At 53.6% G+C, this 550912-nt stretch overlaps 39 protein-coding genes across 64 annotated transcripts; 18 read left to right on the forward strand and 21 right to left on the reverse strand.

Moving 5' to 3' along the window:
- Positions 1-131682: 131682 nt before the first annotated feature.
- LOC311220002 (EF-hand calcium-binding domain-containing protein 12-like) lies at positions 131683-150289 on the reverse strand. 3 transcript variants are annotated; one of them, XM_084303363.1, is made up of 16 exons: positions 150150-150249; positions 144638-144699; positions 143896-144055; positions 142878-143134; positions 142028-142101; positions 141318-141388; positions 140369-140486; positions 139062-139170; positions 138498-138656; positions 137335-137589; positions 136954-137148; positions 136069-136222; positions 135041-135267; positions 134263-134476; positions 133376-133541; positions 131683-132088 (listed from the first exon to the last, which is right to left on the reverse strand). In XM_084303363.1, the coding sequence occupies exons 1-16, from the start codon at positions 150175-150177 to the stop codon at positions 131926-131928; spliced, it is 2412 nt and encodes an 803-aa protein (XP_084159489.1). In that variant the 5' UTR covers positions 150178-150249; the 3' UTR covers positions 131683-131925. The 3 variants fall into 3 exon arrangements, with proteins under 3 accessions (XP_084159489.1, XP_084159488.1, XP_084159490.1); XM_084303362.1 differs by having other exon boundaries at positions 137335-137592; XM_084303364.1 differs by lacking the exon at positions 144638-144699 and having other exon boundaries at positions 137335-137592; positions 150150-150289.
- On the reverse strand, positions 150283-168651 carry LOC311220001 (EF-hand calcium-binding domain-containing protein 12-like; the record flags this gene model as incomplete). 3 transcript variants are annotated; one of them, XM_084303360.1, is made up of 16 exons in its annotated part: positions 168512-168611; positions 162994-163055; positions 162252-162411; positions 161234-161490; positions 160384-160457; positions 159674-159744; positions 158725-158842; positions 157418-157526; positions 156854-157012; positions 155691-155945; positions 155310-155504; positions 154425-154578; positions 153397-153623; positions 152619-152832; positions 151732-151897; positions 150283-150445 (listed from the first exon to the last, which is right to left on the reverse strand). In XM_084303360.1, the coding sequence occupies exons 1-16, from the start codon at positions 168537-168539 to the stop codon at positions 150283-150285; spliced, it is 2412 nt and encodes an 803-aa protein (XP_084159486.1). In that variant the 5' UTR covers positions 168540-168611. The 3 variants fall into 3 exon arrangements, with proteins under 3 accessions (XP_084159486.1, XP_084159485.1, XP_084159487.1); XM_084303359.1 differs by having other exon boundaries at positions 155691-155948; XM_084303361.1 differs by lacking the exon at positions 162994-163055 and having other exon boundaries at positions 155691-155948; positions 168512-168651.
- LOC311220003 (EF-hand calcium-binding domain-containing protein 12-like) lies at positions 168645-176150 on the reverse strand (the record flags this gene model as incomplete). The annotated part of the gene is made up of 10 exons (XM_084303365.1): positions 176092-176150; positions 175781-175889; positions 175217-175375; positions 174054-174311; positions 173673-173867; positions 172788-172941; positions 171759-171985; positions 170981-171194; positions 170094-170259; positions 168645-168807 (listed from the first exon to the last, which is right to left on the reverse strand). The coding sequence occupies exons 3-10, from the start codon at positions 175229-175231 to the stop codon at positions 168645-168647; spliced, it is 1392 nt and encodes a 463-aa protein (XP_084159491.1). The 5' UTR covers positions 175232-175375; positions 175781-175889; positions 176092-176150.
- A 101-nt stretch (positions 176151-176251) lies between these two features.
- KHDC4 (KH domain containing 4, pre-mRNA splicing factor) lies at positions 176252-187778 on the forward strand (the record flags this gene model as incomplete). 4 transcript variants are annotated; one of them, XM_084303356.1, is made up of 14 exons in its annotated part: positions 176252-176343; positions 176495-176732; positions 177845-177973; positions 178326-178405; positions 179006-179058; positions 179589-179752; positions 180099-180310; positions 180882-180942; positions 181719-181776; positions 181982-182235; positions 182734-182889; positions 183837-183949; positions 185284-185375; positions 186355-187778. In XM_084303356.1, the coding sequence occupies 14 exons, from the start codon at positions 176252-176254 to the stop codon at positions 186552-186554; spliced, it is 1902 nt and encodes a 633-aa protein (XP_084159482.1). In that variant the 3' UTR covers positions 186555-187778. The 4 variants fall into 4 exon arrangements, 3 of the variants coding, with proteins under 3 accessions (XP_084159482.1, XP_084159483.1, XP_084159484.1); XR_014619204.1 differs by having other exon boundaries at positions 176255-176343; positions 183865-183949; positions 186355-186398; XM_084303357.1 differs by having other exon boundaries at positions 176255-176343; positions 177851-177973.
- A 110-nt stretch (positions 187779-187888) lies between these two features.
- On the forward strand, positions 187889-194065 carry RIT1 (Ras like without CAAX 1). The gene is made up of 6 exons (XM_084303113.1): positions 187889-188022; positions 188100-188221; positions 188634-188690; positions 189487-189560; positions 190031-190222; positions 191251-194065. The coding sequence occupies exons 2-6, from the start codon at positions 188128-188130 to the stop codon at positions 191479-191481; spliced, it is 648 nt and encodes a 215-aa protein (XP_084159239.1). The 5' UTR covers positions 187889-188022; positions 188100-188127; the 3' UTR covers positions 191482-194065.
- A 9265-nt stretch (positions 194066-203330) lies between these two features.
- Positions 203331-214369, reverse strand: SYT11 (synaptotagmin 11; the record flags this gene model as incomplete). The annotated part of the gene is made up of 4 exons (XM_084303377.1): positions 214266-214369; positions 208896-209719; positions 205465-205585; positions 203331-203641 (listed from the first exon to the last, which is right to left on the reverse strand). The coding sequence occupies exons 1-4, from the start codon at positions 214297-214299 to the stop codon at positions 203331-203333; spliced, it is 1290 nt and encodes a 429-aa protein (XP_084159503.1). The 5' UTR covers positions 214300-214369.
- Positions 214370-215059: 690 nt separating this feature from the next.
- Positions 215060-244837, forward strand: LOC311220005 (GON-4-like protein; the record flags this gene model as incomplete). Of its 3 annotated transcripts, XM_084303372.1 has the most annotated exons (31): positions 215060-215417; positions 217419-217580; positions 218333-218529; positions 219590-219664; positions 220004-220054; positions 220465-220515; positions 221305-221400; positions 221624-221728; positions 222570-222740; positions 223511-223703; positions 224494-224595; positions 225908-225948; positions 226250-226353; positions 228329-228527; positions 229224-229310; positions 229843-230014; positions 230210-230354; positions 230545-230695; positions 231319-231435; positions 232597-234333; positions 234908-235151; positions 236695-236876; positions 237397-237594; positions 238163-238306; positions 238787-238930; positions 239229-239348; positions 239632-239745; positions 240231-240438; positions 241036-241828; positions 242344-242446; positions 244001-244837. In XM_084303372.1, the coding sequence occupies 31 exons, from the start codon at positions 215060-215062 to the stop codon at positions 244148-244150; spliced, it is 6714 nt and encodes a 2237-aa protein (XP_084159498.1). In that variant the 3' UTR covers positions 244151-244837. The 3 variants fall into 3 exon arrangements, with proteins under 3 accessions (XP_084159498.1, XP_084159499.1, XP_084159500.1); XM_084303373.1 differs by lacking the exons at positions 242344-242446; positions 244001-244837 and having other exon boundaries at positions 241036-241554; positions 241671-241822; XM_084303374.1 differs by lacking the exons at positions 215060-215417; positions 217419-217580; positions 218333-218529; ... (1 more) ...; positions 220004-220054; positions 220465-220515 and adding an exon at positions 220662-220859.
- On the reverse strand, positions 244749-249435 carry MSTO1 (misato mitochondrial distribution and morphology regulator 1). 2 transcript variants are annotated; one of them, XM_084303376.1, is made up of 14 exons: positions 249324-249435; positions 249135-249243; positions 249003-249057; positions 248859-248934; positions 248321-248369; positions 247855-247993; positions 247607-247724; positions 247378-247512; positions 247120-247272; positions 246237-246368; positions 245856-246040; positions 245525-245623; positions 245325-245443; positions 244749-245066 (listed from the first exon to the last, which is right to left on the reverse strand). In XM_084303376.1, the coding sequence occupies exons 1-14, from the start codon at positions 249399-249401 to the stop codon at positions 244828-244830; spliced, it is 1686 nt and encodes a 561-aa protein (XP_084159502.1). In that variant the 5' UTR covers positions 249402-249435; the 3' UTR covers positions 244749-244827. The 2 variants fall into 2 exon arrangements, with proteins under 2 accessions (XP_084159502.1, XP_084159501.1); XM_084303375.1 differs by having other exon boundaries at positions 245525-245626.
- Positions 249436-249476: 41 nt separating this feature from the next.
- Positions 249477-263121, reverse strand: DAP3 (death associated protein 3). 2 transcript variants are annotated; one of them, XM_084303378.1, is made up of 13 exons: positions 262989-263121; positions 261705-261751; positions 256575-256697; positions 254866-254967; positions 253516-253624; positions 253098-253190; positions 252420-252550; positions 251958-252038; positions 251400-251558; positions 250871-250930; positions 250076-250165; positions 249695-249812; positions 249477-249592 (listed from the first exon to the last, which is right to left on the reverse strand). In XM_084303378.1, the coding sequence occupies exons 2-13, from the start codon at positions 261744-261746 to the stop codon at positions 249507-249509; spliced, it is 1194 nt and encodes a 397-aa protein (XP_084159504.1). In that variant the 5' UTR covers positions 261747-261751; positions 262989-263121; the 3' UTR covers positions 249477-249506. The 2 variants fall into 2 exon arrangements, with proteins under 2 accessions (XP_084159504.1, XP_084159505.1); XM_084303379.1 differs by lacking the exon at positions 262989-263121 and adding an exon at positions 262686-262977.
- Positions 263122-263231: 110 nt separating this feature from the next.
- On the forward strand, positions 263232-321437 carry ASH1L (ASH1 like histone lysine methyltransferase). 2 transcript variants are annotated; one of them, XM_084303153.1, is made up of 28 exons: positions 263232-263360; positions 270872-271394; positions 278422-283171; positions 287980-288081; positions 292383-293124; positions 294182-294361; positions 300084-300178; positions 302724-302797; positions 304362-304407; positions 304610-304718; positions 305112-305318; positions 306332-306478; positions 307971-308079; positions 308245-308406; positions 308927-309021; positions 309291-309448; positions 310179-310337; positions 310785-310839; positions 310942-311074; positions 311548-311796; positions 312237-312323; positions 312573-312663; positions 314438-314576; positions 315165-315337; positions 315792-315958; positions 317120-317160; positions 317877-318178; positions 319124-321437. In XM_084303153.1, the coding sequence occupies exons 2-28, from the start codon at positions 270972-270974 to the stop codon at positions 319213-319215; spliced, it is 9087 nt and encodes a 3028-aa protein (XP_084159279.1). In that variant the 5' UTR covers positions 263232-263360; positions 270872-270971; the 3' UTR covers positions 319216-321437. The 2 variants fall into 2 exon arrangements, with proteins under 2 accessions (XP_084159279.1, XP_084159280.1); XM_084303154.1 differs by having other exon boundaries at positions 310179-310331.
- A 1563-nt stretch (positions 321438-323000) lies between these two features.
- RUSC1 (RUN and SH3 domain containing 1) lies at positions 323001-329849 on the reverse strand (the record flags this gene model as incomplete). Its single annotated transcript, XM_084303171.1, has 9 exons — positions 323001-323697; positions 324349-324477; positions 324944-325967; positions 326296-326342; positions 326443-326548; positions 326683-326857; positions 327126-327202; positions 327584-327682; positions 328280-329849. 9 exons carry the CDS (start codon positions 329847-329849, stop codon positions 323529-323531), a joined length of 3396 nt encoding a protein of 1131 aa, XP_084159297.1. The 3' UTR covers positions 323001-323528.
- Positions 329850-330838: 989 nt separating this feature from the next.
- FDPS (farnesyl diphosphate synthase) lies at positions 330839-333671 on the reverse strand. Its single transcript, XM_084303208.1, has 9 exons — positions 333474-333671; positions 333019-333159; positions 332852-332932; positions 332622-332744; positions 332299-332387; positions 331956-332028; positions 331735-331812; positions 331526-331660; positions 330839-331238 (listed from the first exon to the last, which is right to left on the reverse strand). The coding sequence occupies exons 1-9, from the start codon at positions 333612-333614 to the stop codon at positions 331038-331040; spliced, it is 1062 nt and encodes a 353-aa protein (XP_084159334.1). The 5' UTR covers positions 333615-333671; the 3' UTR covers positions 330839-331037.
- A 3535-nt stretch (positions 333672-337206) lies between these two features.
- HCN3 (hyperpolarization activated cyclic nucleotide gated potassium channel 3) lies at positions 337207-344266 on the reverse strand (the record flags this gene model as incomplete). Its single annotated transcript, XM_084303172.1, has 8 exons — positions 337207-338351; positions 338842-339006; positions 339587-339827; positions 339916-340062; positions 340471-340689; positions 341139-341300; positions 341458-341887; positions 343941-344266. 8 exons carry the CDS (start codon positions 344264-344266, stop codon positions 337207-337209), a joined length of 2835 nt encoding a protein of 944 aa, XP_084159298.1.
- Positions 344267-344768: 502 nt separating this feature from the next.
- CLK2 (CDC like kinase 2) lies at positions 344769-353520 on the forward strand. 2 transcript variants are annotated; one of them, XM_084303200.1, is made up of 13 exons: positions 344769-344959; positions 346672-346841; positions 347043-347277; positions 349025-349121; positions 349469-349535; positions 349865-349981; positions 350218-350384; positions 350856-350950; positions 351317-351446; positions 351724-351806; positions 352037-352116; positions 352350-352440; positions 352876-353520. In XM_084303200.1, exons 2-13 carry the CDS (start codon positions 346672-346674, stop codon positions 353056-353058), a joined length of 1515 nt encoding a protein of 504 aa, XP_084159326.1. In that variant the 5' UTR covers positions 344769-344959; the 3' UTR covers positions 353059-353520. The 2 variants fall into 2 exon arrangements, with proteins under 2 accessions (XP_084159326.1, XP_084159327.1); XM_084303201.1 differs by having other exon boundaries at positions 349028-349121.
- Positions 353521-355403: 1883 nt separating this feature from the next.
- On the forward strand, positions 355404-359105 carry SCAMP3 (secretory carrier membrane protein 3). Its single transcript, XM_084303210.1, has 9 exons — positions 355404-355534; positions 355627-355704; positions 355830-355964; positions 356041-356161; positions 356239-356367; positions 356556-356715; positions 357147-357248; positions 357330-357447; positions 357580-359105. Exons 1-9 carry the CDS (start codon positions 355487-355489, stop codon positions 357724-357726), a joined length of 1038 nt encoding a protein of 345 aa, XP_084159336.1. The 5' UTR covers positions 355404-355486; the 3' UTR covers positions 357727-359105.
- A 1011-nt stretch (positions 359106-360116) lies between these two features.
- Positions 360117-364908, forward strand: ENTREP3 (endosomal transmembrane epsin interactor 3; the record flags this gene model as incomplete). Its single annotated transcript, XM_084303183.1, has 12 exons — positions 360117-360335; positions 361007-361063; positions 361228-361338; positions 361492-361617; positions 361699-361806; positions 362006-362166; positions 362293-362392; positions 362469-362553; positions 362675-363253; positions 363546-363611; positions 363865-364127; positions 364738-364908. The coding sequence occupies 12 exons, from the start codon at positions 360117-360119 to the stop codon at positions 364906-364908; spliced, it is 2046 nt and encodes a 681-aa protein (XP_084159309.1).
- A 767-nt stretch (positions 364909-365675) lies between these two features.
- Positions 365676-370146, forward strand: GBA1 (glucosylceramidase beta 1). 3 transcript variants are annotated; one of them, XR_014619200.1, is made up of 12 exons: positions 365703-365753; positions 366470-366583; positions 366782-366973; positions 367050-367196; positions 367322-367455; positions 367542-367714; positions 367807-368044; positions 368200-368424; positions 368540-368703; positions 368852-368977; positions 369126-369368; positions 370087-370146. XR_014619200.1 is itself a non-coding variant. In XM_084303191.1 (11 exons), the coding sequence occupies exons 2-11, from the start codon at positions 366517-366519 to the stop codon at positions 369226-369228; spliced, it is 1569 nt and encodes a 522-aa protein (XP_084159317.1). In that variant the 5' UTR covers positions 365676-365749; positions 366470-366516; the 3' UTR covers positions 369229-369479. The 3 variants fall into 3 exon arrangements, 2 of the variants coding, with proteins under 2 accessions (XP_084159317.1, XP_084159316.1); XM_084303191.1 differs by lacking the exon at positions 370087-370146 and having other exon boundaries at positions 365676-365749; positions 369126-369479; XM_084303190.1 differs by lacking the exon at positions 370087-370146 and having other exon boundaries at positions 369126-369479.
- A 1535-nt stretch (positions 370147-371681) lies between these two features.
- Positions 371682-382330, forward strand: LOC311219926 (uncharacterized protein; the record flags this gene model as incomplete). The annotated part of the gene is given in 23 exon segments (XM_084303282.1): positions 371682-371844; positions 372811-372903; positions 373134-373232; positions 373384-373575; positions 373652-373798; positions 373933-374066; positions 374395-374567; positions 374680-374914; positions 375622-375846; positions 375915-376078; positions 376212-376338; positions 376341-376507; positions 378600-378795; positions 379763-379850; positions 379980-380171; positions 380263-380409; positions 380538-380671; positions 380867-381039; positions 381141-381378; positions 381469-381693; positions 381770-381933; positions 382016-382141; positions 382222-382330. Coding segments are annotated over 23 exon segments (3711 nt in total).
- Positions 382331-384222: 1892 nt separating this feature from the next.
- MTX1 (metaxin 1) lies at positions 384223-387448 on the reverse strand. Its single transcript, XM_084303238.1, has 8 exons — positions 387357-387448; positions 387198-387267; positions 386662-386741; positions 385899-385991; positions 385577-385759; positions 385316-385392; positions 384707-384861; positions 384223-384599 (listed from the first exon to the last, which is right to left on the reverse strand). The coding sequence occupies exons 1-8, from the start codon at positions 387435-387437 to the stop codon at positions 384373-384375; spliced, it is 966 nt and encodes a 321-aa protein (XP_084159364.1). The 5' UTR covers positions 387438-387448; the 3' UTR covers positions 384223-384372.
- Positions 387449-389015: 1567 nt separating this feature from the next.
- On the forward strand, positions 389016-397479 carry THBS3 (thrombospondin 3). 2 transcript variants are annotated; one of them, XM_084303178.1, is made up of 23 exons: positions 389016-389126; positions 390322-390528; positions 390683-390939; positions 391041-391143; positions 391597-391623; positions 392055-392137; positions 392327-392378; positions 392464-392612; positions 392810-392950; positions 393145-393222; positions 393307-393459; positions 393585-393695; positions 393809-393916; positions 394173-394332; positions 394444-394562; positions 394698-394750; positions 394857-395050; positions 395129-395307; positions 395402-395450; positions 395629-395825; positions 395916-396088; positions 396889-397028; positions 397406-397479. In XM_084303178.1, the coding sequence occupies exons 1-23, from the start codon at positions 389030-389032 to the stop codon at positions 397462-397464; spliced, it is 2889 nt and encodes a 962-aa protein (XP_084159304.1). In that variant the 5' UTR covers positions 389016-389029; the 3' UTR covers positions 397465-397479. The 2 variants fall into 2 exon arrangements, with proteins under 2 accessions (XP_084159304.1, XP_084159305.1); XM_084303179.1 differs by lacking the exon at positions 391597-391623.
- Positions 397480-407530: 10051 nt separating this feature from the next.
- TRIM46 (tripartite motif containing 46) lies at positions 407531-412959 on the reverse strand. Its single transcript, XM_084303180.1, has 10 exons — positions 412826-412959; positions 411786-412041; positions 411337-411680; positions 411067-411210; positions 410804-410899; positions 410438-410691; positions 410207-410328; positions 408426-408725; positions 408033-408330; positions 407531-407928 (listed from the first exon to the last, which is right to left on the reverse strand). Exons 1-10 carry the CDS (start codon positions 412886-412888, stop codon positions 407553-407555), a joined length of 2253 nt encoding a protein of 750 aa, XP_084159306.1. The 5' UTR covers positions 412889-412959; the 3' UTR covers positions 407531-407552.
- Positions 412960-413475: 516 nt separating this feature from the next.
- On the forward strand, positions 413476-415157 carry KRTCAP2 (keratinocyte associated protein 2). Its single transcript, XM_084303237.1, has 5 exons — positions 413476-413556; positions 414051-414205; positions 414280-414343; positions 414633-414699; positions 414951-415157. Exons 1-5 carry the CDS (start codon positions 413553-413555, stop codon positions 415069-415071), a joined length of 411 nt encoding a protein of 136 aa, XP_084159363.1. The 5' UTR covers positions 413476-413552; the 3' UTR covers positions 415072-415157.
- Positions 415158-415457: 300 nt separating this feature from the next.
- DPM3 (dolichyl-phosphate mannosyltransferase subunit 3, regulatory) lies at positions 415458-415995 on the forward strand. The gene is made up of 2 exons (XM_084303240.1): positions 415458-415553; positions 415682-415995. The coding sequence occupies exon 2, from the start codon at positions 415688-415690 to the stop codon at positions 415964-415966; it is 279 nt and encodes a 92-aa protein (XP_084159366.1). The 5' UTR covers positions 415458-415553; positions 415682-415687; the 3' UTR covers positions 415967-415995.
- A 2698-nt stretch (positions 415996-418693) lies between these two features.
- Positions 418694-420781, reverse strand: SLC50A1 (solute carrier family 50 member 1). Its single transcript, XM_084303231.1, has 6 exons — positions 420697-420781; positions 420081-420158; positions 419852-419975; positions 419615-419776; positions 419418-419537; positions 418694-419134 (listed from the first exon to the last, which is right to left on the reverse strand). Exons 1-6 carry the CDS (start codon positions 420762-420764, stop codon positions 419033-419035), a joined length of 654 nt encoding a protein of 217 aa, XP_084159357.1. The 5' UTR covers positions 420765-420781; the 3' UTR covers positions 418694-419032.
- A 669-nt stretch (positions 420782-421450) lies between these two features.
- EFNA1 (ephrin A1) lies at positions 421451-424737 on the reverse strand. Its single transcript, XM_084303232.1, has 5 exons — positions 424607-424737; positions 422749-423044; positions 422593-422658; positions 422270-422320; positions 421451-422161 (listed from the first exon to the last, which is right to left on the reverse strand). The coding sequence occupies exons 1-5, from the start codon at positions 424717-424719 to the stop codon at positions 422046-422048; spliced, it is 642 nt and encodes a 213-aa protein (XP_084159358.1). The 5' UTR covers positions 424720-424737; the 3' UTR covers positions 421451-422045.
- A 5204-nt stretch (positions 424738-429941) lies between these two features.
- LOC311219897 (ephrin-A3-like) lies at positions 429942-439833 on the reverse strand (the record flags this gene model as incomplete). The annotated part of the gene is made up of 5 exons (XM_084303234.1): positions 429942-430063; positions 430161-430238; positions 430378-430443; positions 430966-431255; positions 439724-439833. 5 exons carry the CDS (start codon positions 439831-439833, stop codon positions 429942-429944), a joined length of 666 nt encoding a protein of 221 aa, XP_084159360.1.
- Positions 439834-452400: 12567 nt separating this feature from the next.
- On the reverse strand, positions 452401-456517 carry EFNA4 (ephrin A4; the record flags this gene model as incomplete). The annotated part of the gene is made up of 5 exons (XM_084303283.1): positions 456395-456517; positions 453673-453965; positions 452749-452817; positions 452576-452635; positions 452401-452495 (listed from the first exon to the last, which is right to left on the reverse strand). The coding sequence occupies exons 1-5, from the start codon at positions 456505-456507 to the stop codon at positions 452401-452403; spliced, it is 630 nt and encodes a 209-aa protein (XP_084159409.1). The 5' UTR covers positions 456508-456517.
- Positions 456518-459176: 2659 nt separating this feature from the next.
- On the reverse strand, positions 459177-467671 carry ADAM15 (ADAM metallopeptidase domain 15). Of its 5 annotated transcripts, XM_084303173.1 has the most exons (25): positions 467460-467671; positions 466332-466435; positions 465528-465604; positions 465058-465136; positions 464890-464966; positions 464625-464805; positions 464486-464548; positions 464341-464409; positions 464072-464241; positions 463897-463981; positions 463682-463830; positions 463415-463592; positions 463170-463262; positions 462849-463044; positions 462671-462779; positions 462451-462601; positions 462298-462375; positions 462110-462224; positions 461864-462002; positions 461469-461522; positions 461096-461201; positions 460463-460534; positions 460062-460133; positions 459804-459925; positions 459177-459256 (listed from the first exon to the last, which is right to left on the reverse strand). In XM_084303173.1, the coding sequence occupies exons 1-25, from the start codon at positions 467530-467532 to the stop codon at positions 459214-459216; spliced, it is 2655 nt and encodes an 884-aa protein (XP_084159299.1). In that variant the 5' UTR covers positions 467533-467671; the 3' UTR covers positions 459177-459213. The 5 variants fall into 5 exon arrangements, with proteins under 5 accessions (XP_084159299.1, XP_084159300.1, XP_084159301.1 ...); XM_084303174.1 differs by lacking the exon at positions 461469-461522; XM_084303175.1 differs by lacking the exon at positions 460463-460534.
- A 1074-nt stretch (positions 467672-468745) lies between these two features.
- Positions 468746-472516, reverse strand: DCST1 (DC-STAMP domain containing 1; the record flags this gene model as incomplete). The annotated part of the gene is made up of 16 exons (XM_084303284.1): positions 468746-468994; positions 469178-469291; positions 469387-469529; positions 469649-469765; positions 469902-470028; positions 470106-470201; positions 470316-470415; positions 470583-470740; positions 470818-470939; positions 471103-471246; positions 471377-471554; positions 471628-471767; positions 471848-471976; positions 472064-472138; positions 472213-472338; positions 472417-472516. 16 exons carry the CDS (start codon positions 472514-472516, stop codon positions 468746-468748), a joined length of 2118 nt encoding a protein of 705 aa, XP_084159410.1.
- An 87-nt stretch (positions 472517-472603) lies between these two features.
- On the forward strand, positions 472604-476270 carry DCST2 (DC-STAMP domain containing 2; the record flags this gene model as incomplete). The annotated part of the gene is made up of 15 exons (XM_084303285.1): positions 472604-472913; positions 472995-473165; positions 473271-473372; positions 473459-473653; positions 473772-473837; positions 473953-474166; positions 474243-474400; positions 474494-474658; positions 474769-474936; positions 475033-475133; positions 475209-475339; positions 475447-475562; positions 475639-475732; positions 475833-476090; positions 476171-476270. 15 exons carry the CDS (start codon positions 472604-472606, stop codon positions 476268-476270), a joined length of 2349 nt encoding a protein of 782 aa, XP_084159411.1.
- A 2031-nt stretch (positions 476271-478301) lies between these two features.
- ZBTB7B (zinc finger and BTB domain containing 7B) lies at positions 478302-491009 on the reverse strand. The gene is made up of 3 exons (XM_084303202.1): positions 490941-491009; positions 479223-480235; positions 478302-478747 (listed from the first exon to the last, which is right to left on the reverse strand). Exons 2-3 carry the CDS (start codon positions 480224-480226, stop codon positions 478303-478305), a joined length of 1449 nt encoding a protein of 482 aa, XP_084159328.1. The 5' UTR covers positions 480227-480235; positions 490941-491009; the 3' UTR covers position 478302.
- Positions 491010-494072: 3063 nt separating this feature from the next.
- Positions 494073-496625, reverse strand: LOC311219885 (mothers against decapentaplegic homolog 6-like). Its single transcript, XM_084303209.1, has 4 exons — positions 496559-496625; positions 495862-496278; positions 495579-495686; positions 494073-494966 (listed from the first exon to the last, which is right to left on the reverse strand). Exons 2-4 carry the CDS (start codon positions 496259-496261, stop codon positions 494431-494433), a joined length of 1044 nt encoding a protein of 347 aa, XP_084159335.1. The 5' UTR covers positions 496262-496278; positions 496559-496625; the 3' UTR covers positions 494073-494430.
- Positions 496626-497826: 1201 nt separating this feature from the next.
- Positions 497827-502143, reverse strand: FLAD1 (flavin adenine dinucleotide synthetase 1; the record flags this gene model as incomplete). Of its 3 annotated transcripts, none has more annotated exons than XM_084303193.1 (8): positions 501972-502143; positions 500569-501328; positions 500167-500314; positions 499866-499964; positions 499588-499777; positions 499117-499190; positions 498275-499013; positions 497827-497959 (listed from the first exon to the last, which is right to left on the reverse strand). In XM_084303193.1, the coding sequence occupies exons 1-7, from the start codon at positions 502032-502034 to the stop codon at positions 498878-498880; spliced, it is 1470 nt and encodes a 489-aa protein (XP_084159319.1). In that variant the 5' UTR covers positions 502035-502143. The 3 variants fall into 3 exon arrangements, with proteins under 3 accessions (XP_084159319.1, XP_084159318.1, XP_084159320.1); XM_084303192.1 differs by having other exon boundaries at positions 500167-500317; XM_084303194.1 differs by lacking the exons at positions 497827-497959; positions 498275-499013 and having other exon boundaries at positions 499113-499190; positions 500167-500317.
- A 407-nt stretch (positions 502144-502550) lies between these two features.
- Positions 502551-503808, reverse strand: CKS1B (CDC28 protein kinase regulatory subunit 1B). The gene is made up of 3 exons (XM_084303242.1): positions 503682-503808; positions 502914-503041; positions 502551-502825 (listed from the first exon to the last, which is right to left on the reverse strand). The coding sequence occupies exons 1-3, from the start codon at positions 503738-503740 to the stop codon at positions 502773-502775; spliced, it is 240 nt and encodes a 79-aa protein (XP_084159368.1). The 5' UTR covers positions 503741-503808; the 3' UTR covers positions 502551-502772.
- Positions 503809-504106: 298 nt separating this feature from the next.
- Positions 504107-513733, forward strand: SHC1 (SHC adaptor protein 1). Of its 4 annotated transcripts, XM_084303185.1 has the most exons (15): positions 504122-504195; positions 505788-505855; positions 506104-506181; positions 509337-509498; positions 509731-509801; positions 510241-510304; positions 510488-510607; positions 510957-511010; positions 511143-511194; positions 511363-511489; positions 511575-511743; positions 511961-512021; positions 512145-512312; positions 512462-512724; positions 512911-513733. In XM_084303185.1, the coding sequence occupies exons 2-15, from the start codon at positions 505844-505846 to the stop codon at positions 513037-513039; spliced, it is 1530 nt and encodes a 509-aa protein (XP_084159311.1). In that variant the 5' UTR covers positions 504122-504195; positions 505788-505843; the 3' UTR covers positions 513040-513733. The 4 variants fall into 4 exon arrangements, with proteins under 4 accessions (XP_084159313.1, XP_084159311.1, XP_084159312.1 ...); XM_084303186.1 differs by lacking the exon at positions 506104-506181 and having other exon boundaries at positions 504132-504195; XM_084303187.1 differs by lacking the exons at positions 505788-505855; positions 506104-506181 and having other exon boundaries at positions 504107-504195.
- Positions 513734-514332: 599 nt separating this feature from the next.
- PYGO2 (pygopus family PHD finger 2) lies at positions 514333-516221 on the forward strand (the record flags this gene model as incomplete). Its single annotated transcript, XM_084303198.1, is given in 5 exon segments — positions 514333-514394; positions 514396-514460; positions 514583-514632; positions 514739-515491; positions 515493-516221. Coding segments are annotated over 5 exon segments (1278 nt in total). The 3' UTR covers positions 515841-516221.
- Positions 516222-516338: 117 nt separating this feature from the next.
- Positions 516339-520209, forward strand: PBXIP1 (PBX homeobox interacting protein 1). The gene is given in 13 exon segments (XM_084303286.1): positions 516339-516419; positions 517302-517483; positions 517558-517657; positions 517740-517795; positions 517876-518020; positions 518102-518184; positions 518186-518318; positions 518400-518423; positions 518506-518579; positions 518663-518788; positions 518880-518921; positions 518923-519917; positions 520005-520209. Coding segments are annotated over 12 exon segments (1896 nt in total). The 5' UTR covers positions 516339-516419; positions 517302-517423; the 3' UTR covers positions 520063-520209.
- A 667-nt stretch (positions 520210-520876) lies between these two features.
- PMVK (phosphomevalonate kinase) lies at positions 520877-523235 on the forward strand. The gene is made up of 5 exons (XM_084303235.1): positions 520877-521005; positions 521084-521147; positions 522157-522309; positions 522372-522501; positions 522719-523235. The coding sequence occupies exons 1-5, from the start codon at positions 520923-520925 to the stop codon at positions 522853-522855; spliced, it is 567 nt and encodes a 188-aa protein (XP_084159361.1). The 5' UTR covers positions 520877-520922; the 3' UTR covers positions 522856-523235.
- Positions 523236-524649: 1414 nt separating this feature from the next.
- On the forward strand, positions 524650-545474 carry KCNN3 (potassium calcium-activated channel subfamily N member 3; the record flags this gene model as incomplete). Its single annotated transcript, XM_084303182.1, has 8 exons — positions 524650-525390; positions 529690-529785; positions 534498-534916; positions 539278-539419; positions 541499-541609; positions 543472-543599; positions 543802-543871; positions 545178-545474. 8 exons carry the CDS (start codon positions 524650-524652, stop codon positions 545472-545474), a joined length of 2004 nt encoding a protein of 667 aa, XP_084159308.1.
- Positions 545475-550912: the final 5438 nt, after the last annotated feature.

The following is a 550912-nucleotide window of genomic DNA, read 5'->3' on the forward strand; positions in this document are numbered from 1 at the left end:
TAACCGTAACACAACCCTAACCCTAACCCAACCTTAACACAAACCGGAACCCGAACCCTAACTCGAACCCTAACCCTAACAGTAAGCATAAACCTAAGAACCTAATCCTAACCCTAAACTTAACCCTAAACCTAAACCTAACCCTAACCCTAACACTAAGACCTAAGCCTACCCCTAACCCTGACCCTAACGGCTGCCGGCGGATCTAACCCTAACCCTCTAACCCGAACACTAAACCGAACCCTAAACCTAACCCTAACCCTAAACCTAATAGTAAGCCTAAACCTAAGACCCTAACCCTAACCCTAAACTTAACCCTAACACTAACCCTAACACTAACCCTAACACTAACCCTAACCCTAACGGCTGCCGGCGGATCTAACCCTAACCCTCTAACCCTAACACTAAACCGAACCCTAAACCTAACCCTAACCCTAACCCGAACCCTAAACCTAATAGTAAGCCTAAACCTAAGACCCTAACCGTTACCCTAACCCTAAACTTAACCCTAAACCTAAACCTAACCCTAACCCTAACACAAAGCCCTAACCCTAACCCTAACCTTAACCCTAAACCTAAACCTAACCCTAACCCTAACAATAACCCTAACCCTAACACTAACCTTGACCCTGACCCTCTAACCCTAACCCTAACCCTTACCCTAACTCAAACGGCGGATCTAACCCTAACCTTAACCCTAACCCAACCTTATCCCTAACCCTAACCGTAACCTAACCGTAACCCTAACCCTAACACTAAACCTAACCGTAAACCTAACCCTAAACCTAACACAACCCTAACCCTAACCCTAACACTTATACTAACCCTAACCCTAACCCTAAACCTAAGACACTAAATCTAACCATAACCCTACCCCTAACGTCTGCCCGCAGATCTAAAACTAACCCTAACCCTAACCCTAACCCTAAACCTAACCCTAACCCTAAACCTAACACTAACTCTAAACCTAACCCTAACCCTAACCCTAACCCTAACTCTAACCCTAACGGATCTAACCCTAAACCTAACACTAACCCTAACCCGAATCCGAACCGTAACAGTAACCCTAAACCTAAGACCCTAACCCTAACTCTAACATTAACCGTAAACCTAAACCTAACCCTAACCCTAACCCTAACCCTAACCCTAACCCTAACCCTAACACTAACCCTAACCCTAACCCTGTCCCTAATCCTAACCCTAACCCTACCTTTAACCCTAACCCTAACCCTAACACTAACCCGAACCCTAAACCTAACCCCAACGGCTGCCGGCGGATCTAACCCTAACCATCTAACCCTAACCCTAAACCGAACCCTAACCCTAATAGTAAGCCTAAACCTAAGACCCTAACCCTTACCCTAACCATAAACCTAACCCTAAACCTAAACCTAACTTTAACCCTAACACTAAGCCCTTACCCTAACCTGAACATGAACCCTAACCCTAACACTAATACTTACACTAACCCTAACCTGAACCCTAACCTGAACCCGAACCCTAACCCTAAACCGAACCCTAACCCTAACCCTAATCATAACCCTAAACCTAACACTAACACTAATCCTAACAATAACCATAACCCTAACCCTAACCCTAACACTAACCCTGACCCTGACACTCTAACCCTAACCCTAACCCTAACAATAACCCTAACTCTAACCCTTACGGATCTAACCCTAACCCTAACCCTAACCCTAAACCTAACCCTAACCCTACCCCTGACCCTCTAACCCTAACCCTAGCCCTAACCCTAAACCTAAGACCCTAAACCTAAACCTAACCCTAACCCTAACGTCCGTCCGCAGATCTAACCCTAACCCTAACACTAACCCTAACCCTAACGGCTGCCGGCGGATCTAACCCTAACCCTGACCCTCTAACCCTAACCCTAACCATAACCCTAAACCTAACACTAACCCTAAACCTAACCCTAACCCTAACCCAACCCTAACCCTAACCAAGCCTGATCCCTAACGCTAACCGTAACCTAACCCTAACCCTAACCCTAACCCTAACCCTAACCCTAACCCTAACCCTAACCCTAACCCTAACCCTAACCCTAACACAACCCTAACCCTAAGCCAACATTAACCCAAACCCGAACCTAAACCCTAACCCTAACAGTAACCCTAAACCAAAGACACTAAACCTCAACCAAACCCTAAACCTAACCCTAACCCGAACCCTGACACTAACAGTAAGCCTAAACCTAAGACCCTAACCCTAACTTTAACCATAAGCTATAACTCTAACCCTAACCATAACCTTAACCCTAAACCTTAACCTAACACTAACCCTAACACTAAGCCATAATCCTAAACCGAACCCTAACCCTAACCGTTACCTAACCCTAACCCTAAACCTAACCTTAACACTAACTCTGAAAATAACCCAACCCTAACCCTAAACCTAATCCTAACCTAACCCTAAACCTAACTCTAACCGAACATAACCCTAACCCTAAGCCTAACCCTAAGCCTAACATAACCTTAAACCTAACCCTAAACCTAACCCTAACACTAAACCTAACAGTAACTATAATCTCAACCGTAATACTAAACCTAACCCTAACCCTAAACCTAACACTAACCCTAACCCTAACTCTAACCCTAACCTAAACCTAAACCTAACCCTAACCCTAATCTAAACCTAACCCTAACCATCAAACTAAACATAACACTAACCGTAACCCTAACCGTAACCCTAATCCTAACCCTAACCCTAACCCTAACCCTAATCCTAATCCTAACCCTAACCCTAACCCTAGCCCTAACCCTAACCCTAACCGTAACCCGAACCCTAACCGTTACCTAACCCTAACCTAACGCTAAACGTAACTCTAACCGAACATAACCCTAACCCTAAACCTAACCCGAACCATAACACTTACCCTAAGTCTAGCCCTAACCCTAACCCTAACCTTAACCCTAAAATAACCCTAACCATAATCCTAACACTAATATAAACTCTAACCCTAACCCAAAAAACAACCCTAACCTTAACCCTAACATAAACCTTAGCATAATCCTAACCCTAAACCTAAACCTAACCGTAACCCTAACCATAAACCTAACCCTAACCCTAAACCTAACCGTAACCCTAACCCTAATCCTAACCCTAACCCTAACCCTAACCCTAACCCTAACCCTAACCCTAACCCTAACCCTAACCCTAACCCTCACACTAACCGTTACCTAACCCATACCCTAACCCTTACCATAACCCTAACCCTAACACTAACCATAACAGAACACTAACTCTAACCCTAACCATGAACCTAACCGTAATCCTAACCCTAACTATAACCCTAACCCTAAACTTACCATAACCCTAACCCTCACAATCAACCTAACCGTAACCCTAACCCTAACCATAACCCTAACCATAACCTTAACCGTAAACCTTACCCTAACCCTAACCCTAACCCTACCCATAATCCTAACCCTAAAATAACCCTAACCCTAACCCTAACCTAACCCTAAACCTAACTCTAACCGAACATAACCCTAACCCTAAACCTAAACCTAAGCCTAAACCAAATCCTAACCCTAACCCGAATGCTAACCCTATCCTTAACCCTAACCCTAACCCTAACCAAAACCATAACACTTACCCTAACCCTAGCACTAACTGTAACCCTAACCTTAACCCTAACACAACCATAATCATAATCCTAACCCTAACACTAACCCTAACCCTAACCGTAAAAATAACCCTAACCTTAACCCTAAAATGACCCTTAGCAAAATCCTAACCGTAACCCTAACCCTAACCCTAACCTGAACCATCAAAATAACCATAACACTAACCCTAAACCTAAGCCTATCCCTAATCCTAACGCTAAGCCTAACGCTAACACTAACCCTAACCCTAACATTAACACTAACCCTAACCATAAACCTAACATAACCCTAAACCTAACCCTAAACCTAACCTTAACCCGAAACCTAACCCTAACGCTAACCCTAACCTTAACCCTAACCCTAACCCTAACCCTAACCCTAACCCTAACCCTAACCCTAACACTAACCCTAACCCTAACCCTAACCCTACCCTAACCCTAATCCTAACCCTAACCCTAAACCTAAACCTAACACTAACCCTAACCCAAACCCTAACCTTTACCCTAACACTAATCCTAACCCTAACCATAACACTAACCCTAACATAACCATAATCCTAAACCTAAGCTTAACCCTAATCCTAACGCTAAGCCTAACGCTAACCCTAACCCTAACCCTAACATTAACACTAACCCTAACCATAACCCTAACATAACCCTAAACCTAACCCTAAACCCAACCTTAACCCAAACCCGAACCTGAACACTAACCCTAACAGTAACCCTAAACCTAAGACCATAACCCTAACCCGAACCCTAAACCTAACCCTAACCCTAACCCGAACCCTAACCCTAACAGTAAGCCTAAGCCTAAGACCCTAACACTAACCCTAACCCTAACCTTAACGCTAAAACTAAACCTAACCCTAACCGTAACACTAAGCCCTAACCCTAACCCGAACCTGAAACCTAACCCTAAACAATACACTCACCCTAACCCTAACCCTAACCCTAACCCTAACCCTGACCCTGACCCTGACCCTCTAACCCTAAACCTAACCCTAACACTAACCATTACCGTAACTCTAAAGGCGGATCTAACCCTAACCCTGACACTAACCCGAACCTTACCCCTAACCCTAACCCTAAACCTAAGACCCTAAACCTAACCCTAACCCTAACCCTAATGTCTGCCCGCAGATCTAACCCTAACCCTGACTGTAACCCTAACCCTAACCCTAACCCTAACCCTAACCTTAACCCTAACACTAAGCCGTAACCCTAACCCGAACCTGAACCCTAACCCTAACACTAATCCTTACACTAACCCTAACCTGAACCCTAACCCGAACCCGAACCCGAATCCTAACCCTAAACCTAACCCTAACCCTAACCCTAACCCTAACCCTAACCCTAAACCTGACCCTAACAATAACCCTAACCCTAACCCTAACACTAACCATGACCCTGAACCTCTAACCCTAACCCTAACCCTAACCCTAACGCTAACAATATCCTAACCCTAACCCTAAAGCTAAATCTAACCCTAAAGATAAACCTAATCCTAAAAATAAACCTAACCCTAACCCTAACCGTAACCGTAAACCTAACCCTAACCCTAACCCTAACCCTAACCCTAACCCTAACCCTAACCCTAACTCTAACCCTAATCCTGACCCTAACCCTAAACCTAACCCTAACCTTAACCCTAACCCTAAACCTAACCCTAACCCTAACCCTAACAGTAACCCTAAACGAAACCCAAACCTTTACCCGAACACTAATCCTAACCCTAAACATAACACTAACCCTAACATAACCCTAACCCTAAACCTAAGCCTAACCCTAATCCTAAAGCTAAGACTAACGCTAACCCTAACCCTAACCCTAACATTAACACTAACCCTAACCATAACCCTAACATAACCCTAAACCTAACCCTAAACCTAACCTTAACCCTAAACCTAACCCTAACCCTAACCCTAACCCTAACCCTAACCCTAACCCTAAACATAACTCTAACCCTAACCCTAACCCTAACCCTAACCCTAACCCTAACGCTAACCCTAACCCTAACACTAACCCTAACCCTAACCCTAACCCTACCCTAACCCTAATCCTAACCCTAACCCTAATCCTAACCCAAACAGAACCCTAACCCTAACCCTAAACCTAACATAACCCAAACGCTATGCCTAACCCTAACCCTAACATAAACCTAATCCTAACCCTAAAGCTAAGCCAAACCCTAATCCTAACCCTAACCCTAACCCTAACCCTAACCCTAACCCTAACCCTAACCCTAACACTAACCCTAACCCTAACCCTAACACTAACCCTAACAGAAACCTCACCCTACCCTAATCCTAACCTAAATCGAACCCTAACCCTAAACTTAACCGTAACCGTAACCCTAACCATAACCCTAACACTTACCCTAACCCTAACCCTACCCCTAGCCCTAATCCTAACCCTAACATAACTTTAACCCTATCCCTAACACTAACCCTAACCCATGCACTAAACCTAAGCCTAAACGTAATCCTAACCCTAACCCTAACGCTAACCCTAACCCTAAACCTAACCCTAACCCTAACACTAACCAAAACCCTCACCCTAACCCTAACCGTAACGCGAAACCTAAACATAAGCCTCACAATAACCGTAACACTAACACTAACCCTAACCCTAAAATCTAAAAATAACCCTAACCATAACCCTAACCCTAAACCTACCCTAACCCTTAACCTAATCCTAACCCTAACCCTAACCCTAACCCTAACATAACCTTAAACCTAACCCTAAACCTAACCCTAACCCTAACCTTAACTATAATCTCAACATTAATACTAAACATAACCCTAACCCTAAACCTAACCCTAACCCTAACCCTAACCTAAACCTAACCCTAACCCTAACCCTAACCGTAACCCGAACCCTAACCGTTACCTAACCCTAACCTAAAGCTAAACCTAACTCTAACCGAACATAACCCTAACCCTAAACCTAACCCGAACCATAACACTTACCCTAACTCTAGCCCCAACCCTAACCCTAACCTTAACCCTAACATAACCCTAACCATATTCCTAACACTAATATAAACCCTAACCCTAACCCTAAAAACAACCCTAACCTTAACCCTAATATAAACCTTAGCATAATCCTAACCCTAAACCTAAACCTAACCGTAACCGTAACCATAAACCTAACCCTAACCCTAAACCTAACCGTAACCCTAACCCTAACCCTAACTATAACCCTAACCCTAACCCTAACCCTAACCCTAACCCTAACCCTAACCCTAACCCTAACCCTCACACTAACCGTTACCTAACCCTAACCCTAACCCTTACCATAACCCTAACCCTAACCCTAACACTAACCATAACAGAACACTAACTCTAACCCTAACCATGAACCTAACCGTAATCCTAACCCTAACTATAACCCTAACCCTAAACCTACCATAACCCTAACCCTCACAATCAACCTAACCGTAACCCTAACCCTAACCATAACCCTAACCATAACCTTAACCGTAAACCTTACCCTAACCCTAACCCTAACCCTACCCATGATCCTAACCCTAAAATAACCCTAACCCTAACCCTAACCTAACCCTAAACCTAACTCTAACCGAACATAACCCTAACCCTAAACCTAAGCCTAAACCAAATCCTAACCCTAACCCGAATGCTAACCCTATCCTTAACCATAACCCTAACCCTAACCAAAACCATAACAATCGCCCTAACCCTAGCACTAACTGTAACCCTAACCTTAACCCTAACACAACCATAATCATAATCCTAACCCTAACACTAACCCTAACCCTAACCGTAAAAATAACCCTAACCTTAACCCTAAAATGACCCTTAGCAAAATCCTAACTCTAACCCTAACCTGAACCATCAAAATAACCATAACACTAACCCTAAACCAAACCGTAACCCTAACCCAAATCCTAAACCTAACCCTGACCCTAACCCTAACCCTAATCATAACCCTAAGCCTAACCCAGACCCTAACCCTAACCATAACCCTACCCCTAAGCTTTACCCTAACCATGAACATAACCCAACCCTAACCCTAAATGTAACCCTAACCTAACGCTAAACCTAACTCTAACCGAACATAACCCTAACCCTAAACCTAAACCTAAGCCTAACCCTAATCCTAACCCTAACCATAACCATAAACCTAACTCTGTAATAACCAACACTAACCCTAACCCTAACCCTAAACCTAACCCTAACCCTAAACCTGAAAAAATCCAACCCTAACCCTAACCCTAAAAGAACGCTAACCCTAACCCTAACCCTAACCCTCATCCTAAACCTAACCGTAACCCTAACCCTAACCCTAACCCTAACCCTAACCCTAACCCTAACCCTAACCCTAACCCTACTCCTAACTCTAACCCTAACCTAAACCTAACCCTAACCCTAACCCTAAACCTAACCCTAACCCTAACCCTAACCCTAAAAGAACCCTAACCCTAACCCTAAAACTAACCCTAAACCTAACCGTAAACCTCAATCTAACCCTAACCCCAACCCTAACCCGAACCCTAACCCTTACCCTAACCCTAACCCTAACCCTAACCCCTAACCCGAACCCTCAGACCCGAACCCTAACCCTAACCCGAACCCGAACCCTAACCCGAAACCTAACAATAACCCTAACCATTACCCTAAACCTCACCCTAACGCTCAGACCCTAACCCGAACCCTAACTCTAAACCTAACCATAACACTAACCAGAACTCTAACCCGAACATGAACCCGAAATCGAACGCTAACCCTAAGACCCAAACCCGAACCATAACCCTAACCCTAACCCGAACACTAACCCTAACCCTAAGCCTAACCCGACCCGTAACCCGAACCCGAACGTAACCCTAAGAACCTAACAGGAACCCTAACCCTAACCTAAACCTAATCCTAACCCTAACCTGAACCCAAACCCTAACCCTAACCGGAAACCAAGCCCTCTAACCCTAACCGAACCCTAACCCTAAGCCTAACCCTAATCCTAACATAACCTTAAACCTAAACCTAAACCTAACCCTAACCCTAAAACTAACCGTAATTATAATCTCAACCGTAATTCTAAACCTAACCCTAACCCTAAACCTAACACTAACCCTAACCCTAACCCTAAACCTAACCTAAACCTAAACCTAATCCTAACCCTAATCTAACCCTATCCAACAAACTAAACATAACACTAACCGTAACACTAACCCTAACCCTAATCCTAACCCTATCCAAAACCCTAACCCTAACCCTAACCCTAATCCTAACCCTAACCCTAACCCTAACCCTAAACTTAACCCTAAACCTAACCCTAACCCTAAGACTAACCATAACCATAAACCGAAGTTACCTAACCCCAATCATAACCCTAACCCTAACCCTAACATTAACCTTAACCCGAACAGAACCCTAATCATAATCCTAACCCTAACACTAACCTTAACCCTAACCGTAAAAATAACCCTAACATTAATCCTTACATAACCCTTAGCATAATCGTAACCCTAACCATAACCGTAACCCTAACCCTAACCCTAACCCTAACCCTAACCCTAACCCTAACCCTAACCCTAACCCTAACCCTAACCCTAACCCTAACCCTAACCTTTACCCTAACCCTGAACCTAACCCAACCCTAACCCTAACCCTAACCCTAACCTAACGCTAAACCAAATTCTAACCGAACATAACCCTAAACCTAAACCTAAACCTAAGCCTAACCCTAATCCTAACCCTAACCCTAATGCTAACCATAACCTTAACCCTAACCCTAAACCTAAACCAAACCATAACACTTACCCTAACCCTAGCCCGAACCCTAACCCTAAACTTAACCCTAACCATAATCCTAACCATAATATAAACCCTAACCCTAACCCTAAAAATAACCCTAACCTTAACCCTAACATAACCCTTAGCATAATCCTAACCCTAAACCTAAACCTAACCGTAACCCTAACCATAAACCTATCCCTAACCCTAAACCTAACTGTAACCCTAACCCTAATCCTAACCCTAACCCTAACCCTAACCCTAACCCTAACCCTAACCCTAACCCTAACCCTAACCCTAACCCTAACCCTAACCCTCACACTAACCGTTACCTAACCCTAACCCTAACCCTTACCATAACCCTAACCCTAACCCTAACACTAACCATAACAGAACACTAACTCTAACCCTAACCATGAACCTAACCGTAATCCTAACCCTAACTATAACCCTAACCCTAAACCTACCATAACCCTAACCCTCACAATCAACCTAACCGTAACCCTAACCCTAACCATAACCCTAACCATAACCTTAACCGTAAACCTTACCCTAACCCTAACCCTAACCCTACCCATAATCCTAACCCTAAAATAACTTTAACCCTATCCCTAACACTAACCCTAACCCATGCACTAAACCTAAGCCTAAACGTAATCCTAACCCTAACCCTAACGCTAACCCTAACCCTAAACCTAACCCTAACCCTAACACTAACCAAAACCCTCACCCTAACCCTAACCGTAACGCGAAACCTAAACATAAGCCTCGCAATAACCGTAACACTAACACTAACCCTAACCCTAAAATCTAAAAATAACCCTAACCATAACCCTAACCCTAAACCTACCCTAACCCTTACCCTAATCCTAACCCTAACCCTAACCCTAACCCTAACATAACCTTAAACCTAACCCTAAACCTAACCCTAACCCTAACCTTAACTATAATCTCAACATTAATACTAAACATAACCCTAACCCTAAACCTAACCCTAACCCTAACCCTAACCTAAACCTAACCCTAACCCAAACCCTAACCGTAACCCGAACCCTAACCGTTACCTAACCCTAACCTAAAGCTAAACCTAACCCTAACCGAACATAACCCTAACCCTAAACCTAACCCGAACCATAACACTTACCCTAACTCTAGCCCTAACCCTAACCCTAACCCTAACCTTAACCCTAACATAACCCTAACCATATTCCTAACACTAATATAAACCCTAACCCTAACCCTAAAAACAACCCTAACCTTAACCATAATATAAACCTTAGCATAATCCTAACCCTAAACCTAAACCTAACCGTAACCGTAACCATAAACCTAACCCTAACCCTAAACCTAACCGTAACCCTAACCCTAATCCTAACCCTAACTATAACCCTAACCCTAACCCTAACCCTAACCCTAACCCTAACCCTCACACTAACCGTTACCTAACCCTAACCCTAACCCTTACCATAACCCTAACCCTAACCCTAACACTAACCATAACAGAACACTAACTCTAACCCTAACCATCAACCTAACCGTAATCCTAACCCTAACTATAACCCTAACCCTAAACCTACCATAACCCTAACCCTCACAATCAACCTAACCGTAACCCTAACCCTAACCATAACCCTAACCATAACCTTAACCGTAAACCTTACCCTAACCCTAACCCTAACCCTACCCATGATCCTAACCCTAAAATAACCCTAACCCTAACCCTAACCTAACCCTAAACCTAACTCTAACCGAACATAACCCTAACCCTAAACCTAAACCTAAGCCTAAACCAAATCCTAACCCTAACCCGAATGCTAACCCTATCCTTAACCCTAACCCTAACCCTAACCAAAACCATAACAATTGCCCTAACCCTAGCACTAACTGTAACCCTAACCTTAACCCTAACACAACCATAATCATAATCCTAACCCTAACACTAACCCTAACCCTAACCGTAAAAATAACCCTAACCTTAACCCTAAAATGACCCTTAGCAAAATCCTAACTCTAACCCTAACCCTAACCCTAACCTGAACCATCAAAATAACCATAACACTAACCCTAAACCAAACCGTAACCCTAACCCAAATCCTAAACCTAACCCTGACCCTAACCCTAACCCTAATCATAACCCTAAGCCTAACCCAGACCCTAACCCTAACCATAACCCTACCCCTAACCTTTACCCTAACCATGAACATAACCCAACCCTAACCCTAAATGTAACCCTAACCTAACGCTAAACCTAACTCTAACCGAACATAACCCTAACCCTAAACCTAAACCTAAGCCTAACCCTAATCCTAACCCTAACCATAACCATAAACCTAACTCTGTAATAACCCAACACTAACCCTAACCCTAACCCTAAACCTAACCCTAACCCTAAACCTGAAAAAATCCAACCCTAACCCTAACCCTAAAAGAACGCTAACCCTAACCCTAACCCTAACCCTCATCCTAAACCTAACCGTAACCGTAACCCTAACCCTAACCCTAACCCTAACCCTAACCCTAACCCTAACCCTAACCCTAACCCTAACCCTAACCCTAACCCTACTCCTAACTCTAACCCTAACCTAAACCTAACCCTAACCCTAACCCTAACCCTAACCCTAAAAGAACCCTAACCCTAACCCTAAAACTAACCCTAAACCTAACCGTAAACCTCAATCTAACCCTAACCCCAACCCTAACCCGAACCCTAACCCTTACCCTAACCCTAACCCTAACCCTAACCCCTAACCCGAACCCTCAGACCCGAACCCTAACCCTAACCCGAACCCGAACCCTAACCCGAAACCTAACAATAACCCTAACCATTACCCTAAACCTCACCCTAACGCTCAGACCCTAACCCGAACCCTAACTCTAAACCTAACCATAACACTAACCAGAACTCTAACCCGAACATGAACCCGAAATCGAACGCTAACCCTAAGACCCAAACCCGAACCATAACCCTAACCCTAACCCGAACACTAACCCTAACCCTAAGCCTAACCCGACCCGTAACCCGAACCCGAACGTAACCCTAAGAACCTAACAGGAACCCTAACCCTAACCTAAACCTAATCCTAACCCTAACCTGAACCCAAACCCTAACCCTAACCGGAAACCAAGCCCTCTAACCCTAACCGAACCCTAACCCTAAACCTAACCCTAATCCTAACATAACCTTAAACCTAAACCTAAACCTAACCCTAACCCTAAAACTAACCGTAACTATAATCTCAACCGTAATTCTAAACCTAACCCTAACCCTAAACCTAACACTAACCCTAACCCTAACCCTAACCCTAAACCTAACCTAAACCTAAACCTAACCCTAACCCTAATCTAACCCTATCCAACAAACTAAACATAACACTAACTGTAACACTAACCCTAACCCTAATCCTAACCCTATCCAAAACCCTAACCCTAACCCTAACCCTAATCCTAACCCTAACCCTAACCCTAACCCTAAACTTAACCCTAAACCTAACCCTAACCCTAAGACTAACCATAACCATAAACCTAAAAGTTACCTAACCCCAATCATAACCCTAACCCTAACCCTAACATTAACCTTAACCCGAACAGAACCCTAATCATAATCCTAACCCTAACACTAACATTAACCCTAACCGTAAAAATAACCCTAACATTAATCCTTACATAACCCTTAGCATAATCGTAACCCTAACCATAACCGTAACCCTAACCCTAACCCTAACCCTAACCCTAACCCTAACCCTAACCCTAACCCTAACCCTAACCCTAACCCTAACCCTAACCCTAACCCTAACCCTATTCCTAAACTTAACCCTAACAGAACCCTAACCCTAACCGTAACCCTAACCCTAACCCTAACCCTAACCCTAACCCTAACCCTAACCCTAACCTTTACCCTAACCCTGAACCTAACCCAACCCTAACCCTAACCCTAACCCTAACCTAACGCTAAACCGAATTCTAACCGAACATAACCCTAAACCTAAACCTAAACCTAAGCCTAACCCTAATCCTAACCCTAACCCTAATGCTAACCATAACCTTAACCCTAACCCTAAACCTAAACCAAACCATAACACTTACCCTAACCCTAGCCCGAACCCTAACCCTAAACTTAACCCTAACCATAATCCTAACCATAATATAAACCCTAACCCTAACCCTAAAAATAACCCTAACCTTAACCCTAACATAACCCTTAGCATAATCCTAACCCTAAACCTAAACCTAACCGTAACCCTAACCATAAACCTATCCCTAACCCTAAACCTAACTGTAACCCTAACCCTAATCCTAACCCTAACCCTAACCCTAACCCTAACCCTAACCCTAAACCTAACCCTAACCCTAACCCTAACCCTAACCCTAATCCTAACCCTAACCCTAACACTAACCCTAACCCTAACCGTTACCTAACCCTAACCCTAACCATAACCCTAACCCTAACCCTAAACCTAACCTAACCCTAAAACCTAACTCTAACCGAACATAACCCTAAACCTAAACCAAACCATAACACTTACCCTAACCCTAGCCTTAACCCTAACCCTAACCTTAACCCTAACACAACCCTAATCATAATCCTAACCCTAACACTAACCTTAACCCTAACCGTAAAAATAACCCTAACCTTAATCCTTACATAACCCTTAGCATAACCCTAATCCTAACCCTAACTCTAACCCTAACCCTAACCCTAAACCTAACCCTAACCCTATTCCTAAACTTAAGCCTAACAGAACACTAACCCTAAACCTAACCATCAAACTAACCATAACACTAACCCTAAGCATAACAGTAACCCTAACCCAAACCCTAACCTTAACCCTAAACCTAACCCTAACCCTAACCCTAACCCAGACCCTAACCCTAACCATAACCCTAACCCTAACCTTTACCCTAACCCTGAACCTAACCCAACCCTAACCCTAACCCTAACCCTAACCTAACGCTAAACCTAACTCTAACCGAACATAACCCTAAACCTAAACCTAAACCTAAGCCTAACCCTAATCCTAACCCTAACCCTAATGCTAACCCTAACCTTAACCCTAACCCTAAACCTAAACCAAACCATAACACTTACCCTAACTCTAGCCCTAACCCTAACCCTAACCTTAACCCTAACATAACCCTAACCGTAACCCTAACCCTAATCCTAACCCTAACTCTAACCCTAACACTAACCCTAACCCTAACCCTAACCGTTACCTAACCCTAACCCTAAACCTAAACCTAACCATAACCCTAACCATAACCCTAACCCTAACCCTAACCCTAACCCTAAACCTAACCCTAAACCTAACACTAACCATAACAGAACACTAACGCTAACCCTAACCATCAACGTAACCGTAAGCCTAACCCTACCCATAACCCTAACCCTAAACCTACCATAACCCTAACCCTCACAATCAACCTAACCGTAACCCTAACCCTAACCATAACCATAACTCTCACCGTAAACCTTACCCTAACCATAACCCTAACCCTACCCATGATCCTAACCCTAAAATAACCCTAACCCTAACCCTAACCTAACCCTAAACCTAACTCTAACCGAACATAACCCTAACCCTAAACCTAAACCTAAGCCGAACCCAAATCCTAACCCTAACCCGAATGCTAACCCTATCCTTAACCCTAACCCTAACCCTAACCATAATCCTAACCCTAAAATAACCCTAACCCTAACCCTAACCTAACCCTAAACCTAACTCTAACCGAACATAACCCTAAACCTAAACCTAAACCTAACCCAAATTCTAACCCTAATCCTAACTATAACCCTAACCCTAACCCTAACCCTAACCCTATACCTAAACTTAACCCTAACAGAACACAAACCCTAACCCTAACCCTAACCATCAAACTAACCATAACACTAACCCTAACCGTAACCCTAACCCTAACCCTAACCCTAACCCTAACCCTAACCCTAATCCTAAACCTAACCCAGACCTTAACCCTAACCATAACCCTAACCCTAACCTTTACCCTAACCCTGAACATAACCCAACCCTAACCCTAAACCTAACCCTAACCTAACGCTAAACCTACCTCTAACCGAACATAACCCTAACCCTAAACCTAAACCTAACCCTAATCCTAACCCTAACCCTAAACATAACCCTGTAATAACCCAACACTAACCATAACCCTAACCCTAAACCTAACCCTAACCCTAAACCTGAAAAAAACCAACCCTAACCCTAACCCTAAAAGAACGCTAACCCTAACCCTAAACCTAACCCTCATCCTAAACCTAACCCTAACCCTAACCCTTACCCTAACCCTAACCCTAACCCTAACCCCTAACCCTAACCCTCAGACCCGAACCCTAATCCTAACCCGAACCCGAAACCTTACCCGAACCCTAACAATAACCCTAACCATTACCCTAAACGTCACCCTAACGCTCAGACCCTAACCCGTACCCTAACTCTAACCCTAACCATAACACTAACCAGAACTCTAACCTGGACCCGAACCCGAACTCGAACGCTAACCCTAAGACCCAAACCCGTACACTAACGCTAACCCTAACCCTAACCCGAACACTAACCCTAAGCCTAACCTTAACCCGACCCGTAACCCGAACCCGAACGTAACCCTAAGACCCTAACAGGAACCCTAACCCTAACCTAAACCTAATCCTAACCCTAACCTGAACCCTAACCCTAACCCTAACACTAACCCTAACCTTACCCGAACCCTAACCCTAAACCTAAACTTAAACCCTAACCCTAAACCTAACCCTAACCCTCTCCCTAACCCTACCCCTAACAAAAACAATAAATTCTAACCCTAACCCTAACCATAAAACTAACCCTAACCCTAACCCTATCCCTAACTGTAACCCTAACCAAAACCATAAACCTAACACTAACCCTATCCCTAACACAAACCCTAACCCTAACTTAACCCTAACCCTAACCCTAACCCTAGCACTAACCCAAAACCTAACCCTAACCCTAACCCTAACTCTAACCCTAACACTAACCATACCCTAACCTTAACCTATACCTAACCCTAACCTTAAGGCTTACCCTAACCCTAACCCTAACACTAACCCCAACGCTAACCCTAACCGTAACCGTAAATCTTACCCTAACCCGAACCCAAACCCTAAACGTAACACTAACCCTACACCTAACCCTGACCATAACGCTAAACCTAATCCTAACTCTAACCCTAACCGTAACTCTAACCCTAACCCTAAGCCTAACCATAAACCTAACCCTAACCGTAACCTTAACTCTAATCCTAACCCTAACCCTAACACTAAAACTAACCCTAACGCTAACACTAAACCTAACCCTAACCCTAACAGAACCCTAAACCTAACGCTAACCCTGACCGTAACCCTAAGCCTAATCCTAACCCTAACCCTAACCCTAACAGAAACATAAACCTAACCCGAACCACAACCCTAACCCTAACCCGAACCCGAACCCGAACCCTAACCCTAACCCTGACACTAACCCTAACCCTAACCCTAACCATAAACTTATCCCTAACCCTAAAACTAATCCTAACCCTAACCCTAATATAAACCTAGCCATAACCCAAAACCTAACCCTACCCCTAATCCTAACCCTAACCCTAAAGCTAACCCTAACCCTAACCCAAAACCTAACCCTTACCCTAACCCTGACCATAACGCTACCCCTAATCCTAACCCTAACCCTAACCGTAACTCTAACCCTAACCTTAACCCTAAACCTAACCCTAACCCTAAACCTAACACTAAACTCTAACCCTTAAAGAACCCTAACCCTAACCAAAACCCTAAACCTAACCCTTACCCTAACCGTAACCCTAACCGTAACCCTAACCATAATCAGAACCCTAACCCGAAACCTAAACCTAACCCTAAACCTAAACCTAACGCTAACACTAATCCTAACCCTAACCCTAACCCTAAACCTGTAATAACCAAACACTAACCCTAACCCTAACCCTAAACCAAACCCTAAACCTAACCCTAACCATAACCCTGAAAAAACCCAACCGTAACCCTAACCCTAAAAGAACGCTAACCCTAACCCTAAAACTAGCCCTAATCAGAAACCTCACCGTAACCCTAAACCTAACCCTAACACTAACCCTAATCCTATCCCTAACCCTAACCCTAACCCTAACCCAAATCCTAACCCTAACGCTAACCCTAACCCAAAACCTAACCCTAACCCTAACCCTAACCTGAACCCGAACCCTAACCCTAACCATAACCCTATACCTAACCCTAACCCTAAACCTGAAAAAAACCAACCCTAACCCTGACCCTAACCCTAAAAGAACCCTAACGCTAACCCTAAACCTAACCATAATCCTACCCGTAACACTAACCCTAAACCTAACCCTAATCCTAACCCTAACCCTAACCCTAAACCTAACCCTAAACCTAACCGTAACCCTAAATCTAACCCTAACCCGAACCCTAACACTTACCCTAACCCTAACCCTAACCCTAACCCCTTACCCTAATCCTCAGACCCGAACCGTAACACTAACCCGAACCCTAACCCGAACCCTAACAATAACCCAAATCATTACCCTATACATCACCCTAACGCTCAGACCCTAACCTGAACCCTAACTCTAACCCTAACCATAACCCGAACACTAACCCTAACCCTAACCCTAACCCTAACCTGAACCATCAAAATAACCATAACACTAACCCTAAACCAAACCGTAACCCTAACCCAAATCCTAAACCTAACCCTGACCCTAACCCTAACCCTAATCATAACCCTAAGCCTAACCCAGACCCTAACCCTAACCATAACCCTACCCCTAACCTTTACCCTAACCATGAACATAACCCAACCCTAACCCTAAATGTAACCCTAACCTAACGCTAAACCTAACTCTAACCGAACATAACCCTAACCCTAAACCTAAACCTAAGCCTAACCCTAATCCTAACCCTAACCATAACCATAAACCTAACTCTGTAATAACCCAACACTAACACTAACCCTAACCCTAAACCTAACCCTAACCCTAAACCTGAAAAACTCCAACCCTAACCCTAACCCTAAAAGAACGCTAACCCTAACCCTAACCCTAACCCTCATCCTAAACCTAACCGTAACCGTAACCCTAACCCTAACCCTAACCCTAACCCTAACCCTAACCCTAACCCTAACCCTAACCCTAACCCTACTCCTAACTCTAACCCTAACCTAAACCTAACCCTAACCCTAACCCTAACCCTAACCCTAAAAGAACCCTAACCCTAACCCTAAAACTAACCCTAAACCTAACCGTAAACCTCAATCTAACCCTAACCCCAACCCTAACCCGAACCCTAACCCTTACCCTAACCCTAACCCTAACCCTAACCCCTAACCCGAACCCTCAGACCCGAACCCTAACCCTAACCCGAACCCGAACCCTAACCCGAAACCTAACAATAACCCTAACCATTACCCTAAACCTCACCCTAACGCTCAGACCCTAACCCGAACCCTAACTCTAAACCTAACCATAACACTAACCAGAACTCTAACCCGAACATGAACCCGAAATCGAACGCTAACCCTAAGACCCAAACCCGAACCATAACCCTAACCCTAACCCGAACACTAACCCTAACCCTAAGCCTAACCCGACCCGTAACCCGAACCCGAACGTAACCCTAAGAACCTAACAGGAACCCTAACCCTAACCTAAACCTAATCCTAACCCTAACCTGAACCCAAACCCTAACCCTAACCGGAAACCAAGCCCTCTAACCCTAACCGAACCCTAACCCTAAACCTAACCCTAATCCTAACATAACCTTAAACCTAAACCTAAACCTAACCCTAACCCTAAAACTAACCGTAACTATAATCTCAACCGTAATTCTAAACCTAACCCTAACCCTAAACCTAACACTAACCCTAACCCTAACCCTAACCCTAAACCTAACCTAAACCTAAACCTAACCCTAACCCTAATCTAACCCTATCCAACAAACTAAACATAACACTAACTGTAACACTAACCCTAACCCTAATCCTAACCCTATCCAAAACCCTAACCCTAACCCTAACCCTAATCCTAACCCTAACCCTAACCCTAACCCTAAACTTAACCCTAAACCTAACCCTAACCCTAAGACTAACCATAACCATAAACCTAAAAGTTACCTAACCCCAATCATAACCCTAACCCTAACCCTAACATTAACCTTAACCCGAACAGAACCCTAATCATAATCCTAACCCTAACACTAACATTAACCCTAACCGTAAAAATAACCCTAACATTAATCCTTACATAACCCTTAGCATAATCGTAACCCTAACCCTAACCGTAACCCTAACCCTAACCCTAACCCTAACCGTAACCCTAACCCTAACCCTAACCCTAACCCTAACCCTAACCCTAACCCTAACCCTAACCCTAACCCTAACCCTAACCCTAACCCTAACCCTAACCCTAACCCTAACACTAACCCTAACCCTAACCGTTACCTAACCCTAACCCTAACCATAACCCTAACCCTAACCCTAACCCTAACCTAACCCTAAACCTAACTCTAACCGAACATAACCCTAACCCTAAACCTAAACCTAAGCCGAACCCAAATCCTAACCCTAACCCGAATGCTAACCCTATCCTTAACCCTAACCCTAACCCTAACCATAATCCTAACCCTAAAATAACCCTAACCCTAACCCTAACCTAACCCTAAACCTAACTCTAACCGAACATAACCCTAAACCTAAACCTAAACCTAACCCAAATTCTAACCCTAACCCTAATCCTAACTCTAACCCTAACCCTAACCCTAACCCTAACCCTATACCTAAACTTAACCCTAACAGAACACAAACCCTAACCCTAACCCTAACCATCAAACTAACCATAACACTAACCCTAACCGTAACCCTAACCCTAACCCTAACCCTAACCCTAACCCTAACCCTAATCCTAAGCCTAACCCAGACCTTAACCCTAACCATAACCCTAACCTTTACCCTAACCCTGAACATAACCCAACCCTAACCCTAAACCTAACCCTAACCTAACGCTAAACCTACCTCTAACCGAACATAACCCTAACCCTAAACCTAAACCTAACCCTAATCCTAACCCTAACCCTAAACATAACCCTGTAATAACCCAACACTAACCATAACCCTAACCCTAAACCTAACCCTAACCCTAAACCTGAAAAAAACCAACCCTAACCCTAACCCTAAAAGAACGCTAACCCTAACCCTAAACCTAACCCTCATCCTAAACCTAACCCTAACCCTAACCCTTACCCTAACCCTAACCCTAACCCTAACCCCTAACCCTAACCCTCAGACCCGAACCCTAATCCTAACCCGAACCCGAAACCTTACCCGAACCCTAACAATAACCCTAACCATTACCCTAAACGTCACCCTAACGCTCAGACCCTAACCCGTACCCTAACTCTAACCCTAACCATAACACTAACCAGAACTCTAACCTGGACCCGAACCCGAACTCGAACGCTAACCCTAAGACCCAAACCCGTACACTAACGCTAACCCTAACCCTAACCCGAACACTAACCCTAAGCCTAACCTTAACCCGACCCGTAACCCGAACCCGAACGTAACCCTAAGACCCTAACAGGAACCCTAACCCTAACCTAAACCTAATCCTAACCCTAACCTGAACCCTAACCCTAACCCTAACACTAACCCTAACCTTACCCGAACCCTAACCCTAAACCTAAACTTAAACCCTAACCCTAAACCTAACCCTAACCCTCTCTCTAACCCTACCCCTAACAAAAACAATAAATTCTAACCCTAACCCTAACCATAAAACTAACCCTAACCCTAACCCTATCCCTAACTGTAACCCTAACCAAAACCATAAACCTAACACTAACCCTATCCCTAACACAAACCCTAACCCTAACTTAACCCTAACCCTAACCCTAACCCTAGCACTAACCCAAAACCTAACCCTAACCCTAACCCTAACTCTAACCCTAACACTAACCATACCCTAACCTTAACCTATACCTAACCCTAACCTTAAGGCTTACCCTAACCCTAACCCTAACACTAACCCCAACGCTAACCCTAACCGTAACCGTAAATCTTACCCTAACCCGAACCCAAACCCTAAACGTAACACTAACCCTACACCTAACCCTGACCATAACGCTAAACCTAATCCTAACTCTAACCCTAACCGTAACTCTAACCCTAACCCTAAGCCTAACCATAAACCTAACCCTAACCGTAACCTTAACTCTAATCCTAACCCTAACCCTAACACTAAAACTAACCCTAACGCTAACACTAAACCTAACCCTAACCCTAACAGAACCCTAAACCTAACGCTAACCCTGACCGTAACCCTAAGCCTAATCCTAACCCTAACCCTAACCCTAACAGAAACATAAACCTAACCCGAACCACAACCCTAACCCTAACCCGAACCCGAACCCGAACCCTAACCCTAACCCTGACACTAACCCTAACCCTAACCCTAACCATAAACTTATCCCTAACCCTAAAACTAATCCTAACCCTAACCCTAATATAAACCTAGCCATAACCCAAAACCTAACCCTACCCCTAATCCTAACCCTAACCCTAAAGCTAACCCTAACCCTAACCCAAAACCTAACCCTTACCCTAACCCTGACCATAACGCTACCCCTAATCCTAACCCTAACCCTAACCGTAACTCTAACCCTAACCTTAACCCTAAACCTAACCCTAACCCTAAACCTAACACTAAACTCTAACCCTTAAAGAACCCTAACCCTAACCAAAACCCTAAACCTAACCCTTACCCTAACCGTAACCCTAACCGTAACCCTAACCATAATCAGAACCCTAACCCGAAACCTAAACCTAACCCTAAACCTAAACCTAACGCTAACACTAATCCTAACCCTAACCCTAACCCTAAACCTGTAATAACCAAACACTAACCCTAACCCTAACCCTAAACCAAACCCTAAACCTAACCCTAACCATAACCCTGAAAAAACCCAACCGTAACCCTAACCCTAAAAGAACGCTAACCCTAACCCTAAAACTAGCCCTAATCAGAAACCTCACCGTAACCCTAAACCTAACCCTAACACTAACCCTAATCCTATCCCTAACCCTAACCCTAACCCTAACCCAAATCCTAACCCTAACGCTAACCCTAACCCAAAACCTAACCCTAACCCTAACCCTAACCTGAACCCGAACCCTAACCCTAACCATAACCCTATACCTAACCCTAACCCTAAACCTGAAAAAAACCAAACCTAACCCTGACCCTAACCCTAAAAGAACCCTAACGCTAACCCTAAACCTAACCATAATCCTACCCGTAACACTAACCCTAAACCTAACCCTAATCCTAACCCTAACCCTAACCCTAAACCTAACCCTAACCCTAACCCTAAACCTAACGCTAAACATAATCCCAACCCTAACCCTAACCCTAAAAGAACCCTAACCCTAACCCTAAACCTAACCCTAAACCTAACCGTAACCCTAAATCTAACCCTAACCCGAACCCTAACACTTACCCTAACCCTAACCCTAACCCTAACCCCTTACCCTAATCCTCAGACCCGAACCCTAACACTAACCCGAACCCTAACCCGAACCCTAACAATAACCCAAATCATTACCCTATACATCACCCTAACGCTCAGACCCTAACCTGAACCCTAACTCTAACCCTAACCATAACCCGAACACTAACCCTAACCCTAACCCTAACCCTAACCCTAACCCTAACCCTAACCGTAACCCGAACCCGAACCCGAACGTAACCCTAAGAACCTAACAGGAACCCTAACCCTAACATAAACCTAATCCTAACCCTACCCCGAACCCTAACACTACCCCTATCCGGAACCCAAGCCCTCTAACCCTAACCGAGCCCTAACCCTAACCATAAACCTAACCTAACCCTAACCCTAAAACTAAACTTAGACCCTAACCCTAACCCTCTCCCTAACCCTACCCCTAACCAAAACACTAACCCCAAACTCTAACCTAACCCTAACCCTAACCATAAAACTAACCCTAACCCTAAACCTAACCCTAAAACTATCCCTAACCGTAACCCTAACCCTAACCATAAACCTAACCCTAACCCTATCCCTAACACAAACCCTAACCTTAACTTAACCCTAACCCTAACCCTAACCCTAATCCTAACCCTAACCCTAAACCTAACCCTAAACCTAACCCTAACCCTAACCCTAACCCTATCCCTAACCCGAATCCTAACCCTAACCATAACATAAACCAACCCATAATCCTAAACCTAACCGTAACCCTAACCGTAACCCTAACCCTAACCCTAACCCTAACCCTAACCCTAACCCTAACCCTAACCCTAACTTAAACATAACCCTAACCCTACACCTAACCCTAACCCTAACCATAACACTAAGAGAACCCTTACCATAACCCTAACCCTAACCCTGACCCTAACAGTAACCTGAACCCGAACCCTAACAATAACCCTAACCCTAACCCTAAACCTAACCCTGAAAAAAACCAACCCTAACCCTAAATTTAAAAGAACCCTAACGCTAACCCTAACCCCTTACCCTAACCCTCAGACCCGACCCCTAACCCTAACCCGAACGCGAACCCTAACCCAAACCCTAACTCTAACCTTAACCATAACACTAACCAGAACTCTAACCCGAACCCGAACCCGAACTCGAACACTAACCCTAAGACCCAAACTAGAACCCTAACCAAAACACTAACCCTAACACTAACCCTAACCCGAACACTAACCCTAACCATAACCCTAACCTAACCCTAACCCTAACCCTAAAACTAAACTTAGACCCTAACCCTAACCCTAACCCTCTCCCTAACCCTACCCCTAACCAAAACACTAACCCCAAACTCTAACCGTAACCCTAACCCTAACCATAAACCTAACCCTAACCCTATCCCTAACACAAACCCTAACCTTAACTTAACCCTAACCCTAACCCTAATCCTAACCCTAAAGCTAACCCTAACCCTAAACCTAACCCTAACCCTAACCCTAACCCTATCCCTAACCCGAATTCTAACCCTAACCATAACATAAACCAACCCATAATCCTAAACCTAACCCTAACCCTAACCCTAAACCTAACACTAACACAAAACCTAACCCTAATCCTAACCCAAACCCTAATACTAACACTAACCCAAACCCTTAAAGAACCCTAACCCTAACCCTAACCCTAACCCTAACCCTAACCCAAACCCTACCCTAACCCTAACCTAAACCTAACCCTAACCTTAAGGCTAAACCTAAACCTAACCCTAACCCTAACCGTAACCGTAAATCATACTCTAACCCGAACCCTAACACTAAACATAACACTACCCCTACCCCTAACCCTGACCATAACGCTAAACCTAATCCTAACTATAAACCTAACACTAACCCTAACCCTAACCCTAACCCTAACCCTAACCCTATACCTAACCCTAACCCTAAACCTGAAAAAAAACAACCCTAACCCTGACCCTAACCCTAAAAGAACCCTAACGCTAACCCTAAACCTAACCATAATCCTACCCGTAACACTAACCCTAAACCTAACCCTAATCCTAACCCTAACCCTAACCCTAACCCTAAACCTAACCCTAACCCTAACCCTAACCCTAAACCTAACGCTAAACATAATCCCAACCCTAACCCTAACCCTAAAAGAACCCTAACCCTAACCCTAAACCTAACCCTAAACCTAACCGTAACCCTAAATCTAACCCTAACCCGAACCCTAACACTTACCCTAACCCTAACCCTAACCCTAACCCCTTACCCTAATCCTCAGACCCGAACCCTAACACTAACCCGAACCCTAACCCGAACCCTAACAATAACCCAAATCATTACCCTATACATCACCCTAACGCTCAGACCCTAACCTGAACCCTAACTCTAACCCTAACCATAACCCGAACACTAACCCTAACCCTAACCCTAACCCTAACCCTAACCCTAACCCTAACCGTAACCCGAACCCGAACCCGAACGTAACCCTAAGAACCTAACAGGAACCCTAACCCTAACATAAACCTAATCCTAACCCTACCCCGAACCCTAACACTACCCCTATCCGGAACCCAAGCCCTCTAACCCTAACCGAGCCCTAACCCTAACCTTAACCTAACCTAACCCTAACCCTAACCCTAAAACTAAACTTAGACCCTAACCCTAACCCTCTCCCTAACCCTACCCCTAACCAAAACACTAACCCCAAACTCTAACCTAACCCTAACCCTAACCATAAAACTAACCCTAACCCTAAACCTAACCCTAAAACTATCCCTAACCGTAACCCTAACCCTAACCATAAACCTAACCCTAACCCTTTCCCTAACACAAACCCTAACCTTAACTTAACCCTAACCCTAACCCTAACCCTAATCCTAACCCTAACCCTAAACCTAACCCTAAACCTAACCCTAACCCTAACCCTAACCCTATCCCTAACCCGAATCCTAACCCTAACCATAACATAAACCAACCCATAATCCTAAACCTAACCCTAACCCTAACCCTAACCCTAAACCTAACACTAACCCGAAACCTAACCCTAATCCTAACCCTAACCCTAACACTAACCCAAACCCTTAAAGAACCCTAACCCTAACCCTAACCCTAACCCAAACCCTACCCTAACCCTAACCTAAACCTAACCCTAACCTTAAGGCTAAACCTAAACCTAACCCTAACCCTAACCGTAAATCTTACCCTAACCCGAACCCTAACACTAAACATAACACTAACCCTACCACTAACCCTGACTATAACGCTAAACCTAATCCTAACTATAAACCTAAAGCTAACCCTAATCCTAACCGTAACCCTACTACTAACCCTGTAAAAACCCAACACTAACCGTAACCCTAACCCTAAACCTAACCCTAACCATAACCCTGAAAAAACCCAACCGTAACCCTAACCGTAACCCTAACCCTAATCCGAACCGTAACCTGAAACCTAAACCTAACCCTAACCCTAAACCTCATGCTAACCCTAATCCTAACCCTAAACCTAACCCTAACCCTGTAATAACCCAACACTAACCCTAACCCTAACCCTAAACCTAACCCTAACCATAACCCAGAAAAAACCCAACCCTAACCCTAACCCTAAAAGAAAGCTAACCCTAAGCCTAACCCTAGCCCTAATCCTAAACCTAACCGTAACCCTAACCGTAACCCTAACCCTAACCCTAACCCTAACCCTAACCCTAACCCTAACCCTAACTTAAACATAACCCTAACCCTACACCTAACCCTAACCCTAACCATAACACTAAGAGAACCCTTACCATAACCCTAACCCTAACCCTGACCCTAACAGTAACCTGAACCCGAACCCTAACAATAACCCTAACCCTAACCCTAAACCTAACCCTGAAAAAAACCAACCCTAACCCTAAATTTAAAAGAACCCTAACGATAACCCTAACCCCTTACCCTAACCCTCAGACCCGACCCCTAACCCTAACCCGAACCCGAACCCTAACCCAAACCCTAACTCTAACCTTAACCATAACACTAACCAGAACTCTAACCCGAACCCGAACCCGAACTCGAACACTAACCCTAAGACCCAAACTAGAACCCTAACCAAAACACTAACCCTAACACTAACCCTAACCCGAACACTAACCCTAACCATAACCCTAACCTAACCCTAACCCTAACCCTAAAACTAAACTTAGACCCTAACCCTAACCCTAACCCTCTCCCTAACCCTACCCCTAACCAAAACACTAACCCCAAACTCTAACCGTAACCCTAACCCTAACCATAAACCTAACCCTATCCCTAACACAAACCCTAACCTTAACTTAACCCTAACCCTAACCCTAATCCTAACCCTAAAGCTAACCCTAACCCTAAACCTAACCCTAACCCTAACCCTAACCCAAACCCTAACCCTAACCCAAACCCTACCCTAACCCTAACCTAAACCTAACCCTAACCTTAAGGCTAAACCTAAACCTAACCCTAACCCTAACCGTAACCGTAAATCATACTCTAACCCGAACCCTAACACTAAACATAACACTAACCCTACCCCTAACCCTGACCATAACGCTAAACCTAATCCTAACTATAAACCTAACGCTAATCCTAATCCTAAACCTAACCCTAACACTAACCCTGTAAAAACCAACACTAACCCTAACCCTAACCCTAAACCTAACCCTAACCATAACCCTGAAAAAACCCAACAGTAACCATAACCTTAAAAGAACGCTAACCCTAACACTAAACCGAGCCCTAATCCTAAACCTAACCGTAACCCTAACCCTAACCCTAACCCTAATCCTAACCCTAACCCTAACTTAAACCTAACCCTAACCCTAAACCTAACCCTAACCCTAACCCTAAGAGAACCCTTACCATAACCCTAACCCTAACCCTAACCCTAACCCTAACCCTAACCCTAACCCTAACCCTAACCCTAACCTGAACCCGAACCCTAACCGTAACCCTAACCCTAACCCTAACCCTAAACCTAACCCTAACCCTAACCCTGAAAAAAAACAACCCTAACCCTAACCCTAACCCTAACCCTAAAAGAACCCTAACGCTAACCCAAACCCTAAACCTAACCCTAATCCTAACCGTAACCCTACCCTAACCCTAACCCTAATCCTAATCCTAACCCTAACCCTAAACGTAACCCTAAACCTAACCCTAAACCTAACACTAAACCTAAGCCTGAAAAAAACGAACCTAACCCTAACCCTAAGGCTAAACCTAACCCTAAACCTGACCGTAACCCTAAATCTAACCCTAACCCCAACCCTAACCCGAACCCTAACCCTTACCCTAACCCAAACCTTCCCTAACCCTAACCCTAACCCTAACCCTAACCCTAACCCTAACCCTAACCCTAACCATAACAGAAACCTAACCCTAACCCGAAGCGTAACCGTATCCCTTACCCTAACCCTAACCCTAACCCTAAAACTAAATCTAACACTAACATTAACCCGAACCCTAACCCTAACCATAACCCTACACCTAACCCTAACCCTAAACCTAACCCTAACCCTAACCCTAACCCTGAAAAAATCCAACCCTAACCCTAACCCTAACCCTTAAAGAATCCTAACCCTAACCAAAACCCTAAACCTACACCTAACCCTTACCCTAACCGTAACCCTAACCGTTACCCTAAACCTAATCCGAACCCTAACCCGAAACCTAACCCTAACCCTGCAATAACCCAACACTAACCCTAACCCTAACCCTAACCCTAACCCTAACCCTAAACCAAACCCTAACCATAACCCCGAAAAAACCCAACCCTAACCCTAACCCTAAAAGAACGCTAACCCTAAACCTAACCCTATCCCTAACCATAACACTAAGAGAACACTTACCATAACCCTAACCCTAACAATGACCCTAACAGAAACCTGAACCCGAACTCTAAACCTAACCCTAACCCTAACACTAACGCTGAAAAAAATGAACCCTAACCCTAAATCTAAAAGAACCCTAACGCTAACCCTAACCATAATCCTAACTGTACTACTAACTCTAAACCTAACCCTAATACTAAACCTAACCCTAACCCTAAACCTAACCCTAACCCTAACCCTAACACTAACCATAATCCTAACCCTAACCCTAACCCTACCCCTAACCCTAACCCTAAACCTACCCCTAAACCTAAGCCTGAAAAAACCCAACTTAACCCTAACCCTAACCCTAAAATAACCCTAACCCTAACCCTAAACCTAACCCTAAACCTAACTGTAACCCTAAATCTAACCCTAACCCCAACCCTAATCCGAACCCTAACCCTTACCCTAACCCTAACCCTAACCCTAACCCTAACCCATTACCCTAACCCTCAGACTTGAACCCTAACACTAACCCGAACCCGAACCCTAACAATAACCCAAACCATTACCCTAAACCTCACCCTAACGCTCAGACACTAACCCGAACCCTAACTGTAACCCTAACCATAACACTAACCAGAACGCTAACCCGAACCTGAACCCGAACTCGAACACTAACCCTAAGACCCAAACCCGAACCCTAACCCTAACCCTAACCCGAACACTAACCCTAACCATAACCCTAACCCGAACCGTAACAATAACCCAAACCATTACCCTAAACCTCACCCTAACGCTCAGACCCTAACCCGAACCCTAACTCTAACCCTAACCATAACACTAACCAGAACTCTAACCCGAACCCGAACTCGAACACTAACCCTAAGACCCAAACCCGAACCCTAACCCTAACTCGAACACTAACCCGAACACTAACCCTAAACATAACCCTAACCCGAACCGTAACCCGAACCCGAACCCGAACGTAAACCTAACAACATAACAGGAACCCTAACCCTAACCTAAACCTAATCCTAACCCGAACCCGAACCCTAACCCTAAGCCTAACCATAACCCTAACCTAACACTAACCCTAACACTAAAACTAAACTTAGACCCTAACCCTAACTCTAACCCTCTCCCTAACCCTACCCCTAACCAAAACACTAACCCCAAACTCTAACCTAATCCTAACCCTAACCATAAAACTAACCCTAACCATAAAACTAACCCTAACCCTAACCCTAACCCTAACCCTAACCCTAACCTGAACCCGAACCCTAACCCTAACCCTAACCATAAAACTAACCCTAACCCTAACCCTAACCCTATCCCTAACCGTAACCCTAACCCTAACAATAAACCTAACCCTAACCCTATCCCTAACACAAACCCTAACCTTAACTTAACCCTAAACCTAACCCTAACCCTAATCCTAACCCTAAAGCTAACCCTAACCCTAAACCTAACCCTAACCCTAACCCTAACCCTAACCCTAACCCTAACCCTATCCCTAACCCGAATCCTAACCCTAACCATAACATAAACCAACCCATAATCCTAAACCTAACCCTAACCCTAACCCTAAACCTAACCCTAACCCTAACCCTAAGCCTAACCCTAACCCAAACCCAAACCCTACCCTAACCCTAACCTAAACCTAACCTTAACCTTAAGGCTAACCCTAAACCTAACCCTAACACTAACACTAACCCCAACGCTAACCCTAACCCTAACCCTAACGCTAACCGTAACCGTAAATCTTACCCTAACCCGAACCCTAACACTAAACCTAACACTAACCCTACCCCTAACCCTGACCATAACGCTAAACCTAATCCTAACTCTAAACCTAACCGTAACGCTAAACCTATCCCTAAGCCTAACCATAACCCTAACCCTAACCGTAACCCTAACTCTAACACTAACCCTAACCCTAACACTAACACTAAACCTAACGCTAACCCTAAACCTAACCCTAACCGTAACAGAACCCTTAGCCTAACCCTAACCCTGACCGTAACACTAAGCCTAACCCTAAACCTAACCCTAACCCTAAACCTAACCTTAACACTACCATAACCCTAACATAAACCTTACCTTAAAACTAAACCTAACCGTAACACTAAACCGAACCCTAAACCTAACCCTAACCCTAACAGAAACATAACCCTAACCTGAACCATAACCCTAACCCTAACCCTAACCCGAACGCTAACCCTAACCCTACCCCTAACCCTAAACCTAACCCTAACATTAACCCTAACCCTAACCCTAACCCTATCCCTAAACCTAAAACTAATCCTAACCATAACCCTAATATAAAACTAACCATAACCTTAAACCTACCCCTACCCCTACCCCTAAACCTAACCCTAACCCTAAAGCTAACCCTAACACTAACCCAAATCCTAACCCTAACCCTAACCCTAACCCTAACCCTGACCATAACGCTAACCCTAATCCTAACCCTAACCATAACCGTAACTCTAACCCAAACCGTAACCCTAAACCTAACCCTAACCCTAACCCTAACCCTAAGCCTAACCCTACCCTAACCCTAACCCGAAACCTAACCCTAACACTAACCATAACCCTAATCCTAATCCTAACCCTAACCCTAAGCCTAACCCGAACCCTGTAATAACCCAACACTAACCCTAACCCTAACCCTAAACCTAACCCTAACCATAACCCTGAAAAAACCCAACCCTAACCCTAACCATAAAAGAACGCTAACCCTAACCCTAAACCTAATCCTAAACCTAACCGTAACGCTAATACTAACCCTAACCCTAACAATAACCATAATCCTAAACCTAACCCTAACTTAAACCTAACCCTAACCGTAAACCTAACCCTAACCCTAACCCTAACTCTAAGAGAACCCTTACCATAACCCTAACCCTAACCGTAACCTGAACCCGAACCCTAACCCTAACCCTAACCCTAACCCTAACCCTAACCTAACCCTAAACCTAACCCTAACCCTGAAAAAAAACAACACTAACCCTAAACCTAACCCTAAAAGAACCATAACGCTAACCCTAACCCTAACCCTAATCCTAACCGTAACCCTAACCCTAACCCTAACCCTAAACCTAACCCTAAACCTAAGCCTGAAAAAACCCAACCTAACCCTAACCCTAACCCTAAAAGAACCCTAAACCTAACACTAAACCTAACCGTAACCCTAACACTAACTCCAACCCTAACCCTAAACCTAACCCTAAACCTAACCCTAACCCTAACCCTAACCCTAACCCTAACCCTAACCCTAACCCTAAACCTAACCCTAACCCTAACCCGAAACCTAACCCTAACCCTAACCCTAACCCTGACCATAACGCTAACCCTAATCCTAAACCTAACCCTAACCGTAACTCTAACCCTAACCGTAACCCTAAACCTAACCCTAACCCTAAACCTAACCCTAAACCTAACACTAACCCTACCCTAACCCTAACCCTAAACCAAACCCTAACCCTAACCCTAACCCTACCCTAAACCTAACCCTAAACCTAACCCTAATCATAAACCCTAACACTAATACTAACCCTAACCCTAACATAAACCGAACTATAATCCTAAACCTAACCCTAACATAAACCTAACTATAATCCTAAAGCAAACCCTAACCCTAACCCTAAACCTAACTCTAAATCTAACCCTAACCCTAACCCTAACCCTAACCCTAACCCTAACCCTTAAAGAACCCTAACCCTAACCAAACGCCTAACCCTAAACCTAACCCTAACCCTAACCGTAACCCTAACCCTAACCCTAACCCTAACCCTAACCCTAATCCTAACCCTAACCCTAACCCTAAACCTAACCCTAACACTCGACCTAACGCTAACCCTAATCCTAACCCTAACCCTAACCCTAACCCTAACCCTAAACTGAAATAACCCAACACTAACCCTAACACTAACCCTAACCCTAACCCTAACCCTAACCCTAACCCTAACCCTAACCCTAACCCTAACCCTAACCCTGAAAAAACCCAACCGCAACCCTAACCCTAAAAGAACGCTAACCCTAACACTAACCCTAATCCTAAACCTAACATTAACCCTAACCCTAACCCTAAGGCCCTAACCCTAACCCTAACCGTAACCTGAACCCGAACCCGAACCCTAACCCTAACCGTAACCGTAACCTGAACCCGAACCCTAACCCTGAAAAAAACCAACCCTAACCCTAACCCTAACACTAACCCTAAAAGAACCCTAACGCTAAACCTAACCCTAACCCTAATCCTAACCGTAACCCTAACCCTAACCCTAACCCTAAACCTAACCCTAAACCTAAGCCTGAAAAAACCCAACCTAACCCTAACCCTAACCCTAACCCTAACCCTAACCCTAAAAGAACCCTAACCCTAACACTAAACCTAACCGTAACCCTAAATCTAACCCTAACCCCAAACCTAACCCGAACCCTAACCCTAACCCTAACCCCTTACCCTAGCCCTCAGACGAGAACCCTAACCCTAACCCGAACCCAAACCCGAACCATAACAATAACCCTAACCAATACCCTAAACCTCACCCTAACGCTAAGACCCTAACCCGAACCCTAACTTTAACCCTAAGCATAACACTAACCAGAACACTAACCCGAACCCGAACCCGAACTCGAACGCTAACCCTAAGACCCAAACCCGAACCCTAACCCTAACCCGAACACTAACCCTAACGCTAACCCGAACCGTAACCCGAACCCGAACGTAACCCTAAGAACGTAACAGGAACGCTAACCCTAACCTAAACCTAATCCAAACCCTAACCCGAACCCTAACACTAACCCAAACCAGAATCCAAGCCCTCTAACCCTAACCGAACTCTAACCCTAACCCTAACCATAACCCTAACCCTAACCCTAAAACTAAAATTAGACCCTAACCCTAACCCTAACCCTAACCCTCTCCCTAACCCTACCCCTAACCAAAACACTAACCTTAACCATAAACCTAACCCTAACCTTATCCCTAACACAAACTCTAACCTTAACTTAACCCTAACCCTAACCCTAAACCTAACCCTAACACTAACCCGACCCCAAATCCTAACCCTAACACTAACCCTATCCCTAACCCGAATCCTAACCCTAACCATAACATAAACCAAACCATAATCCTAACCCTAACCCTAACCCTAATCCTAACCCTAACACTAACCCGAAACCTAACCCTAATCCTAACCCTAACCCTAACCCTAACACTAACCCAAACCCTTACAGAACCCTAACCCAAACCCTAACCCTAACCCTAACCCTAACCCAAACCCTACCCTAACCCAAACCTAACCCTAACACTAACCCTAACCCTAACGCTAACCCTAAACCTAACCCTAACCGTAACAGAACCCTTAGCCTAACCCTAACCCTAACCCTAAATCTAACCTTAACACTGCCATAACCATAACATAAACCTTACCTTAAACCTAACCCTAACCGTAACACTGAACCTAACCTTAACCCTAACCCTAACCCTTACAGAAACATAACCCTAACCCGAACCATAACCCTAACCCTAACCCTAACCAGAACCCTAAACCTAACCCTAACCCTAACCCTAACATTAACCCTAACCCTAACCCTACCCCTATCCCTAAACCTAAAACTAATCCTAACCCTAACCCTAATATAAACCTAACCATAACCCTAAACCTAACCCTACCCATAAACCTAATCCTAACCCTAAAGCTAAACCTAAAACTAATCCAAATCCTAACCCTAACCCTGACCATAACGCTAACCCTAATTCCAACCCTAACCCTAACAGTAACTCTAAACCTAACCGTAACCCTAACCGTAACCCTAACCCTAACCCTAACCCTAACCCTAACCCTAACCCTAACCCGAAACCTAACCCTAACCCTAACCCTAACCCTGACGCTAACCCTAATCCTAAACCTAACCCTAATGGTAACTCTAACCCTAACCGTAACCCTAAACCTAACCCTAACCCTAAACCTAACCCTAAACCTAACACTAACCCTACCCTAACCCTAACCCTAAACCAAACCCTAACCCTAACCCTAACCCTACCCTAAACCTAACCCTAAACCTAACCCTAATCATAAACCCTAACCCTAATACTAACCCTAACCCTAACATAAACCTAACTATAATCCTAAACCTAACCCTAACATAAACCTAACTATAATCCTAAAGAAAACCCTAACCCTAACCCTAACCCTAACTCTAAATCTAACCCTAACACTAACCCGAACTCTAACCCTAACCCTAACCCTTAAATAACCCTAACCCTAACCCTAACCCTAACCCTAACCCCTTACCCTAACCCTCAGACTTGAACCCTAACACTAACCCGAACCCTAACCCGAACCCTAACAATAACCCAAACCATTACCCTAAACCTCACCCTAACGCTCAGACACTAACCCGAACCCTAACTGTAACCCTAACCATAACACTAACCAGAACGCTAACCCGAACCTGAACCCGAACTCGAACACTAACCCTAAGACCCAAACCCGAACCCTAACCCTAACCCGAACACTAACCCTAACCATAACCCTAACCCGAACCGTAACAATAACCCAAACCATTACCCTAAACCTCACCCTAACGCTCAGACCCTACCCCAAACCCTAACTCTAACCCTAACCATAACACTAACCAGAACTCTAACCCGAACCCGAACCCGAACTCGAACACTAACCCTAAGACCCAAACCCGAACCCTAACCCTAACCCTAACCCTAACCCGAACACTAACCCTAAACATAACCCTAACCCGAACCGTAACCCAAACCCGAACCCGAACGTAACCCGAACAACATAACAGGAACCCTAACCCTAACCTAAACATAATCCTAACCCGAACCCGAACCCTAACCCTAAGCCTAACCATAACCCTAACCTAACACTAACCCTAACACTAAAACTAAACTTAGACCCTAACCCTAACCCTAACCCTCTCCCTAACCCTACCCCTAACCAAAACACTAACCCCAAACTCTAACCTAATCCTAACCCAAACCATAAAACTAACCCTAACCCTAACCCTAACCCTAACCCTATCCCTAACCGTAACCCTAACCCTAACAATAAACCTAACCCTAACCCTATCCCTAACACAAACCCTAACCTTAACTTAACCCTAAACCTAACCCTAACCCTAATCCTAACCCTAAAGCTAACCCTAACCCTAAACCTAACCCTAACCCTAACCCTAACCCTAACCCTAACCCTATCCCTAACCCGAATCCTAACCCTAACCATAACATAAACGAACCCATAATCCTAAACCTAACCCTAACCCTAACCCTAAACCTAACCCTAACCCTAACCCTAAGCCTAACCCTAACCCAAACCCAAACCCTACCCTAACCCTAACCTAAACCTAACCTTAACCTTAAGGCTAACCCTAAACCTAACCCTAACACTAACACTAACCCCAACGCTAACCCTAACCCTAACCCTAACGCTAACCGTAACCGTAAATCTTACCCTAACCCGAACCCTAACACTAAACCTAACACTAACCCTACCCCTAACCCTGACCATAACGCTAAACCTAATCCTAACTCTAAACCTAACCGTAACTCTAAACCTAACCCTAAGCCTAACCATAACCCTAACCCTAACCCAAACCCTAACCCTAACCCTAAACCTAACCCTAACATTAACCCTAACCCTAACCCTAACCCTATCCCTAAACCTAAAACTAATCCTAACCATAACCCTAATATAAAACTAACCATAACCCTAAACCTACCCCTACCCCTACCCCTAAACCTAACCCTAACCCTAAAGCTAACCCTAACACTAACCCAAATCCTAACCCTAACCCTAACCCTAACCCTAACCCTGACCATAACGCTAACCCTAATCCTAACCCTAACCATAACCGTAACTCTAACCCAAACCGTAACCCTAAACCTAACCCTAACCCTAACCCTAACCCTAAGCCTAACCCTACCCTAACCCTAACCCGAAACCTAACCCTAACACTAACCATAACCCTAATCCTAATCCTAACCCTAACCCTAAGCCTAAACCGAACCCTGTAATAACCCAACACTAACCCTAACCCTAACCCTAAACCTAACCCTAACCATAACCCTGAAAAAACCCAACCCTAACCCTAACCATAAAAGAACGCTAACCCTAACCCTAAACCTAATCCTAAACCTAACCGTAACGCTAATCCTAACCCTAACCCTAACAATAACCCTAATCCTAAACCTAACCCTAACTTAAATCTAACCCTAACCGTAAACCTAACCCTAACCCTAACCCTAACTCTAAGAGAACCCTTACCATAACCCTAACCCTAACCGTAACCTGAACCCGAAACCTAACCCTAACCCTAACCCTAACCCTAACCCTAACCCTAACCCTAACCCTAACCTAACCCTAACCCTAACCTAACCCTAAACCTAACCCTAACCCTGAAAAAAAACAACCCTAACCCTAAACCTAACCCTAAAAGAACCATAACGCTAACCCTAACCCTAACCCTAATCCTAACCGTAACCCTAACCCTAACCCTAACCCTAAACCTAACCCTAAACCTAAGCCTGAAAAAACCCAACCTAACCCTAACCCTAACCCTAAAAGAACCCTAACCCTAACACTAAACCTAACTGTAACCCTATATCTAACCCTAACCCCAAACCTAACCCGAACCCTAACCCTAACCCTAACCCCTTACCCTAGCCCTCAGACGAGAACCCTAACCCTAACCCGAACCCAAACCCGAACCATAACAATAACCCTAACCAATACCCTAAACCTCACCCTAACGCTAAGACCCTAACCCGAACCCTAACTTTAACCCTAAGCATAACACTAACCAGAACACTAACCCGAACCCGAACCCGAACTCGAACGCTAACCCCAAGACCCAAACCCGAACCCTAACCCTAACCCGAACACTAACCCTAACGCTAACCCGAACCGTAACCCGAACCCGAACGTAACCCTAAGAACGTAACAGGAACGCTAACCCTAACCTAAACCTAATCCAAACCCTAACCCGAACCCTAACACTAACCCAAACCGGAACCCAAGCCCTCTAACCCTAACCGAACTCTAACCCTAACCCTAACCATAACCCTAACCCTAAAACTAAAATTAGACCCTAACCCTAACCCTAACCCTAACCCTCTCCCTAACCCTACCTCTAACCAAAACACTAACCTTAACCATAAACCTAACCCTAACCTTATCCCTAACACAAACCCTAACCTTAACTTAACCCTAACCCTAACCCTAAAGCTAACCCTAACCCTAAACCTAACCCTAACCCTAACCCTAAGCCTAACCCTATCCCTAACCCGAATCCTAACCCTAACCATAACATAAACCAAACCATAATCCTAACCCTAACCCTAACCCTAATCCTAACCCTAACACTAACCCGAAACCTAACCCTAATCCTAACCCTAACCCTAACCCTAACACTAACCCAAACCCTTACAGAACCCTAACCCAAACCCTAACCCTAACCCTAACCCTAACCCAAACCCTACCCTAACCCAAACCTAACCCTAACACTAACCCTAACCCTAACGCTAACCCTAAACCTAACCCTAACCGTAACAGAACCCTTAGCCTAACCCTAACCCTAACCCTAAATCTAACCTTAACACTGCCATAACCATAACATAAACCTTACCTTAAACCTAACCCTAACCGTAACACTGAACCTAACCCTAACCCTAACCCTAACCCTTACAGAAACATAACCCTAACCCGAACCATAACCCTAACCCTAACCCTAACCCTAACCCTAACCCGAACCCTAACCCTAACCCTAACCCTAACCCTAACATTAACCCTAACCCTAACCCTAACCCTATCCCTAAACCTAAAACTAATCCTAACCCTAACCCTAATATAAACCTAACCATAACCCTAAACCTAACCCTACCCATAAACCTAATCCTAGCCCTAAAGCTAAACCTAAAACTAATCCAAATCCTAACCCTAACCCTGACCATAACGCTAACCCTAATCCTAACCCTAACCCTAACAGTAACTCTAAACCTAACCGTAACCCTAACCCTAACCCTAACCCTAACCCTAACCCTAACCCTAACCCTGACGCTAACCCTAATCCTAAACCTAACCCTAATGGTAACTCTAACCCTAACCGTAACCCTAAACCTAACCCTAAACCTAAACCTAACCCTAAACCTAACCCTAACCCTACCCTAACCCTAACCCTAAACCAAACCCTAACCCTAACCCTAACCCTACCCTAAACCTAACCCTAAACCTAACCCTAATCATAAACCCTAACCCTAATACTAACCCTAACCCTAACATAAACCTAACTATAATCCTAAACCTAACCCTAACATAAACCTAACTATAATCCTAAAGCAAACCCTAACCCTAACCCTAACCCTAACCCTAACCCTTAAATGACCCTAACCCTAACCAAACGCCTAACCCTAAACCTAACCCTAACCCTAACCCTAACCCTAACCCTAACCCTAAAAGAACCCTAACCCTAACACTAAACCTAACCGTAACCCTAAATCTAACCCTAACCCCAAACCTAACCCGAACCCTAACCCTAACCCTAACCCCTTACCCTAGCCCTCAGACGAGAACCCTAACCCTAACCCGAACCCAAACCCGAACCATAACAATAACCCTAACCAATACCCTAAACCTCACCCTAACGCTAAGACCCTAACCCGAACCCTAACTTTAACCCTAAGCATAACACTAACCAGAACACTAACCCGAACCCGAACCCGAACTCGAACGCTAACCCTAAGACCCAAACCCGAACCCTAACCCGAACCCTAACCCTAACCCTAACCCTAACCCTAACCCTAACCCGAACCGTAACCCGAACCCGAACGTAACCCTAAGAACGTAACAGGAACGCTAACCCTAACCTAAACCTAATCCAAACTCTAACCCGAACCCTAACACTAACCCTATCCGGAACCCAAGCCCTCTAACCCTAACCGAACTCTAACCCTAACCCTAACCCTAAAACTAAACTTAGACCCTAACCCTAACCCTAACCCAAACCCTCTCCCTAACCCTACCCCTAACCAAAACACTAACCTTAACCATAAACCTAACCCTAACCTTATCCCTAACACAAACCCTAACCTTAACTTAACCCTAACCCTAACCCTAAAGCTAACCCTAACCCTAAACCTAACCCTAACCCTAACCCTAAGCCTAACCCTATCCCTAACCCGAATCCTAACCCTAACCATAACATAAACCAAACCGTAATCCTAACCCTAACCCTAATCCTAACCCTAACACTAACCCGAAACCTAACCCTAATCCTAACCCTAACCCTAACCCTAACACTAACCCAAACCCTTACAGAACCCTAACCCAAACCCTAACCCTAACCCTAACCCTAACCCTAACCCAAACCCTACCCTAACCCAAACCTAACCCTAACACTAACCCTAACACTAACGCTAACCCTAAACCTAACCCTAACCGTAACAGAACCCTTAGCCTAACCCTAAACCCTGACCGTAACACTGAACCTAACCCTAACCCTAACCCTAACCCTAACAGAAACATAACCCTAACCCGAACCACAACCCTAACCCTAACCCTAACCCGAACCCTAACCCTAACCCTAACCCTAAATCTAACCCTAACATTAACCCTAACCCTAACCCTAACCCTATCCCTAAACCTAAAACTAATCCTAACCCTAACCCTAATATAAACCTAACCATAACCCTAAACCTAACCCTACCCATAAACCTAATCCTAACCATAAAGCTAAACCTAAAACTAATCCAAATCCTAACCCTAACCCTGAACATAACGCTAACCCTAATCCTAACCCTAACCCTAACCGTAACTCTAAACCTAACCGTAACCCTAACACTAACTCTAACCCTAACCCTAAACCTAACCCTAACCCTAACCCTAACCCGAAACCTAACCCAAACCCTAACCCTGACCATAACGCTAACCCTAATCCTAAACCTAACCCTAATCGTAACTCTAACCCTAACCGTAACCCTAAACCTAACCCTAACCCTAAACCTAACCCTAAACCTAACCCTAACCCTACCCTAACCCTAACCCTAAACCAAACCCTAACCCTAACCCTACCCTAAACCTAACCCTAAACCTAACCCTAATCATAAAACCTAACCCTAATACTAAGCCTAACCCTAACATAAACCTAACTATAATCCTAAACCTAACCCTAACATAAACCTAACTATAATCCTAAATCTAACCCTAACCCTAACCCTAACCCTAACCCTAACCCTTAAAGAACCCTAACCCTAACCAAACGCCTAACCCTAAACCTAACCCTAACCCTAACCGTAACCCTAACCCTAACCCTAATCCTAACCCTAACACTAACCCGAAACCTAACCCTAATCCTAACCCTAACCCTAACCCTAACACTAACCCAAACCCTTACAGAACCCTAACCCAAACCCTAACCCTAACCCTAACCCTAACCCAAACCCTACCCTAACCCAAACCTAACCCTAACACTAACCCTAACCCTAACGCTAACCCTAAACCTAACCCTAACCGTAACAGAACCCTTAGCCTAACCCTAACCCTAACCCTAAATCTAACCTTAACACTGCCATAACCATAACATAAACCTTACCTTAAACCTAACCCTAACCGTAACACTGAACCTAACCTTAACCCTAACCCTAACCCTTACAGAAACATAACCCTAACCCGAACAATAACCCTAACCCTAACCCTAACCAGAACCCTAAACCTAACCCTAACCCTAACCCTAACATTAACCCTAACCCTAACCCTACCCCTATCCCTAAACCTAAAACTAATCCTAACCCTAACCCTAATATAAACCTAACCATAACCCTAAACCTAACCCTACCCATAAACCTAATCCTAACCCTAAAGCTAAACCTAAAACTAATCCAAATCCTAACCCTAACCCTGACCATAACGCTAACCCTAATCCTAACCCTAACCCTAACCCTAACCCTGCCCTAACCCTAACCCTAAACCTAACCCTAACCCTAACCATAACCCTAATCCTAACCCTAACCCTAACACTAAACCTAACCATAACCCTAACAGAAACCTAACCCTAACCCTAACCCTAACCCAAACCCTAACCCTAACCCAAACCCTGACCATAACGCTAACCCTAATCCTAAACCTAACCCTAACCGTAACTCTAACCCTAACCGTAACCCTAAACCTAACCCTAACACTACCCTAACCCTAACCCTAAAACTAACCCTAACCCTAACCCTAATCCCAACCCTAACACTAAAACTAACCATAACCCTAACAGAAACCTAACCCTAATCCTAACATAAACCTAACTATAATCCTAAACCTAACCCTAACATAAACCTAACTATAATCCTAAAGCAAACCCTAACCCTAACCCTAACTCTAAATCTAACCCTGACCCAAACCCTAAACCTAAGCCTAACCCTAACCCTAACCCTAACCCTAACACTAACCGTAACCTATCCCTAACCTAAACCTAACCCTGACCATAACTCTAAAGCTAATCCTAACTCTAACCCTAACCGTAACACTAACCCTAACAATAAGCCTAACCCTAAGCCTACCCTAACCCTAACCTAAACCTAATCTTAACCCTAATCCTAACGCTAACCCTAAGCCTAACCCTAACCGTAACAGAACCCTAACCCTACCCCTAAACCTAACCCTATCCATAACCCTACCCTAACCCTAAACCTAACCCTAACCCTTAGAGAAACCTAACCCTAACCCTAACCCTAAACCTAAGCGTATCCGTAACCCTTACGCTAACCCTAACCCTAACCCAAAAACTAACTCTAACCCTAACCCTAACCCTAACCCTGAAAAAAACCAACCCTAACCCGAACCCTAACCCTAACCCTAACCCTTAAAGAACCCTAACCCTAACCAAAATCCTAACCCTAACCCTAACCCTAACCGTAACCCTAACCCTAACCCTAACCCTAACCATAACCCTAATCCTAAACCTAACCCTAACCCTAACCCTAACCCTAATTATAACCCTGAAAAAAACCAACCCTAACCCTAACCAAAATCCTAACCCTAACCCTAACCATAACAGAAACCTAACCCTAACCCGAAGCGTAAACGAATCCCTTACCCTAACCCTAACCCTAACCCTAACCCTAAAACTAAATCTAACCCTAACCCTAACCCGAACCCTAACCCTAACCCTAACCCTACACCTAACCCTAACCCTAAACCTAACCCTAAACCTAACTCTAACCGTGAAAAAAAACAACCCTAAACCTAACCCTAACCCTAACCCTAACCCTAAACCTAACCCAAACCATATCCCTAAAAGAACCCTAACGCTAACCCTAACCCTAACCCTAACCCTAACCGTAACCCTAACCCTAACCCTAATCGTAACCCTAACCCTAACTCTAACCCTAAGCCTAACCCTAAAACTAACGCTAACCATAATCCAAACCCTAACCCTAAACCTAACCCTAACCCGAAACCTAACCCTAATCCTAACCCTGAAAAAAAACAATCCTAACCCTAACCCTAACCCTAAAAGAACCCTAACACTAACCCTAAACCTAACCGTAACCCTAACCGTAACCCTAACCCTGATCCTAACCCTAACCCTAACCATAACCTAACCCTAACCGTAACCCTAACCCTAACCCTAACCCCTAACCCTAACCCTAAGGCCCTCACCCTAACCCTAACCCTAACCCTAACCCCTAACCCTAACCCCTAACCCTAACCCTAAGGCCCTCACCCTAACCCTAACCCTAACCCTAACAGAACCCTAACCCTAACCCTAACCCTAACCCTAACCCGAACCGTAACCTGAACCCAAACCCTAACCCTAAGTCCCTAACTCGAACCCTAACCCTAACCCTAAACCTAACCCTAACCCGAACCCGAACCCGAACCCTAACTCTAAGACCGTAACAGTAACCCTAACCCTAACCGGAACCAAGCCCTCTAACCCTAACCTAACCCTAACCCTAACCCTAACCTAACCCTAACCCTAAAGCTAAACTTAGACCCTAACCCTAACCCTAACCCTAACTCTATCCCTAACCGTAACCCTATCCCTTACCCTAACCCTATCCCTAACCCTAACCCCTAACCCAAACACTAATCCCTAACTCTAACCTAACCCTAACCCTAACCCGAACCCTAACCTAACCATAAACCTAACACTAACCCTATCCCTAAACTTAACCCCTAACCCAAACACTAATCTAACCCTAACCCTAACCCCAACCCTAACCCCTACCCTAACCCGAACCCTAAGCCTTACCCTAACCCTAACACTAACCCTAACCCCTTACCCTAACCCTCAGACACGAACCCTAACTCTAACCCGAACCCGAACCCTAACCCGAACCCTAACCCTAACCCTAACCCTTACCCTAAACCTTACCCTAACGCTAAGACCCTAACCCGAACCCGAACCCTAACCCTAACCCGAACCCTAACCCTAACCCTAAGAACCTAACACGAACCCTAACCCTAACCCTAACCCGAACCCGAACCCGAACCCGAACCCTAACCCTAACCGGAACCCAAGCTCTCTAACCCTAACCTAACCCTAACCCTAACCCTAACCCTAACCTAACCCTAACCCTAACCCTAAACCTAAACTTAGACCCTAACCCTAACCCTAACCCTATCCCTAACCCTAACCCCTAACCCAAACACTAACCCCTAACTCTAACCCAACACTAACCCTAACCCTAACCATAAAACTAACCCTAACCCTAACCCTAACCCTAACCCTTACCCTAACCCTTACCCTAACCCTAACCCTAACCCTAGGACCCTAACCCTTACCCTAACCCGAACCCTAACCCTAAACCTAACCCTAACCCTAATGGCGGATCTAACCCTAACCCTAACCCTAACCCTAACCCTAACCCTAACCCTAACCCCTAACCCTAACCCCTAACCGTTACCCTAAGGCCCTCACCCTAACCCTAACCCTAACCCTAAGAGCCTAACCCTAAGACCCTAACCCTAACCCTCTTACCCTAACCCTAACCCTAACCCTCTTACCCTAACCCTAACCCTAACCCTAACCCCAACCCTCTATCCTCAACCCCAATCCTCTAATCCTAACCCTCTAACCCTAACCTTCTAACCCTTACCCAACCCCAAACCCTAACCCCTACCCCAAACTCTAACCCTAACCACTAACAGTAACCCTAACCCTAGTTCCCGTTTTGCAGTACGCTCTGGGGACCCAACATGGCCTCCCGTAAATCCAGAGTCCAAGAACTACATTTCCCGGTATGCTCTTGAGGTCCAACATGGCTTCCTGACAGTCCAGAGTCCAAGAACTGCATTTCCCGGTATGCTCTGGGTAACCAACATGGCCTCCCGGAAGTTCAGAGTCGTAGAACTACACCTCCCTGCATGCATTGGGCACTCAGTATGGCCTCCCCGAAGTCCAGAGTCCTAGAACTACATTTCCCCGTATGCTCTAGGCAACAAACATGGCCTCCCGGAAGCTCGGTGCCGGAAAACTACGTATACCAGCATTCCCCGGGCAGCTGGCTTGACCAATCACATGCCGAGTGTTCGAGAAATACATTTACCAGCACTCACTGTAACCCAAGCACTTTACGCCCTTTCAAAAAAGGCTCAAGCCCTAACACTAAAAAACTTTGAAACCCCTACAGGCCTAACCCAAACTATTTACCACACTAAACCCCTGAAGTCCTCTGCCTAAAAGCCCTAACCCAAACCCTTAAGACACTCAAAACCCAAACCCAAAACATTAGGATTCTCAAAGCCCTAAACAACAAAATTAGAACACTTGAAGCCTTAACCCCAAAATTAAGATGCTCAAAACCCAAAGCCAACCGAAAACAGTAGGATGCTCAAAACCCTAACTCAAAACATTAGGATGCTCAAAACACAAACCAAAACCCAAAACTTTAGGACGCTCTAAGCATAAACTTAAAAGAATTAAGACACACAAAACTGTAACCCAAAAAATTAGGATGATTAAAACCCAAAGCCCTAACACAAAACATTAGGACGCTCAACACCATAACCCAAAAAATTAGGACGCTCAAAACCCTATCCCTGGAGAACCTAACCTGAAAAAAAAAAAAAAAAAAAAAAAAAAAAAAATCTTAAAACACTAACCCTAAATAACTGACCAAAAATAAAACCCTAGGACCCTAACCCTAAAAAACATAGCAACACTCCATCCCAAAAAAACTCTAAAACCCTAACACGCTTACCCTGAAACCCTTAAAACCCTGTTAAAACTCCAACCCAGTTATACACCAGTTACCTCCCTTAAGGGATATAGAGGAGCTCTCTCAGATACGGCAGTCCTACTTCTCGTGCATGCAGCCGGAGGTCGGTCTCATTCTGGTGCTGATGGTGTTGAAAGCAGGGGCAACGGTGGTACTGCTGGAGATACCACAGCCACCGGAGGTGGATTGTTAGGATATGGAGATAGTAGGTTATCCAACGGCTCCCATTTATTATCTTTTTCTTTTTCCTGTTCTTCTTCAAATTTCTTATCTGCTTTTAGTGTAAATATTGAGGCTGGAAAAGGACATGAAGTCCTCCTGATCCATAATCCTGCATAATCACTTTCTTCCCGGCAAAAAGGTTCCTTCGAATTAACATGTGTATTTAAGGCCTGACAAATACAGTCTTCAAAGGATCCAAAAGCAGGCTGAAAGACATGTGGTCTTAAAGGCTCCTTTGGCCATTCTATCACACAATACTGGACCATTTTTTATTTACTTTTTCCTTTTCTGGGGCCTCTCTCATTCCAATTTCTAACCGTTATTCCTAATGGACTTTCTGGTGGTATGTCTGGTAATTTGCTCCCTTTCTTCTGGTCCCTGGTCTTCGATTTTGTCTGACCCGTCTAGGAATGTTACTGTGGCAATTCCCACAGCCCTTGGTTACCTTAATAAGAGTGTCTTACAGAGGATTTAAGATCTATCACCCACCCACAAATCCTATAGGAATCCCTTCGGTCCTTCACCGGCCAAGTCCCTCGCGGGAGATTGGAACTGCGGTTCCAACAATTCACTGGTTCCAACAACAAGAAAAAGTGACCCCCAGAGGGAAGCCCTATGGCAACAGCAAGTCAGAACAGGTGCTCTGCAGCAGACCCCAGGAGAGACTCAAATGTCACAACATGCGACTGGAAGCAACTGCCAGAACTGGGATGATGGAGACCTAGAAAGCCTGCCTTCAAGACAAGAGACCAGAAGGATGGGGAGTGATAAACCCCATAAAAAGACGCTTAGGAAATCAATTCCCAAGCAAGAGCTCCTGATGCGGCCCAGATGACTTCTGCAAGAGTGAGGATGGAAACAGACGCGATCTCAAACTGAATATGATGCACAAGACCTGAAACAGACCTGCTCTTTAAGCAGCGACTGCAAGACAAGAAGTGCTCAGATCAGAGTCATGATGACAAAACAAGCATTGAGGCCCTTCAGCACCACTACCAAGTCGCATGTCTAGTCAGTCCAGTCTAAAAAGCTAGGAGGATATCAAGACCCAAGAAGCGCAGAACAGATGTTGCAGAAGCAATGCTACAAGACAGACGAACAGAAGGAAACTGTCCTGCCTGGCGCACGCACTCACGCTACAAAATAATCCCACTTCTTCTATTAGCCTGGTGACCCAGCCACAAGCAGCTTGAACATGATCCAGCCTGAGCCACCCTCACAGTGGCACCAAGTCTATTCAGCCAGCTGGCTCCATGCTGCTCTGGCTCCCAGCTCCCATTAGCCACTCCAGATATGCAAAGACCAGGTGCCCCCCAATTTAGCTCTCACGTTGCTGGATGGTAAAGTCCCTCCGCCTCAAGAAATTCACAGGCACCAATTGTCATCTTAGTCAATTGCCAGGCTCATCATCAGCTGCAAAAACAGAGTACCAGGATTCACTGGGATGCCGGCCCCATTGCTCACCTTCTCCACAATGCTGACTACTACTGATGCAACATACGATTGTGCTCACGTGTTCCTCTCCGAGTCCAAGCTCCAACAGTGCAGCCAGTATCATCCACACCACCTGGGAAAACAAAGGGATTAAATGATCATTGCGTTCACAACAAGTCAGCCAATGGTGTTTTTTTTTTGTTATTGTTGGTTTTTGTGTGTCTGTTTCCTGTATTTATTTTTTAATCTGCTTTAGCTCAACAGCATGCAGAGTGAAAACAAGAGAACTGGGGTGTTTCTAGAAGCAACAATCCCCATGCTTTTGCTGCAGCTTTGAATATTAAAAGGACAATAAGACCCAGCAAGTAACTGGAACTTTCTTAACTGGAATTAGCTCAAACTTTTATTTACATTGAAAGAAAAATCTAGGAGCAGAACAGATTATACACCAACAAAATTAATTCCATTTCATCCCCAGAAAAAAATCACATACTCTCATCCCCTCCTGTACCTCAGCCACTTGCCTGCCCCACATGGCACATGCTTCCATCTGTTCCCTTTACCCACTTATAGCACCTATAAAAGGCAAACTGGAATTTTACTCTATTGGATGTAGGAAAATAACTGCAGTGACAACCGCACCCCAAAAACAACAGTTACCTCTGCTTATCACGCACCAGAGTCACTGCAGAGGCAGCTTGGGTCAAGACGTCCTGCACTGCACATTGCGTTTCAGCCTGAACAAAGGAAAAACACAGGTAGAAGATAAATATTCAGCTGCCAGCAGTAGCACCCATCCCTCAACAACAAAAGGGACCCCATCTTTAGTTTTATCCTTTCAAAACAGCAGTCCACTTGCCTCTGTACCTGCAAATTAGGCCCAACCTTGAAAGGAGCGGCCAGCATCACCTACACCACCTGGGAATACAAAAGGACAAAATAACCACTGTGCTTGCAAGCACCCACCTGCCACACTGCTCCTCTATCCCAAACAGCCTCACCTCGGTCCCTCTGAGGGAAACACCTGAGCGTCTTCCCTTCGCTTCAGATAAGGGATGACCAGGCTGACAACACTAACCTTCCCTCAGAGCTTCGTGACATGAGGATTTCCTCTCCCTGTCCACAACTGCACAAAGCACCTGTAGAGACAAGAGAAACGCACACTGAGGCACCTCATAGCCACAGCGTACCTGCTGCAATACCTCTCTCTTCCCAGCTCTGGTACTTCAGCTGCTCACCAGCTCTAACTGAGATTCTTTGCTCACAGCGCCACAGCAAACTCTGCCCGGGCCACACAACACACATTACACAAGCTACAATGGCTAAGACACACAAGCTGGAACATTCCCACCCAACAATCAGTCGCATCGCATAGAAAGGCTGCCGCACACTCCGAGAAACCAAACCTACCAGTCCTGAGCAGCTCCCCACCTCCTCCTGCCAACCACGGTTAGCACACACACTATTTGCCCCTCAAAAAAAAAAAAAAAAAAAAAAAAAAAAAACTTAGAACATACACACACACAAAAAAAAAAAAAAAATGAGCTCCACAAATGCCAAAAAGACGTGCACGCACAGCAGCCCCGGCAGGGGTAATCACAGACATACCCTTTGCAGAGGAAAGAGCAGACTCTGATATAACCCTGCTGTCGCGTTAAGGGGTGTAGCTGATTAACCGTTACGGGCCCAGTCGGATTCAGAGTACTGAACCAGTCGGACATTCACCAAAAACACGTTAATCGTCTGGGGGTCCCGTCAGACATTCACCATCAACGTATTAACGGTCTGGGGGTCCGTTCAGACATTCACCAAAAACGCATTAACCGTCTGGGGGTCTGTTCAGACATTCACCAAAAATGCATTAACCGCCTGGGGGTCTGGTTAGATTCAGAACACTGAACTATCACGGATAACCACCCTCACCCTCGTTGCACTTAATGAGAGTTATCACAATGCAATCAAGTATGGTTTATTACAGCAACAGATAATCGGGTTCTTTTGGATTGCCGGTGATAGGGACTGTCTGCAAAAGCAAGCTAGTATGCATAAAATACACAGGTGTTATAGGTGTTACAGATGTTACAGGTGTTATAGGTGTTGTAGGTGTTACAGATGTTACAGGTGTTATAGATGTTATAGATGTTACAGGTGTCACAGATGTCACAGGTATCACAGGTGTGCAGCCTAGAAATAAACGCGTTAAAAGGATCAAAGACTCTATAGAGATTTATAAGCAAGTATTCAGATCTCACCCAAAGGCATCCCAATGGGGGGGGAAGAGAGGCTCAGCCCGTCGACTGATCCCAGGAGTCAGGAGGTCCTAAGGATGTTGTATTTCCTCGGGATGGTATCTCCCCTGACGGTGGTATCTTCCCTAACATCCCCTCTCTCTTGGGCCAATTTATATTATTTTCTATCTTTTAGGTGGAGCTTGAGTGGCTCTAGTCAAGCATATCTTAGTTATGATTGGTGTAAAGTTTTCCCGTCTCCGTTTAAAGTAATAGGCTCCGAGAAATTCAGAGTGCATGCTTAGTGAGGGGTGGTCGCACCTTGGAGGCGGGTAGCTTTTGGGATGGAGGTGCATTTTGGTATTATAATGATATTATAATGAGCAAAAAGTACACTAGGGTACAGCATTTGTCAAAACATGACAGGTCTTTGGCTCAGGGTGGCAAAAAGTGCAGCTTTGTGCACAAGAACAATCGAGGCCCCACCTGATTACAGAGCCTAGCCGTGGTGTCTCCACTCCACTCTACGCTCCGTGCTGTTCCTTAGAGCTAGCACACCAAGTTTCCCCAGCGCGATAGCATCTAAGGCTGGGAGCCTAGGGAACGCTCAGGTAATGCAGTTATGCCCTACCCTGAAAGCCTCTTCAATGCTGTACCTTTTCCTTAAAAATGTGAATGTTAGTTTTATTTTCCTAGTTACTTCAGGCATTTACACCACATAATCCACCCCGTGACTACAGTCACTCAAGCTTCACGACGGTTGGAATATGTCGGGGATATCACATACATTCTCGGGATGAGGTTTATCGAGTGTATGTACATTGTGTAGGGATGCTAAATGTTTCATCATAAACCAGAGTTTAACATACAAACTAATTGTCAGTATAAAACATAATACAGTGAGTATTAACAGAACAATAACAGGGTGAAGCATCTTGTTGAAGATTCCCCTGGCAGCTGGCGACCATCCAAACAAAGTGTCCCACCAACGGTGTCTCTCATCTCTCTTTACTCTTCAGTAATCAGAGTCTTTTGTCCATTTTCTCGGACTTGTGTCATCAGCTGCTTCAGGTCCTCATGTACCAGCAATTTCTTCACCAAGGTAAGGTTCATTCCAATAGGAGTAGGCAACATTTCATGCAGCAGAATATAATTAGATGCAATAAGTTGATAAGAAGTGACAGGAGCTGAGTATTTAAAATCACATCCTAGAATTTTGGTAAAATTGCAAACACAAACATTAGAGTGATTACTGGTATCTACACTGCATTATCTACGACTACAGAATCACAATGAGTTCTCATGCAAACGCAACCTTTCCCAGTATATACAAGTACAGTTTCAAGGGTTTCATTAGGATGTATCTCAAAGTGGCAAATATTTTGCTCAGTGTCAAGACAAATGTCTTGGGATTCCAGCGTATTACTTTCACAGATGAAACCTTTTTGTTCACACACAATATATGCATTTACATCAATTGTTTGCCACTTTCCTCCCTTTTGATGGGCCCATACTTTATGCTCTTTAGGATAAAGTATAATTCCATTATGATTGACTCCTAATGCAATGATTGGATATACATTGTATATGGTGGCATTACTTATAGTAAGTATAAAGGCAACAATTTTATCATTTTCTGCATAATGGGTAAAGTTGACTAATTGCCACCATGCTTGAAATTCTTTTTTAAATTCTGAAGCATTATCCCAAATCAATTTTCGAATTTCAGTGGGCAAAATTCCTCCTTCTCCCTCTCTAATAATAGCTGCTGCTACAGATTGTATCCATAACTGCGCTAGGATGCAGCTCAAGGCAAGGGAGGTATTGCCTTGGGCTTTTCCAAGGGCATTCACAATTAATTGATGATCATTTTCCTCAACGTGTTCCCAATGGGGCAAAACATCTGACAGAAGCCATTGATTTGCTCCTAGAGCCAATAAAGATGGTTTTATTGGTTGTTCCAGTTTCCTTAGGTCATCTGTAGTAGCAGTTACTCTACTCATTAAGACCTCAGCATCAATGCTATTTAATATACCTAATCCTGTCCCTAATAACCTAGTTGCATCCTGTGGCCCTTTTTAGGGACCAACTAGGGTCAAAGAGAATTTGTTGTTGAATTATGTAAGGGCCTGTATTGAAGATGGAAGGAGTTAGACCAATGGGAGGCTGAGTCGGTTCATTTTCAAATATCTGCAGGGGCAGAGGCTTCTTATCCTTTGTAGTCGATGATGTTTCTGTATTAACCATGAATTCAAATAATATTTCTGTGCCTCTGTAACCCCAAAGACAGTCTTAAAGTTCAGCCATTCTTAGAGAATCATTCCAACTCCATCTTTTGAAAATATTTTGTTTCCATGTAGAACTAAAGTAGAGAGATTTAGGTCCTTTCTGTTTTGAGATGTTCCAGTGACTGTGCTATACTGTGACAGTACATGGTTAAATGCCATGGTGAAACACCTCAGCTCCATGCACAGCCACAGTAGCTAAGTTTCCTTTAAGGTCTGTAATTGCATCAAGGTCAGGGTAAAGCATAGCATCATTAATCCAAACTGTTGATTCGTCATCTTCCAGCTGTCCATATACAGTTCGCTCAGGGTTCCTGTGAACACAAAAGAAAATAAAATATGCTCGGTTGTATTCAACCGGCAGGGTTAGAAAGAGGGTGAAATAGCAATCTTTGATTTCCCATGCATAGTAGTTAGCACTATTACTACTGTTAGATACACAGAGGGCTTTCACTATCTCTGCAATGTTTGGAACTGCGGCAGTCAAAGGTGTAGTGTTAGCATTCAACTGTCTGTATTCCACTGTAAAATGCCATTGCCTGGTTGGTTTCTTTACTGGCCACACCAGTGAATTGTAAGGTAAATGAGTCCTTTTAATAATGCCTCTTTCTTCCAATTCAGTTACCACCCCGTCAATCCCCGTAAGTGCTGCTGCTGACAACAGATATTGCTGATCATTCATGATTTTAGTGGGGAATAAGGGTATGGATGTTTGTAACAGGCTCAGTCTCACGGTGCCTGAATCCCTTTGATGTGTCACGAAACTCCACACAGTTCCATCAGGGAGTTTCCACATACAACCATGCAGTATGTCAAATCCTAAAATATTAGTATTTGCAGCACCAACTAATACTTCTATCCTGGTTAATTTTTGTTCCTCTGGCAACCAGAGTGAAATTGTTGCAGTGGGGCATTGTTTTTCCACACCATTGATTCCCATGAATTCGACCCTGTGTTGACCAGGTGTTATGCTCAGGGTCTGTGCAGTCTCATGTGTAATTACTGACATTTGGGTCCTGGTATCAATAAGAAAATTTACCAATATTTTTGGGGGTTCAACAGGAATGGCAATGGTAGGGTCAGAATGTTCATTAGAGAGCCATTGAATTGCTAATACCCGCTGAGCAGGGTGGCTCACTGCCCTCCCCGGGGACAAGAGTTTTTTTGCCGACACCACAACTCACCTCGTTCCCTATTAGGTTTCAACCTCTCTTTGAATTTGGGATATCTGGGATTTTGAGTGTGGATTTGGTGGACTCGCCGAGAGTGGTCTTGGGATTTAATACTGGAATCACAGAATCACAGAATTTCTAGGTTGGAAGAGACCTCAAGGTCATCGAGTCCAACCTCCAACCTAACGCTAACAGCCCTCCACTAAACCATATCCCTAAGCTCTACATCTAAACGTCTTTTGAAGACTTCCAGGGATGGTGACTCCACCACTTCCCTGGGCAGCCTGTTCCAATGTCTAACAACCCTTTCAGTGAAGAAATTCTTCCTAACATCTAACCTAAAACTCCCCTGGCTCAACTTAAGCCCATTCCCCCTCGTCCTGTCACCAGGCACGTGGGAGAACAGGCCAACCCCCACCTCGCTACAGCCTCCCTTGAGGTACCTAAAAAGAGCGATAAGGTCACCCCTGAGCCTCCTCTTCTCCAGGCTGAACAAGCCCAGCTCCCTCAGCCGCTCCTCGTAGGACTTGTTCTCCAGGCCCCTCACCAGCTTCGTCGCCCTTCTCTGCACCCGCTCAAGCACCTCCATGTCCTTCTTGTAGCGAGGGGCCCAAAACTGAACACAGTACTCGAGGTGCGGCCTCACCAGAGCTGAGTACAGGGGGACGATCACCTCCCTCGCCCTGCTGGTCACGCTGTTCCTGATACAAGCCAGGATGCCGTTGGCCTTCTTGGCCACCTGAGCACACTGCTGGCTCATATTCAGCTGACTATCCACCATCACTCCCAGGTCCTTCTCTGCCTGGCAGCTCTCCAACCATTCCTCTCCCAGCCTGTAGCTCTGCTTGGGGTTATTGCGCCCCAGGTGCAGGACCCGGCACTTGGCCTTGTTGAACTTCATGCAGTTGACCTCAGCCCATCGGTGCAGCCTATCCAGATCCTCCTGCAGAGCTTTCCTACCCTCGAGCAGATCGACACACGCACCTAACTTGGTGTCATCTGCGAACTTACTGAGGGTGCACTCGATGCCCTCGTCCAGATCATCAATGAAGATATTAAAGAGGACCGGCCCCAGCACCGAGCCCTGGGGGACGCCACTAGTGACTGGCCTCCAACTGGACTTGGCTCCATTCACCACGACTCTTTGGGCCCGGCTATCCAGCCAGTTTCTAACCCAGCGAAGCGTGCGCCAGTCCAAGCCAAGAGCAGCCAGTTTCTTGAGGAGAATGCTGTGGGAGACGGTGTCAAAAGCCTTGCTGAAGTCAAGGTAGACCACATCCACAGCCTTTCCCTCATCCACCCAGCGCGTCACTCTGTCATAGAAGGAGATCAGGTTCGTCAGGCATGACCTGCCTTTCATAAACCCATGCTGACTGGGCCTGATCGCCTGCTTCCCCTGCAATTGCTGCATGATGACTCTCAGGAGGATCTGCTCCATGAGCTTTCCTGGCACTGAGGTCAAACTGACAGGCCTGTAGTTTCCCGGGTCTGTCCTCCGGCCCTTCTTGTAGATGGGCGTCACGTTTGCTAGCCACCAGTCGATTGGAACCTCCCCTGATAGCCAGGACTGTTGATAAATGATGGAAAGTGGCTTGGCCAGCTCCTCTGCCAGTTCCCTCAGTACCCTTGGGTGGATCCCATCCGGCCCCATCGACTTGTGCACATCTAAGTGCCGTAGCAGGTCACCAACCAGTTCTTCATGGATAATGAGGGCCACATCCTGCTCCCCATCGCCTTCCACCAGCTCAGGGTACTGAGTATCCAGAGAACATCCGGTATTGCCGCTAAAGACTGAGGCAAAGAAGGCATTGAGCACCTCCGCCTTTTCCTCATCTCTTGTAACTAAGTTTCCCCCCGCATCCAGTAAAGGATGGAGATTCTCCTTAGTCCTCCTTTTTGTGTTGATGTATTTATAGAAACGTTTTTTGTTATCTTTAACGGCAGTAGCCAGATTGAGCTCCAGATGAGCTTTGGCCTTCCTAATTTTGTCCCTGCACAGCCTCGCTACTTCTTTAAAGTCCTCCTTAGTGGCCTGCCCACTTTTCCAAAGCTTATAAACCCTCTTTTTCCTCCTAAGATCAAGCCACAATTCTCTGTTGAGCCAGGCCGGTCTTCTTCCATGCCAGCTCGTCTTTGGGCACGTGGGGACAGACCGTTCCTGCGCCATTAAGACTTCCCTCTTGAAGAGCGCCCAGCCTTCCTGGACCCCTCTGCCCTTCAGAACCACCTCCCAAGGGACTCCACCAACCAGTGTCCTGAGCAGCTCAAAGTCAGCCCTCTGGAAGTCCAATACAGCGGTTTTACTGGTCCCCTTCCTGGCCTCGCCAAGAATAGTGAACTCCACCATTGCGTGGTCACTCTGCCCAAGACAGCTCCCGACGATCACGTCCTCCACCAGTCCTTCTCTGTTTGTGAAGAGAAGGTCTAGCGGGGCACCACCCCTTGTAGGTTCACTAACCAGCTGCGTCAGGAAGCTATCTTCCACGCTCTCCAGAAACCTCCTAGACTGCTTTCTCAGGGCTGTGTTGTGCTTCCAGGATATGTCAGGGAAGTTGAAGTCCCCCACGAGTACAAGAGCTGATGATTTAGCAACCTCTGTCAGCTGCCTGTAGAATTCCTCATCCGTCTCCTCATCCTGGTTCGGCGGTCTATAGCAGACCCCGACCAGGACACTAGCCTTGTTGTCCCTGCCGATCCTAACCCAAAGGGACTCGACCTTGTCATTCCCAACCTCGAGTTCTACAACCTCGAAAGACTCTCTAATATAGAGAGCCACACCACCACCCCTTCTATGCTGCCTGTCCCTTCTATAGAGCTTATAGCCAGGCATTGCAGCACTCCAGTCATGAGACTGGTCCCACCACGTCTCCGTGATGGCAACCAAGTCGTAGCCTGCCTGCCGCACGATGGCTTCCAGCTCCTCCTGTTTGTTACCCATGCTGCGTGCATTGGTGTAGATGCACTTCAGCTGGGCCATAGCCTTATCCTCCAGCCTTGCCATTGTTCCCCCTGGCACAGCCCCAACAATCCTAGCCTCAGCCCCATCCCCCTTCCTACCTAGTTTAAAGCCCTCTCAATGAGCCCTGCCAGTTCCTGGCCCAGGATCCTTTTTCCCCTAAAAGATAGGGACCCGTCTGCGGCCATCAGGCCAGGTGCTGAGTAAAGTGCCCCATGATCAAAAAACCCAAGATTTCTGCGTTGGCACCAGTCCCGGAGCCACGTGTTTAACAGGTGAGCTTTCCGTGTCCTCTCTGAACCCCTCCCTGCCACCATAGGGATGGACGAAAACACCACCTGCACTCCCGCTCCATCCACTAACCGACCCAGTCCCCTAAAGTCCCTTTTGATAGCCTTGAGGCTTCTCTCTTCGATGTTATCACTGCCCGCCTGGACTATCAAAAGGGGGTAATAGTCAGAGGGGCGTACCAGGTTAGGAAGCTTCCTGGCAACGTCCCTGACCCTGGCCCCAGGGAGACAGCAGACTTCCCTACGGGTAGGGTCAGGCCGACAAATAGGGCCCTCTGTTCCCCTAAGAATCGAGTCACCAACAACAATAACCCTCCTGTCTTTCTTGGTGGAGGCAGTCCTGAGGCGCGGAGTTGACCTCCTCGCCCCAGGCATCCTCCTGGGAACATTTGCTACCTCTTCCTCACACACCGGCCTCTCAATCTCTAGGGCCTCAAACCTGTTGTGTAAGGGCACCTGGGAGGGTGGGGCCGGAAGGGGAGGGCATCGCCTGCGATGTCGAGCAGGGACTTGTTTCCATTCCTCCTCAGCTCCCAGATCCCCTCCCTCTGCCCGATGGGGACAGGGCAGGGGGTCCGCCCCCATTTGAGGAGTCTCACCTCGGCACCTCCCCTTGAAGCCCTGCAGGGAGTTACTCCAGAAGTCTATCTCCCGCTCACACTCCCTGATGGCCCTCAACCTCTCCACCTCCTCCTTGAGCTCCGCCACCATGCGGACCAGATCATCCACCTGCTCGCACCTCACGCACGCAGTTTCTCTGCCTCCCGCCGATGGTAGCAACAGGCTCAGACACTCCTTGCATCCGGTGACCTGAACTGCGGCATTTTTTAACGGGTAGTCGGTCTGCGTGTGTACCGACTTCCTGGAGAGCGCGCCGTGCCTGGTGGCGACCATTATCACCTAGCTACGGCTGTTGTTAACGAGGTGTTGTTTGTGTGTAGGGGGAGCGCTCCGCCCTTCCTGCGCGCCCTGCCTGCGCGAACTGCCGCGCTAACTGCCGCGCCACTCCCTTCTGACGCGCCACGCCCTGTTTGCCCGCCCTGTTCGCCGCGCTCCTGGTCGCTCGCGCTCCCTAGGGGCAGCTTTTGAATGGCTGGGGAGGGGGCGCTGCTGGCTCCGCCTTCGCCTCGTCAGCCTCCCTCACGAGGGCTGCCGGGTCCTGGCGGCTCCCTCCAGTAGGCTCGATGCCGGAGAAAATTAGCCCTGCCTGGCCCGATCCCCCGCTCCGCTGCAGAACGCGTCTGCCCCGGAGCCGATCGATAAGGAAGAACTTATCCAGCCCCTTCGGTGTCTGTGCTTATCTACGTCTTGTACCAATTCACTCCAGGTGGGAATAGGGGAGTTAGGATTTCGCCTACAACCACTATCATCATCCCTACAAGCAGCTAGTATGTGACCTTGGGTGTTTGCTACAAACATCTTAAGACAATCAGGGAGTCCACGGATGAGAGGGGTTAATTGAACCGGGTCAATAGGAGCTAACATCAGGGATTTCCTAAATTCATCTCTTTCATATATCGCCTGAATACAGGCTGCTTTTTGTACTGCTACAGCCAGGTCAGAATATCCTGTAGCTCTAATTTCCAGGGGTTCCCCTCTCTCTTGGGGATCTATACCACCTGCCCAATATCACTGCACGGGCGGCATAGAGTAACTATGGTCTCCTGGTGTGGTGGTTAAAAACACTCCAGGTCCCCAAAAGCCACCTGCTTCTTCCTCACTCAACATAATTCAATCTCCTCCTTCAAGAGAAACTCGCCACACATACTCCACTTCCGATTCCCCTGGACGCCTTGAGAATTTCTCCTGTATTTTAACCAACTCTTCCGGTGACCACGGAATCGTTCACACAGTAGTGCGGATTTCATCATTATCATTAACAGCAGTCTCAGTCTTAACCAAAGGTCTCAAAGAAATCGATTGAGGTTCAGAATCAGAAATCTCTTCAACACCATCATCACTGTCAGACCAGAAATCACTGTCCCAGCTTTCAGGTTCTGCACTATGCAGCACTCCACGAATCTGCTTGACCGGATGTGGTGTAAATGCCTGAAGTAACTAGGAAAATAAAACTAACATTCACATTTTTAAGGAAAAGGTACAGCATTGAAGAGGCTTTCAGGGTAGGGCATAACTGCTTTATCTGAGCGTTCCCTAGGCTCCCAGCCTTAGATGCTATCGCGCTGGGGAAACTTGGTGTGCTAGCTCTAAGGAACAGCACGGAGCATAGAGTGGAGTGGAGACACCACGGCTAGGCTCTGTAATCAGATGGGACCTCGATTGTTCTTGTGCACAAAGCTGCACTTTTTGCCACCCTAAGCCAAAGACCTGTCATGTTTTGACAAATGCTGTACCCTAGTGTACTTTTTGCTCATTATAATATCATTATAATACCAAAACACACCTCCATCCCAAAAGCTACCCGCCTCCAAGGTGCGACCACCCCTCACTGAGCATGCGCTCTGAATTCCTCGGAGCCTATTACTTTAAACGGAGACGGGAAAACTTTACACCAATCATAACTAAGATATGCTTGACTAGAGCCACTCAAGCTCCACCTAAAAGATAGGAAATAATATAAATTGGCCCAAGAGAAAGGGGATGTTAGGGAAGATACCACCGTCAGGGGAGATACCATCCCGAGGACAACATCCTTAGGACCTCCTGACTCCTGGGATCAGTCGACGGGCTGAGCCTCTCTTCCCCCCCCATTGGGACGCCTTTGGGTGAGATCTAAATGCTTGCTTATAAATCTCTATAGAGTCTTTGATCCTTTTAACGCGTTTATTTCTAGGCTGCGCACCTGTAACATCCATAACACCTATAACATCTATAACACCTGTAACATCTATAACATCTGTAACACCCATAACACCTATAACACCTGTGTATTTTATGCATACTAGCTTGCTTTGCAGACAGTCACTATCGCCGGCAATCCAAAAGAACCTGATTATCTGTTGCTGTAATAAACCATACTTGATTGCATTGTGATAACTCTCATTGAGTGCAACGAGGGTGAGGGTGGTTATCCGTGATAGTTCAGTGTTCTGAATCTAACCAGACCCCCAGGCGGTTAATGCATTTTTGGTGAATGTCCGAACGGACCCCCAGATGGTTAATGCGTTTTTGGTGAATGTCTGAACGGACCCCCAGGCCGTTAATGCGTTGATGGTGAATGTCTGACTGGACCCCCAGACGGTTAATGTGTTTTTGGTGAATGTCCGACTGGTTCAGTGTCCTGAATCTGACCGGGCCCGTAACGGTTAATCAGCTACACCCCTTAACGCGACAGTAAAATTGGCGTAGTCGGCAGGATTGCTATGGATAAACGTCTGCAAAAATACAAATGTGCCCCTTCCCAGGCAGGGAAGGAGTTTTCCCAAAAGTTTTGGAAAGATGAGGAGAAAGTGGTAGAGTGCATTGAGCATTGTCAGGCTTCACGAAAGATTGGTCAAAGAAAGGGTAAAGGTGCAATTTGTGCTTTGTTAGGAGTCTGTTTGTCTTGTGCTCGGCAAAAAGCTAAGGAAACTCCTGCTCCCAAACTGATCTCTGATGCGGAACATACAGCTTTGAAATCAGAGATTGATGTGTTGAAGTCATCATTGGCCTTTGAAAGGGAGACGGGAAAAACATTAGGAATCAGAGTGGATAAACTTTTGGATGAAAATAATAAACTTTCCATTGAGAATGACAAACTTGTGACTGAAAATGATAAACTTGTGAGTGAAAATAATCATCTTAAACAATTGCTGGAGAGGGTTAGTCATCTGTTAAATAAAGTACAGCCTTGCGCTCCGGTCAAGCAGATTCGTGGAGTGCTGCATAGTGTAGAACCTGAAAGCTGGGACAGTGATTTCTGGTCTGACAGTGATGATGGTGTTGAAGAGATTTCTGATTCTGAACCTCAATCGATTTCCTTGAGACCTTTGGTTAAGAGAAGTTCTCAAGGCGGTCAGGGGAATCAGAAGTTGAGTATGTGTGTCGAGTTTCTCTTAAAGGAGGAGATCGAATGATGTTGTGTAAGGAAGAAGTAGGAGGCTTTTGGAGACCTGGAGTATTTTTAACCACCACACCAGGAGCTGACTTGGCTGTAGCAGTACAGAAAGCAGCCTGCATTCAGGCGATATATGAAAGAGATAAATTAAGGAATTCCCCAATGTTAGCTCCTATTGACCCGGTTCAATTAACCCCTCTCATCCGTGGACTCCCTGATTGTCTTAAGATGTTTGTAGAAAACACCCAAGATCACATACTAGCTGCTTGTAGGGATGATGATAGTGGTTGTAGGCGAAATCCTAACTCCCCTATTCCCACCTGGAGTGAATTGGTACAAGACATAGATAAGTACGGACACCGAATAGGCTGGATTAATTCATCCAGTGTTAAATCCCAAGACCACTCTCGGCAAGTCCGCCAAATCCACACTAAAAATCCCAGATATCCCAAATTCAAAGAGAGGTTGAAACCTAATAGGGAATGAGTTGTGGTGTCGGCAAAAAAACTCTTGTCCCCGGGGAGGGCAGTGAGCCACCCTGCTCAGCGGGTATTAGCAATTCAATGGCTCTCTAATGAACACTCTGACCCTATAATTGCCATTCCTGTTGAACCCCCAAAAATATTGGTAAATTTTCTTATTGGTACCAGGACCCAAATGTCAGTAATTACACATGAGACAGTACAAACCCTGAGCATAACACCTGGTCAACACAGGGTTAAATTCACAGGAATCAATGGCGTGGAAAAACAATGCCCCACTGCAAAAATTTCACTCTGGTTGCCAGAGGAACAAAAATTAACCAGGATAGAAGTATTAGTTGGTGCTACATATACTAATATTTTAGGATTTGACATACTGCGTGGTTGCATGTGGAAACTCCCTGATGGAACTGTGTGGAGTTTTGCAACACTTCAAAGGGATTCAGGCACCATGAGACTGAGCCTGTTACAAACATCCATACCCTTATCCCCTGCTAAAATCATTCAGCAGCAGTATTTACAGGGATTGACGGGGTGGTAACAGAATTGGAAAAAAGAGACATTATTAAAAGGACCCATTCACCTTATAATTCACCAGTGTGGCCAGTAAAGGAACCAACCAGGCAATGGCATTTTACAGTGGATTACAGACAGTTGAATGCTAACACTACAGCTTTGACTGCCGCAGTTCCAAACATGGCAGAGATAGTGAAAGCCCTCTGTGTATCTAACAGTAGTAATAGTGCTAACTACTCCCAAATATTTCTATGCATGGGAAATTCACCCTCTTTCTAACCCTGCCGGTTGAATACAACCGAGCATATTTTATTTTCTTTTGTGTTCACAGGAACCCTGAGCGAACTGTATAGGGACAGCTGGAAGATGACGAATCAACAGTTTGGATTAATGATGCTATGCTTTACCCTGACCTTGATGCAATTACAGACCTTAAAGGAAACTTAGCTACTGTGGCTGTGCATGGAGCTGAGGTGTTTCACCATGGCATTTAACCATGTATTGTCACAGTATAGCATAGTCACTGGAACATCTCAAAACAGAAAGGACCTAAATCTCTCTACTTTAGTTCTACATGGAAACAAAATATTTTCAAAAGATGAATGGAGTTGGAATGATTCTCTAAGAATGGCTGAACTTCAAGCCATGTCTGGACAGACAATACAAATTGGTTGCCGAATAACTAACCGATCCACTTATAATCGGCTGACTGAAATTAAGACAGTATACATTGATTCACCAAACCTATAATTGTGTACTGTCTTTGGGGTTACAGAGGCACAGAATTACAAAGGATAAGAAGCCTCTGCAGATACTTGAAAATGAACCGACTCAACCTCCCATTGGTCTAACTCCCTCCATCTTCAACACAGGTCCTTATATAATTAAAAATGTGGGACAACAACAAATTCTCTTTAACCCTAGTTGGTCCCTAAAAGAGGGCCACGGGATGCAACTGGGTTATTGGGGACAGGATTAGGTATATTAAATAGCATCGATGCTGAGGTTTTAATAAGTAGAATAACTGCTACTACAGATGACCTAAGGAAACTGGAACAACCAATAAAATCAACTTCATTGGCTTTAGGAGCAAATCAATGGCTTCTATCAGATATTTTACCCCGTTGGGAACAAATTGAGGAAAATGATCATCAATTAATTGTAAATGCCCTTGGAAAAGCCCAAGGCAATACCTCCCTTGCCTTGAGCTGTATCCAAGCACAGTTATGGATACAATCTGTAGCAGCAGCTATTATTAGAGAGGGAGAAGGAGGAACTTTGCCCACTGAAATTCAAAAATTGATTTGGGATAATGCTTCAGAATTTGAAAAAGAATTTCAAGCATGGTGGCAATTAGTCAACTTTACCCATTATGCAGAAAATGATAAAATTGTTGCCTTTATACTTACTATAAGTAATGCCACCATATACAATGTATATCCAATCATTGCATTAGGACTCAGTCATAATGGAACTATACTTTATCCTAAAGAGCATAAAGTATGGGCCCATCAAAAGGGAGGAAAGTGGCAAACAATTGATGTAAATGCATGCATTGTGCATCTGTGAAAATAACACACTGGAATCCCAAGACATTTGTCTTGACACTGAGCAAAATATTTGCCACTTTGAGATACATCCTAATGAAACCCTTGAAACTGTACTTGTATATATTGGGAAAGGTTGTGTTTGCATGAGAACTCATTGTGATTCTATAGTCGTAGATAATGCAGTGGTAGATATCAGTAATCACTCTAATGTTTGTGTTTGCAATTTTACCAAAATTCTAGGATGTGATTTTAAATACTCAGCTCCTGTCACTTCTTATCAACTTATTGCATCTAATTATATTCTGCTTCATGAACTGCTGCCTACTCCTATTGGAATGAACCCTACCTTGGTGAAGAAATTGCTGGTACATGAGGACCTGAAGCAGCTGATAACACAGGTCCGAGAAAATGGACAAAAGACTCTGATTACTGTCCATCATGATGCACAGGAAATACATCGAGTGATGGAAAGAGTGCAGAGAGATGAGAGGCACCGTTGGTGGGACACTTTGGATGGTCGCCAGCTGCCGAGGGAATCTTCAACAAGATGCTTCACCCTGTTATTGTTCTGCTAATACTCACTGTATTATGTTTTAAACTCTGGTTTATGCTCTACACAATGTACATACACTCGATAAACCTCAATCCGAGAATGTATGTGATATCCCCGACATATTCCAACTGTCGTGAAGCTTGAGTGACTATAGTCACGGGGTGGATTATGTGGTGTAAATGCCTGAAGTAACTAGGAAAATAAAACTAACATTCACATTTTTAAGGAAAAGGTACAGCATTGAAGAGGCTTTCAGGGTAGGGCATAACTGCTTTATCTGAGCGTTCCCTAGGCTCCCAGCCTTAGATGCTATCGCGCTGGGGAAACTTGGTGTGCTAGCTCTAAGGAACAGCACGGAGCATAGAGTGGAGTGGAGACACCACGGCTAGGCTCTGTAATCAGATGGGACCTCGATTGTTCTTGTGCACAAAGCTGCACTTTTTGCCACCCTAAGCCAAAGACCTGTCATGTTTTGACAAATGCTGTACCCTAGTGTACTTTTTGCTCATTATAATATCATTATAATACCAAAACACACCTCCATCCCAAAAGCTACCCGCCTCCAAGGTGCGACCACCCCTCACTGAGCATGCGCTCTGAATTCCTCGGAGCCTATTACTTTAAACGGAGACGGGAAAACTTTACACCAATCATAACTAAGATATGCTTGACTAGAGCCACTCAAGCTCCACCTAAAAGATAGGAAATAATATAAATTGGCCCAAGAGAAAGGGGATGTTAGGGAAGATACCACCGTCAGGGGAGATACCATCCCGAGGACAACATCCTTAGGACCTCCTGACTCCTGGGATCAGTCGACGGGCTGAGCCTCTCTTCCCCCCCCATTGGGACGCCTTTGGGTGAGATCTAAATGCTTGCTTATAAATCTCTATAGAGTCTTTGATCCTTTTAACGCGTTTATTTCTAGGCTGCGCACCTGTAACATCCATAACACCTATAACATCTATAACACCTGTAACATCTATAACATCTGTAACACCCATAACACCTATAACACCTGTGTATTTTATGCATACTAGCTTGCTTTGCAGACAGTCACTATCGCCGGCAATCCAAAAGAACCTGATTATCTGTTGCTGTAATAAACCATACTTGATTGCATTGTGATAACTCTCATTGAGTGCAACGAGGGTGAGGGTGGTTATCCGTGATAGTTCAGTGTTCTGAATCTAACCAGACCCCCAGGCGGTTAATGCATTTTTGGTGAATGTCCGAACGGACCCCCAGATGGTTAATGCGTTTTTGGTGAATGTCTGAACGGACCCCCAGGCCGTTAATGCGTTGATGGTGAATGTCTGACTGGACCCCCAGACGGTTAATGTGTTTTTGGTGAATGTCCGACTGGTTCAGTGTCCTGAATCTGACCGGGCCCGTAACGGTTAATCAGCTACACCCCTTAACGCGACACCGGAGCGCAAGGCTGTACTTTATTTAACAGATGACTAACCCTCTCCAGCAATTGTTTAAGATGATTATTCTCACTCACAAGTTTATCATTTTCAGTCACAAGTTTGTCATTCTCAATGGAAAGTTTATTATTTTCATCCAAAAGTTAATCCGCTCTGATTCCTAATGTTTTTCCCGTCTCCCTTTCAAAGGCCAATGATGACTTTAACACATCAATCTCTGATTTCAAAGCTGTATGTTCCTCATCAGAGATAAGTTTGGGAGCAGGAATTTCCTTAGCTTCTTGCTGAGCACAAGACAAACAGGCTCCTAACACAGCACAAATCACACCTTTACCCTTTCTTTGACCAATCTTTCGTGAAGCCTGACACTGCTCAATGCGCTCCACAACTTTTTCCTCATCTTTCCAAAACTTTTGGGCCCACTCCTTCCCCACCTGGGAAGGGGCACATTTGTATATTTGCAGAAGTTTATCCATAGCAATCCAGCCGACTACACCAATTTTACTGTCGCGTTAAGGGGTGTAGCTGATTAACCGTTATGGGCCCAGTCGGATTCAGAGTACTGAACCAGTCGGACATTCACCAAAAACACGATAACCGTCTGGGGGTCCCGTCAGACATTCACCAAAAACACATTAACCATCTGGGGGTCCGTTCGGACATTCACCAAAAATGCATTAACCGCCTGGGGGTCTGGTTAGATTCAGAACACTGAACTATCACGGATAACCACCCTCACCCTCGTTGCACTTAATGAGAGTTATCACAATGCAATCAAGTATGGTTTATTACAGCAACAGATAATCGGGTTCTTTTGGATTGCTGGTGATAGGGACTGTCTGCAAAAGCAAGCTAGTATGCATGAAATACACAGGTGTTATAGGTGTTACAGATGTTACAGGTGTTTACAGGTGTCACAGATGTCACAGATATCACAGGTGCACAGCCTAGAAATAAACGCGTTAAAAGGATCAAAGACTCTATAGAGATTTATAAGCAAGTATTCAGATCTCACCCAAAGGCGTCCCAATGGGGGGGGAAGAGAGGCTCAGCCCGTCGACTGATCCCAGGAGTCAGGAGGTCCTAAGGATGTTGTATTTCCTCGGGATGGTATCTCCCCTGACGGTGGTATCTTCCCTAACATCCCCTCTCTCTTGGGCCAATTTATATTATTTTCTATCTTTGTTAATTTTGTTTTATTTATTAGTTTATTTATTTTATTTTTATTTCTTATTTTTATTTTATTTTTTATTTTTATTTTATTTATTATAATATTTATTTATTTATTATTTATTTATTTGTTTAAAATGTTACTTTTATTTTCCTAGTTACTTCAGGCATTTACACCACACCTGCTCAGGCTCTTAGTAATGCTGCATCTACACTGCCAAGCCACATGTAGCATGAAATGAAGCTGGTTTTAGTCCTCTGGAAAATTACACAAGTAGGTTTATACATCTAAAGATTAAAATATAGCTCAAAAACAGAAGAGTATCCCACCATCACAAAAAAACAGTGAGCCAGCAACCTCTACTAAATATCCCTCTGGTAAGTGAATTCCAAGCACTTAAAATCCAGAAATCCATAGACTCCAGCCTGCCTAGAGAACCCTGCAACTGACTGAAGGAAAATCAAAACACTTACCCCAAAGAGCAGCCCAGGCAGAAGGAGCTCTCTAATGCCATGCCTGGGGCTCATATACCATTTGGCCCCGCCCAGCACCCAAACTCAATCACATTGTAAAGGGAAGGGACAAAGCACAAGAAAGTAGGAGCAGAGCAGGAGCAGCAGCAGCTGGTTTTCATTTTCTTTTTTTTTTAATCTGCTTTACCTGAACAACATGCAGAGAACAGACAAGAGACCTGGGGTGTTTCTAGAAGCAACAATCCCCATGCTTTTGCTGCAGCTTTTAATATTGAAAGGACAACACGACCAGTCAAGTAACTGGAAATTTTTCAAATGGAATTACGTCAAACAGAGAATTATTGCAAAAACAGAGAACCAGCATTCACTAGCATGCCAGCCCTGATACCCACCTCGTGCACAACGCTCACTACTACTGATGCAACATACAGTTGTGCAATACCTCTCTGTTACCAGCTCCTTTCCCTCACCTGCTCAGTAGCTCCACCTGAGAAATGTGCCCGGGCGGCGCCATGCTTCGATATGCCTGAACAGACTTATTCTTTAGAGATCAAGAAAGGTTACCCTGCTCACTCTCTAGGCACTACTGCACTTATGCAGTCAAGAAACTGTACCCCACTTTTTCCCAAAAACAACGTACCTGGCAACCCCTTAAAAACGTACTTCTAATATGTGAATTCCAAGCACTTTAAGCCTAGAGGGCTGCAAGGTCTAAAGACTTGACAGACAGCAAAACCACAGGCAAAAGCTCCAAAAATATAACAAGCTGTTCCTAAACCTGAAACAGACTACCCCTTACGTGCCCACTGCTGCCATTTTCAGATACATGCTCCCACAGGGAGCTTCAATGATACATTTCTCCTAAACCCTGCTCCATCACTTTGCCACCAAGGTTGTGACTTTGATAATATTTGACACAGAGGCAAAGACTCAAAAAAAAGCCCCGTAATTCTGCAAAAATCATAAGGGACCCAGAACCACAAAGCAAACACACAAGGTAACATCACTATACTATCTGTAAACATGTTATAATAACTACTATACTACTATAATAACTACCTGAGGAAGAGCTGAGTGCAATACAGGCACCTACTACTAGATTGCTTTACAATGACAGATCCTACTAGTTACCACCTCAAAAAGATAGGCGTACCGGTTTCTACTTGAAAACGCATCAGTCCATAGACTCTGACCCACCTAAAGAACCCTGCAAACGACTGAAGGAAAAACAAAGCACTTACCAAAAAGTGCAGCTCAGGCAGAAGGAGCTCTCTGATGGGATACCTGCAACTCAGTTACCATTAGGTTCCACCTGGAACCTGAAGCCAATCACCTGGGAAAGTGCAGGGGGAAAGCACAAAAAAAAAAAAAAAAAAAAAAAAAAAAAAGCAGAAAGAGGAGGAGCAGCAGCTGTGGTTTTATTAACTTCTTTATATGGCTTAGCTCAACAGCATGCAGAGTGCAGACAGGAGACCTGGGGTGTTTCTAGAAGCAACAATCCCCATGCTTTTGCTGCAGCTTTTAATATTGAAAGGACAACACAACCAAGCAAGTAACTGATTTTTTTTTTTCCCAACTGGAATTAGCTCAAACTTTTATTTACATTGAAAGAAAAATCTAGGATAGAACAAATTATACACCAACAAAATCAATTCCATTCCACTCGCAGGAAAAATCACTTACTTCACCAGGCTATCTGAAAACCAAAAGGCTATGCTGATGGATCAAAACACACTACAGAACATTGGGGCCAGGCCCTCCGCGGCACCAACTTAAAACCCATCCCTACACTCACCAAGGTGCAACCCCAACCCAAACACAGACACAGCGTTTCAGCTTCAACACAGTTTTCAGAACTGCTGGAAAGCAGGCTTCATCCTCAGCAAGGTGTGCTCAGGCTACACAGGACAGGGCTTCGGGCACCTCTTTGCCTACCAAAGAAGACTGTCATCAGGAACTGCCACGCCAGAAAACCTTTTTCCTACACAACACCTTTCTCAGGAACCACGCAGCATTCCAGCGACCTGCTTTCCTCCTACTTTAAAGGATATCTCAGCCCACCTTGTCTGTGGCACCTGATAAACAGGAGAGAAAGCAACCGCAGCAGCAAAAGCCACAGCACCCTTAGGACAGTTACTCTCATCCCCTCCTGTACCTCAGCCGCTTGCCTGCCCCCCATGGGAAAAAGAGAAAGCCACCGCAGCACTTGGAAACCATCCCTGCACGTGCCGCTCCTTGTTGCTCTCTGGCCTTATCTGAAATCCTCAGCCACTTCTGTGGAGAGCCTTCCACGGCACCTGCAAAGCAAGATGGACACCTTTCATAGTCACCTTGTGCTACTTGGCCGTTCTGCTCCAACCCAGCTCATGACCAGCCCCTCTTCTTACACAGCTCTTCAGAGTGCAGTTTGTTCCTTTGAGCCTGGAGACACCTGTGAAAGAAAAAGAAAAGCATAGGCCGAGGCAGCATCCAAAGCCACAGCACAGCTAGAACAGTTACTCTCATCTGCTCCCTTACCTCTGCCCATTTACCTGCCCCTGAGGCAGATTTTTCCATCTACCCTCTTCAAACAGCTACACCACCTCTAAAAGACAAAGAGGGGATGCTTAGAGTAACAGTGAGACCTGCAACTCAACAACTCCTACATCTGTTCCTCACTCACCTTGCCAGAGGCAGCTCTGGGTGTGATGTCCCAGGTTGTACACCGTGTTTCAGCTTTATCAAATGAAAACAGTCACAGGATAGTCATTCAGCTGCCAGCATTAGTACCCATCCCTCAACAACACAAAGGACCCCGTTTACAACATTATCATTTCAAAACAGTGGACAACTTGCCTCAGCACCTTAGAAATAGACCAAACCAGTCACTGAGCTGCCAAATGAGAGCTTGACAATTCCGGAAAGGTGTTCTTTCCTTTGGCTGACTCCTCCTGAGGTTTATCTAAGTCTTGCCAAAAAAAAAAAAAAAAAAAGAAAGAAAAAAAAAAAAACAGTCCACATCTGAAAGCTTTGACGATTCAACAACAAACCTCTCCTCCAGCACTATTCAAGCACTATGTGAGCAGCTGCTCGCAAGCAGCTCAACTCTCCCCCATCCACATCTGCCAAACACCACAGAGATGACTGTGCCAGCTGCCCTTCAGTACGTGCCCAGAGGCAGACCGGATATCTTTGCCAAAACAGTCCGGACAATGTATTAGTACACCCATGGACTACCACATCAGCTGTCATCACATCTTAGTTAATTGCCAGGGTCATCATCAGCTGCAAAAACAGAGTACCAGCATTCACTAGGACACCAGCCCCAGTGCCCACCTGCTCCACAATGCTGACTAGTACTGATGCAACATACCATTGTGCTCACCTGTTCCTCTCCGAATCCAAGCTCCAACAGTGCAGCCAGTATCATCCACATCACCTGGGAAAACAAAGGGATTAAATGATCATTGCGTTCACAACAAATCACCCAATGGTGGTTTTTCGTTGTTGTTGTTTGTGTGTGTGTGTTTCTTGTTTCTTTTTTTTTTTTTTTTTTTTGAAATCTGTTTTAGCATGCAGACAAGAGAACTGGGGTGTTTCTAGAAGCAACAATCCCCATGCTATTGCTGCAGCTTTGAATATTGGAAGGACAATACGACCCAGCAAGTAACTGGAACTTTCTTAACTGGAAATAGCTCAAACATTTTTTTTATGTAGAAAGAAAAATCTAGGAGCAGAACAGATTATATGCCAAAACAATCAAACACCAAACAATCTTCCCTTCGCTTCAGATAAGGGATGACCAGGCTGACAACACTAACCTTCCCACAAGTGCTTCGTGACATGAGGATTTCCCTTCCCTCTCCACTACTGCACTAAGCACTTGCAAAGAAAAGAGAAAAGCACACTCTGAGGCACCTCATAGCCACAGCGTACCTGCTGCAATACCTCTCTCTTCCCAGCTCTGGTACTTCAGCTGCTCACCAGTTCTAACTGAGATTCCTCGCTCACAGCGCCACAGCAAACTCTGCCCGGGCCACACAACACACACTACACGAGCTCAGTTGCTTAAGACACACAAGCTGGAATGTTCCCGCCCAACAATCAGTTGCATCGCACAAGAAGGATGCCGCATACTCCGGGAAACCAAACCTATCAGTCCTGAGCAGCTCCCCACCTCCTCCTGCCAACCACACTCAGCACACACACTATTTGTCCCTCAAAAAAACCCAAAAACTTAGAACATACACACACACACAAAAAAAAAACTGAGCTCCACAAATGCCAAAAAGACGTGCACACATAGCAGCCCTGGCAGGGGTAATCACAGACATACCCTTTGCAGATGAAAAAGGTGACTCTGATACAACCCTGCTCAGTTTCTTGGTAATGCTGCATCTGTGGGAATAGAAATGTTGTTTTTGCAGAGTTACATTGTTTAGAAGGAGGGAATGTGGTACTGAGATATGCTTACAGTGATAAGAAAGTTTAGCAGGCGACCTTGTAAAATGCAGACAATCAGACTCCTTAGGACAATTAGGTGAAAATCATGGTGTCAAGTCAAGTCAGATAAGTGAAGAAACATTACCACTTCAAGCAGTAAAAACGTCAAAAGAAATTTGAAATTTAACAGGCCGGCGACTGAAGGCCATGCATTGTTTGTGAAGCATCAAATAGATTGTGAACCTGGATTACCCACTCAGTGGGGAAACAGGGGAGGGTCCTGTCATCAAAAGGTATATAAACTGTGTTTTGGAACTAGTAGATGCGCTCTCTCCTGCTTGTGGGGCGCCCGCCATTGCAATCGCGAATAAATTACTACTTCACTGAGATCCTCGCCTGAGCCTAAGTTATTGGCTACGGAGTGTTTCTCACAATTTGGGGGCTCGTCCGGGATCCAGTCACCTACTGGGGAGCCCCACCGCTGCAGCAGCAGGAAGGCATGCCCCGCTGATTTCAGCGGTCCTGTGCATCGATGGTGGCGGTTCTGCAGAAAGCTGACAGAGGGCCCGAGACTGGTTAAAGAGGCAGGATCCGTGAAGTAGTGGGGAAAGGAAGAAGGTAGGCACCCCGGGTTTTTTTTTAAGAATCGATCTGGTAACTCTGTGCACAGACCAAGGTAAGAAATATTAAGTATTGCCTTGGGGGTCGGGTGATCTGGTGTATGGTAAGCCCTTGCACAGGGAAGTGCTGGCACTACACCAGGGGAATCTGGTGTACGGTAATCCTTGCACGGGGAAGTGCTTGGAAGTACACCAGGGAATCTGGTAAACTCAGGTGTGCGGTAACGCTGGCACGGGGAAGTGCTTGGCAGTACACCCCCATCTTTCAGTACGTTGGTGTGTGGTACACTGCAGAAGGGAAATTTCTGTAGCACATACTGGCAAGGGTTAGGAAAAATGGGAAAATATGAGTTCCAGGGGACAGGGAGATATCCCTGGGGGAGTGCCTACTAATAGTTCTTCCTGAAGAATGATAAGAAATTGGAAACATAATCCCAAAATTAGAGGGATTGTAAAAGAAAAATAATTAAAAAAAAAAAAAAAAAAAAAAAAAAAAAAGGTTAAATATTGTGTATCAGTCTGGACAAAAGAACCAATTAAGGAAACAGCAGTATTTTGGCCAAAATACGGGTCTGATGAAAATTCAGGCTTTAAATTTATATGTAAACAATAAGATTCCTTTTTCAGAGAAGGAGCCAAGTTATGCTCCCTATAATCTTAATATTGAACTGGTGGCAGCAGCAGTCACTCCAGGAAGGGAGACAGGGACTGTAATTAACACTGTCCCTAAAGAAGTATCGTACTCTAGGCTCTGGCAAGAATTAGAACAAGGTAGAAGATATATTGAGAATTTTGCCTTCCCTGATACTAACAGTACTAACACTAACTGTGTATCCTCTTAGGTGAACTACCCCCTCCTCCTTACCAGCAGAGAGGTTAGGACTTTTAAGAAGGAGAGGAAGTCTTTATTCGAGGACCCCAACAGCCTAGTTGAACAATTAGACCAGTTCCTACGACCTGATTTATACTCTGGGGGGAGGGAATTATGTCTATAAGTATGTTGTTTACAGGGAAAGAAATGGGAATGATCAGGAGGAGAGCTGCTATACAAGAATGGGAAAGAGCTCATCCTCCAGGACCAGGGGTAATACCAGCAAGGCAGAAATACCCACTTGCCAATCCTGGCTGGAATAATAATAGTGTGCAACACAGAAATCATATGAGAGACTTGGGGGTCAGAATGAGAAAGTACTTGGGGATGAGACTTGAGGAGCCAGTATCCCAAGGGCTCTTGAAAGTTCATTGTGTGATTAAAGCCTGGCAAAATATGCAGAAAATGCTTAAGAAGGTGGGGGGATGTAGTGAACAGTCACTGGGGACCCTCCTGCGGGAGGCCCTGGAGGTGTGTGTCCGGAGGGGAGATAAGAAAAAAAAAAAAAAAAAAAAAAAAGAGAGCGAAACTAATGGTATTGACAGTGCAGCAGGTAGTGAGGCAGAGGGTTGGAGAAAGATGAAGAAAATTTTAAGGGGGAGTCAGGGCCAGGATGGAAAAGGGAGGAAGAGAGATGAAGGAATGGCAGGCAAAGAAGGCTGCCTGTGTCCTAGCAGAGTCCTAGCAGAGACAGGCTTTGATAAGATGTTTTAAGTGTGGCCAGGCTAGCCACTTCGAATAGGAATATCTGGAGTGGAAGAAGGAGGAAAGAAGGAAAATGGGATGAAATATGCTATATTGATATGTTGTTTCAGTATCTTGGAGGGAAAAGGTATGGAATTAAGTTGGACCCTGACTGAGCCTTTGGTGCTGGTATTAGAAAAGTACAGGCTGGAAAAAGATAAAGGAAGTGTTAAAAGGGTTGCTGAAGGTGTTAAAGGTGTGGCATGTAGTATTTAACAGAGCTGTTTGAAGTTGAACGAGCAGGGAAAGAGGATGTAGGCATTATCTAAGTAACAGTCTAGAAGTTTTGATATATTTGCATATTTGCTGTCGTGTTTGGTCATTTTCCCAAGCATCGGGGAGGGGGGGAACAGCCTGCTCCACCAGGGGCCTCTCCAGCTGCCGCAGGGGGGCTTCGGCTCCAGCGCCTGGAGCGCCTCCTCCCCCTCCTTCTGCACTGACTTTGGTGTCTGCGGGGGGGTTTCTCGCTCTCCCAGCCGCTGTTGAGCAGCAGGTTTTTGTTTGTTTCTTTGTTTGTTTGTTTTCGTGGATGTGCTCTCACAGAGGCACGGACTGTGTTGCTATGGCTTGGCTCTGGGCAGCAGTGGGCCCCTTCAGGGCCACATGAAATTGTCCCTTATCTACCACGGGGAGGTTTCTGTTTTTGTTTTGTTTTGTTTTGTTTTTCACGGGGGCTGCCACTGCAGTTTCCCACCCCCACACCCCTCACACCCCCCAAACCTTGCCATCAAACCCAATACACTGGAGCAGCTAAGTCATTACTGACTTGTAAAGTATCAGGGATTAAATTAACTAATGAAACCCTAAATGTGATGGGGGTAGAAGGGACTGGGATAACAGTGCCACTTTTGGGGGATACCAAACTGAGACTAGGGGATAAAATGATCACTGGGTAATTATTGTATGTACCCAAGGCAGGGACTAATTTGTTGGGAAGGGATCTGATGATTAAATTGGGCATTCAAATAGTAAATTGTTAGACTGGAATAACAGTGTTATTAATGGAGTGCTCTCTGGCCCTGAGAGCAAATGTACATGTATATTCACCTCTGACTGGAAAGACTCTGAAATGGGGGCGGAAGCAACAATATAGGTGGACAATTTTACCTCAGGGGTTTACAGGGCCACCTATCTATTTGGGTAAATTCTAAAAAAGATTTTGGAGCAATTACAACCTCCCAAGGAGGTATTAATGTTACAAATATGTGGATCATTTTAAGGAAAATCGATACTCCCTGATGGGAGAGAAATGCTGAATAAAGTGATAATGAGGCAAATATTAACTGTTTTACATCAGAAGAGTCATTGGGAGGTGCAAGCAATGTGTGATGTTGAAAGAAAAGAAAGCATGTCTGCGTAGGAATATATACTTTAGGGAAGCACACATGCAGAGGATGTACTACTATATGTCAAAGGGTAAATAAAAAGGTCTTCTGTAACCTATCTAGAGGGGAACGGGAGCCAGGGCTTTGACCTTTCCAAAGTATACAGGTAGACTTTACTGAGTTACTTGTTTGTCCTAATTGACCACGTGACTGAATGGGTGTAAAGCTTTACTGCAAGGGTTAAAGCAGGCCTTAGAGATTGAGTGGGATTTTCACAGCCCCTGGCACCCCTCCTCTTCTGGAAAGGTAGAGCGAATGAATGGTGAAATTAAGAAACAACTAACAAAACTTGTGCTGGAAACTAAGGCTTCTTGGGTAAAATGTTTACCCCTTGCACTGTTAAACATATGGACGCAGCCCAGAACTGATATAGGAATTTCTCCTTTTGAAATGCTATATGGTATGCCCTATGACTTGGAATAGCCACTTGATCACCCTCAATTCTAATTAAGACTTGGAAAGAGACTTCTTTAACACCACGATGGGGAAGGCCCCTATGTTGTTTTGCTTACCACAGAAACGGCTATTTGAACTGCGGAGAAAGGATGGACGCATGCCAGCCGTGTGAAAGGACCAATCCGGGAAGGTAAATGGGAGGCAGCTCCAGGCCCTGACGACTTGAAGCTGACACTAAGACGGACTCGATAAGTATTGTATATCATCTGTGTATCGTGGGAAGGGGAGGAGGCCCTGTTTCGAAGGCTCCCTAGTAGGTTCCCCTGAAGAACACTGCTGCTGCCAAGAAGAACCGATACCTTGTAGTTCGCTGCAACTAAACTGACAAGCGAGGCAGAGAAATGAAAACAGTGGGGGACTGAGGGGCCGACAATTTAGATGGGCTCCGACCACCTCCTACGATACATGGGAGTCAGTATTATCGTTTTGGTCAGCTATGGGTCTGCGCGTCCCCACCAGTCTTTTAAATGGAGCTTGATCAGATGGGAGGATCAATTCATCATCCAGCAAACAACGACAGTGGGTGCTCCCAGTTTCTGCATCACATTATGTGACCTGGTGTCAGTGTAGCCGTGCTTTAACCGATCAGGATTTTATTTCTGCCCAAGTTCTAACCCGGGAAAGGGGTACTGTAATTACCCGAATGCGTATTATTGTGCATACTGGGGGTGTGAAACCATTGCTACAGACTGGACACTCGGGGCTGGTCGGGATAAATTTTTACAAGTGGGATATGGGCCGCAAGGTTGTAACCGACAAGCAGATCCCCGTTACAGGTGGTGAGGGCATGGTATAGGGTATACAGGAACCTTTCACGGAAATAAAGAAATTTGCAAGGTTCTGTATATAAATATAACAAACTTGGACGATACTAGCTGGGTACTAGGAAAAATGTCAGATTTTACAAACACGGAACAGATAGGGGAGGACTCATACTAATAAAAAGGAGGATGCTGATAGGCCCCAGGCAGTAGGACCAAATGAGGTATTGTCAGAAAATGTCCAGAGAATCCAGCCTGCGGAAAATACTACAGTGCCAACCCTCGGCAGCCCTACAAGCTCAGGTAAAGCCGAGAATGATAACATAGCTGAGAATAACATATGGGGGGGGTCATGAATGCCAGCTACCAATTATTAAACAAAACAAGCCCAAATGTAACAAAACACTGTTGATTATGCTTTAGTATAAGACCTTCATATTATGATGCTATTGGGGATCCTGGAGAGCCCACCCGCACAAACGAGAACAACCCTCTACAATGCAGTAGGGGAAAAGACATAAGGGTAACACTAACACAAGTCACTGGAGGTGGTAGGTGTGTGGGCACGGTTCCTAGTGGGAAGTGTCACCTAAGTAATATCATGGAGAATGGAAAACAATCAACCGAGTGGCTAATCCCAGCCAACAACGCTAGGTGGGTTTGTTTGTCAGTGGGCGTAACTCCTTGTCTATCACTAAAACTCTTTAATGCGTCTCCTGATTTTTGTATACAGGTGATAATTATACCAAGGATTCTATACCACCCTGAGGATTGTATGTATACCCAGCACACAGTGGCAAGTTATCATCTGGAAAGAGGAGAACCATTCACGGCTCTAACTTTGGCCACCCTAATAATACTGGGAGGAACTGGAGTGGGGACCAGGGTAGCCTCATTGGTTAAACAAAATCAAGAATTTACTTCCTTACGCATTGCTGTGGACGAGGACCTGACCCAAACTGAACAATCCATCTCGGCCCTGGAAAATCTATCAGGTCACTTTCAGAGGTAGTGTTACAAAATCGTAGGGGATTAGATTTGTTTTTTTTTTTTTTTTACAACAGGGCGGGCTGTGTGCAGCCCTGAAAGAGGAATGCTGTGTGTATGCTGATCAAGCTGGAGTGGTAAGAGATACAATGGCAAGACCCAGGGAAGGGTTGAAAAAAAAAAAGGGGGGGGGAAACGGGAGAATGAAGCCCGACAGAGCTGGTACGAATCTTGTTTTAATTATTCACCTTGGCTTACTACTTTATTATCAACAATAACAGGACCTTTGTTGTTATTAATAATAGCACTAACTTTTGGACCATGTATTTTTAATAAATTGATTGCGATTGTAAAGGGACGTTTAGAAGCGGCACATCTAATGCTTATACATGCCAAATACGAGCCAATATGTACCAACAAAGGAATCAAGGAAACATTAGTTCTTAGTAGCCAGGCATTGAAGAGATTCAGTGAACAAAATGAGTACCTTAAAGAAAAAGGAGGGATTGTAATACACAATAAATGTTTGTTCATTGTCTTTTGTATTATAAAAACAAGGAGTTCCGTTTGAGGAGCGGGAGTTGCGAAAGCTCCCGCTGAAGTAAGGAGCTGTATAATACTTGGCTAGACACTATGAAAATTCTTTTGCTTAATGTAACAAAAAAGAGAACCCCCTCCCCTTCTCTCCTTCTGCATCTCAGTTGCCTCTTTTGTTCAAAGACACTGCTGCAAAGCTCATGTAACCATCTCCTGATAAGTTGCTAAACTAGTGTATCAACATCCTGCCTTCCTGCCTCACACTGGGCCAACATGACCAAATAAAAAAAGAAGTTGAACCACAACGCTACGGAAGACTACGGCCTTCATCTTCACGACCACCAGAGGGACAGAGATGACCCCCTAGCAACAGTGCGCGCAGTCGCGGAATATACCAGGATGTGCTGCATAATCCCGGAATTACCAAGATATAAAAAGGGACCCTGGCGGGGGTGAGGTGTGCGCCATTGGCAGAGCCGAGACTCCCCGGCCGCCCAGCGCTGTTTTGCTTGCTGTTGCTTACTCAATAAATTCCTTTCTATTATTAATGCAATGCTCTCTGAAAATTAATTAAGGGGGCAACTTATAACATTGCTGTTTTATAGCAGTTGAATTCCAGTTTATCAGGACTTGTTGAACTGGCTGAGGCTGCGCAGTCTATTGTTGAGAGGGGGGTCGTTATTCCTCTGCTTCGTGTTCAGGTGGGGGAAGTGAAGCGGCAAAAAGGATGTCTTGTGGTAAGGAATTTCACAGAGTCTGGTTTAACTCAAGGATGTTTACCCAACACCCCCTCCTGCTATCTGCTTGCTAAATCCTCCCCCTTATCAAGGCCATTAAATTTTACAACCTTTTCTCCCCAGCAGATTCTCCAAATTCCTCAAAGAGAATGAACAAACCCCCACTAATTTATCACAACGATGAAAGATTTGATTGCTATATGCAGCCGTTAGGGTTGTATTGTATTCTCAACAACCCTGTATTCTCAACATGGCCGCCCAGTAAGCGGCTTCTCGAGAACTACACCTCCCTCAATGCTCTGGGAAGCCAACATGGCTTCCGGGAAACCCAGTGCCGAAAAACTACATTTCCCAGCGTTCCCTGGAAAATTGAACCTCGCAGCTTGCTGTAGGACGCCATTTTTTGCCCTCCTATGCGCTCCCTTTTTTTGGGGGGGGGTGGGGGGAGGAGGGGGTTCCCATCCAGTTCTGGGGGTTTCCCCTCAATTTTGGTGTATCACCTCTACATTTCAGGGTTCTTCCCCACAATTTGGGGGTTTCTTCCCCTAATTTGGGGCTTCACACCCCCAGTTTTGGGGTTACCCTCCAATTTTGGGGATTCTCCCCCAATTTCAGGGGTTCCCCCCCACAATTTTTGGGTCCCCCACCATCCTTTTCTTGCCTTTCCCCTTAATATCAAGGTTTGTCCTTCCCCCCCTAATATTAGGCCTAAGCCTAACCCCTATTAACACAAACCTCTAACCCTAAACCTAACCGTTGCCAAGCTTTCAAGCAGTGCAAAGACTCAAAAAACAACCAACCAACCTCTCTCCATCACAAAGTTTCTGTTTTGCTATTGTAGCACACAATTACACAGTAGTGTCCACCGCATCAGCACTGCCCTACTTTGGAGCCAGAATACCCTTGTGTTTCTGTCATAAGGCTTCTGTGGTCCATTTCATTGTGCTAACACCATGCCACTATTTTCAATTAGAGCTGCTTTTGAATGTCTTGTTATCTTTGATGACTCTCATGCCAACAAATATTGTGCAGTAAACATGCTTTCTCAATGTCACGTTATCTCCTTAGCGAAACTATACTGTCAGCATCCAATTTTTATCTTTTTTCTTACTGATAGCCATTTTCAGTTTCTTTAGTAAAATGAAAAGATAACACCCCATATCACAGACTCCATGGTCCTGAACTTTGGAGCATAAGAGCTTGTAGAAAAAAAAAAAATGCATTTCCTTTTGTTATAAGTTGCCCCCTTAATTAATTTTCAGAGAGCATTGCATTAATAATAGAAAGGAATTTATTGAGTAAGCAACAGCAAGCAAAACAGCGCTGGGCGGCCGGGGAGTCTCGGCTCTGCCAATGGCGCACACCTCACCCCCGCCAGGGTCCCTTTTTATATCTTGGTAATTCCGGGATTATGCAGCACATCCTGGTATATTCCGCGACTGCGCGCACTGTTGCTAGGGGGTCATCTCTGTCCCTCTGGTGGTCGTGAAGATGAAGGCCGTAGTCTTCCGTAGCGTTGTGGTTCAACTTCTTTTTTTATTTGGTCATGTTGGCCCAGTGTGAGGCAGGAAGGCAGGATGTTGATACACTAGTTTAGCAACTTATCAGGAGATGGTTACATGAGCTTTGCAGCAGTGTCTTTGAACAAAAGAGGCAACTGAGATGCAGAAGGAGAGAAGGGGAGGGGGTTCTCTTTTTTGTTACATTGAGCAAAAGAATTTTCATAGTGTCCAGCCAAGTATTATACAGCTCCTTACTTCAGCAGGGAGCTCTCACAACTCCTGCTCCTCAAACAGAACTCCTTGTTTTTATAATACAAAAGACAATGAACAAACATTTATTGTGTATTACACTTTCACTTAAAAAAAAAAAAAAAATATATATATATATATAGTTAAAATAATGTTGATTAAGGAGACGTTCGACGTTCGGGAGGCAAGGGTAATAGGCATTGGGGAGGCAAGGACAATCCCCAGACAAGGACTGTGTATCTCAAAACAAGACACTGGAACTCATGATAAGGAAGTGGCAGACGGACAGATGAACAAATGTAAGGACTATAAATCTTGAAACTGGACATTGGAATTCATTATAAAGATACAACAAATGGAAGAATTAGCAACAACCAGTTCTTGCAATTAAGAAACCTGCCAACTCAGCAGATTCCTGACCAAAGGTGAAAAGTACACTGTGAGGAAGACTCGGGGTCTTCCTCCCAAAGACCACTGCCCACGTCCCAAAGACCCCTGCCCACAATTCTTGGGAGGCTCTATGCAGACGCAAGGTGCCAAAAGGCTAATTAGCATGAGAAGCGAGGGATGGCGGGGATAGGTAATGCATATGTATAGGTGCTTGTAGAATATTGGTGGATTGATTGTATAAATTCAAGACTGCTTTCTGCTTTGGGTATGCGCGATAGGTGGAGAGATCCCCCGTGCATCCAGCGCTGCAATAAAGAATATACCACTTAAAGGAATTTCGGCTTCGATCTTTGAATCAATGTGTAGGAGTTCATTTGTCTACCTCCTGCACTCCTTTCATCTTTTTCTGAATGAGAGATGACCTCTGAAAAGGAGCATTTCCTTCAGTTTGTTTTGCTTTTATGACAAACCTTTGAACAGTGAGAACCTTGATCATTTCTAGACACGTGTTTCTATAAAAGGCTTTTCCCTGATGGGCAAAGTGACTTCCCGAGAATTACATGCTCCGGCATGCTCTGGGCACCCAACATGGTGTCCCAGACGTGGAATGCCCGAGAACTACATCTCCCGGTATGCTCAGGGCACCCAACATGGCTGCCCGAAAGCCCATGCTGGAGAACTGCATCTCCCGACATGTTCTGAGCACCCAACACTCCATGGTTTGGGGCAATCCTGGACATGAAGACGAACTAGGAGAAGCACTCTTTGAGAGCAGTCCTGCAGAGAAGGGCTTGAGGGTTCTGGTGAATGAAAAGCTTGAAATGAACCAGGAGTGCATGCTTGCAGGCCAGAATGCCAACTGAATCCTGGGCTGCATCAACAGAGGAATGGCCAGCAGGTTAAGGGAGGGGATTGTCTCCCTCTATTCTGCCCTTCTAAGGCCCCACTTGAAGTCGTGTGTCCAGGTCTGGGCCCCCCAGAACAAGAAGGATGTTTATCTTTTAAGAGCGGGTCCAGAGGGGGGCTACAAAAGTGCTCAAGGGGATGGAACACTTCTCCTATGAAGAAAGGCTAAGAGAGCTGGGGCTTTTCAACCTACAGAAGAGAAGGCTCCGGGGTGACCTCATTGCAACCTTGCAGTACTTAAAGGGGACGTAAAAAAAAAAGATGGGGAACAACTATTCTTAATCAGATAAAGACAGGATAAGGGGGAATGGCTTTAAACTAAAAGAGGTGAGATTTAGATTAGAGGTTAGGAGGAAATACTTCACTTGGAGGGTGGCAAGGCACTGGAACAGGTTGCCCAGAGAAGTTGTGAATGCCTCATCCTTGGTTCAAGACCAGATTGGACAAGGCCCTGAGCAACCTGATCTAGTGAGTGGTGTCCCTGCCTATGGCAGGGTGGTTGGAACTGGATGATCTTTGAGGTCCCTTCCAACCCAAGCCATTCTATGATTTCATTCTGTCGTTCTGTTGATTACTATGTTGGACACTTCATATTTTGAGCTTCCTTTTTTTTTATAAGCTATGTAGGCTTTGGCTGCAGCTCCATAGTGATCAGTGCAGTCTTTCTTCAGGGTATAGATAATTCTTCTTTCTTAATAACTGTAATAGCAATTCCAAGCTGTAAACTACTTCGTCATCCTAAGTTGTCCTTTCTTCTTAGGCTTTAGGTTATATATTAGTGACAAAAGCTTAATTTAATTAAAATACCTGTTTGTATTAGGCGCTGAAATTGAAAACCACTGTGAAAGGGGATACATCACCTACCCTGGCAACCACCAGCTTCTGTAAAAAGGAGGTGAGTGAACCCATTTGTGCAAGGAGAGTTCAAAAAAAAAAAAAAACTACTAAATTCAATTGAGCATGGCACTGTATATCAGTTGTATATATTGTTTATTTACTTTTCTGATTAGATACTATAGCAGCAAAGTTGTAACGTATAGTGTGTTAAAGTGATTCTTCAGCCCATAGCAAATGAATAAAGGATGAGCCTGAAGGTAGTAGTACTTCTCATGCTAATGCAAGTCTGGATATTTTTATATCTGAGCATATTTCATGGAAAAAAAAAATATATATATATATTTTCCATAACCAATCATCTTTTGATTATTTTAACATCTTTATCAAGTTTAAAGCAAAATTTAGTTGTGTTTTTATTTCCTGTAACTACATTTTTTTTACAAGGCATAGGAGTGAAAAATGTAAATTACACTTTTCTAGGTGCATCTTATATATAGAAGCTTCAGAAGTGCTTGTAGAATTTCAGACTGCAGCTTAATACTTAATATTAGAGAAGAGAGGGGAGAGGGGACAGAACTTAGGAGGTAAGTACAGAGAACACATGACAAAAGAACAATTTGGGGGAAAGGTAGTTTTAGCAGTACCATGTCTAAATATCACAAATGAACCATGAAATGAAATCAAACTGTATATGCATGGTGGTGCATATATTTTAAGTCTGTATTTTAATTGTTTAATAAGAAATTTCCAGGGTTGCACTGAATATCAGCTGCTTGGGTTTTAATTCCAGTGTTCCAAGAGTGTATCATACTTATTAGTCTCCAAATCCAATTGGTAGGGAGAGTATTTCTCTGCAAGAAAATTAATTAGATTTTGTTATTTCAAATTCAAAAAATATACTTTTAAGAAATGTACCCTGCCAAAAGTATTTACGTGTTCTTACATGTCACTGTCTTATCTCATTCGTGTCTATATGGTCAGTATTTCTTAGTATAATTAATATGCATCCCTTATGTTACATCATAGCCTTGGGAGTCCCAATCTTTCTGCAGTAATTTTCCTCATGAAGTTGTCTGTGCAGATTCCTGGGGCCAGTCCTTGCTGGTTTCTACAGATGCTGGCATCTTGTTAATTGATGGTTAGTAAATGATGCTGTGTTCTTGTGTCAATTATTTATGTATCTGACCATTTTCTTCAAAATAAATGTTCATAAGCTCTGTTTAGGTAATTGGTAAGTCCTCACCTGCAAGGAGAGTACCAATCCAAGTGAATCTATTACATTTATGTAATCTAGCTGCAGATTTTTTCTCTGCATGAGAATTCTTATTTGGAGCCAATTTTTGTGCAGATTTCTGAATGTTTTGTTATTTCAGATGCTGTTATCTTGGCCATCTGAAAAGATTTATGAAGTCAAACCCAAACTCAAGGAGCGTCTGGATTTTTTAGCCCTTGATGATACTAATGAACATGAAGCACAAGGCTTATGTGGTGATGAAAGCCTGTTTCTTCCATAGCAGTGCTTTTACTAGTTTGACCTCTTATCTTCTGTGTGCCACATAAGGCCATTGGGACTAAGGGAATGAAGTTAGTTATCAGTGAAAATTTTCAGACTTTCGAAAGAAAGGTCCCTTTCAGGCTTCAGTTGCATAATTTCATCCATGGCAATGATAAAACACTCCTGTAAGGAAGTACTGGTTATGATGCTGCAGCATACATACGAGCTTTGTGCAGAATGTTTCATTTTCGTGAGAAAAAACAAGACTTATTTTATTAGAAAGAAATAGTTCAGAACCATTGACTACCAAATTTTAGCAGAATTTTAAAGAAATATGTGTGTTTTCTTTTTTAGATGATCAGCCATCAGTTCAAGTATTTGATAAAACTCTCCAAATAAAGCAGATGCATGTGTTGGAAGCTCTGGATCTTTTGATTGCCCAAACAGACGAAGGTAGGAGAGGTCCTTGTTATTTGGTTCTTATTTGAATGTCTGTTTAATTGTTTATTTGGCAGACATACCAGTAGAAGGGAATGCCTTAGGTGCTTTTCTTTAAGAGTTGTTTTTGTTTTTTAACTTGGAAGCATGCTGTAGAATTTTAATTCCCACAGCACTAGATTTATATAATCACCTTTTGTCACATCACATAGCTATTCTTAATTATTGTAATTAGGTTTTTGAGCTCTGAGTTTATTGTTCTCCTTTTCAGATCTTTCCACTACTTTCTTGTAGGTGTTCCAGCCCTCTTATCATTTTTGTGACCCTTCTCTGGATCCACTTTAACAGGTCCATGTCCTTCTTGTGCTGGGGGCGCCTGAGCTGAACACAGTACTCCAGGTTGTGTCTTACAGGGGCAGTGTGGAGTGGGGGAGTATCACTTCCCTCGACCTTCTAGGCCACACTTCTTTTTGTGCAGCACAGGATATGATTAACTTTCTGGGCTGAAGGTAGACATTACTGGTGCATGTCAGATTTGTCATCCACCAGTATATAGATGGTCTCCAGCTACTCTTAGAACTCAACACTCTGGAAATCTCCCTAGCTGAATAATGTGTTTGTTCAGTTGTACAAAAATGTGGAGGAAATTACTTATGCTGTCACTGTTCTACCAAATGTGTTATTGGTTTTTGTTCTGTGATGTGTAACCACATTCTAGTGCTATAGATTATATTCTCTTGAATATTCTGGTATAAAAAAAAAAAAAAAAAAAAAAAAATCCTTAAAACCCGTCTGTCCAAACAATTTTTTATTTTTTTTTTTTACCCTCATTTCAAAAGGATTAAATGTCCCTAAAATATGCACTTTTTCAGTTAGGTACTTTTTACCCAAAAGTCTGTGAAGTGAATACGGACAGTGCAAGAACAGGATCTGTATGTGTAACACAGATAAAATAATTAGAAATCTGGTTGTTTTATTGTTTTTTACCACATTATGTCTGTTTGCTCAATATTAGCTGAAGTGACATTTACCCAAGCTAAGGGTAAAATGTGGTTCCTTTCATATCATTGGGAGTTGCCCATTGTGGCTGGACCTGATGAAATTCATCCTGGAACCCTTGCAGAACCAGCTGAGATTACCTGAGAGGCATTTGCAGTCATCTCTGAAGACACCTGGCGGGTGGGTGACATTTTTGAAGATCTGAAAAGGGTAGTTGTATCTGAAGCTTAGTTTATGAAACTTCTAGAATAGATAATTGCATTTAATAGTCAAAACGCTGTGATGATTGGTTAAACCTGAAGAGAGAGATGTTACAAGCCATTTTGAGGTAACAGGATTAGGCATTACTGGCATCAATTCATGATGCTTCAAGCATATTTTGATAAAGAGTTTTTGTGTAAAAAGTTGAAGAGATTTTTGAATGCTGTTGTGGGTGCTTTCTGAATCATTTAGAGGAGAGAAAGGTCTTTTGTTCTTGCTAGTATCCTTGCCTCTTGTTTTGTATTTGTATACCATAGTGAAACTGAGATCTGGAGTGGAAGTTATCATTGCCCTTTATTTTCAGACTATGCCTTAGTCTAGTTAAATGTTAGATGGGTAAAAGCAATCTTATATTGGGTGTACAAATTGGTATTAAAGACTATATGGGTTTTTAGGATACAATAATATATTAAAAGGTTAACTTTGTATGTACTTTAAATGCGTCCTTCTGATGTACTTCAAGTGCATCGATGTAGAACTGGTATTTTAAGACTCAAGCAGAAAGACTGATGTTTGTGTTATGAAAATGTTCCCATAGAATGTGGTATTATCCAGCACTCAGTTCTAACAACCATGTTTGAGATCACTTTAAGGTAGCTCATTTCAGAAGAAAATCCTGTTTCTACTGCTTTCTAGTACCCTCTGCATTTCTGAGAGAGAGGAAGTGTTAACAGTGAAACTAGAACTGAAGATAATGCTATCACTGAGATTTTTCAGGTCAGCATACCAAAAGAAGGGGGTATTTCAGGCACCAACAATACATCTGGTATTAATGACAGATGCAGAAATTGCTTTGGTAGCAGTGCTCTCTTTTCTAATGTTGATTAAATTTGTCTTAGTAATGAGAGATGAGTTATAGAAGTGGATCCACTTTGTCCTCCAAACATGTTTGTTTATTTTTTTGCTACAACTTATTTTGTGAAACACCTAGACATGGTGAGGGGGAAGGAGGAAGAGCTCCTTCACTTGGAATAATCAAGTCTGTAGGAGGTGAAGAAAAACTCTCTTAAAAAAAACGACACCAAAGAAAAGCTTGGATGATAGTCAGTTTCATGAGCAGCCACAGATGTAACACCACAGTGGGGTTATTTGGGACATTTGCAAAACAACTAGTATCCTGAAAGAGGAACGCATTGAGGAGTGCAATCTCTAGGATGCATCCTATAGGACACACCTGACAAAGAGACAGAGCTGAATTAATGAGTAGTAACGCTGTTCTTGAACATTTGATTTAGCTTATGCTTTCTAGCCTTCCTTTCAAAAGGGTGAATTTTGCTTGCCATTCTTCCTCCATGAACTCATTCATGGAAGCACGCATTCTTGTATGTACGTTCTTGAAAAGAGAGAGATTGCATATATTTCATTTTCCTTTTATCGGTGTTGACAGTAAGAATTTGCTGGTTGATCAGTGTTTCAAGTTGTGGTGGACTTAAGGAAACATTGCATCTTCTTTTCTCTTACACTTTCTATGGGAAAAGAAGGTCATAAAGGTTCCAGAAGCTGCCCTGATTCATGTTTATCTATTATCAGAATTGAAGGCAGCACATGTGATCTTGCTTTTGTATTTATGGTTGGATCCACACTGACTATACATGTATATTAAGAAAGCGTGCTTATGTTTCCAGCTATACCAGCTAGACTAGTAAGAGAGTATACTTTTGTCAGAAAATCTTGTTTTACTTGCATTTTAAGAAACTTGGCTTTTAGTTAGGAAACTAATCTTAACAATAGCTTATTTCCAACTGCAAATAGTAGTGTATCATTTATTTATTTATTTATTTTAAATTTCGGAGTTGTGTATTCCACTTATGTCTATCTTTGTGGAAAAAAACATTTAGCTGTGGTGGTGGATGCTGTGCTATTTTTGCAGTTGGAATATGCCTTGAACCTAACTTGCCTAACTTTGAAGAACTGATAAGCAAAACCAGTCAGCATCCGAAAGGTTTTCAGACTCTGTTAAGGATCCAGGTATCAGCTGCTAGGCTGGATGGTTCCAGAATTTAAAGTTAACCCTTCTTCCCTTGCCTTTAGTTTGTATCTGTCATATTTTCACCGTCTTTTAGCAGTGTAGGTTTTACTGTTTTGAGGCTCCTATTATTTATTGCCGCAGCACCATCTAATGGGAAACTCTGCTAGTGAACTGAAAGGATTGCTTACTAGAACTGTAGAGTCTAGATAGAGTTCACAAGCAGTCTTCCTGTCACATTGCTGCTTACACTCAGAGAAGCAAAATTGTTTAACTTTGCTTTTATGGCAATGCTGTCTGTTAGGTGATTCATCTCTTTGGAAGTATTAATATCAAACCACCACTGTCTTTTTCTAATTTGCTGTTTCCTGACTTTCTCCATCTTCAGGAAAAGACTCTCGTCTCCTTGTCTTCAGATTGAGTGCTGTCCAAAAAGATATAGAAACAAACCAGATGATAAGAAGCAAATATGACTGCAGAGAAAATAAATTGGAGAGAACAAAAGGTAGCTTTATTATCTTGTATTAAAAGTGTCCACTGTGGTATTGTGCCAGTAGTTGCCAGGGTTTATTAGCTCCCTTGAGGCTGTTGTAGGTATTCACCTTTAGTTTTATCTCTGGACAGTTAATTCAAACTTTAAGCTTATGTGTGAAAATAACATAGGGTACGGTCCAGCCTATCATTTGAGAACTTGGTAAAAAAATACCATGTTACTTGGCAATCACTGCTGATGAAAAGCTCTGGTGAAAAACAGATATGTTGCTTTCAGGATTGAGGGGCATAAGAAAAATTACGCATGGATGTAAGACTGAAATAAAGGTCACTGTGAGGTAGAAGAACAATGGAAAATCTTTTTTTAATTAGTAATGCTTAGAATAGTTTGGGTATTGCAGATTATTTTAGTAGATGTAAACATTTTCCGATATTCAGCATCAAGCTTCCTTGGAAAGCTGGAAACTGCAGAATAGTAAAGAAAAAAACATATATTTACTCTTTTACTTGCAAAAGGAGTAAGGGGGGAAATAGTTTTCAAAAGACTTACTGCCTTTTGTCTTTTTCTAGAATTTAATATTATCCTGTTGGGATGTTTGTAATTGTGTGGTGCTCAGGTATCAGATACCCATTGTACTAACCATCATACAAATACAGAACAAAAATTTAAAAATAAAAAAAAAACAGTCTTTACCCCAAATACTTACAACCTAAATTGTTTTTTTTTCTTAGGCTGCCATTTGTATGCCATTAATACTCACCATGGCAGTGAACTGAGGATTGTTGTGGCTATTCGGAACAAACTACTTCTCATCACAAAGAAATACAATCCATGCAGCAGTTTAACCAGCAGCTCTCTGCCGTCATTACCTGAATCTCCAGTAGATGAGTTCCAGTACATCTGGGTATGTGTAATCTAATCACTAATCACTTTTACAGACTGGGCAGCACTCAGCTAGTGGAGGAAAAAGGCAAAGAGCATGCATTTTATCGTCTGGAACCTCCAGACAGATGTAAGTGAGAAGCAATACGATGGAGATCCATCATTGATATGCCAAAGAAATATTTCAGACTTCTTAAATTGTCATCTTGTTCTGTATCATGCTTCTCTGCTTAGATTACATCCTTGTAAATTCATGGAGTAATGCAATATTCACACTAAGAGCCTGAAAAAGAGAATAATACTATTATTTATCTCATAGGAAATATGCCTTTCTGCCACCAGTGTCATAACCACCCTCCAGTGGTTATGACACTGGTGGATGGACCTACTGGAGACAGTGACGATATGATCTGTGTGGCGTATCAGCATCAGTTTGATTTAGTTAATGAAAGTATTGGGGAGTCCTATAGACTGCATCATGTTGAAGCAAACAAAGTAAATTTCTAGCATTTAAACTATTTTCTTGCAGAATTGGTCCATGCTGTGCTGACCTCCTGGGAGCAGCATTTACAGAGATCCTCTCTTCTCCTTTACTTTTCACTTTTTTAACTTCTACTTTAGAGTACTCTGAGGCATTTTTTCCTTTTGGAATGTGTGATAATAATCACTCCTAAGAGAGGTAGTTATAAGGTATGACATATTAGGAAAGAGCCTGTGTTTCAAGCTCTGGAATATTGTTGTCAGTATAAATGCAAAGCCATTTTTTCTCCTTCCTTAGTCAATATTTTGATTTTTGTCTTTTCTTCATGGTCTCAGTGTTTTATTCTTTAGGAGGTTGCAGCAAAATAATTTCAGGTTTTGGCCACCATTACCTCATTCAGATTTGCCTATTTGCATGTACTAAAACTGAAATATTTGTGTATATCTCTTAGTTCTAAACTGCTGCCCAGCCAAGTAATACATTAACTGTATCTTACTAACTGGGACATAGGGTTGGGATTTAAGTAAACATCCTGATTTTTGGAAAAGGGTTCAAATGTTTCCTGTTGCTGGGAAGATAATGATCTTCAGCATTTTGAAAATCAAATAATTTCAATAATTTCTTAATATGGATGTGAATGTATAGCTTTAAGCGTAATTAAAAAAAAAAAAAAAAAAAAGAAGAACCTTTTACAGGGTTACTCTTGTGTTCTGTTGAGTTCTCTGCTCATAATGGTATAAGGGACGTCTCTTTTGATTTGATGCTTCTTGTTGATTTTTTTTTTAAATCATCTGTGTTTTTATTCAGATTTGATGATGAAGAGGGTTGGTACTCCTAGCATTGGCAATGCAGTGTTAAGATTCTCCACAGCAATGGGAATCTATTTTAATCTGGATTAAGAAGGAAATACAATTAAAGAATGTGGACAGTCGAGAATCGCCCCCCTCTGTTCTCTTCCTCAGTAACCCTTATTTCCTTTGAGAACACAGACAAAGCAGGAAGTTAATTAGATCTGTGCCAGTGATTTTTGTGTTGTTGAAATTGGTTACCAAATTATTTCCACAGGTCACAAAGCAGAAATGTCTTTCAGTTGCTACAAAGGATGGGTCAAAATGTGTTTTTATTGATATGTATAAGCTTCCAGGTCTGTTTAACAGTTCTTGCCTTATATTTGTCTTAAATCAAGAGAACACCTACTTTATTGCACAAAGGAAAGCCATGAAGTTCATGAAGTCAATCTCCAGCCCTGCCCAAGTAGCAAATAGTGTGGTCTAGGAGACATTTGTCTAATCCAGTCTTAAGTGTTTCATCAGGGAGGTCTCCTTTTCTGAATGTATATACTACTACTTATGGGTGTCTTGTTTTTCTTTTAATTTAACTGTAAAAGACAAATACAGGATTAAAGTATGAGAATATAAGTAGCCTATGCTATGCAAAAACCATTTTAGTTTATCCAGCAGTGGTTCTCAGTTTCTAAATTCAGCTTATTCAGTAATTCTTGAAGTACATCCACGTCAATCAACGTACCTGTTAGTGGTTTTGATCCAGTAATTGGCACTTTTGATCTTTCTGCTAGTCATGATTTTCAGTCGAGCTTTTTAGATTTCACTTTTTGGAAAGAATTGCTATTTTTATCATAGCATGTTAATTCAAAGCTACCCTGAAATAACTCAGTTTCCCCAAATTTATATTGTCAAGTAAGTTAGGTATGTTTGTATCATTTTATACTGTAGGTATGTATTTATACTGAAGGTACAAAATTGAATATGCATTACTGAAATACAGCATTGAATACAAAAGAAATTGATTTCCATCCTATCGGCATCCTGAAAATGAATCACAAAAAAGAAATAGTTTTTTTTTTTTTTTTTCTTTTATCTGTAATTGTGCACCAACTGATTTGATTGCTTCTTAGTCAAAACCTGGTCATAGTAACATCAGTATCCTATCTGCCTGATCATTACCCTTTCCTATTATCATTGCAAGTAAATTTTGTTGCAGCTATTGATGTATATGAAGATGGTGAAGCTGGCCTACTGTTATGTTATAACTGTAAGTAGTTAGGGAAGACTGGAAATGATAATATCTCAAAATGTAATTCTTTCTTCATTGGAGTTTAGATCTGTATTTTAAAGTTTCAGTGTTTCATGGAAAGTATTTCAAAATACATTTTTTTTTTCAATTTAAGTGCATATTAGAAGGACTAGAAATGGAAGTACTGTTTTATTGTGGTGTGTGTAATTGGACAGACATTACCATCTTACTCACAAAAGTCCTATTTCTTCAGATCTATCTTATTCTTTGCCTAGTCTCACATTGGGTGTTTCTAGGACATGTACAAATTAGTATTCCACCTCTTTTCTTCTTTGTGCTTTCCCATTCTGTCATTGTGCTTTCTTTCCTTCTGCACACTTCTTTGTGCTGGCACATTTTAAAATTGTAATTCTCTTAATCTCTTTTTATAAAACGGCCTTGGGTTTAATATGCATATGCTCTTCTGTGCTGTACACATGTAGTTTTGCTTTCAGTCCTCAGGAAAATCAAAGTTATGAGTATGAAACGTCCTTTATGAGGTGATGCTGAAGGACAAAGCACAACTTTCTGTTTCAGATGGCATGTCCTATTTGCCTTTCCAAAGAGAGCATTGATGGAAACAGGATAAATACATCTATGTATTCTAGCATTGGCCGTTAGATTGGTACCCCAGGGAAAAAGTCTCTAAAGTGTATCTTTGTATGCTCTGTGAGGCCTCATTGGTTTCGGTAGTTTAACAAATCCTACCTAGTTCTGGTTCACTCAGTACTGCTTCAGAACTAAAAGGTCTGAGACAGAGTAGTGTGAATTCCCAAACCTGTACTTCTGTGCAGAATCAGTTCTACTCTAGTAGGCTCGTCACAGAGCCAAAGCTAACAAACTTGGTTGATCCTAAGATCCTAAAGCCTGTTGCACAGGGTTGCAGCAACTTGAATCCCTATTTGTAGGGCCCTGTCACAGGGAAACCTTTTTTGGTCTTGTGACAGTTTTACAATTATGAAAGTATCATCATGGAACAAGTATGACAACACATGATATGACAGTGTTCTAAGTTTGGATTTCAAACAAGACGTTTTTTTTACACTTGTGGATATAAAGGTAGTTTAAGTTTAAGGACACCAATTACAGAAAAAAAAAGAAAAAAAAAAGGATTTTACCTAAAAATAGAGAAGTAGTAGATTCACAAGTTATGATTAATGAAATCTTGGTATCTGTAGTATCCCATGTGTATTACAATCCTCAAAGAACACAAACTGTGCTAGTATGTGGCTGCTTGAAGGGTAGTTCTTACAGTCAGAGGGGTACAGCTCTGCTTACATCACTTTCAGAAATGTTCTTAACTATTCCTCTATCCATAGAAAGTAAGGAGCTGATGATTGCTGAAACAGAACAATACTTACTTTGTGAAATCTGACAAGTTATTAAAATGTAGCTCTACTATTTGTATCTTGTAAATGTATTCACAAAGGAAGCACATTTCCCTTATGGTCTGTTTAGATATAGAGGGACTTCTACATAAGTGTTTGATATTTATCTGTGTATTATCCACACTTCTGTAAAATCTACCTATAATGTTGGTGTTTGTCATTTGTGCTGTAAGATATTGGAGGTTTCTTTTTTTCCTTTTTTTGTTACAGATGTTTGCCAATATAGAAAGGTGTATCCTTTTAATGGAGATTCTCCACTCGTCCAGTCATCGGCTTACGACTTTCACTTTAGCTGGAATCAAGTTCCTTATGCTGTTGGTAAGAACATACCTCTTTTACCCTTTTTTCATTACTGTTTAGGCTTGCACTTGGCTGTTGGTGGAATTGCAGCATGTGTGCTAGGAATATATAAGAATAAATATAAAATTAAAAATAATTTAACATACATAAATCTATTTTTAATATAATAAAATTTAATAAATATGGGTTAATAAATTCCTATAAATAAGAATTTCTTCATGGAGAGGGTGGTTAACCATTAGAATGGACTGCCCAGGGAAGTGGTGGAATCCCTATCCCTGGAGAGGTGTTGACATAACACCAAGGTATTGAAGGATTTTTTGAAACAGCAAAAATCCCATGGCTTGCTGCAGCTGAGCAAACCAAGCTACCAGGGCAACTATGACAAGTTCCCATGACAGTGCTCCCACACTGCCCAATTGAGGAATTTAGAAAAATATTGTTACCAGCCTCTGGCTTCAAGGACAAGGTCTACGGGACTGCTAATCACAAGAGAGGTTGTTTTCTTGCAGGTGGGGTTGTTTTCTTGTAGTTGTTTGTCTGAGTGCTTTTGACCAATAATTTTGTGTGAAACACTATCCACCCCTGTTAAGTTCACTATAAAAGTTAGGCTATTCGGGCAATAAAATGGAGCATGACCTGACTCTACTGGTGTCTGTCATGCTTTCAGCCATGCTTCCTGCAACACCAAGGGATATAATGATGGAACTTGGTAGGTCAGGTTGATTGTTGGACTTGAAGGTTTTTTCCAACCTAGATGATTCTGTGATTCTCTAAGCATTGCATTCATGATGCCACTTCAGCTAAGATTCTGCATATGGTATCTTTAATAAGTGGAGCTTTGGGGCCAAGTTTTTCCTCTGATAAACTTTTTTTTTTCCTTTCTCTTTTTTCTGTTTTTTATTTTCCATTCAGTTTATATTCTGCCAGGCATGGAGAGTGAAGTTTTCTTCAGGCTTGTATCTGAATGTCCATCAGTACGGTAGACAAATCTTGTCATAGGAAAGGGAGATACCAGAGTAGGTCAGATACTCAAGAATTGTTTTCAGGGAGCATCTGAGAAACATTTATATTAATCATTCTTCCTTGCAAAATAATTTTTGTTTCATTGCAGTCTGTGCTTTCCCTTCTATCCTTGCCTTCACTACTGATTCCATTGAGATCCGATTAGTGGTGAGTGGAAACTTAGTCCACACAGTAGTTGTGCCTGAGCTTCAGCTTGTAGCATCAAGGGTAAGACACGAGAAAAGCATGTTTGACTATTTGTGAGGTGTTGGGACCTAATTCACATAAAGAGTTGCTGAAGCCCAAACCAAACCAAAACTGACACATTTTCTGATTTGCATTAACTGTTAATTTGTGTGCTCTTAGCTTGTAGTGAGTACAGTGAGAATTAGAATTGATCTAACTGTCCTTTATTGCTTGCAGTAATGCAGAGCTGAAGCATTTGATTATTTACAGGGCAAATGCTCTTCTGAACATCACAGAAGTTCTCCCCATTTACAGTGAGATAGCCTTTCTGTGGCCAGCTGTAGTTAACTTAGCAGCAATACAGCAACAGTGGCAATAGAACATAGTGGACAAACATTTAAGCTCTTCTTCAGCAAGTGTTTAAGAAAGTTTTGCTGTACTAATGATGAGTTCTTTGTGATTTCAGTCAGATATTTATTTTAAAGCTACTGCTGCAGTAAGGGGATCATCTCATAGCAGTTCTAAGGAAATGAGTTCAAGTTCTCCTCAAGCACCGACAGCTTATGAAATACCAGAATGTCCTCTTTGTTCTTCAGAAGGTAACATGGTTTCCAGGCTGCTTGAAGCTTTGATTATTATCTTTAGTAAAATGAAATCAATCTGTTAAAAGATTTTGTTTTCATGGCTGAGAGTCTGGAAGATGGAAACCTTATCCAGAGATCTGAAACACCTGGCTGAGCTTTTGCCCCATAGTATCTCTTCTGAATGCACAGCAGCACTGTTTTGAAGAAATCATGTCTGTAGGAGGGGAAGAATTAAGCTTCACTACCTTAATGAGTCTTTGGCAATATGGCCAAGACTATAAAGCAAAAAGAGGTATAAAATTGTGGGAAAACTTTCAGACTTCACATATGCCATTCCTTTCATTTATGAACAGCTAAACTATCGATAGCTAATTAAACTAATGAAAACTAAAGGCAAGAAGTATTTCTAGTCTCAAAAGAGTTAATAAATTTAAAGTTAATAAATGCACAGTAAATTTGGTGTAACATGATCTGTGAACAATCGATCTACAGGGATAAATAATAGAGAAACAAAGGAACACCAATTAGATAATGCAAGATGTATGTAGATCTTGTTCATTTAGATGTATTTAAATCTGCTGCTGCACTGTTGACAGAAGAGGAAAAGAGAAAGGAATCTGAATTTCAGTTTTTAAGACAGGCAATATGCTTTTTCTCAGTAAGCCAAGTTGTCAGTCTGCAAAATGTGGACATATTTCTTCCTCCTCCTAGCCTATTTATAGTGAAAGATACAGTACAAGGAAGATCTTTGTTACTTGGGTTAAAAAGCACCCCGCATAGTATTTATAACTTTTCTGTATAACTTTTCATTGGAAGTATTTAGAACTGATACTGGTATGGAAGTGTAATGTTCTTTTTTTCCTTCTGCATTTCAGGTGAAGTTCCAGGCTGGAGAAGTGGGCCCACGTGAACCTGATGAGGTTCAACAAGTCCAAGTGCAAGGTGCTGCACCTGGGTCAGGGAAATCCCAGATATGAGGACAGACTAGGAGAAGCACTCATTGAGAGCAGACCTGCAGAGGAGGACTTGGGAGTTCTGGTGGACAAAAGGCTTGACATGAACCAGCAGCGTGCACTTGCAGGCCAAAAGGCCAACTGCATCATGGGCTGCATCAACAGAAGAGTGGCCAGCCAGTTAAGGGAGGGGATTATTGTCCCCCCTCTACTCTGCCCTTCTGAGGCCTCACTTGGAGTACTGCATCCAGGTCTGGACCCCCAGCACAAGAAAGATTTGGACCTGTTAGTGCGAGTACAGAGGAGGGGCTACAAAGATGATTAGAGGACTGGAGCACCTCTCCTATGAAGAAAGGCTGAGAGAGCTGCGACTGTTCAGCCTGGAGGAGAGAAGGTTACAGGGAGGACCTCACTGTGACCTTTCAATAATTAAAGGAGTCTTGTAAAAAAGATGGAGAAGGACTCTTTACTCGGGTAGATAATGATAGGATGTGGGAAGTGGTCTTAAACTAAAAGAAGATAGGTTTAGACTAGACTAGGAGGAAATGCTTCACTGTAAGGGTAGTGAGGCACTGGAACATGTTACCAAGAGAAGTCGATGCCCCATACCTGGAGGTGTTCAAGGCAAGGCTGGATGGGGCTTTGGCCAACCTGATCTAGTGGGTGGCGTCCCTATCTATGGCAGGGGGGTTGGAGTTAGATGATCTTTAAGATCCCTTCTAACACAAGCCAATCTATGATGATTCTATTGTAACCGTATTCTAAGCCAGCTAGGAACTTTTTAGTTAGTAATGAAAACCATCAAGAGAGATCACAATGTTTTTTGTGAACATTTTATTTCCTTTTGAGAGTATTAAGACTTTTATTCCTTTATTGAGGCCTTTTGGATGAACCTATTCCCAAGACAGAAGGTGCACAGAAGCAAAAAAAGGCTCCTCGAAGACAGTCAGATCCCAAGCAGGGAGCGGTAATATTAACTAGTAGCGACAGGTAAATATATGGGCTTTAAAAAATAACCTAAGTTAGACTGTAAGTATTTTGGGAATTGATTGTTTCTCAACCTTTTTACTCTAATCTTAGTTTGGTATAGACTGACTGAGGCCCTTGTATACTACTGAGAATTTCATCCTAATGTGTATTAGAGTATCTGAATACTATCAGTACTGAAATGGTTATACCTCTTGCTAAAGATATGTTATGAGCAAAGCAAGACTAAATGGGACTTTGTGGGGACCTGGTGCAGTTGAGACAGTCATCAGGCCTACAGCATCTGCACTGTGCAGACTCACTTGCTATTTTCTTCATATCCTTGTGTCTCATTATCTCCAAAATAAATTTTGTAAAGAAACACTATTGCATATGTCTGTTTGTATCTGCTTACCAGACCCCCTGCCATTGTGTTTTTTTTCATTGTTTTTATAACCTGCATTTGTGATAAGTAGCAGCAGAATTCAGCCAAGATACAGTAGACTGAAATTATTTTTTTTCAATCCACTGCAATGTAAAACTTTATTATATTTATTCCACTATTTGAAAATTATATGGAGGGGAGCATTCATTAACATTACCTTTGGGCAATAATCTGATGTATGTAATCTCTGTTTTAATATGAGTTATTATCAAGGCTCTGGTTCAGTGCTAGCCTGGTGTGGAAGCAGAGTAAAACAGAGAGAAATTCAGTTTTAATGGTTTGTCTCTGCCTTTAGGATAACTCGATTGTATGCAGAAATAGCCACTGACCCTGCTTGCCCTTACCTGTGTATTGTTTCTCAGTAACTTTTGTCTTCATCTTTACAAAATAATCTCAGCCTCTTTTGAAAGCTTTTCTGAGAGTCATCATCTTTCCACTAGTTCAGATCCTGATACTGTAGCAAACAGAGAGGAGAGCTCACCATCTAGCTATCCGTTCCATCTGACTTCTTTATACGATGAGGACATCATTGACTTGAAGTCAGTGATGAACAGACAGACTGTTCCTTACCTCACCTTTTCTTACAGATCTGTGAGCTCTGTAGGAATGTCACAAACACTGCTTCTAGTGGTAAAATGTGGCTGGAAGTATTGGTGATTAATCTTTATAGATCCCATGTTGTTCTGGCTTGCTTAGCCTGATTTGGTGATGCTTACATCTTTGACATATGTATGTTTTCTTATCTCAGTTCATGAAACATTACTTTTTGTGGCATTCTAAAGGTAGGTAATCAATGAGAGCTTCAGGCTGAAAATGAAGTAAAAAGTATTATTTATTCTGAGCTTCTTATAATTGAAGTACCTGAATGAAAGTGGCATTCAGTTAATTGCTGTTACTAATATCTTGAGCTGTTTTACAGGTGTGCACCATGTAGAAAGAAGAATATGATGATGTAAATGACTCATTTTGTTTTTTCATTCTTAAAAAAAAAAAAAGCTTTTAGACAAGGTCTTTCCAGACAACGCAAGTGCAGTCTGTCCTTGAAATGATGGAGCTGTGTTTTATTCACTGAGGAATGATGGTTACTCTATAAAGATCAGGTAACACAAATGTGCTGTTTTCTTTTCTCAGACCTGTCCTTGCACATTTATTTTTTTTACGAGAAACTTGAAAACTGTTTTGGTATTAAGAATCTTTGAGTAGAATGACTTTTTATAAGAAAATACAAGCTTTCAAATCTTCCATAAAATTGGAAGTCAAAAACACATTGTATTTCTCCACAAAGGGAATGCTGTTTCTGTAGTGCACCTGCAGATTTCCTCATTACAGGCAGAAGCCCGTGCCCTGATTTTCTTTCTGACTACACAAAGATTCCTGTGCTGGCATCAGAATTAATTGTTGTCTGCTTTTACACCAAAAATAGAATTCATTGCTCCAAGTAAACATATGGACTGGGCTGAAGTTTTACTGCTAAGAAGCTAGTTTTCTATGGTGAAATAGTCATATTAGATCTTTTGTTTTGTTAAAGGACAGAATTTCATCATTAAAACTTGATTTTTTTTAACCCTTTCCTCCATGCCAAAAATCAATTGTATACAATGTTGTGAAGGGATTTGCTGTTTTTCATGAAAAAGTGATGCTTCCAGGCTTTTTATATATGAAGATTTGGGCTTTATTAGGGTATTTCTTGTGTGGACTCGTCAAATCAATTTTAGGGGAAGCACTGTTTGGGCTTGGGTATTTTTAGATAGCAGAAGCATCACCTTTTTCCATAAACAGGTTTCTCAGTGTAGTATTTTTATTTCTGTTGTGTGGGTGTTTTTGAAGACTGTACTAGTGTGCTGCAAAACTCAGGCTTTAATTTCAATTTAATAAAATTTGAACTGGAAAGTTTGCTTTGAACTTTTAGATTATCAGATTTTAAATGTATTGCAGAGGTTCACTTCTGCTATTCTAGCATGATTTAACATGATTAAATGGTAGTTTGATAGTAGTTGAATACACGTGTATACATATGTTGATTAGAAAACTTGTTTGAAGAACCTGAACAAACACATATTTAGGTATCCTGAAAGACATAGGAAGACCTTTTAGATGGAGCAGTAGAGAGATCAAGAAGAATGGAGAAAGCTTGACTATAACTGACCTAGGGTGATAGTCAGGATGAAAAACCACAGCAGTGGCAATAAAGTATTGCTATGAAGTGTGTGTGTGGAGTTCTCCCTGTAATAGCAGCATTGATGACATCTAGCAAATACTAACAAGCAGCAAAAGTACTGTAAGGAGTACAGCAAAAGTCTGACTGCTTAAACTAGATGAAAAGGAAAAAAAAAAAAAAAAAAAGATCAGACTAGCTTCATGGTATTTATCTTATCTGGAACAGGATGTTGGAAGAGTTTGAGGAGGGAGGAAGCACAGATCCCATATCAATTGGCTTGTCTCTCCCCTCCAGTCTGAATTTTATGGTATAGTTTAATGTGTCTGATGCAAACTGTTATGCAGGTCACATTGGGAACTACCAGACCTAAAATAATATTACTCGTACAGGACAGGCAGGATCTGAACACTGGAGAAAATGACCTGTCTTCATGCCTTATGTATGCAGTAAGTGCCTTAACAGTGCTGTCACTTCTTGAGTATTTACTTCTGTGGTCAACCAGCATGTCATGCAGGCATGGAGGAATAACATTAGACCTAGCAAAAGGAGGTGAAGGAGGGATCAGGCAAAATTATTTTGTTTTATATGACTCCTAGGTATGGTAACTGAGGCTTTAGGATCATGTATGTGTAGTTTACTCTCTACTTACCATACAAGAGCAGCCTGGAGTGTAGGTAGAAGGCAGGGAACATGGTAGTTATGCTTGAATTTTGTTTGACACAAGCCACAAGAACCAGTGTGAAGTTCTTTTTCACATTTGTCTTATCTAAAAGACAAAGTACTTTAGTACATATTGTATAATATGAAACTGCTGGGAAAACTGGACAAATAGCCAGTATACGAGTAGTCTTTGTCAGACTGTGGCATGAATTACATACATCTTAGTGTGATGAGACATTGTTCTCTGCACTAGCTTCTAGACATTGGCTATCTCAAAGTAGTGTCTTAAATCCATCCTATTCAGGCTCTTGATCAAAACAAAAGCCAACTGTTGGTATTGATGGATAGGTTCTTGTTTGTCATTTCTAAAGGCCACATTTTTCATACATCTGTGTAATCTCTCTTCAGACCAGTGTCAGGTGACCAGGAAACATGAAATGGCTTATTGGAAGGCTACTGAGATGGACAGGTATACCGTTCTTTACTCGGGCCCCTTGGAATCATGTTTTTTCTCTTCTTTGTAACATACGTCTACTCATTAAAGCTTAGAAAGTAGCCTTGGACACAAATAGCAGCCGTGTCCACCCTAAGCACAACCTTTCCCACTTTCACATCTTGTGTTAAAACTGCTACTAGTAGCCTGTGTTCTTAGTGTTGGCTGATCATCATATCCATGAGAAAAAAGAAAATCTTTAAAACTACAGCTATGATGGGTAGATGCTTTTTCTAATGAAGAAGACTACTGAATAAAGCTTGCTACCACCATAAACAGAAGGGTTAAAAAATATTTAGGCAAAATATGGGCAAAAGGGGCTTTGTACACGTTTTCTGGTATCCTATTTTAAATTCCTTTCAGATTCCAGGTAGGGATATATTTAGGGTTGTTCAGAAAGAGCAAACACAGAGAGTATTCAATGTATTGTTGGCAAGGGTATGGTAATGAAGCAGTTTTTGTCTTTCATTGGGACTTGGAAAGGCTGATCTCTCTCAAGAGCTTGATGTTGTCTGCTTTTCTTGATGGTAGCCATCATGGCCCTCATTCTCTTGCTTGTGTGTGTTCGTGCTCATGTACGGTTTGGGAGCCTGGCTCCATGTGGTTTTGGGTCCCGGTTCTGTAGTTTTTTACTACTGTTTCTGGTTTGCAGGGAGAGATGGCTCCCTGCATTGCTCTGGCTGGCCTGCCCTGCGCTGCCCCCTCCTCCTGTTGCCGCTGGGTTGTGCCAGCCCGCCCTGGCCCTGCCGCATTGAAGCTGTGAGGAGCTGAAGAAGAGCTAGTGAAAGACAGGTATTGCAGCAGGTAGGCTGTGCCTGTGAGGTGCCTGAGGATCTGCCTTTTTTTTTCTTTTATGGCTGCTTCTTGCAGTCCCAGGGGGTTAAATCCTCTCCGGAGTGCTGAGGAAAGGTCGTCAGCCCAGTCAGTGTCCCTAAGCAAGGGTCCCCCTAAGGCAAGTCTCTGAAGCGTTTCCCCTCTGTTTTAGTGGTGCTGTGGTAGGCATTGCTCAGAATCTGCTGAGGGTCTGAGGGGGGGGGGGGAGCTGCTTGTACACTGTTGGAGCCTGGGTTGGGGGGGGAGGTTTGGAGCTGCTTCTACACCTTTGGGGCTGGCATTGGGGGTAGAGGGGTTGGGTGCAGGTTGTATACTGTAGGGGCCTGTTTTTTTGGGGGGGCTTGGGGCCTGCGTCTGGGGGAGGGGTGGGAGCTGCTTGTACACTTTAAGGGCTTGTGTTTGGGGGGGCTTGGGGGCCTCCCTCGGGGGGGGGGAGGGGGGTTGGGAGCTGCTTATATAGGGTAGGGGGCCTGCCTTGCAGGGGTTGGGAGCTCCTTGTAGAATTTGGGGCCCTGTGTCTGGGGGGGTTGGGGCCTGTGTCTTAGGGGGGGTTAGGAACTGGTTGTACACCTTTGGGTCCTGTCTCTGGTGTGGGAGCTACTTGTACACTTTTTGGGCCTGTATTTGATGGGGATTGGGAGCTGCTTGTACACTTCTGGACCTATGTTTAGGGGGGTTGGGAGCTGCTCATGCATTCTAGGTGCCTCCCTTTTGAGAGGGGTTGGGGCCTGCATCTGTGGGTGGTTGGGAGCTGCTTGTACACTTTAGGGGCCTGGGTCTCAGAGGGGGGTCTGGGCTGTTTGTACACCTTTGTGGCCTGTGTTTGGGGGGGGTGCCTGTGCCTGGGGGAGTTGAGAGGTGCTTGTACACTCTAGGGGCCTCCATTTGGGGGTCTTTGGCGCCTCCCTTTGAGGGGGAGGGAGTTGGGAGCTGCTTGTGGGCAGTTGGGGTCTGCATCTGGGTGTGATTGGTGCCTGCTTCTGTTGGCAGTTTGGGGCCTGCTTGTAGACTTCTGCAGCCCGGGTGTGGGGGCTTTTCTGTAATGTTTGGGGTCTGCATTTTTGCTTTGGAATGCATCTTGAGCTTTTGAGGCCTAGCTGTAGCATTTGGGGCCTGCGTCTGTGGCTTTTCTGTAGCGTTTTGGTCGCGTGTTTGTGATTTGGGGCCTGTATCCAGGGTTTTGCCTTTTTTGTAATTTTCATCTTTGTGTCTGTGGTTGCTGGTTGTTTGGGGTTAGGGGCAGTTTGGGGTTTGGATTAAGGTCAGTGTCATTAGCGTTAGGGGGTTGATAATAAGGGTTAGGGTTGTGGTTACAGTTGTTAGGTTTAAGGGGAATAAGGATATCAGGGTAAGGGGATCAAGGTTGTGGGAATAAAAATGTTGTTTTTGCGCAGTTACATCCTTTAGAGGGAAGGAAGGTTGTTGGGAATTGGCACAAAGGGCGTGGACATGAGTCGGTAGAACAGTTGTTCGATCAGAGTTTGTTTTAAGCAACCAGGAGTAGGCCTCAGTTAGCATAACTGAGGAGTGGAAAAGTACCGAGAGAAGTGAAAAAGGTGCCTACGCGGCAAAGAAAGAATGTCCTTATCTCGAAGAGGAGGTTTCTAAGGGGAAAAGCAACTGCCAGAAATGTGAGGAAGCTATGTCCGTATGTAGCCGCAAGTAGGGGGAACATAAACTAAAATAACCTTTAGGCTTAGCCAATCAGTAAGTGACTAATAGGCATAATTATAACAATCTGTATAAATATGCGCTATCCGGACAATAAAGTAGAACTAGAACTATGCTTTACCACTCATATGGAGTCGGCTGCTTTTGTTCCCTCTGCCGCGAACTAACAGAAGGTGGTATTGAGATAAGCTTGCAGTGATAAGAGAGCTTAACAGTGTGAAATGTGTTCATCTGATTCGTGTCAATGTGGAACAATGCTAGGGCCGCATGATATGATGAAATGTGACCTGTCTTACATACCCTTGTATAACCACAAGTCTAAGAAAACCAGAGTGGTTAATGTATATAGTTCTTGTATTTTGCAAAGGAATGGTCCAGCAATTCGGGTCAATAGGGGATAAGAGAACAAAGGGGTTTCAGAATAACTGCTAACTATTACAACTGCTGCATGGGATACTATGCAAGTGTCTGACATCCAGCAAAGATGGACAAAGGAGAAGGACAAGGGAAAAGCCTGGGAGGAAGACTACGAGCTTTCAGCATGAGAGGGACCACCGGAGACTGATAACGCATGCACCAGTGGGAGGGTTCGGATTCCGTGAACTAATTATAATAACCCTGCCTTTTCTAGAAGTAATAACGAATATGTATTAGCCTAGGAGCATAAAAACCTGGAGCCTGATGTAACTGGTGTGCGTCTTGGTGGAGCGGAGACTCTCGGTGGGGAGAAGGGGCAGGCAGGAACCTTTTGAAGTTCAGGAGAGGGAAATGCCAAGCCCTACCCCTAGGGAGGAACAACGCTATTCACCAGCACTGGATATCTGTATACTAAATAAGCATCTCTTCATGGAAGGGGTGGTTACACATTAGAACAGGCTGCCCGGGGAAGTGATAAGAGTCCTCATCCTTAAAAGTATTTAAGAGATGTGTGGACATAGCACTTAGGGATACAATTTAGTGGTAGCATTAGGTTGATGTTTGGACTTGATGTTCTTAAGGGCCTTTTCCAACATAAGAATTCTTGTTAAGGATGGGGATTCAAATAACAAATGCGTTTTCGGGAAGTGGCTCTATCCTTCATTGTAGGTGACAGCAGCTCACCTTGCAAATGGAATCCACCCAAAGATTTCAGGTCATGTCATCACAGATACTGTAGAAGGGAGGAAAGTTGGAACTTTTTTTTTCAGAGGTAAAACCTGCAGGTGAGTACAGAAGTAACATGTACACTGGGAGCTGTAGAGACTCCCTGAAAGTTTAGGGTTGAAATTTGGCTAGGCCTGCCTGTTCAACAAATGGGAAACTATGCTCTGCTTGACAAACGGCTTTTGAAAGGTAATTTTCAATGATAGAATGGAACATCGTGAATCCTTTTCTTGGGTTCCTTCCAGCTGATGACTTGCTGCAGCAGCCTTGCATTCAAAGAACTAAGTAGAATTTGTATTGTTTTCAGTCTTAGAGGTTATCATGTCTTATTGATGATTTCAGGGTGAAAGCATTCATATAGAATGTACTGCTGAACTAAGATAGTGTGCAGTTTCATTTTTTATCTTAAGTTCTTTTTGTGACTCAGTCTTTTGTTACTGTATGTAGCAATGTTTTCCTGCCTGTGTTGCTGTGACAATGTAACAAGGGCTACAGAAAGTCAGACCAAAGATCTGTGATCTTAGCAGAATAGAACAAGTATAGAGTGATACTTGTGACTTGCACTGTAAGACAAGCAAATGCCTTGGAGTATAGAAATGTTTAATGGATTTCTTGTAAAAATTGGCCATATCCTTTGAACCCATGTAAACACTTAGCATCCATGGGTCACAGAAGTCACGAGCCTTAACTAGGTGTTGTGTGTAAACTCTGGAGCTAGCTTCACTATGTGAAGAACCGCTTCCTTTATTTTGTGTGTGCTTGTGGGCAGGAGGAGTGAAATTTGCTTCCTGCTAGCTTTTGATGCCCCCATCTTCTGTATGGAAAGAGAACATTGGTGATCGATCTCTGTTCAACTTCTATGATATGAGACATCGTCTTTTCCCTCATCTCTCTTTCACGTGAAAAAGGTTTTTTCTTAGTCCTTTTCTACAGAAACTGTTCCAAACATTTGGCGATCCCTGTTTCTCTTGGCTGAAACTATTTTTATTCTACTGTGACCTTTTTAAGGTGGGCAAAAATAAAATTTTGTGTAGCATCAAGATGCAAATGAACCTTCAGTTTATAAGATAGCAAGGCTACCTTTGAGTTTTGATTAGATTGGTGATGCTTTTTGTTGCCTTTCCTAGGCCTTTTCCAAAAGGTTAAACAGAGAAGTTGGCTGTTCAACGCTGATGAGCACTGAAGTTATGTTTTCATAGGCTTGTGTGCAGTACCAAGGCCTGATTTCCCCTTTTGCCTCTGCATTACTTCATGTTGATCTGCTGTGAATTGTACTTGCTATTTGGCTGCATAGTGGCTGCAAAGGAATCACAGGCGGGTTGAGGTTGAAAGGACCTCCAGAGTTCACCTGGTCCAACACCCCTTTTGTGTTCAAAGAACATAAAAATATACTCCACGTTATAAAGTATGACCTCGCTTTAAAAAGCTGTTTTAACAGTCCTTCATTAAGCCTTATTAATCAAGTGTCCCCAGTTCTTTTCTTACTCTTCCCACTATACTTCTTGTTATTTTCCTTAACATGGGAATTCCTGCTCTGGCAATTTCTGTAGGACACTTCTTACACAGAAGTCTAGGCATGTTAGTCACGTTTCAAGTCATCTGTTTCAATTCAGACAATTTCAAGAGTTAAAAGTGAAAACATAACTTATCCGTGAGCTCCTTGAGAACTCCTTAGTGAAATGCTGCCTGAGCCTTTTGACTTGTTACTTCTGTTTCTGTGTCAAAATTTGTTCTGTATCATTTCAGTTGGAGATGGATTCTTTGACATCCGTGCAAGAAAAATCTTTCTTCCATAGAAGTCCTTCAATGTACACAGAGCAGAGAAAGAGCAGCTATTCTGCAAGTTGGTACTCAGGCTGGTTTTGGCTTCCCATATTGTTTGTACATTCCCATGTTGTTTTGCAATCTTTTCTCTTTTCAGTAGTTATGTAATAAAACTTTTTCAAAGGATGCCTCCCTGTTTTCAGTAGCCTCCTTACGCCCTGAGATTTAGCCATCCTTGTATTCTTTTGCTCTTCGTCTTTTTGATACAACTCGTATAGTTGTTGGATCCCCAGGCTCCGGGATGGCCACCATGCTGAGCTCTGGGTTGCCTACCTCCGGAGGGGCGGGAGGCGGCCGTCCTGATCCTCTGGGGTCCAGCCTCAGGCGGAGCGGGGGCCGCCGTCACAGGGCCTGGGAGTCCAGCAACGGGTGGCACAGGGGCTGGCTGTCCCGTGGTCCGTCCTCAGGAGGATGGGAGGGGGCGTTCCCAGGGCCCGGGTGTCCGGCTTCGGACTGTGCAAGGGCCAGCTGACCTGTGTCTCTGGGGTCCAAACTCGGGCAGCGTGGGGGCCGGCCGTGTCATGAAGCAGGAGGCCATCCCAAGAGACCTGGAGACCTGTCGTCCGCCAGCTCGGGGGCTGGCCGTCCTGTAGACCAGGAGTTCGGTCCCGTGCAGAGCGGCAGCCAGCTGTCACGAGCCCCTGGGATCTGGTCCTGGGCGACGTGTGTGCTAGCCGCACCGGGGTCCAACCTCGGGAGGCTCTGAGACAAGGATCTCAGGAAAAGGGTGTCCAGCCACAGGCAGTGTGGGGGCCGGCTGTGCCGTGAAGCAGGAGGCTGTCTTCCGCTGGCTCGGGCCTCCATTTTCACGGCACGCCAGCACTTACATCCCAGAGGACAGACCCTCGGGACACGGGACAGGCGGGGGGACACGGGCCCCCACCGCCCATGGCTGGGCACCCAGGCACGGTATCGCCATCCCCAAAACGCCCGAAGTCGACCCCGGACCCCAGTGCGGCTAGCACACACGTCGCCCAGGACCAGAGCCTAGGTTTTCGGGATGGACGGCCATCGCTTCGGAAAGGACAGAACCCCAGGTCCCCGGGACGGACAGCCCCCAAGCCTGTGGACGACAGCCTTCAGCTTCACGACACGGCTGGCACCCATGCCGCTTGTGGCCAGACAACTGTGTCCTGGGATTGCCCTCCCCGAGCTGCCCGAGACAGGACCCAGACGCTGGTGCGGCTAACACACACGTCGCCCACAACGGTAGCCTAGGTGTTCCGGATGCACGGCCGCCGCTCCGGAAAGGACAGAACCCCTGCCTCCGGGACGGCCAGTCCCTGAGACAGAGGACGACAGCCTCCCGGTTCGCGGCAAGGCTGGCACCCACACTGCTTGTGGCCGGTCACCCATGTTGTGGGACCACCTTCCTTGAGCCGCTAGAGATGGGACCCAGACCATGGTGCGGCTAGCACACACGTCTCCCAGGACCGGAGCCAAGGGGCTCAGGACAGCCAGACCCACGCTGCCCGTGGACGGACACACGGGTCCCGCGATCACCATGCCAGAGCCAACCAAGGTCCGACCCTGACTCTGGTGTGCTAGCAAACACTTCGGCCAGGACCGGAGCCCAGGGACTCGGTACGGCCCGCCTCCGCCCCGCACGGGAACGAAGCTCCGTTCTCCTGGATGGCCAGTCCCCGAGCCAGCAGACGACAGCCTCCCGCTTCACAACATGGCTAGCACCCAAGCAGTGTCGTGGGAACGCCATCCCCGAGCGGCCAGATTCGGGACCCGGACCCCGGTGTGGCTAGCACACACGTCGCCCAGGAACAGAGCCAAGGGGCTCGGGACAGCCAGCTCCACGCTGCCCGTGGCCGGACACCCATTGTCCTGGGATCGCCATACCAGAGCCACCTGAGCTCCAACCCTGACCCGCTGCGGATAGCAAACACTTCAGCCGGAACTGGAGTTCTGGGGCTCGGTAAGGCCAGCTTACGCCACAAACGGGTAAGAACCTCCGTTCTCCTGGATGGCCAGTCCCTGAGCCGGTGGACGACAGCCTCCAGCTTCCCTAACCCTAACCCCTAACCCTAACCTGATTTAAAGATCAAAGCCGAATTTCCTTAAGTGGTATATTCTTTATTGCAGCGCTGGATGCACGGGGGATCCTTCCGCCTATCGTGCATGTTTGAAGTGACAAACTATCTCGTATTTATACAGCGAAACAATGAATATTCAATTAGCACCTATACATATTCATTACCTAACCCCGCCTACCCTCGCTTCGTATGCTAATTAGCTTATCCGTCCTTGCGCTTGCGGAAAGCCTTCCAAGAATTGTGGGCCAGGGTCTCCAGGATGTGGGCAGTGGTCTTTGGGAGGAAGGCCGTAGGTCTTCCTCGTAATGCACTTTCTTAATCAGTTGTTTTCCAGGCTGTAAAAATGCTGAGTTGTCTTTCGGTTTAACTGGGGGTTGGCGGATAACAGGATGTCTCAGTTAACAGGACATAACAGACAGTTGACTCAAGTTATCTCAAGTCTCAGCCTGACTGAGTGTTAACGGATAATGGGGTGTTTTCAAATAACAAAATGCTTAAACATAACAAAAGGTCTATGGATAACAAGATGTTGTTTACTTTGTCCTTGCTAACTTTTAATCACAAGTTTTATTCTATCCTAAAGTAAGTTTATACAATATCAAACCACAAGCTTTATTCTATCCTAAAGTGAGTTTATACTATATCAAACCCCAACCCCATCCCCAACAACAACCCCAACCCCAACCCCAACCCTGTCAGTCCTAACCCTAACGGCCCATAACCCTAACGGCCCCTAAACCATAATCCTAACCCCAAACTCATAACCCTAACCCTAGTTCCCATGAACTATATCTTCCGGCAAGCTCTGGGCACTCAACATGGCCTCCCGGAAATCCAGAGTCTGAGAAATACATCTCCTGGCATGCTCTGGGCACCCAACATGGCCTCCCGGAAACCCAGTGCCGGAAAACTACACCTACCAGCACGCTCTGGGCACCAAACATGGCCTCCTGGAAGCCCGGTTCTGGAAATCTAAACCTACCAGCATTCCCCGGACAGCTGGCCTGACCAATCACAGGCCGAGTGTTCGAGAATTACATTTACCAGCACTCACTGTAACCCTAGCCCTTACCGCCCTTCCAAAAAAGCCTCAAGTCCTAACACTAAAAAACCTCCAAACCCCTACAGACCTAACCCAAACTATTTACCACACGAAACCCAAAAGATCTATGCCTAAAAGCCCTAACCCAAACACTTAGGACACTCAAAACCCAAACCCAAAACAGTAGGATGCTCAAAGCCCTAACCAAAAAAATTAGAACGCTCAAAGCCCTAAACCAAAAATTAAGATGCTCGAAACCCTAACCCAAAACATTAAGACACTCAAAGACCAAACCCAAAAATTAAGATGCTCAAAACCCAAAGCCAACCCAAAACAGTAGGATGCTCAAAGCCCTAACTCAAAACAGTAGGACGCTCAAAACACAACCCAAAACCCAAAACTTTAGGACGCTCAAAACACAAACTGAAAACATTAAGACACACAACACCCAAACTCAAAAATTAGTATGCTTGACATCCAAAGCCCTAACCCAAAACAGTACGACACTCAAACCCCTAACCCAAACATTAGGAAGCCCCTTTCGCCCATCAAAAAGTGCCCCCAAAGGAAGGCTATGGGTACAACTGAACTCCCCAGGGGAGCCTTCACGCAGCCCCACATGCAACTAGACCCTCTGTCTTCGCTCTTTCTGAGCATCCCAAAACATAGCCCTACCCAGCATGGGAGAGGAATTCAAAAGAGGGCCCCAGAAAACGCGTTCAAAGCCCCTTTCGCCCATCCAAAAGTGCCTCCAAAGGAAGGCTTTGGGTACAACTGACCCCAGTGCGGCTAGCACACACGTCGCCCAGGATCGGAGACAAGGGGCTCGGGAACCCGGACCCACGATGCCCGTGGAGGGAAACATGGGTCCTGCGATCGCCATACCAGAGCCGACCGAGGTCTGACCCGGAGCCCAGTGCTGCTAGCACAGGCGTCACCCGGGACCGGAGCCCAGGAATTCAGAACGGACGGCTGCCGCTCTGGACGGGACAGAACCCCGGGTCCCAGCGACTGCCAGCCCCCGAGCAGGCGGACGACAGCCTCACGCTTCGCGGCAAGTCTGGCACACAAGCCGCTTATTCCTGGACAACCGTGTCGTGGGATCGCCTTCCCTGATCCGCCCGAACAGGACCCTGACCCACGTGCAGCTAGCACACACGTCGCCCAGGACCGGAGCCCAGGGTCCACATACGGATGGCTGCTGCACTGCACAGGACAGAACCCCCGGATCGGCGACGGCCAGCCCCTGAGCCGGCGGACAACAGTCCTGGCTTCACTACACGGCTGACAAACATGCCGCTCGTGGGCGGACAACCGTGTCCTGGGACCACCGTCTCCGAGTCACCAGAAACGGGACCGGGACTCCGGTGCGGCTAGCATACACGTTGCCCAGGACCGGAGCCAAGGGGCTCAGTACAGCCGAACCCACGATGCCCGTAGACCGTCACCCGTGTTCTGCAATCGCTTTCCCCGAGCCAAGCGAGGTGGGACCCAGACCGCGGTCCGGCTAGGACACACGTCGCCCAGCACCGGAGCCTAGGTATTCAGGAATGACGGCTGCTGTACCGTACAGGACAGAACACCCGGTCTCGGTGACTGCTAGCCCCCGAGCAGGTGGACGACAGCCTCACGCTTCGCGGCAAGTCTGGCACACAAGCCGCTTATTCCCAGACAACCGTGTCGTAGGATCGCCTTCCCCTATCTGCCCAAATGGGATCCTGACCCAGGTGAGGCTAGCACACACGTCGCCCAGGACCAGAGCCCAGGGTCCACATATGGACGGCTGCTGCACCGTACAGGACAGAACCCCCAGTCTCGGCAACGGCCAGCCTCCGAGCCGGCGGAAGACAGTCCGGGCTTCACGACACGGCTGAAAACCATGCCGCTCGTGGCCGGTCACCCGTCTTGAGGGATCACCTTCCCCGAGCCACCCAAAACGGAACCCTGACCACCGTGCGGCTAGCACACAGAAGCCCAGGACCGGAGCCTAGGGGCTTGGGACAAGATTTTGCATTGCCCAGGGAGGTAAAATTATTGCAATATGTGGATGATCTATTAGTAGCAGGAGAAACTGAAGAGGGAACCCAAGAAGCTCCTATTAACTTGTTCAGTTTCCTGGGAGAAAAGGGATTCAAGGTGTCTCGATCAAAATTACAATTTGTGGAACAGGAAGTAAAATACTTAGGACATTGGTTAAGTAAGGGAAAAAAGAAGTTAGATCCTGACAGGGTATCTGGGATCCCATCCTTAAGACCCCCACAAACTAAAAAGGAAATCCGGCAAATATTGGGATTATTAGGATATTGTAGACCATGGCTCGAAAGCTACAGTGAAAAAGTTAAATTCTTATATGAGAAATTAATTAAGAACCAACTTAAGTGGTCTGCAGAAGATAATCAAAAATTTGAAGAAATAAAAGAGGCATTAATACGAGCACCTGTGTTGAGCCTTCTGGATCTGGAAAAACCTTTTTATCTCTTTGTGAACACATCAAACCAGGAAGTAGAGGGTGGCCTGCTTGTCTCCAAGCTTTGGTCATTACGGCATTATTAATAGAGGAAGTTAGAAAGATCACTTGTAATGCTCCCTTAAAAGTGTATACTCCACACAATGTCAGAAGTGTCTTACAACAGAAAGCAGAGAAATGGTTAACAGACAGCCGGATCCTAAAGTACGAAGCTATACTAATTGACTCCCCTGACTTAGAACTAAGGGTAACCTCTGCTCAGAGTCCAGCACAATTTTTGTTCAGAAAACCATCAGAGGAATTACAACATAACTGTTTAGAGGTAATTGAGACCCAGACTAAAGTAAGACCCGATTTAAGAGATACTGAATTAGAGAAGGGAGAAGCACTGTTCATAGATGGCTCCTCCTGAGTAGTGGAGGGAAAAAGAAAATCAGGATATGCAATAATTAATAAGCACCTGGAACCTGTGGAATCAGGACCCTTGAGTCCATCATGGTCAGCTCAGGCTTGTGAGCTGTATGTCCTATATAGGGCCGTGGAACTATTAAAGGGGAAAAGTGGAACTATATATACAGATTCTAAATATGCATATGGGGTGGTTCATACCTTCGGAAAAATTTGTGAAGAAAGAGGTTTCGTTAATCCTCAAGGGAGGAATCTTATACATCAAGAATTAATAATGAAAATTTTAAGGGCATTAAGAGAACCAAAAGAAATAGCAGTGGTACATGTAAAAGGACACCAAAAAGGATTAGATTACCACACCAGAGGGAATAATCTAGCAGATAAAGAAGCTCAGGAAGCAGCCTTGAGAACTCAGGCTGCTAAAATTAATATAGTACAGGAGGAAGAAAGACGAGAGAGAGAAGAAAAAAAGTTTACTCCTGAAGAACAGACAAAACTGGAGAAAATAGGTGCTAGATTAGAACAAGGAAAATGGACATTGCCAGATGGGCGAGAGATATTACCACAAGCTTATGCAAGGCAAAGATTGGAACGTTTGCATACACAAACACATTGGGGTACAAAAGCATTAAGTAATCACTTACTGAAACAATTTGGTTGCATAGGGGTTTTTGAAATAGCAAAGCAAATCACACAAGGTTGTTTAACTTGTCAGAAGATAAATAAGAAAGTGTTTTGACAAGCAGCCACGGGAGGAAGAAAAACAGCTTATAGGCCTTTCAAGAAAGTACAAGTTGATTTCACTGAATTGCCCAAGGTAGGGAGGATAAAGTATTTATTGGTAATAGTAGATCATTTAACACAATGGGTAGAAGCTTATCCCGTAGCACGAGCTACGGCACAAATGATGGCAAAAATTTTATTAGAACACCTGATACCTAGATATGGGATAATCCAGTACATTGATTCTGATCAGGGCACACACTTTACTTCTAAAATAATAAGATTATTGTGTCAATCATTAGGTATTCAGTAGGAATATCATACTCCATGGCACCCACAAAGCTCAGGGAAAGTAGAGAGAATGAAGCAAACAATGAAACAACAGTTGGCTAAATTCAAGATTGAGACACAAATGCCCTGGACAAAATGCTTACCATTGGCACTTCTAAACATAAGAACTAAACCACACAGTGAGACTGGATTATCACCATATGAAATGTTATATGGTATGCCTTATTCACAGGGAATGCCTCTGGGAAACCGTGCAGTTGAGGATCGTAGTATCCAGAAATATGTAATTACTATTGGGAAAAGATTGGAAGAGCTAAGAGAAATTGGAATAATGGCTCAGACACCACCTTTAGGATTTGCTATTCATCAAATACAACCAGGGGACAAGGTCTTAATAAAAACTTGGAGGGAAGAATCATTACACACCCGGTGGGAGGGACCATACCTTGTTTTACTTACCACTAAAACAGCTGTGAGAACAGCAGAAAGGGGTTGGACCCATGCATCCAGAGTAAAAGGACCAATAAATACCCAAACTTGGAGGGTTGAGTCTGCTCCTGGGGAACTGAAATTAAAGCTAAAAAAGAACTAATGTTCTGGCAATAAGGCTCTTCATAAATTAAGAGTGCCAGAAGAAGGGGACAAGCCTGAAGGGAAGAAAGGGAGAAGGCAAGACCGGGGCAGGACCCTCCACTGCGGTGTGTATAGTCTACCAAGGGAGGCAACCCCTATGGGTATTGACTGCCGAGTGAGAGGGCCTTGACCGGAGTTTGCCCGCACTAAAGCCAGGTTGTCCCAGGAAAAAGAAACAAACAAGCAAACAAAAATATATGTATATAATAAATACGATTATTATTATTATTATTTTTAACCTATTGTAATTAGTTTTCCAGGAGCTGGATCGCCCTCAAAGGCTGAACAGTAACCCAAGCTCAAATAGATCCTGGAAGTGGGCCCAACCCCTTGATTGGAGGCATTTCTCACACCCCCACGATAACCCCTGGATGACGCAGAAGGATGTTATACTTCCTGGTACTATTTTTACAGGGGCAATTAAGCCATGGGGATAACTTTTTCATTCTGGGGGAAGAAGTGGCCAAGGCTTTTAACCTTAGCAATTGCTGGGTTTGTGGGGGACCACGGGGAACTGAAAGTTGGCCCAGGGTAGCTGGCCCGGTTGAACCTAAGTGGTGGGTTAGTAATTTGAGTGAAGTTCATGATGGTACACAATTCTGGAAAGAGGAAGAAGGCCTGTGGCAATTGCACTTGTCAGAGCAGGGTATATACTGTTTAAACAGAACAGGAACAGTAAAGGTGGGAAAAAGCTTTTGTAAATGTACTCTATCTCCTGGATATGATTGTACTGATCCTGAATGTGGACCTATAAACTGTACATCAAGTAAAGGAAAATGGAACGCTACACACGTCCAGCTGAAAAACGGGACTTGGCTGAAATGCTCATATAAGAAATTTTTTGGACCTGGATGTGAAGCCATGGCAAGAGCACAATCAAAGGGACAATTTGATGTTCAAATCCCGAGTTGTCAGCGTGATAACACCACTAGGGAGCAGCATGTGGTAAGAATCTACTGCTGGAGGTGGCAAGATGAGAATGGGACACAAGTGTTCTTTAAACATTTCTGGTCAGCTCGTGATATGACAAGTCGTGAAGGAGAACTTAGTTGTAATTGTGAGTGGGAATCTAGTGCGGGAGCTTGGAGGTGTATATATACGAGTACTAATGGGGCAAACATTGTAACAGGACCACTTGGTAACAAAAACCCTTTGTATTTTCACGCCTCAAGGAATAAAAGAGAATGGGACGGTCCTTTTCCAAATGGGATGTGGGCTCTAAAGGGGCATTATTGGGTGTGTGGCAAACAGGCCTACAAAAGGCTACCAAAGGACTGGTCGGGAATCTGCTATGTGGGGTATATAAGACCCTTGTTCTTTTTATTGTCACAAATACAAGGAAATCATTTAGGAATAAAATTATATGATGATCTGAATAGAGAAAAATGATCTATTGATGCTATTGAAACTAAATGATTCTAATTGTTGCTTACAAATTGACGATAATGGGAAAGTGGTTAAACAGATAACAAAAGAAATTAGAAATTAGCCCACGTCCCAGCACAAACATGGAAGGGTATGGATTGGGATTTATTTTCATGGCTGCCTGGTGGACCATGGGTTAAAAGGATGTTATTTTTATTTTTATGTGGTGTAATGATGTTATTATTCATACCTTGTATGATACCTTGCTTTACATTATTGATACGCCGGATAATAAATAGTACATTTGTAACGACTTCATTAAAAAAGGAAGGGGATATGTCAGTTATGATGCTTAAGAATTGGACGCTCTGAGAACGGACTGATGAAATCCAGTTATTAATGACAAAAGTTGAAAAAGAGACACGAATTGAGGATATTAAAAAGAAGATAAGGGATTGTGAGGAATGTTTTAACAATTCTTGTCAATAGAGAGCTTGAAGGAAAATGTATTCGTAAGTTTTCTCCTTGAAGTCTCCGATACCCGGGGGTTTCCGAACAACTGCTGACTATTATGACTTTTGCATGGGACACTATGCAAGCCCCTGATATCTGGCCAGGAGATGAAGGAGAAGGGAAAAGCTGAAGGACGGCTAAAAGACAAAGCTTGCAGGGAATGCTGTGCAAGCCTTTGACATGCAGCCAAGAAGTACAAAGAAGAGGGACAAGAAAAAAAGCCTGAGAGGAAGACTATGAGCCTTCAGCATGGGAGACCCCCAGAGACCCCCCAGAAGGACCACCAGAGACTGATATGCATGCTTCAGTAGGAGGGTTCATATTCTGGAACTAATTATAATAACCCTGTTTTTTTTAGAAGTAGTAATGAGTATGTATTAGTCTAGGAGCAAAAAAAAATCATCATCTTGATGTAACAGCTGTGCGTCTAGGTGGAGCGGAGACTCCCGGCACACCCAGCACTGTTTGCTTATCTCTATTCCTTTAATAAATTGTAAACGTTGATTATTATCCTATTTTGGGACTTAGCCATTTATAACACCAGTTATAGACAGGTTGCTCCAAAAGGGGATGCTGGAACCATGTGTGTCCCCATATAATACCCCCATTTTGCCAGTAAAAAAGGCTGATGGATCATACAGGTTGGTTCAGGATCTGTTAGGGCTGTGAATCAGCGAACCATAACCAAATTTCCAGTGGCAGCTAACCCATATACTTTATTAAACCACCTAACACCTCTGCACAAATGGTATAGTGTAATAGATTTGAAGGATGCTTTCTGGGCCTGCCCATTCAGTGAAGGGTCTCAGAATTACTTCGCCTTTGAATGGGAAGACCCTGAAACAGGAAGGCGACAACAGCTTAGATGGACTGTACTTCCTCAGGGATTTACTGAATCCCCAAATTTATTTGGCCAAACCTTAGAAAAATTACTACAACTTTTTGAGGTAAAGGGGGAAGTGAAATTGTTGCAATATGTGGATGACCTATTAATTGCTGGGGAGACTGAAAAAGAGACACAGAGAACCACTATCGAATTACTTAATTTCTTAAGGAAAAAAGGGTTGAAGGTCTCAAAATCTAAATTACAATTCGTGGAAAAGGAAGTAAGGTACTTAGGACATGGGCTTAGCCAAGGAAAGAAAAAATTGGATGCTGACAGGGTATCTGGGATTTTAGCCCTATCATCACCCAAAACGAAGAAGGAAGTGAGGCAACTGCTCAGCCTCTTGGGATATTGTAGACCCTGGATTGAAGGGTTTATTGAAAAGGCAAAGTTTTTATATGAAAAATTGACTGGAGAAAAAATTAAGGGGAACGAGGAAGATGAGGAAAAGTTGAGGTTGATCAAGAAAACGTTAATAGAAGCTCCAGTGCTGAGCCTCACAGATTTAGAAAGACCCTTTTATTTATTTGTAAATGTTTCTAACCAAACTGCATATGTTAGTTGCAATTACAGCTAACTCAAGAATGGGCAGGAATCAAGAAACCTGTGGGATATTGTTCCAAACTATTAGACCCTGTGAGTAGGGGGTGGCCACTGTGCTTACAGGCAATTGTGGCTACTGCCTTACTGATTGAGGAAGCTAGAAAAGTCACTTGTAGGGCACCTCTGAAGATATATACTTCACATAATGTCAGGGAAGACCTCCAGCAGAAGGCTGAAAAATGGTTAACTGATAGTAGAATGCTGAAATATGAGGCCATCCTGATCGACTCCCCTGATTTAGAACGAAAAATAACTTGCTGCGCAGAGCCCTGCACGATTTCTATATGGGGAACCCCTAGCAGAACTACAACATAACTGCATGGAAGTGATTGAATTGCAAACCAAAATCCGACCCGATCTCGAGGAGACAGAATAAGAAACAGGGGAAAAAATATTTATTGATGGATCATCCAAAGTAGTAGATGGAAAAAGAAGATCAGGGTATGCCATCGTAAATGGGGATATGGTCCTAATAGAGTCAGGACCACTCAGCGCTGCCTGGTCCACTCAAGCATGTGAACTTTATGCATTATTACGAGCCCTAGAACTATTGAAAGGAAAAAGAGGCACTATTTATACAGACTCTAAATATGCTTATGGAATAGTCCACCCATTTGGGAAAATTTGGGAAGAAAGGGGACTCATAGGCACACAGGGAAAAGGGCTGATTCACCAAACTTTAGTTACTCAAATATTGCAGGCACTGAGAGGACCTAGGGAGATTGCTGTGGTACGTGTCAGAGGACATCAAAAGAGAACTGGCTTCCACATAAGAGAGAATAACCTAGCGGATAGAGAAGCTAGGGAAGCAGCTCTTAGGAAGCATGAGGTAGTCCTAACCCTACAAGAAACGGATAACGGAAAAGGGACACAAGAGAAGAAGTATACAGAAGCAGAAATAAAAATTATAAAGACCATAGGAGCAGAACTGAATGAAGGAAAATGGATTCTGCCTGATGGAAGAGAAATACTGCCAAAGGAACAAAGTAGGCGTCTACTTTTATGGCTACACCTACAAACCCACTGGGGAACAAAAGCATTGAGTGAACAATTTCTAAAATTTTATGGGTGTGTAGGAATATATGAGATAGCCAAACAAACTGTCCAAGGATGCTTAACATGTCAAAAGGTGAATAAGAAGGTGATTAGGCAAGCACCTGCTGGAAGAAGAAGAATTGCATATCGACCATTTGAGAGAATACAGGTGCACTTTACTGAACTACCAAAGAGACAGCTATAAGAATGGTGGAAAAGGGGTGGACACATGCATCACGCATAAAGGGACCCGTAACAGGAACCTGGAAGGTTGAGTCTACTCCTGGAGATCTGAAAGTTAAGCTTAAAAGAACTTGAAGCATATCAGGGCATAGCTACCCTTTGGATGCTAATTGTATGTATATTAAATCTTGTACTGATTAGAATATTAGCAATCATTGGAAACTCATATAAAGGCCCTAATAGAAGGATTTGGGGACCCCAAAATCCCATAGGGGGAGTGCCACCTCCAGTAGAGATACCCACAACATCTTGAATTACCTGAAAATTTTAAAATAATAGGTGGGAAAATTTACCTAGATGATTGGTTATCTGCTTTGAACCGAGCCCCCACTAACTCGTGGAAAAGTTGACCGCAAATAGAAGAACCATCACGTGTGTAAGTCTGGACCATTTCCTAAGAAGCATCAGGGAGAGGGCAAGACCAGAGACGGGACCAGTACTGCGGCTCAAAAAGGTTTACCAAGGGCTGCAACCCCTTAGGGTAATAACCACCGGGTAACATGGCCTTTACCGGACCTCTCCGAATTACATGCTATTGGTCTCAGAATTGTATTGTTAACACCCGGAGGGGAAGAATTCAGGAACAAACACTACTATGCCTGTTAAACCTATGCTATGGAAACCAGAGTATGCTCGATGTAATGAAAGCAATAAGATAACCAGTTATGAGCCGAAAGAGGTCACCTATCAGTGGCGGATAGAGGTAAGAGCTAATAATGAAGGAGCATTAATTGGGAAAAGTACAATTATTATACACCCTGCGGAATCATGAAATTGAAACACGAGCTAACTATGGGATTCCAACCATTGCTAAAAACTTGTTTATAAATCTTACAGAGAATATTGTGAAAGCATTCTTTTATGGTTCAATTGGCCTTGGCCAAATTCAAAGCCAAGACACGAATTAATGACATTCAAAAGAAGAGGAGGGATTGTTATATATGGAGTGGTAATTTGTGTCAGAAAAATGGCTGATATTAATAAAGAAGGGGGAGATTTGGGAATGTGGCAATGGGGGTTGGAAAGCCTCCTGGTTGGTGATAACATCAGACTCTTAACGGTGACGTCATCAGAAATGTAAAGAGGTTAGAGGAAATAAAGAAGGGGGATTGAGGCAACGCCCTGCTGTCTGGGGTTGCTTGTTTTCCCCTCTGTTAAGGCACAAGGCACGGAAGTTGCTGGGGGGGTTGCTGGTTAGAACTGTTAACATTTATTGTTTTATGTTATATGATAATAATATTATTAGTGTGGTTTCAAGGGTTAATGAAACGCGGGAAAAGCAATCCTGTTTTGTTGGTTTTGGGAACCTTGTGGTGGGCAGAACATGTGCAGAAGAAGAGGGAGACAGTCGAAGCCGCTCCTGCAGTCTGGAACAAAAGGTTGCTAATGGTGATGGGAAACCGTGAGCCTTTCACCCACAAGGACCACCACAAAGAGAATTCTAATATGAAGCGGGGATAGGATATCCATATGTATAGGCGTACTTGGGTTTCTTGTAAATATGTAACAGCAATGTCCTCTATATATTTGGAAAGTGTGACGGTTGGGTGCGCGTGGTGGTAGAGCATAGACTCCCCACGCACCCAGCACTGTTTACTTGCCTTTTATAAATATTCTTTTATGTTACTAAATTCAGAGGGAGTTGAGACTTCATTTATAACATGATGAGGTTGCATCGTCGGTTGTGAAGGTAAAAGGCAGTCGGTTTTGACTGTAAAAGGCAGTCGGTTTTGACGGTAAGAAGACGTTGGGATTGACGGTAAGAAATTGTAATAAATTGTTGGGTTTTTGATGGTAAGAAGTCGTAAGACGTTGTTGGGTTTGACGGTAAGAAGTTGTTGCGTTTCGATGGTAAAAAGGTTGTCGGATTTGATGGTAGGTTTAGTCTGAGTATTGAAGGCTTCCAGCAGTAAGCTCTGCATCTGAAAGACAAAGGGAAGAAATGTCATTCCCTGCTGTGATACTCTACATGGAACTGTCTGGCTCACTGGTTTTCTTTCCAAAGAGAGAAGTCACAACCCTGCACACGGCTTGATCTGCTCTCGGACTACAGGGCTGAACTGACTGGAGAAGGTGGCTTCCAAAGCCCTCCCATTAAACGGACTACATTTCAGTTCTATGCTAAAATTGGTGAGCTGTACAGAATATTAGGACAAAGCTACCTGCTTTGATAGCAAATGGTTGACCTTAGGTAAGTTACAGTCATTTGAAGGTTTGACTGGACGGCATCCTTGTTTTACTAGTGATCAAAGCTCACCAAATCCTAGCCACAGAACAGAAGCGTTCAGAAACTTGCTAGAGAGAGCACTTAGGAATGCAGGAATTTAACTGCTTTAATGCTGCTCTTTCTCTCATGTATCTGGAATTTCCTTAAATCACAAATTGTCACTAGCTATCCTTGTTCATTTATTCAAAGTAACATGATTCCGGTTGAAAAGGCACTCTAACAAGTCCTCCGTTGTTCTTAGTCTGTCCCTAGCTTCTTTGAGAGGTTCAATACAGTAGAAAATTAAAAATAATAAACTAGCAAATAATTAACGTGTGGAAGTGGTCTTTTTTCAGATTAGATTCCACCATTCAGAAAATCCTGCTTAAGAGACATTTTTTCTTTGCTTTGAAAGACTGACCTTCCCCAAAAGGAAACTAATTAGTATCTTTAGGCTTGACGAAATACTTGAATTCCTCAATTTAACAGAATTGCTTTGCACAGCCCTCCTATCCTGCTTACCTTGCAAGCAGTGTATCCAAGTGGGGTGGGTACTGCTGTATTTATCAACGAACATCTTTTTCACGTATATAGCCCAGGGATCCCCATGCCCCGCACTTGTGTAATGCATGCAAGACGTTTACTTTCTTCCTCTACTTTGGACTGGTTTAGAAAGAACGAGTTCGCCATCTGCTGGCCAGAGAATTCACTGAAGCCCGAAGAGCAGTAGAGCAGAGGCATTTTCTTCTGTGCTGTTCCTGATTTTTCAGCTAGAAGAGATACTTACAGTCTAGTACAATCAGGATTCTTTTGACATTAGTATCGTAAAAAGTCCATTTTTGCAACAATGGAATTTGAAAGACCTCCATTCAGTCCCTAATTTTGTTCTTGATAATGGGACAGATAGCATGAATGTTGGCAAGAATGTGTGAACAACCAGCCCCCCCTCCATGTTGTATTTTAAGATGACAACTTCTGGTGCTCCCTGTCTCAGAAAAGAAAGATGCTTGGAAACAATTGCACTTGCTCTTAAGCTTGAAGAAACATGTCAGTGCCAGAATCTACTGACTCTGGCAATTTACTTCATCATCCAAACTAGGCAAAAGATATGAAAACCTCTTCCAAGATTTTACTTCTCCAAACATTATGTAAAATGCATTCAACTGTACAGCAAGAAGCTGAAATAGCTGAAGGTAGTATGTTATTCACAGGAATGATTCAGGCAGCTTTGTTTAGGAAGGCTGGGTTTCACTAGAACATTACTAGCCTGTAAGCCTCATGGCATCACCTTCCATCTTGACTGCTAAACCTCCTTGCTACCTACTATCTTCTTTGCCAAGATACAGCTGTCCACATTTACTTTTCCTACTTGGCTGGACTGAATTTCAGAAGGGATCTTGCAACTCTTCCTCTTGTTTGCCACTTAATCATCAAACCAAATGAAAACTGTTTGCCTTTAACCTCTTTTTTTCAGGCCTTCTTTCCTAGTGGTCATTCAAAACTGGGAAAAAAATCGTCTACCAAGTCGGGGGGTTTTTGATTTGATAATAAATCTGCAGACTGTTAAGTCATCAAGCACTTCAAGACTGTTTGAAATCATCTCTACAGTAATATAAAAGGAGTACTACACAATTCTGCTCAGGAAGAAAATCACGGAAAATGTAAACATCAATTTTAGATGTTGAATTTGTTGCAGCGAGATCTTCCTCATCGCATGATTCTATTTGGATTTAAACCAGATTATCTACGGAGAGACCAAGATTAGGACAAGAACAGCACAGAGTGCAGCATGAAGCCAATCAGGAGCTCAAGTTTGTATTCTTTGTATTCAACTTTATCCTTCTCTTGCTGGAAGGACCTGCTTTTTGACTCTCCTTCTCTTCACTAGGAGCATGTTCCCTCTCGCTTTGGTAATGCTCTTTGTCAGTGTTTTTAGTCTCGTCCTTTGTATCTTGGCATCTCTCTGGAATAGCTGAGGAGGAAAGGTTTTGAGAACTACATTCGGTGTCAGACTTGAGAGAGGAAGTTTGCCGCAATTTCTCACCAGGCTCACAAGACTCTTTGCCGTACAAAACGTTTTCTTTTGAAATGACGTCACGTGCTTTTCATCTTCTTGGTTTCTCCTTGTCTCCACCGTCATCGCATCGGTACTGTGCGAGGTATTCATCATTCCCAGGAGATTTCGGAGGGTCCGTGACACTGCACAAAATAAAATCACATTTCTCACTTCTGCTGAAGGACGTCAATATTAAGAGTAAAACCTTCCAAAGTCAAACAAACAAACAAAAACCTCCGGACTACAGGAACGCTCTCAAAGATATGCCATTTAGAAACCTCTCCGGTGATTAGGACAGCTTCTCCAGCTCCCAGAGAAAGTGGTTTTTCCCCTCTTGCTTCTGAAGCCATTGCACTAAAAAAGCAAACGCGTCTGTCTCCCTCCACATGCTGCTCTGAATAAGAGCCAGAATATTCAAAACCACCCTATTTGTTCTCCCCACATAGCCGAAAAAAACACCAGTTGCAACAGAGTTTTCTACCTCTCTCCCAGGAATTTACATTCACATATCCTAGGACTGAAAAAATACAAGGCGGGGCTGAGGAGGAACAGCCAGTGTTGGAAATGAAAAAAAGCAGCCCGTTTCTTCAGAGTCTTAAGCCTATGCTACTAGGAAAAAACAAAAGAAAACTAAACAAAACAAGAGGAGAGGAGAACAACAGCGGGAAATTTACCTATTCTCCAGGTGTTCAATTGCAAAGCCTTCTCTGGAGGATCAACAGCTGTGAATTCAGCGTGCTTAGGAGAAATCAGATCTACATCTGAACCAAAACTGTTTCAGTAGTATCACTAACTTATGTTACTCTGAAGAAGCAGTCAGCACCGTTTCTATGTTAGGAAATAGCCGAACAGAGTGTGTTATTCACGGGAATGATACAGGCAGCTTTGTTTAGGAAGGCTGGGTTTCACTAGAACATTACTAGCCTGTAAGCCTCATGGCATCACCTTCCATCTTGACTGCTAAACCTCCTTGCTACCTACTATCTTCTTTGCCAAGATACAGCTGTCCACATTTACTTTTCCTACTTGGCTGGACTGAATTTCAGAAGGGATCTTGCAACTCTTCCTCTTGTTTGCCACTTAATCATCAAACCAAATGAAAACTGTTTGCCTTTAACCTCTTTTTTTCAGGCCTTCTTTCCTAGTGGTCATTCAAAACTGGGAAAAAAATCGTCTACCAAGTCGGGGGGTTTTTGATTTGATAATAAATCTGCAGACTGTTAAGTCATCAAGCACTTCAAGACTGTTTGAAATCATCTCTACAGTAATATAAAAGGAATTCCTCAAACACGCTGCGGCCGCTTACCTTTAATATAGTCTTTGGATGCGATGGAGCTGTATTTCTTGCTTTCTCCTGCACTGGAAGGCTTCCTTTCCTTGTAAGATTGTTTACTGCCCTCGCTTCTGCGTTGGTCACATGAAGAGCCATCTGGAGGGTGGGATTCTTCCTTCTTCTCCTGCGTTATCTTCTGGAAACTTGGATCTTAGTGTTCCAAGGAGCCTTTCACTTTCCTGGTGTTTCTCCTTTTTCTTCTTTTTCTTCTCCTTTTTCTTCTTTTTCTTATGCTTGAGATTGGCATTGTCAAAGTGGAGCGCACAGAAACACAAATCGTGAAGTCTGAAAAAAATATGCAAGTTAAAAAGAGAAAAAAAGATGTGGCACTTGTTGCCTATATGAAACTTTATTTATTTTACCACAGGTGATGATTTGCAGCATGTCAGCTATTTTGTGGTGCTATGTGCACACGATCGATGTGTCTTGATAGTATCTTTCTCTGCTCCAACTTCTTTCCCCTTTGGACCGGTAATATCTATTGCTACCTTGTTCTGATCTTCCTCCACTGCCAGATCTGTACTTTGAATATTTGACTGCTCTTCTGCCATTCTCAGGGCTGTTTCTTTCACCAGGGAAAGATCTGTACCTGCTTCCCTCCCAGTACTCCTGCTTGTGAGCTTTTGCTCGACAACTTCTCTGAGAGCACCTCCTCTTGCTGGAAGGACCATCTTTTTGCTCCTGTTTTGAGTCTTCTTCTCTTCTGCATCACAATGTTCTCTCTTTCTTCGGTAATGCTCTTTGTCAGGTTTTTTAGTGTCATGTATCTTTCTTTTTAATGCTTTTTTTTTTGTTTGTTGTTGTTTTTTTTGTTTTGTTTTGTTTTGTTTTGTTTTTTCATGTGCATGGTGTCGTCTTCCCAGTTTTCTATCACCAAGTTCTTCATTTGGTCTAGAGGACTGGCTTTCCACAACTTTCCAGCTTTGAAATAGACAAGTCATGAAGTCATTAACAGGTACGTAGTTTTCAGATATGTGCTTTGTACCTTGGCATTTATGTGTAACAGCTAAGCATGACCAGAGTGACTCGCTGAGACGGTCGGCTCTGGGGCGGACACGTTGTGCAGCGGAGCGGGGGATCGAGGCGGGCAGGGCTTGTTTCCCGGCACCGAGGCCACCCGAGGCCACCCGAGGCAGCTGAAGGAGCCGGCAGGCGCCGGCAGCCCTCGCGAGGGAGGCTGCCGAGCTGTGGGGGGAGGCGGCAGCAGCAGCGGCGGGCCGTTTACGTCGGGCGTCGCCGCCATTTTGCGGCCACTCGCCGAGGCGATCGGCTGGGGGGAGAGGCATCGTGCAGCGGAGCCGGGGATCGAGGCAGGCAGGGCTTCCGCCTCTCCTCCCCCACGTAAAATCGCTTTTTCTGTAAAATCGGTGACAGGTTTTTAGAACTCCAGTGTCAGGCTGCGAGAAACACTCTGTAGGCAGTAACATAGGCTCAGGCGAGGATCTCAGTCAGTGAAGTAGCATTTTTATTCGCGGTTGCAATGGCGGGCGTCCCACAAGCAGGAGCGCACCTGCTAGTCACATCGTACAGTTTATATCCTTTATTTCCCGACGACCGGGAGACTCCTGTTTCCCCATTGTCTGGGTAATCCAGGTTCACAACCTATCGGATGCTTCACAGACAATACATGGCTTTCAGTTGCCAGTCTGTTACTTTTCCAATTTCTTTTGACTTTTTGTGCTCTTTAAAGAGGTAATGTTTCTTCACTTATCTGACTTGACACCGTGATTTTCGAGTTCAAGTTTGTATTTATTTATTTATTTTTTGTAAGGAGATGTACCAAGCTGTCTTTTTTTACTAAAAATTGTTTCATCAGCACATTTCTCTATATTCTTAAGCCTATACTAGTAGGGAAAAACAAAACAAAACAAAAAACAAGTGCAACAATAGCAGGGCTCCTCAGTCTATATCATGTGGTCGCTTTTTCCAGGTGAAAAAGCGGGGCCATAAGTGGCAGTACACTAAAGCCCTGGCATGTTGAGATCCAAGAGGAGAGACGTTTGGCCCTCCTTTTCACTCCTGGGAACCACATACCTCAAAACCCACAGAGGACGGGCTATATCTCAAAGAAATCTTGGGAAAGGAGAGCATGAAGAGCATGTTTGCAAATTTATTTCTCCCTGGGCTTCTTCTGTTTCTCCAAGAAATATGAGTTTGAATATAACTTTGGCAGCAGTACTTTTGGTGTTTTGCACCTAGCACATTTAAAACTCCTACGAAAAACTGAAAAGTTAGACTAAAAAGCAGCTCTTTGCGTTCTACTTTGTAAAGTTGCACGTTTTCCTCATGCAAAACAACAGGGGAATGTAAGCTAGAAACGGAAATGCTGAATGTAAAACAAAACAAAACAAACCTCAGCCTTCCAGGACAAAAGCCAATAACTGCTACGAAGTCCTTTTTAAAATGCTGATTAGGTTTCAAGGTGATACTGCTTTAAATAAGCGTAGTTGTGTGTCCATAGGCAGAAGCTGAATAATGACAGGATGAACTTCTATACTTCATGTTTTGTTACTGTCTTACTGTAGCACACAGGGACTTGTTACCTTTAGGGAAACCACTAACCTCATGGAGGGTTTAAAACATAAGCTAGTTTGTTATACCAAAATGACAGAGAGAACAAAGCATAAAGTGCTTTCAGATTTCTAGCACACCTTGATTGCTATCCATTAAACTTGAGACACGTTAAACAAAACACAGTAAATAAGAAAACTCCTAGTCCCACAGCTGGCAAATTGTGTGCAGAGGTTGTAATTAGAACTTTTTTCTCTTGACATTTTACATTTAAGATTGATTTTAAATCCATTCTATACACACTTTCCAGTCCTGAAAAAACAATACACAAACCTGAAAAATGCATTTACATGAGAAATGAAGTTGTCCTTGTCCGATTGGAAGACTGAGGTGACAGCTCCTGGGCTCAGGGATTTTCAGATAAGCTCCGATCTTCACAAGTGACAGCTCCCTTTTTTGGATTGAAAGGGAAAATGTTTCAGCAACACATAGAAAACATACTTAAGGGACAAGAAACAAAATCAAGACTGCAGTGAGAAGGATAACAGAAAAACAATACTGGGGAAAAGAAAAAAGAAAAGAAAAGAAAAGAAAAAAGAAAAGAAAAGAAAAGAAAAGAAAAGAAAAGAAAAGAAAAGAAAAGAAAAGGAAAGAAAAGGAAAGAAAAGGAAAGAAAAGGAAAGAAAAGGAAAGAAAAGAAAAGAAAAGAAAAAAGAAAAGAGGCCTTGATCTTTATACTAACCAATGAGATAAGCCTTACACATTTTTAAGTTTATTTTTGACAACTGATTGAGGCGTTACCAGGTATTAAGTACGATTCAAGAGCAAATATTAACACTAGAAAGAAGAAATCTGATCCACCACCACTTTTTCAAAATACATCCATTTCTAATTTGGAGATAACGTCTCTCTGACAAGGTAGTAGAAAAACTGTAAATACCGATAGAGCTTCCTCTCCCGATGTTCCATATACATACCGATGCTGTTCCTACACCTACGCTCTGAGCATAAATTTATGTTGACATGAGTATCGGGTGTTACTCCTCTCCTTGTTTGCCTTGAGAGACACACCTCTTGTCCACTGAAAAGTAAACTCAAGATTCCAGATCAGTTAAGACAGTTGCTATCTCCCCATTCAGAGTTCTGCAGCAGCACTGTTCAGATGTGTTTAGCAGTCTCTTTAGAAAACGTTATCACTTAGGACCTCCTTCTCAGTGGGTACACGTTTGGCCTCCACTTAGCAGAGAGTCAATCCCAGCTTAAGCTTTCGTACAAGAGCCCCTTCACGAAACGGAGTTGAACCCTGACATAACTGAGTTTAAACTTTAACCTTGAAGCTTCCTTAAAGAAGAAAGCAGCACCCGGGCCAGGAAATAGAAATTAATCGTCACTTTACCCTGAAACGCACGGAAAGCCACTGAGCTATTCTGTGCTGGCAGGATTGCTGCCAGGCTGGCCGACGAGGCGGTGGGCAGCTCCCCGGGGCCACAGGTCCTGTCACGCGGGGCTGCCAGATTCAAGTTTGGGATTATTTCAGGAAATCTTTTTCCCTAGAAACAGTAGCTACTAGTAACGCTTTAATTGGTTTGCCAGCACAACCTTTACCCTGTTAGAAATGCCATTGACTTCTACCTTTATGTAGCATACATAGTGTCCTGAGTGACAGTTGATACCATGATGCACCAGCACCACATATAAGGTGTACAGGAGTGGTTCTCCAATTGACTGCGACACATAGGCTCGAAGGTCCAAATACTCAGGATATTTTACCTCCTAAAGAGAGACCATGAAGATAGAAAAATTATCCCAGAGTACTTCGTGGACTAGCCAGAGAAAAACACTTCCAAATAACAGTCTAGAATTACATGAATATATTTCTTGATTCACTAAAAATAAGTCTTCCCATAAACAATGTTTAATACTAGAAGTTGCAGAGAACTGTTTCATGATGAATTAGCCTTCTCAGAGGAAACCATATGCTTCTTGTCAAGCAGGAATTTTATTAATATTAGGAAAAAGAATGTCATAGTCGTTAGTATACAATTATTGTCTGAAAATATTAACCTCTTTCAGCTTTGGGGGTTGTAGAACTTTCAGTTCTGGAATGCATGCAAGTAAAAAATATGTTTTAACCTAATCCAGAATGGTGTGCACATGTGATTCGAACTACATGGTCCAAAGCTAGTGCTCTGACACAATTCAGCAATAGCTTTCCTTTCTTCACTGATCAACCTAATAACATGATCCCCAGCCAGCTGATGCTATCTAAATAACTTAGAAACTATGAAAAAAAAAAAAAAAGAGGGAGAGAAAAAAAAAAGGAAGACATGAGAAGACTTCCTTAGACTTCTTTTTCTTCTAGAACTTGTGATATTTTTGCATTTTTTCAACACCTAAAAGCTCCTTTTCTATCTTTCGGCCTTTCCTTTCTATTTCACTTTCACTACCTTTTACACGAGTATATTGTCTTTTTCTGTTTCCTTCTGTTTCATTTTTCTGGTGACAGTTCTCCAAATGAGCTGACACAGGTGGAAAGGCATGTCCTTCACGAGAATGTTTTCCGAAATGTTGCTGAGGTACTGAGCAACGATGCAAGTCTGCTCTGGGTGTGCTAAAGCGACGTACATCTTCCTCTCTCAAGAGGGAACCGTGAGGCCATCCGCTTTTGTAATGATAACGCTTATGTGACCTGCTGTAGTAAGTTGGAGTCGATTTGTCAAAGGCTGCATTGCCGTGAGAGAACTTTCTCTCTCTACTGTCTCCTGTTGCCTGAGGTGAATAGTAATCATTGTAATAGCTACATCTTTCCCATCTCCGTGCTTCATCTCGATAGTATCTTTCTCTGCTCCAACTTCTTTCCCCTTTGGATCGGTAGTACCTATTGCTACCTTGTTCTGATCTTCCTCTGCTGCCAGATCTGTACTTTGAATATTTGACTGCTCTTCTGCCATTCTCAGGGCTGTTTCTTTCACGAGGGAAAGATCTGTACCTGCTTCCCTCCCAGTACTCCTCCTTGTGACACTTTTGCTCAACAACTTCCACGCTCTGAGAGCACCTCCTCTTGCTAGAAGGACCTGCTTTTTGACTCTCCTTCTCTTCAGTATGAGCATGTTCCCTCAGGTCTCTGAGGCCTTAAAGAGCCCCGTGGGACCACAGTCAGAAACGTGTGGTTTACCGGACAGTGAGGGAACTGCGGGCTCGTTTACTGATCCTTCTGCTACACCATTGGCCCTCCCACCGCTACTGCCATCTCAGGCCTTTGCTGTTGCACCCTCTGCTGATCTGGACGTGCTTTTTGACCCAGGCCATATTGGCCTTGAAAAGGAGACGGATATGTTTCCCTTCGATCCAGGAAGAGTGGGATGCATGAGGCCCAAAAGCCTAGTTGCTTGACAACTGAACATGTTGTTCCCACTACTAGCCTTGGAATTCTCCGGTGTTTGTAATCAAGAAAAGGAATGGAAAATGGAGACTGTTATTAGTCATGGAAGATATGGGAGCACTTCAACCAGGCCAACTATGCTCCCCCAGTCATGGACATTGATATTAATAGACTTAAAGGATTGTTTGTTACCTTTTCTGATTGTACATATGTATAGGCGTACTCGGGTTTAGTATGTAAAAGCAATGTTCTATGTATTTAGAAGGTTTGATGTTTGTGTGTGTGTGTTGGTAGAGCATAGACTCCCTGTGCACTCAGTGCTGTTTACTTGCCTTTTATAAATATTACTAAATTCAGATTGAGTTGAGACTTCATTTATAACAGTATTATTATTATTATTATTAATTTTCCTTTTGTTTCTGTCCTAATAAACTGTCTTATCTCAACCCACAGGCTTTCATTTCTTTCTAATTCTCTCCCCCATCCCAGAGAGGGAGGGGGGAGGGTGAGCGAAGGGCTATGTGGTGCTTAGCTGCCAGCTGGGTTAAGCCACAACAGTCTTTTTTAATGCCCAACATGGGGCACGAAGGGTTGAGATAACGACAGACCTAACCAGTGTGTGTTAAAACAAAATTGGTATATTAGATCTGCTTAATAGTTGATAGTCACAATGTTGATTGCTTTGATCTCAGGTCTGCTGTGCCTGTTCTCCAAACTGAGTTATATAGCACATTACTTACTGTATGTGTTCCCTGACGTGATGTTTATCCTTTCCAGGGTCTGGTATTTTACTGTACATGTAGTGGGTTTATGTGGCAAGGTTTTGGTAGCAGGGGGCAATAGGGGTGGCTTCTGTGAGTAGGATCTAGAAGCTGCCCCATGTTTGGTAAGGGCCCCACTGCTGACCAGAGCTGAGCCAGTAATTGATGTTGTTTTGCCCCTCTGTGAAAGCATATTTATGACAGGGAAAAAAATGCTGCGCCACACAGCAGCTGGGAGAGTGAGAGGAGTGAGGAACGGCCTTGCAGGCGCCAAGGTCAGTGAAGAAGGAGGGGGAGAGGTGCTCCAGGCGCCAGAGCAGAAGTCCCCTGCTGCCTGTGGTCAGGACCATGGTGAAACAGGCTGTCCACCTGCAGTCCATGGAGTACCATGGTGGAGCACGGTTCCATGCTGCAGCCCGTGGAGAAGACCACAGTGGAGCAGGTGGACCTGCACCAACAGAGGCTGTAGCCTGTGGAAGACGCCTGCCAGAGCAGATCCCAGGCCAGACCTGTAGCCCATGGAGAGGAGCAGGTGACCTGTCAGGAGCTGCTGCCCAGGGGGGTCCCAGGTTGGAGAAGTTTGCTCCTGAGGGATGGATCCTGTGGTACAGACCCATATCTGAACCAGTTCTTGAAGAGCTGCTCCCTGTGGGAAGCCCACGTAAGATCAGTTCAGGAAGGACTGCATCCCGTGGGAGGGACCTCACAGTGCAGGGGATGAGAGTGACCATGAAGGAGCAGCAGAGACCAAGTGCTATAGACTGACCATAACCCCCAAACCCCCGATCCCCTGCGCTGCTCAGGGGGAGGAAGTGGAAGAGGGCAGAAGGGGAGAAGGCATTTTTGGTTTCTTTTCCTTTCTCACTTCTCTAGCTTGTTAGTATTAGGCAATATATCTTACTACCTCCCTATGCTGAGTCTGTTTTGCCTATCACAGTAATTATTAAGCGATCTCCCTGTCCTTATCTCAGCCATTTTTATCATATTTCTCCCTCTTTCTCTTTGAGTAGGGGGAGTGAGAGACCAGTTGTGGTGGAGCTTGGCCACCCACCCAAGTACAACCACTACACACCTAGTAACCCCTAAGAGCATTCTAGAGGTCTACCTGGAAAATCCAGCAGATGCTAGAGTGCACTGGGAGTGTTGTGAGCTCTCCAGGGGTCACAAGAGCACACCACTGGGCACAGGGATGCAACTCAAGTATGCTAAACAACACGGGTGCGTATGGGGGAGTGAACGAATGGCCGTATGGTGTTGAGATACCTCCTGCGTTAACCACAAGATCCAGTCATGTCAGCAACCAAGCCAGAGTTCAAGAAGCTTTTGGACAACACTGTCAGATACATGGTTTAATTTTTAGGTAGTCCTGTGGGAAGCCAGCTGTTAGACTTGATGATCAAACCCCTTGCAACTCAGGAGAGCTGATGATATTCTCCATGAAGTTGGCCCAGATCCCATGAGCTGACCTGATGAGTCACAAAGCTGTGCACACATCTCATGCCGCTAGGAGAAGAACTTCAGGTGAAATGAGTTTTCTCGAATGGAGTGTCTCTAGAGGCCAAGTATCCTGGCTCTGATGAACTACCTGTAGCCAGGGTTTTAGATGCCACGGTAGGCAGGCCTGGTTGGGTGAACATAGCTAAACAAGGCGTGTGCCCTGTCAGGCTCCTTATCTGGAAAGTACAGGCGCATCTTGTCCAGGAGATGGCCTGGCCAGAAGTTATTGTCGCTTGACTTTTGATTCTTATTCTTCTCAAGACGCCTAAAGAAAAATAAAGAAAAAACAAACAAACAAACAAAAAAACAGTCAGAGAGAGTAGCACGTTTTATGGAAATAAAATTCTAGGCAACTTCACTGATATTACTAGTAATGGCAAATGCGAGCCTGACAAGAACCAGCTGCTAGGACTTCTGGAAACCCCTGCCTGTCCTTCTTCTACATGACTGACATTGGAAATGCCAGCTTGTGAAGCTGTCTTGAGAACTGATGTGTTGCCTATCACTGTAGTACATAAACTCTCTGAGATGAACTAGGAAGACTGTGCTCTATTTTGCAAAGTGTTTCTTCTCCTCAAAAGCTTCTCCAGTCTTCCAAAGCTGGATTCTTTAGGACTGCCTTTCTTCCATGAGCTCAGCTGTGAGGCTGAGTCTTTCTATTCAATCGGATTTGGGAATCACTTTGACTAAAGAAGGTGCTGCAAGTGCTATGACCAAGCTGGTAGTGGACATCCCAGTTTCATGGGTCAGGAAAGACCTTTGGACACTCATGAACTCCTTGGACAGTACGAGTCCGAAGACAGCAGGGACAAGGACAGCAAAAGAACATGGACTCGTTTTGGAAGAAAAGCTTTTGTGGGTGACCTGAGATGCAAGAAAAATTAGGGCAAACTGCCTCTGTTCTCAGGGCTGACATTGTGTCTATGTCTAGAAAACTTGCATCTCCAGATCCTACAGATAAATGTTGAGATGCAAAGAACGTTGCTCAGTAAAACAGATCTGCCACCTGCATCTGACTTTTCTCCTGCAACGGTTAGTAACGCTCTGAAGGGTCAGTGTTCTAGAGCAACAGAGGAACTGAGGTGCAATGGGAGGAAACGAAGCACCGCCCTACTAGGAGCAGCTGGCTGCTGGCTGCACGCTGCTGTAGCAGGCTGCTTCTGCCCCCGACTGGAGAGCTTCTCCAGTCATCCAAAGCTGGAGTCTTTGGGATTGCCTTTCTTACGCAAGAAAAAACATTCTCTGAGAGGATTTCCAAGAAGCGTTGGGTTGGCCTGACGAGGACCGTCTTAGGTGAGAAGTTCTGTCATCTCTGCAGTTTGGAGTACAGAGAAGCTGTTCGCCAGCACCACTGCAACCCCGCAAGTCAGCAAAAACACAGCAGTGGCCGTGTAGCTGAGAAGAGATCTCTCTTCCTCTGCTATCGCTTGCTGCTACCTTGCAGCACCCTAACGTTCCACTTTGATACCTCAGTACCGCCTCTGATGCAGTGGGAGCTGATGCACAGCAGGGCAGCAGGAAGGGACTGATCATAAGCCCTCTTTGAACCAACCTGTTTTCTGCCTCCTTGGCCTGTTTTCCTGATGCACTTTTTGACCTGGACATGCTCAGAGGAGATGTGGCGTCAGCATGTCCTGTGCTGTAGTATCCTCCAGGCTGCCTGATCTTCCTCACGTCTTCTCCTTCTTTGATGATCTTGTCTCCTGGGTGCAGCAGGCCTGTTGACAAAGCGCACAGAGAAAAGCAATGGTGTATGGACAGCCAATGCTGAATAGCCAAGAAAACTCTGTTCTCCTGTTGCCCCAAGCCTGTCCCCCTGCCGATCCAGGTCACCTCTGGGTTTGGTCAGTGATACTGACCGGGAGGGGACAGAAAAGATGGCCCCGCTCTGGAAAGGAGGAAGACGTGATGGCCCAGCAAGTGCTGAGAGGACATGATGGCCCTGGCCAACTTCACATGGGGCCTCTTCCCACATGCCCTGCCCTGGGCTCAGGAGCCCCATTTCAGCTCAGCCCTTCGCTCACGTTGCAGGTGTAGCAGTGTCCAGCTGACACAGCTCTGACACAGCTGTGCCTGGCCATGGACCTGCTGAACCTGACCATGGTCTGACCATGACCTTTGCCTGACCTTGCACCTGCCCCATCACCATGAACTTGCCTCATTAACTGCACTCGTGTCTGAGCCTGGCTACCAGTCCAGGGGGACGTGGCCCTGGCTGCTCCGTAGCACTCTTTGCTATCTCAGCCCTGCTCTGGCCCTGCTGATGGTATTGCTGATCCTAATCAGCAGCATCTTCCGTGGCCCTCCAAGGGCTGCAAACATTCTCCATCAGCAGTGCCCCACCCTGAACATGCATCGTGCTTCTGGGTCTTGGGAAGAGGCAGGAGCATGTCAGGCTTAGTACGTTCACATTAGTACATTCCTTGCTCTTTGCTTTACCTCTTTGCAGCGCTTTGTCGGTGAGACAGATGTTACGCTCCTTGCACTGCTTGGAGCAATTCAGATAGTTCACAACGGCATTTCTGCGATAGTGGTCAACCAGTGCTCCCATGTCACCCTCTATAGTTGATGGCAGGCAGTGTTCATCGACGGGTGCGTCCCCAGATCTCACCAGCCGACACTTTTCTTTCCATTCTATCGGGCTGTCTTTGATCTGCAAGTAAAGCAATGGTCCCAGTTAGCTTTCAGTGAGGCCCTGGAGTTGCTGCGTTCCCTTTGGAGAAACTACAGGCAGGGATCCATCTCAGAAGTGCGTGTAGATGGGACTCAGCACCCTGCAATGGGACCAAGCGCTTATCTGGGAGTGCCATTCCCTTCCAGTGCCAGGCCCACAGGCAGACGCTCCCTAGAGCACCAAGCACAAGAGCAGCATACTGGACATAGGTGCCCCAGCTGAAAAAAGTCTCCCAGCCACCATCTCTTTTCTGATTGTGTCAGGTTCACTAGAGCTCAGATGACTCCATCCCCACACCTGAACATTGCTTCAACTTCCATTTCTTGCCACTTCAGTTACCCAGAAAAGAGTGTTTACATCACCAGAGTGTTCAGAAGACAAACCAGTTGTTTGAGACAGCTTGTAGCATCTCAGCTGTGAGGCACGATGTGGTCAAGGGACTACTGAGAAGGTAATATCCAGAACAATCTCCAACCTTCTCCTTTGCTGCCCACCCCACATTCGCGAGTACGTAGAGGTGCGCCTTTTTTCCTGCCACACTACCTTCTCCAGCCGTCTGCTCTCTCTTGAGCGCTTTCCAATCTCTTCCATTTCATCCCAGTGTAAATGTCGCCGGCCTGGCTCAGTGTTGACTGGGGGCACTTCCAAGAGTATTAGCTTTTCTTTGGGCTCCGTGGGAGGGCAAGGCTTCATCCCCACAGCTTTGTCCCCAGCAGAAGGTGGAGAAGTGGCAGCTTTGCAAGCGTTTCTCCGGACCCGAGGCTGTGCATCTACAGCAGTTTAAAAAGCAAACAAATGAAAAGCTCAGAGAAACCCTGTTAGACAGTAGCAGAAATAAAAAAAAAAATAAAAAATAAAAAAAATAAAAAAAAAAAAAACAAGGCTGAAACAAGGCTGATCAATGTTTATAAGGCAAAAAGCTTTGGCATTTTGTGCAGTCTGGAGCACCCAACAGATGACGATCTTTGAATGGAAGCATCCTTTCGCTTTCAATCCAGACACACATATTACAGACGACTCCCATCTCCGCTTTGCCCCATTCTGTTTCATGCTCGCAATACATGTTTAGTCTACAAAACAATTAGTACAACAACACAGCAGCAAAATGCCTCTTCTCTCCAAGATGTGAGAAGAATGTTGCCATTACCTTCAGATAAAAATGACACAGGTACCATGGCAAGCCTTCAGATTTGGGCTAGGTTTTAAAGAGTAGGACCTTTGAATCTGCATTGTCCAGCTGCCCTCAACAGCTGGAGAAAGGGTCTGCTTCTGATCAGCCGGATGATCAACGCTAACCAATAAAATCCAGTACAGGAGGTTAAACCTCAGGGTTCAGATTCTGAGTCAAACCTAAAAGATCGGATAAGCTGTCTTCCACAGATGGGCTGAGTATTGCACTTCCCCTGGATTCTTTAGCTTCTCCCCAGAGGTCTCTTTTCAGCAACCGCGTTGCAGGACAATAGTCGCAAGGAGCCATATTCTGGATCTACTTTGGCATTCCCTAATGCCACCTGTGTACTTTTAGGGCATCTGCAAGGATATAGATTCCCAGCCCAGGGTTCTCCTCTCACCTTCGCTGGTCTCTTTGGGCTGTCCTTTCCTCATTTCCTGCCACTGCTTTTGACATTCAATCAGATCTTCACTGCTTATATAATTCCTCCGCTTTGAAGAAGTCAAGAAGATGACCACATCCTCCAGTTCCTTGTCACTGATGGGAACTTTTGTCTGGCAGCCAAAACAGGAAGCAACAGTGTGATCAATAAAAAAACAAGGCTTGGCCCAGAGTAGGGGGGAGATGAGCTTTGCTGTTGTTTTAAATGCTTTTTCAGAAAAGGCACAGAGGCAACCTGTTGAGCTTTAAGCTTTACATGAGTTTACCAAGCACTGAAAAATTTACTGGTCTTTTGCTGTCCTCTGCTGAGCTCTCAGCTTTCAATGTGCCAAACTTCTCAGCCATCTGGGCGTCAAGAAGCTAATTTGGCTTGGAACAGAATATCAGAAAACACCTGAACTGCTAAACCCTAACAGACCTGGACATGCTCTTGACAGTTCTGTACCGTTGCAGCCTGTGGAAAGTGAGGCTCAGCATGAGCTCTGCTGTGCCAACAGGTACTAAAAGGCAGTGCAGCGGGCAGACACATGAAACTGGCCAAGGAAAGACCAAGTATCAACACGAGGAAACTTGATGCCAGTTCAGGCCACGTTACTGAGCGCTGACTGTCTTTAGAGACTATGAGGCAATGAGTTTCACTCCCTCCTGGGACTCAGTCTGGGTGACAGCTCGCATCTCTGCAGCCTTCCCTTCCCTCTTCCCTTCAACATTTCACAGGCTGTGGGAGCCATCCTCTGAGAGTAACACAAGGGAAGTTGGAGTTTTTCCACTTCTCCGTTGGGTTGGCATGCAGCAAAACAAGGCAAAGTTGCAGCAGTTCCTTACTTTTCTCTTCCCTACATACCTCCTTGATGACTTTAATGAAGTCTGCTCTCATGATCTTTCTCTGTTCCATTCCAGCCTTTCTGAAGATGTCTACCATTGTCAACTTCTGTTGGTGTAGGAGGTTATGCAGTGCAATAAGAGCTTCAGGGTATGGTGCACAAATAAGGGGAAGGCTACCCTTCTTCCGGGTCTGGCTCCTTGGTGGTGGTGAACACTGAAAAGGAATTAGAAAATACCCTCAAATCACCGTTATCCAGAATCACTGTGCCAGCAGATGCAAAGTGGCTGGGATAAAGCAGCGTCGCGCTGCCGACTTACAAGCAGATGCTGAGGCCGTGGCACGGCCACAAGAGATGAAGTACAGTAATCCCAAGAGTGGCACAACACAAGGTATACTTACGTCTGGCCTGTCGGTCTCGACTGACTTGCTTCTAGCCCTCTGGTCTACTTTAGCTGCCGTTATTCGTTTCCTGACTCTTTCTTCCAGTTTGGTAAAGGTAGGTTTATGACTCAGCCATTTTTCAACATCTCCAAAGCTTTGCAGCTGAGACCGGAGTTGCTTCCTCTCCTGAATCCAAGCCTCCAGCTTTTGTAGATCATCTTTTGTATTACAGGTGATCTCTGGGGAGCTGAGGCTATCTTCTTCTTCCTGTCGCTGCTGAAAAACAGACAAATGACAGAAGCTGGTGTCCTGAGCTGGTTTCAAACAGGGAGAGTCTGGTCTTGCCACACAGGGAGCAAAAACGAATGCAACATGTGGAGCGTGGAGCAAACCTACTTGCTTTCCATTTAAAGACAAGCATTGGATACAGTTTTCTCCCATGGTGTAGTTTGAAACCCTGCTCCAAAACCACTTCTGGCTTGACATTAGTCAAACCATCAGTCATATGCTCGCTGCTTATGTTAGTACTTTAACTGCAGATGAGCTTCTTACAAAATCTAGTGTTGAGATCGCATCGCTATAATGGCTTTGGAGGGGACTTCCTGCGCTGAGGCTTTTCTGAGCTATAGATGGCAAGGGTGTCTGGGCCTGCCACCAATCCCAGGTGTACAACAGCACTGAGAAATAGCCATCAGGCAGTCACAGAACAGCGTCAAGACACGTGTGTCCTGCCTCTTATCAAGGTGTTGGCTCCCTGCCCTGCAAGAGCAGCTGGAACAAAACATCAGCTGTTACGCTCATGAAAAATGGTCTTAGTGCTCTTCATGTTAACTGAAGAGACCAGAAGTAACAGCTGCTCCTGGAGCTCTCCTGCAGCATGCTGCATCAGGAGCTGCCTCAAGCCACTGGACTTAAGTTCCAGGGCAGGGAAAAGGTGTCCTCCTGTCAAGGGACAAAGAGTATGCTTCTGCCCTCACTCTGCTAGACTGCTCTTGGTGTTCCTTGGCTTCTACCAGGAATTCCTTCCTCGTGGCAATGTGCCAGTGGGAATAAAAGCAACAGCCACGTGCCCTGCTCTCTAGAGGTGGCAATACTGCCGGGACTTGGAGACCTTCACAACTCAGCTTCCCCCCAGCCAGCAAAATGCTACCCTGCGGGATGCTTTACAGGGCTTCCCGTACCTGGCCCATCCACATCTCATCCCTTTGTCCCTCATCTTGCTGTTCCAGCAGTTTTGGAAATGTGACTCTTTTTGCTTCTCTGGTCTCTTCTTTCTCCTTGCTGGCCGCAGATGCCTCCAGTTTCCCTCCAACCTGCACCCCCAGTACAGAGCGTGCTTCCTAGAGGAACCCAGAAATGCAACAACAGCAGTTATTCATCTGTTTTTGTGTGTTTTGTTGTTGTTGTTGTTTTCTTTTCCCTTGTCTTTTCCTTTTTCTTTTTTCTTTTTTTTTAATAGTGTTCTTCTCTCCCTCATCTTCTCTATATTTCCCTGAAGGCTTGTCAGCAATTTTTTGCTCCCAAGTTCTTACAGATGCAACCAGAAAGCCATTCTGTTATGACCAATGAACTAACTCAAAACGAGCTATTTTTCAAAACGGGCTACTTTACTACCCCCCAGTAAAGGGATGTTTTCACAGTAAACAACTAAGTATTTAGCACGTACATCCTTTTCCTAAGATGCCCCCACATGATCATCTACAATCAAAAGAGACACAAAAATTATCTCGGACCATATTACATACCTGTCCTGTGTGTCTATGATCTTCAGAAGTAAGCAATGGCAATTTAAGCCTCTTGTGGGGACTTTCTTTGTGCTGCCTTCCTTCTGTGTCTGGACATACAGGGAACAGTCTGAAAATACACACCAGCAGGAGTCAGGAGGTGAATCTGAGTGCAGGAAGGGTTTCTTTTCTCCACCCTCTCTCCAAACGGAGAGACCAGGGTCGTGGAAATCTAAAGAACCATGCACATGACTCGCAGCTGCTGGGATAATGATCAGCATTTAATCACCAAGAAGATCTCAACACTGGAAGGTGCACACGGGCGCACTTACACAAGAGGTTTGAGGCCTTGGAGCTTGAGAGACTGGTGGGTGAGGATGTGTCTGAAAGTCCACCCAGGAGGTTGCCTAGGGCAAGGAAGTTGACTCCACACCTTAAGACTGCCTCCACCAAGACAGAAAGAAGGGTAATCGTTGTAGACAACTCCCTTCTCATGGGATCAGAGGGCCCCTATATGTCGGCCAGACCCTACCCATAGGGAAGTCTGCTGCCTCCCTGGGGCCCAGGTCAGGGACGTTGCCAGAAACCTTCCCAACCTGGCTCGCTCCTCTGATTACTGTCCTCTATTGATAGTCCAGGCTGGCAGTGATGAAATTGCTGAGAGAAGCCTGGAGGCTATCAAAAGGGTTTTCAGGGGACTGGGGCGGTTAGTAGATGGAGCGGGAGTACAGGTGGTGTTTTCCTCCATCCCTGCAGTGCAAGGGAGGGGTACAGAGTGGGTACTCCCACATGCCCAGCGATGGGACGAGGGGGAATGGGCTAAAGTTACGCCAGGGGAGGTTTTGTTGGATATTAGGACAAACATCTCTACTGAAAGGGTTGTTAGGCACTGGGGTGGGCTGCCCAGGGAAGTGGTTGAGTCACCATCCCTGGAGGTCTTCAAAAGATGTTTAGATGTAGAGCTTAGTGATATAGTTTAGTGGCAGACTTGTTAGTGTTAGGTCAAAGGATGGACTCGGTGATCTTGGAGGTCTCTTCCAACCTCAATGATTCTGTCATTCAGTACTAGGGCCGGTTCTCTTCAATATCTTTATCGATGATCTGGATGAGGGGACTGAGTGCACCCTCAATAAGTGTGCAGACGACATCAAGTTAGGTGCAACCAGCACCTGACTTCAGAGCAATCTGAGCAACCAGCTCTGACTTCAGAGCTGATCGCACTTGCAGCAGCCCACTGGACTGAGACCTTCTGAGAGGTAGGAGCCTATAAAGCATGCCACACAAGCACAAGAGCATAAGGCCACTCTAACAAATCCTTTACATCTCACCTGCCAGGAGACTCTTTTGCCTTTGTTTCCTCCTCTGCTTCTTCCTTCGCTTCAGCTATGCACAATGTGCTTGGAGAAAGTCTCCTTTGCGCAAGTTTTAATGTATGAAGAAGAGACGCTGTAAACACAAAAGGAGAAAACTTCTCAGCACATCAGGCACAGATCTGCTCTGCAATGTTATAAGCTAGCTGAGGTATCCCTGTGATTCCTTCTGAGACCTGTTTTCTAGAAGATTGCAAGCCCTTCCTGACACCAGATCCCATCTGACCTTTAATACCCACAGTGCTGCATTACTCCTTTTGCTGTGATCTTTCTGCTGCAGCAGCAAGTCCATTCCCTCTGAACAGTGGGGGTTTTGCGGGGAGACACATTTTGGTGCCTAACAATCTCTTTTGGGGCAACAATTTCTTGGAGCGGCATAAATGTTTTTTCTACACAGGCTTTCTATCCTGGTGCATTCAACTCAAGCACGTTATATCTGTGATATTCATGAGGAATTAAGAATGAGGAGTTCCCAGCTTTAGAGGAGAACCAAAGTTTTGGCACAGCTTGGCAACCTTTGTGCATTCTTCTCGACACAATTTTTCTCATCAAATGACAACATGGTGATTCAAAGCGGTATGCCCAGCCCCTCAGTCTCCCACAACTCAAGACGGAGTTTGTTATTCACAGTGCTAGTGGACTTGCCGAACATTGACTCCCTCCTGCACAAACAAACCCATAAAATGGAAGAGAGGCACCCTTTGGCATGTAATGCAGGGGAAAAACATACTTCAGCACTATCTTGTTCAAAATGTGTCCCTTGAGACATACCAGGAGGGTAAACAGAGGCATACAGCATGCCTCTGCTATCCCAGGCATCTCACTGTAACCTGAGTCCCAAGCACCCCCCAGCGAGGACAACAGGGAAAGGCACAAACCTCCACCAGCAATCAGTCATTAACGTTACCTTGTGCATTAAGTACCTCTTCCTCTGCAAGACGCTCCCTAGCAAGCCGAGGTACCGCCTTAATCTCAAACCTGGAAGTAGGAAGAAGGCACCGTTCTGTGAAAAGGGCTCCTTTGCCAGATTAATGTCAAAGTATCCGTGGAGAGTCCAACACATGCCCTAAACCATTCAAACTGAGCAGTGCTGGCCTCGGAACAGCTCAGCAACCCCTCGCTAGACAGAGGTTTGGGTTTTTATTTTGCCTCAGTGCTCCTGTGTCGTCCTGACACAAGAAGGCATTTCAGAGTTCCTTTGATTGACACGAGTTTCACCAAAGACATGGAAACATCACAGGCAGGGGACAAGCATAGATCTGGTCCTTGTTCCACCTGCTAAGAGATCCTGTCCATGTTGCATTCAAAACAACAGAAACATTAGGATCTTACTTCTTTTAGATATTTTGGCAGTTTTAACCACATAAAAGAGAAGAAGCAGATGAAACATTAGGTGAGTTGCTTCAATGCGTCTGCAGAGCAAACCAGTTGCCTCTGACTGGAGTAATGGTAAAATGCAGAACACGGTCAGTAACTGAGGGTGATGCGTAAGCCCAAGCTAAGCAAAAGCAAGGATGAAATTAACTGCAAAACAGTAGTTTGAAAGAGCACTACCGATCATGAGCTGAGCACATGTGAGTGCGCGCAGAGCAGGGCTGCAGGAACAAATATACTTACTGAGGGAGCAGGTGGGCACGGCCAAAATGGCTTGGGAAGAGGGCAGTTTCTTTGTCCAGTCTGACCAACTTTTTCTGCAGCAGGGACAGAAACATCTGACATGAGTCCAAGGAAAAGAGCTCAACATTCACAGAGGCCTTTCTGTAGCTCCAGGAATTCACTGCCTCTCAGCAAACTTCTGGACAAGTGCCTCAGCCAGTTAAAACACACTGCACAGCACATGATCTGCTAGGGTGAGGAACACTGCCAACCTTTTCACAAGGACCGTAGTTAACAGCCTCAGCCTGTGAACAAGTCAATGGAGCATACACAAGGGAAGGCCCGTCATGAGCCTCGGCTTCCAGCTGCTGCTTTCAGTGGGGTCGCTTGCTTTAGCTATTCCTGAGTGCAGCGCAAATGGGTCAGAGCTGGCTTTATCCCCAGAGTTTTTCACAGGAGTCAGAGGATTGCGTTGGCAGTGTGGAGGAACACGGAGACCAGACCTTTTCTGCTGGGACAGGAGAACTACACCAACAGCCTGCCTGCATCCAAAAGGGCCTGGTGTCCTTGTGCCTCAGCCTCACGCCCGCAACGGGGGGAACATCATCAGCCTAGCCGTTGCTTTGGCTTCTTTCCTATTTATGGCGAGGCCCTTCCAGTGCTATCCTTTGCCCAGCGACGATACGACTGCACGCATTGCCAGCAGTCATACAGAAAATAAAAGAAAGAAAACAGAAAGCTCTCACTGCGATGGACTGTGCCTAGCTCCAGCATCCTGGCAGCTCACAGCTGCCAGCAGGGCTCAGTGCCCCCACCCTTTGATGGGGCTTCAAACCCTCTCTAAGTAGGACTGCAGAAACAATAAACTTACAGCGATCAGCTTCTCTACCACGTATGTGGACTTGTTGAGACTGTGTAAAAACCCTTCAGAAAATGTCATTTTCACTCTTTGCCCTCGGATAGCAAGAGTGCCAAAATCCTTTAAGGTGAAGTCCGTGTCCTCCCTATTTGTGAGGATGCGGTAGAAGTATTGCAAGGTCTCCTCCAAACAGCTCTGCACTATTTCCTTGCTGTACGGGACGTTCAGGCGCATATTCTCATAGCTCAGCACCACTATCTTCATATCATCTGGAAAAAATGAGGAACAATGCAACTTGCACTGCAGTTGAACAGATTCAAACAAAGTGCCAGGAGCTTCCAGCTAAAACATGCTGCTGTAACTGCTGTAGTCTAAGCCTTGTACGACTCCTTAAAGCAGCTGATGTATGCTCCCCCTCAAGAGAAATTGAAATCACTCCATCAATGTACCAAGTGCACAGCTGTGACTCCTCAGCCCAGAGATAGGACCCAACGACCTCAGCCATCTGCGGAACACAGGAGGAGGAGGCAAAAGGAATGCGGCTGGTTCCCATGCAAAGAGCCCAGGCTCAGTGCACGCCTGGTCTGGGGAGACCTGCCTTGCACTGAGACAGGCAAGCACAAGAACTCTTCCAGACAGTTCTGGACAGTCCCTGTGGCCTTCAAAACTGAGGAACAAATGTCTCTGCTTTTGGTACCAATGCCCTTTACCCCAGGGCTGCCCGACAGAAGTTCCTATCCAGGAGAAGCTGGGAGTCATTGGAAAGAGAAGACCCACCCCAAATGAAGCACCAAGCTCTTAGTGCTGCGCAGGTCTCATCCATGGCACACAGTAGCCAAAGCAATGGCAGCAGTTGACAGAAATTACAGCAAATCTGGCCATTGATGGGTTTCTATGCCAGCCATCTCTTCTCTCTCTCAGGGCCTTCTGACGGCATCTGAGTTGCCTATCAGCACTTCTAAACAGCAATCGACATAACCCCTTAATACATGTACACATGGGAAAACAAGACTTTAATTGGTATTCTTACCAGGAACACGTACGCAACGGTGTTTCAGGTTACGAATCTGTCCAAGAGTCTTGGACAGTGAAAACACAGGTCTCCGAAATGTGAACACCTGGCCATTTTCAAAAGATAGCCATTTTTTAATATGGAACGTCCCCAGTCCTGTTACAGTGACGGCCCGAGGCTGGTAAAGAAAAGAAGGGGAAGCATGTTTAAGTTGGAAAACAGAGTGAGGACTTGTGACATCTTGCAACGGGGTGCCCTGTGCCCTGCCCACTCCCAACGTGGCATGGGGTAAGCTGGGGGAGCTGGGAAAGCTCATGAGAAGACCCACATACTCGGGGCATTTTCTCTCCTTCCTTTGCCCCTCAAGAAAATGCGCGGTGAAGTAAAGCAGGTGGAGGAGGTCTAGCCCATCCTTCAGCTAGGTCCCTTCCAGCAATTGGGGTTAACCCTGGAAGCATCCCCAGCTGTCTGTTTGCTCTCTCCACTCTGAGAGCGAAGAACAGAGAAGCCCCAGCAAGTTCTGAACACATTTTCCTACCGATTTGTATCTTTGATATAAATATAAATACTTGATTTTCTGCTGGGTTGGTTTCAATTATTACAATTATTTCAATTTACAGAGAAGCTGGTCTTTGGCACACTTGGGGCACATCTGTATGTGTCAGTGCAGCTCTGGGAAGAGCAATGGCATTTGCTGGCACAGGGCTGCCAGGACTTCCTGAAGCCGTGGGGTGAGGGGAGGGGTAGGGTGCAGTCCCACCTTCGTCATCATGAGCAATTGCCGAACCTGCTTGGACACACCACCCCAAATTGTGATGACATCTGGAAAGCAAGGGAAGGACATGTCAAGCTCAAAGTCAGCGAGTCCATGGCCCATCAGCACATTTCTTTACAAGGCGTTTGCAGATGCAGGTGTGATCTAACACAGCTCCCAGCATGAATCCATCTGTGACTCTGGATGAATTTTTGACTGATACCAGTCTAACAGCTCTGCCATGTCCCAGGAAAGGTCTGCAGCTGCAGGAGCTCTTAAAAGGGTTTTGGACAAGGGAATGTAGCCTGTAGGCATCTGAAATGGGAGGGCCTCTCTTAGCCCTAAGCCTTTTCTGAGAGCCATGAGGCACAGGAGGCTGCAGCAGGAAGAAGCCACAGGCAGGGAGGGGCTCAGCCCCTTCATGAGAGGCCTTGCTGAAATGCTGACAAGTCAGCAGATCTCCTCCTGACACGCGTATTTCTGGCAGTTTCTTGGGAGCCCATCAGGAACTGCAGGAACCTCAGCCTTCTTCCAACCGTGCACGCATCTTTCCCTTCAGAGACAGACCTCCACGTGTGACCTACCAGCAAGCGGAACCCGGCCACAGGACTGCCACCATGGGCAGGGCAGGACGCCACACACACAGCACCCTTGGGGCCTCCCCCACAGACAAGAACCTCGCTTTCCACAATTTGTAGAGTTCATATCAGTCTATAGCTACACTCATAAGAGGTCCCAAATGCCTTACCATTGACAGAAAGCTTCTTGAGTGTGGGAAACGTGACCTTGGCGCAGCCCTCAACCTCACTGCAGCGCTCAATGTTAGTGATTAGCACTTCCAAGTTTGTCATGATCCTGCTTTGGGTCAGCACGTGAGGCTAGAGAGTGAAAGATCTGTGATGTTTCCTCCCTTTTTGATGTCCTCTGTGCTTCACCAAATAGCTCCTGCACCGTCCTACGCCTCCCTTTGTCCTCTGAGACTCTGAGCTACAGGAGAGACTTCTCGTGTCCTCCAGAGAAAACTGGATGCAAGAGCCTCCTTCAACGCCCGAGCTCACTGAGGCAATGACAGAAAGGGCCTGGCACGCTGTGGCGTAAGGGGAGCTGCCATTGTGATGCAGACGTGTCCCTCTGTGACCCGTGCTCAAGTCAGAGGGGTGCAGGGCCACTCCTTAACACAGCCCCTGCGACCCAGCCACCTCATTGGGCCCTGCAGCAAGAAGGGGGTTGCATGTTAGGGAACTGCTCCCCCATACACATGCCTTCTCCTCACTCCCCAACGAGGCTGTGAGACAGGAAGAGCCTCTGAGATGTCACCAAAAGGAGGACAGAACCTCTGTTAGTAAGGAAAGCGGCTGGGTTCACAGTACTAATGGCATAATAATAATAATAATAATAATAATAATAATAATAATAATAATAATAATAACATTAGTAAACTAATACTCCATTCTACACATTCCTTTTCTTCTTTGGTAGCTGTAAACAGGTCATCTAGGTATTGCAACGGTGTCCCCTTTTCCTGAAGGGGTTTTCCAAGCTTTGAGATCACAGGCTAGTTGTTGCCCGAATACGGTGGGTTCATAATTTGGTTCATAATTACATCCTTTCAGGGAGTCCTATCTAGAGCTTTCTCTGGACTCACCAGGAATTGATTTCAGAGTTTAATAGACAGAATCACAGGATCACAGAACTGTCTAGGTTGGAAGAGACCTCAAGATCATCGAGTCCAACCTCTGACTTAACACTAACAAGTCCTCCACTAAACCATATCACTAAGTTCAACATCTAAACGTCTTTTAAAGACTGCCAGGGATGGTGACTCCACCACTTCCCTGGGCATCCAACCCCAGTGCCTAACAAACCTTTTGGCAACTTTAGCCCATTCCCCCTCGTCCTGTCACCAGGCACGCAGGAGAATAGACCAACCTCCACCTCGCTACAGCCTCCTTTAAGGTACCTACAGAGAGCAATAAGGTCGCCCCTGAGCCTCCTCTTCTCCGGGATGAACAAACCCAGCTCCCTCAGCCACTCCTCGTAAGACTTGTTCTCCAGACCCCTCACCAGCTTCGTCACCCCTCTCTGGACTCGCTCGAGCACCTTGATGTCCTTCTTGTAGTGAGGGGCCCAAAACTGAACACAATACTCGAGGTGCGGCCTCAGCAGAGCCGAGTACAGGGGGACAATCACTTCTCTAGACCTGCTGGCCACACTGCTTCTTATACAAGCCAGGATGCTGTTGGCCTTCTTGGCCACCTGAGCACACTGCTGGCTCATATTCAGCCAACTATCAATCAATACTCCCAGGTCCTTCTCCGCCAGGCAGCTTTCCAACTACTCATCTCCCAGCCTGTAGCGCTGCTTGGGGTTGTTGTGCCCCAGGTGCAGGACCCGGCACTTGGCCCAATGAAGCGTACGCCAGTCCAAGCCATGAGCGGCCAGTTTCTTGAGGAGAATGCTGTGGGGAACAGTGTCAAAGGCCTTACCGAAGTCAAGGTAGACCACATCCACAGCCTTTCCCTCATCCACCCAGCGTGTCACTTTGTCATAGAAGATCATGTTCGTCAAGCAGGACCTGCCTTTCATAAACCCATGCTGACTGGGCCTGATCACCTGGTTGCCCTGTAAGTGCTGCGTGATGACACTCAAGATAATCTGCTCCATGAGCTTCCCTGGCACTGAGGTCAAACTGACAGGCCTATAGTTCCCCGGGTCTACCCTCTGGCCCTTCTTGTAGATGCGCATCACGTTTGCTAGCCGCCAGTCCACTGGGACCTCCCCCGATAGCCAGGACTGTTGATAAATGATGGTAAGCGGCTTGGCCAGCTCCTCTGCCAGTTCTCTCAGCATCCTCGGGTGGATCCCATCTGGCCCCATCAACTTGTGTACATCCAAGTGCCGTAGCAGGTCACCAACCATTTCCTCATGGATAGTGAGGGCCACATTCTGCCCCCCATCCCCTCCCACCAGCTCGGGGTACCGGGTATCCAGAGAACAACTGGATTTGCCACTAAAGACTGAGGCTAAGAAGGCATTAAGCACCTCAGCCTTTTCCTCATCTTCTGTAACTAAGTTTCCCCTCGCATCCAGTAAAGGATGGAGATTCTCCTTAGTCCTCCATTTTGCGCTGATGTATTTGTAAAAACATTTTCTGTTGTCTTTAACGGCAGTAGCCAGGTTGAGCTCCAGATGAGCTTTGGCCTTTCTAGTTTTGTCCCTGCACAGCCTCGCAACATCCTTATAGTCCTCCTGAGTGGCCCGCCCTCTTTTCCAAAGATTATAAACCCTCTTTTTTCTCCGAAGCTCAAGCCACAATTCTCTGTTCAGCCAGGCCGGTCTTCTTCCATGCCAGCTCGTCTTTGGGCACATGGGGACAGACCGCTCCTGTGCCATTAAGATTTCCTTCTTGAAGAGTGCCCAGCCTTCCTGGACTCCTCTGCCCTTCAGAACCGCCTCCCAAGGGACTCTGCCAACCAGTGTCTTGAACAGCTCAAAGTCAGCCCTCTGGAAGTCCAATACAGCGGTTTTACTGGTCCCCTTCCTGGCTTCACCAAGAATAGAGAACTCTACCATTTCACGGTCGCTCTGCCCAAGACAGCTTCCAACCACCACATCTCCCACCAGCCCTTCTCTGTTTGTGAAGAGAAGGTCCAGCGGGGCACCTCCCCTGGTAGGATCACTAACCAGCTGCGTCGGGAAGCTATCTTCCACGCTCTCCAGAAACCTCCTAGACTGCTTTCTCTGGGCTGTGTTGTGCTTCCAGGATATGTCTGGGAGGTTGAAGTGCCCCACGAGAACAAGCGCTGACGATTTTGCAACTTCTGGCAGCTGCCTGTAGAACTCCTCATCCGTCTCCTCATCCTGGTTCGGCGGTCTATAACAGACCCCCACCAGGATGCTTGCCTTGTTGGCCTTCCCGCCGATCCTAACCCACAGGGACTCAACCTTATCATTCCCAGCCTCAAGTTCCACAACATCAAAACACTCTCTAATATAATACAGAGAGCCACACCGCCACCCCTTCTGTGCTGCCTGTCCCTTCTGAAGAGCCTATAGCCAGACATTGCAGCACTCCAGTCATGAGAGTGGTCCCACCACGTTTCTGTGATGGCAACCAAGTCGTAGCCTGCCTGCTGCACGATGGCTTCCAGCTCCTCCTGTTTGTTACCCACGCTGCGTGCATCAGTGTAGATGCACTTCAGTTGGGCCATTACCTTCTCCCCCGGCCTTGCCATTGTTCCCCCTGGCACAGCTCCAACAAGCCTTGTTTCAGCCCTGTCCCCCTTCTTACCTAGTTTAAAGCCCTCCCAATGATCCCCGCCAGCTCCTGGGCTAGAATCCGTTTTCCCCTTAGAGATAGGGACCCGTCTGCGGCCATCAGGCTGGGTGCCAAGTAAAGCACCCCATTGTCAAAAAAAAAACAACAAAATTTCTGTGTTGGCACCAGACGCTGAGCCACGTGTTTATCAGGTGGGCCTTCCGTGTCCTCTCTGTACCCATCCCTGCCACTGTAGGGATAGACGAAAACACCACCTGTACTCCCACTCCATCCACTAACCCAGTCCCCTAAAGTCCCGTTTGATAGCCTTCAGGCTTCTCTCTTCAATGTCATCACTGCCAGCCTGGCCTATCAAAAGAGGATAATAGTCAGAGGGGCGAACCAGGTTGGGAAGCTTTCTGGTAATGTCCCTGACCATGGCCCCAGGGAGGCAGCAGACTTCCCTACAGGTAGGGTCAGGCCGACAAATAGGGCCCTCTGTTCCTCTGAGAAGGGAGTCACCTACAACAATCACCCTTCTTTCTTTCTTGGTGGAGGCAGTCCTGAGGCTTGGAGTAGACTTCCTCGCCCTAGGCATCCTCCTGGGTAGACTTTCTACCTCATCCTCACCTACCGGTCTCTCAAGCTCCAGGGCCTCAAATCTGTTGTGTAAGGGCACCTGAGAAGATGGGGCCAGTAGGGGGGGGCATCGCCTGCGAAGCCAAGCAGGGACCTGTCTCCATTCCTCCTCAACTCCTCCTCAATTTTTGGATTAGCACAGAGAAAGAGGCTCCAGTAACCAACAAAAAATCCAAGCCTCTCTTTTTGTTCTCTAGCTTTATTAAAGCCGCTAGGGTAAATACCCCTGGATCCTGTCATTCCTGCTCTGACTGTTGCAAGTCTATCCTGCAACCTAAGGCAATCCCTTTTCTCTTTTTTTTCATGTTCTTTTCTTCCATGTCCTTCCTTCTTCTTTCTTTCTCTCCTACTGCAGCCACTGTTTGCCATGGCTAACACCTCAGACAACTTCTGTCCTGGCCTGTAGCCAGCGTTTTAGATACCGTGGTAGGCAGGCCTGGTTGGGTGAACATAGCTAAACAAGGCGTTCAGGAAGCTTTTGGACAACACTGTCAGATACATGGTTTAATTTTTAGGTAGTCCTGTGGGAAGCCAGCTGTTAGACTTGATGATCAAACCCCTTGCAACTCAGGAGAGCTGATGATATTCTCCATGAAGTTGGCCCAGATCCCATGAGCTGACCTGATGAGTCACAAAGCTGTGCACACATCTCATGCCGCTAGGAGAAGAACTTCAGGTGAAATGAGTTTTCTCGAATGGAGTGTCTCTAGAGGCCAAGTATCCTGGCTCTGATGAACTACCTGTAGCCAGGGTTTTAGATGCCACGGTAGGCAGGCCTGGTTGGGTGAACATAGCTAAACAAGGCGTGTGCCCTGTCAGGCTCCTTATCTGGAAAGTACAGGCGCATCTTGTCCAGGAGATGGCCTGGCCAGAAGTTATTGTCGCTTGACTTTTGATTCTTATTCTTCTCAAGACGCCTAAAGAAAAATAAAGAAAAAACAAACAAACAAAAAAAAAACAGTCAGAGAGAGTAGCACGTTTTATGGAAATAAAATTCTAGGCAACTTCACTGATATTACTAGTAATGGCAAATGCGAGCCTGACAAGAACCAGCTGCTAGGACTTCTGGAAACCCCTGCCTGTCCTTCTTCTACATGACTGACATTGGAAATGCCAGCTTGTGAAGCTGTCTTGAGAACTGATGTGTTGCCTATCACTGTAGTACATAAACTCTCTGAGATGAACTAGGAAGACTGTGCTCTATTTTGCAAAGTGTTTCTTCTCCTCAAAAGCTTCTCCAGTCTTCCAAAGCTGGATTCTTTAGGACTGCCTTTCTTCCATGAGCTCAGCTGTGAGGCTGAGTCTTTCTATTCAATCGGATTTGGGAATCACTTTGACTAAAGAAGGTGCTGCAAGTGCTATGACCAAGCTGGTAGTGGACATCCCAGTTTCATGGGTCAGGAAAGACCTTTGGACACTCATGAACTCCTTGGACAGTACGAGTCCGAAGACAGCAGGGACAAGGACAGCAAAAGAACTTGGACTCGTTTTGGAAGAAAAGCTTTTGTGGGTGACCTGAGATGCAAGAAAAATTAGGGCAAACTGCCTCTGTTCTCAGGGCTGACATTGTGTCTATGTCTAGAAAACTTGCATCTCCAGATCCTACAGATAAATGTTGAGATGCAAAGAACGTTGCTCAGTAAAACAGATCTGCCACCTGCATCTGACTTTTCTCCTGCAACGGTTAGTAACGCTCTGAAGGGTCAGTGTTCTAGAGCAACAGAGGAACTGAGGTGCAATGGGAGGAAACGAAGCACCGCCCTACTAGGAGCAGCTGGCTGCTGACTGCACGCTGCTGTAGCAGGCTGCTTCTGCCCCCGACTGGAGAGCTTCTCCAGTCATCCAAAGCTGGAGTCTTTGGGATTGCCTTTCTTACGCAAGAAAAAACATTCTCTGAGAGGATTTCCAAGAAGCGTTGGGTTGGCCTGACGAGGACCGTCTTAGGTGAGAAGTTCTGTCATCTCTGCAGTTTGGAGTACAGAGAAGCTGTTCGCCAGCACCACTGCAACCCCGCAAGTCAGCAAAAACACAGCAGTGGCCGTGTAGCTGAGAAGAGATCTCTCTTCCTCTGCTATCGCTTGCTGCTACCTTGCAGCACCCTAACGTTCCACTTTGATACCTCAGTACCGCCTCTGATGCAGTGGGAGCTGATGCACAGCAGGGCAGCAGGAAGGGACTGATCATAAGCCCTCTTTGAACCAACCTGTTTTCTGCCTCCTTGGCCTGTTTTCCTGATGCACTTTTTGACCTGGACATGCTCAGAGGAGATGTGGCGTCAGCATGTCCTGTGCTGTAGTATCCTCCAGGCTGCCTGATCTTCCTCACGTCTTCTCCTTCTTTGATGATCTTGTCTCCTGGGTGCAGCAGGCCTGTTGACAAAGCGCACAGAGAAAAGCAATGGTGTATGGACAGCCAATGCTGAATAGCCAAGAAAACTCTGTTCTCCTGTTGCCCCAAGCCTGTCCCCCTGCCGATCCAGGTCACCTCTGGGTTTGGTCAGTGATACTGACCGGGAGGGGACAGAAAAGATGGCCCCGCTCTGGAAAGGAGGAAGACGTGATGGCCCAGCAAGTGCTGAGAGGACATGATGGCCCTGGCCAACTTCACATGGGGCCTCTTCCCACATGCCCTGCCCTGGGCTCAGGAGCCCCATTTCAGCTCAGCCCTTCGCTCACGTTGCAGGTGTAGCAGTGTCCAGCTGACACAGCTCTGACACAGCTGTGCCTGGCCATGGACCTGCTGAACCTGACCATGGTCTGACCATGACCTTTGCCTGACCTTGCACCTGCCCCATCACCATGAACTTGCCTCATTAACTGCACTCGTGTCTGAGCCTGGCTACCAGTCCAGGGGGACGTGGCCCTGGCTGCTCCGTAGCACTCTTTGCTATCTCAGCCCTGCTCTGGCCCTGCTGATGGTATTGCTGATCCTAATCAGCAGCATCTTCCGTGGCCCTCCAAGGGCTGCAAACATTCTCCATCAGCAGTGCCCCACCCTGAACATGCATCGTGCTTCTGGGTCTTGGGAAGAGGCAGGAGCATGTCAGGCTTAGTACGTTCACATTAGTACATTCCTTGCTCTTTGCTTTACCTCTTTGCAGCGCTTTGTCGGTGAGACAGATGTTACGCTCCTTGCACTGCTTGGAGCAATTCAGATAGTTCACAACGGCATTTCTGCGATAGTGGTCAACCAGTGCTCCCATGTCACCCTCTATAGTTGATGGCAGGCAGTGTTCATCGACGGGTGCGTCCCCAGATCTCACCAGCCGACACTTTTCTTTCCATTCTATCGGGCTGTCTTTGATCTGCAAGTAAAGCAATGGTCCCAGTTAGCTTTCAGTGAGGCCCTGGAGTTGCTGAGTTCCCTTTGGAGAAACTACAGGCAGGGATCCATCTCAGAAGTGCGTGTAGATGGGACTCAGCACCCTGCAATGGGACCAAGCGCTTATCTGGGAGTGCCATTCCCTTCCAGTGCCAGGCCCACAGGCAGACGCTCCCTAGAGCACCAAGCACAAGAGCAGCATACTGGACATAGGTGCCCCAGCTGAAAAAAGTCTCCCAGCCACCATCTCTTTTCTGATTGTGTCAGGTTCACTAGAGCTCAGATGACTCCATCCCCACACCTGAACATTGCTTCAACTTCCATTTCTTGCCACTTCAGTTACCCAGAAAAGAGTGTTTACATCACCAGAGTGTTCAGAAGACAAACCAGTTGTTTGAGACAGCTTGTAGCATCTCAGCTGTGAGGCACGATGTGGTCAAGGGACTACTGAGAAGGTAATATCCAGAACAATCTCCAACCTTCTCCTTTGCTGCCCACCCCACATTCGCGAGTACGTAGAGGTGCGCCTTTTTTCCTGCCACACTACCTTCTCCAGCCGTCTGCTCTCTCTTGAGCGCTTTCCAATCTCTTCCATTTCATCCCAGTGTAAATGTCGCCGGCCTGGCTCAGTGTTGACTGGGGGCACTTCCAAGAGTATTAGCTTTTCTTTGGGCTCCGTGGGAGGGCAAGGCTTCATCCCCACAGCTTTGTCCCCAGCAGAAGGTGGAGAAGTGGCAGCTTTGCAAGCGTTTCTCCGGACCCGAGGCTGTGCATCTACAGCAGTTTAAAAAGCAAACAAATGAAAAGCTCAGAGAAACCCTGTTAGACAGTAGCAGAAATAAAAAAAAAAATAAAAAATAAAAAAAATAAAAAAAAAAAAAACAAGGCTGAAACAAGGCTGATCAATGTTTATAAGGCAAAAAGCTTTGGCATTTTGTGCAGTCTGGAGCACCCAACAGATGACGATCTTTGAATGGAAGCATCCTTTCGCTTTCAATCCAGACACACATATTACAGACGACTCCCATCTCCGCTTTGCCCCATTCTGTTTCATGCTCGCAATACATGTTTAGTCTACAAAACAATTAGTACAACAACACAGCAGCAAAATGCCTCTTCTCTCCAAGATGTGAGAAGAATGTTGCCATTACCTTCAGATAAAAATGACACAGGTACCATGGCAAGCCTTCAGATTTGGGCTAGGTTTTAAAGAGTAGGACCTTTGAATCTGCATTGTCCAGCTGCCCTCAACAGCTGGAGAAAGGGTCTGCTTCTGATCAGCCGGATGATCAACGCTAACCAATAAAATCCAGTACAGGAGGTTAAACCTCAGGGTTCAGATTCTGAGTCAAACCTAAAAGATCGGATAAGCTGTCTTCCACAGATGGGCTGAGTATTGCACTTCCCCTGGATTCTTTAGCTTCTCCCCAGAGGTCTCTTTTCAGCAACCGCGTTGCAGGACAATAGTCGCAAGGAGCCATATTCTGGATCTACTTTGGCATTCCCTAATGCCACCTGTGTACTTTTAGGGCATCTGCAAGGATATAGATTCCCAGCCCAGGGTTCTCCTCTCACCTTCGCTGGTCTCTTTGGGCTGTCCTTTCCTCATTTCCTGCCACTGCTTTTGACATTCAATCAGATCTTCACTGCTTATATAATTCCTCCGCTTTGAAGAAGTCAAGAAGATGACCACATCCTCCAGTTCCTTGTCACTGATGGGAACTTTTGTCTGGCAGCCAAAACAGGAAGCAACAGTGTGATCAATAAAAAAACAAGGCTTGGCCCAGAGTAGGGGGGAGATGAGCTTTGCTGTTGTTTTAAATGCTTTTTCAGAAAAGGCACAGAGGCAACCTGTTGAGCTTTAAGCTTTACATGAGTTTACCAAGCACTGAAAAATTTACTGGTCTTTTGCTGTCCTCTGCTGAGCTCTCAGCTTTCAATGTGCCAAACTTCTCAGCCATCTGGGCGTCAAGAAGCTAATTTGGCTTGGAACAGAATATCAGAAAACACCTGAACTGCTAAACCCTAACAGACCTGGACATGCTCTTGACAGTTCTGTACCGTTGCAGCCTGTGGAAAGTGAGGCTCAGCATGAGCTCTGCTGTGCCAACAGGTACTAAAAGGCAGTGCAGCGGGCAGACACATGAAACTGGCCAAGGAAAGACCAAGTATCAACACGAGGAAACTTGATGCCAGTTCAGGCCACGTTACTGAGCGCTGACTGTCTTTAGAGACTATGAGGCAATGAGTTTCACTCCCTCCTGGGACTCAGTCTGGGTGACAGCTCGCATCTCTGCAGCCTTCCCTTCCCTCTTCCCTTCAACATTTCACAGGCTGTGGGAGCCATCCTCTGAGAGTAACACAAGGGAAGTTGGAGTTTTTCCACTTCTCCGTTGGGTTGGCATGCAGCAAAACAAGGCAAAGTTGCAGCAGTTCCTTACTTTTCTCTTCCCTACATACCTCCTTGATGACTTTAATGAAGTCTGCTCTCATGATCTTTCTCTGTTCCATTCCAGCCTTTCTGAAGATGTCTACCATTGTCAACTTCTGTTGGTGTAGGAGGTTATGCAGTGCAATAAGAGCTTCAGGGTATGGTGCACAAATAAGGGGAAGGCTACCCTTCTTCCGGGTCTGGCTCCTTGGTGGTGGTGAACACTGAAAAGGAATTAGAAAATACCCTCAAATCACCGTTATCCAGAATCACTGTGCCAGCAGATGCAAAGTGGCTGGGATAAAGCAGCGTCGCGCTGCCGACTTACAAGCAGATGCTGAGGCCGTGGCACGGCCACAAGAGATGAAGTACAGTAATCCCAAGAGTGGCACAACACAAGGTATACTTACGTCTGGCCTGTCGGTCTCGACTGACTTGCTTCTAGCCCTCTGGTCTACTTTAGCTGCCGTTATTCGTTTCCTGACTCTTTCTTCCAGTTTGGTAAAGGTAGGTTTATGACTCAGCCATTTTTCAACATCTCCAAAGCTTTGCAGCTGAGACCGGAGTTGCTTCCTCTCCTGAATCCAAGCCTCCAGCTTTTGTAGATCATCTTTTGTATTACAGGTGATCTCTGGGGAGCTGAGGCTATCTTCTTCTTCCTGTCGCTGCTGAAAAACAGACAAATGACAGAAGCTGGTGTCCTGAGCTGGTTTCAAACAGGGAGAGTCTGGTCTTGCCACACAGGGAGCAAAAACGAATGCAACATGTGGAGCGTGGAGCAAACCTACTTGCTTTCCATTTAAAGACAAGCATTGGATACAGTTTTCTCCCATGGTGTAGTTTGAAACCCTGCTCCAAAACCACTTCTGGCTTGACATTAGTCAAACCATCAGTCATATGCTCGCTGCTTATGTTAGTACTTTAACTGCAGATGAGCTTCTTACAAAATCTAGTGTTGAGATCGCATCGCTATAATGGCTTTGGAGGGGACTTCCTGCGCTGAGGCTTTTCTGAGCTATAGATGGCAAGGGTGTCTGGGCCTGCCACCAATCCCAGGTGTACAACAGCACTGAGAAATAGCCATCAGGCAGTCACAGAACAGCGTCAAGACACGTGTGTCCTGCCTCTTATCAAGGTGTTGGCTCCCTGCCCTGCAAGAGCAGCTGGAACAAAACATCAGCTGTTACGCTCATGAAAAATGGTCTTAGTGCTCTTCATGTTAACTGAAGAGACCAGAAGTAACAGCTGCTCCTGGAGCTCTCCTGCAGCATGCTGCATCAGGAGCTGCCTCAAGCCACTGGACTTAAGTTCCAGGGCAGGGAAAAGGTGTCCTCCTGTCAAGGGACAAAGAGTATGCTTCTGCCCTCACTCTGCTAGACTGCTCTTGGTGTTCCTTGGCTTCTACCAGGAATTCCTTCCTCGTGGCAATGTGCCAGTGGGAATAAAAGCAACAGCCACGTGCCCTGCTCTCTAGAGGTGGCAATACTGCCGGGACTTGGAGACCTTCACAACTCAGCTTCCCCCCAGCCAGCAAAATGCTACCCTGCGGGATGCTTTACAGGGCTTCCCGTACCTGGCCCATCCACATCTCATCCCTTTGTCCCTCATCTTGCTGTTCCAGCAGTTTTGGAAATGTGACTCTTTTTGCTTCTCTGGTCTCTTCTTTCTCCTTGCTGGCCGCAGATGCCTCCAGTTTCCCTCCAACCTGCACCCCCAGTACAGAGCGTGCTTCCTAGAGGAACCCAGAAATGCAACAACAGCAGTTATTCATCTGTTTTTGTGTGTTTTGTTGTTGTTGTTGTTTTCTTTTCCCTTGTCTTTTCCTTTTTCTTTTTTCTTTTTTTTTAATAGTGTTCTTCTCTCCCTCATCTTCTCTATATTTCCCTGAAGGCTTGTCAGCAATTTTTTGCTCCCAAGTTCTTACAGATGCAACCAGAAAGCCATTCTGTTATGACCAATGAACTAACTCAAAACGAGCTATTTTTCAAAACGGGCTACTTTACTACCCCCCAGTAAAGGGATGTTTTCACAGTAAACAACTAAGTATTTAGCACGTACATCCTTTTCCTAAGATGCCCCCACATGATCATCTACAATCAAAAGAGACACAAAAATTATCTCGGACCATATTACATACCTGTCCTGTGTGTCTATGATCTTCAGAAGTAAGCAATGGCAATTTAAGCCTCTTGTGGGGACTTTCTTTGTGCTGCCTTCCTTCTGTGTCTGGACATACAGGGAACAGTCTGAAAATACACACCAGCAGGAGTCAGGAGGTGAATCTGAGTGCAGGAAGGGTTTCTTTTCTCCACCCTCTCTCCAAACGGAGAGACCAGGGTCGTGGAAATCTAAAGAACCATGCACATGACTCGCAGCTGCTGGGATAATGATCAGCATTTAATCACCAAGAAGATCTCAACACTGGAAGGTGCACACGGGCGCACTTACACAAGAGGTTTGAGGCCTTGGAGCTTGAGAGACTGGTGGGTGAGGATGTGTCTGAAAGTCCACCCAGGAGGTTGCCTAGGGCAAGGAAGTTGACTCCACACCTTAAGACTGCCTCCACCAAGACAGAAAGAAGGGTAATCGTTGTAGACAACTCCCTTCTCATGGGATCAGAGGGCCCCTATATGTCGGCCAGACCCTACCCATAGGGAAGTCTGCTGCCTCCCTGGGGCCCAGGTCAGGGACGTTGCCAGAAACCTTCCCAACCTGGCTCGCTCCTCTGATTACTGTCCTCTATTGATAGTCCAGGCTGGCAGTGATGAAATTGCTGAGAGAAGCCTGGAGGCTATCAAAAGGGTTTTCAGGGGACTGGGGCGGTTAGTAGATGGAGCGGGAGTACAGGTGGTGTTTTCCTCCATCCCTGCAGTGCAAGGGAGGGGTACAGAGTGGGTACTCCCACATGCCCAGCGATGGGACGAGGGGGAATGGGCTAAAGTTACGCCAGGGGAGGTTTTGTTGGATATTAGGACAAACATCTCTACTGAAAGGGTTGTTAGGCACTGGGGTGGGCTGCCCAGGGAAGTGGTTGAGTCACCATCCCTGGAGGTCTTCAAAAGATGTTTAGATGTAGAGCTTAGTGATATAGTTTAGTGGCAGACTTGTTAGTGTTAGGTCAAAGGATGGACTCGGTGATCTTGGAGGTCTCTTCCAACCTCAATGATTCTGTCATTCAGTACTAGGGCCGGTTCTCTTCAATATCTTTATCGATGATCTGGATGAGGGGACTGAGTGCACCCTCAATAAGTGTGCAGACGACATCAAGTTAGGTGCAACCAGCACCTGACTTCAGAGCAATCTGAGCAACCAGCTCTGACTTCAGAGCTGATCGCACTTGCAGCAGCCCACTGGACTGAGACCTTCTGAGAGGTAGGAGCCTATAAAGCATGCCACACAAGCACAAGAGCATAAGGCCACTCTAACAAATCCTTTACATCTCACCTGCCAGGAGACTCTTTTGCCTTTGTTTCCTCCTCTGCTTCTTCCTTCGCTTCAGCTATGCACAATGTGCTTGGAGAAAGTCTCCTTTGCGCAAGTTTTAATGTATGAAGAAGAGACGCTGTAAACACAAAAGGAGAAAACTTCTCAGCACATCAGGCACAGATCTGCTCTGCAATGTTATAAGCTAGCTGAGGTATCCCTGTGATTCCTTCTGAGACCTGTTTTCTAGAAGATTGCAAGCCCTTCCTGACACCAGATCCCATCTGACCTTTAATACCCACAGTGCTGCATTACTCCTTTTGCTGTGATCTTTCTGCTGCAGCAGCAAGTCCATCCCCTCTGAACAGTGGGGGTTTTGCGGGGAGACACATTTTGGTGCCTAACAATCTCTTTTGGGGCAACAATTTCTTGGAGCGGCATAAATGTTTTTTCTACACAGGCTTTCTATCCTGGTGCATTCAACTCAAGCACGTTATATCTGTGATATTCATGAGGAATTAAGAATGAGGAGTTCCCAGCTTTAGAGGAGAACCAAAGTTTTGGCACAGCTTGGCAACCTTTGTGCATTCTTCTCGACACAATTTTTCTCATCAAATGACAACATGGTGATTCAAAGCGGTATGCCCAGCCCCTCAGTCTCCCACAACTCAAGACGGAGTTTGTTATTCACAGTGCTAGTGGACTTGCCGAACATTGACTCCCTCCTGCACAAACAAACCCATAAAATGGAAGAGAGGCACCCTTTGGCATGTAATGCAGGGGAAAAACATACTTCAGCACTATCTTGTTCAAAATGTGTCCCTTGAGACATACCAGGAGGGTAAACAGAGGCATACAGCATGCCTCTGCTATCCCAGGCATCTCACTGTAACCTGAGTCCCAAGCACCCCCCAGCGAGGACAACAGGGAAAGGCACAAACCTCCACCAGCAATCAGTCATTAACGTTACCTTGTGCATTAAGTACCTCTTCCTCTGCAAGACGCTCCCTAGCAAGCCGAGGTACCGCCTTAATCTCAAACCTGGAAGTAGGAAGAAGGCACCGTTCTGTGAAAAGGGCTCCTTTGCCAGATTAATGTCAAAGTATCCGTGGAGAGTCCAACACATGCCCTAAACCATTCAAACTGAGCAGTGCTGGCCTCGGAACAGCTCAGCAACCCCTCGCTAGACAGAGGTTTGGGTTTTTATTTTGCCTCAGTGCTCCTGTGTCGTCCTGACACAAGAAGGCATTTCAGAGTTCCTTTGATTGACACGAGTTTCACCAAAGACATGGAAACATCACAGGCAGGGGACAAGCATAGATCTGGTCCTTGTTCCACCTGCTAAGAGATCCTGTCCATGTTGCATTCAAAACAACAGAAACATTAGGATCTTACTTCTTTTAGATATTTTGGCAGTTTTAACCACATAAAAGAGAAGAAGCAGATGAAACATTAGGTGAGTTGCTTCAATGCGTCTGCAGAGCAAACCAGTTGCCTCTGACTGGAGTAATGGTAAAATGCAGAACACGGTCAGTAACTGAGGGTGATGCGTAAGCCCAAGCTAAGCAAAAGCAAGGATGAAATTAACTGCAAAACAGTAGTTTGAAAGAGCACTACCGATCATGAGCTGAGCACATGTGAGTGCGCGCAGAGCAGGGCTGCAGGAACAAATATACTTACTGAGGGAGCAGGTGGGCACGGCCAAAATGGCTTGGGAAGAGGGCAGTTTCTTTGTCCAGTCTGACCAACTTTTTCTGCAGCAGGGACAGAAACATCTGACATGAGTCCAAGGAAAAGAGCTCAACATTCACAGAGGCCTTTCTGTAGCTCCAGGAATTCACTGCCTCTCAGCAAACTTCTGGACAAGTGCCTCAGCCAGTTAAAACACACTGCACAGCACATGATCTGCTAGGGTGAGGAACACTGCCAACCTTTTCACAAGGACCGTAGTTAACAGCCTCAGCCTGTGAACAAGTCAATGGAGCATACACAAGGGAAGGCCCGTCATGAGCCTCGGCTTCCAGCTGCTGCTTTCAGTGGGGTCGCTTGCTTTAGCTATTCCTGAGTGCAGCGCAAATGGGTCAGAGCTGGCTTTATCCCCAGAGTTTTTCACAGGAGTCAGAGGATTGCGTTGGCAGTGTGGAGGAACACGGAGACCAGACCTTTTCTGCTGGGACAGGAGAACTACACCAACAGCCTGCCTGCATCCAAAAGGGCCTGGTGTCCTTGTGCCTCAGCCTCACGCCCGCAACGGGGGGAACATCATCAGCCTAGCCGTTGCTTTGGCTTCTTTCCTATTTATGGCGAGGCCCTTCCAGTGCTATCCTTTGCCCAGCGACGATACGACTGCACGCATTGCCAGCAGTCATACAGAAAATAAAAGAAAGAAAACAGAAAGCTCTCACTGCGATGGACTGTGCCTAGCTCCAGCATCCTGGCAGCTCACAGCTGCCAGCAGGGCTCAGTGCCCCCACCCTTTGATGGGGCTTCAAACCCTCTCTAAGTAGGACTGCAGAAACAATAAACTTACAGCGATCAGCTTCTCTACCACGTATGTGGACTTGTTGAGACTGTGTAAAAACCCTTCAGAAAATGTCATTTTCACTCTTTGCCCTCGGATAGCAAGAGTGCCAAAATCCTTTAAGGTGAAGTCCGTGTCCTCCCTATTTGTGAGGATGCGGTAGAAGTATTGCAAGGTCTCCTCCAAACAGCTCTGCACTATTTCCTTGCTGTACGGGACGTTCAGGCGCATATTCTCATAGCTCAGCACCACTATCTTCATATCATCTGGAAAAAATGAGGAACAATGCAACTTGCACTGCAGTTGAACAGATTCAAACAAAGTGCCAGGAGCTTCCAGCTAAAACATGCTGCTGTAACTGCTGTAGTCTAAGCCTTGTACGACTCCTTAAAGCAGCTGATGTATGCTCCCCCTCAAGAGAAATTGAAATCACTCCATCAATGTACCAAGTGCACAGCTGTGACTCCTCAGCCCAGAGATAGGACCCAACGACCTCAGCCATCTGCGGAACACAGGAGGAGGAGGCAAAAGGAATGCGGCTGGTTCCCATGCAAAGAGCCCAGGCTCAGTGCACGCCTGGTCTGGGGAGACCTGCCTTGCACTGAGACAGGCAAGCACAAGAACTCTTCCAGACAGTTCTGGACAGTCCCTGTGGCCTTCAAAACTGAGGAACAAATGTCTCTGCTTTTGGTACCAATGCCCTTTACCCCAGGGCTGCCCGACAGAAGTTCCTATCCAGGAGAAGCTGGGAGTCATTGGAAAGAGAAGACCCACCCCAAATGAAGCACCAAGCTCTTAGTGCTGCGCAGGTCTCATCCATGGCACACAGTAGCCAAAGCAATGGCAGCAGTTGACAGAAATTACAGCAAATCTGGCCATTGATGGGTTTCTATGCCAGCCATCTCTTCTCTCTCTCAGGGCCTTCTGACGGCATCTGAGTTGCCTATCAGCACTTCTAAACAGCAATCGACATAACCCCTTAATACATGTACACATGGGAAAACAAGACTTTAATTGGTATTCTTACCAGGAACACGTACGCAACGGTGTTTCAGGTTACGAATCTGTCCAAGAGTCTTGGACAGTGAAAACACAGGTCTCCGAAATGTGAACACCTGGCCATTTTCAAAAGATAGCCATTTTTTAATATGGAACGTCCCCAGTCCTGTTACAGTGACGGCCCGAGGCTGGTAAAGAAAAGAAGGGGAAGCATGTTTAAGTTGGAAAACAGAGTGAGGACTTGTGACATCTTGCAACGGGGTGCCCTGTGCCCTGCCCACTCCCAACGTGGCATGGGGTAAGCTGGGGGAGCTGGGAAAGCTCATGAGAAGACCCACATACTCGGGGCATTTTCTCTCCTTCCTTTGCCCCTCAAGAAAATGCGCGGTGAAGTAAAGCAGGTGGAGGAGGTCTAGCCCATCCTTCAGCTAGGTCCCTTCCAGCAATTGGGGTTAACCCTGGAAGCATCCCCAGCTGTCTGTTTGCTCTCTCCACTCTGAGAGCGAAGAACAGAGAAGCCCCAGCAAGTTCTGAACACATTTTCCTACCGATTTGTATCTTTGATATAAATATAAATACTTGATTTTCTGCTGGGTTGGTTTCAATTATTACAATTATTTCAATTTACAGAGAAGCTGGTCTTTGGCACACTTGGGGCACATCTGTATGTGTCAGTGCAGCTCTGGGAAGAGCAATGGCATTTGCTGGCACAGGGCTGCCAGGACTTCCTGAAGCCGTGGGGTGAGGGGAGGGGTAGGGTGCAGTCCCACCTTCGTCATCATGAGCAATTGCCGAACCTGCTTGGACACACCACCCCAAATTGTGATGACATCTGGAAAGCAAGGGAAGGACATGTCAAGCTCAAAGTCAGCGAGTCCATGGCCCATCAGCACATTTCTTTACAAGGCGTTTGCAGATGCAGGTGTGATCTAACACAGCTCCCAGCATGAATCCATCTGTGACTCTGGATGAATTTTTGACTGATACCAGTCTAACAGCTCTGCCATGTCCCAGGAAAGGTCTGCAGCTGCAGGAGCTCTTAAAAGGGTTTTGGACAAGGGAATGTAGCCTGTAGGCATCTGAAATGGGAGGGCCTCTCTTAGCCCTAAGCCTTTTCTGAGAGCCATGAGGCACAGGAGGCTGCAGCAGGAAGAAGCCACAGGCAGGGAGGGGCTCAGCCCCTTCATGAGAGGCCTTGCTGAAATGCTGACAAGTCAGCAGATCTCCTCCTGACACGCGTATTTCTGGCAGTTTCTTGGGAGCCCATCAGGAACTGCAGGAACCTCAGCCTTCTTCCAACCGTGCACGCATCTTTCCCTTCAGAGACAGACCTCCACGTGTGACCTACCAGCAAGCGGAACCCGGCCACAGGACTGCCACCATGGGCAGGGCAGGACGCCACACACACAGCACCCTTGGGGCCTCCCCCACAGACAAGAACCTCGCTTTCCACAATTTGTAGAGTTCATATCAGTCTATAGCTACACTCATAAGAGGTCCCAAATGCCTTACCATTGACAGAAAGCTTCTTGAGTGTGGGAAACGTGACCTTGGCGCAGCCCTCAACCTCACTGCAGCGCTCAATGTTAGTGATTAGCACTTCCAAGTTTGTCATGATCCTGTTTTGGGTCAGCACGTGAGGCTAGAGAGTGAAAGATCTGTGATGTTTCCTCCCTTTTTGATGTCCTCTGTGCTTCACCAAATAGCTCCTGCACCGTCCTACGCCTCCCTTTGTCCTCTGAGACTCTGAGCTACAGGAGAGACTTCTCGTGTCCTCCAGAGAAAACTGGATGCAAGAGCCTCCTTCAACGCCCGAGCTCACTGAGGCAATGACAGAAAGGGCCTGGCACGCTGTGGCGTAAGGGGAGCTGCCATTGTGATGCAGACGTGTCCCTCTGTGACCCGTGCTCAAGTCAGAGGGGTGCAGGGCCACTCCTTAACACAGCCCCTGCGACCCAGCCACCTCATTGGGCCCTGCAGCAAGAAGGGGGTTGCATGTTAGGGAACTGCTCCCCCATACACATGCCTTCTCCTCACTCCCCAACGAGGCTGTGAGACAGGAAGAGCCTCTGAGATGTCACCAAAAGGAGGACAGAACCTCTGTTAGTAAGGAAAGCGGCTGGGTTCACAGTACTAATGGCATAATAATAATAATAATAATAATAATAATAATAATAATAATAATAATAATAATAATAACATTAGTAAACTAATACTCCATTCTACACATTCCTTTTCTTCTTTGGTAGCTGTAAACAGGTCATCTAGGTATTGCAACGGTGTCCCCTTTTCCTGAAGGGGTTTTCCAAGCTTTGAGATCACAGGCTAGTTGTTGCCCGAATACGGTGGGTTCATAATTTGGTTCATAATTACATCCTTTCAGGGAGTCCTATCTAGAGCTTTCTCTGGACTCACCAGGAATTGATTTCAGAGTTTAATAGACAGAATCACAGGATCACAGAACTGTCTAGGTTGGAAGAGACCTCAAGATCATCGAGTCCAACCTCTGACTTAACACTAACAAGTCCTCCACTAAACCATATCACTAAGTTCAACATCTAAACGTCTTTTAAAGACTGCCAGGGATGGTGACTCCACCACTTCCCTGGGCATCCAACCCCAGTGCCTAACAAACCTTTTGGCAACTTTAGCCCATTCCCCCTCGTCCTGTCACCAGGCACGCAGGAGAATAGACCAACCTCCACCTCGCTACAGCCTCCTTTAAGGTACCTACAGAGAGCAATAAGGTCGCCCCTGAGCCTCCTCTTCTCCGGGATGAACAAACCCAGCTCCCTCAGCCACTCCTCGTAAGACTTGTTCTCCAGACCCCTCACCAGCTTCGTCACCCCTCTCTGGACTCGCTCGAGCACCTTGATGTCCTTCTTGTAGTGAGGGGCCCAAAACTGAACACAATACTCGAGGTGCGGCCTCAGCAGAGCCGAGTACAGGGGGACAATCACTTCTCTAGACCTGCTGGCCACACTGCTTCTTATACAAGCCAGGATGCTGTTGGCCTTCTTGGCCACCTGAGCACACTGCTGGCTCATATTCAGCCAACTATCAATCAATACTCCCAGGTCCTTCTCCGCCAGGCAGCTTTCCAACTACTCATCTCCCAGCCTGTAGCGCTGCTTGGGGTTGTTGTGCCCCAGGTGCAGGACCCGGCACTTGGCCCAATGAAGCGTACGCCAGTCCAAGCCATGAGCGGCCAGTTTCTTGAGGAGAATGCTGTGGGGAACAGTGTCAAAGGCCTTACCGAAGTCAAGGTAGACCACATCCACAGCCTTTCCCTCATCCACCCAGCGTGTCACTTTGTCATAGAAGATCATGTTCGTCAAGCAGGACCTGCCTTTCATAAACCCATGCTGACTGGGCCTGATCACCTGGTTGCCCTGTAAGTGCTGCGTGATGACACTCAAGATAATCTGCTCCATGAGCTTCCCTGGCACTGAGGTCAAACTGACAGGCCTATAGTTCCCCGGGTCTACCCTCTGGCCCTTCTTGTAGATGCGCATCACGTTTGCTAGCCGCCAGTCCACTGGGACCTCCCCCGATAGCCAGGACTGTTGATAAATGATGGTAAGCGGCTTGGCCAGCTCCTCTGCCAGTTCTCTCAGCATCCTCGGGTGGATCCCATCTGGCCCCATCAACTTGTGTACATCCAAGTGCCGTAGCAGGTCACCAACCATTTCCTCATGGATAGTGAGGGCCACATTCTGCCCCCCATCCCCTCCCACCAGCTCGGGGTACCGGGTATCCAGAGAACAACTGGATTTGCCACTAAAGACTGAGGCTAAGAAGGCATTAAGCACCTCAGCCTTTTCCTCATCTTCTGTAACTAAGTTTCCCCTCGCATCCAGTAAAGGATGGAGATTCTCCTTAGTCCTCCATTTTGCGCTGATGTATTTGTAAAAACATTTTCTGTTGTCTTTAACGGCAGTAGCCAGGTTGAGCTCCAGATGAGCTTTGGCCTTTCTAGTTTTGTCCCTGCACAGCCTCGCAACATCCTTATAGTCCTCCTGAGTGGCCCGCCCTCTTTTCCAAAGATTATAAACCCTCTTTTTTCTCCGAAGCTCAAGCCACAATTCTCTGTTCAGCCAGGCCGGTCTTCTTCCATGCCAGCTCGTCTTTGGGCACATGGGGACAGACCGCTCCTGTGCCATTAAGATTTCCTTCTTGAAGAGTGCCCAGCCTTCCTGGACTCCTCTGCCCTTCAGAACCGCCTCCCAAGGGACTCTGCCAACCAGTGTCTTGAACAGCTCAAAGTCAGCCCTCTGGAAGTCCAATACAGCGGTTTTACTGGTCCCCTTCCTGGCTTCACCAAGAATAGAGAACTCTACCATTTCACGGTCGCTCTGCCCAAGACAGCTTCCAACCACCACATCTCCCACCAGCCCTTCTCTGTTTGTGAAGAGAAGGTCCAGCGGGGCACCTCCCCTGGTAGGATCACTAACCAGCTGCGTCGGGAAGCTATCTTCCACGCTCTCCAGAAACCTCCTAGACTGCTTTCTCTGGGCTGTGTTGTGCTTCCAGGATATGTCTGGGAGGTTGAAGTGCCCCACGAGAACAAGCGCTGACGATTTTGCAACTTCTGGCAGCTGCCTGTAGAACTCCTCATCCGTCTCCTCATCCTGGTTCGGCGGTCTATAACAGACCCCCACCAGGATGCTTGCCTTGTTGGCCTTCCCGCCGATCCTAACCCACAGGGACTCAACCTTATCATTCCCAGCCTCAAGTTCCACAACATCAAAACACTCTCTAATATAATACAGAGAGCCACACCGCCACCCCTTCTGTGCTGCCTGTCCCTTCTGAAGAGCCTATAGCCAGACATTGCAGCACTCCAGTCATGAGAGTGGTCCCACCACGTTTCTGTGATGGCAACCAAGTCGTAGCCTGCCTGCTGCACGATGGCTTCCAGCTCCTCCTGTTTGTTACCCACGCTGCGTGCATCAGTGTAGATGCACTTCAGTTGGGCCATTACCTTCTCCCCCGGCCTTGCCATTGTTCCCCCTGGCACAGCTCCAACAAGCCTTGTTTCAGCCCTGTCCCCCTTCTTACCTAGTTTAAAGCCCTCCCAATGATCCCCGCCAGCTCCTGGGCTAGAATCCGTTTTCCCCTTAGAGATAGGGACCCGTCTGCGGCCATCAGGCTGGGTGCCAAGTAAAGCACCCCATTGTCAAAAAAAAAACAACAAAATTTCTGTGTTGGCACCAGACGCTGAGCCACGTGTTTATCAGGTGGGCCTTCCGTGTCCTCTCTGTACCCATCCCTGCCACTGTAGGGATAGACGAAAACACCACCTGTACTCCCACTCCATCCACTAACCCAGTCCCCTAAAGTCCCGTTTGATAGCCTTCAGGCTTCTCTCTTCAATGTCATCACTGCCAGCCTGGCCTATCAAAAGAGGATAATAGTCAGAGGGGCGAACCAGGTTGGGAAGCTTTCTGGTAATGTCCCTGACCATGGCCCCAGGGAGGCAGCAGACTTCCCTACAGGTAGGGTCAGGCCGACAAATAGGGCCCTCTGTTCCTCTGAGAAGGGAGTCACCTACAACAATCACCCTTCTTTCTTTCTTGGTGGAGGCAGTCCTGAGGCTTGGAGTAGACTTCCTCGCCCTAGGCATCCTCCTGGGTAGACTTTCTACCTCATCCTCACCTACCGGTCTCTCAAGCTCCAGGGCCTCAAATCTGTTGTGTAAGGGCACCTGAGAAGATGGGGCCAGTAGGGGGGGGCATCGCCTGCGAAGCCAAGCAGGGACCTGTCTCCATTCCTCCTCAACTCCTCCTCAATTTTTGGATTAGCACAGAGAAAGAGGCTCCAGTAACCAACAAAAAATCCAAGCCTCTCTTTTTGTTCTCTAGCTTTATTAAAGCCGCTAGGGTAAATACCCCTGGATCCTGTCATTCCTGCTCTGACTGTTGCAAGTCTATCCTGCAACCTAAGGCAATCCCTTTTCTCTTTTTTTTCATGTTCTTTTCTTCCATGTCCTTCCTTCTTCTTTCTTTCTCTCCTACTGCAGCCACTGTTTGCCATGGCTAACACCTCAGACAACTTCTGTCCTGGCCTGTAGCCAGCGTTTTAGATACCGTGGTAGGCAGGCCTGGTTGGGTGAACATAGCTAAACAAGGCGTTCAGGAAGCTTTTGGACAACACTGTCAGATACATGGTTTAATTTTTAGGTAGTCCTGTGGGAAGCCAGCTGTTAGACTTGATGATCAAACCCCTTGCAACTCAGGAGAGCTGATGATATTCTCCATGAAGTTGGCCCAGATCCCATGAGCTGACCTGATGAGTCACAAAGCTGTGCACACATCTCATGCCGCTAGGAGAAGAACTTCAGGTGAAATGAGTTTTCTCGAATGGAGTGTCTCTAGAGGCCAAGTATCCTGGCTCTGATGAACTACCTGTAGCCAGGGTTTTAGATGCCACGGTAGGCAGGCCTGGTTGGGTGAACATAGCTAAACAAGGCGTGTGCCCTGTCAGGCTCCTTATCTGGAAAGTACAGGCGCATCTTGTCCAGGAGATGGCCTGGCCAGAAGTTATTGTCGCTTGACTTTTGATTCTTATTCTTCTCAAGACGCCTAAAGAAAAATAAAGAAAAAACAAACAAACAAAAAAAAAACAGTCAGAGAGAGTAACACGTTTTATGGAAATAAAATTCTAGGCAACTTCACTGATATTACTAGTAATGGCAAATGCGAGCCTGACAAGAACCAGCTGCTAGGACTTCTGGAAACCCCTGCCTGTCCTTCTTCTACATGACTGACATTGGAAATGCCAGCTTGTGAAGCTGTCTTGAGAACTGATGTGTTGCCTATCACTGTAGTACATAAACTCTCTGAGATGAACTAGGAAGACTGTGCTCTATTTTGCAAAGTGTTTCTTCTCCTCAAAAGCTTCTCCAGTCTTCCAAAGCTGGATTCTTTAGGACTGCCTTTCTTCCATGAGCTCAGCTGTGAGGCTGAGTCTTTCTATTCAATCGGATTTGGGAATCACTTTGACTAAAGAAGGTGCTGCAAGTGCTATGACCAAGCTGGTAGTGGACATCCCAGTTTCATGGGTCAGGAAAGACCTTTGGACACTCATGAACTCCTTGGACAGTACGAGTCCGAAGACAGCAGGGACAAGGACAGCAAAAGAACTTGGACTCGTTTTGGAAGAAAAGCTTTTGTGGGTGACCTGAGATGCAAGAAAAATTAGGGCAAACTGCCTCTGTTCTCAGGGCTGACATTGTGTCTATGTCTAGAAAACTTGCATCTCCAGATCCTACAGATAAATGTTGAGATGCAAAGAACGTTGCTCAGTAAAACAGATCTGCCACCTGCATCTGACTTTTCTCCTGCAACGGTTAGTAACGCTCTGAAGGGTCAGTGTTCTAGAGCAACAGAGGAACTGAGGTGCAATGGGAGGAAACGAAGCACCGCCCTACTAGGAGCAGCTGGCTGCTGGCTGCACGCTGCTGTAGCAGGCTGCTTCTGCCCCCGACTGGAGAGCTTCTCCAGTCATCCAAAGCTGGAGTCTTTGGGATTGCCTTTCTTACGCAAGAAAAAACATTCTCTGAGAGGATTTCCAAGAAGCGTTGGGTTGGCCTGACGAGGACCGTCTTAGGTGAGAAGTTCTGTCATCTCTGCAGTTTGGAGTACAGAGAAGCTGTTCGCCAGCACCACTGCAACCCCGCAAGTCAGCAAAAACACAGCAGTGGCCGTGTAGCTGAGAAGAGATCTCTCTTCCTCTGCTATCGCTTGCTGCTACCTTGCAGCACCCTAACGTTCCACTTTGATACCTCAGTACCGCCTCTGATGCAGTGGGAGCTGATGCACAGCAGGGCAGCAGGAAGGGACTGATCATAAGCCCTCTTTGAACCAACCTGTTTTCTGCCTCCTTGGCCTGTTTTCCTGATGCACTTTTTGACCTGGACATGCTCAGAGGAGATGTGGCGTCAGCATGTCCTGTGCTGTAGTATCCTCCAGGCTGCCTGATCTTCCTCACGTCTTCTCCTTCTTTGATGATCTTGTCTCCTGGGTGCAGCAGGCCTGTTGACAAAGCGCACAGAGAAAAGCAATGGTGTATGGACAGCCAATGCTGAATAGCCAAGAAAACTCTGTTCTCCTGTTGCCCCAAGCCTGTCCCCCTGCCGATCCAGGTCACCTCTGGGTTTGGTCAGTGATACTGACCGGGAGGGGACAGAAAAGATGGCCCCGCTCTGGAAAGGAGGAAGACGTGATGGCCCAGCAAGTGCTGAGAGGACATGATGGCCCTGGCCAACTTCACATGGGGCCTCTTCCCACATGCCCTGCCCTGGGCTCAGGAGCCCCATTTCAGCTCAGCCCTTCGCTCACGTTGCAGGTGTAGCAGTGTCCAGCTGACACAGCTCTGACACAGCTGTGCCTGGCCATGGACCTGCTGAACCTGACCATGGTCTGACCATGACCTTTGCCTGACCTTGCACCTGCCCCATCACCATGAACTTGCCTCATTAACTGCACTCGTGTCTGAGCCTGGCTACCAGTCCAGGGGGACGTGGCCCTGGCTGCTCCGTAGCACTCTTTGCTATCTCAGCCCTGCTCTGGCCCTGCTGATGGTATTGCTGATCCTAATCAGCAGCATCTTCCGTGGCCCTCCAAGGGCTGCAAACATTCTCCATCAGCAGTGCCCCACCCTGAACATGCATCGTGCTTCTGGGTCTTGGGAAGAGGCAGGAGCATGTCAGGCTTAGTACGTTCACATTAGTACATTCCTTGCTCTTTGCTTTACCTCTTTGCAGCGCTTTGTCGGTGAGACAGATGTTACGCTCCTTGCACTGCTTGGAGCAATTCAGATAGTTCACAACGGCATTTCTGCGATAGTGGTCAACCAGTGCTCCCATGTCACCCTCTATAGTTGATGGCAGGCAGTGTTCATCGACGGGTGCGTCCCCAGATCTCACCAGCCGACACTTTTCTTTCCATTCTATCGGGCTGTCTTTGATCTGCAAGTAAAGCAATGGTCCCAGTTAGCTTTCAGTGAGGCCCTGGAGTTGCTGAGTTCCCTTTGGAGAAACTACAGGCAGGGATCCATCTCAGAAGTGCGTGTAGATGGGACTCAGCACCCTGCAATGGGACCAAGCGCTTATCTGGGAGTGCCATTCCCTTCCAGTGCCAGGCCCACAGGCAGACGCTCCCTAGAGCACCAAGCACAAGAGCAGCATACTGGACATAGGTGCCCCAGCTGAAAAAAGTCTCCCAGCCACCATCTCTTTTCTGATTGTGTCAGGTTCACTAGAGCTCAGATGACTCCATCCCCACACCTGAACATTGCTTCAACTTCCATTTCTTGCCACTTCAGTTACCCAGAAAAGAGTGTTTACATCACCAGAGTGTTCAGAAGACAAACCAGTTGTTTGAGACAGCTTGTAGCATCTCAGCTGTGAGGCACGATGTGGTCAAGGGACTACTGAGAAGGTAATATCCAGAACAATCTCCAACCTTCTCCTTTGCTGCCCACCCCACATTCGCGAGTACGTAGAGGTGCGCCTTTTTTCCTGCCACACTACCTTCTCCAGCCGTCTGCTCTCTCTTGAGCGCTTTCCAATCTCTTCCATTTCATCCCAGTGTAAATGTCGCCGGCCTGGCTCAGTGTTGACTGGGGGCACTTCCAAGAGTATTAGCTTTTCTTTGGGCTCCGTGGGAGGGCAAGGCTTCATCCCCACAGCTTTGTCCCCAGCAGAAGGTGGAGAAGTGGCAGCTTTGCAAGCGTTTCTCCGGACCCGAGGCTGTGCATCTACAGCAGTTTAAAAAGCAAACAAATGAAAAGCTCAGAGAAACCCTGTTAGACAGTAGCAGAAATAAAAAAAAAAATAAAAAATAAAAAAAATAAAAAAAAAAAAAAACAAGGCTGAAACAAGGCTGATCAATGTTTATAAGGCAAAAAGCTTTGGCATTTTGTGCAGTCTGGAGCACCCAACAGATGACGATCTTTGAATGGAAGCATCCTTTCGCTTTCAATCCAGACACACATATTACAGACGACTCCCATCTCCGCTTTGCCCCATTCTGTTTCATGCTCGCAATACATGTTTAGTCTACAAAACAATTAGTACAACAACACAGCAGCAAAATGCCTCTTCTCTCCAAGATGTGAGAAGAATGTTGCCATTACCTTCAGATAAAAATGACACAGGTACCATGGCAAGCCTTCAGATTTGGGCTAGGTTTTAAAGAGTAGGACCTTTGAATCTGCATTGTCCAGCTGCCCTCAACAGCTGGAGAAAGGGTCTGCTTCTGATCAGCCGGATGATCAACGCTAACCAATAAAATCCAGTACAGGAGGTTAAACCTCAGGGTTCAGATTCTGAGTCAAACCTAAAAGATCGGATAAGCTGTCTTCCACAGATGGGCTGAGTATTGCACTTCCCCTGGATTCTTTAGCTTCTCCCCAGAGGTCTCTTTTCAGCAACCGCGTTGCAGGACAATAGTCGCAAGGAGCCATATTCTGGATCTACTTTGGCATTCCCTAATGCCACCTGTGTACTTTTAGGGCATCTGCAAGGATATAGATTCCCAGCCCAGGGTTCTCCTCTCACCTTCGCTGGTCTCTTTGGGCTGTCCTTTCCTCATTTCCTGCCACTGCTTTTGACATTCAATCAGATCTTCACTGCTTATATAATTCCTCCGCTTTGAAGAAGTCAAGAAGATGACCACATCCTCCAGTTCCTTGTCACTGATGGGAACTTTTGTCTGGCAGCCAAAACAGGAAGCAACAGTGTGATCAATAAAAAAACAAGGCTTGGCCCAGAGTAGGGGGGAGATGAGCTTTGCTGTTGTTTTAAATGCTTTTTCAGAAAAGGCACAGAGGCAACCTGTTGAGCTTTAAGCTTTACATGAGTTTACCAAGCACTGAAAAATTTACTGGTCTTTTGCTGTCCTCTGCTGAGCTCTCAGCTTTCAATGTGCCAAACTTCTCAGCCATCTGGGCGTCAAGAAGCTAATTTGGCTTGGAACAGAATATCAGAAAACACCTGAACTGCTAAACCCTAACAGACCTGGACATGCTCTTGACAGTTCTGTACCGTTGCAGCCTGTGGAAAGTGAGGCTCAGCATGAGCTCTGCTGTGCCAACAGGTACTAAAAGGCAGTGCAGCGGGCAGACACATGAAACTGGCCAAGGAAAGACCAAGTATCAACACGAGGAAACTTGATGCCAGTTCAGGCCACGTTACTGAGCGCTGACTGTCTTTAGAGACTATGAGGCAATGAGTTTCACTCCCTCCTGGGACTCAGTCTGGGTGACAGCTCGCATCTCTGCAGCCTTCCCTTCCCTCTTCCCTTCAACATTTCACAGGCTGTGGGAGCCATCCTCTGAGAGTAACACAAGGGAAGTTGGAGTTTTTCCACTTCTCCGTTGGGTTGGCATGCAGCAAAACAAGGCAAAGTTGCAGCAGTTCCTTACTTTTCTCTTCCCTACATACCTCCTTGATGACTTTAATGAAGTCTGCTCTCATGATCTTTCTCTGTTCCATTCCAGCCTTTCTGAAGATGTCTACCATTGTCAACTTCTGTTGGTGTAGGAGGTTATGCAGTGCAATAAGAGCTTCAGGGTATGGTGCACAAATAAGGGGAAGGCTACCCTTCTTCCGGGTCTGGCTCCTTGGTGGTGGTGAACACTGAAAAGGAATTAGAAAATACCCTCAAATCACCGTTATCCAGAATCACTGTGCCAGCAGATGCAAAGTGGCTGGGATAAAGCAGCGTCGCGCTGCCGACTTACAAGCAGATGCTGAGGCCGTGGCACGGCCACAAGAGATGAAGTACAGTAATCCCAAGAGTGGCACAACACAAGGTATACTTACGTCTGGCCTGTCGGTCTCGACTGACTTGCTTCTAGCCCTCTGGTCTACTTTAGCTGCCGTTATTCGTTTCCTGACTCTTTCTTCCAGTTTGGTAAAGGTAGGTTTATGACTCAGCCATTTTTCAACATCTCCAAAGCTTTGCAGCTGAGACCGGAGTTGCTTCCTCTCCTGAATCCAAGCCTCCAGCTTTTGTAGATCATCTTTTGTATTACAGGTGATCTCTGGGGAGCTGAGGCTATCTTCTTCTTCCTGTCGCTGCTGAAAAACAGACAAATGACAGAAGCTGGTGTCCTGAGCTGGTTTCAAACAGGGAGAGTCTGGTCTTGCCACACAGGGAGCAAAAACGAATGCAACATGTGGAGCGTGGAGCAAACCTACTTGCTTTCCATTTAAAGACAAGCATTGGATACAGTTTTCTCCCATGGTGTAGTTTGAAACCCTGCTCCAAAACCACTTCTGGCTTGACATTAGTCAAACCATCAGTCATATGCTCGCTGCTTATGTTAGTACTTTAACTGCAGATGAGCTTCTTACAAAATCTAGTGTTGAGATCGCATCGCTATAATGGCTTTGGAGGGGACTTCCTGCGCTGAGGCTTTTCTGAGCTATAGATGGCAAGGGTGTCTGGGCCTGCCACCAATCCCAGGTGTACAACAGCACTGAGAAATAGCCATCAGGCAGTCACAGAACAGCGTCAAGACACGTGTGTCCTGCCTCTTATCAAGGTGTTGGCTCCCTGCCCTGCAAGAGCAGCTGGAACAAAACATCAGCTGTTACGCTCATGAAAAATGGTCTTAGTGCTCTTCATGTTAACTGAAGAGACCAGAAGTAACAGCTGCTCCTGGAGCTCTCCTGCAGCATGCTGCATCAGGAGCTGCCTCAAGCCACTGGACTTAAGTTCCAGGGCAGGGAAAAGGTGTCCTCCTGTCAAGGGACAAAGAGTATGCTTCTGCCCTCACTCTGCTAGACTGCTCTTGGTGTTCCTTGGCTTCTACCAGGAATTCCTTCCTCGTGGCAATGTGCCAGTGGGAATAAAAGCAACAGCCACGTGCCCTGCTCTCTAGAGGTGGCAATACTGCCGGGACTTGGAGACCTTCACAACTCAGCTTCCCCCCAGCCAGCAAAATGCTACCCTGCGGGATGCTTTACAGGGCTTCCCGTACCTGGCCCATCCACATCTCATCCCTTTGTCCCTCATCTTGCTGTTCCAGCAGTTTTGGAAATGTGACTCTTTTTGCTTCTCTGGTCTCTTCTTTCTCCTTGCTGGCCGCAGATGCCTCCAGTTTCCCTCCAACCTGCACCCCCAGTACAGAGCGTGCTTCCTAGAGGAACCCAGAAATGCAACAACAGCAGTTATTCATCTGTTTTTGTGTGTTTTGTTGTTGTTGTTGTTTTCTTTTCCATTGTCTTTTCCTTTTTCTTTTTTCTTTTTTTTTAATAGTGTTCTTCTCTCCCTCATCTTCTCTATATTTCCCTGAAGGCTTGTCAGCAATTTTTTGCTCCCAAGTTCTTACAGATGCAACCAGAAAGCCATTCTGTTATGACCAATGAACTAACTCAAAACGAGCTATTTTTCAAAACGGGCTACTTTACTACCCCCCAGTAAAGGGATGTTTTCACAGTAAACAACTAAGTATTTAGCACGTACATCCTTTTCCTAAGATGCCCCCACATGATCATCTACAATCAAAAGAGACACAAAAATTATCTCGGACCATATTACATACCTGTCCTGTGTGTCTATGATCTTCAGAAGTAAGCAATGGCAATTTAAGCCTCTTGTGGGGACTTTCTTTGTGCTGCCTTCCTTCTGTGTCTGGACATACAGGGAACAGTCTGAAAATACACACCAGCAGGAGTCAGGAGGTGAATCTGAGTGCAGGAAGGGTTTCTTTTCTCCACCCTCTCTCCAAACGGAGAGACCAGGGTCGTGGAAATCTAAAGAACCATGCACATGACTCGCAGCTGCTGGGATAATGATCAGCATTTAATCACCAAGAAGATCTCAACACTGGAAGGTGCACACGGGCGCACTTACACAAGAGGTTTGAGGCTTCTTTCCCGGGCTGGGCTCGCTCCGCCCGCCGCGGCCCCGGCCTCGGGGGAAGGAGGTGCTGTAGGGGAGGGAGCGCGGGAACCGCCGCCGTTGCTATGGCAACGCCCGGAAGGGGCCATCCAGGGTCGCTGGGAGGCCGGAAATGACGCTGCGGCTCGCGCGGAGGCGGCGGAGCGGGGTCGGAGCCATGTCGGCGGGAGGGTCCGGGCAACGCGACGCTGGGGCCGCCGGCGGGTGAGGCTGGGGCCGCCGGGGTGGGCGGCCCGCGGGCAGGGGCCTCGGTGCGGCGGTTGCCAGGCGCGGCGGCTGCCGGGCCCGGCGGCTCGGGTGTTGGAGCTCCCGGGAGGCCGCGGCCGGCGGGGACTGAGGCCTGTCCGTTTTCCAGGCGCCGCAGCAAGTGGGACCAGCCCGGCCCGGCTCCCGCGTTCCTCCTCCCCGGCACGGCCCCGCTCCCTGGGCGCACCTTTCCTGGCGGCGGGGATGGCGGCCCTGCTGCGGCCGGTTCCGAGAGCTCCGCGGCTCCATCCGGGGCGCTGGATGCGGCCGCCGCCGTGGCGGCGAAAATCAACGCGATGTTAATGGCCAAGGGGAAGCTGAAGCCGGCGCCCAGCACGGCAGACAAGGTGAGTGAGCGGGGGGGCGATAGGAGCCGCTGGGACCCCCTGGCCTGGCGGGAGAGCGAGGGCAGGTATCACGTCCCTTGTTTGCAGCCCCTCCGGTGTTATTTTTTGAAATGTCTGTCTATAAGACGAAGAATGGATGGGGGGTTCATCCTTGGAGTAGGCTGTAACTAAAACAACCGAAAAAGTTTTCTTGGTGTTTGCAGAAGAACAGAAAACTGACATAGCTGTAAGTCCTTCTCCACAAGTCTTAGCCAAAGTGATTCTTGTTAAGAAGATAAATACTCTGAATTATATTCTAAATAGTATAGCTGTTTTGTGTATATCTGTTCTTGACATCCATAGTGTTGTTGAGACTGACAGTTATTTTTTAAGGGTTGCCTTACGCAGTGGTATCAAAATGATTTATTTTTTTTTTTTGTTTTGTCATAGAATCATTTGTAGATAATGAGAAAGAGCGGCAGATGTGCCCTGCTGTGTAGTCACCACAGATGGCTTGCTGTTGGTCATGTATCTGAAATGGCGATTACAGTCTTTTTAACACGTAAGGTTTAGTAGCAAGTAAGGGAGTGGAGGCACAGGCGCTGTTCTCTTCTCTCTGTTGACAGCAACGGGATATGAGGGAATGGCATGGAGCTATGACAGAAGAGGTTTGGGTTGGGTGTTAGGAGATGGTTCTTCACTGAGAGGCTGTTTAGGCACTGGAACAGGCTCCTCAGGGACATGGTCATGGCACTGAGGCTGCTGGAGTTTAAGAAGCGTTAAAATACTGCTCTTAGACTGATGGTCTGATTTTTGGGTTGTCCTGTGTGGAACCAAGAGTGTGTTCCTTGTGCGTTGCTTCTAATATTTAAGTAACTAATTATTAAAATGTCCTGAGGATAAAACTAATAATGTTTTTTATCTAAGGCTGAGGTTTTGCAGAAGTGAATTAGTAAGTAGTAGGTAGGTATAATGTACTTTCTGTTAATATTTGTAAAGCTTTTGGGTCCAACAGCTAAAGGGGGAGAATGTAAAAGGTATTCAACTCCCTAGATTGCTAGGGTTGACATGTATGTTACGTGGTTTTTCTCATCTTTCCAACCACTGGTCTGTTTCAATGGTTGTCTTTGAAGCTGCAGGCTCTGGGAAAAGGTCCAGCTGCAAGTAAAAGCAAAGATGACCTTGTGGTGGCAGAGGTAGAAATTAACGACGTGCCCCTCACATGCAGAAACCTGCTGACAAGAGGACAAACTCAGGATGAGGTATGTTCAGGAGCTCCTGCTGACTTGTGAGGCATGGCAGCTGAATGGTTGTACATTTTTTTTTGTATGGTTAAAAAACCTTTCAGTAAACTATATTCAGTGATTGTTTTCTGTTCTTACAAAACTTACTGTGTTTTCTCAGATGCTTCTTGAGTAATTTATTGGTTTGTTCGATAAGATGTCATATCACGAGGTAACTTAGCATAGCCAGTATCCTTTAGCAGGCGCTGTTTATTCTCTTAACGCTTTAGTAATGATTTATGTTCTCTTTATACAACAACTTAGCTTAAACCATTTTAATGTTTGTGTGTTTTATTATTGGTAAACTTGTCACTTTTTTAATTGCTTGTAGATAAGCCGACTGAGCGGAGCAGCTGTCTCTACTCGAGGTAGATTCATGACTGTAGAAGAGAAAGCAAAAGTTGGACCTGGGTTTGTATTTTTCTGCCCCTTTTTTGTAATTGGCTGGTTAATAATGAGGTTTTCTTGTTTTTCATGAGCAGTGTCATGTTTGTGTGCCAGTAAATTGACTATTGAATATTTCAAATGTGCTTATTGTTACAATAATACTGACTGCACAGCTGCTTTCCTTCCTGCTTCGAACTGATAAGGTGAAATAAAAAACAAATGTGGCAGATCAGAGTGTGCTGAAGTTCTTCTGTTTGAACCCTATACTAGATTTCTTGAGCACTTTGTCAAGGATGGGACCCTTCCAATTCTAAAGAAAGCTAATATTTCATAGACTCGGTGCTTTTAATTGTCCTTTCATGTGGACAAGCAAGTTAGAGTTTTCAATAGAATAACTTTTTATAAGTTGTCATGTAATTAACTTCTGAATCTTTGTAGTTTCTAGTGCAAAGCTTTGCTTACTGATTGCTGTGATGATGTGAATGGATTGTTTTTCTACTTCATGTCTATTGCAAGATTTTGAGGAAGAATTCATATAGCCAGATAACTGTAATAGAATTAGATTGAATCCATTACTGTATGTGCTCTGTGGATTTAAAGGAGTGTTTGACATTTCCTTCCTAGAGATCGTCCTTTGTATCTTCATGTCCAGGGTCAGACAAGGGAATTGGTTGACAGTAAGTGCGCAAAGCATTCTGTTTTTATCGAATTATTTGCAATATGTTAAGACAGTCTTGTCGTGCTAATAGGTTTTGTTATGACTGATATGGATTTGTGCCATAAATAATGTCAGTGCAAATCATTGATGTTAGTTTTGAGCAGAGACTTTATCTAAAGTACTGTGTCCTGTAAGTCATGGAACTAAAACCTTAGATTTACCACAAGAAAGTGCAATATGTGCTTTGATCACTGCAGTTCATGTTGCTTTCAAAATTAATTTCTCCGGATGGATGGTGTGTATGTGTGGCAGGCAGGGGATGTGGTTTTGTTTTTTTAAACTCAATTGCCTGAATTTTTTTTCTATCGTCAAGCATGAAGGGAATCTCTTATGTGTTGACATGTTGAATCTAGTCTGCTGTAGTTATCAAGAAGATCAGTGTTTGGGTGGCTATCCCCCTAGTATAAATTCTTCTTGTGAAGAGAACTAAGATCTCTTAGTAATTTCCCTCTACTGAAATACAAATATATTTCATATCCTGTCAAATAGGAGCTGTTAACCGTATTAAAGAGATTATTACTAATGGAGTAGTGAAAGCTGCCACAGGTTCTAGTCCAACATTCAACGGAGCTACAGTTACTGTCTACCACCAGCCGGCCCCCATTACTCAGTTGTCTCCAGCAGTTGGTCAAAAACCTCCGTTCCAATCAGGGGTAGGTAATTTATTTCTGTGTCTTTCATTGAATATCATCGATTACAAAATTTGCCTATTGCAAAGTATAAATGTTGTGTTGTTTACCAGGGGAAAAAGACAAACTTGCATGTTGTGAAATCTGGAGGACTAATCAGACTGAGTCTGAAGAGTGAGACTCAGGTGACAGTAATCTCCTAGAAGAAAAGGGATGGAGAGAGCAGTCCTACTTAGAGAAAAGCAAAGGGCCTACTGTGCCATCCAACACTAACTGTTCTGACTAACAGAAATGAGATTTTTGGTCTCCAGTGAAATGAACATCCTAATTCTAAGAGTGAAATAATAAGCCTTTACTGTTGCATTTACAGATGCATTATGTTCAGGACAAATTATTTGTTGGTCTGGAACATGCTGTACCTACATTTAACGTGAAGGAGAAGGTGGAAGGGCCTGGTTGCTCCTACTTGCAGCATATTCAAATTGAAACAGGTGCCAAAGTCTTTCTTCGCGGGAAAGGCTCAGGTTGCATAGAACCAGCATCAGGCAGAGAAGCCTTTGAACCCATGTACATCTACATCAGGTATGAGGAGGCTTTTAAAAATAGAATAATAAAAAAATCCTAGTGACCTCTTATGAATTTAGCTTAATTTTTATTATTGTGGGGAGTTCTTAGTCTCAAAGTCTTTAAGAAGATGACTTTAAGAATTATGTCTTAATTCTGTCTGATTAATGCAAATGAGGCAGGTTTTATACTAGTTTAATAGAGAGATCTATGAAGTGGTAAAGATGGAGGAAGAAGGATCGTGCTATAATGTACTACTTCTACTGGGAAGACAGTAAAGCGATGTTCTTCTTGGGCTTGGGTTGTGATGTTGAACTTTAAGAGCTCAACAAAATGCATTGAGCAACAAGTCATTGCTCTTTGCATGTTTCTTTCAGTATTTAGGGTACCCTGAATTTTCATCTAGAAAATAAATGTTCTTCACAGTTGTTTGCAATTGTGCTAAAATAGCTGCAGAGCAACTAGAGTCCTGTTGTAGTGTCTGATGGCTCTTTAAAGGGATAAGATTTGACAGCAAGTTGCTGATGAAAAAACTGGCTCTGAAATTTGGTGGTGTTTGTGTTTATGAGACTCTTTTCTATTTTTTCAGTCACCCAAAGCCAGAAGGTTTGGCAGCTGCTAAAAAGCTGTGTGAGAATCTCTTGCAAACTGTGAGTAGCTTTTACAAATATGCGATTTCAGAGCCCATCATAACTTTAGCATGTGCCTGGCTAACAAATATTTTACTTTATGCTCTCAGCAAAACAGTATATTCTGACTTGCCATTAGTTTTTTCCTCAGAGTGTGTGGAATTTCGACTGTATACATTAAAAAAAAAAAAAACAGGATTCTTTTGTTTGATTCCTATACCTTACCTTGTCTTAGCTTTAAACATTGTCCAGAGGCACACAGCCTGTTTTCTTTCATAAAGAGATTGTTGTCCTTGGCACCAAATGAGTTTTTAGAAAATTTGATGGTGTACACATATAACAAAACCTAAGAAATTTCATTGTATGAATGCACCGCCCCAAAATAAAGTAAAATCCTGTCAGATAGTCTTTCTGTTTGTAGCCCATACTCAAGTATCAATATTAAGTCTCTATTGAAAAATATCTGGAAGTTCTTAGATGCTTTAAGTATTTTGTATCTACTGAAGTAATTCATTTGCCATACTACATTTCCTGTAAAAGGGTATCCTGTGTTTTACATGAATTTGTCACAGAGACCAGTAGTGGTTTGTTCTGCAGGGTTTTGGTGGTTTTTGGTCTGTGTGTTCTTGATTTTCCGTTTTCATGTTTGGATTTTTGTTATGGCATTGAGCATAGTGTGTTCTGTAATCAAAGTCCACTTACAATTTTATGATGATGCATAGTTAAATGCCCTTTGCCTTCAGGAGAGTAATAAAGGAAATAGATGCTTATTTTCTAATCTTTGACATCCTTTGTAGGTTCATGCTGAATACTCTCGATTTGTGAATCAGATAACCACTGCAGTACCTTTAGCAGGTAAATGTTATGAAGTCTTTAGAGCTGCATTCTATGGAGCTGTACTTACAGCAAAGTTTTGTAGAATTTCTTTACCTGTGGAAGTCCTTTGTGTTAAATTCTTTAATCGAGAAGCAGTCCAGCTTTTTATACTTGGTAATTCACTGTTTTTGTGACTGCTAGCTGAATTGAAGATGACCCTTTTGTTCCTTCTCTCTCTCACCAGGCTTCGCGCAGCCTGCTGCTATAAATAGCGTACCTTCTCAGCCATCATATTACCCTTCCAATGGATATCAGTCTGGTTATCCTGTCGTTCCCCCTCCTCAGCCACCAGTTCAGCCACCATATGGTGTACCAGGCATAGTACCACCTGCTGTGCCATTGGCACCAGGAGTCTTAACAACACTACCTACAGGAGTTCCGCCTGTGCCAACACAATACCCAATATCTCAAGTACAGCCTCCAGCCAGCACTGGCCAGGTACTGCCACAGATGTACTGTTTGCCTTATAGCTGTCAACTTACTGAGCTGTTTCTTGCTAACAATAAAATACTTAAAGTACTTAACGGAGAGAGAATTCTTCTTTACAGTATGCATAGGCAATTTCTGTGGCTATTGCTTTGATGCTTCTGCATAAGCAACAATGTTTTTGGTATGGCTATTTCATGCTGCAGTTTTCATATTGTAATGACCTGTTAGCATAAAGGGTATCTGCAGGGATAGGTCACTTCTGAAAAGCATTTCCACAGGCTATGTAGGTACAGTGAATTGCAGATAATGATTACTTGGAGGTGGGAGCATTCCATAAATCAAATGCTTGTTGCGAATTTAAATTGTAAATTTCCTTTTTGGCTCTCAAGTTCTGCAAAGAGAAACTAGTTGTGTTTTCTGATCCTATGCATGAAACTGTACATTGGGTTTATACTTCATACACATGTATTATCAAATTATCTTTTTTTTCCAACTTCGGCATGCCAGAGTCCACTGAGTGCTCCTTTTCTTCCTGCTGCCCCAGTAAAAACAACTTTGCCGACTGGTACACAGCCACAAGTTCAACCCCATCCCCAAGGTCAAAAGAGGCGCTTCACTGAGGAACTACCAGATGAGAGAGAGTCAGGACTGCTGGGATATCAGGTGGAATAAAATCAGCAATTTTACTTAATTCAACAAAATTGAACTTGGCTAGAGAGGGATTGTTATTAGCACAGTTCATTTAGGACCAGACAGGCAGGACCTTTGGCAGACAGTAATTGTTACAACACATGGAGACCATACTACAGTTTCTTTGACTGGATGCACTGTTCTCAGGCTGTCTTATTTGATTAATTGGCATCTGGCTTTCCAGACCTGCATTCTTTCATGAAGAACAGCAGTGCATTCAGGTCAAAGAGATGGCCATAGTGTTTTACTGGTTAGTTTAAAGGGATGTTATTTTTTTCTTCTTTGCTTTCTTTGTTGGGTTGCTTGGACAGGCTTGTTTGAAGAGAGGGGAGGAAAGCAGGGTAATAACTTCCGGATTTTCCTATTTACCTTTCTTGCAGGTTGCACTTGAGAAGATTACAAGAAGCCTAGTTTTAAGAGATTGATTTTACTTATTTATTTTTAGATAGCGAATGTTACACAGTTGATGTTAATAAGAATAACTTTGAGTTTTTCTGAATTTCTGGAAATGCTTATGATATATCCCTGCTTATAGGCAGAAACCCTTGATAAAAGCTTTGCCTAGAGAATATAAGGAACTGCCTACATGTCAGACCTAATATTAGTATCTAAAGCAGAGTTTTCTATGGCTTGAGGCCTATACAGTATTCAGAATTGGATGATTGAGGAGATAAGTCCTCATGAAGATGGACTAAGTGGTGAGGTGTCTTCTATATTGATGCTCAGATGTGTTTCTTACTACTTTACTCTCCTCAGTATTTTTAGGAGAAAGTATTTGGTTTAACAGTGGTGATTAGTGGCTTCTTCTAGTAGTATATTGCCAACTCTGAAAAGTTGGGTTTCCTATCATTATCATTAAGGAGCTGTAGCTTATGTTGTAGTTGTAGATTTGCTAATGCCGTGTGTTTTTCTGCTCATAGCATGGACCCATTCATATGACTAATTTAGGTACAGGCTTCTCCAGTCAGAGTGAAATCGATGGAGCCGGATCGAAGCCAGCAAGTTCCTCAGGAAAGGAGAGAGAGAGGGACAGGTAAGTGGTGAAAAATATAATCAGACCTTTGCTTATTCCAGACCTGTTTTTATGGTCTCTTCTGTGACTTGGCATTTTGCTTTTTTTGTTTGTTTTCATAGAATGGCTTGGGTTGGAAGGGACCTTAAAGGTAACCTAACTCCAACCTCCCACCATAGGCTGCATACTAGATCAGGTTGGCCAAGGCCCCATCCAGCCTGGCCTCAAACACCTCCAGGGATGGGGCATCCACTACTTCTCTTGGCAGTCTGTTCCAGTGCCTCACTACTCTTATTGTGAAGAACTTTCTTCTAATGCCTAGACTAAATCCATCCTCTTTTAATTTAAGACTATTCACCTGTGTCTTAGCATTGTCCACCCAAGTAACAAGTCCTTCTCCCTCCTTTTTATACAACCTCTTTAAGTATTGAAAGACTGCAATGAGGCTTCCCCAGAGCCTTCTCTTCTCCAGGCTGAACATGCCCAGCTCTTTCAGCCTTTCTTCAAAGGAGAGGTGTTCCAACCCTCTGATCATCTTTGTAGCCCTCATCTGGACTCATTTTAACAGGTCCACATCTTTCTTCTGCTGGGGGCCCCAAACCTGGATGCAGTACTGTGCCTCAAGAGGGCAGAGTAGAGGGGAACAATCCCCTTCCTCGACCTGCTGGCCACTCCACTTTTGATGCAGCCCGGGATGCAGTTGGCCTTCTGGGCTGCAAGCACACACTGCTGGCTCATGTTGAGCTTTTCACCCACCACAACCCCCAAGTCCTTCTCAGCAGGGCTGCTCTCAATGAGTTCTTCTCCCAGTCTGTACTCCTGTCTGGGATGGCCCCGACCCAGGTGCAGCACCTTGCACTTGGACTGCTAAGACTAAGGCAAGCAGAGAAAAGAGAGGGTGAAATATAAGTCTTATGTTATTACTCATTTTCTGTGATTTCAAAAATAGCCTGTGGTTTTATGAGACCTAATATATGAAAGAGCTGGTAATAAAAAAAAAAAAAAGTTAATCTGGAGAGCTGGTGGTATGCTTCCTGAATTCATGTAAGAAGTAATTTCGTAAGAAGCATCATATAGCTTTATTCCTCTTTCAAAGTTTTAAGTTCATCTTGTATTGCACATTTTCATCTCTTTAAGTTGGTTGGAGTGCTAAGATGCTCTGTGAAATGGAATCACGTGTTTGCTGTTATCCTTTATACATTCTTATCCATCCTGAATTTTAGAGTACAGTGAATCTAATTAAAAGTTAAATTCAGTTAAGGACTGCATTTTGAATTTGTTTGCTCTTACCTTTGTCTCTGCTTGCTCTTAATATATAAATAAATAATAATGAAGGCTTGCAATTGTTTAAATAGGCAGTTGATGCCTCCACCAGCTTTTCCAGTCACTGGGATGAAATCAGAATCTGAAGAAAGAAATGGTGTGGGGTCTTTACCAGGCAACCATGGTGAGTGCAGTGAATAAAATACACTTACAAGTCAAGTTTGCATTTCCAAACAAGTTTGCACTGGTCTTAGTGCCCATTTAAATTAGTGATATTTTTTTTTTTGGCTACTCTTCATACTGTGTTCAGTGAAAAGGGATTTTAGAACACTGCCCTGCTCTAAAATCTCTTGTGTTCACTGTGACTATGTACACAGATAATGCTTCTCATAAAACTTCAGTAAATACTTATATGAATGATGAGGGTGTGATTAAGTGAAGGCAGTGACTGAGTTTTTTGACCCATCAGTCAGCTGAGGCACAGAATCTTATGGGATTGTTTTGTAACACAGATGTCATGTGGCTTTTCATTGTGAACAGCTATCTCTAGAAGCACTAAGGAGTATCAGAGGGAGTTATGGTTCAGGTGTGTATTTACAGACATGAGCTATGTCTGCAAACAACAGAAATGTTATTAGATTTCATCCTTTCATAGGGCTTTCATGCATCAAGTCTTTGCAACTTGGTACAATACGTAATCACTTTAACTCTCCTAGTAGTTTAGTGCCTTCCATATCAGATCTGCAGGCACATCGTGTTAGTTTGTTTAACCTTAGTTTTTCTGCAGTATTGGTCCCAGAGATTGCTCTTCTGTTAGCTTTCTTTTGAACAAAATTTCTACTTTTCTTTACATATTTATCTCTTTAACGGTGAAATTGCCATCACTTAGACCCATTTGCTAACTTTACCTTTTTTGTGTGTTTGTTTCTTCTTTCTCTGTTCTCTTACATGGTTCTGATGGATCACTTGTGCTGTTGCTGGTGCTGTTTCGTGTGGCCTTCGACCTTGGATGACTGTTGGCCTTGTGACCTCAAAATGGTGTCCAACTAACAATTTACAATTAACATCTTTTTTTATTAACTTGTTTTGGGGCATTTTATCTCTTTTTATTTTTGTTTTTCCTTCTTGGGGGCTGGGGGGGTTGTTTTGTTTTCCCTTCCTAGATCATCAAGCTAAGAAGATGAAAACTTCAGAAAAGGGCTTTGGATTAGTGGCATATGCTGGAGATTCATCAGATGAAGAGGAGGAACATGGTGGCCATAAAAATGCAAGTACTTTTTCACAGGGATGGAGTCTGGGTTACCAATACCCTTCCTCACAACAGCGAGCTAAACAACAGATGCCATTTTGGATGGCACCATAAAAGCTACAGAACAGTTTTCATTCATCCTCTTTTTTTTTCCTCTAGCAATAATGCATGTATATTACAAAATGAACTTTGCAAATATGCATTGTTTTTACATTTACAGAAGCTAAAGGTTCAGTATTCCCCCTTGAAAGGGCTCCGTTCTTTTTAAAAATCTTTATTTCTGCGGTGGATTTGTCAACTCTGAAAAATATTTGAAATAGTATTTTTGACAGGGCCAGTCCCTTAAAGAGTGGGGGAAGTACTGTAAAGGAAAACTAGGGAAGCCTGTAGGTCTGTTTCCCATCTTTCCAGGATAACTTAAAAATGGAAAGTGTCAGTCATACTGACTTCATTATACATCTGTTGTTTGTATTTTATCTAGTGTTCCTGCTGTCAGCCTGTGTTTGCAGTCCCATTAAGACAATGGTGACTATGGATTCAATGTTTGGACTTCCAACAAAGGGAAAGGAATATACAGTAATTCAGAAAAATGTGGATTACGTTTCCTAGAATTCATAATTTAATTTTACTTTAAGTGTCTCCTGTAACTCCACATTGTTTGTTTTTTTTTTTTTCCTTTGAAATGTGGTTTTACTAACTCCACAACTTCTGGTTCTAGCCAAATGTCGGGGACGGGAGGGTGCTCAGGTCTTTAATTGGTTTATCTTGATGCTAATTCCCAGGTGGACTTGGTACTGTAACATTGGTACTTCATCTTCTCAAATTATCTCTGCATATTTCATTCCATTCAGCAGTTCATATGGAACTACTTCCCATGAGGTTCTCCCAAACTTCTCTCAATCTCTTAATGCATTCACTTATTTGATTTTACCCATTTTGTTCCATGGAGGTTTAACAAGGAAAAGAAATGCAGCACCTAGGCTTAAACAGCACCAGAGACCTGACCGCAACCGTTGCTCTTGCTTTGAAGAGCAGGAGTGGAGTCTGTGAATAAATGAATAAATGTCTGTTGTTTACGGGCATGAACTGCACCACAGGCTTTCTTGGCAGGGCAGGTCGTTGCAGAAGGAACTCTTGTAATGAGAACATTGGTGTGTGGGGCAGCCAAGATATTGGTCAGCTTTTGAAACAGCAGTAAAAAGTTTTAAAAATCAGACCGTGTGTCCCTGCTGCACACGGAACGACCATGCTGGCTCACTTGTACAAACGTCGTCTTTCCTATGTCTTGTAAATAAGTAAAACCATACTTCCATTATAAATAAATGTATAAATATTCTGCTTCTTGCTGACTTTTTTTGTTGAACCTCGCTGCCCTCGGCCTCCGGGGGAGGGGGGTGAATCCTGTCAGAGGTGGGGGCGTGGCCAGGAGGGAGAGAGGCGGGGCCGGGCTCTGGCGGAGGAGCAGGAGCCGCCGCCATTTTGGTGTCGCTGCCTCGGCGCGGAGCGGGGCCGGAGCGGGGGCCGGGCGAAGGTCGCGGTCCCGGGCAGCGGCCGGGAGGATGCGGCGCGGAGGAGCCTGACGGTGAGGGGGGCCGGGGCCGGGGCGGGGTGGGGCCGGGAGAGGGGCTGTCGGCGCTCACGCTCTTTTCTCCTCCTCAGGGGCGGAGGCTTCTTGGGCGCTGAGGAGATGGACGCTGGAGCCCGCCCGGGCGGCGGCACCCCGGGGCAGCCCCGCGAGTACAAGCTGGTGATGCTGGGCGCCGGCGGCGTCGGCAAGAGCGGTGCGTGCGGGGGCCGGGGCCGCGGAGAGGCCTGAAGCCCCGTGGCGTGCTCGGCCTCGGCGCCGTCTTCGCGGGCCGGGTTCGTGTGTTGCCCGCCCGGGGCGGGAGGGAGCGCGGCGTGGCGTCGCTTTCCGTGCTCTGGGGAAAAAAAAAAAAAAAGCTTTTAGCTTTGCTTCTGAACCCTCTAACGCCGCGTTTGTTGAGGATAAGAGTGTAGTTCTCCATGTTTCTGCGTTGTTTAATCTGTGGTTCTTGGTAGTCTTGCATTGTTTTTTCTGTCCGCTTTATCTTCTAGCTGTTACTTGAATAACATCAGGTAAATAACGCACGTAGGCGTGTTGTGAAGTGAATGCCGAAGTGGCAGGTATTTATTAGGCTTATGTGACTGTAAGCCTCCAATTTTTGTTTCCAGCCATGACTATGCAGTTCATCAGTCACCGATTTCCGGAGGATCACGATCCCACAATTGGTATGAAAAATCTCTTTTCTCTTTCCTCTTTGCCGTTCACTCCACCTCCTAGGAGACTGAGGTGCTGTCGAGTCCATTTCTGTAAAGTGTTCAATTTAAAGGAGTCTGTAAACTTGGCTGTAAATTGCGGAATCAGGTCCCTTAATTTATTAATTTAAAGCATTAAAAGTTTTGAGACTACCATAAGGACTGGGATACGTATCCTGAGTTCTCTCTCTTGAACGTTTTTCCCACCATGTATTTGTTTGGGCCACATGCTACCTGGTATTTGTATGTTGACAAACAAGAATAAGAAACTTCTGAGGGGTGATTGCTAGTTTTCTGTTCTAAAAATCTAATCTAATCTGATGCAGATCAGTTACTGTTAATTTGTCAGACCAAACTGTGCTTTGTAATTTAGAAATTTCATGTTAATGGGTGAAGTGCTTCAGAGCTTAATATATTGTTATGTACAGTGATGCTGAAGGGCCTGGAATACCTCCGCTCAGGTTGTTCAGAGAGACTATGAACTCTCTGTCCATGGAAATATTCAGAAGCCACCTGGATGTGGTCCTGAGCCAAGTGGTTCTGGGTGAACATGTTTCAGCAGGGTTTGGACCAGATGGACCTAGTTGAGAAGACACTAAATCACGAAGCAATCAAATTTTAATTTGTTGTTAAATGAAGATCTGGCTAACTTACTGTTATAATATTAACAGCTTACATGGTTCTTGTGTAACATTCTGTGTATTGATGACTAATGTATATTGCAATTGTACTCCAACTTTGTTTTTTCTGATGTGCCATGAATTCACAGAGGATGCTTATAAAATACGAATACGCATTGATGATGAACCTGCCAATCTGGATATCTTAGACACGGCGGGGCAGGTATGTAAGTACTAATAAGTGAGTAGGAGGGTGTTAGGAGTCTGTAATGATCAGTTACAGAGACAGAAATCCTGTAAAAGTATGTCTGTCTTTACTTCCAAATTGTTTTTACAGCTGTCATAATTCTTCTAAGATCGTCTTGATTATAGCATCTGTATCATTTTATATGTTCAGGCATCCCAGGCAGTACTCGTTTCATATACTGTTTTCTTCATTGCATCTTGCTATTCATGCTCAACAAGCATATTGGCTGAAAATAATACGCATTTGTATAATTTCTATAGCAAGGGAAGTTTGGTATTAATCCAATAGTATCTCATCCTACATGTAACAGGATGAGAAGACAGATGACCAGTTTGCTAATAGAATTTTTATGCAGCTGTTTTTGGAATACATACTTTGTTTCCCATTTTAAGCAAACTGGAAAGTCATTATACTTGTGCAATTGAAATATAATTGTTTGTTTCTAGGCAGAGTTTACGGCCATGAGAGACCAGTACATGAGGGCTGGCGAGGGATTTATCATCTGTTATTCAATCACAGACCGACGCAGTTTCCATGAAGTACGTGAATTCAAACAGCTTATCTATCGCGTTCGGCGCACTGATGACACTCCTGTGGTCCTGGTGGGAAATAAATCTGATCTGACACAGCTACGGCAGGTAAATGGCTGAGAAATTGGCCCTCCATTACATTTCTCTTGTAAAGTGCAGTAATAAATGAGGTCAGATTCCCTTCCTCAGTTTTTTCTGCATGTTTACTATACAAGTTGAACATTAGAGAAGTACATATTTAACCTGGTATGTGTTGAATAACCAAATGCAATCACAAAGGTAAAGTTTTCAGATTGATTCTTTGAGTTTCAACCTAGGTTTTTCCTAGAATCAATCTTCTTTAATTCCTGAGGAGAGATGCTGTTAATAGATACAGCGTTCCGTGAACCACTTGCAAATACTACTACAAATTACAGATGCAAGTGTGATAAGAATGGAGGCATAATAATGGGGAACTTAGAATCTAAGAATGGACAGAAAGAAAATGAGTTTCAGCTTAAGGAAATTGTATTGTCTGTGGGGAAAACAGTTTGAAGCAGAGCTTTACTTTATGGAAAAGTGACATGAAAAACAATTTCCAGAAGTGCTGTTTCTATACCTGATTTTTTTAGTTTGCGTTGTGGCAGGAAAATCATGATAGTTAAGGTAGAACCCCATGCTAAGAGGTGTAAAGCACCTTGGAACAGGGAGTGGGTGTCTGTCTTTGTATGTCTTCGGCAAGCCTGGTGTTCAGGAAAGGTTTTGTTCAGTTCCGGGAAGTGATTTGACAAAAATAATAGATTTTAACCTAGAGAAAGAAATACCCTGAACTGACCAAGCTGACAAATACTTGTATTAACTCTGAGAACTGCTCATATTAGGCAGTCCATGATTAAGTTCCAAGAAAGGAATTCTTCTTCAATGGTGTTTTATTGACCAGAAGCTGCCATGTCCGGAGAATCTCTTACAGATGATTGCATTGCTTGAGAAGCAGTGAGTGACAAAGAAATGGTTTTGTAGAGAAAGATTTAGACATCGGTTGAAACATGCTGTTTGGAAACTAGGAGAGGGTGCACGTAAAGTTCTGGGCTGAGCAGACTAGGAAGAGGTACACTTCATGGTTTTGCCTTTCTTGATAAGTCTGAACTTTGTTTTAGGTCTCCAAAGAAGAAGGCTCTGCTTTAGCTCGAGAATTCAACTGCCCTTTTTTCGAAACTTCAGCTGCATACCGTTATTACATTGATGATGTATTTCATGCTCTTGTGAGAGAAATCCGCAGGAAAGAAAAAGAAGCAGTAATGGCAATGGAAAAAAAATCCAAACCTAAAAGCAGCATGTGGAAAAGACTAAAGTCACCATTTAGAAGGAAGAAGGATTCAGTCACTTGAACGGAGATAATTCCTCTGCAGAATGAAACCTGTGAACGGCCATTTGTAACCGAAGTGGTTTAGTGACATTTCAACAGTATGTTTTAGACTGACAGGACTTTTATGAGGGAGTGTGTAACTTTACCAATTACTTTTGTTTAAATTGGTATTCTCTTCATTTTGGATATTTAACTTAAGACACAGTAACAATTTTGTTGTCATTTTTTGACTGGATCCAGCAAATACTGTTTATATGTTGTTGATTACAAATGCTGATAGGTTTATGACACTGCACTTTTTAATGTTTGTCTTTGGTCACTGCATACTGGAAGTTGAATTGTGTAAAAATATTGCTGAACTTCTACCCAGCCTAACTTAATTTTTTTCCTAGTTGTTTGCACAACAAAATTTTGCTGCTCTCCAGAACAGTAACCCACATTGTGAGAGAAGGCTTTTCGAGGTCATCCTGAGAAATAGTTTACAAAGTGTATGTCATGACTCTGTCAGGTTACGTATTGGTGGCAACGAAGGGAAATGTACTAGAGGGGTTTTGTTGTTGTTGTTCTCACTGAGAAGAATATTTCTATCAAAAGTAATGTGGTATATCTTGTGCAAGTTTATCTGAGTTATCAGTTAAATCTCAGTGTGGTAGGTGGGATTCTAAACAAGTCAGAAAGAGCAAATTATGGTTCCTATGGCAGCTATAACTTGGCAACAGTGCATGAATATGTAGCATTTTCCTACTGTATATAGCATTTACTGTGTTGTCATAGCATGTGTAATGTAATGATGCTGTAGATGCTCTAGAAACTACAGCTTTGAATTTTCTGACTTGCTTTTTAAAATGACAGCTGTAATGGTGCAGTGGCTTATTTATTTACGTTCAGTTTTATATTATTATTTTAAAGGAGCCAGTATCATTGAGTAGAAGTCTTTAATGTAGTCATTTCAAATTATTCTATGATAACTACTTTGTAAAGAAAATGACTGAAACTGAGGTATCTGGGCCCAGAATTAATATCCCTAACGCTGGTAAGATTCTTCCAATGCTGTCTTAAAAATAGAACTAGTGATGCAGTAGAAGGAAGCAACTAGCTGGGCACAATGACAGATTTATCTTGACAGATATTCATATCCCTGACCTTAAATATACAAGAGGTACAGTTAGTGCATGTACATTTGTTTTTTTATGCTCAGTAATCAATGATTCAGTTAAGAAAGTGCTTCTGAGGCAGATGCTCTGTGCATAGCAGATTTTTTCTTGCTTTTGAGGTGATTTACGTGTACATTGGTTATAGAATTTAAATCCAGAGCTGATGTCACAGTGCTAAAAGGTCACTGGAGAGACAAATGTCTGGTGTTCATTTTTTAAATAGTACAGCAAATCATGATGAGGTGACTCAGATGTGTTTAAAACACCTTTCTTAGAGACCTAAGTGCCTAGAATCTTTCAGCTTAGGAATGAAAGAGACTGTAGACTGTAGGTGTAGTATAGCTTCTGTTAATCTTTGATCATCCATGTCAGTAACTGTTAATCTTACTGACTAAAAATAAGATCTGTAACGTCAGTCTTAGTGTGCTGCATATGTGCAGTCAAAACTGAAAATGAAGTCGTTCAAATTTGTATGTAAAAGGATCTAGTACAAGTAAGGATAGCAAATATAAACCTTTACACTTCTTTCTAAACTCTTTACTATTTAAGTTACCACTGGAAATTCTGTCCCTGGTGCTTTTAAGAGTATTTGCTTTGTGTGGGATTAAAAACAAATTGATAATAAAAAAAAAAAAAAAAATTGGGGGTGAGCATTTTTTTTATTTTATGTTTGTAGCTGAGCTAAATGTCTAAATTGGTCTCTGTTTCTCACTTCCTTCCAAAATTCCAGTGTTACGATACACTGGTAATCATTGCACATAACGCTGATTGAAAAAGAGACTGAGAATAATTCGGATTGTTGAGAATGTAGGACCTGTTTTAAATGAACTGTGTGAGCAGTTGTGCATATCTTTTCAGTAGTTACTGGTTTAGAACTTAAAGCCCTATTATTCATTCACTGTTGGAATAAATAAATGCTGTCTATAACCCTTAAATTAAAAATCTTAGGAAAACCATTTGGCAGAGAATTTGGGGTGGACAGGAGTGACAACTAAGATGTTGCTCTAAAAGCAGTTGCTGACTCTGTCATAACAATTTCTTCAAACCAGACTTCTGGGACTGCTAAGCAAGGGACTGATTGTGATTACAAGTTTTCCCCATGCTTTTCCTTAATTCAGTAATTTAACATAAGCATTAGTCAGCTTCCTATATTCAAAGTTTTCAGACAGCATGCAAAGTTAGCTTTCAGTACTGCTGGCAGGTTATATGGGACTAATACTTACTTTCACCTTAATGTAACTGATGTGTGTGCCTTACCTGATTCCTTCAATGCAATTCAAGTGTTTACTAATGCCTTTTGTGAGCCTGTTGCTTATAGAACTGTTAAATCAGAACAGCAGCAAGCACTTTTTTTTACAGTATTATTCAAACAGAGTTTTATTTTTATCATGTATAAATTTGTACACGGGATTATTGTTTTATTTGACACAATATAGAATTTTTAATACAAAATTTGTATTTGATGTTTTAATGTGCGGTGTGTAGCATGATGGGTAGAAGGCTGCTTAGCATGAGAATGCTGAAGTAGCAAAGCTCACGGTGTGTTTTTAAGTTACTTTGGAAAATGCTCATCTTGCTAGCTGGTGGCTTGAAGGTAAAATAGTAGTAATAATAAATTTTAAAAATGGAATTGGCAATTTATGTTTAAGTAGTGCAAAGCTTAAAATTCAGATGTCTGTTGCTAAAGCATTTAAATGACAGATATTTTGCAATTGTATTACTTTACATTTCTATGGTCTACATAAGGTGTGTTAGCTTTTGCAGTTCTAGTTACAAATAATGAAAGAATTACTGGACGAGTTACATGTCTAAATCTTCATCCAGATACTTCAGTACTGGGATGCTGGGCTAACCAGTCCTGTGTTTTCTGATGAATCAGAATGATTCTCTGAGCATTGGTTGTTTGTATGTTATTATTTTGTACTGATAGAAAGCAGCTGTTCGGAGGCTCCTTTTGGTCTATGTCATGGTTGTTTTTTCACCCCTTCAAGGTGTTATTAGAAATATAAAAATTACTTAAGAGTATTTTCTAAGTAGTAGTAAATAGTACAATTGTGACGGCCTTTGTGGTGGTATTTTCTTCCTGCATTAGTGTGCAGTTTTTCATTTAATACTATGTCTCCTTTGTAAGCCAATTATAAAATATTACAGGTCTATCTAGCTTTAATACATTAGAAGCCATATTACATTGCTGCTTGCCCGATTTTGCAGGCAACTTAAGAATATACAGACTATCACATTTTCTTAGGGATTTCCAGTAACTCATTCTGCTGTCACCTTGCTCATGCTCCTTTTGGTTTTTGTTTTTCACAGTTGAGGACATTCCTTCTTATTTCCTGATAGTTTTGCTTCTTTACTTGTCTTGGGGGAGAGAGAAAATATCCTAATACATCTCCCTGTTAACCCTGTACCTGCATAAACCTTCGATTAATCCTGAGTCAAGTTCAGAAATGCAATGACCTTGTTCTCATGCTTGGCTGTCACTGGTCTTATTGTTGCTCCTGTTATTTGCAATGGAGTGGGCCAATTTATTCGAAGTCAGCATGTTAAAGTGTAGTTAAGTGGCAGGAGGTGGTTCATTTTGCTACATGACTGTCATACTTCCCTAAAAACAGCAAACGTAATTTAACCCTAAGGAAAAGGCTCTTCTTGAATCTTTTTTTTTTCTTTTTTTTTGGCTATATGTCTTTCAAATGTAGACTGGAACAAACTTCGTTGCCAGCATTCATACTAAAAATTATCAATACATAAGTGCTGTGGGTAAGATCTTAGAATGAATTAGGGGAAAAACTCAAATTACCTTCTTGGAAGCAGATGGCTATGGGCTTAGTGTCTAGGCTTCTCCCTGGAAATTTAGAAGCTGCTTAAGGCCTGGCTCCAGTGATGACCTCTCCTTAAACAGCATGAAAATATCTGTGGAATGAAAAAAAGTAACACCACTGCATTCCTATAACTCTTTCTCCAAGGTGATTGTCAGCTGCCATTTGTCTGTCATCTAAATAGTTACAGGAGCTTTTTTTTCTCTTCTCTTCTCTTCTCTTCTCTTCTCTTCTCTTCTCTTCTCTTCTCTTCTCTTCTCTTCTCTTCTCTTCTCTTCTCTTCTCTTCTCTTCTCTTCTCTTCTCTTCTCTTCTCTTCTCTTCTCTTCTCTTCTCTTCTCTTCTCTTCTCTTCTCTTCTCTTCTCTTCTCTTCTCTTCTCTTCTCTTCTCTTCTCTTCTCTTCTCTTCTCTTCTCTTCTCTTCTCTTCTCTTCTCTTCTCTTCTCTTTTCATATAAAAGCTTACTGTAAGGGCAACTTCGATCCATAAGGTAGTTTTTTTGTTTACAGAAGTTAGTACTATTGCATGTTTGTTGTTTAGGTCTTCAAGAGTTCAGATAGGTGTAAAATGTGTCTTGTCTGGGAACAGGGAGAGCTTTTCGGTGTTTCATCCCCCTGAGGCCAACATCGGAGGTGTGTTTAAGGCAGTAATTACCAAGATATGTTCACAAACATTCCCAGGAACAAAGAAATCATAGCTAAGGGTCTAACACTGTCATAATGCACGTGTAGTTGAGCAAATGTTGCTGTTGTCCACTCCGAGCATACTAAGAAAAGCTTTGTTATGTTCTGTGGTGCTGATACAGCTTTACTTTTGCTTGCTTTTATTGTGAGAATGCAAAACTGTAACCTGTAACACCTTCTTACTGTTGATAGAAGTCAGTCTTTTGCTGACATAACAAGAAATTGTTTGCAAAAGTGCAAAACTAGTAAAAAATTAAGATACGCCGATGTTAATTACATATAACTGAGAAATCCTGTGACTTTCTTACTGAATTAAAGTGGCAGTACTTTATGTTGGAAGACTGGAAGGGTGAAAAAAATGCTATATAGAAACCAGATACCTAAGTCAAGTGTCTGGGTCACAGGAGCTTGCTGACATGCCTGCTCTTTTACACAGGTATAAATCCAGTTGCAAGAAACCTTACAAGATTTAAGATGCATGGTCCTGATCTGATCCTTTTCCTCCAGCGCAAGCCAGCTGTATTCTGGTTTGCACTTTGCCACAGCAAATGACTGAAGCTGGAATGTTGCACAGCATAGACTGAGGTCATTTCTTCCAGTGAGTCTGCGCATTCAATTCATGGAAGATGCACAAGAGGCATATGACTTGAATTTGCACTGCAACAGCTAAACCACTAGATGGCCTACAGTGGAAGATGTAACCAGTATTACTCTGGATGGAAAGGTCTCATCTAACACGCACCTTCTTTGCTAATAATCAGCTTTAAATCCTGCATATAACTTGAATACTCTATGAATAAATAAACCATAGAAACACACACACAAAAAAAAACAACAACTATGAAAACATTATTAAAACTTAGTGAAGTTTGAGATGTTACCTTAAAATGGTAACTTGAAAGGATGAAAAGAAAAAAAAAGTCTTATTAAAACAACCTTATTGCATGGCCTAAGCATGGTCACACTAACACTCATCAACCAGTAAAACCAATCCTGCCGTAAGATCCCAAAGGACAGTTGTGTGGTTGGGTTGTTGGTTCCTTTGGTTCCTTTTTTTTTTTTTCCTTTTTATTGCAAAGAAGAGACTACAGCACTTTGAAAATATAATTAGAAAAGGTGGAACTTCTTCTGGGGCCATATTGTGACTAATGTTGGAGTTGCAAGGAAATAATATTCTCTGCAGATAATATTGATAACTTTAAAAAAGGTATGGGTCGGTGATGGCCAAGCTACCTATTTGGTCTGTTAGCATCCAGTATGATTAGATGATATTCTGTAAAGGCTTACTATTAGATTTCTGTCTGCAAAGTGCAGCTTTTGCGCAAGGTCATCTTTTGCATTCACTCCTTTTATAGATTTTTTTTTTTCCCCATGATCCCCAGACCTTCTTTCCCCCCCTCCCCCCCTTTTTTTTTTACTGATATATAGGAAAAAAAAAAAAAAAAACATAATTACAAGAAATATAGTAATATTATATAATTATGTATATTACATACATGTAAAAAATCCATAGTATAAATATCTAAAGCTGACCCTTAACTTTAATGGCCCCTAACCCTAATGGCCCCTAAAACTACACTCATGGATGATAATCTTAATGTTCCCTAAAACATAACAAACCTATCTGTAACACTAACCCTAAACTCTGACCTGAACCATACCCCTAACCCAAACATCCAGTTAGGGAGGGTTTCCCCCTGGAAGGTTCCTTCTTGCATATCTTAAGGAAATATGTCAAACTTAAGAGTGAAGGAAGTGTAGCAAACGGAACAGATTCTAAATTTGCTGAAAATTAAACTAAACCCAAACCAAATGGCCTCAAAGAGTGCTTGCCTTTCTGCTGCTTTGTCTCCCTCCTCCTTTTCCCATCATTTCCCTTCAGTTATCTTCTTACTTTCTCCTACTTATTTCTTGGTATGTTTTTCCTTTCCTGTCATGTTTCCTGACTGGCCTGGGAGATAAAGGATCTTCTCAAGGATCACAGAAAGAAGAAAGTAGAACAGGTATTCAGACAAAGCACTTGAAAGAAAACCAGGCAGGTTTGACGTTACAGACCTGTGTATAGACATCACAATTTTCTGGTGTTGTAGGTTCTGAGAGAGCTTAACTTTAAATAGCTACTAGCAAAGATTTGTTAAATTTCAACAGTAACAGTACTAGTGTTGGGGCTGTTTCATCTGTTTCAAAGCGTCTTTTTAAATGATTAAGATCCAAAAGCTGCATTTTAACCAGGGTGGGAAGAGAGGCCTAAAACATGAGGCACTGCCCAGAGATGGGTCTGGTTGCCCTGAAAGGGAAGGGGGCTTGGAGAGAGAGAAGCTATTTCTGACTCTGCCTGTTAAAGGAAATGCCGAAAGAGCCCTGACCCAGAGTGTGATCAAGAAGCAAATCGCATTACCATGGTAACTAGTCCTGCTCCTCTGTTGAATTAGGTGAGGTAGGAGCTGTCAGAGAAGGAGGGGCCCAATTATGCTGCTAGTGAAAGCAATGGCAAAAATCCCGTTGATTTAAATGGCAGCAGCGCTCAGACCCAAAGAAGGTGGGAAGAGAGTCAGAGCAGAGCTTCCATGCTTTTCTAAAAACCATTTCTCTTTTCATGGTTTGTCAAACCCATTCTATTTGCTTTTTTTCTTCTTTTTCTAATGCAAATTCTTTTGTTTCTGCTTCAGCTGAATGGTGTAAGAACCTGAAATGGGATGTTTGTTAAAGGCATGCAGCATTAGACACAGAAGCCAAGTAGAGAGGGGCAGAGAGATTTTTGCTTTCACATCTTCCACAGTAGAAAACAGTTAGTGACTGTGCACTTTGGCTGAGCAGTTTGAGTCAACTGCTTTGCTAACTGCAGTTATTACAGTGATGATAAACTGGCGGTGCTTAAACGCTGGGATCAATCACAGCGCAGACAACAACGTACAGCTGTTAAAGCACAGAGCCCTCTTTTCTGAGTTGTCAGACGTTGGCTTCAAATGCAGGCACGAGTAACAAGGCTCACCGCATCGCAGTTAGTGGCTTCTAATGTTTCTGGTTTCTGTGTAAAGCACCTCGTCAGACTGCCATTATAAAGCTGTATGGTGGAACTGAATTTAAGAAAGATCTCACCAAAGCAGGAGTCAGGTCATGCTGATTAAACTTCTTGAGCATTTCAGTAACTTCCTCCTCAGTATTATTAAGTTTATGACTAAAATAGCTGAGAATGACATCAGTGAATTTGGTCATGGCACCTGTTGCACCTTGATCATTTTCAACTTGTAGTGGAGTCAAGTTGAAGAGGTGTTTATTTTGTTTGGTTTGGTTTGTTTGTTTGTTCTTTTAACATTCAGTGTGAAGTGTTTCCCAAGTTTCCAGTTTTTCTATTGACCTTAACCTCCTCCTTTAAGAACTGTTCAAAATTCCCAGAATCAAAGATCCCACCTTTGACAGGGTGGGTCAAATCGAGGCAGAATTTCCATGTCGACTTCTTAATATTTCCTGTCCTTTTGCACCCCTATGCTGCCTCGACCTCCTGCCGAAAATGTTAACTATGTTCACTATGGCACATTTGTATTAGAGAAGGCATGCAAAAATCTTCCAAAAGTGCACTTTACAGTTGGAATTCAAAGCACAAAAGTTTGTGATATTCTTATCTCTTGGATGTGGTGCTCCCCTCCTTTGAAAGTGAGCCGTTCCTTTCTGGTGGAAAATCGTGTATGATGAGCACTGACCACATTCAATTTTCTGGACCATTAAACAATCATTTCATAAAATGTGGACTGAAACCATCACGTTCCTTAAAAACGAGACCTGAAGTTCACATTAAGTTTATTTTAGGTATTTAGACACCTAAAATACCTTTGGATCTTGCTCCTTTGTGATAGTTTCCCTTTCACAAGGGAAGTACACAAAGAGTGAAGTACAGCATTAAAGTGCCTGCTGTAGCCTGTGTTGCTGTGGAAACACAGTTCAGTGTTCTGTGCTATTTGGCATTTTCTATAGGCATGGCTTTGTGCCTAGCAATGTTATTCTGATGTGGAGCTGCAGAAAAAGCCAGTTACAGAAGCCAGATCACTGTACTTAGGAGAGACTGGTGTATCTCACACAGTGATATGGACGAAAGTGTTCCTGAAGAATTCAGTTTTGCCTTGGAATCCAGGAATGTGTCTAGATTAGAAATATAAAATTCAATTTGCATCTTTTTCTGCTCATTGATATTTATTTATTTATTTATTTATTTATTTTACTAAGGTTCAAGTTAGCCAGCTAATAAACATCCATTCATATTAAATTATACCCATGTACTAAGGTGTGTGGATTATAGTTTTTGTATATGCTAACATTTAATTAGTTTTTATGCTTACATTGCCTGGATTTTGTTATCTCTTTATTTCTTTGAGGAAGATTTTATGTATGCTTTTCCTGTGAACTGATACAGCAGAAATGCATGCTTCTAAAAATGTTCTTCATGTTCAGTACAGTTATGCACGTGTTGCCGACAGTCAAACAGGGCACATCCAGCAGATAAAGTGATTTAATTTTTATTTGTACGCTCAATGTGCGTTAACAAATTCAACATACAAGATAGCATTACATAATGTCAAGTAGCTTATAGCATTATGCAGTTTCACACATGTTGAGTTAGGTTTTTCGCCTTTTTTTCTTTTTTTTTTTTTTTTTCACACAAAGTTGTAACTGTCCAAGTTAATTTTACAATAGAAGACACAAGGTAAAGAATAACCACATCTGGGAGATTTTACAGTGAGTCCACTGTCACTTACTGTCTATTTTACGTTTTAAAAATATATATATCTGCACATCTTCAGTTTCCTATTATTCCAGAAGTGTTGGAGCTACTTCTACCTGCCCGATCGCCTACGTCTATTCACCCTGAGCATGTTTCCTTGACAAAGAAGTTCATCTTTTGTTTTCAGCTAAAAGAATCTTATACAGATCATCTAGGCTTAAGCATGCTTTTCACACTGAAGGAAAAAAGGGAACTTTTTTTTTTTTTTTTTTTTTTATTAGTGTGTTCTATTCAGGTGTTTGGAGCGTCATTGGAAAGCACAGTTCTGAGGAAAAGTTCCTAAACTTCAGCAACACAATTGCTTAGTGCAAAAATGAGGAGTTAAGTAGATCTACACCAGTTTCCAAAGGAGAATTGTCGTTTGTGGCTGTAAGCCACCAATAGAGCATGAGCTAGAAAGCATTTAAGACAAAGATAAAATCTACTATAACCTCAGGCAAAAATCCTTGTGATCAAGATCAATTAATCACTAACAAAAGTTCACGCTTCCATCTGCCATGCAAGACTGACAAATAGAGAGCTTCAGATTCAATGCAACTTCAGTTGCTAAAAAGACACTGTCTAGAAGGAAGTTTCAATGAGTAACTCGTTATGAGTGAGAAAATTCAGCTTTCCAAAAATAATTTCTAAGGAAGGAATGCAAAGTATTGGCAACTAACAAAGTGCTAACTGTTCGCATGAAGAGCCATCCCAGCAGCAGTTGCTTTACATTTTGGTTGGAAAGAAAACTAAGACTTGCTCCATTATTCTACTTTCACAAGTAAGAAGGTGGAAAGGATCATTTTTCCAAGAGGGCTCTAAAATTCAGTAGTCAAGACCTGTAAATGAGTTAAATGATCTTTTTTTTTTTTTTTTTTAATTATGGTACATTATTTACATTCCACAGGGCACAGAACAGACTGGCTGCCTGGATGCAACTAAATGAATACTGAAAATTTGCAGTCTTCTACATGCCTCTTCGCAAGCTCAGTTCTGCTTTATATTTCCACTGGAGACTTCAGAAATAATTTGAATTTCTACAGCTTGTTATGAATATTTACACTCAGCTTACCAGCAATGTTTACAATTCATTATTTGCTGCCAATTATCATCCTTTCCTGGCTTGAATGTAGTAAGAAGCCAAATCATGTCACTTGCCCAGATATTAATCTGATATTAAAAAAAATGTCAGGCTAGTGTGTTTACAGTGAGATCTAATGCAGCTCTTTCCAAACTTCACTCATATTTCTGGAACTTTATGAACTTCTGTTCAAAACTACTGACTATTCAGGGTTAATAGCCTGAAGTGCTGCAGGTTGTATTTATCAAGTAACATTTTTTTACATTTCAGAGGAGACGATAGTAAGCATGTTCTAAGTCATATTCACAGTTTAAGAGCTAACTCAAGCTGCTTTGAAATCCTAAAAATTAACTTATTGAAGACTTTGTTCTGTAGTGACAGACTTTGCCCTAAGTTATTTTTTTTGAGAGCTGTCATATGTAATGCAAATTCACTCAGATATGAATTTAAGAGAAGGTTGGTGAAGTTTTCATTTTAAAGCTCTTTTCCACAAGCTATTTTCTGATCTCAGTGTTACGCCATTACAACAGAACTTACCAATCATGTAGAATTTCAGATTTAATGTTTAAAATAATCAGCAAGAGTTTCCTTAAGAATCAATGATGCCAGTTTTTGTTTTTCTCAGGCCCTTCATGCACAGACAGGGTAAAATAAAATGTAATATAGTGGAGTTCCTCCAATTCTATTAATCTGTAAGATCACGTCTGTGCTAATTTCTATGTGTCAAATGCAAAGTGATCAGTTTGTTGGTGTCTGAATTTTAGATGCAAACCTCTGATGTAGCCTTACAGCTCCATAGCAAGTATATCACAATGTAAATATTTTAATACCTGATAAATTAATTATTTTTTTCTCTGAAGGAAAGTGCCATTTTCCCCTGTATTTTCCTTTTGCATTAGTGCAGAATTCAAAACCACCTTTATATGAAAATGCAGTTGGTACTCCCAAACCAGTAAAGAAGAGAACTGCAAGAATCAATGGGCAGGCAAACTAACAAGGAACTAGAGGTTAAACAGCAGAATTCAGAAACTTTGGGAGAAGCCTAAAAAAGACAGGCCGATTTTGGTGAATACCAGCAAAGACAGTTCGGCACAAACACAACTTCCATAGTGACAGATAATTGTATTAAAATCTGCAACTTGATATTGGTAGTTATACTAATTTCAGTTTGTATTAGGCATGCAATAGCGTGATTACACTGTTATATATATTTGTGGTATTTTTTTTTTTTAATTTAATGCTCTTTAGAATTTTAGTGCCCTGCAAAATCACATCACTAGAGAACCGATCAGCTGCTGCTGCTCACAAAAGTTTAGTTCTACAGCTAAAACGAAGTTTAAGTCTGTTCTATGAGTCAGCTGTTGCTGCCGCAACCTCTGCTAGTATTCGCTCAGGCTGTGCCATTTGGCCACTGGCTTTCTAGGATTCTCACACACCTCTCGCCAGTGTTCCACACCAGCTGCGGTGATGCTGTGTGCTCCCAAAATCAGCCGTCCCACCACTTCATTTTTTGTGGTACGGTCAAAATCAATAACTAGAAATTCAATGCTGATGTCAGGAAGGAGATCGACAGGGATGTCATAAATGAAGGATTCATTGAAGACAGGATTCAAAGTGCACTTCTTCACGTGAGTCTTCTTCTTTGCTATACGCTTTCTTCCATAATAAACGTTCACCTTAACATAGGGATCTGCCAGAGAAGAGAGAAACAAACTAATAACACAGTCCAGTAATGCTCCTTGAGGTAATGGATATGGTTTAGCTTGCTGAACTTGAGCCAGCTACAAGTTAATTGTGCAAGTCACTTCACCTCCCGCAGTAAGGGAGTATTGTTAGCACATTTTTTCATTGCAGGGCAACCAGCTTGAAGTTACCACTTGATGTTCTTTACAAGTTTCAGCACTGTATGGGAAACTGGGAGAAGCAAATTGCATGTAAATTGTGGTAATTAAGCCTAGAATTACCAAACAGGTAGCTTTTTGGTGAGGTCAGTGTCCAAGTGGTCAAAACCTTCACTTTTTAATGTCAGCTATAACAAAAAATATTTTTACCCAAGTTCAGGAAATAGTCCCACAAAGTGTTAAAATGGTTTTAAGATTTTGTGGATGGAAAACACTTGTAGTGGAAGGTATTAAAACCAATAAAAGTTGAAAATAATGCCTTCATTTTTCTACCAGCCTCATTATTTTATCAGTCAGCTTGCTCTTTATGCAGATGTTTGTTTAGGATTAAAATTAAGATACCTGGCATCCAGTCCTTTTTCACACATAGTGCAAGTTTTGAAGCTGGAAGGCACTTGCGCAGCTCACAAAATTAATTTTAACTTCTTAAAACTGAAACAAAGATCTCACTCAGAAAAAAATACATATAAAAATATAAAAAGATCATATAAGGAAATGGTGATAGCCTTGTGAGATTCAGCAGGTATGAGAACAGTTACTAAAAATGTGTCCTGTATTTGGAGATCATACATGGGAAGCTTATTTTTTTGAGAAAAAGTTAAGACCTACAATAGAGAATTAAAGCTAGTCTCCATTCTTTTTTCTGTGCACCTCAAAAAGCTGCAGAAACAGAACTACATTTGGTATCAGTCAGATAATAACTACGTCTCAAGTTGATTCCAATCATTTTCCCATAATTCAGAAAGAAACCTTTGTTAGGGGGATTCAAGAATCTGAGAAGCTGTGACTGCAGAATAGGAACGCCACTACAGCTGCTCTTCTCTTCACACAGCAGAATTTCCCAACAAACAACCAAACAGAAATGTTTTTAATGTCACAGATCATTCCAAATCTATCTCCTACTCTTTTACTCCCACCCACTTCTACCCTCTTCTGTCAGGGGCAGGATTTGAGGGATGTGCAGCTCCTAGTGGACATAATGATGGTAAGGGAAATGATGACTGATGGCAGCATGGAGGCACAGAGATTTGATTGGATTCAGAAAATGCTACCCGCATGAAACTAGATGGTGCCAGAAAGATGCAACTGTTAGTAACACATTAAGGAAAGATTTGGTCTTGTTTGTATAACCCTCTGTTGATCTGTTCAGTCACTTAGACTGATCCATCACCCTTACAAAGAGTTGGAGAAAAAGCAGTCCATCAAAAGATGTTCAGATAAGACAGGTAAAAAGATCTGAAAGTGAACTGAACATCTAGCGACTTTTCCAGTGACTAGAAAAAAATCACTTCTAGTCAGATAGATTCTTCTCTCAAGAGAGCACAGCATTTTTCTTCTGCAATACAATTCCCATCCAACAATCAGCAGCTACCGTGCTCTGTTTGTAAAATATATTCTCTTTCCCTTCTCCCCCTAACCCAGCTTGTATTTTGCTATACTTAAAAGTTCTTTCACGTTACAAACGACAATGTGACATTTTGTTATAGCACCCCCAAACTGTATAAGGGTGTCCAATACATCAGTCAACCTATGAATTGCTCTCTGCATGTCCTTGTGTGACTCTGTGAAACAGAATGCAAACACATTTAGAGCTGGAGTAAATAGCTTCTACCTGAGAGGCCAGTGATATCCATCTTTGGCAAATGTCTGGCTTTCAGCACCACAACAGTCATTCGCTGCGCCACAGGTTGATAAGACAGTGAGACTTGCAGCTCTCCTCTGCTAATGCATTTCTGTGAAAAAGAAACAGCAACAAAATGGTCTTATAAATATGGGCAAATGTTCGAGGTCACCAGAATTCTTTCCCTACACTAAATGCCTAAGAATTTGGAAAATTCGGTGCAGTCTATTTACTTACATTTTTAGCTTTAGCCACATGAATTCTATAGAAGGAGATGAAGTTGCATAAGGTAAAAATCATCCTGTGCTCTGCACCCTGTGCTTGCTGAGCAAAGTAAACATTGCTACAGCTTTTCCCCTTGAATTCTGTTTTCCTAAGGGTAAACCTGGTGGACATACTTAGAGAAAAGAGCAGCTCTGGCTACAATCTGAGGTGTGCTTCTGGAAACAGCTGTGGGTTTTAGCAGCTTTGTACATTGACTTTTGGTGTAGCTTAGATTGGAGAGTAGCTGAAGTTCTGTAGGCATACTTTGAAAGTTTCAGCATCAATCGAGTCTGCCAAGGTAAAGGATGAAGATAAAAGAAAAAAAACGATTCCATTAAACTTTCTGTACAACCTTTCAAAGAGTAACATTATTAAGATTATTAGTTTTGTTTTCCAGATGGTATTCATTAACTTTCCTTGAGATGACACTAATTTAGATTAAGTTTATTTAGATTACGTTCACTTGCAATTGAGGAAAGCAGTATGGGTATGAGATTGCATGGTGTCAGTAACAGCACTGATGGCAGAGCCACTGCAACAACTCGTACAGTTGCATGCTCAAAGCTCTGACTTGGCATCTTGCAGTGTCCCCATCACTGCCTTGTACTTTTAGCCCCGCAGTACAGTACAAATGGAAGAATTCTCCTGCCTTCCACCAGGAAAATCACTACAATAAATGTGAGCTGTGCTCTGGTGATCGCCTAGGAGGACAATGTTTTTCAAACGCTCTTGCTGCAATTAGTTGGAGAAAACTGTTTGTAAACTTAAACAAAGAAAATGTTCGTTCTAACTGGGGTAGCATTGCTTTATTTCAGTAGTTCCCGCGTGTTTACTTTGCAGACAAATTTTTCAAAAGTAAGGAATGGCAGCCATTGCTGCGTATGCAAAATTATGGGATGTGAGTACACACAACTTCATACAGTATATTGCTAATATGTGATTTCCTGGCCCAGGAGGAAATATTAAGAATTTTGGCTTCCAGAATACAATGGACAAAGGGAGTACCTTTTTCCATCCCTTTTAGGAAGGGAGCAATATTTAATAACCTTCTCATACTGTTGCTAGCTACTTAATAATACAGAAAATGACCCTGGAATAGCACACAGGGCCACTGGTTATCTACTGCAGTTGTTTGGTCTGGTGCTTCTCAAAAGGCTTGTTATCTGCATGAAGAAGGAAAATGTGATAGTAAAAGTTTTATGATAACATTTTTTTTAATCTTTTGAGGAAGGGAAAACAATGTGTGTAGCCTTGGTGGTGTATGTTGTCAGCATTTTGGGGATCTTTTGTTCTAAACTAATTTAATTTCCATGTGATTTGCATTAGATGGTCTGTCAGAAATTATTGGGAATGTTCATTTCAATGTGCATCTTTGCTGGCTTGGGTAAGTGCAATAATTTACTGGGTTTTAAAAGCAATGCAATATTCCAGATTTTCAAATTTCCTGTAACACTGAAAATTATGTTCAGTAACAGCTGTTTTGACACTCTGAAACTATGCAGATTTTCAATGCGCACCCAACACCAAGGTAAATCTATCTTTAATTAATAAGAAACGTTAAATAATTTGCATCCTTGATTAAATCCATTTTTATTTAGTATGATCTTTTCCTCTATTTTTAATCTATTACTTCTAGAAATTCTAGCAGATATAGTCAATGCATCGAAAATAATACAATAAAAGAACCTAAACCAGTTACTTGTTTTATCAGAATGTAAAGCATCCCAAGAATTTTAGAAAAGCAAACACCAGAACTCCATTCTTATTGTGATTCTTTTGGTTTGTTTTGAGGTGCTGACAAAGTCTCCTTTAAATAACTTTACAAAAATAATAAAAATTAAAAAAAAAAATAATGCTACATAAAATAGAAGAAAACTTCAAGTAAAATACGGTTGCTCTAAGGCATGATGTGTTTTATAGAGCTCAGCAACAATTTTCAGCATGCTTTGGCAATAAGTGACCCCAAATGACATTTCCTATTGAACCTGGAGGACAGGCAGCAAAAATAAAGTAAACAAAAAACCAAACCAAATAAAAAACACCTAAGTACCACCCCCCTATAGCAGAGGAGGACCTGGGGTGCTGTTGGATGTAAAAGGCGCTGCAAACCGGCAGCACACCCTCGCAACCCAGAAAGCCGACTGCACCCTGGGCAGCACCAAATGTGGTGGAGCAGCAGGGCGAGGAAGGGGGGCATCCCCCTCTGCCCTGCTCTCACCAAGACCGCCCCTGAAGTGCCGCGTCCAGCTCTGGGTCCCCAACACAAGGCAGATGTGGGGCTGTTGGAGCGGGGCCAGAGGAGGCTGCAAGGCTGCTCAGAGGCTGCAGCACCTCTGAATCACCTGCGGAGATTCTGTTTCCTGAGGACGGAAGACATCTTCATTAACGTAAGCCATAATTTTATATGGATTGTTTATCTTTCTAGTTTACAGCACGAGACACTAAGAACAGGATTCATTTCACCTGGATTTTAGATGTCTACATTTGACAAAACCAGCTTAGACACACTTCATCCTCAAGTGGTGACAAAAAGAGGGTCATTTAGGGTGGGATTTATCTGAGCTGTTTTAGATGTCTACTCCAGGCCAGGAAGAATCATACGTCAAAGTCTGATGACTATGCTGATGTTCTTCTACTGACTTACAGCCTATAGTAACAAATTTGGATGCAGACAATTACAAATGTAGGTGTCTAAAATGGTCAGATGAATCCCTCTTTAAGTGAGATTTGTCTTTGCAGAGCAGGATATAGTTACTCAGAATCTGCAATAAAACTTATTCATAGCACCTGTCTCTCTAGCCGTCCCCCACAAACACAGTCTGTGAAAGAAGGCAGGCCACCAACAAATGTCCCTTTCTCACATGAGCTCCTTATTTGCAGATGGGCATGCTTTTTTCTTAGCATCGTTGATTATAACATTCCTCATTTGCATGCCTCTGTAATGTCTATGCATTATCAAACCTCCATAACCACACAGCAAAGAACCGCCAAACTAAAAGAGCACAGCCATATATTATTAAAATAATATGCATCTGTGGAAAAATGGGTTTCATGCCTAAGAATTCCTGCTCACTAGATCACAGAGGCTCCCGAATCAAAAGAACTGGAATCAAATATAATGCAAGCAGTCTCAAGTCACACCACATGAAGTCACTTACTTGTATGTTCCTTTTGAGAATCTCCCTGGTCAGCTGAACCTTCCCAGTGCTGGGATCCACTCCCGCAAGGGGCACCATGACTTCTCCAATCACATCATCTCGAGAAAAGCGATCAAAGCTCAACACCAGGAAGTGAAGCACCAAATCCTGGAGCTGGCTGTAGGGGATCCCGTAGAAGGTGAAGGTTTCATCAAAGACTGGGTCCAGTGTCTTGCGAAGGACACGAGTCTTCACTCGATGCCTTTTGTCTGGAAGAATTGTCATCTTGATGTATGGGTCAGAGCTCTGAGTGTGTTCATCCATAACTGGTAGCCCATGAGCCTCCTGAATGGTAACTACCAGTGCTTTTTTGGGAAAGTTGTAGTCCACTGAGAAAGTCAGTTCTCCCAACATGACATCGTCCCCTGGAGAAGACGGGGAGGAAGTTTTACTTCCTCCCGGGGTGAGGCTTTGATCTGGACTTAGTTCATCTCCATAATCTACTTTTATTGGAAGCTGATCAATGTGGGGAGCTGCATTTGGCCCGTCTGAAGCTTTATCAGACCCTATTAAACCAGATTCAGCAGCATCCACCAAAATGTTTCCCCTTCCAGTCTCCTTAGGAGTGCCGTTCTTGTCTCTCCGGATTCGGTTAATTTTCTTCTTGTTACTCAAGGTCTCCGGATAGATACTGATGCCTTTCAACATGTGAATGAACTTATATGGTGGGGTTTTGTGCTTTTTTTCTGATTGCTGGTGACAGCATGTCCACACAAAAACTGTTACTGAGACAGAAACCACAAGGACAGTAGCACCAATGAGGCCTGCCACAACTGGAGAGACATCTGTAGGGAAGACAAGGCAGTGAGGAGATAGCTCGTACCTTTGTGCTTGCCATAGCCCTACAGGAGCTGACGCATCTGGATAGAAAATCTATAGGATACTACTCAATAACCTTTGTATCAAAGCTTCCCCAGAGTAAAAAGTGACTTCCTGTAACTCCTGTGTTCCTGTGTGGGAGACATTTTGCACTCCTACTGACCTAAGTTTTACTCTCGGCTGATCTCCTGATCTTGCTAAAACCAATCTCCCCTATTACCAGCAGTAACATAGCTCCACACGAATAGAATTCCTTGATTTGCAGGAGAGTCTCTTTTTTATGTAGTGCCCTGTTTAAAAACATTGCACAGTTCTATTTTAACAACAGGAAGGGAACGATAACTACAGACAAAACGCTGGATCTGTTCTTATCCATTATGAACAATTTAAACCTTGGATAGATTACTTTATTTTTTTTACTTTTTTTCTTTCTGATGGGGGGTGAATATGACCCTGAGCTGAGCTGTATAAGAGAAAGGGACAGTGTGTGAATGTCCCTCTAACATGATGACGATTTGTATCACGCTGCTGGATCGTTTTTCCCCCACTTTTCATTCTGACCATTCCCACAGCCTCCTCTAGGAAAGTGGGTGATGCACGAATGTAGTGGTCGCACTGGTCTCACCCAAAAGTTGAGGTTGCTCTCTAGCTGTTCTTCTGCGTTGCATTCAACATTTCTCTGCTTTTTCACCCCAGTATTGCTATTTACGTTCTTTCAGCTTTTGATGAGCTGGCAGCTGCTGACAGAAGTCTTCCCACCCCACTGTTACCAAGACTCCTTTTAATGTGAAAAATCTAATGTTCAAAACCAACAGACAGAATATTCTGTATTTGTATTTCAGGATTATTTGATATTTTCTAGAGTTTGTCAGTTGGATTCTTCAGCAATGACAGGCCAGAATAAAAAGGCACTGCATTAATTTCTAGCAACCATGCTAGTTATTTTCTATTTATAACACTTGACTTTGGGGAGGTATTGAAACCTCCCCAGAATGAAACCAGGAGTTTTGATTTCTCCAGTACATTATATCGATGTATTCAAGAAATTTAGTCAAGGGCCACCAAGATAATTAGAGTTGGAGCAGATGGAGGATGGAGAATGGTGAGCAGATGGAAGATGAGGATGGATTGAAAGAGCTGGGTATGCTCAGTCATAAAAGAAAAGGAAAAGGAAGAGATCTTTTTGCTGTCTTCACTTTCTTAGTGGGAAGACAGCGCTAGGCTCTTCTCAGACCCCCCCTACAGCAAAGGGATGAAGAGCACCACACACAGACTGTAACACTGGGAAATACAGGGAGAAATTAGAGGGAGGGAATTCACAGTAAGGACGGCCAAACACTGCAGAGGGGCTGACAGCCTGGGGAGACTATGCACCGGAGATGCTCAAACGGGCCTCAGCAACCCGATTTCTCTCTTCTAATGGCCAGACGTTAAATTAAGAGCCTAGCGCACACAGCAATGGCAAAACCCACCAAGCAACCACAGCACCTTATCTTCATCAGCACTCCTACTGGTGACATCGTGCTATCGATACCGAACAATTTCTGGCCCAATTACTGCAGAGACAATCCCTCCTTTCAGGGCAGCAGATTATTCCACGGCTAATCAAAAGAAGACCAACACAGGCGAATGATTGCATTGAGGTGCTTGCACGCTAGCTGTGGGTAGTATAATAAGCTGGGAGAAAAGGAAGGGTGCCTCTGAGCCCAGACACTCCTCCTCCAGTAGTGCACAGCGCAGAAGGCATTTTGCAAACACCTTTACTGCAGTTGTCATAGAACTGCTCCCTCTCTGAAGCAACTCCCTTCCTTCCCTACACACAATATTCAAATTGGTTTTTAATTCTTGCAACATTCATATCTTCTGCTGGACAGATGCCTTCTGCAAGACTTTCCTTGACCCCCTTAAACTGAGAAGGAATAAGTAGGAGTTAGAAATTAAATTCATCTAAAAAGTAAACAATCCACTGATTCTGAGGTGTTTACCTTTCTGTATAGTCTAAACATCTTAAGGTTAAAAATTTACTTGTTACTAAAAGCAATGTTTTTATATTACTGTATTACTTTGGCAATTACGGTATTGGTATCATTATTATTGTGTTATTGCTTTACTAATTATTGAAGCAAATTTTTTGTGGAAGACAAACCCATCTAGCCCTGTCTTTTTCTTCACAAGTTTTGCAAATTGTTTCCACAGTAGAATAGAAAACAAAAAAAATGATTGCCATGACAATAGCTAAATGCAACAGCCGGTACAAAAGATAAACTTGTCTGATTTTCTTAATTTCATTCTGTACCTTAAGCAACAGAAAATAATCTTCCAAACTCATACCTGAAACTGCAGAGAGCATCTTAATTTTTTATCTTCTCTGTTCTTTCTACATTATTTTTCATTCAGGTTACTAGTCCTGAGGACAAGACCAGCAGACTATAACCTGATTATCTGATAAACTGAGGGAAAACTGCGATTTTCAAGTAACAATACGCCTCCTTTTTGCAGAATTAGGAGAATCACATTTAATTAGATAGAAATCTTCCCTTACTGAGGCTGGATATCGTTCACACGGTGACCAACTCCACAGATAGATCTGGCTTAGGCCCTACTGCCAAGCACAGTCATGGGACAGGAATAACTAAAGCAAGAGGTATTGACAACATTAACTAAACAGTAATATGCATATCTTTATTTTGTTATTTAATGTTCCTTGAAATGAGGCAATTGGTCTTTAACAGCCAATTTGAATACAGTACAATTCAGCCATATACAGATACAATAAGCTTCAGTGCATATGCAAAAAAAGACAAGTGCTGAAACTCCTTTCTTGTCCTGATCTCAGTTTTTGTGGGTTTTGTTTCTAGTGTGTCCTGAAAGAATCAGCTCTTGTACCTTTTATTTCCTGATACACGATCTTAGAAGAAGCAACCAGCAGTCACACTAGGAAGCGTCAGCTGAGTCTCTGCGATTTGTCTTCCATCAAAATGTCTGATCTCCTGAATTTGGCTCCTACAATGCCTCGTGGCAAAGAGTTCCTCAGCTTAGTTATGTGGCCTGAAAAATCAACTGCTTTAATTTTGAGCCTACCTCACCTCACTTCGTTTGATGCCTGTTCTTGTATTGAAAGAAAGAGTAAGAAATGATCACTCCCTACTTGCTCTGTGCTTCTTCTGGCACCTCTCTTTTCATGGCTGAAGACTCCTACTTTATGTAATCTTTCCATACATTCATGAAATTTTTCCCTAATTCCTTATAGTTTTAAGCTGCACAGATACAAAGCTACCTAAAAAAATACTTTAGTGTAGCTTTTGAAGGTTCTGCACAGAATAGTGTTTTGAATGCCCATTTTAAATAACACAGCAGCCTATTTTGTCCCCTCTATCAAAAATAACTTTTTTTTATTCAAAATTTGTAGATGAGATCTTTGTTCTGATGTGATGCTAAGATTTAACTGAACTACTGACTAACTTTTTGGGATATGGAACGATGTTTTCAATTAATGAAAAATCATTGAAAACTTCTTTTTAATACTGGTGTTTGCTGATTATACCCTAATGGACACCGGTGGCCAGCAGCTGAATTATGGCAGTACGAGGCTCTCGGGTTCCAGGAAAGATGCAAAAGGTAAATGCGCATATTAGATAAATGGTATAGCATGGATTATTATTATAAAGCGTTTTAGAATTTAAAGGAAATGTAGTGACCGTGCTTTAACTCTTGGGCCTTACAGCTGGAAGGGAAGGTCAGTCCATCGCTGGAGGACAGAAAGAGGCAGCAATTTGAATTTGCGAGGCTGGAGAAACCAACCTGACGCACACCCCAGCTGCCGTACCACCAGGCCCTGCGGGGACAGCACGAGCACCTTCGCGGTCCGTGGGGAGGCAGGCAGACGGTGCTGCCGGCGGCCCAGCCGGCCGCGAACACCTCCCGCAGCCACGGCGGGGCCCACGCGTGGCCGTGCGGGGGCACTTCGGGGCCGTCTCGCAGGCGATGATTTAGCAGGGCTGCCCGCCGCCTTCCTCGCAGCCCCGGGGGGCCTCGCTCGGCCGGAGGCTGCCGCCGCCCCCGCCTCGGGGACCCCCCCGCACCGTCCCCGCCCTCCCCCCCCCCTCCCCCGGTGGGCACCGCCTTGCCGGGCCCGCAGCCGCTCCCGCGGCCCCCGGCGGCCCGCGGGGAGGCGCAGACAAAGGCTGGGGCGCGGCCGGGCCCAGGCATCGCGGTACCGGCGGCCGGGCCGAGCCGCGGGGCTCCCGCTCTTCCCAGCGGGGCTCTTCCAGCTCCGTTCGCATCCTCTCGGCGGGGGGGGCGAGCCCCGGCTGCCGGTGGGTGTTGGGGTGTTGGCCGCCAACGGGGCCGTCGCTGTGAGGCGGGGGGGGGGAAGGCGGGGGGGGGGGAGGGAGGGGGGGGTGCGGCGGTGGCACCAGGCAGGGCCTGGCTCAGCACTGGCGGAGGGGGGCGGGTGGGCTCGGGGGTGGAATTGGAGGAGCGGGGCCCTCCGCGCGGCCCGGCCCCACTCACCGAAGCTGGGGTGGACGGTGGTGATCTCCGCCATGGTCCGGGATAAGCCGGAGCGACCGAATATGCGGAACCCGGTGCGGAGGCGCCGCGGTACCGGCCCCCGCCCGGAGGATGCTCCTCGCCCGGGATGCAGGAGCTGCCGACTGGTCCCGATGCAGCGCACGCCCCGCCCGGCCCCGGGACCGCCTCCCCCCCCCCCCCCCCACCTCCCCTCCCGCACCGCCTCGCCCCGCCCCGGAGCCGCCCGGCGGTGACTCGGCAAGTGGCGGCGCTCCGGGCGCCGACCCGGGCGGGCGGTGGCGGCGGGGACGGGGCCGCGGGCAGAGGCGAGGCCACGGGGGGCAGCGGTGCGGGGGCTGCGGAGGCGGCGCTCCCGCTCCCGGGACACAAGGGGCCGCTTCCGAGCGTTCGGGAGCTGCGGCTCGGTTCTCCCCGCACGGCGCAGCCCCGCTGAGGCGGGGGCGAGGTTCAGGCGGGGAGCGAGGCTCTGTCACCACGCAGCCGCCCCGTAAAAATGGCGGCGCCCCTCATTTCCCCCCCCCCCCTCCGTCCCCCCCCCTCCCCGACGCCTGCGGTCCCCCGCGGTCGTCACGGCGGGGCTGGCGGCCCCGCCAACATGGCGGCCGCTCCCTCAGCGCCCCAACATGGCGGCGCGGCGCCTGCGCGCGGCCCTGACGGGGGCTTCCGCTTCCTGAGCGGAGCGGGACGGGACGGGACGGGACGGGGCGGCGGTTCCCGGCCGGCGGCCCCGCGGCGCGGCCAGCCGCTTTCCTGTCTTCTAGGTGGGCGCCGAGATGTCGCTCTCGCTGAAAATGTTGCCCTGCAAGAAGAGGAGAGCGGTGGTCGCGGGGCTGCAGAGCCCGCGGGAGCGGGGCGGCGCCGGGGAGGACGGGGAGCCGCCCGGAGGCGTCTCGGTGGCGGGCGCTGTCGACGGCAGCTCCCCCGTGAAACCGGCGGCGGGCAGGGCCGCCGGGCCGCCCCCGGGCTGGAGGGGACCCGGGGAGGCTTTCCTTAAGGGCGGAAAGAGGCTCCCCGCGAAGGTGGCCCCGGCTTCCAGTCAGGAAAGCGCCGACGGCTGCCCCGGCGCGCAGGATTCGTGCTCTGCCGCTGAGCTCGCCGAAGACGTTAAAAACCTGGAAGGGGGCAGAGAAGGTAAATGCGTGCGCTGGGATCCCGCCGGTGCTGCCCGGTGTGAACACGCGAGGCGAGGGGCTCGTGCTGCCGGGGGGCTGCCAGGAGCTCCCCCGGGAGAGGGGGCGCTGAGGGAATCTCTGCGGCCTCCTCGCCGTGAGGGTGAGCCGCGGGAGGGGTTTGTAACCTCTGCTCTTTGCTTTTGTTCTCCTTTTTTTTTTTTTTTTTTTTTTAATTGGTTCTTAAGTGGTACAGGTTAGAAGGCATTCCAATTTAAAATGTTTCTTTTTTTTTTTTTTTTTCCTCCCTCGAAATATTAGGAAACAAATGGAGAACTTAAGCAGCACTACCAAACACTGCACACTTTTGAAGTAGCTTCTTTCAGATTTCTCAAGTATCCAATTTTACAGTCTTTACGCGCATTTTCCTGGTCTAATCTTTGTGTTTAATCTTCTGTGGACCTTGTGTAGTGATCAATCCTAATAATAACTGTCATAAAAAAAAAATCTGTTGTGCAGGGTATTTGACTTTCAGCTGGTCTTTACACAAGTCTTTGTAAATTCGAGCTTTGATCTGAAAGAATTGTTTGGCATTTAGTTTTTCAAAAGAAGTGATTTGCTACTGAGGTGTAAAGACTTTTAAAAGTACAAGCTGCTTCCTCTAAAAGTCCCATTTTTTATTTTTTATTTTTTTTTATCCACCCTTGTTTTCATTCTCAGAAGATTTAGTCTAGAGTGGCACTTGTGTGGGACTCTACTCTGACCCCTTAGGAGAGCCATTGAAGTAGGACCTGTGTTAACAAAGTTACAAGTTTGCTGTGGAAAGAGATGATTTGGAAGTTGATGTAAAAAAGGCTGCGTTAAACCTTGCTTGCTCAGAGGTTTACTTGGTGAAACTGTGATGTGTGACCTTGTGTAAGAGGTGAGGTGGTCATGATCAAAATGATGCTCACTTTGTAGCTCAGATCTTCTTTGTCTGTTGACAGAAGTGGTGGTCCTGTCTTCCCAAACTGCATGTTGTATTCATCTTTTTCTTTTCCTGGCATACATCTTTGTCTCTGAATTCAATGAAATTGGAAAATTGATTTAGCAAAGAAAAGAAAAGGGGGGGGGTGTTTTTTCCTCTCTGTATGGTTCAACCCCTTGATCTTATTTAGTGTGTGACTACACAAATAGCTGTGCAGGCACAAAGCAGGAAATGCTGTGGGATGGGAGAGCTGGTTTTATTAGAAGACACATTGTTTTCATCCTGACTGAAGGTTTTCAAGAAACCTCAGGTTTCAGCTACATTTTATATTAATTGTAAATGCATCAAACTACTGGCTGCAGCAAAAAAGGACAGTGCTTCCTTATTTGCTTGTGAGAAGTGTTGTCTCTGCTTCTTGTGCTGCTGTGATTTAGCTCGCTGATTTGACTGAAAGCTGATTTTGTGCTGGCATAGTGGTCAGTTTACAGTTGCTATCCCGGCCTACTTAACTTCCAGAACCGTGCGGAATGGGAGTGGGAAGGAATGTCGTTGGACCTCTCAGCAGCAGTACAGTCTGAAATTAGCCCAGGGTAACAACAAAAGTGCATGCTAAGGTTGCAGTCAACAATGCTGTTCTGACTGGGTGAAGGAGTGCTTGCCCCTAGCTGTTAACTTGTGTTGTTGCAGCCCTGTTTATTCAACAGGGAAAGCAACCACACTTCAAAGAAATCACTATTTTTTGGTGGTTAGATCATTTGACAGGGATGGTTTTGAGCACAGCTGTGCAAAACTGATAATGCAGGTAGCGAGACTGAAATAGCTGGAGGTGAGCATTGCTTCACCTGGATTTGTTTCTGGAGGACAGTAACGTGGGACTGCTGTTGTTGAAGTGTTCAGTGTACCTGGATCTCTTTCACAAACTGGGTGAGGGAGCATGACTTGTGCAGTTGGTTTAACAGATGTAAGGATGAATTTTTTGTAGTAGCAGCCTTTTAACCTTGCTTATTTGTGTCCGTATGGCATATCTGACTACAGCCTCCTGTATACTGTTTACAGGGAAAACTCCTAAGCTGTATACAGAGGTGGCAGTAAATTTGCAGAGAGATCCATATCTGCCTGACAACCAGTCTGCAGCGCAGGAGTCTCCAGCGAGAAGTTCTTCACAGCTGGCTGTTAGAAGTCCTACCATGATGAAGCCATTGAAGAACACCAGAACTGGTGAGTGTCCCCAGCAGACTGGTGAGGAAAATGAGAGTTTGGGGCTGTTTGTTCCATTGGGTTAGCTTTGTGCAAGGAGCAGACATCTGACGTGGTATGGTAGACAAGGAACATGGGATGTGTATGTGTGCCACGTTGGGGAGTGTTCAAATGCAATGTGTTCTGAAGCTTTTATCTTGTGTTCTGAAATTTCACTTTCATGTGTTCTGAATTCACAAAACCACTAGTATTCAAGTGAAACTTGCTGGAGTTGATCTCCGCGTTTTTCAGTTACTAAAAAGTCTGTTTTCCTTCAGAGAAAGTTCTGACTGCTTTCATTTCCCTGAATCAGCAAAACAGCACTGCTTGGGAAACATTTTAGGTCTTGCTGCGTTGGGCCTGTAGTTTTGCTGCTGTTTTAATCTTGACCACATACTTAAAACAGCTCCTTCTGGAAAAGTGTAGAAGGGGTGCTGAGACTACTCTTTAAAATCAGTCAGTAGAGGTATCAGATATGTAACCTTTGTTTGCTTGACTAGTGTGACTTGCTCAGGTCCTACAGAACTTGAATTCTTTGTTCAAAACCACTGCTTCTAGCTCTTATGGCCTTTTCTATTTGGAAGATTTCATTATCGGCTGTTGGCAAGCTGTTGTCACTTTAGAATCTACATAATTCTATTTTTTTAATTAAAAAAAAAACTCATACTGTTTGAATGTGCTGGATGTGAATTATCTGAGTTTTTAGATTTTTAATTTTCATTGTTAATTTTCAGAGGAGCAAGATGGAGAAGATATTGAGAGAAGAAAGAGGAGGAGGAAAGCAAACAAACGGAAGAGGGAAGGGAAAAGTCAAGAAGAGGAGGGCTCTCTGTCTTGCGACATCAAACTGGATGATACCCTTGATCGCACCTTAGAAGACGGTGCTAAGCAGCATAACCTGACAGTTGTCAATGTGCGAAACATCCTACATGTGAGTGCGCTTAATACAGCAAACATACAAGTTATGTACGTACAAGTTACCTGGCTTTATTAGTGGGTCCCTGACTTCCACTTTGTGACAGATGGGTCTGTTTTACTGTACCCTAATAGCAGTAGTATGAGTGAACTGAATTCACTGACGTGATTAACTAAAATTAATGCTTCTGGTTCCAGGTTTATGTATATGTCAGTTGCGTATCTTTCAGTTTGTCCTATGAGCAGTTTCTGGAGAGAAATGCTATTTGTTTTCCCCAGGATCAAAAATTGTGCATTTCTTTTCTCCATCTAGTACTGTTCTAGTCCAGGTGATGTCAAATATTTTCATGTTTTGCAATCCATGTGGAAAACAAACTGGAGACTGACATGACCCTTCTTTCAGGCAGATTCACCGGCTGTTTTTGTGTGAGTGCCATAAGTTAATGTCTTTCTTTGTCATGTGGCCTGTAAACATCTCACAGGTGCCTACCTTCCCTGGAACCTCGTGGTGGCATTCTGAAAATGTAGTCACTGATACTAGGTCTCCTAGGCCTTCACATATATATATTTTTTTCTTTTCAAATATATCCAGTGTTCTCTGAAATGATACAGCACAATGTTTCAAAGAGTAGATCATTAGATACTTTCCCTGGAGAGTTAGACCCTTACTGTTTTGCAAGCCCATGGGACCTTAAGGATTTAAGTTTTCTGTTGCAGCTATGTGTCTTACATGGACGGGACCAACACACTGTAAAATTGTAAATTGGCTGTGTGACAGGAGGGAAGGGAAGCCGGTGTGGACTTTTATTTACACCATTTTCTTTCCTTTGGCTTTCAGTTTTATCCTTGGAGCGTTCACAGAGAATGCAGTGCAAATGTTTGTATCACTGCTGTGCTCACTTTATATTTTCTTGTCAAATCACTGAATAGTCTTTTTCACAGCATAATTGCAACATTTATTGTACATTCACTATTTCTCCATCATGGTTCTGACTGTTTTATTTCAACGTTAAGTCTGCTTCTTTTTAACTAACAGAATGCAAGGGAGACTTTTTTATTTTGTGTGTTTCCTGCAGGAAGTGATCACAAATGAGCATGTGGTTGCCATGATGAAAGCAGCCATCAGTGAGACAGAAGATATACCTTTATTTGTAAGTAAAAAACTTATTTTTTTCCACAGTTTTTGTCTATTCATATGATGATTCCTTTACCAGTCTACCTTCTTGGTCTGTGTCATGATGTAGTAGGAGGAGAATAGGTAGTATAATTTACACTTCACAACCAGATTTGGCACCTGCATCAAGTGAGTCATGTCTGAGTGTAAATCATGAAACAGAATTATCAGGGATTATTTTTCATGTTACTGATGATGTCTTAAAGGTAATGAATTCAAAAATGAGAAAAAGCTTCTAGTAAACAGTTGCTGTGGAAAAGGTTACAGTTAAGAAAAATAGCTGAGCAGGTTGTGGTTTTCTGTTTCAAACTCTCAGGAACCCAAAATGACTCGTTCCAAACTGAAGGAAGTTGTGGAGAAAGGAGTGGTAAGTAGCTCATCTGCTTTCGTTATTGCACCCTTCCCCTACCCTAATGGCTTTGGTTGTTGGGGCTTCTTTTAGAAATATCATGGATGCTTTTCATATTCTTAAAATGAAAAGGTGAATTCTGTGCATGTATTTTTTGATACAACAATGTAAAAAATAATCATTTTAGATGAGCAGAACAGAACCAGGACAGAGTTAGAAAATGCAGTGAATTAACAGTATCCGTTATACTAAAGTTACTGCCTGTAGAGATCCCATGGGTGGTTTAGAAAACATTTGTTCAAAGTCTGTTATGTAGCTACTTTGGAGAATAAGATCTCAAGCTCAAGTACTTATTTGATAAAATTGGTTATCTAAGCCATGCAAAAGCATGCTTTTCGTAGAGTTAAAAATGTTTTGTCTATCTTTAGGTGATTCCAACATGGAATATTTCTCCAATTAAGAAGGCAAATGAGGTAAAGGTAAGTGAGCTACTGATGGGAAATTGGAGTCCATGCTAGAGACGCCCTACTTAGCAGTAAATCTTAATGGTGGACTGGAACAGACTTGCCTCTAGCATGTTGGGAGTATCAGCGACCAGCATTGTGAATGGGTTATGCAGGGAAGGACAAGGCAGCTGAAGTAGAAGTGTGCAGAGAACCCAAAAGAGCTGCCTGCAGGGGAACTGCAGAACACGAAGGAATGATGGCATGCCAGAGGAAGGGGTCTCTTCTTCTACTTGATCCAGCTCCCTGTTTTGGTACTGCAGCAGCCTCTACCTGGATGAAATGCCTGATAACGAATGCTGCTGCCCAGGTCTCATGCTGTGAGTTGCTCCTCCCTGAGATTGTTACACATATTTTAGGACTACCAGGAAATGTGGCTTGGATCTCAATTTTTGGCATAAGACCTGCCTCTCCAAAAGACTTATAATTTAGAAGTAGAGGGGATTCAGCAGCAGAGCAGAAATGAATGGCCATTCAAGTAGAAGAAACACATCCTTGAGAAAGTGTCTGCTTATGTAATGTTTCCATTGTATAAATAATAAATCATTTGTTCTCATACCTTTTCATACCACTTAACTTGCTTTACCAATTTTACTTTAGTAATATATTTGGTTTCTTATGCCTCTTTCTGTAGTCTCCTTCCTTTGTGAGCTTCATTTTTATTTCCTCAGCTGTTGTATATATTTGATCAGATAGTGTACCATTAGAGTGCAATGCTTTATCTTGCCAATAAAAAGTTGTCACCTTTCTTCTGTTCTGTTGCAGCCTCCTCAGTTTGTGGACATTCCTCTTGAGGAAGACGACTCATCTGATGAGGAATACCAGCCTGATGATGAGGATGAAGATGAGACTGCAGAAGAGGTAAATGTAACTTGTACAAAGATCTGTTCAGCATGGAGCTTGCATGTTTAAGGCCACAGGATGCTCTATTTTAACACACGAATGATTGTAAATCACCCCAGAGTTTCTTGTAATCTTTCTTCAATGCTGTATTATTTGGGTAAAGAAGCGTCTTTGGAATATTAGTTGAAGCAGGTCTTGATTGAAGCATGATTGGTTGTGTTCTGTATCTCTTACACTATAGAGTTTACTGGAAAGTGATGTAGAGAGCACTGCTTCTTCTCCTCGGGGAGCAAAACGATCTAGGACAAGGCGATCATCTGATGAAGAGGGAGGGACACTCTGTGAGGTAAGCTTGCAAGAGTTTTTGTTTCTAAAGAAAAAAATCTTCAGTCATTATTCCTTAATCATTAATAAGAAAGCAAAAATATATACTGTTGTTTTAAGTTGTAGTAGCATTACAGGTGCTCTGTAGATTTGGGGTCCCACTGCAATGGTTCCTGCGTAAGCAGTTAAGTTCATCCATTGCAGAAAAAGCTTAGTCAAAAATAAATGCAAATCTGTAAAAAAGAACTACCAATGGAAACAATCTGCTTCTTTTTCAGATAATGTTTATTTTTCTGATTATTTTTGAGGGAGAAATGCTTTCTGTGCTTGGCTCAGGAGGGCATGGTGATATTCATAAAAGCATGAAAGTATTTGTAGTGATGTATGCACTATCAGATCAGTGGAAAGAGTATGCAGTATGATAAGAGCTGACAGGGAGTGAGTATCACCAGACAAGAATCAGAAAGCAACTGTGAGAACTGACCATTGGCATTGGAATCAGAGAAATAATAATAACGTACTGATATTTCCAAGTTAACTCACTGTGGGACTGTTTTGGGAAAGGGTGGGTGTGTGCCACAAATACTGGCATAACTAGAGATGATAAATCTGAATGCTGAAACTTTCCAGCATTTGACCATTTCCAAATGTCTCCTTTCCTGAAAGCTCATTAAATAGTGAATTTGTATTTTCTGAAAATCAAAGTGAGTGTAATACAGGCCATCCGTTTCCTTCTGTGAAGCATTTCTTTCATTTCTATTTTGCTAGCCTGTGGTTAAACTGAAAAAAAAAATTACGACTTATTCTGTCCTTGAAAATCTGCTGTAAATAAAACTTTAAAACACAAAGGCCTTTCTAATTAGGTGGAGAAGGTTACTACACCTGTTGTTAGACATATTAGTGCTGAAGTAGTTCCCATGGGACCTCCACCACCTCCTAAACCAAAGCAAACCAAAGACAGCACATTCATGGAGAAGCTGCATGCAGTGGATGAAGAACTGGCTTCAAGCCCAGTATGCATGGATTCCTACCAGGTACTGTGTTTTGGGATGCTACAGTGGTATTTCTTCAGTTTGAGTTAAAATTTCATTCTGCTCTCCTTTTGTAAATTTAAACAAGATGAATCTGTTTAGTGGGTAGCACGCAAGCTCTGTGAGAATAGAGGTAGCTGTTAGTACAGGGCTATCAGTGACACATACTTTTAATTTCTTGTATCATAACTACACTTTATGCTCATAGGCTTCTCAGTTACATTGTTTTTACTATTAACTGTAATTCTATGGCATTTACATAAGTAAGGAAAATACCTTTCTTTTGAAAAAGAAATGGTCACTTTGGTTGTATTTTGCAGGCAGGTACGCTGTGAACATGCAAAGAAGCTTGGTTGCCAAGGCAACCACTATTTCATATTGATAATGAGAAAAATATTACTGATCCGTTCTACTCCACAAGGGTGAGGAGTTGTAAAGCAAGAGTCCTGCACTGTAGCTTCAGGTTAATTACAGATAGTGAAAACTGGGCAACAGAGTAAAATGTACATGAAGGGGGCAAATATTGCAAGGGGGGGGATAAAAGTTTAGCACAAAATAAGTGAACAATAATATATTCATAAAGAATAATAATTTAATAGCAAGAATAATGAAAGGTTGGATTTTCTGGAATACCAAAATAAACAATTCTTTGTGGCAAGAATCTAATTTTTGATAGTGGATTCTTCTTGCTCTGATGAAAATCCTACTGCCAAAGAAGCTGTGAGGAAAGCAGAGAAACTCTAATTCCATTCTGCTTTTCCTTCATGTTTCAGTCTCTGGAAGACAGCCTCATTGCCTTCAGAACCCGATCAAAGAGACCGCTGAAGGATGTTCCTCTTGGTCAACTGGAGGCTGAGCTCCGAGCCCCAGATATCACGCCTGATATGTATGATCCCAATACTGCAGATGATGAAGAATGGAAAAGGTGGCTTGGAGGGCTCATGAATGATGATGTGGAGAACGAAGGTACGTACAACACATTGTTGCTTATTGGAACAGAGGGATCCTGGAGGTTTTTCCTCCTGTTCTTGGCTACGTTCTCTTCCCATTGCTCGTGATATTCTTTGCTGGATCCATTATCTTGTTTAGCAATATGCATGTGTTTTGCACACAGTCAGTTTTCCTCATCTTCTGTATAGTCATTTGTGAGACACCTGAAGTTAAAAACCCTCACTTTAAATAATAATTAGCGAGCACATGCAGTAACTGGCAAACATAAATGAAAGCTATGTTGTTCAATTCTTAATGAATCATGCTGTGTCATGAAGCTGGCAGCATAGGTACGCCTGAATCTGAACATACCATGCTCCTTTGCAGGGACATGAACTGTTATGTTAGAAAAAAAAAAAATAATAATAATTTGTTCTTGAAGAGAACAAACAGTTTTGGGCTTGACTTTCTTTTGTTCTGGATTTACAGGTTACATAGAGTTGTACAACTGACTGTGAAACAAAAATTGGAATACTCTTCCAATGTATTGTAATATTTCATTCTTTCTAATTTTAGCTGAAACTTGGGTCATACAGAACAAATCTAACTTCTGTAAATGGGAATGACTAAAAATAAAGGTGGTTAGTAGCTTAGTTTGAAAAGAGGATGGAGTTGATATTGCTTTCTTAAAAATAAACAGTTAATTTCAAGCAGTAATCCTAGCCATCTTTGTGTAAGATCAGGCAATAAACTAAGTGCTTCTCTTCCTGGCTACTGTTTAGTCTTGGGGCAGGGTAATGACGTTTCAAAACATGCTTCCTATTAGATGAATTAGATGATGATGATGACCCTGAGTACAACTTCCTGGAAGATCTGGATGAACCAGATACAGAAGACTTCAGAAATGATCGTGCGGTGAGAATTACCAGTAAGTCCGCTGGGAATCCCACTTCCTTTCTCAGTAAGATTAGTAATTTATTTTGAAAAGTGTTTTGTTGTAAAGGCTTTGCAGTGTAGGCTAAGTAAAAACAAAAAAATAAAATAAAATAATAAATTAATAAATAAATAAACACACTTTGCAGACTGAACACCTTTTCCATGCAGAACTGGCTTTCTGTGAATACGTGAAAGGATTTAGCCAGAGCTGCTGTGCTATCAGATGTATTTTACTGTATAGCACAGAATAAAGAATACTTTATAGATAGTGCAGTCTTTCATAAAGCTACAGCCAAATTGGAAAGTGAATGCCTGCCTTATGTTTTGAGTGTAATGAAATTTTCTTCACGTCATTGCAATCTTTGAGTTACAGTTTAAAGAGCGTATCATTTATTATGTTCTCAATAAAACATATTTGTTTTAGGTCTTACTGCAGATTAACTTCGTTTTAAAATATTTTTTTTCCAATTTATTTTTTCCAAAGTGTTTGTGATTAAGAACAGTCTCAACAGAATTTTTTTTGGGGCCCAGCAATAAAAAGGGGTATAATATAATGTAAGCCAGCAGTGTGTCCTTGCTGCAAAGAAAGCTAATGGTATCTTGGGCTGCCTTAGGAGGAGTGTTGCCAGTAGGTTGAGGGAAATGATCCTTTCCCTCTACTCAGCACTGGTGAGGCCACATTGAGAGTACAAGTTCCAGTTCTGGGCTCCCCATTACAAGAAAGACATGGATGTAGCAGGGAGAGTCCAACAAAGATGATTAAGGGTTCTAGAGCATCTCAGATATTGGAAGGGCTGAGAGCTGGAGCTGTTCAGTCTAGAGGAGGATCAAGGGGGATCTCACCAATGTCTATAAATACCTGAAGGGAAGGTGCAGAGCAGGCTTTCTTGAGTGGTGCCCAACAACAGGACAAGAAGCAATGGGGACAAAGTGAAGAGCAGGAGGTTCTGTCTGATCATCGGGAAATACTTTTACACTGTGCAGGTTACTCTGCCAGGGCTCAGTCTGCCCAGAGAGGCTGTGGCATCTCCGTCCTTGGAGACTTTTCAGAAGCAGCCTGGATGTTGCAAGTGGATGTGGCTGACTCTGGTTGAAGAAGGCAGTTGGACCAGATGGAGCCAGAGGTCTCTTCCAACCACAACCATTCTGTATATATCAGAGGCTGTTCCTTCTCGGACCTCTGTTTACAAGAGGAGGGTTACTCTTTGCAAGAGAGATTCCTTAAATGGCTTGAGATTATGACAGGATTGATGAGTGTTTCTTGCAAGAGGAATCTTCATTTTTCTTTTTAATTTTACTTGCAGAAAAGGAAGTGAATGAACTGATGGAGGAGCTGTTTGAGACAGTAAGTGATAAATTGGGTGTAACACTGAAGAGTAATAGATCTTTCTCAGATCTGGCATGAAACCACTAAAGCCGTAAGGGGGACCTTTGTAAATGTTCAGTGCTGAATATGTGCAAAAGACTCTACCATAAAAGTGTAATTTGGGGTGGAACTTACGTAGGAACTTCCATAAATTACTGTAGAGATGAATGTATGTGCTAAGAGGATCATCATGAGCTTTAACTAAAGACACTTTGTAGTAAATGTACTTGTTGAGCTTTCTTTTTTTCTGACTACATTTTTCTACTACACGTGTTGTCAGTTTCAGGATGAGATGGGTTTCTCAAACATGGAAGATGAAGGTCCAGAAGATGAAGATAATGTTACAGAGTCACGGCCAAATTTTAATACACCACAGGCACTTAGGTAGTATCATTTGATAGTTGTCATAAAACTAAATATTAATAATTCTTTTATGGTAAACAGCCTTTGGTCACCTGCAGGTACTATGCCATCCCCTAAGGAGATAATGCCTTTTGAGAAAAAGCTGCTGCTTTAAAGGGTATCATCTGTTTTATCTGAAGGCCTTCCATATATAACCCCTTTATTACACAGATTCTTCTGGGAAAATGGCTTGGCAAGCTTTTAAGACACTTGCCTCAGCTGTTAAACAATAAAACAACAGTTATCAGAGCAGTATAATACCTGATTGACAATGGCACAATGATTCAAAATGATAGAGACACTGGATACTGGGGTGTTGCTGCGTATGTTGTTTGTGTATGTGATCAAAGCTGTGCATGTTCTGTGCAGAGAACATCCCAAGCTCAATAGGTACTCTAGCTCTCTAATTCTTGTGCTTTACAGTGTGGTGGTGGGTGTAGTGTTCTGAACTCCTTTCAAAGAGGTAATAGTTTTCTTGCCTTTTTTTTTTGTTGTTGTTGGGGGGGGAGGGTTGATTGATAAAGTTCATTTACTGCCCTTACGTTGTTTTGATTATAAGAGACTCCTGAGGAACTAGCTTGAACAAGTGGATCATCTCGTCTTTTAAGCAAATAACTTGTATATATTAGTAGCATTTCCAAAGGAAGAGAACTACATACAATTGCTGAGGCCTAGGCCTGAAACAACTATAAAATTCAGCAATTAACTTCTGATGATTTTTGATATGGGTTATACTTGATGTAGCACCTCAGAGAGAAAAGACTTTAAAGCATTACTTTCTAGGTAATAATACAAGCCTATGTAAGAAATTACAGAAATTGTCTAAAGGTGAACTATGATAAGAATGGTGTCTCCTTATTTATGGGGCAGATCACTTCAAGATCAAGGTGTATCTGTTTGGGAAAGGAGCTAAAATGACGGCTGGAATTTCTTGATACTCTCTCTGGATGAGCAGTACCAGAGGAGAGCGCAGCGAATCTTAAACCAGCTACAGACTAAAAGCAGGGAAACTTCATGCTCTGCTCTCTCTTACAATCTGTGTGCACTTGTTTTTGGTGATGGCTAGTTTATTCTTACTTCGGCATGCTGTTCCTCTGAATTTTTTCTTCCCCAGTTTTATCTGTGTACAGGACTCTTTAAGTATGTTCTGTGGCAAAACACCTGTTTCCTGAGTTTATTGTTTTTATGATATCTTACATTAGATGCATCTTGGAACAACTTCATTTATAATCGACTTTAGGCCTGTTACAAAAGTAAAGCTGATAACTAACAAATCAGAATATTAACTGAATAACAAAACAAAATAAAATATGTATTTCAATTACACCATAAGACCAGGGAGGCTGCATGAAGTTAGTTTAGAAAAGAACAGAAATCCATACGTACCCTTTTCTGCTACAGGCGTAGCTTTTACGATCGTGTCATCAGATGTCCAGTGGAATAGTCTGCATAAAGCTAGGCAAAACCTTAAAAAAAAAAAAAAAAAAAGGCGAAAAATGAAGGAAGAAGAAAAAGTAATAGCATTTGAGTCAGCACATGATGTTTCTGGAGATAATTATGGTAACATGCCACCCATAACACCTTGGGTTTGGACCTTGCCTGATGCTATAATTTAAATAGGGTCGGGTTTATTGTATTATAGACTATGTTAGCTCCTGGCTGCTCTGGAGTGTGCCTTAGCACTTGACTACAACAAACATGGAGCACTACTGAGAACAGTGAACAAGAGCGTTAGCTGTGCTTGGAATAGAGGTTAAGTGGAATAGTTTTGACATTGCATCCCAAAACTAAAACAGTGTTACAGGGATGTACAGTTTAAGAACTACTCTGTCCGTACTACGCTTTGACAGAATATTTCAACTTGGAAAAAAAAAAAAAAGGTAAAATATTCTAATGGAATAGGATTGGTGATTAGGTCCTATGCTTTTTATATTTTGGTCTGCCTGGTCTCAAACAGATTTGAAGAGCCTCTGGCCAATTTGCTGAATGAACAACACCGGACAGTGAAGGAACAACTTGAGCAGTTGAGAATGAAAAAGTCTTCTATCAAGCCACCACAGGAGATAGAGAAATCAAAACCTCACAATGAGAAGCCTCTCCAAAGCCTTGTTCTCGACTGTACGCAAAGAAAAAGGCTCCAGCAGCAAATGCAGCAGGTAATAAAATATTATCAATATTATATTCGGGCTATGGAATATTTGCTGTATGCTGCTGCAGCATGGGAAAGGGGGAAGCCAGTGGTACAGCAAGCACTCTGGCTTGCTGTTTAATTTTAGAAATTAATTGAAAAAGCTACAACTAACTATTGTTAATCAATACAGTGTCATGTCATGGTGTGTAGCAGCAAGGAAAGGACAAATCTCTCAAACACAAGCTAAAGAAAAAGATCTTGGGTTATACATGTAAGGCAAATGACCTTTTTAATCTTTCAGCTGCAAAGCAAGGTGTATGTTGTTTGAACACATATATGTAGGGATTGCTGAAGTCATTCGTTTTGAAGAAACACTTAAGAAACACTTGAGTATTTTATTAGAAAAAAAATCCTTTCTGTATTGCTCATTATGGTGTGAATTTTTTTATAAAAGCTAGGAATGTGTCCTAAGACTTAAACAGGTGATGTGTTCCAACTCTGTGGAATAGAAACTATATTATAAGAAGTAGTTTTTATGCTGCCTGTTTGTAGTCAAGTTTCCCCTCAGTTCTCTATTGTTGGAAGGATTTCTTCTGAAGTCAGGCGGATTTATTTTTTTTTGTGATGCTTAGGAGATGTTTCTTGAAACTTTATACTTAAGCTTTCCAGTTTCTCATGTTACTGATACGCTGACAATCCCTATCTGATTTTATTCTTCAAGCATGTTCAGCTTCTGACTCAAATCCATCTCCTTGCAAGTTCCAACCCTGCTTTAAGTTCAGAGGCCAGTACCACTAGGATGTTTTTGGTAAGGATATGTCTTTAAAAAGAGCTAAACAAGCTTTAATGATCTCTGGTCACTGGTGATATTTAGAGAGCTTAATTTGTTTAACTTATCCCGTGCAATTGAGAGAGACTACCACTAACGAAGACAATGATGTTAGCCTCCTGTTAGCATGCTCAATACTTGAAGAAATAAATCACATTTAATAACAGTACTTTGAAGTGGCATATCTTTTTAGTTTTCTACTGTTTGCTTGGAAATGCTAAAAACAAAGTACAAAAACTTCTGTAATTAGTGAACATTCTGTGACCTTGATAGATTCCAGAAAGTTGGTGAATTAATATGATCAGACAAAAGTAAAAAAAAAAAAAAAAAAGATCTTTAAAGAAAAAAAAAAAGAGATTATTCCTAGATTTATAGTTCAAAAATAAGATAGAAGACATCTGTAGTGATGTATTTCTATGCCTGTGACTTCACCAGCTTAGTTTGAAAGCTTTTATTGCATTTACATATGTGTTCTTAACCTTTTACCTTTCTTCTGTGTCTGACTTTGTAGAATGAGCTTGGTAACTTTGCTCGAAGCTCTACGCTCCTTCGTCAATCATTCTATCCTAAATTTCAAACAATGTTCCAGCCATGTAACCTGAAGGGAGCACTGCAGCTCATTGAAGATTTTCATGCCCAAGTTCAAGTTGACTGGAGCCCTCGGAAAGCTGTGAAGAAGAGTGGTATGTATACTTTTACTTTTTCCTGATCTAAATTTAAGCAGAAACTAAATAACATGCAAATTCTAAAAACCAGGGAGGAAATAGTATTTTCTGCAGTGAAGGGAATAACAGAAACAGTATTTTCAAGAAGTCAGTAGTGAATAACACTATTTGCCCATGCCAGTATCTATCCTCACCTGTTCATTCTTTACACAGCCAATGAATTTCCATGTTTGCCAAAGCAAGTGGCATGGATTTTGGCAACAAGGAGAGTCTTTATGTATCCAGAGTTATTGCCAATATGTTCCTTGAAAGCAAACCCTCCCCGGGACAAGATTATCTTCACAAAAGCAGAGGACAAGTAGGTGCTTAGAATTGCTGAATAACATGCGCACCAATGAACTTCCTTTATATGGTAAAGTTTTAGGATACAATCTTTAAGAACAGCTGTCTGTTGTGGAACGGTGTATGCAAATAGCAATCTGAACTACTGTGTAAAAGACTGCTTTTTTATTTTTATTTTTTTTTTTTCCCTCTCCTTATTTCTTCAGTTTATTAGCTTTAGGTCTGAAACATTTTGAAGGGACGGAGTTTCCAAAGCCTTTGATCAGCAAATATCTCTTACCAACAAAAACTGCCCACCAGCTGACAGTGCGAATTAAGAATCTCAATATGAATCGAGCTCCTGATAATATCATCAGAGTAAGTGATGCATTCAGATTATGGATTGGTATTTTTCACATTTGTCTATCTGGCTCATATTTGTCATACAAAAAGAGATGTGCTGTTTGTTCCAAGGACCTTTTTGTACATATGCTGATGCTTTCTTAAAAGAAAATGTGATCCTCCCATGAAGGGTGACAGTTTCTTCAAAATGACCGTATGATTTTTACTTTGTAAGTATTTTAATTAATATTTTGACAGCCTAGAGCCTAATGTAATCTAATCCAGAGTCTAATTGCAAACAGTCCTGGTACAGCTGTAGCTTCAATAATCCAGACAAATTTGCATAAATAAATTTTAAATAGCAAAATATAGACGAAAGTGCTGTCTCCGGTCAAGCTGTACGTCCAACAGGCCAAATATCCTCTCCCATAACTAATGTCCAGTGCTGAAAAGAGAATAAGAAACAGAAACTTAAAGCTAGTACATGTGCACAACTGCTAGAACTTTTTTTTTTTTTTTCTGAGAGAAACCAAGATGACAGTGAGCATTCATATGAACACTTCTACAGAGCACAATTCTTAGCCTATATCCCAGCAGTTCTTGGACGGGTGTTCTGACCGTGGTTGTCTTGCCTTGCATTCTCTCCTCTCTCCACACAGTACTATAAAAAGACAAAGCAGTTGCCTGTTCTGTTCAAGTGCTGTGAGGAAATCCAGCCTAGTGAGTGGAAACCACCCGTGGAGAGAGAAGAACATCGCCTGCCATTTTGGCTAAAGGTACAGTTTCTGCTGTTTCTTCATCCAGCATAGCTTTGTTTATTTCTTTTTTTTTTTTTTTTTTTTCCTTCTTACAGTATAGGTTCAGAATGAGTTGTTTGGGTAGGCTATAGCTCTGAAGTCAAAAAGTAGTCTGACTGCATTGTAGGGGAGCCTGTGTTACCTTGGGTCCAGGTAGTAAATCTATCAAGAGCAGCACTTAGCAACATGAAGTATTATACACTGCTCTTGGTGTGACTGCCCAGCTGCACTATGGAGCTGAAGTTGTTGTGGATTTTCTTTGCTTTTTGGTGCATCCTTGTACATGATACATGGGTGTATTTCTAATGTCTGTTTTGATGTGTTTATTTTTTAATTTGACTTCGTTAATTTTTTAATTGACATAATCTGACCCTTGCCTTATGCATTATGGTTAGTGGTGTTGCTGTCTTTCCCACTGTGTTGTAGCCAGGAGAAAGTGTTTGTTCTTCTTTCCAAGCCTTTTAAGAGGAAAGAAGAAATCTGTGTTTTTTTTCACAGAATTGTAGGGGTTGGAAGGGACTTCAAGAGATCATCAAGTCCAACCCCCCTGCCAAAGCAGGTTCCTTAGAGCAGGCTGCCCAGGTAGGTGTCCAGACGGGCCTTGAATATCTCCAGAGAAGGAGACTCCGCAACCTCCTTGGGCAGCCTGTTCTAGTGCTCTGTCACCCTTTATCACCCTTTTTGTGTTTTTCTTTGTAAGATGATGTTCACCTGCAGTGTGGCTGTTATTACACCTGAATGTCTCTCACTTTCTAAGGATTCTTTCTCTGAGATTCCTAGCACAGTGAAGACTTAAATTGGAGGCATAGTGACTGCACTGAGGGTCGCTCAGTGAGGTCTGTGTCTGAGGAAAAAATGAGATGCCCTAAAATCTAGTTCTCTTAATGGCACTGTTACAGTGAAGCTTCCCTCCCACAGCCTTGTATTTACTGAAGGAAAGCTTACAAAGCAGTTTGGTTCTGTTGTTTCTTTTAGGCACTTGGATTCCTTTGAAGGCTCTAGAGTAAAATTTGTGAATGTTAAACAGTAAATAAAAAATTGCTTTACTTTTAGAAGCGAGTTACTGCCTTTCTTCTGCAGTGCTGTTTGAAGGTAGGCAGAACCTGTGGATTGGACTAAAAACTCCCCTATTTCCTTTAGGCAAGTTTGCCCTCCATTCAGGGGGAATTGAAGCAATTAGCAGAAGATGCGAGGGAGATGCCAGGTTCACCTGATGAAGAATCTGACTTTTTGGGCACAGAAAAGGAAACTTCGGACACAGAATATAATGAAAAATACCCTCTACTCATGCCAAAGGGACTAGTACTGACCTTAAAGCCTCTTGCCAATCGATTCTCTAGGAGAGCATGGAGAAGACAGAGGTCTTCAGCTCTGAAGCCTGTCCTCATTCGACCAAGTCCTTGTCTGCAGCCCATTTCCAACACTATTAACATTCAGAAAAACGTGAAGTTATCCCAGTCAGAGGCTCCACCCAGCAAAGTTATGGTTCAGATTCCTCGATTAATCCAACCAGCTACGGTTATGCAGACAGTGCCAGGAGTGCAGCCTTTGAATGTTCCAGCAGTGGTGGGAAGTGGGGATGGCTTGGAATTTCAGAATGTGCTCTCTGCTTCGCATCCAGACTCCAGGCAAGCTTTCTCAGCTGCTTTACCACCAGCATTAGTGTCTTCAAATCCAATAACTTTTCAGCCAAAATTAATGTTACCAGCTTTGGCTGGAGCAAAAATACGCAAACCTTGTGTTCGCAAGGGATATCAGAAGAAAAAAGGGACAAAATCTGCCCCACTGATAAAGACTTCGCCTTTGATCCAGCCATCTCCAGTCATTCTTACTGTACCTGCTACCACAGTGAAAGTGGTTAATATAGGCAATGGTTGCAACATGATTCAGCCCATAAATACAACTGTGGGGAGAGGCACTCAGGCTATTCCAGTTACAACCTTGTTGGTAAATCCATCCACTTTCCCATGTCCATTAAATCAGCCTCTAGTGACTTCCTCAATTCCTTCATTGATAGTTTCTCCTAACCCTGTTGGTCTTTCTGCATCTTCTGTTGGTGAAAATGAAGAACAACTGAATCTGGTTCCTTCGTGCCCTGCTGGAAACAGCAAAAATTCCTACCCCACAGTGGAGCCCAAGGCTGAACCCCAGGAGTTGTATGCTACATACTCAGCTGTCTCCCCCAAGAAGGAATGTAGTACAAATCCTGCCACTTCAAATAATGGCAGTCAGGAGATGGTAAATAAGAATGACTGCTGTAGCTGGACAGTGGTAGAAGGACAAGAGAATGCTTCAGAGCCATTGTCTGTGGACCTTTTGCCTCATTTAGAAGATCCAGATGAAACGGTAAAAATTGAGCCTGAAGATTCAAACGATGCCATCAAGGAAGTAAATCCAATACAGAAGAGGGATCTTCTGTGTGCTGAGGTGAAGGAGGAATTCATGCTGGGTCTTGGCCAGGAGCTGAACATGGAGGCCTGCTCATGTCCAAATGAGCTGAAAGAAATTAAAAAGGAGCATGCTGTGTGTGAAGAGAAGGGAGGAGAAGAAAGACGGGCTTTGCAGTCATCTCCCCGTGATGAACAGCAGGTAGATGCAGCTGGTGTTACTGGACCACAAGCAAGCAGTGAGTCTCCAAAGAATCATTCATACACAGTGGATCTCGAAGCAGAATTTAGTAGCCCACTAGGAAGACCAGAAGATTCGTCTAGTATGGATGGCCAGTCTGTTGGGACACCAGCTGGCCCTGAAGCTGGAGGAGAGAGAGAAGGACAAGAGGAAGAAGACGATGATGACTTTGATGATTTCACACAAGATGAGGATGAAGAAATGTCATCAGCCTCAGAAGAATCTATTCTTTCGGTGCCAGAACTTCAGGTAAAAGCAAAGTTTCTAAAAATTGCTAATAATTTGTGTGCTGAAACAACTTAGTGACATAAGGGCAAATCACAATTTGATTCCAATTGGAAAGCTGGACTGTTAACCATATATTATCATGATATTTGTGCTGGTTTTGGAGAAACTGGACACCACGTATTTCTGAGATTTTTAAGTCTAAGCGAAAAGAATGTCTTGCAAAATTCCAGATTTAAATTCTGCTGATCAGTAAGGACTTTCTCAACTGAAGCTGTTCATTAAGAAATACTTTAACTATATTAATTTCCAAGACACAATTCCACCAAGCCTTTAAGAGATAAGACCATTAAGGAATCTTTTCTAACTTAAGGCTTTTTTCCATGTTCGATTCTGAGTTGAAGTTTGTGTGTGATACAAAAATGGGCAGTTCTAGTTCTTGTGGAATTCTGTCACTTTACTAGAACCCTCTGATCAGATATTGATCTGTGGTGGTGTTCAGCACTGTTAGGATTATAATGGAGTGAGCTAGATGCTGAATGATGTTCAAAGAAACACTAAAAGAAAATAATGTGGAATTTTGTTGTTGCTTTTGAAGGAGACAATGGAAAAACTTACTTGGCTTGCAACAGAGAGACGCTTAAGCCAAGAAGGAGATTCTGAAGAAGAGAATTCCCAGGAAGAGAACTCTGAGCCGGAGGAGGAAGAGGAGGAGGAAGGGGAAGGAATAGAGAGTTTACAGAAGGATGATGAAGTTTGTGGAGACGTGTCAGAAGAACCTAAATCAGCCTTCACATTGACAAAGATGGCCCCGCAGGTGGAAGCCCACAGAATACCACCAGGTAAGTTTTGTTGACTTCTTTTGATGCAGGGTATAGGGAACTGCTGTCTGCAGTAAAAGCAAAACCATAGGGAAACTCCATCTGGGTTTAATTTCACTTAGCATTTCTGAGCTTAGTATTGCTTTCCATCTGAAAAATTTATAACAATCATCATTCTGTAAGAATGGCTCTTAACGCAGAAGCCCTTGCATATGTGTTGTGGTTTAACCTGGCCGGCAGCTAAACACCACACAGCCGTTCACTCACCCTCCTCCCTCCCTCTCTGGGATGGGGGAGAGAAACGGAAAGTGAAGCCCGTGAGTTGAGATAAAGACAGTTTAATAAGACAGGAAAATAATAATAACAATAATAATAATAATAACAATTATGATAATAGTACTACTACTAATAATGTGCACAAACAAGTGATGCACAATGCAATTGCTCACCACCTGCTGACCGATGCCCAGCCTAACCCCGAGCAGTCTGGCCCCCCTCCCCCGGCTAGCCACCCCTATATTTTGTTTAGCATGATGTCAGATGGTATGGAATACCCCTTTGGCTAGTGTGGGTCACCTGTCTTGGGTCTGTCCCCTCCCAGCTCTTACTGCACCCCCAGCCTGCCCGTTGGCAGGACAGAGGAAGAAGCTGAGAAGTCCTTGGCTTAGTATAAGCACTGCTCTGCAACAATTAAAACAACGGGGTGTTATCAGCACTCTTCTCATCTTAAGCCAAAACATAGCATTCAACCAGTTACTAGGAAGAAAATTAACTCTGTTCTAACTGAAACCAGGACAATATCTCAGCTGAGCATCTTCAGTTTGTTGTAATGCATTTATGCTTTAGGAATTTGCAAACATGAGATGTGTGCCTTGTGTCAACTAATACCCCAAATCAACACAAAAACAAGATTAAATAGTCATACTTTTAAGTTGAATTTTGTGTTATAGCGTCATGTTGGGAACAGTCAAGGAAACAAAGTAACAACTTTACAGAATATAGCAAGCAGTAGATGAATTTAAACAGGGATCTTTGAGGAGGTGGACCCAGTAGACCAGCAGATTCCCAAGATTAAAGACACAAAAATCTCAAGATAGCAAATCTTTGCATAGTATTTCATTCCATATTATCTGACACCAGTTAGTTATCTGTGATGTTAACTGTATTTGTGCAAGTAATAAGCCAGAAGAGTAATTTGCAAGTGTTAAGTCCAGCTCTGATGCTCATATCACATCTGTAGTTTTGCCCCTGGTATTCAGTAGATTTACCTACTGTTTTTTTTAGCAGACTGCTAGCTGAGTAGCAGCTAGGGTCAAAGATGGGTTTCTTGATGTATCCAGAGACTTTTCTCATCAGTTGCTGTAAGCAGCCAATTTTAAATGTTAGCCAGCCTGACTAATAAGAGGTATTTTGCTCATGCACATACAAGAGGATGTAAACAGTTAACTCATTGCTAAGTCTGAAAACCTACTTCTGTATCGTAATGTTGGTCTAGAGGAGTAGTCATCTGCCAGCCCAGAGAATGTATAAGTGCATGTACAACTTGCTTTGTGCTTCTTTACAGGAGAGAACGTGAAAGCCCCTGGGAAAAGCAGGAGTTCCCACAGAGCCAGAAATAAGAGGGGACGGACTCGTGCCAGCAAAGACACGTCAAAGCTGCTCCTCTTGTATGATGAAGACATCCTGGAGAGAGATCCCCTGCGGGAACAGAAAGATCTGGCATTTGCACAAGCCTATCTAACCAGAGTAAGCCAGACCAATAAGTAACCCAGAAACAGGAACATCACGCACTGTGAATCCTCACAGTTCCCACCTGAGCCACATAACTGTCATTTCTAACTGTGGGTGCCAGTTGTGACTAGAATGGAGTTACCTTTCTTCTTGGCACCCCATTTGGTGTTACTTCACTTACTGAATTGTCTTTATCTTGATCTGTAAGATTTCTTGCGTTTGCTCTTTTATCCTCTCCCCTGTCCTGTTTTGGGGAGGCAGGGAGTGAGTGAGAGGCTGTGGGGGTCTTTAGCTGCTGCCTGGGGCCAGCCCACAACACTGGGTCGGTTTTAATTTCAGAATTTCTTGGGTCTTGAATTTGGTTCTTTTCTGTCTTATGAGCAATCTGCATTTATCTTTAAGGAAGAGATTTTCTTGGCCCAACAGAACTGGAAGCATTATATGAATGCTGGGTGACAAGTGATCAGAGATTACCAGATTAATTTATTTTCTTCCTGAATGTTAGGCAGTCCTATAAAGGTCTTGTTCTTTGCAGGTGCGTGAAGCATTGCAGCATGTTCCTGGGAAGTACGAAGACTTCCTTCGTGTTATCTATGAGTTTGAGATTAGCATGGACAAGCGAACAGCTGTGGATCTCTATTTCACTTTACAGAAACTGTTGCATGACTGGCCACAGTTGCTCACAGATTTTGCTGCTTTCCTTTTACCAGAACAAGCTTTGGAGTGTGGACTGGTAAGTAGAATGAAAGAAGCAGACCAGAATTTAAGCAGACAATGACAATGCTTGTGGGAATGAAAGAATGAGGAAATCTTCCTAGGGCAAGGAAAAACAGGGTAAATCAGTTGCTTACCTTCTGTTTTATTAGTTGGAATTGAAAAGTCTAGTGTCTGTTATAAAACTCAAATACGACTGTGCGGAATCAGCCTTTCCAAGTTGCATCCCAGAACCTGACTGCAGAGAGGCAACATGCAGTAAGTGGAATGGTTCCCTGTCTCAGAAATCTGCCTTCCACTTCTTAAGATACAGGCTTTCGCCCATTACATTCCTTCTGAATTTTCTTGTCTTTTGTGCATGGGGTTGAAGTAAAATTTTACAGCTTATGGAAGTATTGATATACAAAGTGCTGTTTATTTCTCATCTTCAACCTCTTCCCAGTTTTGCAGTGTGTATCCGTACAAATGGAAAACAAATAGCAAAAGAGGAGAGGTATTGTAATAGTTCATTTAAGCCAACTAGAGATACTTGGAAATACATTTTTAGATGTGAGGAGTGAATTTTTTTTATTTTTTTTTTTTATCAGTTTGAAGAGCAGCAAGCATTTGAAAAAAGCCGGAAGTTCCTCAGGCAACTGGAGATTTGTTTTGCTGAAAATCCTGCCCACCATCAAAAGATCATCAAAGTTCTGCAGAGTTGTGTGGACTGCCTTCCGCAGGAGATTGCAGAGGTAATGGGGGTTCCAGGTACCTCCTTTCTCTCATAAGTCCTCAGAACACAATATGCTAGCTTGCTTCACTGTTCCCATGTACTGCTCTTTGGGACCATGAGCATTTACCAAGTCTGATCTCCCTCCATGGGGTGTGGTAGAGAATCAAAGCTGCCCTCCTCATCAGGCTTTACGATTAACTGGCCTGCCTGAGTCTCCTCTCTCCTATCTTCACCTTATTTTTTTTCACCTTGCCAGTGACATTTTAGCTTAGTGCCTTCTGCAGAGTCTGCCTAGAATTTTGGAGGGATTTTTTTTTGCTAATTTGATAGCTGAATATAGAATGGTCTCAAAATATTCATGAGGTAGTAACAATGCAAGTATAAAATTCCATGTTGGAGTTATAATAAGCCTTGATGTTCTGCTTGCCCTAAGAAATCCTTCTAAGAATGTGATGATATGGAATGAAATGCCTGTTTTCTCTGGATTTCTTCCTTTCAGCTGAAGACCCAAGTGTGGCAACTGTTGAAAGGACATGACCACTTGCAGGATGAGTTCTCAGTTTTCTTTGATCACTTACGTCCCTCGGCCAACCGCATGGGAGATTTTGAGGAAATCAACTGGACAGAAGAGAAGGAATATGAGGTGGAGGAATCTTTTTGCAAGACCAGAAAAGATAAAAGCAGAGATAATAGAAATGTTTCAACTTGAAGGACTCAAATTGTGGCTGCATCTCCAGAGTGACTGAAATAGCAGGGTGGGATAGCTGTTGGTGGACTGGAACAAACTTCTCAAATGTCTTTACAGCATTTTTGACTCTTCTAACATAGTTGAACTGGTGGTGCACTGAAACTGAGCTCAATACTCAGAAATTCATGGGGAAAATGAAATTTGTTCTTGTGAGGAGCTATCACGATAAGCAATTTTTGTTTTGTTTTTTTAGTTTGATGGGTTTGAAGAGGTGTCTTTGCCAGATGTAGAAGAAGAGGATGAACCACCCAAGATGCACACAGCCTCAAAAAATAAGAAACGTAAAGAGATCGGAGGCCAGAACAATGACAAGGTGGGCCTGGGATATCTCACTAGTCCACATATTTGGACTCTAAGCAAACACAAGTCTGTGAGGATAAATGTCTGTATAGAGATATTACAACAGCCTGTAAAGATTTTAAGAAAGGGAATGAAATGTTTCCATTGTGCTTTGCTTGCTAGCAGTATAATTGTTTTAGTTCTCTCAGGGTACACACAGAGTGTTGCTCCAGCCCTTCCTGACTCCCTTTGGGGTTAACCTTGCCCTGACTGTCATCTTTGTGCACATTTATCAGCTGGAGTCTGTCTGTTTCCAGGAGGTCGAGTGGGTAGATGGGATGAAGGAATGTTCATGTTCCTGCCATGAAGGGACTATCGACCTTAAGCTAAAGAAAAGCAAAAGGAGGACCTGCAGCCATTGCAGTAGTAAGGTTAGTTGATAGGCCAAGTCATTGGAGTGGTAAGTACAGTTCTGTCAAGAGTCCCACTGTTTTTTTGGTGATGATCTGTTAAGCCTGGGACCTCCTGTCTCTGTAATGTGTTGGGGAAGAAAATAAAAGATAACCAACAGTGTTGTCTTCTTTGGAGCCTTGACTGCCCTACCCAGCCTTCTGTCGTCTTATCTCCTTCATGCTTTCTGTTGCCCTTCCTTGCTATGCTAAATAGTGTCGATTTTGACGTTCCTTTGAGTTAAAAATAAGATTATTTTTTTTTTGGTGGAAGATTCTTGTGTGGCCACTATATGGAGAGAACTCTACCTATTCCTAATAATAAAGATTCAGCTTCCTAAATGCAAACATATTGCCAAATTGAAGGCTTAATTAGAGTCAAGTAATGCTTTGGAAGAAAGGCTGAGGTGTTAGGTTTGGATCAGTACACTGTGTCTATAATTACATGCCTATATATTGGTTTGCAGGTGTGTGAGAACAAGTTTTATAAAAATAAAGATTCTCAAGAACTGACTGCTTCCCTTGTTCAACAAGAATCGAGTCCTCAGCCTGAAGGAAAGGATTCTGGAATGTCTAAGGAACCTGCGGAAGAAAGCTTGGAAAGCAGAGATGAGGGAGAGGATGTCCAGCGTAGAACAAAAACCATATCTAGGAAAGTGGACTCTCTCACATCAGGTATGTGAAAGTCTCATGCATGGACAGCTACTATCATTTTTGTCCAAACTGGTTCCCACATTGAGATAATAACTTCTAATATTTCTTTCATTTTTTCCCTTGTCTTCATCCACTCTAGATGCTTTAAACACGCATATATCCAGAGCATTGAAAAAAGCTTTCCTGACCAGAGAAATACTCTCCAGTTTTTATAATTACTGATGCATTTAAGCTTCTGTTGCCAGCATATTAATCTTATCCCCAGTACTACCTGTCCATGATACTTTTTTTTTTTTTTTTTTTTTTTTTTGCTAGTTTTCATGTTAGCACAACTCCAAATAAGATAATTTTGTTCTGGGCTGCATACTTAAGCTCTTTCATGTGGTCATCATTTCCCCTTACCTGGTTGTAGTAAGCCTGAACAAAATTGATTGCAGAGTGCGTTCTTTGAAGTACAGGATGTGTAAACTGCAGCTAGAACTACAAAGCTGCTCCCAAACTGTGTTCTCATTTACAGCATTATCCTCTAGAATCCAAAAATCTATTTAAGTAAATTAAACTTCTGGAAGTTTTTTTCTTACTAACAGCTAGTCTGAACTTGTATGGGTTTCTTACCAGGATCTCCCCTGGAAGGAGGAATTGTCTGTGGCAGACATGTATCTTCAGAAAAAGCAGCGTTGCCTGATAATCAGGTTCAAGAAGCAGGTGTCAGTGCTGTTGTGAATACCACAAAAGACAGTCATTCTTTTATCACTGGGCCTGGATGCACACACCTACAAAAAGCTACTCAAAACCTACCTCAAGAAACCAAAGGCAGCCCTTGCACTGAAAAAAGTGTTAGTGACGGACTAAACCAACAACATCAAGGAAATGCAAATACTTCCCTTGGGTTGAGCAGAGATGTGCTGTTGTCTTCTCATTCTGCTCCAATGAAAGGTTTAACAGGACCTAGTTCCTTTTCTGGAAACAGTTTGTATCAGACTGAAGGGCTTCACTCTGAATCAGCAGACAAGTATGCCATCTTTGGTCACTCTTCAAAGTTAAGCGCGAGAGAATTTGAAGGACCACCTTTGCTTCTGGAAGGAAAATCTGAAGCAAAGCAAGGCTGGATAACACCAGATAGAAAGCCAGCACTGGGTAAGAGCTGCTGCTCACAGTCCCCCAATAATTGTGTTTTGGAAGCAGATGATACGAGCTGCATTGGAAGTTTTCCTGAGAACAGATTAAAGTCAAATGCAAACAACTGCTTCCAGGTGCATCAGCATTCTGAGGAGCTAGAGTATAGAGTGGTTACTGCCTCCATGGGGCAGAAGGAAGAGGAGCAGCAACAGCAACGAGTCACAGAAGCAACTGTGTGTGCCAAGAACAGCAAAGTCAGCTCCACCGGGGAGAAGGTTGTCCTCTGGACCAGGTATATCTGCCTTAACTGCACCTTACAACTTCAGTGCATTCAGTATTTGGCTTTGTTTGGCATTCAAAGTTTGATTTTAATATTTATAGAGTTCTTTATTTTCATCTTTTTCTCCCATTTTCTAATGTCTTCTGCAGCTTCCCTTCTTTGAATATTCTTGCCTTGTTTCCTCTAACCACAGTCCATCATAACTGCAATCTTGGTCTGATCAGAAGTATAGCCTGCTTGTGGCAGTGTAATTATTTTAATACTCTACGCTAGGAAAGAAATGTTTTTCCCACAAAAAGCTTATGAGAAAAATACAAACAGGCTAAACGTGACTCTGCTTAGAGATGTGTCTTGTGAGTGGTGGTAGTAGTAGTAAATGAACAGGGCTGCTGGACTTGTTCCATTATTAAGTTTTTAAGTTTGATCTTTAGATCTGTACTTTGGAACAAACCTCTCAAGTTTGTAGTGGTTGAAGTGTGTTAATGCTCATTTTTGGCTGCTTTCATAACCATTGTACTGCCTTGTAGGGAGGCTGACAGAGTCATCCTTACCACCTGTCAGGAGAAAGGAGCCCATCTGGAAACCTTCCATGCCATCTCACAGAAATTGGGCAACAAGACCGCTAGTGAGGTAAGGGGTTGGTGTGAAAATGCTTGCATTTGCTAGAGTGAGTAGGGAAAAGCGGGTGGAAAGGAAGGAGATGTAAGGGTTGGCTATTGTAATAGCCTCTCAGACCTAATTTTCAATTTGAAATTTGATGCATCAGAGAAAAATAATCCTGACTGCACAGTCACGGGCTTTTTTTCAGACAAATTATATGATTATTTGCTGAAGAGACTGCTAATGAAGATCAAAGTTTTAGAGGAAATGACTATGCAGTGACACAGTATAACCCTGTTAAATGATTGGCACCATCATAGACTTCATTTTTTTTGAATTTTCAATTTACCTGACTACCGAAGAGAAAGAAGCTATTGCCTGTTAAGATAGTCAAGTCTCTTTACAGAGTTTTTTTGTTTTGTTTTTATTAATTGATCAGCTTCCTTATGAAGAACTGCTCAGTCAGTTTAAACAACAGGTCTGATGTCTTGTCTGGTAGTAGGCCCTACTCTGTGCTCAGTGAGAACAGGAGAAGTATGGGAATGAAGTAGTTTGTCCCCATCGTGCTGCTGTTATTTTCAGTAGTGTGTCATTTTTAGGGATTTAAGTTGGAGATTTCACATTAAGCCACTTTACTCACAGGAGATAGGTCAATCACTCATCATATCTAATGCTTCCATTCCTGAATTTTGCCTTTTTTTTTTTTTTAATCTAGCCAAGGATTTGTGTCTGTTTGCTGTATGCTATCTGTTCTTTTTTTTTTTTTTTTCCTGACTCTTACAAACTTTTCTGTCAGGTAGCCAACACCATGTACATTTAAGAATCTACTATAGATCAAATATGGGTTGTATTTTCTGTTTTTTTTTTCCCCAAGAAGTATGCAATTATACCTGCATTTCTAGTGCATTTTGATCAAATGTTATGTGGCTTTCTACAGCATGTGGAAAGTGGTGGTGTTATATTATTCCAAAATCATTTGTACTGTTGACAATAATTTTGTTTGTCTGAAAGGTCTGTAATACTGCTGTCTTCCTTCACAGCCATTTTAGTTAACCCAGTTTGAAGGGTGATTATTACTTCATCCGCCTGAAACTTGTTCCTTATTGCTGTGTCTTAGTTAACTGCAATTGTTTGCTTGTTTATTAACTGATGTTTAGCTACATCTTTTTTCCCCCAAGTATTTAGGCTTTGCTGTCTGGAGTTAAGTGCTTGTCTGTGCCTGCCAGCTTTCCCTATTCATGAAGATTTTGTTTGGAAAATTCTGACTTTTTCCAAAAGGCTAACAAACTGGTATTTTGCAGTGGAGCCAAAAAAACACCTGTCTTGGTCCTTTTTACATTACCATTGTATTCTAGCCTTGTATTTGGTACCAGAAGTATTTCAATTATGATACTTGGGTTGTCAGCCCTCTATTTAAATACAGGGAACCTGTCTTCCAAAGAAAACAACCCTATGCACTTCCATTTCTCTCTCCCTTTATGTTGAATCTTGTGTAGAATATAACCCTGAACTTCCTAATATGAAACTTCTATTTCACATCACCGTTCAGGCCACTAGTCATCTTGAATTTCCCTTGGTTTTCAGGTATCCCACAGGTTCAGAGAACTGATGAAGCTGTTTCATACATCCTGTGACGGGAGTTCTGAAGATGAGGAGGATGCAACTAGTACTAGTAATGCAGACCAATTGTCAGATAAAGATCTGCTGCTTTCTGAAGAAGAACCTGATGACTAAGGGTTTCCTGGTTTGATAAGCTGCTGACTGAGAGCTGTTTGCCAGTTTGCTGCTAGACAGGTGCTATGGATAAAGGAAAAAATGCTTTTGCAGGTACTTAATATGGCACCTTTTTTGGTTCACTTTCTTGGTAACTTCAAGCAGCACTTCTCCACCTGTATCAAACTAAAGGAACAAAGAAAGTGTTAACATCCTTCATATATAGAATCTATACAGGGTACTTCAGAAACAAAATGACAGGACTGATGTTTGTGGACACTGACCTCTGCCTGTCACAAAGACTTCAGCCATCAGACCTTTGCAGAGAATGTGTAAATACTGTATCATAAGATGTTTGTTTTCATGTGGAACACATGATTTTTTTGTAATTTTTTTCCCTTGTGTTGATTGTACATGGGAAAGTTACAGAATTCAAATTGTATTTATTGTGTGGTCTTAATCTAACATGCAAAGCACATGAGTTTGCAGAGTTTAGAAGAACCAACCACCACCAGAAGAAGCAGCTTTCCTCCTTTACAAGACAACTTCAAGTAGGGGGACAACTTCTGCCAGCCTTTGTAATAGGGTGAAATTAAAAGGAAGGAGCAGAGGGGCCATCTTCAAGCACCATTTCCTTTATTTTGAAAGCAATCTTGAAGAATATTCTTCCTTCCCCTATCTCCGGTAATAAAGATGAGTCAGTCTGAATCTGTTTCATCTTCAGATTTATCGTCTCCAAAACCTGTCTCATAGCATTGTGATAGAGTTCTTAGTGCCTCTACAGCCTCGTGGAAGTCAGCCTGTTCTACTCCTGCAGAGAAAAAGCTGGCCCATCGTCGAATATTCAGCTTCTGTACATCTTTGTATAAGCTGTAGAGGAGTGTGTGCAGAACAGATGAAGACTGCAGGGATGTTAATACGGGGATACTTTCAACAGCTGCAGGGAAAAATATCTTTGTTTATATACAGCCATCAAAATGTGTTTCCCTAGTCTATTCTACTTAAAGTAACTGCTTATCAAGAGGATCATTACTTGAAGTAAGCATAGTAAAAAATGTGCTTCTGACTCAGTTTTTGCCCTGCTAGCTCAGAAGTGCTTTTTAAGGAAAAAATAAATAAATAAATAACCACTTTAGCTCTGTTAGACCCTACTGCCCCTTTTTCCTGTTACAAAGCAACTTTAACTACACATTACCTGCTGCAGAATAACTGGAAGGTTTGTCCAGGAGGAAGCCTTGTCTGGTCAGCAGAGGAGAAAAAAAACGGGGATAGGGAGGACGGGTCATACACGGCTGCTCAAGAACGTGGAATGTGCTGTAAAGAAGAAACTGAATAAAGTTACACAAAACTCTGTCTTCCCTTTCTAGTTGGTATTCCCTAATGAGACTTACCAACCTGAATGCCCCAGGAAACACAGTGTGTGAATACTGCTGCAGAATTTGCTCAGCTGTCTCAAAAGCATGGAGTGGAGAAGTAGGCTGCTTTCCTGGACAGCTGCTACAAAGAAAAAAAAATCATGTTTTTTTCAGGTGGAGGGGGGGACTTGAATGAAGATGGTGGTGACTTAAGTGCTCTTTAGTTGTTTCGCTGTTAAACTAGCAGCATAGTATCACTAGCCTGTCTTAATTCAACTGACACTCCTAATGGAAAGGCAGTAATTTTATACGAACTTCAGTCAGAAGTTGCCAGAGGTCTAAAGGAAAAGTGTAGTGCAAACTTTGATTACCTGGTGTGACCTTCTTTGCTAATTCCTCTTAGCACAACAGACTGAGCAAAACAGCAGCTGACACTTTGCTCCCTACATGAAGACAGCAGCTTCCAGGGCAGGTCCTGCTGATATGCATGTAAAACATCTGGAAGCGAGTGGCCATACACAACAGGAAAGGGAACAGAAGCCCACGCAGCTGCAACCTGTGAGTTAGAGAGGGGGGGTGACAACTCATGGTCTGTAATACGCTCCCCATGCTTCTGACACAGGCCTCTGTCCTATAAAGAAGGTGCTTACATTGCTGCATGTACATGAAGTACAATAACACCAGCTCTTGTTTACAGCAGTAGTTCAGGTAGAGCTGAAGGAGTTAAAGGGTGCTGTTCTCTAAGCCCTTACCTTTCTCCCAGAGAAATTAAGTGTTTCAGCAAGGTGCATCATAGAGCCCCGAGAGGAACAGAGTCGGTAAGGAACAGTAAGGGTATCAAGTGCTGCTGCCAAAATTGCACTGCTGTGGTAGTTAAGTGACGCCTATGGAAGATACAAATGGAACTGTTACAGGACAAGTTTAAACTCTTCTGTTCCTTAAAAATACATACAAAAAGCAATTAATTTAAACAACAGCCTATATACATTAAAAAAAAAAAAAAACAACAACAATATACTAAACCATTATTTAAGATTTTGGGTAAGCGTCAGCTGTTGGCTAACAACTGATCTGTTACTTGTTTTCTTGTCAGCAGATTTTTAGTTCCTGGACAGGGCTTGAGGTGCATACCCTGCACCTCTAGAATACCTACACTGTTAAAAGCATGTTCTGTTCAGTTGATTAAACTGTAACGGAATGAAGTATTGTTCATACCTCAAGCAGACTATTGACTTAGCATGTATTTAATATACTTCAGAAATCTAGTTTCAGCTGCAACAGACTGACAATTAAAAGTTAACAGTAATAATGCAAATAATAACATGGAACAGGATCTAAGAGTGGCGAGTAAAGTATTTTTTTCAGTGCAGAAACTAAAAATGGTATACTAACTAAAAGCATCCAAAAAAGAGAAACTCGTTAATCTTTTTAAAAGTTAAAAAAAAAAAAAAAAGAATAGTAAGTCAGCAGTTGGGTCTACTGACAGGAAAAAAATCTTTTTTGCTTAGGCAAGCACCATTATAAAATACACAACTAAAATATGTAGCTGCAGAAAATATTTTGAGTGTCAAGTCGTAACGCTGTAAGCTACTAAAGAAAGCATTTTTTTTAGGTAAACTGCTACACAGTACATACATCATAGTTAATGTACGGAAATGTAATGGGAGGTTGTGGCTTGAGTCCTAGACTCCCATTGAGCGACATTGGGCAAAACAGCGAGCTGTGACTGGAGAGGTGTACAATTCCTAGGACTGTGTTCATCAGCCTGTAAAAATTCTTCTGAGAATCCTGGGGAGAAAAATCCAACAAATGTATTCTTAAAGATGCAAATGAGATGCATGATAGCTTTACTTGTTTTTAATTTGTTTGTGTTTTTTTTTTCCAGTTACTTACCCCCATGTTATGCATGACTGGAGTCAAGCCCCAGGTCAGGATTCCTTTTCCTGAATACTCATCATAGAGCAATTCTGTCACCTTGGCACCAACTCCAGAGAACCCACTGTGTAGGTCACAGAGGACTTGAAATCCCTGTGTAAAACAAGAGACATGACATAAGTTTCTGTTTAATCTTAAATTTGTTTAAAAAGAAAGGGGTGGGGTGGGGTGGACTGAGCTATCAAACCTGCAGATAATCACACTCTTCGACATAGAAATGCAACCGATCTTCCAGCTCCTCTACGCAGCCTTGTTCTTGCAGGAGCCTTTCACCTTGTCCAAAGGCTTCTAGACGACCAGACTCCCTAAAAAATAGAAAAAGCTCTTATTCTACTCTGTCTTAATATTCACCTGAAGCCAAAATTAAGATCCTGTTCTGGATAACAAATTCTGAACTAAATGGCTGTTGCTTTTTAGCCTTCTGCTAAGACATACCCGTTGTGATTGTACTGCTGGATGACGTAGATGCTCCGGGGATGCAGCTGCACATTGAGGTAATCGGACCAGACCTGCATGCTGCTGCCTGAGCAAACATCCCAGGAAACATCGAGCTGTGCAGGGGCAGAAGTTGCATCTGGAAAGAGAGCAGTATGAAGAGCCAACATCTTTTCCACTCTGAATATGCCCCTGATAGGAAAGGCAAATGGGGAAAAAAGCTTCCCCTGAAATTGTATGGTACAGTTGCTCAACCTGTTTACTTCTGTAAACAAAGAAATGCTATCATGTAACTTTTCCTCTTGTGCCCTTGCATTAGTTCACAAACCGTCTACCATCAGTCTGCAGTCACGGGGGCTGCTCTACCTTTCCACAATTCTTTGATCTTCAGCAAGGAAACCAAAACCATCAGGATTGTACATATCAGGTAGCACAAAAATATAACACACAAAAAGCACGTGCACACCTTGAAGAGAAGTGCCGGAGCTGCTCTTTCCATCAGAAGAAGCATCTCCCTAAGGAAAAAGCCCAGGGAAGGCAATTACGCGATGCTTTGCCTCTTCTTTTCGTGGACATACTGGAGAGAGCCCGACGTGCGGACACCAGCCCGCGGACAGGGCTGTAGCCCCTCCGTGGGGAGGAGAAGCTGACAGCTGGGGCTGCTCAGCCACAAGGAGGCGGCTCCGGAGCATCCCATCCACGTCCATCCAGCGATACCCGGAGGTGCGGCGAGCGGCAGGCTCCTGCCAGCGGCGTCCAGCAGAACCTCCGCGTCGTGCCGAGGCTCTGCCGGTGTACCGGGAAGCACGGCCCGGCCGGGCGGGTGACGGAGCCCGGCACGGGTACCCAGCGAGCGGGGGAGCCCCGTGAGATCGCGGGGATCTCCGCGCGCCACCCAGCCGCTCGGACGGGGCCCGCAGGCGCCGCGCTGCGCCCGGAGAAACCGAGGCGAGGCCCCCGGCGCAGCCCCCACCTCCGGCCCCGCTTCTCCCTCCCTCCCTCACCATCCGCTGCCCGCGGTCCCGCGGCGAGGCGCCTCCGGCCGGCGGCTGCTCCACGTAGCTCGCCACGTCCCCGCGCCTGCAACAACGCAAAGCGGCGGCGGCTGCCGGCAGCCCCTCGGCGGCCTCCCCCCCGCCGCTACTCACCAGGCCGCCGGAGCCTCCGGGCAGACGGCGCCGCGCCCCAGCGAGCCCACGCCGCCTGCAAGAGGGGAGCAGCGGGGAGCGGGGTGGCCCCGCCGCGCCCCGGCCTCCCTCCTCCGTCCCTCCCGGCGCTACCTTTCAGCTCCAGCGCGATGAGGCGCGGCGTGCGGCTCTCCTCACGCCCGCCCGAGGCCCGCAGCAGGGTCCCGGCGCCGAGCTCGGCGGGGCCCGGGAGCGCCGCGGCCTGCGGGGGGGGCGAGCGAGTGAGCGCCGGGCTCCCGCCCGGGCCCCCCCGGTGCCCCCCGGCCTCCTCCCGCCGCCCACCTGCAGCCCCCACCAGTGGGAGCCCACGCAGCCCGCGTAGGGCCCCAGCTGCAGCGTCACCGCCTCCCCCGCCGCCATCGCCTCGCCGGGCTGCGGAAGCGGAGGCGCGTCACGGAGCGGCCCCCCCCCGACACCGACACCGACACCGGCCGCGGCTCCGGCTCCGCCCTTTATTTAACGGCGCTACAGCGGCCCCGCCAGGCGCTCCAGCTGCTGCGGGTTGGAGCCGCTCAGGAAGCGCAGCTCCTCCTTGCCGGCCTCCGTGCGCGCTGCAAGACAGAGAGGGACGAGAAAGGGCGCTGAGGATGCGGCTCCGCGGCCGCCACCCCCCGGCCCGCCTCTGCCCGGCCCTCGGCCGGTTCAGGCCCCACCTTGCTCGTGCTGAAGCCATTTGCGATGGAGGTAGTAGTGGTAGCAGCTCTCAAATTCCCGCTGGCTGTAGTTGGGAACTAGGACAGGGACAAAAGGATCCAGAGCGTCGAATCCTTCCTGGAAGGGAAGGGAAAGCCTGTGACTGCTGAGAGGAAGGCTGCTGACAGGCAGCACACAGGCACAGCTTCGTGGCGTTGTTGGAGCTGTCTGCAAGAAGGTGCGAGCTCACACAGAATTAAGCAAAGGAAACTAACGATGCGTATGATCTGAAGATGATTAAAGAAAGCCTGCAATTTTTGGACCTACATACAGTTCCAAAACAAGGATTTTATTTGTTTCCTAATGTGAAAGAAAGGGAAAAACAAAAATACATGACTCACCTTTCCCAGTAACTCATGGGGCAAATATGCAGAACTTGGTTTGAACAGAGAGCCAGTCTGGCTAAGTGTTGTCACAATAGCTCCTCCATTCTAAAAGAGATGTAGATTGCAGCACATTTTACCTGCAAACTTTGCATTTGTGAAATAGTTACAGATTCTAAACAAGTGAGGTCCTTTCTTCCCTGTTCTCAGTTACTTCAATTCCAAACTTCTGTGTAATAGACCCAATATAATGCTCCAAGTATAGATGCCGCACAGGAAAGAGAGCTAGTGTTTAAGTGTTGGCACTGAAACATGAATGCCATTTATGAGTAAGAATGACATCTGAAACATCTAAGAGACTTTTAAAAGAATTTTTCTGTACACATTTAAATCTGAAGACTACCTGAGAGATTAAAAAGCAGGGGATTGAAAAAGCAGCAGAAGGAATTAACCTCCTAAAGCAAGAAGTTTAACTGTTTCTAGAAACTAAAAGTTCTCATTAGTTCAACAAAATCATAAAACAAAATGTCATTAAGAATTTTTAAAAACTGCTACCTCAGGAAAGTGTGAGCCAAACTGGAGTTTGGCATTCAAGAAAAGCATCATTACATATTTAAGCTGTTCTTATACTCTGGCACACACATCTGCTGCTAGCTGATGTCAGAAACGATGAGATACTAACCCTAAACAGTCGCATTGTGCTTATGCTTCCCTTCACTGAAGGAATAGCACAATGTTAGTTTGCAGCTTTACACGTACCAGCACGTAACTTTGCTGCAAATAAGGCAGCCAAAGGTAAAGAACAAGACTCACCCAGTTATTCATCATCATCTTCCTTAGGTTGTACACTAATGTCAGCTCCTCTGGAGAAACCTGATGAAAATTGTCTGGTATGACTTTTTTTTTTTTTGCCAGTAGTTTTCATCCAAGAAATAAATTCTTCTCCCCCCACTTTAAAATAGACTGGAAATATCTTTTGGGTGCATCATTTAGGTGCATTTTTTTCCTTAGCTTTTACTTAGCACTATTCAGCCCTAGTAATGTTACAGAGAAGTGCCCAAACCTTTCCTACCAAAACACTACATATACATCCCTTCTTCTTATTGAGAGAACTTTCTTCAGCAAAAAATGCGTAAAGAACATGTATTCTGCAGGTCCCTCTGAGCTAGCAAAGCCAAACCTGCATTTTACTATACGTGACAAGCCAGATGTGTACCTTACTACGTATAACAAGCTCTACAGTAGGGATTACTATTGAACTTCAAACAATACACCCTCCCTTGCTCTCCCTTGCAGTACAGATATATACACAGAAATTTCATCAGAGCAAATCACTTCTTACAGGGCTTTTGTCTTCTTTTTTTAACGTAGTCCTTCCCCAGAGCGCGTTGACTCCGTCCACTGCCACAAGAACTCTAAACGAACCAAGATGACATTGCTGCTTTATCTCTTTCAGCACCACCCCTACAGCATCGCTGGCACTCCTCACTCGGGCTAAACCCTTAGAGTAGGAAAAGAAACATAACTCAGGTTGTTCTCATCAATAGATGATGTTGGCAACTCTGGGCACTATCTGTCCTTTCTAAGCAGTAAGGAAGATGTAACAACAGTCAAGTCTGTTCTTTCCTTTCAAAGGAGCAACCTGGTCTCATAGTAAACAATGTAGGAACTTTGAAGTTCTAATTTTTGCTTCTACCCAAGTTGGGTTTACATATCCCGTTAGAGATCCATCGCAAATTCCATTATGGTTTTTATGGAGACCTTGTTGAAAGGAAAATGCCTTCTGCTTCCTAGAATGTTGTTTGTAAGGTTTTTTAGAAGCAGTATTGTTTTACAAATGCAATGATGGAATTTTCTAATAAAAGGCAAATCAAAGCCAGAAACAGTTGTTACTCCTTACCTGTTCTACCACTTCACCCAGTGGTCTGCCCTGCTCCGTACTTTCTCGTTTGCCCCACACATATTTTTGTTGTGTTTTTATCTGTGTAAGAGAAGAATTAAATCAGGAATGAGGGAGCACAGAGGTAGCTTCGCAGCTCTGGATGGCAAGATTCCTGCTTCTTTTCTGGAGTTAATGTCTAAAGCAGAATCTGTGAAAAGATTTCAGCTCAAATAGCCATCCCCAGAGGGGGATTTAGAGGGGGAGTACTTCTTTTTCTACAAAAAATTGCATTCTAGTGATGGGTAGGGTTTGTATGCAATATGAGCGCGTGCATTAATACATGAAGCACTTCTCAAAAATATGCAAGTCTAGATTTCATGTCCAGATCTTCAAAGTCTGGAAGACCAACGCGCACATGTAGTTCCTGAGATACGATCCTGTGGATAGTTCTTAGCTACTAACCAAGACGACTCTACAAACCTCTTTTAGAAAGTGCTCATTTGAGGTTTTGAAGTTCTTGAGCCAGGAAGATGCTTGCAAAGGCTGATCAAGTCGCTCCTTTTTATAGGAAGACTGCATAAGCTCCTTGCAGTTTTTCACCCAGAGATGAGCTGTAAGCAAAATAAAACAGTTGCCATTTTTAGTCACAATAATTGTATAAGTTGGGTGGATGGGTCTCTCTCTCTTATCTTTATTCTGCTACATAGAAAGAATATGCTGAAGTCTAGGTAGACTACATCAAAAGCCTTTCCTTCATGCACCAGGTGGATCACCTTGTCGTAGAAGGAGATGAGGTTGCTCAGGCAAGACTTGCCTTTCATGAATGCATGCTGACTGGGCCTGATACCCTACTTGTCTTGCACATGGCGTGATTCCATTCAAAATTACCCTTTCTACCACCTTTCCTGCCACCAAGGTCAGGATGACAGGCCTGTAGTTCCCCAGGTCCTCCTTAGGACCCTTCTTATAGATGAATGCCACATTGTGTTCCACTTTATTTTGTTGGTGTTTTTTTTTTTGTGTACTTAGTAAATCTTCTCCACTGCAGAAAAACAAAGATAATTTGCACTGGCCTACCCTGAAGCTTTCTCTTGAAGCAGCATATTCCAGATAGGCAAGTGTATTTGATGTAGTTACAGACAGCATCAGTGGTCTTACCATCTGGGATGTGCAGCACCAGCCAGCCTTGCCTCGCGCAGTAGTGAACCACATGGCACAGGGTCATGGTTTTCCCTGTTCCTCTCTGACCATCTCCAACACAGTCCGTCAAGGAAAGTCTCCAACAAAACACTACCAAGCATTAGTTGACTGTTAATTGATAGCCACTCCCTCAGCTGTGCTGATACCACTGTTTATGGACCTTAAGTCAGACTTGCACACATTTATTTGTGCCACAGACAAGCTTCAGGAACTCCTCAGAGGAGTTTTTGCTGACAACAGGCATGACAGAACCACCCCCTGAAGACTAAACCACGGTACTCAGCAGTAATCAAATGTGTGTGATCTCATCATGTGTGTAATCTCACCTGCTTGTGTTTAACTTGTATTCTACTATCTAGTAAGTGATAAAAGATACAGATCACGTATCTGACAGCTGGGTGGGCAAAGTTGGAATTTTTCAGGTAAGTGAGAAGTTCTAAAGCTGGTTTTCGCACCATCAGGCAGGCTTCATTGAAGGTCTTCACCTGGAAAAAGGAACAGAACATGAATAAGAAGCCACATGCCAGCACACAACAGCTGTTCCTAGCACGACTCCATCTCTGACACTGTCAAGGGCCCTTCCCGGATGGTTACAGCTGAAGGAAAACTCCATTATGCCTTGGTTCATCATGACATTTTTGGTGTTACTCTATACAATCATCTCTAATATATTCGTAAGGGCCATTCTAAGTTCCACATCAAACTTCTATGATAGTTATAACCAGTCTGCACTCCGGTCTCTCAATCTCCCAGACTAGAACAAATTTGTAAAGAGGTGATTTTACCAGAAATACAGCAATTTACACTAAGGTTCTTCTGTAATCTCAGGCTGAAAAAACTGCCAACTACTTTCAAATATAAAACCTAAACAATACTTTTGTATTTCTCAGTATTACCAAGCCTTGGATAAATAGCTGTAATACTTCATCAAGCTTGTTATCAAAAAGCCAAGCATCTAAGATGTTAAATAATGATATCTTTTCACTTCCCATCTTTTCTGTAATATTAAAAATGTTTCTTACAGACCCAAGACTTGAATATTGCAAGCTACCAAGCTGTAGTAGTAGACACACTCTCCCTTCTGTGTTATCTTAAGCCTAGCAACAGGCACACTGAGAAATTAGGAGGTTCCAACTACAGTCTGAATTGGGAAAATGCTGAGTGTAAGAAAGCTAGTGAGTGCGAGACTAAAAGCATAGTGCTTCAATAGTGTCAATGAATCAAAATCTGACCACCTAGAATTGCTAAGTTGGATAAGAAATCTGTTCCTAAAGTCAGTTGGTCTATGTTATGTGTTTACAAAGCCTGATCCAGTCATGGCATGATCAGTCTCACAACAGAAATCGATCAGCAAGATGTCTGTTGCTGATAAGATTATTTCCTGAGCTACCCTATTTCGTACAGAAACGTAATTGTGGAAAAATATTTCTGTAATTCATTACGTATTCAAAAGTTATAGGTGGAAAACATTGGAAGGAATGTTGCCTAAGGTAGAATCCATGTGTCCTTCTGCCACTGTTTTGGTTAGACTGACTTGTATCTTTGAGATGTAGAAAATGCTGCTGAGGACCAGGAATAATTGCACTCTTGCATATTTTTTTTTCAGCTGAATAATCAGCACACCTACCACTCTGTCTTATTCCAACAGAAAAGCATGGTAGTTGATGGATCAGTTCTTCCCTAGTACCAGTCCACTCCCTACAAATCTACTTTAAGACAAAAGTACCTGCTGCTGGAAACGGTAGGGCAGTCCATGTGGAAAAACAGCTTTCACCTCCTCAAGAGGAATGCTATAGTGGCGACCCTCGTGGTGTTCTGTGTGGTTGGCCTGGGAAGGTAAAATGCAAACTGTAAGGCTCCAGATAGCCTGATACCTCTTTTCTGCACCCAGACGACTTGGGAGGGAATGCTCAATCAAAACAAGTAGATGTTTACAGAGAGTCAGAAGAACTTGAATATTAAAGCAAGGCAGAAATAGTATCAGAAAATTACTGGCAGATGCTTAGGAAGAGTCTAAAGTATATCCTACCAGGCAATAAGCAGATTGCTTCAACTTGTATATGAGCCATTGTGTTTCGTGGGCACCAGCAGCCCTGTGCTTTATGAATTTATGAAATCTGTTATTAGTCTGCTTCTACTTCTGACCACCGCAATACCTGAACAGTAATGTGATTGCCCTCAGAGTTGTCTGCTAGATTCAAGTGTACTTTAGGTCCGTAACTAGATAATTTCACTAAGTATCTGTTACTTGATTAAGGAGTGTGCATCTCCATTTGACACAGACTAGCAGCAGCTGTGTTTTTGCATGGCAGCGTTATCTATGGACTAGAACAGACGGGCAGTACTCCAGAGATCATTTTTATTCTCATTTTCATCACTGACCCGCTGCATAACTTTAGGCAAATTTGTTCACTCTTCAGCTCCTACACCTGCAAAGTGGGTCAGTATCTTTATCATCATGTTTAGTCACTTTGAGTTTTGCTAATGGAAAGGTATATAAATACTAAGTCTTATTAAAAATTTAGTTTTCGGCTGGCCTTCTTAATACATTTTTAATGGGTCTTTACTGTGCACAAGTATGATTGCACTTAGAACTATCAGGTTTGCTGATGAAGCAAGCCAGCGGAGCTGATCCGCTGCAACACGCAATCTGCAATACAGCAAGTCTGAGGAATGCTGAGCTGATAAATTAGTAAGCAATGGTGGATGTCGCCAAACATCAGCACGTGAAGCCAGAATGCCAAAGCCAGTTGCCTGGCAACATAAATTGTAGGTACAGGACGGTGGAGACAATTCTTGCCATCTGGACTCTCCTGTGCGATCTATAGAGACACTCCGACCACATGAGCAAGATCATCTGCATGCTGCTGTTTCCATAGAGACCCCAGAGGAATCAGTATTGAAAGACTCCAATTACAGAGGCAGCAGAAAAGCATCTCAAAGGCTTATTCCATTCCTTTATCCCACTTCATTTTGTGCTCAAGATGAAGAGTGTAAGGCTGGAGAGCTATCCTGTGCTGAAGTCATCTGGGGTGTATTTTTTATCCCCCTCCACAGGCAATTGGGGGAGGTTAGTCAGGGAAGGATAACCTTGGAGTTGAAATTAATGGTGTCTGATGACAAGCTAAGCCACATCTGAGGCTCTGCAATATACAGTCTATTTCGTCTACGCAACTATAGAGAAGGAATCAATACTTCTTCCTAGGAGCTTTGAGACAGGACCAGCCCTGCCTTGTTTTAAACTGCACAGCCATTGCCTGTTTTCCTTTGGGCTGGGCATCATGGTCTAGATGCCTGTTACTAGGTCTCTGTGCTGCCTTCTCTGATGTTTACCAGAACCCAGTCCCAGCAAGCACTCCTGGCTCCGTCGCATCCACACACTGTTGGGATGTACACACCTGCTGTTTGACAATAACAATCCTGGCAGTTACTCACCGGGTCAGTCTCGTTGGTATAGAAAACTGCTCTTGGTCGTTCTGCTGGGATTTGGACATCCTGGCTGAGGACAGAACTTAAGCAATCTTTGGCTGCTGTATGGAGAGCATATCCATGGTCCAACTACGGAAAGAAAAACGCAATCAGACAACCAACTTCTCAGCAGTCGAAGACTGGTAGCAGTGAAAACCAGACAGGAATTTGTTTTGAGCACCCACTACATGCACATTGTGATAGGCTCTAGGTACCACGCAACACAAAGCAAAAGTCTCTGCAATCAGAAGAGGAACTCACGATTAGAGTGTAAACTCATCATGAAAAGAACAAGCACTTTAAAACCGTGTTTCATATTTAGATGCCTGCTTCTAAACTGTATCTGTTCACTTAGGTCATCTAAAGGGCCAAATCCTGCACCAAAATGAGTTATCCCCTTTGAGGTTGCTTAAGAGCACACGTACAGCCATTAGGGCCTTATTGCTGGGAAGTTCCCGTAATGTTTCTGCCTACACTGATGAACAGTAGCTACTACCTTGAAAATTCAAGCTGCCTGGTAATCCATAATCACCTCAATTATTGAGGGATTAGCACAGCGCTGCCCACTATTTGATATTTATAATTACATTCCCTGCACTGATTTTCCTAACTGTGTCCCTGCATACAGACTCTTTCATTATAATAGATGTGGCTGAGAAACTGAAACAGCCAGCTAAGCTGATTAATTCTTTTCTCCATAGACAGGCTCCTGAAGCATGCCCATAAAGCCTAGCCAGAACAGGTAAGAAAGTGAGCAGTGGAAGGACAAGCATTTTATTATGTTATAGTGCAAGAAAATATGAAAAAAATAGATTCATCAATGATTAAAAAATGCTTATATTCCAGCGGCTGAGACCAAAGCGACCAAAACTGAAATTACCCTCCATATTACTGACTGGAACAGTTGCAGGCCCCAAGTATAAACAGAGCAAGTATTTTCCTATTTTGTCTGTGTGCATAGATGAGAGGAGTCGTAAACTCAAGCTTAGAGACAGGAACAGCTGTTTCAGTTCCACGCAGCATGATGCAATTCTGCTGTCATCCAAGTTTTCCTCAGGGGGTCATCTGAGAGCCACAAGGGCTCAGAAGAAAGTGTGATGTCGGATTACCCCACATCCCCCATTAAATACACAATGGACTCTTCATTCAGCATTTCAGCACATTATTAAAAAAAAAATAGGGGGGGAAAGGAAGGAGTTAACAGTCTTGTACTCAATGCTGTGTACCTCTATAATGAACAGCGGCGGTGTAAATATGGAAGAACAGTAAATATTGATTTTTATCATCACATTTTAATACCATCTTCTCTTGTTCCCACGGTGTTCTTTTCCTCCTTAAATTCAAATGATCAATTAGGATACCTTATTTGACTATTTTAAGTGACTTAATTTACAGCCTGGAGCAAGACACTAAGATGCTAATTTAATACATGAATAAGTACAACGTGCAACTATTGTCACCTATTCACCCAGAACATTTCACCCCTAGGTCATTCTTAGTCTAGAAGTTCAGGCTCTCTCATTTTCTTTGAGCATTTTATGCTCTCGCCTCCTCAAATCACAAGTGGATATCTCCGGGCCGTGTGTTCTGCTCATTTAAGAGAAAAGATAAGGTTACTGCACTCTGGGCATCTTCTACCTTCAGTACCACACAAAGCCTTGTCCCTCACCTGTGTTACACAGAATGAAAATTAAACTAGCATTAACTTCATGCTCTATGTACAGTTTTTATATGCATCTAGATATAGCTCAAGAATTCAGTTGAACGATGCTTAATCCAACCAGTATTACCAAGAACACTTTTGAAAAATGCAACCTCACAAGATCAGAAGTTGGATTCTCTGTGGTACAAAAGCCCATTATTAGGAAGTCCTACGAAAGGAGTAGGAGGCAGCATGGTAAGACAGCACACAAGCATGAGATGGACTTTGTAATGAAATCCAGTTCTCTGTTCTCACAGCCAGATATGCAGAATTTCTATTTTTTATCAGCAGAACAGACCCCATCTTTACATTACAAAGTCCTGGAAAGATACTGTGTTAGAATATCACTGGTCTGCCCCTTAGCATGACATCTTCCTCATAATCACTACGTAGCCTTCCAGCAGTTTGGAACTTTTCCAATGTGGACTTGAGATCATGCTGGGCTGTAGAAGCAGCTTCTAAGTACATGCAGACATGAAATCCTTCCTAAGTCTTCGAAGTGCTACCAAACCAAGGTAAGGTCCTAGAGTAAAAGAATTCCACTCTACTAACAGTTACCCTGTATTTGAGAGATACAAATTTGCATTTTGTGAATTACTGTGTTTACAAAATTCATGCATAGAATCACAGAATTATCAAAGTCGGAAGAGACCTGCAAGATCACCGAGTCCATCCTTTGACCTAACACTAACAAGTCTGCCACTAAACTATATCACTAAGCTCTACATCTAAACATCTTTTAAAGACCTCCAGGGATGGTGACTCCACCACTTCCCTGGGCAGCCTGTTCCAGTGTCTAACAACCTTTTCGGTAAAGAAGTTCTTCCTAACATCCAACCTAAAACTCCCCTGGCACAACTTTAGCCCGTTCCCCCTCGTCCTGTCACCAGGCATGTGGGAGAATAGACCAACCCCCACCTCACTACAGCCTCCTTTAATGTACCTATAGAGAGCGATAAGGTCGCCCCTGAGCCTCCTCTTCTCCAGGCTGAACAACCCCAGCTCCCTCAGCTGCTCCTCATGAGACTTGATATCCAAACCCCTCACCAGCATCGTTGCCCTACAGTTCCCCGGGTCTACCCTCTGGCCCTTCTTGTAGATGCGCATCACGTTTGCTAGCCGCCAGTCCACTGGGACCTCCCCCGATAGCCAGGACTGTTGATAAATGATGGAAAGCGGCTTGGCCAGCTCCTCTGCCAGTTCTCTCAGCATCCTCGGGTGGATCCCATCTGGCCCCATCAACTTGTGTACATCCAAGTGCCGTAGCAGGTCACCGACCATTTCCTCATGGATAGTGAGGGCCACATTCTGCCCCCCATCCCCTCCCACCAGCTCGGGGTACCGGGTATCCAGAGAACAACTGGATTTGCCACTAAAGACTGAGGCTAAGAAGGCATTAAGCACCTCAGCCTTTTCCTCATCTTCTGTAACTAAGTTTCCCCTCGCATCCAGTAAAGGATGGAGATTCTCCTTAGTCCTCCATTTTGCGCTGATGTATTTGTAAAAACATTTTCTGTTGTCTTTAACGGCAGTAGCCAGGTTGAGCTCCAGATGAGCTTTGGCCTTTCTAGTTTTGTCCCTGCACAGCCTCGCAACATCCTTATAGTCCTCCTGAGTGGCCCGCCCTCTTTTCCAAAGATTATAAACCCTCTTTTTTCTCCGAAGCTCAAGCCACAATTCTCTGTTCAGCCAGGCCGGTCTTCTTCCATGCCAGCTCGTCTTTGGGCACATGGGGACAGACCGCTCCTGTGCCATTAAGATTTCCTTCTTGAAGAGTGCCCAGCCTTCCTGGACTCCTCTGCCCTTCAGAACCGCCTCCCAAGGGACTCTGCCAACCAGTGTCCTGAACAGCTCAAAGTCAGCCCTCTGGAAGTCCAATACAGCGGTTTTACTGGTCCCCTTCCTGGCTTCACCAAGAACAGAGAACTCTACCATTTCACGGTCGCTCTGCCCAAGACAGCTTCCAACCACCACATCTCCCACCAGTCTCTCCAGAAACCTCCTAGACTGCTTCCTCTGAGCTGTATTGCATGTCCAGGATATGTCTGGGAAGTTGAAGTCCCCCACAAGGTCAAGAGCTGATGATTTTGCAACGTCTGCCAGCTGCTTGTAGAACTCCTCATCCGTCTCCTCATCCTGGTTTGGCGGTCTATAACAGACCCCCACCAGGATGCTTGCCTTGTTGGCCTTAGGCATAGGCACATCTGGATAAAACAAAGCTACAGAAGAGTACCTCTGAATGACCTAAAATATCACTTTTAATGCATTATATATTCTGACTTTCTAGAGTAGCAAGCAAGATGTCACTCGGTCCCTTCTCCTGAACAGAAGACAGTGCTTAACACCGATCCCCTCACTTTACACAGAATGACACAGACACATGCATACACCTTTCTGGTTCGCTGTAGGTCTGCATAGTAAATCTTAGCGTGCATGCAAAGCTCTCACATTGTTGTGTCATCTTTTAACACAGCTTATCCCAACAACATAGAGTGGACTTTATAGTAAGTTTCCATCTGCAAAAGGATAGTAGTTTAACTCAGATCCCTGAAATGGCAGCAAACTATCACGTGGTACACGGAGATTAATCATAAAGTCATGTGCCATAAGGTGGAGCTGTTCCTACATGATGCTACATATAAGTCTCTAGAAGACTGCTGATTTCATACAGGCTGCCATGATAAACCCCACACTGTAACAGCCAGGATCTTGTCTCCAGAAGCAAGGACTTCAACAGTCTTCCTCTTCAACGGGTGCATAATCACTATGTACTAATGAAAAAAAAAACATTTCAAAGACAACAGAAAACTAAACAATTGAAATTCTTAGCTTTAGGAAGTCACTTCAGATATGCAACATTAATTCATTATGCTGCGTATAATATAAGGAAGCTTTACTAATAACATAGTGCTGCTGCAGTGTTGTGACAGAGCTAATATTCCTACACCCACCTGAAGCACTAAGCCATCTTTGGGAAGCTTATCTTCCCACCAGCAACACAGCCTTTGTGAAAGATTGGTTCTGCATCAAGAAAGGTCTTCTTCCTTTGTATTTTCCAGCAGTGCAGAGCAAGTAGGTACTCTGTTTTCTGGGATACGCTTGTATCAAAGATACAGACTCTTCAGCATTCTGGACATTTCAGGATGCTAGACTCAGTCATTTAACAAGCATCTCACTGGAGCCAACTGCCCAGACTCACTCACACACTTGCTGTCCCACATGTTTACAGGAATGGAGAGAAATGTAGGTATGACACACTCAGTGGTCTCTCTCCGTAACGGGAGCTTGCACAATCAGTTTATAAGAGACATCACTTTTTATAGTTGTAGACTGCTGTTCTAGGTCACAGGACAGCTGAAGTCCTGGAAGCAGCACCATGCTGCCACAAGACTTACCTTCAGAGGATGGCAGACAAACCCCTTCAGACTCCTCAGCATTTTTCCTGCAGAGACAGAAGTGAATTTTCCATTGTTTTGATTAATGTATCTTAGCCTGGGGCAGAATCACTCCTGCCCACAGAGGTTAAAGTCCAAGCACACAAATAATTCACACAAGCTCTCAGAATGTTCTACAGAAATACAGTTGACTATTAGTCAGCATAATGTGCCTAACTGAAAAAATATTCTGTTAGTTATGTTGCCGTTTTGGAAAAGCATTTGGGGAGAAAAACAAGCAACTTATTTGATAAGTAAAGATCTTTCATTTTTCTCATGAGGAAGACAGATCCTTTTCCTGGGGATGGGCATTTATTTCAACTGCAGCTGTTAGAAATGTAACAGCAAGGGCTACACAGCAAATATTTCGAAGAAACTGGAATAAGGCAGAGATTGAAAAAGCTCCTATACTTTCAGCTTCAGCATAACCACATATGAGTATCTACTGCTCAGACATCTTTGGTTACAACAGGAGGGAAAAAAAAAGCAACTGTGACGCAACGGAGGCACAAAAGTAAGTAAATCAGTTAAGTCAACTCCGTTTGCATTCAAGGTCTTCTCCATCCACTTTCTTAGAAGAGAATGACAATACCCAAACGAGATGCTGTAAGAGTTCTTGGTTGTGGTAAGACACACGGTACAGTCAGAGCAAGATAATTACTCCGTAATTCCTCAGGAGGAAGAGCTGTCTTTGTGGGATCCGTGGTTACCTGCAATGCTGATGCTACGCACATCCAAGCGGGTTGGACTGCACAGAACAATGTTTAAAGCTGTGAGCACATGGGATGAGAAAATACCCTCCCACCGAAGGACAGGAGTTTTGTCAGGACGCTTTGCACTCTTTCACCTATGGCACAACGCATCTTTGGACAACAAGCTCCAGATTTTCTGCTTCGGGAACGCGGGAAGCCACCAGCCCACAGAGACTTCGGGTCACTTTACCTTGCTGCGCTTGCGGCGGGCAGGGGAGGAGAAATCCCGTCAGGGGAACGGCTCCCGGCTGTTTGCAGCCCCGGCTGTGCCAGTGACGAAGCGCAGGGTGAAGGCGCGCTGCCTCACACACACCTCGTAAAACCCAAGGGCCGCAAGGTGCGCTCGCTGCGGCTCCTTTGGGGCATCCGAGCCACCTAACAGAGCCCCGGAGCCACAGCGCGCGTTGTGAGGGCTCCTCTGGAGAGCTCGCCTCGCCCTCAGAGGGCAGCTTTGGGGAAAGAGGAGATGAAAACTGCCCCCCCCCGCACTCACCTCAGGCGCCAGGCTCCACGGCCGGACCAGGCCGCGGCCCACGCGCGCCCGCTACGGCTCCCCGCGAGGCCCAAACGCGGCGCGGGGCGGGCTCGGCCCGGCCCGGCCCCACCCCCCCAAGCCGGGGGCGGGGCCTCCGCCGGGGTGTGGCCGCGGGGGCGGGGCCGGGTGCGGGGAGGGGCGGGGCCGGGCGCTCTCTCGCGGAGGAGCAGGAGCCGCCGCCATTTTGGTGTCGCTGCCTCGGCTCGGAGCAGGGCCGGAGCGGCGGCCGCTGGGTCCGGGTCCCGCCCTGGCCCCGTCCGCGCTGGGCGGCCGGGAGGATGCGGCGCGGAGGAGCCCGGCCTCGGCCTCGGCCGCGTTGTCGCTGACACGGTGAGGAGCGGGCGGCGAGCGGGGAGCGGGGAGCGGGACCGCCTCAGGCCCGGAGCCCGGGGGGAGGGGAGCCCGGCCGGGAGCCGCCGCGGGGCCGCCCCGCCGAGCACCGGCGCCCGGGCCGCGCCGCCCCGCCCCGCCCCGCCGAGGCCCTGCCGGAGGGCTCGGGGCGGCCCCGGCGGCGCGGCCTGCCCGGGGGGGTTGGATCCCCGGCGGCCGGGCCCGCGGCCGGGCCGGGAGGCGGCGGGAGGGGAGGCTCCCCGGTGACAGCAGCGGGGCCCGCGGGGCGAACGGAGCCCCGGGGGGGGGGGGGCCGGGGGAGGCCGCCCGCCGTGCCCCCGGTAGGGCCGGGCCGGGCGGGGGGCGCGGTGCCGCCTGACAGCTGGGCCCGGGGGGCGGCCGCCGGCTCGCGGGGAGCCTCCTCGGTCCCGGGCCCCGCTGGGCGCTCCGTGAGGCGGCTGTGGAGGAGCGGGCGGCTCGCGGGCTGCTGCGGGGGGGGGGGCTGCGCTGCCTGCGGGCCTCCCCCCGCTCCGAGTCGTGGTGAGAAAATTTCACTTCCGTTGCGGTTTTAATCCCGTTCGGTTTCGGGGGCGGTAATCTGGGATTTGGTGGGTCCTCAGTTTGACGCGTTTGTCAGAGCAGAAGCCAGCGCGTGTTGCTGTCCTTTTCTTTGTATTAGATAATCCCCGCACTTTGTAGCTTCTGCTTTTCTCCCTTGGTTTTGTGGTTCCTTCACCCCGTTAATTACTTAGCAGAGAACCAGAAACAAGTTGGAATGTGGGTTCCGTGCGATGGCCTCAGGACACAGATTCGCGCTCTTGGCAGTTGTGTGTTATCAGGAGCAAGTCAGAGAAACCAGGCAGTGGGATCTTGCCCTGGCTTTCCAGTCTTGTCAGTAGAGTTTGGGGCTGCTGACCCTGCTCTGTGTGCGGTTAAATGAATTTTCTTTGACTTTACGGCCATACATTTACATGTACTTAGTTTTCATTCTCCAGAACAGCGTGCCCTTTTGCATCTTGTGTTATTTGTTTGGGTTGTCTTCCTTGTGCTACTGGAGATTGCACCTGCAAAAGCAATGCTTTCTGTGAATGTGGGAGCGTGTAAGATTTTGGGGGTTAATCCTGAAAGCTTTGTGTTTCACATGGACATCCATGAGGACCTGGAGACCATCCCTGGTGTTTCCGGCTCTGTGTGAATGGAGTTGTTCTAGCAGCTGGTTGAACATATGGGTAGAGATGGGCTCTAAAATCATCATCTGTTTGCCTACTTGAGTTCTTAAGAAGCATTCTTACTTGAAAATGAAAGCTTTGGTAGCTTTTGCTAAACTCTATAAAAAGTAAAGGCAGACTGGCAGGGAGGGCTCTCGTGCATCTTGCTTTCAAAACTAAAATTATCCCAACTTTTTGGACTCCAGTTACATTTGATTGCTACACGCAATCAACAGTCATCTGAAAAACAGTTAATGTTTAAGTGCTAATGAACAGCAAAACAATTTGAGTCATAGTTTACAAAAAGAAGAAACTTGTTTTAAGTTGTTTTCAGAAGTTTAAACTCTCCCTGAGGATACCAAGAGCAGTTTCAACACTTGGTGCAAGATACAGCCTTATTGATAGAAGCTATAACGCTGATGTCAGAGAAGAATGGAGATAGCATGTGCAATTAAATGGTGGTTATTCTGAAATAGGTGTTGTTGTCATATGGATTGTTGACTTGTTAAATTACTGCGCTGCCAGTGGCAAGAAGTGGGCTTCTGCCATTGTGGACACATCTCTTCCACCCCAGTGAGATCCTGTGTTCATTTCACAGCTTAAAAAAAAATAAATAAATCCAATACGCAGATCTACTGTGGCTGTTCTGTGAAAACAAAATCTTTATTTGTTCCTAATTTTCTGTGTCACAGCCTTACCTGTTCGGCATCTTGGCTCACATGGTTTGTGTGAGCGTCCTAGCACCGGCTTTTTGGCATAACCAAAGGCAGCATGTCTTGGGTTTAAGGCAAAATACTGGCTTACTACGTCCTTTACGTAATTTTTTACTATGTGGGTATAAATGACAAGTTGGAGTTCAGAAAAAGACATTGAAAGGCATTAGACCCAGGGATGTACCTGTTGGGAAGCTCCTGAATCACAAATTTAGGGACTGGGAGAATACTGTAGGAGGATTATCACAGCATACGTTGTTCGTTTGGTTGGTTTTCATGCTTTTTCGAGGCAGTGTTGGCCAGTGTTGGGACAAACAGTACAAGGCGAAATGTGTGTAGGGTTCAGCAATTACAAATTAATTTGCATATCAGTAATAAAACAACAAAATTATCAGGCAGGTCAAAATTTAATTTTATGTTGCCAAACTCTTCGGTTAAGAAATCAGAAGAAATCCTGTATCTCCTTACAGAGCTGTTCTCCCACTAGAACATCCTTCTGAAGTGCCCTCATGTCTGCACTATTTCTCCCTACAAACTGCAGGTCCCGCCACCTTTGGCCGTTCCAGCACGAGGTCCCGACTGTCTTTGCCACTGACACTTTTGCAGAATATTCATTCCTGACAGGACAGGGGTTCTGTTATTTTATGTCTGTCAAAAACACATCCAGCAGATTATAATTGTAAAATATTTGTCACTTCATATTAAAAACAAGCAAACAAAAAAGTAATTTTATTTTTGGCAAGTTTCTCCATTTCTGAACTTTTGTAAAATACTCACAGAAGTAATCCCAGGTCCTTGAAGTTCTGTTTCAGTGACCTCCAGTGATCTGTGTTGCTTCCTGGGGTACGTGATGTGGAGGAATATAGTTTTTTGTGGGTTTTATGACATTTTGCTCTCTTCTTGTGAAGGAACTTCTGAGTGTAGTGGCTTTTTTCAGTAGCAGAAAAGAGAATTCATGGAAGGCTTACGAGAAGGACTTGTGGGAGTCCATACAGCTATTAGAAATATTCTGGGATTTCAAATTTTTGATTCCGGCAGCTGAATTTTTTTACATGTCCACTGGAACTGAGGCAATGGAAAGAGCCAAAAGAAAACATCTTTCAAATATAAAATCGCAATACATTTACATCAACATAAGAGTAACAGAAATGAAGATGGCAGAGGAAAAAAAAATCTCATTTATTATAACTTGGGGGGGGGAGCATATCTAGGAGCTGACGGTAGAAGTCAACTCTTGGCATTTTTTCTGGAAGAGCAGGGAGTCTGAAAAACTGAAATCCTAATGGCTAACAGGCATGAAGGGCTTTGGATGTGTCAACGTGGGAATAAGAATGAATAATAGGAATTAAAACTGTATATGAAATTAGAAAGGCCATTAATGCACACCGTTTAGTTGTAGGGACGCGTGTCAAAAGGGATGTTAAAGTGCCTCCTAATGAATCTTTTTTGGTGAGCAGCGATTTCAGGACTGATTTGAGAACTACAGAACCTACTGGGTGAGGGCCTGGAAGTTCATTTAGGGAGCTGGGTAGGCATTTAGGGAAGTTTGTTTAGGGAGATGGATAGGCTGAGTCTTGATTATTGTCTGGGCCATGGAGAGGTTTGATCCTGGAGAGTTCGTAAGCTAGCAAACCTGGCATTAGCCTCTGATCCTATGGAAGGAAGTTGTTGGCAAATGCGGATTAGGTCTTGGAGTAGAGTGGGACGTGGCAGTTGGTTTCATCATGCTGAGGCTTTACATCAGAAACATGAGTATTGCTGTGGAGAGACCTGCAGAACATGAGCAGTGGGAAGGGAATTGTTGAGCCGAGCTCTCGGCCTGGTGCAGAATGCAGTGCTGCGTGGTGCTGCTGGTACTTCCTAGTCCTAGAAGTTAAGCAGCGTGGTTAAATGACAGCACGCAAGTTTAACAAATACTTGACTGTGGGCATGGGCAGTCAGGCTCCACTGCTTTAATTCCACATGAATCTTCTTGGGCACACTGCATGGGATATGCTGCTCTTCTTGGAAAGCTCCTGGTAGTGCAGGATGTGCAGAGATGTCTTCCATGTGTCGGCATCATCGAAGCAGGTACTTTGGAAGTCAATAGTCCGTTTTTCTGACCTGAAGAAGCCTTTAGCATAATAAAAGCCAGTCTTTGCACATAAATGGAACAAATGTGGAAAGGGAAGACACAGATAAGTACGTTATATCACACTTTTGTCTCAAAAGTACCGATTCGTCAGAGTTTTTGGGGTAAATTAATTGCAAGCTTTTATAGCCGCCTCAGAACTGGCACAGAACAGCAGAGTGGTTGAGGTTGGAAGGGGCCTCCAGAGCCAGTCCTTGGTGAACCTCCGAGGTTCCTCTCTGCCTTGGCTCCAACTGTGGCTGTCGGGTACAAGTCAACCAGCCCAGACATGAAGAGTACTGCAGGAACTGTTGTTTCTTAGGAAAAGGGGAAAAAACAACAAAAAAAGAACATGTGCAGTGGTTATCAAACACTAGCCAAACAGAAAGCACTAAGGCAGGGGGACAACTCAAGACCCAAGGTCCAGCCGTGCACACCTTGAAGACAATGACAGGAAGCTTGTACTTGACGTAGGGAAGAAAAAACATTATTGGGATTCGACGAGATGAGATCTGCTCATCGTGGTTATGAAAATGATCAAATTGGCAGACACGTTAGCTATGAATTAGCGTAGGGTAATTGGAGAGTCTGAGAGAAGAAGATTACAGTGATCAAGGCAACACGATGATTAGGTCTGGGATTAGCATTTTTGTTGTCTGTTTAGAGAGGAATTAATGGATAAATAAAATGGCCTACCACATGTTTATGAGAGTCATCAATTTTGTGACTCTGTTTCTTGGGTAGTTGCTGATCTGGCATTGCCACGCTCGGAGGTTTTAGCCCCGCTCTCCCTTCAGCCTTTGATTGTGAACGTGGTCTCATGGTTTGCAGCACTGGTGTCATCCTCCTTCTCCTCACAGCCTCGCTATTAAGTAAATACGGAGTCAAATGCAGCAGTGCTGTGTGGTGGTGTTTCGGTTTAATTTGGTTTCAGATTCTAAGCTAATTAATTAATGATAATTGTAAGAAAATGACTGAAGGTTTGTGGCTGTTGTGGACGATAGTTACCGGACTAGAGAAGGAAACGTTTGTGTGAACATCGACGTGAGACTTGCATTGGCTGGTGGATTCCCTCCTTTTCTTTAATATGAATAATAAAAATTTGTGTCCTGGCTTAGAATTACCGTACTGTTGGCCAGTTTTCCTTTGTTCATCAGCATGTAGGAGAAAATCCTCTTTCCCTTGATCTGAGGTAGCCTAATGGCCTGAACGTTGGGCCTTGGCCTGGGAGCTGTCCCCAGCTTGCTTCCTAGTGCTGCTCTGTTGATTTTTCATTTTTATTTCTGGTTGTAAAATGGGGATTTTATCTAATTACCTCTGGTGTTCTGAGCAACGATACCATTTTTGTTTTTTGGGGGAGGATGTCCTTAGTTGAAAAGTCATAACTGTAAAAAGAAATCCCTTTTTTAATAACACGGAAATAAGTCATTTTTCTCTGAGAGTGTAGCTGGTGAGGCCCAGCTTCGTGGCGATTTCCATTTTGTGTTCTTCCCCCTGTAATTCTGGTATCGGACTTCCAGCCTATGCCCGCTGCAGCCACCATTGTCCTCCTCAGGACCACCTTTCACACCACTTTTCCTGTCCCCTCTATACTTCAGTGCTCAGTGAGCCACCTCCCAGTGCCAGGAGGCCCGTGGGCCATATGTAGGGTGGCTCTGGACCCGTTGGTTTGCGTGCCGGTGGGCTGAGCCCCCAGGAGGCCGTGTGTCCGAGGGGTCTGCCGAGCTCGCTGCAACCGTTGAAACTCATTTTGGAGCTCATTGAAACCACGGCAATCTTCTCATGGCATTGTTACAGTTCAGCCTTAATCATGTAGAAAATAGGAACAGATCGTTCTGCTCGTTTCATCGTTTCCCTGCCCATGGCTGGGGGGTTAGAAGCAGATGATCTTGAAGGTCCCTTCTAACCCAAACCATCCCACGATTCGACGGTCGTGCTGGTTTACCTTAATCCTATAGAATATAAGAACAGAAGATCATGCTGCTTTAATTCCTGTAATGCTCTTTTCAGTACGTTGATGGTTTTTTCAGGCCTGCTCCTTATATATTTGCATCTTCAAAAACGATTAAGGTATTTAAAGGCGATCTTCTTGCAACGCCCCAAAGGTAAAGAAAGCCGCCTGCTGGCTTGGTTCACTTTCAGCCCCTGGAGTCTCCGAAGGGAGAGCCTTTCCCTGGGGGGGTTGGTCTGGGACACCGCGTGTTATATCCACAGGCTGGGCGAGCAGGTGGACGGCGTATTGCCAGAGCAGCAGCAAGACGACAACACGCTCGCTCGGCATGCCGTGAGGCCGCATGCGTCCTTGTGCCATCGTCGCGTTGCACCAGGGGCTGCTCTCCTCCTGCCCTCATGCTCATCCAAGCCCGGGTGGCACTCGTGTCCCTTTTCTTACATCGCTCTCCAAATGTCAGGCCGTGGTGCCACGCGTGCTTTTAGTTTGGCCCATGCACACAGACCTGCGATTTGTCCCAGCCGGTAGTCATCGGTGCGCCTCCTTTGTGCCCTCTGCAGATGCTTTCTACGATGCTTTTTGTTTTCGTGGATAAAAATGTGGCGGGGTGCACGGATTTGGTTTGTTCTTTGGCAGTGGGGGAAATAGCAGCTTCTGGCTCTGTGGTGGTCTGTGTGCAAGCACAGGAGGTGGTGCTGGCACTCTGCTCGAGCAGTCTGCCAGCCAGGGACCAGGAAGCCTTACAGTAGCAAGGTGATTAAAGTAAACTTGGCTTTAGTTCTTAGAGAATTGGAGATGAAAAAGTTCCATCAGATGTGTTATTTGTCGTAATTTATCTTATGAGAAACTGGTTTATTATACATACATAACAGTGTACCAATGATAGGTAGAAGGATGGACTTCCCTGTTTTGGTACACCTGGAAGCACAAATTCGTGTGACATAATTTTTTTCCTGTTTTCCCCTTTCCCCATCCTTCTCGGATTGTGAAAAGTCCTTAACTAATACGCAGATGTTGCAGTGTCTTTGAGAATCAGCGTGTACTTGGGTTAAGCCTAACTTTCCTGGTGGCTCAGATGGTTAAACCCCCAGTGTTTCTTATTTTTGCATGTTTTATCATAGGTTTCATTGGCTGCATCTGCATCATTCCTTAGCTGCGACTAGTTCATTTCATTGGGGCAGGGTGACAATGCTAGAAGTAGCAGGGTACAGATTTAAAAAAAAAAAAAAGTTATTTCGTGATCAATATTAAAAGTCCTAAAGCCTTGATCATAATTAAAAATGCCTCGTGGGTGAATTGGAAAGTATATGATAGTAGTCATCTATTTTTGTTTTTCAACTATAATTTAAAATTGGTTTTACAGATAAATTTTATTTTGTAGTAGGTTACAGGAAGGATTGGTGTTTTTGAAACTTTAGCTGTTTTTCTGGAACTTTCGGAAATCCAATTGCTTTCTAATCATTTTGAATATTTATTTCACTTCTGCTGTAAAATTGAAGTTTAATTCTGCCTTTATTTTCTTTTTGCAGAGTGAAAGATGCTGACTGCCAGTAGTAGAACAGATCTTCTGCGGAACATATTTCTGTAAATCTTCCCTAAAATTACCCGAAGGCATATATTCCGCCTGTGATGGACCCTCGGAATACTGCTATGTTAGGCTTGGGCTCTGATTCTGAAGGGTTTTCTGGGAAAAGCCCCTCTGTGGTAAACATTGGCACGCTGGTAGGAAAAGGAGAAGTAGAGCTAGAAAGCTGTACCAAGGAAGAAGAAGACGGTGAGAAGAAGAATCGGGAGGGGAGCAGTGCTGACAATGGGAAGAACGAGGGTCTAACTGATGCACAGCAACAGTTTTCAGTGAAAGAAACAAACTTTTCAGAGGGAAACTTGAAACTGAAGATTGGTCTTCAAGCAAAGAGAACGAAAAAGCCTCCTAAGAACCTTGAGAATTATGTGTGCCGGCCTGCTATAAAAACCAGCATCAAGCAACCAAGAAGGGCACCAAAGAGTGGGAAGATGACAGATGAGAAGAATGAGCATTGTCCTTCAAAACAAGTGAGTAGTGTTTTTATTTATCAAGTGTTTAACAAGTTAGAGTAAATTTAAACTCTGTTTAAAAGTTTTTAGCAACTCTGCGTGATCATGTTCTACTGACTGCTTTGGATGTGACCTCTGATAATGAAGTTAGAAATGGTTTGATTTAGTCCTGATTGAGAGATTTTGCTCTTTCACAGCTTTTCAAGTTTTTTTAAGTAGTAATGAAAAATGATGTTGACTTGAGGTGAACCTGAAAAGCAACAGTGTAATTTTAAGCCTCTTGTGTTGGAGATTTTTATTTTTTCCTCTGTTTAAGTCAGACTGTGTATTTGCTGTATTTGTCTCTATAGTATTTGAATAGACTATTTGAAACTTTTCCAAATCTGAAGTGAGAGCCCTGCTTCGGGGATGTCTTGTTTTCATCATCATCATGACACAACAAGTAACAGCAGCTATAAGAGAAAGGGGGAGCAGGAGAAATGACAAGAACTACAAATGTAGTTGCATAGATGCTAAATAAAAAGGTTCCCTAAACCAAAGATCGTTTCATTGCTCCGGCCTGCATCCTGTTCGTCACGCTGCCTGTGTGAACTCTGTCCTGGCACATCTTGTAAGGCACAGCCTACCCAAAGAAGGAAAATTCCTTTATTTTGTACTGAGATGATGTCTCTCTGACATACCCAAGCTTTTTTCTTTTGCCTGTCATGCCCATAGTTAAGTTTTCCTTCAGGAAGAGCATCTTCAAGGACAAATAATAATCGATGCTCTTACAGTCCAAGTGTGCTGTATGTTACAGGTGATGACTCAAATGACTTTTTCCAGGTTCTACTTTACAACTTCCTTTCCTTTCCTACATTACCAACAGAAAGGATTTTTTAGCCAGCCTACATGATACGGGAAATTGTCCAGCAGAAGCGGTACACTATGTAATGTAATACTTTGGCTATGACAGTCTGGAATACCCGGTCACTGATCTCTCTTTACATCCGAATCGAGGTACTTCTTGTACTTAGAACTCTCTTTTTAGGAAAGCCCTAAACCGCTAAGGATGGAAACTTCTCCACTCCATTAATTGATCATGCCCTGGGATTTTTTTTACCAGAGAGAATAGTTAATGTTGGAACTCAGATGGTGACAACATGGATTCTTCTTCCTTGACATCTTTGTATACTGGATTTTTCTCAAAAAGATCCATCATATTTCAAATGGAAATTAGAAATTTGGCGGGTAAAATCAATTACGTGGAGTTCCTGGTCCTTTTCAGATGGATGTCACAGTAGATGATCAATGGTCCTTTCTGCCCTTTTATAAATTTCAAAACTATATTTCATGCTTTCAGTAGTACCCTTTTTTATACGATTTTGTTATCAGTATGTTGTATCATAGATCTGGTGTCAATTTTTCATTCCAGCAGTTCTAAGTGGAGTTACTCCTGCTACTTGTCTGGTTAATAACCTAAGTGTGTAGCATAGAGAAATGCAGGTCTGTCTCTATGATTCAAATGCTCCGTGCTTAAAATAGTTCCAAATCCCTGACTAATGATAATTCACTTCAGATACCCTACTCTCCCTGTAGAATCGTACCAAAGTGTTTTATTAATTCTTTAACTCCGTGTGTCCCCTGATAGAAACGATGGTTTACAGCATCCTACTCATTTCTAGCAAGTGATGAAAATTGTCTTTCTAGAAACAAATGGCAGACGTGGTTTAAAACTATTGCATGTTTTGAATATGATACCCAAGGGATTTCTTTTATCTTACTGCAGTGAAATAAAGCAAGCTTCAGCACTGAAAATTACGCTTTGGAAAATTAAATTGATCCCTTAATCTTTCCTTTCTGTGGAGAGGATGTAGGGGGAAGCAATTACGTGGCCAGCTCAGGGCAAGGTGTGACGAGCTGTTGAGCTGTGAAGCCAGGCTGTCCGTACTTACAGGAGGAATTCAGAACTTGAATGACAATTTAGCACTTGCAGCGTACTCAGTTAACCACTAAGACACAAGCAGTGCTACTCCTTGCCTGGGAATATCAGTGTAAAACATCAAAGTAGTAGGAAAATACTTTGCGCTTCCGTCTCTTTACCTTTACGCTTCTTTCTCAAGCTTGCTGCTGAAAGGACTCCTACATCTTGAGCAGCATCTTCAGCTGCTAACAGAGGGTTTCCCTCACTTGCAAAGAGTGGGTTAGCTAGAAGTGGGTAAGCTTGTTTAGTGTGTCTTCCAGAAGTGTGTAAAGACAGAGCTAACAGCCTGCTGAAAAGAACTGGGCAGAAAAGAAATGGCAAAGATTCCTAGGTGCTAAGAGGAACGGGGTTAGAAGTTACTGTCATAGTGAAGCAGTGCTGAATTTGGCTTTTCGCACCAAGTATAAAACTTGGACCTCTTTGATTCAAAAAAAAAAAAAAAAAAAAAAAGTCCTGTGACCAACAGGCGTTGCTGTATGGCTAGTGCACTTCTCCTAAGCCTGAAAATGGGAGCCCCAGACATAAATACAATCTTCCACTGGTTTTAACACGAGAGGTGTCTGAACAGCTCACCTGCGGATACGGGGTGGGTACAGACAGCAGCACAGCCAGGTTGCATTACTGAAGTTTTTGAAAAGAGGAAGGCAAGAAGTGATAGTAACAGCTGAAATCCTAAAATACTCATGGTAAAGGAGTGGAGCAAGATGCAACATGCCCTTTTGCTCCATCTTCTTACTCCTTTGTAAAACTGCTGAGTGCAGCGTTCTGTAGTACCAATTTTTTTGCTGTTGGTGGCTATGATGATTCTGCAGTGATTGATTATAACCTGTTAGTTAACAATGCAAGTCTAGTAACTGTATGTCCACATAGGATACTTAAAACTTTAAATGCAGATCAGTGCAAAATTAACAGAAAGAGCAATTTTATGAAAAATTATGCATTTTATAGTTGTTTGGGGTCAGTCTTTTGTTGAATAGAGTTTTAATCCAGGCAGTCATAGGTAAAGATTGCACAGGAATAAATGTTTTAGGTTTTAAAGCACAGAATGAGTTTTATCATGATGTAATCTAGAGCTTCTTAGTAGCTTGGGGCCTCACTGAAACCTCCTATCTGAAAGGCAGAGTAATGCAGAGCAGCTCCAGGACCTTGGCGCAGGTTAACCCAGGAGGCAGCTCAGCAACAGCTGCTGGTGGGGAGACGATCAGAAAGGTGAAAGTGCACGACCTCGTGGGTTGAGTGAGGTGAAAGCAGTTCACCAGGTAAAGCAAAAGCCATGTGCCCATGGAAAGCAAACCAGGGGATTCATTTGCTGCTTCCCATCGGCAGGCAGGTGTCTGGCCATTTCCAGGAAAGCAGGGCCCAGCACAGGTTCTTGGGAAGGCAAACACCATGGCTCCGAACGTCCCTTCTTCCTGCTTTTCCCAGCTTGTGCTGTGCAGCATGCCACGTGGCATGGGTATCCCGTTGGCCAGCTGGGCACCCTCCCATATCTCTGCGCCCCCCCAGTAGAGAAGTCCTTGCTCTGTAAGCGCTGTCCAGCAGTACCAAAACCATTGGTATGTTGTCAACGCTGTTTTCATCATAAATACAAAACGTAGCACCATACCAGCCATTAGGAAGATGTGGTGGTTTAACCCGGTGAGTTGAGATAAAGACAGTTTATTAAGACAGGAAAATAATAACAATAATGATGATAATAGTACTACTACTAATAATATATACAAAACAAGTGATGTACAATGCAATTGCCCACCACCCGCTGACCGATGCCCAGCCTAACCCCAAGCAGTCCGGCTGGCCCACCACATCTAGCCCCCCCCTGTATATTGTTTAGCATGACCCCAGATGGCATGGAATACCCCTTTGGGCAGTTTGGGTCAGCTGTCCTGGGTCTGTCCCCTCCCAGCTCTTGCTGCACCCCCAGCCTGCCCGCTGGCAGGACAGAGTGAGAAGCTGAGACATCCTTGGCTTGGTGTAAGCACTGCTCTGCAACAATTAAAACATCAGCATGTTATCAGCACTCTTCTCATCCTAATCCAAAACATAGCACTCTACCAGCTACTAGGAAGAAAATCAACTCCATCCTAACTGAAACCAGGACAGAAGAAAATTAACTCTACCCCAGCCGAAAGCAGTACAGATTTTTAATTGGAAATGCATGTAATCCAAGAATTGTACTGGACTTTCATATGGCCCGGGCTCTGCGTATTGCAGCGTAGAGCTATCAGAGCAGAAGCTTGGCGTGTGTTCTTGTTTGCAGGAATGTTAGGTGAGTTACAGGGATGAAACTCCTAGGAGACGTGAGATATTTCTTTTTTTTTTTCTGAGTGATTTGTTAGTAGTGATCACCAAACTCCATTAAAATTTAACTTTAACATTTTTCCAATATAAAACTGTACTCCATCATTTCAGAAGGTGAGATAGGGCTCTTTATTCTGCGGAACCACCAGAAGAGAAAAGTGAAATGCTGTATGAGCTGCACGAAAGGCAAGCTTCCCACACCAGGGACAAAACGAAGGCATGAGACTCACTGCGCATTTGTGGAGCTGCATGTGAACATGGCCAAGCAAACCATTGAAGCTTTGAAGTGCTGTCCTCATCAAAAGCACTCTGTAATATGTTGTGGACTTCAGATTACTCCTTTCCATGCAGTGCAGCGATTGTTTGCACAATAGAAGTCATTTCATGAAGGACTGGCACCTTTTTGTCACTCATGTGTTAGGATACCAGGGCTGCGCCCTGCCCCCCAGCTCTATGTTTTGTGAGTACAAGGGTGGGTGAACTGGGGGGGAAGTTTCTGAAATGTGATGCTCCTGTGTAATTTACATAAGATTGCAGCTGCCACAGAAAAGCTGGGCTATGTGCCAAACTATTCTCTGGAGACCACAATCTTTTTGCACCACAGCTAAAAACCAGGAGCCAGTACGACTGGTGGGTTTTGTTCTGGTGCTGCAGCAGGTTTGGAGGCATCCGACCCCTACCAGTGCTCGTCAGCACCCTCCCCCAAAAGGAGCACTTCGATCAGTTACATATTGCTCCGGGGATATCTCGTTTATTTTCTGGAAACACACTTAGGCTGATAGGGCGGTGGTGGTAACAGCCAGTGGAATTTAGCTTCTGGTCCATCACGGATTTTAGTGGGAGCCTAGTAAAGATCTAGGCCCTGATCAAGGCTTGACTCAGATAGATAGGGTGACCTGTTTTGTCTAGTTTTTAAATAACTTCCTTAAAAATACTTACAATTGGTATTTATAAGCACTTAGGCTATGGCTGGTGCTGGTAGAGTTGTACTGATGCTGGCTTAAACTGAGACTTGCTTGATTTCCTCAGTACGGGAGCAGCGTATTCAGATGTTTTTCTGCCATTGTTACTTTCTGAACAAAAAAAATCCTCATTATTCCTGAAGTTCATGTCTGTGCACTGCTTAAGTTTAATTTTTATCATCCTTTTACAGCAGTTACTCTTTCTTTATGATACTCCTCTTCACTTATGCCTCCCCTTCACTTTAACCTATGCGATGCCTCCCCTTCACTTTAACAGAAACTTTTAATAATACAGAATTGCAAGAAAGAGCTCTGAATCTGTGCTTTTTTGTGTTTTGTTTGACCACCCTTGGAAAGTGGTCCAGGGCAGTGGGAGTCCCAATCCGTGGATGGATTTCAGAGCAGTGGGGACATGGGACTAAGGGTCACAGTTCAGTGATTGGACTCAGCAGGCCAGGTTGATGGCTGGACCTGATGATCTTGAAGGTCTTTTCCACCCTGATCAGAAAGACTGCTTTAATCCTGCTCAGTTAAGATCTGCAGTGCTCTGCCTGCACCTGCGGTATGTCTGAGAGCCTTGGCTGCAGTAGTTGGATTCCAGGTTTGGAACCACTCTGTGGATCGTGCTGACTCAGTAGCTTCCAAGTAAGTGCCAAGCGGAAAGAGGCATACCTCTGGCTCTGGCTCTGCAGAAAAGCAGTAGCTCAGTACGAGGAGTGCCTGTTTATGCACTGCAGAGGCTCTGACAGCTCAGGCAACACGTTACCCAAGCTACATCTTCCCATCTCTAGAAAATAATGTGAGGCTGAAAGCAGCTTGCAATCCTCTGTTAAAATCATGCTGGTGTTAGCTTGCTAAGCAAATACTTCATTCATTTCACCAAAGTTTGCTATTTATCAAATAATTTCAGAGGAATCCAGGCTATATCTTTCTTCAGCATAATTAGATATTTGCCAACCATAGTTACAATTCTCTAAAATGTAGTTAATCTAGTGCTGACTGTAATTAAGTACAGTAAATATTTTACAATTGTCTTATTTTTATTGAAGAGGGATGGATAGGCATGGCATTGATGTCTTCTGCTTTACATTTAATCTTTGAGATAGTAGATCCTATAAAGTTTTCAAATAGTGTGTGCGTGTAATTATCTTGTAAGGGATGGCGGTCTTCCATTTTTAGGTCCAGGTTGGAGAGGCTGTATCCCATACATTACAAAGATGTGCTGGGAGCTATATGTAAAAAGAATGTCCTTCAAAAACAACAATTAAAATATATTATTGACAGGTTCCTAACAGGATTTGTTGAGGTAATGGATATTGCACTTTTTTTTTTACGGAGTAAGTTTCAAATTTGATTACTTTGCAAGCTTCGTTTACTTCACATTCTTCGCCCTCTCCCTCACCCCATACAAACAAAATAATAGTTTGAATTACTTTAGTACAATTAGCAGTCTTCTCTGGGGAGAACTTGGTACTACATTGATTGAGAGTATCATGAGACAAGATTGAGATGTTTTAATATCAGTAGGGTTTGGTAGGTTGTTTGTGGGTTGTTTGTGTTTTTTTTTTTGGGGGGGGTGGAATTCTTATAACTAGGGAACAGATTAAATGGTTTATATGAAGAACTGGTGGTGAGTTTGTTTTTCCTTAACATTAGAAAAGCCGTAACGTGTCCACTGAAATGCAATTGCTTTAAAACTCATAGATTCAGGTTATATAGTTACCTTACCAAAAGCAAGTGTTAATAAGCTCTGCAAGACACTGTGTTACTCAGAGTCTTTGTGCTCTATTCCTAAAGAATTTCTCTTTCTATTGACTTTTAGGACCCTTCAAAGTCGTACAAGAAAGCTGGAGATGTCGCAACAGTTGAATTACATGTGGAAGAAGGTATACAAGTAGAAACAAATCCTTTATCTAAGAAAGTTTCCCCATTGCACTCTGAAATGACAGATTATATAAAGTCATCTCCTCCAACTCTTATCAGTAGCCATAATTCTGACTTAAAGGATAGAACACAAATTAATGGAGCAACAACTGTAACAGAGAAATTGGCTCAGCTTATTGCAACTTGTCCTCCTTCGAAGTCTTCCAAAACAAAGCAGAAGAAGCCCGGAAGTGGAACTGCATCTGGTTTGGTTAAAGACTCTGGGAAGAAGCTACCAGGAACCATAACTGCTAGTGGGATAGTAAACAAAGATTTGATAAAGAAATTGCCAGGGTCTGGCATTGCTGTTGGATTGGTTAGCAAGGACTCAGGGAAGAAGCCATTAGGGATTGGTAGTGCAGCCATATTGGTTAACAAAGACTCTGGGAAGAAGCCACAAGGGATTGGCCCCTTAATTGGATTGGTCAACAAGGACTCTGGAAAGAGGCCGGCAGGGATCAGCACTCCAACTGGGTTAGTTAACAAGGACTCTGGGAAGAAACAGCCAGTGACCAGCTCTGCAATTGGATTAATCAACAAAGATGTTGGGAGGAAGTTTCCAGGTATCAGCACTCCAAGTGGATTGACTAATAAGGAGTCCGCAAAGAAGGCAGTAGGGATTGGCACTCCAGCTGGATTGATTAACAAGGATGCTGGGAAGAAGCTGCTGGGAATAAATAGTCCTACAGGATTGCTTAGCAAGGATTCTGGGAGAAAGATGCCAGGGAATGGCAGTACGACAGTTCTCACTAGCAAAGACTCTGGAAGAAAGACACCAGGGATTGGAAGCCCAGTGGGACCAGTTAACAAGGACTCTGGGAGGAAGATGTCAGGAATTAGCAGTCCGGTGGGATTGGTTAACAAGGACTCTGGAAAGAAGCCAACAGGAATCAGCACTCCAGTGGGTTTGGTTAACAAGGACTCTGGAACTCTGAAAGCAGACACTCTTACGCCTGCCTCAGAGCCCTTTAAGCTTCCTTGTAATTCAAACCTCGGTAGCCTCGAAAGCCATGATTCTGCAGATCTACTGAAAGAAAATACTACCAGCAAAACATTTGAGAAGCATATTATGAGGCAAAGTAAAGAAAGTATCTTGGAAAAATTTTCAATTCAGAAAGAAATTGCTGATGTGGGCAAGGAGATGTTTAATGAAGGAATCTGTGTTCCACAGGACAGTTACTCAAGTAGTGAAAAAGGGATTTATGAAGCATCTAAGCATGAAAAACAGCCTCCAGTATATTGCACTTCACCAGACTTCCGGACAGGAGGTGCTTCAGATGTATCCACAGCAAAGTCCCCGTTTAGTGCAGTAGGAGAGGGAAATCTCCCATCACCTTCACCCACGGTGTCTGTTACAACCTTAAACAGGAACCTCTCAACAACATCTTCCCAGTTAGCATCTAACACGTTGCATTTAAGTTCCACAGCTGATCTCTTAGAAGGCATTTCAGATCAGATGGGCAAAACTCAGTTTTCGCCTGACAGTACGCTTCTGAACATAAACAGAACATTGAACCATACTCTGAGCACCGATTTTAAAGGTGCTGATAAAGATCTAAATGATTCGAAAGCTTCTTATGTAGAAACTTCAAGAACTAGTCCCTCTATAGGAAAAAAGCCGATTTTGGCAGCTGAAACAAGCATTCATGCTACTGTCACCCCTTCAGTAGTTAGTTTTACAAGCTTGTTTAGTAGCAAGCAGTTCCTAAAGATTGGTGCAATAGCTGCATCAGATAAATCCTGCCAAGGAGCAAAAAATCTGAGCGCTAGTCAGCAATCAAAACCTTTGAAGAAGAGAAAAGGAAGGAAACCACGATGGACTAAAGTGGTGTCAAGAAACACGTGTCGACCTCCAAAGGGTCTGGAACTAGAAAGGTCAGAGCTTTTTAAAAACATTTCATACAGTGCACTATCAAACAGTAACTTGGAACAGGCCAAGTTCTTGAAAAACATAGGATCATCTACTTTCGTGGAGCACGAATTTGTCAAACATCAGTTGCCAAAACTGAATGAGGCTAATGGGCAGTCTCTTGCACTGTTAACTGAGACTGACAAGCAGACTCAAAAGTTCTACAGCACTCACAAACAACCCTCAAGTTTGTGTATGTCGGATGATTTCTTACCTGACATGTATAAACCCAAAAGAGGAAGACCCAAATCAAAGGAGATGCCAGAGCTGGAAGGTCCCCCCAAAAGAACTCTAAAGATCCCAGCATCAAAAGTCTTTTCAGTGCAGTCAAAGGAAGAGCAAGAACCTCCCATTTTGCAGCCTGAAGTAGAAATTCCTTCCCTAAAACAGAGTTTATCAGGACAAGCTTTTCCTAAAAAGAGAGGGAGACCTAAAAGACAGATCAGGTCATCGATTAAAATGAAGCCGCCTATTCTTTCTGTGGCGCCTTTTGTTGGATCAGAGAGTTCAAACAAGATAGAGTCTGAAAGTGATCAACATCGAAGTGGGGATTTTTTTGAGAGAAAGGACCAGCTCCGAGGGCCAGAAGAAGTCCAAAAACCTAATATTTGTAGCATGACTGATTTGGAAGTAGACTCAGACAGAAAAGTTGCCAAGAGAAACAATGGACAGTTAATGAAAACAATTATTCGAAAAATAAATAAAATGAAAACTTTGAAGCGAAAGAAACTTTTGAATCAGATTCTCTCTAGTACAGTGGAACCAAATAACAAAGGGAAAGTGCAATCTAAACTCCACAATACGGTGTCAACTCTTGCTGCCACTTTTGGTTCAAAATTAGGCCAGCAAATAAATGTCAGCAAGAAAGGAACAATTTATATAGGAAAAAGGAGAGGAAGGAAACCTAAAGCTGTCCTGAATGGTATTTTAACTAGCAATTCTGCCGGCTTGACAGTTCTTGAGAAGTCTGCCCAGCAAACTCCTGGGACATCATTTGGACAAGTTCTTCCCCACTTGCTGCCTTCAGCAGCCAGTAGTTCTGAGATTCTTCCATCTCCCGTTTGTTCTCAGTCTTCTGCCGTGAGTGGGGGACAGAGCCCCGTCAGCAGCGACGCCGGATTCATTGAGCCCAGCTCTGTGCCGTATTTACATATCCACTCCAGACAAGGAAGTGTTGTTCAGACACTTGCGATGAAGAAAGCTGCTAAGGGAAGGAGGAGATTATCTCCACCTACGCTGTTGCCAAACTCTCCTTCTCACTTGAGTGAGCTGACATCCCTGAAAGAAGCTACTCCTTCCCCAGTGAGCGAGTCTCACAGCGACGAGACGATACCCAGTGACAGCGGGATAGGAACAGATAATAACAGTACTTCGGATCGAGCAGAGAAGTTTTGTGGGCAAAAAAAGAAAAGGCATTCATTTGATCATGTTTCCCTTATTACACCTGAAACTTCCACGGTTTTAAGCAATCTCAAAGAGAAGCATAAACACAAATGCAAGCGCCGAAGTCACGATTACCTTAGCTACGACAAAATGAAGAGGCAGAAGCGAAAAAGGAAAAAGAAGTATCCTCAACTCCGAGGCAGGCAGGACCCAGATTTTCTAGCTGAATTAGAAGAATTAATAAGTCGGTTAAGTGAAATTAGAATAACCCACAGAAGTCACCATTTTATACCGCGAGACTTACTGCCTACCATTTTTAGGATAAATTTCAATAGTTTCTATACTCACCCTACTTTTCCTTTAGATCCGTTGCACTACATTAGAAAACCTGACTTAAAGAAAAAGAGAGGCAGGCCTCCAAAAATGCGGGAGGCTATGGCAGAAATGCCTTTTATGCATAGTCTCAGCTTTCCTCTCTCCAGTACCGGGTTCTATCCCTCTTACGGCATGCCTTATTCTCCATCTCCCCTTGCAGCTGCTCCCATAGGGTTAGGTTATTATGGAAGGTACCCTCCAACCCTTTATCCTCCTCCACCTTCCCCATCTTTCACTACCCCACTGCCACCACCTTCCTACATGCATACAGGCCATTTGCTTCTCAATCCCACCAAATATCACAAGAAGAAGCATAAACTTTTACGCCAGGAGGCTTTCCTCACAACGAGTAGGACGCCGCTCTTGTCAATGAGCACCTACCCCAGCGTGCCACCTGAAATGGCTTATGGCTGGATGCTTGAACATAAGCATAGACATCGCCACAAACACAGAGAACATCGTACTTCTGAACAGCCACAGGTTTCCATGGACACTATAACAGCTAACAGCTCTTCAAGAACTGTTCTGGAGTCCTTGAAGCGCTACAGATTTGGGAAGGAGGCTGTTGGTGAGAGGTACAAACACAAGGAGAAACACAGGTGTCATATGTCTTGTCCACACCTGTCACCTTCAAAGGGTTTGCTAAGCAGAGATGAACAATGGGTCAGGAGAGAGCCTTCGGAGACTAATTCGTTAGCACTGGGATTGCAGACACCGTTACAGATAGACTGCTCGGAAAATTCCCCAGGTCTGTCCCTGGGGGGATTTACTCCCAGCTCGGAGCCAGCCAGCAATGATGAGCACACAAATCTTTTCACAAGTGCAATAGGCAGCTGCAGAGTCACGAACTCTACCAGCACCAATGGACGTAAAAAATTAACTGACAGCCCTGGACTCTTCAGTGCACAAGACACCTCGCTAAATCGACCCCTTAGAAAGGAACCATTGCCTTCTATTGAAAAGGCACTGCAGCCTCTGTCAGGTAAGGGAGCTCTAATTGTATCATTTTGTATGAGCCTTGCTGTTTTATGTTCTAGCGAATGTGCACTAGTAAAGGGAAGCAAGTATAGCTTTGGCTTTGTGGCAATTTTTCTGCGTTGAATTTCGGTATTACTAGCGCTTTTGTTCTTGAGAATTTCTACTATTACAGTTCTGCATATCTTTTGGTACAGACTTCTGGGACTGTGTAAGTACCTCCTCCCACCAGATCTGTCTTGCTTTGTTATAGCAGTATATAAAGTTTTGCTAAGGATGCATTCTCATGAAAAGTTTTTTGTTTGTTTGTTTGTTTTTTTCCCTTACAATTTTAACTATCTAAATTTTCTCAAGGTTGCTGATACTGTAAAAGTCTTTTTTCTGCTTATTTTGAAGTTTGGTTGATTGGTTTTAGACTAATTATTAGTACTACTATTGCAAAGGACTACTTTATTAAACAAAACATTTCATATTTCTTTTATGACTCCATTTTAGGTATTTTGATAATTTTTACTGCAGTGTAGCTTTGAATCCCTGACTTGAGGCCTCTAGCAGTACCTTACAACAGTTGCTGAATGATTCTGGGAATGCCAAAGACCAAACTTTGTAGTGAGTGCTTTATTAATAGCTGGGAAACTCATCTTACGTAGCCTCAAACAAAAGTGGAACGGAACTAGCTGAGGCTGTGTATACAGAAAACTGCAATGACAGTATCAGAAGATTGGTGTTCAAGGGAAGGGCCTGGTCTCTGAAGCTATGAACTTCGTCATTTACACGACAGTAAGAACAGAATATGTAATATGAAGTTTGGGACTGGAACAAAGTATATTACACCTCAGTTTCCCTACTGGCTTCATGTTGTCACTTCATGCTGTACTTCATTATTACAGATGTTGGTGGGAGTAATTTTCACATTTTACCCACTTCTGTCTTAATTGCCACGGAGGTTTTAGTGAGAGCACATAACAAAGATAATATGCAGAAGACAAAAGTGTGGCTTGTGCTTTTATTTGCTTGCTTCTGTTGCATAAAAGAAGCCTGATGTTTTCTCCTCCCTTGCTCTAATCCTTGTCTACACTCTCCATGGTAAATTTAAATCATTTACCTAAAACCACTTGTGACTAATACTTCACAGACCAAGAGCTAAGGAAACAGCTAACTGTCAATAAGGAATACTAACTCTGCACATTCCTTACTTTCATCTTCCTCCTTTTCTTGTAACGCCCCCATTCTGATGCCTCCTGCCACCTCCATGCTCTCACTACAGTGCCTTGCATGGATGGAGGTTTTATTTTGCCTTTGACTTTGGCTTTTTTGGTTGTTTGGTTTACTTCATTATTTTAAGGGCAGTTGGAAGTGGCTGGATTGTTTTACAAGTTGTCCATTCACCCAAGAAGCATAACTTTTGATGATATATTTAAATAGTGTGTATCTAAACAGTTAGTTTTTGGGTGGTTTTTTTGTTTGTTTTTGAAAACATGCATTTGTTTTATGGTCCAGTATGAGGAAAGTAAAGTACATTGCATAAAATGTAGTTAGAAAAACATAAATTTTAGGTTTTTCATATCTCTGCTTTATTATTAAAATTACTTGTGGGGAGAGTGTCAGGAGAAAGTGGTAAAGCTGTAAGATTGCTTCTCCTGCTGCAGTGGAAAGACAAATTCAAAGTGCTAGGTCACTGAAGGGTTAAATTTGTCTCTGAGGATTGAAGAATTAGTTGTGGTAGCTTGTGCAGTTCAGGGAATTTCCTGAGGAATTCCATTACAGTGAATGATCTGACTTGGGTTTTTATGAGGAACAGCCTAATTAAAGGAAAAAGCAGAGATGCTTTAAGCTGAAACCTGCTAGTGAAGGCTCTGAATCACTCTCCCTCTTGGAGTGTTTAATTGGTTCATCAGATGCAATGTATCACTTCCAGTGCGTGTATTTCCCGCAATTGCAACCAGCTGTTTTATTGTGACACCAGCCTTCAGCTCAGCATTCATCTCATTCACAAGGAGCTCCCAGTGCCCCGCATCACGTATGTGCAGTACATCAGAGGACTTAAGACTGCATCTAGAAAAAAGCTGCGTGTTAAGGGCCTCTATTTTTGTTTAGATCGATGTCAAGTAGCAGAGTTGTTTAGTTTTTTATCTCTGCTGCTGACTTGTGATTCTGAAGCTATTACCGTGAAAGACTTAGATATTTTTGTGTACTTCATAAAATAGCATAGATAGAGAAAAAGAATGAGGTACAGCAAAGATTTTTTTTTTATTTATTAAACCAGATGCAGTTAAGGTGCATGGTGGGGGGAACGCTGAATCAGAGCTGTTAAAAAGCAAAGTCCAAGACCAGCATTGGGCAGTGCTTCCTAAAATTGTCCTGTATGATCCGTAGGGGACATTCATGATAGTTTATTTCAGAAATACCCACCTGAAAAATACCCTTCCTTTCCATAGATTTTTTGAACCGACAGATGCTGTGATTTCAGCTGATGCTAGCCGGTCTCTGGTTGCTTGTCTCAGAGTTGTAATCCAAATGCGGATGTTTTGGGGAAGGGATGCTAGCGAGTGTTGGTATCTCACAGGAGATGGAGTTTAGAGATGTTTACATGCTGGAGATGTGTTGTTTAAAACAGGCAGCTCACACTCCGACACCAAGGCCCCTAGGCTGTAACTTTTTGTCTTTAAATGGTGAAATAGGCGGTAGGTCTGTTGTTGCTGCCTGTGGCAGCGTTCTCGCCTGCTGCCTTGGCTCTGGAGAGAGCAACTGGGAGCGCGTCCCAAAAAGGGTATGGAAGCACAGCGGGTGACGGGCTCGGTCTCGTGTCCACGAGGCAAAACTGCTTTGCGTTGTACACGAGCAGCGTAACAGCGCCTGCTCCGATCAGGGGTCCTGCAAAAAAAAAAAAAGCAGGGATTTATTCTTAAACCGTGAAGCGAGGATGTAGAGAAGCGAGTATCGCGGGCTCCTTCGTTGTGTCGTGTTCCCTTCCTGGCATGCTTTTGTTAGCCGGCTGCCAAAGTCGAACCAGAGTCGCCACGGGAGAGCCCGGGCTGGGCGCTGTGCGGAGGAGCAGGGCAGTGGTGGGCACCTTGCCCCTTTCAGCCGGGGCTCGCAGCGGTGTGGAAGCGCGGGCGGCTCCACGCCTCGAGTGGTTCGGGACGAGCCTGTGGCAGAGCGGCCGCGGTGGGCTCACAATTCCTGGAAGGAAAAGGAGAACCAAAACAAGGCGGCCCGCGGGGAGCCGCTCAAACGCGAGGGCGGGCCTGGGGCCCGCAGGCCGAGGGAAGCCCGCGTTTCCAGGCGAGGCCTCTCGGCGTTTCAGCCACCGCCGGGCCGCTGCCGGTACCGGGTTTCCACCCGAGCACCGGGGCCGAGGCGCAGCTCGGGGCCGGGCCGCGGGCAGCGGCGCCCCCTGCCGCTGCTGGGCTGGGCCGGGCCGGGCCGCCTCGGGCCTGCAGGGAGAGGCCTCAGGGAACGAGAGCGAGCGGCCCCCGGGGCCCTCTCGCTTTTCTTCTGCCCTAGGACAGCCATATAACCTCCTCCTGCTTAGAGCATGTAGTCTTCTTCTTCCTTTTTTTTTTTCTCCCTCTTTTTCTGATCTTTTTTTTCCTCTCTGCTTCCTGCTTCACCTCTTTTCCCTCTCTGCTTTGCCTCTTTCCTCTCTTTTCTCCTTAACCCCCCTTGTTTTCCTGAGGTCCCAGGACATCTGTTTTAATCTGTGCAGCATGAAATCAATGTCTCTTACAGTTCTTTACTAGAAAAATTGATTCTGGAATAAGGAAACAATTGTTCTTTCTAAGATTAAGCAACTGCATGTAGTCTCCCTGTAGAGTCCCAGTACACCTTCCTTTCTGCCTGCATGTTGTAGAAACAGACTGTTCAGAAGCCACCTCAGGAGCCCCTCAGCACCATCTCTACATCAAGATGCCATACAGGAAAACCTGAAAATCTTCACAGGAAGATTTCTGGTTTGCAGCTCAGGACAATGTCCAGCAGCCTTACAGTCATGCCCTTGCTGAGAAGAATTCCTGAGAAATTAAATCTGATTCTTCTGCCTTGTCAAGAATTTAGAATAATTGGAACAGTGGTATTGTTTACTTCCTGTCTCAATGGAACATTTCTTAGTTGTTACACCATGAGCTAATAATACCCATCATAAAAGTTCTGGACTCCTCAGTACTACAAATACATGGACATACTGCAGTGAGCCCAGTGAAAAGCCAAAGGCGGCTGAGGGATTGGAAATTCCGTCATAGCGAGGCTGAGAGAGCTGGGATTGTTCAGCCTGTAGCAGAAAATACTCAAGGGAGATCCTATCTATGCTGCCCGTACCTGATGGCAGGGGTTAAAGAAAATGGAGCCAAACTCAGTGCTGTCTAGTGAGAGGACAAGGGGCAGTGGGCGCAAACTCAAGTACAGGAAATGCTGTTCATACAGAAGAAAAAAATGTGCCATGATATGGGTGATTGAACCTCTGTCTCAGGTTGCCTAGGAAGGTTGTGGAGTCTCCATCCCTGGATATGTTGGTTGTTTTTTCCTTTTTTTTTTTTTTTTGCTTTTTACATAAAAGCCAATACTCAGATACCGAGCGATTCTTCCATATGGCTTATTTGTTGTCCTTTCTATGCCTTGGTTCTGTAAGAAATTCTGCTGTGATGGTTCAGTCCCATCCTTCTGTAGGTACATGCATCATAGCAAGCGTTCTTAAAGCTAAAAAACAGTAATATTAGTTTGAATATTTAACATCTACAGTGGGTTTTATTATCACTGCCAGACTGAAGTGAGGTGGTTTTTTTTTTGTGCTTTTGTCTTCCCTGATCTGCTTTTCAGGCACTCTGCCAACACAGGACAAACCTTCCCAGAGGCAGTCAGAGAGCACAAATTGCAGCCCTTCCAGAAAGAGATCAACATCTGAGAGCACATCTTCTACAGGCAAGTAATATTTGCTGATCTTGTTTTGGGGACCAGAGCAATACTAAGATCTATACTGCTATAGGCAGCTAAGACAACATTGTTATAATTTTACAGCAGCAGTATTTTCATGGAGATGCTGAGTTTTTCTGCTTAGAGTTTAGGATACAAGTGCTTCAGGTTGGACTGTAGCTGGTATATATGGACTGAGCTGGTATATATGGAAGCAGCAGCATAGCTATGGAGTTTAGTTCCTCACTGTGTTAAATTAGTCTTCATGAAGCTTGAGTCTTTAATTGCTAGTAAGACCTGTGACACTACAGTTAATCAATGAATTAGATGAATAAATTCCTCTGTAGGGAAGAGCTTGGCTTCTGGGCTGCTCCAAAAGTAGATAACTGGTAGATAACTATTAGGATCAAGAGGGGGTATGCTGATGTGTTGTCTTTGTCATATGTGAGAATCTTGCTAAGATGATGGAGGATGACAAGTAGCTCGTCCATCCTGGTCAACCCCAATTGTATAGTTGTGAATGAACCTAGGCAGGTCAAAAATCACAACAGGAGAGAGTCTGAAGTACTGAAAGGGCTGGAAACTCCTCATCAGTTCTGTCAAACAAGAACTTCTGCACAAATGTATTGTGAAGTTGAGCAAATGTATGCTGGCGAGATGTCAATGGAGTTGGCTTTGTCAGCCATGGGGTGACATGCTACACAGGTTGCTGCTTGAAGTCCAAATCCGTTCACTTGACAAAGAAGGGAAAGCCTATATTTGTGTACCAATTTGCTAATTTTGGGAAGTACAGCTTAAAAATAAGCTCAGAAAAGACAGGTAATAAAAACATATAGATAATATAAACACTGAGAAGCTCAGCAGAGGCTTAAAATTTGAAGGGAGATAAAGATAGCATATCATAGAAAGAGGAACAGGGAGAGGGATGAGTCAGAAATCTAATAAACAAACCAATATACTAATGCAAAAAAGGTTGGAAAATAAATAGGATTAGATAGAAATGTTTGAAGGCTAGTTAAAAGATTGAGTAACCGGCACAGTGAACACTTAGTGGGGTAGTTCACTACAAAGGTATTCACACTGAATAATGTAACCTTTGTAGAAAGGCTAGTCAAGGAAGAAAGCAAAGGGCTTTTCACCTCCTTATATCCCAAATGGAAGGGAGGTTTTAGAGCCACAGAAGATAACTTGAGTGATACTTAGTGGTAAGAAAGCTTGTGGGCACTATCATCATAATCTACCACAGCCCATTGGGCCAAGAAGATGAAGTACGAAAGGCATATTTGGCACAATCTGCAGCATCTTTCAAAGAGCCTTTAGCAGCAGTAAGAAACCAGTGTGACGTTCATGGGGAAGGGAATCCAGCAAGATAAAAACTTACGAGCAAAGCATGGAGGATAGGTTTTTTCAACCATAAAACAGGAAAAGCAATAGGAAGAGAGACTCCTCTAGATTTGATTGTGATCATTAGGGGGGAACAGACTGAAAATGTCAATGTGAAATACAATATGAATGAAAGATGCATGAAAAAAATATCCTTAGGAGGCAGTTGGATAGTAAACAGTAAACTAAAAACAGTGGATTTCATGAAGGAAGGTATCAGTGAGTTCAGGTCTTGTAGGTATGATTTCTTAGAAGGCAAATTTAATGGAAAAGAGTGCTAAAGGTAGGCTCACACCACTAAGAAGTGTCATTCGGGACATGAACTGGAGATGATGGATGAGAAGAAGCATGTGACAAGACTAGCTTGGCAGAATCATGACCATTTAGTCATCCCAAACACAAGCAAAAAAGCATGTAGAAAGTTAAAAGTTCCTGGTTTGAAATGTAGGACAGTTTACTAAAGCTAATTATAAAAGAACAGCACAAAAGTGTGAGGACAAAAATCAGAAAAAACAAGAACTAAAATGAGATAAAAGTAACAAGGGACATAAAGGTGGAAGAATCCATCCTGTGAGTACATGTTAACTAGAAGAAATGCAGGGAACAGCATTGTTCTTGATGTTTAGCAAAAGGGGGAAGGCTTTTCTCAAGTGATACTAAGAATCACAGTGTGTCTGAAGTACATGTAATATGGTGTATTTTTTGCTTCAGTTCTCATTAGAAAGGGCATTAAGATCTAGGCATCAAGTTCCATTCTAGTCCGGTTTCTTGTTATTCTTATGGTAGATAAACAGCTACTTAAGCTGGCACCTTTTAAGATGAAGAATGCATTTCTATGTTAGCTGCTGTTGTATAACATCACACCTTTCTCTTGCTCGTGCACCATACTGCACTTAAAATTGCAAATTGACAGTTAATATTGTGGAAGAGCAATACTTGTCCTCTCCTTGATTTTCAGTCTAATCGTGTCTTTGACGTGCAGTCAGATTTTTACTGTAACTGTCTGTTGCTGCTTTCTATTCACGGTTAACTTTCTTTTAAAGAAAAGGTCTTACGTTTCAGTGGGCTGGGTGACAGACAAACGTGCACGTTTGTGTGAGTGGAAAAGCTGTGGGTCATTGCACGTAGTGTATCTAGTGTATGTGTACAGATTATCCAGCAATAGTTTTGGAGCACTATTTCATCTAGTCCTTAAATGATAGATTGGTGAGCTGCAGAAAAAGTAAATTGTATCAACGTATAAATTACTTCAGTAATATCACAGTAATTTGCTGGATTAATAGGACAGCCGCTAAGTCAGAGTGTGCCCAGTTATCTGTTAACAGCATGAAGTGACTTGTAGTGTACTCAGCAGTCATTCTGCAAGGCACTTACGAGATTTGAGCCTTTTTTTGTAGGGAGGCAAGACTCGTGCAGTCACACTGGGAGTGAGTATGTAGATGTTGCTCTGTTGGACTTTCACAGCTACAAAACTGTTGAATCCCTTGACCAAATTGTCAGAGGGAAGGAGATCTGAAAATGTTCTTTTCCTGTGTATTCCCGGGAAGCTGTCAGCCATGTAGTAAAAAGAGACCCTGTTTGCAGTACCACTGCCACTGAGGAAAATACAATGTAAGCTTACCTGCTTGTGGGACACAAAAAATCCTTAACTCTGACCGATTTTATATGGAATCCCAGTTGCAGAAAAAGCTGCTGTTAGAATTCAGACATTCTTAGACAGTGAAGTTGATTGCAAATTCGTAGGAAACATCCTTAGGATATGTACTTACAGAACTACTTATTACAATTTCCATATGTAAAGAATGTGGCAAAACTGCTATTTCCTCCTCCCTTTAAACAAACATTGTCGCAGATGCTTTCTTCAGCATATGCTAAAGAAAATATTCTACAGTGAAGAAGTGTTCTCTTTCTCTGTCTTGTTACATTTGTTTTACTCGCTCAATTAAAAGGAGCAACAGCAAACTGTAAGGCTGTGTATAGGCAGGTGTTAAAAGTTCAGGCATTTCTTGTGCAGGAGAGCACAGGAATAAAACTGAGTCACAGGTTTTTCAGCTTCAAAGACACTGAAGTGATGCTGGTAAAGACCAGGCTTTGTTACCTTTTTATGCAGATTTGGCTGCATGTGGGATGTCAGTGCATTTGTCAGAGAGAGCTGCTTTGCAGCCAAGCAAGCATGCATGACCAGTGCTTCCAGCTGTTTTGGGGTTTGTGGTTCAGTTGTCTGATCCTTTTGGATCAGTTTCCAAACAGAACCACTAGTTCAAGGACAGCCACTAGACTTGGTGTCCAAATGCATTGTGTCATGCCGTTTGGTTATCATGGGCGGCGCAGCTGCTTACGGAGCTCACAGTGCTAAACAGATGGTGTTTCTGCAAGAAACTTTCAGCTCCCTCCCAATGTGTATTTAAAGACCATAAGAAAGCAGGGTAATTTGTCTTTATTATTTCATCTAAAATTGAAAGCTGAAAGTGTAAATCCTTCCCTTGCTTTCAGAATTATTCAGGCTGCTACGTTTTTCATGTGGTCGGTAGTGCTTACAGCAGTGCCTTGCAAGCATGTTGCATCTTTTTTGAGTCCTGCAGAAAGAAGAATTGTTCATAGGAGGATTTTTAGAAGTTGACCTGCTGATTCTTCTTCCTTTAAATCATTTCAACTCTGGGAACAGTGTTTTCATTTGCACTTGCAAATTTATTACTTGGGAAAATTGATGAGGAACACATTTCCCCAAAGTAACAGACTTGGACTAGAAAATACTTATTGTAAATTGTGTTGCATCTTTGACAGCTAATGCTTGATGTCTCTATTGCCAAAAGATACAAACCCTTTTACAGAAATATTTTGTCGTCTTTCCTTTAGCAGTTACATTAGTGCGTGCTTTTCAGTCTCCAGCTTAAGTTCCAATATATTTCTATTTGTTTGTGTTTCAGTGATTGGAGTACCTACACGGGGGACAAGGCTGGCAACTGCTGTTGATGATTCAGTGGACAGCTTACTGCAGCGCATGGCACAACATGAAGGCCAGGCTACTTTGGACAAAACCATAGAAGCAGTCATTGCAAATGTATCTGTTCCACCATCAGCTAGTCCTGCTCGAAACCACAACAGGGAGAGGAGCCTAGGAAAACAGGACAGCCTCGTAGCTCCAGCAATTCCAAGCAGCTCCTGCAGTGATAGTATCTCACTTCTGTCAGACAGATTACCAAACAGCTATTCCCCACATCATCTGAAGAGAAGTGTGGTTGAAGCCATGCAGCGACAAGCTAGGAAAATGTGCAATTATAACAAGATCTTGGCAACAAAAAAAAATCTTGACCACGTCAATAAAATTCTGAAAGCCAAAAAGCTGCAAAGGCAGTCACGGACAGGGAATAATTTTGTGAAGCGCAGGCCAGGTAGGCCCCGGAAATACCCAATGCAGGCTGTCGTCTCAATGCAAGCTTTCCAGGCAGCTCGACTGGTCAGTCAGGAGTTAGACAAAAGGGAAGAAAGCAGCAGTCCTTTACACCTTGGACCTGATACCATCACAGATGTAATTGAAGCTGTAGTGCAAAGTGTGAACTTGAATACAGATCACCGAAAAGGCTGGAAGAGAAAGAGGTGGCTTGCAGAGGAACAGGCCAGGAAACGACAAAAGTCTCTACCAGAAGAAGAACAGGAGAGCACAAAGAGGTAATTCTCCGTTAACCTCCGTTATATGTTGGCACTTACAACATTTCAGACCATCAGAGAATCCTACTCATACCAACTCTGCTCATTGCATTTGGTTTCACAAAGAAGTTTGTCGGTTTTAAGAAAGCTTAAGGGTCTTTCTAAGCTACCAAACATCACACCCTAAAATGTAATGGAATTGCAGGTAATCTAAAGCTTGTTTTTGTGCTCGTGTCTCAAGTGAAACATGTTTTCTGATTATCTCAATGAAAAATACATTTAATCTGCTGGTAACAAGTTTACTAATGAGGCACTTCAGCAAAGATCATCATGTGCTGAATAACAAACTATGGGTGCTACATGCTCCATGGGAACCTTAAGTGTGTGACTTCTGTGCATGATAAGCAAATATTTGCAAGTGACACAATGTCAGGTGAGATCAACTGATACACAGCAAATAAAGAGTAAAACCAAAGCTGCAAATAGGAGTTACAATATGCACCTGTCTTAGGAGTGCAATCGCTGGTAAAGGAACACACCAGAAGTCTCTGATTCAGTCTTCACATGCTTGTCCCCAAAGTCATCGGCATAAACAGATCAAGCTCTTTCAGAAGTCTTCCTTCCTGTGTTTTCAGAATAATTCTGGAAAATAATCATCCATTTGTGTTTCAGAAATTAATACTAAGATATAGACATTTAGAATTGCACAATTTTGCTGGAACTGTGTGTTCAAAGGATATATTGTATGGCTCTCCTGAAAGCTAAGAAAAGGTTTACCACGTACTATTTTTAGAGTACAAAAGCAGATAGTGTAAGTCACCTTCTAAATTATTGCACTAAGGCTCCAACCGGTAAATATTAGGAGTAATAACATTACTCTAAAAAGATTCTCCACTTTTTATGATTAACTACCACTTGATCATGATCATTGAGTTACATATTTAAATAGCTGAGGCACCTAGTAATTCAGAAACCTGGGCTTTTTATTTTGCTGCTGACCATGAAAAGGAATAATGACGTGGTAAGATAATGTTTATGGTAAGAAATACTGTCAGATAATCTTTACTTTTCCTTCCAGTTTTTCTGAGACAGCAGCTGAACCACCCAGTCCACATGATGCCCTTGGGAAACCACAGGAACCTGAAAACACTGAACAGCCTTTGCCTTCTCTTGCCCAGCGTGAGAAAAAAGCCCCTCGGCCCCCAAAGAAGAAGTACCAGAAGGCAGGGCTCTACTCTGATGTGTACAAAACAACAGAGTAAGTAATACCGGGGGAAAGTTGCTGTCTGATATTCCAGTGGAAACTGTCTTCTTTCAGCTAGAGCCATAAAGAGCTGCTACTAATAAGTAGCTGAAATAAAACCATCAACTTAATTCAAGCCTGTGAAAAATAACACACATGATAATTATCAGAATCTGACCCAGTGAAGATTTAAAATATAGCCCCAGTCAGAAAGCAGCCTCCAGCAGTCTGAAAGTGTTTCTGAGTATTGACCTTGAAGAAGGTAAGACAGCTGCTTTCTACAATCAAATGATCACAGTAGTAAAATTGCTGGCAGAGCTTGCGGTGTTCAGGAACCGAGTACCACGTCTACATAAAAGGGGCCATTACTTTTCTATTTTTATTGACTGAATGATGTTGAGTGGTCATCTTTGGTATGAAAGAATTTCAGGAACGCAGCCTGTTCATTTCACAGCTAAGTGAAGTTCATCTCCTTCGCTTTGTATGAGCTCTTTAGTGTAAAAATCGAGCGCTTCAGTGGTGTACGCTAGAAGGTGGGCATCTCCCGTTTCTGATAACCAGCTCGCTTCTGCTTCTCTTTGTAGTTACATAAGATTTCTGCAGCCATTTGGACAATTGTGCTGAAAGTTAAGAATTTGCACTTCTCTTAAATATGATCTGTCAAATTAAAAAGAGGGAAGTTTTTCACCTTCTGACTCATCCTACTTTGTAGACCACTTAAGGTTACACAGACTGCTGGGAGGCTGCTAGCATAGTTTTATCTGCTGTTCTGGTCACTTTCCTTTGCATTGTAGAATGAGGGCATGAGTAAGGGATCAAGACTCTAAGGAAGAACAAAGATCAAGGTCTGATCAAAGTGCATCTGTTTCTAATAGTTAGAAAGCATGCTCATTTGCAGCTCTGCTAAAATTTATAGTATTTGGATGTTCTGTCACAGGTATACACAGTCATGCAACACTCCAGTATTGCTTCTTAAAAACGAGGTGTGTGTGTTGCTTTAGGATGGGACCTGAGAATCTTTTACAATAAAACATCAGTGACATTGTCAGTCTTAGTCAGCCCCCAGAGAGAACCCTTACTTCATAGCCAGTAAGCAGATGTCATTTGAAAAACTGCATGAATACGAGAAACAAAAGTTGATGTTTGTGAGTGATGATGGAATCAAGGTCACTGCCATGGAGAAGGCCAGCACAAAGCTGACCTCTGCTTGCAATCCTCCCTCTCCCATCACATCTCATGTTGCATTTCCATGGAGGCTTGAAGAGTTCTGATTTGGTCTTCACATTGGTTCTTGCTCCACATAGCGAGTCCTTCCCTTGCACTGGTAATGATGTTTGTGATGAGCTGCTTGAGACTACTGAGGAAACTTTTCCCTATCAAGTAAGTAAATGCAGCCTACACAATCTGAGCTACCTTTCTTGATAGTATTTTGAACACTAATACTGAAACAAGGTATGGAGATGCATAATTGGGCAAGGACAGAACTGTGGCCATCTTGTTTTAGGTGTCCTGTCTTACACCAAGGTGCTGTGCAAAAGGCTGATCCCAGCATTTCATTTGTCCTGGCACTGGCTCTCTCCTTACTTTTACTGAGTTGATTCAGCAAACTAAATTGGCAATGTAGTAGTCACTTTTTTATAATTAATTTTCTGTTAATTAAACTTGCTGTTCCAGTTCTTTTGCACCGTCAGATGTGTGCCAGTGCAAGAGGACATCAGAAGTTCATTTTATTATTCTAATAATTTGTATAACTTGCAGCTGTGTGAGTATGAAAACATGATCTTAGTTGAAAACAAAAATGCAGCTCTGTAATTGTACGGCACCCTCTAGTGATGATACAGTTAAGTGTCATCATTGTTTCAAAAACAGCTTCTGCATTCTCTAGTTGATATTGTACAAAGAGAAACAGAGACAAATGATAAGTGCAATTGCAGACATGTCACTCTAAAGGCCATTTTCTTACCCTACTGCATCTTTCTCAAATTATTCTAAGTGTCCTTAGAACAGATAAAGTAGTGGAAGTTTTACTGACGTTTATTGTCAGCTTCTCTCTAGATCAGTTACATCCAACTGCTAAAACAACAGCACAGAAAATATTTGTCATTTCATTGCTAGTTTAGTCTGCTGTTATAAGAGAGAGCTGTACATTAGTTTCTCTGCTGCCACTTGAGTTGTACAATTTGCCTAACCAGAATTTCACTCCAGCTGACCTTGATGTAGAAATTTTATTAAAACACAGTGAAGAAAGCTCAAACTTTGTAATTCCTTGCAAATGAGCTAAGAACAAAAGGAGTGATGTCTGAAGTTAGCCTCAGTTCTACCTCGATTCCCAAAAGTAGTTTTGTAGACAGCATTAGCTGTTACGTCCACGTGAATTTTCCAGAATCCTCAACTCCCACTGGAAGAATCACACTGATCTTTTGCTGAAGAGAAGTTCAGTGTGTGGTTGCACAAGACTGCAGGTTTGAGAACAAAAGAAGATTGTGTACTGGAGTCACTATCTGTTTACCCAGTAGTAGCTTTCCTAGAGGAGTACAAAGTCTACTTCACCAAAGAAATTAAATAATTAAAAGTAAATTAGTATTTAACAAAAATATGGTTCTCATTAGGGAAATATCTGGCAAAGTTTTTCATATTGTCTGTGATTTTTATCAGCAATAAGAAATTCTGAGTTCTTGTTCCAGGAGTGTTGTCTGCACAATTGTGCTGTGATCAGTACTGAATTGCATCTCGCCTGGCGTACACATCACTGCAGTTTAGCACGGGCTTGAATGTGAGGTTTCCACCCATTTGCTCCTATCAGTGCCTTCCTTTTGCTGATGTTTGCAGAGCTGCAGGGTGAATCACAGTAGCTAATTGAATGCTTTAGAAGCAAAGCTGTAGAAAAAGCCTACAGAGACCGAGAGTCTGTGTTGCCAGAGCCATCTGTGGTGAGGAGGCAGACCAAGGTGGAGCGGGGGAGTTGATGTGCAGGTCAGGATCAGGCCCAGTGACAATGACCAGCGTCAGATGCAGTCCAGGGATGGCCAGAGAGGTGCAGGCTACAGCCGCAGAGGCAGCACAGGGCCCAGCCCACATCCTAAGCCCTCATGGCTGGGCTGGAGGTGGGTGACATGCAGCACAGGCCTGGCAGGGACCAAGTGCCCAGGGCTTGAACATAACCAAATCTCCTGGGGCCGTGGGTGCAGGACCTGGGGGAAGCCCCTTGCGAGGCTGCTCAGGGTCACAAGGGGCTGGTGGTAGCACTCGGCCACCCGCTGGGAGCTTCTGCGAGGCTGTTGGCGTGCCTTAGCAAAGGGGAATGGAGGGCTCTGTCCACCAAACAGAACCTGAATTGCCATCCCAGAAACCCCAGCCCAAAAGAAGAGCTTATTTTCTTCCTAGTGGGGCTGCATGGGCCTGCTAATATGGACCTTTTCTCAACGTTGTGGAGAGGCCCCTTTTAATCCAAGTGGCTTTTTTTTTTTTGGCGTGGCATTTATGTTTATAAAGCTCTCTGTCTATCCTTGATTACTTTAGCATAGTCTCCTTTTTTATTGAATACTTATTTCATTTTAACTTCTGCGATTTCAGAAGGAAGGGGTGAGAAGTACTGGTGACGTTGGTTCAGCTTATTGATTTGTCATGACAATTCTGAAATGCCTCTAACAATACTTCATCACTGTGTTTGGGAGAAAAATAAAATAGGTGCTTTCCCATTGTTCTTTGTGACAATGCCTAAAGAGCTTTGTGTTACACTTTGTGTTTTTAACTAGTTGCTTTCTCTGCTTCCTTCTCCTACTAGTTTCCTCCTTACAGTTCAGTTGCCACTGAGTAGGTGGGTGTTAAAGGGTGCGTGTTTGGCTGGAGTTAAGTTGTACCTTCCTATGGAATGGTTTTCCGTTTTTTATTTTTTTGCCTTTAATTTAAGGATTTGCTTGCCTCTTGAGAATGGAGGTTCACACTTTGCCTTTTCAAAATGCTTTTCCTTTTCCTCTCGATAAGAACTTGCCTTCCAGGTCTTGTAAGTAGTTACTGCAGAGTAACTTTCTTTGCAAGTCTTAGTGATTCAGTGCAGCACAACTTGACGGAAGACCTTACTCCTAAACAAATTAAACAAATGCCTGCCATTAGTAAACAGAGGGTCATAATTAATATTAAAAACAGTAACCTTTATTATTTGAGAGAATGCTGCTGCTTTTTGATTAGGATAGCTCGACAAAGTATACTTCAGTTTGCAATTGCTGTATTTATGGAAAGAGCAAGCAGTAGCTTTGTGCTGGTGATACATTCTGGACCATGAAGCACCGGACTGGAAATAGGTGATTTGTGTTTTAACCTTCCTTCTGTCCTACACTGTGACCTGGAGCAGGCTAACCTCTCCTTCTGGTGGTGGAATACCTATGTGCCTTAAAAAATGAAGATAATAGTTTTCAGATGTGTTGTGCTCAGATAGTCCCATTTCATTTTAATAATAGACTGTAGTGAGCTGCCAAAACAGTCTTTCAGAGAATACTGCAAGTTGTCTTTCATTCCAGATCTTTGAATCAAGGTGTAGTGGCTTTATGGAATGCATCCTCTGAATACAAAATGTAGGGATTGTTTGGCTAGAGAGAGAAACTCGACTGAGTTCAAGCGTATGACGTTATATCAGAAGTCAACTTAATTTACTGTAAAAATATCTTTTGATCTTAAAATCCATCTCATTACCGTGTGTATGTATCTGCCTGTATATGTGCGTTAGGTTAAACGCAAGGGTATTGTAGTAACTAGAGCCCTAACACATAATGCTATTAAAAGCACGGTACTTTAATGAAGAGTACATGCAGCATCTAATTCAGAGCCCTCATTTCAGCAGTATGCCTTAATTTCTCTTTCACTATCTAAAATTTAGTTAACTTTATATATTTTGAGAATAAATATTAGCAATCCAGAAGGGATTACAGGAGTGTGCAGACCACATTCAGTTGTATGTCCAGTTATTAAACATGAATCGCTTAAAAAGCTTAGTAAACTTTAATAGGCTTTAATAACATTTTTATCTTTGGTGTATTTAACATTTAGATGTCTCTTCTGAATGTAGCAGAGCTACGGTACTAAGTATAACCACATCAGTTTTTTCTTTCCATGCTTTCTTTGTCAGTAGCCAAAAGGAGGTGTTTAGAAAAGACAGGGTACTGAGCTAGGTGGTTTGACATCTGCATGATCCATACAACCATTCTTACTTCATGTTCCTGTTTTTTTTCCTTCTGTATAGGGGCTATCTTGTTGCTTTTTTAACTCTGGTTTCTGTTCTTTTCCTGCTTTTAATGATAAATAGCCTACTAAAGGAATAGAACCTGAACATTTCTTCTCAGCAAAGTAGGAAAGCAGGCACTATATATGTATAACACGTCAAATACCTAAGCAAACAACATTGGATATGAATTAAGATTGTTTTATTCTTGTGATCTTAGTTATTACTTATCAGTTGCGTACTACAAATTTAAAGTTGATGGTGTCCCATCAGGTGTGGCCTACTTAGAAATTACGGGGAAAAAATCAAATCACCAGTTTTGAAGCAAATATTTGCCAAGCAACCTGGAAGTTAATTTTTTTGGCCATTCCTATTATTATTCTCTTGCTCGATGTTCTAGATATTCATGCCTTAATAAAACATACGTTTTAAAACGTAAGAAAATACGTTTTTTTTAACAAATGTCAGAAATGTGCCTCATTCTGATTTTTTGTTGTTGTTGCTTTCATCTGTTGTCCACAGTCCAAAGAGCCGCCTCATACAATTAAAGAAAGAAAAGCTGGAGTACACTCCTGGAGAGCACGAGCATGGACTGTTTCCAGCCCCTATTCATGTTGGTGGGTAATTCACATGTTTTAATTGTTGGGAAACAAATATCACTCTTAGGTGACATTGAAGTACTCTGCTTCATAGTCTTTCTGTTTCTCTCCCTTTTCTTCTTTTTTATTTTATGGCATTGTCAGGTTACTCATATCTTTCAGCATATGAACTTTGTCAGAAGTCGTACTCATCCTTCTGTGTTTTTCAGTGCACAAGTTTGACTCGAGGCTTCCTTGTTGCTGTTTGACCTTTGCTCTCATTTTTTTATTTATCATAAGAAAATATCAGTCTAGTTTTAAGCACGCTTTAACTGCCATAATGTTTTAGCTTAAATGCAGTACAATAGCCACCTTTTCAAACTAATACTACAGTAGAATAGCCAGAGATTATGATTACTGTTTCTTAAATGCTAAGCAAACGATACATTCCCCCATAGGATAAATATGAGAAGTAGAACATAAATGAGGCCTGGGTCTTGTCTCTGCCCTCTGCATAAGGAAATTATGACCTGTGGGTAGCATGAGGACTTAGAACTTGTCGTGTCCCATGATGGCGTTGCCAAGTCCAGTCCATTTGACTGAACTGCCTGGGGTTGATGGTTGTGAACTCTCAGAGTGAAGTTTTTGCAGTTCATGCTGTTTCCCAGTGCAAAACAAAATTGATTTATTATTTTTAAGGTAACTTTTTCCTCCCCTAAAATGCTGCGATTTTTCACTTCACGCACTGTCATGCAAAGTGATTTGAGAAATTTTACATTGTTCAGAGGGAGTATTTATCACATCAGATACAAATGTTTAATTGGTTTGTCATCTTAAACTGAACCTTTTTGCTCCATTCACAACTTTCCCAGAGAGGCAATACCAGCTGAAGAGTTTGAAAGATCTGTTTGAATCAGTGAGCATAAACATTTAAGAATCAGTTTTCAGAACTGAAGGTGTTAATTCAAATTGACAAGAACATGACCTTTCTCAATTCATTTTTGAATTAGGTCATATAACTCTGCTGCACGACTGAACCATCTGTTGGGATGCTCAGGTTCAGTTTGCAGTGCAATGATCCTGTTCTCTTCCTAGGGCCATGACCTCAAGTTTGTTTGTACTAGCAGACACAAACAAGCTACTGCAATAAAGATAAGGCTGTTTTAATTGCTCTGTATTGGGTAGCTGGAGAGTAGTTTTAACTGCAGAGCAGAGTTACAAGGTTTAGGACTGTGCCAGATAACTGTACTAGTGCCTACTTGATGAGGGCTGGAAGGACATTCCACATACTGCAGGCACGGTGCCAGGGCACTTGAAAGAGCCTTTTGTTTCGCCTGGTGAGGTCATAGAAGTGAAAGCAAATTCCCGGCAGATTTAGCTCTTTCCTGGAACCTGCTATGGATGAATAAAGCATTGAAAATAAAAAGTAATTTAGGAGTACATTGTAAGGAAAACAGCACAATTTTAATTTCCACTTGTGAGGGTATGCATGTGAATTTACATGAAATCACAGACTATTGCTGGAGGAACATAAAGGCATTTATTACCATTTAGAAAACCTGGGAAAATCCAACATGAGACTGACACCTCATCTTTAGTCACTCTTCTCACTACAATTTTGTGACAATTTTCCAACAACATGCCAAGAGTACTTCTTAGCTAGAAGTAGCCTAGCACTTGTGTCGAGCCTCAGGTCTTAATATTAACAAAGCATTTATTGAGTCAGTTTCCTTCCTTTAGGAAAAGATTGGGGTGATAGTAAGTTTTGGAATAAAGACAAAATCTACAGTGAAAGCAGTGTTTCCTGTCTAAAAAGTTTCAAATATTGCTGAAAATACAGATCATCTTGAAGTCATTCTGAAACAATTAGGAATGTCTTTGTCAAGTCTGAATTAGTTTGGTAAAGGTTGTAAACTTCTCAAAATTCAAAATCTGTTTTCTAAGTACGCTACTGTGATTCACCACCTTGTATGAATCACATATGCAGAGTTTTTGTATATGTGTTTGATCTCTGTGATAAATCATTTTAGTATGTACACAGTTGAGGAGAAAGCGTCTCCTTTGTTTGGGATTGCTGCAAGGAGTTAGCAGTGTCTCAGTATGACACAGAGGCATCTTCAGTTTTGTCAATTATTTGCTGTTCTGTAACTCGCATTCAGTTAACCCCTCCTGGACAAACACCTGCAAGGTTCCTGGCAGGACTCTTCAGATTTTAACTGTAACTGTTAAAGTTTAATGACACCCTTAAAGTTCAGTCATCAAAGCAGAATGCAGCTCTCCTCTGTCACCTAACTCAGCAAGCGCATCTCATTTCTGAGACAGAAGCTTGCTTGGTGTCTATACAGCTTTAAACCTCAGTGCAAAACCAGAGTAGAATGCAAAGGCTAGCAAGATGGAATGCTCTTTCCTGTGCTTGTCACTAATAAATAAAATGTTCTCGGAAGATTCTGCTATTCTGCCTTTTTGACTTTCAGACATGGAGAGGCCCTATCAGAATTCTGGCAGTGTGCCTAGGAGCAGTCCTTTTGCCCCTTGTGGATATGTGAATATGAGTGTGTACAACTTATAAACCTTTTTGTTTCAGGGAAGTATCTCAGACAAAAGAGAATTGACTTCCAGCTGCCTTACGACATCCTCTGGCAGTGGAAACACAATCAGGTACAAGATAAAAAGTTACTCGTTGCCAAGATTATGATTGGAAGTCTTGGAAAAAAAAAAACAGCAGAATTCTTGCATGAAAGCTATGTTTATATATTCTATGTATTAATGAATATTCTTATTGCTGCCACTGGGTGAGGAAAAAAGGATTTGCATATGTATTAAATGTGAATAGTTTCCATTATTCTGTCTCTTACAAAATAGCAATCCTATAGGTTTCTGCCAAAAAAGTCATTAATTTTGCTGCAGACTTTTATTTTGGTAGTGTGCCTGCTTTCTGCAATGATCTTGTTTTAGACACGCCTCAGGAGAATTCAGATGTACTGCCAACAGCACAGAGAAATTTCAGGCCTTATTTTTCTTGGATCACTCCCAGCAGAGTGGAATTTATTTTTCACTTGCAAGCTGAAATTTTCGTACTGAGGAAAGAAGAGAAAGTGTTTAACAGTCGCATTCTTTTTAAAGAGCTTTAAATATGTGCAAACCTAAAAATAGGATTTTTTTTTTTTCCCTGAGAAGTTTCCACCAAGTGATTTAACACAGGATTTAATGCTGGAAGGTAAATCTGTCCCCAGCTGTGCAGCAGGAAAGTGCTCTGAGACATGTAACTTAAGGATGTGAATGAGCAATACAAATTCCCAGGTGGTTGTGGCTCCAGCTACCTTTTGAAATACCACCAAAATGTAATCTTAAAGTAATGATAGCTGTTGACATTTCAGCTGAGGACAGTTTCTTGACATGTACTGAAGATTGCCTACATCTGCCTGACTTAGCTGTTCAATATTGCATAAATAATGGATACATATGATCTATTTCCTTGACATTTTCCATAGCTATCTAGAATATTGAAAACCATTACAGAATAGTCTTGTTTGTACAACATTTGTATAGTTTGTACAATGCCTGTCTGCTGTGTATGTTACTGATGGAAGGCCATTAGTGCAATACATAGGTTATATATGTAATAATTTGAAATTATTCCTTAAAGCTTGTCTGAAAGAATTTCCCTTTTCCCTCCAGTCATCTGCATCTGCAGAGGACACTTTTCTAATTAGAAGATGAATCTTCATTTCTCGTGGTTGTTACCTGTAGTCACAGTTTTGATTACCACCTTAATTTTACTTTTTCACTTTTTTTTTAAATATTGGCATGTGATAATTCCACCAAAGACACTTTCTCCAAAGTAGTTTTAAATAATTATTCTTCTTTTAAATATTGGGGGAAAAAAAAAAAAAAAGCATTGCTCAGAATAATCCCCAAATAGTTGGTCCTCATGATAACATCTTGTTCTGTTCAGATGTTATGGAGGGAAAAAAGCAGTATGTTAGAAAAACTTCTTAGCTACTTCATTAAGCATAACTTATACTTGATTGGAAACTTCTATGACCTCTTTCTAAATGTAATCTGGGCCTAAAGAAGAGAAAGCAGATATATTTCATAGAATCAAATTATGTAGTAATGATTACAAAACCTTTACATATTAACAGGACAAAATTTCCCTGATTCTTTGGAATAACCGATGCAGTTATGCAATGTATTAAAATTTTCTTTCTCTTTCTTTTAGCTGTATAAAAAGCCAGATGTCCCGCTTTATAAAAAAATCCGTTCTAGTAAGTAAAATCTTATTGTTACTAAAATGTATAACGAATTTTCATAACACTCCTCCTTTCTTTTGTGCTCTTTATCCTAACAAGACACTTCCAACTTCTTTTTTTGCTTTATGTAATTGGAATGAAAAATTTCTAGATAGTTACATTTTTCACCTGGCAAGAATTTCCCTCCTCTCCTTTTCTTTTCCCCTCCCCTCTATAGATGTCTATGTGGATGTCAAACCTCTTTCTGGCTATGAGGCCACTACCTGCAATTGTAAGAAACCAGATGATGACAACGGAAAGGGCTGCGTGGAAGACTGTCTTAACAGGTTAGAAACAGGTTGACTGACTATAATAAGAGAATTTCAACATACGTATTATTTCACATAAACTAATAATATTTTAAGAAAAGAGTTGTGCTGAATGCAAACCTGTTAAAAAAAAAAAAAAAAGTTTTGTTAAAGAGCAAACATTGTAACTTTCTGCTGAAGGTATTCCTCTACCTTTTCTTCAGAGGAATGTCCCAATAAAAGCTACATTTTGCTCTTTGAATATCAGTGAGAGCCGACGTATGAACTGTTGTGTGAATTATCTTGTATGAAAACAAGAACCATTTTAATTATTAAAAAACTTTTACTTAACAGAAGAAGGTTTTTTGCTTGTGTGATAGTGTAAAGCATATTCTATTTGTCTTCCTTCAACTTCTTTGTTCTTTATTTTAGGATGATCTTTGCGGAGTGTTCACCAAACACCTGCCCTTGTGGTGAACAGTGTTGTAACCAGCGGATACAGAGGCACGAATGGGTGCAGTGCCTGGAAAGGTTCCGGGCTGAGGAGAAAGGATGGGGTATTCGTACCAAAGAACCCCTGAAAGCAGGACAGTTTATCATTGAATATCTGGGAGAAGTTGTTAGTGAGCAAGAATTCAGGTAGAAATACTTATTTGCTATTTTAGCATGTAAGGCTCAGTAAATGACTTTAGCATCCATTATAATTGTTGGGAAATCCTTAGACAGAAATGAATGGAAAATAAAGGAAAGAAAAAAGAATCCTCTTCTGGTCACTGCCACCAGAAGGAAGGCTTAGAATTCAGCTTTCTTGATCAACCAGCTTTTTCTCAGTCAAATAGAGGAGTGATTAATGTATGGAATGCGACATCGGCTCTGTAAATGCCAAATGCCACAAGTGAATGTGAATTTGATATGATTATGAGAACTGTGCAGAATTTGAATTGTGAAAAATAGAATTGAGGGGGCAGAATGGGGCAGAAAAAGAAATGAGCTTTCGCAGATAGGTATGAAGACAAAAGAACAAGTGGGAGCACTAATACCTAATGAAAGAAATAAATTATAAGTCTTGTTAACTACATAACATCAGAGGATAATTTAGTTTGGCGAGACCTATGTGCTTCTCTTAGAGCTCCATCAGAAGGCAAATCTGATCTCCTCATACAGAGGTAACTGTTGACACAACTGACTCTCTTGTCACTGTTGCTCTCTTGCTAAAAAGAAGTAGCTGTAATCCATGGATGTAACTGCAAAAACTGTGTCCAACCCCAGATAATGAAAGGGAGGAACTGAATGTTGTACACATGCATACATATACACATCGAAGAATGTATACTTGCATTTTCTCTTCCATACACAGGTTATCAACATGAAATGTATACAAATAATCTGCAGAACCCAAAAGGGAGCATTCCAGAAGAGCAAATTTCTAAATTCTAATCCAAGCTCTGTCAGTGGCCTTGACTTATAAAAATAGGTATTATAATGGTTTTCCTCCGTCTCTAGGTGTACAATTCTATAAAGTATAAAAATTACAATTGTTTTTCTTCAAAACCCTCTCTCAGAATTCTTGAATGTGCTATTACTATGTTACTCCCTGTATGCTTTGCAGCAAGAAGGAGAATCACAAGTAACTTTCCTGTGTTGCTTCATAGGAACCGGATGATTGAACAGTACCATAATCACAGTGATCATTACTGCCTGAATTTAGACAGTGGAATGGTGATAGATAGTTATCGTATGGGCAATGAGGCTCGTTTTATCAACCACAGCTGTAATCCTAACTGTGAGATGCAGAAATGGTAAGAAAAATATATTCTGTTTACTGGGAGACTGGTATGGCAGTGGCTAAAATATAGATAACCAGATCATCTAAGAGAATCTGATCTAAAAATAGAGGAATCGAGCTGAACAGTGTAAAAAATATTTACTATCATGCTCGCATTGCAGAAGAGAAATATTGTTTCCAAGTGGACGTTTTGGTGACAGGATCTAAGTTTTCTGGCAAGGCAAATCCAATATTTTTGTTTGTCGTGCTGTTAACCTGCTACAAATTTTGAAGACTAGGTAATGCCATAAAATAATCGCTGTGTATATTCTTTCCTTATGGTGTTGTGGGTTAATCCCGGTAGGCAGCTAAGCACCACACAGCTGCTCACTTTCTCTTCGCACCCCTGGTGTGAAGGACAGGGGAAGAGTAAAAGCAAGAAAGCTTGTGGGTAGATATAAAATTGTTTAATAACTAAACTGGGAGAAGACAGAGAGAAAGAAAACAAGACAAAGCAAGTGATGTAAAGGTAATCACTCACCACTTCCCATGGGCAGGCTGATGCCCAGCCTGTTTGCTAGCCTAACCTTCTGAACACCCTTCACTCCCTTTTTATTGCTGAGCATGACATTATATGGCGTGAAATATCTTTGGTTATTTCAGGTGATCTTCCTGGTTGAGTCCCCTCCTAGCCTCTTCTGAAACACACACATATGCACATGCACACACACACCATCTATTCACTGTAGTGTCAGAGTGAGAAACAGATAAGGTCTTGGCATTATGCAAACGCTGTTCAGCAACAGCTAAAGCATTGGTGTGTTATCAGCATTATTTTGGCACCAGATCTACAGCATGGCACCTTACAGGGTGCTGCAAAGAAGCTAACTCCGTCCCAGCCAGACGTCTGCAATTCAAATATGTTTTTAAAGCATATGAACAGGGGAATGGTCTGATTTCAGCATACCCTGTGTCATACCAGTACTATGTTAGCAGAATAAATTGAGTGCCAGGCTAGTAGAAAGGGCTTCTGAGAAATTCATAGTGAAAAAGCAAATGGTTGTAATAGGTATCAGCTATAGTGGTAGTACAGCATGGAAGCTTGTGATTCTCAGGTAATTCTAGTAGTTTTAAGCAATAGTAATTAAATTTAAAATATTAGAATCCAACAGAAAGAATCAGAGAGACAGTAAATTTTGGTGCATTTTGTGAACTGAGGTGAAACATTCAGTGTAAGCTCTTGATTTATGGCGAGGGTTGATAAGTGGATCAGTCATATTAGCTAATACAGTTTGTAGCTTCTCTATTTGTAGCACAACTTCCTGCTCTTTGTAAACATAGCATTGATTTTTGGTGGCTTTCAAAGTTTGTTGTAAGAGACAGAAAAAAGAACAGGTCAAATGAAGAACAAGAGTGCTCCTGAGCATGGCAGAAGTATTGTTTCCTGTCTCCAACACTTCCACTGTGTGGACAAAGACAATTTTCGTTTTAATTATTTGGAATATTTCATTATATTTTCCCTGCAGGTCTGTTAATGGTGTTTACCGGATTGGATTGTATGCACTTAAAGACATGCCTGCTGGTACTGAATTGACTTATGACTACAATTTTCACTCATTTAATGTTGAAAAACAGGTAAGGATCACAATGCAAGACCTTGAAAAAAATCACTAAAGACAAACAGTTCAGTAGAGTTGAAGCAAAACCCATTGTGTTGTATTTAATAGAACGGATTTTATTGCTGAGTGATAATCCAAATGTTTTGGATTTTATTTAAAGTAACTTTGCTTTTTTCCAAAGCAACTCTGCAAGTGTGGTTTTGACAAATGCAGAGGAATAATTGGAGGTAAAAGTCAACGAATGAATGGACTTGCAAGCAAAAGCAACCAGCCTGTGAGCACTCACAGAAGGACTGGACGGTCAAAAGAGAAAAGGAAGTCAAAGCACAAGCTAAAAAAGAGAGTAAGTAGTAAAGACAGCTTCTTTCATGGATAAAAGTTAGTAAGAAATCAGTTTATGACACCATACTAAAAAAAGTGTAGAATCACACAATATCCCGAGTTGGACCCATCAGGATCATCAAGTCCAACTCCTGGCACCGCACAGGTCCACCCAAAAGTTTAGACCATGTGACTAAGTGCACAGTTCAATCGCTTCTTAAATTCAGACAGGCTTGGTGAAGTGACTGCTTCACTGGGGAGCCTGTTCCAGTGTGCAGCCACCTTCTCGGTGAAGAACCTCTTCTGATATCCAGCCTAAATTTCCCCTGCCTCAGCTTAACACCATTCCCACGGGTCCTATCACTGGTGTTTATGGTGAATAGGTCAGCTGCCTCTCCACTCCCCATCGTGAGGAAGTTGTAGACTGTGATGAGTAGTATTTTAAACATAAAAGAAATGCTACGGTTTCTGTCTCAGAAGCTATTGGTTCGCTAGGTTCTTGGCACAGTTTTTCCTGTCTATCAGAATGATCTGTTTTCCAGAGGGGCCACATGCCAGAGGAACCCAGTGAAAGCGTGAACACACCAACAAGGCTGACACCACAGCTTCAGATGAAGCCCATGTCTAACAGAGAAAGGTAGGGAATGATTTCAGTGGTGGTGGTGGTGGTGTTCTTTACCTCACAAATTGAGGGGCAGTGCAAATGTTGAACTGATATTTTCTAAGAGGTAGGGCATCGTTGAATTGTCTGAGTAAGAAGTTCTTGGTTCTTCTTTAACGAGTTAGGGTGGTATTTCTCATCACTGACGTGAGAAGCTTACGTCTGAATATCTCTTTTTTGCTGTGTTAAGGTATTAATTATAGAGAAGCTGATTTCTGAATGCTGTTTTTTTTTAATTTATATAGAAATTTTGTGTTAAAACACCATGTATTTTTGGTACGAAACTGGGAAAAGATTCGACAAAAACAAGAGGAAGTGAAGCATGTCAGTGATAATATCCATACTGCGTCGTTATACAACCGCTGGAATGGAATCTGTCGGGATGATGGCAACATTAAATCTGGTAAGGCCAGCACAGGTTCCTCACGTTGCTACTCTTTTCCTTTGAGATCCTATGTGATATGTCCAAGAAGAACTTAACTTTGCTTTACATACAGAACTTAGCCTTCCTACAGGATCAGTGTATCTATTGTAATGCACACAGGGAATGCCCTACAGATAAAAAATATATATCTGTGCAGTTGTGTATGTATGCTCTTGTATTTACATAGCAGGGTAAGACAGACTTTTTTATATTTTCTATGTATTTCTGCATTAGGGGATTCTGCAATTTCCTCTGAAATAATTAATGCTTTTTTCTTACGAATTATGCCTTTAGAGAAGAAAGCATTTTGGCATTCAATTTTGGGAATGGGACAAAACATAGGTATTGGAATTAATGTATTAATACTGTTTCAAAATAGCACTTTGTTCATAGGACTATAATCTTCACTGCTGTGCAGGATTTGGTCCCCACTGTAAGGTACACAATAAGTTGGGAAATTAGTAATTTGAGTAAATTTAGTGACATGCTATGTTTGCTCCAGCAACATAAAATACTTTGGTAACCATCTTAACAATTTGGATGACCTATAAGCAGTGAGAGCCTACGTGTGAAAATAATCTTTTACTGTTATAGTAGCTTTAAAAAAAGTTAATAATTGGTGATGGACTTGCTGGATCAGAAAAGACAATGTAATTTGATCTTCAAGTAAATTTTTGTTTTGGCATAATTCTTTTTTGCCCTCTTTCAGACGTCTTCATGACCCAATTTTCAGCCCTTCAGACCGCCCGCTCTGTGAGAACACGGCGCTTGGCTGCAGCTGAAGAGAATATTGAAGTGGCTCGTGCTGCCCGCCTAGCACAAATCTTCAAGGAAATATGTGATAGCATTATATCCTACAAAGGTGAAGGTGATGTGACACTCCTGAAAAATCTCCACAGAGATGTTTTTCAGCCTCTGGAACAATGAACTCTTGAATACGAAATAATAGAAAAAAATAGTTTATGTCAGGACTTTAAATAACTTCTTGTGTTTTTTTTTTCTCCTTTCTCCTGCTACCAATGTTATCCTCAACCCCTTCCTCTGACATCAGAATCTGAAGGTGTTGCTATGCTTTTAAACTGATTTTTCAGTAGTTTAGCAAAATGGTACAATTTACTGAACTGCAAGGAAACTGTCCTCCATTTTGATATATCCAGAGTACAGCAACCAGCTTCTTGAAACAAACTCCATTTCAGTTCCCCGATACCAGAAGAGCCTTTCTTTTAAACATAGATAGAATATAGTTAGTTTTAGTTACTTCTTTTTTAAAGTTTTATTCAAGTAAGTGATGCTAAACTGTGTGTTCCCGTTACAGATTCCTCCAGGCAGGCTCTTGCAGCTCCTCTCCTCAACCTACCCCCAAAGAAAAAGTAAGTATTTGCTTCTCAGAGCAACCCATGGTTTTCTATAAGGGATTTGCATACATTTGAAATGCTGGTGAAATTGACATTCTGCATACGTTCCCATTTTAGAAATGCAGACTATTATGAAAAGATCTCTGACCCGTTGGACCTTGCCACCATTGAGAAACAGATCTTGACTGGCTATTATAAAACTGTGGAGGCTTTTGATGGAGACATGTTGAAGGTCTTCCGGAATGCAGAGGTGAGGCTCCCTCTGGCCTTAAGGGTGTTGCGTAGAATCTGGGAATATATCCTAGCTTAATGCTCTTGCTGACTTAGAGTAATTAAAGAAAAAATATTTTAGAGAAGGGGAACTTCTGATAATCCTTTTCTGATGAACAGACATTGATAATTAATGTACTTCAGCTTATTCTTAGTGCTTTTGTTTGCCTTAGGTCAGACGAATAGAAAGTAAAGAACATGCACCAATGGCTAGCCTAATGAAATTTCAGTACTTTGGGGGAGAAGTAAATTGTCCTTTAGTGTCATACATTAAGATACATGGACCTGCGGTTCAAAGTAAAGGAAGTAGGTGTACAGTCATGTTACCACATGGGTGGATGCACCTTTTCAAGAGTGTGCACAAACAAGAGAAATGCGCAAAAACATGGAACCTGCAGGGGGAAACCAAACACATACAAAGGTTTTTTGTTTCTTTGTTTTGTTTTTGTTCAGAAATACTATGGCAGAAAGTCTCCAACTGGGCGTGATGTATGCCGGCTACGGAAAGCATATTATAATGCTCGTCATGAGGCATCTGCCCAAATTGATGAAATAGTGGGAGAAACAGCAAGTGAAGCTGACAGCAGTGAGACATCTGTCTGCGAAAAAGAAAATGGTCATGAGAAGGACGAGGATGTGATCCGTTGCATTTGTGGCCTTTACAAAGATGAAGGACTCATGATCCAGTGTGAAAAGTGCATGGTGAGGCAGGGGAACACAAAATGGAGCTCTTTCTCTATTCACTATAACCAGTGGAACTTCTACCAGCAGCCTCTGCATCACTAATAATAGCCTAAATTACCTCTTCAGAACTTCGTTTCCTCTCCAGAAGAATTGAGAGATTTTGTTTTCAAAGAGGAAATGCAATTTGCATTTCTGTATAGAGTAGCTAGCACTTCCTGAAACTGCCAGAAACTCCTGTCTTTGGCTGTGCAGAATTTCAACAATTACGGGCTTTTACATAAAGAGTTGCATGGAGATCTTATCTGTCTTCTTAAGAAGTATGAAATAGTTCAGAGAAAGTCTTGAATTTCCTTTGTGAAGCTTATTTTAATGCTTTCCTTAATACTTTCTCAAAAAGTATGATTTATAAATAAAATATATCACAAGAATTTCTAATTGGGATGCATCTATTTTTCTAGGTCTGGCAGCATTGCGACTGTATGGGTGTGAATTCTGACGTTGAACACTACTTGTGTGAGCAGTGTGAACCTCGATCTGTGAACAGAGTAAAAAATACTTCTTCATTACTACAGTTACAAATTGAAGCAGTGCTTTCATTTATATTTAGTGATGTTGGCAAGGCCATTGTGTGATTCTTACTTTATAATGTAGTTTTCTTGGATTACATTTAGTCATGTTAAGTGTCAGTTCTTCTGTAGCAGTGTCTGCATATTTCAAAAAGGATGTCAAACCCGTATCAGTGCTGATTATGGTGGCCATCTTAACATTTCCTTTCTTTTTCTTTTTTCCTCCAGGAGGTTCCCATGATTCCTCGTCCCCATTACGCCCAGCCTGGCTGCGTTTACTACATATGCTTGTTACGGGATGATCTATTGCTGCGCCAAGGTATGTGCTTACTCTGGTGCCTACTATGATTTCCATCAGATAATAGTACACAGATTTCTGGCATCGCCTTGTTTCAAGTGTTTTTATCTTTTTAGAAGTAGAAAGCTGTGCCCTGTGCTAGCATGGGGGTGACACATAGTAAGGAACCTGAGTTCTCACAGACTGGTTGACAAAGAAATGTTAATTACCTTTAACACAGATAGGTTTCTGCTTCTGGCCAAAGAAGAAAGATGTAGAGTCAGCATCCAGTAGTTAACATTTAGAAGTAAAGGCAAAGAAGTTCACTAATTATTTTTTTTTTTAACCTCATTCTACCGATACATTCAAGGTTAGAAAGAATCTTATATTATTCTTAAGATAAATGCTCTTGAATGAATGAAACCAGTTGGCATGTTTGCTGGGGAGAAATAGGAATCTTCAGGAAAGTGGAGAATTAAAAAACAAAAACAAGGAACAGTGCATTCGTTATCCTCTGCAGCTTTCTAGAATTTACATTCCCTTATTCTTTCTCAACATTGCTCTGCATTCTTTGTCTTGTCTCTAGCTCAGCCATTTGGTGTTCCCATCTCATGTTTTTTTGCTGGGTTGCCAGCTGGAGAATAGCTGTCTTTCTAGGGTTGCATCCATATTTCTATAATCTGTTTCATTTAGTTATGTTTTAGCTCTTTTTGTGTCAACTTTCAGTCATTTATAGTGTTAAGGTCGTTTTTGTCATGACAAAACCACATATCTCTAATTCTATACGGCTTGATTGGTGATTAATTAGAAAAATGTTAGCTTACATGGCTAAACCCTGTGTATCATTAGCAGAGGAAAAAGAAGACTGAACTGCCACCAACAGTTAGTCCCCAACAGTGACTGTGCAATTACAGGGGATAGATTGAGCAAGGCTATGCCCAGAAGATGCTAAGAAGTAATACACATTACAGTAGAAAAAGGGAAAAAAACATGGATTCTTTGCTGAGTTCTCCACCAAAGGTTCTGAAGCATGTTTGTGTATAGTAATTGCTGCGATTCAGTTGCAGAGTTGAAACAGTCTTTTTCTGTCTCTGGTTTCCATAAGGTCATGCAATTTGCAGCTACAAGGCAAAAGAGATCGTAGTGACCATCAGGCCTGCAGTTGCAGTATGCATAGACTATGACATTTTTCCTGCATGTTGTGTGTTAGGAAGAGGCTGATCTTGTGATAAGACTGAAAAGGTTTATGACAGGATAGCATTTCTTTATGTCAGTCTGCCTTCACTGCCAGGGAGTTGCCTGAACAACTGAATTAGTCTATCTCCTAGTTCCAAGCTTGGGAACTCCTCATGTTTTCAATGAACAAGGCTGAAAAGCTTTCAACTGCCTGATGTGTGAGTGCACATTTCACTGTGATTGAATCCCTATAAATAAGTGAGGGCTCTTCAGTTAGAGGACCTCTTAAAGTCTTACTCTTTAAACATTGCAGCTATCACTAATTTGTCCATACTATCCTTATAAAAACTTATTTTGTTACATGTCCTGCCATAATTTATCTGGATTTGTTACATGTTACTATTTTCAGTGTGGGCATGCAGTTCAAGTTATGTTTAGTTCTTTGCTAGTGAAGTTTTTTCTGAAAACGATGAGGGTCACCTTTCCTTCTTTTACTGGCTCTGGATTGGTTTTGCATCACTCTGCAATTCAATGTTAGGTAGCTCTGTCATGTTAGTTTTAATGAAACCATTTACTCCTCTATTTTTGGTGTGCTGGACTGATGAGAAGTTACAGGTGTGCATTTTGTGCCTATTGCCAGGTGATTGTGTTTACCTGATGAGAGACAGCCGTAGAACTCCAGATGGACACCCTGTCCGGCAGTCATATCGGCTGCTGTCCCACATCAACAGGGAGAAACTCGATATTTTCCGCATTGAAAAACTCTGGAAAAATGAGAAGTATGTTCAAGGCATCTTTTGAATTTGAGACATTCCATATACCTACCTGTCAAAACACAGTAATTTTGTGGAAGTCTTGTTATAGCTTAAAAATGCGGGACTGAATATGGTTAAGTTACAAAGACTTGATGATTTCCCACTTGTCTCTGCATGTACTCCAGAACTGTGAAGTAAAAACATATAAAGTTGGAGGTGTAAGCAAGGGATAAGAGATACAAGTTGATATATTTCCTTCACTGTTGGAATAGGCTGAGAATACACACTGACAGCTGAATTGGCTCAGCTAATGATCACTGACTTGCTAAGCCACTGTAACATGATTAAATGCTTATGCCCCTTTGATAGCAGCATGGTAAGTGTGCTGTGTTCATAAAAATCACAATAGGAATATTTCCACTTGCTGAAGGGGATAAAGTTGAAAGTGTTATATTCATGTAAGTTTGCCTTTCATCACAGCCATTGCAAAGTACAAGGTAGATAGTTCAAAATTAAATGGAGGGCGTTATGTAAAGTTGTATCACAGGTTTATAGAAACAGTCTTTTTTTCTTCTGTTTGTTCTCTTCTCTTACCTACACATCTTCGAGCAGAGAGGAGCGGTTTGCATTTGGTCATCATTATTTCCGTCCACATGAAACACATCATTCCCCTTCTCGAAAGTTTTATCACAATGAGCTGTTCCGGGTGCCATTGTATGAAATTATCCCCTTAGAGGCTGTTGTGGGAACGTGCTGTGTTCTTGACCTATACACCTACTGCAAAGGTAAGGAAACTTAATAGGATGAGAAATTAAATTTGGGAAGTATGCTAAAATAGTTAGTGCTGCAAAAAGGCAGTAGCCAATGTTTACAGGATATCAGAGCTGAGGAGGCGCTATTGCCTTAGCACTGAACAGTGGTTTCTCTGCACAAGGGGCAGTACTGAGGAGATAGCAGCAGGGTTGTATTGCAGTGCATAAGGAAAAGAAAGTGATGGTGGTAAAAATAGTTTTGGAATTATTTGGTTGGAATCTAAAGGTTTTTCTCTTACGTTTAAACTAGGAATGTGTCCAGCATTTGTTCCCCTTGATTCAGAATTGTAATAATACCTGCCATCCCACTTAACACCCTAAAGCCCATACTTCTGACACTGTGTATGGCTTTGTACTGGTATCCTGTCTGTCTTCTCTTGAATCTGATTAATAATTTTTTCATATGTACTTCATTTTGAAACTGCAGGGAGGCCAAAAGGTGTGAAGGAGCAGGATGTATATATTTGTGATTACCGCCTTGATAAATCTGCTCACCTCTTCTACAAGATCCACCGGAATCGTTATCCTGTCTGCACCAAGCCCTATGCCTTTGACCACTTCCCCAAGAAACTCACACCCAAGAGAGACTTCTCAGTAAGTGTTTCTTCTCATAGCTTCCTTATTTTTTTACCAGAAGGCTGGACATATTTTTCGGAAGCTCCTGTCTCTCTGTTTATGAATGAAGGATTGTAAACCTGAGGAAAATGACACGTAAGCATACACAGACTGGATGAATAGTTGTCTAGAAAAAAAAACTTTGAAATAAAAATTGACTGTAGGCACAGAATATGCAATTGAAAGGCAAACAGGTGTTGAGGCAAACAAATAGTGATGTGGAAGTTTGGAGATGTTGGTTTCTGACAGAATTCTAGATGGTAATTTCATGTGAGTCGTTCCTGAACAGAGGAAATCTTAAAATTCACTTTTGGGCAGCAATTCTGCAGCTCTAAAATGATTTTGTCTGTTTCAGAGAATCACACGGCATATAGTCCAGTGCGAGTTTGTTAGCCAGTCTGTGTCAGGCTTTCTTTTCTTTGATATAATTGCTCGATATTTTAATAAACTTTGCCTATAAAATGGTTTTCAGCAGTACCTTTAAATTCCAAATACAAAAAAGCAGAATTTTCTTATTTCCATTTCTCTGCTTTATCAAATGACATACCACTTGCTTGCTTACGTAATAATCACTGAAAATGGATGTCTTATCAAAAAACAGCAGCCAAATAGGTAGGTGGCCTGATCATGAAGTACACCTTACCTTACCATGCTGCATCTGATTGTCCATTCATTTCAATCTTATTTTCCTGTATTCTATGGGAGTAGCAATTCTTCATTGTGTACATCCTCCTACACAACACTACTTCGTCTCTTGAGTTTTGAGATACCAGATCTGGCAAATTTTCTGCAAGAAAGCACTTTTCTTTGGGAGCAGAGAGGTTCTTATAGTGAATTTAGAGTAGTCTCCTAACTTGTGCTGTGCAAAAAGTAATTTTTTCATAATGGTCTATGGCTTAAAATTTATTTAGAAGATAAAAAGAATCAGCAAGTCTGGCTCTAATTTGTCCCTATTACATGAGGTTTTTATCCCTTCTCCTTCGGATTTGTCTTATGTGTGAGATACACCAGCCATGCACTGGCATATGCAGAGTGCCAGATAGGCAAGTCCTATATTGGTACTTCAATAATATTAGACCAGCACTTCCTTCCACTGTGAAGTTTATTCAGTATTAACCATAATCTTTATTGTTGTTATAGCCTCATTATGTACCAGACAACTACAAGAGAAATGGAGGCCGGTAAGTCTTACCTACCAGATTGTTGGCTGAGAAGAGATGGGATGATCCTGTTTGCTTGTCAAGTGTCCAGTGTTCTTCCTACCCATTTTCCTGGGTGCTGTGGAAATAATAAACTTAAATTCTTTAAAGCAGTTCTCTGAACTTCCAGAGAAGGAAAAGGGAATGAGGGGAAAGAGAGGGAATATAGAACCAGCCTTGGTGTTCCTTAATAATATGTTTACTAGTCAGGAAAGTACAGAAGCCATTTTGAAAGTTAGCAGAAGCAGCTGAATGTGGAAGAGAGCATAGCCCCCAGCACAGGAGGGAGATCAGTCACTGAATAGGCTGACCATGTACTCCTTGTAATAACAGCCCAGGCTAGTGCATTCTCTCAGTTCTCTTAAAGACTTTACAAATACTTACCAGGAGCCATGGTAATTGAAGAAAAAACATCAGTATGTGTTGTGCTCAACTATTTTGGCAAATGAAAATATTTATAAATTGAAATTAAAAATTAATTATTTTTTTTAAAGACTGCATTTGACCTTATGCAAATGAGGTTATAGGCCTATATCCCCCCATAGATCTGGTAGGTGTGAATGCATGTATTAATAAGTAAAATGACTGAGATTCTAGACAGTCTCCTACCTACTGAGGAGTCCTTGACTCTCTAGTAATTCACCTTTCAGGTAAGTGTCTGAAAAAATTTGGTATTTAAACTCTTCTTTTCCTGTCAGATCATCTTGGAAAACAGATCGCTCAAAACCACAGATCAAAGACTTAAACCAAGAAGAGGATTCTCTTCCACTTATTGAGGATGTATTAGGAAACCAAGAGCAAACTTCAAGTGAGGTGCCTAGCATAGAGGAGCCAGAAAAAGAGGCAGTCTCTAGTGAGACCTGTGAAACTGATAAAAAGGTGGAAGAAGGCAATTCTGACACAAGGCAGCTGTGCACTCCAGAGGAAAGGCGGCATATTCAGAGAGAGAGACTTAATCAAATCCTGCTAACCCTCTTAGAGAAAATCCCAGGGAAAAACGGTGAGATTTTATGCTGTGGTTACACAAGAGCATTTCTTCTATAGTTTGATTTTGTTTTGTTTTTTCTTTAGCTCACTGCAGACTGTGTTGATAAAATTAACACTTCTGTCTGAATATTTTGCTAGTGGACATTATTAATAATTAGCTTTATTTGCAGTAATGTTTTCTTTTGCAGCAGTAGCAGTTTTATGAATTCATATGAAATTTCTTTCTACTGACACTGTTTTGTATAGTATTTTTAGTAACCACAAAGACTGTCTGAGGACATTCCCCCATTAATCTTTGCTTACAACTGAGAAACACAACAGACATGCAAAGAAAAAAGAAAGAATTCAGGAAGTAATTTTTGACTTTTAGTGATAGTTCTTACTGTTGGGTTCTGGGTAACTTCTAAACTGTAGAATGATGGTGCAGTGGTTGCCCTGGTTAAGTAGTTCCCTGTTTTTAATTGCAATATCATTAGCTGCTGTGACAGTGGACATCCAGCAACCTGAATGTTGCTACAGGTCATCCTTTTTAACAGGCCAGTGATATTCAGAGTTCGTGCTTTGGTTGCTGGCATATGCTTCCCACATGCTGGTTTGTGTATACGTAATCATACTGTAACATGCTTCTCAGGGTGATCTAGAGATAGCTTAGATAACTATTAGAATTAAAACCTAGGATGAACTGTGTTCAGACGAGTAATTCACTTTTTTCTTTCATGTTCTGGGAACTAACACAAAATAATAATGCATAGCCTCAGAGAGTAATTTGGGTTGAGGTCTAATCATCCTCCCCTCTAAGCATGGCAAACTTCAAACAATTTGGGTTGCTCAGCACCTTGTTCAGTGGAGTTTTGAATATCACTATGGATGGAATCATCCTTTAAAAACTGTGAGTAAGGAAATAGTAAAGCTGTACCTGGTGTCACCATCTTTACAAATAGCCTGTGGTCTGTTGCAGCTATTGATGTCACTTACTTGCTGGAGGAAGGATCAGGAAGAAAACTGAGGAGGCGCACTCTCACCATCCCAGAGAGCAGCTTCAGAAAGTGATGCCACAAGAGGAAGCTGTGGTCTGGAGTCTGCTACAAGGTCTGCTGAGGACTGAGGGCAGGAGCCCAACTTCTTGTGCACCAGCCAAGGAAAAGAGGGCAGCAGAAAACTGACAAATATACAAACAGTTAGCACTTAGATGTCTGGGTTGGCAGGTTGTCCTGCCCTGCTCTGCAGTGCTCTTATGGTGTGTGTGTTATTGGGCGTGCCTTGTATTGATGTTAGGTACTGAAAAAAACCTCGTGGTTATTGTCCAGGATGGTCAAATTTAATTTATTTTTGCTTGATATTCCCACTCAGCGGAAAAAAAAAAAAAAAAAGATGGGGAGGTAAGAAGGATGAGGACAGACTTACTCTGATGAGAATATTCCCCACGTTCACCAATTAACCTGTGATTGTACAAGATACTGTTGGCACCACCATTACCCATGCCAGTGAATGAAATCCAGATGGGAGGGTGAAGGCCCAGTGGCTTAAAATTAAAGGCTGCCCTAAAGTTGTGGCCTCTGATTTGCACAAGTTCCAAGAAGAGAGAAACGTACCTGAATGTGCAAAATGTTCACCGTGGAACGGCCAGTGCACACATGTACCTTTGATCTGTGACAAGGAGCAATTTCCAAAGTCACGCTGGAGTAAAGCAAGAGTTGGTTGGTTGAGGCACTTGTACTGCATTGTAGAGGGGGGAGGGGGCGGGGTGTGATTTTTTTCACTTTTTTTCTGCAGAGAAATTTTATAAAGCAAGTCAAATCCTGACAACACCATTGCTGTTGGTTTTTTTGATAAGCTGTGGTTCTTGTGTGTCTAGTGTGTTGTGCAAATTAAAACCTGTTAAAAAGAAAAAGGAAAAAAAAAAAAAAAGGAAACCTTCACTACATGAACCGTCAAGCAGTATTCAGAGCGAGTATTTGTTGTGAACTGTAGAATATATCAACTGCTAACACTATTCTTGTGTTCTGGTTGTACAGCTTAAAATGTCCGTCTCTTAAATTAAGAGACAGTGTATCTCGCACCACCCTCTCTCTCTGCCCTGACAAAGATGATTATTCCCAAAAGTAAGAGCCAAGGCACTGAATCTCACTGCATGAAATTTCGATTTACATGGTGTACCACAAGCTAGTGCTGTAGCAGGACCCCTCGCGTTATACCGATAACCTTCCCTGGCGTGAGGAGCCACAAAGCTGTCACCTGCCTCTGGGTCCAGCCCAGGTTTTGGCAAAGGGAGGGGGTGATAGGCATACACTGACCCTTTAAGATGGCTTTGCTTTTTTGTCTTTCAGACGTACATATGCATATACAGTCCTGTTTTAGATGTTCTTATAAGAAAACCAGTTTTTAATGTGCCAAGTTGTATATATCTGCTGCGTGGATGTAAAGCAATACAGTAGTTACATGTTCCTTTTTAATGGACCAAGCTTGTCCTAATGTACATTCTTGTTATTATTATAATTATTTTACTCTTAGTGGAACATGACTCATTCCATTAACTTTTATGTGTTGATTTAAAAAGAAAAAAAAAAAAAGAAAGGAAAAAACCCTTTGAGAAAAAATATTTTATTAAAAAAAAAAAAGAAATAAGAAAATAGTTTGGAATATTTTCTTACTGTAGAGAAGCACTGTACAGTACCAGGAACCCTGAGTATAAAATACTCGTGCGTGTAGTAGGAATATCGCATGTCCAAAATCTTGAGTTGTCTCATTTAGTTTAAAACAGAAATCATTGTCTCAAATGGTGTTAAACACTAAAAAGTTTTTAAAAAATAAAGTGCGTACAGAAGCGAGACACTAGCTCTGTCATTTTATCTTTCTTTTGTTGAAAGACTAAACAAAATGTTTTTTAGACAATCAAATGTTAGGTAAGTGCAAAGAATTGTTTTTCTTACTGGTGTAGAAATTAATGACTTTTTTTATTTTTCGGTTATTTTATAATAATGAGAAGACCAGTGTGTCACCAGGATCGCTGTTTTAAGACCAGGAAGCACTACATTATTGCAAATAGATATGAACTCTTAGTCTGCATGGGTGTAGGCTGTGTGATTGCTGAAAATAAATGCTGCTAATATATTTCCTTTTTACAAAGCATATCTAAATAGATCATTGTTTTGATGTTAATCTTTGTAAATTATGTATTACCAATTTTAACATTGGATGTAATTGCATAAAAAGCCTGCATCTCAATCCTGAGAGAGTCTAGTATTAAATGGAAAATCTTTTCCTATCGATGACTTGTGGGGTGTTTTTTGACATGTCTTTGATTTTTTTTTTCTATTGCCTCTTTGCCTCGGCCCCTCCTGTCATGTCCTGCCTCTCTTTCAGCCTCATTTATGTGAGCTGTTGCCCCGTTTCTTTCAGATACCCAATTTCCTGATTGCTGATGGCATTTTGCGAGGTTGTAGCTTGATGCTGATGGTTCTGTTCAGCCCTTGGCAGGAAGGATGGTGGCAGCGTGTTTGCAGAGACAGGAGCATCAGCACAGACTTGCAGTTTGGTAGTCAGAGGATGTGTAACCGTGTACAATGGCAGGTTAGTATGTGAATAATCTATGAATTTAGTGCCTATTCCCAGAATATAGACCCCTGGTACTCAGAGGCAGTGCCCCCCATGTCTGTATAGACAGCAGAGTCAATTCCGTCAGCTCCAAGGTTTGTTAATGCATCTCAGTTGCCACTAGCATCAGATCTGAGTCACATCAGACTTTACAGTGCAAATACAAATTTGCACTGTAAGCAATATCCCCCCTGCCATTACCGAAAAGTCAAGTAAGCTAGAAAGACAGAGGTAATTAATTTTGAGTTATTGGGAGCCATCAATGTGATCATGAGGAACACACAGAATGCAGCAACGGGGAGAGACAGAAATTGAGAACATTGCATCCTGCACGCTGTCCTTTCTGAGGCGTCTTCAACCTTGCACTTCCTCCAATAGCCTCTACCAAGGTTGGCACTAATGAGATAGATGATCCTCACAAATCTTCATTTAGGGTTTAAATTTCCTCTGGTTCAAACATAATTTCTGGGAATAAATTTAGCAACTATCTGCATTAGTTACTCAGGAATGAAATAGTATACCGATGAGCCCTTTTAATGTAACTTGATATTTTTTTCCATTTCCTAGCCTGACTCTCTGTGGTGTCATTAAAACACCATGCTTGACCTGTATACTTCACAATGTCTTTTTCTTTCAACCAAAGACACCATGCCAAGGATTGTAGTGCTTCAAAAATAATAGTAATTGACAAAGTACCCGGATTAACATCCTGCTGGCTTGACCCCATTTCAAAATCCAGAGGCAGTTGTGGAATTCAATCAAACCTACTTAAGGCAATCCAAATAACATTCCAATTAAGCTGTAACATCCCTTTTCTGAGAATAAAACTTACGGAGAGAGAAATGAAAATGAGAACAGAATTAACAAAAAAAATCCACTTTATCCTCAAAGCAGGACACAGCCTATTTTCTGAAATAGTCTCATGTGCCACTGAAACTGCAGCCGTGGACTCTCCTGTGCTTCACTTTGTGCTATTGCCTGCTGTCCTGGCATCACTAGGCACCTCACAGGAGCCTGCTCCTGTTCTCTACGCACCTCCCTCTAAATGCCAGCCTGTTCCCAGCACGGCGGGACCCTGGATGGGCAGGGAGCAGCGAGCTGGGCACCAGCCCCTGTCCATGCATGCGTGGCTTTCCCCTGCAGGCACCTATCACCCAGCTCCAGCCCCAGCCACACATGTAGGGAGGGGCAACGCAGCCACTCCCAGCCCCACAGCTGCAATGATCCAGTCACAGCCGAGGACACGTAAGTCACAACCTTTATTTCCAGCTCTTTCCCCAGAACACGCTTCTTCCCGTGGTTACAACTATTTACAGTGTTGGAACAGCACACTGCTGGCTGGGGCTGGCTGGGCTGCACGCCCCAGCCATGGGGCAAAGCAAGGCAGTGGTGGACGTGGCAGTGACAGGACATGACAGCACACAGACAGCATACAGGACTGTGAGTAATGCACGGGGACAGGGGCTTTCCCTCCCTTCACACAGGCACGGGCAGCAGCTGAGACGACATCAGCGAGAGCAGGTCCCACGGAGGGGGCCTGCAGTGAATTGGCAGCAACTCCGTGGCAACATGTGCAGCAATGGCTCGCGGGACGCAGCCCTGGCAGAAGGTAGCATCGTGCTAGCAAGCAGCAGGGGCTGGCACCAGAACAAGGGCCCCCTGCAGACCTGCCAGCCCTGACGGTGGTGAAGATGTGGCAGGGAGACCGTCCTTCCCGGAGGCGGCACCTGCTTCTGCAAACTCAGCTGCTTCCTCAGGGCTCCTCTTCCTCACAAGATCAGGGATGTGTAGCCCACAGGAACAAGGCCAGTGCTGTTTCCATGGCAGCAGCGGATCCAGTCTTCATCCACAGTGGAGAGCAGCTGCAGGATGTCTCCTTTCTGGAAGCTCAGGTGCCCAGCGGCAGCACCTGTGTGGTCACACAGCGCGCGAACTTCCCTACACAACAAATGCCATCAGGGGTTCGCCTCCCCAGAAACCCCACAGATGGCTAAGAAAGGCTGGGAGAGGCTTTGATGCTCATCTGTGGCGCCAGTGACCACCAGTAGTTGATCAACAATCCCCATCACAAAAGCATCCTGCCAAGCAGACCCTTGGAACAGCATCGGAATGGGAGCAGCATTTGCAGTGAGGAGGAGGAAAGCTCTAGGTCAGTGCTGAGGAGCAGGGAGATGGCCAAATGCAGCGTGGGAGGGCCAGGCGCCCTTCTGTGCTCGCTTGGACAGGCTGTGGGAGCACACAAGTACCACCACAGCTGGGTGGGGACCTGCCACATACTTGCTCCAAACAGGGTACTATGAACCCAGAAAGCACCCAAAAAAAAAATGCTCAAAACTCCCCCACCAAAATGTCTGGGAAAAGCAACTGGTCACATGTAGGCGGGTACACACGGCCACCTGCAGCTCAGCAGAAGAAGAGGGCAATCCCCAGGGTGGGTGGTCAAGGTGCAAGTTAGCAACAGTGAGAGGTAAAATAAGAAAAGGGTATAGGATCTCTAAGCCATGCCTGGCAGCAACTGCTGCTTCTCCCCCCAAAAAGTCCACCACCAGCTTTCCAACCCCAACCATCACAGCAAGTGCCCTGCATCACCTGTGGGTCTGGGGCACGTTGGATGTGTTCCTCTCTGGCTGCTCTTGGGCATGGATCTTCTCGATCGCCAGCCCCTTCACCACCACGGCAAGGACGTGTGCACTGGGGGACAGCCAGCTGGAGGGTCTCCTGCCACAAAGGAGAGGGAAAACGCCATGAGCTAACAGCAAGCTGCTGGGGCTGGGACCGTGTCTGGGTGGGATGAGGCTTTGCGCCATGACCAGGACACCAAGAGAAACGTTGCGCCACCTGAAACCTCAAGCTGTATGTGCCAGGCACTCCTGCAGCACCAGGTGCCAGTCACCAGCAGTTCTGCTCAGCAGACCAGTTCTGGTGCTCCGGGAGCTGACTGAGCCATGGCAATACCACTACGGCCTGACCACGAGCTCCTGCTGTAAAGAACTGCCAGCATTCCATGGCAGCAGCACCTGGGACATGCACTAATCCCATGACATGGCAGAGCAGCCCAGGAACACAACCTGGATTATGGGCTCTACAAAGAAAAATAAATCAGGTATCCGTGCTGCCAGGTGAGACAACCCCTTCCTGAGCACACACTGCTTCCCCACCCCTGCCTTCCCAAGTTGGGCCTTACCTGGACCTAGCTGAGACAGTGTTGGGACCGCACGGGGAACTCCGGGCAGAGGGGCTGGTGGCTCCGAAGAGCCGGCCCAGCCAGGTGCCCTTGTTGGGGAGAGGAGCGCTGCTGGCCGTGGGGCTGGAAGGGGCTGCCCGGTTCCTATCCGCACGAGGCTCTGCAGCAGCAGCCAGGGGTTTCTCTCCAGCAGTGGGAACAGCAGGATCGGTGGGTGTGCCTGCTCCAGAGGGCAGGACGAGGTCTTCAGGGGAAGAGGTCCCAGAGGTATCAGCACTGCTGCTGGGGTTCAGACTGGAGAGTTCAGGGATAGCTTTGGTCTGAAGGAACTGCAGCTCCGTGCCTCGAGGCTCGCTTGCAGGTATTTGCGGTTGCGTCACCTGGCCAGGGCTGGAATCCTCCGTAGCCGTCTGCAGCTTCGTCCACCAGACAAAGGGGAACTTTTCCTTGCTAGGAGCAGCATAAATCCTGGAGGCCTGGCTCAGCTGGGCCCACCAGCCACCAGGGCCAGCCGCTGCATCCCAAGGGCCTGCCTCGGGCCTGCCGGTCTCTGGGGAGCTGTCAGTTCCCAAGAAAGCACGACTGAGCTGATCGCCCCACCGCAGCACGTGCTGGAAGGTCTGCTGCAGGGCAGCCCCCACCTGGGGGCTGGGGACCAGGCTGCACACAGCTGCTTGGGACTGGGACCTTGGGGTTTCCTCCACACCAGCTGCCCTCCCCAGAGCATCAGGGGGCATCTCATCTTCCAGGCTGGCCCCTGCAGTGCTGCTTTGGCCTTCCAGAGGAGGCTGCACAATCCCTCGAGCCTGAGCAGCGTGATGGGGAGGAGCTGGAGGTGACTCCAGATGACGGGACAAAGGTCTTGCGTCCACGGAGAGGTGATGGTGTTCAAAGAGCAGGTCAAGGTGGAATGTCAGCACCGAGAGGGGCTGGATGAGCAGCAGCAGTTCATCAGCAAGGTGGGGAAGAGGGCCTTGGCTCAGTGCAAAGAAGGCCGTGGGAAAATACAGCACGGATATTACACCTACGAGATATGAGCAACGCTGGAGAGCTGGCAAATGCTCCCTACCCCTTACCCACAGATTCCCCCCAGGGCCTGCTGGTCCATCCTAGCAGGTCTGACAAAGAGCTTTCTGCTGAGGGTTGTGTTGAAGATGTTCCAAATTGCCTCCCTGACTGCCTTCACCCAATGGGATGGCCACGGAAAGCAATGCCCCATTCACTGTGGGAATCCTGACCAAGCGTTTTGTGAGGAAAGGGTGTGGGAATTCCTACGCTGGCTTTCTGGCTTTGCACAAGTAGAAGAGGACTAGCTGGGGGGGGGGGACACACTTCTGGGCACTGTGTCCTACCTGGGCTATTCTGCAGGTGAGAGATCCACAGCTCCAGCTGCTTAGTACTAAGCAAAGTAAAGGAAACCAGAGTTAGAGCCCTCAGAACTCTGTTCCAGCCAGCCATCACAGCAAGGACAGCCTGGGTCAACAAGGACCAATACTCACTTCAAAAGGCCAAGGATAAAGGCATGAAACTTCTGCCTGGTGCTGTTGAGAGGGGCCAGTCCAGCCACATGCCAGCAGAGGTTTTGCAAAGAGCGGGTATTGGGCCCTGCGGAACACACAATATGCAGAAAATCACTGTGGACACAAGTCCAACCCAGTTAGATCCCAGGCTGGAAAAGGACCCCAGGCACCTTGAGGTGCTGGGCCTAATGTCTCCAGGAGCACACTCCCCACACCTACCTGTCTTCACGGAGGCTTCCACCAAGCTCCAGGGGGAATTCCTCCTCTGGCCTGTGATAACATCCTTCTGGAATGGCTTCAGCCCATCCTCCACCAAGCCATAGAGCGCAGGGCAGAGCGTGTGCAGCAGCAGGTAACCCACATCTGGGCTGAGCCAGCTGTCTCCCAGCTGCGCCTGAAGCAGGGAGGCATCAGCATTTAGGCACAAGGAGAGGGGAGGGGAAAGGGAGCACCTCACCCTGAGCCTGCAGGGGCAGATGGTGGGATTCTTCACTCCCAGCTGGTTCTGCCTGACTGTGCCACCTCCAGAGATGGGCAATCAGGATCTGACATGCACCAGGGAGCACGGCTGAGCTCCCCAAACCCCTCCTGCCAAAGCCCATGTGGCCTTTCCTTCCTTCTGACCACCCCAGCCCCATCAGAGCCTCAGCCCAGGCCCTCACCTTCTGCACCAGGTTCCGCGCAGTGCTGAAGTGGGCGATAATCTTATCCACAGCGGTGCTGACAGCAATCAACAGGGCTGCCGGACAACGGAAAGGAAGGAGTCAACGCGGCAACAAACACCATGGCTGCAGCAGCATCTGCTCCGTCCCTCTGCAGCACCATGGGGCTGACCAGCCCCGGCTGCGGCAAGCAGCAGCTCAGCACCCCAAGGCCTGGAGGAGCCGGAGAGGGGCCGGCTGGTGGGACCGGGGGCTCCAGGAGCCACTGCAGGGCAGGGGGCTGCCAGGGGGCTGCCGTGGGGACCCTCAGCTCCTCGGGGCTGCGAAGAGCGGCGGCTTCCGAAAAAAGAGCCCGGGGGGGGGGGGGGGTGCGAGCCCTGCCCCTGTGCCCGGGGCTGCCCAAGAAAGCCGGGGGCCGAGCCCCGCCGCCCACCTCCCCGCCCCCGGGGCCCCGTTACCTTTCTTCTGCTCCGCCAGGGCCCCGCGGCTTCTCCCCGAGCTCCCCCCGCAGGGCTGCGCCGCGCCCGTGGCTCCCGCGGCGGGCGGCGAGGGCCTGGCTGGAGAGAGGGGAGGCCGCGGTGAGGCTCGGGACACAGCCGGCTCCAGGCCCCGGCCCCGGGCCCCGGCCCCGGCCCCAGCCCCGGTCCGCCCCCCCCGGTCCCACTCACCGCGCCGGGGGCCGGGGCCGGGGCCGGGCCCAGCCGGGCCGCGGTCGCTCATGGAGCCGGAGGCCGCGGCCAGGCGAAGGGCGGCGGTGGAGCGGGGCGGGCCGGGCCCCGCTGCCCTTGGGGCCCGCCCAGGGCCTTACCCCGCGGGCTCGGGCGGGGCGAGAAACGAAGGGGAACGGGAGAAGAGCGGCGGGGCGAGGGAAGGGCCGAGGCCGGGGGAGACGCAGGGGGAGCGGCCCGGGGGGGGCTCCCGGCCCCCCGCAGCAGTGATGGGGGGAATCCGGGATTGCGAGGAGCCGCTGGAGCCCCCCCGGCCCCTCTGCGGCCGGGGCTGCCGGGCCTGCAGGCCGTGGATCCCGCAGCTCCTCCCGGCCCCGCGCACCGGTCCTCAAAAGGGCGATGCTATGGACCCAGTCCCCTTACCCAGCACCTGAAAGAGGGGGTGCCCTGCAGCAAGGGTGGTGGCCTCTGGTGACCCAAACTTACCCTCCTTGCAGGTCTCATCTCCTCGCTCAACCTTCCCTGGCACCCAGGGGTCCCCGCCAGGCCTCCCAAGCCTCCAAACCAGCACGTCTCCATTGCAGCCAGAGCCTGGCCCCTTCTCTTCTGGCATGCAGATCTGCGGCAGCAGCTTGCCTTCCTCAGCATCCCCCAGCTGCCCCTCTGCGATGGGCTGCAGTCCCGGGCGAGATCTCCTCCTCTTTGTCTGGTGGCTTTCTGTAGACACCAGCAATTGTCTGCCCGATGGCACGGGTGGCATCCAGCTCGAGCCACAACTGCCTGCAGACATTTCGAGGGGTGCAGACGGGTGCTGAGATGCCACCGGCTCCACCCGCTCGCTGTCTGCCTGGCCCCTGGGCTTGTTGGAGGCACTGCGGTATCGGAGCTCCTTGAAAGTGGTCACCTCTCTCTGCCTCGAACCGGGAGGCCTCGCCCGCCACTCCTGCTGAAGCTGCGGCTGGGGCAGCTCCTGGCCTGCGGTGCTGGAGAGGAGCTCGCTGGGGGGTGGCAGCTCGGTGTCTGGTGAGAAAATAATCAGCCAGTCACTTCGGTCACCCCTGGCCTGGGCGAGCGTGGTCCCAGTGGTGTTTCTCTTCCTCTTCTGGGCAAGCTCGTGGAAGGAGGTGATGTTCTTCTTGCCTCCATCTCTGCCAAGGTCACCCAAGGCGGGCTCTGGCTCAGCTGGCCTCGCGGGCAGGACCGGCTGCTCTGCTCTGTGCCCATTGAGAATCTGCAGCTGTCTCCGGGGACGGGGAGGTACGGGAGGGGGGATGCTCTTAACCCAGGTCCGTGGCTCAGGAGCACTGCTCAGACTGTGATCCTGCTGGCCTAGCACAGCCAATGCTGGAGGTGTGGCGGCTGGGTCAGGAAAGGGGTTGCAGTTAGGGTCTAGGTCAACGCAGGTGCTTGTGGTCTCTTGTGCCACTGTGCTGACAGAGGGATCGTCGTACTGGGAGTTGAGCGAGCTGCTGCTGCAGAGGCTGTCTGGGCTCTCTCCAGCCGGGATGTCTGCTTCCTGGAGCACTGCTGGGTTGAGGTTGCCATCTTTTCCATCCCATGTCCTGCCCTGGTCAGCCAGCAGCAGGTCATCCCCCACATCTTCTGTGGGAACGACATTGGGCTGATTTTCAGGGGATTGGGACCCTTCTCCTGAGAACCCCCTGCAGTACACAGACACCGGGGAGTCATCCAAGCTGAAATCCGAGCAACTACTGACAGAGGAGGAGGTGGAAGCCAGATTGCAAGGGGAAGCCACCTCCTCCTCAGCATGCAGGCAGGAGAAATCTTCTTGAGCTGCCTGGTTCTGGAGAGCCAGCGTCACAGGCAGCTCAGTGTGAGACTCGCAGCACTGGCATTTCAAAGAGGGATTGTTGGAATTGGCATCCACTTGCTCACAGTTCTCCTGACAGCCGCTGCAGCATTTCTGCTCCCCCTGACTCATGGAGTCGGAGGTCTCTTGGAGCTCCGGGTGCCGGGAGAGATGCAGCCCCAGTGAGATGTGCTGCAGGTGGATATGATTGAGGTTGCACAGCAGGCCTTTCTTCGGAGCCAGCATGATGCTGTCTTACTGGTAGCTCTGGGGCTCCTCAGAGAGCCCCACAGCTCTTCTGCTCACACCATCCAGCTCCCTGCAAACATCCAGCGTCTACTCACGCAGCGGCGGCGAAAGCAGTGGCGCAAACCCGGAGAACAACAAACTGGGAAAGAGAACAAAGATGCTGACCTTGTGGAAGTCGCCGGGCAGGGCAGGCTGCAGGGACCAGCCCGAGGGCTCACGGGGACAGAAACGCATCCAGCAACGGGGGGGGGCTCCCCCACAGCTCCCCCGGGCTCAGGCCTTGTGTCTGGGCAGGGGTCTGCAGCCGCTCGCGGCTCCCCAGGGCAGGGCTCGAGCGCAGGCTGAGGAAGCGTGGGCAGGTCCAGGCGCCCGCAGTAGCAGGGCTGGATTCCCTCTGCCAGCTCTCGGCAGCCAGGGAGCGTCTCAGAGATGCTGTCAAGGAGAAAACGCCCTTGAAACGTCAGGCAGCGAAGCTCCTGGCCTCCGGCCAAAGGAACACGGCCCCGGCAGCGCTCCGAGGGCAGCGCATCAATGGCCAAAGAAGCCCAAAACGCGCAGGGGGTGGGGGGGGTCGCTCGGCCCCGGCCTGGCCTCAGGAGGGGGCTGCAGCCCGGACACCCCTGCGGCTGCTGCCGAGCCCGGAGCCCCCCAGGCGCTGCCGAGCTCCATCCCCGTGCGTTTTGCCCCAGCCGACGGCCCCGGCTCGCCCCGCACGGCCCCGGGCTCGCCGCGGAGCCCCGCAACCGGAGGGTGCCGGGGGGGAGTCCCGAGAGCCCGACCCAGAGCTCGGAGCCTCCCCCAGCCCCTCCGCCGACCCCCGGCCCCGCTCCCCCCCACTCACCCCTCGGCGCTGCGGCGGCTCCGGGCTCTGACTGCGGCGGCGGCTGCGGGGAGGAGCCGCGGCCCCGGCCCCGCCCCGGTGAGCGCAGCCCCGGGAGGGGGGAGCCCGGCCTGCCCCCAGCGCCAAGGAACACAAGAGGCAGCAGAACGGCAATAAATTACGTTTATTGTAGCAGGCCTGGCGGCCCGAGCACCGGGAGGGGAGCTGCTACGAGCCCCGCCGACCCCAGCCTGAAGGCAGCAGGGCGGTGGCGGTGGCACCGCAGCGCACCCAGCACCGGGGCTGCCAGCCCACCTCTGGCAGCAGAGCCCGAACAGTTCACCAACAGGCCTGCCAGCACACCCTCATTTCTGTCGTTTGTAAATCTTCTGAGCTAGGCCAAGGAAAATCTCCTTTGGGAGCCGGTTGGCGTGCTTTTTGATCAGTTCCTGCAGGCGCTGATAGCTCTTCTCCTCGTACTCCTGGAAAGCAGCCTTCATGCCTAGAGTCTCGTAGAGTTCCTTCACCTTAGCCACCTTCTCTGGCTCCTTACGGCCGTAGTTCTCCTGAGAAGGCACCAGAATGAGTAAGTTTGGGGTTTAGCTTATGGCTATGACAATAGTTGCTCTTTCAAAATGTGGCAAGAGTCACCTCTTCTGTTCCCTTGTGTCTTACAGTGCTCAGAACAACTGAGCCTCCTCCCACCCCGGTACCATCACTGCTGCCATGCATAGCGCAGCTTTCCAGATACACCTTACAGCTCGACACCTCCTCTACACTGTGCCCTTAGGCAGGGAGTCTGCGTTACCTCTCCCACCATGTCAGAGCGGTTCTGTAAGCCTGCGGGCATTACCTCCAGGATCTGCCTCTGATCTGGCGTGACCCGACGCAGGCACTCCACCACCAGCCAGCTGCACTTATTGTCCTGGATATCAGTGCCAACCTTCCCTGTTAGTGCTGGGTCACCAAAGCAGTCCAGGTAATCATCCTGTACAAAGACAGAAACATGAGTACCACAACCATGTCTTACAAGTCCTGTGGGGACTGGGAGGCACCTTGTACCTGGATCTGAAAGAATTCACCCATCTCCAGCAAGATTGCTTTGGCATTGTCGTGTTCCTCCTTACTGTCAATACCAGTCTAAAAGAGAGAAGAAAAAGAAAAAAAAGCCTTCCAGTATTTGTTTTTTACACCTTCATCTCCCAGACCACCTGCTCTCTTAGACAGCCTTATGCTGTTTAGGCACCGCCTTTCCCCCCTTAACACCTTTCAACAGAACTCACCATGTACATGGCAGCAGCCACTGGCAGGTAGAAGGAGTAAAATGCGGTCTTGTACTTAACGATTGCCTTATACCTGTGGGAGAGGAACCACATTTAGTGAGAAATCCCAGGCCTTCCCTTCCCATTGGTGCCCAGCATATCAAAGACAGCAGGAGAAGTGCAGCATCACCCTCTAAACCACCTCCAAGTTCTGACAGCAGACAAAGATTTGGTCTGGACTTTGGTCTGACAGATGACAGCAGAATTTTAGCAAGCTGGTTTTGTGCTTCACAGTCCAGAAGGGACACCAGCAGAGCCACACAGCCAGCATTGGGCTGGCATCTGTCCCCTCCAATTTCTTCACCTTTGCTCACTGAAGCGATTCAAATCCACCTGGGTGACAGGAGCAGTGATGAGGTCCAGCATCTGCCCCAGCTCAGTTTGGTAGGCAGTCTGAAGAGGAAACATTTAAGGATTTATTCACATGGTCCTCAGGAAAGTCTCAACAGTACAGTAAAAACCCCCAAGTTCAGCCCCATTTTAGCTCCTTGCCAAGGCTGAAGAAGGGTGCATTTTTGGTGGGATGCCCAAGGACTTACAGAGCAGACTAAGATCCACGCACCATCAAACAGGACTGGGATTAGTCCCGAGATGGGTCCATGGAAGGAGACGTGGGGGCAGCCTCACCTGCAGAAAGAGCTCCAGCAAGTGCAGGTAGTACGGGCGCTCCCCACAGTACTTCTTCAGCATCCTGTAGACGGATGACTCGAGGAGGAAGGCATCATTGATCGCATCCAAGCCAATTCCCTCCTGCACCAGGAGGACAAGAAGAGGCTGGGTTGCAGCACACCCAACATCACGGCACCCCCACAGCCCCCCAGCAGGCAGCGACGTCCCAGCTCCACGGCCACTCTCACCTTCTTGTACCAGCAAAGCTGCCCCCGGCGCGTCAGGGACTGGTCCATGATGTCGTCGGCCACCAGGAAAAAGGCCTGGAACTGCAAAAGACTGGGTTAGGGGGCAGCTGCCCGACGGGGGCCCTCAGAGGCGGGGGGCACGGTGCGGACCCGTGCCCGGCTCTCACCAGCTCGATGCACCAGCCGACGGCCAGGGCGCAGCGGAGGCTCTCGGGGTCCTGCTGCTGGGGGCCCGCCAGCTCCCGGAAGGCTGCGAGCACCGTCAGCCCCCGGTTGTACTTCCCGCCCGGCGCGTTGTACTCCAGCACCTGTGGGGAGAGGTGAGTGGGCAACCCCCGGCCTCTCCAACACTGGAACCCCCCCCGGGACCTCACCAGGACCCCCCCGGGACCCCCCTGGGACCTAACCGGGACCCCCCCCCGGGCACCCGAACCGGGACCTCACCGGGACCCATGCCGGCCTCACTGGAACCCCCCGGGACCCCCACCAGGACCTCCCCAGGACCCAACCGGGACCCCCCCCAGGACCCCCTCCGGGCCCCCCGCCCGGGCCTTACCGGGACCCACCCCGGGACCTCACCGGGCCCCCGCCCGAGCCCCCCCCGAGCCCCTCCCGTCCTCACCTCCTTCAGCCGGGCCACGGCGTCGCCCACCTCGGGGTGCCCCAGCCCGTCCCCGGTGAGGTCCCGGACCACCTGGGGGAAGAAGCCCACGAACTCCTCCCGCTCGCCGCCCGCCGCCCGCCGCGCGCCGTCCCCGCTCATCGCGCCCTGCCCGCACCGGACCCCTCGGCCCCGCTCCTCCACGCTCGCCCCCGCGACCTCCGGGGACGGCTCCGCCCCGGCGCCGGGCGCGGGGTTTGCCGGGGCGCGTAGTCCGGAGCCAGGGGGAGCGCCGCGAGCCGCGCGGCGGGCGGACTACAACTCCCGGCGTGCCCCGCGAGGAGGGGGAGGAGCCAGCGGGCGGCCGCACCTGGCGCCTGCATTCATTGGCCCGCTCCATCGCATGAAGATGGAACCAAGGAGGCTCGGCCAATAGAAGAGCGGGAGGGGCGGCACCGAGACGCCTGATTGGTGGAGGGGGGGAATGGAGCGAGGGCGCGGCGGCAGCGCGGGGGCGGGGTCGGGACTGGGGACCGGGGACCGGGATGGGGACCGGGACCGTCCCGCGTTGCGCCCCCGGCCCTGCCCGGCCGCCGTCGGCACAGCCTGGCCCCTTCGGGGGGCTGGGGCCGGGGCAACCGGCGGCTTCCACGCGCCCCCGCTCCGCCTCGCCCCGGTGTCACCGGGAATAACGGGGCGAGGGAGGAGCCGCCGATGGGCCCGGGGCTCCTCGGGTGTCACCGAGCCTCAGCCGCGCTGTCCCGGGGCTGTCCCGGTGCTGGGCGCAGCGCGGGGGGTGCCCGTGGTGCCCGTGCCCGTGGTGCCTGTGCCCGGTGCCCGGTGCCGTGCTGGCGGTGCCGGCGCAGGGTCAGAGCCACCGGGCACAGGCCCGAGCCGAGCCCCGTGCAGGGTGTGCCGGCACTGTGGGACGGGCACTGAGCACCGCAAGCCCCCCGGCCCGCCCCGTGCTGCGTGACCTTCGTTTAATCTGTTTAATGCCCGCAGTCTGCTCCGCAATCAGCCTCCCCCCCCCCCCGGGTTAATAAACGGAAGGGAAATGGAAGGGGAAAATCAGCAAAGATTAAACGTTAATCCCCCGAGGCCCAAATGCCGGTGGGGTGAGGGGAAGGGGGGGATCTGCGGCTGTGCTGCTCCTCCTGTGCTGCCCGAGGTTGTGGGGCCGGGAGGAGGCACCCCAAGATGCTCCTCGGGGTTCCCCATCTGCTCCTGGCTGTCGGGGGAAGGCAATTAAATCCTGCTGTTAACGAGGACTGGGGCTGCCCCTCTGCGGCACCCCACCGCTGCCCCATCCCGTCCTTGTGGGCAAGGCACCGCGGCCGACGCGGGCTGCACTGAAGGAGGCTCCCTCAGACCAGCTCAGAATCTCTCTTTATTATTTAAACCCATTATGTACAACGACCAAAAAATAAATAATAATAAATAAATTAAAAAAAAAAAACGCTTTTAAATTCTCTGCAATATGAAAACTACAAGCTCTGTACATCGACTGCCGTGAGTGCAAGAGTGAAGGAGCATGGTCTTTGGTGACGAGACTCGCGCCCACTCACGCCACAGAGACGCGCACGTGGCCGGCACCCCCAGCCCTAAACCCCCAGCCGCCCCCCTCCTGCCTCCCCTCGGGGATGGGACACCGGGGTCCTGACCACCAGGGACAGGAGCTGCCGCAGCTCGCAGCAGGCGCTGGTCGCCACGGTGGAGCCGGCCGCAGCGGTGACCGGAGCGCGGGGTGGCTCCGGCTCCTGGCGCGGGTCTGCGGCCACGGGGAGGGGTGACCGGCAGCACGGCTGGCAGAAATGGTGCCGCACTCAGTGCCACCCAGCCTGGCCCACGCTCTCTGTGAGGAACACCTATGATGACCACTAAGACATCTACATCACGGGGTGTAAACACGGCCTGGGGGATGTCTGACTGCGCGGCCCGGCCGCAGACCCCTTCCCGAGGGGCTGCCGGGGAGACACCGACCATGGGGATGGAGCGGGACGCGGGAGCTGGGTGGGGAAGGGGAGTTCAAGTCCATGAAAAAAAAGGCAGTGCTGGACATCCCCTCCAACGGACACGCTAATGGATTCCCACTGGGCTGCTGCGCCCTGAGGGCTCGGCTCCTGAAGCAGACAAGTGGTTCAAACTGGTCCCAATATCCCAAAACATGAGGGGGGAGAACTGAAGGACTCACTTCAGGAAGTACTGCGTGAAACAAAACCCTCGCCCGCTGCGCCAGGCGGCTGGGGCCGGGTGTGCCAGGGCCGCCGGGTCCCACGGGCCCCGCTCAGCGGCAGCCAAGCCCCAGAGCGCGACTACAAGCCATGGGTCCTGACTCTAGTAGTGGAAAGCAGCTCGCGCAGCGCAGCGGGGTCGGGAGGGAACACTACTCTAACCAGGACTGGTAACGCGGTTGAGCCCAAAGCAACACTGTAAGCAGAGCTCAGCTGCTCGGCAGAGCCACGACTCGAACACACACGGATGACTACTGGCTCTGGAGGGGCAGTTGGGGTTGGCTGCGGAGCCCCCAAGCCCCTGCCCTTCTGTGTGGGAAGGGCAAGGGGAGGCAGCCCCGCAGCCCCACATGCCACCCAGGCGCTGCCCGGGGTTGGTGTCTCCTCAAGCCCGCCTTCTGCTCGCTGCAGCGCTGGTGATCAGCCTCTCCAGGCGGTCCATAAAGGGGACCGCAGCACGGGGTAGGAGGGGACCGAAGCCCGGACCACGCATCCCCCCTGGAGCTGCAGGCAGCCGGATTGCCCCCGCACTGCTTCCACACGGGAGCATGGCCAAGGGCCTGGGCTTGGTGCCCAGGCATGGGGCAGAGCCCCGCCAGGCACATCCCAGCCCCAGTGAGCTGCCAGCGGAGCTTTGGCAGGGCCAAGCACTCTGCAAAGGCCTTGCAGCACCTCAGAGGTGAGGCAAAGCCAGGCAGAGGCATCCCGGGGGATGCTGTGGAGGCAGAGCTGTCTGCCCCTGCCTTTGGCACTTGGCACGCCAGGGCTGGCCTGGCTGGCACAGGGCTCCAGCAGCACCAGGGCCCAACACCGAGCCCTGAGCGTGGCTGCTGGCACCTCGGGGAGAGGGGACCTGGCCCCCACCTGGCCCCAGGTACCTGCGCTCTGCCTGCCCAGTGAGACCCCACAGTGGGCTCCAGCCCCCTCTGCCCTCAGCACCAGTGGGGTGCTGGCTCTCTCCCCTCTCCCAAAAAGCCAAAGTGCTGGGCAGATCTCTGTGGGGATGGTGTGGGGATGCTGCGGGTACTGTTGTGGGAGGACGAGCCCAGCAGAGCCTGCCAGCATCACCCTGGCACCGAGGAGAGGCTGCAGGGAGTGAGGGCAGAGCAGAGAGGGGCCCAGCCCCGAAGGAGTAGCTGTGGGGAGCTGGGCTCCCCTGGGAGGCCTGGATTTGGGGCGAGGGCTCCAACTTTGCCTGCTGCCTCCAGAAGGAGGGTAGGTGGCAGGATAGAAACGGTGATGGAGCGGGTGGGGAGAGCAATGGCACGGTCCTCGGGAGAGCCCCCTCCTCGTCCTGCCAGGCCAGCTCCTGGGGCTGCTCCAAGCCCACCCCTGCTGCGTCCCCCGCACCCAGCATGTCCGGTGCGTGTCCCCGTGCCCTGCCTCTCACCTCGCCTCCCCTCGGACAGAGCCAGGCCTCCACAAGGTGCTCTGCCTCTCCTGCTGCCTCCGCTCTCCTCCCGCGGGTGCCACCTCGGTGCCTGTCTCTCTCTTACCCGTGCACGGGTGCCGCCGGGGGCTCACATGTTGGATGGGAGCTTGGGCTTCCCCGTTTCCACCTCAGGGCTGAAGGCCACGGAGCCCTTGCGGGAGGGAGCTGCCGCCTGCCTGGGTGCAGAGACTGGGGACTGTGGGGTGGACGCTCCTGCCACGGAGCGGCTCGCTTGAGCCAGCGATCCTGAAGGCATCTGCTGCGGGTGTGCTGGCTGGCCTGCGATCCCCGGACATGGCTTGGCGAGGAGTCCGGCTACTGAGGGAGAGGATCTGCGGGCCAGGTTCCCCACGGATTTCCTCCCCTGCTGCAGGGAGCTCCCGTCTGCTTGCTGAGCAACCTTGTTGGGCAAGGAGGGCTGGGAGGCCGAGAGGAGACGGACATCCTGGGTGAGCCGCCCCACGGGCAGGCCCTGGATGCTCCTGTGCTTCACCAGCTGCTGTGGCTGCATCAGAAGCGAGATGTGGGATCCGGTGGCCCGGGACAGGCTGTAGTGGAGAGTTCTCCCCGCCGGCAGCGCCTGCTCCGAGCTGGGGGACGGAGCCCCCGCCGCCTGCTGCAGCAGAGAAGTGGAAACCGAGGTGCCCCGGGACTTGGAGAGCTGGGGCTGGGATCCTGCCGGGGGCTGCTTGGCCGCTGGCGGCAGCTCTCCCTTCTGCGCCGCACGCGGCAAGGGCTGCCCCCCGTGGCTTGGTCGCTGGCCCCCGCTTTCCAGGGGTGCCTGGGACTGGACCATCGGGGAGGAAGGCGAACCGGCGGCCGGTGTCTGCAGATGGGACTGCGCCCCCGATGGGGAGCTGACCGAGGAGGGCCGGGAGCCCCCCAGGCTGGGCTGGGACCTGCGCACCTGCTTCGTCAGCAGGGTGGCCTCAGGTGACAGCGGGCTGGAGATGGAGGAGGGCGGCAGGAAGATGTGGGCCTGCAGGCTGTGTTGGTGAGTCAAGGCAATGGCCACGTTGGTGGTGGCAGCGGCTGTCTGCAGGGGCGCGTGCACCAGCGGCTCCCAGATCACCGGCTTGCCGCTCAGCTCCCGGCCCATCGTCATCTGCTGCAGCTCCTGGATGTTGTGGGCCACATCCTGGTCGTGCTTCACGATCTGCTGGATCATCTCGTTGTTCATGGGCCCTGAGCTGTGCTCAGCTCGCTTGCGGAGCAAGATGGAGTTCTTCTTCCCTGGGTGAAAGGTAGTGGTGTCACCCTCCCCAGGAGCTCTCAGGGACACCGTGCAGGGCAGGGGTGATGGTGGGGAAGGGACGATAAAACCTCACTGCTTTACCAAATGGAAGCAAGGCTTTGGGGAGGGTCCTAGCTTCAGCACAGAGGGAGAAGTAGGGGCAAAACAGAGCCCAAAGGATGATTCCAAAGGCTCCGGGCTGGGGGCTGGAGTCTGTGGTCCCACTTGTACTCAGCAGGCAAGGGGGGACGAGGACGAGCAACTGGCCAATGCCAGACAGGGCAAATATGTGTAGGGAGGGTGACAGCCCCACCCTGGGAAGCTCATCAGCATTGCCCAGATCCTGTCTGGGAGGAAAGAGGGGCCCTGGTGGCAGGCTGCATCCCTCTGCTCCCCCTCCTCATCGCTGGGGACCCGTGAGGCTGGAGTGCTGGGACCCTGGGAGCAGACACAGAGGTGGCTGCGTGGGGCACAGGGGCTGCTCCTCACCTATGCGATCCAGACGGTCCATGGCCACCGTCTCAAAGGCCCTGCGCATCATGGGGTACTCCTCCAGCACCTCATTGAAATTATCCACCGACAGGGAGTAGAGGCGGCAGTAAGTGTCAGCTCGCACGCTGGCTGTCCGCCTGCCCCGTGTCAGCAGGCAGATTTCTGCAGGGAGAGAGATTGAGGTGGCGGAGTGATGCAGCCATCTGTCCCCTCCCCAGAGACCTCCCCAGAGCAGGGACAGGGCTGCCTAGCGCTCCCACAGGAACAGCACGGCTCAGGAGAAGGAGCAAAGCCAGGAGTCTGGACAGCCACAGCCGTGCCCTGGGCCACACACAACCTGTTCCTCCCTCCCCGGGCCATGGAGACATCCTTGGATGCAGCTCCTGCAGTCACCTGACCCAGTTCTCTTCCAAAACCGTGCTTGTAGCCCATAAACTTGGCCCAGGTGCTCTGCTCTAAAAACCTCTGCTCTATGGCCAGAGGCTGGCTGGGCAGATGCCCTCTCTGGCCAAGACAGCCAGAATTCAGGGCTCTCTGACTGCTGGTTCCCCTGATCACCCTGTGGGACAAGACACCCTGCAAGAACCGGGGAGGTGGACTTCTGAGCCCCAGAAACCCGAGGGAGGTGGATGCCCAGCCTTTGGCGTTGGTGCTGAGGGGATGGACAGAGGGTGCAAGCATCACATATCCTCCAGCAGCTCTCATGTCCCCCTGCTCTCCAAGTCCCTCAGCACAGCCTCACCCCCAAAGTAGGAGCCATCAGACAGCTTTGTCTCCTTGTTGCCCTTGGTGAGGATGCTGACCACCCCGTGCTGGATGAAGTACATCTTTTTGCCCACAGTGCCCTCGCGGATGATGAAGTCTCCAGGCTGGAAGACCTCGAAGCGCAGCTTGGTTAGCATGGCTGTCACGAAGTTGGGGTCTGCGTTGGCGAACAGGGGCATGTTGGCCACCAGGTTGCGGCAGTTGAAGTTGATGATCTCCTGTGGGGTGAGGAGCAGGCCAGCGCTGACCCCGGTGAGCACTGCCCTCCTTCCCCCACACCACCAGCACTGGGGTGCCTGCCCATACCTCCTTGAGTGGCTCGCTGAGCTCCCCCAGGATGTTCTCCTCATCAAACATCTTGCCCTGGTAGCGGTGCTCGTAATACTCGTGGATGCGCTGGCGCGTGTCCCCAGGCAGCTTGTGAAATGACATGTACTGCTCCACTTGCTTGTACTGCGGGGACAGGAGAGAGCCACGCTGGGCTGCGCTGAAATGAGCTGCGCCGTGCCAGGGCTGGCAGCACCGCCGGCTCACACCTTCCCTCTCCTTGGCGGTGAGGAGCAGCCACTGCCAGAGCTGGGACCCCCGTGTGCTCAGGGCAGAGAGGGTCCCACGGCAGAGGCCGGGATGCGGGCCTCACTATGCCAGGGTGAACCCCGGCAGGATGACTGGGGTGTCCCTATCCAAACAGGGAGCCTGCCCCCCTGACACCCCCACCTCCTGAGCAGGCAGCAAGGGCAGAGAGCAGGGCAGGAGGCTGCCGGGCAGGGAGCCCGCACCAAGCAGGTTTTGGAGCTCGACCCACTTGTGCCGGCATGACTTCCCCCAGGATCCAGGCACTCTCTCCAGCACCCTGCTGACCTTCTCCTGGTACTGGCGCCGGGATGAGTCCAGCGACTGGATGAGGGCGGTGGCGTGGCCGATGAACATGGCGTAGCAGGTGGCTCCCACGATCATGCTCAGCATCGTGAGCCAGACGTCGGTCATACCCTCGGGCGCCTGCTGGCCATAGCCAATGCACAGCATGTGGCTCATGGCCTTGAACAGGGCGTGCGAGTACTGCTTCCCCCAGGAGTCGTTCTGCAGAAGAGGGAACAGCAGCGCTGGGGGGCTCTGTCGGAAGGAGCCACTGGGCAGAACCATCCAGTTCCCCCTCCCCGCAGCCAGCAAAAAGGTATTTGATGTGTCCACAACCGAAGGGCAGAGCTCTGCCTGGGGAAGAGGATGAGGGACTGGGACTGCCTCTGGGGGAGCAGACAGGAGCCCTGGTGCCCTGTTCCCTCCTGGCAGGGCACAAGGGATTCCCCTGGCCGGTCCAACTCCAGCAGCAGCCAAGGTGGGCTGAGACAGGAAGAGGATGCAGAGATTCCCCCCACACCATCTCACTGCTGCTCCGCAGCACACAGATCCACCGGGCAGCTCTGGGGGCTGAGTGTGCCCAGGCGTTTGAGCGGTTGAGATGTGCAAGCACCTCCTCTCCTCCCCCTGGTGGATGCAGCACCAGTATCGCCCCTGCCCGGGGCACTCACCACCATGTGGTTGATGGAGACCCAGCAGTCCTCCGGGAAGTCTTGCAACATTGGCACCAGGAACTGGAGGCACCCATCCCAGTGACACAGCAGCAGCATCATGCCGATGAGGTTGAAGATCCTCACCACAGCACTTGCCAGGTCGTAAGTCATATGGAAGATCTGGGGAAGAGGCAGGAGCGCAGCTACAGAGAAACTGTCTCTTTCCCCATTATGGTCGCTTCAACTCCCTCCTCCAGCCAGCCGGACCCCACAGCCAGAGATCCCTGACCTGCCCCGAGACCCTGCCCCGGGCCTGGGACCTCCGAGGGACCCTCACCTCCTCCCACTGGTGGATGTAGCGGATGAGGCGTGAGAGGCGCAGCAGGCGCAGCAGGCTGAGGATCTTGGTGAAGCGGACGATGCGTAGGGCCCGCGCCGTCTTGTAGACGTCCGAATCCACCTGGGTCTCGAGGTCAACGATGAGGAAGATGTAGTCAACTGGGATGGAGGAGATGAAGTCAACCAGGAACCAGCTCTTCAGGTACTTCATTTTGATGGTGTGAGGGTCGAGGATGATCTCTGTGTTGTCCTCCACCACGATGCCTGTCCGGAAGTTCAGGACCAGGTCAGCCAGGAAGAAGGTGTCTGAAAGCACGTTGAAAACGATCCAGGGCGGGGTGTTCTCGTCCTTAAAGAAGGTGATGCCCACAGGCAGGATGATCAAATTCCCCACCATCAGGAGCAGCATGATGAGATCCCAGTAGAACCTGCAGGAAGGCAGCAGGCAGGGAGCAGGAGGAGAGGTGGGACAGAAGGTTAGAAAAGAAACCCAGGACCAAAGCTGGAGTCCAACATGTCACAAAGAGGAGAGCGCAGGGAGGACACAGGCTTTGCTCCCCAGAGCTCCCCATCGTCCGCCAGCTCCCAACCACAGCCCAGGCTGGCTTAGAAGGATTTGGGATAAGCCTTGCTGCTTACACAAACCCAGTGCTGAGCTCCCAGGGCATCCGAGGGACTCGGGGCCAGGGAGGCACTTGGGATGGTAGCGTGGGGCAGCCGGGCAGGAGCGAACAAAGGCCAGACAAGTGCCATCCCCATGGAGAAGGTGGAAGGAACGTGTCTGACCCCAAAAGGGTGCTTGTGAGTGGTGGGCAGGAGCTACACGGTCCTAGGCCTGCAGGAGCACCTCATCTCCCTCCTTTCTCTGAGAGGACAAGCTCAGAGGCTTCAGAAGTAAATCCACGAGGTCCCCAGCATCGGCTGATTAGAGTTTGACGGTGCCCTGAAATTCAGCATCCCCAGCCACGCGTAAAGGCTGTTTGCCTTCTTCATGCAAACACATGCAATGCTCGGGGGGCTTCCCAGCTCCACGCCCGAAGTTTTTATGGGGTCTGGAAAAGAAAGCCCAGCTCCCGCTTTTGGGTGCCCTGCTCAGTCCCAGCTGAGGCTGGTGCTCTCTGCCCCCGGAGGTGAGGACACCTCGCCCGTGTTAACGCTGCCTCAGCCACGGCCAGGGCTTGCTTGTGTGGGTGAGGAGGCACCGGCCAGGCAGAACGGAGCTGACCTGGCTGCACAAACACCTCCCGCACCCCAACTCTGTGCCCTGAATGGTAAAACAGCCTGCCCCCCGCCAGCTGCCGGGTGCACTCGATTCAGATTTAGGCTTAAGCTCTTTAGGGCAGGCCCCGTCCTTCACTCCGTGTCACGGCGAGCACACAGGGCCCTGATCTCTGTGGCCTTTGAGGATCCCCGTAATGTGATAAACACCAGCGTAATCCAGCCGGCTCGCTGCATGTCACCTTCACAACGGGCTGAAGCTCCTGCAGAGCTTGGGCTCGCAAACGTGGGGGGCGGCTTTCCTCCCAAAAGGTCCACGAGGGCTTTGCGCCCCTCGGGGTCACTCTGGGGAGGCGCGGGGCGGTCTGCGGGGGGCACCGCAGGCCCTGGAGGCTGCGGAGCTGCCCACAGGTGCCGGGGACCTGCACCAGGTGCCAGCCCCGCTCTGGAGCTCCTCACCCGGCTGGGGACGTCGGCCGTGTCACGGCTTGCCGTGGGAGATGACTGCCTCGCAGCTTCATCCCCCGTAGAGAAAGCCCACCCTATATGACTCAACATCCCCGTGACACCCAGTTCCTCCCACATCAGCCGGCCCTGCGCTCTTCCCGGCGATCCCGGTGTCACGGTGAGGCAGGCCCGTCGCCTCGCAGCGCCCTGCCCTCTCCTCCTCCGGCAGCTCGGGGCTGCGGGGCTGGTGCTCGGGCAGGCTCCACGGGCACCGTGTGGGGTCTGCGCGAGTCCTGCACACGTTTGGCAATTCAAAGCGGTGTCAAGGGAGGAAAGCTTTGCGTGGGGGCAGAACCAGGCGGCCCCTTCCTCCTCCTCCTTGGCGTGCCCGGAGCTGGGGGCTGCCGGGGAGCTCCTTGCCCGGCGGGGAGCCCCAGAGGGCCGGGGGGATACCGGAGACCGGGAAGGGGCTGAACCGGAGGAAACTTGGCTGAGTTATCGCGGGGCTGGCTTCGGACGTGCCCAGGGTGGGGAAGGGGCCGGGGGGCTCGCGGTGCGGGCGGCGGGGTCGGAGCCTCGCCAGCCCCGATTGCTCGGGGCCGCCTCCGCTGTCCCCCGGAGGGGCCGGGGGAGCACCGCCGGTGCCCCTCACTTGTTGCCCCGCCGGGCGCTGCCGGTGCGGCGGGGCCGGGAGGGAGCCGCGCTCAGCACCAGGGACAGCGGCGGAGGGGCCGGGCACCGAGCACCGGGCACCGACCACCGGGTACCGGGGACCGAGGCCGGGCCCGTCCGGGGGGAGCGGGGCCCGGGTCCCACCTGAAGTCGCTGTAGGGGTGGATGATCCAGGCGCCGGCCGACTTCACCCGCTGCCGTTCGATCTCCACGGCCCGGTGGCTGCCGAACATGCGCAGCGAGAACTTGTTCACGGCGGGCTGCAGCATGGCCCCGAGCTGCCGCTGCACGAACGTGCCCGCCGCCGCCGCCGCCGCCGCCTCGCCCTCCGCCACGATCTGCTCCGCCGCCGCCGGCGAGGCCGGGGCCGCGCCCGCCGCCCCCCGAGCGGCCGCCCCCGCCGCCGCTTCCCCGTCCGGCACCGGCGGCTTCTCCCGGGGCTCGGGGCTCCGGCCCGGCGCCGCGTCCATGCCGCCGCCGCCGCGCCTCACGTTTCCTTCAAACGCCCTTGCCCGGGCGCCCTGCCCGCCGCCCCGCCGCACATGCCCGGCCCCGGGCGGCCGCTCGCTCGCCGCCCCCGGCCGCTCGCTCACCGGCGCCCGCGGCCCCGGCGGCGCCCGCCTGTTGCGCACGCCCTGGCGCGGGCACCGCGGCCGGGCCCCGCCGCCAGCGGGGAGGCGCCGGCGGCAGCGGAGCAGCGCCGAGCACCGAGGCCCGGGCGGCGGCACGGGAGCGGCGGCGGCGGCAGCGGCGGCGGCGCGGGACCCCGCGGCGGGCGGGGCGGGGCGGGGCGGGCGGGGCTTAGGGGCGTGGTCTAGCTCGACGCCCCGCCCCTCCGCCCCGCCTCCGTCCCCCCTCCCTCCCGGCCCCGCCCCGCCCCCGGTCCCCCGGCCCCGCCCCGCCGCCTTTGCGCGCGGGCCCGTGCGCGCGCCGCGCCTCGTGACGCAAGCGCGTACGCGTGTGCGTCGTGCGTGCGCGCGGCCTGGCTGAGACCCGGATCGGCGGCGCGGCGCGGCGGGGCGCGGCGGAGGAGGCGGCGGCGGCGAGGACGAGCGGCGGAGGAGCCCGAGAGGAGCCGGAGCGGGGCCCGGGATCCCCGGGGGCCCACGGCCGCCATCACGGACTTCCTGTGGGACAAGCGCACCGGGCTGGCTGCGAGGACGGTGCGGCTCGGGGCGGGGCGGGCGGGGTTAGGCCGCGGCGGCCGCTTCCGTGCTCGGCGGCGGCGGCGCCCCCGGGGCCGCGCTGGGCAGGGCCGGGCCGGGCCGGGCCGGGCAGGGCCTCCCGGAGGCTACTCGCCAAGGTCGGGGCCGCGCTCCCGAGGCCCGAGCGCTTCCGGGGGGGCGCTCGCGGGGCGGGCCCAGAGCGCCCGAGGAGGCCGCGGCCAGGCCCGGGGGCACCGGGCGGGGGGTTCGAGCTCTCCCCATCCCCTCTCCCCTCCCCTCCCCCGGCGCGGTCCGTCCCGGTGCCCCGGCCTCGGGCCTCGCTCTGCGGACGGGTCCCGGCGCTTCCTTTTTCGGCGCCGCGTCCGGTGCGGGCCCCGCCCGGCGGCCGAGCTCGCTGCTGGCGGCCCGGCCCCACCGCCGATGATCCCCAAACCGGTTCCAGCGCAGCGAAACGCCCCGGTGCGGCCTCCGCCTGCGTGCAAGGAGGGCTACCCGGCCGCTGGAGGGCTGCCAGCGTCGCCTCCCAGCGCTGCCTTTAATTAAGGGCTGGGAGCGTCTCCCTTGCGCGGCGCTCGCAGGGGGTGTGACGGGCTCGGCGCTCGCCTTGGCCCCAGCGCCGGGTGTCGGTGAGCCACCGCCGGGGAGGGACCGCCAGGGGCTCTGCGGAGCCCGGCCTGGCTGCCGAGGGTGAGATTTGTCGGCGTGCGATGAGTACGTGCCTGTAGCTCGCCACGGCTGTGGGAGTAGCTTTGCCTTCTGGTAGCCCTGCCCCTAACGTCAGCAGAGTTTTGCGGGCAGAAAGTCAGCCAGGTAGGCGAGCGTGCGTTCTGAGGGGGGAGGAAAGATCCGCCAGGAGGTGTGTGGGCAGAAATCCAGCCTCTTACCTGTGGAGACAGGGCAGATCTAGCAGCTCAATGCTTGAGAACCAAAATACGCATTGGGAAAGTCTGGTATTTTTGGAGCGAGGTCTGGGGGTAGGAGTAGGACCCTAAGAACTTGCACTTCAGAGGTGGAACTGGGTGTATGGTCTTACTGAGGCGTTTTCTTCTTCGTTTTTGACTCTAACGTCCCACCTACAGGGCAGAGTTGTGAGTATTCCTTGCCTCTGAGGTAAGGCCTACGAGGCTGCCTTAACACATCTGTGCGTGCAGATGGTGTTCCTGTTCCTTGGATCCTGTAGGGGCCTCTGTGCTTGGAGTGAGAGCTGTAGGTGGTGCTGGCTCAGCAGCAGGACAGAGGCATTTCTTCAGCAGTTGCCCACTTAGGTGTCTGCAGTGCTGGTGCAAGGATTTGGGCCTGGCATCAGTAATAAGCTGAGCTTTGTTTTATTTTCAGTTCTTCTTGGTGGAGTTTATGCTTCCTGGGGAGGGCATAGGGTCAGGGAGAGAAAGTAGGAGCATTGAAAGCACAAATGCTGCTCCTGGAGCTGTGGCCAGTAAAGACCATGGATAAGAAGTGAAGGGGGAATCGTAACCTGGAGAACAAAACCACAGCAGGCATGGCCCATGGGGGTGGCTGCATCTTCACTCTTATGAGGTTCCGGGGTTCCTCAGAGGTTTGTCCCCTCCTTCTCAAATCCCCCATGCATACTTAGACATGCTGATTGCCTCCCCCTGTTTGTCCTAACGGTTCTTTGGCTACTGACTGTACGTGCTGGTTTCTCTCCCTTGCCATCGCCTCATAGTCACGGCCTTGTGTTGTTCCTGCAGATGCCTCACTCTAGAAGGTACCGCTCGTCGGAGCGCAGCAGCCGGGGCAGCTACCATGAGCGTTACAGAAGTCGCAAGCACAAGCGACGGCGGACGCGGTCACGGTCGAGCAGCAGCGAGCGTGACCGTCGGCACCGTCGGGAGGACAGCTACCACGTTCGGTCCAGGAGGTGAGTCAGCCCCGCGGAGCTGCTCGGATTTTGGCTGATTCGTCTTGCTATCGCTTTGCCAGAGCCACCCTGCGCCTCACCTGTCCCCAGCTGACCCGAGGTGTTTCGGCCCGTCCTGTACTTAGCAGGCTTGCATGCTCTGAGCTGTCACTTCCTGAACAGTGTTCGTAATCCTATCCCCATGGGTTGCTTCCCCCCCAGCTACGACGACCACTCAGCGGACAGGAGGGCCTACGACCGGCGTTACTGTGATAGCTACCGGCGGAACGATTACAGTCGTGAGCGAGGAGAAGCCTACTATGAACCCGAGTACCGTCATTCCTACGAGTACCGGCGCTCCCGGGACCGCGAGGGCAGCTACCGGAGCTGCAAAAGCAGCCGGCGTAAGCACAGGCGGAGGCGGCGCCGCAGCCGGTCCTTTAGTCGCTCCTCATCGGTGAGTATCCTGCTGTGCTGGGCCTCCCCTGTAACCTTTCTCTCGCAGGTGGCAAGCTGGGTAAGTAGAAAACTCACTTTCTAACACTCTCTCGGACTCAGCTTGAGAAATGCCTAGAAAGCCTTTGATGCAGGCAGCGGTTCCTGTCCACCGTCCTGGTGCACCTCAGCAGTGGCTGCCCTGTGCCAGCTGGGCACAGGCAGCTCAGACCCTGCCTTAGCGTTGCCCGCTCAGAGGTGGAAGGCCAGGCGTGCCCCGCAGGGCTGGCATGTCCCCCTGGGGTGGTGCTGTGCTCCACAGCTCCTTTATCCCTACAGAGCGCTGCTTTGGTGTGGTGATGCTCATTAAAGAGCTGTCTAGGAACCCCAGCTGAGCGGTCTTTGTGTGAGGTTTGTACAGGAAGCATTCAGCTGCTCCTGATCCCAGAGAGCTCGGTCTGTCTGCGACAGGTCCCCGTGGCCCCTGCTGATCCCTGATCCGGGCCTGTGTTCTGTGGCAGGAAGCCCCGTCTCTGTGAGCTGGGTCCTGTGTCAGAGCAGGATCCTTTGGGTGGGCGCAGCTGACTTGGGTTGTCACGCCAGGGGCTTTGGCAGGTGAACGTAGCTTGTGGCCTGGTCAGTCCGGGTGGAGGCAGTAACCATCCCAGGCTCTTCCCAGCAGTGTCCCCGGCTTTCTCTTCTTGTCTGTTCTGCTGTTCACCTTCCACTTCTGTTAGACCCCAGACATGTTCTCTGCTCTGTGTGTGGAGCTCTCAGTGTTGTCTGGTCTGTTCTGACTGTGTGTCCAGGGACGGGGTTATGGGCTGGATTCAGGTCCCGAGTCTGCTGTCTGGTTGCTCCCAGGTGTGGGGTTGCTTAGCGGAACCAAAGGCAGGAGTTTTCTCTTCTCTGACATAAAATCTCTCATCTGCCTCATCCCAGGCTGTCCCTATTCCCTGTTGGGCCTCTGCTTCTCTCCTGGAAGTTGGTCTTTCCAGGATCAGCTTCTCTGGGGGAGGGTCTAGAAAGAAGTGTCACATCTGCCCCCAGGCAGTTACTTGTAAATTCTCTCTGGTTTTGGATGGATCGTTGTACCAAGAGTTGCTTCTGAAATCTCTGAATTCATCTTAATCTGAGTGTTGGGGCTGGGGGAAGCCACCGTGGGAGGTTGTTGGAAGGGGATGGGCAGTGTCTGTGGGGCAGTCTGGCCCTTTGCTTGTGCAGGACTTCCCGGCACCTGCCTCCTGCTGCCTTTCCTCAGTGGCTGATGCGGGGCTGAAGCAAGCCTCTCCCTGCGGTCACTGAGTGCCCGGCTGCAGTCGTGCTTTGGCGTGCTCTCTTGGCACTGATCCGGGACCCATAGGCCAGTGCCGTTCCTCTCCAAGCCCCCACAGGAGCAAGAGCAGCTGGCTCCTTCCACTGCCCCTCTGCTAGCCCTCGTTCTGCCCGTCTCTGCTCTCACACTGGTTCGGGTGGGGCTGTTTGTAGGTTCTTTTTTCTTTTTTTTTTTTTTTTTTTTTTTGCTACAACGAAAAGCAAACTGTTTTTTTCTTTTCTGAGCTAGTGTGTTGTATCTTGACATGTTCCCTTGCAATATCCCTATCGTTATATATTCCTCTGTGCCGTATGAATTGGCTGGGAATCTCCTCCTGCAACCCCTCCTCAAACAACCATGTGAATTTCCAAACCAACCAATGCGTGACGCTGGCTGCTGCGCTGGTTTGAAAATCTGATTGGTGAATGATGAATTCCCTGTCTGCCTGGGCCAGCAGCGGAGTCGACAGAGCAGCAGAAGGGCCAAGAGTGTGGAGGACGACGACGAGGGGCATCTGATCTATCGCGTCGGCGACTGGCTACAAGAAAGATGTACAGCCAAATCGTAACATAATTTAGCTCTCTAGTTAAGCTCCCATCGCAGTCGCAGATCTGTCTTATCTTTCTGTTTCATTTTATTTTCATTGTTTATTAAAGAGAAACCCTCTCCTTTTCCTTCCCCTTTTGTTAAAACTACGTTTATATTTTGTATTGTTACTGAAGTGCCAGGGAACTAGGGCAGTTGCCTTGTGCAGCCGGTGTCAGCCTTCCGCTGCTCCGGTCTCTCAAGCTGTGTGCAGGTTAGGTGTTGCAATGCATTCTCCTCTGCCTTGTGTATGCGCTGCATCCAGGTCGTGCTCACTCTCTCATGGGCTTTTCTCTTCTTCTCTCCCTCCCAGATGAGATTATTAGCACCTTAGGGGAAGGCACGTTCGGCAGAGTGGTGCAGTGCATGGATCACCGGAGGTACGCCCGCTCCTGGGGCGGGGAGGGGTGTGGCGATGAGGAAAAAAGGCAGCGCAGCTGGTGAAATAGTCTCGTGCTTCAAGCAGGAGCCTGGGGTGGAAATGGGTCCCTCGATTTCTAGTATTCCTCTGCTGGTGTGGGTGCTCATCCCGTTGGGTCATCCATGTGTTGGAGAGGGACTGGGGGGAGTCTCGGGGCTGTTCATAGCGAGGGAGAGGATGTATAAATCTTCCCATGAAGAGAGTAGTTCAGAAAGCCCTTTTTTTGCAGGGCACAGTCTCTGACACAACTCCAGGGTGACCTTGAGTTTTCTTCCTGTTTCTCCCCAGGGGTGGTGCACGTGTTGCTCTCAAAATCATTAAAAATGTGGAGAAATACAAAGAGGCTGCCCGACTAGAAATAAATGTGCTGGAGAAAATCAACGAGAAGGATCCCGAGAACAAGAAGTGAGTGCACTCAGCTGGTGACAAAATGGAAGGGAAAGCATCGTCCTAGCGCAGTTGTAGGGATGGGATGGGAGAGGTGTTTGGTGTGTGACTGAATTCATCTGTAGCTAGTTTTTGGTGGCGCGTTGCCTTGGTACGGGATACAGACCGAGCAAGGAAAGGGTGAGCCTGGTGCAGGGACAGCCCGTCTGAGTGGTGTGTGCAGATCTGTCCCGAATCTGACTCTTTCTCTTCAGCCTGTGTGTCAGGATGTTTGACTGGTTTGACTACCACGGCCACATGTGCATCTCCTTCGAACTGCTGGGGCTCAGCACTTTTGATTTCCTGAAGGACAACAACTATCTGCCTTACCCCATCCACCAAGTGCGGCACATGGCCTACCAGGTGTGCCAGGCCGTGAAATGTAAGTGTTCACTGCTCTTTTCTCTGCTGGCCCATGACTGACCTGGAGAGCTGTGTGGCTCCCAACTTCAGTGCCAGTTCTGCAGCTGGTGGCCCGATGCAATGAGTTTTTGCCACAGTGCTGCTGTGCCAGTCCTGAGACTGAGCCTTCCTGCCCCTCTGTGGTGAATGTGTGCCTGGGGTGAATCCTTTTTCTTTGCCTGGTTATAATGTTTCTGATGCCTGTGGGCTGGCAGCTGCCCAGAGCACTTCAGCGTCCACCTTCCTGTGTATGTTCTGGTGATCGATGCGATCAATCTTTGTGCTTCTGTCGAAGCACCTTGGCCTAGACTGGCCTGTCTGTTCACACCCAACTTCAAACATGGGCTAAAACTGTGCCAGCAGCAACCCAAGTTAATGCTGTTTGCTCATCAGGTGGATGCAGCATCGTTTTGCTTCTGTTTCTTGACTCTGGTTCTGTTTGCTTCCTCAGTTCTGCATGACAATAAACTCACTCACACTGACCTCAAACCCGAGAACATCCTCTTTGTGAACTCTGACTACGAACTCACCTATAACCTGGAAAAGGTAACGCAACAGCTTTGCTCTAGAAGTGTCCTTTTGGGTTCTTGGTGTCCCTGACCTTAGCACGGGGAGGAGTTGGACTATAGGAGATAGTGTTGGCTGGCTGCATTCACGCGTTTGTTCAGGACAAATCTGGGTGAACTGCCTGTATACAAGTAAGCTATGGAGACCACAGACTCCAGCTGAGTGAGAGGTTTTTTTGGGAGGTGCTGTGCTGCGCATCGGAGGGTATGCACCAGCACTAATAGACCCTGCAAAGCATTCCCTTCCCCTGGGCCCCTGTGGCAAAACCTTGGTTGTGTAAGGTCCTTGTGTGTTGGTCCTTGTTTGGAAGCTGCTGAGTAACTGCTGTCTTTCTCTCTCACAAAGAAGCGAGATGAGCGGAGTGTGAAAAGCACGGCCATCAGAGTGGTGGACTTTGGCAGTGCCACTTTTGATCACGAGCATCACAGCACAATTGTCTCCACCAGGCACTACCGGGCCCCGGAGGTCATACTGGGTAGGTTCTCCCTGGCTTTCTGCAGCAGCAGGCTTTTGTCTCGAGGGCACGGGGAGCTGCCTGCTGGATTAATTCAGAGAGGGCTGGGGGCAACAACTTGAAACCGGTGGTTTTGGCATTGCTATCAGCTGGGCAGCGTATTGACACTAATGTAGCAGGAGAAGGCCAGAATGGGAATTGTTTTTCCAGTTACTTGTTGGTTTTTGAAAGGGTGAGGGAGAGGGACTTGGAATCCTGGGCCATAACTGTATTTTCTTTTAAATGCGTTGTTTTTTAGAGCTTGGCTGGAGCCAGCCCTGTGATGTTTGGAGCATCGGCTGCATCATCTTTGAATATTATGTGGGTTTCACCCTGTTTCAGGTGAGAACCGTTTGCTCTGTGGCTTCCTCACAACTGGTGAAAGAGGATGCTGGCTGTTGCCCAGCACAGCCAGGAGCCTCTGGGGCTGATGGAGTTCCCTCCATCACTGCAGGCCTGTGGAGATGACCGAGGCGTTGGCCAGCAGGGGGTTCTGAACTGGGAATCACCCGGGTCTGGAGGCAGAAAGACTAACCTGTTCCATGCATCCCCTTTATGCTTGTCTCCCTCAGACACATGACAACCGGGAGCACCTGGCCATGATGGAGAGGATCTTGGGGCCAATTCCTTCTCGGATGATCCGGAAGACCAGGTGAGAAAGGCCAGCTGGGCACTGCAGGCTTCCTGGCTCTTCCCCGCTTTATGTAGAGCGGTTCTCTTCAAGGGATCAAACTTTGCAGCTGCCTGCTGAGTCAGTCCATGCTGCTGCAGTGTCCTGAGTGATGTGTGCGCCCCTGGCAGAGTAGTGGCAGGGCTGGCGCGTTGCTTCTGCTGCAAGGTGTTTGGTGCTTGGGTGTAACCTGTTCCCACCTCTTACTCTGACAGGAAGCAAAAGTATTTCTACCATGGCCGCCTGGACTGGGATGAGAACACCTCTGCTGGCCGTTATGTTAGGGAAAACTGCAAGCCACTGCGGGTAAGGCGGGGTGGGCAGGAGCGCCTGGTTGCTTTATCCTTTTCTCATTGCAGAGTCTTACAGTGCCAGCCCCAGTTCTGAAGATTCTTCCCGTGGGCAAGGTTGGGCCACTGAAAGGGTCAGACCAGTATCTTCCTGAAGGAGCCTTGGCTGTCCCAGACATAAACTAGGAGGACTGCAGCAGCCTGAGCTTAACCTCAAGTGGATGAGGAGGAGGGCAAGGAGACTTCAGGAAGTGTCTGGGAAAGATGGGGAAGGGGGAAAACCCTTGACAGTTCTGTGCTTGTTAAAGTGGCCTAGAGTTCAGGCTTAGGATGAATGCAGGTCTGAACAGACCAGTCCTCCCCCACCTTAGCTGTTCAGGCCAGGGAGCGTTCTGTGACCAGCACGGGGTGCAGCGTCCTGCGCCCTGACCTCTCCCCTCTCTCTCCACAGCGGTACCTGACTTCTGAGGCCGAGGACCATCACCGCCTTTTTGACCTCATTGAGAGCATGCTGGAGTACGAGCCGTCCAAGCGCATCAGCCTGGCTGAAGCCCTCAAGCACCCGTTCTTCGACATGCTGGAGATGGAGCCAAGCACAAAAATGTGGGACTCTAGCAGAGACATCAGCCGGTGACGCCACAGGTGCCAGCTTGCCCTCAGATTCTAGCCCCCGTGGAGGCCTGTGTGATTTCTATTCAGACATTTGGTGCTTTTTTTATACATAAACTCCCTGGACATGTTTGTAAAGCTGTTAATATGTGAGATACTGTAAATAGCCCATATTCTCTATCAGCCTCTGAGCACCACAACCTCCTGCTGTTGCTGCTGCCGCTATCGTGAGGCGAGGGGCTTGTATGTCCATATTGTAAATACCTCTGTTCATGTGTTGCTTTGTCTCCTGTTCTCTCCTGCCCGCCTCAGTGTAAATACTCCAGGACTCGCAGCTCTGTAGCTTATCTGTTTCCTTGTAAGTTATGAAACTGGTGGGATTGCATGGGAATTATTTTTTGGATCAATGTCATAGCCCATCCCCACACCAGAGTTTTATAAGAATTTTGTACAGTCTTTGTGAGAAATAAATATGAAGTGAATAAACCTTCTGGCCTGTGTTTGGACCAGCAGCAGCCTGTCTCGAGGCTGTTCTGCTGGTGGTTTTTACTCCTGAGAGGTGGTGACTGTGCTGCACCCTGCAGAGGGAAGGAAGATGCATCCTCGTGTTGCAGGAAGAAAGCTGCTTCAGTCTGGTAAACCCCTGGGTAACAAAGCCAGCTTTATTCACCCACCTGCCCAGTTCTTCCCAAGCTTGGATGATGGCCTTGTTGTCTGAGCTGCTCTGAGCTGCTGCAGCTGGCCTGAAATAGGTCCAGGACATGGTGGGTGGCAAAACATGGGTCCTGTGTTGTGCCCTGAGACTGGTATTCAAAGGTGGGAAGATTTGAAACAAGTCTTTCTACTAGCAAAAGGATAACAGGGACTAGTTAGATATGTGTGGTAAAGCCAGGCTCAAAAGGTCTGAAGGGAGCAGCCTAGGTGCTGCTTTACTAGAGAAACCCCCTTACTCCATGGGCAGGTGATCGAGGGCTGTACAGATGCCTACAGGGGGTGGCCCAGCGGTGTGTGCTGTAGCCCAGCACAGGGAAATGGGTCTGCCTGTGCCTCTTTGTGAGGCTGGGCCCTTGACTTGGGCTTTTCCATGGGATTTGCTGGAGGAAGTCATAGACCTGATGGGACCTCTGTCTTGCTGCTTTGCCCACGCGTGTCTGGAAGAGTCTTGTGTCAGGAACAGCAGACGTGGTCTGTTCTACACAAGTGTGTCCCTTTGTTGTTGTGCCATCAGTCTGTGGCAGACTCTGTCCATGTCATCATGCAAAGAGATAAAGGAAAACACCAACTTCACCTGGAGTTAGTTTGGGGTGTCACAAAAGGAGTGACTCTGGCTCATCTCCACGCACTTGTGGTCTTAAAGAGCTTGTGCTGGAAGCTTTTACCTGGTTCCTGCAGCACTGCCCGGTCAGACAGCAGACAGCCATGCAGCTCAGGTGGTGTGTGCCAGGGAATGAGAGTGGGGGGAAGACCTGGTCCTGCTGCATCTGTAGCCAGCCCCTGGGTGAGCCTGCATTGGAATTAAATTGAGCAAATAATATCTGCAGTCTGTCAGACTTCAGAAAACACAGCACCATGGTGTCCAAAATCTGAATCCGCAGCTTTTAACTTCCCAGCCAAGAGCACCACAGTGAGGTGGCAGCTGTCCGGGCTGAGGGGGGAGCTCACAGCTTTGTGCATAACTTTAAATCTCCTCTATTCAGAAGGAGGGGAGATTTTTAGACAAGAGGTGTAGTTGCTGCTGAGTACTGAAGTCTGGGATGGGAACTAGAGGCAGGTGGGGATTTATCTCTCATGCTGGGGAATTCCTTTTTGGGAGGGGGCTGTCGGCATGCTGCCTGTAGCTGCTGGAATCGGCAATCCCCATAAATAACCCATCCGGGAGGCACCACTTTAATTACCCCAGCCGCTTGTCGTGCCACCAATTCCTCCCTGACCGTTTCACGTCCACGAAACCCGCCGTGCATCGCTGGGGGGCAGTGAAGCAGCCGCCTTGCTGCACCCGGGGCTAACGCTCGCCTGGCCCCGGGGCTGCAACGGCGAGATTTGGGCAAATCTTTGGCTTTGGGGCTGAGACCTTTTGGGTACCCGCAGGGGAGAGCGCCTTTTTGCTGGGCCTGGCTGAACGGGGCCCAGGGCGGGTGGGGCCAGGCCCGGTGGGGCCGGGTGAGGCCTGGTAGGCCCCGGGGAGGCCGGGCCCCATCCCGGCGTTGCCATGGGGACGGCGTTGCCATGGAGACGCGCTCCCAGCAGCCCCTGCGCTGCGGACGGGGTAGAGAGGCCGAAAAAGGGGGGGGGAGAGAAAAGGGCTCGGCGCCACGTGACCCCAGGGCCACGTGGCCGCCTCACGTGCTCGCTTCCGCCCCGCCCCGCGCAGGCGCAGAGCCCCCTGCGGCGAGGCCCGTCCGGTGCCGTCGCGGGGCGGTCCCGGTGCTGCCGGTGCCGGTCCCGAAGCGGCCATGGCGCAGCGCGGCGGCCCCGCGGTGCTCCCGGACAACCCCTTCCAGGTGCGGGGCGGCCCCGTCCCGCCCCTGGGCCTCGCTTCGGGCCCCGGTACCTGCCCCGCTCCCGGTGCCAGCCCCTGCCGCGTCTCTTGCAGGACCCCGCCGTGGTGCAGCACCGGCCCGGCCCCGAGAGCGCGGCGCTGGACGCCTACAACCCCTTCGAGAACGGCGCGGTGAGCCGGGGGTGGGCCCGGGCCCCGCGGTGCCCCGGGGCCGCCTCCCGGTGGCCCTGCCCAGGGCTCGGCGCGTCGCGGCCGGGCGCTACCGGCGGCTCAGCGCCTCCCTCTCGGTCCCGCAGCCGCCACCGCCGCCGTACCATGCCCCGGCCGGGGCCCCGCCCGCCGTAGGCGTGCCGCCGCCGCAGGGAACCGCGCAGCCCCCGAGGAGACCGAGCCCCACGGAGCCCCGGAACTACGGCTCCTACGGGACGCAGGTACCGGGGCTGGGCGGGGGCAGCCCGGGTGGGCCGGGGGAGGAGCGGGCAGCTGAGGGCCGCGTGTCCTCCGCAGGCCTCGGCGGCAGCTGCCACGGCCGAGCTGCTGAAGCGGCAGGAGGAGCTGAACCGCAAGGCAGAGGAGCTGGACCGGCGGGAGCGGGAGCTGCAGAACGCCGCCCTCAGCAGCGGTGCCAGTGAGTGCCCAGAGCCCCTCGGGCCCCTTCTGCACGGTGCTGCGCTTCTCTGCCTCTCACCTCCTTTTGCTCTGCAGCGAGACTGAACAACTGGCCCCCGCTGCCGTCCTTCTGCCCCGTGAAGCCTTGCTTCTACCAGGACATCCCCGTGGAGATCCCCGCTGACTTCCAGAAGACAGTTTCGACCATGTATTACCTCTGGATGGGTGAGTCCCTGCGTGGAGCGTGAGGTCTGGGGAGCAGGTAGAGGATCGAGCCTCCTGCACGTGAGGGAATGCTGCTGCTCTGGAGAAGTTGCGATTGCAACTCGGTGCCTAGGCCCAGGGGGGTGATTTCTTGGCATGGGGAGTGGGGAGCCTTGCTTGGGGCACCTGACCGATGTCCTCTCCCTCAGCCAGCACCATTGCTCTCTTCCTGAACTTCTTGTCCTCGCTCGCCTGGTTCTGCGTGGATCCCTCGTCAGGTTCTGGGTTCGGCCTCTCCATTCTCTGGGCTCTTCTCTACACGCCCTGCTCCTTCGTCTGCTGGTATAGGCCCATGTACAAAGCCTTCAGGTGTGTATCTGCTGGAGCTCACGGGCCAGCAAAGCAGTAGGGTGGGACGTCTGCCAGGCTGGTGCTTGTAACGGAGGAAACCAGGCTCTGTGCTAGAACAGGACTGCGCACTGAGGGTGTCCCAGCGCCGTACCTGTGTTTCCTACGGGTCTCAGGGATGTGATCCTGGGCTGAACCCCTCTGTGAGGAACACGTTTTGCTCTGGATGGGGCAAAGGAGGTCACAGGAGTGTTTTCCCATGGCTGTTGTTGGACATCCCTGTACTGCCTTGTGCCTCTTCCTCTTGCTTCCCCCCTCTCCCCGTTACAAGTCCCTTAACCACCGGTTAAGGGAGGTGGCTGCATGTCTGGTGCCTGCCTGTTCTCCTTGCTTTTGAGGAAGGTTTGAGAATCACTTTCTCTGGCCTAACCTCGTCTGTCTCTTTCTCCCAGGAGTGACAGTTCGTTCAACTTCTTTGTCTTCTTCTTCGTCTTCTTTGCCCAGAACGTGATGTACGTGCTGCAGGCCATCGGCATACCCAACTGGGGCTTCAGGTACGTGCTGCGCTCACCCCGGAGCAGGGGGGGGCGGGTGGGGCAGAGAGAACCCGTGGACAGCCGCTGCTTGTTTTACAGTGGCTGGATATTGAGTCTGATAGCGCTGAGGAAGAACACGGCTGTGGCTGTGATGATGATCCTGGTGTCCTTGTTCTTCACAGCGGTGGCTGTGTTGGGCATCATTATGCTGAAAAAGGTGAGTGAGGAGTGAACGCTGGGGCAAAACATCGGGACGCGTGGGTTTGGGCTGGTGTGGAGCACAGCTCTGTGCACTTGGTGTTGGAATGGGGCTGGGGCAGTGACTCCTGAGCCTGCTGCTCTCTTCCAGATTCACTCTCTGTACCGCCGGACGGGTGCCAGCTTCCAAAAGGCGCAGGAGGAGTTTGCCGCAGGGGTCTTTTCCAACCAGGCAGTGCGCACAGCGGCGGCCAACGCTGCTGCGGGTGCGGCCACCAACGCCTTCCGGGCACCCTAGCGGGGTGGGGGCCCTGGCTTGTCCCTCACACGTGGGCTGTTTGGTAAAGAAGAGGAAATCCAAGTTGCACTTTCATTGGATCCCCGTGTGTCTGCATCAGCTGTCAGAGGCTGCCTCATCCCAGCTTGGAAGTGCTGGTGCCTGAATCGTTTGCTGCTCTAACCCCTTTCCTCGTGGATGGAGGCTGGTCTGGTTCGTGCTGGTCCCCTTCCCTCAGCGGACTGGGGGAAGGAGCCAGGGGGGAGGTGCAGTGGCCCAGTCATTGTCCTTCCTTCCAGCACGAGTTGCTGGGGGGCAGGAGTCCCCTCCGGGTGTGTGACAGGGACTGAAATGGCTGCTGCCCTTCCTCTCTATTGGCCAGGATCTCCCCTTTCCCCACCTGGTGATGCCACTTGTGTGCTCCAGGGCACGGAGGGTTCCCACCTGTGTCCAGTCCCAGGGTGTGTGTGGGCTGGCTCAGCCCTGGAGGCTTTTGCCTGCCTCTTCTTGGAAGCAGGACCTCATTCCCTGCCCAGAAATCATTCCTGTCTTCCCCAGGGGAGTGCTCATGTGGGATTGGGCTGGCTCTGTCCCCAGGGTGCTGAGCTGGGAGGCAGACTCCATCCCGTTCCCTTCCTTTGTCCTTCATGGTGCTGGGCTGAGCCTACTCCAAGCACGGGGCTGTGAGGAGAGCACTGCTTTGCAGGCAGCGGTGGCGCATCAGCTTCTGATGGCGGCTCTTTGCCTTTAGCCTGTGTGCAGTCCCTCTCTGGGACTGGTGCTTGGTGGACCCTAAATCTGGGCTGGGTGCTGAGGAGGGCTCCTCGTACCTCTCCAGCTTGAGCTCCCTCTGCCCCTCCTCGCTCCCAGCCCTCGGGGATGTGAACAGCTTCTCCCTTCTTCATCTCTGCCCGTTGTGGGGACGGTGCCCCCCTCCCTCTCCCTAGCACTCCCCAGTCAGCTGTGTCCTTTCTTTGTGTGGCTTCACCCTCCTCCCTCCTGGGGGGCTGAGCCCGTTCCTGCGTGCAGCACTGCCCACACTGTGCCCTGTGTCCCCTTGCCACTGTTGGCCCCAGCCCCATCCACCAGTGCCCCCAAGAGGACCAGGGGACTGGGGACCACGAGTTCTGCTTTCATCCACCAGTGGATGCGGCTGGTTCCCCTCCTGCCGCTCCTGGGGTGGTGGGACGGGGTCGTGCCTTCCCTTGGGGGCCGGCTCCCTGCTGCTGGGGGGGGTGCTCCGCTCTGCGCCCCCCACGGCTGGGACCCGGCGGCCGTCGCCGCTTCCCCTCCTGCTGCCCCGGGGCCGCGCTGGTCCCCTTCCGGCCTGTCCCGTGCTGCTGTGCCGAACGCCACGCCGCCTTCAGGTTTAATTTAAGAAATAAACCGACTCTGACTCCTCCTCGCCTCCGCTGCGTCGCCACGGGGAAAGGGGGTGGGAAACGGGGCCGGCCGGGACGCACCGGAGCCTCCCGGACTACAGCTCCCGGCGTGCCGCGCAGGGGCGGGCCGGGGGGGGCCGCCGCATCCCGGGCTCCCGGCGGGGCTGCGGGCGGCGGCGGGAGCGAGCCCGGATCCGCCCGGCTCCGCCTGGGGCGCGCCCGCTCCGCCGCCTCCCCCCCGACCCCGCTCCGCGCCCCGCCGCCCTCCGGGAAGCGGCCCCCGGAGGCCGCGGCGGGGGCGATGCTCGGGCGCGCTCCCCGCGGCATCCCGCCGGCCGGGCGGTCCCTCCGCCCGCAGCCGGGGCTGGGGGGCCCGGGACGGCGCGGCCGCCGGTAACGGCAGCGGAGGAAGCGGGGCTCTTTTTTTGGGGGAGGGCCCCGGACCGGGCCGGTTTCGCGCGGGGCTCCGTGCGCCCGGACCCTGCGCCCGCTGCCTCCGGAGGATGCTCGGGGGCTCGGGGGGGGGAGCGCAGCCACGAGCTCGCCCCTGCCTTCTGCCGCTGCCTCGGGGACCCCCTGCACGGCCCGGGGGCCGCGCTCCCGGCACTGTCTCTTGGTCTTTGCGGAGCAGCCCCAGCGCCTGGTGGCCTGAACCCAGGGCTTGAGGGACGGCGAGAGGGGAGAACCCCCAGGCCCGCGGCTCCAGGCGGGCTCGCTGGCCGGAGCCAGGGCGGCGGTGGGATGCGCAGGGACCGCTGAGGCTGGTTGTCCTCCCGGGACATCCCGCGGACCTCCTGGGAGCCCCGGGTCCTGCGTGGCCGTGGGCGCTGCCCCGAGCACCCAGCGCGGGGAAGAACCACCCTCAGCATCCTCCGGGAGACAAAAGGTGGAGCCCGGCCTGTTCGTGGCGAGTGCCCGCTCCTGCTTCCCCTGGGCCGCTCGTCCCCGTCCTGGCGTGGTCCCACCGGTGGCCCCGGGGCTCCAGGGGGCTCTGGGGCCGGTGGCTCCCGCTCGCTGCCCGGGGCCGCCATGCCCTCCCCCAGCGACTCCAGCCACTCGCTGACCGGCCGTACGTCTCGCAGCCTCACCCACCTCCGCGTCCAGAGGACCTGGCTGCAGATCCTGCTGGTGCTGGGCTTCATCCAGGTCATCCTGGGCGTCCTCATCGTCACCTTCAGCCTGGTGGCAGCCACCATCACGCCCTCCGCCAAGATCCGTCACTCCTGCCCCTCCTGGGCCGGCTTCTCGGTGAGTGCGGGGCAGGGGCTCGCATGCTGAGGGGCCTGGTGTGGATCTGCTGCTCTGGGTCCCCGCTGCTCCCAAGGCGCTGTGCTGAATTGGCTGCCGGTCCCCGTGGGGAGTGTGTCCCTGCTGTTCCTCCACCTTGTGTTGGGGGGCTGCCGCAAGGCACCGCGGGAGAATCCCGGGGGTTCCCCTGGGGTGACTGTCAGGGATGGGGACCCCAGAGCCGTGTCTTGGTGGTGGGGGGCATGTATCGAGGTGATGTGCTCACGGGCCTGTCCCGAAGGGGCAGGGGAAGGGTGCGTGGGGTGTGGCAGTGGCAGTGTGGAGGGGTACAGGGCAGCCTGGCCTTGCTCCCGAGCTGTGCCACGGGACACTCTGCCTGCCATGGACACTGGGTGAGGGCAGGACCCCGGTGTGACCCTGCGGCACCGGGCCGGGCCTGGCCTTGCTGCCCGGCACAGAGCTGCCTGCAGTCCCCGGGCTCTCTGCTGCCCTGAATCAGCAATTTCTCCAGGCTTGCAGCACAGGAGCAGTCCGTATGGCCCTGCTGCTCCCGGGCCAGCTCTGGGCCAGCAAGGCTTGGGGGGCTCTTCCCAGGAAGGGGGGGGCTGCTCTGGGCCACGCTGCCCAGCAGGGACCCCTCCCCATCCTCACTGCTGGGCGTGTGTCTGCAGCTGGCGCTGTCCGGGCTCATCGGCATCATCTCCTGGAAGCGGCCCTTCACCCTGGTGGTAGGTGTCGTGGGGACCCTCCCCTCTGCAGATGTCTTTGGGCAGGCTGGAGGGGGCCGCGTGTGCCCCCCGCCACCACCCTCACACTCGTGGCCGTGCCCGCGTTTCGGCTCCCTGCCCTGCCAGCCCTGCCCAGCTCTCAGCCCCTCTCCTCCCCGCTGCAGATCACCTTCTTCACGCTGCTGTCGGTGCTGGGCGTCATGCTGAGCCTGGCCGGGTCCATCCTGTCCTGCCAGAACGCGCAGCTGGTGAAGTCCCTGGAGGCCTGCGAGAGGGTGAGGCTGGACAAGGCGGAGAGGCCGTGGCACAGCGAATCGTCCCTAGCTGCAGGGCTCCGAGGACGTGGGGAGCTGGTGGCTGGGTTCTCTGGTGGCTCTTGGGAGAGAGCACGGGGTCTGGAGGTCCCTCATGGCGTTCCTCGTCCCCAGGAGAAGGACTCGTGCATCTGCTGCCAGACCTACCTGGAGCATGCGCCTGCTTCCTGCAGCCAGCAGAGCGAGATGCTGACCATGTTCCCCAACCCTGACTGCCGGAGCATCCGCGTGGCACTCAAGGTGGGTGAGGGCTCCTTGGAGAGCAGCTGCACGCCCCTCCAGGCTCTGTGGGCGTCCATAGCTCGTCCTGCTCCTCCCCAGGATCTCCTCTTCAGTGTTTGTGGCTTGACCGTCTTCTCCACCATCATCTGCATGCTCTCTGCTGTCGTGTGCTGCATCCAGATCTTCTCCCTGGATATTGTCCACGTGGTGAGGCCTGGCCCTGACCCGCAAGGACATGGGACTGGGCAGCATCCCCAGGCTGGCTGGGCCACCAGGGGGCCGGGGCAGGACCTGGCTGAGGGGCCCTGTGGGGACCAAGAGGAGCAGGACGTGTACTCCTGCCGGATCTCTGGACAGGGAGTGTCTGCCCCTTACGCCAGCTCTTCCTTGTTCCCTCTCCCTGCAGCTGGTCCCCCAGCGCTCCAACTCTGTGACGCTGGAATGCACGTCGCCCCCCGACACCTTTCTGCAGAGCATGCTGGACTTCGAGGAGTTCGTGCCTCCGGTGCCACCCCCCCCATACTACCCACCCGAGTACACGTGCAGCTCTGAGACCGACGCGCAGAGGTACCCAGCAGGGAGCAAGGCTGCTGTAGTCGAGCCTGCGCGCTTCAGTGCAGCAGCAGGGGGGGCGTTTGTCACCAAACAGAGCTTGTCCCACCTGAGGTGGCTTTTCTGCTCTTGCCTCTTCAGCATCACCTACAATGGCTCCATGGACAGCCCTGTGCCTCTATACCCGACCGACTTTCCCCCCTCCTACGAGACCGTGATGGGGCTGCGCGGGGACAGCCAGGTGGGAGCCGCAGGGCCGTGGGCAGAGCGTGGCTCCGCTCCTGCTCTGCCCGTGCCCTGACGGCGCTGCCCTGCAGGCCACGCTGTTTGACTCGCAGCTGACTGATGGCTCGCACGCCTGCACCTGCGACCGCGTCCCCTCCATCGTGCTCAGCGGGGAAGGTGAGCACAGCCTTGTCTGCGCACCCCCGCTGCGGGGCAGGGGGGAGCGGGCCAGGCCCAGCGCTGCAGGACCTGCCCTCTGCAGCAAGCTCGATGCTGACGCCTGCTCTTCTCCTTGCAGTGTCCATGGACAGCGGGTCCCTGATCATGTCTGAGATTGTGGACATCCCTGGGGACAGCAGCCCCTCGGAGGACTCGTGCCTGCTGGAGCTCCAGGGCTCCATGCGCTCTGTGGACTACGTCCTCTTCCGCTCCATCCAGCGCAGCCGCGCTGACTACTGCCTGAGCGTGGACTGCGTGCAGTGCAGCCACCACGCGCGCAGCCCCACGCTGGGCTTGCAGGGGCCTTTCGAGGAGACGCCGCAGCCCCGGGCACGTGGCGAGCGCTCCTACTCCTGCTCCACGGCAGAGCCCGGCCACAACGGCATCTTGGTGGGGGGAGCTGTGACCCACAGCTGCAACCGCCTGGAGGGGCTGGCCCGCTGCATCGGGCCCTGCTTCCCCGAGGTGCGGCTCAAGGACAAGAGCTCACTACAGGGGCAGAGGGGCAGCCGCTCCGCAGGACCCGGCAGCGGGCGCCTCTTCCACCCGCGGCGCAACAGCGAGACCTCCTGCCCCTCGTCTCCAGCCCCAGGGCTGAGCCAGCGGCCCCTCGTGAGATCGCACAGCGACCCCGGTGTCCTGATGGTTGGTGACACCGGTAGGTGGGAACGGCTGCTGAGACGGGGACGTGTGTGCAGCAGTTTCTGACTGGTGCAGCTGGGATGCTCCGTGGGCTTTGCTGCATTTCTTTGAGGCCGGGCAGGGTTAAAGCTGGGCTGGGGTTGGTGGCTGCTCCAGGGGAAGGGGGAGAGGCAGGCACATGGACTGCTTGGCCGGGAGGATGGGGATGCTGGTGTTGGGCCTGGTGGGGGTGCCGGCTGGTACTGTGGGGCTGCACGGCAGCACAGGACAATGCCAAACTTTGAATGTGTTCTTTGTGCTTCCAGCAGATTTCAGGGAAGTACTTTATACCAAAGCACTGGAGGATAACGTGTCCAATTCCTCTGCAGATACAGGTCAGGGCACAGTCCTCTGCGGGCACTGGGAAACAGTGGGGAGGGTTAGGGGGAGGGTTTCGGCAGTCCCTTGAGGGGTCAGCATCACCCTTTTTGGCGATGGGATGCTGGAGATCTGCATGTGCTTCTGTGCCCACTGGTAGGCAACAGGATATGAGAGGGTCCCCAGAGCTGTGGGGACAAGGGACAGTGGGGACGGGGACTGCAGGGACAGGGCCACATTGCCTGGCACCTCATAGCTCCGTCTCTGCAGGGCTGTGCTCGGAGGCCTGCCTGCTCCACCGTTCGCACTGTGACTCGCCCCCGCTGCTCCGCGCTGGCTCCGTGGGGAAGAACAAGCTGCCGGTGTCCAAGAAGGTGACACAGCAGCTGTCGAAGACAACGACCCGCTCCCTGGGGGACCTGAAGGTCTGCCGGGGCACCCGCGGGTTGGTGGCCAGGTTCCTGCAGAGACCCAAGCGCAACCCCGCAGCTGCAGTGGAGGTGCCTGGGCACAGCCCCCAGGGGCACAAGCAGGTAGGCTCTGACAACCGGGGCGTCCCTGCCCACCCTTCCCCAGTTCCCCTTCCTCAGGGAGCCCCACACATGCCCTCTCCCACCCACCAGCACCTTGGCGCTGGCCTCCCTGGGGTCCTGGGTCCTCTGTCCCCCTGCGGCTGGGTGCTGCCTGTCCTGAGCCAGGATGTGTCCCTTCCCCTTGGCCCTGGCCAGCTGTAGCCGTGAGTGTGAAAGCCCCATGTGTTGCAATGGCTTTGGCTTTGCTCCTGAGTCACTGCAGCCTCGAGGAAGCCACTGTGAAATCCCAGCCTCGATTTCCCAGCTGGGGAGCGTAATGATCCTTTTCCTGCTTTCTGGGATTAGCCCTCCCTTGCGGGACTCTGAGGCCTTGCGCAGCCCGGGGAGCCGCGATGGGAACAAGTCTGTCCTTAATGACAGCGTGTGCGTGTCATGCACGCCTCTGCCATCCCCTGCCACTCCTGCCATCCTGCCCAGCACATCCGTCTGCCTCCAGCCTCCTTGCTGGAGCACACAGGCTTCCCCCAAAGCACAGGCATCCCCTCCTGCTGTGGGAGTCGTCCCGTAGGGTGGGCAAGCAGTGCCACAGCCTGTCTCCATGGGGTTGCAGGTCCCCTGGAGCGCCTGGCCGGGAGCAGAGCAGCGCCAGGAAGGCATCCACCTGCGGAGCTGTGGGGACCTGAGCTCCACCTCGTCCCTGCGCCGGCTCCTGTCCGCCCGCCGGCTGGAGCGTGGCCGCCCGCGAAGCCTCAGCGGGACCTGCAAGGAGAGCGTCCTCTGAGGGCAGCGCTGGCCCCGTGGCACGGCCTCGGCCTCCGCAGAGACCCTGGAGCTGGGGGGTGCCGGGAGGGCCCCGCTCCTGGACGCTGCTCCCCGCCTGCGGTGCCGGGCCCCGGTGTCGCTGTCCTGGGGCTTCCTCATGGCCCCTTCCCGGGGTCGGGGGCGAGGGGCTGGTCCCCTGGGGTGGCCGCTGTGGGGCCAAGCGGGCTGTGCCCCCGTCCACTGCCCCGACCCCGTGCCTGTGCCCGCAGTGCCCGTGCCTTGTCCCCACTGCTGTCCCTGGTCCCCTGCGCTGGCCGTGCCCCAGCCCCATCCCGGTAGCGCCCTGGCCCCATACCGGCAGTGCCCCGGCCCCGTCCCGGTAGCGCCCTGGCCGTGCACCCACGTCCCTGCCCCGCCGGTTGTGCCTGGCCTCCCCCCCCCGTCCCGCACCGGCCGTGCCTGCGTGTCCCCGCGCCCCCCGCCCCCCGGTACCGCCCCGGGGGTCCCTGCACAGATTTAGGGGTGTCGGTGAGGGGGGGTGGGGGCCCGTCCCGTTGCCACCGGGCCGCGGCGCTTGCAGCTGCTCCGCCACTCGCTAGAGAACCAAATAAAGGTGTTCGCCTGCCCGACGGGGCCGGGGGGGCCTGGATGGGCGCCTGGGGGCTCCGTGGGGACCGTGGGGACCGGGGAGGGGGGGGCGGGGGAACCCGGTGCCGGTGTGTCAGCTGACACCGGCGGTCACGTGAGCGGCGGGGCGGGGCGGCGCCCGGTGGCGGCTCCGTTCGGTGCCGGGAGCGCGGGGACGGGGCTGGTGCCAGGGGACGGGGGCCGGGAGCCGGGAGCCGGGGTCCGGGCCGGCGGTGGGTGAGCGCCCGGCAGCCTCCTCCCGGGACCCGCCGGTGGGAGGGGGGGGCGCGGCTCCCCTCGAGCGTCCCGGAACGGGAACGGGAACCGGGCTGCGGGCCCGATGGGGGCAGCGGGGAGAGGAGCGGGGCAGGGGGCTCGGGGCTGCCGGGGGAAGGCTCAGGGGCGGGGACCGGGGGGAAATCCTTCACCGGGGGGGCGGCGGGGAACGGCGCAGGCTGCCCGGAGAGATGGGGGGACCCAGACCTGGGGGGGGGGCCGGGGCCAGGCTGGAGGGGACCGGGGGCAGGAGGGGGCTGGGGGCTGGAGGGGGTCGGGGGCACGAATGGGGCTGGGTGGGGCTGGGGGCAGCCTGGGCTGGTGCCCGTGGTGGTGCCCGTGGTGGGGGTGGGAACGAGGTGGGCTCTGAGCTCCCCGCCACCCCGATGCGCGGTGCCGTGATTCCGTGACCCCGGTTGAGCAAGGCGCTGCCGTGCCAGGCACGCGTGCGGGATGGGCCTTGGCCTGTCCCCATCACGCCCTGTCCCCATCCTGCTCCTGGAAGAAGAGCCGAGGCGTGGGAGGGACGGGAAGCTCGGGTCCCCTTAAAGGCGAGGCTGGCACCGGCGCTGCGGAGGCGGCCTGGCAGCGAGTGCGGACGCGGTGCCAGCACAGCTGCGAACGGCTCTTCTGGGGCTGCTCGAGGCTTTCCTAACGGCGTGACCCCCGACTCACAGGGTCTGCTCCCCCGGGTCTGCCCGAGCCAAGGGGACGTGGCGGTGCCATGTGGGCCCAGCGTGCCGGGGTCCTGGGCTGGCTGCTGCTGCTCCAGGCGGTGCCCAGGGCTGCAGGTGAGTGCAGGGATGGGGTGGGGTGGCAGGGGCTATATGGACTCTATATGGATGCTGTATGGGGGGCTCTGGGGTGCAGGTAGGGTGAGGAGTGTGGGGCTGGAGGGTTTCAGGGAGCACCCCATGGCACGGGGAGAGCTTCCAAGGGGCACAGCCCCTTAGGGAGCATCCCCCTCCAGCATCTGCCCGTGCCCGCAGGCGCCCGGCCCTGCAGCCCCAAGTACTTTGGCCGTGACTCCATGGTGTGCGTGTGCAATGCCACGTACTGCGACACACTGGACCCCGTGGTGCTGCCGGCCCCGGGCACCTACGTCAAGTACGAGAGCAGCAAGGCCGGCAAGCGGCTGGAGCGCAGCGAGGGGAGCTTCCAGCGCAGCCTCCGTGCCCCAGGTACCTGCTGTGGCTGGTGGAAATGGGCTTAGCCCTTCCCTCAACCCTCTGTCACGCTGCGTTTCTTCCCCTGCAGATCTCGTCCTGACTGTGGACACGACGCAGCGATACCAGAAGATAAAGGGATTTGGTGGCTCTGTCACTGACTCAGCTGCCATAAACATCCTTTCCCTGCCCGAGAAAGCCCAGGACCACCTGCTGCGCTCCTATTTCTCTGAGGAAGGTGAGGAGTCGTGGGGAAGGCAGGAGGGCTTGTGATGGGGACCCTTTGGAGCTGCTGCCTGGGAGCTGCTGGGGCTTGGAGCCCTCCTGTCATGCTGCCTATCTCAACCCCTCTGTGCCTGGCAGGGCTTGAGTACAACCTCGTCCGCATCCCCATGGCCAGCTGCGACTTCTCCCTGCACGCCTACACCTACGATGATGTCCCCTATGACTACGAGCTCACCCACTTCAGCCTGCGGGATGAGGACACGAAGCTGAAGGTGAGCAGCGGGCGGGAGCAAGGAGGTCACGCAGGAAGGGGCACAGGGGCTTATAGCTGAGCTGCTCTCTCTGCCCCGTGCTGCAGATCCCCATCCTGCACCGAGCCTTGGCCATGGCCAAACAGCCGCTGTCGCTGTATGCGAGCCCCTGGACCTCTCCGGCCTGGATGAAGACCAGCGAGTCCTTCATCGGGAAGGGCACGCTGAAGGGGCAGGCGGGGGACAAGTACCACAAGACCTGGGCCAACTACTTCGTGCGGTACAGAGGCGCAGACGGGGGGAGACGCCGAGGGGATCCTTGGCGGCGGAGCTGGGGAGATCCCTGGATCACACCTCTTCCCTTGCGCTCAGCTTTCTGGATGAATACGCCAAACACAACCTGACCTTCTGGGCGGTGACGGCCGAGAACGAGCCCTCGGCCGGGCTGATCAACAACTACCCCTTCCAGTGCCTGGGCTTCACGGCTGAGCAGCAGCGGGACTTCATCGCGCGGGACCTGGGCCCTGCGCTGGCCAACAGCTCCCACCGCGACATCCAGCTCATCATCCTGGATGACAACCGCCTCCACCTCCCGCACTGGGCCAAAGTGGTGAGCGCAGCGAAGGACAGGGGGTCCTGAGCCCCTTCCTGCTGGGACGTGCGTCCCTACGGAGGGCTCAGCTGCTCCGTCCTGCGGCACCGGGGTGCGGGTGCTGGTGTGCTGCCCCCCAGCACCTGGCGCTGGCCGACTCTTGTCCCTTACAGGTGCTGGAGGACGAACAGGCAGCTCGCTACGTCCACGGCATCGGCATCCACTGGTACCTGGACTTCATCGGTCCCATACAGGACACCGTGGTGCCCACTCACGAGCTCTTCCCGGATTACTTCATCCTGGCCACGGAGGCGTGCATCGGGGCCCACTTCTGGGAGCGGGATGTTATCCTGGGCTGCTGGGAGCGGGGGAACCAGTACAGCCACAGCATCCTGACGGTGAGAGCCTGCCCTGCCCTGCATGGTGGGCCCTGGGGAGTGGTGCTGGTACCCCCCACCTCTTCCCTCATCGCCCTGCTGCTTGGGCAGACATCTGTGCTGTCTCCTGTTGCAGAACCTGAACCACTTTGTGGCCGGCTGGACCGACTGGAACCTGGCGCTGGACCTGGAGGGGGGTCCTAACTGGGTCAAGAACTACGTGGACAGCCCCATCATCGTGGACAGCAGCGAAGGCGTCTTCTACAAGCAGCCCATGTTCTACCACATGGGGCACTTCAGGTGGGTCAGGGTTCCCCAGCTGCCTGGCCTCCAGCTCTGTGGTCACAGCAGCGGCTTGGTGGGAGCAGAGCCGTGCAGGACGTCTTGAGAGAGCTCCGCTGGGGTCTGACCTCATTCCTGGGCTTGCTTCTTGGCCTTACTTGTGCAGTAAGTTCATCCCAGAGGGCTCCCAGCGTGTGGGGCTCGTCGCCTCCAAAGAGTCCAAGAAGACCGACCTGGAGTACTCGGCCTTCGTGCGCCCCGACGGTGCCGTGGTGGTGGTGGTCCTCAACAGGTGAGTGATGCAGCCCGGCCTGCAAGCACGGGTCCCCATCCGGCCAGGCTGTTACGTGCGCACCCATCCTGCTGGGCCTCATGCACTGCTGGTGCTCAGGACCTGCTGCAGGATCCTCCTGACCCTGCTGCCCCTCCTCACCCTCCAGGTCCCTGCAAAATGTGACCTTCGGGCTGGCCGACACGGTCGGCCTCATCGAGGCCGTGGCTCCGGCCAGCTCCATCCAGACCTACCTGTGGCGGCGGCAGTGACGAGGCTGAGATGCCCGTGGCTGGCCAGGGGCTGGATTGAGGCAGTGGGGGTACGGCCCCACGCTGCCCGCGCGCTCCATCCGGGAAGATGTGGCCGAGGCGGCGCGGTGCTGTGCCCCGTGGTGGAGCCGAGCGCTTGGGTGAGATGGGACCCAGAGCACCGTGCACGGGCCGGGGGCACTGGCACCCCCAGGGCGGGGATCCTACAGGCTGTGAGCGCTGGTGCTGCTGCTCCAACATTAAATGCTGATGCTGGCTCCATGTCTGTGGCTGGAAGAGAAACCTCTGGGTCCCTGCCCGGGTCCCTGCCCTGCTCCCTGGGTGCAGTGGTTGGGTGCAGCCCTGGGAGGGGATCCAGGTACCAGGGGATCCTTGGCAGGGGGATGAGCAAGCCTGGATGCTTCCCAGCTGCCTTGCTGTGGGCAGATTTAGGATATGGCTCCAGGTTTACCCTGCGCATGCATGCTCCTGGAGCAGGAGGAGGCTTCAGCTTTCCACCCTGCAGGTTGGGAGCCCCCTGCACATGTTGCCTGGCCTCATTCTTGTGGAGCTGGGGCTTGCTCCCTGTCATCTCTGCTCTGCACTGGGGCTCCCCAGCCCTGCAGGGCTGCAGGTTCCCCGGCCACGTCTTAGCCCAGGCTGCAGGGAGCTCCCCAGCACCGGGGCTGGAGGCAGAACCAGCTCCAGGAGTGCTGCAGTGTGGGGGGTTTGGGACACGAGTCTGCTCTGGATGGGGTCACGGGTCTGCAAGCTTCGTGGGGCTCTGCAGGGAGGTGGATCCCTGGATGCTGCTGGAGCACAGGCGGCTTTCATCCTCATGAGCCACTTGAGGTTTTGAATTACCCGGGTGACCTTCAGCCCACAGACCTCAGTGAAGGAGCCGAGATGGCACCCACCAGGCAGCAGCAGCCCTGCGATGGGGCACGCTGTCCCCAGTGGGACTCAGCATCGTCCGGAGCTGCGGGGCCAGGCAGGGTGAGTAAGCAGGCATGGGACCAGGAGTGGGTGCAGAGCGCCGGCACACCCAGGAAGGAGGGAGGCAGCGACGAGGGTGTGCGGGGGATTAGGGCAGGGGAGGTCACAATTGCAAGCAGGGCTGGGAAGGGAGGCTGGGGCTGGGTCAGGGCAGGCAAGACGCAGCTTCCCGGTGCTGTCAGGGCTGACAGAAGTGAAGGGACTTCCCTTTAAGCCCCCCATCCAGTGTCTGGGGTGGTACAGCTGCCATTTGGGGAGTGGGGTGGCTGCTGGACCCCACTGCTGCCCAGAGGCCCTTTGTGTTTGTCCACAAGAGGGAAATATTTCTCCAGGATTGCGGCGGCTCCCAGCCTGCTCCAGGCATCCCCACAGCCCAGCACCAGGCTCCAGCAAGCAGCTGCTGCTCTCCCACCCGCTTCTTTTTTCGCAGGTCCCTCACTTACACGCTTTTGGAGGTTTTCCCAGCCTCAGTAATAAAAGCCAGTGTCCAGATGCTTCACCTCCTCCAGGCACATCCCCTTGTCCTGCTCCTCTTCTCGGCCCCAAAGGATCAAACAAGTCTGGGTTAAACGAGGAGGGGAAAATCCCATCACTGCACTCTGGGCTTGGCTCGTTAACCCATGTACAAAGCACTGACCCATTTGGGGCACACACAGACCCCAAATCCCACATGGGCAGCTCAGCCCTAGCTCTGTGTTTGCATGGGTTCCCGTCCCCACAGGACGGCGCTGGACTGGCTGAGGGACAAACTCCTCGTGCCCCAGGCTCCTTCACCCGAGAAGGAGTGAGAAATCCCGTGTGCTGGGGACGTCAGCAAGAAACGGCTTGGCTGAGGATTCAACGGGGTTGCCTGGTGGCTCCTGTGCCACCAGCTCAGCGCCAAGGCGTAGCCCTTCCCCTGGGTCTCACTTTTCCTGCTGAGCAAGAAGCTCTTATCAGCCCTTGTTGATAGGGATGAGCTCCTGTCTGTCCTGGCAGCCTCCGCAGTGTTTTTGTTTGGGGACGTTTTGGGGCTGCCAGGCTCTGCTGGGGCTGCGGTGGGAGCCGAGCCTGGCCACGGGGCCATAGCTGTGCCAGACCCCAAAACAGGGAGGAAAAGAATGGGGCAAGCACGGGGCATCCCAGGTCAGGGGCAGCAGGCCAGCAGCCTCAGGATGCATCTGATCAATTAATCCCTCCCCAAAACTGGGGCTAATTAGCCTGGGTGTAGCACCTGGCTGATGAGTTAGTCACAGCTGGAGGTGGGAGTCGTGTGGGGCAGAGGGGACGGGCCAGCAGCTTCCTTCTGGGGCTGCCTGTTCGCTCCCTAGGTTTTATCCGGGGGCTGCCTGGCCCCAGCCACCCTCTTCCTGGAGTGGGTGGCCCTGGGGTTTGGCCCCGGGCACACGGGGGGGGGCTGTGGTGTGCACCGCACCGCAGCGGGACAGTGCTGGAGGGCAGGGGAAGATGGATCGGGTTGCCCTACAGCTGTATCTGATATGGCTGAAAAGGAGAAAATTAGTCATAAATTGCTGCTCCACCCTGGAGAGGGAGAGCTAACGGCGCAGAGGGTGGCTGAGCAGTTTAACCCTCACCAAGTGCTGGTGGAGAAGCAGCAGGGAGCCTTGGGCTCTGCTGCCAGCCCCAGCTTTCGGGCAGGGGGTGAGCTGTTCCCCGCTGCTCCGGGCTGCTGAGGGTGCCCGTACAGAAACGGGTGCGTGTGCATGTCCCGCACGCTGTGCCCAGGAGCAGGCGGTACCCGCGTGCCAATTTCAGCCCTGGCAATTTTGACGGTGAAGCTTTGCTCGAGGAGCAGCCCCGTGGCAGGGAGTGTTCCGGAGTTGGCCCCGCGGGCGTGGAAGAGCTGAGCTCTGCGCCCTGGCAGCGCGGCTGTCGGGGTGGAGGTGCCGCTGGCACCGCAGTGGGTTCCCCTCCATGGGTCTGGCTCCTCGGTGCTGCCTCGTTGGTGCAGAAACAGAGGAACGACAGCGCTTGGCAGCCTGCTGCTGCCCTCCTCCAGCAGTTCTGGGGTGGGGGGTGAGCGATGCAAAAAGGCTCAGGCACGGCAGGAGCCCCAGCTCCCACACGGTGCCTGGTGGATCCTTGCCCTTTGCCATCCTTGCCGGGGCATCCAGGACCCTCCTCAGCCCGGTGTGTGGCTGTGGCACCTCTTAGGGAAATGAGGTGAGGGGCAGGGGTAAATTGCCCAGCGTGCTGTTGGAAATCATTAGCAGGGCAGCCCAAAATGTCCCCGAGTGCGTTTGTGGGCTCTGCTGTGGTTTTGGGGATTCATCCAGAGCCCGTCTGATGAAAGAAAGAAATTAGTTTCTTCTTCAGAGCATTGCAACAACTTCTCAGAGCTGCACCACGCTGTGTCTCCCCATACTGGCAGGGCTGGTGGCACAGTTGGATCCATCAGCACAATGTCTCTGGCGCTGCCTCTCCTGGGGGTGAAGCAGTCGGAGGCAAACAGGACCTGATTTCCTTCAGCACCGGCCCCACCAGCCTGTGGCAAGACATATACCTGATGGTCCAGGTCCGAGACCAGAGGAAGAGCAAGGAGGAGCTGTGGGGGTGGGAGAGGAGGGTGTGCTGCGAGGGAGGGTCTCGACTCGGCTCCCCTTAAAGGCAAGGTGGGGAGCTCGGAGCTGCCTTGGGAGGAGGAGGAGGTCTGCTGCAGCGCGGGGCCGGAGGCAGCAACGCACGGCAAGCGGCACAGAGGCAGGTGGGCTCCGGGTTCCCCGGGGGCAGGATGGAGCCACCTCCCCTGCCCCAAATGAGGGTCTTGGCAGGAGGGCAAGGGTCTTGGCTGGCAAGGCAGCGGTTCCAGCAGCTGAAGGCGAAGCAGCCGACCCAGCCCTGCTCCCCAATGCAGCCCTGTCTATCCCCTCCTGCACCAGCTCAGGGTTTCCTAACAGCATGCCCCCCAAATGCAGAGTCTGCTCCCCCAGGTCTGCCCGAGCCAAGGGGACGTGGCAGTGCCATGTGGGCCCAGTATGCCGGGGTCCTGGGCTGGCTGCTGCTGCTCCAGGCGGTGCCCAGGGCTGCAGGTGAGTGCAGAGACGGGGTGGGGTGGGGTGAGCAGGGTGGGGAGCGTGGGGCTGGAGGGATTTAGGGAGCACCCCAAGGCACAGGGAGAGCTCTCGAAGGGCCACAGCCCCTTAGGGAGCGTCCCCCTCCAGCATCTGCCCGTGCCCGCAGGCGCCCAGCCCTGCAGCCCCAAGTATTTTGGCCGTGACTCCATGGTGTGCGTGTGCAATGCCACGTACTGCGACACACTGGACCCCGTGGTGCTGCCGGCCCCGGGCACCTACGTCAAGTACGAGAGCAGCAAGGCCGGCAAGCGGCTGGAGCGCAGCGAGGGGAGCTTCCAACGCAGCCTCCGTGCCCCAGGTACCTGCTGTGTGCAGGCAGCGGGTGCTCCTGCAGGTCTCCCGTGAGCTGAGCCAGGCTGGGTTTTCCCTCGCAGGGCTGCTGCTGACGCTCAACATCTCTGCGCTGTACCAGCATGTGAAGGGCTTCGGTGGGTCTCTCTCGGATGCTGCTGCCCTCAACATCCTGGGGCTGTCGCAGCCGGCCCAGGACAACCTGCTGCAGTCCTACTTCTCCGAGAATGGTGAGCAGCGAGGGTGTCAGCAGTGTGGGGCGGCTCGCTGGGTCCCTGCTGGGAGCTGTGGTGTCCCAGCTGCAGGGACGTGCATCGCCTGAGCTGCTGTTGCGGTGCTCCTCGGTGCCTTTCCTTCTCTGCAGGGATCGAGTACAACCTCGTCCGGGTCCCCATGGCCTGCAGCGACTTCTCCGTGCGCCCCTACAGCTACGACGATGTCCCCTATGACTATGAGCTGAAGCACTTCAAGCTGGCAGAGGAGGACGTGAAGATGAAGGTAGGAGACTGAGCCCGCCGCCAGTGCCTGGGTCCCTCTCTTTCTATCGGCTCCTCTGTAGGAGCTCCTGCATGGGGACCCTGGTGCCCGGGCACTGCCATCCCGGTGTGGGGTGTGTGGGGACAGCCCGCAGGAGCTGGCACCTCCTCTGGGGTGCGTCCCGGCGTGCCCGCCCGGTGCTGGCAAGGAGCAGAGCCGGGGCTCTGTGCCATGGGTGGTGCTCTCTGGCTGCCGTTCCTCGCAAGGGCCCTTCAGTGCTCCCCTTCCTCCTGTTGGGGTTTTGAAGAGCTGCAGCTGGAGCTGAGCCTCTCTCTGCCCCGTGCTGCAGATCCCCATCCTGCACCGAGCCTTGGCCATGGCCAAACGGCCGCTGTCCCTGTACGCGAGCCCCTGGACCTCCCCGGCCTGGATGAAGAGCAATGAGGATGTTCGCGGGAAGGGCACGCTGAAGGGGCAGGCGGGGGACAAGTACCACAAGACCTGGGCCAACTACTTCATCAAGTACCATTCCTTGGGGCTGGGATGCCCTGGGGCTGGGGCAAGCGGAAGAGCGTGTTGGGGACAGGGGACGCTCGCGGCAAGGCCAGCATCCCTCCGTTCTCCCCTCTCCCAGGTTCCTGGACGAATACGCCAAGCACAACCTGACCTTCTGGGCGGTGACGGCGCAGAACGAGCCCCTCGCGGCGCTCTTAGCGCACCCCCAGTTCCCGACCATCGCCTTCACCGCCGTGCAGCAGCGGGACTTTGTGGCCCAGGACCTGGGCCCTTCGCTGGCCCAGAGCTCGCACAGCACCCGGCTCATCATCATGGACGACCAGCGCATCCACCTCCCCGCCTGGGCCAAAGCGGTGAGGCGCGGAGCTTCCCCTCCAGCTGTCTGCTCTGCTTCACGCCTAACCATTGAATGTTAACCTAAAATTAAGCCTGCAGCCGCTCCCAGTCCTAGACAGACGGGAAGGCAAATCAGGCGTGCTGCAGAGGGAGCAGAAGCTGGGTAATTGGTAGCAGCCACCCCTGCGCTCTTGTCTGAGGCAGGGACAGGAGGAGGCTTCTTCATCCCACATTCCTGCAGCAGGGCAGCCACAGGCGCTGCCTGCACGCCGGCTGCTTCTCCGGGCAGTTTCAGCTTCTTTGTTTTACTCCTTGCCCTCCTTCCTTTGCACTACTGAAGAGGCGTCATGGGAATTCCTCTAGACTAGGAACAAGGAAAGGAAAATTTGCTCCTGTCTCTACCTTGAGCAAGGACGGAGCTGCAGGGGGAGGGCAAAGCGTGAGCGTGTTCCTCCCTTCCTTCAGAGCAGCAGGCCCTGGGGGCGAGCGGTGCCTGACCATCCTGCTGAGGATGAGGAAGGAGGGGTGGGAGGTGTCCCTCCATGTGCCCAACAGGGTGCTGGAGCCACCTCTGGGTGCTTCTTGCCGGTTAGGGTGCAGGTGAAGGAGTCCCTGGTGCTTGCGAGAGGGGAGGCTGGTAGTCTTGGCGGGCCACAATGGGGTCCATGTGCAGAGCCCCGTGGGGACGGGGGCGTCCCCTGAGGCATCTCCTTTGTCCCGCCAGGTCCTGGGCGATGCCACCGCTGCCCACTATGTTGCTGGTGTCGGCGTTCACTGGTACCTGGACAGCATTGTCCCAGCCAGCTGCAGCCTGGAGGCCACCCACAAGCTCTTCCCCAACCATTTCCTCCTCTACACTGAGGCCTGCAGCGGTTTCCTCACCTATCGGTTCTCTGTGTCGCTGGGCTGCTGGGAGCGAGGGGACCGCTACAGCCACAGCATCCTGACGGTACGGCCTCTCCCAGCATGGCTGCGAGCCCAGCATGGCCGCCCTGAGCCCCTTTCCTTGCTGCCCAGGTCCTGAACCACTTCGTGGCCGGCTGGACTGACTGGAACCTGGCGCTGGACCTTCAGGGGGGCCCCAACTGGGTCGAGAACTACGTGGACAGCCCCGTCATCGTGGACAGCAGCAAGGATGTCTTCTACAAGCAGCCCATGTTCTACCACATGGGGCACTTCAGGTGGGTCGGGGCTGGCTCCAGTGGTCCTCGGAGCTGTGCCCCATGCCTGGGATGAGGCTGCCTGCCCCCCACGGTCACTGGGATCGGGACGGGGTTGCTGGCATCCCCTGGAGCCCCCATTCCCTTCCTGCAGCAAGTTCATCCCCGAGGGCTCACGGCGCGTGGGGCTGCACAGCAGCCGCCGGTGCCTCTTCTGCCAGCTGGAGCACGTGGCACTGCTGCGCCCTGATGGCACCATCGTCCTGGTGGTCCTCAATAGGTCAGTGGGGGCTGGGGAGGGGGGCTCACGGTGCCAACCTTCTCAGCCCCTCTCGCCTTTCTCCTAAGGTCTGCCTGGGATGTGTCCTTCGGGATCTCGGACCCCGCTGTCGGTTTCATCGAGGCCGTGGCTCCAGCCAGCTCCATCCAGACCTACCTGTGGCGGCGGCAGTGACAGGGCTGTCCCCAGGGCTAGGGGTTGGTGCTGGGGGCTGCGGGTGGCAGCTCTCCCCTCTCCATTTCCAGCATTCTCCAGTGGTGGTGGCACCCCAGGGACGTGGGGTGGCCCAGGGGTCCTCCCACCCCTGTGCCAGGGGTGCCACGGTCCCATTGCATCCCCCTCCCGGTGCGGCAGCGTCCCCCGGGACACCATGCCCTGCACCAGGCCACGCTTCCACACGTGGCTCCCTCCAAACCTTCGCGTGTGTCTCGCACGCCAAGTAAAGCCTTGACGTGCTCCCTCCGGTATGCACCGTTCCCCGTCATTGTTTCCCCTACGTGCTCGGAAATTGTTCCGTTTTCCTCCCTTTTCTTCCACGACGTGGGTGAGGCGCAGAGTGCCGAGGGGGTCCTAGGGCAGCCTCCGTCCCCGCGTCCTCTGTGTGGCTGCCTCGTTTGTAGCTGCAGCCAGAGGCTGTGCCGTGGGCCAGCTTTTGATTCGTTTCATATGTGCCGTTTGTTTTCCTAGCTTGCTTGATTTTTTTTTTTTTTTTTTAAATGAAAATGTCATGCTGCATCGGGGGGATGCTGCACAAAAGGCCGAGTATGCTGGAGCCATGTCCCCATCGACCAAACCCCGCAGCCGCGGCAGCCAGATTAATTTGATACCATCTCTTCCATAAATTCACACCGCCTGCCATCTCCAGTAATCCTCTGCTAATGGAGCCTCATGACAGACTCCCCTCTATTCTGGCTCTGTCTGAAATCAAGCTGACAGGCTACAATTACCTGACCATCCTGTTTACTCTTTTTAAATACCAGTTACAGTTTTTGCTTGCTTCAGTCTTTGGGAAGGTTACCAGTATCTTTGAAGTCCAGGAATTAGAAAGCCAGAGAGCTCCTTAGCAAATTCCACTTGTGTGTAAGCTGCGGAGTTGCTGATGTTGGAGGAAAAAGAGAAAAAAAAAAAAAAAAAAAAAAAAAAAAAAAAGGAGGTTTAACAGCTGTCTTGTTGGAGCTCGACAAGAAGACAGCACCTGGCTGGTTCTCAGCCCTTTTCATAGGGCATTCCTGCCCGTCCCGCTCTTCTGTCGATGCTTCTGGGTAGCGCTGACCCAAACCGCAGCTGGAATTCCTTCCCTTCCTAATTTAAATTAAAGCTCTGCCATGCAGAGGAGGCACACATGGGCATGTCTGGAGCCCCGCAGCTGCTGTTTGCCGTGCTTGAAGCACACGCGTGCGCTGCAGCACTTCGGCACAGCCCCTGCAGCCAGCCTCGGTGCTCCCTTGCCAGCTGCAAGCACGGCTGCCACAGGCTGGTGCCTTGCCTTCCTCCCCGTGTGCTGATGGAGGAGGCGAGGGCCGTGCCGTCCCAGGCACTGTGCCATGGCTGCGAGGGGCGCAGGCTGCGGGATTTGCCCTGGGGACCTTGCATGGGGGAGCCTGGGGGGGAGCGGGGCTGGCACAGGGCAAGTGCTGCCCCCATCCTGTTTCTCTTGATGGGCAGGTGCTGGCAATTAGGAAGGATCCTAAATTAGAAGGTGCGCTGTCTGGGCTTGTTCCGCAGCCCGCGATGCGGTCGATGCAGTGCTGCAGCCCGCTCCACCCAGCGCTGCTGTGGGCAGGGGCTGGCGTCAGGGGATGCGACCCCATGGCAGGGGCAAGTGGGGGGAGCACGGGGCAGAGCCTGGGGCCCCCGGCAGCAACCGCAAGGAGGGGCGGTGAGGGGTGGTGTGATGGCTCCTGCTGCTTTCGAATGGTCCCAGGGATGCCCTGCAGCCCTGGCCACACGGCTGCCACATGGGGAAAGCCGGCTGGTGGACCCATGAGTGGGACGTGGGTCTCGGCCACAGCACTTGCTAGAGACGGTTCCTGCCTGCGTCTGTGGCACAGAAGACACGGAGAGAACCACGTCAGGGCCGAGGGAAGGTGTCTGCGTGGGGAGATGTGGCCAGAATGACCAAGGCATAAAGGGGAGCTGCTGCAGAGAGGTGCAGGTGGGCAGTCCCGTCCCCCTCCCTGGCTGCCCTGCAGATGCTGGGACAGGTTTCGGGAGAACTTTGCAAACGCTTCAGGGAAGTGTTGAAAGCTCTCATTGGCGCAGTGTTGCAAAACCCTCCTCGGGCTCCTCTTCAAACGCACCCAAATCCCAAGGGCCGTCCTCTCTCCTGGGACTCACCTTTCCTGCTCAGCCAGAAGCTGTTGCCTCCTACCCGGCTGCAGCCCAGAGAGCAGGTCCTGCTGCCTTGCCGCCCTGCTCCCGAGCAGAGACACGGCAAGAGAAGGATTTCTGGGAGCAGGTGAGTAGCCTGGATCTGGAATAGCTTTTTTTCAGACAGTGGGGATGGGGTTGGCCAAGGACCTGGGACCAGGCTGAGGCTGTGAGCACCGTGTCGGCTGGTCACTGCCGGCAGATGACGGGTGCACGAGAACCCTCCTGGCCCCGGTCCCTATCCCGCAGGGTCTCGTGGTGGCACTGTCCCAAACCTTGCTTCCCCCTGTCCTGGTGGCAGCAGCACAGGGAGGCACAGGGGTGGCTGATCCTGTGTTTTCTTTGGGATGCTCCTTGCCCAGCAGCGCAGCGTGGACAAGGCAGAGTGGGAGCAGCTGCAGAGGGCAGGGAAACGTGGGACCCCCCTGTGCTGTGGGCTCTATCCCCAAACCTCTCTGGCTGGGCAAGCCCTGGCTGCCACACTCTGGGGTGCAAGCACAGAGCTGTTTGCTCCTGACCGTGGCTCAGGAGGCACCGGGGATACATCCAGAGCCGGTCCCATGAGGACTCAGCATGTGCTAGCCCCCCAGTCCTGCTGGGGCACGACACAGCTGAGGGTCACACAACGTGGGGAGGAGGCAGGCATGCACTGTGAGAGGGGAGGGAGGAAGGCGAGGACGGGAGTGATCTGACGCACTGGGTGCTGCCAGCGTGGGCGGCTGGCAGTGCCAGAATGCCGGGCAGAGGGCGGCACATGCTGGGGGCTGCACCTCTGGCTGGGGTGCGCATGCTCTGGGCCGCAGTGTGGCTGGAGACACCCATGGGTGACAGCCCTGTGGGAGCAGCACGCTGCCAGTGAGGCAAGAGGGAGGGCGAGTGCCGGGCCAGGGTGCTGGTGAGTCCTGGGGCTCCCAGACTCCATTGTCTCAGATGAGGAGCTGTCACTGCCTGGGGTTTCTGCCCCCGTGTGGGGCTGGGATGGGGCAGAGGAGCTGCTCGCTGACATCCACCGCCCTGCTCCCAGCCCCAGAGCTTGCTGATCGCATCTGTCCAAGTCCCACGGCAGCGGAGGCGCTATGTGGCCTGGGTGTGCCAGCGTCCTGGGCTGGCTCCTGCTGCTGCAAGCAGCACCGCACGTGGCAGGTGAGTGGCCAGGCTGTGTCCCCAAGGGGGGTGCAGGGCAGAAGGGGTGAGCTGGGGGCCGGAGGAGCTCCTTCCTGGCAGGGGAAGGTCTGTGGCAGACCTCTGCCAGCCCCTCTCCTCCCACTGCAGGCGGCCGGCCCTGCAACGCCAAGGACTTCGGGCACGGCTCGCTGGTGTGTGCCTGCAGCGCCGCGTACTGCGACACGCTGGACCCCGTGGTGCTGCCGGCCCCGGGCACCTACGTCAAGTACGAGAGCAGCAAGGCCGGCAAGCGGCTGGAGCGCAGCGAGGGGAGCTTCCAGAGCAATGCAGAGACCCCAGGTACCTGCCCCGGCTGCGGACGCGGTGCCGCATCCCCAGGGATGGAGTCCCCATCCCCACGCTGTGGCCGTGATGCTGCTCATCCCCGCAGATTTCCACCTCACTCTGGACACGGCGCAGCGCTACCAGAAGGTGAAGGGCTTTGGAGGCTCCGTCACGGACTCGGCTGCCATAAACATCCAGTCCCTGTCCAAGGAGGCTCAGAGCCATCTGCTCCGCTCCTATTTCTCTGAGGAAGGTGAGCACGGGGCAGGGCAAGAGCACTGGGTGCCTGGACTTGGTTTTGGAGAGCAGCTGAGGGACTGGGGAGTTGCACCCCCCCAAATGCCTCCCAGGGACCCCCATCACCCCTCGCTCCTTCCCCAGGCATTGAGTACAACCTCGTGCGCGTCCCCATGGCCAGCACCGATTTCTCTGTGCGTCTCTACACCTATGCTGACGCGGAGGGTGACTTTGAGCTGAAGCACTTCAACCTGACGGAGGAGGATACGCGGATGAAGGTGAGTCCCGTGGATGGGGGGCAGCCATGGGATGGGCAAGCCTGAAGTGCTGGGGCTGGGTCTGGGGTGGGACCGGTGGCCTGAGGAAGGTGGCTTCCCAGGGCAGGGGGAAGGAGAGGGCTCACCCTGCCACTTGTGGTGCTGGAGCTGGCACGGACCCAGGAGAACTCGCTGCCATCTCTGTGTTGTCCCCAGATCCCGATCCTCCAGGCAGCCCAGGCGGTAGCCAAGCGTCCCCTGTCACTGTACGCCAGCCCCTGGACGTCCCCGGTCTGGATGAAGACGAACGGTGCCATGACAGGGAGGGGGACACTAAAGGGAAACCCAGGGGACAAGTACCACAAGGCCTGGGCCAAATACTTCATCCGGTGAGCAGCCAAGGGACCCCAAAGGGCACTGGGGGCTGCACCCCAGAGCCAGGCTGGCGCTGCTGTGATGAGGCCGCTCACCTTGCTGCTCCTGTGCCCAGGTTCCTGGATGAATACGCCAAGCACAACCTGACCTTCTGGGCTGTGACAGCAGGGAACGAGCCCACGGCCGGCGAGATCGTCTTCTACCCCTTCCAGTGCTTGGGCTTCTCCCCGGAGCACCAGCGGGATTTCATTGCACAGGACCTGGGCCCTGCGCTGGCCAACAGCTCCCACCGCAACGTCCAGCTCATCATCCTGGATGACCAGCGTGTGATGCTGCCCTACTGGGCTCAAGTGGTGAGGCCCCACGGCGGCTCTGCCCTGCCCCACGGCAGCTCTACCCTGCCCCACAGCGGCTCTCAGGGCCTTGCTTTTTTCTCCTCCCAGGTTCTCAAAGACCCTGTGGCCGCCAGCTACATCAGCGGCATCGGCATCCACTGGTACCTGGACTTCCTGGCGCCCATCGACCTCACCCTCTCCATCACCCACCACCTCTTCCCCAATTACTTCCTCCTCTCTACGGAGGCCTCCACTGGCTCCTACTTCTGGGAGCCCCGGGTGGTGCTTGGTGGCTGGGACCGCGGGAGCAAGTACAGCCACAGCATCCTCACGGTAGGGCTGGGTGGGCCCACGGGACACACTGCCCCCCTCGGCTGCGTGCGGCTCAGCACCGCGACCACTCCCACAGGACCTCAACAACTACGTTACGGGCTGGACCGACTGGAACCTGGCGCTGGACCTTCAGGGGGGCCCCAACTGGAGCAAGAACTACGTGGACAGCCCCGTCATCGTGGACAGCAGCAAGGACGTCTTCTACAAGCAGCCCATGTTCTACCACATGGGGCACTTCAGGTGGGTCGGGGTTGGGGGCGGCCGGCAAGGGGACCCAACAGCACTCCTGGGTGCTGTGTCCAGCCCCTGCTTGTCCCTGCAGCAAGTTCATCCCTGAGGGCTCGCAGCGCGTGGGGCTGGCTGTCTCCAAGAAGTGCCGCAGGTGTGAACTGGAGCACACGGCTTTCCTGCGCCCCGACGGCGCCGTGGTCCTGGTGGTCCTGAACCGGTGAGTGGCTTGGCCCTGTGCCCTGACCCCACAGCCCAGCCACCTCCTCTGACCTGCTTCCCTCCTCGCATCCCCCCCAGGTCCCCCATGGATGTCTCCTTTGGGATCTCAGACCCCAGGGTTGGCTTCATTGAGGCCACAGCTCCCAGCGACTCCATCCAGACGTTCCTGTGGAAGCAGCCGGCCTAGCATGGCTGCGGTGGTCCCGGGGCCAGCAGTGCTGCTGGGGGGCTGCTTCACCCCCCTGGGGGCTCGGGGACAGTCCCCTGTGGCCCTGCACCACCCCAGGGGATCTGACCGATCCACAGGCCACAACGCCTGCTGTTTTCTAGATGTTTTCATAAAATAAAGAGGTTTTCTACAATCTCGCCTGTGCGTCCTCTGCCCTCCCTTGCCGCCTCCTCACGGTGCTGGAGCTGGGTGAGGAGGCAGGTATGGAAGCGGCTGTACCCACAGGCCCCCCAGACCCCCACTGCTCCCCCCCAAGCTGTGACCTTGGTGGGAGGCAGCCCCACCAAGGCTGTGCCCGAGGGGACTTGGGGACATCGCTCCCCTCCCCTGCCCACGTGCAGCGTCCTGGTGGCAGAGCTGCAGCCTGAAGCCGGCAGGGGCCTGGGGACGGTGGCAGCTGGGCTCGGCCGCCGGGATTCAGCGCGGGGCCTGACGTCAGCAGCCCCAGTTTCTCCTGCTGGCAGGAGCAGGAGGCTGCTCGCTGCGGTTTGTGCTGCTGGAGCAGCCATAAACCCCTCTGCTAATGGGAAACTGGAGCGTCGGGCGCATACTTCCCGAGTGACGTTATGGGGGGAGCGGGGCCGGGGGGAGCTGCGTTGAGTCATTCCCCTCCCGGCAGGGCCCCTCGAACCGGAGGCTCCACGGCCGCCACGCGGGTGAGGGAAACCATTCACACCCTGGCTCCTCTCCTGGCCCCGGTGCAAACCTGGGGGCCCCCAGCCTGCAAACCCATGCCTGGTGCAGGACCTTTGCACCAGGACCCCGTGTGCCGTGGGGCTGTGTTCCCAGGGTGCAGAACCCATCCCTGTCCCCCCACCACCCCAGGGGGCACCCGGAGCCAGGGTGGCAGCCCCAGCACACAGCCGAACAAGCGAGGGCTGTGTGCCGCCTGGCAGCGGGCGCACGCGTGTGCGAGCCTGGCCAGACACCGCTTTTCCATTTACACCCTCGTAAACTGACGGCAGCTGGGGGAAACCGCAGCATCGCTGACGGCCCCGCTTGCCCCCAGGGCCGGGTGCTGAGCCCTGAGGCCGGGCAGCCCCTGTCGAGAGCGGCAGCTCCACTCGGTGCTGGGACAGAAGCCCCCTCCCCATCCCAGCCCTGGGTCTTGCAGGGCTTGCGGAGCGACGTTCGCCGCACTACGTGCTTTTTGGCAGTGCCAGCTGCAAGGAACTCCCCATTCCTGGCAGGCGTGGAGGAATGCAAACAGAGCTGTCATCCTTGGAGGAATTCCTGCTGCAGCCGCAGGCCTGGTGGCTGCTCGCCGCCCCACGCGCGCCGCTGCGGTGAGTCGGGCTGGCGGGCGGCCCTCCAGCAGCGAGGGGAGAGCTCGTGCCCTGCCAGGCCGGGGACACGTCCTGCAGACAGCCTGGGCTCCTGCGCTGCTGCTTTCTGCTGCACTGCCCAGGAGGCAGCTGGCCGGGGGCTGTCCCCAGGCACACTGGCACAGCAGGAGGGGGGCACCAGTACCATGGGGCTCTGCACAGCCACGGGGCAGGGGAGCTGCGAGGACAAGAGGCAGAGGGCTCAGCCCCATGACTGCTGGGGGAGGGAGATGCTCCCAGCACCGCCACAGATGCAAACGAAGGTGCTGAGCAGATACAGGACCTTGAAGACCCACGGTTTTCCCTCTTCGCCATGTTCCCCAGTGCTGTAGATCCTGCAGCCCTCCTGGGGGTAAGGGAAGGATTTGGGGGGGGCGCAGACAGGATTGGAGCACTGGTGGAGCAGCACATTAGTGCCCCCAGCCTGGGCACCTGGGAGAAGGGGAAAGGGAAAGGCGGCCAGCCCTGCAACCATGAGAGGCCACAGGGAGGATGGGAGAGCGCGGGTGGAGAGAGTGAGGTTTATTGGTGCGGCGGGCGAGGGCTGTAATTTCTGCTGGGACGCAGAGCAGCACACCTGCAGGGAGCAATGCTGCGAGGCCACCGGCGTAAAAACAGTCAGTTCGAGTGGCCGGACGAGTACATAATCACAGCTCTGAACGCGGCTGCTCTTCCTCACTCCTCCTCCTCCTCCTCTTCCTCCTCCAGGGCGATGGGCTGGCGGCCAGCTGGCCCCACGGCGCCGCGCTGGATGGAGACGATACCGCTCAGGAAGGCGTAGCCCAGCATGGCCGCCAGCCCCACCAGCACCGACAGCAGCTGGTTGCGCCGCTTGTGGGGGTCCTCCTCTGTGTCGCCACCCTCGGCACCCCCAACCCGCGGGGCGCTGGTGGGGAGGTCACCTGGGGGGAACAGAGCACAGCAGGGCACCAGTGTTGGGTTTAGTGGTGTTTTTTTTTTTGAGGGGGGCACCCCAAAGGTGCAGCGTGAGGCTGGGGGTGCATCTCACCTCCGTCCCAGGGGAAGTAGAGGCTGAGGATGGAGGTGCAGTAGTTGCACAGGTTCTGCAGGGACTTCAGGTGCTGCTGCAGTTTCCCGTTGGGCAGCTTCGCTTTCAGGAGCGGCGCCAGGCGGCTGAAGACAAAGGCATCGAGGGAAGCGGGCCTGGGGAACAGAGATCCACCACTGGGTCATGGGCCCTCCATCCCCCATCCCCACCCGAAGCCACCACGATGCGGCCACCCCCAGCCTTCTGTGCCACCCCGCCGTGCTCCTGGGGACAGCAAGTAGCTCCTCCTTGCCGGGAGGGCTCCCTGCTCCCAGTCCCAGCAGTGGGGACAGGGCAGGGGCATGGGATGCAGGACAGTCCTGTCTCTGAGCAGCCTTGCTGGCTCCAACAAGTGCTCAGAAGCTGGGGAAAAGCAATGCTGAGGCTGGTGGCAAATCCCACAAGCTCTTGCATCGTTCCTGCCCGTGTCGCTCCATCCCCTCCAGCCTGTCCAGCTCCCCAAAGCAACATTTGTGGGCTACGGCTTCCCCGTGAGCCGCGGGGGCTTGGTCCTGCCTGCGTGCAGGGGGCTTGCAGTCCCTGCAGTATGTTCCCCCTGTAGCCACGTACGAGTCTCCGAAGAAAAACTTCTGGGAGCCAAGGCGCTGGGACAGGAGTGTCAGGCATTCCCGAGCATCCCGGTACAGCTAGAGAATGAAGACAGAGCCAGGGCTGCAGAGTGTCGCGGTGTCACAGCGATGGGGAGGGGGTGCTCAGGCTGGGAACTCCAGATCCCAGGCTGAGATTTCAGCCTTGCGTGATCCCTCCGGGCAATCCCTGAGGAGCTGCAGTGTTTGGAGCTCGGCACCTCCTTCCCACACATCCCCTCACCTCCTTCTCCAGCTTCTCCTCATCCTCCATGTAGCCGTCTCCCCACATGAGCTGCAGCCGCTCCACGTGCTGCTTGTGCATGCAGTTGGGCAGGAAGAAGTTCAGCGGGAAGGGGATGGTCTCGGCGTACCACTTCCGCGTGTGCTCCACGTAGTTCTTCGCATCCACCCAGAACGTGTGGATCTGCAGCAGAGGACAACCCATGCCGATGCCCCGGGGAGTGCCAGAGCCGGCACAGCCAATGGCAGTGGCACAAGGACAGCCCGTGCCCAGCGCACGCAGGCACCTCTGAGATGTTCCCCGCGGCCACGCTGAGACTCACCAGCACTGGCAGCAGCTTCTCTTCTAGCAGGGACACAAAAGCCAGCGTGTCTGCTCCTTGCGTGGCTGAGAGGTCGTAGTCAGCGTTGTATTTCTGGGGAGGAAAGGAAACGGGGCTGAGCTGGCAGGGAAGCAGCCATCCTGCAGCCTCGGGGGACCGTGACAAAGCGAGTGCCTGCGTGCAGAGGGATCAGCCAGCAGGGCCAGCCCTGCTCTGTACCCACCCCTGCTCTCACTCCTCTGTGAGCTGGGAGGTTGGGAGGTTATCCGGATGGACACCCGGCCAACCCCAGGAGCGGAGCGGGCAGGATCTGGTGCTGTGCCCCCTCTGAGCTCTACCCACCCGTGTCCAGACCCAGCGCTAGGAGAGTTAAGGTTTGTCTTGACTTCCAGGCCCAAAGGGAAGAGCTGGGAGCGGGCAGCTCAGGGTGTCCCACGGGCCCTGCAGGTCTGCTCCCTGCTCACAGCCACGCTGGAGCACAGACCATAGAGGGGACAGCGCCCACCTTGCCTGAGATGCACGAGGCTCGAGATGGGGTCGTGCTTGCCCCCAGAACAAACACCACCACGGGGACAGCCAGGCTGGGTCCACAGGGCAAAGCTCGCACCGGTTCGCACCACGCTGCCTCCAGAGCAGGGAGCTGTGCCCTGGCCCCATCCCTGGGGATGCCCTTGCTGCTGCTGCTCCAGCTCCAGCTCCCTCCATCCCAGCGAGCGCTCTGGCTCCCTGCAGCACCCAGGGGGTGCCCGTCGCCATCCCCTACCTGCTTCCTGAGGTGAGTTATGATTTGCTGCGTTTTGGAGATGGTGCCCTCATCCCGCGTCTTCAGCGCAGGCAGGCGCCCTGAGGGCAGGGAGAGGGGTGGCTGCAGGGCATCCCCCTGCAACCGGTGATGAGGGGCTGGGGGGGTCCGTGGGGGGTGCAGGGCCCCCACACTGGGGTGAGGGCACACAGGGCAGAGCGAGGGGCGTGCAGGATGGGGGGGAGGGCACACGCACAGGGGTAGGGGGCTCGGACGCTGCGAGGGTGGCAGATAAGGGAATGAAAGCTGCGTGATGGGACAGGAGGAGCACGCTGGGGAGGGGGCAAGTAATGGGGCAAGGGGAGGTGCAGTGGGGTGGGGGGCGTGAACTGGGGTACAGTGCTGTGATGGGGGGCATGCAACTGGACGGGGGACGCAATGGGGTGGGGGGCGCAGTGGGGTGCGGGTGCAGCGGAGCAGGGCTGTGTGATGGGTCAATGGGGGTGCAGTGGGGCAGGGGGTGCGGCGGGGCTTGGTGCCCCGGTGCGGGCCCTTACCGGAGGGGCTCCTCCAGGGGCTGCTGACCCGGTGCACCTTCAGCGGCGCTCCCGTGAACCGCGCGTACGTCTGCAAGAGAGGAGAGGGGACGGGACGGGAGGGGGGGGCCCGGCCGGGAGGCGCACACCGGCCCCGCCGCCGGCCCCGCCGCCGCTCACCAGCACGGCCAGGCAGTCGGGATCCACCGAGGGCAGCCCCCAGCCCCCTGCCCAGCAGAACAGCTCCATGGGCGCCGCCATCTTCCCGCCCGACCCGGAACCACACGGGGGGGCGGCTCCGCCCGCCGCCACCTCGGGGCGGGCCCGGCGGCAGCGGCGGCACCGGCGGCGGCGGCTTCGCTACCGGCGGCGGCTCCCGCGGCCGCGCCGTCGGGGCAGCTCCCGCAGCGCCCGGGATCCTCTCGGCGGCCGGGGGATGCGCGGAGCCCGGTACCGAGCAGCACGGAGCTAGGCCCCCCCCCCCCGACACACAGCGGTCCGTTACCGGCCGCTCCAGCGCGTTGCTATGGGAAAATTAATTAAATAAATAAATAAAATAAAATGAATAAAATAAATAAATAAATAAAATATAATAAATAAAATATATAAAATAAAATAAAATAAAATAAAATAAAATAAAATAAAATAAAATAAAAACCCGGGGGGGGAGCGGGCACACACCGGACAGGACGGGGAAAAGGGGAGGCAGCCGTGTGGCCCCGGCCGCCCTGGCGTGCACCGGACCGGCTGAAGGGGGGGGGAGCGGGGCTGGGGCGGCCCCCGGGGCTCGGCTCGGCCCGGCCCGTTGTTATGGAGGCGGGGGAAACAGCCGTAAACACGGCCGGGGAGCCGCGCTGCTCCTCCGCCTTGGCCGGCGCTCAGCGGGAGCTGCCGGGCCAGCTGCCGGGGCCGCTCCGCCGCCGGGCCCGCCCCGGCCTCCCGGCTGCGCGGCTCCGCTCCCCGCGGCCTCCAGCTGCAGCCTGGCCGAGTGCCCCGGGCTCTGCCCGAGCCCTCCGGGAGCCTGAGGCCTGAGGGCGCAGGCGGCCCCCGGGGCTGAGCAGCGCCGGTCCCGGGGCTTGGACGCACCCCGAGCTCCGCGCCCCGCTGCCGTCGGGATCGGCCGTCGAGGCTCCTGCGGCGTCCCCAGGGCTCCCGCTCCCAGCCCAGGGCAGAGGTGAAGGAGCTTCTCGGATGAGCTCATTATTTTGCTCCGGAGGCTTGGGCCGGTTCCTGAGGCTGATTTATGCCGCTGAGCCGGCTCCAGGTGGCCTGGCTCCGCTCGCTCCTCTCCGGCCAGGGGAGCGGGGCCGGCCCCGGAGGCTCCGCTGCCCGGGGGGCGCCGCCTGGCCCCGGGGGCTGGGACCCCACCGCGAGGCACCCTTGGCCAAGCGGCTCCTCCTCGGCCACCCCCCGTCCCCCGCGCTGTCCCCGCGGCTCCCGGTGCCCGTCTCTCCCGGGCCGGACGCTCCGGCGCTGCCGGGGCCGCTCCGGCTCCCAGCGAGGCGGCCCCAGACTGCCTGACCTCCCGGTGAACCGGCGCCTGCCACACTCAATTTCTGTGAGCGGGAGCCGTGCAGGGGCGGGCAGCGCCGAGGTGCCCGGGGGTCTCCCGCAGCTCCGGGCCCTGCCGCCGGCCGGTCCCGGTGCACCGCGCCCCGCCCCGCCCCGCCCCGCTGCTCTCCGCTTGGCGGGGCTGCGGCCGGCCCGCCGCGGCGGAGCGCCCGCCGGGGTCCCCGGGATGCGCGTCCGTGATTGACGGCTCTTTGTTTCCTCCTCGCCGCCAGCGCCGGCCCCTCCCCGCTCGCGCCACTCCGCCCCGCCGCGCTCCGCTCCGCACCGGCGGCACCGGCGGCATGGGGGCACCGGCGGCCGCGGGGGGCCCGGCGCTCGGCGCGCTCCTGGCGCTGCTCCTGCTGGGCGCCGCCGGCGCGGCTCGCCAGGGGCTGCAAGGTAAGGCGGCTCCCGGTGCCGCTCCGTCCCGCCGGGCAGCGGCAGGCGCGGGGACGGCCGGACAGCCCCGACGGGGCGACGCGGACGGGGCGCCCCCGCCGTTCCCGGCCCGCTGCGAGCCGGGGAGGCGGCGGTTCCTTGCCCCGCTGCCCTGAGCCGGGGGCTGCTGGCCCCCGCCGGCCGGCCCGGGGCCGCTGACAGCGGCTGTGCTCTCCCTGGGAGGTCTGGCAGCCGGGCTGCGGGCAGCTGCGGCGAGCCGGCGCTCCGGGCTGGGGACAGAGGGACATTCATCCCCGGAGCTCGGGACGGCCGCCAGCACCCCCGAGGGTCGCCACTGCCCGCAGTCCCGGGGCCAGCTGCGGGCAGGGCCGCCGCCAGCCCCGCCTGGACGCCGGTCCCCGTAAACCCGGCTCTGTGCAGCGGTGCCCGCAGCGGGAGGGCTCCGGTTCGAGGGGCGGTGGGGCCAGAGGGGAGGCTGCCGGGGTCGGGCTGCGCGGCCGCCGCTCGCGGCTCCTCCCGGGCTGCCCGGTGCGGCGGCACGGAGCGAGCGGGCGGCCGTGCCCCGGCGGGACCGGGCTCTCCGTGCTCCCCCGGAGCGCCCCGGGCCTTTGCTGAGGGCCGGCCCATTCCTCGTCGGGGCTTCGGTTCCCGTAGCGCCTCGGCGGGGCGGCCGCGGTGGTTGCTCAGCGCCGGTTCCCGGGGCCCGGCCCCGGTGGGGCTCCGCGCTTCCCCCTCCCGGAGCCTCCCCGGGAGCCGCGTCCCCGCTCCGCTCCGTTCCCCGCGGCCGCCGGGCCGGGGGCTCCGCCAGCCTTCCCCGCCCGGCAGCTGGGATGCTCGGGGCGGTGCTGCCGCCTCCGCAGGGAAACCCCGGAGCGAGGGGGGAGCGGGGAAGGCCCCGAGCCGGGGGCCCCGCCCGTTTCCCGGGCTCCGGGCCGCCGGTGGCGGGGACTCCGCGGATCCTTCTCGGAGGGGCGGCCGCTCCCGCTCCCGGTCCTGGAGCGCCACCGCGCGGGGTCGAGGCTGGGCGGAGCCGGCGGGACCGTGCGGAGCCTCCCCGGGAGTCCTCGGGGCTTCCCCGGGCCCGGCGGGGCCGGTTTGCAGCGGGTCGGGCCGGCGGCGGTGCCCCGAACCGGGCATCACCCCCCGCTCCCGAGCGGCCGGGCAGGATGCGACCCCCGTCCTTGGCTCCCCGCAGTCATCGACCTGCTCCTGGTGAGCGAGGCCCGGCAGATGGCCAGCATCACGCACAAGATCCGGATGGAGCTCCTGACGGTGAACGACGTTTTCCTCCTCTCCACCTTCCGCCTGCCCCCCAAGCAGGGGGGGACCCTCTTCGGCCTCTACTCCAAAAAGGACAACACGAGGTGGCTGGAGGTGTCCGTGGTGGGGAAGATCAACAAGGGTAGGTGCCTGCTGCGTGGGGACGTGGGGGGCACACGCTGGGGATGTGGGAAGAGAAACAGGGACCGAGCTCGGCAGGGACTGCTCAGGTCTGCTGCAACTGGTCCCAAGGGGCCGGGGAGGAGAGCTCACAGCCCCTTCCCACTCCTCTGCAGTGCTGGTGCGCTACCTGCGGGAGGACAACAAGCTGCACTCGGTCAACCTGCAGCATGCGCACGTGGCGGACGGGCAGAGCCACACAGTGATCGTGCGCCTGAGCGGGCTGCGCGGGGACATGCTGAGCGTGGAGCTCTACGTGGACTGCAAGCAAGTGGACTCCAGCGTGGGGCTGCCCGAGCTGTCTGAGATCCCCCTGGCAGAGGTGGAGTCGATCGAGGTGCGCACAGGACAGAAGGCCTACCAGAGGATGCAGGTGAGTGCCGGGACCCCCGCGTGGGGCCGAGTGTCCTTCGTACGTACCCCTCGGACAGGCAGAGCCTCCCGTGGCTGACTGCATCTCCTCTGCTACGTCAGGGGTTTGTGGAGTCCATGAAGCTGATTCTGGGAGGCTCCATGAGCCGAGTTGGGGCGCTGAGCGAGTGTCCGTTCCAGGGAGATGAATCCATTCACAGCGCAGGTAACGGCACGTCCGTGTTCTGCTCCGAGCACGGGGGGCTGGCCATGGTTCCCCCATGCATGCTACGTGTCGTACGGCACCTTGGGTGGGCAGCACAAAGAGCACAGGCTAATGCATACGGGGCACAGCACCGCATCGTGCAGGGGGAGCTTCTGCCTCTGCCCCATGCCAGACAGCCCTATGCACACGGGAGCTCCTGTGAATGTGGTGGCCAGGAACAACCATGCAAGGGAAGGTGTGGGTTGCGATCTGGAAGGCCATGGAGCCTCAAGAGCCTGCCCAGCAGTTTGTTGTGCGGGGATGGCAGGTGGCATCGCAGTCCTCCACAGGGGGAACTTGTTCCTTGGTGGCTCCTCTGTCCCTCGAGCACACCCTGGCAGGGGGCGTGCTGGGTCTCCAGGCCGTGTGCTGGCCAAAGCAGTGTTCAACAAGATCTTGTCTTCCTCCCTGCAGTGACAAGCGCATTGGCCTCCATCCTGGGTAAGTCCCTGCTCCGCTTCCCCTTTTTCCAGCTGTGGGGATGGTGATGGTGGTTGGGGCTCCATGGAGGTGTAAAACCCTTTGGAGCCTGTCCCAGAGTCCCTAGCACCTGCTGGGCACCCTGGAATGGGGCAGATCAGAGGGGCATGGGATGTGTTATACAGAAAGGGTCCTGTGAGGTCTTAGGACCCCAGTGGGGATGAACTAGCACGTGACTGGGCAGGTCCTTGGTGCTGACACCTGTCCTTGCAGTGCAAGGACCAGGAGCTGGGTGGCTTTGCACCTGATGAGGGAGGAGAAGGAAGGGTCAGGGGTTGCCTTGTGCCCCCTGGTGCGGTGTGGGATGGGCAAGGCAGCCCTTAGCCCCTGGCCCCAGGAGGCTGCCTCTGTCCTGGGGCTGGGGCTGACCTTGTCCTCCCTGCTTGTGGCAGGCGAGCAGACCAAGGCGCTGGTCACGCAGCTGACCCTCTTCAACCGCATCCTGACAGACCTGCGAGAAGACATTAGAGACCAGGTGAGGTGGGGCAGTGGTACTGGCACTGCCCAGGCTGGGCTTGGCCAAGGGCAGGGTGCTGGGCACCGTGAGGGCAGCATGGAGCTTGAAGATACGTGGCAGAGCTTGGATGCGGGTTCTGCACCCCAGGGGCGTGATGTTCCCCAAGTCACCCCTGTCCCTAACACCCTGTGCTCTGCTGCTTCACAGGTGAAGGAGATGTCCCTGATCCGCAACACCATCATGGAGTGCCAGGTCTGCGGTGAGTGTTGTCGTGGCTCGGCTTCCAACCCAGGGAGCGTGCACTTGTCCTGGCTCACCACCCTGCCCGGCCCTCATCTCCACAGGCTTCCACGAGCACCGCTCTCGCTGCAACCCCAACCCCTGCTTCAGCGGCGTGGACTGCATGGAGACGTATGAGTACCCCGGGTACCGCTGCGGGCCCTGCCCGCCGGGCCTGGAGGGCAACGGCACACACTGCGCCGACATCGATGAGGTGAGTGGGCCTCGTGCCTGTCAGCGGGGGGGGAGTCTGAGCCCCAGAGCTGGCAGGCAGCACAGGCAGGTGTCACACACGAGATGCTTCCCGTCTCCGTATGTGTCCCTAAGCCACCCGGTGGGGACAGACCCACCGGGGTACTCTCACTGGTGCCGTACCCGTAGCAAAGCTTTTCTCTCTCCCCGTGCCCACAGTGCGCTCATGCCAACCCCTGCTTCCCCGGCTCGAAGTGCATCAACACTGCACCCGGCTTCCGCTGTGAGCCCTGTCCCCGTGGCTATCGGGGCAACACCGTCTCTGGCGTGGGGGCTGACTACGCAAAGGCCAGCAAGCAGGTGAGTGCGGTGCTGTGGGATTTGGCCATGGGTGCTCCGGTTTGTTGGGCTGCCGGGACGGGCAGGGGATGCTGAGCCTGCCAGACCCTGCTCTGAAGGAGAGCAGTGCCAAAGGCAGGCTGTGGGCATGGGGTGGGTCTCCTGCAGGAGCTGTGGGGGCAGAAGGTCGATGGTTTCTCCCATCCTGCTCTCAGGTTTGCACAGATATTGATGAATGCAACGATGGGAACAACGGCGGCTGCGACCCCAACTCCATCTGCACCAACACGCTGGTGAGCGGAGCTGCCCTGGTCTTCTGCCCGACATCGGGGGCCTCTTCACACTCCTGACCCTGCCCCGTGCCCCGTTTCTCCCAGGGCTCCTACAAATGTGGCCCCTGCAAGTCAGGGTTTGTGGGGAATCAGACATCCGGCTGCATCCCGCAGCGGTCCTGCAGCACTCCCACCTCCAACCCTTGCGACATCAACGGCTTCTGCGTGTTCGAGAGGAACGGTGAAATTTCCTGTGCGGTGAGCGGGAAGACCAGGACAGGCTGACCGAGAAGCAGAGGGTGCTGGAGGAATTGGCAGGAGCAGCGGTTGCTTCTGCCAGGACTCTTCCCTGTTTCCCAGCCCCTGATTCCTCCTTTCTCCAGTGCAACGTGGGCTGGGCTGGCAACGGCAACGTGTGCGGGCAAGACACGGACCTCGACGGCTACCCCGATGAGCCCCTGCCCTGCATCGACAACAACAAGCACTGCAAGCAGGTGGGCCTCCCCGTGGCGAGGGGCGCGAGGGGCTTGGGAGCCCACTAGCCTGTAGTGGGGCTGGGCTCCGGAGCCGTCCTCCTCCCTGTCTTTACTGGTGTCTGTGCTTCCAGGACAACTGCCGCCTGACGCCGAATTCAGGGCAGGAGGACGCCGACAACGATGGCATCGGGGACCAGTGTGACGATGACGCCGATGGTGATGGCATCAAGAACGTGGAGGTGTTTGTGCTACGCGGGCAGGACATGCCTGTGGCTCCAGGGCTCGTGCTGGGCAAGGGGCAGAGCTTCTTGCTTTGGCTTGATTCTGGTGCCCCCAGGATGCTGCTCCTGGGGGGCAGCAGGCCGGGGTTTGTGGCTCTGGGATGGTCTCAGCGGGCACGCTGGAGATGTCCCCCTGCCCTGACCCATGCCAGAGCATGGCTCTGCTCTGCCAGCCACCACAATGGGGGCATCTCTGTCCTTCCCTTCCCTCCAGGACAACTGCCGGCTCTTCCCCAACAAAGACCAGCAGAATTCGGACACCGACTCCTTTGGGGATGCCTGTGACAACTGCCCCAACGTACCCAATAATGACCAGCGGGACACGGACAGCAATGGCGAGGGGGACGCTTGTGACAATGACATCGATGGGGACGGTGAGTGGCTCATGAGGCTGCACTGCATGTGGCCAGGGGCTCCTTGCGGATTTAGGACTGTCACAGCCACGCTGGGGTGCTGAGGGCACCCACACGCCTCTGTCCTTGCAGGAATTCCCAACATGCTGGATAACTGCCCCAAGGTGCCCAACCCGCTGCAGACAGACCGGGACGAGGACAGCGTTGGGGATGCCTGTGACAGTTGCCCTGAAATGAGCAACCCAACTCAGGTATGGCCTGGGGCAGCCAGCACATGTGGAGACAGGGGTGTCCTGGGGTCTGCAGGACCCCGCCCCCCGGCTGGCGGGGTTTGGGGTCCTGTCACCCCAGGGTGCCCGCTGAACTAGGGCTTTGGTCTCTTCCAGACAGATATGGACAGTGACCTGGTAGGGGACATCTGTGACACCAACGAGGACAGGTGAGGGTCCTTGAGATCAGGGGTCTTTGGGGTGGGTGAAGGTGCTGGAGCTCAGTGCCAGGTTGCTGGGTTTGTGGTGCTGCCCTGACTGCATTCCTCCTGCCAGTGATGGGGACGGGCACCAGGACACCAAGGACAACTGCGCCGAGATCCCCAACAGCTCCCAGCTGGACTCAGACAACGACGGGCTGGGGGATGACTGCGACAATGATGATGATAACGACGGCATCCCTGACTACACAGCACCCGGCCCCGATAACTGCCGCCTGATCCCCAACCCCAACCAGAAGGATTCGGATGGTGAGCACTGGGCGGGCAGGGGGAGGCAGAGCCCTCTGGAGGGTCCCGTCCATCCGTGACCCCTGCGTGTGTGCCCAGGGAACGGCGTGGGCGACGCGTGCGAGGAGGACTTCGACAACGACACGGTGATCGACCAGCTGGATGTGTGCCCGGAGAGCGCCGAGGTGACGCTGACCGACTTCCGCGCCTACCAGACCGTCATCCTGGACCCCGAGGGGGACGCGCAGATTGATCCCAACTGGGTTGTCCTCAACCAGGTGTGGGTGCTGCCCACCATGTTTCTGCTTGGGTGGGAGCGGAGAGGGGCCGGGAGGTCCCCGGGGACGCCCCTAACCCAGGTCTCATCCACAGGGCATGGAGATTGTGCAGACCATGAACAGCGACCCGGGCTTGGCTGTTGGTAAGAGGTGCAGACCCCACGGGACAGCCCCTTTATCCTTGTCCCCTGCTCACTGGGGGTCGAGGGCCACTTCTGTGCCCTATGGAGAAGGGTAAAAACTGCCCTGGATGGAGGCAGTGCGCGGGGTCCCGTCCCCATGCTGGGGAGGGGGCTCCTTCCTCCGTTTGCCCACCCGCAGGCTACACGGCTTTCAACGGGGTGGACTTTGAGGGCACCTTCCACGTCAACACCGTCACCGACGATGACTACGCCGGCTTCATCTTCAGCTACCAGGACAGCGCCAGCTTCTACGTGGTGATGTGGAAGCAGACGGAGCAGACGTACTGGCAGGCCACCCCCTTCCGCGCCGTGGCCGAGCCGGGGCTGCAGCTCAAGGTGGGTGCCGCCACCCTCCTGTGTCCCCCCCATCCCGGAGCGGGTCAGGCCCTGCCGGCGGGGTCCCCCTGATGCCCCGCGCCCCCCCAGGCGGTGAAGTCCTCCACGGGCCCCGGGGAGCACCTGCGCAACGCACTGTGGCACACGGGCCACACGCCCGAGCACGTCCGCCTGCTGTGGAAGGACCCCCGCAACGTGGGCTGGAGGGACAAGACCTCGTACCGCTGGCAGCTGGTGCACAGGCCCCAGGTGGGCTACATCAGGTGAGTGGGGGGCACTGGGGGGGTACTGGGGGGGGGTACTGGGGCTGGCAGCACCGCGGGCGGGGGGAGGCAGGAGCCCGGCCAGGCTCAGCTCGGAGTTTGCGGGTCCCTGGGGAGGGGGTGACAGCATGGGGAGGGGTCCTGGGCTGGTGGGACCGACCTGAGTGGGGGGGGTGACAGCAGTGGGGAGGGGGTCCTATCCCCTCGGGACTGACCCGGAGGGGATGCCATCCCGTAGGAGGGGGTCCTGCCCCGGTGGGACCGACGGGGCGGGGGGGGGCGGCATCCCCTGGGAGGGGGGATGGGACCCGTGGGGCGGATTCTGTCCGTTGGGGGTGGCTCCGACCCCGTTGCGCCCCCCCTTCCCCGTTGCTTTTCCGCTTTAAGGAGCCCGTCGGGGCGGTCGCCTTGGGGGCGGCAGAGGGGGGGGACGCTCCGGGGGCCGGGCCCGTCCGCCCCGTCCGGGCCCCCGCGGCCATTGTCCCGTCGCCATGGCGACCCCGCCGGCCGCCGGGGCCTTTCACATGCAAAGCGCCCGACAAAGGCAGCGGGGCCGGGCCGGGGGCGGCGCGGGGGCCCCGGCCTCCATCCCTGCGGGGTTGGTGTTTTGTTGTGTTTTGTTTTTTTTTTTGGGGGGGGCTCACAGAAACCCCCCGGTGGTGCGCCTCCAGCCCCGACGGGGGCCCCGTCGCGGTGCCCCGGTGTCTCCCCCCAACTCCCCCCATGTTGGGGATCCCCGGTTCTGGCTGACCCCCCCCCATTTGTTGCCCCCCCCCCCCATTTGTTGCCCCCCCCTCCAGGGTCCGGCTGTACGAAGGCCCGCAGCTGGTGGCGGACTCGGGGGTGATCATCGACACCACCATGCGCGGGGGGCGGCTGGGGGTCTTCTGCTTCTCCCAGGAGAACATCATCTGGTCCAACCTGCAGTACCGCTGCAACGGTGAGCACGGGGCTCCCCCCGGGCACCGGGACCCCCCCCGGGCACCGGGACACCCCCCCGGGCACCGAGACACCCCCGGGCACCGGGACACCCCCGAGCACCGGGGCGAGGAGCGAGCAGCCTCGCCCCTATGGCCCCGTGGCAGACGGAGGGGGGGGAGCGGGAAGCCCCTCTCCCGGGGGAATCCCACCCCCGAGGGAGTCCCCCCGGGCTCCCCCCGCGTGGGCCAGGGCCTGTCCCGGTGCCCGGGGGGGGTTTGTCCCGCTCCCTGGGGCACCTCGGGGGGGGGGGTCCGGCTGTCCCGGCAGGGGGCTCGATCCCCCCGCCGAGCCCCCCCCGGCTCCTCACGCCCCCCCCTCCCCGCTGTCGCCCCGCAGACTCGATCCCCGCAGACTTCGAGCCCTTCCGCCGGTTCCTGCTGGAGGGCCGCGAGTGAGCCGCCCCCGCCCGGCCCGGGGCCCCCCCCCCTCCGCCTGCGGCACCCGGGCTCGGTCCGGGCTCCGCCGCCCCCCGCCGCCCCCTCCCCACCCGCGGCCCCGCGGACTTTGCAGTGCCGGGAGCGGCGGGGCGGCTCCGGTGGGCGGCGGGGCCGCGTCCCCCCCCCCGGCCCTGCCTCGCCCGCCGCCGGGCCATAAAGTTTCCACCGGATTTTCGCCTGCGCGCCCCGTTCCTAGGGGGCGGCCCCGGCCCCCTCCCGCCCCCATTTTCCCCCCCCCCCATCCCTCTCTCCCGCCCCGTGCTCCCGGTTCCTTCCCTCGCCGTCCTCCCGGTGGGGTCGTCGGGGGGGGGGCGGGGGGGGGGGCAGCCCGGTGCTACCCGGTCCTACCGGCGGAACCCGGGACGGCGGGAGGCCGGGACGAGTGCAATATTGGTAGGCGAGGGCACAACACTGCACCGCATCCCGGCCCTGCCGCCGCCCCGGAGGGACCGGAGCGGAGCCGCCGCCGCCGCCGCCGCCGCGCGGGGCCGCTCCGTGGGAACTGCGCCGTGAGCGCCGAGCCCCGGCGGCAGTGCCCGGTCGCCATGGCGACGGCTGGCCCGGCAACGCGGCGGAATGTGCCCCCCCCCCCCCCGCCTCCCCCGAGCCCGCCCCGCCCCGCCCCGGAGCGCGCGGGGCCCGCACCGGCACCGGCCCCGCCGCGGCGGAGGTGGTGGGCCCCGCTCTTCAAAGGGCAACGCGGCCGGTACCGGGCAGCCGCCGCCCCGGTGGTACCAGAGCCTGGAGGGGATGGGGCGGTGCTTGCTGCCTGCACGGTGCTGCCGGTACCGGGCGGAGCGGAGGGGCTGCGGGCACGGCACGGGACGGGACGGGACGGGACGGGACGGGACGAGACGGGGGCAGGCACCGCTCGGTACCGAGCGCCTCCCGTCCCGTCCCGTCCCGTCCCGTCTGCTCCCAGCCCTCCGCCCGGCGCCGTGCCCGTATCCCCGGGCAGCCCTCGGCACCGGGCCCGAGGGAGCGGGCTGCGGCGGGGCACGGAGGCGCGGGGGGCTCCGCTGCCGGCCCCGGTCCCGGTCCCGGTCCTGGCGCCGGTGCCGGTCCCGTTCCGCTCCACCGGGGCTCGGTGCTGGCGCTGCGCGGGGCCGCGCCCGCCAGGAGGCGCCGCAGCTCCAGCGCCGCCGGGCGGGGCGGCGGGGGCGCGCGTGGGGTTCGTGCCCCGCGTCCACGCGTGGAGGGGGGGGGGGAGCCCGGCCCCGCGGCTCCCGAGCCCGGTGCTGGGGGGCGCTGGGGGCGCAGCTCCGGGTGCCCGGCCCCTTCCTCCCCCCCCTCTGTGTTTTTCTGCTAAGAGGAGTTTTGCAGCCCATAAAAAAGCCAAAAACAAAGCCAAACCACGACAACCACAAACCTGTGCCCGTGTGCTGAGTTGGGGGGGGGTCGGGGGGGGGGGGGGCACGGCTCGCAGCCTGGGACCCCCATCCCCGGTGCTGGGCACAGAGGTGAGGGGCTGGGTGAGGAAGGCGCAGCCCCATCGCGGGCACTGGGTGCAGCTGGGTCCCGCACGCACTGGGCTGGTGCCCGGGCAGCCTCTCCTTTGTGCTGCTGCTCCTGCAGCCGGGGGTGCCCCCTCTCCTGCCCTCCCCCTTGCCCCAATACCCCCAGACCACCCCCACCTCCCCAGTGCACAGCAGTACCCCCTGCATGGGGTTGGGTGGGGGAGTTTGGGGCTGGGACCCCGAGCCCTCCACAGGAGCTGGGGCTCTCCCCCCTGGGCAGCGGTAGGGGGGCAGAAAGGACCCCGCAGAGCCCCCATCCCCACTGGGGGGAGGATGGGGGCTCTGTGTCTGGCCTGGGTGGCACCTGGTGCCTCTGGGGTGGGGCTCAGGCATCCGGTTTGGCACCAGGCATTGGGGGGCCACGTCCCCCCCACGGGGTTTGCTCCTGGTGTCCCCCGGGGCGAGCAGAAAAGTCTTCTCCAGCAGCAGAGGGGGGCTTGTGCCCCCCGGGATCCTTGTGCCCAGCCCAGGGACCAGGTGGGGACATTTGGCAGTGGGGAGGGACTGGGGTTTAGTGGGGCCCTGGGCCTCACCTGCGTAAGCAGTTTGGGGTGGGGGGGTGCCAGAGTTTATTTGAGTGTAGGGCGAGGCTGTGGCCGAGCCGGTAATGATTAACCCCAGGCTGAATGAGAGGATGAGGCCCCCCATCTACAGGGGGGCTGCGGGGCTCTGGCCCCCACCCCATGCTCCCCACCAGCTCCCAGGAGCCATGACACAGCTGGGACCCCCCTGCACGGGGACCCCAAAACCAATGCCCCTGCCCTAGGCCACGTCCCATGGCACAGGGGATGCTGTGGCAGGGTCCCCTCCCCAGTCCCCAAACTGGGAGAACGCAGAGCCACAAGGGGACCCCAGGATGGAAGGCACGGAGCTGCAGGGGGACCCCAGCACAGGACGGAGGGTGCCCCAGGGGTCCCGGTGGTGGGATGGCACCCTCGTGCCCTGCGTCAAGCAGGGTGGAGGGGCCCCCCCTTCACCACGTGCAGGTCGGGGCCGGTGGCGGGGTGGGGCCTCCCCACCTGCTCCAGGTGCTCTATAAAGCTGCAGCCGCCGCCGAGCCACCAGTCCCCGACCGCTCAACGCTGCTGCCTAACGGGAGGAGCAGCTGCTGCTGAGCCCCCCCCCCACAGGCACTGGGCCCCCCCTGGACGAGCCCCATGGAGGTCACCGCGCTTCTGCCGCTGCTGCTCGTGGTGCTGGGTGCAGGTGAGGTGCGGGGGCTGGCGGCACCGGGGGCTGGTGGCACCTCAAGCTGGTGGGAACTGGGCTGGGACCTGGGGGTGTGGGGTGGTAACGGGGTGGGGAGGCGAGAGGGGGGGTCTCCCAGTTGGTTTTGTGAGCAGGGACCTGGTGGCACCCCGTGACCCTCAGCACCCAGCAGCGGGTGCATCACCACCTGGGGTGCAGTGCCCTAGGGCTGATTGTCCCCCCCCAAAAAAAAAAAAAATAACAGGAGCTGGGGACCTTGCTCAGCCCTTGGTGGTGTCCACGTCCCTTTTAGCGCCGAGCAAAGGGATCGGCCGGGGCTGAGCACGGGGCGGACGAGCTGTGCTGGGGCTGGATGGAGCAGGCTGCGCCTGGGGCTCGCAGGCTGGTATGCGGGCGTGTGCCTCAGCAAGATGTCCGGACCCCGGGCGCTCCTCCAGGGCTCCTGCGGCACCTGCTGGGAAAGCGCCCACGAGGAGCCGCCTGCGCTGGCCCTGAGCCAGGCGATGCACGTCCCGGGAAGCAGGGGTGTGAGCGCCGTGGGGCTTTCTGCCTTCCTAGCCCAGCAATTTGCATTCATCACAAAGGTTTTAGTGGCACGGTGTGGCAGTGGGTCCTGAGCGGGGCATGGCTCTGCAGGGCTGGGCACGGGGCAGCCGCCCAGGCACCCCTTGCTCATGCCACGTGCGCCCAGCATGAGTCTCACCGGGGATGTTCCTGAAGTTCTTGCTGGCCTTGCAGGCATTGCTCTCATGGAGGTTGTGGGACTTCTCTGCACCTTTTTGTCCTGAGAAGGGTCTCGTGAAGGAGCCTCGTTGTGTAGAATTTCTTCCCAAACTGATGCTGTAGCCCCAGTTCCTGACCCCCTTTGTCCTTTAGGTACGCACGCCTTGAACACCACCACCACCACCGAGACCACCACCACTGAGACAACCACCACAGAGACCACCACCACCGAGACCACCACTGTGGAGACGACCACCACTGAGACAACGGTGATGACGCCCACTCTGAACAACGCCACCTCCCAGAACACCAGCGGCAACGGGTCCCATGGCTCTGTCCCCTCCCATGTGACAGCGTTCCCAACAGGCAACAGCTCTGCTGGCAATGACACAACCGACAGCACCGTGGTGTCCGTCTCCATTATCCCTCTGTTCCCCCACAACAACATCAGCACAAATGACAGCAATGGGGTCCCCCCCTCCAAAGCCAGCACCGCAACCGATGGCAGCTCTGTGATTCCCACGTCCAACACCAACGCCACCGTGAACAGCAGCGCCGAGGTTGTCCCCACGAAGACAGCCTCTGTCACCTCTCAGGGCAGCACAGCGCACAGCAAGACCCCCATGGCCGTGCTCGGGAGCAGTGGGGGTCCCAACCCCAGCAAAGCCGCAGCTCTGCCTCCCACCGTGGTCCAGCTGCTCCTCCGCGTCCCGCTGTCCTTCCGCATTCTGAACAGAAACTTCAACCAGAGCCTGCTCGATCCCATGTCGAAGGAGTACAGGAGCCTGAGCCGTGCTGTCTTGACCATGGTGAGTGCCAGCCCTGCTCGCTGGCTGCCCTCAGCAAGCAAAGACCTCGTGGTCTGTGCCAGGAAGGAGCCACCTTAGGTAGGGGCTCCCTGTAAATGCACCCTGGGCTCTGTGAGCTCCTCCTGCAGCCCCGTCCCACTGGGCAGAGAGGTGGGGGCAGCAGGAGATGGGGCCATGCTGGGGTGAAGGGGAGGATGCTGGGGTTGGCAGGCAGTGGGGTGAGAGCTGGGGATGTGGTCGTGACCCCCCCAATGTTTTTTTTTTTCCAGTTTGAAAGTGTCTATGGCTGCACGAGCTGCATGGGCAGGCAGACCTACAAGGGGTGCAGTGAGCTCCGTTTCAGGTACCGTGGGCAGGGGGCTCGGGCTGGGAAGCCCAGCGCAGTGCAGAGCCCCTGACGGGGGGACGGCCGGGAGGGGGCAGCGGGAGGTGGCAGTCCCGGCTCCAACACCTCCTCTCTCAAGCAGCCAAGGGTCGGTGGCCGTGCAATCCACCCTCGTGTTTGGGCACAGCGACGACTCCATCACGAGTGACTCTGCCGAGAAGAAGCTGAGAAGCCAGCTGGACTCGAACGGGTACATCATGGACCTGCAGCTGGCCGACATCCAAAGTGAGCGGGGGGCTTGGGCCCCGGGGGTGCTTTGAGCAGGGGGAGCCTGGCACGGCTGCTTCGGGTGGCTTCTGTACCTGTCCTGGGTTTATCCCCGGTGGGACAAGTGGGATGAGTGTCTGTGTCAGTGTGCTGGGCTGGGCCCGAGGGGAGAAGGGCTCTTTCCCTTCTGGCCCCTTCCCGGGGGTCTGGCGGGGCTGTGCCCGGAGGTACGGACACGGCTCTGCTGCTCTTCAGGTGGCGTGGAAGTGACGGCCCCGGTGGAGCAGCCTCAGGTTCCGGACTGGGCCATTGCTCTGCTGGTCCTGGTCTGCGTCCTGCTGCTGCTGAGCATCCTCATCTGTGCTCTCCTGGTGAGTCCCCATCCTCATCCTCACCGGCTTTCTGCTGTTGAGCCCCTGTCCCCATCCCCGCTGCCTTTGGGCCCCTGACCCCGTCCCACTCACGGAGCCCCCCTGCCCCCCCAGACCACCTGCTCTTGCCGTCGGAAGAGCCGAGGGAAGCTGGACCTGTTCAGCACAAAGGACTCCTACCACCCCATGGCCGAGTACCCCCCGTACCAGAGCCACGGGCGCTACGTGTCCCCCAACACCAAGCACAACCCCTACAGCCAGGTGAGAGCCGAGCGCCCGCGGTGTCCTGGCAGTGGGGTGGTGCCGGGGCTGCCACTTTTCGGTGCGGCCGCGTCCCTCGCCCCTGCCCTTGACGGAGCCGGCAGGACAAAACCAGCCGGTGGGGACGGGCACTTGGTGGCCCCGGTCCCTGGGAGCCTGCCCTGGGCTGCGGCTGGCAGGGAGGTGAGCCTTTCACCTTTCACGCCTGGATGGAGCCGTGGCGCTGGCAGCCCCGGCTGGAGCCAGGAAGCTGCCGGCGACCTTGGGCAGCCGCTCCCCCCCTGCCCACCCTCGCCGGTGCGCGGGGGCTCGGTGGAACCGCTGCCTCCCCGAGCCCCATCCTCAGGCTCGGCCAGATCCTGGCACCCTGGAGCCGGGGCACGAGGGGGCAAAGGGGAGGGTGAGGGGGTCCAGATCTGGCACCAGCAGCGTCGGGCGCCGCGTGCACACGTGTGGGGCTGCGGCTGGCCCCAGCAATGTGGGTTTTGGGGCTGGCCCCGGCCCCGCTGTTTGCTGTGCCCGGTGCTGCGGGGCGGGGGCCGTATCCAGCTGTTCCGCGCTGTGCAAGCAGCTCTCGCTGTTCAAATACCAGGGGCCTGGGTAAATATTTACCTTCGCTCTTGCTGGGCAGGCTTAGCCAGTGGGAGGAGAGAAAAGCGGCCCAGGCTGCTCTGGCTGCGCTGATCCTCCACTGGCTCCCATGGCCGGGGGGCTGGGGGTGTCCACGTGGGTATTTTTGGTTAAAACCGGGCTGTTCGTGGTGCCCGTGGTGCACTGGCTGCTGCAGGGCTGACCCCCATGGATCTGCTCGCCAGTGGGTCTCCCACCGCCCCCAGGCCTCGTGGGGACTTTGGGGGGGCTCGGCCCCCGGCCCTTCCCAGCCCGGCTCTGTTGTGACCCCCCCCTTGTTTCCCCTCTCCCAGGTGGCGGGCACCATTGCGGGGGGCGGCACCTTCACCTACACCAACCCGTCTGCCTCCTCCGACAACCTCTGAGGGATGCGAGGGGACGGGACGGCCGCGACCCCCCCGCTCCTGGGGCGGCAGCACCGGCCCTGGGCACGTCCCCCGGCGCCGCTCAGCCCCTCGCCACGGGCAGCGGGAGCCGGATGGTTCTGGAGCAGCCGGATTCGCGCGCATGACAGAACTGGAAGAACAAAGATTTGGGCACGAGTGCCCCCCCCATCCCCCTTTTTCCTCCCTCATGGCCCCACTCCAAGCCCCCCAGCCTGGCTGTGCACCCCCTGCTCCGTGCTGCGGGCAGGGGGCTGGGCTCGCATCCTGCCTGCGCTCGCCCCCAGGGGTCTAATTGTTCTTTTTGTGGTGTTGTTTTATATAATATATATATATATTTAGGGGATGGCGGTGCCAGGCTCTGCGGCTGGGCTCCGTGGGGCTGCGGGGTGCATGGCAGTGGTGTATTTATCGCATTTCACAATAAAAGGATGGGCGCAGTCGGGCTTGGTTCCCCGCACAGCCAAGGGGGGGACTGTGGCAGTTCTGGGCATGGCGTCCTGTGTGGGGACATCCCCAGCACCCGTGGGGTGGCTCTCATGGGGGGGGGGTCTTTGCTGATGCCTTCAGGAGCAGCGGCGGGTGGAGGTTCCCCGGCATCGCCATCACCTTGAGTGACGCTCAGCTCAGCGCCTGCTCTCGTTTCTCTTTCCAGGCACTCTCAGGTTTCTGGCTTATGAGGTCATTTCTGTCACTTTTCCTACAGTCACCTGCATGTGGGTGGTGTCCGTCCCCCCCTGGGGTGTGACACAGGCTCCTTCCAGGCCCTGTTACACCCCCCCTGCCTGGCCAGCACTGTTCTCCTGGGGTTTGTTTTGTGCAAACACGGGGCTCGGGCAGAGCAACTTGTCACCCTGCACGAGCCGTGTGTGAAGGTGATGATGGTCAAGCCATGAAGCCGTGGGGGGAGAGCTGCAGAAGACCGATCGTGTGCATCACTGTCACAGCTGCCTGCGGGCTGCAGTCGTGTCTGAGCCAGGCTGCTCCCAAAATCATCCCCTGCCTGAGCCAGGGCTGCGTCTGGGCTCAGGAGCCTGGGAAGCTGTGGTTGAAGCCATCCCGGCACAGCCAGAGCCCCAAAACTGCTTCTGGGGCCATGGAAAGAGGAGCTGGGCTGCAGGGCGTGCGGAGGGGCGAGGGTGGGCAGCGGGAAGTCCCGGGGCTGGGGACGCATCCTGCCCCGCTGTGGGGACACGCGCTGAGCTGCTTGGCTCGGGCTGGGCCGGGGCGCCTGCTCTGGGGACTGGGAGAATTTTGGCAACTACCGAAGAGCCAGAAAAACAAGGAAACACAACTTATATAAAGAAAGCATTTGTCAGATGGGGCACGGGGCCAGCAGCTTCAACAGGAACCAGCCGTGGGACCGGGACCAGCTGTGACCCAATGGCACGTGGCTCGTAGGCCCCTTGGCCACAGCACGTGGGCCCCGGGCGGGGGGACATCACCGGGGTGCCTGGGGACCCCGATGGGTGCCGGGGGGTGCCAGGGGGTGAGGGTGAGGGGCTGGGGGCTCCGGGGCATGGCTGGGCTGGCTGAGGGTGGGTGACGTAAGCCCTGAGGCTGGAGATGGGGCCGAGGGGTGTGGATTAGGCTGGGGGGGGGGGCATGCTTTATATTTTCCATTGTGCCTCACTGACAGAGCTGCCAACAGCAACCGAAACCAGCAGCCGGGCGGCACGGGGCCGAGGGGCTGCGGTGGGAGAAGGCAGCAGGGGCAGGGCAGCGCCGGGGGGGGTTCACGTGCACGGCCACAGCAGCATGGCCCAGGTGGGGGGGGCTGTGCCGGATCCTGCCTCATTTGCTGGAAGGAAGGAACAAAGCTAAAAATAGCCCTGGAGGGGGGGCTGCGGCGTGGGGCCATGGCCACCCTCCCCACCCCACAGCCAGCCTTGGGGACGGGGCAGCAGAGGGGGGCGTGCTGCTGGGGCAGAGCCCCAGGGGTGCACCAGCCCTGTGCACGTGCCCCTTCCCCTCACCCCCCTTCCCCTCACCCCCCTTCCCTTCACCCCCCCCCTTCCCAGCCCTGGGCAGGGCCTGGAGGAATCGAAACAGAGATTTGGGCTGGGCCCTACAATGAAACTCCTGTTTGCAGGGTTCCCATTCCGGCCCCGCTCCTTGCCTGGCCCCACCTGTGCCGCCTCTCCCGGCAGCAGGAGCTGGCCCCGAGCAGGGGACCCAGCCCCACAGGCAGCTCCCCCCCTGCCCTCGTGGTCCCAGGGGGGTTCCTGCCCCTGCTGCTCACCCCCAGAGGATGCCGGAGAGCCCAGGAGGTTGTGCCAGCGCTCCCAGGACCCCGCTGCTTCCCTCTCATCATACCCCATTAACACTAAACCCGCTACCAGGATTTGTCCCTTATGGGGCCAGCAGGAGCCAGGTGGGACGGGAGCGAGACCCCAGGGAGGCTGAGCAGCAGCGGCCACGTGGCCGGGCACAACCCGAGCGGGTGCCGGACACGTCAGCGCTGCCCCGGCCGTCCCTGGGCAGGATTGGCCTCTGCTGGCCACAGCCCGAAGGACAGCTCTGCCCCACGGCCTCCACCCCACAGGGTCCTGCCCCACGGGGAGCAGGCAGCGGGGCACGGGTGGGTGCTGCTGCCCTGCCCTCCGCCCCCCAGGGGGCTGCGGCTGCCCTAGGGGGGCTCTGGAGAAGTCTGGCATTGCAGTTTATTGTAGGAAACCATGAAAAGACAGCAATTGTAACAGAACCCATGAGAAACTACAGCAGCTCGCACGGCTCCCAGCATGGGACTGCAGCCCCGAGGCCCCTGCAGTGGGGGGCAGCCCCCCCATGGCTCCTGGCCACGTCGGATCCCAACCCCGCAAGCCCCGGCTGGCAGGGGCTGCTTGGCACTGAGCGGTGGAAGGGGGGCACTGAGAGGGTCCCGGGGGTGGGGGCCACACGGGGCTGGCCCCACGCCGCGGGGAGGGAGCAGAGAACCCAGCAGAGCTCTGCAGCCCCTCAGGAGGGTGGGGGACACCGAGGTCCCACAGCCCCACAGGACCCAGCGGCGGCTGTGGCTGGCCGCGACACTGCAGCCGGATGAGCCGCGTCAAAAATGAGCCATTTTTACAAAAACGTCCTCGTACCTTGTTCCAGCCCAGCCTCCCCCCTCCCTCTCTCCCCCAGCCCATCTGCCTCCCCCGCCCCTGCCACTGCCCAGCCGCTCCCCCCACCGTCACCCCAACCAGCTCCTGCCTCCCCCCTCCCCACGCAGCCCTGCGTCCCCCTTGCGTCCCCCTCCCTGCTCCACCTCGAGGGCTGACCCTCTGCCAGGACCTGCCGCCAGCCTCTGCCTGCAGCCCCAGGTCTGCGCCACAGAGCTGAGCTGGTGAAAAGGGGCAGGTGGATGGGGAAGGGAGGGGACGGCGGAGCTGTCCCCGTCCCCCCCAGTCCCACAAAACAAACACCCGGCCTGCTCCAAGCCCCGGCCAGGGCTGGGGCTGCCCCTGCTGAGCTGCGCTCCCTGCATGGTCGCGTCCCCTCCAGGCCCTGAAGCTTGCTCGACAAAAAGGGGTCGCACCAGATGTGCGTGCAGGGAGCGCGCGCGCGGCTCAGTCCAGCTTGGAGAAGCCCCCGATGGTCACTTTGCGCTCCTGCTTGTTGGCCACCAGCTCCTGGAGATGCAGGGCACCCCCTCCGATGAAGCAGAAGGCGGGGCAGACAGGCCCCGAGCAGTCCACGCCACACTCCCAGAGCTCACGGAAGGACACGGCATCATAGAAGCTCACCTTGCCCTGCTCGTAGTCCAGGCAGATGCCGATGCGCGGTGGCAAGGGCACGGTGCAGCCGTTGGGGTCACGAGAAGTGAGCGCTGAGCCATGCGAGAGCAAGATCTTGCCCATGCCGATGGTGAGGAAGGCGTAGGGCGGGGGCGCGTCCACCGTCGTGTCCTCTGCCCCGCTGTCGTGGCCGCTGTCAGGGTCATACCTGCAGCAGGGGGACAGGTGAGGCCCGCTGTAGAGGCTCTACAAAGGCTGCCTCGCCACCTCCCGCAGACCCACGAAGCCCCCCTGCGCCCCCACCCCGCTCACCTGGGGCTCACCACGTCCTGAGGCACCTGGAACCACTCCTGCAGTTTGCTCTCCAGCCCCACGCCCACCTTGACCAGGTAAGAGCTGGGATCCACGCAGCAGGCCCAGTAGCTCTTGCCCTGCGTGATGGCCATGTCCCCGATGACCAGGTCGATGGAGAGGTGGCAGCTGGTCATCAGCCGCTCCGCCGCGAACAGCATGGGGATGCCGGGGACGCTGCGCACGGCGCGCTGGTCCTTGCTGATAGCCAGCCGGTCCCGGTTGAAGCCCCAGCGGTTGTCCAGGAAGAAGTTGAGGACTGCAGGGAGGAGGAGAGCAGAGGAGGTGAGAAGGAGACAGTGAAAAGCCCGAGGGATGGGCTTTTTTTTTTACTCCCCGGGGGCGTCCCCTCACCTGGGGCGGGCGGCGTGTGCAGGTAGATGTCCTCGCTGTACTCCCCGAAGCCAGCCTTGTTGCAGCCCTTCACCCGGAGCACGTAGACGCTGTCGGTGTCCAGGTACTCGACCAGGGCGCTGGTGCCGCGCACCTCCTCGCGCCGCTGCCACAGCTTCAGCCCTTTGGCCTTGGCGTCCGTCTTGCGGTACTCCACGGTGTAGTGCCAGGCGGGGGGCGAGTGCTGCGGCAGCCGCCAGCACAGGAAGATCTGGTCGTAGGCGTAGGTGCGCTGCGTGTCGATGACGGGGGCCTCGGGCACTGCGGGGAGAGGCACGGGGGGGGGGCAGGCATCAGGCAGCATCCCCCCGCCGTGGGTGGGGAGGCGGCCAGACGCAGGGAGGGGGCATTCCGGACGGACGGACGCACAACCAGCAGGAGTCTAGGGGGATCTGGCTGCAGAGACTGTGTGTAGGCACCAGAGGGGGGAGAGAGTTGGGGAGACAGAGGAGCTGGCTGCTGTGAGGCTCCAGGGACCAGAGAGGCTGAGTGCAAGTCAGGGGGAGGGAGGGAGAGAGAGAGAGAAAGAAAGAAAGAGAGAGAGAGGATGGAGACAGCAGGAGAGGAGGAGGAGGAAGAGATGGGAATGGCAGAGTGGTGCGAAGATGCCAGTGTAACTGGAGCAGGGAGGCAGGGGTGGAAAGGAGACAGAAATGGGGTGAGGAGGTGATGGAGAGACAGAAATGGGGTGAGGAGGGGATGGAGAGAGAAATGGGGTGAGGAGGGGGTGCAGAGACAGAAGTGGGGGTGAGGAGGGGATGCAGAGGTAGAAATGGGGTGAGGAGGGGATGCAGAGACAGAAATGGGGTGAGGAGGGGATGCAGGGACAGAAATGGGGTGAGGAGGGGATGCAGGGACAGAAATGGGGTGAGGAGGGGATGCAGAGACAGAAATGGGGTGAGGAGGGGATGCAGGGACAGAAATGGGGGTGAGGACGGGATGCAGGGACAGAAGTGGGGGTGAGGAGGGGATGCAGAGGCAGAAATGGGGTGAGGAGGGGATGCAGGGACAGAAATGGGGGTGAGGACGGGATGCAGGGACAGAAGTGGGGGTGAGGAGGGGATGCAGAGGCAGAAATGGGGTGAGGAGGGGATGGGGATGGCAGGAGGAGCTGCAGCAGATGGAGGGAGGGGGCAGAGAAGGGTGGCGAGCGCGGGCAGAGCCACCACCTGCCAGCACCAGAGGGCAGGACGGGGATGGTCGATGGCAGCGGAGTGGGAATGGGGCAGGAGTGGGGATGGAGGGATGGGACAGAGAGAGCAGGGGTGGCTCTGGGGCAGGGGAGTGACTTGCCTCAGTTACTTCGGTGACGATCAGCAGCGGCCACAGCCTATAAACAAAGAGAGGTAGAAGCAGGTCTGAAAAGTGTTGCCAGCCGGTCCGGCAGGGCCCAGGCGGCACCTGCCCTGGTGGGGAAGCGCCTGCCCTGCACCTGGGGCAGCCTCCGCTCCGTACTCACCCTCCTGCTGCCCTTACCTCACACCACAGCCCTGCCTTTCCTGCCCCCTTGCCTGCAGCCCCAGCACAGGGCAGGGCAGGGAGCGCTTTGGGGGCTGCTGGGGCCATTCCTGACAGGGAGGGGGGCCAGCAGATCCACGGGCGCCTGCCTGAGCGCATCCCTCTGTGGCCAGAGCCGAGCTCTGGCTCCAAGGGAGGAGACGGGCGGGCACGGAGCTGCTCTGCCCGCAGGGGCTGCGCCTCCACACGGGCCGCAGCCGGTGCCGGGGTCCTGCTGCGGTTACCTTTGATGAAGGCCAGGTCTGTGAGCAGCTTCAGCTCCCTGCTGACATCCAGCTGGAAGTGGCTGAAGGAGGCCGTGGCTGCAGGTCGGAAGCTCTGCAGCGAGTCGGTGGCCCTGAGGATCCTGCAGCACAGGAGAGTGGGGACGTCAGGGTGGCACACGAGGGCTGCCTCGGGCACCGGCCAGCCCCAACACCGCGGGGACACCCACGCGGGTCCCCGCAGCCCGGTACCTGTTGTGCAGCTGCTTGGCAGCCTGGACAAAGCAGGGGTGGTCGGTCTCCTTCAGCACCTCCTGGGCGTAGCCCACCATGCCCGAGTTCTCCAGCATGGCCTGGTGCTCTTGGATCTGGTAGTGCAGGCTGGCCAGCCGCTCCTGCTGGCACTCCTCGATGGCCTGCAGCAGGGATGCCCGCTTCTCCTCCAGCATGGAGCACAGCCCCTGGATCAGCTGGGACACCTCCTCCTTGGCCTGCGAGCCGTTCACCTGCCAAGCACGGCGCTGTCAGCGCGCTGTACAGCCCCCACGGGGCAAAGAGGGACCAGCCAGATGGTGCCAATCCCCACCTAGGGACTGCTCAGGGACCTTGTGCCCTTACCTCCGTGTGCTTCACCGTCTCCTCCAGCTCAGCAATCTGGGTCTGCACCGTGTCCTGGCTGCTCAAGATGTAGGCAAGGCTCTTTGTCAGCTTCTCCTGCAAGGAAGGAGGTTAGCCACCACTGGCCTCGTGCGCCCCCGACCTGCAAACAGAGCCCTCACCCCATCTGTGCTGCGAGCTCAGCTCGCACCCCTGCTTCCTCCCTGCCTCCCCGTGGGCGTCCTGACCCCGACCCGAGCACGCAGCCCCACAGCAGCCCTTACCCTGAGAGCCTGGTAGGCGCTGAGCACCGGCGTGATCTTGTGGCTGGTGTGAGTGCGTCGCACGCGGCAGAGCTGGCACACCAGCCGCTGGCAGGTCTTGCAGTAGTGAGTCACCTCCTCCTTGTGCTCTGGGCACATCAGACCCTGCACGGACACGAGGAAGCTCAGCAGAGTTTTAGGACCCCCCCCCCCAAGGGTCTCTCCCCAGCTCGTTTACTGTGGCACCCGGGGAACCCCAAATAGCAAAGACCCCAATGGAGGAGGCCGTACCTTTGGGCGGAAGGTGAGCGTGGGCGGCGTGGGCTCGTGCTGAGCCTTCTGGGTGCCCCAGGGGTGGTAGAGTTTGAAGCACTCGTTGCAGAAGCTGGACTTGCACTCCGTGCAGCCCTTGGTGGCCTCCAGCTGCGGGGGCTTGCAGAACTGGCACATGATGGCGGCGCTGATGTTGATGGTCTGGCGGTAGCGCTCCACCACGCGCTCCAGGGTCAGGTTGCGGAAGAGGCTGCCGAGGCCCCGCTCGCCCAGGTCGATGTCCCGCTGGCAGGCCGGGCAGGGGAAGCTGATGGTCTGGGGGTGCACGGTGCCCCGCTTCCGCCCCGGGTAGGTGCCGAACCCTGCAGGAGGCCGGAGAGGCGTCACGCACAGCCCAGCACCCCGCGGCTCCTCGGGGCCGGCAGAGCCCCTCCGCCCCCCGGCAGCGCCGTCCCCATCCCCCCCACCTGACTTCAGGAGCCGGTCCAGGCGGTCGGGTTTGGGGACCCCCCTGCGGCCCAGGCGCGGGCTGCGGGTGGCCGGGGTGGCAGCGGGCGAGGAGGGCTCGGAGGTGGGGTCGCAGCAGAGGTAGCCGTGCTGCAGCAGCACCTCGCTGGCGCAGACGTGGCAGACGTTGTGCATGCAGGGCAGGGCCAGCGGCTGCTTGTACATCTCCTTGCACACCGGGCACACCAGCTCCCGCTCCATGTTCTTCATGCTGGTCTGAGGAGAGAGGGGGAGAGCGTCACCGGGCGCAGCCAGGATGGGGACCGGGACAGGATGGAGACTGGGACCCGGATTAGGACTGGGAATAGGGCCAGGATAGGGACCGGCACTGAGATCAGGATCAGGGCCAGGACCAGGACCAGCATTGAGACCAGGATTAAGATCTGGATCAGGACCAGGATCAGGGCCCAGCACTGAGACCAGGACCGGGGCCAGGATCAGGGCCAGGACAGGGACTGGCATCAAGACCAGGATCAAGGACCAGGCTCAGGGACCGGCATCAAGGCCAAAATCGGGGCCAGGATCAGGGCCAGGACAGCGACCGGCATCGAGACCAGGCCCAGAGCCAGGACGGGGACCGGGACCTGGATGCGGGTTGCGGCCAGCACCGGGATCCGGTCCCGAGTGGGATCAGCCCCAGGACCCCAGCACGGCACCGGGACACCCCCGGGCCCTCCCCGCCCCGCTCCCCGCGGGGTCGCTGAGCTCTCAGCATCCCGGGAGGCCTCGGGGGGCGCTCCCCGGTGCCCGATGCGCCCCGCCCGGGGCTCGGCGAGGGCCGATCCGCCCCCCCCGGGGCCCGGTGGGGAACGGGGCCAAGGCAGCGAGGCCTCTCCGCGGCCCTCGGGGCCCTCAAGGACACCCCCGGCCGCCCCCCCCCGGGGCCATCGCGGCCGCCCCGGCCCCGCCACCGCCCCGCCGCGTTGCCATGGCGACGCCGGTCCCGGGAGAGCCCGGCCCGGTCCCGCTCGGTCCCCGCCCGGTCCCCGCCGCCGCTCACGCTGATGCGGACGAGCGCGTCCATGATGGAGGTGAAGGTCTGCAGGTCCTCGCCCTCGGCCATGGCTCCGCGCCCGGGGCCGGTGCCGGTGCCGGTACCGGCGGCAGCAGCGGCCGCCCGGTTCTGCTGCAGGGAGCGGCGGAACCGGGGGGAGGGCGGCGGGGGGCGGCGGCGCGCATGCTCCGAGGGACCCGCCCCGGAGAGGGGGGGGCGGCGGGGGGCGGCGGCACCGGGCCGGTACCGGGACGCCCCCTCCGCTCCCCGGGGCGGCCCCCGGCGGCTCCCCGCGGACGGCAGCGCGGCGCCGGGCCCGGGGCCGGCAGCGGAGCCGGGAAGGGGCCGAACGGAGCCCGGAGGAGGGATGGGGGGTGGGGAGGAGGGGGCCGGGTACGGGGGGGGGGGGCGGCCGCGCCCCCGCCCGGTGCCCCGGGGCCTCCCCGCGCTCCGCTCCCCGCCGCCGGGGGGCGCGCGCGGAGCGGCGGGGCCTGCAGCGCCGCGCCCGGCCGCTAGGGGGCGCCCGAGCGCCGGCCGAACCCCGCGCGGGGGCGCGCCTGAGAAGGGCGCGTGCCCGCGGCTGCCGCCGTGTCGCTTTGTGGGGGGGGGGGCGGGGGGGGAGGGAGCGCGCAGGGCGCGTGCGCGGGTCCGGGGCGCGCCTGCGCAGTGCGGGGGGAGCGGCGGCGGCGGGGCCGGGAGGGGAAGGGGCAGGGGGGCGACGCCGCGGGGCATCATGGGTAACGGGAACGGGGGGGGGGGGCGGCACCGGGGCCTGAGGGGTGGGGGGGCACCGGGGGGGCGCAAGGGGCGGGGGGGGCCTTGGGGGGGCGTCAGGGGGCGACCCGGGCCTCGAAGGGGGGTTCAGGCACCGGGACCGGGGCTTGAGGGGTGGGGGGGGGGCCCGTGGGGGGCGGCTGCAGCCTAGGGGGGACTGCGGGGACCGGGCCCGGGGCCTCGGGGAGCGGGGGAGGCCTCGGTGGGGGTTCAGGGGGTGATCAGGGCATGGGGGGGGCTGTAGGGACCGGGACAGGGGGCGGAGTGGGGGGGGGAAGCCTCGGGGGGGAGCTGCAGAGGGAGACTGGGGCCCTGGGGGGGGTCAGGGGGCAATGAGAGGCTTGGGGGGGCTGCAGGGGGCGATCGGGGCCTGGGGGGGGCTTCAGGGGGTGATCAGGGCCTCGAGGGGGCTTTGGGGCCTGGCCCCCCACCCTGCTGAGCCGGGGCCGTGCTGCAGCCGTAGGCACGGGCACGTCGCTGGCGCTGTCGTCGCTGCTGTCGCTGCTGCTGTTCGCCGGGATGCAGATGTACAGCCGGCAGCTGGCCTCCACCGAGTGGCTCACCATCCAGGGCGGGCTGCTGGGCGCCGCGCTCTTCGTCTGCTCCCTCACTGTATCCTTTGGGGCCACACGGGGAGCGGGGCTGGGGAGGTCGTTCCCGGTTCTGTGCCTTAACCCCCTGCGCAGGCCTTCAACAACCTCGAGAACCTGGTGTTTGGCAAAGGCTTCCAGGCCAAGATATTCCCCGAGAGTAAGTGCCACCAGCAGGGAGGGGAAGGTGCTGTTGGCTGTGGGTGCTGGGCGTGCAGCCCCACGTTCGGTTTGCAGAGGGCACGCAGCGCGGCTCTTCCCAGCGGGTGCTCTGCTTCTCTGGGCACCTCGGCATGCAAACCACCAGCTAGGGGAAGAGCCCATCCTGCTGTTCCCCTCTGTGCTTTACGTGGGTTTGTCTTGCCGCGTTGCTGAGGTTCTCAGGAGGGGCTGCACAGCTGATGGAACGGCGTGGCTGCATTTCTTTTCTCTCCTGTTTTTCCCTGCAGTCCTCACCTGCCTCTTGCTGGCTCTTTTTGCCTCCGGCCTCATTCACAGAGTCTGCGTGACCACCTGGTAAGACCAGAGCCTGGCCCGGAGGGTGGGGAAGCAGCTTGTCACCATCTGGGGCAGCTGCCAGGGGCCCTGGTGGCTCGTGCTCCCTGTCGGTGGGGCCAAGGCTGGCCGGGAGCACCTGGGGTGAGCAGTGCTCGGCCCTGCAGCGCAGTGGGAGCACGGGGTTGCTGTCAGTTTGGTCTCAGCCTATTCCTTCCTGCCTGCAGCACAAGGGCCGCAGCTGAGTAACCTCTTCTCTTGTTTACCTGCAGCCTCATCTTTTCCATGGTCGGTCTCTACTACATCAACAAGATCTCCTCCACGCTCTACCAGTCCGCAGCGCCCGCGGCCGTTCCCACCAAAGCCCCTGGCAAAGGCAGGAAGAGGAATTGATGTCCCGGGGCCCCTTCCCGGGGCAGCTCCCTCTCCTCCAGCCTGGGCTCGGACTCTGGGCCGGGCAATAAAGCTGTTTCTTTGTAGCTCCTTGTCTGCGGCTGCCTCAGGGTTGGTTCCTCAGCACCCGGGGGTCCCCCCCTCATCCCCCCAGCCCCCGCTGCCGGTCCCGCCCGCTGCTCCCGGTGCCCTCGGGGCTCGGTGCCCGGCCGGGCCCGTGGGAGAGCCGTGCTGGGCCTGCTCCCACGCCGGCCCCGCGCCCCCCGCCGCGACCGGACACGGAGGAAGCCAGGTGCTTCCTGCGGCCGGGCCCGGCCCCGGCCGACAAAGCGCGGCGCTTCCTGAGCCGGCCCCGGGCCGGGTCCCGCCGCCAGGGGGCCCCGCGGCGGACTACAACTCCCGGCGTGCCCAGCGCCGCACGCCGCGCCGCGGTGACGTCACTGGCGACGGGGAGAGCAGCGCCGGGCCTGGGAGCGCTGCAGGTGGGGGGGGGCGGCCCTGAGGGGAGGGGGGGGGGGAAACCGGGGCCGGCCCCGGGGGCACCGGGAGGGAGTTGGGCCGGTCCCGGGGGCTCGGCGCCGCCCTCACGGTGCCGTCGGTGTCTCCGCAGGCCGCCATGACCAAGCTGGCGCAGTGGCTGTGCGGCCTCGCCCTGCTGGGCTCGGCCTGGGCCGCGCTGGCGCTGTCTCCGCCGGGCCTGCGGCTGCCGGCGCCGTGCCGCCAGGCCCTGCTGCCGCTGCCCGTCTACCTGCTGGTGGCCTTCGGCTGCTACGCGCTGGCCACCGTGGGCTACCGCCTGGCCACCTTCAACGACTGCGAGGAAGCGGCCGCCGAGCTCCGGGAGCACATCAGCGCGGCGCGGGAGGACCTGAGGCGGAGGGGGCTGCGCTTCTGAGCACAATAAAGACGACAAAGTGTGCTGTACTGGGCTGTACCGGGTCGTGCTGGGCTGTACCGGGCCATACTGGGCAGTGCTGTGCTATACCAGGCTGTACCAGGCCGTGCTGGGCTGTACCAGGCTGTGCTGGGCCGTACCGAGTCATACTGGGCCATGCTGTAGTGTACCGGGCCGTGCCAGGCCATACCGGGCCATACCGGGCCGTGCTGCGCTGTCAGGAGAGGAGAAAGGGGGCCCCGGCCTGTGCTGTGCTGCCCTGGTTGCAGGCAGGGGGTGGCCGAGCCCTCCCGGTGCTGCTTTGGGGCTGCTCCCTGCCCTGCCCGGTGCAGCCGGGCTCCAGCTGTCTTTACACGGGCTCCAGGCAGAGCAGGGCGTCCGCTCGGCCCCCCCCTCGGCACCCACCCCCCTCGGCAGGTGCTGCAGGGAGCCTGCGCCGGCCCACCCAGCCTCCGAGCATCCCCGAGCTCGGCTGCACGGGCAGGGCTGCGAGGTGGGGAGGGCAGGATCGGGCCCTGCCTCGGCAGCCCGCGGCGCTGGGTAGCACTGCGGGCACGGCGCGCTCCCGGCAGCCCTTCAGATGTGGTTTGCACCGTCAGGTGGGAGCTGGAGAAGAGTTGGCCCGGCCCTGCCGGCCTGCTGCCAGGGGAAGGAGGAGAGAGCGTGGCTGGGTGGAGCGGCTGGCGCAGCCTTTAAAATGCAGAGTGCCCAGAGCCTGTGGTCTCCCTCAGCCTGCTGGGGCGGCGCGGCCCATGCCGGGGGGGCTCTGCTCCCCGATGCCGGCGGAGCAGCGACTGCGGCTGCTGCTCTGCCCCACGCCTCCTCGGAGAAAATGGGACGCAGGTGCTCCGGAGCCGCGTGGGGCTCCTGCGGCAGGGCTGTCCCTGGCGTGCCGGGGGGAGCCCTGGGTGGCCTCGGTCCGGGGGTACCTCCTGTCTGGGGGTGCGCGAGAGCCGCGCTGCCGGCCCGGCTGGCGGAGCCGCGCTGCTGGTGGTGACGCATGCTGGGGCCTGCCTCGCTGGCAGCCTCCCCGGCTTCTTCGCATACCAGCCGAAGGACTTTCTTGTTTTTTTTAATTATCGGCTGCGCATCCTTCTGCAAAAAGGAGCAGTTGGTAGCATGAGGGAGGACTCGGGCTAATTAGCAGGAGCGACTAATTAGCTGTTTCCTGAGCAACAGTGGCAGCTCAGAGCGGGGTGGGCGGCTCCCGCAGCCCAGTGCCCGTGTGCGGTCGTTTGGGGGTGGCAGCCCCTCGGCTTCAGCGCTGCCTTTACGGGGCAGGGAGCGCGGTGCTGGCGTGGCACGAAGCCGGGAGCCCTCGGCGGGCTCCCTGCAGGCTGGCAGGTAGCAGCACAGCCCCGGCTTCTCCCTGCACGGGCACGTGCCCGCTGCGGGCGCTCGCGTAGCCGGTGGCTGCTCTTGCTCACCTCCAGCCTCACGAGCAGGGCTGCGTCACGGCCGCTCACGGCACACGCCAGCCGGAGTGACCGGTTGGCAGCCAGGTTTCTGCTCGCTTGCGTCACCAGGAAAAGCTGCCCTGTCCCCCCCCACGTTCCTCCTGGGCCACGAGCTGAAGCCCCAGTGCCAGGGCAGCCAGAGCAGATCGGTGGCTCCAACCAGGTAGGAAAAGCATCTGCAGGGCCCCGGGGAGCACAACCCCATGGGGGAGTCCCGAGGGCAGAAACACCTGCACTCGCAGCTGGAAAAGCCAAGGGGAGCCCAGCAAAGGAGCTTCCTCAAGGGCTCGGACCCCGCGGGCCACAGCAGCAGGATGCAGCACGCCCCGCAGTGCCGCAGCACAGCTGGAGTTCATCTTTCCCTCTCCTGTCCCTGCCCCGTTGCTGGCGTGGCGGGGCCGCTGCGGCCGTATTGATTTTTCCCAGGACACGTCGCAAGGTGTGAGCGAGCGTCTGAGCCCACGAGCGCGGCCAAATTCCTCGTCAACACTTCCTTAATCCGGGCTGCGTCAGCCGGGCTGCGGCCGTGCCCACGCCGAGGGCCTCCCGGGAGCTGGCAGGGCCGGGGCTCCTCGCCGCGCGGGGCTGCCGCCACCCCGGGCCCCTGGTTTTGCACGGCTCCGGCATCTGTTGTGTAACTTGGTCACCCGCGCTCGCTCCCGTCCATCTGCTGATGCGCTTGCCTGATAACTTCATTCCAGATCATTGTTAATTCATTAATTGAGCTTGGGTCGACGCCAACGGCTGCCTTGATTTGATGCGCACACTCGAGTGTCGTGGTTTTAGCGAGGATTTTAATTGATTTTAAGTTTGCTGGCATAATGGGCGGTAGCAAGCCCTGTGTCCGTGCTACAGAAGGGACTTCTCTTTCCATGCTGTGACCGCTGTCCTCGTGCTGCTGCTTGCGGAGGTCGGAGGAGCACCCTCAGGCAGCGCTGCCTTCCTCCGTGCCCTGCTCCCTGCCCCTACCACCCAGTGCTGCTGTCCCCTTCCCCAGCTGAGGCTGGAGCCCCCTGTGGGGGCTTCCTGCACCCCACGGGCAAGCGGGTGCTGGTGGATGAGGAGCTGCAGGGCTCAGAGGGTGCCAGGATTAGCCCCAGCATCCTGAGGCCAAAGTGCTGCGGGGACAAGAGCTGTGCTGACCCCGGCACCCAGCACAGCCCAGAGCGGGAGGGGATGACAAGCAGGCGCTGGGAAGAGTCTGCGATTTATTAAAAGGCACTTCGAGTCGTACAAAAGGGGGCTGCCCACCCAGCCCGGCGCTGGGGCAGGGCCTGGAAGAACATCACGGGGACGGGGGCAGGGGGAGCCCGCCACCCCCAAGGCATCGCTGCGAACAAACCAACCACCACCGCAGGAAAAAACGGCCCCAGGGACAACGGAGAGGAGCTGCCAGAGGGCAAACTGCCGCGGCGAGGGACTGAGGCGTCCCCACAGGGCCCCAGTCCTGCTGGGAGCCCTCGGCCGATGGGGACGCCCTGGTGTCACCCAGCAGGAGCTGGCCACGCTGCGGCAGCAGGAGCAGAGTGGCGAGCAGGCGGGGCCTTCCTTGGTCACCAAGTGTCTGACACCGGCCTGGCTCCGGGGCTCCGGCACCGGCAGGACCCCCTCAGGCGTGCAGGGGTCTGTAGGGATTGTCCCGGCCTGGGGCGTAGCGCCAGAACAGCCAGAGCCGCACGACGCTGGTGACGATGCCCGGCACGTTGGGGACCTGCGGAGCACACGGGGCCGGGCGGCGTTACCCAGTTCGCGGTGCTGCTGCTGCCCTCCCCCGCGCCACCAGCCCCGCGTCGCCGGGGGAGATTTATTGGCCTTATCCCATCTAATTAATTAAAATCAATACTCATCTCGCCGAGCCTAGTCACGGGCTCTGCTGTGTGACACATGCGACGCCGGACGGGGTCTGGCCTGGTGCCAAGCGCCCCGCTGAAAGGGGCTGGAGATGGGGGGGGAAACCCACAGCAGCCCCCGGCCTCCCGCTGCCCCCAACCCACCATGATGTACGGGTCTTCGAGCCACAGCCCGTACAGCGTCCAGCTGCTGGAGGCCAGGAAGGTGGTGACGGTCAGGGGGAAGGACAAGCAGCGCGTCGACCTGCTCCGGATCACCTTGGCCTGCGGGGAGCGAGGGGCTGGCCCGGTGCCACGCAGCCCCCCCGACACCTCCCCCGGTCTCACCCAGCTTTACGCACCAGGTCGGCCAGCGGCGAGGCGTACATGACGATGGTGAAGGTGCTGCAGAAGAGCCCCACGCGGCTCCGCCGGGTGTCCTCGTCGGTGACGTAGCAGGTGAAGTAGCCATAGGCTGCGGCCAGCAGGGCCAGGACCATCAGGACCTTCAGCAGCACCTGACGCTGTGGCACACAGCGCGGGGCCGTCAGCGTGGGGGTCCTCTGTGCCCCCCCTGACCCAGCCGGGCCGGCACCCACCTTGGTGGGGCTGTAGTAGAAGTACACCAGGATGTAAAGGCTTTGCAGAGCGGCCCCGATGCTGTTGACGATGATCAGCATCCGGTCCGGCTTCAGGTACCCGTACCCCAGGTAGCTCAGGTTGCTGCAGGATGAGCGGCACAGGCGCTGCTGGAGCCTGGGGGCTCCTGCCTACGCCCACCCCCGAAATTCAACCCCCTGGCCCCAAAAGGTTGTGCCCCCTGCGTACTTGGCATCAGTGGCGAGGAAGGGCACGAGCTGGATGTTGTCCACGCTCTTCACAGTGATCATCCAGCGCAGGTCAGACCTAGGGCCGGGGGGGGGAAGAGGCCTCCTGGGTGCCCAGCGCCACGGGGAGGCCCTACAGTGTTGGGGGGGGGGCTACAACCTTAGCCCCATAAAATACCACCAGCCCCTCCTCAGCAGCTGGGACCTTCTCTGCGTTTCCTCCCACACCCCAGTGCCCCCCTCCTGCACCCTCAGAGCCCCCACCTGACCCTGCACGCCCGGCCTTCAGCCTGGAGCCCCCGGGCCCCCCCCAGCCCGCCTCAATACCTCCCACACTGCACCCACATTGCACCCCCACCCCCCACTGCACCCCCAGCCTCTTATCGCACCCCCCATTGCCCCCCCCATTGCACCCCCCCATTCCATTGCACACCCCCAGCTTCCCACCGCACCCCCCTATCCATTCCCCCCCCCAGCCTCCCACTGCCCCCCATTCCCCCCCCCACCCCCCGCACCTCCCATTCCCTCCCCGCCTCCAGCACCCCCCCCCGGCCCCCCCGAGGCCCTCCCTTCCCCCCCCCATCCCCCCCCGCCGCCCCCGGTTCCCGGCCGCTCACAGCCCGCTGCCGAACATGCCCATGGTGAAGACGAGGCAGGCGGCGGCCAGCACCGGCTGCGGCTCCATGCTCGCCGCGGGCACCGGGAGCCGGAGGGGGGGGAAAGAGAAACGGGGGGGGGCGGCGCTGCTCGGGGCGGGGCGGGGCCGCACTACCGGGGAGGGACCGGGAGCAGCGGCCCCGGGTGCGGCGTGCACGGGACACGCGGCTCTGTGTGTGTCCCCCCCCCCATCTTCCAGGATTAGGGTCACAGCCTTGTGACCCCCCCCCCAGCACCCCGCCTCCCCCATTCCTGGGGTCCCAGGATCCCCCTTTCCTACAGCTCCCACCCCACAGCACCCCCTCTTCCCCAGTGTCCCCCAGTTTCTGGGTTCCAGATCCCCCCCATAACCACCCCTCCATTGACTACCCCCCCCAGCAGCTCAGGAGGCTCCAGCTGAACCCCAAAACCCACAGCCCCCCCCCCCCATGTCCCAGGGAAGGGAACTGCTCCCCAGCCCTGGAGGACTTTGCACCTCCACCTGAAACCAATCCCTGCACCACTCCATGGGACACCTTCCCCTGCAGAGCCTTGTGCAAACACCAATTAACTAATTAACCTCCCCAGGAGCAATTCTCCCTCCCAGGTGCAGCCCCCAGCACAGGGGACAGGCCCTCCCCCCCCCTCCACAATACTCAGGCATAGTCTCAGTTATTTATTCAAGACAACCGTATAAAAATTCCAGTGTTAGAAAGCTGTACAAAGCTGTACAAATCGAGGCAGGCAAAACGGCCTCTGTGCTGGCCCAGGCAGGGGGCTCGTGCCCCTCTGGCATCAGGTTGGGGTTGCTTCCTCAGCCCCCCCACCCAAGAGAGGGGACGCTGCTGCAGCTGCTGTCCCCCCCCCCAACTCCGCTCCGCTGCCTGCCTGGCATCTCGAGCACGTCCAGGCTCCTGAAACCAGCCCCAGGGCACAGCCGCAGCTGGGCCAGCACCGTGTCCCTTCCCGCAGGACACTTCACAGTCTGAGCCCCCCCCCAGAGACGTCCAGCGGGGAGCTCCGTGCTGCTGGGGCAGGGGGCCAGCCCCTAGCCCGTCCAGTCCAGGGCTCAACCCCCAGCTGCCAAAAGCGCCCTTCTCACGAGGGCGAGGCGGCTTCCCAAGGGCTTTGGCCGCTCCAGTTCAGGCCCCAAGGGCTTTGGGCTGCTCCAATTCAGGCCGGCTGGCCCTGTAATACTGACAAATCCTTTGCTTTGCCCAGATGTCCGCAGGGAAGCCCGCCACGGGTGTGCGTGCAGGGCCACGGGGGTCCCCGAGCAGGCGGGGGCCACCCCACAGGGCTCAATCCCCGGTGGCACAGCGCCGTGCGCTCACAGCCCCTGCGGCACCAGGAGGGGCAGCAGGAGGCTGATGAAGGTGAAGGGGCTGCTGGCCCGCATCGCCGAGTTCTGCCCCACGCTCCTCAGCACGTGTGCGGCTGCGTCATCTGCAAGGGGGAGGGAAAAAAAAAATAAAAAAGTGAGTGGCCCCCATGCCCCACACCCTGCTCCTGAGCCAGCCCCGCAGCCGCTCGGCCGCGTCCTCCAACACCTACCTGCCTGGATCCTCCCCTTCTGCGTCGAGGCGGGGGCAGGCGGCGCCTGAGCTGCAAAGCAAACACAAAGACACGCCGTGAGGGGCTGCCCCAGTGTCCTGGGACCCCAAAAAGGCACCCCCCCAACCACGGAGCCCGGTCTCCCCGGTACCATCCCCGCTCCGGCCGCTGGCACCATCCCCGGCCCCACAGCCGGGGCTGGCAGGGGGCCACGGCCCCGCCGTGACTCAGCGCAGGAAAGGCAGAGCCGGCGGAGGACCCAAGGCCTCGAGGGGGGAGGAGGGCGAGCAGCACACGGCAGGGGGAAACCCGCAGATACTCACTGCCTTTGCCAAGCACCGTCACCTTCAGCTTCAGGCACGTCTCCCCATGGTGATGAATCGGCTTGGCTGCGGGCAGGAGGCAGGAGTTAGAGTGGGAAAAACCCCAAAGGGACCCCAGCCCCATGGGGGGAGGAACACAGCCCCCCGGGCACTCACAGATGTAGTAGTAGCTGTGCCCCTCCTTGAACTCCTTGCCCAGCGTGAAGGGGGTGAAGCGCTGGAACTTCTCCGAGAACTTCTCGGGGCCGTGCAAGGCGCTGGGCTTGTCGCACTCCCAGCGGATCTGCTCCTTGGAGCGGGCCTTGCAGGCCTGGTACTCCTCCAGGTCCACCAGGTAGAGGGTGTAGCGCTCCATGGCGTGCGGGGCCACGCTGCCCTCCTCGTAGTGTGGGCAGATGATGTCCAGGTAGTCGTTGAGGCGCACCTCCACCGTGTAGTCGCTCCAAAGGAACCTGGGGCAGGGGGCGGCGGGGGTCAGCACATGGCGGGGGGGGATTTGGGGCACGGAGGTAGCACTCCCCACGACTCTCCCAAACCCTCAGAGCCCAACACAGGGCGGCCTGAGAGCTGCTCAGCACTGCACAAAGCCCCGCGGTGCTTTTTGGGAGTGCTTTTTTTGTTGTTTTTTTTTTTTTGTTTTTTTTTTTTTTTTGGTGGTGCTGGGGAAAAGGAAAAGCCCTCCCCCCATGGGGCCAGCCCCACTGCAGGAGGGAGGGGACCAGCTGGGACACGCTCCCCGGCTGTCCCCAAAGCTCCGGGGAGCCATTAGGTGTGAGCAGCTCTCGCCCGGGGGGGGGGCAGCCGGCCTGGCTCCAGCGTGCTGCTCCCCACACCTCGCCCGCCAGCAAGGCTCTCCCGGGAGGCTGCACGGCACCGGGGCTGCTGGGGGGGCGATGAAGGGGGCCGCAGGCAGCCTGCGAGGGGCCATGGAGGGGTCTCCTCACCTCGCTGGCTGCGGCAGCCTCGGGAAGGCACGGCCTCCCTGCTGGGGCCGACTCCAGCTTCCCAAACCCCTGTGGGACCCCGCCTGGGAGCTGCCCTGCATGGAGCTGGGGGGCACATCCCGGGGTGGGGGTGGGTGGGTAACCCTATAACATGTAGGGGCACAAACTGGGGGGTTTGGGCAACCCCTATAACCTGTGGAGGCACAGGGCTGGGGGATGGGCAGCCCCATAACTTGTGGGGGCACAGGGCTGGGGGGCACATCCTGGGGGTGTGGGTAACCCCTGTAACATGTGGGGCCACATCCCGGGGGTGTGGGTAACCCCTATAGCACACGGGGGCACACCCACAGCGTGTAAGGGAGCACCCCTACAACCAAGGCGGGGGGGCACGGCCTAGAGAAGGGGGGCACCCCTACACCACACCGGGGCATGTAGCCAGAGGGAACCCCACAACCTCGGGTGGGCACCCCACAAACCCGGCCCTACCTGGGGACCGAGCCCCGGGGCAGACACGGGAGCTGCCCACGACCCCCGCCGCCCCCCCACCTCCCGGGGGGGGGGCACCGCCGGCCGCGCACATCCTGCCCGTGCCGCGGGACCCGGGGCCAGCCCCGTGTTTGTCAACACGGCTTCCCTGAGCCCCGGCGCCTCCGCTGGCGCCGCGCCACCCCCCCGGGGAAGGAAGAGGCCCCGCTCCGCTCGGCCCTGGGAACGGAAAGGGCCCCCCCGTGCCTCCCCCCCCTCAATCTCTTCCCGGTTCTCCCGGCCCGCACCTGGCTCCGCGGACTTCACCCCGCCGCTGCCGTCCCGGCCCCTCCCGGCCCCGGGGGCGCCCCCGGTGTCGGGTCAGGAGAACGTGGGGGGGGAGCAAAGAGGGGGGAAAAGAGCAAAAAGAGTGGGGCAGCGTGAATCCCCCTGTCCGCCCCAAACAAAGCCCGCAGCCCCGGGGAACGCGACCCCGCTCACGGCCCCGCCGCCGCCGTCCGCGCCCTCGGGGGCCCGCCCCGTCCGCGCTCCCTCCCCCCACCCCCGGGTTTTGGGGGCGTCGGGGGGGGGTTCCCGGGACTCACTTGGGGTTGGAGCTGTTCCAGAAGACGGTGTGGCGCTCGGCCGCCGCCGCCCAGCACAGCCCCAGGAGGGGCACCCAGAGGGGCGCCCCCAGGGCCACCCGCAGCCTCTCCATGCGCTCCGCCGGTGCGCTCCGCCGGGCTGCGCGCCCCGCCCGCTCCCGGTCCTTAAATGCGGCCCCGCCGCTGCCCCGCCCGCCCCCGCCGGCCCCGCCTCGCCTCACCGGGCCGCGGGGCCGAGACACAACAACAACACGGCGGGGGCGGCGCGGGGACGGGCAGCGGCCCCCACGCGGGGACGGTGCCACGAGGGGACGCCCCCCCATCCCCATGAGGGGACAGGCACACCGGGACGAGGTGGGGAGGGGGTGGGAGGTCTGCAGCCCCCCCCCGGCTGTGCTGGGGGGTCCGGGGGGCAGCATGAAGGAGGCACGGGTGTGACATAGAGGTCACCGGGGTCACCCCGGTGCGGTGGCACCCGTGGAGGCCCCGGGGTCCCGTGCGCACACGCGTGTGTTTGTGCCAGGGGGGGACCCGGGTTGTGCCGGGGGGCTTGGGCACGGAGCTGCCACTGTGCCCCCCCCTCGCTGAGGACACGGCAGAGAGGACACAGGCAGCAGGCTGCTGGCATGCAGGGCCTTCCTGTTGTCCTTCCAGCCCTTGCCATAGAAAAAAACCTTTATCTGAGATGTTCAGGGACATCAGAAACACCTGGATAGGTGGGGGCTGGGAGCTGAGAGCGGCTGCTGATAAGGTGTGGGGGTAGGGAGAGGGACGGGGAGCAGCCAGCGCAGCCCTCCTCACCCTCCTCATCCTCTTCCTCCTGCCCTCACCAGCTGCCTCGGCTCCCCAGGGCTCTGCCAGACAAACACAGCAGGCGGCCCCCACCCCGCTCACATTCGCTCTCTGTCGGTTCGATATTGTGAAATTTCCACCTCTGAGCCCCCGCCGCAGGAGCAGGGGGGGCTCGGGCTCCCTGCTGGCTGCCTGGCCTCTGCTCGCTCCCTGCTCCCGTCCACCCCCGACACCGATCCGCTCTCGTTAAGGCCGGCAGAGAGATGCTTCGCCGCCGTGTTGTGGAGCGATAACTCAGCCGCATTTGCAAAACAACTTTCCTCTTGTTTATTACATAATGATCCATTGATTGTGGGTAATGTTGCATGCCCGGCGCAGCCCAGGCGGTGCGGGCTGGCTGCAGCCGTGCGAGGATTGCTCCCCCGACGCTCGGCAAGGGCTCGGGCAGGCGGCAGCACCGCGGTTGTAACCGGAGAGCGGCCGCCGCAGCTCTCAGCTGCCTGAGGAGCCGGTGCGGGGCCTGTGTGGGGCTGCAGCTCCGTGCCCCGCATCCTTCCCCGCGTCCCACCCCGGGCCACTCTCCCCACCCTCCGTCCCTGCACCCCACATTCCCCTGGGAGCGGGGACCCGGCTCGCTGCCTTTCATCCTCCCTCTTTGTGGCCAGGCCTGACATCATCCCCTGAGCTGGAATGACTGTGCGAGGCCTCCTGCTCCTGGGAAGCCGGCGCTGCTGCGGCTTGTACAGGGAGGAACTCCCGGGAACACCCCTCAGGTCCGCGGCCCGCCGGGATCAGAGCGCCCGAGCGTGTCACGCGCGAGGAGCTGGGCTGGGTGCAGCCAGGCTGCGGTGGGAGGGTGGAGCGGGTCAGCGCCACGGCCTCTTCCCACCCCTCGCTTTGTCCCCATTCCTGCCCCAAGCATGCCCCAGGCCAGGCAGGACACCCAGGGAAACTGAGGCAGAGATGGGGAGGGCATGCAGCCCCTCCCTGTGGGCACCTCCACTCGTCCAGCACTGAACAAACCCCAGCACCTGGGGCTGCCCCCCTGGCAGGGCTGGTGCAAGCACTGGTGTGAGGCAAGAGCACCGCACCACATCCATCCTGGGGATGGATCCTGGAGCACCACACGTGGCCAGGATCTGACACCCAGTGCTGTCGGCTGAGGGGCTCCCCCCACTCTGGATGGCCGGAGGTGAGAGTGCCGCGGTCCCCAGCCCTGGGGCAGGGTCCCCAGCACATGGGACAGGGCTGGAAGCGAGGCCATAGGGACCTGGCCGTGTCCCAGCGTCGTTCCTTCCCTGGCTGACAGCAAAAGGGCAGCGGCAGGCTGGGCCTGGGGAGGGAGGACAAGCACGTGTGCCATGCTGGGTACAGCCTGGGGACATCCAGGGCTGGAGGGTGCCCCGTTACATCCCCGTGCTGGCTCTCCATGTCTCAGCAGCGGGGGACAGGCTGCTGCAGGCACGTGGTGACTGCTGGAGCCAGCGTTGCCTTGTGCAGGGTGGGCGCCTGCCTGCAGTGCACCGTAGGAAGGAGCAGGGGGGTGCAAGGTCACGGCCACGCCACCCCCTGCGTGCGTGCAGGACATGGGGCCAGCACACATCACGCGGGACGGTGTTGATGCACGAGCAGGCAGCGCTCCCGCCGCGCAGGCGCGGTTCGCCAGCCAAAGGTGAAAACTTTACACACCGCAGGCACTCGAAGCAAAACACAGCAGGGCAGGTGGGGCTGGCTGGAGGCCACCGAGCTCGTGACAAACCGTTTATGGTTTATCAGCTCAGGACACCCAGGTGCACTCCAGCCACTACCTGGGCTGACGTCAGCGGCCGTGGGGCCGGAGGAGGGCCGGGAGCCGTCCGCTCCACGCGGGGAGCGAAGGCCGCGGTGACGTGCCCCGCCGGCTGCGTGCAGCCCGGCAGGTAGGCAGAGGCTGGGCCGGCCCCACGCGTGGCAGGGGCAGTGCGGCGTCCCGGAGGCTGTGAGGCCACGCCAGGCCCTTACACGTTTGGCCGGAGCACGGTGCAGCCAGCCCCGACCTTGGAGGAGCGCTGCGGGGCGGTGCAAAGCCTCACGCGATGCGGCTGGTCCAGGCACCCGTCCTGCGCCTGAGCCAGGACCTGCTGCTGGGTCCTGGGGAAGCCCACCCTGCACGTGGGGAGCACCCGAGCCCCAGAGATGGGGTTGCATCGAGGGCTCCCCCCTGCTTGGGGTTTGGGGGTCCCCACACGAGCACCTGTGCGGCGCTTGGGGACACGGAGCGGAGCAGGGCTGCGTGGCCAGTGCCCGGCGAGGTGGCAGCGGTGCCACGCACTGCCTGGGGAATGGTGCCAAGGCCAAGGCAAGCGGCAGGAGGGATTTTGCAAGCATAGCTCGCCGTGCCAGGGTGGCTGACTCAGTCCCTGGCTCCCCCAGCTGTGACACGATGGCAAACGGGGCTGCGCTGGGCTCCCCCGCCCGCCCTGCTGTGTGCTGCGGGGAGCCAGCACCAGCACAGGGGCTGCAGCCAGTCCCCAAAATCCAGCACCCAGCGTGGGGACGGCACCGGGCAGCCTGGCATGCCACGGCCCCGAAGCTGGCCACGCGGCCCAGCTTGGCCATGGCAGCCCCGCTCCGAGCCCCCAGGGCGAGGGTCCAGGGGGATGGGGCCCTGGCCCCACAGCTGGGCCGGGTCTGCGCGAGCGCGACGGGGCCGCGGGGAGCTGGGGAGCGCGGCGCCTGCCGGGAGCGCTGCGAGGACCCGTTGGACGGGTTCGCCGCCTCGTCCCGCACCCAGACAAGCCCAGGCCGGCCGGGAAGCGCAGCCACCGCCCAGCAGCGCCGGCTGGGGGGGGGGGGAGCGGCCGCGTCGCACCGACGGGGTGGCCGGGGGAACCCCCCAAACCTGAGGTTATGTCCACAGCATGCTCGTCCCCAACAGGAAAAGGGGGTGCAGCCCTGTTCCGCCCTGCCTGGTGGGCAGAGCAGGCTGCCCCCCACTTGGGGCTGACCGGGCCCCCCCAGGGTGCAGCAGGGTGCGGGGTCAGGCCTGGGGCTGCTCCAGGTGCCTGCTCCCCTTCACCCTTTGGGGGCTGTGGGGTGCCAGGCGTGGGGCTGGGTGCACTTCACTCCCCAACAGACCCTGCACTGCCCCTTGGTGTGCCCCCCTCCCACGGGGTTCCAGGGTGCAGCCCCCTCCCTACACATCCCTTAGGGGGGCACCGATGGTCCTTCCTGAGCGCTGGGGGCACCCCCATGCAGACAGGCATGTGAGACCCCCCCAGTGCCAGCAGGAGCCCCAGTGTGCCTGGCACAGCCAGAGGCACCAGCAGGGGACCACCGGGATTCCCATGGGGCCACCATGCACATGGGGGTGCCTGCACACCTCCTCCTCTCCCCCCTGTTGCCACATCCAGCCTGCAGAGAAGGGATGGGCTGGGGATATCCTGGTCCCGTTCCCCCCCGGGGCTGGGGGACACAACCCGTCACCCAAACCCGATGGCCCCGCACTGCCCTTACCTGCGCGCTCCGGGCTCCTGCAGCGCCAGGTCCCAGCTGGATCCTTCCCTCCTGCCTCCGCGTCGGTGCCTGGGGGTCGGGGGGCAGCAGAGCCCCCAGAAGGGAGCGTGGAGCCCCGGGGCAGCCAAGAGCCGGGGGGCAGGAGGGGGGGGCCTTGCTGCCAGCCCCATGAGTGGCGCTTTTGTGCCCGAGGCGGGGGGCACGTGGAAGGTCCGTTTGCACGAGGAGGGCCAGCACTCGGCGCTCGCTGAACCCCGCTGCGCGGTCACAGCCCGGGGGCACCGGCAGGGCTGGGCACTGGGGCGCGCTGCGCACGGCCAGGACATGGGGGTCGTTCGTTTGTTTTTTTTTTTTAATCCTTTTATTTGATTTTTTTTTCCTTTTTTTTTATAGACTAAGAGCAGAATATGAAAATCACCAGCCAAAGCACTTTGAAAAAAAGGTCGAGATTGTTTTTTTTTTGTTTGTTTTGTTTTTTTTTTTTTCCCCAAAAAGTGTCTGTGCGTTTGCATAGGTCAGGTCTTCACGGAAGACGAGGAAAATCCAACACGTTTGACTATGTACAAGCCAGCCCGGGGCCAGCGCCGCTGCCTATGGTACATTATAGATATATCTATATAGTCGCTCTCTGTACAGTATGTATAGATCTCTATATAGGTATGTACAGGCTGCCCGGCACCCTGCCCTCACGGGGCCCAGTGCTGCTCCCAGCCACGGGACGCCTGGGGGGGCCGCAGCAGCCCCCGGGCAGGGCTGGGGGCTCCACGCTGCGGGACGGCATCGGTGGGAGGCGCAGGCGGCAGCACCCAGCTGAGTGTCCCCAGCAGGGGCTGGAGACGTGGGTGGGGGCGAGTCCCATGCAGGTCCCAGCGGGGCCGGGTGCGTGCCGCTGTCCCCTGCCCCGCACGGGAAGGGTCCCTGGGCTGGAGGTGCTGACGGTGCAGAGGGGCCGGGCGCAGCTCCACGCTGGCAAACAGCAGCAGGTCGGGGGGACGAGGGGTCCCCGCTCCGCAGTGCCGCTCTGGCCGGGCCCCTGCCGCGCTCGGAGCTAGGAGGCCAGCAGCGTCATTAGGAAGAGGGCGGCAGCCACAGCCAGGGGCAAGTGTTCCCGCTTGGGGCTGGTGCCGCTGATGCTCTTCTCCAGCTTGGGGATCTCCGGGTTGAAGTTTTCTGTGGGAAGAGAGAGGCGGTGAGCGGAGCGGCGGGGGCTGCTTGCCCTGACCCCCCCCTGCCAGGCGGCTGCGGGGTGCCGGTGCCCCAGACTCACCCAGGTCCTCGATCTTCACCTCGGGCCGCAGGGTGAACTGCGGCAGGGTGGGCGCCAGCTTCTCCCCGGAGTGCGACGCTGCAAGAGGGAGAGAGGGGACGGGGTGATGCACCCTGGCCAACCCCACTCCCACAGCCCCACCGGCTGGGACGGGGGGACCTGGGAGCCCCCCAAGACCTGATGGATCCCTGCAGCCCCCACCCCAGGGGTTACTCACTGGAGGCACAGCACACGAACACCTTCATCTTCAGGCAGGCCCGGCGGTGGTTGTGCGTCGGTGTGGCTGCAAAGCGAGAGCGGGTTGGGGTGGCTCCTGGGGAGGGGACCCCAGTGCCGGGCACCCCACGGCTCAGCGAGCTGCTGCCCACTGGCTCTGGGGGAGGGGGGTTGAAGCACCCCCATCCTGCACCCCAAAACACACTGCAACCCCACCCTGCACCCCAAAACACGCTGCACCCCCACCCTGCATCCCCATACCGTACCCATCAGCACCCCAGATTTGCTCCGGCATCCCCACCTCGCACCGGCACCCCCCACAACTCCATCCCCAAGCTCTCCCCAGCCCCCAGCCCTCCACAGCACCCCAAACCCTCCGACCCATCCTTGAGGTCAGGGGACCTCCTCGGAGCAGGGGCGGGCACAGCTGCCTGGCCAGGGGTGTGCGGGGGGGGTCCCAGCTTGGGGGTGTGTGGAAAGGCCCCCCCGAAGCCTGGGGATGAGCTGGGGTGGGATTCAGGGAACCCAGCTGAGGGGTGTCTGGGGGGGTCCCACCCTGGGGGGGGTCCCACCCTGCTGCCCCACGTACAGATGTAGTAGTACTCCTGCCCCGCGCGGAACTCGTAGCCCAGCGAGAAGGCGCTGTAGCGCTGGAACTTCTCCGAGAACTTGATGGGGCTGTGGGGCGCGTGGGGCCGGTTGCACTCCCAGCGCTTGAAGCCCTGGCTGGTGTTGCAGGTGCGGTAGCCCTCCGCGTTCACCATGTACAGCACGTACTGCTCCAGCCTGTGCTCGGGCACCGAGGCGTTGTAGTGCGGGCAGTAGATGTCCAGGTAGTCGTTGACGTTCACCTGCACCGTGTAGCCCTCCCGCCGCAGGCTGCAAGGGAAGGGATGGGGACGGGGTTAGAGACACCCGTGCTTGACCTGTTTATGCCAACCAGGGTGCTCTGCCCCCCCCCCAACCTCCTGACCCCCCCCATCGGAGCCACCCCACGCACCCGCCTTGCCCAGCCTCAGCCCCATGGACCCCCAGCGTGGGGGTGAGCCTGGGGCAGGATCCAGCCCTCTCCAGGCCCCAGACCCTGTCCCCAAAGGCACCGCTGCAGCACCGGGCACGACGCCCGAAGGCAGCTGCCGTGGGTAACTGCGAGCCCCCCAGACCCACGGGACACCAGGAAGGCAGCGGTGGGGCTGAGCAATGCGGTGAGATGGCACGGACGGGGACGTTGGTCCAGAGCTCGTGGCACATTGGGGCTGCCCCACATCCCCCAGCCCATGGGGGATGCAGCCAGGTCTGCTCCTGTAGGGCTGTGCCATTGGGGTTTGGGGGCAGAGCAGGGCTGGGCCACCTCTGTGATATGGAATGGGGGGACCCTGTGTCCCCACACCAGGCTGGGCAAACCCCTCTCCCCACAATCCCACTCCCCCCAGCCCGGTGCCCCGCAGACCCAGGCCTTGATTTGGGGTGGGGGCTCCCGGGCATTCACCGTCCCCCTGGGCACCCTGAGGCAGGAGCGATGCCGCCACGCAGGGAAGGATGCTACGGATGCCAAGCCACGTGCACAGGTGACACTGCTGTGTGAGCACGGGAGTGTGAGACGGGGGTGCTGGGTGCTGCAGGCAGCCTCAGAGCACGACGGACAGACAGACAGACAGACAGACAGAGCAGTGCGCGGGGCTGAGGGACACCAGGGTCCCAAAGGCACGCAGGGACCCTGGAGGACACAGAGCCTGCACAGCCCTGGGGCAGAGCACGGCCGTGGATACCCAGGAGGGGCTCAGGACCCCCGGCTGTGATGGCCCTGGTGCTCCCCGTGCTCTGGCAGCCGCAGCGGCTTCCCACTGCGCACCCGGCCCCGCAGCCCCAGCCCCGCCACGCGCCGCGGCTCAGAGAGAGGATTTCTCACCCTGCTCTGGCTAATCCCGTTATTTTGTTAATGCCGTAAAGGGTGGCCCTGGGGGAGCCTCATTTACATTGATTAGGAGCGGCAATCCCCTCAGATCCACTCAGGAGAGGCTCCGCTGGCTCCTAATCCGTGCCCGATTGAAATCCCGGCCGCGGTAATCCTCGCAGCCAAGCCGCCTCGCGCTGACCCCCTGCTCCTGCCAATTAATTACCAACCGGCACTGCGAGGCGCTGGCTCCGCACCGAGATGCCGCAGCAGCCCCGCGACAACGACCAGACCCGGCTCCATCACCCAGCTCGGCAGACACCCGGTGGCCAAGCTGCAGCAAAGGGACCCCCCCTGCACCCCCGGGTGCCACCACCCCGCTGCTTTTGGAGTGATGAGCAGCCTCCCCTTCGCCCCGCTCCCCTGGGACCGCCACCCCACGGCCCCTTTCCCTCCTTTCCCAGTGAATCCTGGCACACAAGGCCCTGGCGAAGAGCTCGGGGACCCCTTGGCACCCGTGCCCGCAGCGCAGCTTCCCATGGCCGCCCGGCAGGGCTCGGCAGGCAGCGGGCAAGGCTGCGCGTGCAGACGCCCCACCCTGGAAACTGCCCCCGGCACCGTTTGGGGAGCCCGGGCGTCTGGCCAGGGCCCGGGGCACCCGGCACGCAGCGCCCCGAATCGGCATCGTGGAGAGAACTAGATGGGGCCGAGCACCCACCGGGGACCCCGGCAGCGTTGGCGCCCTCCTGGCGGTGCTGCCAGTGCCGGGGGGGCTCCGAGCCAGACCCCTCGGGGCAGGGAGCAGCCCCCCCATGGCACCTCCCTCGCCGCGCAGCCGCTATTTCCCCGTCCCAGCCCCACAGCCCGGCGAGGCAGGAGCCCAGCAAGCCGCCGGCCGCCGGGCAACTCCTCCGACATCAAGGTGCTGAGGCAGCCACCCTTGCTCCGTGCAGTGCCGGCGACCTTTCATGTTCCACCTTTGATGTGGTGTGAAAGGGAGGTGTTGGAGGGGGGGGGGAGAGAGCTTGTTATTAAAGAAATGGCCCCGGGGAGAAAATTGCAATTAACTCCATACGGGACTCAGGGCTGGGACGCCAGCACACCCCGAGCCAGCTGCCCCACACCACGAGGGGGGGCCGGTAGCTGGTGCTCAGCACCACAGGAGCAAGGAGCTGGGGCAGCCGTGCCCCCCCCTGGGGCTGCACAGGAGTGAAAACAGGCGCTGCGTCCCGCTGTGCCGAGGGAAATGTTGTGCCGGGGAGCAGTGGGGCTGGAAGCCCTCCTTTTCCCCGGTGCACCCAGCGCTGAGGGAGCCCCCACCTGGGACCCCCCCCCGGGGCCCATTAGGAAACACGGCTCCTGATAAACAGCCTCGCTAATTAACGAGCGCTCCCCCTGGGGCGCTGAGGGCCTGGCTCCCCAGGCAGGGATGGGGCTGGGGCATGCCAGCACTGCAGTGGAGGGGTTCAGGGGAGCCCAGGAGGTGCTGGAGCGGCTCCGTGACCCATGGCAGCGAGCCCCATGGCCAGCAACAAGCCCCATGGCCACCGTGCATGAGGAGCTCACAGGCATTAGGGCACCGTCCCCAGCCAGAAGGGGCTGGGGAACACCCCGAGAGCAGCAGAGCTGGGGTACCGTGATGGCCTGGGGCATGGCAAGGGGCTCTGGAGGGACACGAGCTGCTTCACCCCACCCAGAGAGCTGCCAGCTCCCTGGTGCCGGGGGAAGAGCAGCCCCAGGGTGTCCTCACCCCTTCCCGGGGCTGCAGCAGCTCTGGCTGCGGTGCTGCATCCTCGGCTCCTGCACCGTGTGAGCCCCCCGTGACCCATCTGCAGGGTGAGGAGCGACACGGCGGGGCATGGCTCAATGCCCCTGAATCCCAGCAGTCCTGATGCCACCACCAGAGCACCCACAGCCCCTGCTTTCAGGCAGAAGAATGGGACAGACCCCAACATGATGTTCTGAGCCTCCTTTCCCCACCAAAACCCACCCTAGAGAGCGCGCAGGGTGCCAGGTTCCTGGCGGCCCACATGGTTATCGGGAAGCCCCAAGGAGAGGCGACCCCGGCCAGGACAGATCCCGCAGCCCTTCTGGGTGCAGACAGCCCTGCTGTGGCTGGCGGGACACGTTGGGCTCCGGCAGGGCCCGAAGGGTTAAGCGCGGGAGCAGAACGGGCAGCATCACTTCTGCACGACTGCATTTTTAGAGCAGGGCTTTCGCAAAGCAGTGGTACCTTCCAGCATCCTGTCGGAGCTGGGCAGATGGATTTCCCCTGGCAGAACCATCCCGAGCACAGGCTGGGCTCGGCGCCCGTGGGCCCTGCACCGGCAGGACCCCGGCTACCTGGCACGCCGCAGCCACTGGCGAGCTGGGCGGCTGCTCCGCTCCCATCTGCTGCGATAAATCTGGGCTGAGCGCTGCACGCTCGCTAACGCGCTGCTACGGAGCGCCTGGTGCACTGCAGCACGCCTGGGCCACCCCTGGCAGGAGCAGCACGAGGGGGGACCAGACCCCCACGGCGACCCCCGTGCCACGGGACCAGTCCCAGGAAAGGCCCGGAGGGTTTGGGGACAGATCCGGGCTCGGCGTCCCACGGTGCTGAGGGCAGTGCCGGGGACTGGGGCGATGTGGGGCGTCCCCCAGTGCGGGTGACAGCGCGGGGGGCCACGGCGGATCCCCTCCCCCAGCCCTTTGTTTGGCTCTGGGAGCTTTGCCCTTTCGGCACATCCGGGGCCCATCGATCAGCCGGCGAACAAAAAAAGTGCCATTGATTTATGCTTTCCCCTTCCAGTCACTCCGCGCGACAGCGAGAGGTGAAGGCGCATCGATCGCTGCGGCCGGTCCCCCCACCCAATGGACAGACGGACGAACAGAGGGACAGACTTGGACGTCCCCCTCCCCACGCAGGCAGCGCTGCAAAGTCACGGCACCCAGACGGCCGCGCACACGCGCGCTCGCTCGGCAGACAGCGCCTGCGACACAGCCCACGCGCACGGGTGGCATGGTGCCACGGCGGCTCCCCCCCTCCCCGGCACGCCTGGCTCACGCCTGGCGCAGCCGCAAGGTGCAGGCACAAAAGGCATCGCTAGCACACGGTGTCCCTGTCCCCGGGGCCACCTCCCCGGCTCGCACCCTGGGGGCGTGCGTGGGGGGGGATTGGAGCTCCTGGGGGGCCGTGGGCTGCTCCCCAGCGCTGCCATAAATCTCTCGGGGATGTGGCAGCAGGAGAAGGGATTGGGGAGCGGGCGGATGGGGCCGCATCCATGCCAGGGTGGCAGGCACAGCCGCAGCCCCTGGACGGTGTCCCCAGCATTGCCTTACAGGTGCCCCTGCACCCCCCCCGTCCGTATCGATGGCTGCACGATCCCTTTAATCCCTGCTAAAGCCCGTACCTTCCTGCTTTGCTAACAAGATCAATGAGGTTTTTAATTGGGTTTTAATTAAACCATCAATCTGCAACCGGTGACTCAATTACCAGCCTGGGCAGGAGCGGGTGGCCCCAGCCCTGTTGCACCCTCGGTTCAGCCCCTGCGCCCCGATGCCACAGCTCCTGCCCCCACGGGGCCCTCCCTCGGCATGGGAACCCCGCGGGGCACCGGCCACGGCCCCTGCGATCCCCTGGGCTCGGAGCCGCCCCGCACGGTGACTCACGGGGCACAACACCCTTTGCCCCCGGGCAGCGCCTCCTACTACACAGCCAGCACCCGCACTGCACGGGCAGCCGGGGCTTTGCACCCCAGGGAAATCTCCATGGGTGGGGGGAACAGCTGCGGGTGGGGGTGGCTGACCCCCCCCGTTGCCCCCAGCCCACATGGGGATGCCGTGGTATGGGTGCTGGCAGCCGGGACTTGGCCGTCACCATCTGGAGAGGTGCAATCCCCACTTTCCCCATCTCCACACCCACGCTGGGGGTGGGAAGTGACCCCCCCCCCCCATCCACACCCTGCATGACGTAACTGCCCCACACCTGCAGCATCCCCCCTCCTGGATGCCCGCGGGGGACGGGGGGACCCCAAAACACCACAGGTGACGAGGGATGGAGCCGCAGCACCGGCACCCAGCACCCTCGGGGGGCCCGGGTGTGCCGTCCCCCCTGCCCCACGGCGGGGCCACGGCCGCTCTCCTGCGTGAGATGCTCCCAGGAGAGGCTGCTCCTCACGAGGGCTCTCTCAAGAGCCTGCTCCAGCTCTCGCTGCCTGAAATACAAAGTCAGGCAGATAAAAGCCGCCTTGAAGTGGTGAGCGCAGCGGTGGCGGTGGCGGCTGGGGGGGGCTGCACGATGCTGGGCGCTCCCTGCACGCAGGTGGGCTCTGACCCCCCTGCCTTGGCCGGCCACCGGCACCTCCCGTACCCCTTCCTCACAGCTCCAGCCGTGGTGCTGAGCACCCCGAGCTGAGCCCTTGGGCCCTGCGGTGTCCCCCCCGGGCAATGGGTCTGCTGCCACCTCCTAGGGCATGTGGGTGTGGGGGACGCGGCTCTGCAGGAACAGCCAGCTGGGCAGACCCCAGAGATGGTTTTGGGGGCTCACTGGGGGCAGCTGGCCATGTCTGTGCCCATGTGTGGGGACAAACCCCGTGTTGCTGTCCCCATCCCTCGCACATGGGGCACCCAGCAGGGAGGTGGCACCCTGGGGGTCACCCTGCAGAGCTCCCAGCCCCTGGCCGCAGGGCGCCACTGGGAGGCAGCCGTGGCCCCGAATGGCAGCGCTGGGTGGGACACGGCCACCCCGCACCTTTGCCCCGTGCCACCGCGCCCGTTCCTGGCAGGACTTGGGAACGGAGGGCAGGGACCAAGGATCGTCCCGCACCCCTCGCGCTGCCACCAGCAGAAACAGCGTGACAGACGGAAAGCACACCCAGACAAACGGCACGCAGAGCACGGCCAGAAGCCTCCGCTGCCTTCGAGCCTCAATTCCTGCCTTCGCCCCCACCCCAGGCTTTGCAACCAGGCACCCCAAAACCGCTGCATAAAGGGGTGCCCTGCCCTCTCTGCCTCCCTTGTCCTCCATGCACAACCTGTTGTCTCCCGTGGTGGCAAGGGGACGTGGAGCAGCAGAGCAGCGTGCCAGCAAGCAACAAGCGACATCCTCCCAGCGAGGGGAGCGGCCGCGGTGGCCGGAGCAGTGCAGAGCTGCGATACATTTGTGGGGTTCCTGCCGCAGCCAGCACCCCTGGAGGACAGATCTGCAGCCGAGCCTGGCGGCGCACGCCCTGCTCCCCGGAGAGCCCCGCGGGTGCTGTGCAGGGCTTGTTTATTGCTCTGATTGCACTGGGGTTGCTGGGATTTGCAGGCTGCGGCCCAGGGAGCCTAATTCCCCCCATAATTTATCTAATCCAGACACTTTGCCGTGCGGCTATAATTGCGGCCGAGCTGCCGCACTGCCTAACAATAAATATCCTCGCTCCGGAGTCCCTGGGACACGTCTCTGCCGCAGCCGCCCCCACCGCGCCGCCCGTGCCCTGAGCTGGACGCTCGCAGCCGCGCCAGAGACGCGTGCGCGGTGGGCACAGGCAGCTGGCTGCGACGCCTGTGGCACGGCACGGCGGGGGCACCCCCGGCACCCCCCCACCCCGTCCCCCAGGAGGAGGCGAGGGCAGCGCAGGGTCACAGCACCGGCTGCGGGTGATGGGGTGGGGAGAGGCAGCCCCTCGGGAGCAGCAGGACGAGGGTGGGCACAGGAATCGCCCATCCGCAGGGGTCCTGTCAATGTCACGGATCGGGGATGGGGGTGTCAACGGGGTCTGGCCGGAGGAGCGGGGTGTGGGAAGGTGCCCAAGCGCAGTGGGACGAGCCGAGCGCCCTGCCATTGTGCTGCGCCTCGGCACGGCACGTCTTACACACGCACGATTTATGGGGCCTGGGCTTCCGCCTGGAGACACAGCATCAATGAGAGGGGAAGGAGCTGCCCAGCAAACACTCCCTCCCCGCACAAAGGGGTGCGGGGTCATGGGGAGCCTGGGGGAGCCCCAGCACGGACGGGTGGCGGGGGTCCCGCTGGCTGGGCGCAGCCCCCAGCCACAACTCTGAGCACTCGCACCACAGAACGGGTGAGGGAAAGGGGCCATCCCAACAGGCTGAGGCCCCCGCTTCCCATGGAGGGGGTCCACGTACCCCCTGGGGTCCCCAAAACCCCTTTTGCCACGCCAGGGAGGAGCCCGATTAATCTGTGCCCATAGCCCACACGGTGCCCCCCCGGCACAGCCGTGCCCACCCCATGCAGCGGTGCCACGTGCCCACCCGGCCCCCCCTCGCCGGCGAGGGCAGCGCACAGACCCCCCCACAACGAGGCGTGGGGGCCACGCCATGGGTCTGGCTCCGCTCATGGCCATCGATCGCCCCGGGCTCCCTGCAGCTCCGCTGACAGCAGCCGTGGGCGCGACGGCAATTTCCACAGCTTCGCTTCCAAATCCCATCCACTCGCCCCCGCAGCCCCCACCGGGGGAGCCGGCAGCCCCGGTAGGACGGGGGGGGAATGTGGGGGGGCTGCCCGCCACTCGCATCCACCTTGGCCGGGATGTCACCGTGTCGGGGCTGCGTCGCCACCCGCCGGTGCGGGGGGCAGTGGGGTCCCGCCGCCCTCCCCTCTCAGCCCCCCCCCGCGCCGCACCGCCGGTGTCGCTCCCGCGCCCAGACAGGCGGGGGGGGGGCGTCTGGCGGCGTGGCCACAGGAACGGCGGCGCTGCGGGACCCCGGTGCCCGGTACGGCGCCCCGGGAGGGGTCCGCGGGACCCCCACCGCCGGCAGCTCCCGCGCCGTCGGGGAGGGCTCGGCCCCGGTGTCACCGAGCGACCCCCGCCCGCACCGCCGCCCTGCGCCCCGGTTCACCGGGTGCCGCCGAGCCCCGGTGCGGCGGCGAGCCCCGTCCGCAGCCGGAGGGCTCTGACCCTGGCGGTGCCCGCGCCCCCCCCCAACCCCGCCGCCTCGCACCGTGGCACCGGGGGCTCAGCTCCGCCGCCGCCGGTCGGGTCAGGGCGGCCCGGGTACCTCCCCCCCCAGAAAAAAAAAATAAAAATAAAAAAAAATCGGTGCGCCGGGACGGAGCGGCCCCCGCCCCCGCGGGAAGGGCGAGGTGCGGCGGCCCGGGAGGGGCAGCGGAGCGGCCGGTGGGGGCCATGCCCCGGCAGCCCCGCCCGCACGGGGGCGTCGCGCGGGCACCGGCACCGGGGGTGGGGTGGGAGGGGGAACGGCTCGGTCCCGATGCACGCGCCCCCGGCCCGGTGCAGACCCCCCCCACCCCTCCTCCGCCGCCCCCGGGGCGCGCATCCTTCAGCGCGATCCTCAGCGCGCCCCCGCCGCGTCCTTCCCGGCGGCGCCCCCCGCCCAAACCGGCTCCGGGGACCCCTCCCGCCGCCACCACCGCCCCCCACATTGCCCCACCACCACCACGCCGGTACCGGCGGACTCCCCCCGCCGTACCGGTACCGGCGGACTCCCGCCCCCGCCCCGCACTCACTGCAGGTTGGAGCTGTTCCAGTGCACGGCGTGCCGGTTGCCCAGGGCCCCCGGGGGCCCCCGGCCCAGCAAGAGCAGCAGCGGGAGCAGGGGCAGCAGCCGAGCAGCCATCCTGCCGCCGCCGCGGAGCCCGCCGCGATCCCAATGAATGGAAGAACCGAGCCGGAGCCGCCCGCGCCCCGCGCCCCCGGCGCCCAGCTCCGCCCCGCGCGCGCCCGCCGCCGCCGCCGCGCCCCCGCGCGCGCGCGCGCCCGCCGCCTCCCCGGGGCCCGCCTGCACCGGCACCGGGCGGCGGGGATGGGGGTCGCGGAGGTGGAAGGGGGGGAGAAAGGGGCTCGGTTCCCACCGGGACCCCCGCAGGTGGAAGCGCTGGGCTCGGTTCCCACCGGGACCGGGGGCTCACCGGGAGCGTGTCCTGCCTGGGGGGGGCTCACCGGGACCCACACGGGTGGGGGCACTGGGGCTGGATCCCAGCCCCTCAATTGGGGGGGGTGCCGGGGCTGAGCACCCCAGCCCCTAGAAGTTCACGTGTCTGGGAGAGCTGTGTGTCGGCGTGCTGCTGGCACCACGGGGGGGCCGGGTTTTGGCAGATTTGGCCGCCCGGGGGCCATTGAGCAACCGGAGAGAGCAGGAGGGCACCCAGCCAGGGCACCCCGGATGCCAGGGGAGGACGGTCACAGCGCTAGGCTCTGCCCCGTCCTGCCCCGAGGAGCCCGTCTGGCTGAGCACCCACCCGCTGGCCCTGTCCCCTCGTCCTCCCCACGCTCGTGGCTCGATTCCCCCAAACGTCCGTGGAGGGCAGAGGTGCCCAGGGCACCCGTGGCAGCTGGGGGGGGGGGACACAGGTGCTCCCTGGGCACCAGTCCCCCCCGGGGGCCGTGCGGGAAGGGATCGAGCTGGGTGCCAGCTCCGAGCTGCCCGTCCTCAGCAAGTTCCCTTAGCAACTGCTGGTGCGGCACCGCCCAGAGGTCCCATGTGCCAGGCGCTCCACGCCCCGGCACACGTGTGCGCACACGAGCACGCTCACACCAGTGCAGGCACTGGCACGCACACAGCCGGCTCGCTGCGAGCTCGCACATGGGCGCGTGGCCGAGTGTGCGCGCGTGCCCGCTGCCGGCAGTGACCCAAGCCCTTGCTTCTGCGTTGCACATGACCTGGGGATTCGGCGGCTCGAGGAGCTTGCAAGCGAAACCGGGAGGCTATCGAAACCACTGCCGAGCTTGCTGAGCCAGCCCTGGGTGCTGCCGCTGGCGTCCGTGCTGCCGGGCCCAGCGCCTCGTGGAGGCAGCGAGCGTGGCTGCGGCACTGCGGGGCCAAGCGCCCATTCCCCATGCCCACTGTGCCCGAGCACAGCTGCTCCTGGGGCTGGCAGGGGGACGTGGTATAACCTGGGGGGCTCTGCTGCCAGATGATGAGGACCTCCCAGTGGGAGCAGAGCCTCATCCCCCTTGGGGCCCCTTTTTTGGGCTCCCCAGCACCCTCCAGATGAGTGGATGCTGCCCCAGACCGTGGAGGGGGGTGAGGGCAGCGGTGCCTGGGGTAGGGCAGGTCACTTGGTCCCACTTTCTGCCAGGTTTCGCTTCCAGTTAGCACGTGCTGCGTCCTTCCCTGGTCCCTGTTCCCACCAGTGGTGCCCTCAGCAGGGCTGTGCCGCAGCCCTGTGGCCCCCACCCACACCAGCAGCTCTGGGGGGCCAAGCCCCCAGCGGAGTCCTGCCGGGAAGGGGGAGGGTGCTGGTGGAACAACCGGGAGGACCAAAAAAGCATCCATTAATTATTCATCTGGAGAAGTGAAGTGAAGAAAATACAACACGTGAGAAAGGGCCCCGGCTGGCCTGGGGGGGGGGGGAAAGAATGGGGGGGAGGTGGGCGGAGAGCTGGGGGGCACAGGAGGGGGCCGGGGGCTGCAGGGGGGATCGAGGCACCCGGGTCCCCCCGTACAGCAGCGGTGGCTCCATCCCTGCGCTGTCCCAGGGCTGGGGCACGGTGCTGGGACGATTGGGGGGGGGGCGATGCTGAGGGGGGGTGTGCACCTCTGGAAGGGACCGTGACCAACAACGCGCCTGCAGCCATGGAAACGCCATCGTTCGGCAAACCCATGGCAACACACACCTCCACATGGAGACACCCCGCACATGGCAACGCGCTCGCCCGTCTGGAAGCACCCCGTGCACGGCCGCGCACCCCGTTACCCCCCCCGCTACAGGAGGGGGGGGCACGGCACAGTCATGCCCAGGTGCGGGGATGGAGGGGCTTGGATGGCCGAGTGAACCCTGCCCCCTCCGTGCACCCACTGGTGGGTGCCGGCACCCACCTGGCAGCACCCCCTGCACCCTGCAGACCCCCCCGTCCCCCCCCAGCCCTGCACACGGAGGGGCTCGGCTCCATTTTGCTGCCAGCAGCAGGAGACGGCGGCTGCAGCGGGGACAGCCTAGGGACACTGCCAGCCGGGCGGCTGTGCTCTCGGGAGGATGCGAGAGGCCTCGAGCTCTCCCAGCAGCTCCAGGAGCGCCGTGGCATGAAGCAGCCGGGGGTCCCCTCCCCTTCCATTTGCACAGCCCCCCCGGCTCTTCCACCCCCTGCACTCGTCGCAGTGAGGACCAGCAGATTTGTGCGTTAACACAGGGGGCACGGGGGGAGTCGGAACAGAGCAGCAGGTGGACGTGGGCACCGGCACTGCAGCTCCTGCCCCATGCAGGGCTCACCCTGTCCTTGGACAGCCCTGTCCCTGGGGGGGGCACCATGAGCCCACGGTGCCTGGGCTGGGGTGGGCACGGGGTTCTTGTGGGCCATGTGTGCCCGGCGGGGCAGGGGGACCCGCGTCGCCTGCTCTGGTTAATATTTAACCACGGCTTCCTGTGACAGCATGTCGCAACCGCAAAGCAGAGCCAGCATTCAATAAATCATCGCGCTGGGCTGGGCGCCGGGGGGGTTGGAGCGGGGGGGTGGGGGGGGCAGCAGCGGAGCAGCGACCAGCCAAGCGAGAGGGGGAGCCGATAAATAATTCATTAAATAAATAAACATGGCGAGAATGCGGGGAGGAGGCAGGAGTGTAACCAAGAAAGGGCTCGGTGAACGCGGGCATGAAATATTCACCAGCCACACCTACACGTCCCCGAACATGCTGAGCTCAGGGCTCCCGACCTGCTGGGGAGGAGCCAGGCGCCAGCGCATGTCCAAGCGGACACGGCAAGAACATGCTAATCACACGCAGTGCAGGCGGCGGGGCCACGGCTGCAGCCCCCGGATTGCAGAGCAGGTGGCCAAAGGTTCGGGCACCTCTGCACGGAGCTGAGCTCCTGCCAGCTCCTCTGGGCAGAGCTCAGACCTACAAATGGCACAGCCACGTCCAGCCCCATGCCGCAGCTCGTGTGTGCTGTTGGCCCGCCGGGGAGTGCACACGGCTGGTATTCTTGGGGCACGGTCTCGCCGCTGCACGGTCCCCCTGTGCCCTGCTCCCCGCTTCCTTTTTTTGTCCACGTGTCAGTCTTTAAATTTGAATGAAGGCCTCACGGATGGTCGCGCTGTGTCAGCATCTCTGTGAGCGCCGGGCTCCGGCTGCCCCCGTGGCAGTGCCAGGTGCTGGGTGGGACACCCATGCTGGGGAGAAGGGGGACCCCCGGCCTGGGAGCTTCCCATGGGACCCCCTGTGGCTTGCTGGCACTGCAGCCTGAGCTGGGATGGCGGAGGTGCCGCTGGTCCAGGCAACGTCATCCAAGGGCAGGGAGGTGGCACCGAGGAAGGAAGAGGGGTGCAGGGCCATGGGGCCACCTCGCTGGTGGTCTCATGCTGTGCGTGGCAGGGGCTGGGGGGCTGGAGGTGAGCTCCGCTAGGGAGATGAACATGGGGGTGATTTGTTAATTATCGCCTCGATGGCTTGAGTTAATTGACGGGGAACTTGATGGCACAGGCTCGCAGAGGAGGGTTAATTACCGATGCAGAAACAGCCACCAGCAGCCCCGCCACGCTCGCAGTGGCCACACGAGCAGGCTCCTGTGCTGGGTGGCGGTGGCAGCGCAGAGCCAGGCTGTCGGAGGAAATCAGCTTCCTCACGAAGTCGCCAGGATTAAGTCATGCATACCTTCCTGGCTCCGCCGCTGCCAGCCCCGAGGTTTCTCACGGGGCCTGGCTGCTCCTGCTCCCCTGGGAGAGAGGAAGCCGCAGGATCCCTGCCCTGGGCGCCAGGCGCCTGCTCGCAGGAAGCCTGGCTCCGGCGGGGCAGCACACGGACTCCTCGATGCCAAATCCCACCAGCACCCGGCGGTTTGGGCACCCGGAGGTGCCGGGCAGGAGGCGCCGGGGTCGCCCGTGTGCGCACACACGTAGTAAGCACACGGTGGTGGCCAGGTCCCCAGGGTTCCCACGGCCCGGCAGCCACAGCCGCTGTCACCCCACGCTGCTCCCCGGCGCGGCGGAGCTGCCGCGGTTGATCACAGCCCGATACCGGGCTCCGTGCCCCGGGGCGCCGCTGACACCGGTGCGCACGCCTCGGACCTCAACGCGAGGCAGCACCGCGGGTGCAGGTGGCAGCCAGGTGCTGGGGGGGTGCTGGGGTCCTCCTGCCCCCTCTCCCCACACCCCTCGGCCCCACAGCCCCCGTGCCCGCAGCAGGGGCTACCTGGCAAGAAGCGCCTGCGTCAGCAGCCAGCGCTGAGCGGCTCAGCCAGCTCCTCTCCTCTCCTCTCCTCTCCTCTCCTCTCCTCTCCTCTCCTCTCCTCTCCTCTCCTCTCCTCTCCTCTCCTCTCCTCTCCTCTCCTCTCCTCTCCTCTCCTCTCCTCTCCTCTGCGTGGCACACCTCCCTCCCTGGCCTCAAGATCACTCCAATATCATCTGCCAGCTGCAGCCCCAGCCCCGCTGGCCTGTGCCCAGCCCCTGCTGCTCCAGCACAGCCATGGCAAGGATGCTCCAGGGAGTGCGAAGGCTGTGCCGGGAGGGAGCTGGACCAGGGTGAGCACGGCGGGGGCTGGCACCTGCCCCCACTGCAGCACAGCAGCCCTTGCTCCCCACAAAAGGGCCAAGGACACAGAGCTGGGCCTGCAACCGTCTGCCCTGGTGTTCAGCTCCCTTTTGGCCTCACAGCATCACCGGGGTCTGGGCTCAGCTCAGCCTTTTTTAGGGCCGTGCTGTCCCGCAATCCCACTTCGACACTCCCAGGCTGCCTTCAGGGCTGGCAGCAGCGCGGGGGCGACGGGCGTCTCACCTTCCTCGAATGCTGCCTACACCTGGCCTTTGCCAGCTCCACGGTTTCTGCCCGTGTCCGGGGCCCCGTGTGCACCCCGAGGGTGAGCGTGTGTGGGTGTGTGCAGGAGCACGAGTGCCGGCACCGTCGGTGTGCACAGGGGCCGCCCGCTGCATCCCGGCACAGGCAGCCGTGTGCACCCCGCCATGGCCCCGGCAGTGCCCTGGGTGCAGAGGGGTGACGGAGCCACCAGCAGAGCAGCCGTGGGGACTGAGCGAGGAACGGGACCTGGGGGGGTGGCGAGAGGCACCCAGATTGTGTGCTGGGGCAGGGCGGTGGCACCTGAGCCGCTGCCAGCCCCCCTCCCAGCCCAGCAGCAGAGAGCTCTGAGCCACCCATTACCGGTGCCTAAGTGACATTAATCCGATAGAGGGGTGACAGGCGGCATCAATATCCCGCTCCCGCCGTACATAGATCACACCACAATTAGCAGCTGCAGTTGCCAGGACCAGGAGCTCAGGCGGCTGCAGGAAGGGGTGTGGGGGGGTGACCAGGATGGGGTCCGTGCCCAGGGCTGTCCCCATGCTCCCAGCCTGCTCTCACGGGTTGGTGGTGCCAGGGGGACCTCAGCTCCTTGGTGCCAGAAGAGGGTTGGGGAGGTGTGTGAGGGTCCCAGGGGACACGGGAAGTGCCCCTGGACCCTCAGCTGGCCCCAAGCTTGGATTAGTGGGGCTGTTCTGGCTCTATCTGCACAGGGGATGTGCAGCCAGCTCCACCGCTGCCCTCGGTCACTTCTCTGCGCCTCGGGGACCGCCAGGTGCCCAAGCAGCACAGGCTGCTCGGCTGGAGCTGTGGCTTGGCAGCCGCCGACCCCCCAGGCCTGGATGGGGGCAAGGGGTCGGGGCGAGGGGTCGGGCGAGGGGCCGAGCAGGGTGCAGCAGGAGCAGGAGCCGGCATTGTGATGGAAATGTGCTGCGGTCACGGGGCTGCTTCCTCCTTCAAAGAGCTGCTCTAGGGCTGCCTTAATCCTCCCGGCCTCGGGGGAGCAGGCACCCCTGCAACCAGGGAGGGAAACTGAGGCACGGGGGAAGGACACGAGCGGGGCCATCCCAGCCTCACTGCCTGGTCTCAGCCTCACCACGCACGCAGCGACCCTGCCTCTGCCGCACCCTCGGTGCCGAATCGCAGGGAAGCAAACAAGCTAATAAATCCGGGGAGTGGTGGGGGGTGCTTGGGAGAAAAAATAAAGGCACGGGGAGATTTCAGGGCCTGAAATATTTATCAGGTTTGATGCGGCGCCCGTGCCACATTCAGAGACACGCTGGCCGTGAGTGATGGCGCGGGGTATTTTTAATAATGCATCGCTTATAAAAGGCTCTGAGAGGGGCTGCGCGCCACGCGGGGCAAGGGTGGCGATAGATCAGTGCTCGCCTACCAAATGTGGCAGCCCAGCTGGGGCCGCGAGGAAAAGGGATGGCCCCGATGGCCCCTCTGCTGGGTGCTGCGAGCCCTGCCCAGCCCAGCAGCTGGGGACACCCCTGGGGTGCTGGTGGCACCGCCTGGGGACCGCCTGGCACCGCACAGAGAGCTGCTGGGGAGCGGGGTGCCCAGTGCCACCCAGGGGAGCCCAGAGCACCCCAGCAGGGTGTCTGTCTGCCCCCTCCAGCCCATGTGTGTGTTTGGGCTCCGGTGCTCTGGGTGCGAGCCTGGCCCTGCGCCCCCGCCGCCGCACGGGGTGTTGCCGTCGCACAAGCACCACGCGCTCGCTCGCTAAATAATTCAGCGCATCGATCCGCTTCCTGCTGCAAGTGCTCCTGGCCACGGGCCGGCCAAGGCACGCTCCTGCCAGACAGGGGGACCAGCCTGTCCCCATCCCTGTCCTCATCCCCATCTTTGGCTGGGGCCCTGCATGGAGCTGGGGAGCCTCCGGAAGCCACCCCACGCACTGGGGGTGCTGGGCTGCTGGAGCGGGGCCGGGCGCGTCAGCTCTGTGCCCAGCAGTGCTGGCTGGGCAGCACAGGGCTCTCACACAGCTGATGAGGTCTTTGCCAGGGAAGCTCGTTAGCAGCTTGACGATCAAAGGAGCATGGAGCGGATCAATGAACACGGGGAACAGGCACAGAGGCACTGCAGGGCTCCTGCGCCGGGGCCTTTGGCACGACAAGGGACCCCTGCGCAGGCTGGCAGGGAGCCACAGAGAGGAGCCTGCCAGCTCCAGCACCTCCATCCTGTGCCCGGGCATCGTTTGTGCAGCTCAGCCCTCAGCACAGGGCCCCCATCCCTCCCAGATGGGCAGGGGGCTCGGGGTAATGGGATGGGCAGAATCTCCTCCCCACCCTGCCTCGCCACCAGCTCCAGGGGTCCCCCTTCAGCCTCGCCAGGGGCTCTGTGCAGGCCCTGCTTTCCACGAAGGACCAGCACCCGGCAGCAGCCAGATGCGTGTGTGGAGGGGGTGGATGGGGCAGCAAGGAGGTGCAGGATGGGGCAGTGAGGCTGTGCATGACCTATCCTTGCTAGCACCGCAGTGAACCCCGGGTGTCCGGGCAGCTGGCCCCACAACCATGGCAGCACCCACCCCAGGCACAGTGCACCCATGGGCAATACTGCCCTTGGTGCAGGAGCTTGAGCCCCAGCCCAGCCCTGGATGCCCCTTCCAGCTGTCCCTGGGGACGCAGCACGCCGGGGGCTGATGCTGTATCGTTTGTACCAACCCGTTATTTCCCTGATCTTCCTCCCAGCCACGTTGCTGAGTGCTGGGTGAGCTGCGGCTCCGCTGTCCCCCTGCCAGCTGGGCGGGCGCCAGCTGGAGATTCCCAGGATGGACTCGGCTCCATTTAAAACCAATTAGGAGCCAGAGGATGGGATGCTTAAAACCTGGGGGGGAGCCCTGCCCCGTGCCCTGCTCAGATCTCGATGGGGCAAATCCCACCCTGCAGGCTGTGCCTGTGCTCCCTGGCACCACTGCGAGCCACCAGCCCCATCCCCAGGGAGCTGGGCAGGGGTCCCTGCTGTGGGGACCCCAGGTGTGGCAGAGGCAGCTCCAGCGCCGAGGGCCCTTAGTATGCAGCAGGTGATGGCAGGCACCGACAAAGCTGGCAGCTGAATCGCACTGCAAGGGCAGCTCCTGCCCGTCCTGCTCGGGCACAGCAGGATTATCGTCTGCTGGGATTACAGCGGGCTGGGGGGCGGCCAGGACAGGACACGGGCAGATGGAGACGGATGTCTGGCAGCAGCACGGAGCAGAGGCGCGTGCCGGCGGCGTTCGCCTGGGTGTGCAAACCCGGCGGGTGCACGGGATGGTGAGAGCACGCCCCGAGCTCACGCGCGCTCTCCCCGCTGTGCTGGCTGCTGCCCTGGCGGCGGGCCAGCGGAGATAAGCAGCGGTGCCCTCTGCTCCGACCCCGTCAGCAGGAATCGGCTGGAGGAGACGCGAAGAGAAGCTCCCCAGCGGGTGCAGGACGAAGTGTCCGCCCCGGCGTGCTGGGCCCAGGATGGAGCTGGGGAGGGGCAGCAGTGTGTGTGTGTGTGTGTGGGTCAGAGACAGCACCGTGCATCGCCCAGTGGGGGCTCAGCTGTTCCAAGCAAGGAGAAAGCAAGGAAAAAAGGGGACAGGGGAATGCTGAGCCTGCCCAAGCCCTGCGTGGCCATGCTGCCCACCCAGCACCCTGCCCTGCTCCCACAGGATGCAGGCTGGGACGCAGCAGCCCCTGCCCCGTGCAACGTGTGCACTGTGCTGGTGCAAAGCGGCGTGCACACCTGCCAGCCCGGTGCACACACACCCTCATTGCTATGACAGGCGTGGGCTCGGTGCGTGCGGCTCTGGATAATTAGCTGGCGCGGGCCGGCTCCCTCCAAAGCCCCTGCTGAGTGTTTTGCTAAATTATAACCTTGACGATGCGCATCATCATTCGGCTGCTCGGGGAACAGCCGGCTCCAGCCCCGCGCGCCCAGCGCTGAGCACCCGGCTGCAGCGGTGCCGGGCTGCCCAGCTGGAGCAGCGTCGTGCCAGGGGGACGTCCTACCCGGGTGGCATCCTGCCGGGGTGACGTCCTGCTGGGGTGGCATCCTGCTGGGGCGGGTGATGCAGGAGCAGGAGATGGGCTCTGTGGCGTGGCCAAAGGGTGCTGGGGAGGTGGCAGCTGGGGGCACGGGGCTGGTGCCCGGTGCTCGGTGCCTGGCTTGCCCCGGTGCTGCGCTCCACGGGGCTCCGCACGTGCCCGTCCCCTCGGCATGGCAAGCCGGTGGCCCCGTTTCCATGGTGACACGGAGCCATTTCCCATCTCCAGGATGCTCTCAGCAGCTCCCGGGGTGGGGTCTGCAGCCACTGCCCTGCGCCCATGGGAGACTGGCAGGGATGAGCCCCCTGTATGCTTGGGGGGGGGGGAGCATGCTCTTCCCTTTGACGCCTTTGGGGTGCTGCCTGGCCCCACTTCCAGCCCTTTGTGCCCTGATGCTGCCCCCCCTGGATAGCTGCGGTTCTCAGCCCCCTCCCAGGCTGGCGAGGGGTGCGCGGGGTCTCCTGTCCTGGAGGCCGGGTGGGAGCACCCAGGACGCTGCCCCCCCTGGAGCCAAGTTCCTCGCAGCGGGGCTGTGGCACTGCCGCCCAGCCAGGGAGCACCACAGGGCCCCGATGTTGGTCCTGGAGCCGTCCCGATGCGCACCGCACATCCCCTGTCCTATGGGCCTCAGGGGGTGCAGATCCACCACAAGCACCAGCCCCAGTACCCCACGGGCTGGAGCAGGGGGAGCAGCCCATGGCGCACCCTCCCCCCACAGCCCTGCGCACCCTCCCCACGTGGCACCCTGGCACCCAAATATCCCGGCTGGCAAGGGTGTGGGTGGCGGGGGGGGGCTGGCATTTGGAGGGAGCCCTGGGGCGGGGGGGTTGCAAGACGGAAGGGAAGGGATAATGGAGCCTATTCCTTTAATAGATTCAATTTCTGCCGCGGCTGGCTGCGGGGCGCGGAGCCATCAATTCGATTCAGGGGACGGGGAATCTGATTTGGAGCGGCCGTGCCATCAATTAGCTTTTATTGATGGCATTGCTCATTGGAAGTCGATGGGATTTGAAGCCGGCGGTGGCTCCAGCATACCAAGCAACCCCCGCTCAAGGACAGGGCCCCACCACTCAGGGGTGTGGGGCACGGGACCCACCGGGGGGTGTCCCCCTGGGGCCACAAGGACCCCCTGGCATCGCCCAGGGAAGTCCCAGCAGGTTGGGGTTGGGGTGCTGGGTTGGAGATGGGCTGTCCTGGGGGGGGGCACAGACCCCAGCATCCCTGCGCAGGGCTCCTTTGGGGCACAGACACCACCATCCCACATCGGGGTGCTGCAGGGCACAGATCCCCCCAGCATCCCCGCACGGGGTCCCCCGGGACATGGCACCCCCGCATGGGGGTCCCACAGGGCAGAGTACCCCCAGCATGCCCTCATAGGGGGGGGTCTCTTGGGGCATTTCCCTGACCAGCATCCCCATTTTGGGTCCCTTGGGGTACAGCCCCCCCTCCCAGCACCACCACATTGGGTGCCTTAAAGTACGAATCCTCCAGCAACCACAGGGGGAGGGGGCTTAGGGCTCAGAGCCCCTGGCACATCCCCACACAGGGGGTCCTTGGGGCATCCCCCTCCCCACCACCCCCACACTGGGGGGGGTCTCTTGGGACACCCCCCCCCCGCAGCACCTCTGCAAGGGGATTCCCACAGAGCACAGGCCCCCCAGCATCCCCACATGGTGGGGTCCTTCAGCGCACGCCCCTCCTCCAGCCCCCCCGTCCCCATGGCACGGAGGCCGGGCCCCATTGCCCCACCGAGCCTCGGGGTGGGGGCGCGGGGGCCCCCCTGGCGCAGGGTGTGGCGGGCGCAGCGGCTGCAGGGAGGGGCGCGGCGGCGGCCGCTGCTTTCGCTCAGCCTCTCGCCCAGCAGTTTCTCTCCAGAAGCCATAAAACCTGTCTGACGTGCCCGGCACCACTGCGGCAGGCGGCCGCAACGCAATGCCTGCGCCGGGAAGGGGGGTGGCGGGGCCCGGCTGCCCCCAGGCACCCCCCAGCCTTGGGTTCAGCCCCACATAAGGGGGGGGCGCAGGAGCTGCATCCCGCTGCCTCCACGAGTGCCGCTCGCCCAGGATGCTGCTGGTCTGGTGCTGGGCCCCGCCGTGCCATGAAATCCCCCACGGGTGCTCCGGCAGAGAGGGGTGGCACCCCCAGAGCAGGGTGGGGAGGGCTCCATGGCTGTGTGGAGGGGCTGCTGCAGGGCTCCGCAGCCGCACGCAGCCCCCCGCCTCGCACGGCAGAGCCTAATTGCCTCATTTAATGCAGGGCGAGGGGGGGCCCCCCGTTAATGCCGGGTAGAGCTGCACTGCGAGGAGGGCGCCGGCTCCCGGGGATAAATCCATTTCATGGGCTTTTTGCAGGGCATACGTGAGCGCTGCTCCTGCCTGGGCGCTGCAGGGAGCGGATGGCAGCAGCGTGCTGGCCCCCCAGGTGCTGCTGCAGGGCTGGGGGGGGCGCAGGATGGGTACAGACAGGCCAAGGACCAGCGTCTGAGCTCGGCTAAGAGCAGGGATCAGGACCAGTGCGCTCAGGCTGGAGCTGTGGGTGAGCGACCCCCGCTCTGCCACCCCCTCGCCCCTGCCCCTCTGCAGGTGCCGGCGCCGGGCCCTGCCACCCGGCACTAATTGCAGGCGGCTGATCTGTAATTAAAGCTCTCCCTGTCACATGAGCTGATGTCTCAATATCAATCGCTGCAATTAAAGCCCCCCCCACCCCCCAGCCTGAAAGGTTGCGGCAAAGGCTGCGAGGCGGACACCCCAGCACCCCGCATGGACAGGGACCGCAGCGCAGAGCCCGAGGGCACGGCGGTCTTGCAAATACTGTATTACTCGGCTCAGTCACTACCAGGGGTTAAAACCAAACCGTACGGACTGGAACCGCACGGAGGAGGAGGGCGTCTTCGCAGAAGACAGATCGGTGTCCTCGCTGGAGGACAAGGCGAGCGGAGGGGCCGGGCGCCTGCCTCCATCCAGCGCCCAGAGGAGCTGTCGCCCTGCTCCAGGGCTTGGGGGTCCCCGGCCCCCCGCAGCAGGGGGTCCATGGGGGAAGGCACAAGATGAGGAGACGGCGCTGGGGCAGAGCAGGCGTCCAAGGAGCTGCAGGGAGCCCACAGCGCCGGGGCAGGGCGGCTGTCGGGGCCGGCGCGCGGGGATGCTGGCAGGGAAGCAATGCCCCTAGGAAGGAGAAAGCGCCGTCAGGAGACGCCGTGGCACGGCCAAGGGGCGCAGCTCCAGGGGCTGCAGAGCTGACTGGCCCAGGGAGACCCCTGGGACCCCCTCACCTTCCAGCCGGGAGCCCCTGGCCCCCAGCTCAGCTCGGCAGGGGGTTGGCAGGAGAGTTGTGACCCAGGGCTGCCCCACGGGTTCGGTGGGACAGTGTCAGGAGAAAAACGTTCGCAAGCGGCCAGCGTGGCGGAGGAGCCCGTGTCCCCGCCGCAGGCAGCGCCGCGGGGTCAGATCCAGAGCAGGGCGAGGAGCGTAAGAGCCAGGCACTGGGCATGGCGCTGCGGCAGGGCCGGGGCCGCGGTGTCCCGGGGCGTCCCCGCGTCTGCAGGGGCAGGAGCAGGAGCAGAGGTCAGCGCGAGGTGGCCCGGAGGGGCCCCCACCCCAACCCCATCTCATACTCACCGTCGGGGGCCCCTCGCCCGCGGGGCTGGGAGTTGGGAACCTCCGTCACCGGCTCCGGTGCTGGAACAAACCCAGAGGGTGTCAGAGAGCCGGTACCCCCCCGGCACCAGTGCGCGCCTCCCCGAGCCCCAGTGCAAACCAGTGCCCCCCAGCAGCCCCCCCCGCGGACTCACTGGTGGCTCTGCAGCAGACGGAGACGCGCAGCTTCAGGCAGCGCCCGGCGCTCTCGGGGCTGGGCACGGCTGGGCAGAGGGGGGTCAGCAGCTGCCGCGGGCACCGGCACCGGCACCGCCGCCCTGGACGGGAGCCCCGGGGCTCCCCGACGGGCCGGGCCGGGCCAGAGCCGGGCCTGGCGCGCCCCCTCCCGGCGGAATGAGGGGCGTGAATTCCCCCCCCCCCCCCCCCATCCAGACCCCCGCGCACAGCCCCGCTTCTCCGTGCGCCTCGCCCCCGGGGTGCCCAGACGCCTCCCACACCCCTCCCGCACCTCTGGCTGCATCCGAAGTCATGGTGCACCCCCACCCTGGGGGCACCCAGACCCCCCCCCCCCCCGTGCCCTGAGCCCTCACGCAGCCAGAGCTCTGGGTACAGCCGGAGCCCCCCCAGCCCCGGTTGCATGCACACCCCCAGGTGCAATCGCTGCACCCTCCCATGTGCCCCAGTCCTGATCGCATCCAGACCCCGGGCGCATTCAGACACCCCCTCCCCCAAGATTTCTCCCCAACCCTGATTGCATCCTGCCCCCCCAGCATGATCCAACCCCAGTTCCATGCAGACCACTGCTACACCCCAACCTCCCCATGTGCCCCGATCCTGGTTGTATGGGTGCAGCCAGACCCCCACCCACTGCACCCAGACCCCCAATGCACCCCAACCCCATGTGCCACAACCCCATTTGCACCCAGACCCCAGGCACAGCTGGGACCCCCCCAGGCACCCCGGCCCTGGGGGGCAGCCAGACCCCCAGTGTACCCCAAGCCCGGCTGCACCCCGCTACAACCACATGCAGCCCCCAGCACACACCAGCCCCCACGCACCCCAACCCGGGTGCCCCCAGAGCCCTGGGGGTGCCCCCAGCCCCCGTCACGGGCACTCACAGATGTAGTAGTAGGTCTCCCCCGGCTGGAACTCGAAGCCGAGCGAGAAGGGGGTGAAGCGCTGGATCTTCTCCGAGAAGCGGACGGGCCCGAAGGGTGCTTGGGGCTGGTTGCACTCCCAGCGTTTGAAGGCCCCGGGGGTCTCGTAGCAGCCGCGGTACCCCTCCCGGTCCACCATGAAGAGCGTGAACGTCTCTGCCCGGCCGGCGGGCACAGCCCCCTCGTAGTGCGGGCAGTAGATGTCCAGGTAGTCATTGATGGACACCTGGATGGTGTAGTCGTCCCGCAGGAACCTGCCGGGCAGGAGGGGGGAGCTGGGGAGTGGGCGCCAGGGGGCCGGGAGAGACGCCCCCCACCCCGTGCTGCTCCACTCGGCCCCACTCCTCGCCCCGGCAGAGCGGGTGGCCAGGCTTTTGTTGAAACAGCTACCGGGCACCCGGCCTCTCCAAACAAACAGGCATCAGCTCCGATTAGCTGCAGCCCGATGGAGCTGAATGGGCTCAGCGGCTGCAGCTGGGGGGCCGGGGCTGGCCCGCAGGAGCCCGACCACGCGGGCCGGGGCCAGGGGCCGGGGCACAAAGCCCCTCGCCCCAGGCAGCAGCCTCACGGCCCCCAGCGCTGATCGGCGGTGACACCCCGACGGGGGGTGGCCCTGAGTGCTGCTGGCCCTGCAATGGGGCAGCTGGCGGGGTTGGCGGGGGGGGGCCTCTGGCCCCAAAGAGGGGCTCCCCCAGCTGTGCAAACCCAGCCCGGGGATGGGCAGGGGAGGGGGCACAGCCCAGGTACCTGCGCAGGCAGGCACGCAGCGACGCGGCATGAGCTCACGCCTGTGCAAACAGCTTGTGCAGCCAGGCCAGGGTGGAGCAGACACCTCTGCAGACACACACACGTGTGCACACACACACGCAGACGCACACACGTGTGCACACGCTCGGTCCTGCCAGCCCGGGGCGGGAGATGCAGCAGGAGCCCCTCTCCCCATCCCCACCCCAGCAGGGTGGCAGCCCCCACCCTGCGCCCACGTCTCCCCCCGGCCAGATCCTGCTGCAAGCAGGGCAAGCCCAGGGCTGGGCGTCGAGCTGGCAGCAGGCAGAGCCCTGGCCGTGCTGGCAGAGCCGTGGTGGGACAGGGGACTCCTGGGTACAAGGATGGGGACGTGGAGCCAGCACCTGGGACCGGGTGCTGCCCCGCACCCTTTACCAGCCTGATGGGGTGGGATGGATGTTGGGACCAGCACAGCCCAGGGCTCCCATTGCCCGCTTGCTGCGGCCAACCCAGTGGTGCTGCCCCATCTCTGGGGCCACTTCTAGCCCAGCAGGGCCAGCGGGGAGCCCCCCCCGGCCAGCAGAGCCCCCCTCCTCCTGCCCCAGTGCCCGGCCGGGGCAGTGTTTACACCAGGCTCAGATTTTTGGCAGCTGTGGCAGAGCCCGGCGCATTAATCACCGGGCCGGCAGCGCTGTCGGGGCTGGGAGGCTCAGGCCTCTGTGAGCACCCCCCCCAAGCCGGGGGCTCTTCGAGGACAGGACCAGGCGTGGGCTCCCAGCTGACTCAGAGCATCAGCCAGGCTGCTCCCGCTGGGCTACGCTGGCCAGGACGAGCCCAGGCAGGGCTGAGGGCTCCCGGGGGCCAGGGCGCACACCCTGACCCTGCAGATGGGCGCTCAGCACCCCAGCCCCGTGCTGAGCAACCCCCCTCCTCCATCACAGGGCGCCCGTGGGCTGTGGGTGCCCACATCCTACATCCACAGCTCCCCATACCCAAATTGGTGCCCCAAACCCTGCCCGGGTGTGCGCCCACCTGCCTCAACCTGGCTCCACAGGCTGGAGCCCCCCACGGGGCAGCGCGGCCCCAGGGCCCCCCGCACAGCGCTCTGACCCTGCCCCCTTCACTCTCCCCTCCTCCAGTGCCCAGAGCAGCCCCGAGCCTGGAACTGCCTAAAATGGAGGAGGCCGGGAGGGGGAGATGGGTTTGAGGCGAGCGCGGGGCTGGACCCCAGCCCAGGGATGATGGCAGAGACGCGGGCAGCACCCCCGGCCAGGGGGGCGATGCTGGGCTCTGCGCCCACCCGCACGATGCCCAGAGCTGGTGACCAGTTTGGTGCCACCTGAGGATGCCCCACCGAGGGTGGGGGGCTTGGTGCTGCCCAGGGGTGGCTGGCAGGCTGGGGACACCCAGGGCTCGCTGCCACCAGGGGCTCGGTGCCAGCAAAGGATGCCCAACGCCACCGGGGGCACGGTGCCACCCAGGGGTGCCCACGGGCTTGGTAGCACCCAGGGCTCGGTGTCAGCCGGTGGTGCCCAAAGGCTTGCTGTCACCTGGGAGTGCCCGGTGCCACCAGAGGTGCCCAATGGCTCGGTGCCACCTGGGTCTTGGTGGCACTGGAGGTGCCCGGGGCTCGGTGGCACCCCGAGGTGCCCGGTGGCTCGGTGCCGCACGAAGGACTGAGCGGCTCGGTGCCAGCCGGGGCTCGGCGCCCAGCGGGGATGCCCGGTGTGGCTCGGTGCCCACCGGCTCCGCCTCGCCCTGGGGTCCCGCCACCCCGGTCCCGCGCCCCTCCCGTCGGCGCGGCCCCGCGCCCAGGTGCCGAGCAGCGGCGGCGCCGCGCGGGCTCGGGGCCGGTGCCGCTCCCGGTGCCGCTCCCGGTGCCTCGCCCGGGCTCGGCCGCGCTGCCCGGCGCACACAAAGGCGGGCGGCCCGGGCCGCCCCGGTGCGGCGGCGCTACCTGGGGTTGCTCCCGTTCCAGTGGACGCCGTGTCGGAGGCCGCGCACCGGCGGCGGCGGTGCCCAGAGCAGCGGCGCCCAGAGCAGGAGCCCGAGCAGCGGCGCGGGGCGCATGGCTCCGCCGGCGGCGGGCGGGGGGCGGCGGCGGCGGCGGCGGCCGGGGGCGGGGGCCGGGGGCGGCCCGGCACGGCACGGCCCGGCCCGGCCAGGCCCGCCCCGCCCCGACAACTTCGGGCCAATCCGCGCTGCGCCGCCGCCCGGCAACTTCCCCGAGTGCCATTAACCCTTTGGAGAGGGGGGGGCGGCACCGGCACCCCGCCACCGGCACGGCGTCCCCGGTACCGACCGGCACCGGCACGGCACCCCCGGTACCGACCGGGACTGGGACCACCGCCCCTAGCACCGGCACAGCATCCCCAGTACCGATCAGGACTGGGACTGTCGCCCCCGGTGTCCCCAGTACCAATCGGGACTGGGACCACTGCCCCTGGCACCAACCTGGCATCCCCGGTACCGCCTGGTACTGGCCCAGCATCCCCAGTACCGTCTGGGACTGGGACTACCACGCCCAGCATCCCTGGAACCAGGCAGCACTGATCTGGCATCCCTGGTACCAATCAGGACTGGGACCACCGCCCCCGGCATCCCCGGTACCGACTGGCACCAGTCCAGCATCCCCAGTACAGACCAGGACTGGGACCGTCACCCCTGCCATCCCCAGTACTGATCAGGACTGGGACCACTGTCCCCAGTACCAACTGGCACCGGCCCAGCATCCCCAGTACTAGCTGGGACTGGGACTGCTGCCCCCAGTACTGGCCCAGCATCCCCGGTACTGATTGGGACTGGGACCACCACCCCCAGCATCCCCAGAACCAGGCGGCACTGACCTGGCATCCCCGGTACCAATCAGGACTGGGACCACTGCCCCCGGTGTCCCTTGTACCAATTGGGACTGGAACCACTGCCCCGGCACCAGCCTGGCATCATCCCTGGTACCGACCAGGACTGGGACCACCACCCCTGGCATCCCCAGTACTGATCAGGACTGGGACCACCGTACCCAGCACTGGTTCAGCATCCCCAGTACCAGCTGGGACTGGGACTGCTGCCCCTGGCACTGGCCCGGCATCCCTGGTACCGACTGGCACTGGCCCAATATCCCCAGTACCGACTGGGACTGGGCCTGCCCCCTCCCGTACTGACTTGGCGTCTCCACCCCCAGCCCCAACGGACTCTCCTAGTGCTGACTGCACCAAGACCAGTACTGACCAGAAGGGCCCAGAACCGGTCCCCACCCTGCACTGGTACCGGTGGCCTGGGGCACCCCGGCTGCAGCCAAGTGCAGTGGGAGCTGGGGGCCACCAGCACCCGGTGCTGCTCACCCAGAGGGGTCCGGTGCTGGTCCTGCACCTGGGGCAGCTCCTGCACACGTGTGTGTCTGCACAGAGGCTGGTCCTGTGCATGTGTCTGCACATGGCCTGGTCTTACACGTGTGTGTTCACACATGGGCTGGTCTTGCACACATGTGTCTGTACATAGGCTGGTCTTGCACATGTGTGTCTTCACATCGGCTGCTCCTGCACAGGCGTGTGTCTGCACATGGGCTGGTCCTGCACACACATATCTGCACACGGGCTGGTCCTGTGCACGTGTGTCTGCACATGGGCTGGTCTTGCACACACATGTATCTGCACATGGGCTGCTTCTACATACGTGTGTCTGCACATGGGCTGCTCTTACACATGTGTGTCTACATATGGGCTGCTCCTGCACACAGGTGTGTCTGCACACGGGCTGCTCTTACACACGTGTTTACACACGTGTCTGCACATGGGCTGCCCCTGCACACGCGTGTGCTTGCACGGGGGCTGCTCCTGCACGTGTGTCTGTGCACGTTGCAGCTCCTGCACGTGTGCACCCCCAGGGCCAGCTCCTGTCCGTGTGTTTGCACACAGGGGTCAGCTCCTGCTCACGCCTGTGGCTGCGTGCCCAGGGCATCCCGCAGACCCCTGGGTTGGGGTGGGGGGGACCTCAAGGCCCCCCTGGTTGCTCACAGCCCCCTTTGTGTACGGGAAGGCTGCAGGGGGGGCCTCTCCGGAGCCTTCCCCAGGCCGACCCCCCCCAGCAGAGGGGCTGCAGCCCCCAGCCCCGCACCCACCGCGTGCTGGGGGCCCAGAGCTGGACGTGGCGCTGCGGGGGGGGGCTCAGGAGAGGGGGACGCCCCCTCCCTCAGTGGGTGCAGCCGGGTTTTGGGGCTACAGCCCGGGGGGGGGGGGGGGCAGGGTGACCCCCTCGAGCTTCAGGGGGTCCCTCCTGCTGCCCCCCCCCCTCCCCCGGGGGCACAAAGCCTCAGGGCCGAGTGTCCGGGGGCGCCCCCCGACCCCCCCCCCCAGTGCAGACCCCCGAGGCCCTCTCGGGGCCCTGCCCGCCCCCCCCCCGCCCCTTCACCCCCCCCACAGCCCCCCAGAAGCGCGGGGGAACCCAGAGGAGCACCGGGGCCCCCCCCCCGCACTGCAGCCGCCCCCCGGTGCCGCCCCCCCCACCACCACCAGGCGGCGCTGGCGGCCCCCGGCGCCCTTTCCGGTAACGCGGCTGCTCCGGGGGGGGCGGGGGGCCGCGAGCGCTGCCGGGAGTTGTAGTCCCGGAGCCCCCCCGTGCCGTTCCCCGTCCCCCCCCCCTCCCGGTGCCCCGGAGGCAGCACGGAGGCAGGCTCACGGCCCCTTTATTGGCCCGGTGGCGACAAGCGGGCGGCGAGGCCCCCCCCCCACCCTCCCCACCCCCCCGGCCCGGCGGCTCCAGCGGCGGTCCCGGCCCCGCTCAGGCCTCCCGGGGGGCGCCCGCGGGGGGCGGCGGCGCCGGCCTGGGGAGGGGAAAGGGGCGGTGAGGGGGGGGGGGGAGTACGGCGAGGGGCCCCCCCCGAGCACCCCTTGTGCCTCTCTGCAGCCCCCAGCCCCACCTCACCGCCATCAGCCTCTGAGCCCCCCCTTACAGCCCTTGCAGCCCCCCCATAGTCCCTATAGCCCCCCAACAGCCCCCCAAAAAGCCCCTGAAGCCCCCCCCATATAGTCCCTACAGCCCCCCCCATATAATCCCTACAGCCCCCCAGTCCTCCCCCAGTTCCTGCAGCCCCTCCTATAGCCCCCCCCACTGTAGCCCCTGCAGCCCCCCCACTGTAACTCCTACAGCCCCCCCCACGTCCCTGCAGCCCCCCCCAGCACTACAGTCCCTACAGCCCCCCCAAAACTGCCTGCAGCTCCCCCCTAGTCCCTACAGCCCCCCCACTACAGTCCCTATGCCCACCCCCCCCACTACTACAATCCCTACTACCCCCCCCAAAACTGCCTGCAGCCCCTCAGTTTACCCTCTCCCCACCCCAAAAAAAAAAAATCCTGCCCCCCCACACTCACCTGGAAGGGATGACGGTGACGTGGGGGTGGCCGGGGGGGCTCTCGCTGCGCGGCAGTGAAGGCCCCGGGGGGTCCGAGGGCAGGGGCCGGCGAGGCGGGGGGGGCTTGGCAGGACCTGGGGGCTGCGGGGGAATGGGGGCGTCAACGCTGCGGTATGGAGCGACCCCCCCAGGAGGCTGGGGGGGCCCCAACCACCTCCCCTGCCCTGGGGGGAGCAGGGGGCCGCTGTCCTGCCGGGTGCCGCCGTGCTGCCGTTACCTGAGTGCCTGGCGCCACGGGGTCCGCAGGCAGCGGGCGGGTGGGGGGGGGCGGCCTGTCCGAGGGGGGGGCCTGGGCAGAAAGAGCAGGGACGGTGAGCGCAGCCTGGCGAGCAGGGGGGGGCACAGGGCAGAGCCTCCCAGGGCAGGGCTCTGAGGTATGGGAAGGGTGGGTGTAGAGGTTGGGGGGTGGGAGGGTGTCAGGGCTTGTGGCACGGGGGGGTGCCAGCCCCTGGGGGCAGTGGGTGCGGGGTGGGGGGCGCAGCTCGCCTGGGTGCTGAGCCCCAGCCTCTGCCCTGGAGGCTGAGCCCCTGAGGTCATGCACAGACGCATGCAGCAGTGGCAGAGGAGGGCAGAGAGAAAGGGGGGGCCCGGGGACCCCCACCCCAGGCAGGGCGTTACCTGGGAGGCCTTGGTTAGAGGGTCGGGCGGGAGAGGCCGCGCAGGAGGATCGGGCCGCGCCGGGACAGCCGGCTGCAGAAAGAGAGAGGCGGCGGAGGGCAGGCACGCCATGCAGCCGTGCACGGGGCTGGTGCAAGCCGTGCAGCATGCGGAGACCCCCCCCCGACCCAGCAAAGCAGAGACCCCCCCACCCCACCCTACAAGCAGGGGGATCCGGGGCTCAGCCCCGCTCCACGGTGGCCACCGCAGCCCCCGGCCAGGCACGGAGCCCAGGCTGCGGGACCGTGCACGGGGGCCCTGCCTGCAGCCCCCATGGGCACAGGGACAGCGTGCCGGGCACGGGGACACCAGGACAGCGGCCGGGGGCTGTGCCGGGCGGTGCCAGGCTCAGGGAGTCACGGAGCCGAAGCACGAAGCCCCAGGAGGCTGCGGGCAGCGGGGACACTCTGAGGTGCTCCCCACCGGGCATCTCCTCAGCAACAGCCGCACAAAACCCCCGTACCCAAGGCAACCGCACCGCAGGCTGGCGGCACAGCCCATAACCACGGCAACGGCAGCCCCCTCCCCAGGGAGGCCGGTGCCCGTCGGGGTGACGTCCCCAATCCCCCCCTCCCGCAGCCCCCCGCCTCTCACCTTGCTGCTGTGCATGACCTGCAGCTCCGTGGCCTGGCGCCACTGCGGGGGCCGGGGGCGCTGCGGGGGGCCCTGCCCGGCCAAGGGGGGCTCCGGCTGCGAGATCCTGCAGGGGAGAGGCAGGATCAGGCCCCGCTCGCTCCTGGCCCTTGGGTCGGACCCCACACGACAACCAAGCAACACCAACACCAAGCAGAAGCCGAAGAAAAACGAACCCCTCGGCACCGGAGGATGCGACACCCTGCGCCCCCGAGCCCGGGGCCGTCCCCACACCCCAAGGGCACTGCCAAGGGAAGATCGCAGCACCGGACGCCTTGCGAAGCAGGACGGCTCAGGGACAGCCCCCAGACCCAGGCTCCGGCAGTGACGTTACCTGCTCCAGCCGTCTGGGGCTTCTGGACCCAGGAATCGGACCCGGGTCTCAGCGCTGTGGGGAGAAGAGTTGGGGCTCAGCCCGGGGGGCTCAGCCCAGGGGGCTGGGGCTCGCCTGCAGCGCGGTGGAGAGGTGGGGAGGGCAGGCGGGGGAACCGCAGTGACATGGGACGACGAAGTGCAACGGGGTCCGCTACTTTTGCCGGGGGGGACGTGCACAGACACGGCTCGGTCACCTGCTCACGGACACGCTCATGCAAGCCCACGCGTCCCGGTCCCCGCCGCGGCCACGCGCGCGTGCCCACATACATGCAGGCAGCCCCGTGACATGCAGCCACACGCATGTGCACGACCATGGCTGGGTGGCCACCCCCGGTGCTTACCCCTGGCGCTCACCTGTACTGGCACGACGTCCCCTTGCCCAGCTGGCAGAGGTGCTTGTGCAGCCCGGTGCGGCGCGCGCAGCACAGCCCCAGCACCAGCGCCAGCCCCAGCAGCGCGCTCAGCAGCAGGGCGGTGGGCAGGGCGCTCCCCCCTGCCGAGAGCCACACGTCAGTGCCCGGCTGTGCCCCGCGCCGCCTCGGGCAGCACAAAGCCCCATTCTCTTCCCCACTGCTCCCCCCCCAAAGCTCGTGCCCTCACCTCGCTCCAGCGTGGTGGCGGGGCCGCTGTCCTGGCTGCCCCCCGCTCCGGGGCTCTCGCAGGTGGGGGGCGCCCAGCCCGGCTCGCAGTGGCAGCGCCCGTGGTTGTTGCACACCTGGGTGGGTGACACCGAGCCTCAGCCCCCAGCTGCTGGCAGCCCCCGCGTCCCCTGCAGTCCCACAGCTCACCCCGTGCCCGTGGCACTTGCTCCGGCACTGCTGGTCGCCCAGCACCGAGACGTCCTGGCACTGGTGCTGGAGGCACACCTGCGGTGGGATGTGGTGTCAGGACCCGTGGGCACGGAGAACGCCCCTGGCACCCCCCGCAGCCCTCACACTCACCTTCCCGGGGCCGCAGGCTGTGCCAGGCAGCACCATGGCTGCATCGCTCACGTCCTCGACCCCGGGCAGCATGGTTCCCTGGCACGAGCCCTCCGCTCGGCCCCCACGGGCACCGCCACGCCGGCACTGCAGCCTCCCGCAGCCGGCATCCCTGCGGAGACCAAGGGTCAGGGGTGTGGACAGCGAGGATGGGGACAGTGAAAATGGGGCCAGCACTCACTGCTGGGCACAGGCGACGTAGGAGCCATTGGCGAGCTGCCCGCAGTGCCCACGTTCGTCCCCTTTCGCGTTCAGAGAGGCCATGCAGGAGCTGGAGACAGGGCTGGCACCTGCAGCAGGAAGAAGTGAGCCCAAGCCCCCCACACCAGGCCACTGTCCCCACGCCGTCCCCGCCATACCTGGCCCCAGGAGCTGCTGGCACTGCCCCTCGTAGGTGGCACAGGCGCCGCCGTAGCAGCGCGCCCGCCCCCCAGCGCAGGGCTGCCCGTCCTGCAGGAAGGCGTTGGGTGGGCAGTGAGGTGAGACCCCGTCGCAGAACTCGGGCAGGTCGCACTCCCCCAGAGGCTCCCGGCACAGATGTCCCGCACGGCGCAGCTGCAGAGGGGCAAAGTCAGACGGGCAGGGATCCTATTGCATCCCCAGGGGTGGCACCCCAAGAAAAACCATCCCTGAGGAGGGGCTGGGAGGCGGGTGGTGGTCCCGGACCCCTCCCCAGGTACCTGGCAGTCGTGGCAGCAGGTGTCCCCTGTGGCACACTGCGCTCCGGGCACCAGCTGGCAGGTGCTGCTGTTGCAGCAGGGGTCGGTGCACTCCTGTGGGCACAGGGACTGCGCTGAGCACACGGTGGGACCCCCCGCTGCCACCCGAACCCCACAGCGGGGCCGGGACGTGCAGCTCCTGGGTACAAATTTAAGCCAGGGCAAGGGCAGCTGGGGCTCAGCCGGTGCCCCCCGCACCCCCGTACCAGGCTGAGGCCGCAGTCGCAGCCCTCGCCCGGCTCCAGGAAGCGGTTCCCGCAGCGGGGGCTCTCGGCCAGCTGCTGGGGCTCGGGCACGTTGAAGAGGCACCAGCCCAGTCCCTGCCCCAGGCTGCGCTCCAGGTCCTGCTGGCTGCAGTTGCTGAAGCTCAAGCCGGGTGTGAGCCTGCGGGGACGCAGAGGGGACAGTGAGGAGGGCAGGGGGGCACCTGCCACCCTCCCACCCTCTCCCAGAGCCCCCCTTGCAGCTCTCACCCCGTGGGCAAGTCCATGATGCAGCCGTGGTCGTGGTAGAGGTTGCTGCACTCGCAGAAGCGCCCGACGCCGTCGTGGCTCATGCCCAGGCTGTGCCCCAGCTGATGGGCCACAGTGGAGGCGATGACGAGGACGCTGACCGAGTAGTCCTGTGGGACAGGAGGGGCTCAGGGCGGGGGGGCAGCAGGGGGACAGAGGGACACGGGGGTACTGACCATGCTGACCCCCCCGGAGCGCGTGGGCGAGCACATGGAGGCTTGGACCGACATCCCCACCGCGACGTCGTCAAAGCTGGAGCCCCTGGGGAGAGAGCACGAGCCTCAGCAGGGCTGACACCGCCTGCACGCCCTGCCCCGTCCCCGCCACCTTGTCCCCGTCCCTGTCACTCACGTGAGGAGCTGCGCGTTGTCGTGGGGCAGCCGGGGCAGCAGCTCCTCCTGGCGCCACCGCAGGAACCGCTCCAGCGTGGCCCGGGCACTGCGCCCCACCTCAAACCTGTCGCCCTCGCTCCACACCTCCACCGCCATCAAGGCCACGCGCATGCCCAGCGGCTGGAAGAACTGGGGTGCACGGAGGGGGGGGGGTCAGGGACCCCCGCAGCAGCAAGGGGATGACACGAGGACACACAGACGGCATGGCAGGGGCCCGGCTCGACTCACCGTGTCCACCTGGTTGGCGATTTCCAGGGTCCGGGTGCGGGCACGTTTCAGGTCGGGGTAGTTCTGGAACTGTGGGCGCAGGGAAGGGCATCAGCAGGGGAGGGGGCAGCCCCTGGCACCGGGCGCCCACCCATCCTGCACTCACCGCAGCGTGGTCCAGCACCATCACCAGCTCCACAAACCGCGGCTCCGCCACCGAACGCTTGCCCTGGGGGACAAAAATGGGTCAGGGCAGCAGCAAGGGGACCCTGCTCTGGTGGGGGAGGTCCCCAGGGCCACCTCACCCTCTGCAGCCGGGGCGGCTCCGTCTCCACCTCCACCGGGGGAGGCTCCGGGGGGCCCTGCCCACAGGCCCTCGGTGCCAGCCGGACCTCCCGCAGCCGGTACAAGATGTGGCTCCCCACGGGACCGCTGGTGTCTGGCTCCAGCCCGTAGCTCCTGTTCTCTGCCACTCGGAAATGGCCACTGCAAAGAGGGGACCAGGAGGGGACCAGGCATCAGCGGCACAGCACGACCCGGGCTCGGGGACCACCGGGGCTGGGGGCTCACCTGAGTCCGGAGCAGGCACAGAGGCTGGCCCAGGAGCTGGGGAAACCCCGCACGTTCCCCCGGTAGCAGCAGTGCTCCTGCAGCAGAGAGAGGATTAGGGGCTGGCCCCGTGCTGGGGGCCCTCTGGGGATGGGGAGGGCTCGGGGACGCAGGGCACCCAGGTCCTACCTGCCTGCTGGCCTCCTGCACCACCCGCGTGCCGTTGGGCAGGTAGTAGAGCAGCGCCCCGGTGCCCAGCACCAGATCCCTGCCAGAGGAGTGTGTCAGCCCCAAGCCAGGGTCCCCCAGCTCGCCCTGCTCCGAGCACACCGCAGACAGAAACAGGGCCCCCGGCATCCCCCCCCCAATCCTGCTCCATGTCTGTGGATGGAGACAACAACCCCAGCCCCCCACCCCATGTGGATCACAGATGGGGACGGGGCTCATGGGACCCCCACCCTGCAAACATCTTGGAAATAGATGAGACCCTCACCCACATGCGTCATGGGTGGGGATGGGGCCCTTGGATCCCCCACCCTGCACCCTCCTCGGGGGATACAGGACCCCCACCCCACACAAACCACAAATGGAGACAGGGCCCATGGGACCTCCACCCCACTCCTCCCACCCCCGCCCTGCCCCGCCAGCCCCCCCCTCACCAGTTTTGCTCCAGCTCCAGCACCAGCTGCGCTCCCTCCAGCTCCAGCATCACCTGCAGCCGGCTGGGGAACCCTCCCTGCGACAGGCAGCGGTCACAGCGGGACCCCCACCCCAAGGACCCATCCCCACCCATCCCACCCCATCTCTACGTGCCCTCCGAAATGCCTCGTCCCCCAGCTGGGTGCCAGCAGGGCCGGGGACCCGCCTGAGCCTGGCGCGTGCCCACCAGGGAGGGGCGGAAGGGATCCCCCCGTGCTCCCCGGCCCCCGCCCTCACGCCGCGCAGGAAGCGTCCCTCCCTCGGCAGCGCATTGTGCGGGGACGGGGGTGTCGGACGGAGCCGCCGCCACCACCCCCAGCCCCCCCCCCGGCCGCCCCCCTCGCTTCCTGCCTGCTGCGGCGGCGGAAACGCTGGAGAGACTCCCAACGGCCATGGGGTGGGCTGGGCCCTTCCGCCCCGGCCATGAGGGGTGCTGGGCGCACGGTGGGTGCCAGAACCTGCTAGGGTCCCTCCCAGCACCGGGAGAGGAGAGGAGAAGGGGTCAGCAAACCCCCTCCCACACCCCACCGGACCCTTCCCCGTTGACCTTGGGGCTGAGCAGCTGCGCCTGGAGTCTCCAGGTGCTCGGTCCCTTGGGGGATTTGGGGTCGGGGGCACTCGGATGCTGGGTTTCCTGCTCCAGGAAGGGTGCAGGGGGATGTGGCGAGGCCACGGGCAACCCCCACCCCACCACAATCCCACTGTCACGAGCCAGGCAAACACCCACGTGGCACGGGCACCCCAGGGAGGCGGCGGGGGCTCACCTGCATCGCCTCCTCCAGGCGGAGCGGCCGCTCACCCCGCAAGACCCGCGGCGTCACGTGCCAGTAGTGTCCCAGCTCTGCAGGGTGCTGCTGCCAGCTGTCACCTGCGCAGGGCCCAGAGCCACTGTCACGGCTCGGTCACCCAGCACAGTCCATGTCCCACCCCCCCAGCATGGGCAGGAGGGTGGGGAACAGGAGCCAGGGCTCCCAGGCTCACCCCAGCAGCTCCCAGTTTGCCACTGGGTGAAGCCCCTGAGTGTCACCGGTCCCAAGGGACCAGGGCACTGAGCCTTGGAGGTGCCTGGACGTGGCACCTGCAGCTGGGACGTGGCACGTGGGGTCACGAAGGAGGCTGTGGCCCCACATCGCAGCACGCCCCGGGCCAGGTGGGATGGGTTTCCTGGGGTCTCCTGCCAGCTCTTACGTCAGCTGCCGGCACCGAGCCGCCCCGTACAACCCGCCTGGGGACCGGGGAGGCCTGGCCCCAGCTGACTCAGTGTCCCTCGCCCCTACAGCTCCCCACGACGCTTCCCCACCCTCCGAGAGGGCTCTGAGCACAGCCCGGGGCCACGGCAGGACACCTGCACGCCCCCATCCCCACCGCCCCGACACTCCGGGCAAGGGCTGGACCCCTCCACGCCCGGGCCGTGGCGTTGTCCCCAAAATCTCCCGAGGCTGTGACAGCCTTCCCCACGTCCCGGTCCCACGGGAGCCTTTCCCTTTTGCCGCCGCCCCTCTCTCCCCCGGGAGCCGGTGGTCCCCAAGCGATGCCGAGTGCCCGCTGGCACCGAGCGGAGACCTCGGGGAGCCCCCCGGGAGGGGTTGGCGGGGGCGGGACAGACGGACGGCCGGACAGACGGCCGGCCCGGCCCCGGCTGGTGACACACGGCCGAGGAGGTGACGCGGCAGCCGGTCCCAACCGGGACGAGCCCCCCCGCCCGGCACGGACAACGCCGAGCCCCCTGCGTACGGCAGCTCCCGGGTACCGGGAGGAGGAGGGGGAGGAGGAAGATGAGGAGAAGGAGGAGGAAGATGATGATGATGATGAAGAGGAGGCAGAGAGCCCGGTGCCCGCCGCCGGACCCCGCCGTGCCCGGTCCCAGTCCCCGGTTCCCGGTCCCCGCTCACCTGCGCCTCTCCCGTGCGCCCCGGTAGCGGCGGCGAGCAGCACCCCCAGGGCGAGGAGCAGCGCCCGTGCCATCGCCCTGCCGGCACCGGGGCTCGTCCCGGAGCCGGTACGGGCTGCCGCGGCCCCGGGCTGGCGGCTCCCGAGCTGAGCCGGCGCGGCCGCCCCCGCCGGTGCTCCCGGTGCGCATTGCACCGCCACCGCCTCCACCGGCAGCGGCCCGGCCCGGCCCGGGAGGAGGAACTTCCTGCCCGCCGCCGCCCGGCTCCGCCCGCCGCCGCCGCTCCGCCGGCGACGCCCAGCCCCGGCCGGTGCCTGGGGGACGGCGGCGGCTCCGCCTCGGCTCGCGGCTCCGGGGCTCCGCGCAGCGGCGGCAGCGGGCGCGCCGGGGAGCTCGGTGTGGCTGCCCGGTGTTCTGGAGAGCCCCCCGCTTTCGGTGCCGGTGCGCAGCAGGGTCTCCGCCTGCAGCGTGCCTTGGGCTGGGACCCCCGGCTTCACCGTCCCGTGTGCTGGAGACCCCCACCTTCATCACCCCGTACACCGAAGACCCTCACCTTCATCGCCTCACTCGCTGTGGACCCCCACTTTCACCATCCTGTATACCAGAGCCCCCTGCCTCCATCACCCCATACACTGGAGACCCTTAACTTCAATACCCCATACACTGGAGACCCCCACCTTCATCACCCCGTACACCGAAGACCCTCACCTTCATCGCCTCACTCGCTGTGGACCCCCACTTTCACCATCCTGTATACCAGAGCCCCCTGCCTCCATCACCCCATACACTGGAGACCCTTAACTTCAATACCCCATACACTGGAGACCCCCACCTTCATCACCCCATACAGCAGAGGCCCCCACCTTCATCACCCTGTACGCTGGAGACCCTCACCTTCATCACTTCACATGCTGGAGACCTTCACCTTCATCATCTCACATGCTGTGGATCCCCACTTTCACCATCCTGTATACCAGAGACCCCTGCCTCCATCACCCCATACGCTGGAGACCCCCACCTTCATCACCCTGTACACTGGAGACCCCCACCTTCATCACCCTGTACACTGGAGACCCCCACCTTTACCACCTCATGCACTGTGGGCTCCCAACCACACCACCCCATACACCAGAGCCCCCCACCTCTGTCACCCTGTGCAACAGAGACCCCCACTTTCACCACCCCCTACACCAAGGCCCCGCACCCTCAGAGCACGTCACCCCACAGACCTCACCACTCACTTTGGGGGGGGGACACTCAGTGTTTATTGCAGGGTGCCAGGCGCCCTCAGGCCGCGTACCCCTCCTGCTCCTCGCTGCTGTCCTCGGAGAGGCCATGGTCCCCGGGGGTGCAGGCGGGGCACACACGGCCCACGTCCCTCCAGCAGGGCCCGCAGTACGTGGCACCACAGGCAGGTGAGGGGCAGGCCTGGTGGTCCTGGGGGGACTCGGGCTCCCCGCACACCGTGCACGGCCGGCGCACCCAGCGGCGCAGTCGCGGCCAGCGCCGGCAGCACCACTCCAGCAGGGACGTCCCCTGCAGCAGGGACGGGGACACGTGGGGCTCCAGCTGCCCCATGGGGAGGACCGGCCACCCCAATGGGGCAAGTAGGATGGACCCGGGGAGCGGGGGACACCCTGTGCTGCCCATCCTGGCGTAGGCAGGGGGGGGCCCAGCTCCCTGGTGTGGTGCCAACCCTGTGTCCCCGTCCCCACTCACCAGGGCTGGGTAGCGGCGTGCCCGCCGGGCGATGCGCTTCCTCTGCAGGCGGACGAAGCAGTGCCGCTGCCGCAGCAGCTTGTTGTAGAGGTAGAGCACGCGGCTCTTCTCCCGCTGCGCCGGGCACAGGCTGTGAGTCCCCCCAAAAAAACCTGGAGCCCCTGGGGATGAGCGGGGTCTGGGGTTCTGGGGTCAGTGCCACCGCTCACCTTGGGGAAGTAGAAGGCGGCGATGGCGCGGCGCAGGCGGTACATGTAGACCTGGAGCAGGCACAGCAGCACCAGCACGGCCAGGGGCAGGCAGCTGTCTATGTACTGCTGCTGCGTCATGCCCCGGGGCTGCGGCAGGCAGACTGGAGACCGACAGTGGCACTGAGCAGCTCTCGTGGGTGGGAGCAGCCAGGCCAGGGAGCCTAGGGGGGCTCCCATCCCCGCCCCATCTCCAGGGATAAATCCCCAGGGGGGCCCTCACCGAAGTTGGACGTCTCCAGCTCCGTGTCGGAGGAGGTGTTCAGGGACCCAATGGTGCTCCGCAGGAGCCGAGCCATCAGGGACGTGCCCGTCACGTGCACGGACAAGTGGTGGCTGCCTGCGGGGGAACAGGGGCACGTGGGGGCTGCGTGGCAAGGCTGGGGGCTGGGGATGCAGGCGGGGGGGGTAAAGGCTTTGCCATGGGTCTATGGGGCTGGGAGCTGCCCCCCGGGGGCTGTGGGGCCAGGTCTCACTGCGGAAGGAGTACTGCACGAAGGAGTGCTGGTGGATGATACTCAGCATGGTGTAGAGCGTGTGGTCCAGGCCCCAGGCGAGCAGCAGCAGGAGCAGGGGCGGGATGCACTCCAGCAGCTCCAGCACCTGCGGGGAGCGGGGTCCTCCACGACCTGCCCCTGGCACCCCAACCCCACTCCCCCAGCCCCCCCCCAGCCCCTCACCACGCTCTGCAGCTCGCGGGGCTGCATGGCCAGGCGGCACGGAAAGATCACGGTGGGGATCTCCGCCCGGCGCAGCGGCAGCAGCGTCCGCTTGTTCTGGGAGAGGGGAGAGCAGGGGGGCTCAGTACAGCCCTAGGGGGGTGTGGGAGGACCAGGGGGTGGCGGGGACCCCTGGGTGGGGGGGACCCCCTGCCCCATCTTCCCCCTCACCTGCTTTTTGCGACGGGCATCGATCTGGCGGAAATAGGTGGTGATGTAGAGGTTGTCAAAGCAGATGTCCTGGCAGTACTTCTTGGTGTAGGAGAACGCCCTGGGAAGAGAGGGGGTCCCGAGGGAGGCAGGGGGCAGCTGAACCCCCCCCCCAGCATCCCCTGTGTGTTCACAACCCACCATTCCTGTCCCTAAGGGAGGTTCCCATCCCTCCGTGCCCTCCCGGCCCCCAGCCCCAGGGCTCAGCCAGCCCAGCCCACTGCTCACGAGATGAAGACGAGGAGGAAGGTGAAGGAGAGCAGCAGGCGAAAGAAGGAGAAGGCCTGGCCCAGGCGGGCGCTGTGCTGCTGGATCTGCGAGGTCACCTCCTCCACGATCTGCTCCCCGGACACGTTGATGCCCACCAGCATCTCGTGGTGCTCCTCCTGCAGCGGGGGGGGGCGTGGGGTCAGGCACGATCCTGCCCCGGCCCCAGCACCGGGTGGATGGGGCGGGCGCCCACCTGTACGACCACTTTAGCACTGAAGTGCTGGCTGAGGTTGTTGATGGAGTTGTTCAGCATGTCGTACATCTGCCCAAAGTTGCCCTCGACAGGGATCCTGTCCCAGCACCAGCTGTGCATGACTGGGGGGGCACGGAGGGGACAGCACTGGTATCAGTGGGGGATCCCCCTGGCACCTCCCCGGCACAGGCTGGGGCTCACGTCCAAGGGGTCTGGCAAAGAGGGCTGAGCTCCCAGAGCAGTTCCCCCGTGGGAGGCCGGGGCTGGGCCCCCCCCGCCACCCACCCTTGACGATGTGGCAGAGGAACTTGAACTTCATGGGCAAGCAGAGGAGGTGGCTGATGAGGGGCACGATGATAAGCGCCATGCAAGCCTTGTGCTTCTTGTCGAACCAGTCCCGGCACCGCTGCATGGCCTGGTCCACGACATCTGGGGGGGCAGATGTGGGGGGCTCAGCTCAGAGCACGGCTCCCCTGCACCCCGACCCGTGCTTGCTTGCAGCCGTGAACCACCCAGGGCTTGTGGGGGTGAGCACCGGGCTCCGCTGTGCCCCACTCACAGGTGCAGCGCAGTTTGGTTTTCATTTCATACAGCTTCTGGGTGCTGAGCCCGGCCTGCGAGTCCGTGTGCTCGCCCTGCTTCAGGTCATACCCCTCCTCGCTGGCCACCTCCTCGTTGAGCTCCACGAAGGCGCGCGAGATGTTCTGCGTCTCGGCGTCCAGCTTCTGCCCACCACGCTGCAGAAAAGGGGAGCGGCTCGGCCCCGTGCCCCCCGGCCCCCTCCCGCCGCCCCCCGCCCCGCAGCCTCACCACCATGTCCTCCATCACCATGCGCAGCGGCACCGTGGACACCCGCCAGAGGTGGCGGCTGTGGTTGACCTGCAGCTCCGTCACGCAGCCCACCGCGCGGATCACCTCGTCCAGGTTGTGCCACACGTTGGCCACGGGCCCTGGTGCAGGCAGGGCTGGCTCAGACACCCCCCCCCAAAAAAACAGGGACCCCGTGAGGGCAGCGGGTGGGGGTCCCTACCGTTGTAGATAGCAGCAAGGACGAAGGAGAGGACGAAGACCCGACCCTCCTTGCCCAGGAACTTGGGGGCCACCAGCAGGCTGGCGCAGCGGATGTGCGGGGACGTGGCCCAGCCCAGCGCAGTCACCCCTGTGGGGAGCAGAGACCTGTCCCCTCGGCCCCACGGGGGACCAACGGCGCCCATTGTCCCGTGCCTCCCCCCAGCTCCATCCTCACCTGCCAGCCCGCACGTCAGCTGCACCTTGCGCGTCTCCGAGAGGTTCATGGGGACAATGAGGAGTTGGCAGAGCCCTGAAACACCCGCACAGTGCCCTGAGTCCCCGGTGCCAAAAATCCCTGTGTGCCCTGCACCAGGACACACTCACCAAGGCCGAGGAGGCTCCCGATGCTGGCACCAAGGAAGAACTTGGTGCCGCGGTGCTGGTCTGGCCGGCTCCAGAGGAACTGGCTGCACGAGGTGGGCAGCAGCGTGACCGCTGCTCGCTTCAGGGCTGGGTGGGGAGGGAAGCATCAGCCCTGCCCTCGCCCGCATCCCGTGGGGCCAGGAGCCGGGCAGGAGAGGCCCTCACTCGTGTTGGGTGGCTTCTGCCTCCTGTGTGCCTCCGTGCCAGCCATGCTCTCCAGCCCCGTGGCTCGGTGCTCGTCCCAGCAACGGGCGGGTGCTCCCATGGAACCGCTGTGTTGTGAGCCGCCCGTTGCCGTTCCACCGGCAGCATCGGTTGCAGGAACCGCACCGGGAGCCTCAGAGACCCGAGCATGGAGCCAGTCACGGGGCTGAAGAAGCTCCGGGGCTGGGCAAAGAGGGCCTGGGGCAGGCAGCCGCGGCAGAAGCGCTGGCTGGAGGAGGACAGCAAGGTGCGGGAGGTGGCCCGCAGCACCGCCGGCTTCGCGCTGGGCATGGCCCTGGCCAGCCTGTACGGGGCCCTGGTCCTGCTGGCGCAGAGCGGCAACCTCTGGTACTGCCTGGTCACCACCATCAGCCTGGGCACGGCGCTGGGGCTGGGCATGGCCTTCTCCATCAAGGTGCGCGTCTCCGTGCTGCTCACGCTGCCCCACATCTTCACCAGTAAGCAGCCGGGGTCCCGCAGCGGGGGGCACGGGAGGTGCCGGCCCCCCGCAGAGCCCCAGGGCCACCCTGTCCCCACAGGGGAGGGCAAGATGCTGCTGCTGCTGCTGGCGCTGGGCATGGCTGTGCAGGGGCCCTGCACCAACATCCTGCACAACTTCTCCCGGGCCGCCGAGTCCCTGTCGTGCGGTGCTGAGCTCGCCCTCAACCAGACGGCCGAGAGGCTGCAACGTGCCCGGGAGCCACTGCTGAGTGAGATGGGGGGACTGGGGGAATGGGGGGGACTTTCCCTGAGGTGTGGGAGGAGGTGGGCTGCCCACAACCCTCGAGGTGCGCTCAGGGCCCTGCTCTCCGCAGAAGTGCTGGCCAAAATCAAGGACATTGCCCAGAAAGCCAAGGTGGTGGGCGACCGCGTGCGCAAGTTCTTCCGCTCCATCATGGACTCCGTGAGCCACGTCGGTGCGTGGGGGCTCCCGGGCTGCCCCCAGCCTCATCACCCCCCGAGCCCCCGGTCCCCGTCCCCATTGCCCTCTCCCTGCCCGCAGCCCGAGCCCTGCGCAACGTGTGGCGCTGGCTGGCCAGCGTGGGCGAGCTGTGCAACCAGGAGCTGGGCACGCCGTTCCGCCGCTGCCTGCGCCTCTTCGAGGAGGCCAAGGACAACTGCGAGCGCGCGCTCTCCTTCCTCTTCTTCCTCTGCTACATCATCATCACCTTCAGGCCACTCTGTGGCCTGGCCAACGGTGCGTACATCCCCCCCCAGCCCCTCTGTGGTGAGGGGGGCACAGCAGGGCAGAGCCACAACCGCTGCCTGCCCCACTGCTGCCTGCCCCACCCTGGCAAAGCCTCCCCTTTCCGCAGTTGGCCTCCTCTTCTGCATCATCCCCCAGTACATCCAGTCCTTCCTCAAGAAGACGATCGCAGCCCGTGAGCATCCCAGCACTGCCGGGGGGCTGGGGACCCCCCAGTGCCCCCCATTTCCCCTTTTCTGTCTCTCTCACCCTGACCCCCAGCACCGCCCTGCTCCTTGCCACCCCCACAGCCCTCAGCAGAGCGCTGGACCGCGTGCGCAGGGAGTTCGAGTTCAACATCTCGGCCGTGCACCACTTCGACATCAGCCTCAACTCCAGCAAGACCCTGGCTGATGTGGCCCTGGACATCATGGAAGGCGTGAGCCGGCGCCTGGAGCCCACCCGCCAGGTCGTGGGTCTCTTCGCATATGCCTCCTCCTGCGCCATCCTCTACCTGTACCTGAAGTGAGGGTGCTGGGGCTCTGCTCCGGGGGCTCGGGGAGCCCAGCGAGCCGTGCCCAGCACCCCACACCCTCCCCAGGGCACTGCGGTACCGCCACCGGTACCTGCGGGACGACACCTTCGACAACGTCTACATCACGCAGCGCTTCATGGACATGGACGTGCAGCGAGCTGAGCAGGGCAAACCCACCGTGCTGCCCCTGAACTTCTGGGAGAGCGACCGCTACATCCACCCCGGTGAGCCCTAAGGTGGGGAGGGTCCCCCTGTGCCGTGGAGCCAGGGGGGGTCCCGGCATGGCACAGCCTCACGGTGCTCCCGTGCCTGCCCAGGGATGCCGTGGCTCTCGCAGCAGGAGCGGCGCCGCTATGTGCTGGAGCTGACAGGGGTGCTGCGGCACGTGCTGCTGGGGCTGAGCCTGGTGCTGGCCGACTACAGCCTCTTCTGGCTGCTCGACCTGGTGCGGCACCAGATGCAGGGCGAGATCGTCGCGAGAGGTGAGCGGGCGTCCCTGGCCTGAGCCCTTCCCTGCCCCCCCTTTCTGCTTTGCTGGCTCGGGGATGAGGTTTTGGGGTCCCTCCATGCCCCTGACTCAGCCACCCCACAGCCCCAGCAATGCTGGCCGTCAGCGTGGACGGGACGGGCTACACCAGTGAGATCTTCCAGGACCTGGTGTCTGCCTTCGACGTGCTGCAGCAGGGCAACGTCTCGGTGCTCTCCCAGCGGTGCCTCCTGCAGCCCGTGGAGCCCGACTACGGCGCCTACATCAGCATGGGTGACTGAGAGGCCGGGCAGGGGGTGCCCGCACCCCGTGCAGGGTGTACAGAGGTTGGGGGGGGTCACCACGGCATGACCCATCCCTTCTTTGCAGGCATCCTGTACGGCATCTGCCTCTTCGTTGCCATCTTCGGCAACCACGTGGGACGCCTGCGGCGGGTGGTGTGTGCCGCTTACTACCCGGCTCGTGAGCAGGTGAGAAGCCCCCACCAAGGCGCTCCCACCCCCAGCAGCCGCTCGCCCTCACCCTCCTGTCACCTTCGTGCCCAGGAGCGGACGTCCTTCCTCTACAACACCATCCTGGCACGGCGGGCAGGGCTGGTGCGTGCCCTGCGCGAGGCGGTGAGGATGAACTCGGGGGATGCTGCGCAAGGCAATCTGTTCCTCTTCCTCACCTCCAGGCAAGTGTCCCTGTTACGCACCTTGCTGGGCACTGCTGGAGCTCGGTGACAACCCTTGGGGTGGCTTTGCCCTGTCCCCACTGAGCTGTCCCCGTTCCTTCCTGCAGGGTGCCTGCCTTTGCCCGGCTGGTTCGGCTCCTGGGCATCCAGAGGAAACACTGCCTGGCCTGCGGGATGGCGGAGCAGAAGGACTTCATCGCGTGCATCACACCCGACTGCAAAGGTGGGCAGTGGGAGGAGGGGCAGGAGCCCCCCCACGCACACACACACCTATCCCACCCTGCTTGCTGTCCCTCCAGGGCTGTACTGCAGAGAGTGCCACCAGACCCTGAACAACGTCTGCTCCATCTGCATGGGTCCCCTGAGCTACAAGGACATGGGGGACGAGGAGATGTGAGCAGGCTAGGGGGGGGGACACGGGGGAAGGCGTGGAGCTGGGGACATCCCGTGGGTTTGTGGGATGGGGGGGGCTTTCTCTGCCCTCTCCCCACAGGGACTCCAGCGACGAGGAGACGGTGGGGCTGTGGCTGGGAGCGCTGCGGACGCTGCGGGGCCACGAGCAGGAGGAGCTGCGGGAGCAAGGGCGGCTGCTGAGGCAGCGCATCCAGGAGGTGGCGGGGGGCCAAGGGGGAGCCCGCCGCCTGCCCCCTGAGTTGTTGGCCCAGCTGCGAGCCCGGCTGAAGGAGGAGGCGAGCGAGGAGAGCGATGGGGACAGCTACGGCGTGCCTGGTGAGGACAGCTCCTTCTCCAGGTGAGGACTGGGAGAGGTGGCCTTGGGGACATGGGGGTGCGGGTCCCTGATGCTGCTCTGCCCTCCCCATCCCCTCCCAGCCTTGATTTCAGCTACCAGGAGCAGCCCGAGGGCAGCGGCAGCGAGCTGGAGGAGGTGAGGGTCCTGCAGCCACCCAGCAGCGAGGGCAGGGCCGGGTGACGGCAGGACGGTGCCGCGCAGACAGCTCGGGGGCTGCGGGGACACAGCGCAAGGCTCTGGGGATGTGGACGGAGCCCCAGCAGTGCAGTGGAAGCCGTGAGCTGCTGGGGCAGATGGGGAGGGGTTGGTGAATAAAGCACCCGGTCTTCAAGCCACCAGTGTCCTCATGCCCTGAGCTGGTGTCTGGCACCGCTGCAGTGGCCCCGTCCTCCCCCCTCACTGCACCCCCAGCTCCAAGCCCCAGCCCTGCGCTGTCCCCAGCCCTGCTGTAACCCCGTCCCCATCCCTCACGGTGCCCCCAGCCCCGTCCCCATGGTGCCCCCAGCCCCATCCTTGTCCCCAACCTTGTTGCTCCCCCTCCTCCATCCTGGTGGCTCTCCCACCTCTGTCCCCGTGATGCCCCCAGCCGCACGGTGCCCCTGTCCCCACGCTATTCCCAACCCCATCGTGCCTCCACCTCCATCCCAGCAGTGCCCCCTGCCCCCTGTGTCCCCCCAGTGTCCCCAGCCCTATCATGGCTCCATCTCCATCCCTGCAGTGAACCCAGCCCCATCACCGTGGTGTCCCCAGCCCCATCACTGTGATGTCCCCAGCCCTATCACGGTGATGTCTCCAGACCCACTGTGCCCCGTGGTGTCCCCAACCCCATGCAGAGCTGTACTGGTGTGTGGGGGGCTGGACAGACAGACGGGGGGGCGCACGGGATCCCTGCTTCTCTGTTTATTATCAAGCAGCCTTCGTTTAAAAAAACAAACAAACAAACAAACAACAAAAAGACGCGACCCGGCGGCGCGGGGGGCGCGGCCGCCCGCGGATTATTTCATTTGGTTTCTTACACCAGAGAGGTTCAAGTAGCCGAAGATTTCAAGTTCACCATAAGGCACTTTAAAGCCATGACAGGAGCCAACCCCCCCCCGTCCCCATCACCCCTCCCGTCACCCCATGGCAAGGGACAGACACGCAGAGGCCAGGCAGCGCTGGCGGGCAGCAGCGGAGGGGCATGGGGAGGGGGGGGTGGAAGGGGGGGGAATATATTACATCATCTTTTTAAATATAGATAAACTCTTATTTTAGGCAAATAGTGCCGGTCCCCTGCCCCCCGGGCGTGCCGGGGGGGTCTGCGCCCTGGGGGCATGTGCAAAGGGCAGAGGGGTGACCGCGGGGGCCCGGCCACCCCGGGGAAGGGGTCCCACAGGGCCGGGGCGTCGCGGGGGGGGGGGGGGAGAGGAAGGCGGGAGGGGGGCCGGGGGGGGCTCACCCGGAATAGTGCAACCAGAGAAAGCAGCCGGGAGTGCAGGGGCGAGGGGGCTCGCCGGGGAGGAGGGGGCTGCTCGGGCCGGGGGCCTGCGGGGGTGGGCTGGGGGGGCTCCGGGGACAAGCTATGTACAGCGCGGGCCGAGCGGGCGGGGAGACCCCCCCCGGCCGGTGCCGCGGAGAGGGGGGGGGGGGCCGCCAGGGGGCGCCCCCCCCGCCGGCCGGGTCCCGCCCCCGGCCGCGCTCCCGGTTACCGGGGATGGGGGGGGCGGCCCCAGGGAGGGCGGTGCGGCCCCTCCCGGCCCGGGGCCGGTCCCTTCCCGGCGGCTCCGGCGTCCCGGGAACGGCGGCGGGGGCGCCCCGGGAAGTCGGGATTTGGAGGGGGGCGCGGCGGCGGGGGCGCCCCGGGTCGGAGGGGGGCGGCGACGAGGGGGCCCCCCCCCCGCCCCATTGTGCAAATCCGCCAGGGGGGGAGTTTCCCCCTTTTGCATAATTCAGAACAAACCGTGACGGGAAAAACAGGAACAGAAACCCCGTCGGGAGGCGCGGCGGGGCGCGGCGGCGGCGGGGCAGCGCGCCCGGGGCTGCCCGGGGGACCCAGGCGGGCCGGCGCCGCGCCTCCCCCCCAGCCCGGCGGGCACGGCCCGGCCCGGTACGGCCCGGCCCGGCTCAGCTCGGCTCGCTACGGCCCGGCCCGGCCCGGTCCGGCTCGGCACGGCTCGGCTCGGCTCGGCCCGCCGCCCCCCGGCGCGCTCCGTCGGGGCGGCCGCGGCGGCTCCTACGCCGACTCCACGGGCACGGCGCCGTCCGGCTGCGGCCCCTCGTCGGGCTCCGGCTCGGGCTCGGGCTCGGGCTCGGGCTCTTCCTCCTCCTCGTCGGGCCTCGCCGGCCCCCAGTAATGGGCGAGGGAGAGGCGCAGCCCGTCCAGGCGCCCGTTGGAGAGGTCGAGCCCCGGAGGCCCGGCAGGCGGCGGCGGGGGCTCGTCGCGGCGGCGGCGGCGCGTCCGCACCTCCAGGCAGTTCTGGCCCTTGAGGTGCCGCTGGAGGTGGTCGTCCTTGGCGAAGGCCTTGTGGCAGACGTTGCACTCGTAGGGCCGGGCGCCCGTGTGCAGGTGCATGTGGTTCTTCAGGTCGTAGCTGTGCAGGAAGCGGGCGCTGCAGTGCTGGCAGGAGTAGGGCCGCTCGCCCGTGTGCTTGCGCATGTGGATCTTCAGCTTGTCGTTCCTGGGGAGGGGGAGAGGTCAGCAGGGTGGCAGGCACCCCCGGGCAGCGGCTGCCGGGATGGCAGCGCACAGCCAGGGCAGGGATGTGCTGCGGGGACAGCACAGACACCCCTGGCACAGGGATGTGCTGTGGGGACAGCAGGGGCACCCATGGGACAATGATGTGCCAGGGGGTGGCACAGGCATCCCCAGAGCAAGGATGGGCTTGGGGGCAGCACAAGCATCCCAGCGGAGTCCATGGGACACGTGGGGTCGGGGTGCTCTGGCAGGGCAGGACAGGAGACCACATCCCTGCTGCCTGGCTGGGGTGCACAGAGACCAAAGCCCCCCCAGGCAGGTGTGCATCCCAGGGGAAACATGTCCTAGGGATGCCACAGGGACACCAGGAGCCACAGGGGCTGGAAAAGGACGTGTCACAGGGTACCCCAGGGACCCCCGAGGCAGGGCAGGGAGAGGGTCAGGCCGGCAGCACTCACCGTGTGAAGCGGACCCCGCAGACCTGGCAGGCGAAGGGCTTCTCGCCCGTGTGCGTGCGCATGTGGCGGGGCAGCTTGCCCGCGCCGTGGATGACCTTGTGGCAGACGGGGCACTCCTGGGGCATCTGCGAGCGGCGCTTGCGCACCAGCTTGTCGGGCGTATCCAGCCCGGACGCCAGCGACTCGTGGTGCAGCGAGCTCAGGTACGCCATGAGGTCGGGGTCAATGGCGTCCTCGTCGGAGCCGCCCTCCTCGGGGGACAGGGGCGGCTGGTACGGGAAGGGGAAGGGGTGCGGGGGCAGCTCCTCTTCCTCGGGCATCTCGTAGCTCTCGTAGGTCTGGACCAGGCCCTCAGGCAGAGGGGGCAGCGGGGGCGAGGGCGGCTGGGGAGGTGGCAGGGGGCTGTCGTACCCCTCGGCCTCGGCGGGCAGCTCCTCAGTGTGGTTGTTGAGCCGGGAGCCACGGGCTTGCAGGAACTTGCGGGTCTTCTTGCTGCGGCGGGCAACGGGGCGGGCGGGTGGCAGGGTGGGCACCTCATCCTCAGGGAGGGTGGCGAAGGCCTCCAGGTAGCGGCGAGCCCGCTCGCAGTCGCCATCATCGGGGCCGGGCGCCTCCAGCCCGCTGCCCTGTAGGATTTCCACGCAGGCAGCGATCACGCACGGTATTTCCAGCAGCTGGGCGGCCTGCAGCACCTCGCCCATGTTGGCGCTGCTGATGGTGAGCGTGGCCGTGTAGGCAAATTCCAGCAGCGCGCCCAGCGCCTCCGGCCCTACAAAGTCCAGCTCGCAGACCTCCTGCCCCGGCCCCTGCCCTGCAAACAGCTTCTTGAAGTAGCGGCTGCAGGCGGCCAGCACGGCCCGGTGTGTGCGGTACTCCAGCCCCTGCGTCTTGATGGTGACGTCGCAGAGCACCCCGAGCTGCCGCTGCTCGTTCAGGCTGCTCAGCAGCTCGCTGCTGTGCTCGGGGAAGGGGATGCCAATGAGGTCGTCCTCCGGGCTCGCCATCGTCCTCACCTGCGGGAAGCAGAAGCCAAGGGGGCTCAGCACCGGGCAGCGCCCTTGGGTGCTCAGAGCCATGGGGTGCTGACGGCGCAGAGGGCTGACGGGAGGCGGGGGGAAGATGGCGCTCGGAGGAAACTTTGTGGCTGAAGTGTCAGCTCTGCTGCAGAGCCGGGGGGGCAAGGAAACTCCCTGCTGTTGAGGAATGCACCAGGGGCAGGGTGCCCCCAGCAGCGGGGTGCTTGGGGCTGGAGGGGCGCACGGCTCGGCACCGCCGAGGCCTTGGGTTTGGGTTGGACGCCGAACCTTCCCCGCCATGTCGAGGCAGCCGTGCCGTGGGGGCTGCCCTCACCCCCCGCTGTGAGGTTGGTGGGCGGCGGGCCCCCCGCCGCAGCCCCCTGCGCTTCCTCTGCCGCCAGCACCCAGCCACCCGCGCCGCCCCCCGCGCGACCACAGCAAAGGGGGAAATCTCGGCGCGGTGCCTTTGAACGGTGCCGAGGCGCGGCACTTCCTGCGCCAGCCCACCCCCTGCGGCCCCCAGCCCGGCCGGGCGCAGCCGCCGGCTCCCGGCACCCCGTCCTGGGAACGTGGGCCTCGCCAGCGGCGGGCGCGGGTGGGCGGGCGAGTGCCGGGAAGAGGGCCCCGAGGGCCGGGGGCCGCCCCGCAGAGCCCAGCCGGGCTGGGAACACGGGCCACGCTTCCTGCCACGGCAGATTAGGATCAGCACAAGCGCCGGTTCCTGCCCCCGCTCCCAGTGGGGGCCCAGCCCCCTCCCTCCCCCTTTGCCCCAGCCCGGGGCCGCTCCTCGCCCAGCCAAGCCCTGCCTGCGTGAGCAGGGCCTTTCCCACGCTGCAACTGGCAGGGCTTTACGTCAACGCAGCCATAAACCCAGCACCGAGGCCTTCCCGGGCCAGCGGCACCGCGGGGCAGGCTGTGCCCGGCACAGGGGCACCGCCAGCGCCGGGTCCCCACGGAGCAGCAAGGAGGGGACGTGCAGGCACCCAGCACACAGCAGCACTCGTGGCCACGGCCAGCTACTGGTGCTGGTGCTCAGAGGGCGATGGACACATGGGATGAGGGAGCCCTGTTGCTATCCCCAGTCCTGGGCATGGGACGGTGGCTGCAGGAGCTCCGGAGCTGCAGCCAGGACACGGCCCCAGTGCTCAGCCACCAGCAAGGCTGTCCCAGCCCTCTGGATGCTCGGTGGCACCGGGGCGAGGGGTCTGCCTGGTGGCCACAACCCTTGGCAAAGGCAATGCCAAGAACATGGCATGGCCATGCCTGCACACCCAGCAGTGCTGTGCCACGCCACGCTAAGCACAGCCCTGGCTGCACATGGCACCGCCGGACAGCGCCAAGCTGTGCCCGTCCCCACCGTGCCAGGCCAAGCCACTCCGAACCGAACCCCGCCGCGCCGGGACGGCCGTGCCAAGCCGCGCGGTGCCGTCGGCGGGCGCGGGGGACGTGCCCCCTCTTGCCCGCCGAGGGGCGGCGCGGCCGGCGGGCCCCCGGCACAGGGGCCCATCCCCACGCCGGCCGCTCCCTGCGCTTGGGCGCCCGCCAGCTGGGGCTGCCTCGGCAGGCGGCTGGGAACGGCCCCGGAGCAACCGGCTGCGGAGCCGCCCCAGCCACTGCCGAGCAGGCCCGACCGGCAGGGCAGGCGGCAGCCGCCCCTGAAACTGGGAGCCGGGCAGTGCCGACCGCCCGGGACGCCGGCGCCACCGAAATCCTGTGCCCCCCCCTCCTCCCCGTACCCACCCTGCGGTGCCCACCGCCGCGCGCCCTGCGCTGTTCCCCAGGTCCCCGCTGCCCGCTGAGGTGGGGGCGAGCGGATTAGGGGCGATTAAGCCATCAGGGCGCTGGGAGCCAACAGGCAGTGACAGCCCCCGATGAGATTAGGCAGGATTAGCAGCGGGGGGAGGATTATGGGAGGTGAGCGCCCTGTGCCGGGGCTCGGGTGGCCCTTGGGGGGGGGTGACAGGGACACTGTGCCCATCGAGTGCTGCCTGCAGCACCCCGGGGCTGGAGCAGGCAGGCTGAGCACCGGCTGTCCTGGGATGGGTGGCATGCGCTGCTGCTGGATGCAATGGCAGGACAGATGGACAGGAGCAAAGCAGGGCAGGAAACGCTGGCAGAGCGAGGCAGCCTGCTCGTGCCCTCCTTCATCCATCGCTCGCTGCATCCTCTGAACAAACATGACGGCAGCAGGAGGCACCTGCTGCTCCAGGTCCCCACGTGCCCTCCAGCACCCCCAGCCCCTCGAGACATCCGGGCACGATGCGCTCGTACGGCTCTTCCTGTTTGCAGGGCCGGGGCTGGCACCGCTGGCACGCTCCCCTTTGGGGTGCTGCTTCACCACGGGCCCCTTGCAGCACCCGAGGCCCCAGCTGCACCGGGGGGGGCTCCGAGGCCCACACGCAGCCTCTGTTCAGCATCCCTCTGGCAGCCTCGCCGTGCCGTGGGGTGCGCGCAGGAACCCGAGCTCAAGCGCCCTGTCCGCGGGAGCAGCCCAGGTGCTGCAGAGCTCCTCGGAGGCACCATTTGAGGGCCGGGGTGAAGGAGCCGGGACCCCCGGGAGCAGCCGCTGGGGCCGGATGCCTGCGGACGAGCGACCCGCGCTGGGGCAGGGCGGGGGCGAAGAGGTGGCAGGAGGGGGATTTTCCATCGCACCAAACCGCCCGTTACTGCTTCTTCCCCGACACCCCCCCCCCCCCCCCCGCGCATCCTCCCCACTGGAGCGAAGTCACATGCTGAGCGGGTGCCATTGAGGAGATCGCAGCGGCGATAAGGAAATGGGGGGGGGCAAGGTGTGAGGGAGCCAGAGCCGCCCCCAGCCCCCCCTGCACGGCAGGGTCCCCTGGCCGGTGCTGGGGGACGATGCGGTGGGGTGCAGCCAGCTGGGGAAGGGGCTGGCAGCATTGCCCGTGCCCCCACCGAGCCAGCACTTTCTCGGTTACGTCAATGCCCGCAGCCGGGCCCGTTTTGCCCTCCGCAGCTGCAGAGCGCTGGGGAAAAGGGGGGGGGTTGCTCCCCACGCCGAGCCGGCTCCCATGCCCAGGGCATGCTGCAGCAGGAACAATGGCTCCCGGGTCACCCTGACATCCCAGCCGCTGCCGGCCCCGCGGCACCTGGCAGCCAGCACCCACCCAGCGCAGGAACCGGCTGCGTCCCCCCCCGCAGAACCCATCCAGCACCCGGCCATGGGGCCAGCAGACCTGGGTGGGAGCGGGGACCCCGTGGCCTCTGCCTGTTCCCTGCTGTGGGCAGGAGGATGAGGGGTTGGGGGGGTCCCGGGGTACGCGGCTCCGGGCTGCTCCTGGGTGCTGCTGCTCTCATTAACAAGAGCTGAAACGCTGTCGAGGGACTTCACAGCCGCACCGGGGAGAATGAGTCACCCAGGAAGGTGAGCGCAGCACCAGGCAGCGCATCGGGCCCCGGCCCCTCGCCCCAGAGGGGCCCCTCGCCCTTTGGGAGGTGGGAAGGGGACTCAGGTGGCCGGGCGTCCCCCCACCCACCCGTCACCCTGCCCAAAGCCTGCAGGGAGCAGCGGCGGCCGAGGCGCCCACGCCGTGGGGCATGGGGGGTGGCATGGCTGCGGGACGGGGTCTGCACAGCCCCGCTGCCAACCGCAATGAAATGGATGGATCAGGGTCTGGCCGAGCTGGTGGTCCCCAAAGGGGCACGCACCAGAGGTGCAGCTGGGGGTCCCGATGCCGAAGGGGAGCCCGGACGTGGGCTGGGGAAGCGGTCCCGCTCTTTGAAAGAAGAAAACAGCGAGCACACAAGAAAGGAAATGGTTTGAAGAGACAAGAGAACAAACAGAACCCACCCGCCCTGTATTGAGGGGGGGTGAGCCCCACAGCAGCCGCCCCACCAGCAGCCCCACAGCTCCCTGCGCACCCCCCCAGCTCCACCCGGCCCGCAGTGACACCCAGAGAGCTCCTGGTCCCCGCAAGTAGCGAGTGCCCCGCGGCCACAGCCGTGCACCCAGAGCCCAGCCTTCAGCACCGGAGCGCCCGAGCATCGTGGCCCAGCTCTGCCTCTGTGCGCACCCAGGACCGGGCTCCAGGCATGGGCGGCCCCATCGTGGTGGCACGGCCGGCCCGGTGGCATCACCACCGCCGATCCCAGCACCTGCAGTGGGGACCAGCAGCTGGGAGCCCGCTCCATCCCCCTGCCCGCGGGCCCCAGCCTGGCAGCACGGCCCCGTCCTGCTGCCAAAGCCTTCCCCACTGCCCGTGCCAGGCAGAGGCGTGCCCGGCACCGCTGCTATGGGGCGCGGGTCCCACTCTGCCAAGTGGGGACACCGAGGTGACCCGCACCTCGCCACCCATCCCGTCCCTCCCCATCCCAGTGGCAGCGAGGGCGGTGCAGGGCTCGGTTGACGCCAGCATCCCGCCGGCCAGCCCGGCAGCCTCCCAACCGGTGCCCCAGTGCCCTCCCCATGCCCGGCTGTGCCAGGGCCCTGCCGGCTCCCCAAGGGCCACCCGGCACCGTCTCCGCCGTGGCCGGCGGCGGGTGGGCGCACGGCTCACCTGGCGCGTGTCCCCGCGTGGCTCGGCGCTCCGCCGCCGTTGGGTCCACGGCCCGCGAGCGGCAGGGAGGGGAAGGCAGGGTGCTGTGTGAACTTGGCCCCGCTCCCCGCTGCACTTCAGCGCGGATCCCACCTCAAAAGGAGTTGACGCCCACACCCCGGGTCACGCACCTCCCAGCCCCGCTTCCCAGAACACACACAGCATTAACCCTTCTGCAACCGGCACCGCGGCCGGGGCGCCAACCCGGAACCGGGCAGGGGGCAGCCCCGGCACCCTCCCGCTGGAGGAAATTCCCAGCGACGCTGGGACCGTGCGCCCCGCACCGCGGGCATCCCCTCCCCACCTCACCGGCCCCCCGTGCCGAGGCGTCGGCCGGGCCCTCGCCCTCCTGCCGCCCCGGGGCAGGGCGCTGGGTGCTCGCCGCTGGCCGCGGCCGGCCCTGGCCAAGCCAGGAGGGCGCCTGCGCTCGGCGGGAGCGGGGCTGCCACCGCAGGGCTGGGCTCGGTGCGGCGTGCCATGGCCTGCCCCGGAGCCGCCCCCCAGCCCTGCACATGCACGTCCCGCTCTGCCCCCAAAGGCAGCCCCGACACCGCCGCGCCGCCCCGGGTCCCGCCGTGCCGTGGCCTGGCCAAGGCGGGTGGCACAGGGAGCCCGGCCACCAGCACCCTGGCACAAAGGGCTGCACACGCCACAACCTGGGGAAGGGGCTTGCGGATGGCCCCGGGCACCCGGTGTCACTCGGTCTCCTCCGCAAGCCAGGCAGGGGCACCCACGGGGCCCAGCTCCCCGCTGCCCGGCCCCACACCCCCTGCTCAGCCCCCTGCTCCGCTGCCTGGGGCAGGCTTAGGGTTCTCGCAATGCCCCCATAATTACACCCTCTGCGTCCATGGCTAAACAGCAATTAGCAGCCCAAGGAGCGCTCCCCACACCCCACCGCCAGCACCCAGCATCCGCCCCGGCCGCCCACACCAGCTCAGCACCCGGCCAGGGCCGTGCCAGGGGCTGCTCCCCCCCCCCGAGCCTGGCTGAGGCCACGGGCGACCGTGCCAGCACCCGGGAGCCGCGCTGGCCATGGCACGAGGCCTGGCAGAAAGGGGAAGAGCGCTGCGCCGGCGCGGCTGCCTCAGCCGTCAGGGAGGGGGCCTCTGGCCCCAGCAACGTTCTCGGAAAGAGCCGAGCTGTGTTGTGCAAGAGCCCGACCACACGGGCGGGCAGCAGGCGTGCAGAGGGGCAGCAGCCACGCCAGCATCTCGCCTTCATGGGCACCGTGCGCCAGGCAGGGCGCAGCTGTGCCACGGATCGGGCAGGCCCCCGCTGCTCGTGGTGCCAGCAGCCCTCCCCAGCACGCCACGATGCTCGGGGCTGGCAGGACACGGCAGTGGGCACAGCCCCACACCAGCAGCCCCGGGAGGGAGGGAGCGTGGCACCTGCCTGCCAACCCTCCGCCTGCCCTTTGCTCCCCATAAAGGAGGGGAACGGCGCCAGCCCCCCCTGGCCCAGGTGTGCCAGGTGCTAAGGGCGGGAGATAAGGTGGGCGAGGCGGGCAGGGAGGGGCACGGCATGGGCACGCAGCCCTGACTCAGGGTTCCCGCTGGTGGCCAGGCCCCGCTGGGGGTGACTCACCACGGCCCCCCCCACCCTGGGGGTGTTGCAACCTCCCCCGCGCCATCGCCAGCCCCACGGGGCCGCTCTGCCCAGCTGGGGGGCACGGGGGGTGCCCACCCGCAGAGCTCTCGGTCCACCCAGTGGGAAAGGGGCTATTGAAGAAGCGGGGTGCTGGCCTCTGGAACGATGGACTGACCCTCATCCGTCCTCAGCGTGGCTGGTGCCACCAGTGGTGGCACTGGCTGGAGATGCCCAAACCCCCATTCCCCACGGGATAGGGACAGGGCACATCCTGGGCCAGGCCTGGCTCCAGCACAGCACCAGCCCCTGTCCCCGAGGCAGGACGGACATCCAGCCACAGCACCCCAATGGGCATCTCCACCTCTCCCGCTCCACACCCCAAAACGTGGGGCCCTGACCTGCTGGGACACACAGCCCCACTGCTACCTGCGCGTCCAGCAGCGGATGGGGCAGAGGTGGCCGGGGGCGTGCAGCCTCTGTGGGTCTCCCCGGAGCTCCCCGCTCCGAGCGCGGCTGTCCTGGGACGTCCCAAGGGCAGGGGAGAGGCCACGCGAGGCCGGACGCTTCGGCTGTCCCCAGCTGCACCCTGCTGGGGTGGCACGAGGAGCGGGGCCACGCGGAGGCACCAGCAGGCAGAAGGAAGGAAGCAAGGAAGGAAGGGGTTGCCGAAACGGAGCTTGAAGGGGGGAACAGGAAGGAAATGGTCAACAGCAAACACTGCATCGGATCGCCCCAGCGCAGAGTGAAACCCACCCACGGGCGTCTGCCAGGGCAGGGAAGGGTTGGGGCTGAGGTTTGGGCTTGTCCAGGGTGAGAGGCGCTCACACGGCTCCAAATTGGGCCTTCGGTACCCAGGCCAGCGCCGAGAGGGGCCCCATTGTGGTCTGGGTCCCACAGCCCAGCCCACTCCGTGGGGCGGCTGCCCACACCCTGCCTGGGGCCCCCACGGGCAGCAGCGAGCCCCAGGCACCCTCCAGGAGCCACATTCTGGCTACTGAGAGTCAGGGGCAGTGGGACCAGATTCCACCAGCCTTACAGCGTGGGACAGCCGGCGCTGGGGAGAGCAGGGCCAGGCGGCTCCGCTCCTGCTCGCCCCGCAGCACGCAGACAGTCACGGGAGCCCCTTGGAGGACAGCCAGACCCCCAGGTCCTGCTGCACCGCGTGGCCCTGGGGGGTGCCACAGGCTGGTGACATCTCCTCCCCCCACGTGGGACCCTGTCCTCACAGCACCCCGGGGAACCAAGCGATGCCAGCACCATGGAACCGGAGCAGGATGGGCTCCAGTGCTCCATCCCGGCACTGGGACGGGGCTGGTCCCCGTGGGGTCACCCGGCAAGGACAGTGCCAGCCCGCAGCCCCCCCTTAAACCCCCCGAAATAGCCCAGCTTCCGCCCCCACGGCAGCTGCCTGCCTCCAGCTCCCCGCTGCCCACGGATGATCCTAGGGGAGGAAGGGAGGGAGCGGGCGGCCCTAATCCCCCCCGAGCCCACTTAGCGCTGCCAACGAGGCTGAGCCTGGCACAGCCCACACAGCACCAACAGCGAGACCCCCAGCCAGGCCCCCCCCACCTCAGGGAGCACGACAGACCCTGACCTGTGCCTGCGATGGAGCGGAGCTGGGGCAGCAGGACACAGAGCCAGGTCACCGCACGTGGGACTGTCCCCACGCTGTCCCCAGCCCTGCAGCAACCCGGCCGGGATGCCCCCACTGAGCCAGCTCGCTCCCATGCAGCCCCAGAGGGACGGGAATCCCCTTCCCCTCCCCATCTCAGCCCCCACAGCAGAACATCTTCCTGCCCATCCTCACCACAGCCCCCAGCGCTGCTGGGGGGAACCCGGCACGGGGACAGCCGGGGACAGCACCGCAGCAGAGCGGCCAAGGCATCGCCGCGCTCCCCGGCCCATTGGCACCCAGGGTAGGCAGCACCCAGCGCCTGCATCGCCAGGGACCCAGCACCCCGCGGCAGGACCCCGTACTCACCGCTGCCTCCAGCCGCTGCCCATGGGGCCTGGGGACGCGGCGGGGACAGCCAGGGCAGAGCGGAGCACGCAGCGCAGCCGAGCCTGCCGGGAGAGGCCAGCGCTCGCCTGACCTACTTCTCCTTCCGCATCACCTGCTTTCATTTTCCCTCACCACGGCTCGGTCCCCCCGCCCACCCACAGCCCCGCCAAGTCACGCCAGCGGCTCCCCAGGGGCACAGGGCGCCAAGGCCCACGGCTCCCTACGGCACCGGCGTGCACGTGGCCTGGTCGGCCGCACCCGGGGCACGGAGCACAGCGGGGCCCTGGGCGCGCTGAAGGTCACCGGCCGCAGCTGGGGACAGCTCCGCAGCAGGCACGGCCGCCTCCCCCACCGCCCGCGCGGCCACCCGAGCGTCACCTCCCTGGCACGAAGCGAGTTCGACGGGTCTCAGCCCAGCCCCTCGCCGGGTCCTCCGGCCGCCCTGGGGCTCGCCGGGGTGTGGACACGCAGCTCCCGGGGCATGTCGGGGGACGCCAGCGCTGCCTCGGGGAGCCGGGCGGGTGCGGAGAAGGGAGCCCGGCTCCCACCCCCGGCACCCCGCTGGCTCCCGCACTGGGGTTACTATGGCAAGGCCGCAGCACGGGGGGAGCGCGCGCACTCCCGGGGGCTCCCGCGAGCAGCCAGCATGCTGCCAGGAGAGATTTCTCTGTGGTTTCATCATCCACCGCCCGCCCCGAAGGAGAAGTTCCTGCTCCACGCACGGGGCAGCAGCCACCCCCTCCAGGGCCAGAGCGCAGGGGCTGCCCCGCACCCCCAGCTGCGCCCACTGCCCTCCCCCTGCACGCTCGGGGCCTTCGCACTCGTGCCACGTGTGCACAGAGGGTGCTCAGCAGCAGCTGGCAGAGCTGCGCTTCCACAGCCTCGGGCTTGGCACTGATTGGTGGGGGGTTGTCCCTGCACGGGTGGCTCTGAGCCTCCCCAGGATGCAGCCACCGATGTCCCCCACCCACCCGTCACCGCCCCCCCCGCCCCAGCCTCACCCGCTGTGTGCGCCCCCCTCCCCAGCACAGGCACCCCAGCCTGAGCAGCCCCTTCTCTCCGCGCCAAGCCCCCAGACCACCACGGGCAACCCAGTCCTGCTGCCCCACACCCCTCCCCTGCCCCACAGCTTCCTTTTCTCCAGGCTCCAAGTTCAAGTTCCTGAGCCCAACCCCTCCCTCCGTGCCCGGCCCTGGCATCACTGCCACAGCCTCAAACCCTGAGGCCAGCCCGCACACCTCCGCCGGTACCCGCCAGCCTATGCCCCCTGCCCCAAACACGCAGCTGGAGCCGTGCTGGGGAGAGCTGCCAGCCCAGCTCCAGCAGGGGAAACTGAGGCACGGCAAAACTCACCCCAACGCACAGGATGCAGCTGGGGAAGGGAGCACCCGGACCTCCGGCCTCGCCGCTGTGAGGGAACACAGGTGCCCGGCCACCAGCCCTCGCCAAGCCCAGTCCCGCGTCCCCTTGCCCAGCGTGAGCAGCCCCCGGTCAAGGGCAGCCGCAGCCCAAGACGGCAGCCCTCGTCTGGCGCAGGCCGGGGCGGCCGCGGCGGGAGGGTAAATACCGCACCCCGCCCCTGGACAAACACCAGGCTGGGGGCAGCCAGCCCGGGTGGGAACAATTACAGCAGGGCTGGGTGCGTGCGGGGCAGAGTCCACCAGTCCCAACGCTCGGCGGGTGCCATGGGGCAGCCGGGTGGGGTGGGCACCCCCCTGCAGACCCACGGCTGTGGCGGGACGAAGGGAACCGTGGCCAGGGCCCTGTTTTGCCCCCGGCAGGGGCAGCAGCTCCCTTTCTCCATCACGAAGGCGGGTGCCGTGGCTGCCAGCTCGCCAGGCCCGGGCAGGTCCCCGGCAGGCCCTGCAGCACGGCACGGTGTGCCAGGACACGGGGACACCGCGTGCCGTGCCACGGCTGGCCCCAGACCCCCAGGGTGACGGGAGAGCAGCGGGGGCTCCAAGCAGCCCCCGTGCCCACACACCCTGGGACGTGGCTGAGGGTCTCGGGCAGCAGCGGGGGGGGGGGGCGGCCCAGCAGCCGGGGGACCGGGCAGGGCCGTGGCACGGCCGCACGCGGGGGCCGAGCACCCGGAGTGCCCCCCCCGAGCTCCGGTGCGGGAAACCGGGGCCGCGGCCAGAGGCCTGGCAGGCGGCGGGGACCTGCCCTTGTCACCGGCTTCCCGCACTCCTCGCTGCGGGGAATTCCCCCGGAGCCGGGCCCGGTGCGCGCAGGGAGCGAGCGCCCGGTGCGCGCAACCCACGCGTGCCCGGCCCGAGCCGCCCCCCCCCGCGCTCTCCCCCCCCGCGCCTGGCACCCGGCCCGGCGACGTGTCCACGTCCGGCGGCCCCAGCGCGGAGCCGCGGCGGGCGGCCGGGCACGGCGGGGCCGGCGGCGGCGGCTCCCGGGCTCGCCGCTCCCGGCGCGCACCCGGAGCGGAGCCGCCGGCCCCGGGGCTCGCGGCGGCCGCACCTGCCCGAGCACCTGCGGCGGAGCGAGAGGCACCGGCAGCCCCGCGCGGGGCGGGAGCGGGGCCGGCCCGAGCCGCGCCACTCACCGGGGCCGGGCTGCGGGCGGGCGCCGGTCGCTCCTCCGCTGCGAGCCGTCGGTCGGGTCGGTCCGTGCGCTCCGTCCGTCCGCCCGCCCGCGCCCCCGCCGCCGCTCACCTGCGCGCCCGGCGCTCACCTGCGAGCCCCGCCCCGCCGCCGCCGCCGCGCCCGAGCTGCGGCCGGTCCCGGGGCCGCGGCCCCGCCTCCGCCTTCACCTGCCGCCGCCGGCCCCGCCCGCCCCCCCCCCGGCCGCCGCCGCCGGGCACCAGGAAGCGCCCGCCCCGGGCCGGTCATTGGGCGGCGCGCCGCGCTCCCGGGCTGCCATTGGCGGGGGGGGCCGCCCCTCAACCCCGGCACACCCCCGGGAGGGCGGGGGCCCTGCGGGCGGCGGCGCGGCCCCCCCCCCCGGGGGCGGCGGGGGGGGGGTGGGGGGGTGCGGGCGGCGGAGCAGCGGCCGCGGCCGGGGCCGGCCCCGGGGAGCGGGGGGAGGAAGAGCTGAGTCAGAGGCGCAGGGAGGCGGCGCGGCCGGGGGGGGCGGGGGGGGGGGGCGGTTAACGGGGCCGCGCTCGGACGGCCCCGGGGCCGCCCCGCCGCCCCCCGGTGGAGGGAGCCCGGCACGGCCCAGCCGCGCCTCGCCCGGTGCCAGGCGCCGAGCGCGCTCCGCCCGTTTGCGGCCGGGCCCGCCCCGCTCCGCCCGGACGCGCCCCGCTCGGGCCCCGGCTGCACCGGGGGGGGGGGCGGCGGCGTCGAGCGAAAACGGGGAGCGCAGGGCGGAGAACCGGGACCGCAGAACCGGGCCCGGTGGGGCTGGCGCGGCGGGGCGGCCCCCCCGGCTGCCGGTGCGGGCAGGGCAGGGCGCGGCGGCGGCGCCCCCCCCCAACCCCCCCGGCCCTCCCGGAGCGGCCCCTCCGCAGGTGCCTGGGCGGGGGCCCCGCACAACCTGTTTGGGCGCCGCCGGTCCCCGGGAGGCAGCAGCGGCACGGCCCGGCCCGGCCCGGCCCGGCGCTCACCTCGCTTCACCCCGGCCCCCCCCCGGAGCGCTCCTGACTCAGAGCCCGGCCGCGGCCGCTGCCCGGCGCTGGTGGAAAGTGTGAGCCGCCGCCGCCGGGGGCTGCCAAGGCAAACACCGCCCCGCGCAGACGTTATGTCAGCGGGGCGGGCGGGCCGCGCCGGGGGGCACCGCTCCAGCGCCAGGGCCGCCCCCCGCCCCGCAGCGCTCCCGGCCGGGCCCCGCGGCCCCCGGGGCCGCCGCCGCCTCCCGCGGCCCCACCTCTCCCCGCCTCCCCCCCCCCCGCCTCGGCCGGCCCCGCCTCTGCCGCCGGTACCGGGCACCTGCCGCTGCTGTGCCCGGGGCGCGGGGCTGCGTGCGGCTCCCCCCATCTCCGCCGTGCCCGTCGGTCCGTCCGTCCGGTTGCCCGTCCGTCCACCTGCCTCGCCTCCGCCCGCCCGTCCCTGCACCTCTGTCACCTCCCGTCGCCTACGGGCAGCAGCGAGCAGCACCTCCGCCCGCCCGCCCACCCGCCCGTCCATCCACCCGGCCGCCCCACCGGAGCCGGCCCGGGGCCGCAGGGCCCGCTCGGGGCTCCCGCGGGGGCGGCGGAGGGGGAACCCCGCAGAAAATCCCCTCCGCGCCGCCTGCCGCCGAAAGCCGCTCCCAGCCCCGCGGCGCCGACTCGCAGCGGCCTCGGCCCGGCCGCCCACCGGCCCGAAACCGGCCTCCCACGGCCCCGCCGCCTGCCGCTCCCCGCAGCCCCGGCGGGCACCGGAGTCCCCCCTCCCCCGGGGAGCCCCCCCGCGTCTCCCGGGGATCCCCCCCCACGTCCTCCGGGAGCCCCCAGAGCCCCGCCGCCGACGGCGGGGGGAGGATGGATCCGGGCCCCCGGCGCCGTTCTCAGCCCCCGGTACCGACGCTGCCTCTCCCGCTCCCCGGGCCGGGCCCCGCCGCCGCCCTCCCGGGACCCGCGGCCGCAGCCCCCGCCCCGACGGCCCCGCCGCTATTTTTAGCCGCCTGCGCTCTATTTTGGTGCCCGCCGTTGCGCTGCCGGTGCCGGCGGCGGAGCCCTCGGTTCTCGCGGCTGCGCTCCCCCCCCTCCCCCCTACGGCCCGGCGGCGCGGCCCCGACGGCGCGGTGCGCGCTCACCTCCTCCCGCCGGGACGCGGCCGGACCGGGGCGCGGGCGGGGCCGGGGGGGGGCCGCGGAGCCGCCAGGCCCCGTCTAAGCCGGGCCGGCAGCGTGGCAGGAAGGACCGGGCGGTCATCGCGGCCCGGCCCGGCCGCCTGCAGAGGGCACTGCCGGTCCCCGGAGCGGAGCCCCGCGGGTGCCGAGCGCGCCGTGCCCCGGGCGACGGCACCGGGAGCCCTCGGGGCGCTTCCTAGGGGGAGAACCGGCGGCCCCGCGCGGTACCGGCACGCATCGGGACGCACCGGGACGCACGAGGTTCCGTGGTGCCGGTGGCACCGTTTATTGGTTATAAATACCGGACACAGCCCGGGCGCACCGGGGCCTGGGGTACCCGCTCCCGAAACGGCTGCGCTCTCCCAGGGGCTGGAAGGGACCGGGAGGCTCCGGGAACCTTCACGGACACCGCGCTCGTCCTGAGCCGCGCCCGAGCTCAGCTCCCCCCGGTTCCCACATCCCGGCCATCCTAACCCGGGCTGCACCCCCCCAGGGGCGCTAACCCGGGCAGCAGCTGTCCCGGCTGTGCTCACCTGCCCCATGCTCGCTCCAGCTGTGCTCAGCTGCCCTGCACTCCCTCCAGCTGTGCTCACCTCCCCGCATTCCAGCTGTGCTCACCTGCCCAAATTCCAGCTGTGCCAGTCTCCCCATATTCCAGCTGCGCTCACCTGCCCCGTGCTTGCTCCAGCTGTGCTTGCCTCCTTGAATTCCAGCTGTGCTCGTCCCTCCACATTCCAGCTGTGCTCACCTCCCCATATTCCAGCTGTGCTCACCTGCCCCACACTCCCCCAGCTCTGCTCCCCCCGACTCCCCCCACGCTTGCCATGCCCCAGGGGCCCTGCATCCGCAGCCCCCTGCCTGCTGGGGTCTCTGGGGCTCTGCCCCCACACCCCTCCTGTTGCCCCCCTGCCTCCTCCAGACCCGCCCAGCCCCTGCACACCCTGCCCCAGCCACCTTCCCTGGGTGCCCACTCTACATCCCTACAACCCCTACGTTTTACTTTTTTTTTTTTCTTTCTTACAAAAATAAGATAAATTAAAATAAAATTAACCAATAAAATAAAAAAGAGAGATTAAATAATGCCCCGCATTAGCGAGAGACCTGTGGCAGTGGGTGCAGAGCCAGGCTTGGGGGCACGGCCCCACAGTGGGGCTGGGGTGGGGGGGTCCCAGAAGGGGTCTCATGGGTCGGGACAGCCCCGTGGCCACACAGCCAGGGAAAAAAGAGGCTGGGGTGAGGCAGAGGGGCCCCACGGCTCGTGTTCCCCTTGCACCCAGCTAGGGGGGGACCTGCCACCACTGCCCCCATCACCCCCTGGCTGCTCAGCGGGGCTGGTTCAGCAGCACCTCCAGCCAGCAGGGGCAGGAGGTGATGAACTGCCGGGAGTAGCAGGGCCCCCAGCCCTTGCCGAAGCTGATGCGGACGCTGTGGGTGTCGCAGGGGCCGTCCCCGGGGTGCCGCCAGCCGGCCAAGCCCCCTGCCCGCTCGTAGTCGAACACCTTCACTGAGTAGCCAGGCAGCACCTTGAGGACGGCGAGCCCACGGGCGCCAGGGGGCCCCAGCGTGGGGGAACTGACGAAGATGGGGTGCTCGCTGCGGTTGTAGGCCCACACGCCGCCCGGTTCCCGGCTCAGCAGCAGCCCGCGGCCGATCTTGCCCCGCGCGCGGCGCACGGCCTGGCTCCGGTGTGCTGCTGGCAGCTGGCCCAGGCAGAACCCGCTGCCCCGCGGCAGCTCGCAGAAGACGTTCACCGACGCCTCGTGCACGGCGTAGAGGCGGCCCACGCGCGTCCGGTGCTCCCAGTAGGCCAATTTGCACCAGTAGCCGTCCCTAATGGTGCTCCGCGAGAGGCTGGTGTCTGTCGGGGGAGAGCAGAGACGTTGGTGCCAGGCAGAGCAGCGCCCGATGCCGCGCAGGCACCTGGCAGCACAGGCCAAGGTGAAGCCTTGAGGGATGGGGGCACAGAGTTTTTTATGCCCCCAGGTCATGCACGGGGCATCCAGCTCCCACCGGGGCTGGCGGAGCGGACAAACGGCCGCGGCACCCCGTGGCTGTCCCGCCAGGATGTCCCGGCGGTATGGGACGGCCGGCTCCGGTGCGGGACGTGAGTCACCAGAGCTGCTGAGCGCCGGCACGTAGGCCCAGGGCAGCCCCAGGCATTGTCCCTGGGGGCCATGGGCCGCGGCGAGGGGGGGTCCCCGTCGTCGCGAGGGGAAGGTGGAGCCCTGCCATGGAGCGGCCTCGTGGCCAGCAGCCAGGCTGGAGCCGCGGCTTTGTGCGTCAAGGCACATTGTGTGTGTCCCCGTGGGCAGCGCTTCCTCCGGCGGGGAGTCCGGCACGGCCAAAAATAACAGGAGTGGCGCAGGAGGGGGCCGGGCCGAGGCTGGCTCTCCCGGCAGGAACCCCTCGTCCAGTTGCTGCCTCCCAGATCCGTTCCCCAATTTTGTGGCACCGCGTCGCTGCCCCTTACCGCGCCACTCCACGCGGTTGTAGCTGAACTCCAGGAGCTGGGGGTGCTCAGGCTCGGCCGGCCAGGAGGGGCTGAAGGACGACTTCGAGTAGGGGGGCGGAGGGGTCTCTGGGGGGACAGGGAACTGGGTGAGGAGCTGGGACATGCGCCCTGGCCCCCCAAAGCCCCCTGCCTCCCCAAAGCCCCCTCAACCCCCCCTGAGCCCACCCCAAGGACCAGATGCTGGAGGGCAGCAGGGTGGGAAGGGGGGGCGAGGACGGGGGTCTGGGAGGGGGGCACTCACCAGGCACAGCCAGGCGGCTGAAGTGGTGGGGGTTGCAGCAGAGCGCAACCGCGTCCCCGCAGCCCCCGCGGCCCCCGGCGCTCTGGCAGTAGGAGAGGTGCTTGAGCTCGTGGGGCTGGCGCAGGTCAGGCCAGCGGTACAGGCGGCAGAGCAGCACCTGGGGGGGCAGCGCCTGCTTGGCCCCCCGCGGGTCCCCCCGCGGCGCCCAGACACAGCCGGACTCCCAGGCGCCCCGGCTCTCCACCGCCTGCACCAGCAGCTCCAGCTCCTCGTCCTTCAGCTTCTTGAACAGGGCATGTGCCGCGGGCTTCAGGGCGCCGTGGCCGTCCTCGGGGCCGGGCGCCGCGCAGCGCTGCCGCCAGAGCCGCCTCACCAGCGCGGCACGACGCGAGCGGAACATGGGGCAGCAGCGACGAGCTGGGGGACAAGGACAGGCGTCACTCGCTGCGCCACACCGGGTCCCCCCCTCCTGCCCCAGGGCAATGCTGTGCCCCTGGGGGCTGCCCCATCTGTCCCCCCGCTGGCCCCAGCGCACACGGAGCTGCGGTGCCCTGCGTCACTCTGTGCCAGGTCCCCAGGCTCACCTGGGGATGTGACCCCCAACCCCCCCAAAAAAGCCCCGTGCAGGGCAGCCTGCCTGCCCCAAGGCAGGGATCCCCACTGGGTGAGGGGTCCCAGGGGAAGGGGTCTGACTCACGGTGGGCAGCGGAGCTGGGTGCGAGGAGCCGGGGCCGCGCGTGGGGCTGTGCTCTCGGGGCGGCCAGGACCGCTCTGCCCGTGGCGCGCCGCAGCCAGGACTTTTTCCTGTGCCGGGACTCTCTCCTCCCCCGGACCTCCCCGTTTGGGAAATTCATTGATTCGTGGCGTCCAGGCCTTGGGCTGAGCTGCGGCCGGGGCCAGGACGTGGCGGCAGCGGGGCAGGCGCCAGACGCGTGGGCCGTGGTGGGCAGGGATGCCCCGCTGCCCGCAGGGCTGCCGGAGCCAGGCTGTCTCCCCAGGCTGTCGGGCACGGCCAGGGGGGTGGCGAGGAGCCCGGAGGGCACCGAGCACCGCGGCGACACATGGCTGCAAGGGAGGGGCCGTGCTGGCACAGCCCCGGGCACGTGGGCCGTGCTGGGAAAAGGGGGAGCAGCGGGGTGCAGCACCACGGCACCGTCTGCAAGCCCCCAACCCTGCCTGCAGCAACGAGACGGGGCCGCAGGGATGGGCTGAGCCCCCCCAGGCAGGGGTCCCCGCTGCCCCCCAGGGCCCCCCGGCCGTCCCTGCGGCCAGGCCCCCCCGCGGGCACTCTGCAAGGGTGGGAGCCCGCGCCACAACAAAGCAGCTAATGTAAACGGGACCCTTATCCCGCGCGGGGCCGCGCTTCCTGCTCCCAACTTCCCGCTGAGATAAGGGAGGCCGTGCTGGCGCCAGGCGCTCCCGCCGCGGCCGGGGCGAGCGGAGCTTCCCCTGCAGCAGGACAGGGCTGCAGGCAGCCCCTGCACCGGGGCCAGCCCGGCACCGCAGCGGCCCGGCACGCTCTGGGGCACGGTGGGCTCAGGGGACCGTGGGCAGCCCCCAGGGCCGTGGTGCCCCGTGCATCCCGCGACCTTCGCTGCAGCTCCTGCCGGGCCCTCGGGGTACGTTTTGCTCCGGCGGCTTCCCGCTGGCTCTTGGCAGCGCTGGTGCCGGCCGGGCGTGCAGGGCCAGGACAGGAAACAGCCTGGAGCGGGGACAAGCGGAGGCACTCGCTAAACAAGGGGCTGAGTCACAGCAGATAACCCGGCAGAGGGGGCAGCGGGGCCACGGCCCCCGGCACTGGCCCCCGTCCACCAAGGGGGCTGGGGACCCTCAGGTGGGGGCGGTGGGTCCCGGCACCACAGGGCAGGGATGTTGTAGAGGTCATAGCTGGGCGCAGAGGGTGGAAGTTTTGGGGGTACAGTTGGGGGAACACGTGGGGACACCTTCCCAAGCACACGCAGCCAGTCACACACTGCTCAGGTTTATTGGGGTCTGGGTGGCAAGGGAGCCACGGGCTGGGCCAGGTCCTGGTGCTGGGGGTCCATCAGCTGCGGGCTGTGCAGGGCAGGGCAGAGCCATCACGGAGCCACAAAAAGTCCTGGGGAGGGGAGAGAGGCAAAGAGGGGTGAGGAGCCCCGGGGGGCACCATGGTTGGGCACCCACAGCCTTCACCTTGCAAGCAGCGCGGCTGGGACCCCCCAACCCATCACCCCCACCGGCACCAAAACCGGGGCCCCGCGCCCTCTCCCCACCCCCAGAGCATCACAGCTGGACACCCAAACCCTTCCCCACCCCCGGGGACTACCAGGACCACGTCCCCCCACCCCATCACCCCCTCAACACCGTGGCTGGGCCCCTGCACCCCACCCGGAGCAGGGCTCCCCCGCTCCAACGGGCAGAGCCGGGCACTCACCGGGGCGCGGGGGTCCCGTGCCCTAATCCAGCAGCTCCCGGATGCACCAGCTGCACAGCAGGAGGTAGGCGCACTCCCGCAGCACCCGCAGCAGCCAGGAGCCGAGGCGCAGCCCCAAGGAATCGCCGTTGGGTGCTGGCAGTGCCGCCGCCCTCACCGCTCGCCTCGGGGCGCCCGGCAGCCGTGCCGCCGCGGTGCGCAGGAGAGGCATGGCCGAGGGATCTGCAGCGAACGCAGGGTGACGGCGGGGAGGCAGCTGCATGGCCACGAGGGCCCCGGGGCAAGTGCTGGAACCTGCTCCATTCTCTGCGCTTCAAAAGCCGCCGCGGTGACGTGCACGGGGAGGGGGCACTGCCCGGGGACCCTTTTGTTCAGGCAGAGCCGGCCTCAACCCGCTTCGCGCTCCCGCTGGAGCCCCGCAGGGCCTGGAGGGAGCAGCAGAGCCAAGCCCGCATGAGGCGTGGAGCACAGGCTGAGCACAGCAGCTTTATTCAGAGCTGGCACTCGGTGGGTTGACGCAGCGCTGTCCCCGCGGGGACACCCGATGGAGACCCCACAGGCGGCGGTCTCAGCGCAGCTCCCCCGAGCACAACCCACGGGCTCTCACTGCCGGGCCGTGCGCTCCTCCTCCTCGTTTTCCAGCTCGTAAGCGGGCCGGTAGCTCTCGCGGCCCCGGTCGTCGGTGTAGCGCAGCGCCGGGTTCTTGGTGGTGTTGGCCATGCTCCCCAGGGACGTGTAGCTGTGGAGGGACGATGCGGCTGCGAGCGGCCCCAGGAGCACGGCCCCACGCTCTGTCCTCCTCCGGCGGGGCATCGCCGTGCCAAGCAGCTCCCAGCACTCACCCCTTGTCGTAGAGGATGCAGTAGGGGACGAAGAGCTTGCGCAGGAACTCCCAGATGTCCCGGTACGTCCAGTCCTGCGAGCAGAATGGCGCAGGGATCGCTGCAGGCTGCCCACTTGCCCCAAGGAAAGCCAGCTCACCCCGGCCCGGAGCGCACAGGGGGCAGCCAGCCCCCGTGGGAATCCACCACCCCCTGCCCACAGCCTCAAAGTGCGCCTGTCCCTCCCAGCACGTCCCCAAATGTGACAAAAGCCACCGATGTGCAGGAACGTGCCCTGCCTGCCAGCACCAGGCTGCAGTGAAGGGTGCCCACAGCCAGGCAGCAGGGTGGGAGATGTCAAGAGGAGAGGGGAAACTGGGGAGAAAAGCCCCCAGGGATGAGGAAGGATGAATGCTGCTCCCTCCCCATCGCTTCGAGCAGCCCTGCCCCTGTCCCTCGTGCAGGCAGAGGCAGCTGAGGCAGCGCACCCACCAGCAAGGGGTTGACCCGCATGTACTGGGGCCAGTCGGGGTCCGTCATGCACATGGGCGTCAGGGTGCACGAGTAGGGGTCCGTCCGCCGCGTGCCCATCAGGACAGCCTCCAGCTGCGGCTGCTGCTCCTTCAGGGCGACCAGGGCCTCCCGGATGGAGCCCTCCACGGTGCACAGCTGGACCTTGTACCTGGCGGGCAGGACGGGCAGCTGCCAGCCAGGCTGCGGGAGGCACCGCTCGTCCCCTGCCCGGGGACCGGCCCCTCTCTGTCCCGTACCTCTGGATGGTCGCCTGGATGAACTGCTCCAGCTCAGGGAAGGGGGACACGGTGCGGATGTAGAGCACCTGCAGCTTCTCCTGCCTCTCCGGGTACCGCCTGGGGAGAGACCCATCACTGAGGGGCCCCAGCGGATGGAGACTCGAGGCAGGGCAGCCACGCAGACCCCACCAGGTGGGCCCCAGCGATCCGCTCACTGCCCCAGAGGACGCAAAGGAGAGCCCCAGAGCCCCGGCCGAGGGCTGGGGGACCCCCGTGACCCTGCCCCAGGCTGTGCCGGGGCAGCCCCGCAGCTGGGTACCTCTCCAGGGCGGCATGGACAAGGTGCAGCAGGGCTGTGCAGTCCTTGCCTCCGTTGAAGCCGACGCAGAGCTGGGCCAGACTGTAGCGGTCCAAAGCCTCCTCGATGGTCCGCAGTGCTGCTGCCACCTTCTGTCCCAGGGCCGAGCCTGCTGGGAGGGGACACTCGCTGCCTGCTGGCACTGCTGCCTGCCCAGGGCCACGCTGCTTCGGCTCAGCCCCAGGGCCCAGCTCCCTCCTGGGGGCTCGTTTTGCCCCCAAACAGCCTGGGGCAGCACCCTGGGGCAGAGAGACTGACGGTGCTGATCCCCTGGGCTGCCCTTCCCACTGCCCCGGCCCCTTGGGGCCTGCCCGGGCTACGGGGGCCGTGCGGGCGCAGCACGAGGGCCCGCACACGAGGTACCTGACTCCGCCAGGGCGTACACCTCGGTGGCCGCCAGCGACACGGGGTCTGTGACCAGCGGCACCACCACGCCGGGGGGCAGCTTCTCCACCAGGAAGCGGTGCGCTTCCTCCAGGTGCTGCTCCGACTCTGAGTCCAGCGTCAGCTTCACGCGGTAGTAGTTGCTGGCCCAGTCCGGGTAGGAGCCCAGGCTCACGCGGCCCCGGAAGGCGGCGTCGGCCTGGTCCAGCACGGGCGCGATGAGCACCTCGTCGGCCGCCACATAGACGGCCCGCGAGTGGAAGCGGGTGTGCTCGCTGCGGAACAGGTGGCCCAGCCCGTCCAGGGCGCGCTCCATCAGCGCGGGGATGCCGGGGAAGATGTAGACGTTGCGCACGCTGACCAGTGGGTACTTGAAGGCGCCGCCGGTGCGCCGGTCGGTGCCGTAGTGGAGGCGCGAGGACTCGGGGACCTGCGCCAGCTTCATGGCCGGGCGCCGTGCCTCCGTCTCGCCGAAGACGTCGCGCACCAGCGCCGCCAGCTCCGGGTGCGGGACCACGCGCTCACCGAACGCCTTGGCCACGGCCTCGAAGGTGACGTCGTCGTGCGTGGGGCCGACGCCACCCGAGGTGAGCACGAAGGTGAAGCGGGAGGCGAAGGCGGCCACCTCCCCCGCGATGGCGTCCACCTCGTCGGGCACCACCGAGACGCGGGCCACGCGCACGCCCAGGGAGCGCAGCCGCCGGCACATGAAGAATGAGTTGGTGTCCTGAGTGTGGCCCTAAGGGGGTGCGCCCGTTACACCGGGAATGAGCCCGGTACACCGGGAGCACGCCCTGTAGGTACATTGGGTTCACGCCCGGTACATCGGGAGCATGCCCAGAACACCGGGAACGTGACCCTTACACCAGGAACGTGCCCGGTATGCTGGGAATGTGCCCAGTATGCTGGGAGCACGCCTGGTAGGTATATTGGGTACATGCCCGGTACACTGGGAGCACACCCAGTACACCGGGATCATGAGCCTTACACCCGGAATGTGTCCGGTACACCGGGAGTACTCCTGGTACACCGGGAACGTGCCCAGCACACCAGGAGCATACCCGGTAGGTACACTGGGTACATGCCTGGTACACCAGGACCATGACCCTTACACCGGGAACACATCCGGTACACCGGAATCGTGCCCGTTACACTGGGAACATGACCCTTATACTACCGGGAATGTACCCGGTACACCAGGAGCATGCCCAGTACACCGGGCACGTGCCTCTTCCACCGGGATCACGACCCTTACGCCAGGAATGTGTCCGGTACACCGGGCACACGCCCGTTACCCCGGGATCGTGACCCTTACACCGGGAGCACCCCCCCCCCCCCGGTCCCCTCCGGTATCCCCCCCCGCTCCCGGTTCCCGGCCGCACCTTGAGGATCTCGTCCCCGATGACGATGATCCCGGCGGTGGCGGCGGGCCCCGGCCCGGCCATGGCCCGGGAGGCCGAGTCCCGCCGTGCCCGCAGCAGGGCCCGCAGCCGCGCCCCCCCCCCCCGCCGCCGCCACCCGCATGGGGCCGGCCCCGGTGCACCGGGCAAGGCCGCGCCGCCTCCCCGCGCTCTGATTGGCCGGCGGGGGTGTACGTCACGGCGCGCTGCGAGCTCTGATTGGGTGAGGGGAGACGGAACCATGGCTGCGGGGCGGGGAGGCTGTTCCCCCCCCCTCCTCGGGGACTTGGGCCCGCCCAGCCCTGCGGCGGGTGCCCCTCCCCCGCCTCCCCCGGGCACCAGGACCCCCCCCGCCCCCTCTTCCCGTCCCCAAAACGGGCACCGGGAGCCCCCCCACCTCCCCCAGCCCCCCTCGGGAAGGGCAATGCCCCACGGGGAAGCCCCCCCCGGGGCATTGGGGGCAACACCGGCAGCTGCTCCCGGTGCCGGGACCCCCCTCCCGTCCCCCCCCCCGGTACACCGGCAGCACACTGCAGTTCCCAAACGTCCTTTATTGAAGCTTTGGAGATCCCCAACCCCGCAGCATGGGGCCAAGCCGCCACGGCTGCCCCGACGGCACCGTCGGTCACGGGCATCCTGCGGCTCGGCCCCGGCCGGGCAGAGCGAGACCCCCGGGGGGGGGCACGGGGCCGCCGGGCGGGCACGTGGGGGGGCTCCTGGGGGCCGGGGGTACGGGAGAGGAGCAGGAAGGTGCTTCGGTGGCCCGGCCGGCAGCGGCGCCGTTCACTTCTCCGGCTTCTTAGGCAGCGGCCGTCGGAAGAGGAGGATGTGCGGCTCTGCGGGACAGTGAGGAGCATGAGGGGAGCGTGAGGGGCACGGCCAGCCCGGGGCACGTAGTCCCGGGGCAGCCCCCGCGGGCCTCACCTGGCTCGTGGATCATGTAGTGCACCCAGCCCTGGCTCTGCTGCACGCCCAGGTTGCGCCACTCCGACTCGGACATCAGGTGGGTCTTGGGCACCAGCTTGGCGATGTCCTTGGGCAGCATCACGTGCCTGCGGCGCCGCGGGGGGGGGCTCACACCGGGCCGGCGGGGGGGCACGGCCGGCCCCGGGGCTCCCCCCCATCCCTCCGGGGCTCCTCAGCCACCCCTGGGGCTCCCCTGCCGCGCTGAACCCCCCCCCCCCCCAATAACCACCCCCTACCCCCGGGGCTCCCCCCCGGTCCCTCCTCACCGCCGGGGCTCCTCCCATTTCCCCCCCCCACCCCCGGGGCTCCCCCCCGGTCCCTCCCCACCCCCGGGGCTCCCCCCCCACTCCCAGGGCTCACCCCCGACCCCCCCACCGTTTACCCCCGGTACCCCCGGGGCTCCTCCACCTTCCCCGTTGCTCCCCCTCCACCCCGAGCCCCCCCCAACCCCTCCCCTACCCCCAGGGCCGCCCCCCCATCCCCCTCCCCTCCCCCCGGTGCTCCCCACCGCCCCCAGGGCCCCTCCGCCGCCCCCATCCCCACCCCATCCGCCCCCCCCCGGTTCTCCCCCGCCGCCCCCCTCCCACCCCGCCCCCCCTCCCGGTGCCCCTCTCCCTCAGGGGGCGGCGTTACCGGCGGCCGTTCCCCGCCCCGCCCCCTCCGCCCCCCTTCCCTTCCCCGGTTTTTCCCCGGTTTACCGGCGCCCCCCCGCCCCCCTCCACTCACCGGTACTCGAACTCCTCGTCGTCGTACTTGTCCGAGTAGTAGATCTGCTTGTGCGCCATGACCGCGGGCCGCCCCCTTCCCGGCAGCCCCCGCCGCGCCCCTCGCCTCTCCTCGGCCTCTCCTCGCCTCAGCGCCCCGCCGGGCCGTTGGCCTCCCCCCGCCCCCCCCCCCGCCTCGCGCCGCTTTCAAACGCCGCCGCCCCGCGCTCCCATTGGCCCGCGCCGTCTGGGCGGGCCGCGAGGCGCGGCATCCGATTGGCTGAGACGCGCGACGCCCCGCCCCTCCCTTTCCCCTCCGCGCGGCTCCCGCCCGCCGCCTCCCCTCTCCTCGCGCGCGCTCGCGCGGGCGCGTCACGTGATTGGGGGGCGGGGTCGCGGCGTGAGGGGCGGGGGCCGGAAGTGAGTGGTGGGGCGGCGGGGGGCGGGGCGGGAGCGGCGGCGGCGGGGGGGGCGCCGCGGCTGCCGGGAGCGGAGGAGGCCGGCGCGAGACCCGCGCGACACCCAATGGTGCCCCGGTGAGCGCAGCCCGCGGGACCGGGCCGTGGGGGGCTCCCCGGTGGCCGGTTGCAGGCCGCGGGAGGGCTCCCGGGACGGGCAGGCCCCCGGAGAGCACCGGGCGGGGCCGTGCGGTTGAGGGGGGGGGCTCCGCCCCCTGCCGCCCGCCACCGGGCTGTGCCCCGCGGGGAGTGCGGCCGGCCCGGTGCTGGTCCCGGTCCCGGTGCCGGGCCCGGTGCCGCTACACGCCCGGTGGGGACCGCCCGGTGCTACCGGCGGCGGGGGAGGGGCTGGGGACGGCCCCGCCGGTCCCCTCCGTGCCCCCCCCCGCGCGTGTCCCGGGCGCCCCGGGGCTCCCGGTGCTGCGGGCAGGCCGAGGCCGGGTGTCCCCGGCACGGGCAGCGCTGCCGGGACCCGCGGGGGGCTCACTCTGGGCCCCAAACCGGCCCGGCTCAGCCCCGGGGCTCCGGGGGGTGGCTCAGGGGACGGGTCCGGTGCGGGCCCGGTGGACGCTTCCCCCCGAGGCCTTCGTGACCCGGCTCCTTCCCGTTTTGGGTTCAAACCGCTCGGTTCCGTGTGCGGGAGGTCACCCGGTGAACCCCGGCACCTCCCGTGGCTCGCGAGGCGCCGCCGTTCCCCCGGGGCTGGGACCGGGGCGGCCGCGGCCGTGCCCCCTTGCAGCATTTTGGGGTCTCACGGGCACGGCGGGGCACCGGGAGGCTCCCCGGAGGTCCCCCCGGTGCCGCAGCCTCCCCGGCAGGCCCCGTGCTCCCGGTGCTGGGTTTGGGGCCGCTTTTCGCCGCCGCTGTCCGAGCCCCGTTCCTGCCCCGTGGGGCACGCAGGGGCCTTGGGAGGCGGTGCCGTTACCGGCAGCCCCGCGGGGGTGGCTGCGCCCTGCTTATCTCCCTGCCTCGGCCCCAGATAAGGGCGCGATGGCTTCGAGGAAGTAAATCCGGGAAGCGCTGCCCTGCTCCGCCCCACCGGGGGCTCTCGGGGCCGCTCCTGCTTTCCCCCCCCGGCTCCCCGGAGCCACTTTTTCTGCTCCTTCCTAACCCCAGCTCCCGTCCCGCTCACTCCCGGGGCTGCAGCCCTGGGGGGCTTCGTGTGCCAGCCCTGGGGGGCGACACGAGAAGGTTTGGGGCGCTGCTCTGCATGGGGGGCCCCTCCTTGTGACCCTCTTGGTGCTTTTTTGGGGACCTGGCAGCTTCAGGGCCTTGGGGATCAGCTCCGGCGCTCGTCTCACAGCACAGAGTCACCGAAACCGAGGCACTTTTGGTTTGGGGAGCTGCCCCGTGCGGCTCCCAACTCCTTTTACTGGTGGACGAGGCCTGAACAGAGCCGGGTCCGTGCCCAGCTCGGCCTCGTGCCCCGGAGCATCCCGGTGGCACCGTTGTCCCGGGACGGGGCCGTGAGGACGGAGGACGCCTCGCGGGTCCCTGCCCCTCGCCTCGGCAGCGTCGCAGCCCCGTCCGCCTGCGGCCAGCGAGGAGCCGGCCCCCTGACCCCCGCGGGTCCCTTCCAGCTGGGGACGTGGTGACTCGAAGGAGCTGGGGCCACCTCCCCGCGGCCCGGGGCCGGGCCGGCTAACTCGCTGTTTGTCCCCGAACCGCAGGTGGGACGGCCAGACGAGAGGGGCTCTGCCTTTCCCTTCCCTGCCCTCCGCCACCGATGGAGTACGTGGTAAGGCCGGCCGGCGCTCGGGGCTTCGGTGGAGGGCGGCTAGGTGGCTTCGGTGGCGGGCCCTGCCTCCTCTCCCTCCCCGCTGGGCCCCCGCCGGCCTTCCCCCAGCCCCAGGAGGCGGCAGGGACGGCGGAGAGAGGAGGGCCGCGCCGCCGCCGCGTGACGTTGGAGCGATATCTGGGGGGGGAAGCACGCAGCCCTAGGCCGGCGCTCAGCCTTTTTCTCTTTGCTCTCGCCCCGTGCTGCAGGAGGACGGGGGACGGGGAGGGCTCCACCGCCGCTGCTTTCCGACCGAGGGGGTCTCCGGCCCGCCCTGCGCCGCTGAGGTGCGTACGTGCGGCGGCGGGCGGCCCGTGTCTGCGCGCGGCCGCGAGCGCCTCGCCGCGATTCCTTGCCAAACCCTGCGCGTGTTCCAGCTCTCTGACTCAGCTCCCGGTTTGTGTTTCCTGGGAGGATGTCGGGCGCTGGCCCAGCGGCGAGGCCCCGCTCAGCGCCCGGGGAAAATACGGGCTTGGGCTTGGCTCGGTCCCGGTTTGGAGGCTGCGGCCGCTCTCTGCTTCTCCTCCTGCTGCGCGCCGAGCGCGAGGTCCCCGGGCATGCAGGACCCGGCCGAGCCCGCACGTCCCCTCGCTTCCCAGGCACGAGGAGCGGCTCGGCCGGGACGTGTCCCGCCAGCTCCTCGGGGGCGGTGGTTCTGGCGGCTCCCTGTGTCCTTTAGCTTCAGGGGCAGGAGTTTTTCGTGGGGCTTCGCACGTCTTGGTCTGCCTTCAGCGCTCTGGGGGGGTCTCTGCGGCCCCTGGGGGGGTCTCTGCCTCCTTGGGCCAGGGGGGCCGTGGCAGACGAGCTGTTTTTCTGCCAGGGCTGGCATCATGCGACCCGCCTCATGCCCAGCCGGTGCCAGTTGGGATCACGTGCGCTATCTGGCCTCGGCCTCGATGCCGGAGGTTCTGATAAAATCAGCACCGATTCCGTTCTCAGAGCAGAGCCCTGGCTGCTCCCAGCCCTGCCGCCTGCCTGGCCTCTTGGGGTCCCCTCCCCAGCCGGCTCCAGGAGACCCCTGCCCCTCTGCACTTCCCTCGGGGCTTCCCGGGGGGGGGCCGCCATGCCGGGTGGGGCGCCCAGCCCTGCATCCCCAAGCCCCCCGGGTCCTCACCAGCCCCCCGAGCCCCTTCAACGCCGCCCAGCCCCGCTCCCCCCGGCGGCACTGGCGGGTCCCTGCTTCCTGGCTCCCCGGCCCCGGGCTTCCTGCCTTTCTTTGGAGCGGCCATGGGAAGGTCACGGCGCTGAGCGGCTGCGGGGCCCCGGGCGGGGACGAAGCGCGCGGCGGGACGGCTGGCACGGGCTCCTGCGGGACCGAGGTGGGGGGCTCGGGGTGGGGAGCGGGCCGTGGGGTGCCCCGGTGTCAGGGCGCCCAGTGCAGGGGGATTTTCCAGCTCCTGCCTGGCTGCGTGGAGGTGCCAGCGGTTGGGAAGCGGGGCTGGAGGCCGCCGGTGCCGTGCTGGGTCCGAGCGGGGAGAGCCCTTCCCTTGGGTTGGATTCGGCCGAATTTGGCTCAGTGTTGGGTTTTGCAGAGTGAGGGGTCCCTGGGAACTGCCCAGGTGCCCGGCGCTGGGTCGGAGGGGCCCGAAAGCCCCGTCTGCATCCCCGGGAGGTGAAAGGGGAGCTGTGGCCCCGTGGGGAGGGCGAGGCCGTGGCGATGAGCATGGACGCGTGTGGCGGGGTTGGGCTGCTCCCAGCTCCTCCTGGCCCCATTCTGCATCAGGTGGGGATGAAGGGGGAGCGGGGCAGCCCCCGCAGCCCCCACCACAAAACGGGGGCTACGCCCGGCCTCCCTGCCACGGACAGGGGGTGAGCTTTGCCCCGGCGCCGCCGGCACGCTCCTGCTTTTCCCCAGCTCCCGCTAGCTCCGCCTGTGACCTTGATTTTTCTGCTCCAGATACTGGCTGGGTCCCCACCCCTCTCCGGGAGCCCCTCCTGCGCTGCCACCCCAGCCCGCTCGCAGCCCCGGCGCGGGCAGAGCCCGCTCCGCCGCCCGTGAGTCAGCACGGCCCCGCCGCTTACCGGCAGCTCACCGGCAGCCCCGTTTTCCTCCGGGAGGAGCGGCCGCGCCGCGGGGAGCAGTGGCCATCGGTGGCTCCTGCTGGCCCCGCGCCACAGCCGGGGGCTCGCGCTGAGCCCGGCCTCTCCCTGGGGGCTCGGCACCCACCTGTGTCCTGCTCCCGGCCGTCCTCCTTCCTCTGCGCCCGGAGCCGTGCCGCCAAAGGGCTGGATGTCCCCGCGGCCCCAGCGAGCACCGGAGGCGTCCTGGCATCGCTGCCCCCCCTGCCTCGGGCGCCGCTCCCCCCTGCAAAGCCCGGGGAGCCAACAGCAGCTGCCTGCCGCCAGCACGTGGGTTGCATAGCGCTGGCCACCACAGAAGGACCTTGTTCGCTCCTGGCCGGGGCTTGGAGCAGGGCTGGGCTGGGCTTGGATGCGCTCTGTGGCTGCCTTGTCTCAGGGCTTTAAATATTCATGCTTTTGATTTCCTCTTAGCTGCCGGCGACTGCTTGGGGGGGAGCGCAGGGGCAGAGCGAGCCGGCGGGGGCGGAGGGGCAGCGGTTTGGGACCCGTCTGCGGGGCAGAGGGGGCCGGATCGGGCCTCGACCGAAGACAATGGGATTCATGGGCAGCCCGGTTCGGGAGCAGCGCGGGGCTGAGGGGCTCCAGGCCCTCCAGGCTGGGGGCCGAGCGCGCTGAGCCCCCTCTCCGGCTGTTCCGCGCGGCCCCGGGGCGTAGCCGCGGCCCCGTTTCCTCCCCGCCGCTCCGGGAGCAGGGGTCGCTCTCCATCTGGCCGGATCCCTGCGTCCTCGCTGACGCCGCTTGCCATCGATCGGGGCTGTGACGGCGTGGAGCTGGGCAGCCCCCGCGGCGCAGCGGGGCCGGCTCTGCCCGCGAGCCATGCGGGGCTGGCGAGCGCCCGGCACCGAGCTCGGCCCAGGCTCGGGGGCGGCTTCGCGGCGGCCGTAGGCGCTGGGACAGCCCATGGGGCCTCTGTGAGCCGTGCCAGCCCTGCTCGCCTCTCCCCGGAATGGATCTGCTGCAGAAGAGCAAATACAGCCACCTGCGGAATGAGTCCGTCTCCTCCCTGGAGGAGGCGGGGGGCGGCGGGGGGGCCCCGGCCTCGCCGGTGGAGCCCCTCGCGGGCACGCGCTCCCTGCCCGGCTCCCTGTCGTCCTCCTCCCTCAGCCCCATGCTGCCTCTCGGGGAGCTCTCGTCCGAGTCGGAGGACAGCCCCACCACCCTCTGCTCCTTCTTCCCCAAAATGGCCAACCTGAAGCTCTCGAACCCCGCCAACCTGCTCAGCCTGCGGGGCTCCACGGCCGGCAGCCTCAAGGAGGCCGGGAGCCCGGGGGAGCCCGGCCCGGCCGCCACGCTCGCAGCGGCACCGGGAGGAGCCGGCGGCGGCCCCGATTCAGCGGGCCCTGTCGCTGTGTGTTCCCAGGATATGAACAAGCTGAGCTGCGGGAAGAAGACGCGGGTGGAAGGCGGCCAGCTGGGCGGCGATGAATGGACGCGCCACGGCAGCTTTGTCAATAAGCCCACGCGCGGCTGGCTGCACCCGGACGACAAGGTCATGGGCCCGGGGGTCTCCTACCACGTCAGGGTGAGCGCTGGGGCCGGGCTGGGGGGCACGAAGGGGCAGGGTGGGCTTTGGGAGAGCTCCCGGTGTGCTGCTTGCGGGCGGGAGGTGGGTAGGGGGTGTCCTGCAGGGGTCACCCCCATGTGGTGCGTGGCACAGGGGACCTGTCCCCGTCCCCTCCCCGCTCGTGGGCTGCGTGGGGAGGTGGGGGGCGAAGCTCGGGGCTCTCTGGGCTGACCCCGCTCTCCCCTGCCAGTACATGGGCTGCGTGGAAGTCCTGCAGTCCATGAGGGCATTGGATTTCAACACCAGGACCCAGGTCACCAGGTGAGCCCTGCGTCCGTGCTGGGCTGGGGGGGCTCTGCTGGGCTGGGGGGGCTTGGGGCTGCCCCGGGGTGGGTCCGTAGGTGGTGGCCAGGCTGTCTGCAGCCCTGGAGGCAGCTGCCCGGCGGATCGATGCGCCCGTCAATGGGCTTGGCCAGGCAGGAAGCACTCCTGCGACCCCATCAAATATTAACCGAGCTCTTGGAGCTCTTCCCCTGCCCCAGCCGGGTCGGGAGCCAGCCCGAGGGCTTCCCTTTTGTGTCCGTCACTTTAACCCCGTCCCTCCTGCGCTGATTCCCTCGCCCTCCGCCCAGCAGCGCCCTGCGGACGTGGCGCTGAGCGCGGAGCCGCCCCGCCGCCACCTCGTCCCTGTGCTGGGGTGGGTGGGGGGACCAAAGGGGGGGCCCCAGCCCAGACTGACGTCCCGCTGCGCTCCCCGCAGGGAGGCGATCGGCCTGGTGTGCGAGGCTGTGCCCGGTGCCAAGGGAGCCGTGCGGAGGAGGAAGGTGAGGCTGGGCTGGGAGGGCTGCCAGCGGGCTCGGGCTGCCCGTGGCCGAGGGCTGGACCTCAGCCCGGGCACCCAGGGCTCTCGTCGGCCCCGTGGGGAGCTGAGCTGGCTGCCTTTGCTGGGGGGGGGATGAGGCTCCGGGCCCAGGAGCCCCCTCCCCAACGCTGCTGTCTGCCCCCAGCCCTGCGGCCGCTCCCTGAACTCCATCCTGGGGAAAAGCAACCTGAAGTTCGCCGGCATGCCCATCACCCTGACCATCTCCACCAGCAGCCTCAACCTCATGGCCTCCGACTGCAAGCAGGTGAGAGACAGGGGCTGGGCGGCTGGCTTTAAACGGGCAGGGGTCGTCGTGTCCCCTCCGGGCCCCGCTGGGGGGCAGGGGGTGTCCCCAGCCTCCACGGGGACATCTGGGTGGGTGCGGGGCTTGCTGAGCGCCCACCTCCTCCTGGTCCGAGGGGCCTGGCTCACCCGTTGCTGGGGGCAGAGATCTGAGGGGCGCTCCAGGCACTCTGTTGGTGGCTCCGGGGGTGTCTCGGCCGTCCTCTGGTGCCCTGTGGCTCATAACCAGGGCCCCCCCGAGCCCGTGAGCCCCAGCCCCAGGGGGAACGTGGCGGGCAGGAGCCGCAGCCACTGCCCCCTGTGCCTTGCAGATCATTGCCAACCACCACATGCAGTCCATCTCCTTCGCTTCGGGGGGAGACCCGGTGAGTACGGCGGCTCCCATCGGGCTGGGTCCTGACCCCTGGCACGGGACGGGGCTCCCCTGCCCTGGCCCTAAAGTCTGGGGCACCGTGGTCCCCGGCAGCCCCATCTCACCAGTGCCTTCCCTCCCGCAGGACACCGCTGAGTACGTCGCCTACGTTGCCAAAGATCCCGTCAACCAGAGAGGTGAGGGCACTGCCGGCTGCCCCAGAGCCCCGTTTTGTGGGTGTTTGGGTGCAGCTCGGTGGGGCGGGGGGGAAAGGGACCCCCTCGGGGGGGCGCACAGGGTGGGTTCAAGGGGCGGAGGATTTAACGCTGAGGTTCCACGCCCCCACCCCGCTGTTCCCTTCCCAGCCTGCCATATCCTGGAGTGCCCGGAGGGCTTGGCGCAGGACGTGATCAGCACCATCGGGCAGGCCTTCGAGCTGCGCTTCAAGCAGTACCTGAAGAACCCCCCGAAGCTGGTGACGCCCCACGACAGGTAGGCAGGGAGGTGTCACATCTCCCGGGGGTGGCGCAGGGACGCTTTGCTGGCGGCTGCTGAGCTGGGCCGTGCCCCCACCCAGGATGGCGGGGTTCGACGGCTCTGCCTGGGATGAGGAGGAGGAGGAACCAGCCCCAGACCACCAGTACTACAACGACTTCCCTGGCAAGGAGCCTCCCATCGGGGGGGTCGTGGACATGCGGCTGCGCGAGGGAGCTGCGCAGACCCCCAACCACCTGGGGGCCACGCTGGTAAGGCTTGGGGCACCTCTCCGCAGGGTGCTCGGGGGGAGATCCCACATTACGAGGGAGATGCAGGGACCCTGGTGGAGCTCTGGGCTGCTCGCTTGGGGTTATTTCAGCCCAGAGTCCGCGGCGTGCACCTCCAGCACCTCTCACAGCCCCGTGTGGGGACTTGGGGGCACGATGGGACCCCCCGGGCTTCCTCACCGTGTGCCTCTCTCTGCAGCCCGTCGGCCAGACCTCTGGTGGGGAGTACGACCCGCGGAAGCAGCACGCTCCTGCCCAGGGTAATGCGGGGGCCGTGGCTGTCCCCGTGCTGCTCTCCCGCACCCCAAACCGCTCTGGCATCGAGCGCTGGTGCTGGGACCGAGGCGGGCTGGAGCCCCGCTGACTTTTTGTGCTCTTTGCAGCAGGGAGAGAGAAATACCCGGCTGCAGCAGGCGTGGCGGGCCGCACCGACCTGTTCGATGACCCGTCCTATGTCAACGTGCAGAACGTGGACAAGGTGCGCCAGGCGTCCGCTGCCGGCGCCCCCACAACGGCCAACGGCAGCGCCCAGCGGGACCTTTTCGACATGAGTGAGTGCGGTGGGAATTGTAGGGGCTGGAGGGGACCTCGAGGGATCAATGGGTCCGTCCCCTAAACGGGATGCAGCCATGGCAATGCCCGGGCTGTGGGGTTTGCCGTGGGTGCGAGGCGAGCGCCGGCCCCGCTCCTTTCCCCGCAGAGCCCTTCGAGGACGCCCTGCGCGTGCCCCCCGCCGTGCCCGTGAGCCTGCCGCCGGCCCAGGTGGTGGCCTCCATGGAGGAGCAGCTGCGCCGGGAGCCCTGGTACCACGGGAAGATGAACCGCAAGGAGGCTGAGAAGCTGCTGAAGGTGAACGGAGACTTCCTGGTGCGGGAGAGCACCACCACCCCCGGCCAGTACGTGCTGACCGGCCTGCAGGGCGGGCAGCCCAAGCACCTGCTGCTCGTCGATCCCGAAGGAGTGGTGAGTCCCTGAAACCCCAAAGCCGGGGGTCCTGCATCCCTTTGTGAGATACAGGAGCCCCCTGGGCTTCCTGCTGCCCCTCGGGGGGCACCCCGGGGCTGGATTTGGGGGATGGAGCGGGCACAGCAACGCATGGGGGGCTCGGGGCTTTGTCTGCTGTGGATTTCTGAGCGCCCCTTCCCGCAGGTGCGGACAAAAGACCATCGCTTCGAGAGCGTCAGCCACCTCATCAGCTACCACATGGACAATCACCTGCCCATCATCTCAGCTGGCAGCGAGATGTGCCTGCAGCAGCCTGTGGAAAGGAGACTGTGAGCGGCCGGGGACCCCGGTGCGCGGCCCCCCCCGGCCCCACTCCCTGCCCCAGGGGGGAGTGCTTGGACTCGCAGCCCGGGACCGGGCTTGGACTGCCTGGGGACGGCCCCGTCCCCGGTCCCCATCCGCCACGAGGAGCTGGTGGCCACGGGGATGGCGTAGCGGGAGCTGCCTGCAGGGCGGGGGGCTGTCGTTGCCAAAGCCCCTGCCTCCCCCCAGCTCCAGCCTTTGCACAGCAGCTCAGCTCGAACCAAAGCCTGGCCCCGGGCGGTGTCGCCGCGGCGTGGTGTGGCCCTGACCCCTTTTGTGCTCACCCACGGGGGGGCACGGGTCCTCGGCCCCTCGTCCCGCCAGCCGTGGGGGGGGGGGGGGTCCGGCCGGGGGCTCCCCAAGCACAAGGCCGGGCGGCCGCGCACCGAATGTACCCGATCACTTTACGTGTTAACTGTGCCTTGACCCCGCAGGTCCCACACACTTATGCAATGCAGCCGGGCGGGGGGGCGACGGCCCCGAGCCCCCTCCAGGCCCCCACCGAGCCCCTTCCCCGGGCACCCTCGGGGGTTTTTTTGGGGGGGGGGGGAGTGGCCGGGCCCTGCCGCATGCACCTCGTTCCCTGAAGCCAAAGCGCAGCCCTGCCCCGGCCCCGCTATAACCAAAGGATGCGGCGGGCGGAATTAAAGTTGGTATTTCTCTAGGCCCGGCTGCCGTGCTGGGGCTGGTGGGGGGGGGCAAACAGGGGGGCTTGGGGGGCGAGCACCAGGGTCGGGGGGGACAAGGACTGGGGCTGGGGGCGAGTGCTAAGACTGAGGGGGCAAACAGGGGGGCGAGCATCAGGGTGTGGGGGGACGAGTGAAGGGGCTGGGGGGCGAGTAAAGGGCTTGGGGGGCGAGTACCGGGGCTTTGGGGTAGAGTACTGGGCCTGGGGGGCGAGTAAAGGGGCTGGGGGGCGAGTAACGGGCCTGGGGGGGCGAGCAGCGCCCCGTGCACCCCCTCCTCGTTTCGCTCCCCCGCTCCCGTCACGTGGTTCCTCCCGCCACCCCCGCTTTCCCCTCACATGGTTCCTCCCTCCCTTCCCCCCCACCCCCCACTCATGGACCCTCCCACCCTCTCCCCCCCCCCTTCCCCCCTACATGGTTCGTCCCGCCCCGCCGGGCTCCCCTCGCCCCGCCCCCTCGCTCCGATTGGCCCCGCGCGCGCGCCCGCGACTTCCGCTTCCGGTAGTGGGGCGGGGAAGGGGGGGGGCAGGGGGGAGGCGCGGCGGGGCCATGGCGGCTCCGCGCCGGCTGTGAGGCGATGGCGGCGCCGCACGGCGAGAAGCTGGAGGGAGGCGTCCCGGCACCGCCGCCCCCGCCGGGGGGGGGGCCCGCACCCCGCGGGCAGCGCCGCCGCCGGCGGGCCCGGCAGGAAGCAGGGGAAGGCAGGTGAGACAGCGGGGAGGGCCCGCGGCCTGCCGGTACCGGGGGGTGAGGAGGGGGGAAGGGGAGTGGGGGGGGGCCGGGGCTCCGCCGCTTCCCGGTGCTGACGGCGCCGCCTCCCCCCGCAGGGCTGCAGATGAAGAGCCCGGAGAAGAAGCGGCGGAAATCCAACACGCAGGTAGGGCCGGGAGCGGGGCCGGCACCGGGACTGCCCCCCCCACCCCCCCCCGTACCCCCTCCCGGTGCCGGTCCCGGGCCGTGACCCGCCCCCCCCCCCCCCGCAGGGCCCGGCCTACTCGCACCTGTCGGAGTTCGCGCCGCCGCCCACGCCCATGGTGGATCACCTGGTGGCCTCCAACCCCTTCGAGGACGACTTCGGCGCCCCCAAGGTGGGCGCGGGGGCGGCGGCGGCGGCTCCGTTCCTGGGCAGCCCCGTGCCCTTCGGCGGCTTCCGCGTGCAGGGGGGGCTGGCGCCGCAGGTGCCCCCCGGTTACGGCGGGGGGGGACCGCAGCCCCTGCGCAGGCAGCCCCCGCCGCCGCCACCCTTCGCCCCCGGGCAGATGGGCCCGGCCTTCGGCATGCCCCCCCAGAACCCCGGCTACGTGCAGCCCGGGGCCATGAGCTTCCCCGGGCAGCCGTTCGGGCAGCCCCTCGGACAGAACTTCAGCCCCCCCACGGGGCAGCTCATGCAGGGGCCCGTGGGGGGCTTCGGGCCCATGATCTCCCCCACCATGGGGCAGCCCCCCCGGGGGGATATGGGTCCCGGGCCGGCCGCCCTCAACCCCCCCGGTGGCCCGGCCATGGCTCAGCGCTTCGGCCAGCCCGGAAACCTCTTCGGACAGTCCCCCATGCAGCGCCCTGGGCAGAACGTGCCCCCCCTGCCCCCCACCGCCAGCCCTTTCCCCGGGGCGGACCCCGGCTTCCCCGCTGGCGGCGAGGAGGGGGGTAAGAACCTGAACCCCCCTCCCAGCAGCTTTCCCCAGGAGCAGCACTCGGGCTCCCCGGCTGCCGTTAACGGGGCGCAGCCCAGCTTCGCCCCCCCCCAGCGCCGGCCGCGGCGGCGGCACCCCCGAGACCAACAGCCTCCCGCCTCCCCCCGGCAAGGCGGCCGGCGGCTCGGGGCACCAGCCCCCCCCGGGCTTGGTGTACCCGTGCGGGGCCTGCCGCAACGAGGTGAACGACGACCAGGACGCCATCCTGTGCGAGGCCTCCTGCCAGAAGTGGTTCCACCGCGAATGCACGGGCATGACGGAGAACGCCTACGGGCTGCTCACCACTGAGGCCTCGGCCGTCTGGGCCTGCGACTTTTGCCTGAAGACCAAGGAGATCCAGTCGGTGTACGTCCGCGAGGGCATGGGGCAGCTGGTGGCCGCCAACGACGGCTGAGCCGCCCCCTGCGACCTCCCCCCCCAAGCCTTGTACAGCTCCCCACGCAGTTTTAGGACCAAACCCCCCCTTTTTGTAGCCATTGGACTCGTGAGCACGGGACGGCAGCGAGTGGCCCCCGCCGGGACGCACAGGGGGCTCTGGCTGTGCCGGTGTGTGCCATGGGGGGGCTCCCTCGGGTGTTCGGGGGCTGAAGCTTCCCTGGACCCCCCCGGGGGGCTCTGCCTGCTGGCACGGGTGCCCCGGGGGGCTCTGCCCCCCCTCCCCCTGCTCCGTGCAGTCCCGGTGCCCCGCCCCCCCTTTCCGCTCGCGGAGGTCCCGGTGCCCCCCCCACCCCCCCCGTTTTAGCGGAGCGTTAATGGAAACTTTTGTATCGTCGCTATAAAACTCTGAAACCGCCGTGTCCGTGTCTGCTCTGCTCCGGTGCCCCCCCGGTTCCCCCCCCTCCCACCCCCCCGGTGCCCGCCCCGCCGCCATTGGCTGCGCGCGTCACGTGCGCGCCCGTCCCGAGGGCGGCGACCGGCACCGGCGGAAAGTTGCGGCCGGGACCGGGCCGAGCGGCGCCCCGAGCGGCTCCAGGTACCGCCCGCCCCGCTCCTCCCGGCCGCGCAGCATCGCCCCGGGTCCCCCCCCGGTCCCTTCCCGGACCCCCCCCCGGTCCCATCCCGGTCCCTTCCCGGTCCTTCCGCTCCCGGTCCCTTCCCCCGGGGAGCGGAGCGCACGTCCCGGGGCACGACCGGCTCCGCGGGGAGGTTGAGCGCGCATCGCCCCCGGGACACGGCCCCTGCTCCGCCTCCGGCCCCGCTCCCCCCGGTTCCGGGGAGCCCCGGGGCGCGGCGCTGGTGGAAGTCGGGGTGCGGGGGGGCCCCCCCCCGGGGGCGCTGCCCTAAACACAGCGGCGGGGGCCGCCGCTCGGTGCCTGCCGGGCCCCGGGCTCGCCGCGTCCCCGTCCACCTGCCGGGCGGCATCACCGCGGCTAAAAATACCCCGCGGGACGGCTGGCGGCGGGGCGGGGGGGCCGGCACCGGCGGGGGGGTCGGAGGGGCAGCGGGGGGGGGGTCGTAGCGCGCCCCGAGCAGCGTCCAGCCCCGTTCCCCCCCCCCCCCCCCCGGGAGCCTCCACACCCCGCGGGGGCTTCCCACGTCTCGGTCCCGCCGCCGCTGGGCCGGTGCCAGCCCCGGGGGGACCCGGGGAGGGTCGCGGGGGGGCTCTCGGGGGGGCGGCGCCTCCGCAGCTGTGCCGGGAATGTGCAGAATCCCCGGGCACCACCGCCGTGACCGCTACGCCCCGGCCCTGCTCCTGCCAGCACCGGGCGAGGCGAGGGCTCGGTGCCCCCCGGAGGAGCCCCCCCCGGATCCCGGTGCCACCGGGGGGTGCCCGGCTGCGGCATCCCACCCGTGCGGGGACCGCGGGGCCACACCGGGCCACCCTTTGCTCCCACCCCTAAACTCGCTTTGCCAGGCAAATCAGGAGCGGGGACAGGGTGAGGTCTGTCCGTCCGTCCACCTGTCTGTCTGTCCTTCCATCTGTCCGTCCGTCCGTCTCCTCGCCGGGGGGGGTCAGCGCCGTCCGCAGGCAGGAGCATGGCGGAGAAATCGGACTCGCGGGACTCGGACAGCAGCTGGGTGCTGGCAGGCACCGAGGTGAGGGGCCGGGGACCCCCCCGGGGGGGGGATGCGGGGAGCCCGCGGGTGCCAGCTGCTGCCCCTCGCCCCAGGGGCTGCCCGTGGACACGGTGGGCCCGGAGCAGGATGCGGCCTCCCGCGAGGCCGAGGAAGAAGAGGCAGAGGAGGAGAGCGGCCAGGACACGGCCACGGGTACGAAAACGGGACAGGAGCGGCGGTGCCTGGTGCTGTGTCACGGGGAGCCCGCTCACCGCCCGCCTCTGCCTCTCCCCAGCTGGTGACGGTGGCAGCAGAGCCTTCCCGGGCCAAACGCCATGCCCCGAGGTCGGGGTAAGCCTGGGGAGGGGGAGCGGTGGGGCTGGGGTCCTGCTGCGTGTGGATGTTCGAGACCCCAGCCCTCGCGCCCTCAGGACGTGGAGGAGCGGCCGGAGCGCGGTGCCGAGGCGGTGCCCACCACGGGCAGCCCCACGGAGCCCAGCACGACGCCGAGCTGGGAGCAGGAGGAGCCCGACGTGATGACAGAGCGGGGGCCGTGCCCGGACACCCCCAGAGCAGGTCAGACCGGGAGCACACCGGGCCCGTGCTGGTGCCACCGGGGTGCGGGCGCTCCCTGCAGGTCCCCGTCCCCCCCCCCAGGACCACCAGCGGAGGAGGAGAGCTGCACTAGCAGCGACGATGACACCGAGGGGCTGCGGAGGCGGCAGGTCCCCGAGCCCCGTGCCGGGCCCCCCCCCTTCGGGGCCTGCCCTGCACCAGGGGACGCAGGACGGCGGCGACGAGGACGGGCTCAGCACCAGCAAGTACATGCTGGGCGCACTGGCGCTGGCAGCCGTGGCGCTGCTGCTCATCTCCGGTGAGTCGCGGTCCCGGGGTGGGGTGGGGGGGGCAGGATGGGGAGCCTGGTGTCCCCCTCATTGTCCCTTCCTCTCCCCAGGGGGCTTCTACGACCCGGCAGACGGTGAGCGCGGAGGGGCTTGGCCCGTGGTGCCCGGTGGGGCAGCCTGGACGCGCTCGGACGTCCCCGTGCGGTTCCCCCCCAGGCCCCGTGGACGGCGTGGTGAGCCGCGGCGTGGCCGACACCGAGCAGGAGGCGCCGGTGCCTGCGGACGGGAGCGTAAGGAGAGGGGTGGGATGGGGCTGGTGGAGGGGAAGCCGCTCCCTCAGCACCTCCACGGCCTCGTCCTTCCTCTCCCCCAGGATTTGGTGCAGCAGCCCCCACCGCCGGCCGCCGCGGACCCCCAGAGCGTGCAGTCTGTCAGCCTCCTCCTGGACAAGTTGGCCAAGGAGAACCAGGACATCCGGCTCATGCAGGCTGAGCTGCAGGTGGGCGCACACGATGTACCCGGGGGAAGCTGCCCCCCAGCACCACCCCCACGCCCTCACAGCCCCCTCCCCGCTCTCCCCCCTGCCCCAGGCCCACAAGGAAGAGCTGCAGGCCCTGCTGCAGAAGAGCGAGGGGGGCGGCGGCGGCAGCCGGGGCGCAGCAGCAGAGCCTGGCTGCAGAGAACGAGCAGCTCCGCGCGGCGCTGCAGAGGGAAACCGAGGCGCTGCGAGCCGCCCGGGCCGAGCTGCAGCGCCTGCAGGAGGCGGGGGTCCCGGGCAGCCCCCAGACCCACAAAACCGAGGCTGGGGAGCCAGCAGCAGAGCAGCCCCACGGCCCAGAGGGTGCAGCCCGCAGCGGGGATGCGGCAAGGCAGGAGGGGGCCGGGCACCGCGGCTTGCTGGCTTGGGTGCGGCAGGAGCTGGCAGCCGCCCTGGAGCGAGCGCGGGGCTCGGGGGGGCTCGAGCGGCTCCCGGAGCAGCTGAGTGCCCTGGAGGAGCGCCTGGGCCGCGAGCTGGAGGTAGAGGGGGCCCGGCCCTTCCCCGGGTCCTGGAAGAAGCCGTTCAAAGCAGACAAGAAGGAGAGCCGGCGGCACAAGCGGCACGGCGCCGGGGAGGGTCCCCACGAGCGGGGCGGGTGGGAGAGGAAGGAGCAGGGCAAACCCCACGGGCACGGGAAGGAGCCCCGGCCCCCGCGGGAGCACAAGGCGGGCAAAGCCAGGTGGAAATCGTCCCACGGCCCCCCCCAGCACGGCCCCCGCGAGCTGCCCCCGCTGAGCCATTACCGGGCGCCCCAGGGCTGCGCCGGGGTGGCCGACTGCGCCCGCAAGGAGGGCCGGGAGGTGCTGGGCGCCGCGCTGGAGCCCGTGCAGAAGGCGCAGTTCCTGCAGCTGCTGGAGGGCTTCATGGGCCGGCTGGGCTGGGGGGGGCACTTCAGGGGGCTGGCGGCGCAGCTGGACGGCGTCTTCAGGGCCGACGGCGCCTTCGCTCACGACCGCCTGCGCTTCGTGGACTTCGTGGACGACGTGGAGGAGATGCTGGAGGAGCTGGCGCGGCGCGAGGGGGGCGACGAGGAGGCGGCCGACGGCTTCGAGGACTATGTGCTGCGGCACTACGCCGGGGACGGCGGCGGGTGAGCGGGACGGGGGGGACGGAGGGGGTCTTTGTGGGGTGGGGGAGTCAGACCCGGGACCCCCTCACCGCCCCTCTTCTCTCGCAGCTCCACCGGGAAGGAGCGGGGCCGGAAAGCCTGGCGGCAGCACGGAGGGGGCAGATAGAGCCGTGGGGTGTGGGGGGGCACCCCGCTGCCAGCCTTCGTCCAGCGCAATGGCCCCGAGCCCACCCGGGGGGGCTCCCCTGGGCCCTGGTTGGGGTCTGGGGGCTGCTTCATGCCCCCCCCCCCCGAGTTGCTGCACTGTGTGATGCTGCACTGCTGTAGATGCAATAAAGTCACCGCTGGGCACGGCTGGGACTGGTGCCTGGGGGGGGAATGGGGTACTGGGGGGGGGGCAGGGAAAAGGGGGTGCCAGGAGGGAAATGGGGTGCTGGGGGGGAAGGAGGGTGTTGGGGGAGGAAGGGGGATGCTGGGGGGTGTGGGGATGCTTGGGGCGAAATGGGGTGCTGGGTGCGGAAAGGGGGTGCCGGGGGGTATAGGGGTGCTGGGGGGAAGGGGGGTGCTGGGGGGGAAATGGGGGGAGAATGGGGTGCTGGGAAGAAGACAGAGGCGTTGGGGGGTCAGGACTGGGTGTGGGGGGTGAGGGTGTAGGGGGGCTGAGTGCAGCCCCCCCCAGTTTTGGGGTAACCCCCCTGGGTTTTGGGATGCCACTGGTTTGGGGGTAACTCCCCTCGTTGTTGGGGTGTCCCCTGCCTTTGGGGTGCACCCCTGGCTATGGGGTGACCCCCCTCGGTTTTGGGGTACCCCTGGTTTTGGGGTAACCCCCCCGGTTTTGGGGTGCCCCCTATTTCGGGGTTCCACCCACCCCTCCCCGCGACGCCCTGCAGGGGGCGCTATAGCGCGGGTGGGCGGAACAAAACACACAAGGGGCGTGGCCAACCACACCCAGGGGGGAAGCCACCCCCGCCCCGCCCCGCCCCCCGGGCCGTACCACCTCCGTGCCGCGGGGGGGGCCGTGCCGGGATGGCGGCGCCCCGCGCCGTGCTGCTGCTGAGCGGCAAGAGGAAGTCGGGGAAGGACTTCGTGGCCGAGCAGCTCCGCAGCCGGTACCGGGACGGGCCGGGGGGGGCCGGGGGGGGCCGCGGGCGGAGCCGGGTCCCGTCCCGCTGATCGCTGTCCCGCAGGCTGGGCCCCGCCGTGTGCTGCGTGCTGCGCCTCTCCGCGCCGCTCAAGGAGCGCTACGCCGAGGTACGGGACGGGACGGGACGGGACGGGACGGGACGGGATCCGCCGGGATCCGCCGTGCTGAGCTGTGCCGAGCTGTGCCATGTGATGCTGTGCCGTGCTGAGCTGTGCCGTGCCATGCTGCACCATTCTGTGCCATGTTACGCTGTGCTGTGCCGTGCCACGCCACGCCGTGCCATGTTACAGTGTGCCGTGCCATGCCAAGCCGTGCTGTGCCGTGCCATGCTGCAGCACGCCATGCTGTGTTATGCCGTGCCATGCCGAGCTGTGCCATGCTGTGCCACACTGTGCCGTGTTATGCTGAGCTGTGCCATGCTGAGCTGTGCCGTGCCATGTTCTGCTTTGCCGTGCTATGCCATGCCGAGCTGTGCCATGTTATGCTGTGCCATGCCATGCCGATCTGTGCTGTGCCATGCTGCGCCACGCCCTGCCATGTTACGCCATGCCATGCCATGCTGAGCTGTGCCATGTTATACTGTGCCGTGCCATACCATGCTGCACCACACCGTGCCGTATATTACACTGTGCTGTGCTGAGCTGTGCTGGGCCATGCCGTGCCATGTTATGCTGAGCTGTGCCATGCCGTGCCATGCTGCACCACACCATGCCATGTTATGCCATGTCATGCCGTGCTGAGCTGTGCCATGTTATGCTGTGCCGTGCCATGCCATCCTGCGCCACGCCATGCCGTGTTATGCTGTGCCATGCTGAGCTGTGCTGTGCCATGCCATGCTACACCAAGCCGTGCCATATTACACTGTGCCATGCCATACTACACCATGCTGTGCCAGGTTATGTTGTGCCATGCCATGCTGCACCATGCCATGCCATGTTCATGTTACACTGTGCTGTGCCATCCCATACTGAGCTGTGCCATGTTACACTGTGCTGTGCCATACCATGCTGAGCTGTGCTGTGCCATGCTACGCTACACCACATCATGCCATGACGAGCTTTGCCATGCCATGCCCCATGACAAGGGCCGTGTCCCGCTCACACCCTCTCCCCACAGGAGCATGGCCTGGACTTCCAGCGGCTCCTGGACGCCAGCGCCTACAAGGAGATGTACCGGCAGGACATGATCCGCTGGGGCGAGGAGAAGCGCCGTGCTGACCCCGGCTTCTTCTGCAGGACGGTGGTGGAGGGGGTGGCGCAGCCAGTGTGGGTGAGTGGGGCTGGGGAGGAGCACAGGGGCGCGGGGCGGCCGCTGATGCAGCCTGGGTGCAGGTGGTGAGCGACACGCGGCGCCTCTCGGATGTGGAGTGGTTCCGGGATGTCTACGGGGACGTGGTGCAGACCGTGCGGGTCGTGGCCTCCGAGGAGACGAGGAAGAGGAGGAACTGGGTCTTCGTGGCGGGTAAGCGAGCGCTGCTTCCCGTCACACCGCAGCCAAACCCGGGGCATCACAGTGCCCTGCAGCACGGCTCTGCCCTGTCTCCACTGCTGACCCCGCAATGCAGGAGCCGGAGGGTCGGGATAAAGCTCTGGAGCAGCGGGCGGGGAGTGAGGCTGCGCGGTGCCTCCCCCAGGGGACGGATCCTGACTTTTGTGGTGTGGGCTCTGTTCTTCCCCAGGGGTGGACGACGCCGAGTCTGAGTGCGGCCTGGACCATGGAGTGGCCTTCGACTGGGTGATCACCAACGACGGGGACGAGCTGTCCCTGGACGGGCAGCTGGAAGCGCTGCTGCAGTCCATCCGCAGCCGGCTGTAGCTCCCACATGGGATTTGGGGGGCACGCGGCTGTTCAGAGCCACTCACACAGGGCCTCATCCTTCCTGGGGGCTTTACCCTGCATGGGGAGCATCGTGGGGGCCACCTGTGGGTCCCCAGTAGTGGTGCTGGGGAGGAGGAGACCGGGGGAGGCAGCCAGTCCCCCCAGCACCTCCATCCGCTTCACCCACACCCCGCGGGGGCCGTGCCTTCCCCCAGGGGCGAGGGGCTGCTGCTGCTCAGTGACCCTCAGCTGTGGCTCGGGGACCGTGTCCTGCGTCCCGTGTCCCCTGCGAGCCCAGCGGCGCTTCCCAGTTTGCCTCTCCTGTCCAGGCTGGGGGCGATGCCTGCACTGGAATAAAGCTCTGACGCTGAGAAACACCCAGGGGCTGTGTCTCCTTTCCTGGGGGGGGAGGAATTCAGGTCACTGGGGGGTGGGCTGTGCCCCTGCCCTGGGGGGTGGCGGTGGGGTGAGGTGCGGTTTAATTCCCTGTGCCCGCCCCGGGGGCCGCCAGCTGGGTGCCTTGTGGTGTGTTTTTAATAGGCTTCCTGCAGCCAATTCCCCGCGGATTATCTGCTTCCGAAGCAGAAGGCTCCTGCCCTAATACCTGCCGGCTGGGAGCTCGTCTCCCACAGCAGCTGGGCCCAGCCCGGGGGCAGGGACAGGGACAGTGTGGGGGCTGTGGGAAGGGACAGCGGGGGTCTGGGGGCCAGCCTGGCCCTGTCCCCCCCCTTCCCTGTGCCGGGAGCACCAGGGCTGGCACAGTCTCCCCGGGGGACAACGGGGAGACGTAGGGGACGAGGGGGACAGGGGACAAGGGGGAGCCCCAGCCCCAGCGAGGGCTCTGCCAGCTCCAGCTGCTGCCCATAATCTCTGGCCTCTGCTCGAGGCCCTGAGCCTCGTCGGAGGCCTTAAGGAGATTACGGGGCATTATATAACGGCAGCTGGCGAGGTGGCTCCTCGGGGGGCCAGGGGATGCCCAGGGTCCCCCTGGGGGGGCAGCTCGGTCCCCTCGGCCGCCGGAGCCCCCCCGTGCCGGGCCAGTCCCCGCTGCCGCCCCCACGCACCCCCGTCGAGGGGCGGCGGCCGGCAGGGAGTGGCGACAGCCGCGGGCAGCGCTCCGGGGCCGCGGGGAGCCCCGGGTCCCGCCGCTCTTTGCCCCCGACGTGAGCCGCGGGCCGGCCCCGGGCTCAGCGGAGCGGCGCTGCCCGGCGCGGTGCCGCCCAGCCCGGCTCGGGGACTCCGCGCCCGCCCGTCGGTGGGAGCGGGGGGAGCGGCCCGGGGCTCTCCGCGGGACGGGCGGGGCCGGGAGCGGGAGCGGGACCGGGACGGGGGCCGGGGCGCCCCGCGCTCGCTCGCACCGCCGCCGTCGGGGCTCCCGCCGCTGCCGGTACCGGCGCCGGTGCGCCCCGGCGGACTACAAGTCCCGTGCGCCCCGCACAGGCGCAGGGGCCGGGGGCGCGGGAGCGGGGCGGGGAATGATGTCAGCCTGCGGGGAGCCCCGGCGCGGCCAATGGCGGGGCCGTGCTGGCGGCGGGGCCGGGCCAGCGGCGGCGGCGGGGGCGGCGGCGGCGGCGAGCGCGCAGCGCCGGAGGGACGCGGCTCCCATTCATGAGCAGCCGCGCGCCCGCCGCCCCGGGGCCGCCGCCGCCGGGGCCGGGGCCGGTGCCGGGCGCGGCGGCGAGGAGCGGAGCGGGGCGCGGCGGGGCCGGCCCGGGGCCGGTGCCGGCGCCCGGCGGAGCGGCCGCGGCGGGGCAGGTGCGCGGCGGGCGGTGAGGCGGCGGCGCCGCCGCCATGGACACGTCGGGGCACTTCCACGACTCGGGCGTGGGGGACCTGGAAGAGGACCCCCGGTGCCCTTGCCCGTCGTCGGGGGACGAGCGCCCGCCGCCCGCCGCGCTGCCGCCGCTCCAGCACAGCCTGTTGCACTCCTCGCCCGGGTCGCTGCGGGCCCCTCCTCCCGCCGCCCCCGCCGCCCTCCACCCTTCCTCCCGCCACGGCAGCCAGCTCAACCTCAGCGACCACTTGGCCGGCCACTCGCCGGGCTCGGCGGCGGGCGGCGGCGGCAAGCACCGGCAGCCCAGCCCGCTGGTGCACCGGCGGGACAGCAACCCGTTCACCGAGATCGCCATGAGCTCCTGCAAGTACAGCGGGGGGGTGATGAAGCCCCTCAGCCGGCTCAGCGCCTCCCGCAGGAACCTCATCGAGGCGGAGCCCGAGGCGCAGCCGCTGCAGCTCTTCGGGGCCGGCGGGCCCCCCGAAATCGTCGTCTCGCGCGAGGACAACCACGCGCCCGCCACGCGGCCCCCCGCCCGCCGAGGCCCCCGTGCCGACCGAGCCCCCGCCCGCCCGGCCCCCGCCGCCTTCGCCAAGGGACCCAAGCGCAAGGCGCAGAACATCGGCTACCGCCTGGGCCACCGGCGCGCGCTCTTCGAGAAGCGCAAGCGCCTCAGCGACTACGCGCTCATCTTCGGCATGTTCGGCATCGTCGTCATGGTCATCGAGACCGAGCTCTCCTGGGGGCTCTACTCCAAGGTATGGGTAGCCGCGGGGAGGTTGGGGGCCGCTGGGGTGGCCGTTGGAGGTGTTTGTGGCCGCACGGGGCCGCGCGGGTTTCTCGGGGTCCTGGGGGCTTCGCGGTGGCTGCCGGTGTTGGACGGGGCGGGCACCGATGGGGCCGCGTGCGGTGGGTGCTTTGGTTGGGGTGGGTGCCGCGTCCCGGTGGAGCTGCCCCGTGCCCCCGGTGGGTGTCCATGGAGGGGATGGGACTGCCCCATCCGGCACCGCGGTGCCTCCTGGCTGCAGGGGGCTGCCGGGCCCCCTGCCTCGCCGGCCCTCGTGAGCAGGAGCCCTGCTGGGTGCGCCCTGGCTCGTCCCCACCTGCGGCTCCTGCCTGGAGGCCCCATAAAAGCCCCCAACTGCCCTTCGGGGAGTGAGGGGCCCTGTCTGCATCCCGGCTGGCCCCGTGGTGGTGGTTGAGGGCTGGGGACACCAGGGCTGGCTGGCGTGGGGGGTCTGGGGGAGCCCTGCCTGGCCCCACAGCTGCTCTGCCGCCACTGCAGCCAGCGGGAGCTGCCAGCAGCCTGCCTGTGCCCTGCCAGCATCAGCCTCGTGTCACTGCCGGCCCACCTGGTGGGCACGGCCTCCTGGGGGTGGCCCTGAAGTCGGGGGGCACAGGGGAGCCTGGGGGTCGGCAGGGGCGGATTCGCCCTTAGGAGCTCCCAGGGTGGGTGCTGTGGCTGGGGGTGGGGTCAGAGGGGGAGCTGGGCATCCCCCGGGGTTCTGGGCAGGGGCGGGTGGGGGCAGCTGTGGCTGGGGGTCCCCGTCCTCCTCCAGCGATGCGGGCACCCCGTGCGTGGTCTCCTCGAGGAGCCGTGCCCTCCGCGGTGCGGCGAAGCCCTCCATCCTCCTCCACACCCCTTTCTTCTGTATTTTTTTTTTTATTGCAGGACGGTGTCTTTTATTTATAATTCTCCCCCCACACACCCCTTTCAGCTCCTGCTCCCTGGCTGTGCTCGTTGGCAGCGATATGAATAACTCTTTGTATAGACATCTGTCATGTTATTTATACCTATCCAGAGAGGGGAAGGGAATAGGCACCCGCGCTGGCAGGGCGTGCGTGGCACCCATGGGCGTCAGTGGGACAGCGCTCTGGGGGGGCTGGGAGGGCTTGGAGGACCCCGGAGGGTCCCCGTGCCGCGGGGCAGGGTGCCACGTGCGTGGGGATGGTGCGGAGGGGAAGGAGCCGTGTGGGAAGGGGCTGCTCGCTGCTTCCTGCGATTATCTGGCAATCGCGGCGGGGAGGGCTCGTGCGGGTGGAGGGGGCGATGGAGCTGAGAGCAGGTGGAGGCAGGGACGCGCCCGGGGGTCCCGTGGGCGCGGGGGACCCTGCGGTGTCCCCATGGAAACGGGTCGGGGCGCGGGCATACCCCCCAGAGGTGCCTCCCCGAGCCCCAGCTGCCCGCAGCTGCCGCCGGGGCTGAGCCGAGCTGCGGGGAGCCCCGGCTCCTTCTGCTCCAGTCAAGGCACAGGGATGTCTCAGCGCCGAGCCCTGCATCCCTCGCTCCCCGTGCCGACGGAGGACGATGCTCTTGTCCACCGCCAGAGCCTCTTCCAGGCGTTTTCCACCCTGCCCTGCAGCAGGAGCGGGGCTCAGCCTCTCCCCCAGGGTGCCCACTACCTGTTGAGCCACAGACGCCCGTGTGCGTGGTGCTGGGAGGGTGAGGGGGGAGAAAAAAGAGGGGGGGACCGGCCGCCCTCGCCGCACAGCACGGCTGCCAGCAGCGCTGCCGCGGCGCTCAGCAGCCCCGGCGCGCCGAGCGGCTGTGTCAGCCGGGGAAGACCCCGTGAGTCAGCGCTGCCTCCATGCAGCCGCCCCGACCCCTGCCCCGGCGGCTGCCGCCTGCCCGCGGTGCTCGTGCCGGGGGCTCGGGGGCACGGGCAGGGAGCTGCTGCCGGCTGGAGAAGGTTTTGGGGCTCATCGGGCCCCCGCAATCCCCTCCCCTCCTGCTGAGCGCACCCTGGGGTGCAGAGGGGGCTCCCCAGTGCCTCGCACGGAGCCGTGGGTGACTGTCTATAAATACCCCCCGGCAGCCCCCAGCCCCCTCCGTGAGGAAACCGGAGCTCGCTGGCAGGGACGCGGCCGTGACCGAAGGAGCGCCCAGTGTCGGGGCCGGCAGCTGTCGCGTGGATGGGGATTTCGGTGCTGCCGGCCCTGGCCCACATCCAGCTCTGTCCCCGCGGCCGGCAGCAGAGATGCCGCACGCTCCTCGGGATGTCGGAGCCGGTCGGTGGGGCGAAAAGGCTGGAGCAGGGTCCGGCCTGTGGATAAACTGGGCTTGGAGATGTGGCGGCCAGGTTTTGCCTGTTTTCTGCCCATTCCTCGGGCAGGATGCGGCCTCTCCTGCCCCCGGGGCCGGCAGCGCTGCTTCCCAGCACCGCCAGCAGCCTGCACGGCACAGCCGGGGCAAAGCAGCCTGGCACTTGCACGTGGTGCAGGGAGGATGCGTGCCGGGGTCCCTCGGGGGGCTGAGGCGTTGGTGCCGCTCGGACGAGGTCTCCCCGGCCCCGTGGTTTTCTTTGTCGCGAGCGTGGGAGCCGGCAGCCGCTCTTCCTGCCGGGCCCCTGCGGGACCAGCGCTGGCCGGAGGCGTTGAGAACGGCGGTGGGTGTGCGGTGACCTTTGCCAAACGGCGTTGGCCTCGTTACCTCCCTGCCCGGCTGTGCTGGGGGGGGGGTCTGCCCCCCGCGTGCACCCTTCCCGCTTGGTTTTGGGGTGATATTGGGTGCCAAGCCACGCCACCTGCGGAGGTGACAGTGCACGAGGACGGTGCCCAGAGCTGGGAGAGGAGGGATGAGCGTGGACCGTGCCGAGTGCTTGGGGGGTTCCCATCTGCTGCCCTCCCCCATCTGTACCAGCCCCAGCACCAGGACCAGCTCTGCCGTGCGGCACCGCTTGCCAGGACCCCTCGGGGTGCCCGTGGGTGCGTGTCCCCAGCAGCATGAGGTCCCCCATGGTTCAGGACAGGGCAAGGGCTGCCAGCTGCCCGGCACGGCACCGCGCTGGCACGGGGCGATGCCAGTTCCGTGGCTTCGCGTCCTCAGCCGGCGCCGCCAGGCAGCTGCCTCGCAGCGGGTGCTGGCAGGAGGAGGGTTAAGGATGTCTAGACGGCGACTGAGATTGGCCCTAAAGGATGCCAGATCCGTTGCGGGAGTGACATCTCGCTGCAATTAATCCCGGGTGTTCCCCCGAGACACCAGCTCGCTAAAAATAGCCAGCTCGCTGCCAGCTCGCCCCGTGGCGCTCGGTGGCGGTGGCGGAGCCGCTCGGGGTCCCGCCGGCCCCACGCTGCGGGGAGGGTCCCGTGCATGGATGCAGGCGGCATCACCCGGGCAGGATCCGTGCTTCGGGAGGGCCTGTCCTTGGCACGAGCCCTGCCCTGGAGGCTGCCTATTAATAGCGTTGTTTGGTCCCCGGCACTTCTCTCAACACCAGCCATTATATGCACACAATTGAGAGGCGAGTGCCAAGTTGTGAAGCTGCTCACAATGCGTGGCCGGAGCACCCCGAGCGTCCGCAGTGCTGCCAGCAGCCTCTCCTTAGGAAAACTTTCCTCTCTCCCTCCTTGAACCCTCCTGGCTGTCCACGGCTCGGCCTTTACTGCTGCCTTGGTCCCGTTCCACGCCCCGGCCGCGTTGGCCATGGGGGGAGATGAGCACCAGGAGGGGGCTGCTGCTGCCCGGGGGGGGCAGCACAGGCTCACAGCGACCGAAACGGGGTCTGGGGATGAGCCCTCGGGGGGGGAAGGTGAATCCTGTCCTTCCCTATAGGGAGCCAGGGGGAGGCTGGGAGCTGTGCTTTAGTCACCAGTGAATCAGGGGCTGGTTTAATTTACATAGAGCTAATTAGCAGGAGGATCTGATTAGACCATCCATTAGGGTGCCATAATATTGGGCTAACGCTGGATGTGGATGGATCGCTGGAGTCGCTCGTCCCAGCCCAGGGGAGGCTGGTAATTTCATTTGCCGGAAGTGGATTTAAAAAAAAATAAATAAAAATAAAAACAATCAAAATGTTTTGGAGAAAGCGCCGCTCTCCAGAAGTGCCCCCAGTGCACGTGGCAACGTCAGGGCTGGGGCTGCTGTGCTGAGATGCCAACGCTGGGGAAATGGGGGGGCCGAGTGCTGGGGGAGGGCGCGGGATGCCCGTGCTGGGGAGGGGGTCAGCATCTCCCTGGGGGTGCAGAGCGGCGCTGGTGCCACCCTCCAGCCTTGTGGTGCCACCCGTCCCGTCGGGGTCCCCACCGCTGACGCTCTGCCTGCTGTTTCCTTGCAGGACTCCATGTTCTCCCTGGCCCTGAAATGCCTTATCAGCCTGTCCACCGTCATCCTGCTGGGCCTCATCATCGCCTACCACACGCGGGAGGTGCAGGTAGGTCCCGGGGCCCCTGGCCCTGACAGCCAGGCTGTGGCTTCGCTGCTGCGCCCGGCCACCAGCCCGCAGGGTTTGGGTGCCAGGACGTCCATTCCCTCCCGTGAGGTCCCTCTGGCTGCTGACCCTCATGTGGGGAAGAGCACCTGCGATCTGCTCCGCAGGAGTGATGGGAATTAGCTCGTTAATCCCATTAAAGCTGCCACCGCCTCTCTCTGGCTGGGTTTTGCTCCCTCACCCTGCTCCCAGCTTTGCAGGGGTGCCCTGGGCTGGGTGAGGAGGCAGCAGGGCAGGGCTGGGCCCTGACTTTCTCTTTTCACCGCACGGGTGATGTGCCAAGGGAAGCTGTGAAATACTTTCCTAATCAAGCCTGCCCATTCTTTTCCTCTTCGCTCGCTCCAGCGCTGCTGGGAGAGGAAAGGGCTCCCAGTTTGCTCCAGCTCAGTGCCGACGTATTTTGGGGATGGGAGAAGGAATTGGGTGGGAGAAGGAGCCGGTGCTGGTGTGATCCTGCCTGGACGGCAGCTTGTGAACCATGCCCCGGGTTTGGGGGCTGTCGTGGCAGAGTGGCTGGGGCGCGCGGCCAGCGCTGCTGTCCCCAGGGTCCCCTGCCAGCCCCTCCAAGGCCGTGCCTGGGACTGGCTCCTGCTCCTCCTGTGGGTTCGATGTGTGCAAGCGGCCAAGGAAAGGCGCTGGAAAAGCAAACTTCCTCCCTGGGCTCCCGGCCAAGCTGGGGCCACGGCGTCCGAGCAGCGGGCCAGGAGCCACCAACGTCCCGGTGAGCCCAGCAAGGGACCCTGCAGCTGTGGGTGCCCATTTGGGGCCAGGTCCTCACTGTCCTGCACGAGGCTGGCTTGCCTTGCGTGCACTGTTGGGTCTGAGCTTGTCTGGCCCTAAAAAGCAGAGCTGTGCTGTGGTGCTGGCAAAACCTCGGTGCAAAAGGGCTCTGCGCGGGCTGCTCGCGCTCCAGCCTGTGCCGGAGGGACTGCCCGCGGGTGATGGGTTGCTCAAAGCAAATATTTGAGAGAGCTGGGTTTTGCTGGAATAATATTTACCCCCAGGGCTGCTTTGTTTGTGGTCGGCAGGGCAAGCTGCACCCCCGGCTCTCTCTGGCTTCCTCTGGTTGTTGTTCTTGGTTCTGCAAACACCGCGTCCACCCTGACCGGCACGCAGGGCTGTACAGCTCTCATCCTGCTCCGCCTGGAGACGGGGCTGGAATCCCCATTGTCTTCAAGTGCGTGGCCCCTCCGACGGCCCGGGTCTGCTTATTCAGGCTGTGGGTCAGGAAAGTGCTGGAGGATGTGCTAAAATCTGCAGAACCGGCGGGATCGGGGACGTAACCCTGCGGGCAGGATGCTGCGCCGGGGGCTCACTGGGGAATGGGAGAGGCGGGTGCTGAGCACGGTGATGGGCCTTGAAACCAGAGCAACCCCAGCGCAGCTCCCGACGGGCGAAGATTTTCCACCCCGAGGTTTTCATCACCTACCGAACAGCTCAGTTCCTTCCACCTTTCCCCACGGACTTGCCAAGGTCTTTGCATCCTCGTGGTTCCTCCTCTGGGCCTTCTCCAGTCCTCCCCGTCCCCGTTGACGCAGAGCGGGACGTGTTGTTTTGTGCTCCCTGTTGGCAGCGACGAGCGCTGTGAAATAATTTCCTCCGCTGTCCTGCCTGCGACCCCCTGCCCAGTGCGGCCTCCTCGGCCACTGTCCCGCATCGTTCCTGGAACCCTTGGGTTCTGTCAGGCTTCGTCTTCTCCAGCTGGAGCCAAGGGAGCCCGCTGCCGGGAGCGATCCCGGTCCCCGTGCATGGAAATCGTGTTGGTCCGTGCAATGAGCCCGCTGCCACCGAGCTGCCCCCGCCCGCTTTGCCCCCTTCTGCTGTGCCGGGGACTCCGGCAGGGGAGGAAATGAGATGGGTTTGACTCGATTTGCTCCTGACAAATCCATGCTGGCTGTTTATCGCCCTATTATCTTTTAGGTACTTATAAAGGGATTGCCGATAATCTGGCCCGGGATCTCAGCAGAGATGAAAGTGGGGCTGACAGAGCTGTAAATCCTCAGCTTCTCCTTTCCTCCTTGCTCAGGGGGGAGGCTGCGTTCACCCTGCCAGCACCGCCAGCCCTCCCCACCCTACAGAAAAGATTAGGCAAGAGCCTCAGCTGCTTCCCTTGGTGCTAATTACATTAATTGACAAGTCCTGGGGCCCCTCCCAGCTCTCCCCTTGCCATGGTTTCTCTGGGGCTGGGGGCATTACTTTGTCCCCATGCTGGCTCTTCGCCCCCCCGCACCGCGTCCTGGTGTCCGTGGGCTCGGCAGCCGGCTCTGCCTGGGATGGGAAGGAGCAGGCAGAGACGTTTTCCTCGGGAGGATTTATCCTCCAGAGATAAAAAGCAGCCGCCCAGCATCCTGGGTCCTTTTCCTGTTGCATCCGACTGTAATGAAGTGCTCAGTGATGGATGGGCACATCCCTGCTCCCGCGGGGCAGCAGCTCCGGCGGCCGAGCTGGCTGTGTGGCAGGGAGGTGGCTGTCACCACTGGCTGTCCCCAGCCAGCTGAGACAGCAGCAGGTCCCCGCGCTGTCCCCGTGCCCGTCGCCCCTCCAGCCAGGGCTGCAGGTGAACGAGATCCTTCCCTGCGGTTCCTCTTCCCCCGCCCCCAGCAGCCTCTCAGCTCTGTGCCTCCCGCTGCGAGGCCACGATCTGCTGCTAATTGCGTGTGTCACTCGCTCCTCGTTACAGCTGAGCGTGTGCAGGGAGCTGGCGCAGCCCAGCCTTCCTCCTCCCTGCGCGGGTTGCTCCCGGCCCTTTGCACCTGCGTGGCGGGGGCTGCCCCGCTCCCATGGGTGCTGAGGGGCTGGGTGCTGGGGGAGGCGGTGGGCTTGGCACGATCTGGTGCCCGCGTGGCCTTGGGGACAGCGCGGCATGTGCCAGCGCAGTGTTTGCTGCTGCTGCACGTGATGGGGCGCAGCGCTCAGCCAGCCTCCAGGCTGCCAGCTCCGGCAGGAGGTTTTGGGGGGGCTGCCTCGGGGCTGCCCAGAGCCGTGGTTTGTGCGTTCAGTCCCCACCTGTGCACCCAAGGGTGCCGGAGCGCTGCCCTGTGAGCCCCACGGGTGTGCACGGAGGTGGGAGCCGCAGCCCCAGCACAGCCCGTGCTGGGATCCGGGTGAGTGGTGGGAGCGGAGAGCCCCGGGGGGGCACGGGGCGAGCACCCTGCCGGGAGCCTTTCCTTCCACCGTGTGGCTTTCCAGCGCCTTTCCTTGTGCTTTCCCACACGTTTTGCTCGCTGGCAGCCGTGGCAGTGAACGCACTCGCTCCTTCCCCTGCCGGAGCCGGTGCCGGGGATGCCGGGGTGCCGCCGGACTTTGCCTGGGGTTTCCATGGAAACCCCGCCGCAGCGATGTGCTGCGAGCTGCAGAGGGGCTGCAGAAGGGGAAGTCTGCCCTGAGCACCCCCCTTCCCCGTGCCCTTCACCCGGTGCAATTCCCCACACGCAGCCAAAAGGCTCTCTGGCTTTTTCCTCTTGCTAATTTGTTTATTTTTAACACCCTTTTCCAGGAAGGAATGGGCTGTCAGCTTGCTAAATGCCTGAGGATCTCCCTTGACAGCTTGGAGCATTTTTTTATAAACAATTTCTCAAAGCAGCTAAAAGGAGTGGAGCTTTCCAAACAGAAAGGGAGGTGGCCGGGGACAGGCACTCCGTGAGTCAGTCCCAGCGGCTCTCACCGTCCCTGGGGACAGCCCCGTGGGCCACCTTGTGCCGGCTCCGCAGCTCACGGCAGGTGCTGGGGCTGGGGGTGCCCATGGAGCGTTGTGCCAGGGATCCCAGCCCCCCCGAATGCTCCCAGCCCCCAGGACGAGCTGGGGTTACCCCGCTCTTTGCAGGGTCGAGGAGGTGCTGGTGAGGGTAGCGTGCCGCTACATCCCCTTGGGGTCCGTTTCCAGCGGTGTCTTTGCCAAGTGCTGCTCACAGGGAGTTCCCGAGCTGGTTCCTGCTGTTGGAGGGGATGTTGGTGGCACCGATGTGGCCCAGCTTGCACAGAACAGAGCCGTGGAGGCACACAAACACGTAGATCGAGGCCGCATCTCCCGCGGGCCGTGTGTGTGATGCTGGGCAGTGCGCGGCTCCTGGGCAGGCGAGGATCCCCTGCTCCCATCCTGCCGGGTGCTGGGGCTCCTGCAGAGCCCCCGGCTCCCGCTGCAGCGGTTGGAGAGGAGCGGTGCCGCGCTGCTTTGCCCAGGATGAACCTGCAGTTGCTATGACAACCCGGTCCCATCCATTGCCACGCTTCCTCCTGAAAAGTTGCCCGCATCGGCATCACCAGCTCCTGGCCCTGCGCCTGCGGCTGGGAACAGAGCAGGGCTGCGGTGGCGCCTGGGCAATGCCACTTTTGGTGCGAGCAAAAGGACCAGGGTGGCACGCGCCAGTGGCACTGTGGCTCGCCCACTTCTGCCGCTGCATTGGGGATGTCTTGGGCCACCCTAAAGCTTTCTGGGGCATTCCCAGCACCACAGCCATGCCCTGAAGGTGCAGGCAGAGCAGCTGGAGGGGTTGGGGAAGGTTTGTTCCCACTGCTTCCATCCCTGGCTCCCCAGGGCAGTTCCCTTTACCCATCTCCGTGGGGCTCTGGGGTCGGTCCCCTCCAAGCTGCGGGGCTGTGCTGCGGGGCAGGGGTGGCCGGGCCCCCAGTAACCCCATGGTTTTGCCTCCCGGTAGCTCTTTGTGATCGACAACGGGGCCGACGACTGGCGGATAGCGATGACGTACGAGCGCATCCTCTACATCAGCCTGGAGATGCTGGTTTGTGCCATACACCCCATCCCCGGGGAGTACAAATTTTTCTGGACAGCCCGCCTGGCTTTCTCCTACACGCCTTCTCGGGCAGAGGCGGACGTGGACATCATCCTGTCCATCCCCATGTTCCTGCGCCTCTACCTGATCGCCCGGGTGATGCTGCTGCACAGCAAGCTCTTCACCGACGCCTCGTCGCGCAGCATCGGGGCGCTCAACAAGATCAACTTCAACACGCGCTTCGTCATGAAGACCCTCATGACCATCTGCCCCGGGACGGTGCTGCTGGTCTTCAGCATTTCCCTCTGGATCATCGCCGCGTGGACGGTCCGGGTGTGCGAGAGGTGAGAGGGGCGGGGGCTGCGGCTGGGTTTTGGGGCTGCGGGGCTTTGGGGTGCCTGGAGCAGGCAGGGAGAGTCCCCAGGAGGTGCCCCGGGGATGGCGGGGGGGGGGACGAGGACACGTGGGGGCCCCGCTGGGTGCGGGGAGGCTGGTGAGCGGCAGTGCCTGGCTCTGGCATCGCTGTGAGCCGAGTGCCATGACAACCCCGCGGCTGCAAACCCACTGCCGGATGGCATCACGCCGGCATCGCCGCGCTCGGCGCAGGGGTTGCTGTGGCGACCGGTCCCGGTGGGTACCGCGGCGCCTCCGGTGCTGGGATGCACCAGCACCCCTCGGGGCCCCCCGTGGGTGCCAGGGGGCTGCGGCGGGGGCACCCCAGCCCCTGCCAGGGCTTTGCTGGGAGTTGTTCGTCCCTGGCCTGCTGCGCAGCCCGGGGCAGGGGGAGGGAGAGGCCCCCCTGGTCCTGTGCGGGGCTGTCCCTGTCCCCAGGGGGCTGTGCTGGGTGCTGAGCCCAATCAAAGCAGGGTAATGGCTCAGGACAGCTCTCAAGCCCTGGCTCCCAGCCTTGCCCTCGCTCAGCAGACACTTGTGCTGGCTCTGGAAGTGTGGCACCAGCAGCGGGTGGGCCCACGGGGCTGCCGGGTGTGCAGGAAGCAGGATACGGCCCTGCCTGCTGCCTGGCTCCGCTCCCAGGGCTGCTCTCGCTGCTCCTCCACCTCCCCGAGGAGCGGGGCCGGGGCAGCCCCAGCCCTGGTGGCTTGTCCAAGGCGGTGGCCGAGGGCGCGCTGGGACGCCCCACTGGGATCGAGGGATGCTGCTGGGGAGCCGGGGCTCCCTCCCAGTGCCCGTGTTTTTATTCCCCTGGTGACAGCCACCTCTGCCGGGCCCATTCCTGGTCCCCCAGCAGCACTGGGACTCGGCACCACCAGCACCGTGCCCTTGCTCCTCTCCCCCTGGCCGGGGTGGAGGGAGCCAGGGCACGTGGGCTCTGCAGGAAACCGCTCAAGAAGACAAACGCGTGTTATTATTTGCTTTAAGTGGATTAGCCAAATCGCATTAAATCCCTTTAAGTTGTTGCGGCGGTTTGGTGCTGGGCTCAGAAACGCAGGGGTTCATCGCTGCAGCCGGTCCTGAGCCCCCGGCCCCGCTCGGGGGACACTGCAGCGGGTCCTGCTCAGGGCTGGCAGCACCCAGGGTGCCCGGCTCAATTTTGGGTGCTTGCAGGGCAGGAGGAAGGAAAACCCTCCTCCTCCTTCTCTTCTTCCTCTTCCTCCTCCTCCTCCATCGCAGAAGTCACCTTCTGGTCCCCCCTTGGGTCTCCGAGCCACACAGAACTGCTTAGGGCAGCTTTAAGTACCATGGACGTGGACTGGAGCTGCGCGCTTGGGTTTTACGAGCTTTTACAGGCTGCGTTTATGTTCCTGTTTCTCTTAATGATGCTATTAGAATGTGCTGGAGAGTTGTGTGCTCCTTAATTGTGTTTGGGAGGTTTTTATTTGTACCTCCGAAATGGGGAGCGGGCGGGCGGGCTCCCAGGGGACACGCAGGGGATGGATTTCTGCACCTGGGGGGCTTAGGCTGAAAAACCCGCTGTAAATAAATAGCCATTAGCAAGGAAAAAGAGAAATGATGCAGGAGAGCTGCTGCAGATCGCCGGCACTGCCGTGAGCTGCCACCACCTCCTTGTGCCTACCGAGTGGCAAACGGAGCTGTGCTGACCCCAGGGACACGCCGTCCCCTGGGCACGCAGAGACCTGGGGGGTCCAGGCCCCCAGGGACAGGCGCTGACCCCAAGGGACGAGCTCACAGCAAGCAGGGGTCCTGGGTGCTGGCATAGCTCCTGCAAAGGGCCACCAGGTGTGGCAGTGGGACACTCGTGTCCCTCGCACAGGGGAGAGGACATGTCCCCGTGCCCCCCAGTCAACCGCTGCACCAGCACTGGAACCAGTTTGCTGTGGCTTCCACAGCAGCTCCCGCCCAGCACCCACCCGGGACGAGGCGCGATCCCCATCACCGGGGTGGCATCGCCGTGCCGCGTCCCCTCACCTCCCCCTCGCGTCCCCCCAGGGCCGCAGCATCGCTTTGGGCGCCCTCCCCACCCCGCGTGCCGGGGGGGCCGCATCTCCCTGGAGGCAGCGAGTCGCTAAGCAACCCTCGCCCGGCCGCCGCGCTGCCTGCGGTGCTGCCTGCGGCCGCACACGTGTACCCGCACGTGCCCCCCACCCGCTCCCCATTGTATTTCGGGGTGTTTCGCATGTGCACGGCCTCTCGGCACAGCCCGGCCACCCCCAACCCCACGGCACGGCCGAGCACGTGGTGATGCGGTGACATCCCAGTGCCGCGGTGACATCCCAGTGCCGCGGTGACATCCCAGTGCCGCGATGCTTGGCGTGGAGCTGGGCTGGGCGCTGGGGCGATGCTCGGGGTGGCCGTGCTGCGCTTCGCTCTCTGCGGGGAGCGCAGACGAGGGGGTGCTGGAAATCGGCGCTCGGGTCTAAACAATTGCATCAGCCCTTGGCACGAGCGGCCGGCCCCTCTTCCTGCTCGTGCAATGCCAGCTGCTCCTGTTTATGAGCTCCGAGTGCTTCTTGGAAGGGAAGCCGTCGGTCCGGCTGGAGCCTCCGGAGCCCCCTTCCCCCCCATCAGCCCCCGGCACATTGTTCCCATCAGCTGGGGTCGTCCCCACGGCCTGAGAGCTCACATCCTGCCGCGGGAAACGGGGCCCAGCCTTTATCAGGGAAACGCCAGCAGGGGGGAAACGCGCACTGAGGCAGGGGAAAGCCCCTTGGCCACATCGCCCCAGGGGTATCCGCTCAGCACGGCACAGCCAGCTCCTCCGTGCCACTTGGGTCACCCCTCAGCACACTGCATTCGGGGGCTGGGGGGGGCTGGGTGTCTGCTGGCAGCCCCCCCAATGTCCTGGGGGCCAGAGCTGAGGCTGCCTTGTGGTATGCATTGGGTGGGCTTGGCACAGGGAGCCACTGAAGCTGGTTTTTGGGGAGCCCTCGCAGGGTCCCAGGGCAGCCGTGCTCACCAGCCCCTCTGTCCAGGCTGGAGCCTCGCCTCATCGTGGCTGAAGATGCTTTCTCCTGCTCTGCTATTTCATTAGGGTCTCCAGTTACTGGAGAGGGGGGGGGAGGGAAAAAAAAATGTAGGAAGAGGAGAAAACCCAACTGTTGGGCGAGTTATGAGCTGCGAAGCTTGGATGAATTGATTTGCAGGGAATTGCCAAAAGCTCCATCTGTTTTTCCTCTAATGATTTCGTGAGGAGGCTGGGAGAAACCTGCTGCGGGGAAGGGACGCGGGCAGGCAGGGCTCGGCGCCGGGCGGCGGAGAGCCCGGCGTGGGGGCCGGTGCCCACCCTGGGTGGGATTGGGGGGGGCTGGAGCGAGCGGGGGCTCCTCGGGGGGCACGCACAGCCTGCAAGCAGGGGGCCTGCTCGCGTGTTGGCGGGAGGAGAGGCAGCCGGGCTGCTGCGGTCGCTGACCCCGGCAGGGCAGGAAGCAGGGCAGGACGCTGGGGCTCGGCGGAGACGTGGCCACGGAAGGTTTGCAGCATCCCTGGAGCTGGAGAAGCTCCGTGGGCGCTCGGTGCCGCGCGGCGAGCCGACCCTGGCTGCGGCCAGGAGCGCGCTGCGTGCCTGTGGCTTGGCAGCGTCCCCGCGGCGCGTCGGCATCCTGAGCTGATGGAGGGGGGGATGCAGGAGTGGGGACGGGACGAGGAGCAGATGGGGTCAGCGCTGTTGATGCTCAGGGCTGGGGGCTCGTGCGTGAGTCACCACCGTGAGCACTTCAACAAAACACCCTGAGCACGGTGCCCGCACATCCGTCCACTTGCACAGCAGCTCTGGCCAGAAAACGAGTCCTTGGGGGTCCAGATGTGCCGGGAGGCTCTGCCCCGTGCTCTCCATCCACGAGGTTTGCAGGTCCAGACCCTTCTGGGTCAGAGCAGGGGCCCCACATCTGTTTCTCCCATCAGACAGCTCCTGCCGCCGCGCCACGTGGCACCGGGGACGGAGCCGGAGGGACTGGGACGTGGTGACAGGTCTGACCGAAAGCAGAAGCCCTCGCTGTTGAGTTTTTGCTCTGATTTTGTGCATGTGGATATATTATTTTTTTTCTTTGCCGGAAATTGTGCAATCACTGTTGCTATGGGGCATCCTGCCGTGCTGTTCATCTTTATTCCCCATTTCGCACGATGCTCTCGTGCCTGGGGAGCCGTCGCACCCAGGTGCACCCCCTGCAGCACATGAGCACCTGCTGCCGCCCTGCGCCAGCGTTCCAGGTGGGAAGCCACCTCCCGTGGCACCCAGGTCACGTCCCCGTCCCCTGCTGTCACACTGACGCCCGCGTCTCCCTGACAGGTACCACGACCAGCAGGACGTAACCAGCAACTTCCTGGGGGCCATGTGGCTCATCTCCATCACCTTCCTCTCCATCGGGTACGGCGACATGGTGCCGCACACCTACTGCGGGAAGGGGGTCTGCCTCCTCACCGGCATCATGGTAAGCGCCGCGCCGAGCCAGCTCCTGCGCTCTGCTCGGCCCCTCCTTGAGGCTGGGGCAGCGGGGCACCGAGGCAGTGGGGTTTTTATGGGGACCGGCTTCTCAGCGGGCTTGTCCAAGCCATAATGGCTTCAGCTCTGAGGTCTCGCAGCCTGAAAGCTGCTGGAGCTGTAATTGCAGTTGCTGTAAGTGCGGTAATTGGCAGGGCGTGCTGGTTTGGGTAAGGAGGTGGTGGCGCACGCGGGGTGCCTGGTGGGTGCTGTGGGGTGCTGGGCTGTGCCCGAATCCCTTGGGGACACAGCGCGGGACACCGAGTCCCTTGGGGACACTGGTCCCTGGACTGGAGCACGTTGGGGCTGCAAACCTGCAAGCTGGCTTTGCCTTTGCTCGTCCTTGCGGGTGAATTTGGGGTGAATTTGGACCCTTGCACTGCGAGGGAGCAGGGAGCCAGGCCATAGCAAAGCCTGCGGGGGGGGCAGCAGCTGCGGATGGGGACACAGAGAGGCCCCCGAGCATCCCTTGGCCGCCCTGCTCGTGCAGCCTGGCTTCCATCGCGCCGAGTGATCCCAAATGCTGCCGGCGTCCCGTGGGGAGCGGGGGCCAGCTGGGAGAGCTCCCCGCCCACGGCAGCGCTGCTTCGCTTGCTCGTGGCCAGACGGTCACTGTCCTTCGGGGCCCTCAGCGTACCTGCTCCAAGATGCTCGTGAGATGTCCCAGCTTGTGCGGCTTCCCAGCTGGGGACAGCTCAGGAGCCAGCACCAGGGGCCCCGGCGAGGCGCAGCTCCTACGCAGATCAGCACCCCAATTCGGTCCCTGCCTCGGGTGCCCAGTTTTGGGGATGGAGCTGCCCCCGTCCCGCCTGGCGCACGGGCAACCGGCACCAGCATCGCTTGGCTCGGCTGCCGTCGTGCCCCAGGAGAGCTCTTGGCTGAGGCGGCTCTGCTGGAGGGTATTAATTTGATATTATCTGCAAGTATTTCATCTGTCTCATGTAAGGTTGGGCGCCAGGGAGGCTGATGCTGTTGATAGGAGCCAACCGAGGGAGAAAACTCAGGGAGGGCTGGACGTGGCGTTTCCACCAGCACAGCAGAGAGCTGGCCACTAAAGCCCCACTCCAGCCAGGAACGAGGGTGGGCGCCCCCAGGCTGGGGACCCCCTCAGGACTGGGGACCCCCCCGGTGCCCTCCTGCAAAGCCCTGGGGGCCAGGAGCACACTGGGGCTCCCCGAGCAGCAGCACCGGGGCCGCTGGCAAAGGGAGAAGTGGTGAAAGCCGAGAGTGCGCACTGGGACCTGCCGGGATGCTGAAGGATTCAGCTCAGCCCATGATGTTAATTAATGACTCTTTAATAAATTAAGGATCGTTTGCCAGGGTCGTGGGCCTCTGCCAGAGCACCGGGGAGGGGGAAGCGGCTCATCTGGTGCGGGCAGAGCCAGGCGGCGTGCGGAGCCCCGCGGGGAGCAGAGGCTCCCCTGCCTTGGCACCTTGGGTTTCTGCCGACAAAGGCGCCGGAGGTGACGGCTGTGGAGCGGCACGGATCCGCCGCTAATCGCTGGGATAAAGCGAGCTCCAGCTGTCACCATCTGCAGCCGTTCAGGTCCCCCTCCATCCCGTGACACTGCAGGGGGCTGGGACCCCATCCCTGCTCTCCTCTGGGATGCTCGGTGCCTTCCCTACTGCCCAGAGCCCCCGGTGACACCCCTACACAGGGCGAGCATCGCGGTGCTGGGGCAGATCCTGGTCCGTGGCTGGCAGCGATGAGCAGGATCAGCTCGGCTGTTCCTCCTGTCCCCAGGGCGCTGGGGAGGCGACGGCTCACCACTGACCTTGTAAATCAGCCCCGTTAATTACTGGGTGCGTTGGCAGATGCTCAAGGACGCTGCAGGAAGCTGGGTCCTCTGATAAACCCAGGTTAACCTGGTGGGATCATTGGTTTTGTGGGTAGGGGGCATGCGGTGCTTCAGTTAATTAGGGGTTTGCAATCCTGGGGGAAAGCACAAGGCTGAGAGCGCCTGCAGGGCTGAATCCACTCCCCAGCCAACGTCCCTGTGTGTCCCCCGTCCTTGCTGTTCCCATGCAGGGCGCTGGCTGCACAGCCCTGGTGGTGGCCGTGGTGGCCAGGAAGCTGGAGCTCACCAAAGCGGAGAAGCACGTCCACAACTTCATGATGGACACGCAGCTGACCAAGCGGGTAAGGTGCCGGGGACGGCTCGGGGTGGGGGCAGCGGGAACCAGGGGTGCTCCAGGGCGTTTTCTTCTCTGCTCTGATGGGAAGCTGCAGCCTGCAGCATCCCCGAGGGCCGGTCCCACGGGTACCACGGCGGGAGCGAGGCGTTGAGTGCCTTGAATGCAGAGCAGGCTCAGGCATTACGGTAAAAGCAAACGGCATCAGCCCTCCACTCCACTCCACTCCACTTTGCAGGGCTGTAGGAAATGCAACAAGCTCCGCCGCACCTCGGGGAGGAAATGCCTGAGTTTTTTTCTTTCCTTGGAGGAGACAAACCATCTCCTCTTGTGGAATATGATCTCACTTATCTCAGTGTCAGGAAGACGAGAGGATTTCAGTGATTCAGCATCTTGCCTGCTGCAGACGAGAGCTGTGCCGTGATGCTGCTGCGGTCTCGGTCCCCAAAGAGGGACCCAGAAGCCGTGTCTGCGGCAGGTCTGTGGGCACCAGCCCCCGCTGGGCTGCCTGCTCCTGTATTACAGTCACCAGCAAAACACAGGGGAAGGGGACAAGGGTGGCATCGGGGGCTGTGGGACACCCAGGACATGTCCCATGTGAGCAAACCGTGCTGCAGCATCGCAGCATGGAGTTTGGGCATCTCCACAGAGCTCCCCCACCTCTTCAAGGGAGTGAAATCCCAAACATGTTCCTGTTTGCCCTGCAAGATGCCAAGGCATCCGTGGTCGCTGTGAGTGGCACAAGGGCCCTGTGACCTGTTGGGCACCGTGTCCCCAGCAGCGTGCAAAGTCCGCAGGGGGAGACCTCTGGTCTCAGCAGCCCCATCGTGGCGCAGCGTTGGTGACCCAGCGGCACTGGATGGCTGGGTGTGCCCCTAACACCGATGTTGGGGCAGATTTATGTGAGATGGAGCGAGGGGCAGTGCAGCCGGGCTTGGAAGCAGAGGTGCAGCCCCTCTGCCCAGCTGGTGGGGATGGGGCACCCTCAGATGGTGAGAACGGGAGCCCTGAGTGTCCAGCACTGGGCAAAGCGGCTTCCCTGGGCAGGACAAGCTGATGCTCCCCACCTTGATGCAGGCAAGCAGGTAAAGCACAGCCCGGGTGAGCAGCGATGTCCCCAGGAAGGACTCAGCATCCTTCCCCCCTCGCTCCCCGCGGCTGAGCTGTGGCCAGGGGGCTGCAGCCACAGGTGCCCGGGTGGTGTGCGTGGCCAGGCTGGGACAGCACCCAGCTGGTCAGCCCCTTCCTGCGGCCGGGGATGTGGCTCTGTGGGCTGTGTGGCCAGGCAGGCTGCGGCCAATTCACTCCGGAGCAAGCAGCAGGGCTGCAACTGAGCTACAGAGGCTGTGGGAGCCGCGACCTAGCACCAGCAGCTGAGCCAAGCACGGGGCTGATGCCTTCTGTGCATGCGTGCATCCAGCCAAAACCAGCAGACAGATGCAGGAGAGGAGAAATACTTTGGGATTTATTTTCCTTTGAGGCGTCAGTTCAGTGTAAACTTCCCACGCGGGTGAGGCGCCTGATGGCTGGAGCGTGAGGAGCAGTTTTCCCCAGGGCATCAGAGCAGGGTGGGATGGGGATGTGGATGCGGCGGGGGCCAGGACACGCTGCTCTGCCCTTAGCACAGGCTGCTCCGTCCCCGCCGCGCGTGACCCCTTGCACACAGGCAGGAGTTCGTCCAGGCGCACGGAGCCGAGCGCCACGCTCCCAGCTGGGGCGAGTCAAGGCTGTGGCAGCAGCACAGCAGCTATTTCTGCTCACAAACGGCAGAACCCAGCGAAGCCAGAGCGTTGTTTCCGTGAAATAACATGTCCCACGCGCTGGAGCAGATGGGGCCGGTGACCTGCGGCCGACTCCCTTCTCTTGCAGATCAAGAACGCTGCAGCCAACGTCCTGCGGGAGACGTGGCTCATCTACAAGCACACCAAGCTGCTGAAAAAGATCGACCACGCAAAAGTCAGGAAGCACCAGAGGAAGTTCCTACAAGCCATTCACCAGTAAGTGGGGCGTGCGCCAGCTCCCGCAGCTATGGGGCGAGGAGGGGAGTGGGCTGCTGAGCCCTGGGGAGGGGTGACCCTGCCCGTCCGCGGGGGACCAGGGACAGTTTCCCATTTCCCTGGAAGCAAACGGGTCCCTGGCTGCGTTTTGCAGCTGTAGTTTGGGAAGGGGGGTGCATCCACGTTGCTCTCTCCTCCCCAGGTTGCGGAGCGTGAAGATGGAGCAGAGGAAGCTGAGCGACCAGGCCAACACGCTGGTTGACCTCTCAAAGGCAAGTCCTCGCTGTAACCTCGCGGCCCGGCCAGGCTGCAGGAGTGTTTCTCCTCACTCGGAGACCCTAAAGCAGACCTGGCTGACTGCAAAACGCTCTGGTTCCTGAGCTGTCAGCTGGGAATCGCTGCCAGGGGATTGCTGCATGTGCAAGGCAGGAGGAAAGAGCACAAACACAAGCTGGGAGGCGAGGGGGGGGGGCACCCCGCTTCCAGTAAGGGTCTGTGCTCACCGTCCCTCGGGAAAGCATCGTAGCCCCAGCTGGGGCTGCTCAGCGGTCAGCAGCGCTGGGTTTCATCATTTTAATGTCCTTGTGCTGGAAGAGGGGGCGAGCCCAGCACCGGTCACGGTGCGGAGGGGCTGGGGCCGGATGCACCACAGCGGGTGCGTGGTGTTTGCTGTGCAGCCTCCCGCAGCCCGAACCTCCCAGCGCCCCGTCCTGGTCTGGCACGGGAAGGCTCTGGGGGCGCAGGCTGGTTTTGCTGGCAGGAAGGGATTAAAACACAGGGATTATCCTGCGGGGTGGCGCCCCAGATTGCTGCCCGTCCTTTGGGGCCCTGCCTGCATCCCGACAGCAGCTGGCTCGAAGCGGGCAGCAGCTCCCCCTTCCCGTTCTGCTAACGGGGCTGTTAGGCCAGCTCGGGGGCTCTCATGCCAGCACAGCCAAGGAGATCAGCTCTGCCCTGGGGGGCTCTGGGCAGGACGCCTGGGAGCAGGCAGTGGGGCCGAGATGGCCGAGAGCAGCCCAGGAGCAGCAACGAGGGCCCAGCAGCATTAATCACTTTGGTGGGGCACACATGGGTTGTAATGGAACGGAGCATTAGAGGCAAAGCCACAGCTGCCCCCTGCACCTCGGGTAAATGCTCTGGGGAGGCGACGAGCTGCTCCGCTGCGGTGACCGCCTAAAGGTGATGCATGGGGAGGGGAGCTGCCAGCCCCCACTGATGCAGGCTGATGTAGGGCCCCTCCTGGTCCCCTTCCCCATCCCCTCCTGGTCCCCCTCCCTGTCCCCTCCTCTGCTGCTTGCTCTTTCTCCTCTATTTCTCTGCGTTGTGCTGAGCTTGCAGAGCTGCTGATGAGAGCTGACAGTGCCGGGGCGTGCTCACAAGGTCTCAGCAGGCGAAACCTCAGGCGCTCGCAGCCCCGGCACCGTGCGGTGGCTCAGAAGCAGCCTCTGAAGCCCAGGGACGGTGCGGGGCTGCCTCGCAGGAGCGCTGTGAGCAGGGCTCGGCGTTTCTGATCCGGGCAGCAGCGCAGCGCCCCTCGGCACCGCGCCAACCCCTCGGCTGTCTCCTCTCTCCCCGCAGATGCAGAACGTGATGTACGACCTCATCACCGAGCTCAACGACCGCAGCGAGGACCTGGAGAAGCAGATCGGCAGCCTGGAGTCCAAGCTGGAGCAGCTGAGCGCCAGCTTCAACTCCCTGCCGCTGCTCATCGCGGACATGCTGCGCCAGCAGCAGCAGCGCCTGCTGGCCGCCCTCATCGAGGCGCGGGGGGTCAGCGTGGCGGTGGGCACCCCGCAAACTCCTCTCTCCGAGAGCCCCATCGGGGTCAGCTCCACCTCCTTCCCCACCCCTTACACTAGCTCAAGCAGCTGCTAGAAACGCAGAGCGAAGCCCCTCGGCCCTCCACGGACACGGGAAGAGCGGACGCGCAGGTCCTGAGGTCTCAAGGGACTTTCCTCGGGTTTCCCAAAGCGCCGCGGGAGCGTTCGGTGCGACCGGCGGTGCCGAGCGGGTGCTCGGAGCTCGCTAACACCTTGGAATCGGAAATCTAATCCCCGTTTAGGTGCCTCTACACGTGGTGAAGGAAGGGGATGGGAGGCGAAGCCTCTGGCAAGGCCCGTGCTGCAGTGTTCGGTGGAGGACAGAAATCCACGCTCAATCTCAGGTCTTCACATTGAAAACAAAACAAAACAAAAACAAAACCAAGTCGGAAGCACTGAAGCAACGGAGACACCAGAGGAAGAGTATTCCACTGTGTGGACCCCGGGGCCGGGCGCGAGGCTGGGGCCGCTCGCCCAGGGCGCGTTCCCCTTCCTCCTGCTCCGCTCCCAGCCCCGGCGGGCAGGCGCCCATCCCGTGGCTTCTTGCACAGGCTCTGACCTAAGATGCCCACGCTCCATCCCATCTCCTTGCCAAGACACGAATGCACACACGCACCTCTCGCGTTCCAGGGTAGGTGGCGGTGCCTGACCTGCGTGGGGGTGTCTCTCCGGAGCAGCGAGAGGTTTCTGCTCGGGCAGGACAAGCAGCGGTTCTTCTTCTTCTCCTTCTTGGCGCCCGGAGCTCGGGAAGCAGTGCCTAAAGCAGGCGGGGAACGCCGCCCCCTTTCGGAGGTGTCCCCACCGTCACCCACCCTGGAGCACCCCTGCGTTTCGGGAGGGCGCCGGGCACGTCCCCAAGCCCGGTGCCATTCGCAGCGGCCCCAGAACTGCCGGGTGCCCAATGCCCCCAGCTGAGCCGACGGCGCCGAGGTTGGGGGCTCCCTGTAAAGCGGTGTAGTGACGAAGGCGAGTACCGAGTGGGACGCTTCATCTGTTTAAAACCAAGCCACCTCCCTTGTCCCGCTTCTGCTGGGTTTGGTGGGGATCAGCAGCACCATCCAGGGCTGGCTCCAGCTTGCAGCTGGTGCTCAGCTCTCTGACGGACGTTTGGGCATCACCTGGCTACTTCGGGAAGGAACCGTTTTCTGTTCTGCTTTCACCATTTCCCCTTTTTCTTAGCTCTGCCCTGCGGTCCTTTTGGGGCTCTGCCTGGTCTTTGCACACAGCCTTGCCTCCTGCCAGCAGGCTGCAGCTCTGGGATGGTGTTTGCTGCTTTCAATGAAAACTCAGCAGAGGATATTTATATATTTTTAAACAGATGAAGTAACCATGTAATTACTCCGCGATATTAATTACACATCACCCGGCAGTGTCAGTAATTGTAATCAAAGTCACTGTGTTACGCCAGGTATACTTAGCCTGTAATCTTCTCCTGTGTAACTCTTTCACTTCCATAAATAACGCCGCATTTCACGCGCACGTAGGCAGGGCCATATCAGCCTGGTGCAGAGGGATTTCTGTGCAAAACTCCACTTACTGCTGGTGGTAGGTGTTTTACTCCCTGCGCCCTGCAATTAAAGTTGCATAGAAAACAAGCGGCGGGTGGTGAGGCGCGCTCCCCCCCGCCAGCTCCAGCCATCAGCATGCGGTGGAGGAGGAGGAGGAGGAAGAGGAGGAAGGCTCCTCTGCTGTGGGCTCCGGGGGAGCTGCAAAATGAGCTCCTGGTGCTGCAGAGGTGGTTGTGTTAAGGCTGTCGGTAGCATGGTAGCAAGCTGTGGTTGTTCTTGTCGCGTGTTTTGCATTCAGGGAGGAGAGGAGGTGCACGGAGATCACTGCCAGCCTTTTCTGTTCCTTGGCCGGCAGCAGATACTCAGCTTCTGGGAATGCGCTGCTCTTCCCCTTTTCAAAGATCTTGTCATTAGTGTAATTGTAGGGTGGGCAGGACTGCTGGGAGAGTGTCACTGCCTCGGCAGCAGCCCAGAACTCTATTCTGAGCCTTGCTGCCAGTCCCCGTGTGCCTACAGGTAACCCTCGTCCACACCTCCCCGGCCCTCAGATGGGGATAAAGAAGCTTCTGCCCATCTTTGTAAGGAGGTTTCAAGCGTGGCAATGAAGAAAGCCTTGTAAATTCTAAGAGCGAGCCTAAAATACAGAATCTCCACTGGCCGCAGGCAGCCAGCAGAGAAAAACATTTCCCCGCCTCTTCTGTGGTTTGTGTAGGAACAAACTGCCGTGTACAACATGTACACGGAGAGGCAGAAATGCATCCTAGGGCGTTGGATAGCTGAGGGAAGTATTGATGCCTGAGAATCGATATCACCAGCGGGAACCTCCTTACGGGCTAATCATCAAGTCTGGGAAATCAAACTGAGTAAGACGGGATGAGGAAATGCCAGCTGGCTAGGACCTGAGGCTGTGAAGGGGAGTGAAATACCAGCGGTGAAAGCTCGAGTAGTGCAACCAGTGCAGGAGAAGCTCCTCTTTGGGCAGAGCTGCTGCTTCGGCGTGCTGTCACGAGGGGCCAGGAGTGGCAGGAGCCAGGCTGGGGAGGTGGGATCCTGGCTGCAGTGCTGGGTTGTGCCGGGCCATGTGGTGCTGCATGGCTTTGGGGTGCCAGAGCTCACGGCACCGCTGCAGCTCCTGGTCCTGCATCCTTCACGCCGGGCTCTGTGCCCTACGACCTGCAGATTGCAGCCCCCAGCCCTGCACCCCACACACTGCACCTCCTGTCCTCACTCCTGCACAACCCCAAAACGCCCTGCCCAGCACCTCACAGCCCTAGGTCTGCACCCTGTGCTTGGCACCTTGCACCCTGCAGCACGTGCACCCTTGATCCTCCATCCCGCACCCTTGATCCCCCATCCTGCTCACTGTGCACCCTGCTTCCTCCATCCCGCACCCCCCTGTTGGTTCAGCACCGCATCCCACTGTCAGTCCTGGGGCCAAGTCCCGGTGCCCACCCCGGGCACTGGGGCCAGCCCCGGGGCTCCCCCCAGCTCACAGCCCCAGCCCTGCCGCTGGGACCGGAGCCGCCCTGAGGCCATGGTGAGGGCTCCCCTCCCCAGCAGGCAGAGGCGGGCATGGGGCGAGCTCTCCACGACCCCAACCCCAAGCACCCCAGCACGGTCTGGTGCCTGGGGTGCACACCTGGAGCTGTTCCCCTGCTCCCTGCATCTTGGTACGAGCGCCGGCGTCACCCCGGTGCACGTGGTAGCCACCAACGCACGTGCACCGGGGAGCACGCTCATGCCCCAGAGTTTCCCCCCCCGGCAGCCGGCTGGCAGGACCGCGGTGTGCAGCCTCCCCCTGCCCATGGCAGGATGCTCCCCGGTGCTGTTCACACACCTGAGAGAGTTGTTTTGGAGCCTGCAGCCATGGGCCCGGAGAGGCTGCCCATCCAACTGCGTCTGGGCAAGCAGAGAGAAGAGCTGGGACCACCGACAGATGCGGAGGAAAAGCACAAGAACAAAACTGAAACGTAAATTTATAAACCCAAAGAGATGCTGACCTCCTCCTGCAGCCGGGAAGCCGTCGGACCCCGCACACCACCAGGACCGAAGCTGCCCGCACCCCCGTTTTGCAACGCAAGAGAAAAACCGCCCCGTGCTCTCTTGCTGCTAGAGCCAGCGAGGTGATCGCGCCCCGAAGCCCCTCCAGGACCCACCCTACGACAGCCAGTCTCCTTTTCGGCACAGCCTCAGTTTTTGCTCCACGAACCTCTTGCACTGCCTGCAAGGAAACGTCCTAGAAACGCCAGAAAAATACAAAATCCTCTCTGCAAACTCACAGACTGAAGCGTTTCTGTCCAGACTTAAGGAGCTTCAACATGGGTTTGCATCTTGCCTCTGTACTGCTCGCTTCTTTTTTAATAATAGGGGAAAGCATAATAGTTTATTTTAACTATGAAATATATTGCTATATTATAAAGGTTATTGTAACTTTCAATTATGGTTTTGTATCCAACCAGTTTGTCAGCAGGCAGCGACGCCAGCCTGCTGCCAAAATGTCTGTTTCTGAGTACAGTCACTGCTCCACGTGAGGACGGAGGCCAGGGGTAGCAGAGGAGGCTCTCTGGACTCCGTCCAGAAGGACTCCACGTGCTCCTCATCCCTTCCACCCCCGGGCATTAATTCCCCTTGCCTGGAAGCTGGCCTTCAGCAGGTCTAAATTCGCGCAGCCCGGCCGCACTGGAGCTTTGCTTCTCCCTAGGGAAAGGCGTTTTTCCCTTTTCTCCTGGGGTCTCAGCCCCCTCAGTGGTTCCTGCAAAGCCATTTCCTCCCCCAGTTGTCTTCTCTAGCAAAGGTGGGGTTCAGCTCACCGGGCACGGACTGTACAAGGGCCAAAATTCCCCGTTTGCCCCCGGGGATGGAGGCTCTCAGGGACGAAGCAGCACAGGGTGTGCCGGGCTCCCCAATGGGCTTTTGGCGCAGAGACCAAAACATTTTGGCTCAGCACCGAGTGACACGGGCAGGATGCGGATATTCTGAACGAGGGAATCACTTGTGCCTAGAAAAGCGCGAGGGGTGCAACATCCTCCTCCTCCTCCTCCTCCTCTTCCTCCTCCTTGGCAGAGCTGCGCGCTGGAAAGCACCGCGGGGCCAATCCTGCCCGCTCAGGCTCCCTCGCCCCCGAGCCGGGCAGTGCGGGGTTCCCTCGGGAGGAGGGACGCCGAGGCAGCGCGCTCTCTTTTTCCTCTCAGGTCAACACGTAGCTGCCGGGATGACGGGGTAAGGACAGCCCTGCGCGGGCAACCGCTGTTGCTGCAGGTAAGACCTCGGCGCAGGGAAGGATCCCGCTGCGCCCACCCGGCGGGGAGCAGCCCCGAGGGGATTCGGGCACCGTGCCCAGCTCGTGCCGGGTCTCGGGCAGGACAGGAACTGGCCCTTGGGAGGGTTTTGGGCTTTGCGACCTGGCCTGCGGAGGCGCTAGTGTGGTTTTGGTCCCTTCCATCTCAGACTGTGGCAGTGTGGAGAGATGGAGGGGTGGCCCTGGATTTAGAAGAGAGATGCGGTGAGGGTGCAGGGACCTCTCAGCCTTCCGGTGCTTGATGGTACCCCGAGAGCAGCTCTTCCTTACATCCAGCCCCAATTGGCTGCAGCTGATCTGCATCACGTGTAGGACAAGATTTGTGGGCAAATAAGTCTTAAATTTCCTTTTGCAGCCCTGCCCCCTGTTCCTGGGCAGTCTTCCTGTGCGGAGCGTGGCCAGGAACGGGCAGAGCGTGTGGGACCAACTCCTGCTTTCTTCCAGAGCGAACAAAAGCCCCTACTCCAACTCTTCCGTATCAGAGCAGTTGTCACCGTAGTGCTGCCATTATCGCTGTTAATTGCTGTCCCAGCTGTGCTGGCCTGACCCTCCCAGCCCGATTATCCCGCTGGGAGTCACAGCCGCGCCTGTACCTCACCGAGCGCTCCGGCCGTGAGCTCCAACATCTTCTTGCTGGCCCCTGCAGCCCGATCTCCTCTGGTATCCCCCAGCTCCTGCCCCGCAGCA

This window comes from Netta rufina, assembly GCF_964035555.1.
Source record: "Netta rufina genome assembly, chromosome: 29".
Lineage (NCBI taxonomy): Eukaryota > Metazoa > Chordata > Aves > Anseriformes > Anatidae > Netta > Netta rufina.

Bases quoted from the DNA above. Each gene is read 5' to 3' on its own strand.
- LOC311220002 (XM_084303362.1), bottom strand. From the start codon at position 150,177: ATGTGTGCACAGCTTTGTGACTCATCAG. The intron at 141,389-142,027 runs GTAAGTATATTT...TCCTACTTCCAG, and splicing joins CGTGCCCACCTGCTCCCTCA to GTTTGAGATTAAGGCGGTAC. The intron at 138,657-139,061 runs GTATGTAATATG...GGGTTCCTCTAG, and splicing joins ATCATAGACACACAGGACAG to GAAGCACGCTCTGTACTGGG.
- RIT1 (XM_084303113.1), top strand. From the start codon at position 188,128: ATGGACGCTGGAGCCCGCCCGGGCGGCGGCACCCCGGGGCAGCCCCGC. The intron at 188,222-188,633 runs GTGCGTGCGGGG...TTTTGTTTCCAG, and splicing joins CGGCGGCGTCGGCAAGAGCG to CCATGACTATGCAGTTCATC. The intron at 188,691-189,486 runs GTATGAAAAATC...ATGAATTCACAG, and splicing joins GGATCACGATCCCACAATTG to AGGATGCTTATAAAATACGA.
- MSTO1 (XM_084303375.1), bottom strand. From the start codon at position 249,401: ATGGCGGCGGGGGAGGCGGTGACGCTGCAGCTGGGGCCCTACGCGGGC. The intron at 248,370-248,858 runs GTGAGGGAGGGA...CTTTTTCCTTAG, and splicing joins GGGACCGCGGGCAGCGGATG to GGAGATGCTTCTTCTGATGG. The intron at 247,513-247,606 runs GTTTGATAGCTC...TGTTTTACACAG, and splicing joins AAGAGTGTGATTATCTGCAG to GGATTTCAAGTCCTCTGTGA.
- DAP3 (XM_084303378.1), bottom strand. From the start codon at position 261,746: ATGCTGAGGAGTCTGAAGGGGTTTGTCTGCCATCCTCTGAAG. The intron at 252,551-253,097 runs GTAAGACCACTG...TTTTGCTTACAG, and splicing joins GGTGCTGCACATCCCAGATG to CTCATCTCTGGGTGAAAAAC. The intron at 251,559-251,957 runs GTAAGGAGTAAC...TCCTACTCTAAG, and splicing joins TGGGTGAAGTGGTAGAACAG to GGTTTAGCCCGAGTGAGGAG.
- ASH1L (XM_084303153.1), top strand. From the start codon at position 270,972: ATGGACCCTCGGAATACTGCTATGTTAGGCTTGGGCTCTGATTCTGAA. The intron at 310,840-310,941 runs GTAAGTATTTGC...TTCCCATTTTAG, and splicing joins AACCTACCCCCAAAGAAAAA to AAATGCAGACTATTATGAAA. The intron at 311,075-311,547 runs GTGAGGCTCCCT...GTTTTTGTTCAG, and splicing joins AGGTCTTCCGGAATGCAGAG to AAATACTATGGCAGAAAGTC.
- FDPS (XM_084303208.1), bottom strand. From the start codon at position 333,614: ATGAGCGGGGACGGCGCGCGGCGGGCGGCGGGCGGCGAGCGGGAGGAG. The intron at 333,160-333,473 runs GTGAGGACGGGA...CTCTCCCCACAG, and splicing joins CCGTGGCCCGGCTGAAGGAG to GTGCTGGAGTACAACGCGCC. The intron at 332,388-332,621 runs GTGAGGCTGCCC...TTTCCTCTTCAG, and splicing joins TGCTGGAGCTCTTTCTGCAG to ACTGCCTACCAAACTGAGCT.
- CLK2 (XM_084303200.1), top strand. From the start codon at position 346,672: ATGCCTCACTCTAGAAGGTACCGCTCGTCGGAGCGCAGCAGCCGGGGC. The intron at 346,842-347,042 runs GTGAGTCAGCCC...CTTCCCCCCCAG, and splicing joins TACCACGTTCGGTCCAGGAG to CTACGACGACCACTCAGCGG. The intron at 349,122-349,468 runs GTACAGCCAAAT...TCTCCCTCCCAG, and splicing joins CGACTGGCTACAAGAAAGAT to ATGAGATTATTAGCACCTTA.
- SCAMP3 (XM_084303210.1), top strand. From the start codon at position 355,487: ATGGCGCAGCGCGGCGGCCCCGCGGTGCTCCCGGACAACCCCTTCCAG. The intron at 356,716-357,146 runs GTGTGTATCTGC...TCTTTCTCCCAG, and splicing joins CCCATGTACAAAGCCTTCAG to GAGTGACAGTTCGTTCAACT. The intron at 357,249-357,329 runs GTACGTGCTGCG...CTTGTTTTACAG, and splicing joins ATACCCAACTGGGGCTTCAG to TGGCTGGATATTGAGTCTGA.
- GBA1 (XM_084303191.1), top strand. From the start codon at position 366,517: ATGTGGGCCCAGCGTGCCGGGGTCCTGGGCTGGCTGCTGCTGCTCCAG. The intron at 367,715-367,806 runs GTACAGAGGCGC...CCTTGCGCTCAG, and splicing joins TGGGCCAACTACTTCGTGCG to CTTTCTGGATGAATACGCCA. The intron at 368,978-369,125 runs GTGAGTGATGCA...CTCACCCTCCAG, and splicing joins GTGGTGGTGGTCCTCAACAG to GTCCCTGCAAAATGTGACCT.
- MTX1 (XM_084303238.1), bottom strand. From the start codon at position 387,437: ATGGCGGCGCCCATGGAGCTGTTCTGCTGGGCAGGGGGCTGGGGGCTG. The intron at 385,992-386,661 runs GTAGGGGATGGC...TTTCCTCCCCAG, and splicing joins TAACTCACCTCAGGAAGCAG to AAATACAACGCTGACTACGA. The intron at 384,600-384,706 runs GTGAGATGCACC...TGTTCCCCCCAG, and splicing joins CTACTTCCCCTGGGACGGAG to GTGACCTCCCCACCAGCGCC.
- THBS3 (XM_084303178.1), top strand. From the start codon at position 389,030: ATGGGGGCACCGGCGGCCGCGGGGGGCCCGGCGCTCGGCGCGCTCCTG. The intron at 391,624-392,054 runs GTAAGTCCCTGC...TGCTTGTGGCAG, and splicing joins CGCATTGGCCTCCATCCTGG to GCGAGCAGACCAAGGCGCTG. The intron at 392,613-392,809 runs GTGAGTGGGCCT...CCGTGCCCACAG, and splicing joins ACTGCGCCGACATCGATGAG to TGCGCTCATGCCAACCCCTG.
- TRIM46 (XM_084303180.1), bottom strand. From the start codon at position 412,888: ATGGCCGAGGGCGAGGACCTGCAGACCTTCACCTCCATCATGGACGCG. The intron at 411,211-411,336 runs GTACGGCCTCCT...GTGTCCGTGCAG, and splicing joins CGCTCACCTTCCGCCCAAAG to GGTCTGATGTGCCCAGAGCA. The intron at 408,331-408,425 runs GTGAGGGGACGC...TCCTCCCTGCAG, and splicing joins GCACACGCCGCCCGCCCCAG to TCCTCAACTTCTTCCTGGAC.
- KRTCAP2 (XM_084303237.1), top strand. The intron at 414,206-414,279 runs GTATCCTTTGGG...CCCCCTGCGCAG, and splicing joins TCTTCGTCTGCTCCCTCACT to GCCTTCAACAACCTCGAGAA. The intron at 414,700-414,950 runs GTAAGACCAGAG...GTTTACCTGCAG, and splicing joins AGAGTCTGCGTGACCACCTG to CCTCATCTTTTCCATGGTCG.
- DPM3 (XM_084303240.1), top strand. From the start codon at position 415,688: ATGACCAAGCTGGCGCAGTGGCTGTGCGGCCTCGCCCTGCTGGGCTCG.
- SLC50A1 (XM_084303231.1), bottom strand. From the start codon at position 420,764: ATGGAGCCGCAGCCGGTGCTGGCCGCCGCCTGCCTCGTCTTCACCATG. The intron at 419,976-420,080 runs GTACGCAGGGGG...CTCATCCTGCAG, and splicing joins TTCCTCGCCACTGATGCCAA to CAACCTGAGCTACCTGGGGT. The intron at 419,135-419,417 runs GTGGGTTGGGGG...TGTGCTCCGCAG, and splicing joins TCGAAGACCCGTACATCATG to GTCCCCAACGTGCCGGGCAT.
- EFNA1 (XM_084303232.1), bottom strand. From the start codon at position 424,719: ATGGAGAGGCTGCGGGTGGCCCTGGGGGCGCCCCTCTGGGTGCCCCTC. The intron at 423,045-424,606 runs GTGAGTCCCGGG...CCCCTGCCCCAG, and splicing joins TGGAACAGCTCCAACCCCAA to GTTCCTTTGGAGCGACTACA. The intron at 422,162-422,269 runs GTAGGTGTTGGA...TCCCCCTTGCAG, and splicing joins GAAGGGGAGGATCCAGGCAG to ATGACGCAGCCGCACACGTG.
- ADAM15 (XM_084303173.1), bottom strand. From the start codon at position 467,532: ATGGCACGGGCGCTGCTCCTCGCCCTGGGGGTGCTGCTCGCCGCCGCT. The intron at 464,967-465,057 runs GTAGGACCTGGG...TCTCTGCTGCAG, and splicing joins TGCAGGAGGCCAGCAGGCAG to GAGCACTGCTGCTACCGGGG. The intron at 462,602-462,670 runs GTGAGTGCTGGC...TGGTCTCCGCAG, and splicing joins TACGTCGCCTGTGCCCAGCA to GGATGCCGGCTGCGGGAGGC.
- ZBTB7B (XM_084303202.1), bottom strand. From the start codon at position 480,226: ATGGCGAGCCCGGAGGACGACCTCATTGGCATCCCCTTCCCCGAGCAC. The intron at 478,748-479,222 runs GTGAGTGCTGCC...CCCCCTCCCCAG, and splicing joins TGCGGGGTCCGCTTCACACG to GAACGACAAGCTGAAGATCC.
- LOC311219885 (XM_084303209.1), bottom strand. From the start codon at position 496,261: ATGTTCCGCTCGCGTCGTGCCGCGCTGGTGAGGCGGCTCTGGCGGCAG. The intron at 495,687-495,861 runs GTGAGTGCCCCC...CTGTCCCCCCAG, and splicing joins CAGCCGCCTGGCTGTGCCTG to AGACCCCTCCGCCCCCCTAC. The intron at 494,967-495,578 runs GTAAGGGGCAGC...CTCCCCCGACAG, and splicing joins CAACCGCGTGGAGTGGCGCG to ACACCAGCCTCTCGCGGAGC.
- CKS1B (XM_084303242.1), bottom strand. From the start codon at position 503,740: ATGGCGCACAAGCAGATCTACTACTCGGACAAGTACGACGACGAGGAG. The intron at 503,042-503,681 runs GTGAGTGGAGGG...GCGGCGCCGCAG, and splicing joins GACGAGGAGTTCGAGTACCG to GCACGTGATGCTGCCCAAGG. The intron at 502,826-502,913 runs GTGAGGCCCGCG...ACTGTCCCGCAG, and splicing joins CTACATGATCCACGAGCCAG to AGCCGCACATCCTCCTCTTC.
- SHC1 (XM_084303184.1), top strand. From the start codon at position 508,923: ATGGATCTGCTGCAGAAGAGCAAATACAGCCACCTGCGGAATGAGTCC. The intron at 511,011-511,142 runs GTGAGTACGGCG...TCCCTCCCGCAG, and splicing joins TCGCTTCGGGGGGAGACCCG to GACACCGCTGAGTACGTCGC. The intron at 512,022-512,144 runs GTAATGCGGGGG...TGCTCTTTGCAG, and splicing joins GCAGCACGCTCCTGCCCAGG to CAGGGAGAGAGAAATACCCG.
- PMVK (XM_084303235.1), top strand. From the start codon at position 520,923: ATGGCGGCGCCCCGCGCCGTGCTGCTGCTGAGCGGCAAGAGGAAGTCG. The intron at 521,148-522,156 runs GTACGGGACGGG...CTCTCCCCACAG, and splicing joins TCAAGGAGCGCTACGCCGAG to GAGCATGGCCTGGACTTCCA. The intron at 522,502-522,718 runs GTAAGCGAGCGC...GTTCTTCCCCAG, and splicing joins GAACTGGGTCTTCGTGGCGG to GGGTGGACGACGCCGAGTCT.